The sequence below is a fragment of the Homo sapiens genome, chromosome 10 (assembly GCF_000001405.40).
Source record: "Homo sapiens chromosome 10, GRCh38.p14 Primary Assembly".
NCBI classification, from domain to species: Eukaryota; Metazoa; Chordata; class Mammalia; order Primates; family Hominidae; genus Homo; species Homo sapiens.
The window spans coordinates 121,955,607-122,526,637 of record NC_000010.11 but is presented as its reverse complement, the minus strand read 5'-3'; the positions used below and the strand labels follow the sequence as shown (position 1 = coordinate 122,526,637).

The window sequence follows — 571,031 nt, the reverse complement described above, 5'->3', positions numbered from 1 at the left end:
GGTCAGGAATCCATGGTGGAGGGGGACCCCAAACCAGGTGGGTCCCTATGAACAGACAAGGAATGGTTTAAACCAGATCACAGCCCAGTGCCAATAGGGGAGATTAAGCCCTGGTCATCAAAACGGGGAGAAATGCTTAGCAAGCAAAGAAACCATGAGTAGGGAAGATGAACACAGCGGGAGAGGACAGAAGCCACCCAAATTAGGGAACAAAAAGGTGCTCCTAGCCCTAAGTGATGCTCCCCTGCCCCTTAGGGCCTAAAGTAGCCTCACATTTCAAATTGCATGAGGCTGTAAATGTCTGTGGTTCCCTGTGGACGTCTCTCCACAGCCCCTTCACTCATTTTTCATTCATTCCTCAACTGTTCATGTACAGGGCTCTGGAGAGTCTGTGCACAAGGTCCCTGCTCTCATTGGGAAAAACAAGCAATGAATAAGCAAGGCAATGAGGCTGGGGTGTACAGAAGGTGCCAGACATGGCTGGGGCATAGAAGGGAACAGACAGGGGCAGGTGGTCTTGGAGCCACCTCCCCTGAGCCTGACAGCGCTGCCCACAGTCTGGCTGGAGGAAGCTGCCCGCTCCTGCCAGACTCGTGTGTCCATCCTCTCTCTATTCCTTCCTCCAGATATCCGTCCCTTTCACACCCAGGTCGTTTGACACCTCCCTGGAGTTTCACGAGACCAGCTCACCCCCTGGTGGACATACCTCCACCATCATCACAAAATTTTTTAAAAGGTGTTTGCTTTTTATTTAATTTTTATTTTAAATTCATGGATACATGTGTCTGAACAAGTTTACCTACACAGCCACAATTTTTAGTAGGGCCTTGCCTTCTCTCCTAGCCCAGTAATAAATATTTGAAGTGTTCTGGGTCTCCAATGCAATATACCTACCTCATTGTACTAGTCAGCGTTCTCCAGAGAAATAGCACCAGTAGGACATATAGAAATCTACAGAAAGAGATTGACTATGGGAACTGGCTCACATGATTATGGAAGCTGAGGAATCCTAGTCTGCTCTCTGCAAGCCAGAGCCCCGGGAAGCTGCTGGTGCAGTTTCGGTTCAAACCTAAAGCACCAGAGGTGCTGATGTCAGAGGGCAGAAGACAGATATCCCAGCTTAAGCAGACAGAGAGAACTTTTGCTCTTACTCGGCGTTTTTGCTCTCTCAGGGCTCTCCACAGGTTGACTGATTGATGCCCACCTGCAGTGGAGAGGGTGAATCTTCTTTACTCGGTCTGCTTAATCAAATGCTAATCTCTTCCAAAAACACCCTCAGAGACACGTCCAGAAATGTTTTACCAGCCCTCTGGGCATCCCTTAGCCCAGTCAAGTTGACACATAAAATTAACCCTCACATCCATGAATAAAGAGGAGGTAACGCTGTTATAAAATGAACCAGTGGGAGGAGGAGGCCCTGTGTGAGCAGGGACCAGGTTGTACCAGATATAGCAGCCCTGGGCACTGTAGAAAGGGCTTGGCAGATGAACAAAGGAAGTGGGGAGAGCACATTAGCCAGGCAGGTGCACCTGGGGTGGTGGGCAGGGCACAGGGGCAAGAGGCACCCCCAAAGAGCCCAGGAGGGAGGTGATGGTGGCTGCATGGAAGAGAGGCAGCTCAGGTCTTTGTCACAAGGACAGGTCACTGCCCCCGACCCCGCCACAGGAGAAGGGTTTGTGTGCCCAGTGTGTAGGACTGCATGGGGAAGGCGGCCTACCTGGAGCACCTCACAGAGTCACACTGACCCAAGACATGGCACATGTATCCATCTTGTCACAGCCTCCCAGTCCTCATCAGTCAAGAACAGATTTTCTTTCATGGGAATGTATGTTTCCATCATGGGGAAAGAATGGGGTTACGAAGCACTGGCAGGGCAGGTCGGGAGGAATGCACCTTAGTGCCACGTGGGAGCCAAATGAGAGCCACCTGCCACACTCTAGCTATTGCAATGAGATTTTTCACTTTTATTTCAGGCTTAAATTCCACAACATGAATCTGCTGGGGGAGTCTCTTCCTTTGGGAAGTTCCCAAACCGTGAGAAAAGTATGACAGTGAAAGAGATCTGACCTAACCAACCCCCATCTTGCCTTTAACCTCAAACTGCCTTTAGTCATGCCTGGACTTGGGCCAAATTAACTTTGGGAGAAATTTAGTTTATACTTTAAATGATAATAGCCCTTCCCCAAAACTAAACCGCCTTTGTAAAGCTAATGAAATTCCCCCAGTTTAGAAGGATGACAGGTGCCTGAATTCTGCTAAGGTGTAGACAGGTGTCCTGAGTAAAGGTGAGCAGAGAGTGCTCTTCAGAGAAGAACTGTAACCGCCCAATGGGTTTTTCTTGCCCACTGCCCAGATAGAGCCAATCTGTAATGATTAAATTGATAAATAATTACCAGCCGTTATTCTGGAGGTCACAAGATTTGCAACTTCCCCAGTTACTCCTGCAGACAACAGCACTCTTGCAGAACCTAAGGTTGGCCTTTTGAGATGTCTTTTCAGGTTTTCTGCGTTTCTCATGACCAGTGGCTCCACCCAGACCCACCAACCTGTCCTGCGGCCCCACCCAGAAGCAAACTCAGCACACTTGAGGACCATTTCCCACATGCCTAAGATTGCACCCCCCCAACCAATCAGCAGCACCCATTCCCTAGCCATCCCCCTATCCCCAAACTATCTTTGAAAAACCCTAGCCTCCAAATGTTCAGGGAGGCTGATTTGAGTAATAATAAAACTCTGGTCTCCCATTTAAGCCAGCTCTATGTGTGTAAAATTCTTTCTTTATTGTAATTCCCCTGTCTTGATAGATTAGCTCTATCTGAGCAGTGGGCAACAAAAACGCATTGAGCGGTTAAGAGCACTCTGCTCACCTTTGCCCAGGACACCTGTCTTAGATCTGCAACCTGGGCCAATGCAGGATGCTGCTGCGCGGCCATCATGGGGTCTTTTTCTGGGTCAGACAGGTGCTTCTTCTGGCTCTAGAGCTTGATAATGAGCCTCAGATTATTCCATTTTTAAATTTTAATTAATAGACTTTTTTAGAGCAGTTTTAGTTTCACAGCTGAATTGAGCAGGATGTATAGATAGTACCCTATGCCCCCTGCCTGCCCCAACCCCCAGCCGCCCCCATTATCAACATCCCTCACCAGAGTGGTACATTAGTTACCTAATGATGAACCTACACAGACATGTCATCATCACAAAATCCATAGATTACATTAGGGTTTATTTTTGGTGTTGTGTATTCTATGGATATTGACAAATGTATGTGTCTATCATTACAATATCATACAAAATAGTTGCACTGCCCTAAAAATCCTGTGTTTCACTTCTTTATCTCTCCCTCCACACAACTCCTAGCAACTGCTGATCTTTTTACTGTCTCTGTAATTTTCTAGAATGTTACTGTTTCTATAATTTTCCAGAATGTTATATAATTGGAATCATATACTATGTAGCTTTGTCAGATTGGCTTCTTTCACTTAGCAATATCCATTCAAGTTTCCTCCGTGCCTTTTCATGGCTTGATAGCTCATTTCTTTCTAGCACTGAATAATATTCTATTGTCTGGGTGTATTGCAGTTTCCTTCTCCATTACCTGCTGAAGGATATTTAGCTGCTTCCCATTTTTCGGTAATTATGAATAAAGCTGCTATAAACACCCATGCTTGGGTTTTTGTGTGCACATAAGTTTTCTATCCAGATGCTTTTAAGCATTTTTATTCTTCGTGGATTTTCAGCTTAACATACTTTAAGTAATTTCTACTGATGAGAACACTGTGGCTGACAAATATTTACCCCTTAGCCCATCCAGGACAAGACTGTGCTCAGGCAATCTGACCAATGCCCAGTGGCCCCTGCAGTGAGAACCGGTGTACAAGCGCTAGAGGCAGACAGCATGGTTTCCACCCTCTGCTCTGACTTCAGTAGCTCTGTGTCATTTGACAAGGAAAGCTGCCTCTCTGAGCTTGTTTCTTTCTCTAAAAAGATGAGTAGCAACGTTGACTAAGGTGTGGTGGGAATTCAATGGGTTGGGGACTGTATAGACTTAGCACAGTACCAGGCACAAAACCAGTGCTTGATAAAAGTCAGCAAAAATGGGTGCATGGCCAAGGTTAAAAGTGGACACTGATGTGACAAGCCCCTAACTCAGTATCCCGAGAGAACATTCTCCTGAAACCTCCCTTCCCTTGGATGTGCCTTCGTGCATGTAAGAAAGCTGCTTATACTCTTCCATCTCGACTCCACCTTTCTCAATTGCTGTCCTTAAACTGAAGTCAGGGCAACTCATTTATGAAGGAAAGGACAAGAGTGATAAACAGGAAAATAGCTTAAAAGTTGAGGAGTCTTGGTTGTTGGAATTTCTGATGTAGTTTGAATCCCACACAAATGACTTCCTTGGGCTTCTCTTTGATGAGGTTCCTAGAGCCTGTTTATGCTCAGCATCCATGCAAGGCCTTTGGTGATGGTGCCCATTTTCTACACTGGGTATCATCTCAGACTTTGTGTCTGAATACAGTGACTCATCAGAAGAGAACACAATGGAAAATGCACAAGACAGACCTGATACTCAAGAATCAACGGAGCCAGGCATCTGAGATGGGGAGACAGGTGTCCCTACGGGCTCTCCCTCTTATTGCCTACAGCACTGATGACCTTTCACAGGAGGTGATGCCCATGGAACGTGGTGTGAACTTTTCAGTTTTACAAAATCATTCCCACAAATCAACCACTGAGCTTGTGTCTGGCCAGCTTCACCACTTCAGAGTTAGACCAGTAGAAAATTACACCACGGTGCAAAGTGGGTCTTCAGTTACAAACACTGAGCATCAGACAAAGGGGAAAATGGCATGGGGGTTAAGAGAGAGGGCTCCAGGGCCAGACATCCTGGGTTTCAATGTGTCGGCCACCCCTCCTCCCTGCTGTGTGACTTCAGGCTGGTTACTTAACAGCTCTATTCCTCAATGTCCTCATCTGTAAAATGGAGATTCTAACAAGATCTCATGGAGCAGCTGTGAAATGCTGTATGTACATCACATGTCATGGTGGTTGGTGGTGCTGACAATGGTGGTGGGTGAGGGGAGGAGACGGGCTGAAGAAGGACCAGCTGGCGTGCATAAACGCTTACCTGACCAGGTGAGACACAATTAACCGAACGCTGTTTACAGACAGAGTCTGTGCCACTTTTTATTATTTTAATAAACTAAAAACGCATTTGTTAGTGTTTATTTCATTTGATTTTTGCTGATTCTTGGCAGAGCCCTACACTGAGGCAATGTCTTTTAAAAGTTCTAAATGAAACAACTGCCCACTGGCAGGAAGGCCTCTCCCCTGTGTGTGCCCCATCTGCATTCTGACGGAAGCAGCAAGGCCTTGGCCTCCGAGTTGGGAGCTGGCACTGGCAGCAGTGAGTCAGCCCAGCTGGACCCCCTACATAGGATGCTGTGGGGGTGGGCAGCCCAGGTAGCCTCTCCCAGAACCAGGCCCAGTGCCCTGAAAAGACTGGGGCCCTACTGATGGGTTTTCAACCAGCAGACATGATTTGATTCCAAAACTGGCACCCCCTTGGCAGTCAGACTCCTTTCTGGGGGCCGTGGCTGAGTGATGTCACCCCTTGGGTATTTCCCAAGATCTCCAAACAACAGAGGAGCCTGGGACCCTTTTGCATGGTGGAGAGAGAGGGTGGCCCAGGGAGAACAGTCCACACCCAGACACACCACGGGGTGACTTGAGAACTTTTTCAGGGACATGAAGGAAGCTCATCCAATCAGATCAGATAATGACTGAGGAGGTGAGAGGAAGAGAGAGGCAGGCAACATAGTGTCAGAACCTTGAAGAGTCTTTGGGACATTGGCAAATCAGCAGTTTTTAAACTCAAATGACCATAACTTTTATTGCCTTGTGAAGTATGGGAGCTAGATAATAATTATAGGGACAGTAAAATAGACAGAGGTGAGTGTGGGATGGAACCTGGCATGTCATCCTACTAGCTCCAGGCACTTCTGTTTCCCCATGTGCTAAAATGAATCCTTGATCTAACAGCACAGACAGCCCCCAACTTACAACGGTTGTGGTGTGGGAGCAATGCGCATTCAGCAGAAGTCCCAACACAACCATTCCATTTTACATGTTCAGAATAGTACTCAATAATTGATGACATGAGCTATTCCACGATTTATTATAAACAGGCTTTGTGTGAGGTGATTTTGCCCAATGGAAGGCTAACGTCAGTGTCCTGAGCATGTTTAAGGTGGGCTATGCTGAGCAATGATATTCGGTAGGTGAGGTGTAGTAAATGCATTTTCACCTTATAATATTTTCCATTTACAATGAATTTACCAGGACAAAACCCCATCTTGAGTCAAAGAGCATCTGATCTGCTCACAAGGTGCCTAGAAGGAATGATGTCAGACAGCCGTGGTGGTGCCACTTATGACCTAGCATGAGCACATGGCAGGTACCCACACACCATTCCTGGCGCCTCAGACATGAGGAGAGGCTGACACCAGTTATGACCAATCGTGAGCACGTGGCTGGCACCCACACACCATTGCCCGGCGCCTCAGACACGAGGAGTGGCTGACACCACTTATGACCAAGCATGAGCACATGGCCGGCGCCCACACACAATTCCCCAGCGCCTCAGACACGAGGAGGGGCTGACACCGGCCACTGGACACTTTTTACGGATGAGGACAAGGAATCTCAGCGAAATTAAGGGACTTGCCCCAAGTGTCATGGTCAGTAAAGCCCAGAGCCGGGACTGAACCCACGATCAGGAGCATTCCCGCCACTGGGCCTTGCCCGCAGTGGTTTTGAGAGCAGCTGTTGAAAGAGGGGATCAATGGTAGACTCAGAGATCCCTTCTTGCCTCCACCTGAGGTCCCCCTCCCTTCCGAGGTCAACATGTGAGGCTCTCACAGGTCCTGTTGTGTATTCCTCACAAACCACCCACTTGCACTACTCTGAGAGTGAGGCCCCTTTGCTTTAGCCCCTGGGCACCCCACTGGCCTCCTTCTGTTCTGGGCCCCACTCTGTCCCTCCCCAGCCTCACCCCCTCCTCACACCCCCACTCCCAATATGCCCAGCACAGTCCTGGGTGCACTGTGGTTATGCAAAAAGATGGATTCCATGAAAGAATGCGTGCTAAGAGGATTCTTTCCTCCAGTGGCAGATGTGACTGTCCAGGGAGGTGTGGGCCCACCTCAGTTGTCAGCTAATCCGTATTGATTGACACCTGCTTTGCAGGCTGGGCTCAGCCCTATGGCCTCAATGATGGACTTGGCCCTGTGGAGCTGCAGCCCCAGAGTGAGTCCCGACAAGGGAACAGGCAGTTAGGACAGCACATGGCCAGCGTGCGAGCTCCTGGCAGGGGAGTCCGGTGGGGCAGATGGTGAAGAGATGGGGAGGAGCTTCCATGCACGGGGCAGGGAGGGTACTAGGATTTAGGTGTGGAGACAGGAGAAAGAACAGCCTGTTCAAGGAATGGAAGTGAATTCCACATGACAGAACATTGAGAGCAGGAGAGGAATGGAGAGGTGAGAGTGGAAGGAAAGTGGGGACCAAGTCAGGAAGGGGCTCAGATGTCCCAGAAAGGTGTTTAGTCTTGTTCCAGGGAGGCTGGGGATGAGGCAAGCCGGAGTTGTGTGCTCCTGACCTGTCCCAGACATGGGAGCACTTGTCTCCTCTGGTCAGATACACCAGGCCAGGGACTTGGGGCCCCCACTCTCCCCACTCTCCTCCCTACTTCCCCACAAAGACATGTCCTACCCCCGCCAGAGACAAGCTGAGTGGCCTTGGGCAAGTTACTTAATCTCTCTGAGCCTTCATTCCTTCGTCTATAAAATGGTATAATAATAGTTTCTATTCCTTGGTGTTACTGAGGGGACTAAGTGAGATAGATATGTGTGTAAAATGCTTGTACTGTGCTTGCCACAGAAAGCCTTAGCGACAGCGCCTGCTGCCACCTTCCACACCCTGCACGCCACATCCACACTCATTCTACGGTAGCATTTACTATGTGACACTGCCATTTCTATTGTTAACATCACTCCTCTCCCCTGGATGACATGACGCCCCCTCTCACCGGTTTCCCTTTACCACGGCAAGGAAGCCTCCAGTGCCCACCTGTTGGGCTCCAGAATGCTAATCAATGCACGCACCTGTCCCAGCTGGTCCAGGGCAGCAGTGAGCAGGGCTCCAAGGCTAGAACGCTCACAAAGGTCACCAAAAACACGTGTCTCTAAATGGGAATGGCTCTCCAAGAGAGATCTGATTGTCCTCTTGCCTCAAGGATAGAAAAGAGTCCCATCTCCTGAGGAAGTTACCCTGGAGGTGGGCGCAGTGCAGCAAAAAGCAGCCCCCAGGGCAGCCCGCCTATTCCCACGAGCCTGCTCCAGACTCCTCAGCCTCGGCTACTCCCCGGACTCAACCAGGGAGCTGACGCCGGACACACACCCAGAGCAGGGACCTCATCAGAAGGTCAGGGAACTGAGAGGGAGACCCAGACAGCAGGTCTCCATTTTTTTTTTTTTTTTGACAGGGTCTTTCTCTGTCACCCAGGCTAGAGTGCAATGGTGAGATCGCAGCTCATAGCAGCCTTGACTTCCCAGGCTCAAGTGATCCTCCCACCTAAGCCTCCCAAGTAGCTGGGACCACAGGCACACACCACCACACCTGGCTAATTTTTGTATTTTTTGTAGAGGCAGGGTTTCACCATGATGCCCAGGCTGGTCTTGAACTCCTTGATCCACCTGCCTCAGCCTCTCAAAGTGCTGGGATTACAGGCATGAGCCACCACGCCCGGCCACAGGTCTCTTTTAAGCTCCTTCACACTGAGCCTCACAATCTGCCTCAGCCCAGTGCTCTAGATGGTTCCCACCAATGGATCAGCGTTGGCAGGATGGATGGCAGAAACCTACCTGCCCTCCCGGCACTGAGCCACTCTGACTCTGTCATACCTCTGACCTTACCTATAACCACCTTCAGGGGTGCAAACTTGAACTGGACTGGCCCATTCACCCAGATATATGTCCACACAACCTCAGCGAGGCCTGGCGCTGACTTCAGTGGTATTTGCTGAAATGGGCCAAGCATCCTTGCCAGCCCATGGAAATGCTATCATCCAAGGTTCAGACCTGTCTAAAATATTAACCAGGTGGAGACAATCACTGTGCAGGTTCTGATAACAACATGTGCTGCTCCTCACCACGCCCACCAGACAGGAGCATTCTTCCAAATTTTCAGATGGAGAAATGGAGTCAGAAAAGACAAGACCCCCCAGGCATGGTGGCTCCTGCCTTTGGGAGGCCGAGGTGGGCAGATCGCTTGAGCTCTGGAGTTTGAGACCAGCATGGGCAACACGACGAGACCCTACCTCTACCAAAATTACAAAAATCAGCAGGGCATGACAGTGCATGCTGTAGTCCTAGCTACCCTGGAGGCTGAGGTGGGAGGATCACGTGAGTCCGGGAGGTCGTGACTGCAGTGAGCCATGATCAAACCACTGCACTCTAGCCTGAGCAACAGAACGAGACCCTGTCAAAAAAAAAAAAAAAAAAAGACAGAGGACCTCCCTGTAGAGAGCTGCCCATCTCAGATTCACTCAGCCAAGCCTGAAAGACACAGCAAGGAGACCCCTGCACACCAGGGCCTCTCTGCTGGCCAGTGCATCAAGAGAAGCATCTGGCAGGGCGGGATGGGGATAGTCACGTGATGCAGATGTGCTGGGGAAGCCCAGCCATGTGGTTGGCTCACAGTTTTGCAGAAGCTGGAAGCAGAGGACTAGAGCTGAGGGTGCTGGGATTGGAAGAGGCACTGCTGAGCCCACATTTGGTAAGCAGGAAGTTCTCCAGGAGCCAGAACAGGGGGCAGGTGCGGGCCCACCAGCCAGAGGGCTGTTAAAGTGACCTTGGAGGGACCAGAAGTGGCCAAGAAGAATTAGAAACTGAGCTCCATGGAAGCAGAGATGGACCCAACTGAGGGCATTCTACAGATGAAAAACAGACAGAGAGGTTAAGGGACTTGCTCAAGGTCACACAGCCAGTAAGATATATAGACACTGGATTTAAACCCAAATCCATCTATAACTCCAAAAGCCATGCTCTTTCGACTCAGTGCTCTGCCTCCAGGCTTTAAGACTAATTTATGTTGCAAAACCCTGCATCACAGCCTAAAGCAAGCAGAAGAAACAACTATTCTGGAGGTCTTCAAATGTGAGGTGGGGGTTCCAGGACAAGCAGCCCCCATGGGACACAGGGTCTCATGGGTAAGTGCAACCATGTAACCAAACATGTCATATGCAACAATGTGGCAAGCTGCCATTTCTGTCCTGTATGTGACCATATATGCAGGCAAAACTCCAACCCCATCCAGTGTCCTGCAGAGATGTTGCAGAGTGTTTACAGAGGCCTCAGGCTGGTCCATCACCAGGCTAGTTTCTTCCAGAAGAACCATCAGTGATCTCCCGGATGCCTAACAGGCTGAAGACAGACAGGCTCGGGCCGGGGCTGGGTCTGACCTCAATGCCACCCACGGCATCCTCCCCACCTGTGGCAGCACCTCAGCTCCGGGGACCACACAGGAAAGCAGGCCCACATACAAAACATCTGAGAATGAACCCCTGAAGCCACAAGCCATTCTGAGTCATCACCTTTAATGGAGAAGGGAGGGAATGCAAAACACACTCCCACAGCCAAAGGACTCGCTGGTTCCTTCCTGACTCTACTAGGTCATTCAACCAGAGAGCGAAGAGACGTGCCAGTGTTGCAACGGGCCACAAGCTGCTCAGCCGCCGAGCACCAACACTGATGAGGGCTGTGCTCAACTGGACCGCCCCTGCATTTAAGTTGGCCCTTCGGCCTTCCGCAGCCTCCCCAGTTATGAGTTGGACCTTATGCCTCTGTGGATGGAGGAAGGATTCAGCTCTCAATTGGGAGAACAGAACCTCCATCCGGTCCAAGGCCCTCCTTTTAACTGCTGACAGTTGGAAAGCTTTGACCCGCTGCTCTTGGCATAAACAGCATACTCTCTGGTGTGTGCTCCCCACAGGGACATAGGTCTGTGCAAACTTCCAAGCTAAAGCTGTGCAAGTCCTCTTGGGTCAGCTTCCCAAACTTTCGGAAAGCTTTCATGGAGATAAAGGTGCCTACAGCTGCTTCTAGCTGTACCTGTTTGAGGGCACTTCAAGGGGAGTCCTCCTCTAAACTCACCAAGGCTTAAGGCCTAGTTCTTATTTCACAACCCAGGACAAATGAGGTCAGCTGCAGCCGTGTGCATTCTGGGCCCATTCTGGGGTTGCATCCTGGTCTCCTGAGCTGTCTCCCTTTCAGAAAGAGACTTGGCTTCTGAACTGAAGCTCTACAGAGGGAGAGCCTGCGTCTTTCCTGCTCTCACTGACCACGCACTTACAATGCCTGGCACAGAGCAGAGACCCAGAAAATCTTTGTTGACTAATTGCATGCTGTATGAGGTCAACAGACTCTCTTTCATTTGACAAGCTCCGGATGCGAGTGCAACTGTCCTCAAGTCCTGCTTCATAAAGCCAGGGTGTCCAAGCAGAGTTGTTCATAACCCTGGTAAATCCCATGGGATGATTTTGAAATAACTCATAAGACTAAGAGCTCAAACCTGCGTGGACAATGCAGTCTAATGAGGGGCCCACTGACATTAGAATCATTCCAAAAAGACTGCAACAAGCTGCTCTTGGGAAAGGAAAATAAGCACTACAGAAAGCAATGTGTAAGAAGTACTTTAATAGCTCAAACTCAGAGTCATCGTGCTCCCAATTCCAAAGAGATTCCTAAAAGAGGCAACTTCGGCCGTTTGAGAAGCCAGCGCTCACCCACCCGGGGTCTCTGTGCATTGACCTTTGGGTGCTGACTTGGAGAAAAGCACAAACACGACCAGTCCCATCCTGGCTCCCGTGGGGCTTCTTCTATCTACGCATTGTATCGACTGCATTAGTTGGACTAAGATGATGACTCAGTTAAAGGAGGAGACAAATGCTGACTGTCTAAGCAAGAATGGCCCAAGCTGGCAAGAAAAAGCACACTGCATACATAGGATACAGAAGGGCAGAGCTTCTGCCTGCGGATCTGCAACATTACATTTGTTTTGCCTGCAAACTATCAAGAAGGATTCTGTTGGCCAGGGAGTCTCCACTGAACAAACAAAATGGCAGTCAAAAGTCTTGAGTGTCCTATTCCAGCAGCCCAGAGTCCTCATCCGTCATCCACGGGAGAGTCTTTGAGGGAAACATGAAGTCCAGCTCATGCCTCTGCCTATGGGTCAATTTCTTCGGGAATCACTGTGATCATGATATCTTCATTACCCCTGCGGACCACCATGTTCAGGGTGCTTTCCCTTTTAATGACGTCGCTGACATCATTGGCGGAGACCACGGACTGTCCATTGATGCTGATTATGACGTCGTTTTCCTTGAGACCACCACTGCAACACAAAGGGAAACACAATGGCAATGTTTCGTGTTTCCATTCCTCCTGGTCTGACTTTACATGGACAGAGGCACAGCTTAGAACCTAAAAGCCCAGAGCAAACAGGATTGGACGGTGGCGAACTTAGAATAATTCAAACCATCAGTGGGTCAGGCACGGTGGCTCATGCCTGTAATCCCAGCACTTTGGGAGGCTGAGGCAGGTGGATCACCTGAGGTCAGGAGTTCAAGACCAGCCTGGCCAACATGGTGAAGCCCCGTCTCTACTAAAATTACAAAAAAAAAAAAAAAAAGAGCCAGGTTTGGTGGTGGGCACCTGTAATCCCAGCTACTCAGAGGCTGAGGCAAGAGATTCACTTGAACCCAGGAGGTGGAGGTTGCAGTGAGCCAAGATTGTGCCACTGCACTCCAGCCTGGGTGACAGAGTGGGATTCCATCTCAAAAAAAATAAAATAAAATAAAAAATAAACCATCGGTAGATTGGATTACTTTTTAAGGTTTTTTTTTTTAATAATGTTCTTTTTTCCCCACTCTTTTTTTTTTTTTTTTTTTTTTTTTGAGATGGGGTCTCAATTGTTGCCCAAGCTAGTCTCGAACTCCTGGGCTCAAGGGATCCTTCTGCTTCAGCCTCCTGAGTAGCTGGGATTACATGCATGTGCCAGGATGCTGGGCTCCTTTTGAGATTTTTAGGCTAAATCATCCATTGTGTCCACTGTAGAAATGCCTACTAACACTTGTGTGGCTTTATGACCCCAAGGAGATCAAAGGTCAAGATTGACCCCAAAGTGGGGAAGGATGTACCAGGTACTATCTGCCACGTAGTTGGCCAGATATCTGCCAGATAGTTGGCCACTATCTGGCCAACTTGCTTATAATGGGTATTGCAACTCAGAATGCAGTTCCTATAGGGGTGGGCGGAATGTTTCTGTTAAGAGGCACTTCCTTTGTGTGGTTGCCACTATAACTGTAGCTCTTATATAGCTCAGCGTCAAAACGCTGTCATGGTCCTTCATGGGCTAGCACAAGGGTCTGCAAACTTTTTCTGTAAAGGGCTCCATAGGAAATATTTTAGGCTTTGCAGTACATATGGTCTCTGTTGAAGCTACTCAACTCTGCTGTTCCAGCACAAAAGCCACCATAGATGTCATAAACCAAATTACAGTGGACACTGAAATTTGAATTTCATACAAATTTAACATGTCACAAAATACTATTCTTATTTCAGGATTTTTTCAACCATTTAAATGTTCTCATAAGTGGGAACTAAGCTACGAGGACACAAAGGCATAAGAATGATACAATGGACTCTGGGGACTCAAGGGGAAAGGCTGGGACAGGGATGAGGGATAAAAGACTACAAATTGGGTTCAGTGTACACTGCTTGGGTGATGGGTGCACCAAAACCTCACAAATCACCACCAAAGAACTTACTCATGTAACCAAATACCACCTGTTCCCCCAAAAACCTATGAAAATAAAAAATAAGTAAAAATAAAAATAAAATGCAAAAACTATTCTTAGCCCACAGCTCCATATAAAAGCAGGCAGTGGGCCAGATCCAGCCCCCAAGGCACATTTGCTGGTCCCTGGTCTCGCACTTTTCTCTGGATATTCCGCCAATACAGGTAACAAACCCTGATGGATGGTTGAGCTACTTCTTGTCATGTTACTTTGATATCACTTGGGTTATTTTTCTGGAGGTGTTGACAGGTATGGGCCTAATTGTCAGAGACATTCTGGAAGACTCCAGGAAGAGAAGGGTCCTGAAGCCTAGAAAAGGACCACCAAGTGAGGGCTTGGGGACACTGTTCCTGAAACCCTCTCTCTGGCCAGCCGGGCCATCTCAGAGACTCATTACGAGTCTGCTATTGCTCTGTCCATCTGGAGGGTCCTCGTGGAGCAAGGACTTTTGAAGACAGAAGGCACCCTCCTATGGATGAGTCCCGAGCCGAGCCAGGTCGGAAGGCCTGGCCAGCAGGAATGACAAGCAACGTCCGACCACGTCTGTCAAGGATCAACATAATCATCTGAGCCAGTAGAAAAGGAACAGCGCTCCCTCTTCCTGCTACCCCCACAGGAACAACAAGAATATTGGGAAAAGAGAAAACGACTCCAACTCACGCTTCTGCTGGGGTATCAGGAATTACTTCAATTATATACGCTCCTGAGATCACGTCTGGGAAGTCCCGGTGCCGGTCCTTCAGCTCTTTGGCTTTGCTGCTCCAGAGAAAAAGCACCCGTGTTAGTGTGAAGAAACACCAGGCCTTCCTCACGCAAAACTCAGCTCTCACCAGTTCCCGTCTTCTCCTTAGGTCTAAGGTAAAATTCCTCCAGGAATTCTGATCCTATTTTAAAATTAAAATTGCCTGTCTACCAGAGTCAAAGATTTACTTGGTAACAGCAAGGAAAGTGCTTTATTATTTATTTATTTTTTTTATTTATTTTTTTTTTTTTGAGACAGAGTCTTGCTCTGTCGCCCAGGCTGGAGTGCAGTGGTACGATCTCAGTTCACTGCAACCTACATATCCCGGGTTCAAGCAATTCTCCTGCCTCAGCCACCCGAGTAGCTGGGATTACAGGTGCCTGCCACCAAGCCCGGCTAATTTTTTATATTTTTAGTAGAAACAGGGTTTCACAAATTGGCCAGGCTGGTCTCGAACTCCTGGCCTCAAGTGATCTGCCCGCCTTGGCCTCCCAAAGTGCTGGGATTACAGATGTGAGCCACCGCACCCAGCCATCATCATTGTTATTATTTCTTAATTAATAGTAGCTATTACTAAGGAGTCAGTAAAGTACAGTGGTTGGCCTGGTTTGCAGCCCTAGCTCGGCCATTTGCTAGCTGTGTGACCTCGGACAGTTGCTTAACTTCTCTGTGCCTTCATTTCCTCACCTGCAAAATGGGGATAATAACAGTACCCTACAACATGAGTTGTGAGGATCAGATGAGATCATCCCAGTAAGGCACCTGGCCCAGTACGTGTGATACATAGTGGCTGGCATCACTGTGGCTGGTGACCCCTGCCACCACTCCCTGATCTGAGCCTGGCCACACATCAGAAGCACCTGCGCTGTCATCCCTATCCTGAAGAGGAGGAAACTGAGGCACTCAGGGGTCATATCGTTCCCAAGGTCACAAGGCAGGACATATCAGAGCAGGGACAGGAACCCAGGAAGCTGGGCACCAAGGGCTTACCATCTTTCCCTACACCTCGTAGTTCCAAAGGCAAACAACTGAGGGGACACTTTAACCTTGACAAATGGCTCCATCTTCTGGAGTGCTAAGAAAGGGACCACCATTCATAACATGTATCAAAATATATTAATACTTTCACAGTGAGTGAATCATTAATTCATCATAGTAATGAACACATTAATCTATCTGTTACTATATTCTAGTCTTTACCTACTTTACCTCTGACAGTTTTAGCCATGCCAGGTGAGTCTACTACCAGGACTCATGAGATTACACCAGAATTTTTCATCCAGTTTAGAACACCAGGATGCCATGAGCCTGCCAACCACAGGCCGCAATTCCACCAGCTCGGGGAAAACAAGCACATCAGTCATTCACTTCCCTGCGCTGGACCTGCCCTGGCATTCCTGGAGCCGCGGCCCACGAGCTGCAGAGCAACGAAAGCAGAGTGCCTAGAGCTGCGGGAGGGGCTTGGGGCCCTCCTGGAATGTGGGTTTCAACAGAATGTGGGGTAAGGAAGACGTGAGCCAGAGTGAATCAACAGCCCCACCACGCACACACTGTTCAGGCCTGCCTTCAAAGAGGAGGGCAGAACCTTCTACACCGGAGGGCCTGCTGCCAGTGAAGAAAACCAGCTCAGAATGCAAAAACACAGGTTAAAACCAAACAAAGGGGCCAAGGCTAATGACCTGTCCTCTTTCCCGATGCTACTTCATTATAAGCAGAAACTGAGACGTCTTAAGGCAGCATAAGGTTTCTCTTTCAGGGGTGCCCGTGAGCACCTTCTGAAGTTCAGGTTTATTAAAATTTAAGACACAGACACGCATCCTGTTTACCCACCTGGACGTGAGTGACATCATTCGGATACCAATATACTTCTTCTTGGTGATGGCTTTTCCTGGTGAGACAACAAAGGGACAGCAGAAGGTCAGCCCAGTTGGTGGGGGTGCTGGGGACACCAGGGGCCGGGGGCCCAATCCCCCAGGTTGCAGGAAGGGCCACAGAAGGGTACACTGAGGTTGCGGCTCAAATCCTGGTCTGGACCCCTCCCCTCTGGGGGACCTTGGGAAAGTCCCATTGTTTCAATTAATGGTCAGGTACCTGGGCATGACCCTTAATTCCTCATGGCCTCATCCTGACAGCTGGCCCTTCCCCAAGCTTGCTCTACCCCCCATATATATCTGGAATGTGACCCCTCTGTCCCACCTCCACTGCCACCACCCTTGTCTGAGACCCCAGCATGTCTCATCCAGATGGCTGGGAGAGCCCCTTAACCGGTCCCCAACTTCCAGCAACCCCTCCAGCAGACTCCCCGCAGCCATCAGAGTGTCCTTTCAGTGACATCAATCAGATCATAAACTTCCCTGTTCTTAAATGTCGTTAGGATGCAACCCAGGTCCCTCACCACGGCCTGCTGTGAGCCTGCTCGCCCGGCCTTGGCCTCTTTCCACCCCGGGGAACTCCATGCTGTCACTGTGCTCCGGCCCTCAGGCCACTTCAGGGGCCTTGTGCTCACTCAACTATGCTGAGTCCTCTGTCTTTCCTTCTGGAGTGTTCCCCCCACATCCCTGCCCGCTGGTTCCTCCTCACTCAGACCTCAGCTTGGAAGGCATTTCCTGGCCACACCATCTCCACCAGCTGCCCCTCCAGTCGCTCCCTTGACGGCCACCCTGATCCGTTTTCTTGGGAGCACTAATAGTATCTTATGTGTTTGATTATTTACTGTCAGCCTTCCCATCCCCCAACAGAACATAAAAGTCACACCGGCAAAGGCCCCTGTTGAGCCCCAGGCCCCAGTTGAGCTGTCCACTGCCAAGCTCCCTGCTTGACTTAGAGCAGATGGGGCAATAAACGTTTGCAGAATGATCTCCCTGAACCGTTTTCTCATCAGCAAAATGGGACTAGTAATTCCTAACTGATAGGGCAAAAGAATTAAGTGACATACATAAAGAAAGTGAAATAATGTACACAAGTCACCTAGGATCATGCCTGGTACATATTAGACTGACTCAAGTGACATTGCCATGATCAGAGGACAAAAATGGTGAAATGTCTGTGACCTTCTGCGAGGGATTTAGTAATGTGCATTCCCGTTCACTTCTGGATCAGAGACGGCTTGGCTAGTCCTAGGGGCTGCCGCTTTTCCCTTCCCCAAGTCCCAAAGGGCAGCTGAGCTTCAGGCCCCATCTCCGGAGTCCCCAGGGCTGTGTGGGCCTTGCCTACCTTTGGCCTGTCGGTCATGGGACTCCGTGAGGAACTTTTTAATCTTATCAGATGGGATTGCAAAGGAGATTCCAGCTGTCACTTTCAAAGTGTTAATTCCAATCACTTCACCGTCCTGAAAAGCAAGAAGGACACGGCTTACTGAATCGTGAAGCTTTACCGGCAGGTACACACCCAGAGAGAATATGCCTGAAAGAAGTCCCTGAGCTATTTCAGAGATCGAAGTGGGGAGATGCAAGGAGGGGATCCCCGTGGCAGCAGGGAGAGAGGCATCAGGACACCCAGGCAGCGCGAGCCACGCGCAGCTGTGGAAGAATCGCACATACTCCAGGTCGGCACTGGGTGCTCACCTCACGGTAAGCACAGATAGTTTCAAAATGCACGATATGATTTGCTCCTGTTTCACAAGGAATACGTTTCCAAAGGCTCAAACTCCTTTAGGTGGCTGCCCACACCTTCCTGCTTCTCCCATGTCTAATGATCTTAAGATGACTCTGCTGACTTCAGGGGGAAACAACCCTAGAGCTTAGGGCTGTCATGCTTCATTACCAGCAAAGCCATCTCCACTCCATCCCCAAGTGCTGCGCGGGGAGGCAGAGGACAGAGCTGGGAGCACAGCTGCCCCTCTGCTGGGAAGAGAAAGCTGCCAAGTGCACACTTCCCAGGAGTGCTGAGATGTCAGTACCTGATGCCAAGGCACCATCTAGGAGGTGCCATCACACTGGGCCTTGCTAAAGACAGCCCCTATAAATGGCCCCAGAGCTGCCCTCTATAAATGGCCCCAGAGCTGCCCTCTATAAATGGCCCCAGAGCTGCCCTCTAGCTCTGCTGGTCTGTGTTCTAAGGCTTCACTTTTTCTGCTCAAGTATTTAAGGGAAGACTTAAGTGATATCTTTGTGGGTGGGTAACTCCTCCTCATTCCAGCCAGGCCTTAAGGGAGGATTCCTGGCCAAGAGAAAATGTGTATGAGCCCAGCCAGCTCCTTCAGCAGCCCAGGAGATTTAATTTGGAGGAGGTGCTTTCGGTGACTGGCCAGCATTTTTAGTGACCTTCACCTTACTCCTGCATTGGCCCTGAATTTCACGGTGTTTACCTGTAACTCTGAGACACAAGTGTGTTCTCTGGCATAACATTTCCAACCCTCACCTCCGGCCTGCCTTACTCTTTCCAGAAAAGATCCGTAGGGTCATTTGCAAGCACGCAGTACATTTACAGAGCCATTTTAAAGGAATTTATAATACACTTTGGCAACCTTATGTTTGAAAAGACCCCCTGCCTCAAAAACAAACAAACAACAAACAAACAAACAAAAAACAGCGTATACATAGATAAAAACAAATGACCTAACATAGGTTTAAAAGACCTTACCAGGTTTACTAACGGGCCTCCCGAGTTTCCATACTGCAATTAAACAGAAATGAAAAGGTTACAAATCGTGTCATAACATGGTTCAATCTATGTCCCTGCCTGGTCGTTTCCTGAGCACGGTGCCTAGAGTGGGGGGCACGATTCTTCTCTGAGATTCATTCCCATTAACCTAATATTTTGCCGGAAAAAAATGACCTTAACAATTTTCAGAAAGTTTTAGAGGTGCCGTAAACAGGGAGATTTTCTCTCTGAAGCCCAGAAGCCAACTGCAATCACCCTAAAGCACCCAATACAACTTCTTCCTCCTGGGAGGAGGCTGGCTGTCCACCTGCTCCGGTGTCACCGTCCCCGCCATGTGACCCCTGCCATGCTGCTGGCACTAGAATCCACATGGCTTGGTCTAGTTCCATCCCTTCACGCAGACTACAACAAAGTCAGGGGCTAAGACCTATGCTGACTCCTCTCCCCCTGGCAAAACTCTGCCCCAATCCCCACCCGCAGAGGGACAGAGGCTCACGTTGATGATGGCGTCGGTCTGGATGTAGTCCATGTCTGAGTTGCGGAGCCCCAGCTCTTTGCCGCCTCGCTGGGTGGTGCTCACGATCCCGGTGGTGACTGTGTTTTGAAGGGAAAACGGGCTTCCGATGGCGACCACGAACTCTCCCGGCCGCAGCTCTGAGGAGCGGCCAAGCAGCAGGACAGGCAGCTTGCCCTGAAACCACAATGGCTGGCGTTGCTGAGTTGGTTTAATTTAACCAAATAGGTAAAGGCACAGATATCATGGAAAACCAAGCAGGGACAGTGACGGGCTATTTGGAAACACCAGGCCCGGTGGGGAACTGAGCTCACAACTAACATCCCTTTGCTGCGGGCAGGACTGGATTTCCCTCCCACCCGTAATCCACACATTGCAAGCCGTGCGGGAGCCAGTGAACACTGAAGCCACACACACACCAAGGAAACCGTGGGGAGGTAACTGGAGGCCAAGTCGGGGTCTCATCACATCTTGAAGCTATCAGCACAGACTCACTCTGAAACCTTGAGGCCAAGAGACAGAGGAAGACAACATGAATTTAGGGTTTGGGGTGAGACTGCTGGGGATGGCCCTAGAGAACCAAGCCCCAGGGAAGGATCCCAAGCTACAGGCAGTGAAACCTGCCCCGACTCATCATGTGCACATCCGTCCTGAGGCCTGGAATATTTGGGGTGCTCTGCGGGCAGGGAACTGTACTGACTCAGGTGCACGCCTATGCTGAGTACAGGGCCACACTGGTCAGGGGCAGGGATGGAGCATGGGGACAGCAAGACCGAATAGGTAGGCTGTCTCTCCTCTCCTGAAACGGCCCTCTGTCAGCCACCTGTGCTTCCTGGTCTGGGCAGGCTAATTGGCCAACTCCAGAAGCCCTGATCTCCAGCGTCCCACAAAGGCCAGGCAAAGCCAGGAGTCTCAAACAACTCTGCACAACAAAATGGAACAGAAGCCAGCTCCAGGGTCACCCAGGCCAAGGAGCTGGGGGGAACCACAGAAGGGCCTCCCTAGCTCTATCAGGGAAGGCATCGGGGCCCTTTCCCTCTCTGCCTTCCTCGGAGCCGAGCAGACCTCCCGAGTTCCTTCAGCCTTTATTCACTTAGAACGAGCAGCTGCCCTGAACAACATGGACCAGGCCCAGAAATCAGACAGCCACCCCAGCCCTCGTGGGAACTGCAACTCCAGAGCCTCACATTCGTCTATCTCAACAAAGAAAGAGCCAGGGGACCAGTGGGGTGGGGCAGGTGGAACCCAGGGGTTACTTGAGTCATCTCCTCCACCAGGGATGGAGCAGACACTAGCTGATGAGGTGGGGTGACCACCATGCCCATTTAACAGATGAGGAAACTGAGGGTCCAAGATTCTGGGTGACTCGAGACAGAGCAGGGTTTGAAACCTGGGACTGGGATCGGAAAAACAGACTCTCTCATCCACTACACAGTGCCACGCCACACCACAAATATCCCCCAACACACACCAAATAAGGAAGGTGCTGGGTGAGAAAGCTCACGAAGGGAGAAAGGGATATGAAGACAGAGTCCAAGACCTAAAACTGACTATACGAGACTGAGGAGGAGGAAGGTCCCTCAGATCACAGATACCAAGAGGACCAGGAGAGCACTGTCCATGGTCAAGAGCACACACCTGGGGCCAGGCTGCGTGATTTAGATGAGGGCCTGAGCTTATGACCACTCAGGTCCTCAGTTTTCTCATCTGGAAAATGGGACTAACGTACAGCTACCTCAATGGTCCACTGTGAGAATGAAGCAACTTAAGATCTGAACAGCTCTTTGAATACCCGCTGGCTCCTGTAAGCACCATCTAGGTGTTGGTTTTGCTGTGAGCATCTGGGCCTGTGCAAATCCAACAGCGGGAACCACCAAACACCTTTCCACAGCCAGCCCGTGTCACCCAGCCATGGTAAAGGTCTGCCCTGACAGTGGGTGACCCTTTCCCTGTGTGGCTGCCTGAGGCTGGAGCATGCAGGGCAGCTGCGGGGAGGTGCAGGCCTGCCGCATCTCTACTCAGCCCCATGCTCACTTCCCACACTCCTCAAGCTCATCAGCATCCAGCAGCACACCAGCGAGCTCAGCGCAGTGTGTTTACTCTGGGCCTGGGCCAGCAGCCCCTGCCAGGCATGACTTCAGCACTCATGGCGTGCAGGCGGGGCAGGAGGCAGGGCTGGGATGTGCACTAGGCCACACCAGGGGAGGTCCACCAGGGACACTGCCATCCCTTCAGGCCCTGGACTGGCTGGAAGACCAGGCCTTTGAGGCCTTCAGGGCTGGGCTTGCGACAGGTAAAGGGATGGGGTGGCACAGGTTAATGGAGCGGGGTGGCCTGGCTGCCCAAGGAGATAGACAGGAGGCAGGAGGTCAAACTCAACTCAGGAAGGGGGCCCAGCAGGCGTCTGCTTCACCACACATTGAAAACCCATCAGAAAGTTACGAGGCAGGGCTTGCTGTGGGGATCCTAATTCACATCTCACTCATCCCCTATTCTTACCACCCCTTGGCGCCTCCTAGAAAGGGAGGCAGGCCCAGGCTCTATGTCTCAGGAGACCTCAGAAGGCAGAGAGACTGAAAGGCAACTCTCCTTCCAGCTCTTCTTTTCCACCGTCTGAGCTCAGGCCTAGAGGATGCGGCAAGGAGACAAACACTTTTGGAGAAGCTGTGAGGCTGGGGCGGGGGAGCCCCCAGGCAGGGATGGAGGCTGCAGGCTGCTTGCCCATAGGCGCTACTCCCCATGCTCCCGGGGAGGGCCAGGCCTCCAGGGGACGCTGCCTGCTGCCGAAAATGGGGCCCAGAGCACCCCGTGGGCAAGCCTGGCTCAGTCACACTTGGGTGACCACATGGGCTTCGACAAGATGGACACCCGTGATGCAAACCCAGGCAGTCTGCCCAGGAACCAGTCCTCACCTGAACACAGACGAGGAAATGTGGCTACGTAAGTAGCCATTTAGGCAAAGGCTGCACCAATGGGCACCACCAGTGATCATCTCGTTTAGGTTTTCATCCACTCAGACATTTCCTAGCTCATGAAGGGCAACCCTAAGACAGAAAAAAGCAAGCAGACACATGCGGCGGAGTGGGGAGGGGTCTCACATTGTAAACCCTGGATTTCTGTGAAAGGAATAAGCTTTTGCCTGGCAGGTGACAAAGTATTCTCATGGCACCATTAGGAGTTGAGCTATATTTTCCCCCCATTTTAAAGATGTGGATACTGAGGCTTACAGATGATGGGCAGCCTGGCTAAACAAGAGAACAAGCTTCCCAGCTGTCAGACCCACACGCCCAGTACATGTTCATCCAGAATTCCAATCACAGGCAGAAATCTTTGCAAGGGAATGATGTCTGGCAGAGATGTTGACCAGGCCAGATTTATGGTGGTCCATGAGGTCAAGCTGCCTTTTGGGGGTCACGGCCCCAGCTCCCCACAGGAGCCACTGGCTGCAGGAGCATCGGGCACCTCAGCTCATTCCAAAGCCAGATGGGGCCTGTTCTCAGCCGTGAGCCTCACCTCGAGTCTGTCTACTCAGCAGCTATACCTCTGCTGGCCAAATTCCTACTCGGTAATTGAGCATTTAATTCCATAGCTGTCTAGACATCAGCTCCATGGGGGAATGTGGAAGAGATGCAGCACAGATATGGCTGGAAGTGCACAGCCACAGGCGCCGTGAAGCCCCGCGGGGCCCACGCACTCTGAGTCCAAGGCCTCTGCACTGCTGTCCCCAGGCTGGTTCCCGCGCCACCCACAGCAAAGCACCTCTGAGTCTCCCTTTAAAGCGGCACCGGCCACAGGCCGTCTTGAAGGTGGCAGCTCCTCTCCTTGGCCACTTCACCATCTCCCTGGAGCCCCACAGTAAGCCTAGAAGTAAACAGGGCAAACATCTGTCCCCCACTGACGGATGAAAAGGCCAGAGGGAAGAGGAGAAGAAAGAGGGCACGCGAGTCCCACTCCTCATGCCAGATCCTCACACTGCTGGGGGGAAAAGAAAATGCAAGTGTGGGCATGACTGCAGTGACGGGGCAAAAACAACCCATGCCTGCTCTCATAGAGCCCAGGCGGAGATCTCAGGTCCCCCTAAAAGATCTTGTAGCTCAAGTTTGGTGCAAAACCTTTGGGGACGACAGTCTTTCTGCAGTGAGCCCAGCACAGGCCAGTTCTCACAATCTCAGGAGCAGGAAGCCTGGGAGGCCAGAAGAAGAGAGGGGGCATCTAGAAGAAAAACGCCCACTGGCCCCCAGCCTGCAGGGACTCACAATGCTAAATAGTGTCCTCTTAACAGAGCCAGAAGTCTCTCAACAGAGGGACTTTAGGAAGACACAAATCCTCTAATGTCCTAGACGGCCATCCAGGTAGATGTAGAAACAGATCCAGTGAGGGTGTCAGAGTCCTGGCCATGGGCTCCAGGTCTCCCCACCATATCTATGTAAATTGCAAAGTCCTAGCCATAGGCAGGATGCTGACCAGGTAGTGGGAGTAATGCTAACACCTTGGAAGAGGCGGCCCACAGCATGATTAAAGATGGCTCTTAGTGTTCATGCATATTACAACCAACAGACAACAACAAGCAGCATCGTTTCACAAAACATTGCCTCCGTGAAAGAGAACTCTCTCAACAACCATTCAGTGAGTGTCTCCTATGAGCTTGGTGCAGGGAACATATGATTAAGAAAATCTGCCCTTGCCCTCTCGGCTTTTGTCTCATGGGCAGAGACACAAACAAGCCACCAGGACACAGAGCAGTAAGAAAACACAAAGTCCACCTCCCTCACCATGGGCAGCTCAGCCCAGAGTCTTCCATAAGGGCCAAACACAGACCAGCACTAAAAATAGTTTGTGTGTATCAATTAGGGTGTTTTCAACTGCAAGTGACAAAAAAAAAAAAAAAAAAAAAAAAAAAAAAAAACTCCAAATGGAGTATGTAGAGTAGATATCTGTCCAAGGGCTGGGTGGTACCAGGCTGATAACTCAAAGGCTCACAGACAGCATCAAGAACAAGGCTCCTTCCTTCCCTCCATCCAATCAACCTCAGCCTGTTCTCACAGCCACAAGACGGCCACCACCATTCCAGACATCACATCAAGACGTGACTGTGTCCATGACCATGCTGTGGAAGCATCTCTCCAGAAAAGCAAAGTCCCAAAAGCGCCCTGGCACCCTCCTCCTCGTAGGTCATCGGCAGTATCCAATCAAGCAGCGACCTCAGCACTCGTTGGAGGAGGGAACGTGGCTCCCCTGACTGCATTGGACCCTGCGAATTTGCCTGAGTCAGGAATGCGGTGGGGTCAGGGTTGGAACTAAAACAAACCCAGGGCTCTGCCAGCAGGGAAGGAAGTTGGAGGGTGGGCAACCATGAGTGTCATCCAAAGCCTGGGGAATATGGTTCATTTTAAGAGAGGATCCCAATACAAGCACCTAACAATGTTTAGAAAAGACTCTACAAGTCCATACTCCCTCATGCACATTTTTGTTTGTTTGTTTGCTTGTTTGTTTGTTTGTTTGGCAGGGTGGAGCAGGAGATGTCTGCTAATCTGCTTAAAAGGAAAGCAATGGTCACAGCAGTTCCATGGTGGTGACAGGCAGGTTCAGGTGATGGGAGCAGAATCTGGGCAAGGCAGGGAAATCACTCCCACGGCGCGTGTCCGGCATCTTCCCAGAGCTTCTCCCGCTCTGCCAGGTATGCAGCCTTCACGACCCACCACCCTGTGGATGGGCAGGATGGCTTCATAGCCGTTCTGCTGATGAGGGGACTGCAGGTCCCACAGCAGGTGGGGGTGGTACCGGGACTGGGACCCTCCCTGACCCCAACCTCCACTCCAGGTGTTCTTCTCACCAGCCTGCTCCCCACCTCCCAGATGCTCAGGGCACACAGAGGTCAGCGGGGAAACAGCTGCCCTTGTGCCCCGGATCACTCCACAGGGACAGGGGACCAGAGAGGGTATAACACAGAGCAGGGCAAAGGGGAAGTTTAGGAAGAACCCAAGCAGGGGCCCACCACGGGAAGGGAGGGGAGGTCTGTGCACGCAGCCTCGGTTTTGGGGGCACTATGTGTGGTGTGAGTTCCATAACTGAACCACAGATGAACCATAACTGCTGGAACTCCCCCAGGGCAGAAAAGTTGGGCCTGTGCTGAATGAGGCCCCCAGGTTGACAGCGCGCCTCAGGCTCATTCTCCAAGATCAACCAAGGTGGGGCAGAAGTGAAAACTTAGGCAAAACACCTATGTGTATATGCATACATGCACACACACGCACACACATTACCCCCTCAGGCTCCACGTATGCTGAGAGAACACTGTCCCAGACAGTAGGACATCTGGGCTGGGTCTTGGTCCTATATGAACTCAGTCTACAACCTTGAACCACTTGATTAGCTTCTCTGGATTGCGGTTTTAGCACCTCTAAAATTAGGGAGTTGAGCCCAGTGATCTCCAATGGTCATCTCAGCTCTGACAATTAGCTATTCTTTACGGAAAACCTGGTTGCTTTCCAAAAAATCCATTAGCAGACAATAGTTAAATGTAAGTAAGATCCAAACAGGCAACAGGGTCCCCAATAAATCCCCTTTTTCATACAACTCCCCAATGGGGTCAGATGATCCCCGCAAACTTATACTGCTGCAAGAGGAGGGGGCGTTCCTAGAATTCTCCAGATGCTGGCTTGGCCAGTAATCTTTCATAGAGGACTGTGAAAAGCAATGACCCATCGGTATTTCAGCTTCCTTCCATTCAGGGTTCTGCCTAGTAGCACTTGAGTGCTCATTCAATCTCATTCCCTGAAGCTTGGAGAAAAGAAAAATAAAAAAAAACCAATAACATCAAAACCAAAGAAAAAGTTGGCAACTCTTTTTCAACCTAATAAGCCAAGTCAATTACTTCTTTCTCTCCTTTGAAAATTACTAAGTGCTCTTGAGTTACAAAAATATTGTTGTTGCTGAATCTGCAGAATCCACTGCATCATTTCTGGAGGCTGGGACTTCTAGGCTGGTCCTGTGTTGGTTCAAGTTTGCTTCAAAGGCTAACATTGCAGCAACTGGCTGGGACTCAACTGAGTGATTCAATGTGCCTTCTGGAAACAGTTATGCTAACCTTTCATTTTCTTTAAAAAATATGCAATGGACAAAATAGCACATCCTCCATACCCAGCAAGAAACAGTGCTATAGAACTTGCATGTCTCCTAAGGAAAATCAAACCAGGCCGCAGAAGGGTTGTTTACGGGGGATGTCAGCATCCAAAGACTTGCTTGAGGGAGTGCGCCAAGCTGGGTAAGGAGGGAAGTGAGCACATGGGCAGGGGAGGAACTGTGAAAAAGGGCGGGTCAGCGGACTGTGGACTCAGATGAACCAAAGATTTGCTGACTTGAGCTACTAGGGGGCAGGACCAGCTACAAAATTAGCAGAGCCCAGTGCAAAATAAAAATGCAGGCTCCTTGTTCATAAAGCATACAGAAAGCACTGTTAAAGGTACTAAAATAGAAAGCTTTTTCCTTTCTTCCACATGCTGTCTCTCTCGACCTATCACAATGTTTTTGATTTGCTAGTTATTACTGTGGTTATTTATGGGACAGTGAGCGCAGACACTGGAGGCCTCACGACTTGGCATTGTGCCCACCAGCCCCTGGACCTCTGATTGTGCCCTGGCTAGGGGTGGGGAAGTCGAGCCAAGCATCTTCCCTAGGGTCCCACTCCTCCAACACATGGATAATGGATGACCCCAAGGACACTGCCGCTTCTGTGTCGGGTGCATTAGGTACCTGGATCAGGGTGGGAGTGGCTTGACCCTGCCCAGTAGCCCACAGAACAACCACGGTATCATCAGCCTGATCCCTGCACCACCAAGATGTTAAGCGGTGCCCAAGCTGGAACCTAGAACTGCCCTGTGCCTACATCCTTTCCAGGGATAGAGGGTAGCAATGACCCCTGCATAGAGACAGGGAAGGGAAGGTCAGATGGGGCTGGAGTTCTCAGGGGACCAGGGACTGGGGAGGCAGCAGGAGGAATCCAGCCTGAGCTAAAGCCCCAAGTTCCCTGAGCATGCTCCATTAGCTCATAGGGCTTTATTCACAAAAATACAAATTCAAAGATAAAATTAAAACAGCGAGCTCAGGGCACAGGGCCTGTGAGTACACGGGTCACATGCTCATGCAGCTGGCTGTTCCAGCTTCTCCAGACAGGGAGGTGGTGGACCAGGAATTCTCCAGATGCTGGCTTGGCCAGTAATCTTTCACAGAGGACTGTGAAAAGCAATGGCCCATTGATATTTCAGCTTCCATTCAGGGTTCTGAACAGCTTCAGAACCCTTCCGTTCAGGGTTCCATTCAGCTTCCGTTCAGGGTTCAGAACGGACAAGGCTGGGAGGTGGTGGACCAAGAGTGAGAAGCTTGGGATTTAGATTAGAGAAGGTGAAGGTTATCAGTGATCACAAAGTCAAGGGTGGTCGCAGTGAGCAGAAGAGCCAGGGCAGGAAGGATCTGCCAGATGGGCACTGAGATCACCGACATATACAGACTGAGAAGAACGGTGTGACCAAGTTGCCATCATGTTTCTCCAACTGACATGTGATTACTACTGTCTAGGGAGGGGAGTAGAGAAGGTAGAATGGACAGGAGGGCAGCAGGGTAGAAGGGGTTCAGGTGGGAGAGATCAGATAAATGGGGAGATGAAGGGAGAAAAAAGGAAAAAGAGAAGGAGAAGGAGAACAGAGGACAGTGTGCAAAAACAGAGAAAGAGAGAGCACACAAATGAAAAAAATGAAAAGACTTTCCTCCTCGGTGTTTATGAACACCATCAAAATATTTAGTCTCCTTTACACTATATCAGATGTTTGCCATTTCCAATATTCCCTTACTCTTCAGTGTTTAAACCACAAAATGTCAACAGTGCCACATGGGGGCCCGACAGCTAATGACTGTATATATTCGGGGCATCCAGAGGAGGAATAATATTGTCTTGGTCAAGTCTAACTTGCGTCTCCTCCATACATCAGCGCCTTTGATGCATCCCCTTTCATCCACCAACTTCAGAGTGGCTGATGCTGCTACAACAGCATGTGGCCATGGCAGATGCTCCAGAAATATTTACAAAATCAATGAATAAGTAAATAAATGAAAGAATGAACCAGCCAGGTCTTAAAACATCCATTGGGATATTAAAATTAGGTAATAACTGGGGTTAGCCAAGGCCTGGCATTTGGGTCTGGGTAACTGACTGGGTAACGGATGCAGCCTGCTTTTCAGCTGTCTATAGGCTATAAAGCTCAGGGCTCAGGGAGGCAAAGGGAACAGCTTGTATCTCCCGGCTGTCATGGTGGACAGGGGCTCAGTCCTACTCTATTTGGTGGGCCCAGCGAACAGCACACAGCAGCCTTTCAGCATCTGCTGAACTGCCCTGAAGGCACTCTGGCTCCTCATTACCCATAACCACATAGAGCTTCTTTGAGCCCCAAATGCAGGGAAGTTGCCCAGGATGTAGCATTCTTTTCAGATTTATTTTAAAATGTTTAAAACATGTATAACCTCTTCTATATAAGAATAATTTGATATGGTCAATGAACAAAGGGCCTTTTATAATAAGTTAATTAAATATATATTTATGACATAAAATGGGAACACAGGGAAGGCCAGTGGTTTCTGTGAGCTGCCTGGTAGATAAAGCAAAGAAGGAAATACCATGAGTCACATGTTCCCATTATCAGATTCTGGTGCTTTGTTTAACCAAAGGAACTGTTAATTCGCATGTTTATTAGGATAATTAGTCCTCAATTCACCAGAAGGTCTTATTTCTCTCTTGCCACAGAAAGAGATCTGGATGGCTTTAGGAAACCAGCTACGGAACTGCATCAATGCTGCTATGATTGAGAGGTGATCGTATCATTGTGAATCTTTGTGCTTTCAGACTCTTGGGAGACTGACTACTTAAGACACTGGAGCTTTCCAGAGTATGAGTAGGAACCCCAAAGAACCAGAACCAACAAGAAATGAGACAACACACAGAGAAACTAGCTAACCAGAAACTTGTTCTGGAGGGTTCTAATAAACTCACGAGGAAATGACAGTTTGCAATTAGTCCAAGATCCAGGATCTGCAGGCTGAGCAGAAGTGGGAAATTAAGCAACTCCACCTGCAACTCTTGTCACCCAACTTGTTTCCTTGGCTGGCTCTCACTGTCCTTTCCATCTCAGCTTAGATGTCACCCCCTCAGATAAGATTCCCTGCCTACACTATCTGCTGTCTTTGCAGCCTGATACCTTCTACCCCTTCACTTGTTTGCTTCGTGCACTGTACTTATCGCCATATTTACTTTACATCACCCATTTCCCACACTAGATCTTAAGCCCCATGGCTTTGCCCACTATTGCTGCATCCTCAGCACCTAAGAAGTATTTGGCCAAGACAGATGTTCAACACACATTTATAAAATCAGGGAATTAACAAGGAATCACTAAAAGAATGAACAAACTAGACCTCGAAAGATCCATTAGGATCTCAAAATTGGATAATTGCCAAATAGCTTGGAATTCTGACAAAGTCCTTTCTACCAATGTCACAGAGAAATAGACAAAAATAAGGCCTCCCTCTGCTATTGTGACAAGATCAAAGCTTCATCTCTGCAAAAAAAAAAAAAAAAAAAAAAAAAAAAAAAGAACCCACAATCTCTGGCAAACGAAAGGGCAAACAAAATCAGCTTCTCTTCCTGCTCGCCGCGGCCACCTAGTGCTTCACCTCGCTTGGTTCTTATAAGCATTCCTGCCTCCAGCCACTTTCAGCTCCTCGAGGACAAGGTGTTAATTGCCTGCCACTGGGGCTGGGAATTTTTTTCCTGTAAAGGGCCAGGAAGCAAATATTTTTGGCTTCACGGGCCACGTGGTCTTCATCACAACTATTTAACTCTGCTGGTGTAGACTGAATGCAGCCATACACTCTACCTAAATAAGTGAGCATGACCATGTCCCAATAAAACTTTATTTACAACAACAGAGGGCCAGCTTTGGACTACTGGCTGTAGTTGGCCAACCCTGGACTCTGATACTCTGTCACACACTTGATAAACTGTCAAATGGAAGCAATTTGTATTCCCCCCTCAATGAAGAGGACAGGAGACATTCCTAAACAAATCCAGTCCCAACAACTTGGGAACTGCTTTGTCAGACCCATAAATAATAGTCTTAATCCAATTCCCTGAAAAGAGAGTGCCAGAGTGAAAAAAGGCATTACCATATTAAGAGAAAAATATAGCCAAAGAATTTCCTTGACAATCAACTAAGTTCTTGAATCCGGGCCAGAGAACACACAGGGGATCCAGTTCTGAGAGTTTGGGGAACTGAAACGTTTCCCAAGCCAGAAGGAGCTGCAATCAAGAGCTTAGGAGCCACGTCCCCACCCGCCTCTGGACAAAGCCTGGCACAAAATAAAAGCCAGCTTCTACTTCACTGTCTGGCTTCACATTCCCTCATGAAATATTGATTCCCGTCCCCCTAAAAATGGTAAAAATCAATACAGTAATAGAAGCCTCATAACGTCAACACCGTCTGTGGCATCATTAGCAAATGCAATGGTAGCCCTCAGAGTTCTCGGAGAAAAAGAAGAGACCACAAAATGCCCAGTACAGAAGGCGTTGGGGGAAAGAATCCAAAATGGAAAAACACAGAAACAAGAGGGGAGCTGGGGCAGTGCGATGTGCATTCCAGGCTCCCAGGCGCTTCCTTCATGAGGATGAGTGACAGATGACTCCAGAAGAGGGCAGCGGGTGAGCCCAGGCCCTGTGTTCTCTGATTCGCTTTTGGACGAGCTCAGGCCACTGAGTCAGCGCATCTGACCATCCGGTTGCCTGAGGAGAACCGGCGTGAGTCATGGCAAGCACCACCCCAGTCCACTCCCCGCCACTGCCATGTCCCGGGGGGCTGCCTGAACCCCCTCACTCAGCTGACTCAGGGAAGATTCACCATGCGCAGGGCCAAGTTCTGGTGGCCTGGAGAAGAGTGGCCTGCTCAGCAGCTCCCGGGACATGTAAAAGGCCCCAGGCCCCTCACCCGCAGTGACCCCCGTCTGAACTTGATGAGGATCAGGGGTGTCGGCCTTCCTTCTCACTGCACCAGCCAGCTCAGCAGTAAGAGGACCCTCTGCAAACACAGCGGCCCCAGCGCCCAGAGGGCTCCCTCTGTGGCCACTTCAAACAGGTCTGTGGGTGCCATCTGGCCCAAAGGTGGCCGTGGGGTTGGGGGGGTGGCGCAGGCCTACAGGGGAGGGAGGAAAACCACCTCACAAGCCTCAACAAGGCCGTTTCCAAATATTTACCTGGTTGTTGGCGTCAGGGAAAAGCACCCACGGGAAAGCTCACTGTTTCACCAGCGCTTTCCGTTACCAAAGACCATAGACCTGCTGTAGCCCTGACAGGACCACGTGTCCATCAAACTCCAAGCAGGCAAAGCCGGGAGGCAGGGGCATCTGCAGCCAGCCTTCTGCAGGGTCATTTCCTCATTGAATATAGGAGGGAAGCTCGATGCAGGAGCCCCGGGTGCCTTCCCCTCAATTCCATCCATGTGGCGGGTGCCCTTGCTTCCTCCGGGGCAGACAGCTGTGAACGTCCTACTCTGAACAAGGTTGCCAAGCACCTCCTACCTGAGGACCGACAGCCGGATGTGCCCCCAACCCCGCAGTCCAGCTGCAGAGATGAACTTCATTTGACAAATGAGTGAGGCGACTCTAAATTGTGATAAATAGACGAGGAGGGAAAAACCAAGAGTGGAATGCAGTTGTCCCTGGGGTGATGTGTCCCCAAAGTGAGGCAGTGGAGTTGAGGGGACTGGGGCATGGGGCGCTACCTCACACAGCGGGGTGGGGAGAGATGTCTAAGGCAGAATTTAATCAGAGGCCTGAAGGACAGGAAGGTTGGCTGCATGAGGAGCTGGAGAGGGGCGCTCCTGGGAGGGGAACAGCCAAGGCCCCAGGGGACAGCCCTGGCCTGTGGGAAGCAACCAAGGAAGGGGTGTCTGAGCAGAGCAGGTGGGGGTGGAGAAAGGAGGGGAGGAGGGGAAGGGGAGGAGGGGCAGAGAGAGTGAGGGGTGCCCAATCAGGTGGGGCCCTCAAGGTCCTGGTAAGGAGTTCAGATCTCTCTCAGAACAGCAGGAAATCTGCAAAGGCTGTATATAAGATGGGAAGGACATGATTCCAAAGATGCTTTTCTCCAAGTTTCTTAATCAGCACAGCTGGACAAATAGCTGTAGCTAAAGTAACTTTCCCTCCTACCTTCTTCAATACATCCCATTACCTCTGCCTTGTACTCCAGCCTGAAGAAACCAAACTGCTCTCTTTTTACTTTTCTCTCTCCCTGTCCCCACCCCTGCCCCAAACTGCTCAGGAAAAAAAAACCCCGCAGGGACAAAATGCCACCATTGGATGAAAGCTTGACATATGCTGCGCACAGCCAGTGGCTCATGTTAAACGCATTTGGAAAGAGTTTGTAACTGAAGCTGAACTAGTCTGCCCTCAAAGCTGCTTTCTATTAACATGTTTACACGCACACTGTCCCGACTTTCTGCAGCTGGGATTCCCTCCCCAGGCAGGCTGGCCCCAGTCGTGGGTCCCAAGGAGAGGGGAATTTCAGATTTGGGCAGAAGCACAGAAAGGGATGCCTGGCCGGGGCTGCAGGTGGACACCTTCTCACCTCCTGCTTGGAGGGAGACAGCAGGGCAGGCAAGAGGGGGCTGGTCCGTGATTGTCTCCCAAAAGCTCTTCCGGGTCCCAAGACTCAGCAGGCAAAGTGAGCGCACATGTGTCTGCTCAGCAGTGAGAAGCAGAAAAGGAGTCATTTGGTCACAAGCCCAGAAACATCTCTGGCAACTTCAAGCCACTGGAGATGTGAGGGGAGCTCCAAGAATGGGAGGAAAAGCAGATATTAAACTGGACTCACAAAGTGCAAGAACTCAGGCAGTGCTGGGGGCTCAACAGCAGGGGCTACAGCAGCTTCACCATGTTAGTCTCTGTGGGTGGCATCCAGCTTCACTTTGCGATTCCAAGGGGAGCCTCTGCTTGCCCTAACTGGGTCCTGTGTCCACTCCTTGGCCACAGAGGGTAGGACACCATGACTGATGGTCCCACCTACGCTGTCCGATGATGGACATGTGAAATGCCGGCTGTTGCTGCCAGAAAAGGGGGTAGGTGAGTGGCAAGTGGACAATGACCACAGATGTCCGTGGCAATTCTTATTTCACTGAAAGTCTCAAGAATATCACGTTTACAGCCACGCGCAATGGCTCACACCTGTAATCCCAGCACTTTGGGAGGCTGAGGCAGGTGGATCACCTGAGGTCAGGAGTTTGAGACCAGCCTGGCCAACATGGCAAAACCCGGTCTCTACTAAAAATACAAAAAGTAGCCAGGCATGGTGGTGCACGCCTGTAGTCCCAGCCACTCAGGAGGCTGAGGCAGGAGAATCACTTGAGTCCTGGAGGTGGAGGTTGCAGTGAGCGGAGATGGCGCCACTGCACTCCAGCCTGGGCAACAGTAAAACTCTGTCTCAAAACATAAAAATAAAATGAAATAAACATGTTTATGAAGGACAACGGGGGCCCCTCCAAGTGAAATCAGGATGCCAGGGGAGGAGCTGGGCCCAGATGATAAGCCACCGAGTTAGTCACTGGGCCCACGGACGCGGCAGGCAGTCTCACCAGCTTCACTGGGTTACTCTTAAATGGCTTTGCAGGAGGCTGGGCCACAGTCTCATATGACAAGGAGCCGTGTAGGTGATTTTCATTCCTCAAGCACAGTTTCTGCTGGTTCTGTTCTGCCTTCTCGGTTTTCCTGATCTCTTTCATCCTCTTTGTTATCCCTAAGATGACACAAAGCAAGGCCAGCCAGAGCTTCCCCCGAAATAACCCATCATCAAAACAAGGGAACAAAAGAGAAAAAGCTGGAAGAGATGCTGTTACTCTCCCTACTTTCAACTACTATCAGCAAAAAAAAGCAGTTTAGTCAGTGGAAACCAGTCTTTTGTGTGGGTGTCTGCAATTTAATATCCTTTCATTTCCAATTCCATTTTGAAAAGCCACATCAGTTCAATTTTAAATTTCAAGCACCCTTTCTTGGGGGGCTTGAAACACATGTCAAACAGCATGCTGCTGGCTGAAGAGCTAAACTCCCAAGACAGCAGGAGTCAGGTCAGACACACTCTGCAAAGCTCGTCTATTGAGATCGTTCACGTCTTGCCAGGACATGCCAGGGATGGCACGAGGAGACAGTCTCCACCTTGGCTCAAAATTGGAAAAGAATATCCCCCGGCCAGAAGCAGCCGCACGGTATGTGCCCACGCATTCCAAACACGAAGTTACGCAGTGGGGGCGGCGTCCAGGCCAGCGCCTCGCCTGCACACAGCCCATGCCCTGCTGCTGGCTGCCTCCCAAAGCTCCATGAGGCTGAACAGGTCCCACGCGTGGCCACAGGCTGTGCTATTCTGACTGGCTCCTTCCGGTGAGACTACCACATCCTGGATACCTTTCTAGCAGCCTGTTCCTAAACCAGATGCACCCGCCTTCCCATGGGCTGTTTAAGGTCAAGCTGTCCCATCAAACCACGGGGCCGGCCTCTATCCCTCCAGCAGTAGCCATGGGCTGCCTTAGGAGGGCAGGGTCATGAGGTGTTTGCTGTGTGGCCTCACACAGGTTACTAGACTTCTCTGAGCCCCTGTTTCTTCTTCTCTAAAATGGGGATAACACAGCTATTATGCAGATTAGGTGAAAAAGAATGAAGGCAGAGGCTGGCCCAATAATCCTGTGACCAATAAACACACTTTGAAAGATTAGTTGTCGCTAGAAATTCCACAGTGACCTAATAGAAATAACACACAACTGCAGCCTCACTCAAGGCCAGTTACACACACCGGGCACAGAGCCTATATCTACCCAGAGCCTCTTCGGCCATGCCTGGCCACCCAGCCATAGAGAAGCTACAGGAACATCGGGGAAGGAGGGTAGTAAATGTGTTAGCTGGTGGTTTTCTGAAGACTGGCCGTAAAGGAGCCTGAGCTGGGCAGCAACTTGATGTTATAAAAAGACGGAGAAGGAGACCCGGAATCCTACCACCCAAACAGCACACGCAGAGTTGTTTCCAGAAGGAGGTGTAACCAGCGTGCCACTGAACAGCACAAACAGCCAGATTAATTCCACGCTTGTCTGGAATTACTCAGCCCACACCCAGGTAAAGCGAGGCAAGCAGAGGGCTGGACAAGAGACCCCACCTGGCTCAGCCTCTGGTCTTTTCCTTGGTCAGAGGCAGGATTCCAGCCTCCTCTGATTGTTCCCTCCATCTGAAGTCTAGAAAATTATAAGGATGTGAAGAAACTGGAAACCACGCTTTCACTGAACATGCCACACAGCAAACAAAACCTCTCTCATCGACGTGTCGAGTGGGGGTTTTTGATGAGTCAGTAAGAAATGGATATTGTCCCAGACATGAAGACTTTGCTAAGCAAATCAACAGAGCAAAAATGATTGCAAAGAGAATATTTAAATAGAAAGCATTTTCAAATACAGCATTTCCCAAACTGATTTTGGTATGTCTCAGTTCTGCCTGCCCCCACAAAAAGCTGTATACTCAAATGATTATAATTTGGGCAAATAGTTCAGTCAACACCCTTTTGTAGGCAAGCCACGTGCACACTAGCATACTAAAAGCTCTGAGAAGGTCTGGAAAGAAGAAATCCATTAGCTCTGTTTTAATTCAAGTTTTCCAAGATGTTTAAAGTACGAAACATTCTTTTGAAACACATCTCATAACCCCGCAAAACCCCAATTTGGGAGAGCTGGTTTGTTTTCAAAGTAACTGTTGACAAGTTAAGGATGGCTCAGTCTAAAACCCAGTAAATTCTATGTTCATTGTGAACGCATGATGTATCTGTGGAGGATAAATAAAATCTGTAACAAGAGTTGCCACAGGATTGGGAATGGGAAGGAGAATCAATTTTCACTACTTACCTACTAATTTCTTTACAAATCTATTGCTTTCTTTGACAAACATTTAAAACATTATTTTAAAAACTTTTATCTGGCTCCTTACAGAAGTTTTCCTGAGCCCCTTCCTCTCCCACACCCCCAGGCCATACTCAGCATCTCCTCAAGGCCCTCCTGTGACTGGCTCAGACTGGCTTCAGTGCCCCCCGAGAATCAGCTGCAATCAGAGAGCTCTGGTGCCTTTGCCAAGGGTGTTCCGGGGCATCTGAGAACTCACCTCTGCAGGCGAGAACACCCTTACCTGGTGGTCAATTTTGATGAGTGCGATGTCTGCTTTCTCATCCACATCCTTGATTTTGGCTTCGTAAGTGGCACCGTTCTTCAGCTCAACTTTGACCCGGTGCTTGTTGGTCACCACGTGGGCATTTGTCACGATCAGTCCATCTTCCGACACAATAAACCCAGACCCACTAGCCACCGGCACCTCTCGTTTAGAAAACGGAAGCCTAAAATCCAAAGGAGTACACACTTAAGCCTGTAGCACCTTAAAATGAACGCTTCAACGCATTGATTAATGGGTTGTGCAACAGCCACACACACCTAGCCATCGCTCCTTTATATATCGGGCTTAGCATTTAAACACTAAACATCCTGCCAATTTTTTGCATGCATCAAAAACTTCCACTTACAAAATATTCTTAGAGAATCTCTTCAGAGCCCGAGGTTCTTTAAACATTCAGAAGGGTCAAGAATGTAGATTTATATAGTCGAATAGGGAAAATGTTCTAAGGGAGACACACTTATCTTAAGTAGGAAGATATTCAGTGACACTTTGACACTTTAATGTATCTCAAAAATAGCTCTCATGTTTTGCTAGTGGCGGTGAAAGCTTCGGAGGTTATAGGAAAAAGGAAGGCTCTCTTTACTTGCGAAACAATTCGATATGAACCACGGCAGGGGCGATCTTCTCCACCACGTCCGCGATAAAGTTATATTTATGGCGCAAACTGTTGGGATCTTCCTGCCCTGAGAACAAAAGCAAAGAATAGATACTTAATGACACTCTGCTGTGGCCACCTAGAGAAAGACATGGGTTAGAGGAAGCCAAGATGCATGCCCAGCCTTTGGAATTCTGAAGGCGGAGTGAGCGCAATTCCCCCACCTGGGCTCAGCTGCAAATGTCCATCCACCTCCCAAGGGAGTGCCCACCCAGGTAAGGCAGTAAAATCCACTAATGATAACCTCTTTGCTCAGGTTCACCACAAAAACGTTGAGCAGAGGCACCAGCAAATGCTTCAACCTCACACCAGCCTTTCCAAGAAGCTGATGGCCCAAGTTTGTTTTTTGTTTTTTTTCAGTTTATTTTTAGATGGAGTCGCACTCTGTCACCCAGGCTGGAGTGCAATGGCGCAATCTTGGCTCATCACAACCTCCACCTCTCCGGTTCAAGCGATTCTTCTGCCTCAGCCTACTGAGTAACTGGGATTACAGGCACCCACCACCTTTGTATTTTTGTATTTTTACTAGGGACCGGGTTTCACCACGTTGGCCAGGCTGGTCTCGAACTCCTGACCTCAGGTGATCCACCTGCCTCGGCCTCCCAAAGTGCTAGGATTACAGGCGTAAGCCACCACACCCAGCCAAGGGTCCCTTTTTGATGTGGCATCACCCTCTGCCTGCGTCCCTTCCCTGAGTCCCCACCATTACAAAGAAGCAACAACCCTCCTGAGAAACACCGCAGGAGCAAAGAGCACCGGGGCTTTTTCTAGGAGAGGCCCACCAGACGGGTACATCTGAGATTATTACGAAGAAACACGAAGGCAAAGGGGCAGCTCCTATCTTTCCCACTGACACCCCAAGGCAAGCTGAGGCCATCGTCTGTCCCCAAAGCAGTTTCCGCCATGCCTTAACCACACGTTCCAACCCTGCCCGGGACATCCCAGACAAAAGGCATAAGAGGTGCCTTAAGACTGTGGGTGAGAAAAAGAGAAAAATCAAACAACTGTAATGCTTTATACCTACAGTCATGCACCACATAACGTTTCAGCCAGCCGCGGACCATAACACCATTGTTTTTACTATACCTTTTCTATGTTTGAATACACAAATACTCACCATTGTTACAACTGCCTACAGTATTCAGTACAGTAACCTACTGTACGGGCGTGCATCCTAGAAACAACAGGCTCTGCCATCTGGCCTAGGTGTGGAGTGGGCTCTGCCATCTAGGTTTGCGTAGGCACACTCTGTAACATTCCCACAGTGATGAAATCGCCTAACGACGCATTTCTCAGAACGTATCCCTGTTGCTCAGTGATGCATGACCGTTTATATTACAGTGAGTGGCCCCACGTGGTGGGCGTTTCCAAAGCTACTTTCAACAAAGCTGTCACATGTCCCGATGTGAGGCTCTCACCCAGCAGGGCTACAAGTTAGTTTCCATCAACCAGAGGCACATACCCAAGGTAACTGATTCAGAAACGGACTGCTAGAGATTCAGGGTCCTGGGCTCCCATTTTCGTGGCACGGGTGGTGGCAGAGGCAGTGTGTCCCTGGAAGTGCAGCCTTAGCCTACTACTCCGGCTCCTAATCTTGCCACCTGCTGCTACCTCTTAACAAGTCTCTGCTAAAGCAGGCTGGAGAGGTTCCAGGCTGGTCTGCAGCTGAGAGCCATGCACCCCATTCTTCCCCCTTGGACTAGCTCAGCGTTGCACAAGCAGGCTCCAGGGACCCGCACTCCTCTGCTAGCTGCTCACTACGAATTGACAGGAAGCTTTCGGAAACTTTCATAGCAATTTCACATGGTAATCTTATGTCTGTTGCACTGAAAAATGAGTAACTGGGGCTTGTATTTCCTGTCTCACATTTTGTATTTTGTAGGTATTTTGTGTCTCATTTACCAACAGGCCTGTGTGCCTGCCCCTAACACACATGCATATATACACAGAGATGCAAATGCACACACACACACAAACTCACACATACACACTATGCATACACACCCACAGATGTACATGCATAAACACACCCACACATACACCCACATTTACACACAAACTGTCACATAAACACCTATACACACTTCCACACACATTCATATACTCACAGATGTGCACATACATACAGTCACACATATATACATGCAAATGCACACATACATACAGACGCATACACACACACACACACACGCCTCTCTCATCACTAGAGTGGCAACCCTTCCCCAGGCTCTAGGCTATAAGTAAAAGCTGTGAGACGTCCCAGCCCTCTTGTGACCCGTCACAGCTTCACACCCACTGGTTCCCACATCCCTGCTGCACTGGGTCACGAAGGGCCATAGTAACCCAGCTTGACACCATGGGGCACAGGGACATCGGGAGGACCACCTGCCTCTCCCACGCTTGCTTTCTTGGAAGTGAGAGCGCTTCTGTGAACAAAGGGCCGTTTTCTGTCCTAGCCCCTGACCTCTGAGTTGCTTTATTTAAAGATTGGAATCATCTCCTTTTACATAGCATGGTTTTTTTCTAAGGTACAGAAAAAGATCTGCAACTACTTGGAAGAATAATTTAACAAATTCAGAACAGTATCATATTATTATTTTTGCTTTCAAAACCCTTTCATTGGCTGCCTTAATTTAATTTTTTCTACCTTCATGTGGAATAGGAAAATCAGGTATCCTTCCCATATTATATATGGGGAAACTGAGGCTCGCAGACTTTAAATAACTTCTCCATGGACACTGAAGTTTCTTAATAGAGAGTATAAGTAACAGATCTGGGCAAGCCCTCCCAAGCCCACAGTGTCACCAGATCTACAGCTTCTCACTTCAACACTGGCCTCCTACAGATCTGCTACCCTCCTAGGTTTCCAGGTAGTTGCAAATAATTGGTGTGTCCCCCCGAGCACTCCAATGGGAGGTGTAAATAAGGGAATGGAAATGTTCCTTCTGAAAACAGAGCCTGGCGAATGTCACCAGACAGCTGTAAACAAACGCATCTGGGCTTCCTCAGACCAGCTTCCTGGGGAAAGGCCAAGAAGAGGTTTAACTCCAGCCAGGCCAGAACACAGAGACAGCGTGGTGTTTCAGAAACTCTCACAAGAAGGACCATTACCAGCGCCTTCCCACTAAGGATCATTAACTCACTTCCTCTTTCTGGCTTCCTGAATTAGGTATGGGAGAATTTGCCCACACCAGGGGCAAAAATGAAGATGGATTGAAGGTGGATTTTGCTGGGTAAAATGAGAGGCAGTTCCCTTCTCACACAGTCACATAAAGTGGTTCCAGGGTCTTCCCACCAGGAAAGCAACAAGGGAGATCAAGGAGGATCTGGCCTGGCCACTGGAAGGCCCAGTTCCAGCCTCAGTCCACTGAGCAGCCTCCATTTCCTCATCTGTAAGATGGACCAAATGCCTCTGGAATGAGATGTGAAGTCTGTTCCAGCTCCAACCTTCTATGTCCCTGTCTCTTCCTCTCCCCAGCGTGCTGCAGGAAGATAAATAACATGTGAAATTTGAGATCAGGTCCAGGACTCTCCAAATTCTGCAGATGAGGAAACAGAAAGAAGGAGCAGTGGGAGCACAGACCATATGACAAGGCTGACTGACAAGCCTTCGTGGTGCATCTCAGATGAAAAAGCAACCATTGACTTCCATTCTTACCATCCCTGGGTGGACTAGTGGCAACAGGAAAATAGAACAGGAATAACTAAACAGAAGAAGCATCAACTAACAGTTCAAAGATGGACAAAATGTCAACTGAAAGAAGAAGAAATATTTGGCTTGTCCAAACGCCATTTCAGAGTGAGGAATAAAAGTGTGTCTAAAAGCAGCTTGGTTCAGTGTTAGATTCCTGTTCCATTAAAAGGGCTTGTCCATTAAACTACATGGAGTGGCCACTGCCTGATGGTCTACAGACACCCTGGCTGGCCCATCTGCTGTGATCTCAACTGTGGGTCAACTGTCTTCCTTCCAGAGGAGTCAATCCCGATGGAGAATTCCCATAGATGGGCCCAGGCTGGCTCTGCCACTGCCTACTCTCCAAGGGGTTCAGGGGACAGAGGGTGGGGGCGTCCACTGCTCCTTCTTTCTGTTTCCTCGTCTATCAGCATGAGGAGAAGGCTGGCACAGGCTCTGGCCTCAGATGGACCAGAGTGTGACCCTCAGCAGGGTACTCACTAGCTGTGTGGCCTTGGACATGTTACCTGACTCCTCCAAGTGTTAGCCTCTCATCCATAAAATGTGGTAACACCACCTACCTCAATGTGTTTTCTATGCTGATTTCATGATCTACTGTATATGAAATGCTTGATCAAGCCACGGCATACAATTTAGAAAGAAGAAAATCCAAAGGACTGGCCACAGTGCTGCTCAGTGGCAGCTCTGCATAGGTGTAAGCAAGTCACACATCAGTGGCACAGCAGAGAGGTAAAGGGAGGTGTCTGGAGACCCACTCAGCCACCTCGGCGCCTCCTAACGACGTCGTCATGTCACTGCGAAGGTATGATCCAGGGAAGCTGTGTGGCAGGCTGTTTTTTCTGGCCTTCACGTGTGTCTCTTCTCCCTAGCTTACAAGGGTACCCCACAGACACTACAGAAGGGAGACAGGGCCAGGTCAGCAGATAACCTAGCCTGAACTGCAGCCCAGGTGAGCTCTTAAACCTGACGAAGCAACCAACCTGAAGAAGGCCAAGTAACGCCCTAGTAGGTAAGGACCATGCCTCCTCCCCACACTGTTCTGTTAAGCCAGAACTGAGGCAGCAGAAGGCAATGAGGACGGGAAGCCCCCTGAAAGGTCAAGGCCTGGCCATTTTACCTGCTCCTTAATTGAACAGAAAGCTGGAACTGGCTGCCGTTCAGTAATGGACCACACAATGAGGCATGAGAAAGAAACAAAAGGCATAGAGATTGGAAAGGAAAATGTAAAACCGTCTTTATTTGCAGATGATATATATGATAGTCTATATAGAAAAATTCTAGAAATCTACGAATATATGACTGCGTTTATCAATGTCACAGGATAAGAGGTCAATAAATAATTTCATTTCTATGTATTAGCAACAATTGGAATCAAAATTTTTAAAATATAACTATAACAGCATCAAAAATAAATATCAAGTAATTAGGGAAATATTTAACAAGATATTTGCAAGATCTGTACATTGAAAGCTACAAAACGCTATCAAAATAAAGAAGACCTAAATAAATGGAGAGAAATACCACACTTGTAGATCAGAAGATTCACTATTGTTAAGCTATCAATTTCTCACAAATTAACCCATAGATTAAGCATACTCTCAGTGAAAATTCTGAGCAGGAGTTTTTGTAGAAATTCACAAACTATTTCAAAAATATATGTGGAGAGCACAGAGCCTAGACAATCCAGAGTAATTCTCCAAAATAAAAAACTGAATGACTTATACAGTGCTACATGATTTCATTTTTAAGCAGAAAAACTGAGTAACTAAGATTTGTAAAATGGTAAGTTACAACAATTTATAGAGATGGATCTTTCCACTTACCTAGTAAATATTTCTCATTACTGATTTTTAACACAACAAATGGCCCATTAAGAGCAGCCAACATTTCCTGTAACTTTATAGTTTAAAAATTGCCAAGATTCAATCCCAAGACAATAAATGATTCGTCTTTCCTCTTTATAAACTACTAGTCAAGCACACAACTTCATAAATGTTGCTTCCTTGAAGCACATCATCCCTGGAGTTTTACACATAATACTTCTTAATTACTTTCAACAACTTCTTTCAAGGTGGAAGAAAACAGACGTAGGCAGTGTAGATAAGCTTCAGTCATTATTCTCCAATATGTCATGTTACTGAAAAGAGCAAGGCATTAAGTGTTTGACATTCATTATCACACTGAACAAAATTTGTTGCAGTAAAAATGAAAATCACAGTATGGGGAGTATGAATTAAAGGATAGGCTTTTATCTGTGTTTCTCTCAAAAGAATAAGCACAAAATGAATATGTGCTTTTTTTTTTTTTTTTTTTTTTTTGAGACAGAGTCTTGCTCTGTAGCCCAGGCTGGAGTGCAGTGGTGCAATCTTGGTTCACTGCAACCTCTGCCTCCTGGGTTCAAGTGATTCTCCTGCCTCAGCCTCCTGAGTAGCTGGGATTACAGGCACATGCCACCACACCCAGCTATTTTTTGTATTTTTAGTAGAGATGGGGTTTCACCATGTTGGTCAGGCTGGTCTCAAACTTCCAACCTTGTGATCTGCCTGCCTCAGCCACCCAAAGTGCTGGGACTACAGGTGTGAGCCACCGCACCTGGCCGAATATGTGCTTTAAATACATCAAAATGTATGCTTCTTTCATCTTTAAGGCAAAAATGCCAGGTAAAGATTAGATCTGAGGCAGGAAGAAGCCAAAATCATATCCTTATGGTCCTAATCCCATGGTTCCCATAGTGTGCCCCAAGGGACCCCAGAGTGCCACAGAAAATTCATCGATATTTCAGGTTTTCTAGGGAAATACAGTGATACTTGATCACTGTTAGACACCTTGTAAACTAGCTCTAGATTGATCATAGTTTTGAAATCAGATCACACTACATCCCTTTTCATGATTCCATATGAAGTTGGATTTCTGGCAGTCACTGTGATAAAAAGCATGTACCACACAAAAATCAGAGTTGAACTGGAAATGGGCATGGTGGTGTCCAATCTGACTCCAAGATTTGAAAGGTCATGTGACACCCAACAGGTGCACATATCCCATTCATAAGTAATCATGCTTATTGAATAATGAAATTAAAATGTCTTTTTTTAATGACCACTGTGTTATAGGGACACAAATACTTATCAAATTGTTTGGCCTCCACTAATTGATAAATGGAACTGTTGGGTATTTTTTGGCCTTACTGGGGACCATGAAAAAATGACTGCACTACTGTATTAGTCCATTTTCACACTGCTGATAAAGACATACCTGAGACTGGGTGATTTACAAAAGAAGGAGGTTTTATTGGACTTCCAGTTCCACGTGGCTGGGGAAGCCTCACAATCATGGTGGGAGGCAAGGAGGAGCATGTCATGTCTTACATGGATGGCAGCAGTCAGAGAGAGAGCTTGTGCAGGGAAACTCCCCTTTATAAAGCCAACAGATCTTGGGAGACTTATTCACTATCATGAGAACAGTGCGGGAAAGATCTGCCCCCATGATTCAATTACCACCAACCGGGTCCCTCCCACAACATGTGGGAATTCAAGATGAGATTTGGGTGAGGACACAACCAAACCGTATCAACTACTAAAGGTGCCACCAATCATGACAGTTTGGGAACCTCTGCCTGATGCTCTTGGGCTCTCTGCAGTGGTTGGGCCTGAATCCCTGCATAGGCACAAGGAGCAGAGGTGGATAGACAGCAAACATCCACAAAGCTTCAGCGTGGAGCCCTCCATCTGCCCTGTGAGGGGCCCTAGCAAAGTGCTATCATCACAGCTTGTAGAGAGTATACAGAAATGAAAGAGTGAAGCTGCAGCTGGTTGGGGCCACGGTCTCTTGCCCTCTGTCACACATCTATCCCATCAGGGTGGCTGCCAGCATTTGGGGGAAGAGGCTAAGGGAAAAGTAAAACTGGATAATCATTTTGTTCAGGTTAAATGAGATATATTTGTGGCTTTGAAGTCCCTTCTGTGTCTAGTTAAATTGCTATATCTATCCTGCTATATGTGTGGTCTCCAGGGACACCCTATGGCAGGGGAAACTGCTGGTTCCCCTGGTGCAGGCCAGAGGTTGGACAGAAGACAGTGAGTGTGTGGGTAGCAGAAAAATATTGAATTGATCATAATAATAATCCAAAAACAATAAAAGTAATAATAAATTATTCTATTTTCTCTGTAGGAAATATTACAAAAGCATTGTCACATGAAAAGGTGAGCAAAGAGTTCACAGCCAAAAAATAGAGGAGGAGAGAGGGGCATTTTCAAGATGACGGAGTGTTCAGCAGTTAGCTTTTTTTAATCTTATTTTTCTGATTTTGTGATGTTTGCAGTATTTGTCTATTTTCTGAAGTTTGTCATTTTGGGCATTTTCTTTTTTCAATCTATATCAATAATAGTTTCATACCTAATGTTATATTCATAATTTTGAGGGGTGTTTTTCTTGAAGAGGGTATACTGAATTGTACAAGTTTCAGATTCCATAAAACCTGGACCTGCCAGTGGGAGAAGGTGCCAATTCCTGCTCAGGTGGCAGGTCCCACTGTCCCTTGTCCTCCCACCACCTCCCTCCAGAGCACAGGGCTGGCTCCCAGCATGAGGGGCACTCACGCCACGCCAGCAGGACACCAGAGCTATGCCTATAGGACATGCTGCCTCGGCCAGACAACTAGCAGGGACCCTCAATCACCAACACTCCATGGCCAGCATGGGGGCTTCACTTTAGGGGACCAAGGCAGCTTTCCCTGGCATTCCCATTAGACTCCCAGGCCAGCTCTCTCCCCACACTGGCCAGCAACTAACCCAGGTGTGCCAACCCCCTTCATTGCCCCTGCAGGACCCTGGGGCACTGCCCCTGTTCTTGGCTCTGTCCCTTGTCCCTTCTCCCTGCAGAGCTTCCTGCCCTCGCCCGCCCTGATGTGGCAACTGGGGTTCACAAACGCAGAGCATCTGGGATGGGTAGGAACACCAAGTTGTACTCCAACCCACACACGTTCCCCGTGGGGCCAGCCACACTAAGAAAGGTCACACCTTTCGGCTCTAAGTTAATGCCTCCATGCCCACTTCTGCCCCGTACAGCTGTGTGACTTCAGATCATGAATGTCCCTGCTTCAGCCTCAGTCTCCCTTTCTGTAACACGGAGCTAATATCACCTACTCCAAAGGGCTTGGGAGTCCTAGGTGAGATTGCACATAAAGCACTAAATATCATGCCCCATCTTCAAGGCCAAGGTCACCTGCGTTTCCGTCTCCCAGCTCTCAGCCCAGAGCTGGGTCCCCACGTCCCTCCCAGGTGCATTTCAACACCTCCAAGTGGCTCTTCTCAAGCTTCTGAAGCTTCCAAGAATCCCACTCTACGCTAATTCAGGCAGGCCTCACCTCTGTCTTCAGTGTCTCCCCCTAACTGATAATGCCACTTTGGGGCACATAAACTTCCTGCAGGATCCCCGCAGCCATCGCCATCTCCTCGGGCCCACGATCCCCTCTCATTCACCATGTGGCACTGATTCCTCCACTCTCCCCACGACTCCTTAATGCACAACTCCCACCCTGCAGACCTCTCCCCACACCTCCAAAGTGCTCCACCCCATCCCCCTGCATTCATGTCTCTTTTCCTTCCGGCCTGGATGATCTCATTCTCCTCGCCTCCAGCTAGTCAAATCCCACCCAACCTTCAATGTTAGCAATAAAATAATATTATCAATAAGAATAATAGGATCTATTTATTGTAGAGCATCTACTATATGTCAAGCCCAATAATAGGCACAAATATTACCTTTAATTACTCCTGCAAGCCTGCAAGCCTGCAGGGTGCATCTCATCACCAGTCTACAGAAAGATGAAAAAAACAAGGATCAGAGAATTAAATCATGTTGCCCTAAGCCTCAGAGCTGGCGAGTGGCAAAAGCAAGAGCCTAACCCCATCTGTCTGGCTCCCAGGCTAGCCTCCCTCCTTGGTCCCCACCTTCTCAGCCAGCCTCCAGCCCCCCGCAGCCCACACCATTGTGGGAACATGCTTCACACTCGGTGAGATCAGGGCCAGGATGCAGGATTAACAATCTAACCTTCCCTTCCAGCCAGAACAATCCCCGCTTCCAATTTCTCAGCTGAGTTGATACGTAGAGCTAATTTGGAAAACAGAACGCAGTGTATTCGAGGGAAAAGAAATGAATCCTCCTTTATTCACAGGAAACAGCATGTTCCCAAAATTCAAATCAGTTGCAAGAGCAGATTGATCCAATCAATGGCATTTTAATGCACTGTCCTAGATTCAAGACTAGCTACATAATATGCAGTACCCAGTACAAAATGAGTATGTGGGGCCCTTTGTTCAAAAATTATTAAGAATCTCAAGAGAGCAACAGCAGAGCATTAAAACAGGCACAGCACCCTTCTGAACACGGGGCAAGGTGTGACTGCACAGGTCCATGCCCATGGGGCCAGCTGTGCCTGCATTTCAAATTCATTTGATTTAATACCCCAAATCCAGATTTAGCACAGAAAAGCATCTCAGGAGCTGCTCAGGTGCCACTGGAGATGCTGCCTTAATCTGGTCAAACTCAGCCGGGCGAGTGGCTCAAGCCTGTAATCCCAGCACTTTGGGAGGCCAAGGCAGGCAGATCATGAGGTCAGGAAATCGAGACCATCCTGGCTAACACGGTGAAACCCTGTCTCTACTAAAAATACAAAAAATTAGCCAGGCGTGGTGGCAGGCGCCTGTAGTCCCAGCTACTCGGGAGGCTGAGGCAGGAGAATGGCGTGAACCCAGGAGGTGGAGCTTGCAGTGAGCCGAGATCGCACCACTGCACTCCAGCCTGGGCAACAGAGTGAGAGTCCGTCTCAAAAAAAAAAAAAAAAAATCTGTCAAACTCAGGAGCCCAGGAGCAGTCTGCGGGGGCTGATACAGTCCCCCACCTGCAGGGAGGCAAGGTACCCATCCTCTCTGCAATGCCAGAACAGTGCATACTCCAGCCAAGGCAAGCTGTGCAGCCCAGGCAAGCCCCTCATGCTGACGCTTCCTCACATTTACATTCTAATGTCTCTTCCAGTTTGCAAATCACTTGTGATTCTTCACCTGATTTCTTCCACTTTAAATACCAGCAAAGGTATTCCTACTTTAAAGATTACAAATAAGAATACAACCCAGTACCAACTATGGCCAGGATTCAGGGTTAAGGATGAGATGTGAAGACAGAAACTCAGCCAAAAATATGGCTGGATTGGGCCAGTGTCTGCTCACCAGGATGGAGGCCGGGATGAGCTAAGAAACTGGGCAGGTCTGTCAGCGGCAGCTTATCCGCCTCCCCTGTCCCAGCCTCCCTTCCTTCTGCCATGTGGGGTCTGGGCATAAATGACAAGAAAATAAAAGTTCTTTCAAAGGCAGGAGCATAAAATGCATCATGCAGAGGTTGGAAATTAAGGCCAATGGATAGCATGTCCCATCCTCACTTGAAGGGCCAGGCAGCAACCTCTCGACCATGAAAGGACAAGGAGAAGTAACCGTGCAGGAGACAGCCTGCTGGGCCCCCACAGCTATGTGCTCAAAGTCCTGCTCTAAAGCCTGAGACATTTCTCCTGGTCGCCTGCAGACACACTGCCGCTCTCTCTGGCAGGGCTGCTAGACACCAGTCAGAAACTGTAAATAAAGAAGGCCAGCACAGCAGGCCTCCAGTGCAGTGTCAGGAGAACTTGGAATAATCTTTGGGAATGGCTCAGTGAAGTCTGGGACACACTCCTCAGCTGCCATCAGTACTTTCCCAGTCCAGCAACCCAGCAGGAGTGAGGTCCAGCCTCGGGGCCCCATCCTCCAGGTGCCAGCAGCTTTTGGGAGGTCCAGAATCCAGTGACACCCAGAATTTCCTGGGGTGTATGTGGGAGGTACATACTGGAGGCCTCATCTTCATCTTTAGCCGTCTGAGGGGCTCATCTTATATTTCTTTGGCATCCCCTTCAGCCCCGAGCATGGCTAAATTAAAAGTAACTACAGGCCGGGCATGGTGGCTCACACCTGTAATCCCAGCGCTTTGGGAGGCCAAGGTGGGCAGATCATGAGGTCAGGAGATCGAGACCGTCCTGGCTAACACAGTGAAACCCAGTCTCTACTAAAAATACAAAAAATTAGCCAGGCATGGTGGCAGGCACCTGTGGTCCCAGCTACTCGGGAGGCTGAGGCAGGAGAATGGCGTGAACCTGGAAGGCGGAGCTTGCAGTGAGCCAAGATTGCGCCAGTGCACTCCAGCCTGGGTGACAAAGTGAAACTCCATCTCAAAAAAAAAAAAAAAAAAAAAGTAACTATAAAGAGGCTACTTGCTGAATAAATAAATCCAGACCCAAATCCAGATGGGACTCCCAGGAGGAGAAGACACACCGGGAAATTTATCGGCAGGTGCCCAAGGCCACTCTCATCCACTTGGTTCCACTCACAGCTCAGCACCTTCACAGAGAGGCGGGGGAGAGCGAATGCAGTCAGGGCTGGATGCAAGCGCAACCATCCCTCTAGCGCTCCCCTTACTACCCAGTCTCTCACTGTCCCAGCGGAAGGCCCCCCCACCTGCATTTCTGATGGGGCAGGGGTGCAATAGCAGAGACAAAGCAGAGAGAATGCAAGGGCTGCAGGCCCAGGACAACTGGGACCGAGTGCCTGCAAACGGCCAGTCGCTGGGTGGCAGGAAGAGAGGACCTGGAATATTGATCTTTACACTAAATGCAGGGTCCCCGCCACTGAACTTTACCTGTCAGGACTGGAATGTGGGCTCCACCCCTCTGGACGAGCCACAGGCACCTGAGGGCAAGTTGGATGCCTGCAGCAGGTGTGAGTAGGCCTGTCCAGACAGGACCCAGATGGAGGCAGGTGGTTAACTAACCTGATGCTGTGCAGCTGGGGAGAGGGGCTGGTCCACATTCGGGAGGCCAAGGATGACTCTTCCCTAAGAAAAGCTCCCTTTGTGAGGTTTCTCGCTGAATTTGAGAATGATCATGAGAAGCACAACGGGAGCAGGCAGAGGAGTGGGGAAAGACAGCACGTAGGCTGCATTTAACTGAGCCGTGAACTGCAGAGAAACACAGAGCGCTTCCTCCTCCTCCAGGGAACTTGGACTATGTTCTCTCTGAGGGTCAGGAGAGAAATCAGTTTTAAAAGGTTCCTAATGGCCAGTGAGGCATGAAGCGAAAGGGGAGGGGGCCTCCTGTCTGCAAGAGGGGTTGCCTGAGGAAAAGAAAAAGAAGCATATATGACCCAGTGAATGCAGCAAAGCTGCCCCACAACACTCATTTCTTTCCCAGGTTTTCAGTTTGAGTGGCTGCATGCTGTCTGGCCCGCTCCATTAAATTCCAAGGAAACTTGTCAGCCACGGCTCCAGCCCAGAGCCCGGCCCAGCACTGGTCTGGGGCATGGAGGCAGCAGAAACAGAAGCCAGACCTTGCACATTCCGGGAAACCAGACCCCCATTCTAATCGCTGCTGCTGGTACTGCACATTCCAGGGCGCCGGGGACATGGGCACAGAGGGGCCTGTGCGACTGGATTTCCTCGAATTCTGCAAAGAAAATGCACAGGAAGGACAATGGCATTGCTAAGTGGTGGCCCAGGCAGCCAGCTGAGGTCTAAAGGAAACCTGAAACCCTATGCACCATCAGGGCCGCTGTCTGCAAATCTAAGGAAAGACACGGCCAACGGCCCTCAGACCTACTCTTGTTAAAATACACTGAATTCACAAGCAGGAATTATTATTTGTTTAAAAAGGCTAAAATTTGAATGATGAATGACCACGCTCTGTCTTTTGCATAGAAACAAAGAAATGAAATTCAGGAGAGTTTCGTGTGGCCTCTTTCTTTCCTTTTAATGAATCAAGGAGGAAGAGGCGGGGGAGCCGGGAGCCTGGCCTCGACTTGCAGCACACATTGGCACTTCCAAGTGTTGGCAGCCCCTCTCTTTCCGGGACAGTCTCCCAGACGGCTCCAAGTGGGAAAAGCTCGCCGGACGCCAGACCTCAGGCTGCTCCCCCGTCCTGCATGTCCCGGGTGCCTTGAGCAGTAACTGTTGCAGGGGCTGGGCCAAGACTGCAGCAGATGGTGCCTGGAAAAGTCTGTGGCAGGTGAAGTGAAGGAGGAAGACTTACCCAAACAAGGCTAAGGCAGTCTCTCTCAAATAGAGTAGATTCGAAATGTGCTTTCGGGGGGCACCTGGCCAGCTGGCTGTGAACCCCTCACTGTGCTGTCAGTCACAAGCACAGCCTAGATCTGCATCTTTGGCTTTACTGGGAAAAGATGCCTCTTCCAGAACAACTATGTTGTTGTTTATGTTGTCTATGTTTAAAGGCGCCTGTCATTGAAAATCACTTTTCAGACTCACTGGCAAAGAAAAAAAAAATTGTGTTTTTCAGTCCTTGCTTGATCTATTGGGTTTGATCGGTGCTGTTACATTTGATAGTCTTTTCTGGCCTATTTTATGCATTAGGGAAAAGCTTCCAATCAATTCCACTGCACATTTTTTTTTTCAGATGCCTCCTGAATGCCCAACATGATGTGTCTATTATTATCTTCGGGGAAACAGCTGACTGCTCGGTTCACAAAAACCATTAACTTTGCTCTTGATAAGCGTCTGGCTCTGGTCCTGACCTTCGCAGATTTCTCAGCTGGGTTCGCTTCCTGCCCTGACTCCTCAACATAGGTTGTTATGTCTGGAGCTGCCGGGGCTGTTCAGTCTCCCTAGCCCTCCAGCCTCTGGCCACGGACTGGGAGGCAGTGCCCACCCGGGTTGAGTCTGCCCCCCTGGTGCAGGAGGAGGGCCTGAGGCTGCAGAGAGGCAGAAGAGACGTGAGGGAGGGAGGTGATGGTGAACGAGCCCCTGTATCAAGGAAGAAGCCAGTTCTTCCAAGCAGTACCCAGCCCCCATGCGAGGGGAACTTGTGAAACAGAGACAGACGCCAGAAGGAAGCTTTGGCTCAAATAAGAAATGAAGAGTGGTCCCGGACCCAAAACAAGCCACTTCCCCTTCCTGGGCCTCAGTTACCTCAGTGGTAAGATGAGGGGGTAGGCTAGACGGTTTCCGACATCCTTTCCAGCTCCAAAAAAGTTCTATGATCTAATAAATCTGAAAAGTGCATTTCCTCATGTTTTCCTTTCAGTGCGTAATCCCCATCCATATAGAATATTCTTGGTTTTAATGCTGGCTTCCTGAGTCAGGTGCTACAGTTTCTTCCAGTGGAAACAGTATCACCTCTGCAGTTTAGACTTTCGCAGTGACTTTCCAGGCTGAAATTAGGATTCCCCATCAGGGAGGGGAGATAAAATAGACGTCTGGTCTCCCTGTATCCCTTAAAAGGCATATTTTTAATCATAAAATGGAATGAAATAATGATCCATGCTACAATGTGGACAACCTTGAAAACATTATGCTAAGAGACAGAAGCCCGTTACGTATTCTTTGATTCCATTTATATGAAATGTCCAGAATAAGCAAATTCATAGAAATAGAAAATGAACCGGTGGTTTCCTAGGGCTGGGCAGAGGAGAAGTATGGGGTGGCTACTAATGGATACGGGGTTTCTTTTTACGGTGATGAAAGTGTCCTGGAGCTGGTAGTGATACGTGCATGATTGTGAATATATAAGAACAGCAAATTGTACACTTTAAAGGGGTAAATTTTATAGTATGTAAATTATCTCTCAATAAAGCTGTTTTAAAAAGAAAAATAATCGTGTTCTTTCTTTTTACTTTTTTAATGTGACTACTAGAAAATAATTTTGTATATGCAGCTCCTGTTATACTTCTGCCTATGAGTACAAAACATTTGAATAAATATTTTCATCACTTTTCAAAACAGACCAAATCAGTCTGGCCTCCTCCCGCATCCTGGACAGAGCTGGCATCCGAGAGGCTCAGTGCAGCGAGCTCTGGGCTGGGCTTCCTGAGACCTGGGTTCTCTGTCGCCTCTTAGCTTGTGACCTCCAGCCTTCAGGTCACCTCACTGGTCCCAGGCTGCTCGCCTGAGACACGAGTGTTAGAAGGACAAGCCGACAAACACCCAAGCCCCTCCCAGGTGAGACTGTCTGTGATCACAACTCACCCCCTCCCCAGGTAGAACCAAGTTTTAAAAGTGCTCGTTATTCTACCCCAAACATTGCTCAACTCTAAGAGCCATCAACCTGAGAATAAAAGTAACCTGTAAGACCAAAAAAGGAATCTAACAGTGAGCAGAATGGCTGGGGTTTGGCACCATCTTCTTCCATTATTCCTGAAGGATTGATTTTGGGAGAATTTCTTTCAGTGACTTACGAGGTTGAAATTCTAGAGCTGATGGCAACAAATATGGCTACAACCCTTCTGGAAAATAATTTGGCAATTTATACCAGATCCATAAAAATTCCATATCCTTCTTCCCAGTTTTTGTACTCCTTAGTACCTCTCCTAAGAGAATGACCCTAGATACAGAAATAGCCATAAACATGAAAATGTCCATCTCAGGATTGTTTAACATTGCAACCTTGGCCCAAATGGATGTGAACAGGGGAACAGTTAACCAAACGGTGGCAACACTTGGGACAGAAATGATGGAATTAGGCCAGGCATGGTAGCTCATGCCTGTAATCCCCACACTTTGGGAGGCTGAAGCAGGCCAATCACTTGAGGCCAGGAGTTCGAGACCAGTCTGGCCAACATGGCGAAACTGTCTCTACTTAAAAATATAAAAGGTAGCTGGGTGTGGTGGTGCAGGCCTGTAATCCCAGCTACTGAGGAGGCTGAGGCATGAGAACTGCTTGAACCTGGGAGGTGGAGGTTGCAGGGAGTCAAGATCGTGCCCCTTACTCCAGCCTGGGTGATGGAGCAAGACCCTGTCTCAAAATAATAATAATAATAATAATAATAATAATAATAATAATAATAGTAATAAAGAAATGATATTTCTGGGGAGATGATGGTGAAATATGAATCTTCTTTTCTTAATTTTTCATATGATTAAATTACATTTATAATTTTAAACAACTGAGATAGTACAATATGTCATCAAATGTATAAATGCATTTTCCATCATGTCTAAAAAGTAGAGAGAAAAGATACAAAAAAAAAGAGTCCTTATGCTAGGAGAGGAAAAACTTGTATATTCTGCTTAAAGAAAATCTAACCACAGCTGAAAAGACATGAAAGCATCTCAGTCCTCATTCCATGTGTCCACCATGATATTTATACTGATATTTTCCCTTCAGCAAAATTATTATAATTACCATTCAAAGGCATTTATATGTGCTTATAACTCTTGAAGGGAGACATCAGTCATCGGATGAATAGTCTTTTAGTCATCTTCTAACCCAAGGAAATTATTTTAGGGAGAAGTAGGGAGAAGGGTTTTCTGCAACCTCATTTTGATTAGAGAGACTAAGGGAACAAGGCCTGTTTCTCCAGCCTTACAGGAAAACCATGAGCATGGACCGTGGCCTCTCCCAAACACCTAACTGCTCCAACAGGAGGATGCGGCTGAGATGCGGAGGGCTCAAAGGCTCAGCCCTGGGTCTCAGGACAAACAGACTCCACACTGGCCCCTACAGATGAGCTGTGCAGCTTGTGAGAGTCATGTTCCCATTGGCTCCCTCAGTTTCCCCACCTGTGAAGTGAAGGGTTGAGCTCTAGGACCTGCCAGGACCCTTCACCCTCAGGTTTCATACTCTGGGATTCTGTCTTCTCTACAAGTCAGTTGGTGGCTTTGGGAAGCCACCAGTGTCTTTACAGGTAAAGTGGTGTCCTTCATCCACAAGATGCATGCAAACAGGGAGTTGATGTGGTCAGAGATGGGTGTGAAAGGTCGGAGCAGAATGATATTTTTCAGAGGACAGAAGGACTATATGTTTGGCCAATGATGAGAATTCCATGGGAACAGACTGTAAATGACAAGTGTCACAGAATCCCACAGACAGAACGATATCCAGGCACATGGTCCTTCCCAGATGCTCTCAAATCCTCACTCTTCCTCCTGTGCGTCTTCTGCTATTATCAGACTTTTCCTACTGGGTTTCATCCAGTGGGGCTAAACCACACTGGGCTATATTTTTCAGAGCCACAAATGCTGGTGGAGAAAGGTCAGACTGGGATCTGAAGAACCTCAGCTCAGGCCATTTCCTGACCAGCAAACATTAAACAGAAAGTCGGCCTGAGAAGAACACAGGATGCAGGCCACCCCAGGAGGAGCGTGTGCTCTCCACGGTGCAGGCAGAGACGGCTGTTTGCTTGGTATAATGATTGGGATGCTGATGTTCTGGACCAACGCATCTGCCCTTGGACATGATGGTAGTGAACCCTGCATTTGGCCTTCCTGAAACAGAGGGTCAAGTTCAGTCACTTTGGCCAAGAGCTATCATGTCTCAGTAGGACAAGAGAACATGCCCAGAGGAGACCCATGCTTTGACACCCAGGAGGCATTTTACTATTTCCATCCTTCTGGCTTCACTATTCTTGGTGTTGGCTCTATCAGGAGTCCTGGAAGAGTCTGGAATTGCCAACTAGAGGTCCTAATCTCTTACAGCTTCAATGCTTTAGGACTCCTAAAGCACTGAAGCTTTAGGAGTTGACAAAGCTCCTTCATATTCCTTGTATCATTGGACTTCAGTGCTTTAGGATTCCTAGCACTGAAGCATTGGGAGTTGATAAAACTCCTTCATATTCCTTATATCACTGGACTTCAATGCTTTAGGATTCCTAGCATTGAAGCTTTAGGAGTTGACAAAGCTCCTTCATATTCCTTATATCATTGGACTTTAATGCTTTAGGATTCCTAGCACTGAAGCATTAGGAATTGACAAAACTCCTTCATATTCCTTATATCTTTGGATTTCAATGCTTTAGGATTCCTAGCACTGAAGCTTTAGGAGTTGACGAAGCTCCTCCATACCCCTTATGCCACTGGACTTTCACAGTATCCTGCTGATGTCTCCTAGGCAGCATCATTGTCCCCCTGTTGTAGATGAGGAAACTGAGGCAGAAGGGAGTCATCCCAAAGGCCCAAATGGGGCTAGGACCCAGGTTTTCTAACTCTAGTGGTTCATCATGGAGACCGCAATTCAGTGTTTCAGAATAGACTCAGGAGACGTCAACACTTCTCTTTCAGGAATTGATAGATCAGTAGGCAGAAAATCAGGAAGGATACAGTTGACCTGAACCGCACTATCAATCCACTAGACCTAAGTGACATTTATAGAACACTCCATTCAACAATGACAGAACACACATTCCTCTCAAGCACACAGGGAACACTCACCAAGACAGACCACATTCTAGACCAGAAAATACACCCTAACAAACGTAATAGAATAGAAATCATACAAAATATATTCTCAGCCCACAATAGAATTAAACTAGAAATTAATAACAGAAAGATAGCTGGAAACACCCACCAAATATTTGATGAATAAACAAAACATTTCTAAATAACACTTGACTTAAAGAAATCTGAAGAATAGTTTGGGAGTGAAACAGACATGGGCTCAAATCCTGGCTCTGCCTCCTTGCACTGGCTGGCCTTGGACAAGTTACAGCTAACCTCTAGGAGCCTCTTCTGTGGCCTCAGCTAGGAAGCAAGGATAATGCCCTGCCTCTCTGGGTGGCTACAAGGTAAGAACAAAGCAAGGCCCATAACACAATGAGCACAGTGCCCAGCTCCCACAGAGCACCCAGTGGCAGTGGCTCTTTGGGTCACTGTTCTGTTTGATGACATTTCCCACTGCCCTAACTGTCCTGGAGAATACAATATTCCTGTATAGCTCACTCTGTGCCACAGAAAAGCAGATGTGACCGCTGAACATTGAGGCTTCCCTCCCCTATGTCTAGCTGGCAAGATTGCCCATCTGCCTGGGCAATCCCAACTGTGTCCATCCGTCTCCATCAAGTGGTGACTGCACTTAGAAAACTGGCACCAAAGAGACAGCTCTTCTTAGTCACAGGATATGAGATGACTCATGTGTTGGAAGATCGGGTAAAATCTTGCCCAAGACTATGTGAGAAGGAATTCTACGGCGAATCTCATCAAACTTTGAGAAAAAAAAACAGCTCATCACAGAGATAGGCCTACCATCTTTATTGCACAACTAATGAAAAAGATGTTCCTGAGGTTTGAAAATATTGCACAAGCCTCTGACTCATTAGGACTGAGGTTGTTCAATTTGGAAATTATCAGAAACTCCAGCCACAACAATATGCCCTCGGAGACTTTTGTGTGCACAAGGAGACATAATTATCCTGTGGCGAGGGACCAGCTGCTGTCACGGGATGCTGCGGAGGATTGTTTTTATGAAACGTGCTTATTCGACAATTTGTCCTGGAATCTAAAATAATAGGGTATCCATGGACTCCCAAATTTGCCTTTTTTTCCTTCCTTAAGATGTGACAAATCTTTCCTTGTGAGGAATTCCCAGTGCATAGAAACCAAACCAAGCATCATTCAAGAAGGTGCCAGGGCTTCTATAAACTGCCATCTCCTGGGTGTCACAAGCTCCAGGGAGAGTTAACGAGATGACATCTGTAAAATCCCAGGCAGTCCAGACATGCAGCTCTTAATTCAAGAGAAGCCACACACTGGTCACATGATATAGGCAACAACTGGGACCTCAAAGGGTGACAGGCAAAGTGACTTTGGATACCTCTGCCCAGAGAACCTTTTCCAACATATTAGATGGCAAATTCCGAGTCAGCTCCCGGACAGAAGTCTCACATCACCCTCCTTCTCTGTGAAGATTTCCTAACCCACCCACCCACCTCATCCCCAGGGAGACAAGAGTGTCCCAGCACTCCTCCCACACAGCTGACTCCTTTGTCAGTGCCTTGAAGATGATGATGATGATGATGATGATGATGATGATGATGATGACAATGACAACACGCTAATATTGCCTGAGTTCTAGCAATGCATCAGGCACAGTGCTTTGCGTTTCATATAAGGAGGTCCTTCCATTCTGCAATGCCCTAAGAGCTACGTATGTATCTGCTATTACTTCTCTTATCTTACTGATGGGGAAACTGAGACTTAGAGATGAAGTCACCCAAGAAACACCACACATCCAGAAAATGGCAATCCGACTTCAGAAGCCCAGCCCTTAAGCTGAGCATCATACTATCTACCACGAGTACCTTGAGATCAGGGGCCACCAGCCCTTACCTCTGAGTCCCCATACCTGATACACTTCTGAGCACACAGTAGGTGTTAAATAAATGCTCTGAATGAATTTAGAAATGGAACTCTCAGCACTGACTCCAAAAACTGAACTCTGCATCTTTCCGGCAGTGATGGACATGCCTCTTCGCAGCCACTTACTTCTGTCCTGAGGCGTGTTGTCCTGGCTAATGTCCCCCTGTGGTTCTAGGCACACGTCACCAAGTAGTGCTGAATCACTGTAACTTCCATGCCACTTCCAGGAGCCTTTTGGAAACACATTCAGAATGGCTACACTTCTCGGTTTCTCTATTAATAGGATTTTTCTCTTTCTTCTTTTTTTTTTAACGGCAGAGAAGGTGGAGAAGGAAAAGATGAAATGACACAAGGGTATCTCACTTCAGATGACCCAAAGGCCTTGGAGCCCCAGGGAAGGAGCAAGGGGTATGAGTCTCGTGGAAGCTCATCTCTTGGAGATGAACATGTCACCCCTGTGGTCTCCCGGGGACTTCAGCAGCCAGTACAAAGCTGAAACACAAAGCAACCAGGCTCAAGATGGATCACATCTATTCGATGCCAGCCTTGGCTTTAACCATCAATAATTTAGGAAAAAGAAGTAGCTCATAAGGAAGCCTCCCCAGGCTTTAAATTAGGAATGAGGTGACCACAACCTCCTCAAAGACTTGTTTTCTTAGAAAAATCCCAGACCATTCTAGTTAAAAGGAGCCTCAGAGATCAACTGGCCCAATCCCCTCACTGCCGAGGCTCCGAGAGGTCGAGGGAGCTGTTACCTGGTCAGGTAACACCCCAGGAAGGGCCAGAGCCGCTTGCCCTCAGCCCCTCCGCCCCAGTTGGCCTTCCAAGGAACCCTCACCCACTGCCAAGCTTACTTCTTCTTCAAATTAAGCCTGACCAGAGCTATTTATTCACTTGAAATATAAGCTCATGGAAAGTCTGATTTCTGAATCCAAGGCATGAAACTCATCCAGGATCACACAGCTCCAAACGGAGAATCCAGCCCCAAAGCGGAGGCCATCAGGCTTCTGACCACAGTTAGCTCATGGTGCCCGCCACCATCACTTACTCAATGCAGTTATTTTAAGTTCCAATGCAACCCATTTACAGCTCTCTCAGTGGAATGAAGTAACTCAAACACTTGGTTTTTGAGCTTGTTAACTTCCTAATTTTATGAAGCCTTAATATTTTAACTCTTTAGCAAAACCAACAGAGCAATAAAAGAAGGCAGCCGACCAGAGCAGGCAGAGACTCATAAACTGCTCAAAAGACCTCCAAGTTTCCAAGTTTCAGGTGACTAAAAGCTGGAGACTCACAAATGTTTCCACCCACCCTGCCCTAAGATGAAGCTCAGGTCCCTGGCACACTTGTTTTTTAACTGACAAAAGGTGTATTTGAATTGCCAATAGTGAAAATGACTCTCGAGCAAACTGCCCACTTTAACAATGGAAAAATACAACCCCAGGGAAGCAGTGATTGTATTTTCCCCCATTGTATTGAATATAAGTTACCTGTGGGCAGTGACTTTGTTTTATTCAACCCTGTCTCCCCAGAGCTCAGTACAGGGTCAGCACTCAGCTAGCAATGATTGCTTGTTTGAGGTTCCCACGAAAGAGTCACCTAAATAAAGTACATTTTGGCACGGGTGCAGTGGCTCACTCCTGTAATCCCAGCACTTTGGGAGGCCAAAGCGGGCGGATCACAAGGTCAGGAGATGGAGACCATCCTGGCTAACACGGTGAAACCCCGTCTCTACCAAAAAATACAAAAAAATTAGCTGGGCGTGGTGGCGGGTGCCTGTAGTCCCAGCTACTCTGGAGGCTAAGGCAGGAGAATGGCATGAACCCGGGAGGTGGAGCTTGCAGTGAGCCGAGATCGCGCCACTGCACTCCAGCGTAGGCGACAGAACGAGACACTGTCTCAAAAAAAAAAGTAAATTTTACAAACATTCCAGGGCTCCAAGAAGTAAAGCAACCATCTAAGCCCTTGGTTCTTCACCAGGTATGTACATACAGCCTCTGCCTTTAGAGGCTCTGGGGTGAGACCAGGAGCAGGCGATCCTAAAAACCTCCAGGGGTGGAGTTTCTGGGCACCCCTGCAGCTTGCAGACCTCCAAGCTTGTCTGGGCTGCTGCATGGAGTAGGGTGGGCTTTCCTGGAGGATGTACTAGCAGGAGAAATGGATGAGGCTTCTGCTGTTTGGGAAGTCTGTTTCAGGTCTCGTTCCTGGCTTCTTGTCCATGTTTTAGCAGAGGTCCGGAATCCCGGCTGGTCTTTTGGGACATGGGGGAATCTGGAAGGGCTTTCTCTCTTCAAGAGCAGTTTGTCTGGATCTCTGGCTTGGAAACAGCCTTCCTACAGTCCCTCGGCTCTTTTTGCTTTTCTTTAGTGAGGGCTGCACTGACGGCAACTGGAGGCAACCTTGTCTTCAGGCTCCTGAGCCTGCAGAGTGAAGGCTGTGATCTGTCCTGTTCCATCTCTAAGCCACAGCCATCTGGAGCCCTGTTTATTTCAGCTATTAGCTGGGGCTTAGCTGGGGTTGGTTTAAAATCTCTGTTGCTCTGTCAACAGCACAGCATGGTGGTTATGAACGAGGCTCTCCATCCAGTTGTGTGGGACCACCAGTCCTGAGCAAGGTACTTCTCTGTGACTTAGCTGCCCAGCTGTAACCCAGGGAAGACTACAGCACTCACTCATAGGACTGTCCGGAGGATCAAATGAATTAGTATGCACCCGGCATAGAATAAGCACAACATATATGTTAGCCCTCATTATTAGTACCCTATTAGTATTTCAATTCCTTTCTTTTTTGTAATCATCTGACCAGTACAGCTGGAGATGACAGATCTTTGTTCTCTAGCTGAATTGTATACTTTCCCATCCAAACCCTGCCAGTGCATTGACTTCTGAAATAGATGATTTGCCTTCATTTCCAGAGCGGTGAGCAGAGATGTTCTCTGAGGTCTATTCAATAAACAGCTTACAGATGAAAGTGCTTTCCTTTGAATGGTGACATGTTCCTCTATCCAAAGATCTACTGTGACCCAAAGTGCTAGTCACCTCCCTGGGGACCCCTGATCTGATGACATTTCTACCTCTCATCCCCTGGCATGCTCTGCCCCAGACAAAGCCACCTTATAATATTTGAAATCGCAGCACCCGCTCCTGCCTCGAGAGCTCTGTCTCCAGATCCGTGTATGACTTGCTCCAACTCCAGGCCTCTAGTCAAGTGGCACCCCTAGAAAAGGCTCATGTCCATGGCAGCTAAAGTGACTCTCCCGCCAATCTTCCAGCCAGAGCAGGCAGCCAATTCACCTCATTTAACAGTGACGTCAAGTGACCTGCCCGTGGGCACCAGCTGTTGAGTCCTGGAGCCTGGCTTGGACTGAATGAAGTCTGCTGGCTCCCAGGCGCCTGTCCTCGGAAACACCTCCGAAAAGTCAAGGGTGGAGTGTGAGATCCAGAGAGGGGGCGCAGCAAAGCAGTGCCTTCCACTAAGGAAAAACAGAATGGCTGTGTATCGCAAGCACCTCCCGTTTGTCTTCATTCATTCATTTATTCATTCACTAATCCACTCGTACCAAGTACCTCCGATGTGCCAGACAGACAAACATGCAAACGGTGTCAGACACCCTACAGAGCTCAATAAATATTTGCAAAAGAAGGAGGGAGGGATAAGAAAAGCATTGTACCCACTCTGTCTCTCCCTCCTTTCAAAGCCACCATGCTTATCCCTCTGTGGCTGTCCCCTCACTGGTACACCGGGGGCCCGCTGTGAGCCCGATGGCCAATGGGGGACCTGTTTTCCTCCACACAGGGACTCAGCCAACTCCAAAACTTGTTAAGCAACTTGCCTCACTAGCAATAAATTAGGCGGCTCGCATGGTGCCAGCAACTCAGGACCCCGTGCGATGAGACCACAAACAGCGAGACCAGTAACAGCTGGCTTGTTTTGGACAAAAACATGCTTTTTCAATGTTGTCGCCTCACACCCAGATTATTGCAGTAGTCTAAACTCTCCACCCTGGATGCATTCCGCACTCCACTGCTAGGTCAGCCCTACACTACACTAGGCTTTGAGTTGCTCCAGTTCAAGAACATCTGCGCACAGGGCACGGGGCACAGCCAGCCTCTTCAGCCCTGGGACTCTGGGCCACCAGCCTGGCTCACTCCTGCTGCCCTCCCAAAACGTTCCCCAGCCACACTGATCTATTCACCTCCAAACAAGTCTTAGGCTTTGTGTATGCTGTTCCCAGCTCTGAGGGGGATGCACGTCCAGCCCACCAGGAAATTTACAGCACCTGACCCCTCTCCCACACCCTTGGAGTTAAGTGCTGGGCTGACTCCTCTGAATGAGGCTGTCTGGGTTTAAATTCCAGCTGAATGACCTTGGGCAAGTTTTTCAACCTTAGCTCCGCTATCTGTAAAACGGGAATGAGAAGCTGGGTGTGGTGGCATCCGCCTGTAGTCCCAGCCACTTGGGAGGCTGAAGCAGGAGAATCATTGAGCCCAGGGGTCGGAGGCTGCAGTGAGCCATGATCACACCACTACACTCCAGCATGGGCGACAGAGGGAGACCCTGTCTCTTAAGAAAAAAAAAGAGAGAGAGAGGAGCAACTGCCTCCTCGTTTGACCAAATGAGGTCACAGAGGTAACACACCCGGCACACAGACTGGGTGCTCAACAGACGTGTGCTATCATCATGCCCCTTCTCGAGTCTGCAGGATCACTTCTCTCCGGGACAACTCTCTACTGCCTGACTAGGCTGAGTTTCCCGAGGGCTGTGCTCCTGTGTTGGTGAAATACGCAATCTCGAATTTCACCCAGTTCGGCTCTGGCATCTTCCCGTCCACGTAAGCCAAACTATGCTAAGCCCTAGTTGGTCACACCGAACCATATTCCTATAAAGTAAACTCTAGACCAGTCCCTCTGCACTGTGCTCCCCTATGCCCCTCTCCTGGCACTGCCCGTGTTGAGGAGGCAGCACTGGGGTCCGGCAGCAGCGGCACGGCTGCGCCCAAGCGCACTGCCAAGCCCCGCTGTCTGGTTCCTACAACGCGGGGCTGGCCGCTGCTGAACTCGATATTATTTTTCCACATGGCCTCTGCCTGAAGATGAGGAGCATCTCTCCGGAAGGTCCCGCGAGAGAGTTAGACATTGCTCCATTCCACTCCTTCCCCCATCACCACCGTCTCCCCTGCCAGAACAGGTCCTGTGTGCGGCTGTAGGAACAGAGGGGTAGACTTCTTCCTCATCACTAACCCGGTCCCTTCTCCGCCTCTGCAGATTTCGTGATCCAAAGCCCGATTCAGCTTATTCAAAAGGAGCCACTTTCATTTTTGTAGGGCTGGCTCAAAACGAGGAAAGCAAGACAGGCAGCAACGCCGCCGAAACGAGAGCGGTGCCAAACCGTTCCCTGCTCGGGGTAGACTTTTTGGAGAAACTCCGGGGCGGGCCGGCAAACACTGTTCCTTTCCAAAAGAGTTACATACAGTTTTCACTGAGCGGTCCCGTGATCAAAGCAGTGAATTTTAAAGGGGACGGAGGACGTAAATAGAAGAAAAAGCAACCGAAATGACTTCTTGTGGTCCTGAAGCCGCTCTGCGAGGCGCCAATTCCCAGTCCTGAACTTCTCTCCTTCCTTTATGCCCCCATTCCTCTTATTTGTCCTGGGGTCCCCGCGCTGTGTGGTTGCCCTCAGGGCACTCCATGGCCGGTCGCCCGGCGTCTCGAGCCCCAGAGTGCAGGCCGGGCGTACTGGCATCGTCTGGGCGCAGAACCGGCCCCGGGCTGGGCGCGAAGCTCGGTTCCGAGGCAGCCCGCGGAAATCCGCCACCCCGGGGCCCACCTGCCTGTCCCCGAGAGTTGCCCTGGCCACCCCACAACGCTTCGCTGCCCCTCAACCTGCCCACCAGTCCCGCAGAAGCAGGTCCGAGCTGGGATGGAGAGAGTGGGGAGCTGCCCAGGAGCGCGGCGGAGTACCTTGGCCGCAGGCTCCGCGCTGCAGGACGATGACCGGCGGCCGGTGCAGCCTCTCGGAGCGGCGGCTGGCGGCGCGCAGCTGGCACAGGTTGGCGTAGGTGTTGGCGTCGCTGCCGCACACCGGCTCGCTGCTGGCGCACACACAGAGGCCGGCCTGCGCGCGCCGCCGCACCGTGGCCGAGGCTGGCACCCCGAAGGGCACCACGCACTGCAGCCCCTCGCCGCACGGGCCCTCCTGCAGGCCGCACGCGGCGCCCTCGGGCGCGCCGCACACCTCGCAGCAGCCGCACGCGTCCCGGGCCCGGCCGCCCTCGCAGTGCTCCGGCTGCGGCGGGCAGCGCGCCGGCTCGCAGCGGTCTGGGCACCCGGCGGCCAAAGGCGCCGAGCGGCCGGCCCGGGACAGCTGCGCCGAGGCGGGCGCCGCCAGCAGCAGCAGCAGCAGCGGGAGAAGAGCGGCGCGCGGGATCTGCATGGCGACTCTGGCGGCGGCGGCGGTGGCGGCGGACAGGGCGAGGGCCGGAGAGCGGCGCCGGGGAGAGTGCAGGAGGGCCTCGGGGGCAGCGGGTGCGAGTGCGCGCGGCCGCGCGGCCCAGCCCATTGGCCTCGCAGCGGTGACGAGCCGCCTTGGGGACGGGCACGGCGCCCGGGATGGGGGCTGGCCGGATGGCGGGAGGGAGGGCGGGCGGCTGGACCGGGACCGCCCGCGGAGGGGGCAGGGCGGGCGCGCCCGGGCACGGCGGTGCTGGCGGGGCGCGGGCGGGGCAGCGCACAGGCCGGCCCTCTCGCGGGACTCAGTTTCCCCGTCTGCGCGCCCCACATATTCGCTTTCCGCAGGTTCTCTCGCTGAGATTCGCGTCCTTCAAACTAATGGAACTTTGCAAGGGGGCCCTGCGGCGGCTTCGCGTGGGAGCGCCGGGGAAAGTTCCTGCAAATCGCCGGACTGGGGGCCCGCCCGGGAAGCTCGGACTGGGCCGGGCAGGGACTGCAGGGGCCTCTGCGCAGACCCGGGGCGTTGCGGCACCGCGGACCCCGGTCACGCGCTGGTTCTGCCCCCGGTACCCCGCACGCGGGACCCTGACCGCGGGGCCTCTGCGGCCGGACGAAGGCAGCGTCCGCGGAGCTGGCAGAAAGCCCGCGCCCAGACCCACAGTGAAGTGATAAAAGCAGAGAGCAGAAGTAATTCGAATAGAATCCTTCACACGTCTGATTCTTTTAAAAAGTTGTTGTGGGTGGCATGCGTGTCCGTATTCGCAGAGAGCCTAGGAAGCGGCTCGGCAGCTCGTAACTGGCGAGGGTGGAGCGGTCTCAGATGGGAAAGGGGTTTTCCCCTCTTTTGATTTTTCACCAAGTGCGTGATTATTTCAAAACACTTGTTATCAAAAATTTGATTTCCCACTGGAGAATCTTTGGTGCATCCGTTGGGACAGATGCGAGTCCGAGAGTCATCAGGAGGGCTGAGGGCGACCCTGGAGGTGGGTCTGGGTGCCCAGGCAGCACCAGGCCTGTGGGCAGTAGTCCTGGGTCCACACTGAGCAGATGGGCACAGCTCGTGTCCAAGGACCTGAGAGGAGGCCCTTCGTCCAGCCCTCATCCCGAACCCTCAAACCTCCACCCCCACCCTGGGCAGAGGCACCCAGGGTTGGGTGAGCCGGCAGAGCTGACTTTGGGATAGAGTAGCATGGGAGGGGGCTGGGGGCTTGGGGATTTTAATATTCTTCTGTATTTGGGTTGTTCCCTTGTGCACACGTTATTTTTCCAATACAAATAGTTTAAAAAGTAAACTCCAAATACCTATAAGCCCCCTCAAAGCACCTTCCAAATATGAACCTTGTTAATGCCCAAGGTCCAGAGGGGTCCCCCAGAAAGGCCCAGGAGCCTGGGGCATGGGAAAGCTGTCGGGGTCCCCATGCTGACTCCCTGGACTCCAAGCGATATTCCATAAAGCCAGGGCCTCCTGGCTGCGGGAGGGAGGCCTTGACCCAAAATCCATTCGGCCCTGGATACTGGAGAGGCAGAGGCCTCTGCTGATGAGAAGCCCTGAGTTCCTGGCTAGCTGTGGTTAACCACAAAAAATGCGGGGGGTGATGATTTTCGAAGTCCATCGGCAAAGAAAGACTCCCCACTGCAGTCCTGGGGCAGATGGAATTAAAAGGACACGTGGTGGTGAATAAATTGGTGATAACTTATTTTTGTCGAATTTCCTTATTTTACAGAGGAGAAAACTGAGGGCCAGAAAGGGTGACTCCCCTGAGTGTCATGCCACAAGTTGAGTGCTGGAGCCAGGACACCTTCCAAACCGGCTGTGCCTGCCTGCAAGCCCCATCCTCCTCCATCCCCCTGAGCAGCCAGACTGCAGAGGGAATGAGCGGACCGAAAACAGTGTGGCCGCAACTTCCCCACTGCTTTGCGGGAGGTGGAGGGAGTTTCTAGGCTCTTTCCCTGTTGGGGAATTAAGTAGCTGGGGATCCCACTGAGTCTCCACCACCCTCTCACCCATTTTCCACCCCTCCCCCACCACATATACATTCTGCTCCCCCAGTGCCAAATAACTTGCATTTTCTGGAACACACCTGTCTGCTTACGGTCTCTGTGCCTTTCTTTGCCCACATCTCCCCTCTTCTTGAAACACCCCTCCTCCCCTCCAGCGTGGGCTCATGTGACCTAGAGAAGCACGTGGGAGCCCTGTCATCTGGGGGACTTGGGTTCAAATCCCACTTCTGGTCCTTAAGTCTGTGACTCTGGGCCTTTGTTTAATAACTGGAGGAGTTTCATTAGGAAAATGGCAGTGACCACATATGTCCCTGGAGTGACTGATGTGCCACCCACAAGCTTCTATTTGGTCAGTGCTGGGTCCCATCGTCCCATCTAGCATGCTCCTCTTCCATCCTCGTGCCCCCACTCAGTGCCATTGTCTCTGCCTCTCACCCTCTGTGCTGCTATTCCTGCCCTCATCACCTCCTCCCTAGGGCAGAGGCCCCGTCTTCTTTACCATGCCCCAGTGCCAGCACAGTGCTTTGGCAAGTTATTCAGCACTGGGGGAGTAGAGTGTATGTGTGGTGGGGGAGGGGGTGGAGAATGGGTAAGAGGGTGATGGAGACTCAGGGGGACCCCCAGCTACTTAATACCCCTGAGGAAGTGTCGGCCGAAGTGGACCCACTCCTGTGACAGTTCACAGCCTAGAAGAGGCGTCTGTAACCACGGTGACCAGTAAGTGCCAGCCCTGGGGCCACGTGGCTGTTCTAGAGAAGGAAGACAGCACTACCCTGAGAGCCATGCTGGTGGCTTCATCAGGAAGGGAGTCAGCAGGGGGAGGACTGGGGGACCAAGCGGTCCCTAAGAAGCAGAATTTGCAATACCCAAGGTTTTAGAAAGAGCAACCTGGCAGGGCCACTGCACAATGAGATCACAGACTCACCTCCCAGCTGTGAGTGCAGCTCACCCCACCTGCTCTGACCCAGGCACCGGTTATGAAGAAGACAAGCAGCTCTACAGAGGGGCCTCAAGAAATCCTTCGAAACAGAAATCAAAGTCTTGCTGGAAGGGTTCTGGGCACCCTGGACTGTCCACATGGGAGGCTGTTGGTGCGTGTGCCTACGTGTGTCCATCAGTGGATGCACGAAGAAGGAAATGGTAAGTCCATTGAAACCTGGCCTCGTGGGCCCATCTCTGACCTTCCCTTAGTCCTAACGTCTCCATATCTGGAGGTAATGCTTTCAACCTGCAAGCGTTGCTCTTTCTTTTAGATTCTTCCCCATCTGCTGCCATTTATAAAGACGTTTTCTTAAAAGAAGCATTTTTCTTTTGATACATCATGAAAACTCATTTCTCACTCACCAGGCCTTGGCACGGTATTCTAGAGAGGATTTTTCCAGAGGAAAGGGGGCAGTTTTGAAGCCAAACAGACGAGTTCCCCAACATCCTCTCTGCAGCCCTCATTTGCAGCATTGAAGCTTTAGTTTTGAACAGGGCCAAGTCTATTCATGAATAATGAACAATGAAACACCACAGATGCCAGAGCCTTAATCAGGAAACGAGGCTTCTGAATAGGAATGGAGCAGCCATGTTTGTGCTGCCCAGGAGGACGATTTCCCACTCCGGGCCTCTGTTCTCCCAAATGTACAAAGGACCCAGAATGCTCAGGGGCTCCTATTGCCTTTCCTAAGTCACAGGATCTAAGATCTAAGGAGCTACAGTAATAATTTTGGCTCCTCCTATAAGCTTAGCCTATCCCTCTACTGCTCAGTAGTTTCCAGGGGCTCTCCATGCCAGTAGAATGAAGTCCAAGCTTCTTACCCTGACTTCCAGCGTCCCCCATGCCCCTCAAGCCAGGTTGTCCTCTAGATCCAGGGTGGTGTAATCCATCCCTACTCACCCATTCTCCCATAGCAACAGAACCCTGGCTGGGGCCATGCCAGCAGGTAAAAGATGACTTCTCAGCTGGTTTCACCCCCTTTCCTCAGAGTGCCAGACCCACTCCCATCCCCTCTGGCCACCCCAGCATCAGAGGTCGTAACCTCCTTTAACAGCAGGTACACCCTGATGACAAACCCACATCAGTTCAGTTAGGTTCGGTTCAGGAAAAATTTCCTGAGCCCCTGCCACAGGGTAGACACTGCTAGACACTGTAAAGCAGTGTCGAATGATCAAGCCCCTGTCCTCAAGAAGCTCAAAGTCTAGAATTTTCTGCAGTGATGGAAATAATCTCTATCTGTGCTGTCCAAGAGGGTAGCCACTAACTACATGTGACTGCCAAGCATTTGAAATGCAGCAAGTGCAAGGATGATCTGAATTTTTATTTAATTTTAGTTAATGCCTATCACCCGGGAGAGAAAGGAGGGCAAGAAAACAAAGGCAGGATGACAGGAGGGAATGCAGTGACAGAGAGGAATCCAGATGTTAGGAGAAGATTGGGCTGCATCTCAAGGGTTGAGAAAGATTTCACCAGCTGCACAGAGCAGAAGATGCATCCAATTGGTGATGACGTGATGAGTCCGCCCAGGTGGGGAAATTCCAGGTTGCACAGTGTGGCCGCAGGTGGGAAGAGAGTCCTGTGGACAGTTGAGGCAGCTGGAGGGAAGGGGACCAGTCTAGGTTGTGAGGGACTCCCTCTGTCCTCCTAAGGATTTTTGGCTTCACATTGATGCTGATGAGAAGCTCCAGTTGGCTTTTAAGGAGATATGTTTTGGCAGAATCACCTTGCTGCAGTGTGGATGATAGACTGAAAAAAAAATAGATTTAGTAATATGCATTTTTAAAGACACATGACGATATTTTAGGTTGAGGAGCACTTTAAATTAAGTTGAAGATGCAGTTAATGTAACTCAATAGGGTAAGAAGTATAGACATTCCATTCCTTTTGTAACAATTAATTTATTTCTGTATGATCTCTTCAATGTAGACCCCCTCCTTCCAAAATAGGACAAAGGTGAGGAAGTTCAAAATACTTTTGAGAACTTTTTTTTTTTTTTTTTGAGATAGAGTCTCACTCTGTTGCCCAGGCTGGAGTGCAGTGGTGCGGTCTTGGCTCACTGCAACCTCCACCTCCCAGGTTCTAGCGATTCTCCTGCCTCAGCCTCCCAAGTAGCTGGGATTACAGGTGCTGCCACCATGCCTGGCTAATTTCTGTATTTTTAGTAGAGATGGGGTTTCACCATGTTGACCAGGCTGGTCTCAAACTCCTGACTGCAAGTGATTTGCCCACCTTGGCCTCCCAAAGTGCTGGTATACAGCCATGAGCCACCATGCCTGGCCTATTTTTGAGAATTTCTGAAGCACTTTAGAATTACAATACCAGCATTTCTTTTTTTCTTTTTTCTTTTTTTTTTTTGTTTTTTGTTTTTTAGATAGGGCATCCTCTCGAGCCAGAGTAGGCTCAGAGACTCCAGCACTAGCATTTCTAATATCAAATCAAAACATTCATGTCTATTAGTTAAATATAGATACTTAAAAGCCAACCCCAGGCCTGCTGCTGCTCAGTTTCCTTTTAAGCCTTTACATTCTATGTATTTGTTAAGATCTATAATTCAGATCTTTTATTAATTTAGGCGAACCCTTCCCCTAAATCAGTTGCATGAGACCAGCAGTCCATCTTTGCATTAATTGGCTCCTTCCAACATATTTGCTTTAGAAAATTAAAAGCATGGCATGTGATCAAATTTTTCACTCTCCATGGTAAAGTATCAGACAGATACAATTCAAACAGAGCCCCAGGCAGCCACCGAAAGGTCTTGAATGACAGCTTGTCAATTTCTGTCACTCGGGAGCAGCTTGAAAAGCTGAGCGCGCTCACATTTAGAACATGCTGCCATTTAGGCAAAATGGTTTAACATTGAATCAAGGACATTATGAGCCAGAATTTTAAATCTGCTTGTAAAAAACAAAAATTAAGAGAGGGAAGGGGTTCAACCTTTGTGTTCTCTCATTTGTCTAATTATATATACTATGGCAAGCACAAAGCGCCACAGTTCCGTAAGCATTAGAAAGCATTTACTAAGCTTATTTGGCAACATGGTCTCTAAGCTGCTTGATGTCTAAATTTTAAACCAACGTGACCTGTAAGGCCCAGATTCTTTCTCTACAAACTTGCATTGTTGTTTTCTTACACATACAGCCAAGGCATTTTTTTTAATCCATAAATGAGCAGGAAAAATGAGCACTGGAAAGCCGTGAGAATATTGAAAGAATGGTACAGCTTTCTAAATGACTCCTCTAACAACCCGGACGAGAAGCAGGCTGAGGTTTCCACCTCCTTCAGTAAACCCTAAAGCCAATTCACCGGCTTGAGGGGCCACTCAGATGGCCTTCTATAAGCTTTGGGTTTCTGCTCACCCCATCACTTTCTCAGACCTACTGCGTCTTCTTGTTTCCTTTTTCTGGCATGTAGCAGGTGCATTGGAAGTATTTACTGATATTCCCAATTCTCCAGCTATTCAACCAGAGGAAGGCTGAATTGCCTAGGCCTCCCTGTGGCCAGTGGTGCTCAAACCTGAGCATGCATCAGAAGCACCTGAAGGCTGGTTAAAATGCAAGCTGCAGGGCACCACTCCAGAATTTCTGATTCAATAGGTCTGGGGTAAGGCCTGATCATCTGCATTTCTTACCAGTGTCAGGTGGTGCTGAGGCTGCTGGAACCTCCTCTGGGTTCCAGCAGGAGAGAAGAAGGCTGGTAAGCAGAGCTCAGTGTGGATTTTAGCAGCTGGGATCATGGAGTGTGATAAAGACAGTTTGCTCCTCTGCTTGTCACTGGCTCCTTCTCCACCAACTCCAGGGTCCAGCACAGACTCTCGCAGAGTGGAAATGAAGGACACAGGAACCACCGAGGAGGACAGACTTGCCATCTCAGGCCCTCCTTTCCCCTCCGCCTCAGTTACCATCGGTCCTGGGTATAGGCGCAGCATGTAGGGTACAGGGACATAATGTGGTGACAAAGGTGCTGTCCCCTTGCCAAGCCAGCTGCCATCTCACTCAGCCAGGAGCATTGTCTTTTCCCGTCACACAAAAATGCCCCCAGGAGTCAGGGCGCCCTGATAACTCCACCCTGAATTGTTGGGTGGTCTCAGGGAGGGTCCACCCCTCAGTCCTGCTCTGCCAGAGGAGGCAACAGAGGTCCCTAGTATCCATTGAAATCATCTGTGAAGCTTTTAAAAAATGCAGAGACCCAGGGATTTGAAAAAAAAAAAAAACCTTGATTGTAGATCATAGTATTGAATCAATGTTGATTTTCCAATTTTGATCATGTTACTGTGGTATGAGAAAATTTTTTTTAAGAAAAACACACTGAAATATTTAGAAATAAAGGACGTGCAACTTAAAGCCTCCAACTTAAATGTTTTAAATGTTTCACATGCTTTAAATGTTTCCAAGAACTTGAATGATGTAGCGAGGGTGGTAAGCATTCGGGAAATCTGAGATAAGGGTCAATGAGAGTTTTGGGGGTTTTGGGATTTTTTGTTGTTTTTTTGTTGTTGTTGTTGTTTTACTATTTTTCAACTTTTCTCTAAACCTAAAATTATTTCAAAATAAAAAACTTTTTTTTTTGAGATGGGGTCTCATTCTGTTGTCCAGGCTGGTGTGCAGTGGTATGACCACAGCTTATTGTGGCCTCAACATCCTCGGGCTAAGGTGATCCTCCTACCTCAGCCACCTGAGTAGCTGGGACTACAGCTACAGACCACGCCCAGCTATTTTTTATGTTTTTTGTAGAGACCAGGTTTTGCCATGTTGCCAGGCTGGTATCGAACTCCGAGCTCAAGCAATCTACCTGCAAAAGTGCTAGGATTACAGGCATAATCCTAGCCCAGGCCCCCCAGCCTTTTTTTTTTTTTCTGAGACAGGGTCTCACTTTGTCACCCAGGCTGGAATCCAGTGGCATGATCATGGCTCACTGCAGCCTCATACTCCTCGGCTCAGGTGATCCTCCCACCTCAGCCTCCCAAGTAGCTGGGACCACAGGTGTGCAGCACCACGCCTGGCTAATTTACTTTTTTTTTTTTTTTTTGGAGATGGGGTCTTACTATGTTGCCCAGGCAGGTCTTGAAGTCCTGGGCTCAAGTGATCCTCCTGCCTCGGCCTCCCAAAGTGTTGGGATTACAGGTGTGAACCACTTCTCCCAGCCAAACACTTTTTTAAAAGGAAAAAAAAAGCCGGGCGCCATGGCTCACGCCTGTCATCCCACCACTTTGGGAAGCCAAGGTGGACAGATCACGAGCTCAGGAGATCGAGACCATCATGGCTAACATGGTGGAATCCTGGCTCTACTAAAAATACAAAAATTAGCTGGGCATGGTGGTGCGTGCCTGTAATCCCAGTTACTCGGGAGGCTGAGGCAGGAGAATAGCCCGAACCAGGGAGTCAGAGGTTGCAGTGAGCCAAGATCACGCCACTGCACTCCAGCTTGGTGACAGAGCAAGACTCTGTCTCAAAAAAATAAAAAATAAAAGGAAAAAAAAAACTATTCCAGACCAACTGAATTAAAAACTCTAAGAGCACAAATAAACACATGAGAAGATGCTTGGCATCTCTAGTCATCAGCAAATCAACAAATCAAAACCACATTGAGATACTACTTCATAGGCACTAAGGTAGCCAGAATCAAAAAGTCAGATGATAACAAGTATCAGCAAGGATGTGGAGAAATCAGAATCCTCATGCACTGCTAGTGGGATTGTAAAATGGTATAGCTGCTTTGGAAAACAGTCTGGCAGTTCTTCAAACAGAGTGAATATATGATCCAGCATTTCCATTCCTAGGTAGCTACCCAAGAGAAAGGAAAACATGTGTCCATACAGAAACTGGAACACACATGTTCATAGCAGCACTATTCATAACAGCCCAAAGGTAGAAACAACCCAAATGTCCATCAACTGATAACAGATAAATTATGGCATATCCATAAAATGAAATACTATTCAGCCATAAAAAAGAATAAAATACCCACTACAACATGGTGAACCCTGAAAGCATGGGGCTAAATGAAAGAAGCCAGATACAAAAGACAACATATTATATGATTTCATTCATAAGAAATGTGTATAACAGGAAAATCTACAGATACAGAAAATAGATTTGTGCTTGCTTAGGGCTAGAAGAGTGGGGAGAGGCTGGGAACAGTGGCTCATGCCTGTAATCACAGCACTTTGGGAGGATGAAGCAGGAGGATTGCTTGAGGCCAGGACTTTGAGACCAGCCTAGGCAACATAGCAAAAACCCATCCCTACAAAAAATAAATAAATAAAAAATAAAATAAAATAAAATAAAATTAGTTTTTTTTTTTTTTTTTAGTTTAGTGTGACTGTGCACACTTGTATTCCCAGCTACTCGGGGGGCTGAGGTGGGAGGATTGCTTGAGCCCAGGACTTTAAGGCTGAAGCCATGATCGTGCCACTGCACCAGACTGGGTGACAGAGTGAGACTCAGTCTCTTAAAATTTTTTAAAATAGTTGGCCAGGTGCGGTGGCTCACACCTGTAATCCCAGCACTTTGGGAGGCCGAGGCGGGCAGATCACTTGAGGTCAGGAGTTCCAGATCAGCCTGGCCAACATGGTGGAACCCTGTCTCTACTAAAAATACAAAAATTAGCAGGGCATGGTGGCGCGTGCCTGTAATTCCAGAGGCTGAGGCAAAAGAATTGCTTAAACCCACGAGGCAGAGGTTGCAGTGAGCCGAGATTGCGCCACTGAACTCCAGCCTGGGTGACAGAGCCAGATTCCATCTCAACAAAAAAAAAGAAAAAAAAAAAATTTAATAGAAAATAAAAAGAATAGCTGAAGAGTATGGGGTTTCTTTTTGAGATAAGGAAAATGTTTTAAAATTGACTGTGTTGGCTGGACTCGGTAGCTCAAGCCTGTAATCCCAGCACTTTGGGAGGCCAAACCAGGCAGATCACTTGAGGTCAGGAGTTCGAGACCAGCCTGGCCAACATGGTGACACCCCATCTCTACCAAAAATACAAAAATTAGCCGGGCGTGGTGGCACACACCTGTAATCCAAGCTACTCGAGAGGCTGAGGCAGGAGAATCACTTGAACCAGGGAGGCAGAGGTTGCAGTGAGCCAAAATCACACCATTGCACTCCAGCCTGGGCGACTCCATCTCAAAGAAAAAAAAAAAATTGACTGTGCTGTTGATGGTTGTCCATATCCATGAATATACTAAAAACCACTGAAATGTATACTTTAAATGGGTAGATTGTATTTTATTTGAATTGTATCGCAATAAAGCTATTTTTAAAAACTCAGGGGGAGGGGGCAGGGACTGAGCATCCCTAGCGTCTCTAATTTGAAGAGCTCCCAGGGACTCCAATGAGCAGCAGGGCTGAGAACCACACACAGGTAATTTCTGTGTACTGACACTATCTGGATCCACGTTTAAGCCACCCAGTTGGTCTAGAGCCAGAGTAATGTCCTTAGAGATGTGAAATTCAGCAGCACCAGGTATTTTATTTGTCTAACTCATAACCCTTATTTAATCAGCCAGTCTGTGTCGGGTGGGCCACCACATTGTCTTCCTCAGTCAGGTTGGGAGTTGCCTGGCACAGGAGCCTGCCTTGCCCACTATGCCCAGACAGCGCCCGCCACGTAGCAGGCGCTAGTCTCATGTTGCTTGTATTAAACAGATGCTTGCAGCAGAAGGTATAGCACTGAAGTAATGCATTTTTATCTTAACTTTCATTTACTTTCTTCCCGTAGAATTGATTCCATTCTTGATGTGACTTTCAGCTGTCAGCTGTCTGCACTCCCAGACGGGGTGATGGCCTGGCACCAACGGAGCATTACCCTGATGAATCATGGTCGAGGTACTTTTCCACTGGGCCAGCCGCCACAGCCCCTTCTCCATCCTTCGGAGAGCTCTGTCACCTCGCCTTGTAGCACTTGTGTCTCTCCCACTGGCCTCCACTTCTTGTGGGCACTTTCTGGATGCCCAGGCCTAATCCAGCGCTGGCACTCAGTTAATTCTCTCTTCCTTTAAAGGGAACAATTACCACCTTGAGGAAGGAGGCCTGAAAGCTAAGTCTTTGCTATTGCATCCGCCTTCTTCTCACGAAGACCTGCAGCTTGAAAGGAGGGGAGGGAGAAATAGCCCTAAGCTCCAGGAAGACCAAGCCCAGCCTCTGTGATGATTCCGAGGAAATTCAGGAAATCCTTGCTAATGGCCAAACTTCCCGGGTTTGAGATGCAAAAGGAAATCAGATCGCAGGGTAATGCTTTTACACTAAGCAAGAAATTGCAGGATATAAAGCTGTGCAGACCATTGCCTCTGATTAAGAAAGCGATTCTGAGATTCCAGCCTGGAAGGAACCGGGCCCCAGTGTTAACTGTGGTTAATTCTGGGTGGAGGGGTGATGGGTGATAATTTCTCCTTTTTCTTTTCTGTACTAACCATTAATACTGGGGGGATGGGCAGTTAAAAATCAAAGGAAGAAAACATAAAGAAAGCCAAATCCTTTTCCATCTGTAGCCATTCAAGCTACTGCCTGGACACGCTCTCCTTGAAGCTGGGGCTCCTCTCTCAGCCCCACCTAACATGGCCCACCTCCTTCCTGGGGTCACTCCGTGTTCCTCAAGCACTTCAAACTCATCCTCTCCTGCCTCTGAGCTGAGCATATGGGCCTCTCCCCTTCCTTTAAAAGCTCCATCCGTGACTGCCTTCTGGGGGTCAGCCACATAGCTGAGTGAGGACCACATGCTTCACACCAAATGATACAAGAAGCTTGTTCCAAATCTATGTGGGTTTTTTGACATTTTAGAGAGCAGATGCTTTCCCATGCTTTCTAATTCCCTATTACATCTATACATCTCTTTTAAAAGATCCTGCAAGTCCTTTTAGTGTCTGGACACAGGTTATTCCCTCCCTTTCTTTTTTCCCAATTTCACCTGCCCCAGTCCTCCTGGTCAGTGCTTCTGTTTCCTGCACAAGGAAACAGCCTTGCAAACATGGTGAACCCTGAAAGCATGCTGGAAATGAAAGAAGCCAGGTACAAAAGACAACATACTATATGATTTCATTCACAAGAAATGTGTGTAACAGAAAAATTTACAGAGACAGAAAATAAATTCCTAGTTGCTTAGGGCTGGGAGAGTGGGGTGAGGCCTCTCTACAGAGATGGCAATGCCCAGGATTCAATCTGAAGATGTTGTTTAGATATCACAGCATAGTCGGACAATAGTGAGGACAGTCTGGCATTGGCGTACAGATGAACAAATAGATTTGTGCAATAGAAGAAGCCAAACCAGATTCCAGCCTACCTCCAGTCACCTGATTTAACAAAGTCAAAGTCACAAATCAATAGGGAGAGGATGGTCTTTTCAGTAAATGATACCGTATCAATTGACTCGTCATATACAGAACAAAATGAACTTTGGTCCCATACACACACAAGTCATAAAAGTTCACTCAAAGTGAATGATAGACCTACATTTGAAAACAAAAGCAATGCAGGATCCAGGAGAAAGGGTCCAGGCAGGAGAATATTTTTATGACCTTGGACTAAGCAAGAGATTCATAAACAGGACACAAAACCACTAACCACCAAAAAAAAGGACTGATAAACATGACAATTAAAATGAAGAATTTATGTTTATCAAAAACAAAAAGGGGAACCATCGACTGGGAGAACATAGTTACAACACTTGTATCCAACTGAGAATTTATATTCAGGTTAGAAGACTCAAAAACAAAAAGGCAAGCAATCCACTAAGAACAAATTCTGGGCAGAAGACTTCACAAAAGATCTGCAAATGACCAATGACATCAGGTAAACATGGATTGAAACAACAAGAAGACACACCCACAAGATCCGTGACAATTTTGAAAATGAAACCCTGAGGCAGGCAGAATTCTAAGGTCATGTCCCAGATTCCCCCTCTTGGTGTCCGAGCCCTGCACAGTCCACTTGAGTAGGGGCCAGACCTGTGGATATGATGGATGTCTCTTCTGTGATCAGGTTACATCATATGCCAAAGATGGAGGGATTTTGTGATTAAGTCTCTAATCAGTTTACCTTCAAGTTCATCAAAAGCGAGAGTGGCCTAGGTTGGCCTGGCTTACTCAGGTGAGGCCTTTAAAAGAGAGCTCAAGCCTGCCCTGAGCTTGGAGAGATTTTCCTGCTAGCCTTGAAGAAACAAACAGCTGTGAGTTCTGCAGCTTCACAGAAATGAATTTGGCCGACAATCATGTGAGCTCCATTAGAAATGCACCCTAAGCTCTCTCAACCTCTCCCATCCCCCACAGCACCTATTTACTGATTATCTGTACATGATAGCAGGGCAGGAACTAGACTCTCAGCCCCCTGAGGACAGACCTTGTCTGTCAGTGCATTTCACTGTCTGTCCCAGCACCTTGCACAGAGCCTGGCACATATCAAGAACACGGCACATTTTTATTGAGACAGACTCCTCAAAGCTGGAATCTAAAACCAATGGCACCTAATCTCAGCCAAAAAGGTTAATGTGACACCTGTGCTTTTATTACCCATTTCTGCAGATGGAAGGGTTGGTTGTTTGTGGCTATCTCAAGTGAAATGCAGAATTAGTGAATAAAATTTTCATCTGAATTTAAAGAAAATCTTAATAAGATTTTGTTATTGCAATTTTGTTGGTACCACTATGGAGTAACTTACATTATTCAAATCATCATTGCCTTCCCTATAGAAGAATTATATTAGGTTAAGCCAAATACAGTTGAGATATTCAATCACTTTTGACTTCATAAAATGCCAATCTCATATGGTTCAACCTAATTCTTCCCTGCCCCTTTGATGTCCAACTTGATCATGCTATTTTCTCTGGCCAATAAAATGTGATCTTTAGTGGCACGTGTCACTTCTTAACAAAGTCTTAGTGATTGCATGTTGGCCAGCATGCCTTTTCTCTCTGCCATGACCACCAGAAATTTTCCAGATAGAGGTTTTTCAACTTGCTTGGGTCTCAGAGTGAAATGACAAAGAGCAGAGCCATAGCCAATCCATCTGGACATACAGCACAACTGAGCAATACACCTGCGTGGTTATAAGCCTCTGAGATTTTCATTACTGTGGCATAACCCAGCATGTTGTATCAATACATTCTCTTTTACTTTGCCTTGCAATAGAGGTACATTGTGTGTGTCTGCCTCACTTATATCCCAGAGTCCAGCAAAATTTCTTGTCCATAAGAAGCCCTTGAAAAATATTGATTGAATTTAATTAAGTGCTTTTTTTCTGCTTGGAAAAGAACTGGCTGAACACAACCAAAGACATTTTGTGGCATTTATTAATGCCTGTTCTACTTTTAAGCCTAAGGACAAGAACCACCCGTGAGCCAAGCTGTATTATGTCAGCAAAACTCCCAGAACAATTAAGCCTCCTTTAAAGCTGGCAGGGAGCTGTTTCCAGAATCAGCATGAAATCCAGTACTCAGCATGCCTCTGCTAGCTCCTCCTCTGGGGGCCCTCCTGTCACTCTGAGCAAGGCAGTAGGAAGTGGGAGGTGAGTTAGGACCAGATCATGTTAGGCCTTCACAGACCAGGAGATATAAAGCAGTGATAACCTATCAGTGGAAACTGTCAGAGGTTTTCATGCAGGGGAGTGACCACCTGATATTTTAAATGTTGTGACAGCTTACTGGCTAGAGAATAGATTAGAGAGAGACAGGAGTAGAAACAGGGATGGAATAGAAATTTTCTCAGAAATCATGAATTACCAATTTTGACAAAAGAAAAAGTCTTAAGTAAACCAGTATCTATGGTGAAAAAGAAATATTTGTAAAAACAAACAAACAAAAATCACCTCTGGAAAAATTCTTGAGGCTAAATAGTTTCATGGTTGAATTCTTTGAAACTTCACATAAACAGATTTTACATTCTTTCAACTGATATTGACCATGGGGAAAAAATGAAAAACTTCCCAATTCATTTGTAAAGCAAGCACATCGCAATACTAAAACTTGTCAAAAATTGGGAAGAAGGTAAAAGGATCATTTATTGCAGATGATACCATTGTATTACTGAAAACACAAGAGAATCAACTAAAAAAAAATGAATAATATGGTGACCAGTATAAAAAGTTAATTTATACAAGCATTAGTTTCCCTATAGACCAGCAATAAATAGCTAAAAAGTAATAGAAAAAAATTATATAGAACCAAAAATATAACTAGAAAAATTAATTATAATGAAAATATAAATAAATATTAACATTTTAAAAAATTAAACAGAACTACCTAGGAATTTACTAAACAAGAAAAATACAGGAGTTATATGAATACAATTACTGAAGGATTTAAATAAAGACTTGGCTAAATGGAATGACATACCGTAATATTCCTAGATGGGAAAAACATTATGTAACTGGAATTTTCCAACTCCTTCATCTGTAGATACAGAAATCTCACCAGCTCACAGGCCCCTCCTACATGACAGCAGGACCTTGGCCCTACCTTACAGTTTCCTGGGTTATTTCTGACAGTCCCCAGAGTATTCCACATCACACAAGTGCAGGAATCCTCTGCCCTTCCTTTGCAGTGATTCAAGTCAGCTGTTGGCATACCCTCTAGGGGCAAGCTCACAGTGCCTCCAGTGCCAGTGGTTCATGGGAGAGGGGAGGGCCTCCTCCCCAGGGTACTGCTGGACTCCCTCCTCCCATGTCCCCAATTCAGAAAACACTTGAAGTGGTGGTGTGCTGGCAGTTCTCTAGGAAAAAAAAAAAAGTTTATTATAAATTTTACTGACATAAGGGATATGTAGCATATGATTCACAAATCATAATAAATAGTCTCTAAAGCCAGTGTGTGCCATGATTTTCTACAGCCTGCCATAGAAAAATGGTTTTTATATTTTTGAATGACTGAAAAAAATCAAAAGAATAGTATTGCATGACACATGAAAATTATATGAAGTTTAAACTTCAGTATCCACAAATAAAGTTAGTACAAAAACCCAGGCTCACTCATGCATTTAGGTATTTTCTATGCTTTTGCTCTGTAAGAGCAGAATTAGTCATTGTGACAGAGACTGTGTGGCCTACAAAGCCTGAAACGCTGTCTGGCCCTTTACATAAAAATTTGCCATCCCCTCCTCTAGACAATCAGGAAAACAATCAATCAAGTCCTAATTTGTAGCATTTGCCAACTTTCATGGTGTAAATACTCCCACTGTGCCAGTGTCAAGTCTGCCATCACTGAATGTGGAATTAGGAAGGATGTACAGTAGCATATCATTACCTAGTATTTCCACCATATAGACAACAACAGATGTAAATAAGCATAGATTGTAGTAAGGTGTAGTGAAATGACTAACAAATGATGAATTTTGAATATTCATTACCTTTGTTCCTCACATAACTCATTTAATTGTAAGTTTATACGTTTAATTTTTAATAATGGTTCTGTTTAACAACCAGCTTGGAAAATTCTTGGAAATTTAACAGTTGGGTCTCAGGAGCCAGCCCCTGCACAGCACTGATTTGGAGTGACCAATGGCATGTCAGGGGTGGCAGCCCTTGTGGCTCTTGTCTGTACCAGGTGCCACAGAAATGGGGACAGTGCTCTTCTCTGTGCCCCATTCTGCCACCATTGTCCTGAAGAACAGGACTTCTTGTCTTCCCTATCTTCAAAATGCAGATTTTATTCACAGCCTTCTCTATCTTCAGAGCACCAATCCAATCTTCCTCTCCTTCCTTGTACACAGCCTCCTCAAGGCAAATCTCCTTCCTCCAAAGACAAACAGTTACCTGGAAAATCCGTAGGTGGGAGAATCATCTGTCCACAGTCACCAAACACAGCTAGTGCCACAGTCTGACTGTTGGTGTCCTCCCAAAATGCATATGGAACCTGATGCCCAATGTGATAGCGTTTGGGAAGGGGGGTACCTTTTGGGGAGTTATTGTCGTGAGGGCTCTACCTTCATAAATGCGATTACTGCCCATATAAAAGAGGCTCAAGCGAGCTCCTTCACCCCTTCTGCCATGTGAGGACACAGCAACAATGAGCCGTCTATGAAGCAGAGAGCAACCCTCACCAGACACCAAGTCTGCTGACACCTTGATCTTGGACTTCTCAGCCTCCAGAAATGTAAGAAATAGATTTCTGTTGTTTATAAATCACCCAGTCTATGGTATTTTTGTACAGCACCCCAAATGGACTAAGACAGCTAGACTCTGAGTTTCATCTCAGGTTTACAGGAACAAGCATCCTGACAATATTAAAAACTTAATGTAATTCCAAGTTTTTAAAAGTAGAATTTTTTGGAACTTCAAAATAAGCAGTTGGAAGTTCAAGAATACTGAGAATAGAAAAACATTTCTATCAGATATTAAAATATGTTATAAATAATAATTACTAATATATAATACTATAGAGAAATATTCACATTAGTGCTATAAAAAGTTGAGAAATGGACTCCTGTGTAAGTAATCAGTGCCTGATATAAGTAATATTCCAAATCAATGGGAGAAATAGATTTTAAAAACAAATAGCATAGAGAAAACTGGCTGAATTTCAGGTATGAGGTAGAAAAGTATATTAGATCTCTATGCTATTTGCCAAAATTATTCCACATGTATTTAACTTTTAGAAGTAAAAAATTAAAATACATGTATTGAAAGGTATTATAAGTATATATATAAAACCTTTGTGTGGTAAATTATTAAGTGTGACAACAAAGGCTAAATCCAAAAAGAAATTTAAAATAACCATATTTAAAATAAGAGACAAATGATGAACGAGAATATTTCAATACAGGACAAAGATAAGTAAATACAGAAAAAAGATTAATAGTTTATATATAAAGGATTCTTAGAAATAAATAAGAAAACTTCAAACAGCAATGAAAAGCTTGTGATAAAAACAGGCAATTCACAAAAAGGATAAATAGAAATGTTAACATTTAAAAAAACCTTATAGTTTTCAAATAAATATAAAAATCATAATATATCATTTTTCTTTAATCAGATTGCCAAAAATTAAAAGTATGGACAAAACCCAGTACTGTCAAGGATGTGCGGAAATGGGCACTTTTTTTTTTTTTTGAGACGCAGTTTCGCTCTTGTTGCCCAGGCTGGAGTGCAATGGTATGATCTCGGCTCACTGCAACCTCCGCCTCCCGGGTTCAAGCGATTCTCCTGCCTCAGCCTCCCAAGTAGCTAGGATTACAGGAATGTGCCACCACATCCGGCCAATTTTGTATTTTTAGTAGAGATGGGGTTTCTCCATGTTGGTGAGACTGATCTCGAACTCCCAACCTCAGGTGATCTCTCCACCTCAGCCTCCCAAAGTGCTGGGATTACAGGCGTAAGCCACCATGCCCGGCCTGCACTGTTATGCACTACTGATGGGAGCATAAATTTGTACATCCTTCCTATGTCATTTGACCATGGTAGGAAGTGCATATACCTTTGAGAGCAACAAACCCATGCCTGGGAGTGTATTACTAGTGGAGAAAAGACATGGCCTGCAGTATTGTTAAAATAGTGAATGGCCGGGCGTGGTGGCTCACGCCTGTAATCCCAGCACTTTGGGAGGCCAAGGCGGGCAGATCATGAAGTCAGGAGATCCAGACCAACCTGGCTAACACGGTGAAACCCCGTCTCTACTGAAAAAAAAATACAAAAACTTAGCTGAGCGTGGTGGCAGGCACCGTAGTCCCAGGTACTCGGGAGGCTGAAGCAGGAGAATGGCATGAACCCGGGAGGTGGAGCTGGCAGTGAGCCAAGATGGCACCACTGCACTCCAGCCTGGGCGACGGAGCAAGACTCCGTCTCAAAAAAAAAAAAAAAAAAAAAGTGAAGAAGTAGAAACAATCAAAATGTCCAGTAAAGGAATGGTTAAAGTTTTTTTCTGTATAAATACACAAGGGAAGACCAAAGTTTAAGCCTTTATAAATAGTGGTGTCCATATATTTATTGATAAGTGAGGGTGTCTGTAACATACTGCTACATGGAAAACAGGCTACAAAACAACATGTATGGCATGGTCCCAAATATGTCAACTTGCCAATGTCTATGTGTAAATAAGCACAAAGAGCCATCCAGAACAAAGTCGAGTCATGAGAAGTCTGGTGATTTTTGCTTTTATTGTTTTGTGTGGGGTGTATATGACATTTGGCTTGTTTACAGAGGCTACAGATTTTTACACACACAAAAATAAAGCTATTTACGTACACATTTAGTAAAAGACTTGGAAGTATAATCACTGAAATGTCAACACAGGTCATTTCTTGGAGAAATTACAAATCATTTTTATTTTTTTTCTTTTTGCTTACATGGATGTTCTACAATAGGGTGTTCACTTTAAAATCAGAAAAAAAAACATTAAGGCTATTCTTTTTTTAAACAAAACAAAGATTCTTGTCTTGAGGAAGGCTTAGGCTCACAAAAGAAAAAAAAAGTAAAGACTCTAGTACAGTTAACAGCGATGGTGGCTCTGTGTCCACGGCAGCATAGAGAACAAAGAAAGGAATGGTCAGTATCAGCAGTGGAAGCCAGGGAGGCTCCGTGTCACATGGAAAAGTGAGTCATGGAAGGTAATGAGGAGCTCACGAAATGGACAGACAGGGAAGCTATGGGTGTTTGAGTCAGAAGGAAATCATCTCCACGGAATTACACTCGAAGGGTTGTCCTTGCTTCTAAGGGTGAATATGGAAGACCACCTAAAAATTTTTCTACAAAAACTGTGAAGGACATTGGTCCCCACGTTACTCAGTGTCCCCTGTAGCACAATCCACATCATAAAAGATTCCAAACATTTAATACCTGGACGGTTCTCTAGCTCTAAAAGGTGATATGGTTAGTTGCATCAAACAACAAAGGCTATTCTAGAACTCAACGTTTTCCTTTTCAGTTGCCAGAAAGCTCAGAGTTTAGTTGGTGTTTATATGTGGTAACCACCTTTCTTTGATTCCTGATGAAATTCTGTCTATATGGAAGACCATCAAATAAAAAAATATTTTTATTCCAACCTGTGTTTCATGTTCAGTTGGTCAGAGCCGGTTCATGCACGCAGCCTCTTTCAGTGGGTTCTTTATCTGAACCACAGAACACAGGCAGTGATTTAGGTAACTGTTTTCTCAGCTCTAAGGATACTATGTAACAAAGGCCATCCTGGTCGCATAGGAGAGAAGTTAATTCCTTACATGTAATGGATAATGGATATCTTAGGGCAGAGGATCTCAAACTTTTTTTTTTTTTGAGACAGGGTCTCACTCTGTTGCCCAGGCTGGAGTGCAGTGACACTCAGGGCTCACTGCAGCCTTGATCTCCCAGGCTCAAGCGATCCTCTCACCTCAGCACGCAATGCAAGTCGCTGGGACTACAGACACACACCACCATGCCTAATTCTTTTTGAATTTTAGTAGAGACGATGTCTCACTATGTTACCTAGGCTCATCTCGAACTCCTGAACTCAAGCAATCTTCTCGCCTCGGCTTCCCAAAGTGCTGCGATTATAGGTGTGAGCAACCATGCCCAGCCGATCTCAAACTTTAATGGATGTCAGAATCACCTGTAGGCCTTGTTAAAACAGATTGCCTGCCCTAATCCCAGAAAATCTGATTCAGTAGGACTGGGATGGGAGCAATAATTTGCACTTCTAGCAAGTTCTCAGTAATGTTGACATTGTTGGTCTCAGGGACCACACTTTGAGAACCACTGCCTTAGGGGATTAGGATTTCTCTCACAGCAGACTTAAGAGGGGCCCATGAGGTAATTGTTAGCACCTAAAATTAAACGTAAAACCAAACATACATTAAGTATGAAAGGGGCCCAGGACCAGCTGCTGAAACCACTGCACTGGTGCAGTGCTTATACAGTGGCCATTACTACTAGAATTCGTTTGCATTTTGCTTGTCTTATTTATGTCCCCTTTGGGCCAATCTAATCAACAAAGAGCTGGATTTGGACTGTTTTCATTTTCTAATCTCTTCCAAATTTTGAAGTCTTTGGCTTTTAAAAGGGACTACAGTGAAAGGAGAAAAGCTATTTACTAGGCCAAAGTTTAAGAGCAAAGCTTAAAGTGAATTCTGTTCCAATGAACTGTACTGAACGTTGGCATGGGAAGGGAGAAGGGAATCCAGTGTTTTGGGGTCACCAAGGCTTGTGTGATGGGAAAGATGAGAAAGCAATTCCAACACTTCAAGGAGAAAGTGGCATTTTGGTGAGAATTGAAGGTGTGGAATTAACAGGCAACAATTATTAGGAAAGTGGCGTTCCAGGCAGAAGAAACAGCACAAATAATAGCAGGAAGGTGGGAAACAGGGAGATGGAAAGGTTCAGTTGAACTGGAGTGCCAGATATACACAGAAGCACTGTGTGAGAAGGTGGACATGGAAGGGCAATGAACGTAGGATAAGTTCAAATGCTATTCACTAGGACAGTGTTTCTCAAATGGGGAACCTAGACATGTTCTCCAGGAACCACATGTTCTTTACAAGAAATTATACTTTTTACATTGAATTTTGATAATTTTTTAAAGACTCCTAAATTTAATTTGGATGGCCTCCTGTTACCTGAGTACTACCACTTTAATCTGGTGGTATGTTTGTGATCACATTGCTTCCAGGTAAAAATCAGAAGATAGCACAACTTGTCATATAAGCAATCTTCACAGCATTGGATATTTTGAGTTGAAGAACAAAGTGGGATCTGCAGTAATGCATTTCTCCTTAAATAAGTTCTGTATATTGTGCTCAGCTCCATGCAAATACATTTAAAAACTTAGATAAAATGTATAATTTTCTATGGATATAATTGATCAAAACTGACCCCAGAAAAGATAGAAAGCCTAAGCATATCAATTCTCATAGAGGAAATGAGGAGGTTGTCAATGGCACACCCTCAAAAGAGCACCAGGTTGAGAGGATTTCCTAGCGGAAGTCCACTAACTCTTTAAGGAGTATAGAATACCAACTTTTTTTTTTTGAGATGGAGTTTCACTCTTGTCACCCAGGCTGGAGTGTAGTGGCACCATCTCAGCTTACTGCAACCTCTGCCTCCCGGGTTCAAGCAATTCTCCTGCCTCAGCCTCCCACGTAGCTGGGATTACAGGCACCTGCCACCATGCCTGGCTAATTTTTTGTATTTTTAGTAGAGACAGGGTTTCGCCATGTTGAGCAGGCTAGTCTCGAACTCCTGACCTCAGGTGATCCAGCCTGAGAAATGCCTTGGCCTCCCAAAATGCTAGGATTACAGGCGTGAGCCACTGTGCCCAGCCTAGAATACCAATTCTTTTGAAGCTGTTCTGTAACAGCTTAAAATTTAAAAAAAAAAAAAAACCTTTCAAGTATTTTCTATGAAGCTAGTAAAACACCACAAAACCTACAAAGACTAGAGCTACACAAAAGAAAAATGCAGACCAGTATCATTTATATTTATGCAAAAATCCCTAATAGCAAACAAAATCTAGCAGATTTTTAAAATAACATATCTTGACCAAATGGGATTTATTCCAGAAATGTAATGATGGTTAAATATTGAGAACTGGATTAACAGCTTTCACCAAATTAAAGAGGGATAAAAATATTATTTCCAGACATATTGAAGATATTTAACAAAATTCAATCACCATTCTTAAGAAAAAAACTCAACAAAATATGAATAGTTGGATACTTCTTTAACCTGATAAAATATTTCTCAGCCCAAAAGCCAGCAGCATGGGGAACCACTAGAGCAAGCTTGTCCAACCCACAGCCCACGGGCCGCATGTGGCCCAGGACGGCTTTGAATGCGGCCCAACACAGATTTGTAAACTTTCTTAAAAACATTATGAGATTTTTTTGCGATTTTTTTTTTTTTAGCTCATCAGCTATCATTAATGTTAGTGTATTTCATGTATGACCCAAGACAATTCTTCTTCTTCCACTGGGGCCCAGGGAAGCCAAAAGATTGGACATGCCTGCACTAGAGGCTTTTCCACTGAAGTCAGGAGCGTGACAAAAATGACTACAGTTATCAGTTATTGAACACTGTCATTCATGCACACAGAGCTCAGTGGGTTTTCAGTGCTGCTCAGAATATCCTAAATGTCCCTAGTCCATTCCTTCTCCCCAATCCTAGACATCTATTCTCTCATGCCTTTCACACCTTTCCCCACCTTACTTGCAGTTGCGAATTTTGTTTCCTAGTTTACTGAGACTAAGGCAGAGACTTTCAGAGACTTACCCCTCCACGTCTACCCACTTAACCAGTGGCTGCACCACATACTGTGCCTTCCTACCCCAGATAAACACCTGTGCATTTGAAGAAGTCAAGCCAACTTGTGCCCTAGCTTCCATCTCATCTCACCTCCTCAAGGACTTGTTCCAACAATTCTGTACTCTTCTACATCATCAATCTTTCTTTTCCTACTGGGTCATTTCATCAACAAATAAGCCACCATCTTTTGTTATTGTTTTCTGTTTGTTTTTTGAGACAGTGACTCACTCTATCACCCAGGCTAGAGTGCAGTGGCACAATCACAGCTCACTGTGGCCTCAACCTCCCCAGGCTCAGGTGATCCTCCCGCCTCAGCCTCCCAAGTAGCTGGGACTACAGATGCACGCCACCACACCCTGCTAATTTTTGTATTTTTTGTAGAAATGGGATTTTGCCATGTTGCCCAGGATGGTCTTGAACTCCTAGATTCAAGCTATTCTCCCACCTAGACCTCCAAAACTGGGATTACAGGCGTGAACCACCGTGTCTGGCCAAGCCACTGTCTTAAGAAGAAAAGACTACTTTTGCTACTAGCAACCGTCACCTTTCTCCAGTCCTCTTGCAGCAAAATGCCTCAAAAAGAGTTCTATTTGTCCCCACCACTCCATCAGAACAGGCCCTGGCAAGATCACCAATGACATCTGTACTGTCCACGTTGCCAAACACAAAGGGCATTTCTCAGGCTGCCTCTTAACTTGACCTGCGAGCAGAATTTGAAACATCCGATCTCCTCCTCACTTCATTTTCTTCACTTGGCTTCTAAGACACAACGTACTCTTGATATCCTGTTGATGTGGTGGTCACACCTTCTCATTCATCATGGCTACTTCCTCCTCTTCTTCCAAAGCTCTTAATATTGGAGCGCCCCAGGGCTCATTCCATGGTTCTCTTTTCTTCTTTCATCTTCATTCTCTCTAAAGATGATCTCATCCAGTTTCAAAGCCTTCAATAGCACCGAATACTTTGAAGACTCCCACATTTTTATTTCCAATAATGATTTCTCTCAATTCCAAATTTGCATATCCAACTGCCTGCCTGCCATTTCTACTTGGATGTCTGACATGTCAACCCTAACACTCAATACTGCAACCAATACTGCAATCATGATCTTTTCCATCAAACCTGCTCTACCTGCAATCTTTGCTACCTCAGTTCATGGCTTCTAGTTGTTCGGGCTGAAAACCTTGTCATTACCCTTAATTCTTCACTTCCTTTCACTTGCCATATCTGATTCATCGGAAAATCTTCCACCTTCAAACTAGACAGGCAAAAAGCAAATGGGAAGAAAAAATGGCATGAGTGACAATACGAACCAAGACCGTGAGCATGACGTATGTAGAAGTCAAAAAGAAACAGACGCCATTGGGACCAAAGGCCCTATTTGGAAATAATAATAAATGTTTCCACAGGGAATAGGTTACATTCATAACATGAAGATAAGGTACCAAAGACAGGCAAAAAAAAAAAAAAAAAAAAGGCTGATGTAAGTTCCTGACCATGGAAAGTTCTCCACAGCCCCTCCTTTCCTCCCCACTAAAGAAAACGTGCATTAGAGGTATACATACCACAGTTCGGGAGGGAAAGAGGCAATGGAGCCTTAAGAGAACAATGTAAACTTTCTCCATCACTTAGGACCCCTGAATCAACATTTAGAAATTTATAAAGTCACATGGCTTTTACTTAGAAGTACCTTTTTCTCTCATGGGACCCCCCAAAGGCCCTCTCCATCACAACACTTATCTTACCCACACCATCACCCATGGGCCATCTCAGTCTCTGATGCGTAGTTTTCCATGCTAGATTTTATCACATATTACTTTATATTTTCTTTCGGCAGATTCCTCGTGGACATCTTTGTCGTCTTCTTAGGTCTCCTGTGTGCTGCATGTCGTACACTGAAGACACCAATTGACCCAACTCCATCAGGTCAAAGCTTCTCCACATGGAAAAAACCTGTTAGCCTATACCAAGTGATTATCTTTATAACCAGGCCCTATAGCTGTTTCCAAAGCAAGAATCCAGCATCTTAAAGCTATTTCAATCTGTTACTTACTATTTATTCTGGTAACCTTATTTATCAAATGTCAGGGCTTGAAATCTTTCAGGGAAGTTGTAATTTGATACGTACCTATGATTGATTCTCAAATGTTAAATTTAAAGGTATGTATAAATAATATGTCATTTGAAATAGTATGGTTCTAGAAATGTTGAAAACAGACTGAATTCAACTCATTTAGTAATCTGGAAGTACTATTTTAAAAGAGAAGTTTTCAAGACTTCTACTGAGACAGTAGAAGTAGTGTGTTAAGAGCCCAAACTTTGGTATCAGAAAGATACATTTCAAGCCTAATCTGACTCTGGACAAGTGGCTAAGTCTGCTTCCAAACCTGCAGAATAGGAGATGGATGTGACTATAAAAAGAACAACAAAGAGGGGCCTTTGTGATGATGGAACTGTTCTGCATCTTGACTGTATCAGTGTCAGTATCTTGGTTATAATATTGTATTAGTTTTTCAAGATGCTGTTGGGGGGAAACTGAGTAAAGGGTACACAATATCTTTTTCTTTTCTTTTTTTTTTTTTGAGATGGTGTCTCATTATTCTGCCCAGGCTGATCTCAAACCCCTAAGCTCAAGTGTTCCAATTGCCTCAGCTTCCTGAATAGCTGGGACTACAGGCGTGTGGGTCTACATTATTTCTTACAGAAACAGAAATTGACAGGTAGGACATAATTAAAAAACCAAAACTTCATTTTCTAAACCCAGGTAAGTTCTTGGAAATAATTAAAGCTCTTTCCAAATAGGACCAAATACTAAATATTCCCCATTTTGAAAGTTTGGAAAGTTTTATTTCTTACAACTATATGTGAACCTACAATCATCTCTAAATAAAAAATTTATAATTTGTAAATGTTAGTTTGAATTTTATATTAATTTCAAAACTATCCTAGGCAATCACATATCTTATCTAATTTTCTACGATGGAGGCAATAAACAGACTCCAAATTTCCAAATTTTAAATTTAGCAATGATATAACCAGAAGGTGGCGCTATTACCACATGAATATACCACAGTAAGGCACTATTAAATGTATCAAAAAATACAGATTTCATCAATCAAAACTGTAAATGCTAGCCTCAATTCAGCCATATTTTCAACATGTGTCTTACTTGAGGTTTAAAACATACAATTTAATCATTTAAAAAATAGATAACATACACAAATCCTATATGGACTAAACTTCTGAACACTGAGATCTGGTATTAAGCTGTCATATCTTTGCATTTTTGATACAAATATTTCTTGCCTCACCAACTGTTAACAGAACTTTTGATAAAGGTACAAGCACCACTTACAGAAAATTCCTGAACTGCAACTAGAAGTGAAAGAAAAGCTAAGAAAGGGATTTCCTTTTTGTTAAAGCAAAAATGTTTACAGCTTTCCCTTCTTATTTTGGGTTTAGGATAAAAACATTAAAAATACTTTTCCCAAATGTCCAACAATGATCGACTGGATTAAGAAAATGTGGCACATATACACCATGGAATACTATGCAGCCATAAAAAATGATGAGTTCATGTCCTTTGTAGGGACATGGATGAAATTGGAAATCATCATTCTCAGTAAACTATCGCAAGGACAAAAAACCAAACACCGCATGTTCTCACTCATAGATGGGAATTGAACAATGAGAACACATGGACACAGGAAGGGGAACATCACACTCTGGGGACTGTTGGGGGGTGGGGGGAGGGGGGAGGGATAGCATTAGGAGATATACCTAATGCTAAATGACGAGTTAATGGGTGCAGCACACCAGCATGGCACATGTATACATATGTAACTAACCTGCACATTGTGCACATGTACCCTAAAACTTAAATAATAAAAAAAATACTTTTCAAAGGAAAAAAAGTTGCATCAGTTAATAATAATAATTACCAAGACAGATGTAGCTTTTATCCAATTCCATTTTATATAATGTAGAAAATGAAGTTCCGAAACACACACACTTGCCTAAAGTCACATACGGCAGAACTAGAGTTGAAGACAGGCGCCAGGATGCCGGGTCTAAGACAGCCATTATATTCAGACCAATGAGACACTAGGCAAGAAGAAACTTTTATTACAAAAGGCAGTATTTTTCCTTGAACCATGTATTGTTAGCCTAATTCTACTAGTCAAATTAGTTTAGATCTTTTCAAAAATGGACAAAATGTGTCCAGGAATAAGCTTTAAATAAAAATTATGTATCCAGAAAACACAGCTACATATTTGGAGCAGCATCAACAAGACCATAGCAGCAGTGGACAAACACCATGGTAACAATCAGGTGTCCAAGACCCAATGGGAAAGAAAGGAACACCGGAACATCAGTCACTTTCAAGGAAGCAGGCTCCTGGACAAGTATGACTGAAATTGTTACCCAGGCTATTATCACCTCCCATGGCTGGCGTGAACAAGAAAACATGGCTTACACACGCAATGGCACTTTTGGTAAGAAAATAATATTTCAGAAAAATAGGTAGGACATACTAAAAAAATTAAAGCTTCATTTGCTAAACCTAGATAAGTTCTTGGAAATAATTAAAAGCCCTTCCTAAATAGAACCAAATACTAAATGCTCTCCTTTTTGAAAGTGCTGAACATGCTGCAATAAAGGGGTATCAAACATAAACATATCCATCGTCTAACAGAACTACAGAAAACCTAACAGGTGAAACGCAGACACAAACCTCAAGGTCCTTGCATTCTAGGACAATGTATTCCATCCATTTGTAGCAGCAGCATATTAGAACACACACAGGAAGTACGTGAGCTGCTGTTGCATGGCTAGACATTCACAAGTCACTTGATTCAACAGAGATCTGAAGGTCTAAGATGAAGAAAGCCATTTCACACAACAAATGGCCTTCAGAAAAAGACTGAGAAAAAAAAAAAGAACACTAAGCCTATGTGTTTTGGAGAGGAGGTGCGGAATGCCATAGGTTATTAGGAAGCAACCTGGTATATTTGGCTGGATTACTCTAGCTACACCCTGGGCACAGATCCTAATGATGCTCCCAAGTACAGTGAGAAGCCAACAGTTACAGCTTCGTTGCTAACGTGCCCCATGGGCCAGGCAAATCCTCCTCCTTTCTGGGGTCTCAATTTATCTCAGTTAGCATTGATGGTGGGGGCTTGGCCTAGCTGATCTTTAAGTCGTCATTCAGCTTTTCAGGAAAAGGCAACAGATGAAGATGTCTACTTTGATACCTACTCTGCACAATGACAGGAATAGGGTAGTCCAGGAGAGCCCCAACAGGACATGAATAGGTGAGCAGACATACTGGTTCAAAGTCATTCCCGGCTGAATTTCAGAGAACAAGGTATGAACATGCCAGGGAAAAGCAGCAGGATCTGACAATGGATTAGACACAACAAGCAAAAGAAGGTATCTCGAATCATTGAAGGCAAGTTGCTTTAAGGAAAGAATATTCCAGAAATTCAAAAGTACAATTTATCTAACAAATAGGTATACACTTTTCTCTAATGTGGGAAGTTCACACATTCTACAGTAATGCCTTGTCCTCACTGGAGAAGTATTTAAGCTTTACCAAGTGCACCAAGCACTGCACTAGGCCCTGTATATGGTGTTCACCGCAACAGACGTGGAATATTTATCACCAATAGGGAACGTTTGCAAGGAGCAGCCTCTAACACCCGACATAGTTTTTTGAGTGCATCTCAACTGCCCACCCGGAGATTAAGATGCCCTCTGCTTTCCGCCTTACATCATGCCGTCTAAATAATCATGGAGCACTGTGAGCAGCCCAGATGATCCACACGATGCTCTGAGGCTAACATATGATAATTCTGCTTTTGAGAACATGTTTTTTAATTAAGAAAAATAAGCAAGTTCTTTCCCCTATCAAAAAAAAATCATTTTTCCTTCTATAATTTCACATGCAGGGATGCATTAAGAATTCACAGATCTGAAGTTTCTTATTCTTGCAAAGATGACCAAATAATTACTCTGTCCTTAAATATGTAAACTGAAGTCAATTAACCAAACACACCCCTAATCATTGTATTTACTTCATCACACAAGGGCTGAACCAAACAAAATGAGAAATAAGTCAGAATAAACTCTGTGCAGTTTATTCTCATTACAGTGTTCAACCAGTTTGACATATAAAGATAACACACTTTAACAGTAAATGTTGGGAGGCACACATATATTCCCATTCTGAAAGAAGACATGTTATATATACGGAAAAAAATGCAGCAAATATTAAGGTATTCAAAGTAATTTTTTTGAACTCAGATGTGACATATTTACAAGAAAAGTGTGTACGTTTTAAAATAATTAAATAATTTCCATAGACTTATAAAAGAATTGAGATAAATATTAGGAGACCCTGACAATCACCAGAACATTTTCCTATGCTATCGAACAAGGATAGTTCTATTTTAAAATGTCCCAAAACAGAGCTAATATTTTGCCACCATGAAATATATCAAATTGCAAATACTAAAGTGAACATGCAATGTGGAAGCTGTACCAAAATTAAACAGCATTAGGTTCTTAAATATTGCAAAGTGTCTATTTAAGATTTCTCGGGTGTGTTCATGAAAAAGGAACTTTCAAAAAAGCCATTAAAATGAATATATCAGCTGAAAAAGTGATAACTCATTAAAATCTCTTTATTCTATCACTTTCAAATGTAGCTGCAAAAGAGAAAAAATCTTAATGTAACTTTAAAAAAATATTAGCTTATGAATAAAAAAGTTGAGTGGTGCATTCTTTATGCATACAGATTTTTAAACTGATATTGTATAATTCTAATACATCTTAACCTCTGGACTGCACTGCTGTAGTAGGAAATTTTTCTGTCTCAGACAAGAAGTCATCTAAGAAAATGAAAACGAGAAATTTTCAATGATATGCATGAATTCAAAACAAAACAGTACTGTAAAATGGCAAAATATAAAAATAGCAGCATGTGAAATTCAAGACTGTTTTCTTAAAGCAAATGTTTAAGACTGAACCTCAAAAACGGTACTTATGGGCCGGGCATGGTGGCTCACGCCTGTAATCCCAGCACTTTGGGAGGCTGAGATGGGTGGATCACCTGAAGTCAGGAGTTCGAGACGAGCCTGGCCAACATGGTGAAACCCCATCTCTACTAAAATACAAAAATTAGCCAGGTGTGGTGGCATGCACCTGTAATCCTAGCTACTCGGGAAGCTGAGGCAGCACAACTGTTTGAACCCACGAGGTGGAGGCTGTAGTGAGCTGAGATCACGCCACTGCACTCCAGCCTGAGCAACAGAGCGAGAGCCCGTCTCCAAAAAAAAAAAGCAGTACTTACTCAAACTGGTCTATAATTCAACGTCGGAAACTAAAGATTCTTTAGAGAGGTGCTTATATCTATATCCCTATGATTAAATGTATTCTCAAATTTGTTTTTTAAAACATATATATTGCACAAGTAGTAGAATACCAGCATTCTGGTATCTCTAACATAAAATCCTATCTTAACACATTCAACTATTCTACTGAAAATTAATTTTATCACAATGTTTAAAATCAGTCACGTAGGACTTTTAAGCACATTAATCTCAAAACATTCCTAAACAAGATGAAAAAACACAGGCACTTGAATGTAGGCTATTAGTGACAAAAAGTAGAGGTCACAACAATTTCATGACTAAGGGCAGTTATGTCTTTACATATAAACTTGAGGTCTTTCACCAATCCAAATATAGAAATAACAACTATTTACAAAACTTGGATAAGAAAATCAGATCTCCCAAAAATTTCCTACCAAATAATTTTTGCGGAATAAAGCAGTGACTGCTCCAAGGCCTGATGAAGCTTTTTCAAACAAATGTCTAAGACACAGTTGTTTCAATTCTAGTTTTCTTCTTTTCTCTATGCCGGTATAACCCACAACCCTTACTGTTGGTCTATCCATATCCTCTATGCAAAATAAGTCACCTCAAGATTCAGGGCATCAAAAATGGTTATAATTTCAAAATAGTCCACATTTTAGTATAAATTTTACAGCACCACAGACATCATGAGTTTAGGTATCTTGGTCTGGCAATATTTCATGTGGTAATATCAACCAATAAGAATGTGTAAATATTGAACCTTTAATAGGAAGTCATTGTAGCATTTTTTAAATGACCAAAGTTATTAATAAGCATTTTTAATGCTTTAAGTTGTTAAACATTTAAACTGTCAAAATCACTAAGAAAAAAATATTACACATACATTGTTACCACCCGAATGAGAACACACAATGCTTCAGACAGATGATACTGAGATATTTTGGATTTTTCCTTTTTCTTTCTTTTTTAAAGAAATTATATTTAGTTTGGCCACTCCCTAGATTCTTGGTTTACCAGCTTATAAAGAGTACACCTAAGAGGCAGTATAATATACGCACTAAAAACCATTTCCCCCTTTATCATCTTTGGCTAGAAGCCTCATGAAAGGAAACTGAGGACGGCAGAGGCAGGCAGGCTCCGTGCGCTTCTGCCTCACACGTCACTGACCGGAAGGCTCGCATCGTCCAAGTCTACTAGGTCACAATCTTTTTCCTGAGGGCCATTTTTACTTTGAGGTCTTAACAGAGCTTGTTCAGTCACTTTGGAAGCTGGTTCTCTTGGAGAGACAGTCTGGACCTTGAAGTTCCCTGGCTTGACCTTGGCAAGAGACTCGTAAAATCCTCGCTTCTCCATGGTAAAGGTTGAGACCAAAGAGTTGCTGCGAGAGGCTGTGGAATGTGAGGTGGCGGTGGCTGCGTTGGTAGGACGGAAAGCGTGTTTGGATTCTGAAGGACCGGGGGGATGCTCCTGCAAAAAGGAGTGGCAGTCAGACACGGTCAGTCACTCATGACCAGGTTAGTAACTCAGTGTGAGACTTGATTCTCTGAAAAACAAATAAAACACACACACACACACACACACACACACACACACACAAAGGCAGCAGCAGAAGCCATGCAGCATAAATGTGCAAGTTCTTTCCCAAAGCAACGCGTTTTTAGAGGTGAGTTTAAAGCAATGATAGCCAAAAACCATTTCCACTAGGAAACCAGTTCCGTCACCAAAGCTGAATTTGGCAGCCTATGACACTTTGAAGATTCAGCCAACCTAAACTGAAATACAGTGTTCCAGCTGCAACTGAACTGTGTTTAAAAGAGAACCTCCCAGCTGTATCATTTTATTTAAGAGTATATTCTCAGTCAACACTAGGAATTATCCCACATATTTTAGAATGAAAAAAATTAAAATATAGACTATAACAATGAAAGGCCATATTTCTTTAATAAGCACGAATCATCTTTCAAACATTATTCTGCTGATAAGACTTAGTTTTTACTTCCCTGAATTTCACTGCAACCAATAATAGCACAGTCTTTTCATTTTTTACTTAATTTTAGTTCTGAATAGGTCATATATTCATATGGCTTAATATTTTAAAGGTAACAAAGGGTACACATTTATCACATTTTAAACTGTGGTGAAATAATTAGTAGTTGAGAATGTTAATTTCAATATGCTTCTAACTAGATCAAATCTGAAAATATCCTTAAATATGACCATTCTAAATACATTGCTATATACTAGTATATTATATTCATTTATGATACCAGTGGCTTTGAAATCAAAGTGCTACAAATTACCAAAACACTACAGAGTCCTATTAGATGGCTAAATTTCAGAGATTTTTAAATGCCATGCAAACTATAGTAATGTACAGTTTATCCAATGCATATGCATGCATTAGTTTGCATATATTATTAGAACAATGGTGCATTTCGTAAGTATTGTATCTTAAAAATTTTTAAATACATAATATAAAATTGAAACTCTTGCAGCAGTTGAGTATATTAATTTTTATATGTTAATGTCTCTTTCTGTTAGTAAAGTTGTATGTTTTATTTTTTATTTTTAAATACACATATCCAACCTGATGACTACAGTGAAACAGTTTGCGTTAGTATTGACAAAATCAGTTATGATAACTGCAAAAGGCAGTTTGGTTAACTCAACTTTCTATGATCAGTTGTAAGTAGTAAGTCTGGGCCCTCCACTAAGAAGGCACGTTTGCGTGAGAGCCCACATACGTGCTGCATTCACCAGCTCTTGATGTATACCTCTGTATACAAGGGTTCGACAGCCTTCTGGCCTGCCGCATCTGGAACACAGTGCAAAGCTAAGATTAGAGTTAACCTATACTGGGTAGAGGGAGGAAAAGAGAAAGTTGTGCTGACAGTCATAGCTAGATAGTCCAATCTGCCCCCACCACAAAGCACAAAACACAAACATCCTTCTCCAACTTTTCCTCTTCCCAACAGACACTGTTTTTGCAGAGAGTCTCATACTTGACTGCTGAAAAAGTCACATAAAATACAGGCAGTTACAAAATGAACATCTATGAAAGTGACTTCTTAGATATTTCAAAAAGGATATAAAGAGAGAATGACTTAACAACTAAGAAATCAGAAACATTGATTTCTATTTATTTATCTGTAGTTATCACTACCAGAAAACTAATAAAAGGCGGTATTATAATACTATCAGAAAAAAATATTAAAAGTGTAAGTAACTAGCATATATGTCATAGTAAATCTAGATAATAAAGGCTATCATGCTACATATGAGACTACTTTCCGCAGATGGCAGTGTTACATTTTAAGATACTTTAAATTTTCAGACCTGAGATCAGTGGCCAAAGTATTCCAAATGCAAATCTAATTCTTATGTACTTGAACACAAGAAAAATCTTTTAAAAAAATATTTCTGAGCAGAATGTTTAGTTGTATTTCAATTTTATTATCATACTACCACAAAGATAATTATGGTAGTTTTCAGAAGCAGGCTGTTAAAGCAGGTTTTAAAATGAGAATTAAAACATGAAATGGAAACACTGGGAGCACTGAACTGTATTTAAGGCCCCAGCTGCTCAGTGATCTGATGGCATGGTTAAGCCAAAGGTAAAAAACAAAACAAAACCAAAAAACCTGAACTGAAATCAGAGGAAGTAAAGAGGAAATTGAGACGTTCACAAAACTGTGTAACGCTACAACTAAAAGTCTTACATGATCCTGATCACACACCATACTAAGAATCTGTCAGATTATGCCAAATCTAGAGCTACTGACAAGTAAGAACTCCTAAAACAAAGCAAGGAAATGTTTATTCTTTAGTTGCCCTACTTGTGCATTTAACACAATACAATGCACAGAAAGTTATGTATACATAATACTACAAGGAAGCATTAAATTAGAAATGCATTATTTTTTGCAAGTCCAATTGGTATAAAAGTCAACATGCAAATAAATCTCAAGAAAGAAAGAAACCGGATGGATTGGGAGAGAGGAAATTTGATAGGATGGGGGAGACGCAAGGGAGTATCACCCCAGAGAGCAGGAAACCTACAGAAGACGCAGATCTGCCGGGACCCCGCTGTGCTACAATGGCGCCAGAGACTGCTTTAATCCAACTGTGCATCTCTTCAGGGCTATCAGCCTAAAGGAAAAAAGAACTCATTCAAACAATTTTTTCTCAAAATCACCTACTTCTATACAGCCAATGTATTTATTTTGATAACTTAAAATACTGTCATCAACAAAATCACTCTAAGGCAACTGTTTCCAAAAAATTTAGAAATCATTTTTTTAAAGCCAGGTTTTGCTAGGTCTTAACTACACAGAGACATAAATTGAGCACTTCAATGTCAAGATCAGACCCATCAACAGGCGTCAATAATGAATACCTCCAGACAGAAAACAAGGAGAGGAGGAAGTCCAAGAAAAACCCTTCTTATTTCACTCTACCTACTGCTACACTGTCTGAATCTGCTACAAGAATATTTATGTAGTTGTGTAATTTTTAAAAATTCTGACATTCTTTTACATATTTTTCTGGAAATAATTTCTAGTAGTACCCTAAATCCTACAATAAGTATTGACAGATACGTCTGGCTTTCAATGTGAATTTTAAACCTTACTATGAAATTAATCCAATTAAATAAGGCCCCAATCGGGGTGCAGAGATACTGCCTCTTGTTTCTAGATTCTAGAATCCCTTACACTTCTAGAATCTAGAAATATGAAAAAGTTTAAAATGCAGAATATTTTTGAATAAGTAATATTAACAAAGACTAAAAAAAAAAAAAAATACAAGTAGCCAAAGGTAGAGTATACTTCATTCATTACTAATGGAAATACAATTCTAGAAATCAATTTGACAAAATAGAAAGGGTCATGCTCTGATAGTTAATCTCGATCTAGAAACTTACCCTAAAGAAATCAGGCAAAGTAATGCACAAAGATGTTTTTCATCATTTTATTACAGTAAATGTACAAAAACTATGCACATGAACAGAGTAACACAGACACAATACAGCAACAGAGTAATACAGACACAATTTACTGGTGGAACATCAATGGAGTATGGTGCAGTTCTAAAAGGTTTTCAGATAATTTTTAATGACATGGGAAAAAAATAACAATATATGAAACAAATAGGATATAACACTATATTTAGTATGACCCCACCTATTATAAAAATATATACCTTAAGAAAGGGAGCAAAATCATAAGAATGGTTGCCTCAATGTGGGACTGAATGTTTTATAAGCCACATTTTTCTGAAATCTTTCTATATTTTCCAAGTTTTCTGGAATAAGCATATTTAACTTCAATAAAACAAAAACAAATCATCCCTTTTTGATTTTTTTTTTTTTTTTTTTTTTGAGACAGGGTCTCTGTCACCCAGGCTGGAGTGCAGTAACACGATCTCAGCTCACTGTAACCACCTCCTGGGTTCAAGCGATTCTCGTGCCTCAGCCTCCCAAGTTGCTAGGATTACAAGCCTGCACACCACCACGGCTGGCTAATGTTTGTATTTTTAGTAGAGATGGGGTTTTGCCATGTTGCCCAGGCTGGTCTCGAACTCCTGGACTCAAGCGATGTGCCTGCCTTGGCCTCCCAAAGTGCTGGGATTACAGGTGTGAGCCAACACAGCCGGCCCAAATCTTTTTTTAAAATTTTCCATTTAAATAATTCAATGAAGTATGCAAAAAGTACAATTTAAACTTAAATACAGGATGCCTACTATTAGTGAAACTATATAAATCTACTGTCTACTTTTACTATGGGTTTTTTTAATAAGGTTACCAAAAAATGATATAATAGAAAAATCAAAATTCTAAAACATGTGCAAAAATAATCCAACTTGAAAGTACACACTTAACATCTAAATTAAAAGCATTTCCCTTTCTCTAAATACTTAGTTCTAGTTCACTAATTCATAACAAATACTCCCACTTCCTGAACATATAACCCCACCAATAACTCTATATACAGTACCCTTTTATTAAGCTGGTGAATTACAGTTGTCATATTTTTTTAACCTCAAGTGCAACAAGCTTGTTTATGTTTATTTCACCTCTAATATTATTAATTTCTTTTTAGGAGGATCTATTAATTGCCAAATAAGCATCTTACCTGCACATAGAAAGTTCGAGACGTTGTTACAATTTCAAAGAGGTTGTCCCTCATCATTATGTCGCTGTATGAAAAAAAAATCCAATTATACTTAAATAGCAGTTGTTTGAGTTTCTCTTTCATTTGTTTACCCAGTACCCAGTATGCGTCAATAAATAAATGAGGTAAAGCACTGATTTAGCAAACCCAAATTATCTTTTCCCATTTATTTTAATGTAAGATTTTACATATTTCATGTAGTTTCACTTTTAGAAAAAGTTCACAAAGCAACTTTAAAGTTCAGAGTTTTTAGTAATCAGTTTGGTGAAACACTGTCACAGCTAACACATTTTCTTGTGAAGCTCTATTCTACTGCATCTTTTAAACACTTAATACATCAATTTGTCAAATCTGATGGCCTAACCATAAGTTGTTCACATTAAATTTATTCCTTTCCATTAGTAAGCTGTTTCTGTATTTTTAGTTTTCAAAGAAACAAATAAACGATTCTTTCCTAATTTTTAGTTTTCAAATGAACAAAGTAGTTCAATACTTTACTCTGAGGGTTTTGAAAATTCTAGTGTATCTCAACTATAAAGAGTTAAAAATAACTACAATTAATATGGAAAAATGTAATCTGTAAGTACATTACTCAAACTAAGGCACTATTCTGTGTTTATAACTTGTGCCAGGCATCAAGTCAGAGCGGTTCCTTACCTTTGCTTACATTCCTGGACTTTATGAACCTCTTTAAGTGGTATTACACGAAGAGGTTCCTTTTCCTGGCAAAAAAAAAAAAAAAAAAAAAACAGTTACATGATGTTTATTCTTAAAATCCTTTCAAAGGTTAGCTGTCTTATTTGAAGACCCATGTGAAAATCACACTTCTTTTCTGAAGCACATCTCAGAAATAAATCTACCTTCTTAAACCATCCAGCATCTGAATAGCTCAAACACTATAACCTTATATACACTGTTGTTTGAAACAAGAAAAACTGCATACGGCCCTTATTCACATTATTTCTGGCCTTAAGGGCAGTGTAACTAATTAAAAGCTATTAGCCATCAGACTTTCCCCGACGGACCCACGTACCAGTATGCACAGCATCTCCTTTTCTGGAATGTCACTTTGATATACAAGGCAGCAGAGCAAGTGCACATCCTGCTTCTTTGACTTAAATTTGTGATTTTACAAATATCACTTTTATATAAATACAAAATTGAATGTTTACTAAGTGCTGAGACATCTGCTAGCTTTTAAATGTTTTATCTCACACTTTCCCCAACCCTACAACACATGTACTACTATTCATGTGCTGAAACTGCAGATTAGACATGTTAAGTATCTCACCCAAGGTTACAAAGTAGATATAAGATACAAATATAAAACTGGTTCCTAATAGCATATTTCTAGTATACATTCCATAAAATACAATATACATATTTCATTGAATATGACAGCGTGAGATTAAGACATACCATTACTTTATGTAGCACCAAAAATAAAACTAAACCATGACAGAGTGTTGTTGTTTTTTTTGTTTTTTTTTTTTTTGAGATGGAGTTTCGCTCTTGTTGCCCAGGCTAGAGTGCAATGGTACGATCTTGGCTCACTGCAACCTCCGCCTCCTGGGTTCAAGGCAATTCTCCTGCCTCAGCCTCCCAAGTAGCTGAAATTACAGGCGCCTGCCACCACGCCCAGCTAATTTTTGTACTTTTAGTAGAGATGGGGTTTTACCATGTTGGCTAGGCTGGTCTCAAACTCCTGACCTCTGGTGATCTGCCCACCTTGGCCTCCCAAAATGCTAGGATTACAGGCGTGAGCCACCACGCCCAGCTGGGAGTGCTTTTTTAAAAAAAAAAAAAAAAATCATAGATCTTTTTTAAAAAGTTTTACAAAATAGTTTAATTTTGAAATAATTTCACACTTAATAAGAGACTGAGAAAAACAGTACAAAGAATTTCTGCATAACCTACACCTTGTTTTCTAAACTGTTGATATTTTACATTTGCTTTATCATTATCTGTTTATGTTTATATATGTGTGTGACAGAGTATATGTATATATATAGATTCCTGAAATGCTTGAAGGTTAAGTTGTAAATATGATGTACCTTTACTAAACGCTTCAGTGTGTATTTCCTAAAACATGGATGTGCTCTTGCATAACCACAGTGCAATTATGAAAACTGGAAACTCAACACTGATGCAATACTATAATCTACAGACCATCTTCAGATTTCATTAATTGCCCTACCTGTATTCTTTACAGCACAAAAACCATTTTCTGATCCAGAGTTAAATCCAGGATCATACCATGTATGTAGCTGTCATGTCGCCTTTAACTGTGGAATAGTTCTTCATTCGTTTTTCAGAGTTTAAAGAAGTGCAGGCCAGTTATTTTTGTAGAACACCTCCCAGTCTGGGTTTGCCTGTTATTCGTGCTGAGATTCAGTTTATACACTTTTGACAGGAAGCCACAGACATGACACTGTTCTTCTCAGTGGACCACTATTAGGAGGTACACACCCGATGGTGGCTTGTCCTGTCACTGGTGTGTTAACCCTGATCTGTTGCTTAAGGTCATGTTTGCCAGTAGCTGTAAAATTACTTTTTCCCTTTGTCACTGTTAAGTATCTTGTGGGGAGATACCTGGAACCTATAGTAATACCAGGTTTCCCATCATAATTTTGCAACTAGTTTTATCAAACCCTGAAAACTCCTGCCTGAAACCATTACTAGTGGCTGCCAAATGGTGATTTTTCTAACCCCATCAATCCATCTACATATATTAAATAGAATTTTACTCTAAGGAAATATTTTTCCTTCTCCATTTATTTATTTATGACTCATTTTTATTCTATGGGTTATATTCCATTACTATCATTACTTATTTTGTTGTTTAAATTGTCTGCATTTTGGTCAGCTCCTTCAAGGTAATTTCTGTGTCCTTTTGACATGTTCCATTCATTCTCTGAGCCACTTCCTTATCCTCTGGCACAACTTCACTTTCTGAGCTCAGCTTGTACTTTATCTGCCCCAGCTCTGAAATCAGTCACATCACCAAGGGTTCCTGATTCCTTTTGTTTACAGAATGGCATTTACAGTTGCTTTTGGGCAGGGTGGGTGGGGATTTGCCAATCTCTTAACTCAGCCACAACCTTCTCATGACAGATGAGAATATTTCATTGCAGTTTTAATTTGCATTTCTCTAATTATCAGTGATGCTGAATTTTTTTAAATATTTTAAGACCTATTTTAATTTTTAAATGAATTGCCTATTCATGTCTTTTGTTCATTTGCCTACCAGGTATTTTCCCCTCCATTTTCTCTCTTTTTTTAATCTTTGAAACAAACACGAATTTATACAAGGATTGAAAATACAGCATAAAGAACTGATTTTCCTGAACCATTTCAGAGTGAGTTGCTGACCTGTCCCACACTACCCCTGAATACTTTTCCTACATTCTCTTACATAATCACAATACAATCATCAGAATCAGAAAACTGTGCCCAAAATGTCTTTTATTAGAGCAAAAGAATTCAGTTCAGAAGCACGAATACCATCTGCTTGTCAAATATTTTCTTTCCCTCAGTCTGGAACAGTTCCTCATTATTCCTTGACTTTCATAATCTTCACTCTATGAAGATTGCAAGGTAGTTATTTTGTAGAATGTCCCTCATTTGGGTGTGCCTCATGATGGGATTCTGATTACATACCTTGGGCAGGGATTTCACAGAAGTGATGCTGTCTTCGTCTTCCACTATCCTGTCAGGTGATTTCAATTTACCTCATTACCAATGACATTCACTTTAATCATCTGACCACCTGAGTAAAGTGGTATCTGCCAGGTTTCCTCACTGTAATGTTATTCTTTTCCCCCTTGTACAACACTTAATACCTATTTTAGTAGACAGGTACTTTGAAACTATGTAAATATTTCATTCCTCATCATACATACAGATATACATCCATTCACCAAAAAGTATTGTTTCTCTGACAAGATTTGGCTTCTATTATCCTTAATATAGTTCTTGATTTTATCAATCAGTGTGTATGTGACCATTCTCCCATCTCTGCCACCACCCCTCCCCATGTGGATGCCCTTCTCTCCCTACTCCGCGTGGGGCTAACCCCCCAAGAGGACAGCCTCCTTGTCCTGCGTGGGCTCTGACACCCACACAAAGCTACACTGGTTCCTCTTGGATGCCTATGTTGCTTTGCCTCACCTAATAAATTAGAGTCTGAGTCATTTCAGATTGATGGAAGGAAAAGAGAGCAAAGTAGGTGAGGAAAAATCCCCTCAGTTTTTAAGATTCCTTGTAAGTTTTATCTCTAATACATGTTGCAAATATTTTCACCAATTTTTCGGCTGTGCACTTAAGTCTTTTATACTTATTTTTAAAATTTTTAAATGATCTTTTAGAGATACACACTGAGATATTTACAGATGAAATGGGAGACATCTAGGATTTGCCTCAAAATATGAAGCAGGAAGTGGGTGGTGAAACAGAAGAAACAAGACAAGCTGAGCCATGTGTTAACAATTATGACATCTAGGTGATGGGTATATGCAGGTTCCATGTATTATTTCTATCTACTAAAAGGGTATGTTTACACTTTTCCATGATGAAAAGGTTTTATAAAAGAGCCCATTTACACTTTAAACATTTTTATCATATATTATTCTTGAGCATATATAAAAAAGAAAAATATAGACAAGATAAACTGGTTATAGTTTTTAAGATTTCACATTCAGATTCCAGATCTTCTGAATCACTTTTTGACTTGGAGCCACCAATGTCCATATTTTTCACTCCAAGCCATTCTTTGTGCCAAAAAGAGTGTTGGTGATGCAGTATTTAAGAATGTTTCATGGTGTCCCTGAGATTTCCTCCCAAGCTGCCAGCACCCTTTTCTGCACATGCTGATGCCGGTGTCTTCTGGATTTTACCCAAAGGTACTGTGCATATGGCAAGCAGTCAACTACAGCACAGCTGCAGCCTGGCTGCCCCTCGTCCTTAGCAACTCTAAGACATACTGCTAAGATTTCAGAAATGTTAAAACTGGGGGAGGGGGAGCTGAAACAAGAACTATTACAGAAATACTAAGTTTTGAAAACCTGTATGCTGGGCATTATTCTGTGAAATTTGAGAGGAAGAACAAAGAACTACCATAGGAGATAAACTATACTCCGTAAAATTAGGAAAACTTAAGTATAGTTATAATTACTGACCTTTAAAGGTTTTCAGCTTTATCTGCAATTTCTAAATACTAAAAATATTCCTAATTATTAAAACTACTGTTGATGATGGGGGCACACGTCAATTTCCCCACCAAAACTGAACTCCTGAAGGCCAGAGAACTTTGCTAATTATTCTCTTTTATTTTCAGTTCCCAGAACAGTGCACCAGGTTCATGGAGAGCTCAATGAATGTCTGCTGCATGAATGACTCTTCCCGGGAGTATTGGCTTTAAATAAAATCTATGAGACAACCTGCTAACCAAGCACAAGGATAGCCTCCTGAGACAACAAGGCAGGTACTTTCTGAACCAAGTAACTACTACTTCCAGTTGAGGCTCTTAAGCTTTGAGAAAGCCCCATACTAAAATGGCATTTCTTGCTATGCTATGCCATTTTTCATTCATTCAAAGACACTTATTGTCTATCAAGTGCCAGGCCCTGTGATCATAAAAGACTACAAGAGTCTTTACCCTTAAGAAGCTCATTTAATTTAGTTGCAAAGACAAGAATGCACGTGATTGCAAAACTCTGGGAAGAGCATTATGATACAAGTATGCATAGGGTACCACAGGGCATATAAAGAGAAGACACTTAACCCAGAGTCTAAAAGCTTCCCAGAAGAGCTGACTCCTGAGGTGAATCTTAAAATATCCCCTTCCTATACACTAGTGCTCTGCTGGCCAATACAGTGGCCATTGTGTGTAATGATGTAAATATAAATTAATTAAAATGAAATTAAGTCAGTTCCTCAGTCACACTAGCCACATTTCCAGCACTCAACAGCTACATGTAGCTAGTGCCCTTGGACAATACAGATACGGCACATTTCCATTTGTGCAGAAAGTTCTAATGGACAATGCTGTTCTGGTGACTTCATTCAAACAAAGTATAAGTTCCCTTCTCAAAGATCCCATACAAAAAGAAGACGTAGGATAGACATTTATACTACAGAATTGCATTCAATGTCTCCAATAAGCTATTTCAGGACTCAGATCACCCTACAATATTTTAAATAAGGATGCAACTCAAACAAGGCGAAGAGGGAATTTCAATTTCTGATTCTACCTTCAGGGAAGATAAAAACATCTTATGTGAAGTGATTTATGAGTCAATGTGAAATAGGTAAAGAAAATCTCAAGAGAAAGAAATACAGAGGGTTAAATATTGACTTTTACAGACAGAATTCTTTACACCACTTTCCTCACTGTAATGTTACTCTTTTTCCCCTTGTACAATACTTAATACCTATTTTAGTAGATAGGTACTTTGAAACTATGTAAATATCTCATTCCTCATCATATATACAGATATACATTCATTCACCAAAAAGTATTGTTTCTCTGAAAAGACTTGGCTTCTATTATACTTAATATAGTTCCTGATTTTATAAATCACTGTGTATGTGACCATTCTCCCATCTCTGCCACCACCCCTTCCCCATGTGGATGCCCTTCTCTCCCTACTCCACGTGGGGCTAACCCCCCAAGAGGACAGCCCCTTTAGAGGAAATTTATAGACTAGAGGATTCTGAGATCTTCAGATCTTTCAAGGTGGAATGCTGCTTTGAAGATAGGATCTTTTTACTTAAAAATGTATTTAAGAAAAATATCATTAACCAAAAGCATCACAACCAAATAAACTATATTTACCTCTAAAAACTAGACTTATTCTGAAACTACAGAACAGTACAAGAAATTATATATAATCACTACATTGCAACACTTTTCAAACATTCTTATAGCAACATTTATGACGTAACAACATACCAGTTCAGATTTGAAGTAGCCTATTGTGTTTTCATCCAATTGAAAATATCTTCTCTTCCAGTTTTTCATCTACCAGAGATGAACACAGACATAAGACTTGTGTTTCTAAGAATGTCAAATGTTAGTCACCACTTAATTACCCTGATATGAACCCACAATCAGACATGCCAAGCAGTGAAAAATCTCATTACTTCCCTTAGAGATGCGATAAATTAAACCTCATCCCTCTCTAGCTACCCAGGCTTTGAATTCCTAATTCAATTTCTGGTGCCTGGCTTTCATCTTTTATTGTATGATTTTATGTGTTTTTTTTTTTTTTTTTTGAGACAGAGTCTTGCTCTGTCACCCAGGCTGGAGTGCAATGGCGCGATCTCGGCTCACTGCCTCTGCCTTCTGGGTTCAAGCAATTCTCCTGCATCAGCCTCTCGAGTAGCTGGGATTACAGGCTCCCATCACTATGCCCAGCTAATTTTTGTATTTTTAGTAGAGACAGGGTTTCACCATGTTAGTCAGGCTGGTCTCAAACTCCTGACCTCAGGTGATCCGCCCACCTTGGCCTCCCAAAATGCTGGGATTACAGGCGTGAGCCACCATGCCTGGCCTATTTCATATTTTTAATGTTGAAACTTTTTTTTTTTTTAAAAGCACTTCCCCTTCCTCCTACTCCTCGCCCCCGCCAACCCCATGTAAAGAGCAAACACAGGAAATGTTATTAAACCACATCAAGTTTCTCCATCTGTAAAAACATATGAATTCTTCCACAAGTACTTTATACATAGTAGTAAAGCACTAAATATTTAATAAAGTAAACCTATTTTGTACAAATATTTTTTGTCAATAAAATAACAGTTTTTGCAGAAGCACTTAAATATCTCTGACTGGTATTTTGGACTTAAGAGTAAAACAAAAAGGAACCATCAGGCTATGATCCTCAGTTGTGTGTAAAATTAGGGCTTTCAATCTACACACAACTGAGCATCACAGCCTGATGAGAATTCTGACTCTACCTGCAGACATTGTACAGTAAGAAACCCCTGCCCTCACCATCATTTTCCTCAGCCTAAAGCAGGTCAAACAGGTGAAAGGACATTCCCCTGGCTGCCCTAAAAAAATTAAGAGTTGCCAAAAAGTGATGAGAAGTCAAACAGAACCACCAAAATAATTTTAAGTATTTCTTTACTCACAGACTTAAAAAACATTTTCAAACTTTAAAGTTAATTTTCTCATGAAATTCTAAAGATTTAGTTCACATAGAAAGAATGGCTTAGATACTAAGGTATGTTGCAACCTTAGAAATATTGGTAAATTTACTTGCTCTTGCAAAAAATTCATCATGGAACTGATTATATGGGAATACCTGGGCTAACCCATAACAGCTTTTACTAAGTACCAGGTGCTGTGCAAAGGGAAACACACCTTTCTTATTTACATCTCTTAAAAAACAAAAACAAAACAAAACAAAACCCTAGATGGTAGGTTTTATATGATATTCCTTAAGACAGAAACTGAGGGCCTGAGAGGTTAAGTAAGTAGCCCAAGGTCAGAGAGCTTACCACGGAGGTCAGGCCAATGCCTAAACAAGGAAGAGACCTCCTAGGCACCACTCCTTCTCCTGCCGCTGGCCTGCCATCTCCCCACAACAGCTCTCTTTCCCTGACCCACTCCTGAGTATGAGTAAAGATGAATAGAAACACTTTCTAAAACATTAAACTGTTAGGAAAGCTCATTTAAACTGAAAGTCAGTGGTAATGGGCATTAACTTTCCTGGCCCCCTGCAAACCAAGCAAATAACAGCATTGAATTATAAACAGAGAATATCCCCTATTTTATCTCCTGACTCTCCTCAGCATGCCGGTCTCTCACTTTGGGTCTTTCATAAAATAAAGCAAACAATTTCCATGTTAATTTGAGTTTGCTAGAACGTAATCCTTTTTCATTATTTCATGTATTTTGTTAAGCTACTCACCACTGCTCCTTGTTTTACACAATATCCAGCTTTGATAACCGCACTATCTTGAGGTGGTTTAGGAGTAAAGTAAGGAAGATGGCTTTGTGACCGTTTCAGATTATTTCTGTCAATACTTTCACCACATTCATTTACTTCTTCTTTCTAAAATGAAGCAAAATAAATAAATTATTTTCTTGCTTGTTTAGCATACTTTTATTTCATATTATCCCAGTAGAAAATCTTAAAATCCACCTTAGATTAGTCAGAAACAGATTTTTGAAGAGTTTTCTAATTAATCTGAGATACTTACTCTTAATTTTCCTGTCACTGATTAAAGCACAAATTTCCATTCCTCTTGTTTTGCACAAGTCCTGCCACCAGTGCTCTTTTTTGGGGAAGGAGTTAACTTTTTATTTTGAAATAATTATAAGGATTCACCAGAAGCTGCCCAAAAAAAGTACAACAGGTCCTATGTACCCTTTCACTAGTTTCCCCTCAAAGGGAAACGGCGTAACATTATCAAAAAACAAGAAATGGACATTGGCACAACCCACAAACTTTATTCGGATTCCACCAGTTTTACATACATTCATCTATGTGTGTCTATACAGTTCTATGCAGTTTTATCACATGTGTAGATCTGTGTAACTACTACCACATTTAAGACCCAGAATTGGTCATCACCCCAAGGCTCCTTTGTGAACTTTAGAGTTCCTACCCCTAAATCCCCTGGCAGCCACTAATCTGTTCTCCAAGACTATAATTTTGACATTTTGAAAATGTAATGTAAATGGAAGCATACAGAAGGTTATCTTTTGAGATTATCTTTTTTCACTCAGCATAATTCTCTAGAGATTCGTCCAGACTGTTCCTTGTATCTAGAGTTCATTCCTTTTTATTGCTATATTTCCATGGTATGGATGGATGACCAGTTGTTTAACTGTTCACCCATTAAAGGACATTTGAGTTGTTTCCCACTTTTAGCTATTAGGAAAAAAGCTGCTATCAACATTCATGCACAAGTTTTTATGTGAATGTAATTTTCCCTTTCTCTACGATAAACACCTAGTCCTGCAAATGCTGGGTTGTACAGTAATCACAAGCTTACTTTTATTATTAAAAAAAAAACAAAACATAAACACTAAACTGTTTTTCAGAGTGGCTAATTTTCATTCCCACCAGCAACACCTGAGAGATTATGTTTCTCCTCAACCTTGGCAGCATTTGTGTCGTCACTTTTATTTCAGCCATTCTGAGAGGTGTGCAGTGATCTTTTATTGTGCTCTTAATTTGTATTTTTTCCCTGCTAGCTAATGATGGTGAACATCTTTTCATGTGCTTACTTACCATCTGTTTATCTTTTATCTTTTGATGAAATATCTGTTCATGAATTTTCTAATTGGATTTCTTGGGCTTTTTACTGTTGGGTTCTGAGTTCTTTCTATGTTCTAGATAAAAGTCCTTTGTTGGACATGTGGTTTGCAAATATTTTCTCCCAGTTTGTAGCTTTTCTTTTCATCCTCTTAAGAAGGTCTTTCATAGAGCAAGTATTTTTTATTTTGATGAGGTCCAATTTACCAATTTTTGCCTTTTATGATAGACATATATTATTTTATAATTTTTAAAACTATACTACAAAATAAATGATGCAATAAAATTATACCCTCCATAAAATCCTAGAAACTACTGAAATATCTATACCAAAATTACAATGCAACAAAATCTTAACTCTAGACAAAATTAAAACAGCCACAGATACAAACTAATACAGTGTCTTAACACAACTACAGGAAAATAGTCTTACCCCTTATGTCAACATAGGTCATAATACCAGTGAAAGAAGCTTAATCTAGGTACATAGTAACCAGAAGGTTAACAGTTTAAAATCATTACTTTTGGAAAAAGTAAACACACAATCCTAGCTTATTTTTTTATCCAACTTTGGTGGAAAATGTATGCTCTATGACAGCAGGGAATTTCTGTTCATTAACATACCCTTTGCCAAGCATAAAGAAAGCACTCAATAGTTAATTAATTAATTAATGTTGTAAGATTTCTAATCCCACTAATCACCCTCCCGTAGCAAAAGACCTGAAAAATGTGGGGAATGATACAATTTGATTTAAAAGATTTATAAAGTGTCAAAGTCTTTTGAGTTCAAAAGGCACACTGGTAATGAAAATACCCAAGCTTGGCAATACCAATTGATTACTTTAAAATTCTTGGTTTCTCAACTACTAGTAACTTAATATCCATTACAAATTCATCCTTTTCAATAGCAAAACAAGAAATTCAAGCTCAGACAAGAGTTTTAATTTCATCAAAAATTGTATGTAAATTTATATTTTTCCTAAAACTCAAATAAAGACTTAATTTAGCATATTAGTACTTCTGAGATATAACTTAGTTAAAATTCCAGTCTTCTGTTTAGCTCACTTAGGCCAGGTTGTAGAAAAAATAGATTTTAAAAATTACTACTTGCAAACTCTTGACTCAGCAATTTTATTTCTAGGAATTTCTCCTTTAAGAATATTCATCATAGCATTGTTTATAAAGTAAAAGAAACAAAAAGGAAAAGGAACTCTATTTGTCCAATAGAGGATTTGTAATTTATGGTAAATCCATGGAAGAACTACTATGCACTCATTAAAAATGATATAAAAGGATTTCTGATGACTTGGAAAATGTTCATGATACAAGTGAAAAAATCTGTTTACAAAATGTAATATACAACTCATATCTCCATTTCTGAGGTGAAAAGTACATGAAGAAAGGCTCAGAGAAATCATGAGAAGTTTTAAATGTTATGTAATTTCCAAATTTTTTATAATAAATACTTTTGAAATAAACAAAAATATTTTATAGTAATTGTATATTATACCAATTAAGCAAAGATGCACTGTTTTAGTTTTAATAATATAAAAATCAATATACAATAATTAGACCCTCACACAATAGAAGAGTTACTTAATTACCTGAGTGGGAGTAATGATGGGTACGCCACCAACAATATCAGTTCTGTAAGACACTTGCTTTTTCCCACATTCACCATGGCGACTTAGGTTATCAGAATTAGGCTGTGAGTCTGACTGCTTTGGTACCTGAAATAGTAAATAAAATGAATCATTTTGCAACCAGCATTATACATGTGAACCTGTTTTCTCGCAGAATTTCTAATTATTCATCCGTTTGCATACGGTTGACAGATACATATAAAAATTATAGTCCATGTATGTACTCCTTAAGTTATCACACTAATTTTTCTGTTAGAATAATATTTTATAATATAGCTATCACGTAATGAGTGCTTACTCGGGCAGGTACTAGTTCACACATTTTTCTCCTTTACTACTCCTGTCTACCCTATGCATAGGGGCTCTACCCCCACCTAAGAGGTAAGGAAATAGGCTCAGGGGCATTAGGGAATATAGATTCAGATCCTGACTATAATACATTCTAGCCAAGTGTGTGTAACTCTTCCAAGCCCAACTGCTGTGCTCTAGACCCTGTTTATTGGCACACTTACTATTGGCTTACAGCTCTTTGCTGTTTTCTTCCCTTTCTCCATTCCTACCCATGATTCTGGGATTGTGGCATATTCAGTCTTTCCTGGCTTCAAGACAGAGACTATTACCAAAACCATAGTGTATTCAATAAATGTTGAAAGACTCAATGGATGAATCCAAAGTCAGCAGAAAAAAGAATAGCAAAATTCTTAAAACAAATCAGAAGTTTCAAAACAAAACTTTTCATTAGAAATTTAAAGAAGGAATTCCAATACTTGGATCAATGATAAATCGTTCACAAGTACAGGAAAACAATGACTGTGGTAACAGCAGAATCTCACATTAACACCTCACTAAAGTGGATGAAAGAATCAGAGGTATCATAAATTTTTAACATATATTTTTGCTTTTCTTATGTGATCTATTCAGTAAATAAGGTACTCAGTTAATCATTATTTCTATCTGTAGACTGTTTAGCACATAGTCTGTATTTAAATTATACATTTTTAAGGCTGTGAATAAAATGTAATAAAATCTGCTCAGCATCAATTATAATGTTGAACATGATTTAGTCTTCTCCAATGATTTAAAGGGCACGTGGAACCTTGCAGTCTTTCAGAAACACTATGACAAATACTACTGACAATCACTGAAGTAGTGGTGTAGAAACATTTAACTTAAATAGTTTGCTTGTCATATAGCTAATTCCTGTTAATAGAGTACTGGTAGAACTACAGGACACCACTCACATTGTATTCAAAGGCTCAAACCGTTTATTAGTGTGATTCCAAAGCAGTGTGATTTCTCAAACTTTAGAGTGCATAAAGTATCACCCAGGAACATTATTTAAAACTTCAGATTCCCCTGCTTCGAACCCAGAAATTCTGACTCAACATATCTATAGTGCAGCCCAAAAACCTGCACTTTAAGCAAGAACACCAGACATTTTTGAGGCAGGAGTTTCATAAACCACACTTTGAGAAACACTGCTCTAAAACCTGTGCTCTTCTTCCATACGATGCTACTCCCACCAGATTTGTAGAAAAGAGGGTATACAATGCAGATAAGGATTTGCAAAGCAGCTTTCTGCAAAATATTGAGCAAACATGGTCCATGTGTATATGAAAGGATGCTGAGCTACAGTAAGTCCCAATCCACACAAATGTAATTTATGGATATAATAAATGACTTGTCTCTTAAGTGACTTCTAAAACTCCCTCTCCCTTCCTTCTCCACCTGCCTCCCTTGAAGAGGTTTCTCTCAGGCCCCAGGCCCAATCCTCCAGCCTCTGGTTCGTATTCATACTACAATGCCCTCATCCGCAGAAACAAAAGAGAGAGAAAACAGGAAAGAGAAGAGAATCCTGAATACCTCTTGAATTCTTCTAAGAACTTGCACACTTTGGAGTGCTTTTTAAAGACAATAAAATAATGAAGAGAATTTTCCTTGTCAAATAAAATTAGGATAGTATACCCTGGAATGATTTGCTAGGGAAGCCCATTATATTTTCTAATGAATAGCACCATATATTTCAATTATTCTGACAGAGAAAATATGGCCCAGTTATCTCATTGAGAAGAACAGCAACTAGCATTAAGAGAACCTGAAACCAGAGAGAAAACAATCTATTCAACTAGATAAAATGAGAGGTGCTGCTAAGAGGTGACCCATAAGAAAACTAGCAGTTATTCTCTCAAGAAGTTTAGTCAGACCTGGGAATTATTAGGAAAAACCTTTAAAATCATTCTAAAAAATACCGAAATTTATATTGGTTTTTCCATTTTTCTTAAATTACAGTATATTAAAAGTCCTTGCTTATGCTGTTAAGCTCACTGCTTCTAATTTGTCTTTATAATAAAATCAAATGCTAGTAGTTAACTTAGAACTGCATTTTACTATAAAAATTATCTAACTTGTAATCATCTTATTCCCTAAGAACAAGAAAAGTTCAAGCAAAATACCCATGAACATGGATAACTCCTCTAAAAACAATATGTACCTCTGTAAAACTTGGTCTAAATTCAGCCATTAAGATAGACATTTTCAGGACACACCCCTGCCCCAAACCATCCAACTGTCCAATGAAAATCAGAAAAGTGATCTCACTGGGCAGTTGGCACATGTCAGACACTGAATCCACTTGGTTTCTTTGTCTACTGCCTCTCTCCCTTTCCTTGGCTTTCTATCCTTTTTTATGTCCCAGCATTTTTTGTAGGAGATCTGAATGTAATCTTGGCAGGCATTTGCATGTGATCCTAGTAGTAGGAAATTCTAATAGTAGGAAAAGAAAAGGTAAAAATAACTAGAGAATAAAAAGATGAACAAGACAGATTTAAGTATTTATGAGTGAAATACATAAAAACGCTGCAGGTTTCTCAAAAGTTAAAGGGAAAGTTGATATTCAATTCACCAAGAATGAAAATATAATGTTGGGCTAGGCGCGGTGGCTCACGCCTGTAATCCCAGCACTTTGGGAGGCCAAGCTGGGCGGATCACTTGAGGCCAGGAGTTTTAAAACCAACCTGGACAACATGGCGAAACCCAGTCTCTACTAAAAGTACAAAAATTAGCTGGCTGTGGTGGCACACACCTGTAATCCCAGCTACTTAGGAGGCTGAGGGCTCAAGAATCACTTGAACCCCGGTGGCGGAGGCTGCAGTGAGCTGGGATAGCACCACTGTACTCCAGCCTGGGCAACACAGCGAGACTCTGTCTCAAAAAAAAAAAAAAGGATAAAAAGAAAGAATGAAATTGTCATAATGTTCAATTCACTGAGGATAAAAACGTGCAGACACAAACTCCTGGGTCTTACAATCTTTCTGAGAATTCTACATCTACTTGTTTCCAGTTTCTATTAAAAATATATCAAACTTGTGGAGTTTCTGCCACAAATTCAAAGTACTAATTTTTAGATTCAAATCGAACATTTATTTTTAAATTTTAAAAAAGACATGTTTAAAAATAATGGATCTCTGTTCAGGAATAAACCATATATATCTTAGACATTCCTTAATAATCAATAAGGGAACAGAAACCACCATATTTATGTTGTTTCCACTATATTTCCACTATATATATTTCCACTATAAATGAACAGTGGAAAGCATACTTTAAAATTTGATTTTCCTCACTCCAGTCATTGATACTCCCCCTTCGGGGCTGATTCTCCCACTGTTGCTCTTTTCCTTTTTGTGCGTATGTTTAATACAGATGGTCCAGGACTTACAATGGTTCAATTTTTCAACTTTACAAGTGGGTTTGTTGGGGTATTAAATGGATTTTCAACTTGTGTTTTTGACTTACAATAGGTTTATAAGGATGTAACCCCATCATAAGTTGAAAAGCAACTGTAAAGGGAAAAGAATTTCAAGTGGCACCCACCTAGACTCAAGTAAGGAAAGTCACAGACTATAGCGTTAGAGGATAATGGATTAAAATGGCAAGATATTATAACTAGGAAATAGTTTAAAAATCATCATTCCCTTACCCATTGCCCTCTAACCACCTCTATTTTGAAACCACACACTTCCAAACTCTAATTTTGGATTTCCAAAATTTTAAAATTTATATATCACACAGTACTTAGCAGACCACTAAATTAGAGTTGACCAAAATGAGAGTGATCCCATAGAAAGATTTATGTATTAAGTACATACATCAAAATGTACATTTTAAGTTTTCAAATAATCTACATGTAAATCATCAGCAATGTTCACAGGAAAATATAACAAATTGGAGATTCCACACTTTAATACACTTAAATGTATAAAATGCACATGAAACTGGTAAGATATTTTTAAGGAATAAAATTAACATAAAGCATCTTATTAAAGCATAGGAAATTATTTCATTGCTATCCTATGAGTTAAATGTGTGTCTATCAAAAGTTTATTTTTAATAAGTACTATCAAATCTATACTCACTTTAATGCAGTTATAACCACTTTATTAAGTAATAAGGATTTCTATAACTTCTATGTATTTATATTTTCCAAATGTGAATTATAAAAACATTAAAATCATTTACCAACAAATTTATCTTAAAAACTATAAAAATTTCAACAGGTAAAATAAAATTGCAAGACCACAAAAGCTACTTAGAAGTCTTTTTAGAATTCTATTTAGAATCTCTAACCTGTTTTTCCTTCATGCTGAAAAGCTTACCAGTGTCATTTGTATAAGACTGTTTCATACCATTGATAAATCAGACATAGCAATTCAAGACCCCCCAAAATGGTAAAAAGCCTGAGACCATTCACTACTTTTTCTCTTAAAGCACTAAGAAACCAGTGCTGCTTGTTATTGCAAATGGTAAAACATGAATTTAGTACAGTTACGAGATATTATCTTTCTAAAGAAATTTTTCAAGCAGGGAATATTTATTAGAAGAGTTAAAATGATTAGCTAAAAGCTTTTAAGAATATGTATGTCTGAATCAGGTTAAAAAATTGCTTTCCTGACACTGCACAAACCTAAAATAACTTCTGCTTCATGTACAGATCAGATGCGGTGCGTAGGCGTTTTCTGTCATGTGGTAACAAGCTGTTCTAGAGCAAAACAAAAAGATTCGACTAAACTCTGAGAACAGCTTTAACTATATTGACTCTTTATTGTGTTGTGATATAAATAGGAAATTATTCATTTTAGATGGAAACTAATGAGTGACTAACATATGCTGACTTTCAGGGCACATGTTCTTTGAGAATAAGTCACTTAGGGTCAGTATATAACTGCACTTTCTTTAAAAAAAACAAAAACAAAAACGCAATTGACACAAATCTCACAACACAAGAACTCCTTCCCAACATTTTCCAGGCAGGCCTGCTATGTATTTCTCTACAAAAGTGTAAAGGGAAAGGTGAGGCAAGGTATAATCAAAATAGAGCCTATCTACGTGCTGCTCATCATCACTAGCAAACTCTCTCAGTAAAGGTTGTTGTTGGCTTTAGGAACAAAAGAGTAAGGAGAGGGCTGTTCTTGTTCAGGAAGCAGTAAGGCACTGCACTTCAGAGTTCGGGCTCCAGAGGCCAAAAAACTGGACTGGGCTTCCAGCTCCATAATCTACCAGCTATAACACTGGTAGATTAATCTTTCTAAGCCTCACTTTTCCAGTTCATTTAAGTAAAACCTTCGGTCTAAGATCTGGCACAGTGTTAATAATCAATAAATATTCATCAGGAAACCAAAAAAGAAAAGAAGCACACATTAGAAGCAAGAAATTGTAGCATGGGAAAGGAGGGCAAGGGTACCAAGCCCTGGAATGCAAGGAAAAAAATCAGACATGGGAAGAAGTTTAGAGCCTGAGACAAACTTCTCAAGGGTCACATGGACAGGACCCTCTGGCTGCCGCAACCCTTCAGACACTATTCCTATCCCTAACCCTCATTTTTCAGCCTTCATCTCCCCTTGTCCTGCTCCTGTTTTCAACTCTTTCCCTATCTGACCCCAATCCCAGTCATGGCTTAGAAGAGAGAAGTGCCTATTCCCCAGGTAGGTGACAGGAAATCTCTTACACTATATTGGAAGAAAAATATATATCCTCCCGGTAGAACTCTACGTGCTAAGCGCATTTTCTCCTAGAAACGTTGCAAGAAGTGATTAAGATCTGCAGTAATATATCTCCTTATTAGGTGCATAAGTTAAAAAGACAATCATGGGCTGATTAAAGTGCCAACAGTCACCAAGTACAAGAAAACATATTCACATTCTGAACACCTGTCTTTTAAACAAAGCTTGAGTATGAAACCTGTTGGTAAGCTGGGAACATTTGGTAGGTGTATTTTCAAAATGAAAAGATTAATTCCAGACATCGAACGTTTTTCAAAAAAATACATATACTTACTGTAATTTTTATAGCTTTGTTTAACACATTTACCCATTCCACTAGGTCCTGCTGATCATTGGCTTGTAGGAAGTACTTCCTCATTCCTGCATTCATAACTGTTGACAGAAAAAAATAACACACCAAATATTGTACTTATTACCTCTAAATTTATGTTTGCAGTAGCTGAAAAACCTTGCTAAGTTCAACACCGTGACTCTCGTGGATTTGACAAAATATATCAGACCACATGTAATACAGCTTTTATCACACAATAACACAGGTAAAACTCTTATTTTGTTATGGCCATTTTGTTTATTAAATGGATACACCACAATACATTTAGTCAATCCCCTAATGATAGACACTTAGGCTATTTCCGGTTTTTGAAATTATATAAAATATCACAATGAAACATCATATACATATATTTCTCCACACTTGGCTAGCATTTCTGGGTGATAAATTTCTTGACATAGATTTGTTGGGTCAAAGACAATTGACATTTAAACTTTTTATAGGTATTTCCAAATCATCTTCCCACAAAGTTGAATCCATTCACATTCCTACCAACCACATACACATTTTATTTCATCGAATACCCCTCACCAGAACTGGTTGTTAGCACCTGTGGATACCTCTAGTTTCTAGTTTTCAAAGGCTCTGTGGCACTGGGGCTGGTAGTCTGCAAACAATATTTCCTAGACCCCATCTGAGGCCATTCTCTGCCACTGGGAGGTACTGATGAGAGACTGTAAGGTGGGAGAGGGGAGAAGGAAAGAGGAGACTCTCCTTGACTCCTGCTGTTGTTGACCTCTCTCCAACAGCAGCACACAACTAGCTACTGTTAGGAGCCTTTTCCTGCCCCCTATGCCAGCCTTGCAGAGTCCCCTTGGATACTAATAGCTCCATGGTGGCTTCTACTCCACTGCCCTAGGTTATAGTAATACTACTACCCCTTCTCTTTTGTCTCTCTAGCCCTTGAGTAGTAGTTGCTTCATGCGTCTAATTCCTGGGTTACTTCAGCATTCCCTTCATGTTCTTTCAGCCTTCCAATATTTGGGTAACCAATTCCCCATAACAAATCCCTTAGGTTTGAAATATCTAGTGTGCTGTTTTCCTGGCTAATACTCTTTAACAACCTAATTGGTAAATAATTGTACCTTGTTCAAATTTTAATTTCTTTGGTTATTGAGATAAATTAGTTTTGTAAGTTTATTGGCCATCTGCATTTATTTTGTAAGTTTTGTTTACTTTCTTTACCCACGTTTCTCCTGAATTCATTATTAATTTATAGCAACTTCTTTATTAATCTTTTCTGCTTTATTACCAATACTTTACCCAGTCTGTTTTACTTTAACAGTATTTTTGATCAGACAGAAATATACTATGAATCTTTTCTATAAATGCATCCAGATTTCATATCATCTAGAAAATCTCCCTAACTTAAGATCTATTTTTCTAGACCTTATGAATTTCCTTTATATTTTGAATCTTAATACATTTGGAACTTTTATGCAATTTAGTTTCTATATTCCCCTTTAGGGACTAGGTACTTTTATCAAGCAAAGCACATGTGCACATACAGTTGTCTATAAACTATCATAGTCCACTCTTGAATTAAAGCTATTTATTATACACCATCTGCATTTATTTTTAAAAGCATAAATATTATTCTAGGAGCTAAGTATCTGAATAGTTATACTGTTGCAATTGTTCAAATATAAAAATAACTTCCAAACGTCTCCACCAAAATTTTAAAAGATATACTAGCACACAGTTCAATGTGACTGAGAAGGGGAAATGCAAACTCTCAAGGAAAACACACAAGATTTTGAAATTGGGACTGAGACCAAAACACTCTAAACTACAGCTTCCTTGAATTGAGATGAAGGTCTCAGAAAGGAAGTCAAAGCCTATCTTGTAAAGTGCTACAAAACAACCAGTCTATAACCTTAAAAGAAATTTAACACACTGGAAATCTGTTCTTGTACATCTTTCTAGAGACTGGAAAAGTTATAACTGCCATAAATATGTATTAAGATAAATCCATAATTCACTAGGATGCTATATCTATCAATAAATAACTTGTTTTTAATTTCTAGCCATCGGTAAGGCTTCCTTTTATAATCTTTTTTCAGCTTAGGCTGAAGCAGAGCTCTCCTCATTCATAATGGCTTCTTCCCCTCAATGTTATTTTGGGCATCTGCCCAGAATATCTGAAGAATTTAAAAATCTATGCACTTACTAATATACTACACTTGGTACACAGTAAATGCTTAATACATATACTTTTGAATAAATATATAAGGATCTTTTCTAAGGGAAGGAAGAGATGCAAATATATATCTAAAAAAGACCCCTAGTATACCTTGCAATCTGAATAAAATCTCATGTACTTTAAGAATTACTTCATGGCAAGACGTAGATATATAGGTATGATCTAGAAAAAAAAAATCAGTCTGGAATCAATCCAACCTGACTAGCTTATGCACTTACAAGCAATATCATCTTTTAAACATTATTTAATTTCTCTGAGCCCGATACTCCTCATCTGTGAAATGGGAATGTCACTCATTCCACCTCCTTAAGAGGTGACGATCATATATGTAAAGAAACTAACACAGTGCTTGGTATAGAATATTCTTCACTGCCATCATCTGGAGATTTCTAAGGAGTAAGGAAGCACTATAAAAAATGTAAAGCAGGGCACAGTGGCTCACGCCTGTAATCCCAGCATTTTGGGAGGCCAAGGCAGGCCAGTCACTTGAGGTCAGGGGTTCGAGACAAGCCTGGCCAACATGGTGAAACCCTGTCTCTACTCAAAATACAAAAATTAGCCAGGCGTGGTGGTGGGCACCTGTAATCCCAGCTACTTGGGCGGCTAAGGCAGGAGAATCGCTTGAACCCAGGAGGTGGAGGTTGCAGTGAGCCAAGATTACACCATTGCATTCCGGCCTGGGGGAGTGAGGCTCCATCTCAAAAGAAAAAAAAAGGGGAAAGCAAGTTACTGAAATGTGGTGTATTAGCAATATTGGTGGTGAGGGGAGAAAGGGAAAGAAATAAAATCTTTGAACAATAAAAAAAAAAAAACTCTGACACTGCTAAGTTGCCATAAAAACCCTAAAGCAAGGGTTTCATTGTGAATAATACATGCATCCCTAGAAGCTTGTATCCTTCCTATCTTTTCCACTTGAGTATTTAACTTCAAATCTTTATGATTAGAATGAATACATAAAATGGATAAAACTTGAAGCATAAACATTAGCTTAACTGCAAACAAAAATCATCTCACAACCTGAGATCAACTGGTTATGAATATACGGTTTTGGATCAAGAGGTTCTAAGGTATTTTATCATATTCTTTGTCAATTTTCCCCACTCTGTTTTCTCTATTCTGTACTTTCCTCTGTCCTCTCAGTCTCTATCAGATGTTGGACTTCCTTGATGGTTTTTATCTCTTTTCCATTATCTATCTTTACCTTTGTTGTACTTTCAGATTTCTTTGACTTTTTCAAAGAAATGCAAAATGAGTTTTGCATTGTCTCATGTTCCTTCTCCTGTTTGATAATCCGCTCTCATCAAATGTTCAGTAATCCTGGGCTGTCTATTCATATTTTAAAAGAAAGTGCTAAAAAGACTGATGAAAAGCTCTCTTGCATTGTCGTAGGGCTGTTGATTGTGGACCTTACTAGTCAACTATGGCAAGCTCTTCTAGTAGAAATGCCCAGATGTCAGTCAGTATCTATGGATCTTTTCTCTAGGGTAGTCAGATCTTACTCACCTAAACCTGGCTGCCCAGTGCTCTGGGGCTGGGGTTGCACTGATTGTGCAGACTTTCATTTAAGATATCTTCCTATTTTCAGTTTCGTGCCTCATTCCTTTCGTTCTCTGGGACTAGTGCCCCTAAATATACAGCCTCACTGATTCTATTTCTGGAGACACCACACATCCCATTACCTGCTGGGACAGAAGAAGGGTGTCTGCCCGATTGGAGGTAGGGAACAGAGGTTGTTTCTGATACAGATATGCAAACAAAGTCCCTGTTTTTGGTCCTTCCTCACTGTTGCTTCCCCAGAAAATGTATCTCCTATACCTAAGCCTATCTAGAGTTGGGGTGGGGGCAGAACACTTAAATGGTTAGCTTTTCATTGGCCTCTTCCTCCACTCTGCTAAATTATCTACCATTCCTCTATCTACTTTCCAACTTTATACACTGAGGGTTACAGATACTCTGCTCCCTCCATCAAAAATGGCTTGCACGTTTCTTGTTCTCACTGGTTTGGGACAATCTGAGAGAAGATATGTTGCCACTTTGAATGAAAGTTGTGGTTCTATTTTAGAAGTCAGTGCTTCTCTCTCTGAAGGTAAGCATTTCATGAATCTTTACTCCCACTAACAGTAGAGGACTAATAAACTATTGCCTGACCAATGAACGACTAATCTTAGTTTTTGATTCCAACTAAAATCACCCATTCTAAATACTCCAATAACTATGAATGTCAAGTCTATTACTGTATGTTACTATTCCTGTAAGTTTGAGATTTTAGAAAAAAAAGGGTTGTCAAAAGTATGTGCATTATACATTCTAAAATACAAAGTTCTCAGTTATTTGACTTGCAATACCCATTCAATTACAAGGCTCTGAGGCATTTTCCTGTTTCGTAACCAAAATTATAATTAGTAATAAACATGTAACTTTTAAAAATAGCTTCATAGTGAGATAAAAGCATTTTAGAGGATTCCCTTGACAGCCACGTTTCATCTTGCTCATATCAAGATGCTATTCCTAACTACTGCCTAAAGAAATCTGCCCTTTTCAAGCAAAAGAGAGCAAAGAACTTCAATTCTACTCCCAAAAGTATCTCTCACTTTAATGTGAAAGTCTCTTTTGATGTTAGTTGACCACTCCAAATATTCGTTCCTTCAGTCACTCATGTCCACTAACATACTCTCTGAGAGGGTATCAATTCTCCTAGCTTCGACTACCACCCACTTTTCAACAGACTCCGAATTTCTCCATTCTTGACCCTAAAGCTCCATCCAGTCCTCGATTACTGTCAACAGAACATTTCCATTTGGAAGTTCCCCACCATTTCAACTCCATAGCAAACATTTTACCCTATGTAACCAGCTCTCCCTGATTTCTCATTTCTTTACTTGAAGCAAACTTCCCTGCTACCTCTCTCTTCCCTCCAATTCCCCCATATCCACCAAGCCCCTGCACTTTTCCTTCTTTTCACCCTTCCTCCTTCTCCTATTGCCACCACCCTAACTCAGGACCTTACATAAGTACAGTAGTTCAAAAGACACTTACCCAGTCTACCTATATCAAAACTTTCCTATGCATACAAAAAAACAAACAAACAAACAAAACCCTCCTTCACCTTATGTCTGCTTTCCAGATGCTCTCTTTTTCTTCTCCTTTGTTCAAAGTAATAAAACCTATTGCTCGTCAAAACACAGCACCCTGGCTTCTGCCTGCCTTTTTACTCTCTAGCCATTTATCATACCCTCTAGCTTCAGAGTGTTCAGCTCCAGAGACACCACGCTCTTCTCCCCACAAGCCTCTGCATGTAGTCCTCCTGCCTTTTCTCTGCAGTGGTAAAGGATATAAGCAGGAGGCTAGCTGGCCACCAACGTAAGCATCTCCTCCTCCAGTGAGGCTCCCCGACTCCTGAGCTCCCCAATAAAGATTTGAAGGTCATTCTTTGTGCTTTAATAGACTGCATATCCCTTTATCTACAGGTTGTGACAACTGCAATATTAATTGCCTGGTATTTTTTATTTATGAGCCAACCAGCCTTAAGGGCAGCAACTGTTTCTTATTCATCTTACAGCTCCAGTGCCAAGCACAGTGCCTGGCATATACTAAACATTTGCTGGGTAAGTTAATCCAATACCCTCAACTACTCCTACCCCAAACTGAGCATTTCTCACTACCCAAAAGCTAAAGACCAAATCCTTTTAATTATTTATATGTTTAATATAGAATAACATGACGTAGAAAGTTTAAAATTCCCTGAAATCTCACTGGAGGTGATCATTATAAATGCCAAAATAACAGTTACATATGGGTAGAAGGAGATGTTTGTAACTAGGACCGCACACAGGAAAGAGGCTTCAGGGTTAGGGGAGAGGGGGTGCAAAATGTTATTTCCTTATCTGTATAGCAGTTACAAGGGAATTCACTTTAGAATAATTCATTAAGCCCTAGGTTTTGTGTGGTTTTCTGCAACAGTTTTCTTTTACAATATGATACAATTATATCAGTCTATTTAAAATATATATAACATGGCTACTTACCAAAACAGAACTCCGCCTTTGGCCTTAGCTTAGTAGCATCGCTAACCTAAAAAGAAAAATAGAGACGGGTTCCTCACTTCTCCATATAATCCTAAAACCAACCTTATATACTATGTAAACTTCCACATGTATGATTCCCCAATAATCATACACATTTAGTAAACAGACTTAAAATTAAAGACAACTAAAAGAGGATGGCAAATTTAAATACATAGGATGCAGTTCCCAACTGTAAGAGGTAACAAATAATACTTCCATATTTTCTTTGAACAACTTGTTTTCTCTTCAAAGAAATGTCAGAGAGAAGCTGAAAGTAAACCATTAGGCTTTATGTCATACACACAAGTATTTTTAGTTTAAAATAATTTTCAAAATATCCTCAATGAATATTCTACAAGAACTATGCATTCTTCCCAAATAACATATTTCTAAATTAGCTATGATTTTTAAGCAAAAATGGGGCTGGGTAAAGAGGAGACTGTGTATTTAAAGTCCACAAATCTAGGCTGGGCACAGTGGCTCACGCCTGTAATCCCAGCACTTTGAGAGGCCAAGGCGGGCGGATCACGAGGTCAGGAGATCAAGACCATCCTGGCCAACACGGTGAAACCCCGTCTCTACTAAAAATACAAAAAAAAATTAGCTGGGCATGGTGGCGGGCGCCTGTAGTCCCAGCTACTCAGGAGGCTGAGGCAGGAGAATGGCGTGAACCCAGGGGACGGAGCTTGCAGTGAGCCGAGATCGCGCCACTGCACTCCAGCCTGGGAGACAGTGAGACTTCATCTCAAAAAATAAAAATAAAAATAAAAATAAAGTCCACAAATCCAGGCATTTAATTGAATTAATCTTAATCTTAATAATTAAGATTAAGACATTAATCTGCTATGAGGAGATCAAAATGGGACTGGATCCTCTCTTGTACAGGAGAATGCCCTAGGATAATGGGATCACTTTATTAAATGCAGCTCATGGTTCATTTTAGAAGATGAGGCAACTAGCTGCATTTGGTTGCTGCTATCCCTTTAAATCAAGTACCTCCCAGAAGCTCATTCACAACTATTGCCATGCTGTTGTCCAGTGATAGAACTTATAATTGTAGCATCCGTTTTGCACCTTCAAAAGGAATTCTAAGCCTGGGGTTCCTCATTGATCCCAACTACAAACTCACAGTTCTGAGTCACACAAAAGTTTGTTCCAGAAATAAATTTTTGGAACAATAAATTTTTTTTTGGAAAAAAAGTGGTACGTCCAAAGTAGAGTACAAACTGCACAATTTAAACTTCAGGAAGCAGGAGGACAAGATGAAAGTTACAGAACTGCACAGAAAAAAGGTTCTATTTTAAAAGAAGAGCAATGGAGGAGAGGAAAGCAGCTGGCCAGTTACCCCACCTACTTTACTGATTTCAAGAAAGAGCTTCCATACAATATTTGTCGTATGTAAATTTACATAGTATGATCTTAACAGAAAAATGTTTCCTTTTAAATGTGTAATCTTTATTGTCCAAGGGCTCTTTTCTTTTCTTTTTGGTCAATGAGAATGAATACCTCTACTGTAATACTAATATAAAGTATTTTATTTATATAACATCTATCTTCTAAACAGAGGCACATTTGTAAATTGGTCTTCTGTTGAAGTGATCTACCTTTGCCAACAGATCTCAGTATATGCATAACAGTACCCATATTATTTAATAATACTGTTGCTACCTTTTGCATCTCATATATAAGTAATCAACAAACTTTTATTACTTTTATGTAACACACATGCACACACACACACACACACACACACACAAACCCATAGGGTTAGCACCTCAGCATCACTTAGTTCCCTAAACATTAATAGAAGAAAATAAGAAAAAAATGTACCTGACAAACATAAAATCAAAATTTTAAAAAATAAAAAATAGTATTGCAAAATTACCAGAAAAACAAATAAGAAAACAGAAATGAAAAGAGACAAAGTGAAAAGAGGGGGAAAATCATCCTTTCAACATGAAAATGGTCCATATTTTCCTCAAAATAAAACATTAAGAAACAAAGTATCAAAGACAATGGGATTTAAAAGTTGAAAACAGTCTAAATAAACATAATACAGACTTAGAAAAATCTCCAGACTTTCTCAAGATAGAATTTGTTTCACTGATTTCTCCCTTTCTGATGTTCATATACCTGATCATAAAAGTTAATGTTAACTTTTGCAATTTGCCACATCCTGTAAGTTAAAATCATATTCTTCATAACTGTATCGATTTAAAGAATTTCCTAAACGTAGTAATCAGGTACCATTTCAGTATGATAGGAATCTGAACATCACTGTTAAAGGACATGGAAAGGAAACTGCTGCTTCTATTCATACTCTCATTCACAGGGATTTTAATTCACACGAGTATAAGACAATGTATAAAGACTACCTTTGAAATGTAGGTAAGCTTAATGGCTCCAACACGTGATGATCCAGAAGGTAGGTTCTAGAAACAAAGTATTAATATATACTTAATATCCAATATTATGAATTCATTTTATAATATAATGTTCCACATATACTTCTGAAAAGTTAAAAACTCAATTTTTTAATATCACATTTTACAAATGAACTTTTCTTCTGTTCAAATTTTTACTAGGTCTGAAATCAAGTCCATAGCTTGGATAACAAAACTGAATCCTACTCTGTTCCATTATCATGCATTCTATGACTAAAAGGCTATTTTTATCACTGGAGCTAAACTAATACTTTCTCATGAGCTTAAAAAGCCATGAACAAGATCAGATTTTGTTCCTGAAAGCAAGGGGGAAATATTTACAGGCAGAAAACAAATATAATTGTAAGATACTTAAAAAGACTATACATATTACTTTGTTCTATTAAAATTTCTTTATCAAGTATCTCTTGACAAAAATGGACTGCATTTCCCCCCATTTAAATGGTTTACTGTTTTTTATGCCATATTAATCTACATTGATACTTTTTTTTCCACAAAAAAATGTTTGCTTCTCTTTATCATATGCAGGGAATGTAGGCACTTTCACACACAGTATTTTCATTCTTCCCGTAAGTTTCAGATGTGGTTTGCATCAAAAGAGCTAAAGGTAAACATAGAGGGAGAATCATCTCTGGTTGAAGCTATCCAGAAAGACTGAAGTGATGAACAACATTTAGGCTGGAGGTTAAGGAAAATTTTGAAACACAAAAAGCAGGGGAGAATATTCCAAGCAGAGAAAATGGACAAACTATAGCAAACAATGGAAGATGCACAGCTCTGTACTAGAAAGAGAGAGGGGGGCTATGTGGGGCTGTAATGCAGTGTCCTGTAAGATTGTAGTACAAAATGGTGGTCTGAAAACTTGAACTGAGAACCTAATCATAGAGGACCTAAATAAAAAAGTAGCAAAGAATTTATATCGTAGAGAATTTGAGGCCAACGAAGAAGGCTTATGAGCAGATCTGGAATCAAAATTATGCTCTTTTTATAATATATCTTATAATAAACTGAAGGGATTATAGAAGAGGAAGATAGAGGTAGGAAAACCAGACAAAAGAATCTGGGGAAAACAAATCAAGAATATAAATTTCATTTCTATGATAGAAGACTGATAAAAGACTGATAGAAGATTTCAGAAGTAAAAATGAAAACATTAGTTTTAGTTGATTTTGAAAATTATTTCTGCTGGAGATAAGACAGGATCAACTTTTCAACTGACTTTATAATAACGTACTTAAAAATATAAAAATCTATTGGCTTGTTCTAATGAATGATTAGGAGGTAACTGGAAGCCTAGACATTTCAAAGACTTAAGAGTCCCAAACATGAACTGCTTATTGTTGACAGGGACAGATCTTTTAAAAACTTTCACACCTATATATTGTAAAACTCCATTAATTATGTTCTGCTTTAAACTATATACTACGTACAAGCTTCCAAATATAAATCATCAATAGTAAATATGCATATAAAATAAAATTATAATTCATTAATGTATAACATTAAAAAGCTATTTGTATTCTTATGTATAACGTTTTAGATTTATGGGTTTTTGGTTTTTAACTTTAAAGAAGGAAAAGAAATGTAAATATGTCTTCAAGAATCTCTAACTACCACCAAAGTGATTTTTTCAAAAACTGTTACCCTTCCATTTAAGGGTAATAATTTATTTCTTTTCAGTTTTTCATGAGCCTATTATTTTAACTGCTGAATAGAGCTCTAAGCCTTTGTGGAAGGAAGACAAATGAGAAACCAAAGCATGACATAAAGTGTCACAGTAATAGTAGTACACTATGGGGAAATTTAAGTAGCTGAGAGAAAAACAATATTCAAAATACGCAGTTTCTGTGGACTAGTATGATTACCATCAGGTTCGACTGGAAAAAAATGAGATTCAAAATTTGTTACTTGACAATGAACAAGAAATAACAAACTAATAGAACATTTAAGAAAAAAAGGGAAATAGGCCATTTGTTGATTATGAGTTCCTAAACTCATTTTGCCAAATACTTTTTCGAATATCTTCAAATGCACTCCCTCGTACAGCAACTTAATTATTTCATTCTCCATGATTACCAACCTCCTGGACAAAACACAGGAAGCCCCAAAGTGATCCCTAATAAACACTAGAAAGAATTTTTAAACCCATGGTTAGTGGTAAAGGAAGCAGTGGTCAGGGGAAGAAGTGGCTTCCTAATAATAGAGGAATCAAACTAATTTTCTTTCTTTACCAAGGTTATTATGATCAGTATAACCATGTTATTATACTTTGACATAAGCAACTAGATTGAACCATATGACATTGCCATTTTTTTAGTAATTCAAAATGGCTGTATATTAGCAATTTCATATGGTTCAATCTAATTGCTTATGTCAAGATGCAATAACACGGTTATACTGAACATAATAACCTTGATAAAGAAAGAAAATAATATAATAATCTTAGCAAGACATTTTACTAAAGTTTTCAAGAGTAGGTATGTCTTGATTATTACATTTAAAAGTGACACCAAGTTGGTACTAATGGCTAATACACTGGCTGGCAGAATCAAGATTTCCTAAGTTGGAAAGAAGATATAAAATTAATAAGAACAAACTAAAAAATATTTAAATTCTGTACTTAAAAAAAAAACTGGCACTGTGTCCAGAAAAGCCAATGCATTAATTCTAACATAGAGATCTGGATTTTAAAAGTTTATGTGGACAAGACCTAGCTGAGTGCTATAGCCAAAGTGATCTAGTCTCCAAACACGCCATAGGCTCTCTTGCTTTGATCTCTGCCCACACTGTTCTTTGAGCACTGGAATACTCAACTTTTCCATCTCTTAGCCAATATTATATCCAAACTTCTAAGTCAATTTCAAATGTTACCACTTCCATGAAGACTTCAACTCCTTCTACTAGCTGTGTAACTTTCCTCTGAATTCCAAGTTCAAGTTTTATTCAGGGTAATAAATATATTCTATTTTGTACTTAACTCCTTTTAGCTCTGCTAAATGGGTAGTACTGATAAAGGAAGAATGACAAGAAGAATCTATTATGTAGGAACACAGAAAAATAATCAAGGAGCTTCAAGTAAAATTCAGGAGAAACCATACATATGTCAACCAGACCTTGTGAAGAGAGAGAAAAATCAGGGAGAGAAAATAGGCAGAACTGTGCAATGGCTCATATGGGTGAGGAGAGGTCCCTTACAACTCAAATTCTACATAAATAAACATACACACATTAGTATCTACTATAGACACATATATATCTTGTCTAATCTAAAATCAGTATATAGTGAAGAATACTAGACTACTTATCAGCAGACCTAGTTCCTGCTCTGTGAAACAGAACAGAACCTTGTATAAGTCTCTGCTCTTCCCTAGACCTTCCATTCCTCACCCACACGAGAAGCCTACTGGACAAAAATCAGCTTAGAAGTCTGCTAGAGATTCATCCCTTGCTTTGCACATACTTCCTTGCAACATACAACCCCATTTTTAACTTCTACACCAATTTTTATTTGAAGATAAAAAGTTCCAAAAGGCCGGGCGCGGTGGCTCATGCCTGTAATCTCAGCACTTTGGGAGGCTGAGGCTGGAGGATCACCTGACATCAGGAGTTCAACACCAGCCTGGCCAAGACGGAAAAACCCTGTCTCTACTAAAAATACAAAAAATTAGCCAGGTGTGGTGGCACACCCCTGTAGTCCCAGCTACTCGGGAGGCTGAGGCATGAGAATCACTTGAACCCAGGAGGCAGAGGCTGCAGTGAGTCAAAATCATACCGCTGCATTCCAGCCTGGGTGATAAGAGACTCCATCTCAAAAAAAAAAAAAAAAAAAAAAAAAAGTAGAGAAAGTTGAAAGTTTAAAACTACTTCACAGATGATATCTAATCTCAGGCCTCTTAAGGCTGGGATTCCAATTTTTTAAATTGTAGCATTTACCCCTGTGTTTTGCAAGGCAACAATAAAATCAAACTGCATTTCAGTTCATGGATGGCATTACAATGACTGACTCAAATCTGACACTACAAAATAAAAGGACTACATATGTGCAAGAGTATCATGTGGTTAAGTCATTTATTTATTTAAAAATAATAGTCTCTATCCTAGATGCAGCATCTTAAACCTAAATTTAATCTCACTAAAGGGACCCTGGTATTAAGCCTCCTTAATGCAAGAAAATCATCTATCCCTGGTCTTTATTTTAGCTGTTGTTTGAAATACATGTTACAAAAAAAGTATTTCTTATTTTTGGGACAGCTTCAATTGTTATTTTTTTCTGTGACTCAAGTTCTAATTTTCTAAAACCTAATTTGCCACCAGAGAGAGTATTTCTCTCTCGAGGGAAAAATATATACAGAAGCATTAATTTTTATCAAATAAACTTAGTTTCACCTTCTGAAATTCAAACAAAACAGTAGAGGTCAGGGGTGCAGGGCAGAGAGGACAGCCAGTAGAAATAAATCTAAAAATATACTGCTTAAGAAGACAAATCTAAAGCCTGTATAGTATGTTAAATACTTAAATACAACTTTCTGTGCTTTTAAAAGATAATCCTTGGGATTTTACAAACCTGTGGATTATCCATGTACCACACGAAACTATCTTCTCTGGTATCCAGTATGAAGTACCTTCGAAGAAATTTCCCACTGTTTTCATTTTCTTCAATGTCTAGAAAACCACAAATGCGATTCTGACGATCCACATAAGGCATTTCTGAGCTTGAACATTACACTGTAAAATAAAAATATTAACAGTAAGCTCCCTATGAAACAGGAAAGTATTTCTCATGGACTGCAAATCTGTTCAATGAGGGGGCAACTTGCCAACATTAGGTAAGGTCAATTAAAATGAACACACACCAACATCTGAGGCATTGACAAAAATCACTTTTGAAATTCAGTTTGTGAAGAGTGGTTACTAAATGTAACTATTTATTCACTGTGATGGGGACAACAGAGAGCTACTCACCTCAGCTGAATAATTTACTTACTTTTTCCCTAAAAAAACCCCAGGTGAGCCAAAAAAAATAGTTATCCAAATTTTAATTTCCTCACAAATCAAGATAATCTATCCTTTAGATTATTTTAGAATATTTTTAAATTCACAAAACAACAAAAGTTAAAATTTAGTGACCACTTGCTACATGCTAGGCTCTGTACAAGGTTCTTTTCCATATGTTAACTCTTTTAATCTTCTAAACAATCCTAGGAGTAGGCATAATCATCCCCAGCAGATAAGGAACTTAATACACAGGGGAAGTGATTTTCCAAAATTCCAAAACTAGTAGGCCAAGAGTCAAAGCCTGAATCCAGATTACCGCACTCTAGATCTCCTATCTTATGCTCTACACCATCCTCTCTAAAAAACCCTTGAATTGTTAAAACTAAAGTGAATCAAAATAAACTAGTTAATGTACTGGAAAGAGAGATAAGCAGGTATGATGTGCCTCCTGATGGAAGACACAAACATCACCTATCATGTGAACATAAAGCAACAAGAAAAAATGTTTTTTAGATCCCCTCTATATCCAAATACCAACCTACAGGAGATGCAGAACACAGAGGAACATGCTAAACTGCACCAAAGGAATTCAATCAGCAAGAGCCAGACTATAAGAAACAAAGGAAAAAAAAAAGTTTCTTTAGCAAGTAAATTATTACAAGAAAAAAAAGAAAAAGAGAGACATTATAGATTAAAATAGACTTAAAAGGTGTATCATATTCTGGTCCTAAAGTACTGCAACTTTTATTGTACTGATTAAAGTTAAAAAACCATTAGGTGCCAAGAACTGTTTCTCTAGAGACTACAGACATGTGATTCCTTCTTGATGTGATGCTTAGCCCAAATCTGCACCAGACAGCTGTTACTATTCTGGTACTTCTATAGCTGGCACCATCACATCTTTTGGCAGGATGAATTTACATAACTATTTATTTAGAGGCTCAAGGTAAATTTAACTTACAGTGAAAATTCAATTACAATGCACACTGATATACTATGTATCTGCATCACTATTCCATATGCAGTCAGAGAAATGATAAAATACACCAAAAAGTTTTAAATAAAACCATCCAATAAGTTTGTGTGTTGTTGCTGTTATTGTTCTTATAAATCTGATACTTTAAAGGAAATAATTTCTTTAATAAATTTACCATGTTTGTAAAAAAAAAAAAGTTTACAATGTAATCAAAGCTTGAAAAATCAATACTCTATACTACCATATACCACAGGTAAAAGCTATCAACTTGCCATGAGAATAGACATAGATCAGTGGAAAAGAATTAAGAGCACAGAAATAAACCTATACATCTATAGTCAACTGATTTCAACCTATACATCTATAGTCAACTGATTTCAACAAGGGTGCTAATACCATTCAATGTGGGGGAAAAAAGCCTCTTCAACAACTGGTGCTGGTACAACTGGATATCCACATAGAATGAAGCTGGACCCCCTACCTCACACCATTTATAAAAATTAACTCAAAATGGATTAACAATTTAAGAGCTAAAACCAGAAAACTTTCAGAAGAAAATATAGGGTAAATCTTACTTTGGAATTGGCAATGAATTCTTAGATATAATACCAAAAGCATGAGCAACAACAAAAATTATATTGGACTTCATCAAATTTTAAAACTTTTTTTGCATCAAACAACTTCAAGAAAGTCAAAAGAAAATCTATAGAAGGAAAGAAAATATTTGCAAACTATATATCTGACAAGGATCTAGTATCCAGAATACATAAGTAACTTTCAGAACTCAAAAACTTTAGTCCAAGTTTAAAATGGGCAAATGACTTGAAGAGACATTTATCCAAAGAAGATAAACAAATGGTCAACGAGAACTTTGATACTCAATATCATCAGTCATTAGGGAAATCCAAATAAAAACCACAATGAGATAAAACTTCACCCCCACTAGGATGGCTATAATTAAAAGAGAGGAAAATAACAAGTGTTGGCAAGGACATGGAGAAACTGGAACCCTCCTACGTTGCTGGTGGGAATGTAAAATGGTACAACAGCTGTGTAAAACAATTTGGCAGCTCTTCAAGAGTTAAACATAGAATTACCATATGATCCAGCCATTCTACTCCTAGGTACACACACACCTCGTTTTACTGTGCTTCATTTTATTGCACTTCACAGATATTGGAGTTTTTACAAATTGAAGGTTTGTGGCAACCCTGCAGCCTCAAACTACTGGGCTCAAGAAATCCTCCTGTCTCAGCCTCCCAAATAGGTGGGAGAACTACATGCATGTACCACCATGCCCAGCTAACTTTTTTATTTTTTGTAAAGACAGGATCTCACTATGCTGCCCAGGCTAGTCTTGAGCTCCTGGCCTCAAGCAATCCTCTTGCCTCGGCCTCTCAAAGTGCTGGGATTACAGGCATGAGCCACCATGCCCAGCCAAGTGTCTCGCTTTAAACCAAAAGCCAGAAATGTCTAAGCTTAGTAAGTGAAGCATGTCAAAAGCTGAGACAGACCAAAAATGAGGTTTCTTGCACCAAACAGCCAAGTTATGAATGCAAAGGTAAAGTTCCTGAAGGAAATTAAAAGTGCTACTTCAGTGAACACAAGAATGGTAAGTGAAACAGCTTTATTGCTGATATGAAGAAAGCTTTACTGGTCTCGACAGAACATCAAATTAGCTACAGTATTCCCCTTAAGTCAAAGCCTAACCTAAAGAAAGGCTTTCTTCAGTTATTTGAAGGCTGAGAGAGGTGAGAAGCTACAGGAAGAAAGCTGGAAGCCAGCAGAGGTTGTTGGTTCATGACTTTTAAAGAAAGAAGCCATCTCTATAACATAAAAGTGCAAGGTGAAGCAGCAAGTGCTGATATAGAAGCTTCCACAAGTTATCCAGGAAGATCTAGCTGACATCAAGGAGGTGGGTACAGTAAAGAGATTTTGAATGTATGTGAAAGTCTTCTATTGGAAGATGCCATCTAGGACTTTCACAGTTCTAGAGAAGTCAATGCCTGATTCAAAGCTTCAAAGGACAAGCTGACTCTTGTTAGGGGCTAATGTAGCTGCTGACTTTAAGTTGAAGTCACTGCTCACTTACCATTCCGAAAAAAATCCTAGAGCCCTCAAGAATTATGCAAAGTCTACTCTGCCTGTACTCTAAAAATGGAATAACAAAATCTGGATGACAGCACACCTGTTTACAGCATGTTTTACTGAAAAAAAAATTTTTTTTTTGAGATGGAGTCTTGCTGTCACCCAGGCTAGAGTGGTGGCGCAATCTTGGCTCACTGCAACCTCCACCTCCCAGGTTCAAGCAATTCTCCTGCCTCAGCCTGCCTCAGCCTCCCAAGTAACTGGGATTACAGGCACATGCCATCATGCCTGACTAATTTTTGTATTTTTAGTAGAAACAGGGTTTCACCACATTGGCCGGGCTGCTCTCAAACTCCTGACCTCAGGTGATCCGCTTGCCTTGGCCTCCCAAAGTGTTGGAATTACAGGTGTTAGCCACCACGCCCAGCCACTGAATATTTTAAGCCCACTATTGAGACTTACTCCTCAGAAGATTCCTTTCCAAATATCACTGCTCACTGACAATGCACGTGGTCACCCAAGAGCTCTGATGAAAATGTGCAAGGTGATTATGTTGTTTCCACACCTGTTAACACAACATCCATTCTGCAGCTCATGCATCAAAGAGTAATTTCAACTTTCAAGAAACACATTTTGTGATATTGAAATATATATTTGTGATTTGAAATATAGCTGCCATAGACAGTGATTCCTCTGATAGATCTGGGCAAAGTAAATTGAAAATTTTCTGGAGAGGATTCATCATTCTAGATGCTGTTCAGAACATTCATGATTCACAAGAGGAGGTCCAAATATCAACATTAACAAGGTTTTGAAAGAAGTTGATTCCAACTCTCGTGGATGACTTGGGAGGGTTCAAGACTTCAGTGGAGGAAGTAACTACAAATATGGCAGAAACAGCAAAAGGACTAGAATTAGAAGGGCCTGAAAATGTGACTAAATTACTATAATCTCATGCTAAAACTTGAACAGATGAGAAGTTGCTTCTATGGATGAGCAAACAAAAGTGGTTTCTTGAAATGCCACAGCCACCCCTACCTTCAGCAACCACTATCCTAATCAGTCAGCAGCCACCAACATTGAGTTAAAACTCTCCACTAGCAAAAAATTACAACTCATTTGAAGAGGCTGAGATGACTGTTAGCATTTTTAAGCAATAAAATATTTTTAAATTATAGTATATACATTTTTTACATATAATGCTATAGCATACTTAATAGGTTACAGTATAGTGTAAACATAGTTTTTATATGTACTGGGAAACCAAAAAATTAGTGTGATTCATTCTATTGCAACATTTATCTTATTGCCATGGACTGAAACTGAACCCACGTATCTCTGAGATTCAGATATTCAGAATTGAACACAGGTAGTCAAATAAACCCTTGTATATGAAATGTTCATAGCAGCACTACTCACAAATAGCCAAAAGGTGGAAACAACCCCAACAAATGAATGAAATGTGGTATATGCATACAATGGAATATTTTTCAGACATAAAAAGGAATGAAGTACTGATACATGCTACTACCTAGATAAACCTCAGAAACATGCTAAATGAAAAAAGCCACCAACAAAAAGGTACATGTTGTATGATTCTATTTATATGAAAGATCCTAAATAGATAAATCCAGAGCAACAAGGAATAGATTGGTGGTTGCCAGAGGCTGAAGAGAGTGGGAAATGCAGAAGAGCTGCTTAACAGGTGATGAAAATGTTTTGACAGTAGATATAGGTGATAGTTGCACAACACTGACACTGTGAAAGTATGAAATGTCATTGGGTTGTACGCACTAAAATGGGTAATCTCATGCTAATTTCACCTCGACTAAAAAAATAAAAGGATGCTGTAACGTTACTTACCAGGCAGTTTCTACAATGACTGGCCCCATACATTTATCTTACTTCTTAGTTTGAAAGAGTAGAGCAAATAAATTATCTACTTGAAAAAACTCAATGTCTTAGAATGCTCACTCTAGAAGTCAGCTGTCATGTAGGAAATCTGACTGCCTTCAGACTGCCCCGTTGTGTGAAAGCCAACTAGTCCCATGAAGAAGCTGTGCGGAGAGAGGTGACCAGCCCACACCCAGCTGTCCCAGTCATTCTAGCAGAGTGAGTGAAGAGGCTATCTTGACCATCCAGCCCAGTCAAGCCTTCAGATGACTCTCATTCCAGCTGCCATCTGACTGCAACTACAAGAGAGAGACCCCCAAGATGGAGCTGCCCAAATGAGCTCCTTCAACCCAGAGAACAGTGAAAAATAATGAACTGTTCTTTTATGCTACAGAAAAGCCCTCAGGTATATACCATATAAATACAATATACAGAGCATTCAAGGAATTTTATAAACAAATATATGTCAGAATTTTCATTGGTTTTTAGTGCTATAGATGAAATTATCACCTGAATAGCTATTTGAAAATTAAAATACACTTTTAAATAAAATATGGGTAAAAGAAGAAATCAAAAGGGAAATCAGAAAACATTCTTAACTAAATGAAAAATTTTAAAAGTCAAAATTTGTAGTATGCAGCTAAAGGTGATTTTGAAAGAAAATTTATAGTCTTAAGATATTTTTATTAGAAAAGGTCTAATATGAATGGCATAAACTCCACCCTAAAAAGCTAGAAAAAGGTAAAGTAAACCCAAAATAGAAAGGGAATAATAAATATCAGAAAAGAAACTAATAAAATTGAAAACAAACAATACAAATTAAAACCAAAAGCTGTTTCTTGAAAAGATCAAATTGATAAATCTATAGCTATGTGAACCAAGTGAAAGAGAGAAAGCAAATCACCAATATTAGGAAGTACACACTACACACCCTATAGACATTAAGTGGGTAATAAGAATTCATGCAAACAAATTTGACAATTTAGAAGTAAACAAATTCTTTGAAAAAACACAACTTTGAAAAAACTGACACAAGACAAAAAAGAAAATCTGAAGTACCTATTTCTACTAAAGCAAATGAATTCACTACTAAAACCCCAAAAAGAAAAGTCAAAGCCTAGAAATAGTTCATATGTGAATTCTACCAATCCCTTAAGGAAAAAAATAACACCGGTCTTTTAAAAATTCTTCTAGTAAACAGGAAGAGAGAACAGTTAATTTTCAACCAAGGTGCCAAGGCAATTTTGTAGAGAAAGGACAGTCTTTTCAACAAACAAGACTGGAATAATCGACTGTCTATGAGGAAAAAAACTAACTCAAATGGATCACTGACTCAATGTAAAATGTCAAAGCTTCCAGAACAAAATATAGGACAAAGTCTTCAGGACCTTAGGGGTAGACAAATATTTCTTAGATAAGACACAAAAAGCCTGAACCATATAATAGTTGATATATCTGAAACGTAATCAAACTTTAAAATTGCTCTTCAAAAGACACCATAAAGAAATGAAAAGACAAGCCATAAAAATGAAGAAAATATTCAATATATATGTATCCAGACAGCAAATGATACCCTAGAACAGGCAGGTAATTATTACAATTCAATAATAAGACAACCAAATACGAAAATGGTAAAAAAAAAAAACTTGGAACACACAAGCTGACTAAGAACATATAAAAATAGTAAATAAGCACACGAATAGATGCCTACTATAATTAGTCAGGAAAGTGAATGCAAATAAAAACCACAAGATACTATAACATACCTACTAAAATGTCTAAAACAAACAAAAAAAACCCTGACAACACTAAATGCTGTCAAAGATGTGAAATAAACGAACTATCATATATTGCTGGTGGAAATGCAAAATGACATAGCAACTTTGGAAAACAGTTTGGCAGTTTTTACAGTTAAACAGATCCTTAGCGAACAACCCGGCAATCCCACTCCTAGGTATTTATCCAAATGAATTGAAGGCTTATGTTCACACCAAATATTGGATACAAATGTTTATAGCAGTATTAGTCATAACTGGCAAAAAAACACGAACAACCCAAATGTCCTTCAACTGGTGTACGAATAAACAAAATGTGGTGCATCCAATACAATAAAATATTACTTGGCAAAATAAAGGAACAAACTATTGATACATGCGCAACTAATAAATGTCAAATGTATTTTGGTATGTGAAAGAAGCCAGACCAAAAAGGATATGGGACATAGAACAAATCAGTAGAGATGGAATACTGCTCTACCGTAAAAAGGAACTACTGACAGATGCAACAACATGAATAAATCTCAAAATCGTAATATTAAGTACAAAAAAGGCCAGAAATAGGCTGGGCACAGTGGCTCACGCCTATAATCCCAACACTTTGGGAGGCCAAAGCAGGCAGATCACCTGAGGTTGGGAGTTCAAGACCAGCCTGACCAACACGGAGAAGCCCCGTCTCTACTAAAAATTCAAAATTAGCCGGGCATGGTGGTGCATGCTCTAATCCCAGCTACTCAGGAGGCTGAGGCAGGAGAATTGCTTGAACCCGGGAGGCGGAGGTTGCAGTGGGCCTAGATCACGCCACTGCACTCCAGCCTGAGCAGCAAGAGCGAAACTCCGCCTCAAAAAAAAAAAAAAAAAAAAAAAGCCAGACACAAAAGGATACAGCCTTTGATAATAATTCTGCTTCCTAACATTTCAACTAGTGGTTTTAGTGTTATTTATTTATAGAAATAATTATATTTCTATAAAATTCTGAAAACTGCAAACCAATCTATAGGGATGGAATGCAGATCAGTAGTTGCTTGGAGCTGAGGGTGAAGGGAAGGACTGTAAGTGGCATGAGGATACTTCTCAGAGTTATGGAAATGTTCTGTATCTTAATGTGCTGCAGACATGGTCAAAACTCATCAAATTATACATTTTAAACAGATAGAGTTTATTGAATGTAACTTCAAAAGGTTAAAAATCCAGTACCAATTTAAAAAAAAATTCTTTTTTTGAGGTAGAGTCTCACTCTGTTGCCCAGACTGCAGTGCAGTCGCGTGATACTCGGCTCACTGCAACCTCCACCTCACAGGCTCAAGCAATTCTCATGCCTCAGCCTCCTGAGTAGCTAAGATTACAGGCACTGAGCCACTACCACCCGGCTAATTTCTGTATTTTCAGTAGAGACAGGGTTTCACCATGTTTGGCCAGGCTGGTCTCAAAGTCCTGACCACAAATGATCCACCTGCATTGGCCTCCCAAAGTGCTGGGATTACAGGTGTGAGCCACCACACCTGGAGCAGTAACAATTTTAAAAACTCATTTATAAATGACTACAAGTCATTTTTTTTTTTTTTTTTTTGAGACAGAGTCTCGCTCTGTCACCCAGGCTGGAGTGCAGTGGCACGATCTCGGCGCACTGCAGGCTCTGCCCCCTGGGGTTCACACCATTCTCCTGCCTCAGCCTCCCGAGCAGCTGGGACTACAGGCGCCCACCACCTCACCCGGCTAATTTTTTGTATTTTTAGTAGAGACGGGGTTTCACCGTGTTAGCCAGGATGGTCTCAATCTCCTGACCACGTGATCCGCCCATCTCGGCCTCCCAAAGTGCTGGGATTACAGGCGTGAGCCACCGCGCCCAGCCAAATAAAGTTTTTTAAAAGCTTTCCATGGCAAAAACCTGATAAGCAAAGTCAAAGCCAGTAGAAAATATTTGCAACTTATATCATAAACAAAGGGCTAATCTCCCTAGCATTTAAAGAGCTTGCAAAAAATGTTAAGGGAAATATATCAAACGTTCAATAGAAAAATGAGTAAAAGACATGAACATTGTACCAAGAGAGATATAAAAATGGCCTTTAAATATATGATGAGATATTCAGTATCACTCATAACAGGACAAATACAAAAAAACCATACCGAGATGTAGCCATTGCCAATGACATCCCAAGAACAGAACAACACGAGAGACTACCACAGGGATTCAAATATCAAAATCTATACAGTAAGAAATGGCTCAGGAAAGATAACTGGTTTCTTTAAAATTAAATTCAAAAGCAGGAGAAGAAAAGGAACTAGAGGAGAAACCTATGAATTAAAAAAGACTTTAGATATCTGGACCAATCACGACATGTGGATTTTATTTAAATCCTGTTTCTTTAAAAATAAAAACAAAAACAAACAAAAAAACACTGACATACTTAAAATCGGAAATTTGAATATTGTCTGATGATATTAAGAAAACAGACACATTATTTTTGGTGTGATAACGGCATTGTGATTGTTACCAAAAAAAGGAGGAGTCCTTTTCATTTAGAGATATTTACTGATATAAAATAAATGTTATTTATCTGGGGCCAGGCATGATGGCTCACAATTGTAATCCCAGCACTTTGGGAGGCTGAGGCAGGAGGATTGTGTGAGCTCAGCAATTCAAGCCTACAAAATGACAAGACATTATCTCTGCCAAAAAAAAAAAAAAAAATTAGCCAGGCATGGTGGTGTGTGCCTGTAGTCCCAGCTACTTGGGAAGCTGAGGTGGGATAATCGCTTCAGCCCAGGAGATTGAGTCTGCAGTAAGCTATGATTGTGCCACTGTACTCCAGCCTGGGCAATAGAGCAAGACCCATTCTAAAAAAAAAAAAGAAAAAAAAAAAACAGAAAGAAAGAAAAGAAAAAAGCAAGAAAGAAAAGAAAAAAATGTTATCTGGGATTTGTTTCAAAATAATTTTTAGAGAAGGGAATAAACGGAGGCACTGGTGGCAGGGTTGGTAGTTGCTGGGGCTAAATGATGGTGTTCATGGGATTGGTTACACTATTCTATTTTTGTGGATGTTCACAAATCTCCATAATAGAAAAGTTTTTTAAATCTATACTATACAGATATACCATTTCTCATCTATTAGACTGGCAAAAATTCAAAAGTTTGACAACACACTATACTGATGAGGCTGTAAGAAAACAGAAACTCTTACATTGCTGGCAAGAAGGCAAAATGGTAAAACCCTACTGGGTGAATCTGGTACTATTTAACAAAATCATATATGCTTTTATCCTATGATCCAGCATTCCTACTTGGTACTGTAATGTGAAACATTTTAGGTATAACAAGACTTCCAGACCATTATAATGTACATTATTGGATAATGTAAATATGTTGATATGATTATATTTAAAATAAAAGAAAACATTTATTTGTTATTAGGAACCAAGACTTTCACAGTGAGAGAAAAGAGGTACAAACAAAAAACAAAAGAACAAACTGTGTACAATACATCTGAATTAGAAATAATATGAACTACATCATTTCTGAAGATATGACAGTAATAGAAAATCACCACTTTGTAATCCCAATGTCTCACTGATTTACACAAGCATCTTCAATGAACACTAAAACCACTAGATGAAATGCTGTTAGGAAACAGAATATTCATAGTCTCAAAATATCACCCCACAGTTTTGTTACTAATTGCAAACAGGAAATGTATCTTTACATTGGAGAGATCTTATAGCCCCCACCTTTACCAAGTAACTTGGTATCTATTGAATCTAGAAGCTAGGTACTAATGGATACCACTTCTCTCTAAACAAACCAAGTATAGTATGATTCCACTGACATGAAATATGCAGAATGGGCAAATCTATAAAGCTAGAAGGTAGATTACTAGTTGCCTAGGTACAGGGGAAATGAGTTGTTGTCTAAGGATAGGAGGGTACAGGGTTTCTTTGGGGATGATACTAATATTCTAAAATTGATTGTGGTGTTGTCCACGTAACTGTGAATGCACTAAATCATACATTTTAAATAAGTGATTTATATAGTGTGAATTATCTCAATAAAGCTTTTTCTAAAAAAAGAAACGATTACAATTGTCTTTCATTCTAGAGTACATAAGAAACCCTAAGGAATATTTCATCTCCCAGACCTCTATTGTTGGAGTATCCCAGAGGGTGGTCTGTGGATCTCTTTCCTATATATACTCAGTGTCTTGGTGAGGTTACTCATTCTCACAGGCCTAAATATTGATGACTTCCAGACTGTTATCTCCAGCCTTGAACACTGTTGACCTCCAGACCCATGTATACAACTGCCTATTCTACGGTTCCACTTATCTAACAAGCTATCTCAAACTTAACAAACTGAGCTCCAGATATTCCCCTCAGAATCCTGATCCAGCCTTCCCTAGCTCAGTAAAGGGCCACTCCCTTCTTCCAGTTGTTCAGGAAAAGTATCTTGAAGTCATACTTAAGTTTTTCTCACCCTGTGGTAGTCCGTTCTTGCATTGCTATAAAGAACTACCTGAGGCTGGGTAATTTACAAAGAAAAGAGGTTTAATTAGCTCACAGTTCCACAGTCTGTACAGGAGGCATGACTGGGGACGCCTCAAGAAACTTACAATCATGGTGGAAGGCAAAGAGGGAGGAGTTACCTCTTACATCGCAGGAGCAGGAGGAAGAAAGAGAGAAGAGAGAGGTACACACTTTTAAACAACCAGATCTCAGGAGAACTCACTCACTATCATGAGAACAGAAAGTAGGGATGTCTGTCCCATGAACCAACCGCCTCCCAACAGGCGCCTCCTCCAACACTGGGGATTACAATTCGACATGAGATTTGGGTGGGGACACAAATCCAAACCATATCCTACCCCATGTCCAATCCATCAGCAAATCCTGTTATCTCCATCTTCAAATTATAACCAGAATCCTACTTCTCACCACTTGCTACCTCTCTGGTCCAAGTGACCATGACCTCCCACCTGGATTATTGCCAAGGGCCTCTCCTGGATCTGGCCCTTACCCCACTTCAATCTATTCTCAACATGGCAGTCAAAGTGATCCCATTAAAACATTTATTCAAGTGTTCACTCAATAAACACGTACACATATTACTACTCACAAAGCACTTTTCTAAATACCTAAATATTAGTTTATTTAATCCTTATAACAATTTTACAGATGAGAAAACTAATAAGGCACTTGCTCAAGGTCACATGCTTGGGAGTGGCAGTGCCAGGAGTCAAACTGGAGGAGTCTGGCTCTAGAGTCACACTCCTCAATACTATGTAATACCTCACTCTGCTCAAAACTCTTCAGTGCAATAGATGTCAACCTTGGCCACTTATCAGAATTACCTGGGAATTTTAAAAATTCCTGATGCCTACGTTAAAACACCACCTCCCCCACCACCGCCGACCAATTAAATCAGAAATTCTGGGATGGGATCCAGGCATCAGTACTTTTTTAAAGCTTCCCCAATCATTCTAATGTTCGGCCAAGGTTGACAACCTGTTTCAATGGGATCCCATCTCACTCAAAGTAAAAACCTAAAAACCAAAGCCCTCATAAAGACCACTAAGCCTCGTCTGCCCTGTTACCCCATCCCAATACCCACCTTACTCATTCATTTGGCCGCTGGACTCACCAGACAAGATTCCCACTCGGGGACTTGTAACTCAAAGTCACGTTCTCAGTGAACACTGCCTTTTAGATCTTATCTAAAATTGCAAATCCTCCAAACCGTTTTGCTACTTCCACCTTGGTTCCCCATGTTATTCTTCTCCTTAGCATTTATTGATTATCTAATGAATGATACAGTTTACTTATTTACCTGATTCTTGTCTGTTTCCCCACACTGTAATGTAGGCTCCATGACAGCAGGGATTTGTTATTTACTGTTGTTTCTCCAATGCCTAACACAGTGGCTGTCACATGCAAGACCCTCAGTAACTATTTGTTGAACGACGGATGAAGTAACCCATAATTACTGCATCAAAGATTAACGTTAAGTTTCCAGATAGAAAGTTGTTTCTTCCTCATCAGACAAGAATCATTTACCAGATTTAACTGATTTATTTAAATAATGGAAGGAAAAAGTTTCAAATACTGTATTTCCACTTAAATTTATATTTTTAGTGAAACTTACATGAGGCAAAACCAGACACAATTATATTATTAACATGCCTCCCAACCCAAATTTCTCCTTCAGCTTTACTCATACTCTAAGGTATAGTTAGATCTTACAAATCAGTCATAAATTAACATAATTACAGTTAACACCTCATCAGTCAGGAACCAGGAAGCCAAAAAATAAGGCAAAACACAGAAACAGCCTGAGTGATATAAGAAAAAGCAAAGAAAAATTAAATTCTGTACAGTGAGACCTCAACAGGCCCACAAGACTTCACTATTATTTGTTAAAACATGTCGAGTGGGACTAGTCCTGTTGCCCCACAATCACTGACAAACACAAAGCTGAGGATATATAGACATAGAGGATCAAATATCTGTAGAGTCAGGCATGGCTCTGGCACCCTAATCAGCACCATCCTTCCACTCTGCAAGAGCAGTTGACAGAAGAGAGGGAAAGAACTGTAAGTCTTCAGGGAGAACGCAGGGAAAAGAAGGAGGTCTTCACCAAAACAGTGGCAGGGGCCTCTAACAGAAATCACTCATGAAGATCAGAGGAGCCTAGAACAGACTTGCATCCCATTCTCCAGTTCCACATCTGCTTATGCAGCAGACTGAGTGACTGACCCCATGTGTCTACTTGAAAAGGGGGACAAAGAGAATTGATGAGAAATGGCAGGGCACAGAAAGAAGGCAGACTTAAGTAGTCTGTATGCCACTATTCGACATCACAAGGAAGTGAGTTTCCAGTGGGTTGAATAGAAACCACAGCGTACCTGGATTGAAGTTGTTTTGCCATTATCAAAATATCTCGCTGCAGAGAGAAAAGATCTCCACCCCGACTCACACACATTCACGTAACCAGTGGGTAAACTGACAGGATGGGAGCAAGCAGATGGGTGTGTAGGTTGGAAAAGGTTTAGCTACAGAAAATTTCATACCCAGAAACTGTGCAGCAGGAGTCTCCCTGCAAGATCTCACCAAAAATGCCAGTTTGGTTGCCTATTAGTAGACTGCAATGGCCTGCCACTGTTAATCAAGAGAGGACTCTAATAGCACCAGATAACAAACACTTGTCTTTTTCTACTTCTCTTCTTGACACATTTGTATCCAAATAGATCCCTTAAGAGGGAAAGGAAAGAAGTATCCCAGGAGCTTACCACAAGCCGTCCATACCCCAAGTGCTTCAGTAAGTAAGTGGCCTGACCACAGGGTAAGGAAGGGAAAAAAAACCTTTAAATTGAATATATATGAGATTGAATGTTCAAACTGGAATAGACTGCAATTTTTTGTTTTTGTTTTTCTGTTTTTTTTTTTTTTTTGGAGACAGGGTCTCACTCTCCTGTCACCCAGGCTGGAGTGCCACAGCACAGTCTCTGTTCACTGGAACCTCTGCCTCCCAGGCTCAAGGGATCCTCCTACAACAGCCTCCCAACTAGCTGGGACTACAGGCACATGCCACCACGCCCGGCTGATTTTTCTATTTTCTGTAGAGACAAGGTTTCGTCATGTTGCCCAGGCTGGTCTCAAACTCCTGGGCTCAAGCTATCCTCCCACCTCGGCTTTCTGAAGTGCTGGGATTACAGGCATGAGCCACTGAGCCCAGCCTAGAGCTTTTTGATAACTGTAAATGACAGAAAAGCTATCATTTACCCATGATGTTATGGGGGGTGGGGGACAGGGGGGTGGGAAAGAGCCTACAAAATACAGTTAAAGGCAGTGAATAGTGAAAATTAAAACTCATTAAAACTCTTGTGTTTGTTCTCAGTAAGCTTGGACTGCTGAATAACCTGATGACATATGCAATAGCATTCTCATCCTTAATAATGGGAGGGAACACCTGACATGGAAATTCTCAGGAGGGATTTACTGTACCGGGTAAGATGCTACATTAGAAGCCCTCTGACATCACTTCCAATTCTAGTGCCTGTGATCGTCTTTTCCTTCAAGAGGTTAAATTCAATCCAGAATCTAGAGTTCAATGGTTAAACCATAAAAGGCTAGGCTGCCTAAAGGGCTAAAAACCACAACTTTCTGGAGAATAAAGCTATCAGACTGACAAGCCTGGTAAGAGTTCCATGTAGGAAACAATATTTTGCTCTAAAACTTATTTAACTTAAAAAAATCTTAAATGACTAATTTTCTTTTATATCCAACAGAAATTCCAGTTCAAAGAAAGCTTATAAAATCCCAAAAACCCTATCTTCCTGAATATTATCAATTCAACTAATTAAAAGGCTTACTAAAATAAATAGCAAACATATGTTTGCTTAAGCATCTTCTAGGAATCACAAACTCACATATCCCTTATTAGACAGTACCCACAAGAAAAAAAGTTACTTAGGGTCAAATGGTTTAATATTGCTCAGTAAGTGTAAGAGAGTTCTAGTGCTATAACAAATAACAGGATGCTTTATGTTTACATAAAAACATCCCATATTTTTATGTTTCTAAAAATAATTAAGCATTATAAACAATCATCTAAAGCTACCAAGTTTTCTGCCCTTTCTGAAAGCATTCCTTTCAGACACCATGTCAATAAATTCTTAAATGCTGGATGTGTACTCACAAATGGTCAAAAAACCTAAAACCAAATCTTAATATTTAACTCCTATTGAAGTCATTTTATTGTATCATTGCAGATCTAAAACAAGATTTTTTAATCTTGAAATTTAAATTTTAATATTAACAAAAGTAAACTGCTCCAGCATGAGAAAAGTAATTATTTGCATATTACCTCAGCTCACAGTTGGAATCAAATAGGAAATACTTTAAGGCAGTTAGTTATATCAACCCAAAATTTTCTAATAAAAGCAATGTTACTATTGTCACAAATAATTACTACACTATATTCAGAAAACTATCTTCCCCATTCTCAAATAAGTTATTTAAACAATAATGACTTGACATCAAGCAATATGTCAATGTCAAAGTATGACTTAAATTATATTAATAAACTATTTATTAGATTTCATTCTGGGTTACAAATTATCACACAATTAAAATAACTTCGGGATTTGCAGCATGACTAATAATAATAAAGAACTTCCAGGCTTAAGTCAAAAAGCCACTTTGTTTAAATCTCCATTAAATGTTTTTTGTGGGGGGAAGTCCCCATAAAAATGTAAAATGTTTCCACCTTTCCCAAGTATCTTCCTAGGAGTGGTCAATATTGTCATATCCTATATGTTAGCAAACGATACTTGAATGACTTTTAAAGAAAAGAATCCAATGCTATTCTTAACATCCTTAAACACTTCTAAAAAGGTCCTTCCGGCTTATGAACTCATGGCAGTTTCCTCACAATTGTATACTTATCCTGTTTCACTGTCTCTCCTAGTCTATGACAAACTCAATTTTACACACCATCTTTCCTATTTTGTTACACTGCTAAAACTGGGGAGAAAAAAAGATACAAACCTGCTACTTTCCCCCCTCCCAAAGCGACAATGAAAATACTAATTAACAAGATAAAGATTGGAAGCTCTGCGCGCGCCCGCGCGGTGTGTATACACATATATTTATATTATATATATATATATATATATATATATATATATCTTCTTAATGTCACTAAATTCACAGCCATATATCTTGATACAGGTATACGCTACAAGAGAAAACTGTCAGTAGATACAGTGTAAGGTTTACGGCAGTATAAAATAAATTAACTACTTTATTAATTCAAATTCTGTCAAACTTAAATACTCTTTTTTAAATGTATCAGTACTCTAAAATGCAATTTTCCTTGGGAAAATTGGCCAAGATAAAAAATACTTTAACTCCACTAGGGGAAATATTTCTTTTGCCACAAGTGTGTCAACAGGAAAAATTAAGAGCATGAAAAGTAAACAGGTATTTTGATCAGAATAAATCTTATTATTTTAATATAACGGGTCTTCAAGTTCTTCAGATTGTGAAGAAAAACACAGTTTCACAAAACAATCACATAACTCTTACCCAAACTTTGCTGTAAATGGTTTCAGTGGCATCAAATTAACATAGAAAGTATGCAAGCTGAGTACTTGGGAAAATAAAGCAGATTGATCAGGAGTTCTAAGATGAAAGACAATGGTGTAAACCTCATAGTGCACTATTTGTTCCAGTCATTAAACACACAGGAAATAAGATTTTCTATTTAGAAAACTAACTCACAAGGGGCAATGACTTCATTAAAACAAAGAAAATCTTATTAAAACAACGATCAATTGTAAAATAAGAAAACCAGTACTGCAGAATTGGAAGGTGAAACAAACAGACGAGGAAAACGCAGAAACTGCCTGGATATTTATTTGTTCCTTGAACCTCTTCTTGTACTGCCCCCAGAGAGCAAAGGAGTTTCATTATTTATACGCCCAGACCACGGTAGATGCTCTGCGCGGGGGCACAGCCTCACCAGAATTCTACCAAAGGCGGTAAACACTATAAGCAACAGGACCGCTTTCATTATGACACACTTTCCCCTCTTTCCAGGAGGTCAATAGAAAGCATCTGAAACAAACCACAAACCACTCAAGACGGCCCCAAAGCTCTGCGGTTGGCAGCTGGCCTCGGCGTCGAAAGACCTGGGTCTGGTCGCCTCCCCGGTGCCACCTGCGTGACCTTGGGCAAGTCGCTTTCAACGCTGCCTCTGGCCACCTGCCCCGAAGGTGCGGAGGTAAATCGCGGACACCGCCCGACTTCAGGGCCCAGGGCGGAGCCGGCTTCGGCCTCGGCAAGTCCTGAAGCCAAAATGCATTAAACACCAGGAAAGGATGCCCGGGGACGCGCGCCCCGCGGGCACAGCCCTGGAGGGAGGCGCTCCGACCGGCGCCACCGGGAATCCCCGGGCAGCTGCGCGCACCGCGCCCCGAGCGGGATTTCTCGGGGGGCGGAGACGCCGAGGAGCTCGTCGGCCCCGCGACCGCCGCGGGCCTCCCGCCCTCCCCCGCCGGGCGCCGCTGAGGGCTGACGTCGGGAAAACAATCGGGGACCCACGGGAAGAAGACGCCGCCCCCTCCCGCTGCCCCAAGCCAGGGCAGGTGAGCCGGCCCGGCGGCCTCCAGGTGCTGTGGCGCGTGGCGCGGACGTGCGCAGAGGGGGCGCCGGCTCCGCACTCACCAGCACCCACCGCCCCTCTGCGGACGCCTCCCCGCTCGCCACAGCGGGAACCGCGCTCCAGCAGCCCGGCAGCCCCGCAGCCGCCGCCACCTCGCGCCTGGCCCCGTCCACCACCCCTGCTCCAGCGCGGCCGCGTTCTTCAAGCTAAACTTTACCGCGGCCTCGGCCCGGAGCACCCGCGCCGCCGCGGCCCCGGCTCCCACAGAGGCTCGGCTGCCCGGAGCGGCGTCCGCGACGGCCAGCCCGCGCACTGCGCACGCGTCCCCACGCTGCCTCAGCCCTCAGACGGCGGCTGAGATTCCGGAGCGGGCGCTCCCAGCCCGCAGAGACTACGAGTCCCGGCAGGCCCCGCGCGGGTCCCTGCGGCGTGGCGGGCCGAGTTTCTGGCGTCTTCCTGGTTCCAGCGGCGGCGGCCTCGGCGCGCCGGGGAGGCCTGCGCGCGGAGCTCTGGGCCGCCGCGCCGCGGTGCTTCCTGGTATTCGTAGTTTTTGACCACCACTGGGCTTGGCTCGGAGGTAGAACTCCGGGTTCTCTGATGTCATCGCCTAGAGCTGCGAGGAACAGGGATCTTTAAAAATAGGCTTCGTTAGTTTGCAGATAATTTGTTTGCAAGCTGTCCCATAATCGGTCCAAGTGTCACAAATTTACAGGCTGCGGTGTGACCTGGAGAAAAACGCTTTACAGCTCTGCGCGCCAATTTTTCGCTCTTCTCTCTCCCTGCAAATGTAGCTCCACTGCCTACTTACAATGGTGTTAATAGTACAGGAGGGTAAGAGAGACTTAAAGAAGGGTTAGTCGAAATTCTTTCAGCAACGGTGGAGCATAAATATGTATTCTGGTAAATATTCGTTGAGTGTTTAGCAATTTCTCGAGCACTTAACTGTGTGCCAAGTACGCGATAGGCAACCCGGCATTCATCTGAGAAAGAGACACTGTCACTGCCCTTATGGAGCCTGCAGCTTGGGGGAAACTCGTCCGCAAACTAGCAAAATCGTTCCAGATTTTAATAGAATGGCCAGACTGAGAAAGTTCAAGAGACAGTAGCGGTGGCGGGGACGGGGGGAGGCTCTTCAGAGAGAGTGGCAAGGCAAGTTCTCTGAGGATGTGATATCTGAGCTGAAACCTGAAGAATGAGAAATATTCAGACAGGCAAAGAACTGGGAAAGAATTACATGCCACGCCTTTCACAGCGCATGCCACTCTAGGCTCTTAATAAATATTTGTTCTTTTTGTGTGCTTCTTCCTTTCCTCTCCTTGCACAACCTTAGATCACATCCTATCCCCTTCAAACCCTTTAAAAAATCTTTATCAACATCTTTTAGAATATCCTTCCTATGTGAAAATGTACATGAAACAAATGTCCAGTGGTAAGACAAGCTGTACAGCTGCTAGGACAGAAGACACAACCCTGGTGACAGGCTGGAATCTATCTACTTTGCCACTTTCTTTATTTGCGAACTGGGTTAGAAGTCTGGGGGCTCAGCCTGGCCTCCTGACTTGTTTCTCTTCATGGGGCATCATACAGGATTTTGAGTTTGTCTTTATTAAAATCTTAGAGGAAGCCTACCTGTTATCTGAATCAGAGGTGTAGTGAAGAACAGCCCTAGATTTTCCTGTGTAGACTTACCTATGTGACTTTATGCAGAGAGTGACACTTTGCCCTTCTGACCCTCAGTGACCTCGACTGTAAATGAGTGTCATCCACCCTGCCTGCCTTGCAGAATGTTCTCAGAGTCTGATAAATTGATGGAGGTGAAAACATCTTGCAAACTGCATAGAACGGCTCTCTGACTGCCTCTTTGAGACTTAGCATTTTCAATTGCCTTTCATCCAACGTGATATTTTGGTTATCTTTTGAGAAACCTTAGCTATGCAGCCTTGCTGACATCTGTCCCTTTTGGGGTCCTCATCTGTATAATGGTTGAAAGGGTTTGGCCTCACTATAGTTTATAAAGTAGCCAGAGCAGATTGTTTCCTTTGGTCCACACAGTGGGTTTTTGTTGATTTAACTGAATGTGTGGTTAACATTTAAAAATAAAAATCTAGGTGTCACCTGTCTTATCCCTGTAGGCATTTGAGTTTGCCTTCCCTGGCTAGAAGGTCTGGAAGGAGTCTCTAGCTTGTCAGTGCTAGAATCCTAGAAGATTCCAGATGGGAAATTTGTTTATTTGAAATTCAAAGTCAAATTCACATCTTTTATTTGATCTGAAAATACTGGTCCTGAGAATAGAACACTTAGGCCAAGAGCCTCTCACCCTCTCCAGGCTGGACCCGCCGGATCTCTCTCCTAAATGTTGTTTGACATCATTGATGAGTGGTTTGAAATTGTTCCTTTGGCCAATGTGATGGCTCCTGCTTGTAATCCCAGCACTTTGGGAGGCCAAGGTGGGCGGATCACTTGAGGTCAGGAGTTTGAGACCAGCCTGGCCAACATGGTGAAACCCCCTCTACTTAGCCAGGCATGGTGGTGGGCACCTGTAGTCCCAGCTACTCGGGAGGCTGAGGCAGGAGAATCAACTGAACCCACGTGATGGAGGTTGCAGTGAGCTGAGATCGTGCCACTCTACTCCAGCCTGGGGGACAGAACGGGACTCAAGAAAAAAAAATTGCTCCTTTGTTCTTTTTGCATAACAAGTCCCCAAAACTGTTTATCATTGAGAGCCATATTTACATACAGTAAAGAAAGCCAGAAAAGTAACTCAGTTTGCCCAAGGACACACAACAAGATAATCCCAGGACTGCTTTGAGGTTGCAGTATAACCAGAACTTCATAGCTCCCGATCAGCCAATAAATACAGAGACAAAAAAAAAAAGCTCTCTGCTTTTCTTCCAGCCTCTTTTTTTTTGGATGCAGAGGTTTATTACATAACAGTGCTTTCAGTGCTATTTAAAAAAAAAATAGTACAGGGAAATTACAGTCTGGGAGCAAACCAAGAACACTCAGGACTCACTGAAGGCACTGAGGAATGCTGGAATATTCCATGGCTACTTTTCATCTGAAGAAAAAGGAGGAGTCTGAATTCAAGGATCTATAGTTTAGCTGTTTACTTTTTTTTTTTTTTCTGCCGGAAGGGACAGAGTCTCGCTCTGTCGCCCAGGCTGGAGTGTGGTGGCACAATCCCAGCTCACTGCAACCGCTGCCTCTGAATTCAAGTGATTCTCCTGCCTCAGCCTCCCAAGTAGCTGGGATTACAGGTGCCTGCCACCATGACAGGCTAATTTTTGTATTTTTAGTAGAGTCAGGGTTTCTCCATGTTGGTCAGGCTGATCTCGAACTCCTGACCTCAAGTGATCTACCCCCCTCCTCAGCCTCCCAAAGTTCTGGGATTACAGGTGTGAGCCACTGCCCCAGCCTGCAGTTTACCTTTAAAGTATCACTGTCATCATTATCATCATGCTTTGCACGTGTGAAGTACGTTGATGTTTCATTCAAAAATAGCTCTTGGGCCCCTTCCATATGCTTAGTGCTGGGCTCTGGGGCTTCCAGACAGACGTCAGCCCCTCTGACAACACAAAAAGCAGCGTACAGAGGCACGCAGAAAGCTCCTGAATGCTAGTCACCTCTCTAATATTTGATGTCTGCAGCATTTCCTGCATTATCTTTTTCCCCTTAGCAATGGTCACTTTTGTACATATTATATATGTGCATATATATTTTTTTTTCTGCATATCCCTCTAAACTGTAACCTCCACGTGGCCAGGGATTTTATGTTTTGTTCCTGCTTGTATCCTTAGTGCCTACAACAGAAGTATGTGTTGAATGATGAATGCCACAGTCCCCTTTATGGACAGAGCCAGCATCAGAAGCCAAGCAGAAGGAGTACCTCCAGAAGCAAACCTCTGTTCTAACCAGAAATCAGAACCAAGATAGAACAAGAATTAAACATGAACTGAACACTCTCTGAACCCGGCTTTGTTCTTTTTGTGTCCCCTCCAGAAACTGGGTAGCAGAGAGTTAAAAACGGCTTTTCCCTATTTTTTAGTGTAAAAATGGCACAAGAACTCCAGGCAGCGAGTCAGTGGAGTTGCTTCTGTGGGTGAAGAGTCGGAGCTGGCTTTCTGACCCTGCCTCACAACTGGCAATGACCAAGTGAGGGGAAGCATGATTCTCAGTAATCACCCCAAGCAGGCACAGATTAAGTGACCTTCCCAGATTACCAATCAGGTGACTGGAGTCTCCTTCTGGAGCTAATTCTTGCATCCCAGGGCTGGGGCAGAACAATCCTCCTTCAGGAAGGTGCCACGAAAGATTGTCCACATTTTATGCTTACCAAGGTGGAAGAATAGGATTTCTGAAAAAGTCAGCAACCAGCCCAAATTCCAGGCCCACACAGGAAAAAAAACAAAAAACAAAAAACAAAAAACTGGGCATCCGGGGAGATGCTTGCCTCCAAGACTTGTAGAGAGCAGAACTAGGTCTTTCCTGCCTTAGGATTATCAGACAAGGAAGGGAGCCCAACACTGAACATCTGGGTTGGACAGGATCTAAAGTTGCTGAAAGCCACTGGAGTTCTAAAGGTCCCCAGCAACCCTATGATCTCTGGGGGTCTGGTGGGTTCCAGCTGCATCTACACCCTAGTTAGGTCATACATTAATTACCCTGACCACATGTGGCAGGCCTGGGATGGTGGTAAACCCTAAAATTGCAGAGCACAGGATGCTTGCTGTCATCCAAACATACGGACTCTTGCTCCAATGTGGTGTGAAAACTTGAAAAACAAGATTTTCTGAATCAAGATGATCATCCAGGGCCACACTTGGGTTGCTAATTGCAGCACTGAAGTAGGGAGCATTCTAGAAGGTGAAGACTCCTTGCAAACAAAGCTGGGAGAGAGGATCTGGGAACAAGTCCATCTTGGGCTTCACAAGCTCCTTGGCCTGGGGGAATTGTACCCTCAGACCCCTTCCCCTTACCAGACAGGGCACAGTGGCTCACGCCTGTAATTCCAGCACTTTGAGAGCGAGATGCAGGCGGATCACAAGGTCAGGAGTTCAAGACCAGCCTGGCCAATATGATGAAACCCCATCTCTACTAAAAATATAAAAATTAGCTGGGTGTGGTGGCGGGCACCTGTAATCCCAGCTACTCAGGAGGCTGAAGCAAGAGAATCGTTTGAACCTGGGAGGCGGAGGTTGCAGTGAGCCGAGATCGCCTCACTGCAGCACTCCAGCCTGGGCAACAGAGTGAGACTTCGTCTCAAAAAAAAAAAAAAAAAAAAAAAAAAAAAAGGAAGAGAAGCACAGAAGTCACTGCTTCCACCAGGAGAGTCTGGATGTCATGGGCCCCAGCCCAGGAAAGGAAAGTAAGAAGCTGGGGCCCTGGAGTCCATCTGCCCTGACTAGCTGGGTGACCTCAAACATGTTACCTCATTTCTCTGGCAATAGTTCCCACTTCACAGCCCCATCATTAGTCCTAAATAAAATAATGCAACAAAGGTCTGGCAGGTATTAGTGGCTCCATCAGTGTCAGCATTTCTATGATTTAGTTCGGCCTGATTCCCTGAGCCCACCTGACCAAGGCGATAATACATTCAGAGTCTCTTACATGGGCAGTGGGTAGGTTCTAAAAGTACTTTGACTGCTGTGGTCCTTGTTCATATGAGGGTGACTGGGATGGGATTGTGGTGTAGGATCTCGTGGAATTTGGTGCAATGGGGGAACAGGGCCGTGTGGATATGGTGCTGGGGACGTAGCAGAGACCTGACTTGGAAGGGCTCAGGCCGCCAAGCTAAGGGGGCACTTGAATTTGTTTCCCCACAAATCTAAGACTTTTGAAAAGCACTCCCAATGATTCTAATGTGCAGTAGATGTTTGGTTGTGCACCTGACCCCCACCCTCTCCTGGCCCAAAAATAAATAAGTATAAATGAACTGACGTGGGAAGACTAGAGCAGGGCTGTGATGACATCATCATTTCCCATCTTGTCTGGCTCCTTCAGAAACATTTCACTTTCATCTAAAACCTCCAGCTTGCCCTCCTTCCCCTACAACCTACCTGCCCTTAGACTAACAGCAGGGGCAGCTTTAGAAATAGCGTGCCTTCCCTGACCCCCTGGCATGTAAGTACATCTTTGTTCCTGAATGGCATTTAATAACAGTACTTTATGGTGAAACAAAAGCTGTAATCAGAGCCCAACAATGGAAGCTGCAGTCAGCGCTGAACAATACTCAGAATTCCCATGGTGATCCCCCCCATCCGCAGCTGTGAGAACCAGAAGTCACAAGCACGAATTCCATTCACAATTATTTGCCCAGTCCCATTGCAAGTTATGCGAATCACGGCTTTCCTGACCCCTTGGCGTGGCTTTCGAGGGGCTGAGAAGGGATGCCAAGCCTGGTCCCCAGCCAAGGGCAGCCAGTGCAGGTGTGCACATGGGGCTGACTCTGAGAAGCCAGTGCGGCAGCACGGTGACAGAGCCAGACTGCTCCCACGCTGGAGACTCCAGCAGCCATCTCTGCACCAGCACTTCATGCAAAACTTCCTTCACATAAAAGAAAGCTTTCTACCTATTTCCTTATCTGAAACTGCAGTCTGCACATTCCAGGATAAGCCTAGCAGCAGACTTCTCCTGCACCAAGTCCTGGATCCTTGGGGAAAGAAGGTCTTTAAGAGGGACTGCTCTCATGGGTGTCACGCACATTAGAATATGCTTCACATTAGAACTACTGGGAGTGCTTTAAAAAAATTCTTAAGACCCTACCCCAGCCCAATCTGAATCTCTGGTCACAAGAAACTGGGATTACTATTATTTTTTCCTTCTTTTCTTTTTGCTTTGTTTTGAGGTATAACTTAAATATAGTAAAGCCTACAACTCTTAAGTATAAAGCTCAATAAACTATGTGTCCATCATCCAGGGCAAGATACATTTCAACACCCCAGAAGGCTTCCTCTAGCTCTGGAAGCCAGAGGTAACCACTATTCTGATTTCTAGCTACATAGATTAGTTCTGTCTGTTCTTGAACTTCATATAATTGTCATTACACAGTATGGATTATACTCTTTTGGATCTAACTTCTTTTGCTCAACATTGTGTCTATAAAATTTATCCTCGTCAATGTGTGTTGTATTGCTGTGTAATATTCTCTTTTGCACACAAAGCACAATTTGTCTATATTCCAGTTGACGGACATTTGAATTTCCAGTTTTGAGCTATTATGAATAAAGCTGCTATGAACATTTTTATGCAAGTCTTTGGTGGACAATTGTACTCTTTTCTCTTGGATATTGGGTGGAGTTGCTGGGTTATATAGTAAGAGTACATTTAGCTTTATAAGAAGCAGTGAAACTGTTTTCCAGATTGGTACACCAGTTTTACTCCCACCAGCAGTGTATGAGAGTTCCAGTTGCTCCAAATTCTCACCAGCATTTGATACTGCCAACCTTTTTATTTTAGCCTTTCTAGTAGATGTGTAATGGAATCTCACTGTGGCATCAGTAGTTTTAAAAGACCTTCAGATGATGCTAATGCAAAGCCAGGGCTGGGACCCAAGGATATTATCTGCCTCTGTTTACAGACAGGAAACTGAAGATAAGAGGAGAAAGAGTCAAAGTCAAACTCGGAGCTCCCCACTCCTGGTCCAGGAATCTTCCCATGATACCTCTCCCTGGATGCTTAGTATTTGTCTGCCTTCCTGTCAGAACAAGGACAGATCTGGGCCAGAAACTGGGCATGACTTTAGCATCTTAGCACCACTGAGAGGGAGCAGAAGGAATTGGCAAAGCCCCTCAGGCTGGCTCCAGGGAGAGCATGTAGGTGGTCTGAAGCACCACAGCCCAAAAGCAGAGAAACTCCAAGCTGCTGTCAGTACCTGGAGAAGCCCTGGAGACAGCAGTCAGCATCCTGAGGGTAGCACCTGGCAAAGCCAAGCCCCTTAGGAGTTCTCATCTCAGTTCTGCCAGTTCCTAGTCACCCATACAGAAGCCTGATCACCACCTTTGACTCCTTCCCGTCTTCCTTCCCCATATCCAGTGAGAGACCAAGTCCTGCCAATTCTGACTCCTAAACATCTTTTGAATCCATCAATCCTCTCTGTCTCACTTTTCCTAGGTCCTCCCATCTGTGCCTGGACTCCTCACCAGCCTCTCTCCAGAAAAATCATTTTCCCATACAAACCTGATAAAGCCATTATCCTGCTTAAAAGCCTTCAATGGCTCCCAATTGCCTCAGAATAAAATCCAAGCTCCTTGCCGCAACTCTCCCTGGGCCTCTAAGCTTTCAGACCCTTTGTTTCAGTCTAACCCAACTGCCTGGAGTTCCCCACACCCCAGCTATTCCAGGTTCCCTGCCTTAAAAAAGAAAACAGCTTTATTGAGATATACTTGATATGCAATAAACTGGTGGACATATAGAAAGAGTACAATTTGGTAAGATTTGACCTATAAATACACCTGTGAAAACATTGCCACAATCAAGACCATGAACAAGTCCAGGTGCGGTGGCTCACGCCTGTAATCCCAGCACTTTGGAGGCTGAGGCATGTGGATCACTTGAGGTCAGGAGTTCAAGACCAGCCTGGCCAACATGATGAAACCCCATCTCTACTAAAAATACAAAAATTAGCCAGACGTGGTGGTGCACGCTTGTAATCCCAGCTACTTGGGAAGCTGAAGCAGGAGGATCGCTTAAACCCAGGAGGTGGAAGTTGCAGTGAGCCAAGATTATGGCACTGCTCTCCAGCCTGGGTGACAGACAGAGCAAGACTCTGCCTCAAAAAAAAAAAAAAAGGCGATGAACACATCTGTCACCCCCAGAACTGCCCTCTGCCCCTTTATCATTCCCCCTGACTACCTTCTCCACCCCAACCACAACCACTGGTCTGCTTTCTGTTACTACAGTTTGCATGTTCTACAACTTTCTGTAAATGGACTCATACAGTATGTACTCTTTTATGTGTGGCTTCCTTGGCTCAGCCTGAGTATTTTGAGATTCCTCTGTGTTCCATGTATCAGTTCATTCTTCTCTGTTGCTGGATAGTGCTCCCTTGTGTGGATACACCACAGTTTGTTTCTCCATTCACCTGTTGGAGGATATTGGGTTGTTTCCTCTCCTGTGTCTTTTTTCACGTTGCTTCCTCTGCCCAGAGTGGGTTTTTCCTTCAGCCCCACCCCACCCCCTAACCTCCCACAAATAAAATCTGCCTACACCAGAACACAAACATTAACTCCAATCAAAACTCATTGACTCTGAGACATCTTTCTGAGCTTACAGAAGTGGCCCTCTCTCCTCTGCAACCCCACTGCTCCCCATTTTTAGATTATAGTGGTGTTTTCCCCTGGGGATCATGATTTCCTCAAGAGCAGGCACCATGTCTTAATTACCTCAATAGTGTCAGCCACTAGTACAGTGTCCAGGATGAGAGATGGGGCGATGGGGGCGGGGGTCATCAAGGGATAGTGGCATGGTGGATGAGCCTGGGGGCAAATCTGGCTTTCAGAAGGGAGGTTGGCAGAAACAAGGCAAGCCCCAGGCCTGGAAAGGGACTGGAGACCCCTATGGACAGTCTGACAGGAAATCCAGTGGAACAAACTCAGCTTGAATGTGATGTGCAGTTGCCCAGGGCTCACTCCTGGTAGCAGCTCCAGGTGACTTAATTCTAAGCCCCTAGGCTTCACATCAGATGCTGAGCCCCAGGCCTGGAAAGGGACTGGAGACCCCTATGGACAGTCTGACAGGAAATCCAGTGCAACAAACTCAGCTTGAATGTGATGTGCAGTTGCCCAGGGCTCACTCCTGGTAGCAGCTCCAGGTGACTTAATTCTAAGCCCCTAGGCTTCACATCAGATGCTGAGCCCCATATGGCCCCTGTGGAGATGGGCTTAAGAGCCTGGGAGAATGGAGCCCCTAGGTGGGGCATAAGTGAGCCCACCTACAAGGGACTGGCGGCTGGAGTCCTGGCATGGCCCTGAGCTCCATCGTGGGCACTGCTACATGGCCCTGATCTCTCCATTACTGCCCCCCTTCCACTGGGGAATGTGGAGCTGCCCAGAAAGCTGGTCAAAGGGGACCATTCTGGGATTCATTGTGGGATTCCTTCTCTGATTTCTCTTGTCCTTTCTCTTGTCAATTAAATAAGCCCATCAGTATAGTTCTCAATCCAGTATGGCAACCCAGCAGCACCACTCAGAAAGCCTAATGTCCTGGTTCAATAGTTCTCCATCCATTTAGGCTTTTTGTCCTGAAGATATGATTGGCACATTGTTTAGGAAAACTGCTCTAAAAATATGAAAATGATTGATCTTTTGCAAAGACCTAAATGATCACATCTCTGCGATCTAAGCTCTTTGGCCCATGATGCTGTTGCAAAGGGTGCTGTTGGTGCCGGACAAACCCGAGTTCAAATCGACTGCTTGCTGGCTTGTGGAACTTTGAGCCACCGGCTAAAGGGTTCTGAGCTTCGGTTTCCTCCTTGGGCAAATGATCCCTCTGCTGCATAGAAGTTGTGAAGATGGGACTTAGAACACAATAAGTGCTCAGTAAGTGGCTTTTATTATGGTGTCTATTGGGCCATTAGAGGAGTTACACACCCACGCCTGCCCAGGCCTGTTTCTGGGTTCAGCATCTTTACTTCCTAACGACAAGTGAGCTTTTCTCTGGAAGCTCTCCTGGTTATCCTGAAATGCCCTTCTCTTAATTCTGGGGCCCACATGCTGCCTGCCAGACTGTTTGTTTTGGATGGAAGAGGCCAGCCAGGGAGTGGCGGGCCTGCCCATACGGTTCCTTGAAACAAAAGTTGCTCCCTGAGTCACTGCTGGGAGAAGCCACTGCATCCAGGCACCTACACAGACATGTTAGAGGTAGGATGCCCTGTGGGCAGGGCTGCTGGGGGTCGGCCAGGTGCACAGACAGAGGGACAGGGACAGAGGGCCCTGTAAACCAGGCAAAGGGTGTGGGTTTTATCCTGAAGAAATGGAGAGGGGATATTGAAGAGTTTTAGATAAGAGAGAGACACAGTCAGATTTGTGGATTACTTAAGTCCCCTGGACTCTTTGAGCAGTCTTTCTGGAAGGTGAGGCCCCACCTACATTCCATCTTCCTTTGCCCAACACAGGTGTCCTGCTGTAGCCAAACCCCTAAACAGACTCTACACCTCTGCCTCATTTGGAGTGCTCTCCACCTGGCAACATTCCCTAGTCCTTCAAGCCTGGCTTGGCTCTCTCTCCTTTATAAATCCTCCCCTGCCCCCAGCACATGATCATCACCCCCTCCCGAGAACCCAGGGTTCTTTCCCATATACCCAGTAAACAGAGCCACTCAGAACTTGCTACTCCATGTGGCTAATTCTTGGAGCACACAATGCTGTGGAAAGAACAAAACCTTTGCATTCAGAAGACCTGAGTTCAAGTTCTAATTTTGTCCTTAGCCACCGTGTGGCCTCCAGCATCTCACAACCTCCCTGAGCCACGCTCTCCTCATTTGCACAGTAGGGCAATATGATGCATCTCCCAGGATTGTGGTAAGTATCACAGGAATACCAAAGCACTTTGTAGATAGTGATGATAAACAGAAACTGGAAAAGACATGGGCTAAAGAGCTAGGAAGACCTGGGTTGGAACCTTGGCTCTGTCTCCTACTGGTTGACTGTCTCTAGACAGGTCATCCAGTTTCTCTGGCCTTACTTTCCTCCTCTGTAGGTGGGAAGCATAATACTTGCCTCTGGGATTAATGTGAAAATCAAATACGTTAAGAGGTTGGCACTGTACCTGGCACATAGTAATCTGGCAATGGATGTTAGTGCCCTTCCCTCCTTGCTCCCAAAAGACAGTGCTTTGGATATTGGAGTACATATGCATCTATTGATTGCCTGGCTAGTTTAATTCTTGACTGACCAAATGAAAGGATGGATGGATGGGTGGATGGAGGAATGGGGAGATGGGTGGATGGAGGGATGGATGAATGAGAAGATTGGTGGACAAATGAATGTCTAACTGAATAACTGAATGAATGAATCAATGGATGGATGACCAAACTGATAGTTGAATAAAACCAAGGAGCAAATGAGTGCCTGAATGAATGAACAATGAATGGAGAGAATGAGTCACTGAATGCAGGACAGGATAGACATAGTGGTAAATGACTGTTCTCCTGTGGCCCTGAGGCCAACCCCGCTGGTCTGGCCTCTGTGGTGTGTTTAAAGCACTAGTTACCATCAAGGGCCTCCCCCTGTGGCAGACAGATGTCCCTGCCAGGTAACCAGGGTAACAAAGTTCCTGAAGAGAAGCAGCTTCTGGTTTCTTTGAAAGTGCATCCGGGCCTATCTTGGTAACAAAGGCAAACATTCTGGGGCTATGTGGACCAGAGGAAGTGCCCACTCCAAGCTGCCACTGGAGAAGAACATCAGCCCAGGTGCCCTCCCATCCTGAGGTGGGGCTGTCCTTTTGCAGCCACCAACCTCCTTCTGGGAAAGAAAGAACATCATTTGCTTCATTAGTGAAGATGAAACTGACATCAGCAAGCCAGGGAAGCAGGTTAGAATCCCAGGAAGAGGGAGTCTGGAGGTGGGGCACAGCCCTCATCCTACCATCTGTGAACCTGTGGGTTGGAGATGGCTCTGTCAGTCACCGCATCACCCTCATTTGGCATGTCTGCAAGGCACCCCAACTGAGGAGCCATTCACAAGTGCTGCCTCTCATAGCCATGCTAGGAGGGAGGCAGCAAGGGAGTGCCAGCTTCTCTTTCCACCCTTATACAGATAAGGAGCCCCCTCCATGGGAAAAGACGTGCTCAAGGTTAGGGAGTGACAGCGGAGCCTGAGCAATCCCCTTGAGTCTCTTGATGCCCCCATCTTCTCTACAGGCTCACAGGATAAAGCTGAGACCCAGTTCCAATTCAATTAAAGCTTCCTATCAACTCATTGAACAGTCAGTCAGTTCTGCAAGCCACGCACCTGCACCTGCTGCCTGAGTCTCTCAACTAGAGCCCTTTGCATCTTTGCACCTAGACTTTTACTTCTTTAAGGCAATGGACTTGTTATGTCTTCTTTGATGATGGACCCTCAGACAAGTGGAGCAAAACCAAAGTACTGTGTGGGCCACACTGTTTTAGATTCAGTTTTGCACATGTAGTTTCATTTAGAGCTTGGTACAACCCTGCCAGGTGTGTGTCCCATTTTACAGAGGAGGAAAGAGGAGCATATTATGCACCTAGGAAATGGAAGAACTGGGACTCAAGGTCTAGCATTTCCTGCCATGTCTACCATGACAATCTTAAAAGACACAAAAGAGTGCTGGGCTTAACAGAAACACACACACAAACACACACACACACACACACACACACACACACACACACACACACACCACAGTTCAACTTAACATCATAATCCTGCACACACAAATTCCCCACTGGGAAAATCAAAACAAATCCTTGCTCTTCAAAATGAAGAAAAATGCCATCAGATTTCCATGTGTTTATCTAATTAACCTGCATGAAAGGATCCTTTTATAATGTATTGAGTTGCTGGTAACATTACTTAGCACACTGGGGATCAAAAAATTATGATTACATTATTAGTGTTGTTACTAGTTGGAAGTGTTAATATCCACCAGTCTAAAAAGACAGCAGGATCTCTATTGTCTGTTTTAAATTTGGGTTTTAAACTAAATTTAAGAATTGCTGGCTCAAGTGAGAGTTAGAAATTATCTGAGTTAATTAACTGAGACATTCTCAAGGGCATAGTGAAGAGGGGTGAGGGGATGACGCAGGTTAATTGCCTGGGAAATTAGTTGTCCTGATCAATGATCAGGAAAGCAATTGGTGCTGTACTGGGCTCTTCAGAGAGGCTATCTCATAATGAAAGTGGCAAGAATCCCTCCTGGGGCTCTGGGCCTCAAATCCATCCAATCACCCATAGTCCATGCCCACCACAGGCCAAGGCAAAATGGAATGTGTCCTTTCCATTTTCCCTCCCTCTTCCCAGTGCCTGTCAGGGCCCTTTTATCTACTTTAGATGTTAAATTAAAATAACTCAAATAATGAATAGAATATGAAGAAAGTGAAAATCACTCCTCAATGTCACCTTTCCGTAATAATCACTCAAAAACTAGGTAAACATCCTTCTAGATACCTCTCCACACAGATACATTCACCTGTAGATAAAGCTAAGAGATTTTACAAAAGGACATCATGTTCTGAATACTTATTTGTCAAAAAGCTTTTTATTTTGAAATAAAGATTCATAGGAAGTTGCAAAGATAGTACAAAGAGACCCCCTGTACACTTCACCGAGTTTCCCCCAATGGTTACATCTTACACAATTATATTACGATAGCAAAACCAGAAAATTGACATTGGTACAATGTGGGTGTATAGCTCTATGCCATTTTGTTACATTTGTGTAACTACCAATGCAATCACGATGTGGAACTAGTCCATCACCACAACAATCTCCCTTGTGCTACACTTTGTAGTCTCAAACACTCCTCCCCACCCCATCCCCCAACATCCTTAGCGCCTGGAAACCACTAACGTCCTACATGTCTATCCTGTATCCCTATAGTTTTGGCATTTTGAGAATGATACGTACATGGAATCATATAGCATGTAACCTTTCGAGATTGATCTTCAGAGCTATCCAAGTTGTTGTGTGTATTAATAGTCCATTCCTTTTTATTGCTGAGTAGTATCCCATGGTACAGATGTACTGCAGTGTGCTTAATCATTCACTTGTTGAGGGACATTTTGGTTGTTTCCAGCTTAGGGCTTTTACAAATAAAGCTATTATGGGCCTGGCACGGTGGCTCACGCCTGTAATCCCAGCACTTTGGAAAGCCAAGGCAGGTGGATCATCTGAGGTCAGGAGTTTGAGATTAGCCAGGCCAACATGGTGAAACCCCATATCTACTAAAGATACAAAATTAGCTAGGTGTGGTGTTGCACACCTGTAATCCCAGCTACTCGGGAGGCTGAGGCAGGAGAATTGCTTGAACCCGGGAGGTGGAGGTTGCAGTAAGCTGAGTCGTGCCATTGCACTCCAGCCTGGGCAACAAGAGTGAAACTCTGTATCAAAAATAAATAAATAAATAAATAAATAAAGCTGTTATGAACAATAATGTACAGATTTTTATGGGAACATAGCCTTCATTTTTCTGTGATAAACACCCAAGAATGAAATTGCTGGGTCACATGGTAAGCATATGCTTAGTTTTTAAGGAACTGCAAAATCATTTTCCAGAGTGGCTGTACCGTTTTGCACTTGCATCAGCAATATAGGAGAGATCCAGTTTCTCCACATCCTCACCAGTATTTGTTCTTGTCAGTTTTTAAAATATTAGCTATTCTAATAGGTGTGTAATATGCAAGATTTCTTCTTCATCATTTCTTTGTGTTTAGAGAACTTCCTTTAGCTATTCTTTTAGAGTATGTCTGCAAGTGACAAATTCTCTTGGGTTTCTTTATCTGAGAACATCTTGATTTTCCCTTCTTTTTTTTTTTTTTTTTTGAGACAGAGTCTTGCTCTGTTTTCCAGGCTGGAGTGCAATGGTGCAGTCTTGGCTCACTGCAACCTCTGCCTCCCAGGTTCAAGCGATTCTCCGGCCTCATCCTCCTGAGTAGCTGGGACCACAGGCACAGGCACGCATCACCACACGCGGCTAATTTTTGTATTTTTAGTAGAAATGGATTTTCACCATGTTGGCCAGGCTGGTCTCGAACTGCTGATCTCAAGTGATCCTGCTGCCTTGGCCTCCCAAAGTGCTGGGATTACAGGCATGGGCCACTGTGTCTGGCCTTCTCTTCATTCTTAAAAGGTATTTCACTGGATATAGAATTGTAGGTTGATGGTTTTTTTCTTTCAGCACTTGAAAAAATGTTTGCCACATCCTTCTGGCCTCCATGGTTTCTGATGGAAAAATCTGCTGTCATTCAAATACAGCTTTTGTTTGTTTGTTTGTTGTTTGCTTTTTGTTCCGCCCCCACCTCCATAGGTAAAGCATCATTTCTCTCTAGCTGCTTTCAAGATATTTTACTTGTCTTTAGTTTCCAGAAGTTGGCTATGATGATTCTTGCCATGGATTACTCTGAGTTTATCCCATTTGGGGTCCATTCAGCTAGCTTTTTGAATCTAGGTTTATGTCTTTTGCTAAATCAGGGACATTTTCAGTCATTATTTCTTTGGTCCCTTTCTGCCCCACTCTCTTTCCCCTCTCCTCCTGGGGTTCTGATGACATATAACGATATTTTTGTTATAGTGCCGTAGGTCCCTTAGGCTCTGTTTATTTTTCAGTCTATTTTCTCTCTTTTGGGTAATTTCTATGTTTCTATTATCAAAATCATGATTTTTTTTTTTGAGATAGGTTCTCACTCCGTCACCTAGGCTGGAGTGCAGTTACATGATCATGGCTAACTGCAATCTAGACTTCTCAGGCTCAGTTGATTCTCCCACTTCAGCCTCCAGAGTAGCTGGGACTACAAGATCATGATTCTTTTCTCTGTCTTTTCCATTCTGTTCTTGAATCCATTCACAGAGTTTTAAATTTTGCTTATTGTATTTTTCAGCTCTAAAATTTCCATTTGGGTCTTCTTTGAATCTTTTATTTATTTGTTGAAACTTCTATTTCTGGGCTGAGAATTTCTGTTTTTAAAAATTTATTCCAAGCACGTTTGCAATTGCTTGTTGAAGCATTTTTATGCTGGCTGTTTTAAAATCTTTGTCAGATAATTCTAAATCTGTGTCATCTTAGTGTCGGTGTCTGTTGATTGTCTTTTTTAACTCGAGATTTTCTTGGTTCTTAGTATGATTAGTAATTTTTTACCGAAACCTGGACATTTTGATATGAGACTCTGGAACTTATTTAACCCTTGTATTTTAGCAGGTCTTCTGTGACACCACTGCGGCACGTGGCAAGGTGTGTCACTTTGTTACTGCTAGATAAGGGTGGAATCCCAGGTTCTCGACTTGACCTTCATTGACACCCAGAGGGGAGGAGCTTTTTGTTACTGCTGAGCAGGAGTGGAAGTTCCAGCTCTCCATTAGCCTTCCTCTGACACCACACCAGTAAGGAAGGGGAGCGGCACCCCATCATCTCTGGATGGCAGTGGAAGTCCAGGTTCCCTGGGTGTTCTCAACCAACATTGTGGGTGGGGCGAGGGGTCAGGGGTTTGTTGCTGCAAGTCCTATCCTCCCACCTGGCCTGCTCTGTAGGCAGCCCAGTGTGTGTGTGTGTGGAGGCGGGTGGAATTGGAGCAACTCATTGCAGCCTGCTGATGGGGGAAATCTAAGCTTTCCACTCAGCTTTGCTGGCTTGAGTGGTAGTGGGGCCACAGCTTTTCCTATAGTCTGGCTGCAGTAGAGTGGCTGCTGTCTAAGAGTTTTCGGTGTTGCTTGGCTGCCCCTTCCCTGGTCCTCTGGCTATAGAGAGTCCGCTTTTCTTGGGAGTTTCTTTGTTTGCATCCATTGGTATTTCCATGTTGCCAGCTTCTCCAGTGTGCATTCTGGAACATGGGAGACAAAAAGAAGACCAAGGAACTCACTACCATGTCATTCCTCGGGTCCTAAAGTGTCTAGCCAATTTGTCTTCTTTTCTCCACCACACAGTCTTCTGATGTTGTTTTAAATAGATTTCTAATGGCAGGATTCCAGGCAGTGGGACAGGCTTGGGGGTGGAGGGGAGCAATTAGGCCAAAGGCTCTTTTCTGAAATGTCATTAGTGGGCATCACCTGTACTGCCAGTGGATCACTTTCTATTTTCCTTAGGATAAAATAACTCTTCTACACCATCTTCATTGGCCTTTCATTCAGGAAGAGAGGGCAAAAATGTCCTTTAGTTAACCAAGAATGCCTTTTAAATACATTGACCAACTTAGGCCTGTCAGGAAGATAGTGATTCTTTGCCCTTATAATGACAGAGTGAATGACAGCCAGAATGAATTTAAATCCTGTCATGGGCTGTAGCTTTTTATTAATATCAACAGTCCCAAGGAAGCCATCAACATTCCAAAGCTCCTGACTTTCTCACAGTATCTCTTACCTTGCTCAAAGCCAGCTGCAAGCACAGTTGCAGCTGGATGACGAGGGTGGGCCTTTGTCTCCAGCAAGGCAGTGACTGGCAGCTCTGCAGCCTGATAGTCCCAGGATCAAATCCTGGCTCTGCTGCTGCTTAGCTGTGTGACTTAGGGCCTGCTCCTTAATCTCTCTGTGCCCCCTTTTCCTCATTTGTAAAATGAAGTTAAAAATAGAACCTGGAACATCACAAGTTTATTTAAAGATGAAACAAAATGTTGTATATAAGGTATTCAACACAGCGCCTGTCACGTAGTAAAGTCAATGAATCTTAGCTATCATTACTAATACAAATGTGACATTATTGTTGTTGTTACTAGGGTCTCTCTTTTGTTCTTAATGCCACCACTACTCCCTTTTCCCATGCCTCCCAGTTGTGGATGGGTTGATTTTGGGGTCAGAGGAAACCAGAAAATGTTCCCTGTCATATGCGGTACAAGATGCAGCTGGAAATTGAACCATGGGCTCTGTGGATTCCTGGTGGGTGTGCCTGGAGCTCAGTGGCAGGGTCTCCCTCAGCCCCACAGGCTCTCAGTGAGGCCATGAGCACCCAGCTCAGAGATTCTCTAGGAGAATCCTTGGGTCCAGAGCTTTTCCAGCTGCTGAGAACATCACTGCCCACCTAGGATTCCAGGTGGTATGCCTGGGGTACATTAAGAACACACAGTAAAGGTGGGGGACAAATAATTATTGATATTAAAACAAATGCACATATAATGGCCCAGAGGGAAAATTGATGGTGACTTTTGAAGATACGACATAGACGATTTCAACAACACTCTATGCACATGAGGGACAGAACAAGTCTGGGAAGGGGCACTTCATGAAGACTGCAGAAGTATGTTCCAGAAGTATGACTCCCTTTGTTACCTCCTTGCCATCTGGCCATCAGAGGCAACTAGGCCGTCTAGCTCAAGGAGGCACCAGATGACATTTACCTGAATTGGACTTCCCTGCACACAACTAAAGCCATCCTGCCTGCACAACCCCAGTTTTGAGTTCAAGCTCTGGCAGTTAGGGCACTGAAACAACACCCAGACCTTCCTCACCCCCCAGGTAAAGCTTGGCCAACAGCTCTCCTAGATATTATTATGCAAGAGAAGCTTCTGTCTCCTTCCTTGGCTTCAGGTCACATAAGGAAAAGCCCCCACTTAGTATCTTGACCCCTAGCTGCAATTAGATGTGCACTTCTACCCAACAAATATTTATTAAGTGCCAGGCATGTTTCTGGGTACCTGGGATAAAAACAAAGCCCTGAGTCCTCTTGCAGCTTCTGTTCTATCTGAATGGAGTAGGTGGGGCTGGGCTGGGAGGGACATACAATAAACAGTACACATGATAAGTGAGTACATGTCATGATCTGTTGAAGGTGGCAAAGGCAAGCAGAGTAAAGTGGATTGGGGAGGCCAAGGAAGGGAGAGTGTGGCCAGGGCTGGCCTCATGGTGAAGGTGACGCTTGTGCTCACAATTGGTAGAAAGGAGGGAATGAGCTTCACAGACTTCCACAGGAGAGTGCCCAGGCTGAGGCATTTGCGGAAGAGCATCCCTACCTGTGGCAGGAATATTTTAACCTGTAGGCACTAAAAAGCCAGTGCCTGGTCCTGCAAGCCTTTGGACATGATTAAACGCTGAAGGAAAAAAAAAATCTATTAGCTCTAAAATAAGAAATAACAACATTGAAATTAATACATATTTAATTAAATATTCACACATAATTTTTTTGAGATGGAGTTATGCTCTTGTCGCCCAGGCTGGAGTGCAGTGGTGCAATCTTGGCTCACTGCAACCTCCGCCTCCTGGGTTCAAGTGATTCTCCTGCCTCAGCCTCCCAAGTAGCTGGGATTACAGGCATCCACCACAATGCCTGGCTAAATTTTTGTATTTTTAGTAGAGACGGGGTTTCACCATGTTGGCCAGGCTGGTCTCGAACTCCTGACCTCAGGTGATCCACCTGCCTCAGCCTCCCAAAGTGCTGGGATTACAGGCATGAGCCACCATGCCCAGCCTAGATTTCTTTCAATTCACAAAAAGTTCCTGAATATACAAGACCGCTAAGGAATCATGGCCAGTTATACATTAAATATTTCTTACAGCTAAATAATTCCAAAAGCACAATTATAAAAAATCCTTTCAAAACTGACAACAGAATAGGTTAGATGTAATATGGAAGGGGCTGAGTTTTCACATGTTTGCTGTGATATGAGGTGGACCCTCTAAAAAGTAAGATCAGGTCCAAGAGGGTCCTAAAATAATAGTGCCATCTGTCAAGTCTAATGTTGTTTTGTTGCACAGAGCAATTCACTTTTCAGGCAGAAGTCAATTGCCTGTCTCAACACAGTGTCACCCACTGTGTGCAGGTTAGATTCTAGTGCACTGAGAGCCTGTCTGCCTGGGCTGTAGGAGTGCTGAGTTGATTTACTCATTCTCTTGCATAAAATTTCAACTTCCCTGTGGAATCTCATTTTCCATTGCCTTCCCATGTGTCTTAGTCTGTTTTGCATTGCTATAAGGGAATACCTGAGGCTGGTAATTTATTTTTAAAAAGAGGTTTATGGCCGGGTGCCGTGGCTCATGCCTGTAATCCCAGCACTTTGGGAGGCCGAGATGGGCGGATCACAAGGTCAGGAGATTGAGACCATCCTGGCTAACACAGTGAAAACCCGTCTCTACTAAAAATTCAAAACTTAGCCAGACACGATGGCAGGTGCCTGTAGTCCCAGCTACACAGGAGGCTGAGGCAGGAGAATGGTGTGAACCTGGAAGGTGGAGCTTGCAGTGAGCCGAGATCGCACCACTGCACTCCAGCCTGGGCGACACAGCAAGACTCCGTCTCAAAAAAACAAACAAACAAAAAGAGGTTTATTTGGCTCATGGTTCTGGAGGCTGTACAGGGATCATGGTGCTGGCATCTGCTTGGCTTGTTGTGGGGGCCTAGGAAGCTTCCAATCATGGTAGAAGGCAAAGGGGAAACAGGTATGTCACATGGTGAGAGAGGGAGCAAGAGGAAGGAGGAGGAGCCAGGCTCTGTTTAACAACCAGCTCTCACATGAGCTAATAGAACAAGAACTCACTCATTACCATGGGGAGGGCACCAAGCCATTCACAAGAGATCTGCCCCCTTGACCTAAACACCTCCCATCAGGCTCCATGTCCAACACTGGGGATCACATTTCAACATGGAATTTGGAGGGGACAAATATCTACACCGTATCACCTTGTCACTTCTGAGCTGAGTCAGTACATCTCCAATTTTAAAAATAAGTAAAATAATGTCGGGAGGAGGAAAAGTATCAGCTCTTTCTACCACCCAGGGGATATCTAGGAATTCACAGGATTTGCTAATCGAAGAGAATCTACTTGGGCACTTAGTAAACATCTAATCTGCACCTGGCACGGGGCTAGCAACATAGTCCAAGAGGTATCAGAGCATCTGCTTTTGAGCCCTCATGCCCCAAAGCTGAGTACGGCTGTGTTGCATTTAGAGAGACTGGTCATTTGCAAAGGGGTGATGGGAGGATGTCTGGAGTGGACAGTGGAGCTATCAGCAGGCTTTTCACCTGCACCCCCTCAGGACCGCCTCACCCAGGGAGTAACAATCCTATTCAGACCATGTCCCAGAGCACAGTCCTGCCTGTCTCTCCACCAGGGACTCCCAAAGTGTGAGCCAGGGACCAGCAGCCTCGACATCACCTGCTGCTTTGCTGAATGCAAATTCTCCCATCTCACCCAGACCTACTGAGTCAGAATTGCCGGGGTTGGGAGCCAGCAGTCTGTGTGATTACAAGCCCTCCAGGTAATTCTGATGCATGCTCAAGTTTGAGAACTATTGCTCTACGTGACTTCTGTGGCTGAATTCTTGCTCTTACACAGTTTCAATGCACAGAGATGGCCTTTGACTCCAGGGAGCCCTGTGCTAGGGAATATTTTTCCAAAGCGTCCTGAATAGCCCCTTTCACGTTCCTGGGAGGCGGCCTGATGCAGCAGATAAGGGTGCCCTGAAGCCAGATGGTCCCTGTTTAGATCCCAGCTGCCATGCACAAGCTTCACCTCATTGGCTGGGCCCTCTGGCTCTTTGAGGCCAGTTGCCTTATCTGTGAAGTGACAATGATAACAATGGCAACAACCAAATAGGGTAGCTGAAGATGACACCTTGGGAGCCGACCACATAGTAATCACTCAAGCCATCCTAGGTACCAATGACCTTTTTTTTTGAGACGCTCTTGTCACCCAGGCTGGAGTGCAATGGTGCTATCGCAGCTCACTGCAATCTCCACCTCCCCGGTTCAAGCGATTCTCCTGCCTCAGCCTCCCAAGTAGCTGGGATTACAGGCATGAGTCACCATGCCAAGCTAATTTTTGTATTTTTAGTAGAGACATTGTTTCGCCATGTTAGCCAGGGTGGTCTCAAACTCCTGACCTCAGGTGATCCACCTGCCTCAGCCTCCCAAAGTGCTGGGATTACAGGCATGAGCCACCATTCCTAGCCGTCCAATATCATTTTTTAAATGGAGTTATCACGACTTTGAAATCATGGCACAAAATTCATGCCAATCCTCAGAACTAATGTGGCAGTAACCATTCCTCTCACATGGGCCAGCTTCCCTGCCAGGACCAGTGGAGGGCACCATGACACACCCCGTTTCCCACCCAACATGACCTCCAGTGTTCCCTCATGGCAGAAGTGTGGCTTCTCCCTTTTCTGACAGTCCTGGACAACCAAACAGGGCCCCCTCTCTGTCTGCTGCCAAGGAGACAGTGGCTTAGTGACCCTCTGTTTGTTGGAGCTCACTTTTTCCCTGTAGCAAGACCAGGGTGAGTGGGAAAGCATCAGAGTGGCTTTTCTTTTTCCTTCTCTACTGAGGAAGTCTTTGGCTGCAGATTCATATACTAAAGAATAAAGAACACTTGCAGGACTCTAGCCTTAAACAGGCAGTCTGTCCATGAATCTATACCGTGAGCTCCAAGTGTGTTCGCAGACTGGTACCAGTGCACAGACAGTTATTGTCCATGCTCAATGGGATAGCTGCAGAAATGGGGAGTAAGCATTTAGAAACCTTTAGAGCACTGGGGTGTTGCCACACACAAACGCGCCATGAGCGAGGTTGTATTTTGTATATCTTTGAGTTACTCATTTTTCTTTGTACTTCATACAAGTGTCCATCTAAGATGAACTAGGGAAAAAAAATTGGTTCCTATCACACACAAGCATTACCCATGTAGGGCTTTGAGAGTCTCAGAGATCAAGAACAGTTGGGATTTTGTGGACTGACTTCCAGAAAGAGAAAACCTTGAATCAATGAAGAAGTCCTCTGCCTCTTTCTTTCCCCTTTTCTTCCTCCTTCCACCTTGGTACCACAAATTTTAGTACCAGAATGATTCAAGATGGAAAACACAGTGATGCTAAGATCCTCTTGTGAGATTTTCTTAAGCACTGGGTGACCCAGAAGGAACTTTCCAGAACACTCTTAACACTTGGCTGGAGGAGTCAAGCCTGAGAAGGGAGGACAGGCAGGATGGCGGTGGGGACGGAAGATGCAGTCTGTAACGATGCTACAAAACGAGGCCAAGGAGGAGAAGGCAGGAAGAGAAAGACCCCAAAGGAGAAACCCCGCTTGCTTCCTCCTCCCTCCCCCATCCCCAGTCTGTCCAGCACCCTCAGGGAAGAGGAAGCTGTCATGTGACGGGAGGACCAGGTCAGTTTCTCCCATAGCTTTCCACTGACCCTCCCTCAGGCCACTGCAACGGAAGAATCGCTCTGTGGGCTTCCTGTGCCGTTTCCACATAGCTCGTTTCTGAAATCTTCCAGCCCAGTGCGCAGTGGACCTGGAGATGTGCCACACGTCTTTCAAGTCCCAGGCATCCGCCCTCCACCCTCAGTATGCTTGGGGCGTCAACTAATTAATTCACTGAGATATGAGTGCTGTGATGTGTTGTGCAGCTGTGTCAGAGCCAGGCGTTCCACGAGGGAAAAGGCAAAGTCCACGCTCTTGTGGAGTCATGATGAACAAGCCAGAAATGAGCAAGATCAGTCTAGAGAGTGGCAAGAAGCAAGAAAATAAGATAGAGTGAAGACACAGGGCCAGAAGGAGAAGCCTGGTGGCATCTGGCCTGCCACTTGCCATCGAGTTTCGTGGCTCTCCAGGTGGATCAGAATACGTGTTGCGGTAGGGAGGAGTAATAAGAACTGGAAAGCATTTGTCCCAGAGAATCATACATGATTTCCTTACAAAATGGGAGGTGTGGTCATGTCTGTGCTGGGGACTCAGGTCAGTGGGTCCATAGGGAACAGGTGTCCCAGAGAGAAACCTTGGTGGATGCCAAAAGCAGGCCCTGCAGTGGCCTGGGGGTCCCAAGGCCTTATCTGTGGGTGGGCACCAACACACATTAATCCAAATGCCAGTGGCTTTTGCTTAACCACCTGCAATGGTATCTTCAGGGGAGCGTCATATCTCTGGCTCAAACCTCTTGGTGCTGCCTGCTGCCTGCAGGAAGACATTTCTCCACTGCCACCTGGGCAGTGATCAAGATTGAGGTCGGCTAGTGGTCTTGAGATGTCTGTAGACTTCAGGGTGTCAGAACACATCAGGTGGTGTCTATCCGGCTGTAGCCATGCCATAAAGTGTGCAACAGACATGGAACAAATGTCCCTGCCCCCTTCCACATCTCACCTGTCATCTGGGCCCCAAAGCAGCACAGCTTGTACCCACAAGCTGTCAGAGTCCTTTGGAGAACAGTTCCTTCACCTCTGTCCATGGAGTCTCTCCTCACTGGGCTTGGGCTCATATCTGGGTGACCAGGCCGGGTCAGGCAGCAGGCATAATCCAGCCTCACAGGCAGCACCCTGCAAATAAGCTCATGCAAATGGACACCTGCAGGCTGACACGTTCCTGGCTTATCAGGCACACCCACCCCTTTGGGCCTCACCTGGCTCTGGCTACATTGCAGGAGATTCTTCCATTTTCACAGGAGGACTTTACAAATCAGCCTGCATTAGTTTCCTGCAGCTGCTGTAACAAATCACAAACTTGATGGCTTAAAATAATACCAATTTATTCTCTTACAGTTCTGGAGGCCAGAAGTCCAAAATCAGTTTCACTTGGCTAAAGTCAAGGTCAGCAGGGCTGGCTGCTTCCAAGACTCTAGGGAAGAGTCTGTTCCTCTAGGGCCTGCTTGCATCCCCCAGCTTGTGACCACATCACTCTCATCTCTGCTTCGGTAGTCTCATTGCCTTCTGCCTCTCTGAGTGTGTGCCTCCCTCTTATAAAGACCCCTTGAGTATATTGGGCCCACCTGGATAATCTAGGATCATTTTCCCATCTCAAAATCCTTAACTTCATCATATTTGCAGAGCTCCATTTGTCACATAAGCTAACTTTCCCAGGTTCTGGGGATTGGAGCAAGGATGTCTTTGGGGCCATTATTCTGCCTATCACATGTCCCCATTCTGCCCCTCATTTTGTGTTCACAATGGTTCTGTGAGGATGAGAAACTGAGGCTCAGAAAAGATAGAAAATTTGCCAAAAGTCACCCAGCCAGAGAGTGGTAGGGAAGGAGGGGGTGGAATCTAGATCTATGGGTTCTTAACTAAGTTGAACAGATTGAACAATAGAGTAAGAGAGGATAAGGCAGCCACCATGTGAAAAGGGCCTGCTGCTTTTCCCTCCACAATTTCTGCGTCTCCAGCATGCCCGAGCAGGCCTTTGTTCCTACTTCTTTCTTTCAAGGGTTAAGAGTTGAGTGTTTGTCTGAGCACAATGGGAACACCTGCAGACTGTCCTAGTTCAAGGAGTGACCCACATTGGAAGAAAAGAGCTAAGCAGGCCACAGCTGGGTCCAATTTTCCCTCCCTATTCCTGGCCTCTATGGCAGTCCAAGGGTCGCTTGCACAGCACACACTCATGTGGTTTCGTCAATGATTTTCTTAATTAACCCACGAGTTAATATACTTCCTGTTACTTACGGAGATGCCCCACATCCCAGGGACCCTCAGCCGTGACCCAACAGCCAGGAAAAGAAATGGGAACCTATCCCTCTGGCACTGAACAAGCAAAAAAAAAAAAAAAAAAAGGAGTCTTAGAGCAATATTCACTTGTTATTAAAATAGTAAACCATTGATTCAATGTTCAGTTGGTGTTGGAGGGGGACAACAAGCATTATTCATTTCCTAGGTATCTCAAAGGCACATACAGGAACAGTCGCACCTGCTTGGAATAAAACGTGCTCAGTCCACATTAAGACATTGAGTGACTCATGACTCTTATTGGGGAAGCCAAGCAATTGGCTGTGCTGTGCAGTGATGCGTAGATTAAAGAGAAGTTAATCACTGTGTTCAAGACTCACTGAACCCTTTCTGGTGGCTCAGGGCAGACAAATGACAACCCCCCTGCTCCCAGCTGCAGTTCCATCTGACTCTCAGAAGCCTGGCTTCCTGCTTACAATTCGTGATGCTGCACCCAAAGTTTCTCTCTCCTTAAAGGAGTCCAGGAGCACATCAGGCCCCTTCGGTTGGATGAGAAATGAGTCCCAAGAAGGTGTCTCTGGGTGGCCAAGAAACCAGGGAATCCTGCTAAGTGAAATAAAGGTTGAAGCTTCCTTTGCCTTAACTCATATCAGCTCTGTGCATGGATTGACCAGCCTCTCAAATGTGTCAGTCAAGGGCCCTTTACCACCAGCAACAGCGACAGAAAGCAGCAGCAAGGTTCCTCAGTGTTGGGAGGAAGACGAATTATCACATCCACATTAGAGAGCGAGTTTATACTATCAGATCAAAGTTGCATATGCTTTTGGACCCATCAATTTCATTAAAATATATTTAGAATATGCATATTTTAATAGATCATATTTGCATACTTTAAAAAATTGTTTTAGTTTTCCAGTTAACAGTATATTCTGGAAATCTTGCCACTAGGTTGCTTCAACAAAAACTTTGTAATGATTGTCTAGTGTACAGATCTACCCTATTCTGTTTAATTCCTGCTGTTAGGCACCTAAAATCACGCTGATGCTTTGTATTACAACAATGCTATAAGGAATGCCTTTGTACCTAAATCATGGGCTATTTTCTGGATTTTTATTTTCTAAGTATAAACTACTAAAGTGGATTTGCTTAATTCAAAAGGTATGTATTTCAGTTAGCTCTTGCAGGGTAATAAACCACCCCCAAACTTAGTGATTTAAAACAACAATTAATTACTTCTTATGATTCTGAGGGTTGGCTGAAGAAATCCTTTGCAGGGTTTCTTCTGGAGTCACTCATGAGGCTGCATTCCACAGGAGGGTCGACTGGGCTAGAAGGTTCCAGATGGCCTTACTCACATGTCTGGCAATTGGGGCTGGTGGTCGGGCTGAGGTTCTCCTCCACATGGCCGCGTTCCCTCCAGCAGGTTAGTAGAGGCCCCTGCACTACACGGTCCCAAGACTCCAAGAGGCCAGAGCAGAAGCTGCAAGGCACATTGAGCTCCAAACTACTGAATGCTACCATGTTACTTCTGCCACACTCTGTTGGCCAAAGCAAGCTCCAGGGCCAACCCAGACTCAAGAGGATGTAGAAATAGACTCCATCTGTTGATGGGTGGCACCGCAAAGCCAAGGGGTGTGGACACAGGGAGGTGTGATTCACCGGAGCCATCGTTATCATCATCTACCACAGTAATTAACATCCTAAGATCTTTTCTAATATGCTGCCACACTGATCTCAGAAAGGCAGTGCCAATTTATACTGCCACCAGCCAGTGTCCTTTGGGAATGTGTGCCTTTAAACAAACTGGTGCAACCACTTTGTGATATGTGATAGCAGAGGAGCTTTCTGCCCCAAGGGGCCACAGTCACACCCCTCAGTGGTAACTCAGGACCAGGGCAAGTTGAGGAATCATGCAGGGAAGTTAAGGGATCCTCCCTCCCTCTCTGGGACAGGGCAGGGGCTCTACATTTCTCCCAGCCTGTCCTCCTGTGGAGTCCTAATTAGGGAAAAGGAGTCAGGCTGGTGGGAGCAAAGGAAAGCAAAAAGAAGAGGCAGGTAAGCCGCAAATCTGCCTTTCTTCATGGCCCAGAACAGGTACCCCTCGTGCACCCAGCTTATCACCAGACACCTGCAAGTTGGCTCACTGCAACCTTGCATTATTAGTATTGCACAAAGCCCTCTTCGGCATATAGCATAAGCATTATTCTATAAAATCTCCAGCCAGCCTTTGTTTCCTTGCAGTCAGCTCCTCTTCTGCTGGCCTGCCCATTGCCTTCTCACTACATAGTTTCATACTTTCTCTAGTAAATTTGCCTTTCATTATCTACAACTGTCTTGGTAAATTCTTTTACCCCTGCATCACTGGTCCAGATAGTCATTGCTCACCCACAACACATCCCACACCATGTTGACACCTGGCATTCTTTCCCAAGCCCCCCTCACCTCTGCTGACAAACAGCATCTAGAAAAACTTTTTCAAAACCCAGGTTTCATCAGGGTGGCCCCAGGCCTGAAACTCTTGAATACTAGGTGGTCTTGAGAAAGAGACCAAAATCCAGGGATGTCCCAGCTGCCCACATCTCCAGCCTCTGCTGCTGGCTCTGCTGGCTCTGCCCACTGGGGCCTTCTCCCGTGTTTTTTAAAGGTACCAGGCTCACTTTCACATGTTGTCTGGGCTTGAATCTTCTCCTGAGCCCCCAATTCCTCCTTTTTTTTTTTTTTCAAAAAAGCCCCAGTTTTATTGAGATAGAATTAATGTATCATACAATTCGCCCACTTAAGTGTACAGTTTAGTGGTTTCCAGCATATTCACAGAGTTGTCCAGCCATCACCATTGTTCAATTTTAAAACATTTTCATCACCTGAAATGGAAACCCTGTGCCCTTTAGTGGCCATCCTCTTATCTTCCAGCCCTAAGCAACCACGAATCTACTTTCTGTCTGTAGACATTCCTCCTCTGGACATTTCGTATGAATGGAGTTATATAATACGTGTTTTTCTGTGACTGCCTTCTTTCACTTAGCATGATCTTTTTAAGGTTTATCCATGTAGCACGTGCCAGTCCTACATTCCTTTTTAGGGCTGAGTAATGTTCTATTGCATGGATAGACCACACTTTGTTTATCCATGCATCCACTGATGGACATTTAGGTTGTTTCCATTTCTCTTTTTTTCTTTTTCTTTTACTTTTTTTTTAATTTAAAAAATTTATTAAAAACATGGAACATTTCACAAATTTGTATGTCATCTTTTTGCAGGGGTGATGCTAATCTCTGTATCATTCCAATTTTAGTATATCTGCTACCAAAGTGAGCATTTTATTTTATTTTTTGTAAAGGACGGTCTCATTCTGTCACCCAGGCTGGAGTCCAGTAGTGTGATCATGGGTCACTGCAGACTCCACTTCCTGGGCTCAAGTGATCCTCCCACCTCAGCCTCCCAAGCAGCTGGGACTACAGGCATGAGCCAACCCCCTTTCTACAGGCGCCTCACCCCTTTTGCAGGTGCACGCCATCGCTCCTGGCTAATTTCCATGTTTTGCCTGTTGTGAATAATACTGCTACGAACATTCGTGTTCACGTTTCTGGGAGGGCATATATTTTCATTTTCTCTGGGGTATGTAACTAGAGGTGAGAATTGCTGGGTCACATGGTACTGTACGTTAATTGTTTGAGGAGCCACCAGTTTTCCAAAGCAGCTGCACCATTTCACCCTCCCACTAGCAGCATATGAGTAGTCGTTTCTCTACATCCTCACCTAAACCTGTTTCAATTCCCACTCCGACTTCAGCTCTCTGTGTAAGCGTTGCTTCCCCTGGGAGGGCTCTCCTTGGGCCTTGATCCCCACACCAGGATCTAGGTCAGCTTTCTTTGCTTTATGCTCTCTGGAAACAGTGCTCCAGGCAACTGTGCTCTTCAGGGCACACAGGCATTCTTTAGTGCATATTCCACTAATAACTGTCTTTCCCCACACACTGTAGGCTCTGAGATGGCGGAGACTGTGTGTTTTGTTCACCTTCACAACCTCACCCGAAGCCTGGCCTGCAGCAGCTCACTGTAAATCTGTGGTGTGAGTAAAGTCAAGGAATGAAAGCACAAAGGTCACATGACTCATTCAAAGTCACAGAGCTCAAAGTCATGAGGAGCAGCCATAGGAGCCCTTTGTCCCACATCTGCCAAGCCCACAGGGCAGCCACTAGCCATTGAGTCCACGGAGCACTTGAAACGCGGCTTGGCCGACTCTGGGCACACCGCCTGTGAGTTAGTGCTCCTCTGCAAGGAGGAGTTAAAAAAAAAAAAAGGAAGAAAGAAACATGGCTAGAGTGACAAAGAGTGAAATTTTAAATTTTATTTCATTTTCATTTATTTAAATTTAAGTGGTTAGCGCAAGTAGAAGGAGCAAGATAAGAATAATATCAATACAGAGCTGAACTCCGCTTCCCCAGCATGGGAACCTTCCTGTTCCACAGCACGACTTTCTCCAGAAAGAAGTCTGAGGTGGCCTCAGGCTGAGCCACAGGCATGGGCACAGCCTGCCACTGAGGCTCCACTCATCGGGGGCCTGGGAAGAGACTGAGAGGCTCGGAACCCTAGAGAGTCTGCAAAGCCAGGAAGCATCCAGTTCTGGTTTCATGTTGGGTGCTGTCGTTACCTTGCTTCTTCTACTTAAGCTTATGGCAATTTAAATTTAAATTAATTAAAATGAAATAAAATTGAAAACTCAGTTTCTCAGTTAGCTCCAACCCCATTTGAAGTGCTCAAAGGCCACGCATGACTAACGGCTACATCGGATACCACATCGGATACCACATCAGATACCACATCGGATGGAGCAGATGTGGGACATTCCCATCATTGCGGAAAGTTCAGTTGGCTGGTGCTGCCCTCAGGGTCTGTCTCACAGAGGTTTCTTCTGTCTCTCTCTCCTCCAGGAGAACCTCCTTCTATACCCGCCAGCTCTCAAGGCCTCAGGGCCCAGAGGCCCAATTCCCCATATCCTACACCTACCCCCGTGTGCAAGCAGGGCCTGGGACTTCTGGTACCCAGGTCATCCCTGGGAAGCTCACTCTTCTCCCCAACAGCATGGCGAACCCCAAACAGTAGCCTAGGCTTACAAGAGCAAGAACAAACTCTCTCCTCCCCGGTATTACAAGATGCTCCAGTCTCCCGGATGCAAAACCCTATAAAGAGGGGCGAGGAAAAACCTTCTCCTACTCTTTCCAATTCATTCCCATTCTGATGAGCCCACGGGAAAATAAGACAGTTCCTTTCCCCAGATCCTCCTCCTTCTGGTTCACAGGCTCAACAACTCACATCTGTTCTTTCGTATTCACAGAATTTGAGAATCTGATGATTGCAGCTGGAAAGACTGCAGAGAGCACCTGGGTCAACCTTTTCATTTTGCATAAAGGGAAATAGGCCCAGAGAAAGAAAAGGGACTGTCCCAAGATCGCACAGCAACCATTTTGACCTTCAACAAGTACTCCCTGACTCCAAGCAATAAGGGTGAAAAAATAAGGAATAAATTGTATAAAGCACGTATTATGTGGTAGGTGCTTTACAAAAAACATCAACTTATTTAATTTTTACCATGAGTTTGATTGCCTATCTCAGATCAGTCTCTGAGGCTCAGAGAGGTTAGATGGCTTGCCTAAGGCCATACAGCTGATAAGGGGCAGCGCTGAGACTCAAACCCAGGTCAGTTGTACTCTAGAACCCGAAAGACTTGGTGTGCACCAAATGAGTCCAGGGCCATCTCCCCCGTTGGAGGGGAGGGGATAGGAGGTGAGCGGCTAGGAGGTGAGCCAGAAGGGCATCAGGAGAAGTGAACGAGGCGTTTCAGACATGGCACATAAGAGGTTTCGTTAACCAGTGCTCATGGCCACTGCTTTGGGCATTGGGACTTTGGGCTTTAAAATTCAAGTTCTCCCTTGAATCTCTACGAATTTCTCCCTTGTAAGAAAAGCTTGTAAAATTATTTTAAGATTTTTTTGTCTCAAGACTAACACTTCTCAAGTTCAGAGATTTTATGATGTGCATACTGTGGATGTTTGGATAAACAGAGCCTCTCCCAGGACGAACAGCTCCACTTTCAACCACAAAGCAAGGGGACTCCCTGCTGTAAAACGAGTTTTTAGGTTGCAAATTTTTGCCACTAAAATTTTTGAGGTGGACCATGCCCCCTAGTGGAAAGGGGTGGACTGTGAATTATGGCTCACCCACAGGAGGGGCCTCATTACTAAGTTCTGTTTATTTCATATTCTAGGAAATCAGTTTTGCTTTGTTTCGAATCAGCCAGTGTGGTGAAATCAATTCACAGGTTTTTTGTTATTGTTTGGATTTTGTTTTGGCACTGGGTAAGGAAGACAATTGGGTGTATGGAGCACAGTAAGAAACCCTGCTGTGGAATTGACACACAGATCAGTTTCTGGATGTGATCCACAGACACCCTGCATCAGCATCCCCCAGGAAGCCTGTTATAGTGCAGATTTCTGAGTGTCTCTCAGACTTCAAAATCAGCCTCTCTCAGCCGGGGCCCAGGATCTGCGCAAGCACAAAGTCCCAGGTAATTCAGATGCATATTCAGTCCTAGAGCCATGAGGCTGGAACACCACCTGTGTACCGTTTCCCTCCATCCCCACCTACAAGGACAGCCCCCCATCCTTCCAGGCCCAGGTACGTGCCACTCTCCCACCCTTGCCCCTGCTCAAGTCCCCATCATAATCGAATGAGATATCATATGAGGCACACCCTGCACACCGCAGCCAGGCGCGTAGCATATGCTCCGTGCGCATTGCTTTTGAACAGATAGGTGTTCAAGAAATACTTGAATGAAACACCCTAAAACATTTCCACTCTTCTCAGTGGGCCATCAGGGGAAATAGAAACAGATAGGCCTGTGGCCAGGCCTGAGCTGGACTCCCAACTCTGCCACACTGAGGAGACTTGGATGAATAAATTTACTTTCTCTGGGCCCAGACTGGAGTGCAGTGGTGCAATCTCAGGTCACTGCAACCTCCACCTTCCTGGTTCAAGCAATCCTCCCACCTCAGCCTCCCAAGTAGCCGGGATCACAGACATGCATCACCAAACCCAGCTAATTTTTGTATTTTTAGTAGAGACAGGGTTTCACCATGTTGGCCAGGCTGGTCTTGAACTCTTAACCTCAGGTGATCCACCCACCTTGGCCTCCCAAAGTACTGAGATTACAGGTGTGAGCCACCATGCCCGGCCTCAGCTTCCTTCTTATCAGACATGGAAAATACACCTACTTCATGGGGTCGGGAGGATTCAGTGAGACGGTGCTTACCAAGCATTTTCCCACCAGAATCATTACTCCACCTTGCTGGGGCTCCATTTCCCCCTTGTACAATTAGGAGGTGGAAATGACATCACAGGGCCCCTCCCTGACACTCCAAGTCCTACTGTCTCTAGTACCTTCCTGTTGCCCAAGAGGAAGGGGAGGCAGCCCAATCCTTCAATCCTTCCCTTTTCCTTTTGGGGCTGCCTTCCTCCTGCCACCCCAGCCCCCCGCAGGTTTTGGGGCTGCCTTCCTCCTGCCCGCCCCAGCCCCTCCCTAACATTCCCCACTCTGCTTTACTGCTCACCTTACAGACACATTTTTGGCATCGCTCCTTGGCAAGTTTCTCCCACTCTTGCAAACTCCTGGCGCATGAGTTTACGTATTTCAAATACCTAACCGTTGTTTCCCCTAGAGACCGGGCAATCATTCATGTTTCAGAGACGCTTCCAAACAACCTCTCCTCTCTTAGACATCTGCAGATTTGCTTGTCAGTGTTTTTAGTTCTTGTCATCCCTGTTATCCTACAGAACTGTGGTAAAATGCCACAAGGTTGCATTTTTTCTTGAGCCAGTAACACCAAGCCCCCAGGCGTCTGCACAGGGACTGGTCCATAAAGAGGCCTTACATACAGTGCTGCCTGCGGGGCTCACAGCCCCTGAGAGGGAGGCAGAGGGGTAAGTTTATGTCCCTTTTAAAGATAAGAAAATGACAGTCATGGAAGGTAAGTGACAAGTGACTTTTCTGATGCCCCGCAATTTGAAGGTGAAACAAATACACCATCTCCTTCCTCCGCAAACACTGTGCTCGCTATGAAAGAAATCATCCTGTTATCCTGTTTAACTTCCCCCGCATTCCCTGCTTTTTTTTTTTCTTTTTTTTTTTTTTTTAATTGAGACAGGGTTTTGCTCTGTTGCCCAGGCTGGAGTGCAGTGGCACAACCGCAGCTCACTGCAGCCTCAACTGCCTGGGCTCAAATGATCCTCCCACCCCAGCCTCTCAAGTAGCTGGGACTACAGCTGCCCACCACCATGCCCGGCTGAGTTTTATATCTTTTGTAGAGATGGGGTTTCACCATGTTGCCCAAGCTGGTCTTGAACTCCTGGGCTCGAGGGATCCACCCACCTCAGCATCCCAAAGTGTTGGGATTACAGGCATGAGCCACTACACCCTGCCATCCTGTTTAGCTCTCTCAAGAGAAGAATGAGGCTCTGAACTGCAAATCCCATTTTAAATGGAAAGAAAACTATAAATGCACCTAAAATTCCTCCTGGAAGGTCGCCTACCAAACATCTCAGTGTCAGCAGTCCCAGGCTGTTTGATTTTCTTCTTTGTATTTTCTCCCTTTTCTGTGACAACATGTATTATTTTATTGAAGTAACGTTTAGTTTTTAAAAAGTAAAAAAGTGAAACCATCATGTTATTTGAAAATAAACTACATCTCCCGGTGAAAACCTGGATGAATCTCTTAAATGTGATGTTGAACAAAAGCGTGCAGGCATGAAAGAGTGTGCACTGTCAGATTGTTTGCAAGATATTCAAACTAAAGGGCCAAACTAATTCATGGAGATGGACGTCGGTGTTGTATTCACCTTGGGGGGTCCACTGGGGGTGTCTGGGGTGCTGGTTATGTTCTTTTTGTTTTTGATCTGGGTGCTGGTTATATGGGTGTGTTCACCTCATGACAATTCACCAAGCTCTATCATAAATTTGTGTGGGTTGATTTTGGTTTTTTAAAACATTGAATCAAAATACTATTTATCTGTATTACTAAGTATTTCGGTGCCCCTTTAGGTTATATGCCCGAGCAAGTGCCTCGCTTGCCTCACCCTAGACCCCGCCCGGCAGGGATGGGAAGAATCATTGAGGCTGTGTTATCCAATCATCCACCCCACTGAGCCACATCTGCCAACTCATCAAAACCCTTTACATTAGGGACTAACCTGGAAACATAAACTAGTCTAGGGGTTTCAAACAATCAATATAATACAGAGAACTGGTTCCCAGATGAAGTAAAACTCAAGAAGCTAAGCAGGGAATGAGACGACCCAGAGACTGCAGTGAAGGAAGTCCTCACTGCCCCAGAGCCTGGAGGGACACAGGGACGAGGTGGTATCAGAACCAGAAGCAGGGACCTTTGATGGGTGCTGAAACCCTGGCAGGAGGCTATGGGCATGAGCTGGGGCACAAGCTGGGCAGCGGAGGAAGGAGACACAGTTACTGCTGGAAAACGTCCTCTGAGCCCAGAGGGTACAAACTACCCAGGCCTCTCCTGTTCTCTCTCTTCCAAGCTCCCATCTCCACCTCTCATTGACTGGACATGGCCGGAAGCAAGCCGGTGAGGCAGCCTGGGAAACAGGGCTTGGGGAAGGGCGGGGAGAACCTGCCAACAGGCTCCCAACACCCAGTTCCTTTGCGCCTCCCTGCCAGGTCACACTGCACAGATTCCTCTGCTGGGAAGGAGGCTCCCTCAGCTGTGTCTGACTCTAAGGTGATTGTTAGACTAAACTTATCCACCTCACTGTCTGCAGAGCGTCATCGACTCTCCATCACTTTTCCAAAGACAATGGGTAATACAGTGTGGTGGACACACCCTCAGGTGACCCCTTGTATAATTCTCTCCCCTTGGGTGTGGGTGGAGCGTGTGACTTCCTTCTAGTCCAGAGAGTAGGGCAGAGGGGAGGGGCTGCCACTCCTATGATTACCTTACATTATATAAGATGCTACCTTAGCAGACTAGAGTGAGAGATTCTTCTGCTGGCCTTGAAGAAGCAAATAGCCATGATTTGAAATGTCTGTAGAGAGTCACATGGCAGGGAACTGCAGGGCGCCACTGGGGCCTGCGCAACCTTCTCTCTACCCCAGTAGCAGCCGGGGCCCTTGGTCATACAGCTGCAAGAAAATGAATCTGCCAACAACCTGAACGCGCTCGGACATGAATTCTCCCCGCCATCTCTTCAGATGAGAAGACAGCCTGCCTGCCACTAAACCGTAGTCTTATGAGGCCCTGAGTATTGGTCCCAGTGAAGCTACCCCTGAATTCCTCAACCATGAAAACTGAAGTAATCAATGTGTTGTTTTAAGTCACTAAATTTGTGGTCCTTTGTGACACTGCAATAGAAAATAAATAAAGTGGGAAGGAAGGCTCTCTACTTCTCTCTTTCCAAACTGCAGAGCTTCAGTTTTAAAGGTGGGATAATAAATAAGTCACTCTGTACTTAAGAATCACTTCCTTCCCCTCCTATCTCTTGTTCTGTCTGAGCCCAAACTGCCAGGGACGATTGGCAGGCATGTTGTTCTGTGTAGCAGGCAGAGCTGCATTTAAGGGAAGTCTTCCATGCTCCTGGCTGCAGTCTGTTGCCACTGCTGTTGCTTCCCTGGTGCTGGGAGAGGGCAAAAAGTCAGGGCTGGACTCAGGGTTCTGTGGGGCAGGGCTGGTAAATGCACTCTCGGGTCTGGCACGTTCCACCCTCAAATGATACAAATGTGGACAAAAGTTCGAACAAGACCATAATGAACTAGGAAAGGCAACGGAATGCTTGAGTGCTCCCTTTTATGTCATTTTATTTTCTTTTATGCAGACCAGTGGGGGGAAAATCCCATAGATTCTTCTGGAAACTGTCAAGATGCTGGGAAGATGAATGCAAAACTTACATAGATTGGGATGCCCACAGTTTGGATTTTCAAGGTCTAAAACATGAAAAAAAACAAAGTGAATGTGACTTTTAGGATGAACACAATTGCCCCCCAGAAGGGGAAAGAGGAAGGACTAACAGTTGTAGAAAATGCTGGCTCTCAACTATGGTTGCACATCAGAATAACCTGCAGAGGTTATTTGAAATAAACTGCCAATAAATTAGGAATAACTTAAACACAATAACGTGCACAAATCTGAAGAGGACAGCTTGATAAATTCTCACCAAGTAAATGCTCCTGTGTAACCATCACCCTGAACAAGACAAATATTTCATCCCAGCACTTTGGGAGGCCGAGGTGGATGGATCACGAGGTCAGGAGATCGAGACCATCCTGGCTAATATGGTGAAACCCTGTCTGTACTAAAAAACACAAAAAATTAGCCGGGTGTGGTGTCAGGCTCCTGTAGTCCCAGCTAATCAGGAGGCTGAGGCAGGAGAATGGCGTGAACCCGGGAGGTGGAGCTTGCAGTGAGCCGAGATTGTGCCACTGCACTCCAGCCTGGGCGATAGAGCGAGACTCCGTCTCAAAAAACAAAACAAAACAAAACGAACAAAAAAAAACAAATATTTCCAGCCCCACAGAAATGTCCTTCATGTTCTCTGTCAGTTAATTTCCCAGCCCCTCTCCCTCACCCCCACAAAGGAAATTGTTACTGTGATTTCTAACGTCATAGAAAACAACCTGGAAGCTTTTAAAAATACTGATACCCTGGCCCGATCCATGGAGTATCTATCTGGTCTGGTGATCTGGGTGGGGCTCTGGCCTTGGTAGTTATAAGGCCCCCAGGTGATTCTGATGTGCAATCAGGACCAGGAATTACTCACTGGCTTGTAGCAAAGTCTTATTCTGGTCAGAAGCCAGGCCAGGCAGTGGATCTGCCTAGATGCTGGCAACCACCTACTGAGGTAGATGGGCCCAGCCCTTCCCCAGTGGGCCTGAGTGAGGCAGGTGGGTCTGGGCTGTGGATTTCAGGGAAATTAATGTGCCACTCACAGGCATCAGTGGAGGTAGTGATGACAAATACACTCCACGGAGCCTCCTCACCTAAAAAAAAAATACCCTTTGATGCTTATAAAATAGATCTGGTGTGATCCAAATCAGGTAGTCTGATTTGGGTTATAGTTACCTGTATCCATGGTTTTTCATTCTAGAAGAGATTTCTCTTTAGCGTTATTTGAGGCTGTGATAATCCTTAAGAAACTGAGCCAGATTTTCCAGGGATCTTCAGTGTAGAGCACTGGAGATTAGAAGCCAGTGATCCCCAAAAGGATGGGGGAGAGAAAGAGCAAAAAGGAAATAAAGGAAAAGACAACGTGAACACTTGCATGGCTTTTGCAGGATGACGTGGTCAACCCAAACTTCTGCTTGATCTGGTTTGTCCTGAACTCCTGCCACTTGCCGTCAACCAGGGCCTCTGCTCTGATCTCATACTTCACCAGGCGTGCCGCTCGCAGGCTGACGTGGTTGTGCTCGTAGACCGCAGAGGGAGATTCCAGGTCTGTGTGCTTTATTCTCTGCAAAGAGAGTGATTCACCTTAGGTGGAACTGCAATCGGGGTGGCCCAGAGTTAGGGAAAGCTGGAGCCTGGCATATAGACCCTGGTATATAATGTGTGCAGGCAGCAAGAGGGCATTTCCCAATTGGCACCATCTCCTAAAAGTTGCTGCTGCTGAGTCAGTTGTCATTGGAGCCCCCACCATACATAAACCTGTGGCTGATGGCCTGGGCTTTGGCCAATCTAGGAAAACACCATCAAGTCAAGCTTTATGATGCCTTTGCCAGAATTAAAAAACCAATGTAGTACTCATAAGGGCATTTGGACTGTTGCTGTCACATAATTCATCTCTTCCACCCAGAAGAATTCATTGTGTAGGGAGATGCCTGAGTCAGTGGGGACCAAGAGCTGAGGCCCATGGAAGAGAAATGACTTGCTCCAGGGGACATATGAGGTACTGGAAAATCTGGGACTAAAACTCTGGTTTCTTCATTCATGCATTAATTCACTCGTTTATCCATTCATTTATTCAGTCAGTCATTTAAAGCCCCTTTATATGGAGGTTGCAGTAACCCAAGATTGTGCCACTGCACTGCAGCCTGGGCAACAGAGTGAGACTCCATCTCAAAAAATATAGAAAAATAAAAAAATAAAGCTCCTCTATGTTCTCGGTACTGTGATTGGCAGTAGTAATAAAAAGATTAATAAGATATGGCCTCTCAAAAGCTTGCAGTTTAGAGAAGAGACTTGTAAGCAAATCTTAAGTGGAACACAGCAATCTTTCATCATAGTTGTCATTGTCATCGTCAACATCATCATCCTCATCTTCCCTAATGCACATAGTGCTTTGTGTGTCAAGCTTGTTCCAAGCCACCCTGCACAGATTAACACATTTAAACTCACAACAATCCGGTGAGGTATGTCCTGTTACCTTCTCTGCCTTAAAGGTGAGGAAACTGCACAGAGGAGAGTTCCTGGCACTTGCCCAGGTCCTATAGCTCGCAAGGCCGTTCACCTGCGGACTCTCCACTCCTAAATATGACATTCTCCTGCCTCTCCTAAAGTCCAGCAGGAGCACTACGGAGAAGTCAAGCACCCTCCTGACTTTTCTGGGGTCCTGCCCACAGCCTGCTTTGCAGCTTAACAAAATTACCCCCTCTCCCAGTTGGGGGCATTACCGGTTATCTTCATGGGAGAATAACTGAATTGTATGTATAAATTGAAGATGAAGTGAGCTCCACATGTAGAGATAGAAGACTAGAATCTAATCCTGACTTTACCAATAGAGTCCATATGAACACAAAGACGCTCAGTTTTCAGATCCTCATCCGCTAAATGGGCTACCAATACCTACTTCCCAAGGTTGTTGTAAAAATCAAATGACATCACATACATGAGCGTGGTTAGCACTTACAATACATTTCATGTCAATGAGTAATTAATGATGAATCAATTATTATTAATTCAACATGAATTGACTCTAACTCTAAAAGACTGTCTCAGAGACATAACTTTCATGCACTCTATCCTTACCTGCATGTAAAAACTATAAGAGGTAGTATCATGTTTGAGTCCCTTTATCTTAAAGAAGAATCCATATAGAGCAATCGTTTTCGAATAAGTTGTATTCTCCTAAATTGGGAAAGAGAAACAACAAAGTGAAGGGGGGAAAATATTTAGTATTCAAAGTCACCCGGGCGTGGTGGTTCACACCTGTAATCCCAGCACTTTGGGAGGCTGAGGCGGGCAGATCATCTGAGGTCAGGAGTTCAAGACCAGCCTGGCCAATGTGGCAAAACCCCATCTCTACCAAAAATACCAAAAAAAAAAAAAAAAAAATTAGCCAGGCGTGGTGGTGCGTGCCTGTAGTCCCAGCTACTCAGGAGGCTGAGGTAGGAGAATCACTTGAATCGGGGAGGCAGATGTTGCAGTGAGCTGAGATTGTGTTACTGCACTCCAGCCTGGGTGACAGAGTAAGACTCTATCTCAAAAAAAAAAAAAAAAAAAAAAAAAAAAAAGGCCGGGCACGGTGGCTCACACCTGTAATCCCAGCACTTTGGGAGGCTGAGGCGGGCCGATCACGAGGTCAGAAGATCAAGACCATCCTGGCTAACATGGTGAAACCTCGTCTCTACTAAAAATACAAAAAATTAGCCAGGCGTGGTGGCGGGCGCCTGTAGTCCCAGCTACTCAGGAGGCTGAGGCAAGAGAATAGCATGAACCCAGGAGGCAGAGCTTGCAGTGAGCCGAGATTGCGCCACTGCACTCCAGCCTGGGTGACAGAGCAAGACTCCATCTCAAAAAAAAAAAAAAAAAAAGTCAAGAGGACATGGTAAAACAAAGTATAGCAACAATAACAACCGTCACTTATTCAGCAACTGATTTGAAAGTGAAAATACAATGGCAATTTTAACCTAGGAAACATGGGGAAAGCTAAACTGAAATCCTTGGTAGTAGTAATTACTAGTAACAATTTGAATGAATTCACTCCAAATTGGATGGCAATATCAACCTGAGTTAAAAAAAAATTCTATACCACATATTAATGCTTTTAATTGTAATTTATATTATTTTGAATGAAATATACTTTCAATAATCATGCAAGAAGGTACCACTGCCCAGTGAACCCTGGAGGCTACCTCGAGAACTATTGTTAAAGGAAAAGCCATCAGTGGCCCTTGAAGGTCAGCTTTGACTGATCCATCTTATTCTTTAAAAATATTTCAGTTATCACAATACTACAAAAAAAAAATTACAAAGCAAAAAGGAAGAAGATATTTAGGCTGCACATGGCTCCATTTAAAATTTCTTCTATTTTTATGTTTTTCCCCATACTTTTCCCTATATCTCCCTTCACAGGTCCCTGGGAACCCATCAAGTTTGCAAAAGTTACAGTGTTCCCCCAAAACCATGCCTCACCCCAACATTCACCATGCCCTGGCTGCAATCCTGCTTGGCAAAGAAGGTTTGAGATCAGGTAATCAGTGTTTCTGGAGGGTTTAGACCCTCCTTTCCTTGGTCTCCCTACAAACAGTTGGTACAGTTAGTAGAAGTTAGTAGTAGACTTAGTAGTAGCTACTGAACAGTGACGATATTATTTACTCTTCATGTTCCTTAGTGAGGTAAAGAATAGGTTAGGTATGTTCTTAGATGACCTGTGGTCTATAGACCTTTGAAACAAAGCATGTTGTTTCAATTTGATGGGCCCAAGAGCCACTCATAGCATTTGCAGGAAGTCCTGGCTCTGTGATCTCCATCTGCCCACTTAGGCACGATGTCTCTGCAACCAAAAGGCTGAGCCAGCCTCTCCAGGGATGACTCAGAGGGGACTCTCTGATGATGCATTCAGCACCCCTAGTTCTTGAAACGTGAATTCTTTTGAGATCACTGCGGGGGTGCCTTGAAATAATCAAAGGAGATCACTGATTTCTTGGAGAATTGCTTCCATCACAGGGAACCCAGCATGGAGCACAGCTACCAACTCCAAGGTTCCCCTGGTCACTAAGTGCCAAGATGCCTTGCAATCAAGCTCCTTGACCCACTGCAGTTTTATTCTGAAATCCATCAAAATAGCTGCCCAGACTGAGTTCACCCCTATAAGCTTAAACATGGACTTGGCATGGAGTCTCTTGTTGAGCCAGTTTGCAACTGTTGGTGTTTGTGGGAAATAGAAAGACCAACCCTTCCCAGTTTGCCTTGGCCTTTCCTGGTTTTAGAATTGAAGTCCTACATCCCAGGGCAACTCCTCCATTCCAGTACCACCAGGACTGCTGGTCCTCTTAGTGGGGAAATTATTAAATGGCCCGCCCCAGGCCCCTCCCTTGTGAATTTTATTTCCTGGGAGCTGATGACCATGCAGGAGAGACACCTGTGGTTCTCTCTTCTGGACCCCTGACCTTCCTACCAGGAGCCAGAAGTGATCATGGCTGCCCTCCAAAGGTTCTTAACTAAGCACGAGAGGAACAGTTCTTCCCCTTGTTCGGGTACAGTTCTCAGTACCTGGTTAAAGAGCAGCCCAAATCTCACAGCCTGGGTGTTAAGATCTTTCAGGTGGACCATGTCGCCCCCATTCTCCAGCTGAAAGGAAAATGCACACAGCTGACCACGGTGGGATCCTCTGGACACGAGCGCCTCTCTTCATCTTCATGCCTCTTCCTTGACCCCTGCCCCCCTCACCAGGTTTGAAAAAGAGTTTTGCCTCTAGACTTACATTCAGCCATTCATTCAGTTCACAGACATTTATTGAAAACTTACTGTGTCTGGCACTGTGTCCAGTGCTCTCAGAGGATGCAAGGAGAAGACAAAAAAGTATCTGAGCAGTCTCACATGGGAAATAAAATGTGTGCATGGGGCAGAGATGATCACAGTCACAAAATCAAGAGCAAGCAAGGCCCCTCATGGGAGGCTCCAAGGTGAGGGCTGGGGAGGAGAGGGAGCGGAATTGGAGAGGATGACGTTGGCAGCGGGGGACAAAAGGAAGGAGGTGGGCAGAGTCAGAGGACCAAGAGGAAGGTGGGGACTTCCCGAGATGTCTGCACAGACTGTCCCCTCTCTGTCAGTCCTCTGCTGCTCTGTTAGAGCATGGTCCTGAGTTATGTCCCAGAAAAGCACCTCCTTCCACGGAGTCGAGATCTATGGTGCGGGGAGCGCTGAGCACTGTGGCTTGCATATTACAATAGGTATTTGTTGAGCAGGATTGAATTTTAACTAGTGACTCATACATCTTCAGAACTCACACACTGCCCCTCTTCATCTCTAAAAACGCGAGATTGAAAACACATAAGAACTACCACAGTTTGCATGGACAATTCACAAAGGGGAAATGCCGCATGGAAAACATTCATAGTCACCAGTAATAAAAGAAATACATGTTAAAAAATGAGACGCGGTTGTTCCCCTCTCAACTAAGAAAAGTGATTTGAAATTTAAATGCCCTATGTTGCTGAGGGTGCACAGAGAGAGACATGCTCATTTATTACTGGAGGAAGAGTTATTTGGTCCAAACGTTTGTTAATCTGTACCAAGAACAAAAATGCATATGATGGGAGCTCGAACTACCCGGATTCCAAGGCTGGGTCTCCTCCCTTCTCTCCTTCCCAGGCACTGCTCTCCCCACTTTCCCTGGAAGATGATCCAGATATGTCCTGACCTCAGAGGTTTAGAGGTTTCAAATGTGAAACACATCTCCAGAAAAAACAAAGTCAGAGAGGCAATAAACTTCGACAACTGTGTCCTTGCAGAGCAGGCAACTCACTGCGTGGTAATGGTTGACTGTAACCTGGTCGAGCCATGACTCTGGGAAGAAGTTAAGGTGCCGCAGCACCTCCAGATCCTTGCCTGGGAAGAAACGCAAAGAGAATGTTTTTTAGTTTTATTCACACCAGAGCCTCAAAAGTCTCATTTACAGAAAGGAAAAGGAAGAAGTCCGGAGCTGAGGGAAGGGAAAGGGGTGGATGGTCTCCTTTAAGGTTTGATTGACAAAGTGGAAATAAAACGTCTCAGGGTCACTGTGGTTATGTTCAGAGTCAATTACTTTTATATTCCAAATCGATTCTCTTTTAAAAACGTACAGAAATACCAGCCTGGCCAACATGGCGAAACCCCACCACTACTAAAACTAGCTGCGCGTGGTGGTGCACATCTTTAATCCCAGCTACCTGGGAGGCTGAGGCAGGAGAATCTCTTGAACCCAGGAGGCAGAGGCTGCAGTGAGCCAAGATTGCACCAGTGCACTCCAGCCTTGGGGGACAGAGTGAAACTCCATCTCAAAAAAACAAAACAAAACAAAACAACACAAAAAACCACCTTATACAAACAAACTTCCAAAGGAACCAATACATTCACTCCAAATTGGATGGCCATTTCAACTTCAGTTTAAAAAAATGTCTATACTACATATTAATGTACAATTTAAGTGTAACATATTATTTTGAATGAAATATACTCTTAACAATCCTGCAAGAAGATATTGCTGCCCAGTGAACCCTGGAAGGTACCTTGAGAACTATTGTTAAAGGAAATGCCATCAGTGGCCCTCGAAGGTCAGCTTTGACCAGTCCTCCTTATTCTTTAAAGATATTTCAGTTCTCACAATATTATCAAAAAAATTACAAAGTAAAAAGGAAGAAGATATTTAGGCTGCACATAGCTCCAATTTAAAATTTCTATTTTTATTTTTTTCCCCAAACTTTTCTCTAGATCTCTCTTCCCAGGTCCCTGGGGAAGAGTTAGTGTTCCCCTACAACCACGCCTCACCCCAACATTCACGGCCCCCTGGCTGCAATCCTGCCTGGGAAAGGAGGTTTGAGATCAGGTAATCAGTGTTTCTGGAGTGTTTAGAAGCAACTTGGACAAAACTACCTGGCCCCATCAACCAGTCCTGAATTCTAGAGCTACTTATTATATCTGGATAGCTGGAAATGGCTTTGAAAATGTTCTCAGAGGTCCTTTCAGATGCAAAGATCTCACTGGGTGGCCTCCTGGACTGCTGAAAACATACTCCCCAACATTTCCCTCCTCTTTCCCAGTTACAGGTACCATCCCCTGTGCCCAGAGCATGAGGTTAAGGGAGCACAAATTCAGAGTTTTCTCCCAAACTGCAGAACAAGGGGCCTAGAAGTGAAGCATGTGAAGAGGTAGGACATACAATTAGATGCCAATAAAACAGCCCTTGGCAGCCGTACACTGCTTCACAATATATAAGCCCATTCTAGCCATCACTATATTTCATCAGAGCTCAGATTACCCTCGTTTTACAGACAGGGAAAGTAAGACCAAGAGGCTACATGACTTTCCCGAAGTCACACAGCTTGGAAGTGACAATGCCACGATTCAGGTGATTCCCTTGGAAACATCAGGTGGGGCTCCCCCGGCAGTGGCTGGGGGGTGGGCAGGTGCCCAGCAGCTTTCCCGTGGATGCGCTCGCCTGGACTGGGGCTTACCTTTGGTGATGCCGTGCAGACGCAAGCAGAGGAAGAGCGGCCTCAAGCTCCGTCCTATGTCCCGGTCCAGAAAGCAACAGTTCTCAGGAAAGCTTAGCAGAGGCATAAAGAAGAATAACAGACCTTCAGCAAACTCCTCTCTGGAATTAGCTCGGGCTAGGGAAAGCCATGTTGTAGAGACTAGTGGCTTCACTAGCCAGGGGGAGATGGGGCCTCGGTCCCTCTGGAGGGGTCAGGTACATGGAAGCAGATGGTGGCTTAGACGACATTTTATAAAGTCCAGCCCCAGAGATGGTAATGGAGACAAATGCTTATAGTCCCCTCGGCATCTACCACTGAGTTCTGCACATAGTAGGTGCTCGATAAATGTGTATTAAGTGACTGATGGGAACACATGTTACTTTACAGAGGACCTCAATATGCATTTTCTCACTTGAGTCTCACAAACTTCTTGTGGGGCAGACGGGGCAAGGATAGTGAGCTCCATTTTACAGATGGGAAAAAGAGGCTCAGCTCGGACTGGAACCCGGGACTCCTGACTCCCCCTGTACATACGCTGCCCTTCCAGTAAGTGACCAAATTAGGCGCTGCAAAAGTGCTTTCTGAAAAAATTAAAAAGAAGAAGAGAACGGCTGTGTGGGGAACTAGTTTTAGCAGCTGGTTTCAGGATCAGTTCTGCTATACTCAGTGTTAATACCAAGCTCCAGTTAACTTCCTCACGGAGCTGAAGTTCAGCGCTGGGTTGAGAAGATCCAGTTCTTTTTGAGAAGACACGCACACACAGACACGCATTCCCTGCCCTTCTTTTGAAATAACTCACTTCACAAAAATGGTCACTTTTCATAAATGGGGACAATGGGGAACAATCTTTCCAAGTCCCTTTGGAAATGCAGTCACTCCCTCAAGGCAGAGCCTGCATAGGACCCACCCAGGGTACTTGTAGATTATTTTTCCGTAAATCAAGAGTGGTGTCCAAGTCACACCCTGTCCCAGCTGGACAGAGGGCACCACTGGCCCTGTGGTCCCTTCTGTCAGAGATGCCCGCCAGCTTTCCCGGAACCGTTTATTTTCATAAGATCTGGGAATTCCTGGGACCGCCCAACTGCTCCACGCCAGTGATCCCAGAAGATAGGCCTAGAGGTGCAGAAAAGTTGTAGGCACAAAGACAAGTGAGTTCTGATTCAATTCAAGGGTTATTTACCAGTATCTACCCTGTGCCTGTCTCTGGAGGTGGACAGAGCAGCCATAAATAAGGTCAGGCGGATGCTTTCAGGAGTGCAGAACTATTGGTTCTGGAACCAGCCCTCCATTACCGAGGGTAAGTGGAGCCGGGGCTGGTGGGTGCGGTGCCTGTGCCCTGAAAACACTGACATCTTCGTGGGACAAATAACACTCGCTCACTTCCTTTCCTCAGATGATCTGAGCCTCCTCCTTCTTCTGCCTATTTTTCATCATGTCATGGAGGAACAGCTGAGGCGTCATCATGGCTGGGCAGCAGGTTCCAAGGGGCAAGAAGGGGCCAAGCTGACGCCGTCCTCCCTAGCCTTGCCCAGTGCTCTGGGGACAAGCCAGCACCTATGGCCAGCGCTCCACAGCCGGGTGCTGCCCTAAGCAGTGGGCCCCGGCTGGAGCTGTGGCTGAAATACAGATTCAGTTCCAGAAAGGAAAGGCCCCATCTGGAGGAAAGCATTGCCCTCCACCAGGAAGCTCCAGACGCCGGTTCTGCTGATGTGCCTTGGCATGGCAAGGCTGCTGGCAGGGGCAAGAGGAACCGAGACCCTGATCCTCCCTTTGAGAGGCACTCAGACTCGAAGGCCATTCAGCCAGGGCCTCTCTGGACAGCCATCCTGTCCCAGAGGATTTGGAAACAGCTTTGTTGAGACAGCTTGTTGGACTTTATGACCCCTTGGGGCCTCTGGGAAGTGGCAATGATGCCCACTTTTGTGGATGACATGGAGAGGCCATGAGTCATCTCATCATCCAACCAAGCTGGGACCCCCGAGGCAGGCAGACCAGGGTCCCGTCCCAGCCCAGCCAGCCACAGTCCTGTGACCGGGCCTCTCAGAGCTTCACTCTCCTCTGTCAAGTGGGAGCAGTAGCCACAGGTGGTGCCTTGGGGAGAAGGGAGGAGTAAAGCTGACAGTGTTTGGGAAGGGCTTGGGCCAGCTGCTGGCTCCCAGTGAGTCCTCAACATCTATAAGCACCACCATTGTCCTCCCGCCCCAGGGAAAGTGAATGGACTCAAGCAGCATCAAATGCAGGCAATTGTTCCTGGTGGTATTCATCATCATTGCCACCCTCCAAATCACCCAAGTTATGGGCCACCTCAAAGATAGAAAGTGGTGTCCTCAGCTTCTGATTTCCTGAAATCTCAAAGGATCTAAGGGTTGTGGTCCACCCTCAGAACTGATCAATATAACCCGGCTCTGGGAGCCTAGCAAGGTCCACTGTCTTAGAGCCAGTGTCCTACACAGGCCACTCAGGGCTAGTCCAGCACATTTTCCATTTTACTTGGCGCCACTTAACTGTCTGGGAGCGGAGGCACCTGCTCCTCTCTGGTCCAGTGGTGAGTACATTCACATGGTGTCACGTAAGATGGGAGGGAGCAAGCAGCTGCTAAGTCTGGGGACTACAGTGCTTGGCTACACTGGTGGACTCAAAGACTGGCATGGTTTCCCTGGTACTGCGCTCTGTTTGTGCAAAGACCTCTTTTGGTTTAGCACTTATTTTTTTGAGACACCTTCAGGCGATGGTCTATGCCTCCCAAAGTTCACTGAGAAACCCTGGGGCATGACCCCTCTAGGGAAGACAGTTCACAGTTCCTTGCTACTGAAAGATACATCCAGGTTGGCCCTGGGTCCTACTTGCCAGACCCTGGGGACAAATCTCCCATAGACTCGGAAAGACAGTACCTGGGGACAAGTCTCCCTCTGATGGGTACATATTGTATTTTAGAGGTGCTCTTCGCCACAACTTTCTCACTTCCTCTACCCTGTCATCTGCTGGAGCCTTCCACCCTTCCTGCGAGTATCAGGCCCACAGCTCTGATAGTCCAAGCACTTCAGATTTTAGCCTTAACATACATATATGCTACAGCATGATGAACCTGGAAGCAGTAAGCCAGGCGCAAGGGTGAATGCTGGATGATTCTACTCTATGAGGTACCTAGAGTCATCAAATTCGTAGAGACAGAAAGTAGAACGGTGGCTGCCAGGGGCTGGGGAAGGGGAATGGGAGTTGTTTCATGGGTAGAGTTTCAGTTTGGGAAGATGGAAAAGTTCTGGAGATGGCTGCACAACAATGCGAATAAACTTAACGCCACTGAACTGAACACGTAAGAATGGTTCACATGGGAAAAATTCATGCTATGCATATTTTGCCCCAGTTGAAAAAAGACATTAGGGTTAAAAGTGACTTTGCTTATTTGAGAAACACCTGAACTAACATATTAAATTTTAAGACAACGTTTGAAAAAAATACACATTTTAGGGCAATAACTCACAATGAGAAGAGAAAATGGCTTTTTTTTTTTCTCAAAATATAACTCAGCATAGAAGACTTGGGACACTCCTGAAATCAAAGAACCAGAAAATGGAGGCCAGCCACAGTGGCTCACGCCTGTAATCCCAGCACTTTGGGAGGCCGAGGTGGGTGAATCACCTGAGGTCAGGAGTTGGAGACCAGCCTGGCCAATATGGTAAAACCCCATCTCTACTAAAAATACAAAAATTAGCCAGGCATGGTGGTGGGTGCCTGTAATCCCAGCTACTCGGGTGGCTGAGGCAGGAGCATTGCTTGAACATGGGAGGCAGCAGTTGCAGTGAGCCAAGATCATGCTACTGCACTCCAGCCTGGGCAACACAGCGAGACTCCATCTCAAAAAAAAAAAAATCTATCTATCTATATATACAAAACCAGGAAATGGTCCTCTTGGCTCCTAACACTCAAGTGTGGTAAATGAAACAATAATTCCTGCTGCCACCCCCACATCATAACCTACCAAAGGTCACCACATTTTAGAACCCCTGTCACATGCTGTCCTGGGCCTTTTCTTTGAGTCAGGGCTGACCTACCCATCAGTCCTGGTGAGTGTGTGTTGTTACCTCCATGCACGGTGCTTAGGGTGCTTGCCCAAAGTCTACAGGCAGTGAATGGCAGAGGTGGGGCTGAGACTCGGGGCTGACTTCTTCTAACATACATCTGATTTATTGCTTGTCTCTGCTCCTAGATTGCAAGCTCCATGATGACAGGGTTTGTGTCTGCATTGTTTATTGTTGTACTCTTGGTGTCTTTTATAGTGCCTGGCACTTAACTTGCAATATGTTGGGTGAATTAATTGGATGAATGACCTGGTCCCTGCCAACTTTCCAGCCTCATTTCCATCATCCCATCCCTCCATTCACCCACAACTTATCTTCTAGGCCAGTAGGGCCAGCCCTGGTGCACATGCTCACACACACTTGCTGCACATACAGGCCAGTCTATGCCACTATCTCCATGCCCATGTGGTCCTGTCTGCTGTCACCATGACCTATCAGCTTTTCACTGAGACCAAGTTCAATGTCCTTCTGTCTGTCAAGATGGTCCTGACCCTAGCACAAAGGGAAATCCTGTCTAATCATAACCACAGCTGCCCTTTTTAAGAAACTCCTACACCCAGACTCTTGTGCTCCTTCCACTTCTCCATGCTTATTGTTGAAGGTATGTTTTGGTGCTTCTCAATATGCCTGGGAAGCCAAGAAGCAACATGGCGGAAGTGGAAAGTTAGTAAGAACTAAGCATAATATTTAGGGACCTTGAGAACAAGAGAGACTCAGGTTCCAGAGATCCAAGTTAAAGGGGAGCAGAGTCATCACCTCTCAGAGCAAGAGAAGACACAACAAGGCAAGAAGCATGAACGTCAGATAATGAGAAATCCTCTTGACCCAGAATATACCAACCTCCCTGCACAAGGCTTTGTTGAGCTATTCTAAAAGAGAACAATTTAATGGCCCTAATGTCCATGACTCATGGGATATTTCAAAATTAATGTGCTGGTAAAGAGATCAGTGTTGACACACCAGGGTTGCCCAGTTTCATGCTAACTCTGGCTACATCTGCAAATGCCATTCATGAATCACAAGAGGCACATGGCCTCGCCCACCCTGGGGACACAGCATCATAGCACATTGCCCTCAAGAAATCAGTGGGCTCAGGGCACCCATGGTACAGGGCATGGCAGGGAAGCTCTCCTTAAAAGTTTCCCCCTGCGGTCCCTTGGGAATAGTATGTGGGGGGAATGGGTGGGGGAAGGTGCTGTTGGGTTCACCAGTGCACACCCATGCAGCCAGCACATGCTCTTTTTCTCTCCGCAAAGAGGAGCTAAGAGGAGGAATTCATCCAGTGCACAAGTGAGATCAGAGAAGGCTTTCTGGAACCGGCTTTGTCAAGCTCTGTAAAGGCTGGGTCAGATTTGGGTAGGGCACAGGAAAGAAGAGACTCAGCTGGAGAATCAGGGGAATCTAGAAGTTGGGATCATATGGGAATTGGCTTCATTGGCTACATTCAAATTACTTCCCTCTGGTGAGGTGGAAGCTCATTGCCAGAATCTACCCTTCAGTGTCTGAGAGATACCTATTTAGTGATTATAAATCAGCTAAGGATTAGAATTACATGTCTGTTATGATTTGCCCTTGATCCTAAGAGCTAAGAGTGTCAGAAGACCTAGAAGACCAAGGTCAACCCCAGGACCACCATCAATTTGCAAAAGGAGCCTAAGTAACCTCCTCATTATCCCTGGGCCTTAGCTTATTCAACTGCAAAATGAAAGGGTGAGACCAGATGATCTCTAAGGCACTTTCCAGCATCGACCTTCTTTGATTTAGTAAAGTGAGTAATTTACAAACTGACATGAACTGAATGCATTTTGCTGTCCTGTAGCTCCCAAACTGCCACTCATTTCAATTAGTATAATCACAAGAAGAGTTCTACACTATCCTCCTGCAGAAGGGTTTTTGAAGGTGGGAAGACATTTTCTGCTTCTAATAATACTGACCAATTTCACCTGATTGAGGACTGAATTCTCCACCCTTCTAGCAGTCATTCAGATCCAGCCCTGTCCCACATACCATAAAAGGACACATAAGAAGCAACAAGAAGCTACTTGTCAATCTCCTGCTGAGCCTGAGCATACACAAAGCAACTGGAGAGTCATCCCTAGGCCCTGAGAAGACTGTTCCACTTGAAATGTAGCACACACACCGTAATGCCTAAGGCTGGAGGGAGAAAGTTGCAAATCAAGATCAAATCCATACCCAGCAGGACTGAAACCAGCCCATGCTTTGTGCACTTCAAGCTATCACTCTGTAAACATGACACTTGTTTCCATTTAACACTAAACAACTGGCCAGAAAGTCACTATATTCCTTCTTACACTGTGTACCTGACATGCAATTTAGAGTAATTTTCAGAGTTAAAGTGAAATATTTCAGAGGTTAAAACCACCATTAAAGAACATTCAAAGCACCATTCATTCAGTACTTAGTCAACAGCTAGAAGCTGTTCTTTAATGAAAGATTGAGGACTGGGAGGGTAAAGGGAGTAAGACACAGCCCTTGCTGCAAATGGCCAGTGCGGGAGCCATGCTTAGGAACAGATAATCCCAATAATTATTTTATTTACAAGTGAGAAAGCTTACAGAGATGGGCATGCAATACTATGGAGCCCAGAGACTGAGCATCTGAATCAGACTGTGGGGAGAGAGGGTACTCTTGGAGGGTTTCCTTGGGGATAACTGAGCCAAGTGTGGAGGCACAGTGGATCACTCTAGCAAGATGGCTTCTGAAATACACCAAACCCCTGAGCTCCTGATAAACGAGTTGATCTCTCTAAATTCACCATAATTAATCCAAAATAAGATCATCTTCCACAGGTGCCATATTTCTGTATAAATCACCGTGGATTCCAAACTGCAATGGGCTGCTTCTCACATCTTCTTTCATCTCCTTCTCTAGCTAGGTGAACCAGATGAATAATTAATTCTCTTGCTACCATATTTGTTCTTATGGACACTCTTTCCACTCCATCTTCTTGATATCACCAGAGCTCAGACCCTTTGCCCCTCATGGAGAGAGTGGCAACTGTTCCCTAGGCCTCCTCACTTTCTCCACCCACCTGTCTCCTACTAGAATGTCCGATAAAGCCACCCCCACTCCTGACCCAATACACCATACTCATGCATATTATATCAAAACTCGTGGGATGCAGTTAAAGGAAACGTATAGCTCTAAATCAGAAAAGAAGAAAGCCTGGAAATCAGATATCTAAATACCCATTTCAAGAGGTTAGAAAAAGAATATCAATTCTTGAAGAAAGTAGAAGGAAATAACGAAGAGAAAAATTAATGAAATAGAAAACATACAATTGAAAAATATCAACAGGTGTGTCAAGTCAAAAGGTGTTTTTTAAAAAAATGAATAAAATAAACCTCTATCAATGCTGATCGAGGAAAGAAAGAAGAGAAATATACAAATTATCAATATCTGATATGAAAAGAGGGCCATCACAACAAATTCTATAGATACTAAAAACATAATAAACATTTACCAAGTGGATTAAAGACTTAAATGTAAGGCCTAAAACTATAAAAATCCTAGAAGAAACCTAGGAAATATCTTTCTGGATATCAGTCTTTTCAAAAAATTTTGTGATTGTCCTCAAAAGCAATTGCAATAAAAACAAAAATTGACAAGTGGAACCTAATCAAACTTAAGAGCTTCTGCCCAGCAAAAGAAACTATCAACAGAGTAAACACAAAAACTATGCATCCAACAAAGGTATAATACCCCCAAATCTATAAGGAACTTAAACAAATCAACAAGCAAAAAACAACTCCATTAAAAAGTAGAAAAAGTACACGAGCAAATACTTTTCAACAGAAGATATACAAGTGGCCAACAAACATATGCAAAAATGTTTAACATCACTGATCATCGGAAAAATGCAAATCAAAACCACAGTGAGATACCATCTTATATTAGCCAGAATGGCTATTATTAAAAAGTCAAAAAGTAAGAAATGTTGGCAAGGCTGTGGAGAAAAGGGAACACTTACACACTGTTGGTGGGAATGTAAATTAGTTCAGCCACTGTGGAAAGCAGTTTGGAGATTTCTCAAAGAACTGAAAATTGCACTATACCATTTGACCCAACAAGCCCATCACTGGGTATATACCCACAGGAAAATAAATCATTCTACCAAGAAGACACATGCAGGCATATGTTCATCACAGCACTATTCACAATAGCAAAGACATGGAATCAACCTAGGTGTCCATCAGTGGTGGATTGGATAAAGAAAATGTAGTGCATATATACCATGGAATCCCACACAGCCATTAAAAAATATATATATTATGTTCTTTGCAGCAACATGAATGCAGATGGAGACCATTATCCTAAGTGAATTAATGCAGAAACAGAAAACCAAATACCGTATGTTCTCACTTATAAATGGAAGCTAAACATTGGGTACACATGAACATAAAGATGGGAATAATAGAAAGTAGGGACTACTAGAGTGGGGAGGGAGGGAGACAAAGGCTGGAAAACTACCTATTGAGTACTATGCTCAGTACCTGGGTGACAGGGTCCATTGTACCGCACCTGAGCATCATGTAATATATCCATGTAACAGACCTGTACATGTACCCCCTAAATCTGAAATAAAAGTTGAAATTTTTAAAAATAGACATAAAATACAATCATAAAGACTTTTAAAAAATTTTTACCAAGAGAGATCATATTGTGAGCCATAAAACAGGTCTCAATAATTTAAAAGAACTAAAATCATACAAAGCATTTTCTCTGATAACAATGGAATTAAGTTAGAAAACAGTAACAGGAAGATATCTAGAAAATCCTCAAATATTTGCAGAACAAAGAACACAGTTCTAAATAATCCATAGGTCAAAGAAGAACTCAAAGGGAAAATTAGAAAGTATTTTGAACTGAATGAAGTTTAAAACACAACATATCAAAATTTCTGAGATGCAGCTAAAGCAATAATTAGAGGGAAATTTATAGCACTAAACACTTAGAAAAAAAAGTCTTAAACCAATGACTTAAATTTCCACCTGTGAAACTAGGAAAAGAAGGGCAAACTAAACATTTGATAAAATAAAACATCTATTCCTGATAAAATTTATCATCAAACTAGATATAAAAGGAACCTCCTCAACATGATAAAGGGTATCTATAAAAAACCTATAGTTAAAATTTTATTTAATAATGAAAGATTAAATTATTTCCTCCTGTATTCTAGAACAAGGCAAGAAGGTCCACTCTCTCACCACTTCTGATCAACAATGTACTGAATATTGTATTCAGTGTAATAAGGCAAGAACAAAAACAGGCATACAGATAGAAAGGAAGAAATAAAATTGTCTTTTTTTACAGGTGATATGATTGCCTATGTAGATTCCTAAGGAATCTATAAAAAAGTTTCTAGAAGTACAATTGAGTTCTACTAAGGTTGTATAATACAAAGTCAATGTAAAAAAATTAATACTGTATTTCTACATAATAGCAAAGAACAATCAGAAATCAAAGTTAAAATAATACCTCTTACAATAGTGTTAATATGAAAGCCTTAGAGATAAATTTTCTAAACACTGTGCAAAACTACAGGAAACATTTATGAAAGACATTTAAACGGACCTAAATGAATGGAAAGATATACCATATTCATGGATCAGAAGACTCAATCTTGTTAAGATGTAAATTCTTCCCAAATTGGCCTGTACATTGAAGACAATCCTTATCAAAATTCCACGAGATTTTTCTACAAAAACTGTCAAGCTGATTTTAAAATTAATATGAAAGTGCAAAGGAGCTAGAGTAGTCAAAATAACTTTGAAAAAAATGAACAAAGCTAGAGAACTTACATTACCTTATGTCAAGACTTAGTAAAAATGAATTATCTAATCAAGATAATATATTAGTATAAAATAGGAATATGGTTTAAAGGAACAGAATATTGAGTCCCAAAATAAACACACACATATGGTTGATGTTTGACAACGGTGCCAAAAGCAATTCAAGGGAAATAGAATACTCTTTTCAACACATCATACTGAATAATTGGATATCTATATGCAAAACATGAATCTTAACCCTTACCTCACATATATATTTAAAACTTAACTCAAAATTAATCATAAATATAAATGTGAGAGCTAAAACAATAAATCTCCCAGAAGAAAACATAGAGGAAAAATCATAGTCATCTTGCTTTGGCAAGATTATTAAGTAGGACACACAAGGAATGAACTGAAAAGAAGAAAAAAGTCAACACATTGAACATCAAAATAAAAAACTTCTGATATTCAAACTACACTATTTTGAAAATGAAAATATAAGTAATAGATTTGGAGAAAGTATCTACGAAATATGTATCTGACAAAGGACTTGTATCCAGAATATTTAAAGAATACTCACAAGTCAATAATAAAACAACCCGGTTTTAAAAATATGGGCCAAAGGTTTGAACAGACTTTTCACTAAAGAAGATAAATGAAGGACAAATAAGCATATGAAACAATGCTCACCATCCTTAGTCACTGGGGAAATGAAAGTTAAAATCACAATGAGATACCATTACAAATGGATTAAATTGGCAAGAATCAAAAAGGCTGACCAAATGTTAGCAAGGATGTGGAGCAAATGAACGCCTGTAATCCCAGCACTTTGGGAGGCCGAGGCAGGTGGATCACCTGAGGTCAGGAGTTTGAGACCAGCCTGGCCACCATGGCAAAACCCTGTCTCTACTAAATATACAAAAATTAGCCGGGCGTGTTGGCATGTGCCTGTAATCCCAGCTACTCGGGAGGCTGAGGCAGGAGAATCACTTGAACCTGGGAGGCAGAGGTTGCAGTGAGCCAAGATCATGCCACTGCACTCCAGCCTGGGCAACAGAGTGAGACGCTGTCTCAAAAACAAAACAAAAAAAATAGTCCAACCACATTGGAAAACAGTTTGGCAGATTCTTAAAAAGTTAAACATACACCTACTGTTTTACCTAGCCATTCTATTCCCAGGAATTTATTTACTTAAAAGAAATGAAAGTATATTCTCCCATACAGACTTGTACAGGAATATTTATAGTAACTTTATAAAGTTACTAAAAACAACCCAAATGTCTATGAAAAGATGAATAGAAAAACAAATTTTGGTAATCCATGAATGGAATATCACTCAGCAATCAACAAAAAGACCTACTGATACATGCAACAACATGGGTGAATCTCTGAATAATTATGATGCATGAAAGAATCCAGAAAAAAAGGAGTACAGACTCCATGATTTATTTATATAACATTCTATATATACAGTCAGGCACCACTTAACAACGTTTCAGTCTACAACAGACCACATATAAGATAGTGGTCCCAAAGGATTATAATGGAGCTGAAAAGACAGGACTGAAAAAGTCCTATTGTCTAGTGATTCTATAGCACAACACATGTGTTTGTGGTGTGGTTGGTGTAAAAAAAAACCCTACTGTGCGTCTGTTGGATAAAAGTGTAATACATGCAATTACATTCAGTACATAATACTTAATAATGAATAATAAATGACTGTTACTGGCTTATGTACTATTATATACTTTTAATCTTTATTTTATAGTGTTTTCCTTCTACTTATAAAAAAAAAGTTCACAGCCTCAAGCAGGACCTTCAGGAGGTATTCCAGAAGAAGCCATTGTTATCATAGGAGATGGCTTCATGGGTGTCATTGCCCCTGAAGGCCTTCCAGTGGGACAAGATGTGGAGGTGGAAGATAGTGACATTGATGGTCCTGACCCTGTGTGGACCTAGGCTAATACGTGTGTTTGTGGCTTAGTTTTTTTTGTTGTTTTTTTGTTTTTTTTGTTTTTTTGTGTTTTTTTGAGACAGAGTCTCGCTCTGTCACCCAGGCTGGAGTTCAGTGGTGCGATCTCGGCTCACTGCAAGCTCCGCCTCCCAGGTTCACGCCATTCTCCTGCCTCAGCCTCCCAAGTAGCTGGGACTACAGCTGCCCGCCACCATGCCCGGCTAATTTTTTGTATTTTTAGTAGAGACAGGGTTTCACCGTGTTAGCCAGGATGGTCTCGATCTCCTGACCTCATGATCCACCAGCCTCGGCCTCCCAAAGTGTTGGGATTACAGGCATGAGCCACCACACCCGGCCTGTGGCTTAGTTTTTAACAAAAAGGTTTAAAAAGTAAAAAATTAACATAAACTTTTTAGAAACAGGATAAGAGCTTATAGAACAGATTATAAAGAAAATATTTTTGTACACTTGTATAACGTGTTTGTGTTTTAAGCTAAGTGTTATGAAAAAGTCAAGTTTTAAAAATTAAAAAAATTATAAAGTAAATACTTGTAGTAAGCTAAAGTTTATTTGTTATTGAAGAAAGAACATTTGAGTGTAGCCTAAGTACACAGCGTTTATAAAGTCTACAGTAGGCTGGGTGCAGTGACTCACGCCTGTAATCCCAACACTTTGGGAGGCCAAGGCGGGTGGATCACCTGAGGTCGGGAGTTTGAGATCAGCCTGACCAACATGGAGAAACCCCGTCTCTACTAAAATTACAAAAAATTAGCCGGGCGCACTGACACATGCCTGTAATCCCAGCTACTCAGGAGGCTGAGGCAGGAGAATCAGTTGAACCGGAGAGGCGGAGATGCGGTGAACCGAGATTGCGCCGTTGCACTCCAGCCTAGGCAACAAGAGTGAAACTCCGTTTCAAAAAAAAAAAAAAAGTCTACAGTGCTGCCCAGTAACGTCCTAGGCCTTAACATTCACGCACCATTCACTCACTGACTCACCAGAGCAACTTCTAGTCCTGCAAGTTCCATGCATGATAAGTGCCCTGTACAGGTGTATCCTTTTTTTTTATCTTTTACATCATATATGTTTAGATACATGAATACTTACCATTGTGTTACAACTGCCTATGATATTCAGTACAGGAACATGCTGTACAGGTTTGTAGTCCAGGAGGGATACACTGTACCATATAGCCCAGGTGTGTAGTAGGCTATGCCATCTAGGTTTGTGTAAGCACCCCCTATGATGTTTGCACGAGGATGAAACAGCCTAACAATGCATGTCTCAGAACACATCCTAGTTGTTCAGTGACGCATGAGACTGTATAACATTCTAGAAAATGCAAACAAATCTAGAGTGATAGAAGCAGATCTGTGTTTGCCCACCAATGGTGGTGGTGGGGCTGGAGCAAAGAGGACAAGTGGATTTTTGTTTTGTTTTGTTTTGTTTTGTTTTTGAGTTGGAGTCTCGTTCAGTCACCCAGGCTGGAATGCAATAGCACAATCTCGGCTCACTGCAACCTCTGCCTCCCAGGTTCAAGCGATTCTCTTGCCTCAGCCTCCCAAGTAGCTGGAATTACAGACGTGCACCACCATGCCTGGCTAATTTTTGTATTTTTAGTAGAGAAGGGGTTCCACCATGTTGGTCAGGCTGGTCTCAAACTCCCAACCTCAGGTGATCTGCCTGCCTCGGCTTCCCAAGGTGCTGGGATTACAGGCATGAGCCACCGTGCCCGGCCTATGAGTGGACTATTTAGTGTCATAAGGAAACCTTTGTGTGAGATGGATATTTTCATTATTTTTATTGTAATGATCATTTTATGGGTACTTATGTATATTAGAACTCATCAAATTGAAGCATTAGCTATGTGTAGTTTATTGAGTTCCAATTATTCCTCAAAAAAGCTCTAAAAAGATAAAGTTTGTTAATTACTGGTGTCAATAAATTTAAAACAATTTAGATGAAAAGTACACGTTCCTTGAAAAACAGAACATAACTAAAATTGACACAAAAAGACCCATAAAATCTTAATAATACTATATATAAAGAACATTCTATCTATAACTAAAAGTCTTCCAAAATCTCAAGCCCAAATGGCTTCACTGAAAAGTTCTTCCAAATATTTAGGAAGACAGAACAGCAGTCTCTCCCAAACTCTTCTAGAAAATGGAAAAAGAGGGACTGCTTTGAAATGTATTTGATGAAATTAGTATAACCTCAAAATTAATTAAAAGCTGGTAAGGATAAACCAAGAAAGGAAAATTTCAAGCTAATATCTCTCATGAATATATAGGCAAAAATTCTAAACAGTCAGCAAATAGAATTCAGTGACATAAAAGAGGATAATATTGCTTGACCTAGTTGGTTTCATTCCAGGGATACAAAGTTGGTTTACCATTAAAAAATAAATCAACAATTCTCTATCTTGATTGCAGTGCTGGTTATACAGGCATATCTGTTTATCAAAGTCATCAAACTGTATGTTTAAAACGTACTCACTTTGCTGTAATTAAATCCCACCTCAAAGTTTATTGCTTTGAAAAATTAATATATTTTACCACATTCATAGCAAAAAGGAGAAAACTATATATCATTTTGAGAAAATCTGAGAACCATTTAGTAAAGTTGGTAAGATTCACTCGTGATTAAAAACTCTAGAAATAGAAGGGGATTTTCAAAATTTGATAAAGAGTATCTACACCAAACCCACAGCAAACATCATACACAGATTGGGGAATTACTGAAAGCTTTTTCCTTGAGACTGGGAAGAAAAAAAAGATGTTCATTATCAGATGACGTTCATGTCATTATCAAAAGATGTTCATGTCTACTCAACATGATACTGGAGAGTCTACCTAGTGCAATAAGGGAAGAAAAATAAGTGAAAGACACAAGATTTGGAGAGAAAGAGATAAATCTAGTATTATTCTTAAAAATCACATAATTATATGTAGAAAACATACAAGAGAATGTACAGTCTATTAAAATAAGAAAATCTATCAATATATGAACACAAAGTCAATATACAAAACTATTGTACTTCTATATATCAGCACCAAACAATTAGAATATAAAAATGTTTAAATGATACTATTTACAATAGAGTCAGCAAACATTATACACTTAGGAATAAATACAACGGAAGATGAGCAAGACCTCCATACAATAAACTATTAAATTTTATTGAGAGAAATTTTATTTTTATTTTTAATTTTTTTTGAGACAGGGTCTCACTTTGCCATCTAGGCTGGAGTGCATCGGCACAATCACAGCTTACTGCAGCCTCAACCTCCCAGGCTCAAGTGATCCTCCTGCCTCAGCCTCTCAAGTAGTTGGGACTACAGGAGTGTGCCACCATGCCCAGCTAATTTTTTACATTTTTTTTGTGAACAGGTCCCACTATGTTGCCCAGGCTGGTCTCTAACTCCTGGCCTCAGGCCTCCCCAAAGTGCTGAAATTACTGGTGTGAGCCACTGAGCCTGGTCAAGAAATTTTAAAAGACAAATAAATGGAGATTTATACCATTTTCATGGATTACAAATCTCAGTATTCTAAAGAGGTCAATTTTCCCCAAATTGATCTACATATTCAATGTCTTCCCAGTCAAAATCTCAGCATTTTCTTCTCTTGTCTTTTTTGGTGGAATTTGACAATCTGATTATAAAGTAAATATGTGAAAATCCAAAGGACCAAGAATGACCAAAGTAATCTTGGAGAAGAACAAAATTGGGGGATGTCTTATTCCATCTCAAGATTTATAATGAAACAGTAATTAAGAAAGTGTGGTATTGGTTCAAGGATAGACAAGACTAATGGCACAGAATAGAGATACTAAAAATGATGTATATGTCATACATATAGTCGTATGACACTAACATTTAACACATAGCATGTAAAATACGTTATGACAAAGGTGACAGACACTGCAGAGCAGTGAGCAAAGCATGGCCTTTCCAGTAAACGGTGCTGGATCAATTGTGCATCCTTATGAAAAGAAGGACCGTGACCATGGTCCCTCCCTCACACCATACTTAAAAAAATACTTCTGGATGGACTCTAGATCTAAATGCAAGGTAAAACAATAGAGCTTCTAGAAGAAAATAGGAGAATATCCACATGGCACTGGAATAGGCAAAGATTCTTAAATAGCACTAACTATAGGCCAGGCCCAGTGGCTCATGCCTGTAATCCCAGCACTTTGGGAGGCCGAGGCGGGCGGATCACAAGGTCAGGAGTTCGAGACCAGCCTGACCAACATGGTGAAACCCCATCTCTACTAAAAATACAAAAAGTAGCGAGGTGTGGTGGCACGTGCCTGTAATCCCAGCTACTCAGGAGGCTGAGGGAGCAGAATCGTTTGAACCCGGGAGGCAGAGATGGCAGTGAACTGAGATCGCACCATTACACTCTAGCTTGGGTGACACAGTGAGACTCCATCTCAAAAAAAAAAACAAAAAAAAAAAAACAGCACTAACTATAAAAGAAAGGCTTGATAGATTATAATGCCTTAAAATTTAAAATTTTGTTCATCAAACGAGCATTATGAGGCCAGGCACAGTGGCTCACGCCTGTAATCCCAGCACTTTGGGAGGCTGATTCAGGCAGATCACCTGGATCAGGAGTTCGAGACCAGCCTGGCCAACATGGTGAAACCCCGTCTCTACTAAAAATACAAAAAATTAGCCAGGCGTGGTAGCACATGCCTGTAATCCCAGCTACTCAGGAGGCTGAGGCAAGAGAATCGTTTGAACCTGAGAGGCAGAGTTTGCAGTGAGCTGAGATCACACCACTGCACTCCAGCCTGGGCAACAGAGTGAGACTCTCTCAACAACAACAACAAAAGACCATTCTGAAAGTGAGAAAGCCAGCCACAGAGGGAAGGTATTTGGAATTCATATATCCAACAAGGACGTGGACCAGAACGTAGCAGAACATAGAAAAGAACAAAGAAAAGATGGGGAAAGGACTTGTGCAGGCACCTCACTAAAAAGATACCCAATGGCTAACAAATATATAAAGAAATGCTCAACCTCATTAGCAGGGGAATGTAAATTAAAAGGGAATAGGCAAATTAGTTCCACTCTCCATCCATTAGAAAAGTGAAAGACTGGCCAGAAGCGGTGGCTCACACCTATAATCCCAGCACTTTGGGAGACCAAGGCGGGTGGATCACTTAAGGTTGGGAGTTCAAGACCAGCCTGGCCAACATAGTGAAACCCCCGTCTTTACTAAAAATACAAAAATTAGCTGGGTGTGGTGGCGTATGCCTATAGTCCCAGCTACTCAGGAGGCTGAGGCAGGAGAATCACTTGAACCCGGGAGGTGGAGGTTGCAGTGAGCTGAGACTATGCCACCGCACTCCAGCCTGGGAGACAGAGCGAGACTGTCTCAAAAAAAAAAAAAAAAAAAAAAAGAAAAAGAAAAAGAAAAGTGAAAGACTGAAGATACCTAGTGTTGGCAAGGATATGGAAAAACCAGAATTCTCATGCACTGCTGGTTAGGGAATAAATTAGCACAGCCACTTTGCAAAACTGTTTGGCAGTATTTACTAAAGTTGAACTCATCCATACCCTATGACATAGTAATTCTATTCCTAGGTTTTTACCCAATAGAAGCACATAATTATGTGTACCACAAGACATGTACATGGTTGTATATAGCAATACTATTCCTAGTGGCTGAACATGTCCACCAACATCTGAATAAATTGTGGTATAATCATATAATGAAATATCCTATGAGAATGAACAAGCTATTGCTACATGCAGCCACGTGGATGGATTTTACAGATACATTATTGTGTGAAAGAAGCCAGACATTTAAAGGTGTATGCTACAGAATTCTATTTATACAAAGCTCAAGAAAAGGGAAGATGTATTGGTAGTAAAAGAGGTCAGGATACTGTTTACTTTTGGTGGAAGAAGTAGGTACTGAGATAAGGGGCTTTAGAGACTGGCCATGTCCCCTGTTCTGGTCTGGGTGCTGGTTACACAGGTGTGCTCACTTTGTGGAAATTCATTGAGCTCTTCATTTAAGGTTCATGCACCTTTCTGTATTTTATGCCTTGATTTTAAAATGTTCTTTTAAAAAGTTGAAAATTTGCCTGCTTCTGCCCTTTCTCCGATTACAAGTTTTTACAGCTTTCCTGAACTTCTCAGACTACCAAGTGGAATGAAATGATGACTTTTCCTTCATAGATGAAGGCAACAGCTTTGCTTACATTTTTTGTTTTTCCTACAAGGAGATGTTAAATTTAATTCGGGACAGCCTATTTGTTTTTCTCAACTAGCTATTGCCAGAAAAACAGGCTGTAGAGTGTAGAGTGGTGTGTGTATGTGTGTTTATGCTTTAGATGTGTGTAGTTGTGTATGCATTTATGTGCACACAGGTGTGTGTTTGTATGTGTTTGCAAGCCACACACGACCGTGCGTGTTTGTTTCCTTCTTACATTGATGTTCTTGGATAGCAACAAAAATAAACTTGAAGTTGTTTCTAAACATCTGGCTAGGCAAAGAAACTGCCCCTTCAACATTATGTCAGTGTCTGAGGCACAAAGCACATGTTCAAAAAATATTTGTTGAATGAAAGATTGAAAAAAAAATTAATGAACAAAAGAAAATGGGAGAGTAGAAATGGCTTGGACGTATGTCTTTATTTTTGGGTATAGTCGTTGCTGGAGAAGTCAGTTATTCAACTACGTTCCCTCCTAGCCTGTCTTCCGGACACTGCTGAGACAGATGAGGAAAGGGGCGTCTGACTCATTTTACTCAGTTAATGGCTCTCGACCCTCCTTTCCGGATTCTGGGCCAGCCAAGGCCATGCCCGCAGTTGCTGCTCAGCTTCTTTCCTGGTAGGGTCAAGGTCCGGGTGAGCTAATATTTGTTCAGCTTGTCCCACTACTGACATGTTAGGGAAGTGCAGTTCCAACTTGTCAGTTCCCATAATGTGACGGCCTCAACATGTCCCCCTCCCCGGGAAGTAGATTGCTCTGTCATTGAAGTTATTTTATCAATATTTGCAATTTTTAAAATTGGGCCAAATTGCTCCCTCTCTTCTCATTTCCGAGCCTGTTTACTGTCTCCCCTGGGGTCTGCTCCTCTGTCTCACTTTGAAATGCTCCTGGCACATCCCTGTCAGCGACCACTGGAGCTTCCTTGATTAGCTGCTCCCTTTGCCCCTTTGAACTTTGTAGCTCAACTCCCCTGGTGACGCAATGCTGGCCCAGGCTGTCCGTGACTCCCTGCAGTCTCCCTCCACCTCCACAGGGAGCAGAGGTACCTCGGGGCAGCTGGAGCCCTCCGGCCACCAGCCCTGCTAGGCCAGCAGCTACAAAGCCTCCGCACTGTTGCTGGTCAGCCCTGGGGATCCTCGGCAGGGGATGGCAAACATGGACCCAGGGCGCCACCAAGCCTGGCTCCTGCAGCCAGGATAGACACCGCTAATCTACTGCGACATTCTTCTTCTCAGAGCCTACAGAAAAGCTGAGAATCCTTCTTGGGCTGGTGCACTCAACGGGCACCACCCATCAATAGAAACGGAAATGTGTCTGCTATCTCAATGTTGTCAAGTTGCCACATGCATGACATTCTCTGAATTTTCCATCAGCATTTAAGACCCACTTCTGTGAGAAGAACTGAGCTACATAAAAATGGACCCAGCACGGTGGCTCACGCCTGCAATCCCAGTGCTTTGGGAGGCCGAGGTGGGAGGATCACTTGAGGGCAGGAGTTTGAGACCAGCCTGGCCAGCATGATGAAACCCCACCCCTACTAAAAATACAAAAATTAGCTGGGCGTGGTGGCACGTGCCTGTAGTCCCAGCTACTTGGGAGGCTGAGGCACTAGAATTGCTTGAACCCAGGAGGCAGAGGTTGCAGCAAGCCGAGATCGTGCCATTGCACTCCAGCCTGGGCAACAAGTGAGACACTGCCTCAAAAAAAAAAAAAAAATGTACTCAGCACAGTGGCTCATGCTTGTAATCCCAGTGCTTTGGGAGGCCAAGTGGGAGGATCACTTGAGACCAGGAGTTTGAGATCAGCCTGGGCAACAGAGTGGCCCTGTTTCTACAAATAATAATTTTAGGCTGGGCGCAGTGGCTCACGCCTGTAATGCCAGCACTTTGGGAGGCCGAGGCGGGTGGATCGCGAGGTCAAGAGATCGAGACCATTCTGGCCAACATGTTGAAACCCCATCTCTATTAAAAGTACAAAAATTAGCTGGGTGTGGTGGCGCTTGCCTGTAGTCCCAGCTACTCAGGAGGCTGAGGCAGGAGAATTGCTTGAACCTGGGAGGCGGAGGTTGAAGTGAGCTGAGATGGCGCTACTGCACTCCAGCCTGGCGACAGAGCGAGACTCTTTCTCAAAAAAAAAAACAAAAACAAAAACCAAAAAACAAACAAACAAAAAATAATAATAGTAATAATTTTAAAAATTAGCCAGATGTGGCTACATGCTCTTGTAGTCCCACCTACTCAGGAGGCTGAGGCGAGAGGATCACTTGAACCTAGGAGTTTGAGGCTGCAGTGAGCTATGATCACGCCACTGTACTCCAACCTGGATGACAGAGCAAGACCCTGTCTCAAAAAAAGAGAAAAAAAAGTCTGACAGAGACTCACAGTCCAGCAAGGTGCCAGGCAAGTTGGGGCAAGAGAAAGGATCATAAGCCCTTTGTTGAAGCTGCTTATGATGTCCCTGGGAGGGGCAGGACATATACATGAACTGAGGGGTTCAGCAGGGGCTGGGCAGAGCAGCTCTGGTGGGTGGCCCCCATCACGGATGGACAGAGAGGAGGCAGAGCAGGCAGGGACTGGGGGAAGCAGGAGCACCCAGAGCAGACCCCCAGGTGAAGGAGCCCGGGGCTCAGGAGATGCATTTGGGAGATGGAGGCCAATGACAAAGACACAACTGCGAGGTGCTACCACCCTGGAGCAGCTGAGCTGGGCAGGAGAAGAACCATCCACAGTGCTAAAAGTGGGCCACAAGGTCCTCCATGATGACAGAGTGGGCCTGGACAGTGTGCAGGGGAGAGCATCCAAGCCCTACACTTTCCCATCTTTTCTCCCAGTCTGACCCAAAGCTCGCTGGAGAAAGGAGAGGGCCAAGCAGGGAAGGAGGGAGGTTGGGGAAGGGACACAGCAGGCTCTGGCTGTCTGGAGCCACCCCCACTCTACATTGAGAGGACTCTGGCCCCTGTTGAAAGATTTGTCATCACTGCTTAGGTCGGGGCAATGACATGACTTGGAAAGAAGCAAATGGTTTCCAACGAAGAAAATTATACAGGATCAGGGGGCTTGGGGAAATGCATGGCGATGTGAGGTCTGGGACAAATCAACGTAGATTCGAAAAGAAAATGGAAAAGCTGTGGTGGTGAGAAACACCCCTGTGCCTGCCACTCCAGGGAAGAGCTGTGGCGTCTCTGGCTCAGGAGTGCAAGCAAAGGCCTTGGAAACAGCAACTTTGGCAGGGGGCCCACACCTTAACTCCCTTCTCCTCACTTGCTTCTTCCATATTAAAAACACAGCTCTAATGAATCACCACATTCTAGCTCTTTTTCCTATCTCCCAGTGCTAAGACGTTTCCAGTAGGAGAGCTGACCTGGAGCCAAACAGCAATTCCTCCTGGTGTGCATGACTCATTGGAAAAAGTGTCTCATAGGCTATTAAAAGAGTGGGGGAGGGCGGGTAAAACATTTGGGTTCAAAGCAAATTATATGGAAACTAAACACAGTACATATAATTCCGACACTGAATGCTGCTTTCCTCAAATAACAAGACAGAGAAAGAAGTGGGCTCTTTACTTAACGCAGCGCACAGATGTTCTGTTCCAGAAATGAATTACGTGCTTCAAAACAATGCAAATGAAACTTGGCTTAAACAGGTCACTACGTGAAGACGTGTTTATCTGCTAAACTCACACATGCAAAAGAAATGAAGCATCTTTACTTCCACTTCCTTAAACTCGCCTCGTCATGCTTGGAAGCCCTCATTCCTGAGGCTGTGGGGACCAGAAACACAAACCTAACAAGGTAATACCACCAGTTACTTCCACAGAAAAAGTGAGTTTTATTCAACCTAAGAAAGCTGATTTTTTTTTTTAATGAAGTTTTAAAGGCCAGGGTAGTGTGGTCATTTTCCTGAAGAGAGGAGTACCTTTTGCCTCATGCCTGTTACTGGACACAGCAAGTTCCCAGAAGCACCTGATTATCTCATAGTACAACACCTACATGTTGTTTACTTTTCCAGGTAATTTGGTGGTTTGAAAGCATCCTATAATCTTAGGCCCTATTAAAAAAACAGTGCCCTCTGAATGATGCTATGAAAAATTATATCACTGATGGTTTTCCCCCGTGATATTATGAGCAGTGTTTGTACATTTCAGTATTTGTGTATTTCATCAATCAACACTAAGTTATATTACCTCTTAAAAAATGTCATCACGGTTTCATAAGTCGGAATTGCCTGAATCTTGTAGTTCAGTTGCAAGAAGACCCACAAAAGCATTGTTTTCAGAAGATGGAATTCACTAAAGGTAAATAACCTGGCCAAAATAAAAAGATTGAGAAGAAATTTCAGAAATAGCACAAAATCACGCTGCTTGTAAGAAGCTGGTTAGAATGAGTTTGGGAATGAGGTGACACCACATTTGAGTCTGAAGGTAGCCTCAGACATCAAGCAGGTAAACAGCTTACTCAAGGCCACTCAACTGGGAAATGGCAGAGCTAGGATTTGAATCTCAGCAGCCTGACACTAGGGCCTGTGTTTTCACCCACCCTCTGTGCCCCGCAAAACAATGATCGTCATTTAATGAGCTCTTACTATGTGCCAGGTGTTCCCAAGATGTTTTCTGTAGATTTTTTCATTTAATTCCACACAACCATCCTGCAAAGTTAGGATATAGTCCTTACTTTTATAGATGTAGAAATTGAGATTAACCCTACATTTATTTAAAATTTTAGTGTTTTGTTCATCATGGCATTTTTTGGCATCAATTTTAATTCTAATATATTACACTAAAATAGACTGCATCTCGATGACTAAGTTTTTTCATGCTCCCTTAAATTTCGCACCAAGGTGCCTCACTCACTTCACCTTAGCTCTGGCCATGATTGAGGGCTGAAACCTGAATAACTTATCCAAGGTCACACAATTCTGGGCTCAGACCTGGGTATAGGGCAGGTTAGAATCTCAGTTCCTCACCAGACTGGCTGTGGAACCTCCTGTGAGTTGCTTAACTGCCCCGCAGCTGCAATGTCCTCATCTGTGAAAGTGTGATCACAGCAGCTGCTCAGAGGAGAGTGGTACAGAGTGGATGAGGTGAGTGGATGAGTTTCCTATCGCTCCAATAACAAATTGTCACAAACCAAGTGGTTCGAAACAACACGAATTTATTTTCTCATCATTCTGGAGGTCAGAAGTACCAAACAAGGTAAGATCAAGTTGTCAGCAGAGCTGTGTTCCTTCTAGAGGCTCAAGGGAGAATTGTTTCCTTGCCTTTTCCAGCACCTAGAAGCCACCCACATTCCTTTGCTTATGGCCCTTTTCTCAGTCTTCAAGTCAGCAGTTCAGCATCTTCAAATCTCTCTATGGTTCTGACTCTTTGGCTTCCCTCTTCACATTTACAAGGTCCTTGTGATCACCATGGGCCCACCCAGGTCATCTAGAATAAGCTCCTCATTTTAAAGCCCGCGGACACTATTCACAATAGCAAAGACATGGAATCAACCTAGGTGCCCATCAGTGGTGGACTGGGTAAAGAAACCATGGTACATATACACCATAAAATACTATACAGCCATGAAAAAGAGTGAAGGCATGTCATTTGCAGCAACATGGGTAGAGCTGGAGGCCATTATCCTAAGCAAATTGACACAGGAATAGAAAACTAAATACTGCATGTTCTCACTTGTCAGTGGGAGCTTAAACATTGAGTACACATGGACACCATTAAGGGAACAATAGACACAGGGCCTACCTGATGGTGGTGGGTAGGAAGAGGGCGAGGATTGAAAAACTATGTATAGGGTTGTACTGTTCTGTTGTTGAATTGCTACAAAGAAATATCTGAGACTGGGTAATTTGTAAAGAAAAGAGGTTTACTTGACTCACAGTTCCATGGGCTGTACAGGAAGCATGATGCTGGCATCTGCTTGGCTTCTGGAGAGGCCTCAGGAAACTTACCATCTTGGCAGAAGGTAAAGGGGGAGGAGGATGTCACACAGCCAGAGCAAGAGCAGGAGAGAGCAAGGCAGGAGGTGCCACACCCTTTGAAATGACCAGATCTCAAGGGAACTCACTCACTATCAGGAGAACAGCACCAAGAGGATGGTGCTAAGCCATTAGTGAGAAATCCACCACCATGATCCAATCACCTCTCACCAGGTCCCATCTCCAACACTGGGGATTACAATTCAATGTGAGATTTGGTGGGGACACACATCTAAACTATATCAAGGATATTATACTGATCACCTGGGTGACAAAATTATCTGTACACCAAATCCCTGTGACATGCAATTTACTCATGTACAACCTGCACATGTACCCCTGAACCTAAAATGAAAGTTGGAAAGAAAGAAAAGAATCAGCTGATTACTGACCTTAGTTCCATCTGCAGCCTTAGTTTCCTTTGCCATACAACCCAACATATTCACAGGTTCCAGCCAGTGAGATGTGGACATCTGTGGGGCCATCATTCTACTGACTGCATACATACAAAGTGCTTAGTACAGTGCCTGGCACATCATGACATGCTCAGCGGATGGAAGCTCTTATGGATATGTGGCAGGGTCAGGTCCTAGCTCCAGAGCCTGTGCAGTACCTGCTGCAGCATGAGGCCTCTCCTCCATAAATGAGCATTGCCAAAGAATAGCTGCTGGCCAGGCGCAGTGGCTCACACCTGTAATCCCAGCACTTTGGGAGGCCGAGGCGGGCAGATCACGAGGTCAGGAGATCAAGACCATCTTGGCTAACATGATGAAACCCCGTCTCTACTAAAAATACAAAAAATTATCCGGGCATGGTGGCAGGCGCCTGAGTCCCAGCTACTCAGGAGGCTGAGGCAGGAGAATGGCGTGAACCTGGGAGGCAGAGCTTGCAGTGAGCAGAGATCACGCCACTGCACTCCAGCCTGGGCGACATAGGGAGACTCTGTCTCAAAAAAAAAAAAAAAAAAAAAAGAATACCTGCTACCCCGTAATGTCAGCTCTGTAAGTGTGGCTATCTCCCAACCCCCTTCTCTAGTAGCCTCTGATGGTTATCTATGGAGCCATTTCAACATTTCTTAAACCCGTTGACATTTTCAGTCTCTGACCATGGACATTGCACCCTGGCCTTAAAATACATCACCGCTTCCACATTCAACCACTCTATGTGGTTATGGTGGGTGGCACCAAAGACAAACCGTGACTCTAAAGGACAATGAAAATGTCACCCACCTCTCATGCTATTTCTGAACAGAGTAAAACTGTCTCTTTCCTCTCCTTTGGTTTTCAGGCCACCTACAAATGCATGGACTTTGACTCTGGCCAGACAGGACCAAGTTTGTCACCATCTGGCAATCATCGTGAGGCCGGAAGGGGAGACTCTCCTCAGAGCACTTGGTATGATGTCCCTGTGAAGAACTTTGTCAGCTGGGCTGGCGAAGTGGTGTGATTTCCAGTGTAGACTCCACACCTGAGGTCCTCAAGCCCAGAAGGCCCTTTGAGGTCTCACTAAAGAGGGGCTAGCAGCAACATGGGGGAGTCCTTGGGAGCTCCACGAATCAGAATCCTGGTTCTATTATTTATGAAGCATAATTATTAAAGTAAATTCCTCTGTCTTTAGGTCAATATCAGACCTGAAAGTATTCGTTTGTGCAACAGATAACCACACCAAAGACATTCACACACCTTTTCATTTACCTAAGAGCTCTGATGGCCTCAATCAAGACAGAACCCACAGGGACTTGAACCTCCCTCTATGGGCTGTACCATGTGTGTTTACTGGCACTCGCTAGCAGCCATTGGAATGTAAATGGTAATTGTTCTTTAGGGGAAAAAAATGCTTTTCATAAGACACTGTCCTCTATTTTTCACTGAGAAAATTATATATAAACAATAAAAGTCCTCTTTCGTATGTAGACCATAGAGAAAGCCATGACCATGTGAGTAAGATATGAACAAGGATGCCCACTGCTCCATCGCTTGTCACAGCAAACAAACAAAACAAAACAAAACAAAAGGCCATTAGGAAGGGAGTGAAAAGAGATCGTTGTGCATTCATTCAATAGAACCCTTTACAATTAAAATTTTAAATGCTCATTAGATATGCAAATATCAACATGGAGAGAACACAACACACGATGTAAGTGAATAAGTTGCAGAACGTTACAATCACGATGAGAACATGTATTTCAAGTTTAAATCTTTTAAAGCAATATTATTCATGTGGTAAGAGTAAAATTACATAGATTAAATCTGCACAAGTTCCTAACAGTGGTTTAATTGTCTTTAGGAGGGGAAGGAGGCAGAAATGAGGAAGGGAATGGGACTGGGAGGGAAACATAGGCGACTTCTGCTTCATTGGAAATGTTTGATTTCTCAATTTAAGACAAAATATTAATATTCGTTCATTTGGGGAGATGAGTACAATTGTGTTTTGTATTATAATTCTACCTTTATACTTTTTTTTCAGAAACTACAAGGAGATATACTTTTTTTAACAGTAAAAATATTAATATTCCTATTGTTCTTGACCATCAATAAGGAAAAAGAAGGCCTCATGCAGAGCACGTCAGTGAGCTGGTAATGACCACAGGCTTTAGGCCACTCAGACGTGGGTTCAAATCCCAACTCTCATGTTGCATGAGGAGACCTTCAGCTGATCCCGTCATTTCCTATCATCTCTATTCCACAGGCAAGAAACACCAACAGTATCCATCTCATTAGGTTGCTATAGGAATCAGTCTGGGTAACTCACTCAGAATATTCTCTATACAACAACAACTGTATATAGCTGAATAATTGGTGGGTATTGTTAGTGTTAGCTAAAAAAGCATTGGATTCAGGAACTATTATATTTGAGATGGGTGCCCAGGGGTGTCCCAGACACCCATAGGAACCTTGTCCCATGCTGGAGGGCAAAGCCATGGGACAGATGCAACAAGGAGGACATGCATAGCTCTTCTTAGGGAATTCCTGAGACCTCGAGACTTCTCGGGTTATAGGCGGGAAGTCAGGGAGAATTGGAGACACAGGGATACAGTGCCCCTGGTCGCAAGGTAGTCTTTTGTTGAGATGGGAGCTAGACAGTGCTCTGAGGTCTCCATCCTCCTAAGTCCATGAGCAGCTTGGCTTCCAGAAAAACAGAACTTGGAATGAAAGCTTCTTAATATTAGAGTTAGCAGAACAGTGTAACCCAACAGTGACCTATAAGAAGAAAATTAACTGGAAACCAAATGCCAGGCAAATAAATTTAGACTGGAGGCCCAGGAGGTCAGGAAAACTGTTGCATATTTTACCCCAGGTGGTTTACAAAATGGAAAGCAAAAGCTGAAGGAAGATGAGCTCGAGGGACTTCAGATGGAGACGGCTGAATGGCCCAGAAGCTGCAGCATCTGCTGAGAAATGGACGTTGTTCCAAACACATGTGACCACAAACAGGGAATTGGCCCCACAGCTGGAGGGGCTGATAAGTCAAGCCAAGGGCCACTCCACCCCTGACCTTGGAGTCTGCATTTCCACACATCCCACTCCGGGGCCACGTGACTCCTTGGGACCACTCGGTTCTCACTATGTCCTTTTAGTTGCTGGTAGCCTTGGCCTCCATGACCAACGACGAGGGGTGCAGCACACAGGGCAAGACGTGGACTTTGGAGCCAGTGGAGGCCCTGCCCTGCCCATCGTTAGCCCTCTTATATCAGGGATAATAACTGTGACCACCACGTGGGGTGGTGGGGATAGAAAGGGAGAGTGCACATAGCACACAGCACACACCAAAATGTTAGTTGGAGAAAGGTGCATTCTGAAACAGCTGTGGGTCATGGTGCCAAATCCACCGGCCAGCAGCCTGAAACTCACAAGCACCCTAATATGAGAAGCCCTAGCCAGTGAAACTTCTAACAAGCCCCCCTCTTCCTGAACCGTTTCCCACCTCCCTCAAGCTTTAACAAAGGCAGCCACTGGAGATCAACCTCAGAAGATGTGGGCAGAGCCTGGGGAGTGGTCAGCGTGGGCACATGGCTGATGACATGCCTGAAGCCACACAGGGCTCTTTTCCCTTCAGTGATAGCCCTGGACTGTCTGTGCAGACAGCTCCTGGGGAGGGGCCGGAGGAGCAGGACCCATTTTCCACATCAGTCATGTCTGCCAAGCTGATGAGTCTAGACACTTGACACGTAATGCTCTTGACCTCTTTTTCTGCCCAGCATACGTTTGTCAGGCTTATCCCACCGCTAACCTTCCGGTTGTGGTCAGACATTTTTTTCTCCTTTCTTGGTTAATGCTGCCAGGGTGTGACAGCTCAGCCTTTCCAAGGGAGGGACAATGTTATGAAAAGTCTAAGGGATGCCATGTTTATCTTTTCCTCAACAATTGCGCAACCTTTGCTCCGCTGGGGAGTGGGGGAGCACCTGAGTGGGGAAAAGCAGAGAACACCACGGAATGACTTTAGGAGTGAGCCAGTGCCCTGGGCTGGCATGAGGCTGGGACTCCTGGAGGCTTCCTAGAGAATATGGTCTCCTTCCCTCTGTCCCAGAACTCTGTTCTACCTGCCTCCCATCTCTGTAAACGTGAGGGCATTGCATGCTACATAGCCAATTCACATCAACAGTAGAATAAATCTTTCCAAATCTAATTTCTGAAATCAGAACACTTTCCACACATACACATGAGTAAACCCTCATTTTCTAATATTCTACTAGGATTTTCAGCATAATTTAGTTTTCACTTTTGAAATTTACTCAGAGGTAATAAAATTTTGGTAACTTGGAAATGGGTACCAAGATCCTTTTAAATAGAGTCCTAAAGAGATATGACAACTAAGTGGTCCTAAACAGCACTGAAGAAAGAAAAAATGCTATAAAAGGCAGTATTGGGCAAATGACATTAAAGTATTACATCAATGTAAATTTCTTAAAGTTGATAACTGCACTATAGTTATATTTTTCAAAAATTCTTTTTCTTAGGAAATAAACACTGAAGCATGTGGAGTAAAGGAACTTAATAAACGCAAATTACTCCCTAATATTAATAGTTCAGAAAAAACAAGTGTATATGTAGATACACGTAGAGACGCAGATGATATAGCAAGCAGGGCAGAAATTGAACTCTAGGGTGATTGGCAGTACTGGGTGTAACTATATATTTTATGCATTATTGTGTATATATTCTATGCAAATATTCTTTGCATAGAATATATATTCTATGCATTATTGCATATATTCTATGCATTATATATTGTATATATTCTATGCATTATTCTTGCAACGTTAAATTTGAAATTATTTTCAAATAAAAATGTTTAAGAGACTAACACAAAATAGAAAGTTCTTTTGACTTAGTAACTTCATTTCTAGGAATTTAATGTGGGAAAGAATCTGAGATGAAGACAAATGTTGAAGGATGTTCACCAGTGTGCTATTTATATTGGTAAAACATTAGAAATAACCTAAAAAGCCCGGCATTGGGAAACATCTCCATGAATTTCTGTAAGGGAGAAGGAGCCTGGCAGGGGACAGGCATTTCAGGTAGGAGGATGGGCATGAACCAAGGCCCGGTATGGGGAGGTGTTCATCAGGGAAGTTTCAGGGGGGGCCCCGTGGCTGCACTTATGCTGTGTGAGTTGAAGGAGCCAGGTCACCAGAGGCAAAGGCTGTTGGCTAGAGATGCGATTAGAAGGGGGTCCAGACCAGAAGCAAGACAGTTAGAGGTCACCTTGGTCCAAAATAAGAGACATTGGACCTCCGATCTTGGGCTGGGGCTGCTACCCATGGAGCGAGGCCCATAGCGCTGGACTTGATTTGGAAGTAGAAATGACCTCAGGGTTGGGGTATGGTCAAAGTGGCGTCCAGGACTATCAAGGGTCTAGCTTGATCCGCTAGTCAGATGGTGGAGGAACACTGGGGGCAGGGTTGGGGTGCAGGACAGGGCAGGGGCACCGAGAGATGGCTTTTAATCTTAATTGTCAGAGAGGTCAAGCAGGCGATCAGATACGTGGGTGTAGAGTTATTCAGCAGAGGTGCCAGCGCCGGAGATGTAAGCTGATTTAGGGTGAGAGATTTCATTTTCTAAAATGAATGTGCATTGATGTTGTCAGGATTTTTTCTAAAAATTACTTAGGTAATTAAGTCTTTCATTTTTCGCACCCAGGTGAAAATACCTGAGACAGCAGGTACTCAGAGGGTTCCTACCCACAAGAAGGAGCGAGAAGGGAGCCCTCTCCCCAGCCCCACACACAGCACCCTGAGTTCCAGCCCCAGCCAAGGCTCAGCTGTCCAGGAGGGCAGGAAGCTTAAGGTGGGGGTGCAGCCTCCATCAGAGCACCTCCCTCCCCAGCCTGGCCCCTACTTTCTCCCATCCCCCTCTCAGGGGCCGCACCCTGGGAGCCAGCTCTGACCTGGGGGACTTCAGCACTTTGTGGAGCAGGTCCTGTGGGATTTTGTGGAGGTGGATCTGCGTCCCCCCTAGAGGAACCAAGTTCATTTCCAGCCACTTCTCGCAGCCGGTGGTGAGCTGCTCTTCCTTGTACTAAGACAAAAAAAAGCCAGTTGATGAAGGAAGTCCTGAGCTCTTGGCACCCTCTGCTGGCCTGAGACGACACTACACGTGTGCTCAGAGGGAGAGTCACTGCAGAGGCGCTCAAACCTTTTCTACAAAATACATGAATTACAGCAGATACCTTTTCTAAGTGTTTTCTATGCTCGAGGCGCTGCACTCAGTTGATTTAAATCAATCCTCAGCGAAAACCTATGAGGTGGGTTCACTGTTATCCCTAGGTCACCGGTGGGGAAACTGACGCTCCCAGGTTCCTGCTCTTGCCTGTCGTCACACAACTCGTAAGTGGCAGAGCCGGATGCAAACCCAGGCAACCTGACCATAGGCTTTGCCCACTAGTTCAAGTCAGTGGCTGATCATGGAGGGCCCAAGGGGTGTACCTCGCAGGAGTTCTGAGGCTATGAACACACCCAAAAAGCAGGAATTGAAGGGCAGAGAAAGTGGAAAAGGCGTCTTAGAGCCAGGGACCTTGAGAGAGCTTCAGTACACCTCGAATAGCTTCTGGGCCTGGGGTCCTTCTGCAGCCCAAGCATTGCTGAGAAATGCTGACCAGGATGCAGTTTCCACCACAAGTGGCCTTGGAATTACCAGTGGGGCGAAGGGGAGGACGCGATGATGGGAGAACTGTGGCATGCTGCTTGGTATCCCCCCCCAGGTCACTGGTGGCCATACAGAGAGAGCTGAAGTCAGGAGGCCTGGGCTTTGGACCCAGCTGGTTCCCCTGGGCAGGCTGCTGCCCTCCTTGGCTCTGTTTTCTCCTCTGAGAATGAGGTTGGATTCTATCATTTATTCCTAACCCTGACACACTGATTAGACCCAGGTGAATCTAGACCTCACAACTCCAGCAAGAATGTTCTGGAAGGTCTTCGGCTGTTTCGGTGAGAAAGGCTATGCTGCTTCTTCCCCCATCTAAGATTAAAGTCTTTCTATTTTTTTGGTGTTAAAACATCCTTTAAAAAAATAAAATGATGGTTTAAAAAAAAAAACACACAAATGTGTTCATGTGGCAAAATAAAATATTTGATGACTTCAAATAGATATTCTGGGGGGAAGTAGGCCTGGTGGGTAAAATCCCAGCATCTAGGCTGCTCCTGAAGGCCCCCCCAAGGGGCGATGTGCCCCGTCTGGGTTGTTCTCACCTTGCAGCCGGCCTCGTAGAATTTCTTGATGGTGCTTGGCTTGAGTCTGGCTATCATCACATCCACGCACCTGGAGAGAGAGAACTGCAGTTTCTGGAGGAACCCCACACTGCTTTTGGAGAAGCGGAAAGTCCCAGAGATTCTCATTCAACTCCAGGACAGCAGCAGACTTTTGAACGGAAGGGAGCCTCGCTTTAGGGGTATGGACATTTGGCCAGAGGACAAGACCAACATGGCTTGTTAGAAATAGCTCTGGGCTGGGAGATGAGGCCAGAAATCAAATCCTTCAGGAGAAAACAAAGTAACCCTATAGCAGGGAACAAGGATTATTGCTCAAAGCTGAAGTGCCACCAGGTGCTGAGATGAGGTTTGATTTTAGCCAACATAGCCATCTGGTCATCCCCCTGCCTGAGGACTGTCTTCCTGTACAGACCCTTATGGTGCCACCAGAGGGGCCTCAAGTCCCATTCCTCTCTGTGCACAAATGGAATCAAAGAGCAGCTCTCAGATGAAGGTCTCTGCGAGCTCATGACTAGGACCTGTTGATTTGGCTCACCCACCCATGAAGGATCTATTCATTGAACACATACCGTGTGCTAGGCACCTGGAGAGGTCCTTGGTGTGCAAAGAACAAAACTGATGGGCCAGTGAGGTGACATGTTAAGTCAACTTTCAGACAGATAACCACATTTGGCAGTCATGTTAAGGGTTAAAAAGTTAAAGAACAAGGTGTGATGGGAAGGCAGATGATGGAGACTTCAGCCTAGTGTGGTTAAATCAGAAAAGTGACCAGAAGTCAGAAGAGAGGCACTTAAAACCTGAAAGAGGAGGAAAAAGAACAGGCCAGGCCAGGGATTCAAAGACCAGCATTCCAAGAAGCGGAAACAGCATGTGCAAAGGCCCTGGGGCAGGAGCAGGTGCCACACTTTGAAGGAATGTCAGGGCTGGCACAGCTGCAGTGCCGTTGTTTAACACTGCTCCACACTGTCCCCTCTCTCTCCCTCTTTGACTATTGTAGTTCGTCTGGGCTCAGCTCCAGCATCACCTCCTCTTGGAAGTCTCCCTGATTGCTCCTCTCCACATAATCCCTTAGCTTTGATTTGCATGACTTCCTTCTACCTGGTTCCTTGCCTCCCTCCAAGGAGGGCATGAGCCGAGGTGAATGGAGTGTGGTAGACGTGCTATGTGGCAGGTAGGGTCACAGATGTTTCAGTGACTGAACTTTCACAGCTAATACTAACCTCTCTGCAGCAAAATTGCTTTGAAGTATGTTCACTTCATTGAGCAGGGCACCCGAGAGTAGCCACTGGGATCTCATACGGAAGCACAACCTTAAACTCATTATGACTCAATGGTTGTCCTAAACTCAGTTGATATACACACCGCTCATGGGCAGAGGCTTAAAGGACATCCAGTACCTCTTGCACTTATTCTAAAATGTATCCTTCCATAAGGCCAGACCAGAAGGCAGATGGGGTCTTGTTACCACCAACAACCACATCCCTGGAGAGTAGCTTTTACTGAGTTGCATTTTGGTGTGCCGCTTTTGCCAAAACCAAGAAAAAAACATTATAAGATTTATTATTGCATTTACTCTACAGACATTCTTGAGGACATTGACCATTAGGTTGCTTGGGGTCATCTGCTGAAGACATCCACAGTTTTCATACTAATAGTAGTTGTACTTCTCCCAAGTGAATTGTTTTTTAAACTGTTATCTAGTTTGCATCGAATATCACTGATCAAGTTTCCCTTTTTATCTGCCGCTAGCAAGTTCAGAGCTGAATGTATGGCCTATCTTAGGAAAAAAGTGTGGTTATTAGAGTTAGTATACAATGGTAGCTTCTCCATCTTTTTCTTCCTCCTTAAAAAAAAGAAAATTGGTGTTCTGTGGCTTCATTTCATGTATTCATGGAAGCCACTCAAAGCCTTTACTAGAACAAGGTAAGAAATGATAAGTGAATAAATAATCTGGTCATGGCCAAGGCACTCTACCCCCTTGTGTGCTAGGATCGGCCCTTCAGACAGGGAGACTGACTCTACCCATTAGAAGGAGTTGTCTTGAGTACTGGGGAAACCTGTACTGAGTAAACATGAGGCGCTGCTGTCATCCCCTGGGCATTTTGCCTTCTAAGACTGCTGAGTCCTGTCAATCCTGCATCTTGGCTGTCTCTTGAGCGTGCCCCTCCTCCCGCTCCCACTTCCCCTGCCTAGTTCAGACCCTCCTGGTCTCTCGGCTGAGCCTCTGCATAGCCTCTCAACAGCCAGCCTCCCTGCCCTGCAGCCTCCCACATTTATACCACATCCTTCACACAGGAGGGGCTCAGCCTAAACCACAGAGGCTCTGCCACTCTCCCCTCCCAAGCCCAGGCTTCCTGCTCTGCTGACTGAACCAAGACCTGCTCATGTGGCTACAAGATCCTGCATAACCTGGGCTCATCCAAACCTCTGGCCATTGCAGCTGCATTGGGTCTTAGTGGCCAGGCTTATCCCAGTTTGATGCTGCTCCACCCTGTCCCCTCTTTCTCCCCCTTTGACTGCTGTAATTCTTCCAGGCTCAGGTCCAGCACCACCTCCTCTTGGAAGTCACCCTGATTGCTCCTCCCCACATACTGCCTTAGTTTTGATTTCCATGCCTTCCTTCTTCTACCTGGTTCCTTACCTCCCTCCACCTCCCATGAAACAACAGACTGCCGGGAAGCAGCGCTCCCCATACAAATCCATCCTGAGTGCCAGCTCTGTGCTGACCTGTGCTGCTGGTTCTGGAAATGCCACCAGGGACAGGTGGAGGCCTTTTCGTCCTGGAGCTCATGGCCTCACCGGTCAGCAGAGGGTGAAGCCCAAGCTGTGACGAGGCTGAACAGGAGGCTCGGGCCCCACCCTCATCGGGTCCAGGAGCCTTTAGGTGCCAGCTTTTGTCTGTCGAAACCTACAGGGAGCACTAGCTGGGCTTGGAGTTGCAGGGGAGAAATGAGTGCCCCAGGAGGCTGGCACCTTCTCTTATGCTTCCCCTTCCTCACTGTGAAACCCATTGGCTGGGCTGGACTGGAATGATCAGACTTCCCAGACCAAAGGAAGCAAAGAAAGCCATCCGGGCTCGCCTCTGGGCTCAGGGAAGTGGGGGGTTTCCTCTTCTGGAAATTCTAAAGGACCAGGAAGTTGCCCACAGAGGAAGTTCAGCCCTGCATGGAGGCAAGGAAATGCCCCTCTGGCCCTGTGAGCCTGGAGGAACCCAAGTGACAACCAGGGAGATGCTCCATGTGTATGTGTGTGAGCGTGTGTGTGCATACACATGCATGCACATATGTGCTGGTACACGCATGTGACAGCCACAATCCCTGCTGTGACTCCAGCCCAAGTGCCAATAAAGATATTGACATGAGAGTCAAAGGAACATCACCCAGTGGAAGCTGTGTGCACACACACTGCATCTCTTCAAGATGGGAGGCCTCAGGTATGTGTGATTCAGAATTAAGCTGTCATCTGGCAATTTCCCACTGCCTGGGAGCTCAGCTGAGATAACCTGTGAGGTCTCACTCAGCACCTGAACGTTGTGATGCTATCAGAGTGACCTGGGGCACTTCCGTTACACAGACACACAAACACACATGTATCCTATGATGCCACACCCTGCCAACTGCGCCATCAGCCTCTCAAAGGCAGGCAAGACCCAGCCCAACTATGTGCAGGCCCGCCCTGGCCTCTGACCTAGAATCCCAGCCCCACCACAATTATCTGGAGAATCTTGGGCAGGTCCCATCAGCTTCAGGCAAGCCTATGTTTGCTCATCAGTGGAATGAAAGGTTTGGCTCATTAGCTGCAAAGCCCCTCCTGCTCTGGCATTCAAAACAAGGTGGGGGGAGGGGAAAGGAGGATGAAGAAGCTGCCCTTCTTGGTTCATCTCTGGATAAGCCAGGGCGAGAGTTCTGAAGGTTAAATGCGGCTTCCAGTCTGCTCCTAAGGTAGGGCAGCTGAGGCTTGGAGACAGAAGGTGGCCAGAGGCCCCACTTCAAGATGGAAGCTACCCTGCCAGCATTCAGGTCAGAGATAACTTCCTGGACTGCACCAGGAAATAGCTGCTCAGAAATACTCTGTCGAAAGGAGCTATGATTTCATAGTTATACATCACAAGGCTATGCTGGGCTGACAGTGGGTGATATATACAACGGAAGGGACACGGGAATCTCAGGAAAACCTGGACTTTTCACCCCACGACCTTCAGGGTCAAGGCCAGATTCCTTAGATGGTTCTAAGACGCTACACCAGTTGGCTCTGCCTGCAACTATTCATCTCCCATCTACCACGGCCACCTAACCCCACAGTCTGACCATGCTGACACACTGGAGTGCTTCTTCAAGACTCCAGGCCCTCTTCAATGTGTGTCCCCTGCAGAGAGGTCCAGACACCTGCGTTCCCAACGAGGCTGCCACATGCTCCAGATCAAAGGCCTGGACCTAGTCATTTCATGAGTCCCCAGAATGAGGCACCAGCTCAAAAACATCCATGGGGTTGAATCTGACTGTGTGAACTCTACAAAAAATGAATTGAAACCTGTAAGATCCCCAGGAGATATCTGTCTCTCCCCTCTGCAGAGCAGCTAATGTCTTCTCTTGGCTTGGATGGTATATTCATTCATTCCTTCATTCAGTCAGATAATGAGCCTGAGGTTTAAGAAGTAAACAAAACAGGCAGACCACCTCCTGCCCTGATCTCTTCTTTATACTGAATTGCATCAGGAATTAGGGAAAAAAAGCTACAAGATACCACCTCTCTCTTCAGGACATCAATGCAGTAGGCACACATCCCTCAAAAAGCCCAGGAGATGAAACAAAATATTCTAGAGAAATGAATCCCATGAATGATTTTCCACTTGGTTCACTTACTCTTTCATAAGCATTAATGGAATGAAGGAATATTACAGGACACACAAAAAAGGGAGGAGAAATTCTAAGAAATGCTCTTTCTTATTATAGATACTAATTTTGCTTGAACTTAATAATACATAGCACAACATTTTCCAGTTAGGAATTCCCAAACTTCATTCCATCCACCTTTATTCACTTCTGGTGTCATGGAGACTGTTGGACAGGAGACTTTAGAGGGCAGGGATCCTGCCCATCTGGTCCCTCACTGTCTCCTTGGCCTCCCAGAGGAGCCTAAGAAGTTGTCCTTGAGGCAGATGAATGAATGAGTGTAGGTGTGAGTGAATAAACCAACAAGTGAGTGACCCTAAGCAAACCTCTCCTGACTAAATGCCATTGAAGGGAGGGTCAGAACCACAAATTAGCAAGTGACAACATTACCACCTCACCCAAGCGAAGTGGAATAGTACAGTGTTAGAGGTCCAGGCTCTGGGGCCCCCTGACCTACGAGTCCTGGCTTCTCTACTTGGCAGCTGCGTGGCCTTGGCCAAGTTACTTACTTCCCAAAGCCCCAGTCTTCTCATCTGTAAAATGAGCATAGTAATAGTTCTACCTCCTAGGGTTGCAGGGAAGATGAAATGAGGTCATCCCTGCAAGGGGCTGAGAACTGAAAGGCAAACACTCCATCCTAAAGCCCTATGTGCTGACATCCCCTAATCCCCAACAAAGTCCTGGGAAGTAGATGGGACAAATGTTATAAGCCACATTTTATGTCAGAGACTGCCAGTGTACATAGAGACTAAGGGGCACCTTATTGTAGAACTGAGCACAGACCCTGCACGGACCCAGGTTACTTTTGACTTTGCAGGAAAAGCCCAGTGCAAACTGGGAGCTCTGAGTCTCACCCCTCCAGGGTGTGTTTCCTCGGCTGCTTGGATGCAGGTGGAAACACCAAGCAATGTCTGTTACCCCCTCATGCTCATGATTTCTGCATCCATGAGCCCAGGCAACCCTCGTCAGGATGAGGAAGCTTTCACATTCAATGCCAACCCACTTTGAATGCCTCCTGGTTCCCCACCACCTCCTCCCCACACCCCCAACACACCCTGATGAACCCTCCCGATGGGCAGCCCAGGTGGGCCAGCGGGGTCTGAATGTCCAAAAGAGAGGCTATGCCTAAAATGGGCAGGGGGATTTGAGGGCAATTTTAACTTTGATCTTTGCATTTTCCTCTCTTCCAAAAGACCTACAATGACTGTATGTAACATTTATAACAATAAAAATATTATTTACAAGAAAAAACAAGACTTTATCTCAAATGAGCAGGAAAATGTAGGCCCAACAGTGATGGAAAAGTCAGCTTGTCCTCCAATGGCCAGCTTCTGTGTGTGTGTATGACTTAAAGGAGAGAGATTTTTTTTTTCTTTTAGCCAACAATGAGAAGAGGTGAAATTGATAAGCAAGCCTGGTTTGGGGGCTACTAGGAAGTCACTGTGTATACACATGAAGTCTCTCCCAGTGGTAGAAATCCTCCCATTTGCATTTCATTCCTGTGAGTCGAGAATCGTTTGGTTAAAACTAGCGTGTTGCTGGAGAGATGGCTCACCTGTTAGTGTGAATTAGTGTCTCAGTTCCTTTCCAGGCTCAAGGCCATGCTTGGCACAAAGACACCTGAGGTGTCTTAGCCCAATGAAGAGGAATGTTCCAGCAAATGGGCCAGGAATTGCCCTTCCGATTTCCCCCAGGCCCGGCCCTGCCCAAAGTCAGCCTTGTTTCCTTACCTTTGAAACAGGCCACTGAACTGGAGGATGTGGGCGGAAGCCAGCACTCCCAGTAGGTCTTCCAAGTTAATCTCCACCTCACTCATGTAGAGGTTCTTCAGGGCCGTGGCGAAGGCTGGGGAGGCACAGCCAAGCGAGCCATCTGTGTGGGGCTCTGCACACAGGACACCACCCAGCGCCCTCCCTCACTCCTGCAGCTGGGCAGGCAGAGGTGCCCTTAGAGAAAATGCGCCACCTCTCACCTGGATGCAGGCACCGCCCAGAAGCTGACGATCTGTGCTACCAGCCTTCCCAAAGGAGTTGAGGCTGAAGCTAAAGAAAGCTGAGCTTCTGCTGAAAGGATCCTCCTTTAAGCCTGTTCTCAGGGGTGAGACCATCCTGGGTTCTCCCCTAACCTGGGGTCTGTGGCCTGCGCAGGAATGTGACTGCCCATATAGGTGTAGAATTTTGTGTGCACGTCGTGTATTTTTTTTTTCTGGAGACAACATATATCTTACAGCAGATTCTCCTTGGAGTCTGGGGACTTCCAAAAAGGTTAAAGACTCTTGGAAAGAGCCAGAATAATTTGATGGTTCAGGAGCTGAACTGCCTTGGCTAGGGGCCAGATGGACTTAGCTGATTCACCGTCAGAGTGTCCTCTGGCGACAAATGGCCCAACGAGTGCTGAAGTTTCCTCACCGAGCGATTCCTAAACAAGTGCCATCACATGACATCACGGATGTTGCACAAGCAAAGAAGTCTGCCCATGAGTGGCTGTGAGGGGATGGGGAGAGAGTGAGCCCAAGTTGGGGGAGGTAAGGGGTGGTCCTTGGCAGGAAGAGGCCGGTAAAGTGTTATTTGGGAGCAAGGCTGGGCCTGATGGCTTCCCTGGGTGGGTGTGAGCCTAAAGCAGCAATTCCTTTTGTGCTTGGTCCGTCTCTGAGAAGCCGCTGTCTTCTCCCGGTCTCTGCATCCTTCACACCCTTTCTCAATGACAAGAACCTCTCTTTAGTAGCATTCCACCTTCTTCCATTTCCCCAAGTCACCCTAGCCTTCTCGCCCCTTCTTTCTTTGCACGTTCGGGCCTTTTTAATAAGAAAGCACTGAACACTGTCTACTGTTGGTTTGTTTTGCTTTGTTGTTGCTTGTGCATTTTTAAATCTGGGAGGACCATTTGTTCAATGGCATTCTCAGAATATAGACGGGTATATACATACCGACTTTAGTGACCAGTGGGTCATTGATCTTCAAGGAAATGATGATCCTCTTTGCAGGGGATTTTTCTTTGGTCTTCTTAGGTGATTGAGCTAGTAAAGGAAATGAGATGATGATGGCAGGATGTGATAACCGTGGTGAAGACACAGTGGGAGGCACCCACCACCCTGGCATGACCATGAGGTATCAAGATATGTATCACACTATATTTTATTTGTTTCATAGATGTAATTAATTAATTAATTAATTAATTTTTGTGTGTGAGATGGAGTTTCACTCTTGTCGCCCAGGCTAGAATGCAGTGGCACTGTCTAGGCTCACTGCAACCTCTGCCTTCTGGGTTCAAGCTATTCTCCTGCCTCAGCCTCCCAAGTAGCTGGGATTATAGGCATGCTCCACCATGCCTGGCTAGTTTTACATTTTTAGTAGAAATGGAGTTTCACCATGTTGGCCAGGCTGGTCTCGAACTCCTGACCTCAGGTGATCTGCCAGCCTCAGCCTCCCAAAGTGCTGGGATTACAAATGTGAACCACCGCGCCCGGCCTATAGACGCATTTTTAAATACTTATTTACTTTGAAATAGTTTAAGACTCATAAGAAGTTGCAAAAAGAGTGCAGAGTTCCCACGTATCCCTCGCCTAACTTCCCCCAACGATCCTACATAGCCCTGTGCATGGTCAAAACCGAGAAACTGATGCTCACACTGCATTTTACATATTTATGACCTCCCCCATCCTTTCTCTTATTAGGCTTTGAGCAGTTTAAGGGCAGACTGAACCTCAGTCATTTCTGTAACCCGAGCACCTGGAGCAGTGCAGGCAGGCAGTGGGAGTGCCACCTGCTGCAGGGTGAACATGGGACTGAGGTGTCCCTGTGGTGGCTATTGTCACTCTGCCCCAGAGAGCTCCACTCTGGGGACCCCTGCCACCAAGGATTTCCAGGAGGAAGGGAAAAGGTAGCCCAATTCATTGCTAGCCAATGCCATCCACTCAGTCATCCTCGAATGTGAGCTACAGAGTGGCACTGCTCTCAGGTCTCCAGAGGTGCCCCACACCCTTGGCACAAAAGCCAAGGCCCCACTAGCAGCCCCAATTCCCACATGGCCTGCAACCCCTGCCCACCGCTCTGCCCATCATGCCCCCACCTAGCCCCTCACCGGCATGCTCCTCGGGATGGTGTGGGGCTTCCGCCCTCCCTTCCTCATCGGGGGTCTTCTCACATGTCCCTCCCCCCGAGAGGGCTTTCCTGACCCCAAATGTAAGGTAGCACCCCACTCCCCTGCTAACTGATTTTATTCTTCTTCAGAGACTAATTTGACCACGACCTTCTATTTACTACTCTGTGTCCCTGTTGTGCTTTTCCCCCAAGCAGCTCAGCTGAGGTGGTTCACTTGCCGCTCCACCCACTGGGCCCATCCCAGGCTCACACACACTGGTGCTAGTAAATATCAGCTGAATGAACGCAGCACATGGATTCCATCACCAGGGAGCTCAAGGTTCCAGATAATGAAAAATGATGTGAGCCAGAGCCAAAAAGCCCATCATCCTGTGCAACTATAAAGAAAGAGAGAGCAAAGGATCCTTTCCCCTCCATCTCCCCTCGCTGTCATCCGTCACCTGGCTCTGTGCTGGCTCTCACTGAGTAAATACTCACTGAGAACCTACTAAGCACCAGGCTTGTTCCACTCTGGGTCACATTCTTCTCCAGTATGACTACACGGCCTCCCATCTGCTCACGCCAGCCTGCCATCCACCCCGTGGCAGGGAGTAAATGGGAGGATGCATGTGAGTGCCTGGCACACAGTAGGCATGCAGGAGGTGGCAGTTAATATTACAATGTGTCACAATATTTGTCATGCTTTCCCAGCATTTTGGGCTTGTCTGTCCCCTCAGATGGTAAGCTCCTAGCACAATGCCTGGCATAAGCTAAGCATTCCACATAGGAAGGAAGGAAGAAAAGAAGGAAGAGAGGGAGGGAGGGAGGGAATCAGTTATGTCAGAGTAAGTGAAAGATAGGAATTCAGTATTCCCTCCAGGTTGAGTAAAACCCCAAAATTGGATAAGATATCAATAATTTGTTCATACTCTTCCCCAAAGTTCTCCAAAGCCAAGGTGGTTAGTTTGTTTTTAGTAAGTGGGCCACTTCCTCCTTGGATTCCACGCTAGAGAATAAACACGTCCTCTCCAGGACAGCTGCTCCTCCAGTCTCCATGGAAGGAAATCAAGCAGCTGGAGAGCCTGTGCATCTCTGCAGAGTCCAGCAATCCAGGGTCTGGCCAGAAGTTCCAGGATAGCAACACAGATGATATTGAGAACATGAAAGTGATAACCGTGAGACAGGTATGCAAACCACCATTGTGAGATATTTTCGCTTTTAAAGGCACATGAAGGACTGTGACTGTTCCTATTGAAAGACGTGAATCCCATGGCTTGATCGGTCCATGGAACTTGCGAGGAGACCCTGGAGTTGTGACAGTCCAGGGCACTGGGATTTCATCTCTGCACCTTCCCTCTTGTCTCTCAGCCAGGCGTAGCCTCTAGCAGGGAGGCTTGGATCAGAGTGGCTGTCTTAGCAGGGCTAAATGTTTTCATTTTAGGGACCCATTCTAGACATGTTAAAGACCGTAACGTTAATGACTCCATTTCCACTTCCAAATTCTCCTGCTTTTCCATGAACTCACTGTCTGGCTCACCAGAGCCTTTCACTGATGGCCTGATGAATGTTTTGACTTGGGTACAGGGGAGATGGAAGAGCCCAGTCTGGCCCTTGAAGACACTGGGACAAAGGCTTCAGAAGAGCACAGAGGCTCATGAGCCAGCACCAAGCTTGTTGCAGTTCTGCAGGAGCCCAGCTGGCTCTCACTGCCTGCACAGCGGGGAAGGGCTGAGTCAGATTCCCGCAGGCAGTGGGGCTCTCCCTCCAGGCTCAGGCTCAGGGAGGGGGAGTGACTGGGGGCTCCGGCTGCCTGTCTGGCTCTAGAATAACAGGGCTTTGCTGTCATGTCTTGGAAATAGAAAGTCCGTCATGACTGGTATGCTGGCTGGCTTTGGGGGCCTCGAATTTTCCGTGGCACCTGCTTATGAGTCAGCCCGAGGGGATGCCAACCTGTAGCCCAAAGCAGCAGCTGGCAGTGCAGATGGAGACGACTTAGAGACCAGGTGAGAGGAGGCTGGGGTGGTCAGGACTGGAAAAGGAGACAAAGAAAGAAGTGGCCTACATTCTTTCTGGAATAAGGTGGAAGAGAGACGAGAAGAGAAGAGGAAAGAAAAGCAAAGACAACAACAAAATAGATGCACACATGTGGGCCTCAAACCAGCATACTTAGGGCCAAACAAGCCACAGATATCAGAATTCCACCTTCCTTCCAGAAAGCTCTTCAGAAAATTCCACATAGCCTATTTTTTCTTTTCAAAGAAGTAGGTAGAGTCTCTATGTCTGGGCTGGCCAGACAAGACTCGGGTTATTACAAAGATAATAACTGGCATGTACTGAGAGCTTGCTGTGTGCCAGGCCTTGTTCTAGAACCTCACACCTAGTACCTCCTCTACTCTTCAAAGCCGCATCCTAAGAACTATTATCCCCATTTTACACTTGAGGAAACTGAGGCTGTCATGGGATGAGATAACACTGTGGAGCCTTACTCTTGACTGCTAGAGTGACCGTGGTCTCAAAACAGATAACCATGTTCCAAGCTGGGACCGTCAAGCTAGAGGGCACTGGGGCTCCAGCACTGGGTGCCAGGGAGGAAGTACCTCGCAGAAGCTCCTCCAGCTCCCTCAGGGGGTGTGTGGTGCCCTGCGCCAGGGCTTTCAGGTAGAGCTTGGCCAAGGTCTCAGACTGAAAAAGCTGGGGCTGATGGAGCTCCCATTTGAAGCCCAGGCACTCGAGAATCACATCTGAGGACAGAAAATGATGCTGAGCAAACACATCAGTAACGTCCCCACCCAAAGATGCATCAGCTTCCTCTCCCCCAGCTCCTTTGCTCGGTGGATCATTAAGCACATGAAGCAGGCAAGCAGCCTCCCCAGGCATCTCAGAAAGGAAGCAGTGAAGTGTGGGCCTCGGGGGCTTAGTGGCTTTGAGGGGGACACCAAACCAGTCTTACAGGGTCACCCAGGACATGTCACGTGTCCAGGACAGCTGTCGGCTAACAGCTGTAGGACTTCAGAGGCACTTGTGCTGCCCTCCAATGTGGGGAATGAGGAAAAGCTTCATGGAACGAGGACATTGTCTGGGGCACTCTTGGGGGGCCTCATTCTGGCTTCCCCTATGACAGTGTTTCTCAGCCCCGGCACTGTAAACATTTTGGGCCAGATACGTGCCTGTTGGGGTGCTGTCCCGTGCACTGTGGATCCCCAGTAGCAGCCCTGGCATCTACCTACTACATGCCAGTAGCACTCCCTCCCCAGCGGTGACAACCAAAAATCTTTCCAGACATTGCCAAGTGTCCGCAATGAAGCCAAATCACCCCCCAGTTCCCTGTTGAGAACTACTGGGCTATGAATACAAAGCATGACCCATCTGAAAGGCAATAGCAGGCCCACCAACGAGGGTAGGATTCTCATGACCCTCTTTGACAATATAAAGAAGGCTCTTTGCAAACTGTAGAAGACTTTCTTCAGGGGCATCTAACCTGAGGATAAAATCAGTGATCACTAAAAGAAGAGGCTTTTTGATAGAGGAGGGCAGATGGCGAAACCAAGGATGCCAGGCCAGGTGAGGCTCAAGAGGCCATGGGGAGAGGACTCTGCATGGCTCAGCTCCTGTGTTGTTAGTACAGAGCTGGGGGGAGGAGAGGTGCCTAGAACCCTCAATCTGAGTGCCAGACAGGACCTGAAGGGTCACTAGCCCCATCTACGTATTTCTTGATTTTGCCATTAGTTTCACGGTGTGACCTTGGGTACCTGATTCTTCTTCCTGCTATTATTATTGTTATTCACCCATGTTATGATATTGTTTAGTGCTGGGGTTCCGGGGGGTTTGCATCTCAAATATTACATTGCCTTAGGTGGTCTGGTTATGCTGAGTTAGAAAAAGTCTCAGCCCATCAGGGTGATTATAGGCAGGAGCGGAATTGTGGATACAGCATATTCACTCACTGGATGTCAATTTCCACTTTCAGGATGGCCAATGCATGGCAGCCATCACTAATCAATCCAGAGCTCTTTCTCTCATGCCAGGAGATGGTCTCAGACTACTTCTCCTGTTCAGAGTTGAAGGAGAGAAAAGAATTTATTAGCCTTTCTTTGGAAAGGAGTCTGGCTCTGATCTCAGGCAGTCACACCATGCAGTAGGCTTTATCCAAAAAAAAAAAAAAAAAAAAAAAATCCACTTTAAGAAGCTGCCTCCTCATGAGGCTCAATGAACCTTTTTCTAGCAAAAAAGGACCTATCCTGATTCTTGATCCTGCCTCAGAAAAGTCCTCTTGAACAAGTGCAGCTGTGAACGTCCAAGTCATGACTGGTTAGAGCCCAAAGAGACAAAGAACAGCTGCTTTATGCTTGCTGCACTCTGTTTAGTCTTTCAATACAAAGACTACTTTTTTTTTTTTTGAGATGGAGTCTTGCTCTGTCACCCAGGCTGGAGTGCAGTGGTGCAGTCTTGGCTCACTGCAACCTCCTCCTCCTGGGTTCAAGTGATTCTCCTGCGTCAGCCTCCTGAGTAGCTGGGATTACATGTGCATGCCACTACAACTAGCTAGTTTTTGTATTTTTAGTAGAGACGGGGTTTCACCATGTTGGCGAGGCTGGTCTTGAACTCCTGACCTCAAGTGATTCACTCGCCTGGGCCTTCCTGCTGGGATTACAGGTGTGGGCTATTTATTGACATCAACACATTTGTCTTTATCATGGCGAGGAGCATATGAAAATGTGTTTACCAAGCTTGACTTCACTCACTGCACATTTGACAAATATTTACCGGGCACCTATTATTTCTTAGACGCTGGGAAGTGGATGAGAATTGCAACTTATACACTAGCGCCCTGGTTTATGGACTGGTCTCCTTCCATAAAGACCACAAGATGCCCCTGAAATCAGCAACATTCTGGCTTAATCCATGGATAACACAAACTCACCTGCTTCCCCACTTTGGATGTCCTTGTTCTTGAAATTCTCAAAGAAAAACTTCTGGATTTGTGAAATGCATAACCTCAAGGGAAAATGCAAATATAAAATCCAGGAGTTAATACTGACATTTTTCTCCAACTACAACATGCATTATTCTAGCATAAATGTCCTTAAAGCACCCATTGATCAAGCTAATCATATCTCGCCCTTTGGAAGAGTTTCCTCAGGTCACCATTTGCCGATCTGAAAAACTGTAGGCTTTCTGATAGCTGGCTCATAATGTGATTGCTGTGTTCAGTTTGTGGGTAGGCCTTACCGAGGAGATATTTCAGGCCATAATTGGCTGCCTGAATGACACCTTATTCAGTGTCTAAAACATTATCTAGCATATAGTAGACACTCAGTAAATATCTGCTGGGAGAAAAGAATAGAGGGTTCTGCTCATTTCTGGGATGTGAACTCACCAACATTTTTCTTTAGAGGTCATACAGGTCCCATTCTCAGTGTGTCCAAAAACTAAACCTAGCATCTACCCCAAATCCTACCCTGCTCACTCGGATTCTCATTTCAGGAAATGGCACCACCAGCCTGCAGTTGCCCAAGCCAGCATGCTGAGTGTTGTTACATCTCATCACTTGCCTAGATCTTTCGAATTTGTCCATCTCTCTTTGCTGTTCTTGCTATAGCCTTCGTCTAAGCCCCTGTGATCTCCCTCCAGTCACTGCCAAAGTCTCCCAGCCTCCGGCCCTGCTCTGCTCGGAGGCCTGCCTCCCACAAAATGCAAATTTGGTCTTGTCTCTCTCCTGCTGAGAATCCTCCAGTGTTTCCCCATTGCTCTTGGGGGAAAGCCCAAACTCCTTAGCACGGCTAACCAGCTCCTGCATATTTCTGCAGCCTGGTCCCTCAACGGTCCCCACTCCAGCCCTTCTCAGCAGCCTGCACCTGGACCTGCCAACTGCTGCTTTCATCTCTTGCATGCACTGCTCCCTCTCCCAAATGCTCTCCTCCTCGCCTTTCCCCTTGCTAAGCTCCTACTCATTCTTCAGAATAAACTTCATTGCCGCTTTCTCTGGGGATGCTGGGCCAGTGGCTTTACCCCTGCCCGTCCTGGGATTTTCCCCTTAAAACTCCTTCTGGAGTGTCTTGTGGCTGCCTGTTTACTTGTGTATCCTCTGCAAGACAGATACGGCATGTGTTTACTGCTATGACCCTGGCACAAGCCATCATGCAGGTGCTCAGCAATATTCATTAATGAATCCATGACCACATAGATAAACACCATGGACTCATCGTGTTAAGCCAGGAAGTGAAACAAAATTTGAGTCACATATTCGCAGCTTAAAGACAGTCATCCCAGAAAGCCAGCCAGCCAAGAGACATTTGTGACCACAGCTGCTCTGTGTCATGCAGTGTCAACTTCACCACGCTGTCTCCAACAATCCCAGGAGACCCCATGGGTCAGGGTGCATGCAGGAAGCATGGGTGGGAGCCCGTGTCCAGAATATTGCCAACTACGTGCTGCCCTTTCCAAGGGGGGAGGATGGCTGCCAATGACTCAGCCTAAGGCAGGCAGTGGGAGCTGGACTTGCTTATTCAACAGGAGCAGTGGAGATCTGACCCAAGCCACCCTCGCTTCCTCCCTCGATCCCCCTCGTGGCTTGGGTGACACGTCTGGAAAGAGCTGGCCAGAGTCAAGAGTTCAGACCGTGATCCCAAAATGGAGCCACAGACTTTGGAAAATATGGCGCAAGGTCCATGAACTCAACTACTCTCACAAACATCAGTGTCATCGGCTGAGCCAAGGGATGCCGGGAAACAGAGGTGAGCACACTGCCTTCTCCTGGGTGTGAGGGCTGCTTGTCAAGATATACCATTCGTCATGTAGGCTCTGCTGTTCCCAAGGGCTGTGGTTCATTTTAGGATCACTGGAAAAGTGAACGGAACACATGGCATCTGTGAGTTGTCTCACTGTTTGGGACTCAGTGGTCCCATTGCAATGCTTGGTGCGGGGATGCTGGGAACGTGCTGTTAGGCTGGAGCTCACGCCCCCAAGTCATGACCATGATGGAGAAAGGCAGAAGGGGAAGAAGAGGAAGTAAGTTTCTCATGGACATACGGACTTCCTGGAGCAAACTATCCAAAGGGCAAAATGCCAATTTGATTAACTAGGAAGAGTTACATAGACCTGGGGCTGGACCCCAGTCCTTCCATTTTCTGCTTCTTGGTCCCAGAGGAAGGGAGGAGTGAAAGAGTGAATGTTTGGAATAACTTGCAAGGACATGCCTTCAGTTAGCATTCTCTCTTTCATTGTCTCTGTGAAAGGTATCAACATAAAAATGGAGTTATGATGTGTTAAATACCCTGATGGAGCCTGGCATGGTATCATGCTCCTATAGTCCCAGCTACATGCAAGGGTGAGGGAGGAGGACCGCTTTAGCCCAGGAGTTTGAGGCTGCAGTGAGCTGTGATCATGCCTGTGAATAGCCATTGCCTTCTAGCCTGGGCAACTGCGCGAGACCTCATCTCTAAATCTCTTTAAAAAAACAAAACAAAAAAATCCACCCAACAAATAGAGGTGGGGAAGGCCAGGAAGGGAGAGTTCTCACACATGAATGCCTGATAATAAGAACTATCACAAAAGACTCTGCAAAACCTACAGCCACACACAAAGGCCATCACAACCTCACACACAAAAAAAGTACTGCGAGGACATCTGCCTTGCAACTCAAACTGGTGTCGCCCTTGTTATGGATCCTTGTAGCCAGGGATAATTATCTCAGAGCAATGATGTAATCCTCCTCACTTTTCCTTTAAAAACCTTTGTCTTGCCAGGCACGGTGGCTCATGCCTGTAATCCCAATACTTTGGGAGGCTGAGGCAGGAGCATCACTTGAGCCCGGGAGTTTGAGACCAGCCTGGGCAACATAGAGAGACCCCATCTCTACAAAACATTAAATAAAAAATTCAGCATGTGGTGGCCATGTCTGTGGTCCCAGCTACTTGGGAGGCTGAAGCGGGAGGATCAATTGAGTCTGGGAGGCTGAGGCTGCAGTGAGCTGTGATTGCACTACTACACTCCAGCCTGGACAACAAAGCAAGACTTGTTTCAAAACAAAACAAAAAAACCTTTGTTTTCCTTTACATCCCTGAATATACACGTAGTTTACAGTGGCACTGGTATTGCATTGCAATGCCTGTTCCAGAATAAACATCAGCCTCTTTTAGAGAGTCTTCCTCTCCTCTCTGTTTGTTATTTAGGTTAACGTGGGTCATTGTTCTCTAGTCCCACTATCCCAGAACTACTCTCTGGTTAAAAATAAATAAAATAAAATAATATAATATAATACAATATAATATAATATAATATAATATAAAAATATAGGGGTCCCTTCTTCCCATTCTTACCTCTTAAGCATGACCTCCTCCCACCCTTGAATGGACTTGGCATTGCGGGCAGAAAGGGAGAAAACCACTAGGCAGCCTCACCAGCTGGGGACAAGGAGGGCTCTGGGTCTTTCCTAGGGCCACAACCCCCTGAGCCTTCGTGGGGGTGCCCCCTCCCCAGTCTGGCCTGAGACACACCTCCCGTGCTGGATCTCTGGGTTTCCATGACAGCACGCATCCATACACGCCTGTGGACCCCAGGGACATGCTTGACACATGTGCATTGAGCGTATATGTGCCAGACACTTTTCTAAGCTCCTTACATGAATCATGTCATATAATTCTCACACAACCCTGTAAGACAGTATCCGTGATTTGCACATAAACTAAGGCACAAAAAGATTAGAGTACTCGCAAGGAAGTTAACATTTCCTCCTCTCAGCCTCCTCTCCCACACTCGGTGCCCCAGAGCCTGCAAAAGGACCAAGGTAAGACGATCAGCAGCCTGAAGATCAGCACCTCTGAGTGGCTGACCAGGAACTCCCTGCGTCATGAAAACCCAGACACGGCAGAAGGAAGTGTTGGCCAGCTGGGCACAATTACATACCCGAAATAGACGAGAAGCTGGGAGCCTGTTCCCTCAGCTTTCCATCATGAATGACCCTTTCCGTAACTCAAGAAATAGACTGGTCCAGCTCCTGTCCAAGCAGACAGCACCCCCAGGTGGGAAAAGCAGCAATGACACCATCCATGACATGAACACAGCTTGCCAGGTGGGGCAGAAACAGCCATGTAGTGCTTTGGGGGATATAACGTATGTTGCATGGGGCATTCCAGGCCCTTACTGACAGTGGAGTTTGCCACCTGAGAGTTGCCTGATGCCTGAAGGTTCACAAGAATTACCAGGAATAAGCCCTTCATGTTATACACACCCTTTATTCTTTCTAAGAAGTTACTCACAATCACATGGAACAAATTCCTATTGTGAACACAAAGAAAAGATGTGTGTGTGTGTGTGTGTGTGTGTGTGTGTGTGTTTCTCTTTCTCTGTCTCTTTTTTATTTTTAGAGACAAATCTCCCTCTGTCTCCCAGGCTGGAGTGAAACGGCACAATCATAGGTCACTGCATGCAGCCTCAATCTCCTTGGCTCAAGTGATCCTCCCACCTCAGTCTCCCAAGCAGCTGGTACTACAGGTTCAAGCCAGCATACCTGGCTAATTTTAAAATTTTTTGTAAAGACAGGGTCTCACCATGTTGCCCCATGCTGGTCTCAAATTCCTAGCCTCAAGCAATCCTCCCACCTAGACCTCCCAAAGCACTAGGATGACAAGTATGAGCCACCATGCCCAGACAAGTTTGTGTTTATTACAGAACATCAGTTTCTCCCATACTCAGTAGACTGCACCAGTGACTTCAATTCTTCATCCCTCCCTCTGTCCAAACCTTTTGCCTCCATACTGCAAAGTTTCTCTCCATAAGGAGACGGAGTGTGTTTTCTGTCCCTTGACTGGGAGTTTGGCCACGTGACTTGCCTCAGTTCATGGGGCCTAGTGAATGTGAAATGGTGGAAGATTTGAAAGACACATGAGCTCCTGGGCTTACCCTCATGCCCTCTGCTGTCACCATGATAAGCATGTGCCCAGGCTAGCCCACTATCTCAGGAGGAGGACAAGAGGCTCATGGAACAGAGCCCAAGTGCCCTGGCAGAACCAATCCTGAATCAGCTGAGCACCAGATGCGTGGCAGTAGACATACCCAGAACACCTGAGAGTATCTGCTGCCTCTGGACATGCAGCTTCCCAATATCACAAAGGAGAGGGCCAGATGTGTAAAAGCTTCTCCCCAGAAGACCGGCTCCTCTGCCCCTGTTGTGCTGGAGGAAGGTGTTGTCCTGGAGGAAGGAACTGGGGAAGGTGCAAGGAGGCAGAGTGAAATAAAGGGGGTGTTGACTGGCAGAGCACAGAGCTGAGACACCCCAAGATGAAATCACCGGGATTAATTACTAAAATGCTGCCCAGGCAATAAAGAAAATAGTTCTGTTTACTAAGCATCTACTATTTGCCAGAAACAGTGCAAAGCATTTTCAATATATGGCTTCATTTAATCCTCAAGATGACTCTTCATCTTGAAGAAGGTGCTCTATAACCATTTGAAAGATGAGGAAACTGAGGCCCAAAGAGGGTTAGCCACTGACTAAAGGTCACAGAATTAGTAAGTGAAGAAGTGGAGATTCCAGCCCCATTGATAGACTGCTTTTAACAGTCCAAATGCCCAGCACCAAATGCCATTTCAACACCCCACCCCTCAGGCCACTGCCTCCAGTTTAGCTCAGTGACTCACAGAGATTTAGTTCTTGCTGCCCAGACCCTCTCATCAGCTTTTGGGATCATTTTGCCTCTGTTCCTAGGCCTAGCTCCAGCACCTGCATCCCTGGCCGAGCCCTGGCACTAAGGAACTCGGCAACGGAAAAGTGTTGGCCAGTGGCTCTAGAGAGGGAAGATTTGGCTACTCGCTGAAGAAAGATTGAGCAGGCAGTTCTTCTGTGCCAGGTGCTGTCCCAGGAGTACAGTCCATGCTCACTTTGATTTGGCTGTGAGCTCACAAGACTGATGCTGCCAGCCTAAGGATGGTAACGGCATCAAGCCAGGTCCATGGCACCAGGGAAATGAGGTGTACCTTCTGCAATAGGGTTGCTACAAATTACATGTTTGTTTCCTCCAAACCTCGTGTAGAAATTTGATCCCCAATGTTGGAGGTGGGGCCTAATGGGAGGCATTTTGGTCATAAGGGCAGATCCCTCATGAATAGATTAATACCATCCCTCAGGGGTGGGTTCTTACTCTCTTAGTTCCCACAAGAGCCGGTTGTCAACAAGAGCCTGGGACCTCCCCTCTCTCCTCTCTCTTGCTTCCTCGCTTGCCATGTGATCTCTGCACACTCGGCTCCTCTTTGCCTTCCACCATGAGTACAAGCAGACTGAGGCCCTCACCAGAAGCTGAGCAGATGCTGGCGCCATGCTTCTTGTACAGCCTGCAGAACCTTGAGCCAAATAAACCTTTTTTCTTTATAAATTTCTGATCCTTAGGTATTTCCTTATAGCAACACAAACAGACTAAGGCAAGGGTCCAGCTCTGTGTTTCCAGGAGAGGCAAGAGAGAACTCATCACATGGAGAAGTGGGTCTAGCCTACTGCTCGGAATGCCATGAGATTGAGAGAGGATCAATTCATTGGGTGAAAATGGACATTTACAAGCTGTCTAAACACTGAGCCAGGACTAACTAAGTTTTGTTTGTCAAAAAATCAGTTGGTCCCTGGATAATAAACTCAGAATCCTGTTTGGGTTCAAAGTTCCCACTGGGAAGAAAAATTGTAAAAAAAAAAAAAAAAAAATTCAATCTTTCTCTGCACTTTTGTAACCACCCACATTCTCAGAGGTAGTAGTCACTTATGACCCTGTCCATGCCTGAGAGCTGGCTCCAGAGGGAGCCTTCCTTGCAGATGTGCCCTTGACAGCCACTGCAGCCAATCAGAGTGGCCCGGTCATCAGGCACCTCCCCTCCCAGGAATAATGGGCCATTCCCTCCCACAAACCTTTGAGTCTCCATACCTGTCTGGGTTCCTCAAAGCTTCCTCAAAGTCTATGCTCAGAGCCTTGCACATCTGGGAAAGTGAGAGCAGGTCCCCAGAGAAAGGCTGTTTGGGCAAACGCCACCGGTTGGTTGAGCCAGTGACCCGGCGTTCCAGCCGAGCTTTGTGCTGCTTGGTAATCAAAGAAAGAGAAGACATCTTTTTTTCTAACTTCACATAAATGCCAGATTTTCCAAATTGTATAGCAAGAAGGAAATCAAGACAAATTTTACAGTGCTGGTTAATTTTTGAACATGGCTAATATTTCTCACAAGACAACTCAAGGCAAAGACACTGTATTCCATAGACCAAGGATCTCAAGCTACAAAGTAATTTGGAATTTAGGATCTAGGACAAGAGGTGTCAGAGGGTAAGAGGTCAAGGAGAAAGACTGTTTTTTGCAGGTAGCTCTCTGAAGAATCCACAGGCAGGGATAGTATTAGGCTTTAAGTACTGTCCTTTGAGTACGTATCCTAACTTGTCATACAAAGAGATATTAAACTGTGGAGATCTTGGGCAAGGAATTTTTTTAATGGTGGTAAAATATACAAAACATAAAATTGTATCTATTTTACAGTGTACAATTTGGTGGCATTTAGAACATTTACAACGTTATGCAACCAATACCACTACCTAATTCCAGAACATTTTCATTATCCCCAAAAGAAATTCCATACCCATTAAATTGTCACTCCCTGTTCCCATGTCCCCAGCCCGGGACAACCACTAACCTGCTTTCTCAGATTAGCCCCTATGTTCTGACTTTATGTTTTCACCTGTTCTGGGTATTGCATACAAGTGGAATCACACAATATGTGGCCTTTTGTGGATGGCATCTTTCACATAACATAATGTTTTCAAGGTTCATCCATGTATTGGTACTTCATTCTTTTAAGGCTGAATAATATTCCACTGTGTAAATATTCCACATTTTGCTTATTCCTTCATCAGTTGATGGACACTTGGGTTTTTTATACCTTTTGGCTATTGTGAAGAGTGCTGTGAATATTCATGGGCAAGTTTTTTTTTGAACACCTGTCTTTTTATTCTTTTGGTTATATGCCCAGGAGCAGAACTGCTCAGTCTTAGACATTTTCTTGAGGCTCCAGGGGAAATTCAGCAATTTACATAAAAAAGAAGGACGATACCCAGCATGGATGTAAACCTTAGACTGAAGGCTCAAAGCAACCTAGCAAGGAAAAAAGCACGAGGAGGGACCCACAGGAATGGATGTCATTGATCCCAAGCCACCCAGGGCACCAATGGAGAGGTGACGAGACCATGGGCCACGGACTAGAGCATATGAGTTCAAATTTTACTTTCTAGTTGTGTGACCTTGAGCAAGTTACTTAACATTCTGAGGCTCTCAGTTCTCATGTGTAAAATGGAAATAATGGGTGGTGGTGGTGACGGTAATGGTTATCGTGACAACGACAGTGAGGATGGCGATGGTGGGGATTGTGGGGATATCATCTTGTTTCCAATGCTGTAAAAAGTATAAAGTAGGATAAAGTTTGGGAAATATGCCTTAGTATAGTGCCTAGAAGATGGTGGGTGATTAAAAACTGTGGAATCTGAGTCTAGATGTAGTCCGGCTGTCACGTAAAACGTCAAAGTAAAACATCGTCAGCTCAGACCACAAGCCTGCTCTCTGCCCTCTGGACGGTGCTGCCTGGACGCGCTCTTTCCAGCCGAGTCAGCCAATAATGCTTGAGGTCCTCGGTGGTGCAGAACCCAGCCCCTTGTGGAAATTTGTCAAAATGACCATAAGCAAATGCTTCTTCTCATCACCTACCTTCTTGAGAAACTGATCTACTCACCGTGTTCGACATTATCATGAATGAAAGTGGAAATTACGCAGGAGAGAAAAGACAAGCAACCTAGAAGACAAAAGAGGTAAAGGTGACATTTTCCATACTTTTCAAAATATTATGGAGGAGATTGGCCTAAAGAATCTATACTTTGCCACAGGAACAATAATGAATAAGCCTCGAATGTGGGTTATTTATCAATCAAGAGAATATCTTGTTGTTGCTGGGGTTTTTTGTTTGGTTTTGTTTTTTGTTTTTTTTGTAAGCAGGTGAATAGAGAGATCTCTGCTATTGTTCTGGGAAAGTGGCTCAGATAAAGCAAAACAGAAGATAATCCTTTGCCAAAGTGAGGAAGACCAAAAGATAGCTATAAGTAGGCTGATCACATAATTGATCATTCAGACGAGGAGACTAAAGGGATGATATTAATAATTAGGCCTGGACAATGGCTGTAGGCCAGGGCTGCCCTGGAGCTCTGTAGACTGATGGTCACCCTAGCTTACAGGGTCATGAAAGAGGAAGAGTGCAAGGACTTTCCAGTTATCTCTGAACATTATCAGGGCTGTTGGGTTACAAGCAACAGAAACCCATTTGATTATGGGGTTGCGGGGAGGTTAAGATTGATTGGAAGGATGGTGATGAGAGGAGGGTCTCATAGACTCAAAAGGAAACTGGAGAACTCTCCGGGAAAGAACAGGAAGCAGCTGCAGGGACCTGGGTGGCACGCACCAGGAGTTGGTGGCTGTTGTTGTCAGGCGCTGCCTCCAGCATGAGTCGGCTCTCCCACAGTCCATCTATGCAGGGTTCTTTTCAATCCAGATTCTCAGCAAGAGGCCCCAACTGGCCTGGCTTAGCTCAGGGGCCCACTCTTTGGCCCCTGAGGGCAGACACCTTGACTAATTCTCCCAACAAGAACGTGCACTGGGGACTGGGTAGTTCCCCAGAGCAACATCAGAGAAGAGGAGAAGTGGGTGAGCTGGTGAAACCAGCAGAAGCCACGGCACTTGATGACCAAGAACCTCAGCTGACCTCCCTTTGCTCCCCAAACAGCACTTCACCTGCATCACAGCCATGGCTATGTTCATCCATTCACCAACAAGCATCTCCTGTGCAGTCGCCATATGGAGAGAGGCGTTAGCCGTTTCTGAGAGACAGCAGTGAGCAAAATGCACACGATCCTTGCCTCATAGAATTTCCATTCCACTTGGGCAGACAGGTTTTTCTTTGCCTTTTAATTGCCTTAATTGGACTTTTTAATTGCAAAAGTATTAATAATATATGCTTGTTGTAACTAGTGAACCAATACAATGACAGGAAAGAAAAATTTAACATAGCTGCATAATATCACTTTTTCTTTTTTTGAGACAGGGTCTTGCTCTGTTGCCCAGGCTGGAGTGCAGTGGTGTGATAAAGGCTCACTGCAGCCTCAATCTTCTGGGCTCAAGTGATCCTCCCACTTCAGCCTCCCCAGTAGCTGGGACTACAGGTGTCCGCTACCACACCTGGCTAATTTTTTAATTTTTCTAGAGCCAGGGTTGCCCAGACTGATCTATATTGCCCAGACTGGTCTTGAACTCCTGATATCAAGCAATCCTCCTGCCTTGGCCTCCCAAAGTGCCAGGATTATGGGCATGAGACACTGTTTCTGGCCGCATAATATTTCATACAGTGAATGCATCATTATTTATTAAAATATTCCTCTGCCAAGTCATTGAGGTTATTTCCTATATTTTATTCCCATAATAAAAACAATGGGAACAATATGCATACACATTATTATGGCAGTTTGTGTACATGTGTGTATACATATATCTATACATGTTACCTATATCTGCATCTGTATATATATGTATGTATGTGTGTATATATATATATATATATATATATCTTTGTGTTGCTGTTTTTATTTCTATGAAATAGTCTTCCAAGTGGTATAGTTATGTCAGAGATCTGTATCTTCAATTGAAATAGTTAATACCAATTCACTTGCCCCAAAATTGCAGCAATTAACATTCCTATCACCAATTTATAAGTGTTGTCATTTTTTTCACAACATCTTTAGTACTAGGTAGTATCATCGTATTTATTTTTGCCAAGCTGGTGAGTGTCAGATGGTTTCAGATTCTTACTTTAATTTGAACTTTCCTGGCTACCAGTGGGGTTGAGCATTCTTTTATCTATTTATTGGCTGTTTAATTTTTCTTTTCTGAAAACTGCCTAATCATAGGTTTTCCGCAATTTTCTACTGGGTTACTGTAGTCTCACTAGCATTTTTTAAGGAGCCCTCTATGTACTGGGGACACTAACATTTTGTCTGCCATACATGCTGCAGAAGTGTATCATTTGTCTTTTGACTTTGTTTATGGTAAACAAATTGTTTCATTAGTATGAAAATATGTCCTGTGTGTGTGTGTGTGTGTGTGTGTGTGTATTTCCTTTGCCAGTCTCTAATTTGAAAACATATCTGGGGCCAGGCCCAGTGGCTCATGCCTGTAATCCCAGCACTTTGGGAGGCCAAGGCAGGTGGATCACCTGAGGTCAGGAGTTCAAGACCAGCCTAACCAATATGATGAAACCTTGTCTCTACTAAAAATACAAAATTAGCTGGGTGTGGTGGCGCATGCCTGTAATCCCAGCTACTTGGGAGGCTGAGGCAGGACAGTCACTTGAACTCTGGAGGTGGAGGTTGCAGTGAGCCAAACTCTCACCATTGCACTCCAGCCTGGGAAACAAGAGCGAAACTCTGTCTCGAGGGGAAAGAAAAAAGAAAAAGAAACGTGTCTGGGTACAAACATGGCCCTGGTGTTTGTACCCAGCTGCTGGTGTCTTCATCTGCAATTGCATCCATGTATGCATGTGTGTTAAGAGCATCTTTGGCTGTTCAACCAGCTTTCAGAGGTGCACTTGAGTTTACAGCAATGTGTGTTTTCCTTGATGGCTGAGTTTCCACCTTGCGTGAGGCTTCTCCCACCTCAGGTAACACATACATGCTTTTCTGATCCCTTTACCTCACAGGAGCCAGGATGATGAACTCCTCAGCTTAAAGCCCTTCACCAGCTTCCCACTGCCCTAGACATAGACCCCCAAATCCTCAACGTGGCCTTAAGGAATCTGAGAAGAGAGAAGAGGGTTCCATTCTAAAGCAGACCTGGTCAGCACAGAATAAACCCCACACGGGACTCGCTATGCCCACAGAGCACCGCTTCAGTTACAGAGAGAGGGAGGCTGGGGTTTGCACTCAGCTACCCAAAGCTCCTGCTTTCTTAGATCAATATCTAAGAACTTTTTTAGCTGATCTTGAAATCCAGAGACATCTCAATGGCCTGGAAATGTGTTCTTTTTTCATCCCACCAGGCAATCTGCCCCTTCGTGTGTTTTGAGAGCCTGTGCCAAGGTCCCTGTGGGCGGGCAGGAGCTACCTACAATGGTCTCTCAGCTCCCAGACCCCTCCTGATTCCCTAAACTCCCTCCCTGCCAAGTAGACCAGAGGCACCCAAGTCTAACACTGGGTCTAGACAGGTGCTAAGACAGCACCTGTCACTAGGACACATTTCTTGGTCTCTGAAGTGGCTGAAAAATACCCATTGTACTTACCGTTCCAAAGCCCTTTTGCCCACCACAGGCGTGTTTACAGGGGAAGTGTGCTGAGTGGAGGAACTCCCATCACACTGGCCTCTGAGTTACAGGAGAGCTGGGGGCGCCTTCTGAGCCTGAAGCCTGGAAGCGCTCATCACATCTGGGGCTCCCCCTTTTCTTCTTATGGGCCAAGGTGCTTTGACAGGGGGAGCTTGCCTTGGTTTCCTGGGTGGTTGTGAGCACCACGGCAACGGCAGGGAAGCTTCCAAGCACTTCCTGTTCCAGGGCCAGGTTTCAACTCAGGCTCGGGCTGTGTCCAAGGCCCTGGCTGATGGGGAGAAGCTGTGAGTGATGGCATCTCAGAGACCAGTGTGGGTGCCATGTGCCTCCATTCCTGTTCCTCACAGCACCTGGGGCAACCCAGGGCACAGCCTCAGTGAGAACCAACCCCCAAATCTTCAGGCTTCATCTGTCAAAGGAGAAGATTAGACTAGAAGCTTCTCAGATGCCTCCCAGCTCTGGCATTCTGGGGTGCTCTATTTCTAGCATTTTCTATCTGTGTTTTGACAAACATATTTCAATAAAAATTGAGCATTCCGCATTATTAAAAGCTATGCCTAATGAAGTACTTTGCTGATGATGATTTTTAATGCTGCTCTCTCTGGGAGCTAAGGACTGCCTAAAAGTCAAGGACAAGACCAAGAGCCTTCAAGCTGGCATCCAGAGTGGAAATGTTTGGGATTTGTTTGTTTTGTTTTGCTTTTTTTTTTTCTCTGAGATGGAGTCTCACTCTATCGCCCAGGCTGGAGTGCAGTGGTGTGATCTTGACTCACTGCAACCTCCGCCTCCTAGGTTCACCGGGTTCAAGCAATTCTTGTGCCTCAGCCTCCTGAATAGCTGGGATCACAGGTGCCCGCCACCACACCGGCCTAATTTTTGTATTTTTAGTAGAGACAGGGTTTCACCATATTAGCCAGGCTGGTCTCGAACTCCTGACCTCAGGTGATCTGCCCACCTCGGCCTCCCAAAGTGCTGAGATTACAGGTGTGAGCCACCGCACCTGGCCCTAAGTGCAATCTTACAGTGTCCTCAGCGACGTGGCCTGTGAAGCCCATGACCCAAACTAGGGGATGGGGAGGTGGAGGCCATGTGGGTCAGAGTCACATGGGTCACCACGGGTCCATCAAAGGCCTGGACCACCACCCCAGGGATCACAGAAATCCCTAGTTACAGTAATAGGAACCAGGAGGCAGTACAGCTTTTAAGACCCAAGGCCAGCCTCTCCTAGGCCACATACATCCTAAAGTAAAACGGGAAAGTAGCTGCGCTGCCTCCTGTGGCTGTGATCTAGAAACTACGAAACACTCTATAAATGGGAGGTACCCCTGAATTTGTCTCCCGCCTCAGCCCTCAAATCCTGTGATTCTACTCCTCCCAACACCATATTCTGCTTTGCACAGAAGCCGATCGCTGTGGAATGTTCTGTGAGTGGCTTACCCATCTCTGCATCCCCAGAGCCCAGCAACCAAACTTGGACTTTAGAAAGTGCTCAATAAACATCTCTGGAATTGGGTAATTGGATGTCCTAGTCCATAACCACCACTCTGCCTGTGTACCTGCTTGAGTGCCACATGCATAAGTGTGCACATGTGATTATGTATGCATAGGTGTGTGTGTCTGCTTCTGTGTTTGAGTACGAACATGGCCCTGGTGTTTGTACCCACCTATGTCCTCATTTGCAATTGCATCCATGTATGCACGTGTGTTAAGAGCATCTTTGGCTGTTCTAGTAGCTTCCAGAGGTGCACTTCAGCTTAGAGCGATGTCTCTTGGTTGTGCCTTGGATTTTGGGTTTGAGAGTGAGACGACAGGGTTTCATGGTAGTATACAACTGATCCCAGCAACTGCCACCGGGTTGGAGAAGCAGCTGATTGTCAGGCTTTTGGTGTTTAGTAGCAGCAGCAGCAGCTGGTGCTGCAGACAGGATTTGAGGTGGGGCCCAAAGGAGTCCACTGGTGCTCACCTCTCAGCCTAGCTCTTCTGGAGATCAGGAGGTAGGGAGGGACGTGCACAATGAGAGAACCAGTGGGAGAAGAATGTAGGCGACAAGGGGCTGAAGACACTGGCATGTCTTAGACAGGGGGGTTAGGAACCCAGTTCAGGGTCTGCCCACCATCCCTAGACGCTCAGGGGCAGCATGAGACCGGAAGCAGGCCTCTAACAACTGTTGCAGGGGCCTCAGGAGCCAGAGGCCGAGGCTGCATTCCTGAGCCAGGTGTGGGCCCTCTCTCATGCTTGAAAAACAAACACTTGTTGTTAATTTATTTTCCTTTTACAAACGCAATGCATTTACAGGCACAAATTCAGAGGCAAAAATTCTTAACAATAAAAATCATTTGGATTCCACAGCCGAATTCAGCACCATTAATAGTACATTGACATTTTGTATGTATACACACATTTTTGAAAATGCGGTCCTACTGTACTCTTTAACATGAGTTGTTCACTAAGTGTTAGACGCTTTCTCCTGCATTTTTGTACATGACTGTTAATGGCGACACTGTGCTTTTTTTTTGAGACGAAGTCTCGCTCTTGTCCCCCAAGCTGGAGTGCAGTGGCGCAATCTCGGCTCAATGCAACCTCCGCCTCCCGGGTTCAAATGATTCTCCTGCCTCAGCCTCCCCAGTAGCTGGGATTACAGGCGCCTGCCACAACACCTGGCTAATTTTTGTATTTTTAGTAGAGACAGTTTCACCATGGATGCTGTGCCTCTTGATGCAGAGGCAGATGGGGATTAGGGTAACCAGCCCCTTCTGCTGGACATGCGGCAGCTGGAGGTGCAGCCCACCCATCAGGCTGAGCTCCCCTCCGGGGCAGTGACAGAGGCTCATCCAGGCACCCACGCATGGCTGTGCACACACAGCTGCTGTGCACCTTCTCTCTTCCCCGACCATCATGTTGCTCTCCACTCCCCCTCGAGTCTGGTCCATGGCTTCCCTCCTAGCCCGGTGCCAAGAACATGGGGGCGGAGAGGGGCTGAGCAGAAGTCTGTGTACAAATGGACAGATTTCCTCTCTCTACGCTGCTCCTTCCCCTCCACCCCAAAGTTTTCCCTGCTAACTGTCCCTGGAATGTGGGACCCCATGTAAGATTTCAATTAACAAGTTTGAAAGACATTATTACCCTGGACCAGCTTGACATCCCACCTGCTCCACCATGGGCCAACCTAGGGATGCCCTCCAGGTATCACTTCTAGAGTGCAGCTGAGAGCGGGCCCCCTCTAGTGGCCACTCTGGGGAAGCGTCCCAGGATGCCACGCTCCCATCAGCCCCTAGGCAGAACCCTGGCCTTGGCTGAATCCATCGCTTTCTGCAGGGTCTAGTTCAAGGATCCGGGGCCTTCAGCTCACCCCCAGAACTCTCAACACATACATCCCCCACAGATCTCCCAGGAGCTGAGCTACTGTCCAAAGTCAAAGGCAGCAAATACAAATAAATGGAAATAGCTTTCAGCATGTTTCCCTGAGAGCCCTTTCCTGATGGTGTCAGTAACTGAGCCCCTTGGGCCCAGCCCATGAAGCAGCCAACAAGCTGGAAATCTGAAGAGCAAAGGTCATCAGTGACTCAGACATCAAATGTCGCTGAGCACTGCCCTTAGCTGGAAATACCTTATGCCAAAATCTCCTGTGTCACAGTTCCAGGGGGATTATGAAGGGATATCCATCTTCTTCTTGCACACTCAGGGATGGGGAGCTCATTACCTTGCCAGAGAGCCCATTTCAGCCCACTCCATCCAGTCACCCATATGGGGAGGTGGTGGAGTACACTGAAAAGAACACCCAATTCTGACCTGGTTCTGACTGGCTATAGCTGTGTGACCCTGGACACATCCTTAACCTCTATTGATGAAAAAAGAAAATCCGGAGCCTCAGTTGGCCTGGAAGATTGGACAGTCTGTGCCTGAGAGCCCCAGTGCACCCAGCCAGGGTCCAGGCTGCTGCTGGGAGTGCTGCATCCAGACCAGCCCCTGGCGGAGGCCTTGCATGAGCCAGCAGACAGACAGGGGCTTCCAGGAGGAAGCAAAGGGTCCTGCCCTGGAACTGAGTCCTATATGGCAACACAGCTGATCTCAGTGATAAGAAAGGAGAACACAGTCAGGCACGGTGACTCATGCCTGTAATCCCAGCACTTTGGGAGGCTGAGGTGGGCAGATCACCTGAGGTCGGGAGTTCGAGACCAGCCTGATCAACATGGAGAAACCCCGTCTCTACTAAAAATACAAAATTAGCCAGGTGTGGTGGCGCCTGCCTGTAATCCCAGCTGCTCAGGAGGCTGAGGCAGGAGAATCGCTTGAACCCAGGAGGCGGAGGTTACAACGAGCTGAAATCATGCCATTGCACTCCAGCCTGGGCAACAAGAGTGAAACTCCATCTCAAAAAAAAAAAGAAGAAAGAAAGAAAGAAAGAGAGAGACAGAAAGAGAAAGAGAAGGAAAAGAAAAGAACAGAACAGAATAAGACCGGGCACGGTGGCTCACACCTGTAATCCCAGCACTTTGGGAGGCCGAGGCAGGTGGATTGCATGAGGTCAAGAGTTCAAGACCAGCCTGGTCAACACGGTGAAACCCCATCTCTACTAAAAATACAAAAATTAGCCAGGCATGGTGATGTGTGCCTGTAATCCCGGCTACTCGGAGACTGAGGCAGGAGAATCACTTGAACCCAGGAGGCAGAGGTTGCAGTGAGCCGAGATCACGCCATTGTACTCCGGCCTGGGTGACAGAGCCAGACTCCATCTCAAAAAAAAGAAAGAACAAGATTGGGTCAGAACTGGCCATGAACTTGCTGTGGAACCTCAAGGAAGTCCTCTCTTTGGCTCTGGCTTCCTATTTTCTCATCTGCAAAAAAAGTTCAGATAAAACAACTCCTCCGCTCCATCTACTGTTGATCCTCTTTTCCAAGATGTTCTGGAGTGTGGTGATGCCAATGCCGCTAGCCCAGGGCTGCCTCATTCACTCCTTTAGACAAGGTCTGAGTGTCAAGATTGTATTGGGTGCTGGAGATAAAATGGGGACAAAGAGAAGGAAGTGCACTACCTTCACAGCCTCTGATGTTATTTGCTTAAAATTGTTCTTTAATACTGGACTTACATTTTTACATAACATTTTTGTTATGATGTTCTTAAATTTATTTTATCAATGAAGTAAAGTATTTGGTATGCTGGTTTATTTGGAATATACATTAAAATAACTACATAACTTAAAAAAAGTCATACATGAGCTGCCCCTGAAAATCACCTTCCGTGCCTGGGCACCTTACTTTTGGAGGTTTAACGTCTGCGTTGTAAGGCTCACAGTGTATTTAAGTCAGTGAGCTGCAGGAATTCGTAGGAGAGGCAGTCGACCGCATTAACCTGCTTTTTCATTCTGAGGCTTTGACATCTGGGGCCTTGCTCACCCTGGAGGGACTGCCCCTCCCAGGGCTAGCTATTAATAATTCCTAGAGATAGTAAAGGACTCCTACAAGCATGCCTTTCATATACAAACCAATTAAACTAGAGCCTATTCCCCAACCACCTCCCTTATCAAGCTGTCAAACTCAGGGTCACTATCCACTTGCCCTAATCACCCAGGGCCAAGTACTACCAGATGAGAGACAATCCCTATATCCCAGAGCCCACTGAAATTATTCAAACTCACCAATTCTAAACCTGATTACACTGCTTCACTCATTTCTTCCCATGGGATCCACAATAAAGGCTCTTGCCCATGTTTTCCCCTCACCCTTTCTGCCTCCTAACCCTACTGCTTCCCTGTGTGCCCTGTGCCCAGTGGTGGGGGTATGCCCCCTCCTCTTGGGAATTGTAACAAACTATCTTTTCAAAGGCAATTATCTCCTTATCTATTGGCCTCGCCATATCTCAATCATAACAAAATAATAATAAAACCTACATTTGTAAACACTTACCCAGGCCCAAGGCTTCAAGGAGGACTCCCTGGAGGAAGTGACATAACAGAAGAGAAGTTAGCTGAGAGACAAAATGATGGGGATAAGGGTGAGTGTCTCAGGCAGACAGAACAGCGTGTGCTAGGCTGGAGTGGAGAAATAAGGAGCCACTGAAGGAATGGCCCATGCAGTCTGATTGCAGTATAGGGTGAGAACGGAGGAAGGAGGAAGGAGGAAGGAAGGGGAGAAGCGGCTCGATATCCCAGGGCTCATAGAGGCCAAGGAGTGTGAGTTTTATCTAGTCCTATCTCTTTTGATCTCCAAGTTGCTTTTTCAAATAAACCCAAAAGACAGTCCGTGAACTCTCCAGATTCTGCCATTGAGAGTCCGGCCCTGAGAGCGCCGAAGCCCTGCCCGGCTGGTCACCACCAACCTGGGGAGGTACCACTGGTCCACTGACCACCCAAGGGAAACAAACAAGATGAGGAAGAAGAAGTCCACTCCAACGCATCTAACAATGTACACCCTAGGTGAGCCCCCCTGCCGCTTCCATCCATTGAACAAGAAGGATGCTTTCTACAGTCCATAAATGCAATAGAGGAGTCAAGTCCAGACTTGAAGGCAGCACCACCAACTAGACTAAAGAATGGACGTAAGGACCCACCACATGTGCTCGGTAGCATCCTCACCCCTGTACCTCATCTCCCCACCACCTTCCTTGTAAAGAAAACACTTCTCCAGGGATTGTAAAGGATGTGGGCCTTTCTGTCAAGACCTGGGATGGAATCCTGGCTGCCTTGTTTCCTGATTGACCTGAGCAAGTCTTCTAACTTCTCTGAGCCTGTTTCCTCCTTGTAAAATAAAAATAGTTTTCATTCACCAGATCATTTCAAAGCTAAAAAGAGATAGCACTAACTTGAGTGAGTCATTGTGGGTACTCAAATGTTAATATCTTTCCTCCTTCCAACAATCCCTGTGCATACACACACTTTGACCCTGCCCATATGCATCTCCACCCTGCTTTAATTTTTTCTAGTGAGAATATTGTGGAAAACAAAGAGGCTTTGCTCAGGATCTGGGCAAGATGGCAGAATAGGAAGCTCCCGATCTTGTTCCCCAACAGGGAAATTAACTTGACAATACACAGCTCAAAAAGCCTTTTGAGACCCCAGAAATCATTTAAGAAGCTGTTGTACCCCCATGCAAGCTCAAAGCAAAGAATAACCACATTGAAACAGGCAAGAAAAACCATTTCATATAAAAACGAGATAGCCCTTCCCCACAGCCAGCACAACTTGGTGCAATCAGGAGCAAAAATGTCATGACTTCTTCATTGGGAAAGAAAAAGAAGAATGGAATGTACACTCAACATTTCAGCTTTTTGGCATGATGCCCACAGGACTAGTTTCTGTCTCATCTTACTTGGAGCAATTATGAGGAACTGGCATATTTTGGATGCCTGGGGGTCACTGAGAGCAAAAGAGAGCTCAGTGTCTTGTTGCAGTCCCAGAGAACCTGCAGCACTACCAACAGACATTAGAAGGAACAAGAGCCTACAAGCTCCTAAAAAGAAACCAGCAAGCCTTTCTATTTGGGAAGTTATACACACAAGCCCAGAGAAGACACACCCTCAGAAAATGTTTGTGAGGTCCCCAGAATCACTGGCTGAACTGACTGGTGAAAGTTTTTCCCTGTAGGATGCTAGTCTATAAAGACTGGGAAGAGTGACTGCTGTGACTGTTTTTCAAATGAACAAATCACAGCAAAAAATAAAATAAAACAAAAACCCACGGCACATGAAACAGGAAAACATAATCCAATCAAAGAAATAAAGTAAATCTGCAAAAACTGCCCCTAAAAAATAGAGATCTATGAGTTACCTGACAAGGAAATAAATATAATCATCTTAAAGAAGCTCAATGTGCTACAAGAGAACAAAAAGAGACAACTGAACAAAATCACAAAAATGATGTATGAACAAAACGAAAATAACAAAGAAATAGAAACTTAAAAAGAACCAAAATAAAATTCTGGAACTGAAGAATACAATAACTGAAAAAAAAAAAAATCACTACAGGGATTCAATAGCATACTTGATCAAGCAAAAATAAGAATCAGGGGAACTTGAAGAGATGTTATTTGAAATTATCAAGTCAGACGGGGAAAAAAAAGAAGCAATGGAGAAAAGTAAAGAAAATCTAAGAGACCCGTGTACCCCATCAAGCAGACCAATATACATATTATGAGAGCTTCAGAAAGAGAAGAGAGAAAAGGGCAGAGAGCTTATCTGAAGAAATAGTAACTGAAAACTTCACAAATCTGAGGAAGAAAACAGACATCCACATTCAAGAAGCTTACAGGATTCCAACTAGGCTAAACCCAAGAGGCTCACACAAAGATATATCAAAATCGAACTGTTACAAGTAAAAGACAAAGAAAGAATCATGAAACAGCCAAAAAAAAAAAAAGTAATTCATAATGTAAGAGAGCAACTATAAGATTATCCACAGATTTCTCAGCAGAAACATTATAGGCTAGAAGGTAGTGGAATGATATATTCAAAGTGCCGAAAGAAGAAAACTGCCAACCAAGAATACTACATCTGACAAAACTTGTTTTTTTCAAAAATGAAGGTAAAATAAAGACCTTCCTAGATAAACAAAAACTGAAGAAGTTCATCACTACTAGACTTGTCTTATAAGAATTGCTAAGGAGAGTTTTCAAGTTAAAATGAAAAAACAATAGATAACATGAAAACAAACAAAAATATAAAGCTCTCTAGTAAAACTAAATACATATACAAATTCAGAATCCTGTAATACTGTAATTGTTGTGTAAATCACTTAATTCTTGTATCAAATTTAGAAGATAAAAGCATAAAAATAATCATAACTATAAAACTATGTTATGTTGGGCATGGTGACTCATGCCAGTAATCCCAGCACTTTGGGAGGCTGAGGCAGGAGGATTGCTTGAGCCCAGGAGTTTGAGATCAGCCTGAGCAACATAGTGAGGTTTCATCTCTGTAAAAAACAAACAAAATTAGCCAGGCATGATGGCATGCACCTGTGGTCCCAGCTACTCAGGAGGCTGATGAGAGAAGATCACTTGAGCCCCAGAGGTTGAGGCTGTAGTGAGGCAAGATCGTGCCACTGCATTCCAGCCTGGGTGACAGAGCTCTCCCCACTCCCCACCCGCCCCTCCAAAAAAAACAAACCTATGTTAATGGTTACAAAATATGAAAAGATATAATTTGTGATACTGAGGGCATCTAACTTGAAAAGGAGGAAGTATAATTATCTCTGTTCACAGATAACATGACCTTATATTTAGAAAACTCTAAAGATTCCAAACAAAGATGCTGATAGAACTAATAAATGAATTCAGTAAAGTTGCAGGCTACAAAATCAACACAAAAAACCAGTTGCATTTCCATGCAATAACAGTAAACAATTAAATAGAAAATTAAGACAACAATCCCACCAATGGTGGCATCAAAATAAACTTAACCAAAGAGAAAGACTTGTACACTAATCCAAAACATTGCTGAAAGAATTTAAAGAAGACAAAAAATAAATGGAAAGAAAACCCATTACATGGATTGGAAAACTTAATACCATTAAAAGTAACCTGCAGATTTAATGCAATCCTATCAAAATCCCAAAGGCATATTTTGCAGAAATAGAAAAAAGGAATCTTAAAATTCATATGGGATCTAAAAGGACCCCAAGTAGCCAAAACAATCTTGAGAAGGAAAAACAAAACTGGAGGCCTTATCCTTCCTGATTTCAAAGCATATTACAAAGCTATAGTAATCAAAACAGTATGGTACTAGCATAAAGACAGACATATAAGCCAATGGAACAGAATAGAGTGCCCCAAAATAAAACTACACATATATGGCTAAATCATCTTCAACAAAGGTGCCAAGGCTACAAAATGCGGAAACAAGTGGTGTCAGAAAAATTGGATATCTACATGCCAAAAATGAAGTTGGACCCTTGCTTTACACTATATACAAAAATTAAGTCAAAATGGATTAAAAACCTAAATATATAAAACCTGAAAACTATGAAACTCCTAGAAAAAACATAGGGAAAAACTTTTCTTTCCTTTTTTTTTTTTTTTTTTTTTTTTTTTTGAGCCAGGGTCTCTGTAACTCAGGCTGGAGTGCAGTGATGCGATCATAGCTCACTGCAGCCTCAAACTCCTGGATTCAAGCAATCCTACTGCTTCAGCCTCCTGAGTTGCTAGAACTATATGTACACACCACCACACCCTGCTAATTTTAAATTTTTTTTGTAGAGACATTGTTTTGCTATGTTGCTCAAGCTGGGAAAAACTTCAGGCTAGGCACAGTGGTTCACGCCTGTAATCCTAGCACTTCAGGAGGCCAAGGCGGGCGGATCACCTGAGGTCAGGAGTTCAAGACCAGCCTGGCCAACATGGCAAAACCCCATCTCTATAAAAATACAAAAATTAGCCAGGCGTGGTGGCAGGCACCCGCAATCCCAGCTACTCCTGGGCAGGAGTAGCAAATCTCCTGAGGCAGGAGAATTGCTTGAACCTGGGAGGCAGAGCTTGCAGTGAGCCAAGATCGTGCCACTGCACTCCAGCTTGGGTGACAAGAGTGAGACTCCAACTCAAAAAAAAAAAAAAAACAAAAAACAAAAAACATAAGACTTCATTACATTTGAATGGCAATGATATTTTGGATATGACGCCTAAAGGACAGACAACAAAATTAAGAACAGACAAATGACACTACATCAAACTTTAAAACTTCTGCACTGCAAAGGCAACAACCAACAGGGTAAAAAGGCAATGCATAGAATGGCAGAAAACATTTACAAACTATATTTCTAATAAGGATACGTACTCCTGATTAGGAGTTAATATTCAGAATATATAAAGAACTCCTACGACTTAACAACAACAAAACAAATAACCTGATTTTAAACTCAGCAAAGGACCTGGATAGACATTTCTCCAAAGAAATACAAATGGCCAAGCAGCATGTGAAAAGATGCCCAATAGCCTTAATCATCAGGAAAATACAAATCCAGATTACAATAAGCTATCACCACACACCTGTTAGGGTGGCCACTATCAAAACAAACCAACAGAAAATAAATGTTGGTGAGGATGTTGAAAAACTGGAACCCTTGTGCACTCGTGGTAGGGATATAAAACAGTGTAGTTGCTATGGAAAACAGTATGGAGGTTCCTCAAAAAATTAAAAATAGAACTAGCAGATGATCCAACAACCCTGCTTCTGGGTATACATTCAAAAGTACTGAAACCAGGATCTTGAAGAGATATTTACATTCTCATGTTCATTGCCGTGTTATTCCTAACAGCCAAACAGTAGAAGCAACCCAAACGTCCACTGATGGATGAATGGATATAGAAAATACGGTATATACATACAATGGAATACTATTCAGCCTTTAAAAAGAAGGAAATTCTGTCATATGCTTCAACATGGATGAACCTCGAAGACATCTTGTTAAGCAAAATAAAGCCAGTCACAAAATGACAAATATTGCCTGATTCCACTTAACATGAAGTATCTAGAGTATCAAACTCTTAGAAGCAGAAAGTAGAATGGTGGTTGGTGGTGGGGAGAGAAAAAGGGGGTTGTTCAATGCATAGAGAATTGCAGTTTTGTAAGATGATAAAGTTCTAGAGATCTGTTGCACGATAGTGTGCACTTAGGGTCAGGTACAGTGGCTCACGCCTGTAATCCCACCACTTTGGGAGGCAGAGGCAGGAGGACTGCTTGAGGCCAGGAGTTTGAGACCAGCCCTGGCAACATAGCGAGACCCTCTACAAAAAATAAAAAATTAAGCTGGACATTTTGACACACACCTGTAGTCCCAGCTACTCAGGAAGCTGAGGTGGGAGGATCACTTGAGCCCAGGAGGTCGAGGTTGCAGTGAGCCCTGATGATGGTGCCACTGCACTTCAGCGTGATAAAGCAAGATCCTTTCTCCAAAAAAAAAAAAAAAAAAAAAAAAAATGCATGTAGTTAATCCTGTACTGAACACTTAAAAACAGTTAAGATGGTAAATTTTATGTTTAACCTTAATAAAAAAAGGACAATGTTAAAAGTAACAGTAATTTGAAATGTTGAAATTCACATTTCAAAACAAAAAAAAAAAAAAAAAAAGGAAGAAACCTCAGCACCTTACCAGGGCCAAGAAGTAGTTGAAAGGAGCAATTGCCAGTGAGCCAGGCAGTTCTTTCTGTCCCCGTCACCTCCCTCGCCTGTCCCACGCACAGCACTGATGGCTTCTCTCTCCCAGGTCAGCAGCCTGGAATGGGGAGGTGTCTGCAGGGGGATGTTCCCTGGCATGGCCCTTGGGCCCCTCAGATCTTACACCCAAGGGGCTGAGAAAAGGAATCCCCAAGATCCCCTGGCCCCGGCCCTGCTATCCTCAGTGCCCACCCCCCTCTTTCCTAGCTCCCTCTCCACTCACTTCCACTCCCTGTCCTCACAAGGTAATCTTTGTATCTCAAGAAAGCTACCTTTAATTTGAGAGCCCCGAGGAAATGCTGAGCCACGAAAAAACAAGTTAGAAGCTCAAGATTGCAGCTGACTTAGCAAACCAAAGTTCTTAAGAATGCTGAGAATCCCAAAGCTGCTGGGGTACGGGGGAAGGGGGAAGCCTCAAATGGGGTCAGGTGCCTGCTCTTGAGCTCCCACTCAGCAAAGCAAAATAACATAAACAGTTCTCAGCTGCCATCCCGAGGGTGAACACGTGCATGAGAGAAAGTAAGTGCAAGGGGAAAAAGCGACTCATCTGAGCCCATGTGGGTCCTGGGGCCAGGCACCCCTCACAATGGCCCTGTGGTTAAGTAGGAATCCTCACTGTGGGCCCAGAGACGGTGTGACCTACCCCCGTCACAGTTACAAGGTGGCAGAGCTGAGATCCTACAGCTCAGTGCTTCACCAGGGGCTGGTGCAGCCTCTAGCCGCTGGGGTGAGCTTTCTCCTCTCCACCTTCCAGCCAGATCGCCCACAGGGGAGTGGAGGAGGAAGAGGGCGCAGTCATCACCCCAGCCCTCTCTCGTTGGGGGGTCCCCCATCTCATATCCCTGCTCGCCTTGACACAGCCCTTTAGGGTTTCAAATGAGAAGCCAGTTGAATAGAAACGTACACTGCTCAGGGCCCACTGCAAAGCGTGCTAACAAACGATGGGTGAGCTGATGCGCGCCACTTCCCGAGCATCCCAGGGACGGAGCCGCAGCCTGGGTGATGCTGGGGTAGCGAGGCAGCCAAGCATGGAGGTGGGCCTGAGGCCAAGCCTCGGATTCTGGGATTTAGTTTTCCATTCGTTTGTGTGGGCTATAATTGCACACAGTGCAAGCTTGATCCAACCTCCACGTCTCCATCCACAAAGGCACCTACATGCAGCCCCTGGGGAGGAGGAGGACTGAGGCAAACCCCTCTCCCTATGGAGGAGTCTTTCTATAGCTTGGCCCCTGCCCCCAGGACATGAGGCAGGCCTGGCCAAAGCCCTCGGGGCCAAGAGAGCTGCCCCACTTCTCCAGGGCCCCAGGTCACAAAGGCCCTTACCACTTCTTCGCCAAGTCCCTGTAATCTTCATTGTCATGATCATCTCCACCATTGATTAAGCTTTACCACCTGCCCAGCAGCTGCAATCATTTTCTCTAACCTTCATAGTAGTTGCACAGGATGGGCGTTGTTAGAGCCATAACATAGGTCTCCGGCGGCAGGAATGATCCATTATATTCTGGGGCCACTTGCTTCTCAGCCTGAGTTACACTTATCTAGAGAGACATAAGCTCTGGTAAGACACAATTCTGCAGGGGAATTGACTGCTTCCCTGAGTTCATCTGCTCTGGGCACTATAATTTGGACGGCAGTCAGGCAGGGTCTCTTCAGTTCAGATACTTACCTGCAACAGCAAGTAGAAATGTTCTTTCACTGCAGGCTTTGTAGACAGCCCAACAAATCAGTTGAGAACAAGTGAAATCAGAGCATGGAGGGAAAACAATAAACATTTTCTCATAGTCAGTTATACTATTTACTCCAACTACTATTCTGGATGTCTCTTCCCTCCTCCTCGCTAGGCTGGGCTGACAGGTAGAGAGAGTGCAGCCCAGTGGCTGGATCACATACCCCAAAATGTACAGACTACTGAGAGCAGAGGGAAGGGCCATGTATCAGTACAACCTTAGAGGAAGGCTATTTGGCAATGAGCTTCGCAAACTTTAAAAATGTGCAAACCCTTTGAGAAAGAGAAAAGCAGCCGTGGCATGCAGGAGCTGACCTGGCACTCATGGCTGGGGCGAGGCCATAACCCATTTCACAAAACATCAGCACCAGACAGGCCACTTGGACTGCAGTGAATTAAAAAACAAGAACCAGCCCACTCCACAAATGTCTGCACCCACATGGGACATCATCCAAACCACAGCAGGACCAACTATCTCTCAATCCTGGCTAATATGTATGACTGTTGCTTCTTTACCAGTTGCAGCTTTATCTTACTCTAGTCCTTTTTTTTTTTTTAATTTTACTATTATTATACTTTAAGTTTTAGGGTACATGTGCACAACGTGCAGGTTTGTTACATATGTATACATGTGCCATGTTGGTGTGCTGCACCCATTAACTCATCATTTAGCATTACGTATATCTCCTAATTCTATCCCTCCCCCCTCCCCCGAGTCCTGTCTTCTTGTAGGTCAGATTTATCGAGGCACCCAGTCTTAGAATTGCCCAGCTTCCTGCAATCCTCCCTGCAATGACTAACCCAAGTCCGAATCCTATGCCTACAGCCTTCCTAAGAGCCTCCAACTGAGATGCTCAGAGCTTCCTCTGGAGTGTGCCCTGGCTCACTTTTGCAACAAGCAATAAACCCAACTTGCTCAGCCGCAGGTCCCAGTGGTCTCTGGCTGGAGTGCAGTGACACCTTTAACCCAGGTGATGCACTCTTAGGAATTTGACCTAAAGAATACTCACATTCATAAATATATGTAAGGACACTCATGTGGCATGCATAATGATAGAGAAACATGGACACAATATAAACGCTCATCAGTACCGGGGTGAGGGTTGGTTAAACACATTTTGGTGCATGGAATGCTATGCAGCGTTCAAAATGATGAAGGGCTATATTTATTGATATAAAAAGTTTACCATAACATGATGGTCACATTATAGTATCAGGTGAAAAAAGTCTCCAAAACTGTATGCAGGACCACCACAGGTGGCTGCACAGGGTGGTACGGGTGGCACTTTTAAAAATACAAATAACAAATAACATATTTTACAGATGGAGAAAAAGGCCATTAAACATACAGACAAACATTAACAGTTTCTTAGTTTGGGGGTTATAAGCTTTTTTTCTTACCTGTTTTCTGATTTTTTCACAATGGAAATGTTTTACTTAATGAGAAAGAAGTTTCCAAGAGATGCAAGCTGGGCATTTCTGAGAATGCAGTCGAGGTCAGAATCCAGAGCGAGGGCAGAGCAGGGATTTGGCCTTGAGAAGCGAGCACCTGGGTAAGGGGTCATGGCTGGGCCCTGGAACATGCTGTGACCAGGAGGCTGGACCAAGCAAAGGATGCTGGCAGTGGGAAGGAGGCAGTTCCCTACCCTGGCTTAGGTTGCCTGGCAGGTGAGGGTCTCAGTGGCACCAGAGGCAGGCTCTGCTGGATGGATTTCGAAAGTGTAGCAGAAAGAAAACAAAGGATCTCAGAGCATAAAAGACGCCGCGCATCCTGCCCCCCCGCCCCCCAACCCGGAGCAGGCTGCCAGGCCAACAGCACATGTGCAGTCCTCTCTCCTTGGAGCTGTCTGGCACAGCCGAAATTCATCCACCTTATAAATCACAGAAAACACCCCACCCTGTCCCCGAAAAGCTGAGGCTGCCTAAGGCCTGTCCTGTTATGGGTGGGGGTTGTCCTACTGTGAGAGGAGTTGCCCGTAGCCACCGTGCCGAGGCAGAAAGAGGGACAGTCAAGCTCTGGGCCATCAGGGGCTCTCATCTGCCTTCCAAGTTTACAGCCCATACCACACATCCCATTGACACACATGTACCCAAAAAGATATGACTACATCCTAATCCTTCCTACCTGTGAATGCGACCTTATTTGGAAACAGGGTCTTTGCAGATGTAACTGAGGATCTCGAGCTAAGATCATCCTTGATGGGGGAGGGCCTAAATCCAATGCTGGTGTTCTTATAAGAAAGGAGGGAAATCTCAAACGCAGTGAGAAGGTCACGTGAAGACAGAGGCAGAGACTGGGGTGCTGAGGCTACACGCCAAGGGACGCCAAGGAGAGCCAGCAGCTACCAGTTGCTGGAAGAGGCATGGGACAGACTCCCACAGAGCCTCTTGGGGGAACTAACCCCACTGATACTTTGATTTTGGATTCGGCCTTCCAGAACTGAGAATAAATTTTGCTGTTTGAAGCTGCAGATGTCTGCAGTGATTTGTTAATGGCAGCCCTAGGAAATGATCACACCTTTCCACCCCCGACTCCCCTCATCCACCCACCCTTCAACCTGGGAACCCTGAGCAAGTCGGCAGCAATGAAGCGATCTCAGGCCAGGCACACTGCTAGTTTAATCTCCAAAGTGCCCTAATTACCTGCCGGCCACTGGCAATTGTGCACCCTTTCCCAGTGCTTTCTTTAGAGGGGAATGGGGGTTTCAGGTTGACCTTCAAACACTAAAGGATTGAACAGAAAGAGTGGCAGTCTGTTACTTCCTTGACTCAATAAAATGAAATAGATTTGCTTCCTAAAGTCATGAGGCTTTGTAAAAACCAAATCTCAGCTAATCCAGTGCTGAGATTAATTAATTTCCACTTAATTATTTAAGTAGAAAGTCAGTATTTCTCATTAGCTTCATCCTACAAATGCAGCCACGATAACAAAGGAAATATTATTTAAGTCTATGGACAAAGAAATGAGCCCAGACAGAGAAGAGCACGAAGCCAAATCTGGTATTTGACAAAGGTGAGAAAAGACTCAACCCTTCCCAGAAAATAAATTCGAGGCACACTTATTGCCAAGATCCAAAGAAAAAATTTTATTTACAATAGAGAATTTTATTTGAAACATGCATTTCTTGTTTTTTTAAAAACAAATCAGCAAATGCAGATCAAGTTTACACTCCTTAAGGCAAGAGTCCCTATGCACGCTGTACATGTTCATATTAAATCCAAAAGCTGCTCACCCTGGGAACTTGTGTACAAAGGGCAAGGCCAAGGTCAGCAATGTGTCTTTTATTAGAGAATCAGACAATCTCCCTGATACAGGAACTCTGAGGTCAACTTGCTATGAATTATACTAGGAAAATGCAAACCAATAGCAAGAAATTCTGATAGTCTCCTTAGTACTGCATACAATCAAATCAATTTTATTTAGAAAGGAAATACAGTAGTGCATACGAAAAAGTGAAAACAGAACCTGTCCATGGAACTGGAGGAACAGCAGTGTGCCGACGGTCATATTGCACGCAACAGTTAAGTCCAAAACATTCGGTTCAGAGTTAGCTTTTCCCCATTTTGGCAATCAGTTCGTCACAAATCTTGGTGAGTTCTTCTATTTCTTTATTCTGCAAGTGAAGACAAGGAAGAAGTTGCTGATGTTTGAAATCTGGCCAGTCAGAATGCTCATGGGGCTTTTTGGGGAGATGGGGGACCACCAGGCCCCTTGGTCCCCACTAAAGCAGTGAGACAAATGACTTGGAGCCAAACAATCTGAGTATATATCCCAGCTGTAGCTGTGTGATCTTCCACAAGTTACACAACCTCTCTGAGCCTTGGTGTCCTTATCTCTAGAACATAGGTGATAACATGTTTCTTTCTGAGAAGTAAATGAGGTGATAAATGTAGTTTCCTGGCAGTGACCAGCACAGAGTGAAGGACTAACTAGTCTGGTTCCTTTCCCTTTATTTGCCCGGGAAGGATGTGATCTGAGGTGAGGAGCGTCTGGGGTAAACCCCTCGGTGGCTTTTTTGAGATGTAGCATAAGGAGGGTTACGCAGTTCTACGTGAATGGGATCACTGGCATTGCTCAGAGGGATGCCAAATAGGTGATGCTGTGGCTACAGGGTCATGGGGGGTGGGGGGCAGATGCGAGCTGGCTTTAAGGTGATTCTCCCACCACACCTTGCCTGTCTAATCAAGGGGAACCAACCACAGGTTTGTCTAGCACAGATGATCCTACACTGTCCATCTTCTCAGAAAGTGAGGGGATCCAACGGGACGATCCCTCCATCATGGACGTGTGGCTTTGCTTTCAGATAGGTTACATGCTGGCTCTGATGCTGATCAAGTTCAACAGCACGACCGATCTCCAATGGCCTTCTCCAAGGGGGCTGGATCCCTCCAGCATACTGGGGATGTTTTGCAGCCAGCTTTTCCTTGAGATTCCCATGGAAGATCAGTCTTCACCAAAAGCCTGTCCCTGAGGCTGTGCAGAGCCCTTCCCTGAAAACCTCAGAACTCCTGAGACATGTTCCAGCCCAGAGCCACGTGCCCTCTGTTTCTAGGTTAGAACTCCTGGTGTCATTCATCATTGTGTCAGTGCTGGGAGGAAGTGGCTCTCCTCAGTGGAGGGGAAGTTCCAGTCCTTCCCAGCAGCAGTCCCCACTGTGGGAGAAGCCTGCCTCAAACAGAACCCTGGCCCACCTCCTGGCTCAAATTTGCATCTGAGGTCAACAACTCGAGAGAGGCACTGAAATGCCAGCTGGACGATGGGGCTCTGAATGGGATACAGCACTGACCACTAATCTTAAAATTACTATTATTGGCCGGGCGTGGTGGCTCACGCCTGCAATCCCAGCACTTTGGGAGGCCGAGGCGGGTGGATCACCAGAGGTCAGGAGTTCAAGACCAGCCTGGCCAACACGGTGAAACCCTGTCACTACTAAAAATACAAAAAAATTAGCTGGGCGTGGTGGCACACACCTGTAATCCCAGCTACTAGGGAAGCTGAGGCAGGAGAATCGCTTGAACCTGGGAGGCGGAGGTTGCAATGAGCCGAGATTGCGCCACTGCACTCCAGCCTGGGCAACAGAGACAGACTTCATCTCAAAAAAAAAAAAGAAAGAAAAAAAAAACTCTCATTGCCACTATGGCCCCTGCTGGGGCTGCTAACGGTGATCTTCCATCTTATTGGAGTGCCCACCGTGAGCTGCTCACCATGCTGAAGACATCCCAGGCACTCTGGCCTCCCCTGGTTCCCTCAATAGTGCCTTCAAGGAAGCCAGTATTATCCTCATTTTTCAGTGAGGAAATGGAGGCTCAGAGAAGTTAAGGGTTGTGTATAAGGTCACACAGCCAGTCAGATGTGGCAAGCCTGGAACACAAATTCAGGTTGCCCCAGCTCCTATATGGCTTTGCCATTATAACTGTTAAACAACGTTATGTACAGTGACTGATGGCTAAGAGGCATCAGCAGACCCGTTAGAAAGTGATTCCCGGAGGTTTTCCAAGCTCTCTCTTGGCGTCATCAGCCACCACTAAGCAAACTGCCTCATCATAAAGCTCAGCTCATGGAGCAAAAGCCTTTACAGAGCGCTGATTGGGCGAAATGCCCAGCGCCTCCATTCAAGAATTGTCTGGGTGAATCATGTTTCTGAATCTCTTTAAGATGGGACTATCCCCTAGATATCACTCAGGTCTTTCAGGGAAGAACCTGTGTGATTTGTTCATTCCTCTGGAAGTTCAGTTTAAGATAATGCAATTTAAACACCATCAAACCCTGATGGAAATGGGGGAACCATCTCAAACACACACATTGCTACATTTCTCACCAAGAAACATTGTATGTTCAACTGCTACAATAGCCAAAATGACTGTGAAGTATGGTTTTTATTTCTTTATTTTAGAGACGGGGTCTTGCTGTGTTGCCCAGGCTGCAATGCAGCTGGCTACTTACAGGCACAATCACAGTGCACTACAGCCTCGAACTTCTGGGCTCCAGCAGTCCTCCCACCTTAGCCTCCCGAATAGCTGGGACCACAGTCGCATGCCAACATGCCTGGCTTCTAGTATGATCTTTATTTTAATGAAACATTCCATTTTTCAAGTCACCAAATATGCCATACATAGATTATCAAGAGACAAGGAATAGAAAATGCACACTCAACACTAAAACCATAATGATGCTCAATAAATACTGGGTGAGTGAGCAAAAACTTGCACTTGACAGTTGTGACCGCATATGTCGTTCTGAGGATACTGCTAAGAACAATCATCAGAGCCTACAAAACAGGTAGTTGAACATATGCATATTCCAAACTATTTTCTAATGCAATTTTGATATTAAAACTGTCTAGTAGCCATCTGTCTTTTTCATCCTAAGAAGAAAGGTAAAAAATTAAATTAATGTCACACCTATAATCCCAGCACTTTGGGAGGCTGAGACAGGAGGACTGCTTGAGCCCAGAAGTTTAAGACCAGCCTGGGCAACAAAGTGAGACCCCATCTCTACGAAAACAAAAATTAAAAAAATTAGCCTGGTAGGGGGCACATGCCTGTGGTCTCAGCTACTCAGGAGGCTGAGGCAGGAGGATCACTTGAGCCCAGGTGGTTGAGGCTGCAGTGAGCCATGACTGCACCACTGCACTCCAGCCTGGGCAACAGAATAAGACCCTGCCTCAAAAAAAAAAAAAAAAAAAAAAAAAAGAATGAAAATAATGATCTGTAATATGAATAAATTCTGGATAACCAGGAACATCCAATAGGGCACAGGGCCTAGTGGAGACTGGGTGAGTATCAGATATGGACCTCAGGGAAATCCATCTGCCCAACGATACAGGCTTCTAATTTTCAGGGCTAGATGGAACCTAGACACTGAGGTGGGGTGCGAGGCTTGCCCAGGGCCATGACAGATGGTGCAGTGGGGACAGGAGCCCCATTTCTTGCTCCCCAGGGCTCCTTCCCCAACATTACTTAGGTGGAGTGAGGACTGGCACCTGCCCAGGGCAGAGATCACCACTGCTTGGCCCAAATGCCCCTAGAGACCACCACCAACCACAGTGGGCAAAGGAGGACAGCCAATCCCCTGGGGCTGGCTGGGTGCTCCTGCGGTAGTAGAGGCCACTCGGGAGGCACATGGATTTCTGATGCCAACAAAGGATGCCCCATCACTGCCTATCAAGGCCCAAAATGCAAAAATTGTGCTGCCAACCCAGGCTGCTGGGCTCGTGGATGACTACGCAGGGGAACCCCAAGGCTCAGGAAATTGACTGGAAGGAGGCTGCACATCTGGAAATCCTCTCCTTGAGAAACACATCCAAGGAGGGAGGCTGGCCCTCACTCACACACACGCAGTCTCAACAGCCCAACGCTCAGAGGGCCCTCCTGGGCTGAGGGAGCTTCTTATCTGGACACCCAGGGAGACAGTGCTCACAGTGGATGGAGGGGTGCCAGATCCAAAAGGAGGAAACCTGCGCACAAGCTCAGTGTCCTCGGGAAGATCACCCCTGTCCCTGGAATTAGAGGCCACCTGGGCGCCCTTCCAGCCCTGACACTGCTCATGTTCTGCATCAGCTGGCCACCACTGCCAGGGCCTGGTGGGCACCCCATCCACTCACCCAGTAAGCATGCCGGATGCAGAGGTTCAAGGGCTACGCCTAACACATTGTAGGCACTTAATAAATATCCAACAAATAAACGAATGTTGAAAAGGAATGAAAATGGCAGTAAACACACATGCAGGCTGCAGTTCCAGGAACGGTGGAAAGGAAGCTGGTCTTAGGGCTGGCATGAAATTGGAACTTCTAGAAGGAACCAAGGGTATGCTCATGAAGCATGAATTCGTCTTCAGGAGCAGCAGTGGCCAGGGAAGCCCAGCCTGTCTAGCTGGACTGGCCAGCAGCACAGAGAGCAGCAGCCCGGCCCACCTGGAGGCCACACCCCTCCCCTATTACCTTCTGCTCCAGCGTCCTTTCCAGGGCGTCCACTCGCAGCTGCTCCTTCCGCAGGCTGGCCTGGTGGGCGGCTTGCTCCTGCTGGGCCTTGCCTCGAACCTGAGCAATCTCAGCATTGGCCCTGCGGAGACAGGGAGCTCAGAATTATCACTCTTTTGTGGATCACTAGAGACACCTCCTGCTTCCCAGGTCCAGGCAGGGAGAGTGGCCTGGTCTGGCCCCAGCTGCCACCAACTGGAGCTGGAGCACAGGAGCCCATGAGAACACCAAACCCAATTCCATTGCCATGAGACCAAGGTGCCGGGGCACCCTGGACATTGCAACACGCATCCTCCACTGATTAAATGATGCTAACTGTGTGCCTTCTCTCGAGTCTTATTGAAACACACACTTGGATGATGCCCCCTTTCCAAGCCAATGTCACAGGCGCTGCCAGAGGTCCCAGCCTGCCTGGGTAAAAGGGCTGCTGGGAGGCCCCTGGGAGCCACCCCCAGTGGCTAAATGTTACCTGTCCAGTTTCTCCTCCGCGTGCACCTTCAGGGCCTGGTACCTCTGCTCCTCCTTCTTCACCCGGGACAGGTACTCCTGCGCACATCTCTTCAACACCTCTTCATTCTGACACAGCAGGGCAGAGGACAGGCGTCAAGCCCACGAGAACAAATGCCCAGCACTGGTGGGAACCCCAGGAACTCTCGGATGCAGGTGTAACCCCAGGCGGCCAAGTCTGCCTCCCCAGCCTGCATGGACCCCCTCCTCGCAGGTGGCTCAAGACCAACTTCTGGAATCCTACCCCCTCCCAGTGCTCCCACAATCTCTCCCAATCAGATCCTCCTCCTCCGTGGCCCCCAAACTCAGCCCTACCTTGCGGAAGCCTTCTAGGACCTCCTTCATCTTCTCATATCTTCTGAAGAGGTCGGCCAGAGACTTCTCCACGGAGTTCAGGTCGGCCAGGGCTTGCTCCTTCTCCAGAACCAGCTGCTGCACCGTCTGGTGGGAGACTGACTTCTCTCTCTGTTCGTCCTCTGGCAGGAGAGACCAGGAGCCAAATGATGGAGCCCAGAAAGTCCAAACTGGGTCTCTGGGGCCAGCCGAGGCCTCAGATGCAACTCAGCCTCACCAGTGGGGGCATCTCAAACCCCAGCTTTTCCTTGGGACGAACCCACGCCCCAGAGCCCTCCCAGACTGTCTCTAACAGAACAAAAACCAGAGCCCTGGCTTCCCAGACCCGGGCCTGTGCAGCCTCGCGTGAGGTAGAAATGAGCCATTACTATTCCTTAACCTGATCAGTACGGCCCCTTCACAGGTCTATATTGGTGTCCCTGGTGATTCTATGTGGTTGTTGACAGCAAGCAGACAGATCCGTAAAGTAAAAAAGAAGACATCGCTAGTGAATTTTGCGTTGGGACGATTAAAGGGTGTGAGGTCTGGGCTGTGAGGGATGGGCCCTCCTATGTATCAGGACAGAGAGGAGGTCTTTGGAGATCCTTAACACATCTGGAAACCCAGAGCCCAAAAAAGCATCTCCTCTGAAATTCCATTCACGCAGGCACAGATAGCGTCTTCGATACAGCAAGTGTTGTAACTCCAAGAAACACGGAGCTATTTCCGTCAAGGTTAGCTTCTCAGTGATGTACAATATTAATTCAGTGTTGGCTCAGTTCCGAGTGGCTGATCCTGGTGAGAGGAACCATTGTCCTCTGCCCCACCTCTCCGGCCCTTGGCCATCCCAAGCTAATAATCTGCCCCAAATATCTAGAAAATGTATATTTTTAGATTTGGGGCACATGTGCAGGTTGGTTACATGGCCATACTGTGTGACTAATGCTGGGGTACAGATTTCTAATGAGCCTGTCACCCAGGTACTGAGCATAGTACCTGAAAGGCAGGTTTTCAACCCGTCTCCCTTCTACCCCCACTGTGAACTCCCCAGCGTCTTCTGTTCCCATCTTTGTGTCCGTGTGTACCCAATGTGTAGCTCCCTCTTATAAATGAGAATGCTCAGTGTTTGGCGCTCTGTTTCTGCATTAATTCCCTGAGGACAATGGCCTCCAGCTGCATCCATGCTGGTACCTAGGACATGACTTTGTTCTTTTTTTATGGCTGCTTAGAAAATCATTTCTACACTTATGGGAAAGGCCTTCTCTGACTACTCTACACAAAACACCCCTCTGTCCTCTGTGCGGATCCATCCCCGGCCCAGGTGGGTGAGGAACCATTTGCTCTCTTGGTGACAGCAGAGTGGGGAAGGGAGAAGCGCCCACTCAGAGCTCCTGGGGAAGGAGCTCAGCAGACCTGTCTTTCTACCAGGCCCTCGTCACTGGGGAGGGGGCTGCCTGCCACCTGGAATGACTCCGAGGGCTGGCTGCCATAGACAGATCACATCTGGAAATAACAGAACAACGGGAGCCAGCGCTGACTGGACCCTTCCATGTGGCGGGCACCCTGCTGATTGCTCTAGGTGTTGACTGTCCCTAAGCCAGCACTCAGCAGCCAGACTGAGCTTCCTAATGTGCAAACCAGGCCACCTCACTCCTGCTCAGAGCTCCCCCGCAGTGACCTCCCTCTGAAATGGAAATAACACCCAAATCCTTGCCCACATGCTCTGCCCTCTACCCTCCCAGGCCTCTCTGCTCCAGCCACGAAGGCCTCCAATGCCCCAGGGGGTCCCGCCCCAGGGCTTCCAGGGCTCTCCAACATTCTCTCAGGGCTCTGATCCCATGTCACCTCCCCAGAGGTACTGGAAATGGCTCCTCTTCCTCTAGAGTCCTTCATTTTCCTCTTTGCAGCAGCAGCCACCCCTTATCATTGTATCAGATGTGTGCACACATGTGTGCACGTGTGTGCGTGCGTGCCTATGCTGGTGTATCAGCGGCTCATCTCCCTGATGAATGCACGCTCTGTGAGGGCAGGCACCAGAGTCTGTTTTGTCCACTTGCTCTGCCCCAGGGCCTAGGATAGTGCCGGGCATACAGGATGTCTTGATACATGTCCATGCGACGAGTGAACAACTTAGAGCATCACAACCACCCGGGCAGCTTTTCTCACCCTCATTTTACAGAAGGCGGAACAGAGGGTTTGAGAAGCTAAGTCACTGTTCACTGAGAAAATGGCAGAGCCCAAAGCCAAGCCTGAAGCCGTGATCATAACCACGTCTCTACACGGGCCCCATGTAATGACAGACCTTGGAGGATGCAGCTCCCTTAGTAGCAGGGAGATTTTGTTGTATGAGTTTCTTTCCCTTAGGTTCCGGACATATCTGCACCTTGCCATACCCCAGGACTAGGCACACTGTTACCGTGTGGTGTGGTGGGGTCATTTCCTCGGTTTCAGCTCCGGTCCCGACATAAGCTTGCTCTAAAGTTCTGACCTCTTAGGGTCCCAGCACCTCATTTCCAAAAACTCTCCCACGTGAGTGTGGATTTATTCAGCTGAAGGGCTTGTTCACACGCAGGCTGCTACACCCCACCCCACGGCGTGAGATTAGGAGGTCTGGGGTGGGGCAGAGAACGTGCACAGGTCACAAGTTCCCCAGTGACGCAGATGCTGCTGGGGCAGGGACCCTGCTTGGAGAACCACTGGCCCTGAAGATGCCGAATATCCTTCCCACCTGCCTCTGCGATCGTGGGACTCCTAGAGCGCTCACCACCAGCAGCCCAGAGCTGCCCAAGCCAGTGGCTAGGAGCCTCTGGAGCCCAGAGCTGCCCAGGCCAGTGGCTAGGAGCCTCTGAACTGCCTGAGTTCGAGCTCTCACTCTGACACTTTCCATACGAGTGACCTTGAGCAGGGTTTTAAACTCTCTGAGTCTCAGCCTCCTTGTCTAAAATAGGAAGAAAGAGTATTTGTATCTCCTGGCATTTGCAGGAGATTAAATGAGAAAATGTATATAAAGCCCCCAAGAAGGAGGAAGAGTCCCGTATTGGTAACCCATTATTAAGAGCCTCATTGTCCATAATAAACTCTGTGACCCCTGGAATCAGAGCAACAGTGTCACAGTGGCTTGCGAAGAGGGAGCTTTTTAACATAGAATCGCCAACAACCTGCTTGCCACACCCACACTCCTAAAAGAAAGGGCCTTTCAACATGTCTCTAATAATCAAATGCTTGTTTTTATTCTTGGAATTCTGGCTGCTTTCTTAGTTCCCAGCACGCTGTATGGTGTATATTCTGGGCTGATCTGAGCCCATGTGTATGTTTCACCTGACTTGGTAAAGGAGCTGTTTACCAAACCAAGTCCATCTGATTTCCTGGATCCAAGACTTCACCTGCCTCAGGTTTCCTTTCCTCTCAACCTAACCCTTTTTAAAAATAGAATTACCCCGTTCCCAGGAGACGGGGGAGGCAAGAATGCTTCACAAATCCTTTTGTACATGACAAACGCAGTTAGGTTCTTCAAATCAGGAGAAAGACACCCTACACTCAACAACAAAACAATGCTCCTGAAGACTTTTCTGGCTTTTTCAGGCAAAACATCATGAAATCATGTGGGGGGAATGCAGCAATACACAAAGCAAAAATAACAAAAATAGAAAAACAAACAAACAAAGGGTTGCAATGGGCAGGTGTCAAATTAGGGGGAAAAGCGTTTACTTACCAGGCTTGCCTGTTTGTTTTGCAAGCAAAGGGCAAGAAGCAACAGAAAATGGAAGCAAAACAGATAATCAGGGCAGTTGTTAGAAAAGCAGAAAAAAATCAATTGCAACAACCTGGAATGCAGAAAGCACAGAAGTCTCTCTCTCTTCTGAATTCTAAATAGTCACTATGTGAGCTTAACAAAACATATCTCTCCAGTAACATTTGATGCAAATGAATAACAACGGCAGGACTGATGTCACACTGGTGTGGAGCATCTGTGAAAGCTGAATGGAGCAGAGCCAGGAAGAGCTAGACATGTGGGCTGGAGCTGGTTTGACTTCAAAATACGACTACAGTCACGGTGGTCCTGAACTGCCAATCTCTCTGGGCCTGAGTTTCCTCTTTCACAAGGGATGCTGGTTACGTGAGTGAAAATGGAAAGAAAAGCATGGAACCCAGGTGGGCCTCCTGGGCATGTTACCAAGCATGGAGAGACCCTGACCTGAACCGTGCCAGAAAGAAGGCACGTCCTGCCAAGAGCCACAGTGAGTCCCAGCCATGCCTCAGCCCCCTGCTGTCTTCCACAAGGACACAAGGACCTTGAAATCTACGGTGACCTTAGTCAATGACCTGCAACAGTGGCTGAAGGAATGACAACCACAGGCCTGTCACCTGATGAAAAAAGCCTTGGAATGACAGAGGACGGTCAATGGGTGAATGAGGATGGGGATCGGGGAACGGACACACAGTGAGATGCCCCTCTGTGTGGCAGTGCTGCTCCCAGCCAGGGACACTGGAGGAGTCTCAGGGGCCACCCAGAGAGTACCCCAAGGACAGGAAAATGTTCTAAGGGATTGTGTGTACAGCTCTTGAAGAGAGGGCCCCTCAGGCCAAACACATCAGGGAGCAGGGGTGGGGATGGGGGGTGATGTGTGGCCCTAACCCCTGGCACCAGGATGAGAGGAAGGCAGGTGGCATTCTCTCCAGGGCTTGGAGGGAACTCACACTGCCTAGGATTGAAAAGGTCCTCACTGCTGTCACCTGCAGATATTCTTTGAGGAAACCGTGGGAGTAATCTTTCTGTCATGACAAGGACAGGACATTTATGCCAACTAGAGAAATTCTCCACTTTTAATTTTCAAGAGGGAATGTCTGTTTATATCAACTTCGCCAGCTGAGCAATAAAAGATGGCTTGGGTAGCTTTCTCTCAGGAGCAAAAGCTCACACCCTTTCCCCCGCATTTCAACATTTACCAAAATGTCATCACCAAGGGCAAAAATGAAAGTGTATGGCTCTGAGATGGAGCAGGATGTTTCCAGATGAACTATGGAGGGCCTGAGTGATGTTCTCAAATCCCAAGACTCCAGGAGGCCAAAAAGTTGTGTTCTACTTGCCAAACACCACATAAGGAAGACATCAATCCCTTAGCCTGACCATTTTTGCCAGCATTTTCAACTCCAAGAGTTTTTTTTTTTATCTTATCCATATGTGTTCATAAATTCTTATACCAATTTAATAAAGAAGTTTCACTTTGATAGGAAGCATGCACCATGAGGCTAAACATGAAAGGGCTTCTTTTCTGGGTGAAATGAACTTTGTTACAATAAATCAAAATTGAAGCTCCTTTGAATGGAAAGCACTCAATTGTTGGCCTCTTCACTCTTCCTGAGGCTACTATTATATTTACCTTGGGACAAGCTAGAGGTGTGATGTGACTCATACATCCATATGCTTGGGGGTGGGGACCAGGTGCCAGCACAGTGTCAAACTTGGACACATAAAGCGTGGTCTGCAGTGACCTGGAGTTTTTACTCCATATATCCTTAGAAGAAAAAAAACTGGTTATCGGGCCAGGTGCAGCGGCTCACGCCTGCAATCCCAGCACCTTGGGAGGCCGAGGCAGGTGGATCACTTAAAGTCAGGAGTTCAACATCAGCCTGGCCAACATAGTGAAACCCCGTCTCTACTAAAAATACAAAAATTAGCCAGGCATGATGGCAGATGCCTATAATCCCAGCTACTTGAGAGGCTGAGGCAGGAGAATTGCTCGAACCTGGGGGGTGGAGGTTGCAGTGAGCCAAGATCGTGCCACTGCACTCCAGCCTGGGTGACAGAACGAGACGGTCTCAAACAACAACAACAAAACTGGTTATCATGGGCTGGGCATGGTAGCTCACGCCTTGTAATCCCAGGACATTGGGCAACCAAGGCAGGAGGATCGCTAAACCCCAGAAGTTTGAGACCAGCCTGGGCAACGTAGCAAGACCCCATCCCAAAACAAACAAAAAATGGATTATCATAAACCTAAGCAAATAATTAATTAATTTTAAAAAAATCCCACAGACCCAGTTATAATATGATTTCTGAATAGTGACCATTAGCATAAAAACTTGGGCTTAGAACTTCTGCAAGATCTTTTCTCATTATTTAAAAAAAAAGAAAAGAAAAGAAAAAAAGGCCCAGGGATGTGTAGCTTATAACTTGAGGCCTTCTTTTATTGTGAGCCAAAGCAAATTTCTCAGTACTGGCTGCCAGGGACGCCGTGTTAAGAAGGATTCCGAGGCAGCGTCCAATCTCAGTGAGAAACAGTGCTGGGGTCAGTGAACAGGGCCTGCCATGGTCACGGGAGGAAGGAGGCGGACAATCACGCCGTGGTCCACTGTCCTTGTCCCTGGGTCCTTGTGGAAAGGCTGAGGTGTCATTTGAGTCTAAACTAAGTTAGGGTCTAGGGATTTGATTCCTATTATCTCCCACAAGCGAAAAGAAAAAATCCCCCAAATATCCCACCCAAAAGGAATCTCTTTCCCCACAAAGTAGAGAGTCCTTGGCTGAGTCAGATGGTGGCTGGCAGGTGACTGCCATGGCTTTCCATGGGTGTGAATAATGCTATGGCACAGTTCAGGGGGGTGTTACCAAGAAGCCCCAGACTCTGTCCTGGGGCAAAGCCATATTTTCTGGAATGCTCTGGTCCTTCCCTGAAAGGCTTCACGCTCTACCAGAAACCCACTCTGAGCCTCCTATCTTCCAAGGCCTCCTCATAGTTCAGAAACATCGGGGCCGGCCTGAGCCCCCGCAGGTCAGGACACCTACCTATCATCTGAGCGATGGTCTTCTCATACTCGGCCACTATTTTCCTATAAGAGAAGTAAAGACACGTTGGAGTCATGACAACAGAATGGTTTTCCATCTCACACAGCTGGACGCCACAGCCTGACCCATGTCCAGCAGGGCCCCAACTTCCAGGGTCACCTTCAATGTCAGCCCTCGCCCTGCACGCTCATTTTCCTGGTGCGTGACTCTAAATATGCCACTCCCTTGTGCAAAGCCTTCAACATCCCTCACTGCCCACTAAGAAAAAAAATCAAACCAGGTAGAGTGGTGCATGCCTGCAGTCCCAGGTATTGAGAAGGCTGAGGCTGGTGGATTACTTAAGGCTAGGATTTTGAGACCACCTTGGGCAACACAGCCAGATCCTGCCTATACAAAAATGAAAAAAAAATTAATAAGGCATAGTGGTGTGCACCTGTAGTCCTACCTACTCAAGAGGCTAAGGCAGAAGGTTTGCCTGAGTCCAAGAGTTCGAGACCAGCCTGGGCAACATGGTGAAACACCATCCCTACAAAAAATACAAAATTAACCAGGTGTGGTGGTCTGCGTCTGTGATCCTAGCTACTCGAGGGACTAATGTGGGAGGATCACTTGAGCCCAGGAGTCTGAGGCTACAGTGAGCTATGATTGTGCCACTGTACTCCAGCGTGGGCAACAGAGCGAGATTCCATCTCTAAAAAAATTTAAAAATTAAAAATAAAGCCAAACCTCCAGCCCGACAACTGAGGTCTTTGCAACCTGGGCCCAACCTCCCTCATCCATCTTACCTCCTTCCACACCACGTCATGAACACAGTGGCTCAGCGAGAACCAACGATTTCTTGTTTGCTCTCGGCCTTCTCATCCCCATGCCTCTGCCCATGTTATTCACTTTCTCTCTATTTCTACCCCTCACAGTCTGTTTCTCAAGGTCCAATTCAAATGGTGTCTCTTTCAAGAAGCCTTCCTTGATTTCTCCTTGGAACCCTATTACCTTTTATCCGCATCTTCTTCCAAAGCATCTCATGCATCTGGCATCACTGAACACAAATCTCATCTCCTACTGGCCCAGAGTAAACTTCTTGGGAAGCCTCAATAGACAGTAACTGCACAAAAGCACTAAGATCCCCTGTTTGTCATACTGCCTCCCAGCTGTCCCCAAATGGAAGGACTGATGTGTGAAGACGTCCTTTCTCCAAAGCCAATCTGCTGGAAGAAACTTCTCAAAAAGAATCAGGGGTTCACCTACATTATCCAATAATTATTCCCCACAAGAGAACCAAGAGCGGATAACTGTTGAAGATCCAGGACCCTAATGACAGAAAACCATAGAGACCCCCACCCCGGTCAGGAGGCCTGGGATCCCGCTGAGCTTGCCCCTCCCAGCTGTGTGACCCTGAGCACGACATTCATGGAAGCTGCGGGCGCTCTGCTTACTCCTTGGTAGAGTAAGGATTTTCCTAGACCCCACCTTTCAGGGCTGTATGGGAAATTCAATAAGGGTAAAAGGGATAATGAAGGTAGAATGCATTCTGCAAAGTCTAATGCTGGGTGCCTGCCCTTGGCTGCTCAACCTTGGTCCCAAGGTCAGTGTCTCACCCCAGAATGGACTCCCAAGAAAGGTAACCATGAGATGAGCCTCCGAGGGTTCTTTCCAAATCCTACACAGGAGCAATTCTGTGTTTTCTGCCATTAAACAACACCTCCTTGCATCTCAGAATCACCAAGCTGTGATAGATCTTTGAGGCTGCCCTGTCTAACCACTCATCACTGCTGAGGACACAAGGAGGTAAGGGACGTGTCCTTTTGGAAGCGTGGAGAGACCGGGGACCTGAAAATACCTTAGCTGTGCTGTTTTTTCACTTTACCCTCACAATGACCCTAAGAGGCAGTGCTCTCACTGTTCCCAGCATTACTGATGAAGACACTGGGGTGGAGTCAGAGTGATTCAGAAACTCTTCCAGGATCCCAAGGCTGCCAAGTGGCAGAGCCCAGATGTGAATCCAAGCATCACACTCCGCAGCCTTTGTTCATAATCCTTCTGCTCTACTCTGTTGAGGCACTGTTATTTACCCCCATTTTCAAGTTAATAAGCAAAGTGAGGCAGAGTTAAGTAAGATGCCCCGGAGTGGCTGGGAAGCAGAGCCTGGTTTTCACCTAGTCTAGCTCCAGAGGCTGACGGGCTGACATTCGGGCTACCAAATGCCGGTACATCTGCACCAGCTGGTGACATCTTGAAATCCTACCACATCAGCTAGTAAATGGCACCTCCTGGGGGCCCCTCAGTGGTACGACTTCTCAAACCACGAATAAGCACTCCCCAGGCACCAAGAAGGCAAAGCTCCCAGGAGGCAAAAGAAATTAGAGACAGAACTTACAGCCTTCCTGGGTGCCATGCCTCATTTTCAGTGCATGTAAAAAAACTAGAACCACCCATACCCCCAAATAAGAGAAAAAACAAAGAGGTTTAAAAATAATGCAAATGCAGGGCTTTCGTTTGAATGTGAAATAGCACGCTAGGCTCAATGTCCAGAGGTGGTCACAGGGAACCATCAGCAGAAAGAAGGAACGAACAGGAGAATTTTCAGGAAGATCCTACGATGACCTAGAAAACGGGATATGATTACCTACAGTTCGCTTTTCTGCTTAAAATGGTAGCCAGGAATGCAATTGATTTTGATAATAAACTAGTATCGGGGCTGGGTGCAGTGGCTCATGCCTGTAATCCCAGAACTTTGGGAGGCCAAGGCAGGCAGATCACCTAAGGTCAGGAGTTCAAGACCAGCCTGGCCAACATGGTAAAACCCCATCTCTACTAAAAATACAAAACAAAAATTAGCCGGGCATGGTGGCAGGTGCCTGTAATCCCAGCTACTTGGGAGGCCGAGGCAGGAGAACCACTTGAACCCGGGAGGCGGAGGTTATAGTGAGCTGAGATCGCACCATCGCACTCCAGCCTGGGCAACAAGAGGGAAACTCCGTCTCAAAAACACACACACAAAAAAAACTAGTATCGGCCATTGCACTTATGTACACTATACATGGTGACTATATTTCTATTACAACATACCACAAATGAAAATAAATCATTTAAGCTACAGTCAGGAAACATCCTAAATGTTTGTCCACAGAGACTGTTTAAATTAATTACGTTATATCCATACAATGGACCATTAAGCACCTGTTAAACAGAGTGAGGCAGAGAGGAATAAAAAATACGTCAAAAATATGCTATTAAATTTAAAAAGAGTGGTGGGTCAGGCGCAGCGACTCATGCCTGTAATCCCAGCACTTTGGGAGGCCGAGGCGGGTGGATCATCTGAGGTCAGGAGTTTGAGACCAGCCTGGCCAACATGGTGAAACCCTGACTCTACTAAAAATACAAAAAATTAGCCAGCCATGGTGGCAGGCGCCTGTAATCCCAGTTACTTGGGTGGCTGAGGCAGGAGAATCACTTGAACCTGGCAGAGTTGGAGGTTGCAGTGAGCCGAGGTGGCGCCACTGCACTCCAGCCTGGGCAACAAGAGCGAAACTCTGTTTCAAAAAAATAAATTAATTAATTAAAAAGAGTGTAGAATGATGTATACTGCAAGCTCTCATTTATTTTGGAGAAAAAAGAGGCTGTTTACACTCATTGTTACATTTGTGATGAGAAATGGAAAATTCTTGGAAGGATCCACCAGAAACAGAAGATAGTCACCTGCGAGTTGTGGAACTGGAGGCTGAGTGGGGAGATCTGTTTTGCATTGTACATACATTTATTTGAATGCATTCTTTAATTCATGTGCATGCTATTTTAGTAATAGTAATAGAGTAAAAATACTTTTAGAAAAATATGAACTGTGTGTAATAAAGAAGAGAGAACTTCCACAGAAGACACTCTTCTGTGGACCACACCAGCTCCGGTCATTATTAAACCACAGGTAAGTATCCCTCAGGCACGAGGAAGGCCCAGCTCCCCAACTGACCTCATTTCCATCACTTCCCGCCTGCTTTCTTCATATTTATCTTTCCATTCTGAGACCTCTCTCTCCTTGGTTATGATCTAGTTTCAGAGAGAAGAAGAGAAAGGTTAGCCCCAAATGAGTGAATTCAGCTCTGAGCAATTCATAGATCAAGAAAAGGAGACGGTGAATAAATGTGGAATGAAAACTTCCTACAACAAACCATAATTACATTCAGAGAACTTCCCCGAGCATAAAAAAGAAAGCAGCCAGATATCAGACTTTCACAGTGCCCACTGGGGAGCAACTGAAAGGGGCATGCTTTTTGTTGTAAATTCAACAAGGCCAAAAGGCCCATTACACGATAGCGTCTAGGAAGATCAAAACGCATGGTGTGCCACACATCTTTGCCTGCAGCGTTCAGAGGACAAAGTCTGTCTCCAAAGACTCTGGCTTTGTGGACCACGAGCATACGTATTTATAAGTGGCAGGAAGAGGGTAATTACACCACATGCCACGATACCTCTGCTCTGGCGATCTGGAGGGCAGAGTCCAGGTCGGGCTGCTGGAACAGAAGGCCTGCAGGTTTCTCCACCTCAGCGGTCCCGATGCGGGAGTACAAGGCTGTTTTGGAGATGGAGACGTCTGTTGGGTGAGCAGCCTCTCTCTGTGGAATCGTTTTTAATTAAAAAAAAAACAGTTAGCATTAATCATACGACAAAGAGGATTACACTCACCCTCTCATGAATGGGCCAATTGTATGGTTTTGAAACAAAGAACATCAAAAGTATGAGAAAGTGCAAAGACTGATGAACAGGGAAATGCCGAGTCCAGTCTATGGATGGAGATCTATCATTCTGCACCTGGGCAGGCAGACAAAGGGGCTAATGGCAGAGGCCCCTTAAGCTCCGAGGCCTTGGAGTCCAGCATGTCTGGTACCTGCTTATCTCTGCCATTTATCACTCACTGAGCCACTTAGGCACAGCGCCTGAGAACCCAGGGCACTATTCAGCAGCCTCCACTTCCAAAATGAGATCTCAATGGTGAATAATGTTGAATTCTAGTCTATGTTTTCCTAGTTTTGAATAACCACAGATTTGATCACTTTTGTAAGACTGTTTACATTTCCATTTTGGGGGCATTTGTTTAGCTCTGTTTGAAAGGATGTGAGTCACGCAAAGCTTAAAGCCTACTGTAGTTGTCAACCAATATCACCTTTGGCTAGGTAGAGTCTCTGGATGTAAGAGTTATGTTGGAGTTATGTTAGAGTTATGTAAGAGTTCTGTTGCCATGAAGTCTGTTACGTTAATGGGAAAATTAAAAACTGGGTCAATGACAATATCCACATCTGCTGATTAGACCCTGAACAAGTGGCATGATCCACCACCCCAACCCACCCAACTGATGTTGGTTGAGGCTTTACAGCCTTTTGTGGAGGACAGATACTGGCCTCCCACAGGTGAGGAGGAGGAATCTGTGGTTATTCTTTTTCCCTTTGCACAAAATGCTCGGCAATTTGCAACACAGTTGAAATGCGGTGTTAGCAGCATCACTGACCAGCACAGCCGGGTTGTCAGTCTACTTCTACTGCAAAAGAAACATCAAACCAACCACACTCTCAGTCCTATGCATTAACCTCGTGGCGCTGTCATGGCTGCCCAGCGAACCTCTACCCTAGTTATCAATACTAGAGTGCTCTAACAGGCAGAGTAGGCTGCTTCTTCCCTTGGGAAATTATGAGAAGAAATTGAATGGTGGAAGGCTACCACAGTGTAGTAGAGAGAGAGAGATTTGGGGAAAGAATAATGAGGGCTTATCAAGGACAGCAGGTAAGATTAAAGAGCCAACATTAACTGGGAAGGGGGAGGACCTAAAGGTACCTGTGCAGAATTTGTCTCTTCCACCACCAGAACAGGCGTGCCTACCCTACGACAGCATCAGGGAAAATGAACCCGAGAAGGGAGACAGCTTGGAAAACTCAAGAAGTTTAATGGATAGGACCGGAGATGACTGAGTTAGGACCGGTTAGTTAGCTGTATACATGCAGGGTGAAACTATATAGTTTCGGTTGTCCTGGAAGATTGAACGTCTGTTGCCTGGGTTTCTTGGCCCCTGCCTGGCCTTGCATACTTGGGGTGACCCTGAAGCAGGACCCAAATGATCCACTGGCCAGAGATGGAAGTACACAGTCCCCTTCAAGCAGACCCCAGAGACTCGCTCATGTGAGAACAGGGCAGGCTCAGGCCCTCAAGAAGTCCCCGTTTTAAGGACGCTTGACCAGAATATATACTAATAGCCCTCAGCAGAGGCAGGCTGACCTCCCAGAAGCAAGGGCACCACCAAGCCGCAGGGCCGGAGCCTCACATGCAGGGGTTCATCTCTGCTATTGGAAAATGGGTTTCACAGTTCTGCTTGTCATGGGGGAACTTCTCAGGAAGTAGCTGAAAAATGACACAGAGATCAAGACTCAATATTTGTCCTTATGGAGAAAGTTCATAAACACACAATTCTGAAAAAAATTCTGGGCCGTGTGCGGTGGCTCACTCACACCTGTAATCCCAACACTTTGGGAGGCTGAGGTGGGAGGATCCCTTGAGGCCAGGAGCTTGAGAACAGCCTGGGTAACATTGTGAGATCTCATCTCTAGAAAAATTTTTAATAAAAAAAAATTGGGGGCCGGTTGCAGTGGCTCACACCTGTAATCCAAACACTTTGGGAGGCTGAGGCAGGTGGATCACTTGAGGCCAGGAGTTCAAGACCAGCCTGGCCAACATGGCAAAACCCTGTCTCTACTAAAAATACAAAAACTAGCCAGGTGTGGTGGTGCATGCCTGTAATCCCAGCTACTGGGGAGGCTGAGGCACGAGAATCGCTTGAAACCCAGGAGGCAAAGGTTGCAGTGAGCTGAGATCGCGCCACTGCACTCCAGCCTGGGTGACAGAGTGAGACTCTGTCTTAAAAAAATTTTAAAAAGGCAAAGGATTTTAAAAGGAAAAACAAAAACTATTCACTTTTAAAGTCAACAAATGTGTGTGTTTTTTTTAATGAGCAATAAAATTTCAAAATGAAAACAACATTAGTCACCATCAAACTCAGCGTGGACCTTCTGAAGATGAATAAAATGGAGAATCTCAGAGACTGGGGCACAAGGTTTCCCAGAATGAGATTCAATTCTGATCAAAATAAGCAGGCTCCCTGCAGCGCAGGAGAAAATTGATTTAATTAAAACTAACTTTATCATAGTGGGCAGAAACTAAATATGACTAATGAAGGAATTAATTATCTTTATGCTGCCTAAAATCCTTTGTAAAACAAGAAAGGGAATGAAAAAAAATAAGTAAAATAATGGGGTTTCTAAGAAAATTCAAATGGACACTACCATGTAGACTGTTCACTGACCCCTTCATCCCGGCCACCTGGAGTTTTCAATAAAGGAACAGATGACTTCAGAGCCCTCTTGAATTACTGCCTGAGTATCTGCATGTTGATGAAATGCATTGTGTACACTCTGGTTTCCCCTTACAACCAAGAATTGTTTTTAACAGAAATTGATAGCTTTGTCTGTCGCTGATATTTTAAGATCAGACATTTTTAGATTAAGCTTTGTTTCTCTCACATAACCCCCACTTGCTACTTTAGAGGGGCCAAAAAAAGCCACTAGAATCACAAATTGAAATGTGAAATGGCTGTGACGCAGAAGGCATGGCCTTTGTAACCAATTTCCAACCTTCACTCCACTGAAGTCCTGCGACCTGTGAGAACCTCTGGCCACTGTCACCCACTTCAGACCTGCAGGCTGTGCCTGGGGTCCTTCCTGCTGGCAGCTGGGGGTGGCATCGTAGCCCCCTTGTCGACAGTTCCCTGCTGCCAGACATGGAGGGGAGGGGCTAGCACTGTGGCAGGATCCCTGTCCCCTGGAGCAGAGAGAGGCCAATTCTGGGGAGAGCACCTGCCATCCGAGGCTGGGAGAGCCATGCCAGAGGGGCCACGGAGGGGTGAGGCCAGGAGTCAGGATGAGCTAGGGAGATGACAGCCACCTGGACCAAGGCCACGGTGCATGGACACAGGCCTGGTGCTCAGAGGGTGTCCAGGTCATGTGCCGCCACCCGCGCAGGAGAGTGGCCTCCGCTGGGTGCTGCCCCATCCAATTCTGACCACAGGCAGTCCCCAAGCCCAGCAGGAGCGGTGATCATGGGGAGGCACTCAGCATCAGGCCTTATGCCACTCCCACAGGTGGCACCACTGGCAACAGCCAGCCGCTCCTGCCCACCGAGTCAAGACACAGCCTCCAGCCAATGACCACAGAGGCTCCAAACGGCCAAATACACAGGCGCTCGCGAGCTGGTCCTTGTCACTCCTCTCAGGCTGTACTTGTGGCTTTTGGGCATCACGTCTCCCTCCTTTTGAACCTCGGCTCAATGTGTGTGTATGGGTGGGGGTAGTCTGTGACACAGCAATGGAGAGGGAAACACAGAGCATGCTGCCAGGCTGCTCAACGACAACACAGGTGGCCCCAACTCCTTCTCTTGCTCATGTAAGCTCCAGGCATCGGCCTCTTCTAAGCCAGGACTGAGGGGCCACACCACTCAACCGTGCTGGGGGCCTCTTGCTAGGACTTGCCCCCTTCCTGAAGCTTGTTATTTGTATGGCCTTGTTCCTAAGGAACCCAGACACATCCTTCCGTCTTTATATTGGGTCCCCCAATCCAGAAAGGCCCACAGCCTGTGCCTCTTGGAGAGCCACCCAGACACAACATTCAGGTTCTATCTGACGTGGCTGAGTGTTAAATTCAGGGCTCCTGTACCACATTTCCAGTGACCTTGGTCAGGTTCACTCCCAGGAGGACACAACCAAATTCCGTTTGACCAGAAGGATGTGGAAGGAAAGTAATGGTGAGACTGCAGCCTGACACCCCGGCCCCTAAGGACTTCTCCTCATTTCTCACATTTTCTAACTGAGATGGAGAAACCCCCACTGCAGCTCCTGCAAGGCTGACTCAGCTCTCCATCAGTCTAGAGAGATATGGAAGTCAAAGCTGCTCTAGGGAACAACCGGAAAATCACTCCCCACTCTAGCTTATGGTGATTTTCATCCATGCAATATGATATTTTTCATTCCAAGTGATTTCATCTTTGTGCTAGCAACAGCTTAAGACCATGTTGGCAAAATGACAGAGCTGTGTCACCTACCGCTGAAATATATGGCCAGAAAAAAAGGCAAATTGGATACACAGCTGCTGTTTTCTCTTCCTATGCATCAGGAGTTTCCAATGCAGCAAGGAACAATCTTTCTATATGAAAAAGAAACCCACAGGGACCAACTTGAGGTCAGGCCCGTGGACCACCCTCGGGCTGGGTAGCTACAGGAACACCATCTATTTTCCACAGGCCAACATCACCAGGTAATGCACTTTTTAACAAAAGCAATACAAGTTACTCTGCTAGAGAAAAATATTCCCTATATACTCCAAGACAGTCACAGAATACTCCTTTGAGCATACGCCTCTGAAATAAAAGAGGTGGCTTGGGCTGCCTCTCCGACCTATATACTATGAACACACATGACTCTATTTTCTAACTCAGAATTGGGGCACATATTCTGAGAACAGCCTGTAATTGACAAAAAGTCAACTCCTGGCCATTATTTGCCAACAGTCATCTCTGGCCGCTCTCCAAAGGAGGTGGCAGGGGGACCAAAGCACTCAGCACACTCCATATCCACCCTGAGCTACTCACCAAACATGCTCAATTCCACCTCAAACTCTGGACAGGAATACATGGTACTTACAGTGGCCAAACTGCATGCAATTCATTCTGTCTTTAGGCCCCAAGGATGTCTAGAAATAAATCTAGTGGGGGGAAAATCCTCACTGCTTCATGCTTTCTAAAAATCTCGCTTTCATGGAAATTCAACCTAAGCTTATGGTTTGGCAACAAGAACGAGGACATCCCCAATCTGTATTGACATTCTTGTCCCTGCCTTGGGTCTCGCTGTTCCCAGCCTGCACACCCACAGTGTAAGCACCCACTGTCTCTGGGAGGGGTCTCTCTTTTGGGTATGGCCAAGGAGACCTCACTGCGGGGCCCTCAGGGCTGGAGCAGCAGCCGGAACTCCTACTCTTGTACCAAGGATGAGAGACACAGACCTCACTGCCCCCCTGCAGATGAGCTGTTACTCCAGGCAGGCAGGCCAGGGGCTCCCATTTGTATTTTTTCAATTAAAAGATAGGGTCTCGCTCTGTCACCTTGGCTGGAGTGCAATCAAGTGATCACAGCTCTCTGTAACCTGGAACTCCTGGGCTCAAGCAATCCTCCCACCTCAGTCTCCCGAGTAGCTGGAACTACAGGTGTGTACCACCACACCCAGCGAGGGGCCTCTCACTTGGAGACCTGAGTTCTAGTCCCCAACAGGCTGGTGAATCACTGTCAAGTGGCTCCATCTCCCATCTGTAAAATGGGACCCGGATCCACCCACCGAGGAGAGATGCTGGGAGCACCTGATCAGGTAACAGAAGCAAGAGGGAAGTGTCAGCTAACAACAGCAGCTTTCCTTTATCACACACCTACTATGTGTCAAGCATGGTGCCACTCTCCGCACACCAGACATCTGTCATCCTCACAGCAACCTGTACACTGGCTATTATTGGCCTCATCTCACGAACGGCAATACTAAGGCTCGAAGAGGTTCACCTACTTGTTCAAAGCCACAGAGCACAGTCTGACACACCAGGTTCATCGGGCTGTCCAACTTGGGGTGGGGTGAGGGGTGGGAACGAGGCCGCCCTCAGAGACCAAGGTTTGCATGGGCAGTCCAGGGGCAAACACACGTTCTGCACGTCATCAGCAACTCATTCAAATTGTTAATAAAAGTTACCCCAAACTTGGAAGCCAGGCGAAAAGATTTCTGCATGCCCTGTCAATGTCATACTCCATGCTAAAACTAGGAATTGGGAAACTCCACAGGCCAAATGGCCCACTGCCGTTTTTTGTAAAAAAACAAACAAACAAACAGACAAATAAAAGTTTTATTGGAACAGTGCCAGACAGTACGGCCCACAAGGCTGGAAATACTTATCATTTGCACTTTACAGAAAGAATTGCTTAAGCCTGGTCTAGAATATTATCAAATGTCTTGGTTTCACTTACTATGTATTATTGATTAGGGCCTTGTCTCAACAAAGTCAGATGTTAACTTGCAGAAAATAGAAAAGTTGCAAATTATGTTTGCTCAATAGAGAAGCAAATGGTATCTGTAGAAAAAAAAAACCCTCAAAGGTCATGATTTTGTTTTGCTCTGTTGAATTGGTGCTAACCAGTTTTCTATCCAACTTTGCCATCTTAGGCTAGCCTTCTTTACCCTACTGACCCATACATTGGTCTCTGTATTCTCTCTCATTTAACCAGCATTACTATCCCGCGGTTTAGCATTATCGACTTAAATGGATCTTAGCTATGTGCTCAGTGTGTATTTATGCAAGAGTGACGCTTTCAGCTTTTTGGAAACGACTCTTTGCTGGACACCGATGATGCCCGCCTGGCGGATGGTTAGCAAAGCAGCTTCTGGACCCCAGCGGCACACATGACATTCTCAGGAGGTGGCGCACGCAGCAGCAAACCGGTACCTTGGCATCCTGGTGGCTGCGGGAAGCCAAAGCAATCTGCCTGGCCAGCTTCAGGGCTTCTATCCGCATGATGGCAAACTCTAACTCCTCCTGCCCACAGGGAGTGTGGGCAAACCGCAGGGAAATGCATCAAGACAGACGTCAATGGTTTCCACATCCGAGAAATGAACGTGCCACGAAAATGTGTCATGACAGGCACTCGGGAAAAACACGCGCTCCGCCTTTCTCTCACAATTAGCACCTCAGCAGATCATGAAATAAGCATTTAATTTCCTTTTCTAAAAATCACCCTTCTGATTGTCAGGAAGTATTGTGCAGTTGAATACGAAATGATTTTCAAAATGGGATCAAAATTTTTACTGTTCTCTTTTCTTTCATTTCTTTCCCTTTTTCTTTCTTAAGGTAAAGTTGGCCAATAGTTTCCATGAATGGAGCTGCATCTCTCAGATGGCTGTTAACAATCTCTCTAGGTTTGCTCTGAACACCCTAGTCTAGAGGATATCAAATTAAGTTGTCAAATTTAAAGCACAGAGTAGATCATTGTTTTTGGTTCCAGATGCAAGACTGAGCCCAGATGTTATCTCACTGGGAGTCTGAGATAGCCACGTATATATAAACGGCTTGGCTCAGTGGTGATCTAATATTCTTGGTTCAGTGAATAAATCACAGAAACTGCTTTGGGGGCTATCAATGCTTCTAAATAATGACTATTTGGGCCCAGTTTGTAAATTGAAATAGAAATGGTTTGTTCAATATGTAATCACACAATTTACATCACTTTGGTATCGTGGGGAAAGAACGTCACATATACCATCCTTTGAGGGGAAGATATGTCACTGGGAACGTTCTCGGCAGTTCCTCATCAAATCCTGCCTTATTTCATTTGGGCCTCGGGGGTTCATTCTCTACTGAGGTTTTGACAAACTCCCAAAAGGTCACACGTGGGCTACAAACCTGGAGTTTCTGAGCGAATAGTGGGGGGTTCTTTTCTGCTAAGTCGGGCTCCAGATAGTCAAGTGCACCACAGAGAGAGACGGGGTGAGCTAGCCTGCTGAGGAGGGCGTCAGCAGAGGCAAAGGAGCCCTCGGGAGCTGTCTGAAAGCCGGCAGAGAGGAGGACACACAAGAAAAATAGAGGAGAACAGAGAGTGATATTGATTCCAAGCAAGGGCCATGCAGCCATTTGCTGGACATTTTTGCCTTGAGGCTAAAGAGAGTATCAATTAGCTGCCATTACTTGTGGTTTCATCTAGACTAATTCCCACATGCTGACAATGCACATCTTGAGATTGGCAGACCCGACCCCCTCCCCAAAAGCATAGCCTTCAGTGTCCTCCCACCCCCACGCCACCCTCACTCCCTGGTCAGTGAGTGGGAGCTAGCCAGCGGAAGGTGAAAGGCCAGTTAGCTGGTGGGTTTTCCAAACGTAACATAACTCTTCAAGAAATACTTCCAAATATATATATATATGAAGTAAGGTTTTGGTAAAGGTCATTTTCTAAATCACGGAAAGATGATTTCAAATGAAAAAGTGTCTTCTGATAGATCAGAAAGACTTCACAATCAGAAGCCAGCTTTGTAGAAGGCGAACCATGGACGTGTGCTTCAGAGTATTCATGTGAGAGATTGATTCACATCTAGACCCTCTTTTTGCTATTGTTTTTCTAGTATCCACCCCAGCATCCAACTGCCAAACACATAGTAGGTGCTCAATAAACATTTGATGCACAAGAGAAATGGCCTACTAACACAGAACAACAAAAATAACACACTAAATCAAGGGCTTCACACCTGCTTGGGGATTGCTGGGCGGGAGGTAGAGGAAATAAAACTAAAATTCACCTAGAAGGATGGTGCATTTCAGATGTGTGGAAGACCGTGGCATGGGCATCGCTTACTTTGGGGAATGCACAAGGCCATGTGACACGTGTGCTGTGCAGGGACTGGGGGGTAGGTGAGGCCTTCAGCTCAGCTCTGTTTGCTCTGCAAGACCCCACAGGGCTTGGGGAGAGGAAAAGTCCTGGTTTTGAACAGGAGAAATTCCCATCACTAAGTCCCAGGAAAACTAACTGTTTCCCAAAAAAGGGTCCCTTGCCCTCTGCCATCAAGGACGAAGCGGCAGAGGACTGCTTAACGACTGCCCTAAAGCAACAGTCTAGTCCTAAGTGGCAAAAAATGGAAACTAAATAACCCTGAAGGCATATAAAGTACTTAAGTGGGAAATGCAAAACCATACTGGTGGGAATAGAGAACCTTCCCCTCATCCTCATGGTATGGGATTTCCCAGGTTGGCTTCTGTGGTCAGGGAGTCAGGGTGGGACCCATGGCAGGTGCCAGGTGAGTGTTGCTCTGAAGGCCTGGCCTTCTTGGTGACAATACGCAGCTGGCCCACACCTCATCCCCTGTGATCTGGGGCCCTCCAACTCCACTTACAATTTCAATCGCTTCTGAAGGGGTGCCCAAGCCCATGGCCTCCAGCTCCTTCTGGGAGGATTTCTCTGGCACCTGCAAGTGTGACTCTTGGTTAGGGGCCAGTCCTCGTGGGACAGGATGCTGGTTTTTCGCAGCAGTGTTCACAAGGGCTTCAGTCTCTTCAAAACTTGACCTGGGGGAAGCAAAGGGCATCTTTCTTTAGTCTTCTCATTGGGAAACCCACTGAAATCAACCAGGATGCCCTGACCAAGTCAATATCACAAGGAATCCTGGACTTCCAGAGGGATATGAGCCAGGTCTCCAGTGGCCATGCAGCCTCTAGGCTGGGCAGTCACCCCAGGACCAAGTGACAAGGGAGGGGCAGAAGCACAGATGCCACTGGCTACAGACCCGAGCTCTGCAGTTCAGCAGACCACCCGCTGCTTGGTTGTGGACTCTGGGAAAGTGACTGGATACCGTGCCTCCATTTCCTTCTCTATAAGATGGAGACAATGGACCTCTCTGTGAAGATTAAATGAGATGCTGCATGCCTGTAAAGCACTTAATGTGGTACCTGTCACCTGGTGCCACTACTGTTTTAACAACATAACCACCATCATCATTGTTCTCACCACCCTGGGCAGCCTGCAGAGTCTCTTTTGTAAGTCTGAGAAGTCAATGCAAGCACTTTTACTCCTGCTTAAAGGGGCAGGCAGACAAAAATAGGCTGGTCCAAATCTCACAGCAATGCCCACACTTACTTGATCAAACAATGCACTGCTCCAAACATCAGCCCTCATAAATGCAAACATGAACACCCATATCAATAATGTACATTTACCAGGCACTTGAGGTGTGCCAGGTACTTCAACAAGAGCTTTACACACAGCATCTCTCTGGTAGACAGAGTGCCCTCTCCCCGTCACACAGCTCGGGGACGCTCTGGAAGACGGATAGCCTCCTTTAATCTTCATCAAATCCCTGCAAGGTCCATTTCATTATTACTTTTACTTTACATTCAAGGAAGCTGAGGCCCAGGAGAGGCAAGTACCTCACTTCAGGTCACACAACCAGGAGGGGGTACAGGTGGGATTCGAGCTTTGAATGCTGGGCCACAGTGTCCCCCTTTAGACAAATGATGGAATAAAGTGTGTGTGCACTGGGCGAGATTATAGGGAGTGGGACACACAGTCAACTGCTGAAGGATTTCACTTTAGTCCAAAGGGTAGCCAGTAACAAAACCAATGCGTTTATGTCCCTGTGGACATTCAGAGAGACTGAAGTGTGGGCTGGCCAGGTATTGTGGCTCATGCCTATAATCCCAGCACTTTGGGAGGCTGAGGTGAGAGGAGCCCTTGAGCCCAGGAGTTTGAAACCAGCCTGGGCATCATGGTGAGACTCTGTCTCTATTAAAAAAAAAAAAAATATGTGGCATGTCAGCCGCCTGAATCTATGCACTGAAATGAAGTCAAAATAACAGCATGAAGGTGCTCAGAGGCTTTAGAACATCCAGCATGATGTGTAACTCTCTCATCATGGAAGTCATACCCTGAACACGGCGTCGGGGACTCTGACATGCGGACGGGAGATGACTTGACAGGGCTCTCCTGAGAAGTGTCAAACATAAGGTACAAGGCCTGCTTCTTCGGGGCATCGTCGTCCTGCTGCAGGGATCAAAATCACATATCAGCTTGGGTACAGTTGGCCTGAACGTGCAACGGAGATGAAAACTGGAGCACTCTTCAACAGAGAACAAATAACCCATCAGGGAAAAGCCTTCATTGTTCTGGAGCCACCAGGAAGAGAGGAGGAAGTGGGGCCTGGTTAGGAGTGAGGTGGGGAGGCCAGGAGGGAAGGAGGATGCAGAGAAAGTACAACTGAGTTCAAGTAGGAACGTGGCCAGGGGAGAAGACGCCACGGCGTTGGTGAGCTGGACTTTGTTCAATTCACCAACATTTACTGAGCACGCTCTCTGGGCCAGGAGCTGTGCTGGCCACTGCAGATAAACAGAGAGGTAGGGCAAGAGCCTAGACCTGGGCTGACCATAGCTGAATGAGCCCAGGGCAGGGGCAGGGCCTGGAGAGCAACTCAGCTGGACTAGAAACAGGGGCTGTGGGACTGGCATCTCTCAGTGATGGGAAGACCTTGAAAGACCCCCTCCACATGCCCTGCTGGGGTCCCCAAATAAGTCCCTGCAACGGCCGGCAGGTATGCTGCTCTGCACTGCCATGAAATCTCTGGGTGGCTCTGCTGTTCCTGAGCAGGGCATGCTCCTCACGAATTCATCCGCGAGGCCTGCCAACGCACCAGGCAGTGGGTGGTGGCACAAGAGGAAGGGGCCCCTTGTGGTTTCAATCCATTTAAATCAAAGATCTCAAAACACACGACAGTTCCCCTTCAGCGGTAAAATGTCTCGCCCTCAGTATTATGTATATGGCCTCAGCTACTGGGGACACAGGTGTGGCCACAGAGCTAAGCTCTTTAAGCAACGCACAAGGGGATGATGACAAAGCCCATGTGCTTTACTCAGGAAGCTGTGATCTCACTGACGTGGCGCATGAGTTAAGCCTGTGCATGGGGACATTCTCCCACCCAACCTTCAGGTCTAACTTACAGCAACCTGCAGTTTGGAAGCAGTAACCCCGGCATCTATGACTAATGCAAAGAAAGATAAAGAGCAACATATCCAGGGCCACGTAGTGCTGTAAGCAAGCAAGCCCTCCTGTGTGCCACACGTCTCCGAGGGCATCGCTGACAACAGCAAGAGGTCACCCTTGGAATAACATGCCCTAGGGCAGCAGGTATTATGCCAGGAAAGACAGTGCCCATCATAACCTCTTAAAATGAAAAACCAGGGAGAAAGGCTTATTGCCCAGAGAAAATATTCAGTTAATTAAAACAATTTCTCAAAAACAGCTAATCGTATACCTGAAAAACCATCACCACCTCTTTTTTTTTTTTTTTTAAAGAAATCTCTAGCTCTTTCTCAGTCTAGGAAAGTAATTCTGCAGGACGTCTAATTGTATTCTATCATTTTCTCCCTGAAAATGTCAAACGAAGTGGATTGAGTACAAACCTCAACCCCCCAGCCCCAGTCCATCACTGCTGTGCACCCGGGAAGCTGTGTACACAGAAAACACTCGATTTGGGGTCTGAGCTCCCAGAGACACTCTGCACAGGGGAGGAGGCCCCTGAAGGCAGGAAAGCGAGTCCCCTAAGTGGCCCGAGGCAGACGAACTTACAGGTAAGGAGGAGCCAATTTTCTCCATATATTCAATTTCATAGGAGTTTCTGTAATCCAACTCTGCAAAAACAAAAACAAACACAAACACAAAAAAACAAAAGGTGAGGTTAGTGCCAGAGGAAAAAAATGGGAAGATCTGAGCCAGGCAGGGTGGGAGCTATCACAAGGCTCTGGGCTTTCTGACGGTGCCCACTGTCTAGAGACTTCTCATATAGCCTGAAGAAAAGGCTCAGTTCGGCTATTTTCAGACAAACGGTAAATGTCTTGCTGTAAAGGGGCTTCTGCCATTAGGGAGGCTGAGAAAGTCCTGAGGAATTCCATGGCACGACCAAGCACAGCCCAAGTGTGGCCAGACCTGAGCACTCTGCGCTGAGTGTTCCCATAAGACAGCACGTGCATTCTGGGTGCGGGTTTCCTCTGTAACTGTCAGGTGAGACACGTGGGATGATACATCCTCATGATGTTTTGGAACTGGACCCTTACTTGTCCCTCTCTGGGTATTCAGCTCTGGCCACCCTCTGAAGTGAGGGAAGGACGATATTGTTCCTTCAGCGCTGCTGGTTAAGAGAAGCTTTGTAAGTCACCTGGAGCCTTTCCCAGGGTTCTACCAGTGTCTTCAGGGCTGGTCCAAATCTATTTTCAAACTCAAAGACTAGTAAAGTCCAATGGGTGGAGAAATGACCTGTTTCAAATTGATTGGTGAAAATCCCATACACTCAATGGAGACGGCAAACACCACTGCCTGCCTCGAGTACCTGGAAACTAAGCTGACACTCAACTGAACTCCCCATCCAGCAAACGGATGAAGCACCTCCTATATGGTTTGCACAGTGCCAGGCATAGCAGATACAGTGGTGGATAAGACCAGAATGGACTTCTGTCTTCACAGAAGCCACAATCTAGAGCTACCAGATACCTCTTTTCTACTTAAAAAGAAAACCAAGAGGTGAAGAGTGACCTGCTCAGAAACCCACTGTGAAAAAGCATCAGTGGCAATCCATCAAGTTTAATCTTTCAACTTTTTTTAAGATGAAAATAAAGATAAATAGCAGTTCTGGTTTAAAGCCCCTTTATTTCTGCCTATTGCTAAAGGCATCGTCAAAAAAATATCAGCTTTAAAATGAGCTATTTCCTGGAGGACTTTCATAAAACCTGCAAATGGCTGAATAACCTCAACTACTTAAACACGTGGACAATCTTTCAGGAATCTCTAAATCTCCCTTGGTGAGGCAAACATATCCTTCTACTCAGCATGGCCAGCTCATGAAATCGAAGACAGTTTTGTGATTAAAGGCCAGAAAGCCCTGTTGCATCCTGAATAAAGATGAGTAGAGAAAGTGTGTTTCCAACTCTCACACCAAGCCTGAACCCCAGGGTCTGCCCCAACTTAAGACAGAAGCATTAATTTGTAAAGTCTTAATCGCCTCCTCACCTTAAAAATGAGAAGCAGGACAGGGCACAGTGGCTCACACCTATAATCCCAGCACTTTGGGAAGCTGAGGCTGGCGGATCATTTGAGGTCAGGAATTCAAGAACAACCTGGCCAACCCCATCTCTACTAAAAATACTAAAATTAGCCGGGCACATACCTGTAGTTCCAGCTACTTGGGAGGCTAAGGCAGAAGAATCACTGGAACCCAGGAGGCACAGGTTGCAGTGAGCCAAGATCGCACCACTGCACTCCAACCTGGGTAACAGAGTGAGACTGCCTCAAAAAAAAAAAAAAAAAAAAGAGAGAGAGAGAGAGAGGAGGAGGAAGGAGACAGGGATGGACAGGGTGATATTTAGGGTCTCTTCCAGATCTATCTATCACTTTCCAAGTATAAAACTCTGGGACTATCATTTTACTGTTCTATTATAAGCTGTTTAAGTTGAGAAAATAATAGTGAATCAGCTGCCTCTTCTAAGGTATCATTACGATTTCCAAGGCATTACATGCCCTAAATGATGTAACAGAAATCTCTAAGCACACTCCAGTACAGCACAGGGCACCCAGGACACACCAAACGAGCAACAGACCACCGCAGAGTTTTTCCAGGGGCCTGTGGCCCCGGGCGAGTGCCCGGCTCTGGTAACCAGCTCGCCTCACTAAAGTGTCCCACTTGGAACCTCAGCTCTTCTGGTGGCTGAATCTGGGTGAGTTTTAGGTCACGGAGCTCACTCATCTGCCTTCTCTGCTACCTGCCAAAAGGAAGTCCCTTCCCACTGTCCTGTGTCCCCATTCCTCCCTTCAGAAGGAGCAACTGACGGTGCAAAAGTGGGGTACTCTGACACCCACATTAGTGTTTGCATTTGTGAGATGCCTGGTTTCAGAAGGCCCGCACTCCTCCCCATCAATCCCAGATGAGTGGCAGACGCCTGGAGATGCTGCTTCAGAACACGCCCTGCTTGTTGCAATCACGGTCATTTGGGATCCTGATTTATAATTTACAGAATGACCTGGAGAGGATGTAAAAAAAATAAATACTTCCTCCTGTCATCTTGGGTGATCTCTGCTATTTTGAGAAAACATCTTCCTGAACTTGGTTTTCAAAATTTCACTCATCTGCTTCAAATCCTAAGCCTCAAAGGGCAGGCATGGGGGTGAAACCACATCCAATTTCAGCCCTATTTTCACACCATGCCACACACAGCTGGCAGGCCAGGAAGGGTGATGTCACCACACCAAGTGGCACATCATATTCTCAACTGGAGGAGATGGTCCTTGCTAACGTGTGTGGCTGCTCCTAGCTGAAGAGGCTCAGTCATCGTTCACGGGTCCTGTCGTTTCTGAGGGCTGCTTTTGGTAATTATTTCATATGGGGGCACTGCACAGCGAGGGGCCTTCAATGCTGCTTTCGTCTGTCTCTAATTGCTGGGGGCTTGCTAGGAACAGGAAAGAGCCCCATGCAGAAGCCAGAAGGATGCCACTGAGTCCAGGTCTCCATTGCTAGGATCAGGGAAGCCAACTCGCCTGATATCTCCTTGCCTATTGACTTATCTTCCAAGTGGAGCTCAAAGTGCTTATATTTTGTAGGCTAAAATGAAATACTTTAAGATAAAAACCCTTCGATGGGTAACACAAATGTAAAGGAGCATGATCAGATATATTCCTGCTCATGGCTAGTATTTCTGGAACTTTTAACCTAAGTGACATTATATTAGGGGAGAAGAAAAGAGTCCAGGGAAAGAGACAGGGAGGCTGCTCCCAGCTTCCCCACCGTCACCCTTCTAAGTGTCTGCAGTGTGACAGAGACGGCGCCTGCCGTTAAAGAACAGCTGAGGCTTCCAAGGAGGGCACTTTCCCCTCTGTCAGAGTGGGAAGGAGGGACTAACAGAGCTGTGTTAAAGGACACAGGGCAACTGGGTGACCACCAAAGAGTCACTGAGACTTCTGAATCTAAAACAACTGCACTCTGTCAGGGTCTCTTGGACAGCCAGGAGAGGACTCAGCTGTGTAGACCAATAGTTCCTAATCTTTTCCTCCACAAGGACTACATGGGTTAAGTTTTCTCCCACTGCATCACGCTTTAAAAGACTGCACCAAAAAAGGGCATTTACTAAGCAACCACGCAAAGAAAACCATTTATAATTGTCAATGAGTTCTTCATCCGTGGAAGATGACCAGTGTCATCCTAGTGAGTTGATACAATTACAGCCCAAATATGGTATTTTAATCCCCTGGGCATCTTTCTAACCTAGTTACATTCAGGTGTTTTGAAATATTAAAGACAACTTGAAGCTCTGCAACATTCTGCTCCTATGGACCTAGGTAGGAAAGTGTGAGTAGGTCAACAGCCTCATTCTACAGACGCAGGCAGCAAGCCTGTTCCATGCTCACATAAAGAGCACAGCTGTTAAGTCAGGCACACCTGGCTCTCCACGGATTTGTGCCAGGACACTGGGGGAGTCACTAACAGCTCCAAGCCTCTGTATCCTTGTTCCTAAAATGGGGAACTGTAGAAAAGCACTCTGCAGACTGAGAGGATGAAATGAAATCATGAATGTAAAAGACTCTGCACAGCTCAAAGTAAGTCCTCACCCAATGACAGGCCCTAGCTTATTATTGTTACCTATAGAATTAATGATAGTGAATATGTATTTAAATCATAATTATTATTTCTCACCCAACATTTCCTTTTCCTGTGGTTGGTGACTTTAGTGTAAGTCTCACATCACAGCTGGGGCCCCGCCCCACACGGATTCTTTCTGACGATCAATCACATCAGCACCCCTGGGTGTGTGTCTGGTGCTGCTAGACTGGACCTCATTACATTAATGGTATTTCCACGTCCAGATGCTGGGGGGACCCTGGGTGTGTTAGCGAGGTGGATGCAGTGGGGCCCACACCTCCTGAAACTGCAACTGTTGTGTCTTCACATTAATGGATTTTTTATTGTCTACCAGCTTAAATTATAGTCATGACTTCCCAAATCTTCCCATTTTCTAAGGTAATGGGTTTAACCAAGTTTTGTTCCAAACCCATATATTTACATATTTGTTCAATTTTTACAGAAAAAAACAACTGTCAAATATGTCACTCAGCTAGTAAGTTGTCTGTTTTAGTACAATGTAGAAGATGGACAAATAAATGCCACCATTGAATGAGGTATATATTAGCCCTAAAAGTACTGTTAGTATTTTTATATTTCCTAAGGAAAAAAAAATGCATGTATTTGGTTCCTGATGGTAAAACTAAAGACACACACATATCAAAATCATATGTCCAGCTCAAGTTGGCTTCTTTCTTTTTTCTTTTTTTTTTTTTGGAGACAGAGTCTCACTCTGTCACCCAGGCTGGAGTGCAGGGGCATGATCTTGGCTCATTGCAACCTCCGTCTCCTGGGTTCAAGCGATTCTCCTGCCTCAGCCTCCCTAGTAGCTGGGATTACAGGTGCCCACCACCATGCCCAGCTAATTTTTGTATTTTTACTACAGATGGGGTTTCTCCATATTGGCCAGGCTGGTTTCAAACTCCTGACCTCAAGTGATCTGCCTGCCTCAGCCTCCCAAAGTGCTGGGATTAGAGGTGTGAGCCACCACGCCCGGCCCCAACCTCAGGATGGTTTCTAAATGCTTTTCTCCGATATTTAGAAATCTCTTACCAAGCTCAAGAGATGTAACCCACCATAGGTGCTATCAAAATGGCCAAGTCTGAGGCCTGTGCTCAGATGTCCCTTGCTGCCTCTGGAACATAAAGCACCTTCCCCGCAGTGCTCCACATCTGACGCAGGTGATGCCCACTGCAGGATCAAATTGCTGAGCTGACATTACTAAGCTGTTGACCTGCCTGACCTTGTGTTACCATTATTTCACAAACCTGTCTTTAGCCCCTACGACGTTGAGGGTGCTGTGAGGAACAGAGATGAACCTGACAAAGTTCTTGCCTTCAGGAAACATACAAGCTAGTTGGGAAGCAAGAAATGCACACACATCATTATTACGGTGTTTCATATCCCCAGCTCAGCCCAGATCAAGCACTGAAGGCGGGCAGAGCCAGGAGCGGAATTCCAGGGAAAGGCTGGGAGGGGCTAGCACTAAGGAAAGGGTGTGAAACAGGGATGAGGTGGGGGGAGTGCAGTGAGGGTGGGGGGAAGGGTGTTCCAGCAGGCGGGGTCTACAGCAGCACTGCAGAGGCAGCTGAGTGAGGGGTGTTCCGGGAACAGGCTCCTGCCTCGGATGCAGGTGCAGAGAGAAATAAGGATCCAAAGGAGGCTGAGGCCAGATCGTAGGGCCTCTGGGGTCAGGGGAGAGCAAGATGGTCACTTTTCTTTTTTTTTTTTTTTTTGAGACGAGTCTCACTGTCACCCAGGCTGGAGTGCAGTGGCACAATCTCAGCTCACTGCAACCTCTGTCACCTGGGCTCAAGCAATCCTCCCGCCTCAGCTTCCTGAGCAGCTGGGACCACAGGGACACACCAGCATGCCCAGATAATTTTTTGTACTTTTGGTAGAGTCAGTGTTTTGCCATGTTGCCCAGGCTCGTCTTGAACACCTGGGTCTTGAGCTCATGTGATCTGCCTGCCTCAGTCTCCCAAAATGCTGGGATTACAGGTGTGTGCCACTGTGCCTGGCCAAGATGGTCACTTTCGGACCTCTCAAACCCCAAACCAGAGGGCCAACCTGACAGCCAACCAAAAGGCTCTATTTTACAGAAAACAAAATGCCAAAAGGTACAAGTATACATAATTTGGATCATCTTTTCATTGTCAAATTTAGAAAGGCAGTTTTGGGTAGGGAGAAGATATGCATCCAATACTCTGAAAAACATGAAATAGATCTACCATAATTGCATGCTGGTACCATTCCAAGACCTCGTGGGCACAAAGCAAACCATGCCTCCGGGCCTGACTGTGGAAGAGCGTCCAGAAGAAGGTTGGGAGTTTTTGAGTTACGATTAAAATCTACCTGCACCCTCATGACACCACCACTCCACTCAGACAGGGAGGAAGCCGTTTAAAGGAGATCTTAGTCTCTTATTAGCAGCAAAAAGTGGAGACCAGACCTTCACATGTGATCTTCTTCACAGTGATTTCTACTCAGTTCAAAAAAACTGTTAGAAATCGGTCAGGCGCGGTGGCTCACACGTGTAATCCCAGCACTTTGGGAGGCCGAGGTGGGCAGATCACAAGGTCAGGAGTTTGAGACCAGCCTGACCAACACTGTGAAACTCTGCCTCTACTAAAAATACAAAAATTAGCTGGGCGTGGTGGTGCGCACCTGTAATCCTAGCTACTCAGGAGGCTGAGGCAGGAGAATCGCTTGAACCCAGGAGGCGGAGGTTGCAGTGAGCCGAGATCACATCATTGCACTCCAGCCTGGGCGACAGAGTGAGACTCCATCTCAAAAAAATAATAAAATAAATTGTTAGAAATCGAGAAAGGAAAACTCAAAACCATCACAAAAGCTGGAGTGTCAAAATGCCAACTGGGCAGCCTCACAGAGGTGGCTGGAGGAGAAAATGGGTTGGAGGACTGGGAACGTGGTGCACCAACAGGTCAGGGCAATGGGGTCATCCCTCCCAAGAAAGGTGCTAGCTCTCCTTCAAAAAGGTTTTCCTATCAAAAAGGAAGCATGGGGTAGCTCACACCTGTAATCCCAGCACTTTGGGAGGCCAAGGCAGGCAGATCACCTGAGGTCAGGAGTTAGAGACCAGCCCAGCTAACATGGTGAAACCCCGTTTCTACTAAAAATACAAAAAATTAGCCGGGGGTGGTGGCACGCGCCTGTAATCTCAGCTACTCGCAAGGCTGAGGCAGGAGAATCGCTTGAACCCAGGAGGCAGAGGTTGCAGTGAGCCAAGATCGTACTACTGCAGTCCAGCCTGGACAAGAGTGAAACCCCATCTCAAAAAAAAAAAAAAAAAAAAAGAAAAAAGAAAGAAAAAGAAAAAACACTGAAATTGAATATACATAGGAGGAAGGATATTGAGATAAGCAAAGTTGTCCGGAGCCCATTTCTGCCCATTTCTGAGGAGGGAATCATGCCCTCTCAGCAAGCCTGGGGTGAATCTCTGGTTTGAGGCTTCATTAAAAGGTGTGGCCATAGTGTCTGAACACAGTATGGGGCCTAGGAATAACGGTGGCACCAAGCGAGTCCAGGTCAGTGACCTACACTGAGAGTTTGACTTGAATGACACTCCCTTGGAGCTGTGTTTATCAAAATCACAGAGGGGACATAAGCCATGGGCAAAGCTCGAGTGGGCGCTCAGGACCCACTCGATGGAGTCCTGAGGTGGAGTTAGAGGGCACCGTGCTGGCTCTTAGCAGGAGTCTTGGGTCAAGGGACAGCTGCTTTCAAGTCTCAGGCTGTTTTCAAACACAGCCTGAGCTGCAAGTGCAGCGGGAGACGTGCAGACGATCTCACAATGATGATCACGTGGTTACCTGGCTGAGAAGTTTCTCTCCTGGCCTTTGGCTCCCTAGGGGCAGGATTCTCCGAGGCAGAGTGGGGGTCCAGCTGGCTACAGAGTTGCTTACCCTCAGTGGGTGAACTGAATTTGGTCTCGTTTACAAAGGTGGACAGGTCCGAGGGCTGCGGGTAGTCCTGTTTGTCAGCCTCTAGGTCCACTGTCATGCACGTCCACTTCTGGTTGGTGACCGCCAGCTTTTCCTCATCTGTGGCGTGGACCACCGCAGAGATCACTGGTGGTGTTTCTGGTGTAGCAGCTGGGGTGGGGTCCTGCAAAGAGAAGAGAAACTGTTTCTTGTCTCATCAGACTCTTGGTCAGAAACTGTGCCCACCCTCAGGTCTGGGGACCCATTAGCCAGGACAGGTCCCGGTCACAATCCTCTGCATGCTCTTCTCAGACTCTGCTCCAAATGGTCCATTAAGGAAACAGATGGACACACAGATTCTTCCCTCTATGAATCTCCTTTTATGATGGTTTGTTTCAGGGAATGACCATGAATTTAAAAAAAAAAAAAATCAGGATTTTGTGTCTTAGTTACTTGAGCATTCCTGCTAGTTTTACGACTGTGACTGCTGTGCGAGGCTCACACAGTGCTTCAGGCCTGCACATCAATATCACCAGAATCACCTGACAAGCATCTCATCAGTCCCTGGAGGCAGAAAAAGGGGGATCTTATCTCCATTTCCACTGGAGAGTGGGAAGTGGAGTAGGGCAGGGTGGGAACCTAGAGAGGTCAGGACAGAGCTGCAGCTGGGACCTGAGCCCCTATCCCCAGGGCTGAGTGCTTCCCTCCACTGCCCCCACTCTGGCCAGGGTCTGCAGGCTGGGGCTTTGCTGGCTCAGATTTGGAGGGGTGGCAGGTCTGTTTTGTTTTATGACCCAGAAATTAGCCCTAACATACTGACAGGCTTGACGATAACTTTCCTTGGTCTGTAAACAGGGTAGAAGAAATGGAATCTATCTGATGGAGGAACTGGTAAGAGGGACTCTAATCAAGACAGAACCTAAGCCCCACTTCTTTAGGGGAGGGGCTTCCCTTTTCTTCCCACTCCAATTTTGGCTGCACAATTCAGTGCTCCTGACACTTGCTGAGTTTCTTCACCTTCTCACTGCATATTTGTTCATCTCAAGAGACTTTCTCATCTCGACAGTCCTAGAAGTTCACAGCAGATGAACTGGCCTGAATGGAGCAGAGTGGGTCCTCCAGAGCCCAACTAATGTTTTTCCTGAACGTCTTCCCACTCTCGGGACACACTCTGATCTTCCGCAAAGTGAAGGGACCAAAACAATGTGAAGCAAACATCGAGGGACCCTCCACACAGAATGCAAGAAGAGGGTCTTGGAAACAGGCCCGGGATGAGCAGAAAGCAAAGCTTTGTCAACAAGCGAAGAAAACCTCCCCCGGGGGGGGCATAAAACCATCAAGATCAAAGGAACACTGTACCTGGGAAGGTGGATCAGAGAGAGGAGACCGTTTTGGCGACTTTTTCACCCTAAATGTGTCACTGGAAACAAAATGGAAAACGTAAACACAACAAGCAGAGGGACGGAACACTCCAGAGCAGTACAGAGCGGACCGAAGCTACTGCCTCTGCGGAGCCATCTGGCCCAGGCCACCCTCCCACCTCTGTCACTCCAGCACCAGCGAGAGGCCACGCCGGCTACCCACTCTCACTTTTTAACAGCTATTATTTTTGCCCCCAAGGGAAAGATCCATCAAGCTGGAGATCTTTAAAGAGATGCCATTTTGGAGAATGACCCAGAAAATGAAGCTAAATTTAACTAAATGTTCGTATTTTATAAAGCAAATTTCTGGTGAGCAGATTAATTTATCTGGATTCTTCCAGGGGTATCTGAACCCAACTAAGGCTAGGGGAGGGGCTCTAGGCTCAGGACACCAATTTACAGACGGGCAAGGCGACACCTCACTTAATGAACAACTGAAGGGGGCCACGCAGAAATAGAAAGTTCGGGGTCCTCAAGGAGAACCTCCTGAATCCTCCCTATCACAGGATCTTTGAGCTCAATGGATTCCCATGCTCTGAAGGCTTCTAGGTGGAATCCTGACTAAAGGTAGGGCCAGGGGAGAGATGATTTTTTTTGTCTTCTCCTAACCATGGTAAACAGACAAGATTCACAGCTCTTCTCTCCCTTTTTCTCCTCCATATGAATAGCGGGGCTGAGAGGCAAAGGAAACCACCAAATCAGACTCCTGAAGGGTCAAGGAAGCAGATCCCAGGAGAAAGGGATGCCTTTTAGCCTGAGCAGTTCCATTAAGTCCACCGAGCAGTCTGGGGGTCACTTCCACAGTCAGAATGGGGGCTCTTTCCACCCTGTAGACTGGCCCCTGCCCCGTCTCCAGCCCCTCCATGGGTTGGTCCCACTCCCAGCAAAGCAAAGGCTTTGGGGGGTGATCCCTCTCCTTAGATCCCACCACCCTCCCCTGCTTTGCATGTTAACTGGGTGGGCAGAGCAATTTGGCATTCAAGTTCCTTCCTTGTGTTCTCTCAAATCACTCCAACAATGGCATTTAATCATGAAAAAAAAATAAATGGCTATTTACAGCATTTATAATATTTGCCATTAAAACAGTGCAATCGCAGCTTGAAGCATATATTTATTCATGCATATAAATATATAACCATATATTTTATAGTTGCTAAGTGGCTCAAAAATACTCAAGAAATCCCTTGGGCAGAAGAGAGTCTGATGGACTCGACCCTATCCTGGGACTGCTGGCCACCTGGACTGGCCGGCTTCCCTTCTAAGGACAGGGAAAAGTTGCATGTCTTTGGACCCCCCCGAGCTGCCCACAGATCCCTCCTGGCCATGGGAGGCAAAGCAGCAGAGGCACAGAAATGGTCAGCTCTGTTTCTACTGACAAGTGGCAGGGTGACCCACAGATGGCAGACAAGGCATGCCGACACCCAGCCAGGTCCTGGGTGACTGAGGATGCAGGACTGGGGCAGCCTGGCGATGGCTCTCACAGCTGTGTGCTCCACTCTGCACTGACCCTGCATTTCAGGGCACTCTGTGGGCCTCAATTTGGAACGGCCCAAATATTTCTGCTTTACATGTTAGCAAGAATAAGCTGTGGCCGTCGCTGCCTGTGGTTAGACCAGACAGTTATTTTAACGTGAAGCCACAGTAGTGTTGAAAGCAATCGCCCACTAGCCCAGTTTAAAATGAAAAAATGTAATGAAGAGTTTAAAAAAAATGTTTGATTTCAGATGAAGACATCCAATATGCAAGGGAAGGAAAAAAGTTCCATTCCTGATAAGCAGGCAGATGCTGGATAATCACATTTTCACAGCCAAGCAGTCTCTTATGCAAATCACTATGAAACAGAAAAGTAATCTTTGCTACTGGGGAGCCCCATGCCCCATCATTCGCAGGCCCACCACAGAAACACATCAGTAGCAGCCAGAGGGGAAATAAAAATGGCTTGGAAGCAGAAACAAAAGGCAGAAAAATAAGCACATTTGGCATAAGAGGCAGATTGCATTAAATTTACTTACAACAGAGAACACACAGACATCACATCTTCAACCATCCTAAGACAAGAAGACAAAGAAAAAGAGAGACAGACAGAAGGAACTGACAAAAAAGATAAATCTGCAGACAACTGGTTATTAATGGGTTAGGATATGGCGGCCACCGCTGTAGGGCAATGCCCCAGCTTTTTGGAAGGAGCTGCTGGGGAACAGCTTCCTCTCTTGATCCTAATGATCCCACAAAGCCGTGGTGCCCCAAGAGCTTTGTCAGACCCACGCAGGGTCTTCCACGCCAAAGTCCCTGTCTGCACTAGAGGTGAGGACACAGTTGGGTAAACTTCCCTGACCCCTGTTAGCTCTAATATTCAAACAAGAAAGTGACTGGGGACGCCTATGAGACACAGAACATATCTTGGAGAAGGAAGAGGTGGCGGCTAAGGTTGGCTCTCATTCCAGATGAGAGAGCACGGCCTTGCAGTCTAGCCATTGCAGACTTCTCCTATTCCAGGCTTGAAATCAAGTTTCCAACGTGAATTCTAGAGAGTCTCTAGTAGGGACCTAGTTGAGTAACTGATCTAAAACAAAGTCCCCATTTTGGCCAGGATGGCCTCCAGCCACCACTAGACAGTGGCAGGTTGATCTAAGGTAACCTGCTGTAGAGACCTCCTCTCAGGAGGCCCTGGGTTCTTCTCAGAAATTCAATGTTAGGGGGAGCCCAGAATGGGAGGTAAACATGTCGTTCTGTCTCTTTCGTGCCAGGCAGACCCAGAGGGGCCAGCGCTGTGGTCTGTTCTGCTGCCCCTGGGAGACTGATCTCCTCAGCCTTGTTAAATTACTGACAATACTTCCCGTAAGAGTAAGGAAATCGCCAAGATATTAACCACAGGGGCCAAAGAATAAAGGACCAGCAGCCATCCACATTAGAGCCGGGTCCTGGGGTGGATTCTGGAGGCATGGGTGTTTGATATTTAAGCACGATGTACTTGGCCTTGTCAAGTGTCTGGGGACCATAGAGCCAAGGACCAATGGCTTCCTGGGGATTGTGGGGATTTGCTCCCCACTTTCAGGTTCCATTTATCTCTTCAGAACTTGCAGGGACTTTGTCTACAAAAGATGACTGGAGAGAAGGAAGGAGACAAAGAAGGGTGTTTCTTACGGGCTGGTTGGAGTGCAGCAGGGAGGGGCCCAGGCCACATCTCTCATTCCTGAGCCTCCTGGAATCTACTATGTTTGTAGGTTGGGCTAATGTCTCATTAATAGGCAGAAACAAGTACTATACATTTTAATATTTTAAAGGGTGTATCTCCCAGCTTCTCCAAAAAGCAATCAGTCACCAACAGGGAGATGAACCAGATCTCTAAGGACCTTTCCCCTTCCATGGGATCTCCCAGATTGCTCTGGAGTTGAACATTAGGTCTTTGGCTACAAGTAAAGCTCCAGCCCATTGATTTATTAAAGCAAAAGATCAAGGACACAAAGGGGTATGTGGATGGGAAAATGCCACCACTGTGACCGCAGAGAGGAAGGAAAACACGTACATTGTCTGCTTGGTGCAACGGCCGTAAGCGTGGCATCATCACAGCACCCAGGGGCAAGGTTAGGGCAGTCGAAGGTTATCCAGGCACATGACCAAGGGTCACAGCCAATGCGCACCCCCGCCTCTGATCCTTACCACCTCCACCCCTGAACTTACGTCTTTAGGGGCGTCTTCTTCTTCTTGGCGGGCTTGTTTAGCCCATCCCCGTCCACTCCATTGGCTTCCATAGCACTGGCTGGGATCTCAAAGGAGGCTGGGGATTTAGAAGGTGAGCTGGGGGTCTTAGAGGATGTCTTAAAGGGGTCAACGGACTCATCACAGGTGTCTGGGTCAAAGTTGTATGATTGTTGGGGCAGTTTGGGAGACTCCTGCATTTTTGAGGTGGAAGAAAAAGGGTTAAAATTGGGGTCATCCCACTTGTCAATATCAAAGGTGTAAGTACCTTTAGCAATGGGGATGTCATTGGGTTCAGCAGGGGATCTGGGAGGTGAGGCAGGAGTGTTGTCAAGTTTCTCGGGTGTCTTTTTCATCTTTGGCCTCCTCAGGGGCATTTTGGCAACTGGCTTTTTGCCTATCTTTTTGGTAGGAGGGGGGTTTTCCTGCTGGTTGTCCCAACTACTCTTGTCCTCAGAATAGTCAAACTCCAGCCTTACGGAGAGCCCTTTGGCTGGAGAGTCCTCTTGCCCCCCGCTATCCGATGGGGTTACCTCCCCTGCCTCCGGGGCCGTGGTAAGAGGCAGCGTTTTCCTCCCGACAGGGGGTGAGTTCTGCACTCTGCCACCTCCAGAAGCCGGGGGGACAACCCCTTCTGCACTCTCTGAGTCCAGAGGGCAGGCAGCTTTGGGCCCCACAGCGGGCTCAAGGGGCGTCTCCTCCAATAAGGCTGGGCTAGGACCTTCCGTCTTGGCAGATTCCGTTTTCGTCTCAGATGCTAGATTCTCCCCACTGGGGACAAGGCTCTCTTCATCTGGCTCCTGTTGCGTCTCCTTCACTGGGGGGGTCTCTGTGGGTTTCTTGGTGGTCTGTTTCTTTTTTAAGGAAGGCGGCCTCGGTTTTTTAGTTCGCTTAAGGGTACTAGAAGCACTGCTGGAACCCGTGCTATATGCATCTGGGGCAAGGGCCACGGCCTCGGGATTGCCTGAGGAAGAAGCACCATCAAAGTCACTGGCTTGCAGGCTGAGCGACCGGGACAGTGTAGACTTAGAGATGGGGACGGAATCCGTGGACTTCCTCCGTGTGTTCACTTTGCCCTCCTGATTCTTAGCGTCTGAGGCACGAGGCTCCAAGGTCTGAAAGGTATCCACAAGCTCAATGTTGTCAAAGTCCAAGTTGTAAGTCCCACTGCTGGCTATCGGCTTGTCTTCATCGAAGACGGCAGAGAAGGAGTGTGACGGGGGACGGAAGGGACTTCCTTCCACCGAGTCGCTCCGTGGGCCATCAGGGACAGGGACTGTCTCAGAACCACATCCTGGGGAAACACAGACAACGCCATCAATTACAGACACAGGACGCATTGGGGCACCTCTCCTCTTGTACCAAAACATCACCCTCCAGCGTAGGGGTTGACAAACCACGGCCCCAGGCCACCCCGCCCATCACTGTGTGTACTACTTGGGTACAGAACCTGACCTACCCGTAATTAGCTCAAGACCCAGGCCAGGTTCGCCCAGAGTTCCCTCATCTGTACAATGAGGATCATGAGGACCGATTAAAGAACAGCTCAGAGTATTCATTCAAAAACATTCACCAAGTGCCTAATCAGGACCAGACATGGTTCTAGGTACTAGAGATTCAACAAGGAACAGAAATAGACAAAACCTTTCCCTTCCTGGAAGTCACATTCTTCAGGGGAAGATAGCGAATAAACCACCAGGGCCGGGCATGGTGTCTCACACCTGTAATCCCAGCACTTTGGGAGGCCGAGGCAGGCAGATCACTTGAGGTCAGGAGTTTGAGACCAGCCTGGTCATCATGGTGAAACCCAGTCTCTACTAAAAAAACACAAAAATTAGCCAGGCATGGTGGTGAGCGCCTGTAATCCCAGCTATTCCGGAGCCTGAGGCAGGAGAATCGCTTGAGCCTGGGAGCCAGAGGTTGCAGAGAGCCGAGATTGCGCCACTGTACTCTAGCCTGGGTGACAGAGTGAGTGAGACTCTGTCTCAAAAACAAACAAACAATGTACAGAATTTCAGAGGGTGATACATGCTAAGGAGAAAAATAAAGCCGGGATAGGAGAGTTTCACTTTTAAAATAAGGTAGTCAGGCAAGATCTTCTGAGGAGACATCTAAGCAAAGGCCAGAATCAAGGTAAGTGCATGAAACAGGAGGACTCCTGGGGAGGAAGCATCCTGGGTAGAAGGAATAGTGCGAGTAAAGGCTCTGCGGCAGGAGCACCTGGTGCGTTACAGAAACAGCGAGGAGGCCAGTGTGGCTAAAGCAAGGGTCAAGAGTGGGACAGGAAGACAGAGAAATCCTGCAGGAAGGCATACGGAGGCTTCCATAAATATTCATACTAGCCACGGCCACCAGCAAGCCTGTTCTTGACTCCTCAGAGCCACTGTGAAGATCAGGGGAGCCTGTACACGGAGGCCCCCGGCACCTGTAGTAGCACTTGCTGTCTGCCACCTGCCGCTCCAGCCATCACCTGTAACCTCTCCTTCAGTCCTGCCTGCCTATCCTTGGCCCTGCCTCTTGCCTAGTCTCACTGCTCTCCCAGCTGCCTCCTCTCAGCTTTTCTACCTCATCAGCCCCTGCCAGTCAAGGAGGTTGCTCCTATTTCCCAAACATGCTGCAGATGCTGCAAATGTTGGCCAAATGATGCTCAAAGGTGCCACCACCCTACTGCCCATGGGGATCCGGCCAGCCCCAGCTTTGGCTTGGCTACTCTAGGTTCTGCTGGCACCCAGCGGCATCTTTCATGCATTTCTGAGGTCACAGCTGCTCCAGGCAGTCAAGGATGCCAGAAAACTAAAAGTGTGTCATTGGACAAGAGGGCAAACACGATAAAGCGGTCTGCAGGCCTAAGTACTGGGAGATGCAGAATGAGGAGTAAACGGAGCTGGCACAGGTAAGACCTGGGACAGCGTTTCCAATGTGTGCCTCGTGACAGGTGTTATGTACCCCCAGTCCCCTTCTGCCACCGGCATGGTTGCCAGACAAAGGACAGGATGTTCAGCTGATTTGAATTTCAGATAAATGAACATGTTTTTTAATATAAGTATGTCCCATGTCTCGATGATTCTTTGTTTATCTAAGATTCAGATTTAATGGGCACCCTGTATTTTCATTTGCTAAATCAGGGAGCCCTATCTCTCATCCCAACAAACAAACAAGGTTTGGGAAATGCACAATTAACCCCTGAACTGGTCTCTTCCTGTCGATTTTCTCAGAGCAATTCATGCTCCCGACTGCAAATCTCTGGGCAGTGAGTATTCTGCAGAGTGCTTACCAAGCTTTGCTCATAGCAACCTTTCTCCTGGAGTACCTGGCAGAGAACTCAGCTCACAACACAAGAAAACTTCAAGGTTCTTGAGTTCAGGAACTGGCCTTGGCTTTGTTTCCCCCTTGACTGGTCACACTTTCTTACAGGATCAATAAACGCTTGGATTGAAAGCATCATTTGGAAGCACATCTATGAGCTAGTCCTGGTTTCAAGCCTCTCACTCTCCTCTTCTCCACCCAGGGCCTACCTGGAGCAGACGCCCTAAATACGGAGCTCTTTCTACCAAACGGTTTCTCCAAACACTCCTTCCTTCTCATTTCAAAAGGTGTTGCCTCGCTTCTTTCTAAAATCAACTCCCTGTTTCCTCTAGGCCCTAGTACTCTCAAGTACCCCATCCTCCCACCAGCCGTGACCTCCTCTTCCTGCTCTGTAATTGCCCCTGGATACACGGAGGGAACAGAGGACCAGGGGATGCTGAGGGGGACCAGGTGCTTTCAAATGGGCCTTGGCAGGAGGAAGCACGAGCCTCAGCCTATCCCGTCGTCAAGGCCCACAAACACCAACCCTCTCCCTCTCAGGCCGTTACACGTGCCTCTGCAGCCTGCAGAAGGAAGCCTTCGGAGGCCCTTCAAATGTCAGCAGTTATCACGCAACAATGAGCTTAACCATCTGCTCATTGCTTCCTCCAGAAGAAAGAGCTCCCTGCCTGCTTAGCATGGCTTTCCTCTTTAGAACTGACATGCTCTCATTAGCTCATCATGAACCAGGAAACCTAATCTTGCTGCAGGGTTTCTTATCCTTGGCATTATGGTCATTTGGGGGCAGTCAGATTTTTATGCTGGGGGCTGTCCTGTGCCCTGTAGGATGCTTACCAGCATCCCTGGCCTCCACACAATGGATGCCAGTAGGCCCCACCCTTACCCCAGCTGTGACAACCAACACTGTGTCTAGACATTGCCATGTACCCTTGTGGGGGCAAAATCCTCCCTGGTTGGGAACGGCTGTCTTATTGTGTTGGTTACCAGAGCAGGCTGCTCCACGGGGCCCCTCACAGGGCTAGAAGGGCTCCTGTGGTCCAACTGGGTTCGAAGTCCTCCCTGCTCGCCTACTGCATTTTTTTTTTTTTGAAATAGTCCCATTCCATCACCCAGGCTGGAGTGCAGTGGTGCGATCTCAGCTCACTACAACCTCCACCTCTCAGGTTGAAGTGATTCTCTTGTCTGAGCCTCCCGAGTAGCTGGGATTACAGGTGTGTGCCACCACGCCTGGCTAATTTTTCTATTTTTAGTAGAGATGGGGTTTCATTATGTTGGCCAGGTTGGTCTTGAACTCCTGACCTCAAGTGATCCGTCTGCCTCAGCCTCCCAAAGTGTTGAGATTACAGGTGTGAGCCACCACACCCAGCCTCCCTGCTCCCCTACTGGATTTCTAAACATCCACACGGCATATCTGCATGAAGACCAATGCAGACACAATCAACTGTGTGATTCATTTGTTCATTCCACAAATAACCTGGGGTGCCTCCCATACATCAGCCACTGGGGGGTGTGCCGAGGACATAGAGGTAAGGAAGGATAGGAACCCAGATGAATACATACACAACACTTCCTCCACCTCATGTCTCCACTGACACAGATCTGGGCAATGCCCCAGAGAACAGTGCCTTGCACACAGGCTCCAGGTTTCTGGCTCAGTCTGATGACAAAGTCAGCACCCGCAGTTCATCAGATGAAAAGGGTCACTAGGGTATCCCAGTTACATGAGCTTGCTGGGCTGCCATCACCAAGGACCACAGACTGGGCGGTTTAAACCACAGAAATTTATTTCTCACAGTGCTGGAGGCTGCAAGTCCAAGGTCAAGGCATCAGTGGGTTTGTCTCTCCTGAGGCCGCTCTCCTTGGTTTGCAGATGGCCTTTTCTCTGCACACTCCTGGTCTCTTCCTCTTCGTATAGGAACACTGGTCCCCATGGGCTTAGGGCCCCACCCGTATGAACCCATTCAACCTTAACTGTCTCCTTAAAGGTCCTCCCTACAAATAATCACATTGGGGGTTGGGGCTTCAGCATACAAACATTGGAGGCCACAATTCAGGCCATAGCACCAGTGCTGCCCAGTAAAATGCCCAAGTTGAGGGAAAGCGAATGTGTTAGAGATGACAGGGGGCTCCCAGGAAAGAGACAAAGCCAGGACAGGGCAGCAGACATCACCCAGCTGATGTCACCCTACCTTCTCCAAAGGCCACACCCTTAGCCTTGCTGGACTGTTTCTCACAGAAGCACTTGCTGCCAGCCCCCGCACTGGCGCCTCTCCATCCTCCCCTCTTTCCCCCCGCCCCCCAGTGAGTTCACTGTGCACAGGAATCCTTGGCGCCCAGAGGGCCAGAGGTGTGCCCAGGCATTCACAGACTCTTCTCTTAAGCTGCCGCATCACGGGTAGATGGTCTCCTACACAGAGAGCATGGCTTTGTATCTTCTAAGTACACAAATAGTAATCTTCAGTTAGTAATATTTATTCTGGGAAAAGGTGTCCATTTTAAGTAGGCTAACGAGATACAAAGCAGTACTTGGTCTTTCTGTGGCAGTTTGCTGGTTGCTGTGGGTAGCTCAGAGCAAGTCCGTGATGAATTCAACATTTCCCAAATTTGTCTAGCCTAAGACACACCTGAGACACTCATTAAAACCCCAGACTCCGCCTCCATCCGCCCCTTCCTCTGCAGAGCAGCACTTCCTTCTGCAGGGCTGGGGTGGGGGCTCAGGGCCCCCATCGTAACAGGTGCCACAGGTGCGCCTCCTCATCGGGAAGTCTGGAACTGGGCTATCTCACCTCATCTGCTTCTATCTGGGCCTATCCTCATTCTTAAACCTCCAGTGGGTAACACTTTAGTATTTGGCCACAAAAATGAGTCAGCTTTGAGGATAAGCTTGGATGGGCCTTTGAGCTCCAAGTTCCTGTGGGGTTTTTACCCCAGAGGCGTGAGGCATCAGTGCTGCAGAAGTACCAGGCAGAGGCTGTCCTTTGGTGCCCACCCTCCTCTGATGTGGTCCAAAACAGACAGCTCAAGAAACCAAACCCAAAACCGACCAGCAAGAGAGCAGGAGGCCCGTGCCATGGCTGCCTTCTGTCCTCAGACCAGTGGGTGTTCAGGATCTCACAGAGACCCCAGGAACCCCCACCGGGTGGGGCTGTGCTCCTCTGCTTCCTGAGGTCTATCTTGCTCTCGTATGTCTGCTCTCAAACTTCTGTTCAATTCCCAGAAACCAAGAGGGAAAAGTGCCGTCGAGGCACTGTGGGGACAGTTACTGACCGTGCTAACTCACTTAGTGATGAAGAAATTAAAGTGTCTTTACATAAACCAAATTGTTCCCAGCAGAGTCCGCCTCGTGAGCATCTAAGTGACAGAGCCATAGTGAGGATGGGGAGCACCTAAGGGGAGGCTTTGCTAGGTAGGGTAAGAAGTAAGAAGGCACCCAGGAGCACTGTTGGAGTGACAGCCCCACTGTGCTGTGCGGGCGGTTCAGACAGCTGGGACTTCAGCAGCCCTGGGCTGATCCTGGCTCCACCTAGAGCATGCCACACGTCATTTTTTTTTTTTTTGAAGAGCCAGGGTCTCACTCTGTCACCCAGGCTGCAGTGCAGTGGCGTTATCATAGCTCATTGCAACCTTGAACTCCAAGTGATCCTCTGGCTTCACCCTCCTAAGTGGCTAGCCAAACTCGTGACACCACACCTGGCTAGTTTTTAAATTTTTTGTAGAGATGCAGTCTTGCTATGCTGCCCAGGCTGGTCTCAAACTCCTGGGCTCCAGCGATCCTCCCACCTCAGCCTCCCAAAGTGCTGAGATGACAGGCATGGGCCACCGTACCCGGCCCACATGTCCCTCTCTGTCCTGCTTTGCTGACTGTCACTTCTCTGGTGTCAGCCAGAGATGAGCAGCTTTCCTTGCCACATCCCCACCTGTTGTCCTGCTGGGGTGCTTCCCTGGTGGGCTGCCGACCAAGGGGCCACAGTCCCCCAGGCAGAGCCCCAGCATCAGCACAAGGGCTCAGCCGGTTACTGACTTAACTGCTCATTTGAAGGCAGAGGGAGAGGGCAATGGGGGAAATAACACCGGCTGTGACCTGGGGCCACTCCTCATCCTTTATAAGCAGGCATGAAATGAGACGCTCTGGAAAAGTGCTTTCTTTAAAAGCTAAAGAAGGCAGTTAGAAAAATCTACCCCTCCCCCTCCCCCTCCCCCTCTCCCTCTCCCCACGGTCTCCCTCTCCCTCTCTTTCCAAGGTCTCCCTCTGATGCCGAGCCGAAGCTGGACTGTACTGCTGCCACCTCGGCTCACTGCAACCTCCCTGCCTGATTCTCCTGCCTCAGCCTGCCGAGTGCCTGGGATTGCAGGCGCGCGCCGCCACACCTGACTGGTTTTCGTATTTTTTTGGTGGAGACAGGGTTTCGCTGTGTTGGCCGGGCTGGTCTCCAGCCCCTAACCGCGAGTGATCCGCCAGCCTCGGCCTCCCGAGGTGCCGGGATTGCAGACGGAGTCTCGTTCACTCAGTGCTCAATGGTGCCAAGGCTGGAGTGCAGTGGCGTGATCTCGGCTCGCTACAACCTCCACCTCCCAGCAGCCTGCCTTGGCCTCCCAAAGTGCAGAGATTGCAGCCTCTGCCCGGCCGCCACCCCGTCTGGGAAGTGAGGAGCGTCTCTGCCTGGCCGCCCATCGACTGGGATGTGAGGAGCCCCTCTGCCTGGCTGCCCAGTCTGGAAAGTGAGGAGCGTCTCTTCCCGGCCGCCATCCCATCTGGGAAGTGAGGAGCGTCTCTGCCCGGCCGCCCATCTTCTGAGATGTGGGGAGCACCTCTGCCCTGCCGCCCCATCCGGGATGTGAGGAGCGTCTCTGCCCGGCCGCCCCGTCTGAGAAGTGAGGAGCCCCTCCGCCCGGCAGCCGCCCCGTCTGGGAAGTGAGGAGCGTCTCCACCCGGCAGCCACCTCGTCCGGGAGGGAGGTGGGGGGGTCAGCCGCCCGCCCAGCCAGCCGCCCCGTCCGGGAGGGAGGTGGGGGGGTCAGCCCCCTGCCCGGCCAGCCGCCCCATCCGGGAAGTGAGGGGCGCCTCTGCCCGGCCGCCCCTACTGGGAAGTGAGGAGCCCCTCTGCCCGGCCAGCCGCCCCGTCCGGGAGGTGAGGGGTGCCTCTGCCCGGCCGCCCCTACTGGGAAATGAGGAGCCCCTCTGCCCGGCCACCACCCCGTCTGGGAGGTGTACCCAGCAGCTCGTTGAGAACGGGCCATGATGACAATGGCGGTTTTGTAGAATAGAAAGAGGGGAAAGGTGGGGAAAAGATTGAGAAATCGGATGGTTGCCATGTCTGTGTAGAAAGAGGTAGACATGGGAGACTTTTCATTTTGTTCTGTACTAAGAAAAATTCTTCTGCCTTGGGATCCTGTTGATCTGTGACCTTACCCCCAACCCTGTGCTCTCTGAAACATGTGCTGTATCCACTCAGGGTTGAATGGATTAAGGGCGGTGCAAGATGTGCTTTGTTAAACAGATGCTTGAAGGCAGCATGCTCCTTAAGAGTCATCACCACTCCCTAATCTCAAGTACCCAGGGACACAAACACTGCGGAAGGCCGCAGGGTCCTCTGCCTAGGAAAACCGGAGACCTTTGTTCACTTGTTTATCTGCTGACCTTCCCTCCACTATTGTCCTGTGACCCTGCCAAATCCCCCTCTCCGAGAAACACCCAAGAATGATCAATTAAAAAAAAAAAAAGAAAGAAAGAAAAATCTACTTCTGGAGAAACAAATTACCTTCCCATCTCTTTTGTCAGGAAACTCTTGGATGATGTACTGACCAAAACAGGGAATAACCTAACAGAGAGGAAGACAGGGATTTTAGGAAACCGGAGATCACACAGGAAGGAGGTAAAGGGAAATCCCAGGATGATGGCAAAGGGAAGTCCCCAAACAACAGCTGTGCAACAAGAATAAAGAACAATCAGAGGACCTCTTGAGCCCAGAGGTCAAGGCTGCGGTGAGCCAAGGTCGTGCCACTACACTGAAGCCTGGGCAACAGAGTGAGACCCTGTCTCAAAACAGAAAAGGACCTATCAGCCCCAAGTGGAGCAGAACAGAGGGATTTGGGAGGAATGTCCTCAGAAAAAGATATTAAAACACAGTTATCTGATGAGTTTGAAGATGTAAAAAGTTCTACTGAAAGCCATTGTACATAGCGATAGGAAGACATGCCATAGATTAAAAAAATAATAACCTAAGCAAATCAAAATTAGGTAACAAAAGTCCAGGAAAAACAAAAGCTTATAGATGGGAAATGTAGACAGTATACATCACTTAACTTAGAAATGAGCCATCATCGAAAATAATAAAAACACTGATTATGAATTAAAAAAAAAAAAAAAAAAAAGCTAAAGAAGACAGCATGAAGACAGACCACTAACATAATGTCAGATTCAAAAGAGGTCAGTTTCAAAGAGCGCAGAGTCATAAAAAGCAGCGGAAACCTTGGCTTTGCCACTAATCGGCTTGGTGACCTTGGCCAAAGCTCCTTAACCTTGCTGTGCCTCGCTGTCACTGTCTCTAGTACCACCCCCCACAATGTTACTATTTTTCTATTATTATTATCAAATGTCATCTGTAACAGGACAACACCTGCGGTGCTTGGTTATACCCCTGTCTTCCCGGGAGGATAATGGGCTGAGCCACCAGCCTGGGGTCTGTGAGAGCCCCGAGCATCCCAGGATCCATCCATGGCCCACTGTGCCTGTGTGGATGTGGAGAGCAGTCAAGCCCCTCCAGCGAGGTCATTACGGGAAGTGAATGTGCGTCCAGAGGGTTGGGGCCCTGCCAGGTTGGTGGTGTCTCCATCCAAGGTGCACAGGACACATGAGGTCACCGTCCTCCCCATATGAACACAGCCACTGTGGGCAGGTGACGTCGCCATCCTTTCAGTGTAGATGTGGCCACCCTGGGGAGATGAGGTCACTGTCTTCTCAGTGTAGATGTGGCCACTGTGGGCAGGTGAGGTGGCCGTCCTCCCCATGTGAATGCAGCCACTGTGGGCAGGTGAGGTGGCTGTCTTCCCCATGTGAACGCAGCCACTGTGGGCAGGTGAGGTGGCCGTTTTCCCCATGTGAACGCAGCCACTGTGGGCAGGTGAGGTGGCCGTCCTCTCACTGTAGATGTGGCCACTGTGGGCGGGTGAGGTGGCCATCCTCTCACTGTAGATGTGGCCACTGTGGGCAGGTGAGGTGGCCGTCCTCTGACTGTAGATGTGGCCACTGTGGGCAGGTGAGGTGGCCGTCCTCTCACTGTAGATGTGGCCACTGTGGGCAGGTGAGGTGGCCGTCCTCTCACTGTAGATGTGGCCACTGTGGGCGGGTGAGGTGGCCGTCCTCTCACTGTAGATGTGGCCACTCTGGGCGGGTGAGGTGGCCGTCCTCTCACTGTAGATGTGGCCACTGTGGGCGGGTGAGGTCGCTGTCCTCCCCGTGTGAACACAGCCACTGTGCGCAGGTGAGGTGGTCGTCCTCTCAGTGTAGATGTGGCCACTGTGGGCAGGTGAGGTCGCCATCCTCTCAGTGTAGATGTGGCCACTGTGGGCAGGTGAGGTCGCCGTCCTCCCCATGTGAACATGGCCACTGTGGGCAGGTGAGGTGGCCGTCCTCCCCATGTGAACACGGCCACTGTGGGCAGGTGAGGTCGCCGTCCTCCCCATGTGAACATGGCCACTGTGGGCAGGTGAGGTGGCCATCCTCTCACTGTAAATGTGGCCACTGTGGGCAGGTGAGGTGGCCGTCCTCTCACTGTAGATGTGGCCACTGTGGGCAGGTGAGGTGGCCGTCCTCCCCATGTGAACGCAGCCACTGTGGGCAGGTGAGGTAACTGTCCTCCCCATGTGAACACAGCCACTGTGGGCAGGTGAGGTGCCCGTCCTCTCACTGTAGATGTGGCCACTGTGGGCAGGTGAGGTAACTGTCCTCCCCATGTGAACACAGCCACTGTGGGCAGGTGAGGTGCCCGTCCTCTCACTGTAGATGTGGCCACTGTGGGCAGGTGAGGTCGCCATCCTCTCATGTCTCCTCACCTGGCTCTATGCAGGCCCCAAACTCTCCATCGTCCTTCCAGCCTGGGATGAACGGGGCTTGGATCTGGTGGCTGTGAACCCATATACCCCTGGCTCGATGGCCAGGGCCCCCAGGTGCAGTGCCAGCCTCTGCCTGGACTGCATCAGAATCTCCAGTGGTCTCACCTGTTCCCTGGTCCTGGGCCCATGAAACACTCACATTGTGAAGAGGGAGCAGCCGGCCCAAGAGGGCCCGAGTGCCTGTGGCAGCCAGATCCAGGCCTGAAAAGGCTCGGCCCTCAGCTTGCTGTGTGCTCTGGTCCGAATGTGTGTGTCCCCGAAATTCCTATGTTGAAATCCTCATATAAGGTGATGGTATCAGGAGGTGGGGCCTTTGGGAGGTGATGAGCTCATGGGGGCAGTGTCCTCATGAGTGGATTAGTGCCCTTACGAAAGAGGACTGAGGAAGACTGTGTGTCCTTTCACCATGTCAGGACACAGGGAGGAGGTGCTGTCTATGAACAGAAAGCAGGTCCTCACTAGACACCAAATCTGCCAGTGCCCTGAGCTTGGACTTCCCAGCCTCCAGAACTGTAAGCAATACATTTCTGTTGCTAACAGGTACCTGGTCTATGGTTACGTTGATAGCCGTGTGATCAGACCTAAGACAGTGTGCTGTCATCAGCTGTCATAGGGAATTCTTGTGTGGGTGAAGAGGGAGAGTCTGTAAGCACCTGGCCCAGGTCATAGCAGGTGTCAGGAAAAGGCAACCACAGCCCCCTGCTCTTCACACGCCATGGTGACACCCACCCCTGTGCCCCTGCCCCAGGCTGGGAAGGGCCTCAGCTGGATTCTGGGATGCCCCACCCCATGCCAGGAAGTCTCCCGTGGCTACAGGGAGCACCCACGTATGGCCTCTTTGGAGACAAAAGCAGGTGACAGTGTATACGAAAACCAGAGGCGGGCCCAAAGAAAAGGGAAGCCACTGTGTGCTCTGCAGCCAGGCTGGGCACTGAGCTCCATTCCAAGTCAATGTGAGGACAGCTGTCCACAAACAGCCACTTAGAGCACAACGAGTGCCTGGCGAGGACACTGGTGCTTGGATCTGGTGGCTGTGAATCTGTATACCCTTGGCTCAATGGCTCGGGCCCCCAGGTGCAGTGCCACAATCAGTGCCTGGGGACCATGTCCTGGGAGACAGAGGAAAGGTATAGGCACGCAGGGCACAGGGAGGCCCCCATTACCTCCAAGGCCCCAACACGGGCCTTTCCCTGGGCTTGGCAATCTCCTAGCAAGAATGAGTAAAGAAGCTGCATTCCCCAATGCTGAACAATGTCCCTGAAGGGCAGGTGGGCAACTGTCAGAATGGACCTGCCTCAGCTCTCCTGCCATGTCGCCCCCACTGATCACCCACTGACTCGCAATCCTTTGCCCCATCCTTTGCCTCGGGGGCGTGGCCTAGGCTGCAGCTCTCAGGACAGGCTGGCAGGACTGCCCCAGCACACATCTAAGCAACAGCAGGTCCAGCAACAACTTTCACTCAACACCTACTAAGGGCCTGCCCCAGGCTAGGCGCACAAAGGCACCAGCTCACTGTACCTGCGCAGAGAGCAGTCTGGTTCCAAATGGAAGGGAGCCGGGCTTGGAAGTGGGGAGGCCTGGGTTCTGACACCAGAGTCCCCTTATCGCTGTGAGATGGCGTATGAGGTTCGTAACCTCCGCGTGTCACTGGGGAATCAGGGGAAGACATCCACTATACAGGGATGCTGTGTGCATACGGCTGATCCTCCCTCACCTGAGTGGGAGATGAAACACTCAGAGGACCTAGCATAGCCCTGACAAGGCAAATGCTTGAATGGGAGCTATTATTTAATTACATGACATGTAATTATGACCCTTGGTGGCCGGTTTTGAGTTCTAATAACACGGTCACTGTACATCAGCCAACCATTCCCTTCACAGGACCTCGGGAGGCCGGAGCTGGAAGGATCTGAAGGGACCCACAGATCACCCTCTTCATTTCACAGATAAGGGAACTGCGTTCAGATGAGCTGAGTCCTGGCCCGCCCCAGCTGGCAGCAGGTGCAATCCTTTGCCCCATCTTCTGCCTCAGGAGTGTGGTCCAGGCTACAGCCCTCAGGACAGGCTCATGGGACTGCTCTGGCCCACACATCTTCCATCCCAGGGAGCCCAGACACGCTGGTAGGACCCAATGTAGGGCAAGTGAGTGCTTTATAAAATGTAGGTTGCCAGGGGGAAAAACCATCTTTATTCACAGCCAAAGGTGTTGTGTATTAATTCACGTGGTTCCCACAGCACCTTTCGCAACATCCCGGGCACTGTGCAGAGGAAAGTAAACAATAGATTTTCCCCTGGTACCCTTCTTTCCTATGGTTGAGAGAACAAATCTTTCTTCTCCTACAGCCACCTACACTAGCAAGCACAGCTGCCTTCCCACGCCTTCGTAATGCCCCATGCTGGTCTACAGAATGGACGAGGGGACCCTCCGCCTGGGAGGCGGTTTTCTAACCAGGGCAGCAAATCAAATGGATCTTTGTACAGCCCAAGCTAGGGGGGCTTTCAGCAGACACAGTTCCAACCGTAAGTCTCCTGAGTGTACAATCCTCACACAGCTAGCCTTGCTGCCGTTTTCAAAGGAGGAGAAACATAAAGTCCCCGTTCAAACACTCCAATTGGTGTAATCCAAGGTTCTGAGGGGCTGTGACTCCACAGCAATTAACGTTTCCATCCCCTTCCCTGGTGGGGGTTATCTTTTAATCCTCAATAATGCTCATTCTTTTAGTAACTGCCATCTAAGAAAAAGATGGATGTTGTGCGTGTTCGTTTTAAGAATGGAGATTGTTCTCTGCTTTGTTGAAAGGAAGTTAGGCAGAAGGAAGAAGGACAGGATCAAAGAAGAGAACAGAGTGGCATCCCATTCATCCCAGAGCTGGCAGGATGTCGGACTGGGAATCCCAGAAGACGCACCTGTGGCCACAAGTGGCCTCTCCGCACACTCCTTGGTGCTGGGGATGGTACATGCCCTATAACATGCTATCATTTTCTTCTAAACATTTGTTTGTTTGTTTATTTTGAGACAGAGTCCGGTTCTGTCACCCAGGCTGGAGTGCAGTGGCATGGTCTCGGCTCACTGCAACCTCCACCTCCCGGGTTCAAGCGATTCTCCTGCCTCAGCCTCCTGAGTAGCTGGGACTACAGGCGTGCGGCACCATGCCTGGCTAATTTCTGTATTTTTAGTAGAGACGGGGTTTCACTATGTTGGGCAGGCTGGTCTCGAACTCCCGACCTCAGGTGATCCACCCTCCTTGGCCTCCCAGAGTGCTGGGATTACAGGCGTGAGCCACCATGCCCGGCCAAGCATAGTTTATTCTTTGTTTTTTTGTTTTTTTTTTTTTTTTTTGAGACGGACTCGCTCTGTCACCCAGGCTGGAGTGCAGTGGTGTGATCTCCGCTCACTGCAAACTCCGCCTCCTGGGTTCACACCATTCTCCTGCCTCAGCCTCCCGAGTAGCTGGGACTACAGGTGCCCGCCACCACGCCCAGCTAATTTTTTGTATTTTTAACGGAGATGGGGTTTCACCGTATTGGCCAGGATGGTCTCCATCTCCTGACCTCATGATCTGCCCGCCTCGGCCAGAATAGTTTATTCTTAATCACACATTTGACCTAGAGATTACAATGTGTTTGTCATCCAGCCACTTTCCATTAAAAATTATGGGTAAGTTTTTAAAAATATTACGAGAAATACAGTTTTATATGCTTGGTCATACAAAATAAAGGAAGAGATGCAAACGATGCTCTGAGAACTACAGACAGCCCTCCTGGCTCTTCTCTACTTTCAAATCAAAGAAATATCCGTCACTATCCTCCCAGAGTCTGGCATCTACACTGACTCAGCAAAATCCAGACACTGCTGCAGACTGATGAGCCGTCAAAGACGGGGGACATGGGAGCAGTATTCGGCAGACTCCACCAAAGGCATCAGCTCTCATTAAAACTGTCCTGCCCCCTTGTCCCAGCACGGGGGTTTGCTGGTTTAGGAACAAAGCTCCGGGAGTGTACATCCTTTCCAAAACAACGGGCTGCTCGAACCCACGGCGGATAAAAAGAATTCCACCCATTTCTTTCTAAAACCAACATCAAGGTCAAAATGTTATTGTATTGTTCAGTTTACCTGGCTCCTGGCCAGGGCAAGTACACAGTGGAGGCACCCAGCCCCATCCTTGGTTCCTTCTCAGGTACAGTTTGCCCTCGGGAGGAAGAGCCAGAGAAGGGGACGAGGGGGCCCCTGGCAGTGGCCGCTCCCAGGTATCCAGCGTGTGGTCTAGAAGGGGTTTGGCCCTGCAGACTTCTCATCACACGGGAAGGCTGTGGGCCAAGGAAGGCCAAAGTGGGGTCCTGTAAGTTGTGGGGCCCAGAGCTGTCCAGGCCCAAGGACAATACCACCTGGGCCCCCTGGCCAGCCTGTGGGACCATTTCTGGCAGGCCCTATCTCTTCCAGTCTCCTGTGAATCTTCCATGTGAGAGGTGGTTCTCTGTGCTGGTGTAACTGGGAGGCGCAGAATGCATGCCCCACAGGGGTGGGGTGGGGACGAGATCTATTCCACCTGTCCACTAACCACCCGTCTAAAAGGAACATAAAGGTGTTTTCACTCACACTAAGGGAGAAAGTTGTGGGAAAGTGATATGAAATCAGGTGACACGAGATTCATGAGGAATAAACAAACCACCATGATCTGCTGTGAATGTCTACCTCTCTATCCCCGCCCACTGACTACCTTCCTTCCCCAAGCCTAGTGCTGGAAATACACATGTAGATTCACAGGCCTGTCCACAGCTAATGTTCTTAAAAGAGCAAGGGGCCAAGTGCTGGAATCCAAGACTGTGCTGTGAACTTCCGAGACCCACTGCCCTCCTCCAAACCCAATCTCCCCAGAGGCCCCCCCTAAAATTCTGCAAAGCAAATGCAAAATAATCCAGTGTATCTGTTCACCCTTCATTTTCAAGAAAACTACAAAAGCCACGTCAAGCACAACTCAAAGCCAAGAGGTCGAGTCAGTGCTCGCCTCCAGCCTGACCCAGGAGGAACTGCTGCAAATCTCCCCCAGGGCTCACAACTCTACAGGGCTGTCTGGGGGCCTCCCTGCCCTTGGTTACCTGGTTCTTCCGGGGGTGGCTGTGTGCTGACCTCGGGTTCTGGGATGACTTCGGGGGGTGGTGGGGGTGGAGCTGGCGGAGCTTTGACAGGGGTCGTTGACTCCGGGGTCTCAAATGCCTCTTCAGAATCGGAACTCCTGATGAGAGAGGGAGAAGCACAGGTTAGACAGGGGCCCAGAGCCAGTTCTGCTGAGCCGGTGTGGCCTTCGCACCCAGAGCCAGTGGGTTCTGGCTCGCTGCTCAGTTAAACTGTGCAGGGACAGATGAGAGGAAAGTCATTTTCTCAGTCGTGATTCCTAAGGTTGAATCTTATCACTGGCTCTGATTGCACACAAATGATGTATTCTTTGAACTCGGCTCTACTGGAAATACACGCTTCTCGCCTTAGTGGCAAATACACACACAGCGGACTCTGGATGAACTTCCGCACGCGTTCATTATTAGGTATTGATTCAAATAGAGAGAGAGAGGCATTCTGCATGTTCGATGCCATTGTGCCAACTCACCCACATGATCCCACCCCATCATCCTCTCTACTGTCCTGCCTTCTCAGCGCCTCTCATAACTTGTGAGTATAGACTTATTCTAGTAGTGTTTACTGTCTTTCTCTTCTACGGAGCTCAAAACACAGGAGGGCAGCCGGCCTTGTTTATCACAGTATCTCCAAGCCTACAGTGGAGGGCCGGGAATGAACATGTGTTGAGTGGGTGAATGGAGTGAACGAAGGAAGCCAGCAAGCCGGCCAGGCAGAGGGTGCATCAGACCAAGACACAAAGCACGGCCACCAACCCCGACACAGTGAAAATGGCCCTCGCTGGTCTGCAGGAAAGTCTGTTCTCAAGGAAGACTCTTCACCCAGAGAACTGGACCAAAAATCCATGTGGAGAAACTCTGCCCACTAACAAGGAGAGGCCACTGGCCAAGCCTTGGCCTGGGTTGAAGAGGAACCAACAGGCCAGGTGCGGTGGCTCATGCCTCTAATCCCAGCGCTTTGGGAGACTCAGGTGGGAGGATCGCTTGATGTCAGGCATTTGAGACCAGCCTGGGCAACACAGTGAGGCCCTATTTCTATAAAAAGATAAAAATAAAAAATTACCCAGGCTTGGTGGCATGTGCCTATGGTCTCAGCTACTAGGGAGGGTGAGGCAGGAGGATCACTTAAGCCCAGAAGTTTGAGGCTGCAGTGAGCTATGACTGTGCCAGTGCATCCCAGCCTAGGTGATAGAGCAAGACCCTGTCTCTTAAAAAAATAAAAAGAAGAAAACGAAGAACCAACAGACAGCCCTCCCCATCACCCTGCTTCCACCGGTGACTCAATTTTAAGCCAGAAAGAATAAGGCTTCCCCCAGTACTAAGCCAGCTCCACCTATGCTCAAGATGCCCAAGGGCCCACGGTCCTGAGCCCAGCCTTGCCTTGGAGAACAGCTAGCCTGGCAGCAGCAGTCGCAGTTGGGCTGAGTCCCATTTTGGAAGGGTTAAACAGACTGAAATACTGATTTATTCATTTGCAACGAGGGGGCTAATTATTAAGAGAATGGAAACTTAGAGTGGCTGAATGGCACGAATGATCCCAGCAAGCAAATCTGGTGAAGACATGAAATCGGGGTGACCTGGCAGGTGAGTACGGACAGTGTGTGCACCAAGCTGCACCGGTGTCACCGAGCCGTGCAACCCAATGCTGAGAGATGCTCACGTTGCTGAGCTTCCAAAAAGATCAAAGAACCAGGGACCCCAGTAGAGGCCACCATCTTCTAAAGACCACCAGCCAGCTGGCAGAGAGCACCAGGAACCAAACCAATCCCTCCACTATCCACTGGGACCTGAAGAAAGAGCTATTTGGTGAGTTCCCTTCAGAAAATCTGTATCAATGCTTTTACAACTAGTTTGTCAGTGACTTACTTCATCAGCACCCTTGCCCCTCCACCCCCCAAGGACCTTGGCTCCTCCAACCAGCCACAAAGCCTCCAGGGAACCAAAGGGTTTAAAAGAAACATCATAGCTGCTTTTGATGGGATCCAATGAGCCAAACCTAGTCTACTATTAAATTTCATGAGGAAATAATTCATGCAAACCCAACAGAAGATACTGACTTCTTACAAACACTCATTAATATCAAAGGGCTTAGCTTTTGTCTATGGGGAGAAGGAAAGATCCGCACTTGCACAACAACAGATCGAGGTACCTGAAGCATCTGTTTATCGGTGTGGAAAACAAAAGGAGGTCACACAACTGAGGAGCAAAGAAGAATGAGAGTTCAGATCAGCCTGGCGAGCCCTGGGTGCTGCCCCGGGTGCTGCCCCGGGAACCCAGCTTCCTCACCAGGCCCCCAGCACTGCACCATCATGAGCAACACTGACAAGATACACAGAGATAACTTGCCTTTTTCCAGAGTCTCCCTGAAGCACCAGCAGACTGGAGTCCCCACTGCTGGTCACCGCTGTCCACATCCACCGGGCCCATTCCACTGGGGACCACCTCTGCCAGGAGGCATAGGCCATTTCCGCTGAAGAACAGCCTCTGTCCCCCAAATTCCCACCCCTAATTCCCCTGCTCGTATCTCTTGGACCTAAATCTCTTTCAATGTCACCAAAAAAGTTAGCTGCACCACCGGCCACAGATGCTGTGAGCTTCTCCAGCGTCCGGAGGCCCCGAGGCTGCCCCACTCAAGCAGAGATTCGAGGAAAGCCTGAGTACTCGTCCATCCCCTGGCTTCTGCATTCCTGGGCACTGGCGACAGCAGGCTCTGAAGCACAAAGGGCTCTGCTCTTTCTCAACAGCACAAGCAAGCAACAGGGAGGGCCGGATGCCCCTCGGTTCTAGCCCCTGAATTCCAATGAGTTCTCCGCTGCAGCAACTGCCCAGCCTGTGCACCTGCTCAGAGGGACCGCCGTTCACGATCGCCCTGTGTGGAAGGCAGAGCATGGGGTGGGCCAGGGCACACCAAGCCTCTTTGTGGTCCCTTGCCTGTTTACTATGAACGATCTCTGCATCAAAACACCAGGGACCACCACAGACCACGAGAATGGCATTCACTTCCGGTGCTGCCTGTCTTGTTTTCATATTTCTGAACCCTCTCTTGGGAGCAGACAGCAAGTTAATTAGAGGAGGTGGATGGCAGCTTTTTTAATTAGCTCTTTTTTCCCTATCCAGTTTCCCAGGGGCTCAAATACATTTCTAAGAGCAAGGATTTCGGCAGTCCACCCCCAACGAGTCTGTACATAAAAATAAAGCAGCACTTTGGAGGCCCAGTGTATAAGCACAATTCCCACCGGCTGTTTGATATTTCTTTTCCTACTAGAAAAAACCCAAAGTACAAGAAATTATTCTGTTAAGGCTCCACACATTTTAAAAATGAAAGAAAAGAAAATTAATTTAATTTGCTACAAAAATGTAGCAGAAAGAGAAATGTTGTCATTACAATCTGCTGAAATATCTCTAAATTATAGGCAAATATATTTATCAGACTATGCATATGCTATGTCCACCACAGAAGTAAATATGCAAATGCAATAAAATATCTATATTTCTATAGTGTAAACCAACCTTGTCCAACCCACGGCCTATGGGCTGCATGCGGCCCAGGACAGCTTTGAATGCGGCCCAACATAAATTCGTAAATTTTCTTAAAACACTATGAGATTTTGTTGTGATTTTTTTTTTCCAGCTCATCAGCTATCATTAGTGTTAGTGTATTTTATGTGTGGCCCAAGACAATTCTTCTTGTTCCAATGTGGCCCAGGGAAGCCAAAAGATTGGACACCCCTGGCTTGTAACACTTTAATTCTCAGCATGAAAAGCATGATAATTACCAGCATTTGTTGAATATACTGTTATGTGTCGGGCACAGGAGTAGGCCCACTGTACACACATCTAAGGTCTTCAGAAACGTCCTGCCTAGCCAGGTATCGTGGTGCACACTTGTAATCCCAGCTACGTGGAGGCAGACTCAGGAGGATCGCTTCGTCCAGGAGTTTGAGACTGCAGCAAGCTATGATCGCACAACTATACTCCAGACTGAATGACAGAGCGAGACCTCGACTCTTAAAAAAAAAAAAGGGTCCTGGCTGCCAGACAGCAGGCCCATTTTACAGATGAGACAATTAGGCATTAGAGGTGCAAATTCCTTTGCCAGAGGCCGTATGGTTACTAAATGATGGAAGCTAAGTCTCAAATCCAGAACTGCCTGTCTCTAAAATCTGTGCCCTTTTCGCTACATCTGTGGCTTCCAAACATTTTCAGCAAGCTCAATTTACAATATGCTTGTAATAGCATTTTACGATATGTAATGTAATAGCAATTTACAATATGCTTGTATAAGGTCCATCATCGAGAGCAATTAAGTTGTTTGGAGGAACTCAAAAACCTGACACTGGGGGCTGGAGACATGAGGTAGCCGGATGCCCGTTGGTTTCTCCCCCCGCTGCACATCACTGGGAAGAGTCCTGAGATGCACCCATGAGTCATCACAAACAGCCCCTGATTTTTAACGGCCTGTCCTGTGTTCATGCAATAATTTTTAATAAGGCAGACAGGGCAGGAGGGTCAACCAGCTGTACCAACCGAATTAATCTATCCGTACCAGGCAATCAATGTGCTAATGGTATCCAATAGCACACAGTGCGGTGTGTACAACCAAGCAGGAAAGAGGGAACAACGTAACCCCAGGTGGGGACAGACTGTGCTGGCCACGAAAACAGGACCCTGCCGAGCTCCTCGACTGTGTACTAGTTCGGCTTAAAAACGTTTTTTCAAGTACTTTCTTGGTCTCTAGAGTCCCACAGAGCACAGTCGGAAAAGCTCTGCTCCACACAATGCTGAATTAAACACCTCCACAGCTGACACACCGTGTGAAAGAAGGGCGTGGAAATTGGCCCCAAAGCAAGAGTCAGGTAGCTGGAAAATGCAGACCCTAAGAGCCTATTTCCCTGTATTTGTGATCTGGTTTAAATATTTTCAGGTTTTTACTTCTATGAACTACGACAACAAAATAGTTTAAGATCAGCATCCACACACATACATAATATACACATACACACATATATACACCCATATGTGAACATGTGAGTATATCTCTAACTAAAACATAAGCATCTTGTAATAAAGAGGTACTATAGATATGGTTCCCAGTATATCATTAAATGGTTACATTTGCTCAAGTTTTACTGGAGATAATTTAAGGGCTTGAAATAATAAATTGCAAAGGCCATAAAATCTTGGAAGTTGGAAGAAAATTTAGAGATCATATCCTATTCCAACACACTTATCCCAGCTAAAGCCCAGAGAGCTAAAGTGGCTCGCCCAAGGTAACCAGCCCATTCATGACAGCTAGAGCTGGAAATTCCATAGAACCAGGCCTACCTTCATGGAGCACTGCCTCCAAACAAGAGCCTTTGCTCTAAATACAACACTCATCCTGGAAATCTAAAGTTTATATAACATTTGAATGTTACCTGATTATCAAGAAACAATTCCTTCTTGAGCATTGCTTAAGGGGAAGAGGATACTTCCATATTCGAATCCAGGTCAATTCCTTAGAATTCCACTTTGCAGCTCCCAACATGAAAGTGATCTGGGAACTGGAGGGAGGGTCTTGGGACCACTCCTCAGAGTGAAAGAACACAGTGCAGGCCAAAGACAGGGGCTTCCTTCTTCTGAGCTCCCCTCCTCCTCCCACCTCTTTTTCCCTTGAAGACCAAGCCCAGGTAAAAGCAACAGCTCTGGACAAAAGCCCTGGTCGGGGAAAGCCAGCCAGCATTGTCCAGGCTGAAAGAGCAGCTGCCATCCCTGAAGAGAGAGGGAGACCTTCCAGAAACAAAACTGAGCCCTCGGCGACAGATCAGACAGTCTCATTCATCTCTTCATCTTGTGTAAGGGTTTGAGGACTCTGTGAGTAAATGGATATTTTTGAAACTGCGCATGCTAGATTCTATTCAACAAAATATTCCGCTGAATGAGACCTTCAGATAGTCTTGCCAATAAAAGCTTTCCCCTCCCCAATCTCTGCACACACACACACCTCGCTGGCATAAAACAGTATGATCAGACCGGTCATTTTTTTTAAGGGCTGACAAACTGATCTTTCACTTCAATTCATCCATCCTGCATATACAAAAGGAATTGCTCTGTTGTATCAATATTTAGCTAAATAAGAACATGATTTCAACACAAGCAAATGCCAAGACCCATCTTGGACGGTCAGGTGACTGAGAAGCAGCCAGCCAGGTACTGCCTTCCATGAACAAACACCAAGCTAGCTCTGGCAAGCCAGGCTGCTAGAATTTTCCAGGCTGACACCTACGGCTGCCTCGCGAAAAATCAAAGCAGATGACAACACATTTACCCCGAGATTCCCAGCAGGTCCTATTTTCAGAATCAAGTAGCTATCACTTCGTGGCTATGTTGTGATGTTACTGGGGTTCCCGGGGCGCTGGCCATCGCCGTCCTGACCATCGCTAGGTTATAGCAGCAGCATGACCAAGTGGAAAGAGCACTGCAGATTGAGGAGTCCCATGCCTGGGTTATGGCCAGGTGTTAATTGAATACAGTTGCAAGAAACAGGAACCCAATTCTGAATTTAAACTAAAGCATGGTCAGGCACCGTGGCTCATGCCTGTAATCCCAGCACTTTGGGAGGCCAAGGCAGGCAGATGACCTGAGGTCAGGAGTTCAAGACCAGCCTGGCCAATATGGTGAAACCCATCTCTACTAAAAAAAAAGAAAAATACAAAGATTAGCCAGGCGTGGTGGCGCATGCCTGTAGTCCCAGCTACTTGGGAGGCCGAGGCAAGAGAATTGTTTGAACCCGGGAGGCAGAGGTTGTAGTGAGCCAAGATCACACCACTGCACTCCAGCCTGGATGATAGGGCGAGACTCTATCTCAAAAAAATAAATAAATAAATAAATAAACTAAAGCAAGAATGGGATTTACTGAAAACCCAAGGAGGCTAAGGAACCACATCTGAAGAGACAGAAATGAGGGCACTTCAGTCCTCCAACCATTTTCTGGATCTCAGCTCACGGTTTAACTTCCAGGGAGGGAGTATCTACTTGGCTCCTCTTGGGTCTCTTGGCTGGAAGAGGGTAGGGAACCTTAACAAAGGAGCAACCTGCTGAGACTCAACAGAATGGGGAGACAGACTTCCCCAAAAGGCAGGCAGGATGTGGAAGGGAGGGCAAGCAGTCCACAAACAACCATAGTCTACTACAGGATGCCTCCCAGCTCCCCTTGACAAGCACATGACCTTAGGCAAGACACCTGACCTCCCAGGCCCTGGGACTGTCACATAAATGGGGATATTAATGACCATAAGGATAATGCCTCCCCATTATTATTGCAGCTCTGATCTGCCCTTGGCCTCCAAGCATTAGAAATTTGGGGAAATAAGGGCTGGGCACCGCGGCTCACACCTATAATCCCAGCACTTTGGAAGCCCGAGGTGGGACGAATTACCTGAGATCAGGAGTTCCAGACCAGCCTGGCCAAGGTGGAGAAACCCTGTCTCTACTAAAACTACAAAAATTAGCTGGGCGTGGTGGCAGGCGCCTGTAATTCCAGCTACTCACGGGGCTGAGGCATGAGAATCACTTGAACCTGGGAGGCAGAGATTGCAGTGAGCCAAGGTCACACCACTGCACTCCAGTCTGGGCGACAGAGCGAGACTCTGTCTCAGAAAAAAAAAAGAAAGAAAGAAAAGAAATTTGGGGAAATGTAATTCTGCTAGCAAGCAGACCAAGTCCTCTATTTTACTTGGTCAAAGCTGCTGAGCTGGACAGGAAAGAGACCCTGGAGGCCAGGAACAAACTGTGGCTGGTGCTAAGCCAGGCCACCTGTGGACACCAGAGTGTACCGAAGAAAGGGCGAGCTCCGGGTAGTGCTGAGGTCAACTTCATCCTCCCCTCAAGGGGCACACAACCAGGTCCAGGGCCAAGGGACTGCTTCCAGAATGAAGGGGGCTCAGTGTGGCACTGTGCCCATGTGGGTGTGCATACATGTGTCTGCTGAAACTCACTCCTCACTCCCCAACACAAACATACTTAGTTTTGAAATTGGCTTATTTGTGACAATACCAGGTTCCTCGCAAAAGAGAAGTGACTTTCTAGTGGCTGAGGGCCCACTGCAGGAAGCGCAGAGTGACACTAAGCCGGCCCCCACACCCTGGGCTCATGATTTCACCGATTTGTAACTAGATCCTGCTACGCCTTCCTGGAGAAAGGCCAGACTGAATCAAGTGTCAGGAGAAATAAAGAAAAAAGAGCCTCGGACCACCCTTTTGGTTTCCTTGCCTTCGCACACAGATCTCCCCAAAATCTCTTTGTAGCTAAACTCCTTGATTAACTTAAATTGGAATCTTAAAACTCAGGTTTGGCCGGGGGCGGTGTCACATGCCTGCAATCCCAGGACTTTGGGAGGCCACGGTGGGCAGATCACTTGAGGCCAGGAGTTCGAGGCCAGCCTGGCCAACATGGTGAAACCCCATCTCTACTAAAAATATAAAAATTAGCCAGGTATGGTGGCGGGCACCTGTAATTCCAGCTACTCAGGAGGCTGAGGCAGGAGAATTACTTAAACCCAGAGGCAGAGGTTGCAGTGAGCAGAGATCATGCCACTGCACTCCAGCCTGGGTGACAGAGCAAGACTCTGTTTCAAAAAATAAATAAATAAATAAACTCATTTTATCCCCCCAGAGACTGAGTCTTGCTCGTCACCTAGACTGGAGTACGGTGGCACAGTCACAGCTCACTGTAACCTCAAACTCTTGGGCTCACGAGATCCTCCTGCCTCAGCCTCCCGAGTAAGCTGGGACCACAGCTGTGTGCCACTACACCCTGCTGGTCTCAAACGACCCTCCTGCCTCGGTCTCCCAAAATGCTGGGATTATAGGCATGAGCTACTGGGCCTGACCACTAAAGTGAGATTCTTAAAAAATATAATAGAAACTGAGTTACTTGGCCAGGCGTGGTGGCTCACACCTGTAATCCCAGCACTTTGGGAGGCCAAGGCGGGTGGATCACCTGAAGTCAGGAGTTTGAGACCAGCCAGGCCAACATGACAAAACCCTGTCTCTACTAAAAATACAAAAATTAGCCAGGCGTACTGGTGGGCACCTGTAATCCCAGCTACTCGGGAGGCTGAGGCGGGAGAATAGCTTGCCCAGGAGGTGGAGGTTGAGGTGAGCCGAGATCACACCACTGCACTCCGGCCTGGGCAACAAGAGCGAAATTCCACCTCAAAAAAGGAAGAAAGGAAAATGAGTTACTTATGAATACTAATAAGAAAAGAATATAAAACTGAATTCAAAAAGACACAGAAGGAGCTTTCAACAAGTTGTCATTAAAGTCCTTGTATTTTCTCTAGAGAGGAGAATTACAGTAACATCCTACCTATTCACAAGCCACTTAACAAGCAAACCAGTACCCCCTTACCCATCTGAAACACAACCAGGACCCCAGAAAACACAAACATTTCTGTTCAACCAAGTCATGTGACACAGAGCTTGCACTAAAGGATCCTGCACATTACTCAATAAAAAGCTCCACCTGGTCTTCTCTGAAAAAACACACTTAGCCTTCTCTTACAGTCTAGTCTAATAGGTTTGGTATCTGGTTTCAGAATCCAAATTAAATGAGAAGGGGCAGGGTAATGTTGGAGGCAGGCACATAGATAGCACTGATAAAGAGTATGGCCAGGTGCGGTGGCTCATGCCTGCAATCCCAGGACTTTGGGAGGCTGAGGCGGGTGGACCGCTAGAGGTCAGGAGTTCGAGACCAGCCTGGCCAACATGGAGAAACCCCATCTCTACTAAAAATACAAAAAGTAGCTGGGCATGGTGGCATGTGCCTGTAATCCCAGCTACTCAGGAGGCTGAGGCAGGGGAATCACCTGAATGAACCCAGGAGGCGGAGGTTGTAGTGAGCCAAGATCGCGCCATTGCACTCTAGCCTGGACAACAAGAGCAAAACTCAAAACTCCATCTCAAAAAAAAAAAAAAAGAAAGAAAAGAGTATGTGATAGGCCAGGCACAGTGGCTCACTCCTGTAATCCCGGCACTTTGGGAGGCCGAGGCAGGAGGATTGCTTGAGCCCAGGAGTTCCAGATCAGCCTGAGCCACATGATGAGATCCCAGCTCTACTAAAAAAAAAAAAAAAAAAAAAAAAGAATAAGTGACAGAGGAGACGGAAAAACCATAAAGAAGATGCAAGAAATCAAAGAGCAGTCAGCTCTGGCCAACCACTAGAGCTTCCCCAAGCACCTGGCAGGGGACAGACCCCCCATCGCTATCACCCCTCAGTAACATAATGGCTGTTAACGAAGGTGAGTGGGATTGCATGTACAATCAGGATAACTCCCAGTTAGGTGATAAGTAGGAAAAAAAACCCAGCAAATTAAGAAATGTGTATATAATATGAGCTTATTTCAGATAATTATATATAAACTTACACAAAGATACCTAAATACATATGTATATTCACGTACACAGATGTCTATGTACAGACACACACACATAAAAGCAACACATAGGTGCTGTTTATGTAAGTCAGAAAAAGATATTTAAACACGGGTACCAGCAACAAGGTTGCCTTCGTACAAGGGAGGATGCAGGCCCCAACAAGGCAGAGCTCAGCCACACTGCTGGGGACGCAGGGGTCTCCCCAGATGTGCTCAGCAAGTTCTTCCAAATCTCATCCAGGTCCTGGATACAATACACGGAACCCAGCTGGGATCCGGTTAGCTGGATTTTGTCCAGGGCAACATGGATTAAGGGAAGGAGCCAACAAGGAGTTTGGAAGAAACAGAGGAGTGACAAAAATGTAGCTGTCCCCCTCTGCACTGGCCAGGGAAGACACACCCACCAGGGCACCCCCCCACCCCCAGGCTGTATTATCAGGGGTGCCTCGGGGACCCCCTCCAAGTGCTCCCCCAGCCAGCAAGACACATCCATTCTGCATCGGAGGCTGATGTTCCACACTCACCAAGTGTCCTTCCGATTCCAAGTGTGGTTTCTCAGGCAGGTACCCAAGGACCAGGATGGGGGTGCCTCAGCCAGGGGCTGCGAAGTGTCAGGAATGGGAATAACCCCACGGCCGCTCACCTCAGCTGACATGTTACCGTCCCTCAGAGCTTCCTCATGACTGATCCTTACAACAGGAGAGGCACATGGGTATCATTCCCTGACTATTCACGGTTTCAGAAGGACCTATTTATTCCCCATCACCTGCGGGCACCTGGGCTGGTGAACCAGACAGATAAGCTCCCACTCTCAAGATGCTCAAGTCCTCCTGGGTTCTGAGGATGAGAACTTGGAGCCAAGCGGTTCAGCATCTTGCCTGAGAGCTCAGAACCACTCAGGGGCAAGGGCAGAGCCAAGACAGGCATACGTGTCTTCTGAGCCTCAGCCTGACCCAACTGCCCTCCCCACTCACGGAGGCTCCTGTATGTGAACAGGCTGGAGTCCTTATTTGCAAATCAGTCTCCAGTAGGTTTGGCAGCTGCAGTTTCCCAGAGCAACCTCTCCTCCAGGGGAACGAATCAGCAGAGTTTCTGCATCTAGATCCATAGCAGCCCACGGGGGCAGCCAGCCAGGACCTCCACCCTATTCTTTTGGCCCTTTCGCTCATACAAACAAGGAGGGGGTGTCTCACATGTCTATGCCATGCCATCCCAGCTGCAAAGGCCTGAGATTCTTGGAACCCGCAGGGAGTGACATGGGAAGGCTGTCACATGGAGGTCTTCCCAGACCTCTGCAGGAAAGTCAGGTCAACCCTGAATTCTGTTACTCTCATTACTCACATCCTGGGCAAAGGGCAACACCATCATAGAGCCAACGGGAGACTGAGAGGATGACTAATCTCAGGGTGGACTCTTGCAAACAGGAGGCCACAGGATTCAGAGCAGGAGCAGGTATGGCCTTAGAATCCTGGCTCCTAAGCCCCCACCCCCTGTTGTTTTTTTTGTTTGTTTTTTTGTTTTTTTTGAGACAGAGTCTCACTCTGTTACCCAGGCTGGAGTGCAGTGGCGCAATCTTGGCTCACTGCAACCTCTGCCTCCCAGGTTCAAGTGATTCTCATCCCTCAGCCACCCGACTAGCTGGGATTACAGGCACGTGCCACCACGCCCATCTAACTTTTTGTATTTTTGGTAGAGATGGGGTTTCGCCATCTTGGCCAGGCTGGTCTCGAACTCCTGGCCTCAAGCGATCCACCCACCTTGGCCTCCGAAAGAGCCAGGATTACAGATATGAGCTTAGAAGCCACCAGGCCCGACCTGGCTCCTAAGCTGTTTACATCGAATGTATCTTCACCTATGTGTCTCTGTGTGTCTTTGAACCTGCCTCTGACTCTACCTGCGCCTGAGTCTCCGCCTCTTGTATATCTACCTTTCTTTCTCCACGCCATGCCCCCTCACTCTTCTCCCTATCTAGTCAAAATGAAGAAAAGCACATCTGGAAGCTGCCCTGCTGATGAGAATCCCGCTTATTCCAGCAATAATTAAAGCTCACGTGTTTTGACTTTATAACTCGTCATTTAGTTTTGCCTTAAAAGCGGTACTTCAACACCTTGCAAATATGGGGAAAGGATTTGAAGGCTCTTAGTGCACAGGACAATCACGCCCCTGCATTCATCTCTTGGTAATGTTTCTCTCCGTGGAAACCCATTACTGAGTCCTGCTGAGAAGTCATTGTTTTTAACAAACACAGACACACCTTACATGCAGTTTGCAAACCAGTTGGCTAAATCCCAAGCAACTCAGAAATCGTGGTGAGCTCCTGGTGGGAGCCAAGCAGCTGGAATTTTAATCAGGCATCACACCCTCCCTGCCATGGATAACATGCTCCTGAATGAGGCCTTCAGAGGCCTGAAGCTTTGCCTGATTCAGAGAGAACCTGCGTCCAGAGCAGGTTTCATGTTTGGTCTATTTCACGCATCCAAAAATTGATAGTTCTCAGGGTCCTGCCCAGAGTAGCTGCTCAACAAATACCTCCCACAGCGTTTCTCCCTAATCAAAAAGGCAAACTCTCCAGAGTTCTTTCCCTGCTCTGCTAAATATGGCAACCTGTGGTCTACTGTGTGTCTCAACGAGTCTCAATCATGATTTGGCACATAGAAATAAAGTGAGCAAACCCAGATGTGGGATGGAGAAGCTACAACAGCTTAGTAGAAAGCCTGAAAATCTAGAAAGTCTTAAAAGCTTATTTTCTACTGCAGTCTGCAAGCAGTGCAATAAAGCAGTACAATCACGAGGAAGGAAGACTTAAATCTTTTGTTCCTTTCTTCTAACCTCTTTACATGATAAAAAAAAGAAAAAGAATAGCTGGTAAACAGCACACTAATTGTAGGGAATAAGTATTGTTCAATGCCTTGAAAATGTGCTTTTCCTGCTTCCGATGTTTTCACACTGTTCTCTCATACATAATGCAGCATCCTCAACTCACTCTTTAACCCACTTATTAAAAATTCTGAAATGATAAAGTCTAAATTAAAGCACTTAATATACGAATTACACGATTCTGACATCTTGTAGGAGAAAACAGCACCACAGCCATCAAATATGAGCATCAACTGATCTGGTTCCAAATTCATGAGAGGTGAGTAACTTTGGACAGGTTACTTAACATCCCTGGACCTCAGTTTCTTTGTCTATGCAATGGGCAACAGTAGGTAGTAGATGGGTTGCTTTCAGAGCTGAGTTTATATTTGTAAAGCACCTTGCACAATCCCAGGCACTTAGAAGGTATTTACTGGCTCCAGTCCTCAAAGTGTTAAAATTCTACCACCAAAATTATTGCATCTTTCACCTTAACACAATAAAGAAACATAAAGCACGGCCATGCTCCCAGTAGCCAGGGGACAGCTGTACCAATGATTCATGAGTTTACAGAGCGATGCAAAAAGAATGTGATTTTCTTGCTCTTCCCACACATCCAACAATGCCCCCTCCAACATGCACACACAGACACATACTGCTAAAGTGGCTGTGGGCGAGGAATTGTAAAACTAAGCAATAAATTTCACTTGAATATTTACTGAATTAATTCACAGCCACTCAAGAGAGAAACTGTAATCAGCCAAACAGAAGAAGGGCTGGCTGGCATTGTTTGTTCTAGGCTCTAGGATGCCTTAAAATTTCTCCCTCTTGGCCGGGCGCGGTGGCTCATGCCTGTAATCCCAGCACTTTGGGAGGCTGAGGTGGGTGGATCACCTGAGGTCAGGAGTTCAAGACCAGCCTGGGCAACATGGTGAAACCCTGTCTCTACTAAAAATATAAAAATTAGGTGGACATGGGGGCGCGTGCCTGTAATCCCAGCTGAGGCAGGAGAGGCTGAGGCAGGAGAATCGCTTGAGCCTGGGAGGCAGAGGTTTGCAGTGAGCCGAGACTGCGCCATTGCACTCCATCCAGCCTCGGCAACAGAGCGAGACTCCGTCTCAAAAAAAATAAAAAATAAAATAAGTTATTCCTCTTGCACTCCCTGGGAAGGGAGGCTTCTCAAAGCTGAGACATGAAGAGTGAAAAAAGAGTCAGTCATTAGAACTCGAGGGAAGAGGCCGGGTGCGGTGGCTCATGCCTGTAATCCCAGCACTTCGGGACGCCGAGGCAGGTGGATCACAAGGTCAGGAGATCGAGACCATCCTGGCTAACATGGTGAAACCTCGTTTCTACCAAAAACACAAAAAAATTAGCCGGGTGTGGTGGCGGGCGCCTGTAGTCCCAGCTACTCGGGAGGCTGAGGCAGGAGAATGGCGTGAACCTGGGAAGCGGAGCTTGCAGTGAGCTGAAATTGCGCCACTGCACTCCAGCCTGGGCGACAAAGCCAGACTATTAACCCAAAAAAAAAAAAAAAGAACTGGGGGGAAGAAAGTTTCAGGCAGGGAGAACAAAAAGATGAAGAGCCCTGAGGTGGGAGGGGGAAGGAGGGTGGCAGGTTCAAGGAATGGGCTTCAGGCCATTTAAGAAAACAAAGCAGGCAACGAGGAGAAAGTTTGCCAGGAGACCCAAGAAGCAGGTAACAATGACAATGACCTGGCCTCGCTGAGACCCATGAGGAGTCTGAAAGCCACTGAGGGTTACACGGGGAAAGGACTCGCCTGTTTTTTTGGAGACACCGTCTCACTCTGTTGCCCAGGCTGGAGTGCAGTGGCGCAATCATGGCTCACTGCAGCCTCGACCTCTTGGGCTCAAGCGATCCTCTGAACCTCAGCCTCCTGAGTAACTGGGACCATGGATACACGCCACCACTCCCGGCTATATTTTTTTTTTATTTTTTGTAGAGATGGTGGCTCCCTATGCTACCCAGGCTGGTCTCAAACTACTGAGCTCAAGTGATCCTGTCGCCTCAGCCTCCCAAATAACTGGGACTACAGGTGTAAGCCACCACGTCTGCTAATTTTTTAAAAACATTTTTTGTAGAAACAAGGGCTCCCAATGTTTCCCAGGCTGGTCTCAAACTTCTGGGCTCAAGTGATCCTCCTGCCTCGGCTTCCTAAAGTGTTGGGGTTACAGGCATGAGCCCCCAGGCCTGGCCCCTGAGTTGTTTTTAGAAGGCCATTCTGACAGCTGTAACAACAGCAGCAGGAGCAGGAGTGGAAGAAGGGTATGGAGCTTGCTCGCCTCCAAGGTGAGAAGTGGCCGGGTTTGTGTCACACATAAAAGTAGGGGTTAAAGTGAAGGGCATCAAGGAAAGATCTGAGATCCCAGCATGTACTTTTGCAAAGTTTTGGCTAAAAAAGGCATTGCTTTTTACTTGCGCTATAATTGATACCAGGAAGATAATAGCTTTTTCTTAATTCCAAGAGATTCTGAATCCTTTATATACTGGTTGATTGAAGAGTAACAAAAATGTCAGAGCCATAATCAGTGGTTTAAATACGACAAGGCAGATAAGTAATCTCAGATTTCAATTACATATCAGAGCTCTAATGAGCAGATACAATTTCCCACATCACATAAGCATCACAGTCTCAAGGTTAAGAGTTTAAATAGATGCTCAGACCTGACCTTCTTGCTGACGAACTACTCAATTTCATGATAAAAGAAACAGGATAAGGTATTGAAACTGACAGCAGTCACCTGGCTTTTCCTCTTCATCATGATTTTCAGCCCTGACTTATAAACATGCTTCAGCGTTTTGTTACTTTCATGGCAAGGTGTTCAAGAGCAGCTTTGTGCTTTGTTTTCTCAAAGGCTCCAAGTTTTCCATTATCTCAATGTTCCTGCTACTTAAAAGTCATGCTTCTGGTTTCACTTGGAATTGTAATGTAAATTGCTTTAAAAACAGTAGGGGTTTATCCTGTGTTTTGTTTTGTTGAGACAGGGTCTCACTCTGCCCAGCCTGGAGTGCAGTGGCCTGATCACCACTCACTGCAGCCTCAAACTTTAAGGCTCAGGTGATCCTCCCACCTCAGCCTCCGAGTAGCTGGGACTACAGGCGCACAACCCCATGGCTGATTTTTTGTAATTTTAGTAGAGACGAGGTTTCACCATGTTGGCCAGACTGGTCCCAAATTCCTGGCCTTAAGTGATCCACCTGCCTTGGCCTCTCAAAGTGCTGGGATTACAGGCGTGAGCCACTGCGCCTGACCCTTTATCCTGTTTTCTTAACTCAGCACAGGATGCGCTGATCAAACATCAGAAATAACGAAGAACTGGCAGGGCGCGGTGGCTCATGCCTGTAATCCCAGCACTTTGGGAGGTCTAGGAGGGCAGATCACCTGAGGTCGGGAGTTTGAGAGCAGCCTGACCAACATGAGGAAACCTTGCCTCTACTAAAAATACAAAACTTAGCCACGTGTGGTGGTGTGTGCCTGTGATCCCAGATACTAGGGAGGCTGAAGCAGGAGAATCGCTTGGACCTGGGAGGTGGAGGTTGCAGTGAACAAAGATCACGACACTGCACTCCAGCCTAGGCGACAAGAGCAAGACTGTCTCAAAAAAAAAAAAAAAAGAAAGAAAGAAAAAAACCCTTATAAAAGAGGCCGTACAGAGACCCCTCACTCCTGCCACCATGCAAGGACACAGCAAGAAGGTGCTATGAGCCAGAAAGCAGGCTTTCGCCATAAGCCAAATCTAACTTCATCTAAGACTTCCCAGCCTCCAAAACTGTTAGAAATAAATTTATGTTATTTATAAGCCACTCAATTTATGGGATTTTGTTGTAGCAGCCCAAAAAGTCTAAGATATCCAGAGGTGAGCTCAGCTATCCTATCATTGTATATTAAATGTTGTCCATCTTCGATCTTGGCAGACTTGCTTACTGACACCTGAACCCAGGGTAAATCCAGGGTTCAGGGGCCTCTCAGAGGCATGAAATGCTGCTCCTTCACCTCCTCAGTGAATCTGGGGCATGTTGTTCTACCCAGGATCTGGAGCTTCTAGCAGGGACCATGGCAGTTCTGGAAGGGCCATTCCCAAGTTTCGCCCCTGTACACCTCTGAAATCCACACTCCCAATTCTTTCTGCGACAGAATAATCCTGTTTGTTTGCGATCACAGATCATGGCCCCAGAGGCTTGGGCCTTATCTCCTCCCCAGCTTCATTCTCCTGCTGCTCAGAAAACCTTTCACCTCTGAGCCATCCACTCCCTGGGCCATCATTTTATTATTTTAGAGACAGGTCTCACTATGTTACCCAGGCTGGAATGCAGTGGCTATTCACAGGTGCAATCATTGTGCCCTGTAGCCTTGAACTCCTGGGCTCAAGTGACCCTCCTGCCTCAGCCTCCCAAGCAGCTGGGATTATAGGTTCATGCCATCATCCCTGCAACTCCATCCTCCCATCATTATAATTTTTAAAAGGCCCTGTGCACAAACATCTCATTGTTTTTCAAACTGCATCTTCCAAATGCAGTTGACTTTCTCTCTGTTCCAGCCTCCCTCCACTGCTCCTTCCAAAATGAGAATGCTTTATCTGAAATTCTTAAATTCCTACTGCCCTCCTTTTCTGTGTTGGGGCTCGGGACAATACCACCCCAAAATGCAACTGTAGGAGGCCAGAATATACCACCCCAAACTATACTTGTCATATTTGGGGCTGGTTATTCTGAGAAACTGCAGACACAGGAGTGGCTCTGAAAAGCTGCCCTTTTGTAAAACACAATGATATCCATCAAGAAAATCTACATTAGTAAAGTATCTCTATCAGGACTGGGGCTGCTCCAGGCAACTGTGATGTACCAAGAGATTTTATGGGCATAACAAGACCACATTTACTCACCCTACACTTCCTCCCCTCACTCTTCCATAACTTGTCTCCACCACCCACCAGAAGCCCCAGGTCCCTATTCCTTTCTGTGGCTCAGGGGGCTATATAAGCTTCCCTCTTCGGACCCTTCTTTTGAGTCTCATATTTTGTGGGACTCCCAGGCATATACACATAATTACTGTGTTTTTTCTCCTGTTAATCTATTTTATGTCCATTTAATTTGTAGCCCAGCCAAAGAACCTAGGTGGGTGGAGGAAGCCAGTTTTCCATCTCCCACATTTGCTGACTTGCTGTGACTAATCTCATTCAAATTCTGGCTTTCTAGGGCCACATCAGGCCTTTCAGCAGCTTGAATCTGCATGGTTATCTACAAGGCCACACATTCTACAGAGAAAAAAAAATCTATATTTGTCTACACATACAATGGGATACTAAGTAAAATGCTACGACTCTTGATGAGCTATGAGCACCAGCATGAGTCCCCTAGTCCCTCACAGAACAAGAGCCAGCCTATTCCCAACAACTCCCCTGTGGGAGCCTCTGATGCACAAAACCACTGTCCAACCGAGGGCGCAAGAGTCAAAGTTCTTTATTGACCAGGGAGGACCTGAAGGGAGAATTTCAGGAATGCCAATTTCCAAACAATCCTAAATGACAAAGCCAGCCTCCTACTTCTAAGAATAAGGACCCATATATTAAAAGAGCCAGACCTCTGAGTTTACAAATGTGAAAACTCAGAATGAAAGCCATCTTGAGTGGTACCCAATCTTCATCTGCAGCCACCATTCTACTTTGGCCTTTTCTATCTTACAACTTGACTACTCCAATTTCATCTTCATATATATATATATATATATATATATATAGAGAGAGAGAGAGAGAGAGAGAGAGAGAGAGAGAGAGAGAGAGAAGGTTTTGCTCTGTTGTTCAGGTTAGAGTGCAGTGGTGCAAACACGACTCACTGCAGCCTCAACTCCTGGGTTCAAGCGATCCTCCCACCTCAGCCTCCCAAGCAACTGGGACTATAGGCGTGCACCACCGCACCCAGCTAATTTTTGTACTTTTTGAAACAGGGTTTTGCCATGTTGCCATGCTGGCCATGTTGCACAGGCTGGTCTCTAACTCCTGAGCTCAAGCAATCCACCTGCCTCAGCCTCCTGAAGTGCTGGGATTACAAGCGTTGAGCTATTGTACCCGGCCCATTTTCTAATATTTTTGACCAATAAAATATTATCTCTGGATAGTGAGAAGATATTTCCCTGGTCCCTGAGTTGTAGACAATTCAGACAGTCTCCAGGAAAGTCCGTACCTGGTCACCCCTACACCTTCGGTTCCTTTCCTCTCACAGGCATTTAAGCTCTGAATTTTTGAAAGCATAGTCACATTTGAAGAAGTGGAAGAAAAACAGTATCCAGAAAAATAAAAATTCACATAATTTTGAGCCTACATCGAGAAATGCAATATGTGAACCCAAGGAGTGAGCACAAAGAACAGAAACTGCATTCTGGACAGAACGGGGTCTGGGCAGGTTTGTTTCTGAGGATTAGCACGGGAATGAAGGGGTTTCCTTGTTGTTACAAACAGTTCAGGAGTGATAACTAATGTATCCTTTCCCATATTAACCAATGTATCCTTTCCCACATTAACTAATGTATCCTTTTCCACAATGCATCAGTGTTTCAGTGTTTTTCTTCACCAAGAATTATGCTGTATTTAAAATACAAAGCCAGGCCAGGTGCAGTGACTCATGCCTGTAATCCCAGCACTTTGGGAGGCCAAGGCAGGAGAATTGCTTGACCTCTGGAGTTAGAGACCAGCCTGGGCAACATGGCAGAAACCTCATCTCTATAAAAAATACAAAAATTAGCCAGGGGTGTCCCAGCTACTAGGGAGGCTGAGATGGGAGGATCATCTGAGCCTGGGGAGGTTGAAGCAGCAGTGAGCCATGACTGTGCCACTGCACTCCAGCCTGGGCAACAGAATAAGACCCTATCTCAAAATAAGTAAATAAAATTTAAAAATAAATGAAACCCACAGTGATCGCCTTTTCATGGGGAATCTGAAATAAAGCCAAATTCATAGAAGCAGAGAGTAGAATGCTGTTTACCAGAGGCTGGGACATGGGGGAGAGATGTTGGTCAAAGGCACAAAACTTCAGTCAGCTAAGAGAAATTAGTTCAACTACTGGTTAGTTCAACAGTTAGATCTATTGTACAACTTAGTGACTCTATCTAGTCAATAACAATGTGCTATATACTTGAAAATTGGTAACAGAGTAGATTTTAAGTGTATTCTACACACACAAAAAGGAGGGGAGGTAATACATTAATTAGCTTGATTTAGCCATTCTACAATGGAATTTTTATTTCTCAATTTAAAAAAAAACAGGAGCATAGTGTTTCACGAACGTTTTATGCACCAATTCTTCTCCTGGTTCCCTAAACGCTTTATGCATTCTCTTTCTTACCTACAGAATTCTTTAGCAACAGAGAGGGAGACACGGGTGGGAGGTTAATTCCATTTCACCGACATCATAAATGAGGCCCTGAATGCCAGTCTTCTCAAGCCCATGGAGTGAGTGGGCACTGTCATGTGCCCAGAAACCTAGGGCAGGTCTGCGCTGAGCCAGTGCCATTGCCCACTAGCTATTTTTCTGGGAGGTATTGCCAAAGCGTTGCACTGTTCTTAACAGCAGAGATCGCTGGCTAAGGCTGATCTGGGCAGGCTCTATCTTGGGAGTGCTGGCTGAGTTTACCAGGCACACCCTCAGCCCCTAGGCCACCTGTCTTGTTGGTCCAGGTAAAATATGCAGGTCACAGATATGGACTGATAGTTGCACCCAGTGGAAAAACAAAGAGGAAATGGAGAAACTACAATCAGGACAAAGAACCCTTGGACAGTCCACCGAGCCCTGTGGCATGACCAGGACAAAAGGGACAGTCCCATCCCACAAAGGGAGAGAGGAGGCGGGCAGAAGAGCTCCGCTGGCCGCAGCCTAGGCTTGGCTTGGCTCAGCCCAGCCCAGCCTAGCCCACTTCCCTGTCTATGGGAGCAGGTGGCTGCTGGCCCCAGGTCATGGAGCCTGGAACGTGCATGGGGCTGGAGGGTAAGAGCTGTGCCCCCAGAGAGGGGCTGGCTTTCATGGTGTGTGCTCCATAGCAGGCTCAGCCATGCTCTTCCCTTATCTGTTACCAGAAAGGCTGGGCAGGAAGGACATGAAGAAGGAAGACCTCTGGCTCCTGAAGTCCTGCTTCCCCTCATCTCGCAGGGCAGGCAAAGGACCACCTTCCACAGACATGTTTTCCTTTCTTGCCTGGTGCTCTTCCCCACTGACCCCAGGGCCATCAGCAGCAGGGCTCCTGGGAACACAGTGCCACATATGACCACACTCCTCCAGCCTCTTGCCTCTTCTGTGTCTCGTGTCACTTCTCTTAGGCTGTGCCCTGGCACGTAAAGATGCTCGTGACAAGTGCCAGATCTGGAAGTTGCCCAGGAGCAGGTTGCCTCCCACAGCCTCCCCAGTTAGGGCAGGAGACTGATCTGAGCTGTTAAGGGGCATTCGTGGGCCAAGCCAAAGCCCAGGGCGTGGAGCCCCGCTCTCTTTTCAGACCCCAGCCTGGCTCTGGGTCACTGAGGCTGGGGCACAAACTTCCCCAGCAGCTGGAAGCCAGTATGTCTGCCAAGGAGGTTGCAGAGAGGATGAGGCAGCCCCAGGAAGCCACAGGAGTAAGTCAGCTGTTCTAGATCAAAGGTGATTCTAAAACCCAAAAACTCTGATGCTTTGGACTTTTTGGGGTTGTCTGGGGTGAGGAGGGCACATTTCTCTAAAGCCATCCTAGCAATTACCCCTGTAGGAATCTCACCTGTCAGGCACAGGCGATATATGCCCTCTTTTCTCTAAGTCAGTTTGAATTGGTTTTTTTCTACTTGCAACCAAAGGTACCCAAGCTGAGGCCACAGGCAAAACCTGTCTGAGGATGTTCTGGGTACAGCTCTGCCCAGAAACACCTCTTTAGGCCCCAGGCTCCTGGTCACAAGCCTTCGCCTGCTCACACAAACTCCGCTAGTCACAGGTTTGGGGGTCCAAACTCAGCGCTCTCACACACAGGCCAGAATGCCAAAGGGACAGCCTGCCCCTCACCCCCTGCCCTCCCCGTCTGCTCTTGCTCACCCTCTGTGCACTCCTGGCTCTTCCTCCTCCCACAAGAGCCTGGTGCTGTGAGGGATGCTCCTCACTCCCCCAGCAGCCCTGCGCCCCAGGACGGCGTCTTAGGGCCATTCATGAAAGGCAATGGGCAGTCACAGGATCCTCTTCTGAAAGAGGCTCAGCTGGGAAGTTCCATGCAGGATCTAAATGTGCGCAGATGTTTTCCCTAAAGTAAAGTTAATAAAGCCAACCTCTCCCGCCTTCTTCCTGGAGGGAAAATACTTCCAGACCACTGTAGGCGCCTCCCTTTAACGCAGAACAATGAACAATGTGCAGCTTCCACCAGGGGCCTGGATAAGTGGCACAGAGGAGTCACCGTGAGAGGCTGGAGCCCCTTGGAATGTGGGCTGCTTCTCAAGTACAGAGACCCAGATCTGAGCCCCAGGAAGGGTGGTGCTGGCACAGGACTGCTGCAGCAAACTCAGCTCCTCCTGGGTGGGCAGCAACAACAGGCTGTGCCCTCCCCTGCCTGATTCTGTCACCCAGCAGTAGACGGAAAGCAGCCCAGGTATTTTCTAAATGTCAAGCTTCAACCTAGACCAATAGCCTGCTGTAACCACGAGTCAAAACATAAAATTAAGGCCCCAGGAGTCATGGGTCATATCCCTGCAGCCTTGAGTACAATCTAGCTCATCTCTAGGGCTCCACATTTAGGCTTGGATGGTTTTAACTCAGGCCAGTCTCAACAGGTGTCAGGTACCGAGAGCCCACATGTTTGTCCAACCACCTCTGGGCTTGCTGGTCCTCAGGAGGGGTCAGCTTTCTCTGAAGATGGCTACAGCTATTTTCCACTTGGGCTGAACACAGTAAACACCCACCTTCCTTGGAACTGACCTCTAGAACATCCCCAAGGAGATGTATGGAGACAGAAAAGAAAAAAATACTTCAGAGCAAAGACACAAGGCTAATAAGACTCATGGAAGGGCCTGGCCAAGGGCCCAAGGAGGCTCATTTTTATTCCCAAATTAACCATCCATTGCATTTCCTCATGGGACAAAGAATTTGCAATCTAAGCTGTTTCACCACGTGGGAAGAGGCCTCTGATTTGAGTTTACCAAATGATACGTCCACCTACAAACATTTTCTTTTAGCACATTGAAAGTTAAAGGGAAAAGATTAAAATGACTACCTGACTTATTTTGAATAATGACTAGCCGGAAAGGCCTAAGTCATATTTCACAAATGAAGTGCTGGGGGATTTAAACCCTCTGTTATTTCTAAAATCCTGATGTTTCCAGTTCTAACATCCGCAGACTCTGGAACTCCACAAACACCTTGGAGTAAGTGAAGCTGGAATGTTGATGGTAAACTTGGCCCAGCAGCTGGCCTGAGTTCTCGGCCCCATAAGGACACAGAGCCACTGTGACTGCCTGTCAGTAGGGCTCCGGGAAACCCTGAGCAGAGGGGCCACCCCACCCTACCTCCACCCCCCTACCTCGGCCCCCACTGCTCTGCCCAGAGCCCAAGGCTTCTGTTTTAGGCATGAAGAGCTGCATCCATCCACTTCCATTTAAGGAGAAAGCAGACGAAAAGGCAAAAGCAGAAACTCAGAGGAAACAAGTCCTTCTGAATAAGGAGGCAGACAGGTACAAAACCTGCGGGGAGGCCCACCACCCCCACCGGATTTATTGCACAGCCATGGGGTGCACTGTACAAAAGACCCACCTTCCTTTTTAAAAGGCCCACTGCTTTCCTTTGTAAGGGCTAAGAATGCAGGAACAAAGGAAATCTATTGCTCACGGCCCCTAATCTACTGCTCACAGCCACACACCAGCCTCCTCACAAGCCCTGCAGTGCTTGCAGCAGACTCCTGGTCTACCCAGCCAGCAACTTCCTTGGGTGGAAGGAGATAAAGACAGGAAAAAAGAGACCAGCCAAGGGACGGAGCAGAAGATGCCCGCTGAGGGGAGTGGATGGAGTGTGCTAAGTCTCTGAGGCTGGACGGTGTTGTGTGTTCAAAGAACTGACAGGCGACCAGATCCTGGTGAACATCAGGCGAGGGGAGGAGCGGCGGGAGCCAGGTGGCAGGGCCTGGAGGCGCTAGCAAGGGATTTGGATTTTAGACTAAAAGCAATGGGAAGCAGATACAGGTTTTAACCATGGAAGTCCAATGACATGGACCGTTCTAGAAAGAAGAGAGGTGAGGGAAAAGTGAAGATAAGACTTGATTATCATGGTCAGGCACAGTGGCTCACGCCTGTGATCCCAGCACTTCGGGAGGCTGAGGCAGGCATACCATTTGAGGTCAGGAGTTCGAGACCAGCCTGGCCAACATGATGAAACCCCGTCTCTACTGAAAATACAAAATTAAAACCCCGTCTCTACTAAAAATACAAAAATTAGCTGGGCACAGTGGCGTGCACCTGTATTTCCAGCTACTTGGGAGGCTGAGGCAGGAGAATCGCTTGAACCCAGGAGACGGAGGCTGCAATGTGGCCCAGATCATGCCACTTCACTCCAGCCTGGGGGGCAGAGTGAGACTCCACCTCAAAAAAAAAAAAAAAAAAAAAAAAGACTTGATCATCAGGTTTCTGGTTTGAGCACCTGGGTGAATAAGGTCCCAGGTGTTGAGATGAGGAAGATGGGGGTGGGGCTGGGTTCGTTTGAATGCACATTTGTTTTTGTTTTAAGAGGAAGATGGTCATCAGAGTTCTACGTTGGACATGTTGAGCCTGAGCTATCCAGGAGAAATCCAAGAGGAGATATGAAGTAAACTATTGAATTAAGGCTGGGCACAGAGGCTCATGCCTGTAATCCTAGCATTTTGGGAGGCCAAGGCGGGAGAATCACTTGAGCCCAGGAGCTCAAGACCAGCTTGGGCAATATAGGGAGGCCCTGTCTTTACAAAAAATTTAAAAATTAGCCAGGCATGGTGGCGTGCACCCGTATTCCCAGCTACTCGGGAGGCTGAGGCAGGAGGATCACTTGAGCCTGGGAGATGAAGGCTGCAGTGAGCCATGATTGTGCCACTGTGCTCCAGTCTGGGTGACAGAGCGAGACCCTGTCTCAAAAAAAAGGAAAATTACAGTGCTCAGATGAGAGGGAAGGCTATAAATTGGGGCATTATCGGCACATATTATTTAAGTCCATGAGCATAAATGAGATGTCTTAGAGAGAGAGAACAGAAAACAAAGATTGCCCAGGCCAAAGGGGACATAAGTCTGAGCCCTGTACCAATCATCCGTATAACCAGGAATCAGCAAACTACAACCTGCAGTCTGTTTTTACAACTAAAACTCTACTGGAACATGGATTTACATGTTGTCTCTGGCTGCTTTTGAACTGTAACAGCAGAGATGCTGCACAAAGACGGAATGGCCCAGAAAGCCTAAAATATGTACTATGAGGTCTTTTACAGAAAGTTTACTGCTCCCTTAATTTAAACCATCCAGAGGACTCAGTTTCCTTATCTATAGAAGTCACCCACCTTGCAGGATTAAGGGATATAATTATTTCTATAATGAAAAAAACCTAGCACACAGACATGGTACACAAGAGTTTCTGCTGAATCTGAGCCTGCTCAGTGGGCTTTTCACTCCTGGCTTCAACACTGCAGCATCCAGCTGTTTCCATATTTGGCAATGGCGTTTAAACAGCACACACCTGCACTCCAGAAACAACTGCTAAAGTGAATTTGTAAATATAAACAGAAATGTCATCTGAGCTACTGCTTCCAACACAGGATAGATGTGTGTGAGCAGTTCTGACTCAGTCAGTTCTTTGTGGCCAACCAGTCTCCCCTAAACCCCTGTCCAACCTGAAACAAAGCATCAGTCCATGAACAATTGGTTTTCACAGAACAATTGCTTACAATGCCTAAGTCCTCACCATTAATCTTAAAGGGAAGAAACAGAATTGTTCAGCATCACTTGCTTACCCCAGAACACTGCCCTAGCTTGGGTAATCCATCTGCAAGAACAGCCAATCATGTTTCAGAATAAAGTTGTTTCCTAGGCAACCAAAAATCTAGCCACAGAAACAGGCTGTAGACAGTGGAAAGAAACACAGGGATGGGAATGGGAGGGTCGATGGAAGAGCAACCCAGAATCCACTGACCTTGATCTGATGTTCACCTGCAGTGCCACACTCAATCAGTATCCAAGTCCTAGCTGTTCACCCCATCCTCGACAGGGTACCCTGTCCCAGGGCCCTAGCATGGCATGGCCCCTTGGATGATTGGTAGCTACCTGGAGGACCTCGGAATATATTTGCCTTCAGCCCACCTAAGAGAAAGCCTCCAGGCAAGTCCCCCAGAGAAGATAGTGAAGGCCCAGGACCCTTATGAACACAGGCACAGGGCCACGCTGGTGATATCTAGGAATAATGGCAGGGAAAAATGCACCCAAGCTTCCTTTGGGAATCAATCTCCCCCTCCCACTCTACAGATAATGTTGCAGCTTATTCTATTTTAGGGGAGAAAAAACTCTATTGTGTCCAACAGTAATATCCAAAGTAAAATCTCCGTCCAGGAACTCAGAAACTGGCTGCAACTCACATTAGGAATGCTGTCGTTTAAGCTAAAGCATTTAGCCAAGGGCTGCCCCAAGAAACAAAGCCTTGAAAAAGATCTATGGCTGGGTGCGCTGGCTCATGCCTGTGATCCCAACACTTCGGGAGGCTGAAGCAGATGGCTCACTTGAGCCCAGGAGTTAGAGACCAGCCTGGGCCACATAGCAAGGCCCCTGTCTCTACAAAAAATTATTTAAAAAAAAAAAAAAAAAAAAAAGCTGGGCATGGTGATGTGTACCTATAGTCCCAGCTACTTGAGAGGATGAGGTAGGAAAATCCCTTGAGTCCGGAAGGTGGAGGCTGCAGTGAGCTGTGATCACACTGTTACATATGAGCCTGCGCAACAGAGTGAAACACTGTCTCAAAAAAAAAGAAAGAAAAAGAAAAAGATCTAATGAGAGCTAAAGAAAGAGTCCTGCTTAGAGCCCCAGCGACCGTTTCTGGCCTTCTGAGTGACTGAGAGGCTGGCAATTTCAGGCATAGGGCATTTCCACTTTTGCAGTTTTCTGGCACTTACGTCTTCTCAAGAGTCTTTGCAGATGTGGCATCTCACCTCTGAAAAACCCTGCGAGGCAGGAGGGGCAGGATCAGAGTCATCGGATTTTCTCTACAGCTCCCAAAGAAAAGGTCAGGAACCACATAAGGGAAGGGACCAGAACCCCACTTCTAACCACAGATGTGTGGAGAGCTCCAATCTCTCTACCTACTGCGGTGGTACCCGAGATCCTTCTTTTGCCTGGCCTCTCTCCAGCTACATCTGATCCCACCCACTTCTGAAATCTCAGCCAACTCATCAACTTCCCCGAACTAGCTCCCAATCCAGTTTTCTTGTCTGTCTTGGCCAATGCCACTTCTTTCTCTTAGTTACCAGGGTATGAAACTTCCATTTTGTACTTGCCACTGTCTCTTCTCTTCCCTCCCCCATCTCATCAATCACAGAGCCTGTTGCTTCCTCCTCCATCGCTTCTCTCCCATCCACCCTGGCCCCTCTACTTCGATCCACAGGTCTACAGAGTATGGGTTTCCATATTTGTGATTTGTTTTTTAGAGCCAAGGGCACGTGCTCACTTTGAGAGTAGGGCAACAGTCGGGGCAGGCCGACTTTGCCAACAGAACCACCGCTTTTGCTCTCTGATAATGGCCCCCTGGGTGGTTTTCAGTGGCCAGGGTGTGGGGATTTGGTGGAAGCTGAGGGAACCCCTGAAACGGGGGTCTCCAACTACATAAAGGACAAAGTACTTAATGCTGCCCCACTTAGCAGAAGCCACACCACATGGGGCTGCCACAGAATCAAGGGATGAACAGCAGGTCTGATCAATAGCTGCAGCCCACATTTACTCAAGTACTTCCTGTCCATTCCTGTGTCTCCTACCATCCATACTGAGAAATAAGTGTTTTCTGTGGGAGAATTCTCCCTCCCCTTGCTACTCATATTCTATTTAGAAACAAATGGTCACTATTGCTACAAGAACTTCTTTGCCAGATAGGAAAGGAGCAGTCAGAGAAGTGGCCAGCTGTTTCTCATGGACAGGATGGAGGGAAGACTGAACCAGCTCATGGCTTCTCAAATTTTGAGATGCCTACAAATCACCTGGGCATCTTTACAAGTCCCTGGATGAAATGGAGATTCTGATTCAGCTGGTCTGGGGTGAGGTCTGAGGCTCTGCGTTTCTAGCAAGCCCCTTTGGGAAGCTGATGCTGTCATGTGTGGCCGACCCTGGGAGTAGCAAGAGACTGGTCACCATTTGCACCTTCATCCTCAGGCTTCAATCCCCAGTCCCATGGGACTTCTGCTACTCCAATCTTGATGCCTGAGTTCTCAAAAGGGGAGATACAAAAGTCGCTCCCTCCCTAGCCCAATGCACTCCTGCATAGAATGAAGCTGTCAGCTGGAGCTACAAAAGCTGCCCAAAGGCACCCCAAACCTGCAATTGGAAGGAAAGAAATCTTAAAACTAAAAAATTTAAATTAAAAAAAAATCCTTCAGTCACTTCCAAATCCTCTATCTTTTGATTTCACTCTTACACCATGGCCCTCCTTAAGCCAGTCTTTCACAGGGAACCAGCAGAGAAAAAGGGAAACATTCACTCTAGATTCCGGTTGTCAGGAGCTGTCCCCCGCGGCAGGTGCGCACCCTGTGTTTGTCACCATCCCTGCAGCCCTGACGGCATCATCTTACAATGCAACCTCTTTCCTGCCATGGGCCCCACACTCTGTTGCTGTCTTGTGTATTATTCACGTGCATGCATTTTTAGCTGCATGGAAATACTACCAAGAAAGACCTGTGCCTGGGCAGAAAAGAGGCACTCTCCGAATATATATTTTTAAAACCTCTAGACTGGGAAAGAGCACATCTGCACTAGAAAAATAAGCCCCAGTTATTCAGAGAGCAGAGACGGGTTTTGAAGAGGACAGATGCTAGCAATGGCACTGGCCCCAAATATTTCCTCTCTCTCCATTTTTTTAGAACAAAAATGTTACGGGATGGAGGGTGGGATTTTGTGAATGAGTGAATATACTATCGTAAAGATCTATATTTAGAGACATTTCAGAGGCAGCAGTTCTAGGGAGAGAAGCCTCAGGCGGGGGCATATGGACCAACTCAACTGTGAAAATATTTGATAAACAGCTTCCATCACAATGTGGCCATTCAGCCTGAAATTTTATTTAAACACCACTATCCCAGTGGGCAGAACCTTAAGGGACCTTATCCAAAAAGGCACAGCTACCTAACAGAAGCTATCTAAACTCGGCCCTCAGCTGACGGAACACTGATCATTTATTAACTCAGCTGAAAAAGAGGGCGGGGACGTTAGGGACCGGCGAGCTGAATTTCCAATGACTGAGGAGCACATTTTCCCAAACGTACAGTCACATTGTCCTTTCTGTTTCCTAAGCTCTTCACTAGATAGGTCTGAGCCGTGAGAGTTGGCCAGTGCCTGTCACTGATTAACTCAATTCCACTATAGGGACTTGCAAAAAATAGGTTAAAGTGGTTCTTTTCTGCCTAGACTCGAGTTGTATTTCCATGCACCTAGCAACACTACACGTGCATGAGAAACAAGGCAGGCACAGCACAAGGATCATAACATTTAAAAAGAAAATCCTCAAACGCGATGTGCCTCCATTGTAAGACGATGCTTTCTCAAGCTACAGGGGTGAAGACAAATGATGGGTGCACACCTGCTCGGAAGAATGACTCCCTGCTAAAGAGCTGGAGCCCAGAAAACCACGAGGCTCAGCCTAGCATTACATCACTACGCCGAGCCAGCTCCTCACTGAAGCCCAGGGGTCGAGGGACCAGTGAGGAAGTACCCCCCGGGGCCCCATCCCTCCTACAACACACAGATCAATCCCCACCATCTTTTAATCTACACATCCATGACTCTTAAGAACCCACTTTACTACCCCTACCCCCAAGTCCCCAGAAAATACTCTTCTCTGAAACATAGTCTTCTCTCTGGAAAAGTGGGGGCAGGTGAGGCTGGGAGGTCCACTTTGGATACAAGCCTGAGTTGCTGAAATGCGACCCGGCCGGCAGACCCATTCAATACGCCCCATCGTCCAAACATGCCTGGGTAGGTAATGGAGACGACCATAACAGAAACGTGAATTCTAATAAACACTCGGCCAGGATAAAGGCCACTTCTGAGCACGTTAGCTCTGTGGTTGAGAGAAAAGATCGGATTCCTGGATCGATGCACAGTCAAGCACTGCCTCCACCAATGACAGGACGGTTCGGCCCTTTACTAATAATAGCAAGCGGCCTTGTCCTCGAGTGTTCACCAGAGTATGTGGATGATGCTTAGGCTAACTAGACGGAACGTCCACCAGAGCGCACCACGCCATCTGCCCAGCCACAAGCGCAGCTGCCCGGAAACTGGGCTGTCGCCCCGGGCACGGAGCTGCCACGCTCATGGGTTCTTCCTAGGAGGAGGCAGTCGCTGATGCCTGGCTGTTCCCTTGCAGGAAATACCACTGTGCCGGGGGTGCAGAGGAAAGATGCTGACGGCAGGAGAAGCCCCCCAGCCATGCACCCACTGCTGAGCGACCAAAACTGAATTCCAGGGAATCGTTTCTGCCCACAGCAGTAACTTGGGGCTACCAGATGCTCCTCCCAGAGCAGCCCCAGGTAAAGCTTTCCAAGGCTGCGAAGAACCCCAGGCCAGCCTGGGCTCCAGGTTGCACAGGCATTAGGAAAGGCGACACTAACAAAGCCCGGGCATCCTCTCCTCCTCCCCGGGAGACTCGGGGCGGCCCGGGCGGAGCACTTACATTGCCTCGGAAGCCTCCAGGTTCAGGTCGCTGGCTGGGGCTGGCTGCAGGGACTGCGACCCTCCCATCCTCGCTGTGCCCTGGCGTGCAAGCTAGCCGCGAGCGGGGCCAGCGTCCTGGCGCGATTCCTGCAGCCGGGAGCCGGGGCGAGCCGGCCGGCGGCCGGGGTTGCTGCACTGCAGAGGGGAGCAGCTGCGGGCATCCGTGGCGGCGGGAGCGGCGGCAGGGAGCTGCGACTCGCGGCCCGAGCCGGGGGCCGGGGGGCGAGCGCCGCGTATGTGTGCGCGCGAGTGTGGCCGGCGCGCGCCCGAGTGTGGCCGGCGTGCGCGGCTCTGCCCGGGGCGTGCGGGTATGAGCGTGAGCGCCGGTGTGGTCCGAAAGGCTCTTCTCTTAAACCCCCCGGCAGCCGGCTCCTGTGTGTGACACGATGATGTCATCATCGCCGAGCAGCCCCAACGCCTGCATCTTCACAAAGCTCCATCGCGGGCTCCGGAAACGGGGCTGGGGGTGGGGAGGCGAAGACCCTCCCTCTGCCCCGGCCCCTCCCGCCTCGCCGGGACCGCCCGCATTGTGTAGCTTTGAAATGCAAACGAGCCGCGGCCCGGGAGCTGGGGCCCTAGAAAGGAGGGGCGTGGTGGTCGGGCGGGCTGACCACCGAGAGAGTAGGGGGCTCAGCCCTGTTGGCTCATCCCTCCAGGAAGGAGGAAATGGTCTCTCCCGGCCCAGGACTAAGGGGATGGCTGGAGGAACAGGTAAATAGGCTGCAGTGGGCAGCGGGCAGCGGGAGCGACGCTGGGAGAGACGTGCGCCCTTTTCCACCGCCGGCTTCTGCCTCCTTCAGGCCCCGGGTCCTGGAGGCAGCTGAAGTCTGTACCAGGGAGAGCTGCGGCACCTGGCTCTCCCCTCACAGCCAGCCCGGGGCTAGCCTCCAAGGACCTTTGCACCGCACAGTCTGAGGGCCTGGGGCAAGCTAGGGAGCAAAAGGTACTGGGCCTGCGAGCGGGCTGGGGCTGCAACACCATCTTTGGCCACCAAATGAGCTCCACAAAGCCAAGCCCTGTGCAAAGGCTCACCCTAAACAAGCAGAGGCGCGGCCAGCTGAGCCGCCCAAGGCAGGCCCCTAATGCAGCATGCGTGTACAGGGCAAAGGCAGTTCTCCGTGACATGCATCGGCTCAGCTCTGTGATTCTAAACACGGGCTGGGCCTGTAGGAATGTCCGTGACACCCCATCACCAAGCTCCCAGTGCCCAGTCAGCCCCATTCTGTAGCTGGCAGCATGTCACCCATCAGCAGCCAAATCCCTGTCCCTGGCCTATGGCAGGCTCAGAAACCCTCAAGACTTGAGATCCTGAGCCTCCTCACTGGAGGCTGCTGCAGAAAGAGTTCATCTCTGTATAGGTACAGGAGGTTTGGGGCACACCTGGGAACCCCACCATCCCCTCATGCTGTACATTCAACACAACCGCTTCCTGCGCTCCCAGCCCAGACTCACAACTGAATTCAAATGGAACCTCTGATGGGTAAGTGGAAGACTCTTCCACATTTCCCAGCTTGTCTTCACCCACAGGGCAGTGAGCCTAAAATGTATCTAAACTGTGGCCAAAAGCAAAAGAAAATAAAAACAAAATTGTTCAAAGCATTTTAAAATTGCCTCCAATACACTGTTTTCTAGCGACGTGGCCAAGGATGTTTGGATGGGCTCTTTTGATACTGACACTCGAGGTCACAGTAGTTCCAGAGCTTCACGGGGACTGACTTTCCACTGCTCTTATTCAGTATCAGTGTCAAACAGAATGCCAGAGGATCAACATCGTTTTCTGGGATGTAACAGCATGAAATTTCCCAGAAACACTGAGAAGGTTTACTTTTGCATTTATATGAAAATAGCTAATGATTATGTCAATCTTGCGGGGAAGGTGGCTGTCGGGGTGGTGTGACGAGGTGTGCTCTGGAAAGCACCTCCCGGGGAAGCCGTCACTCACTGTCAGCATTGGATGTCACTTGGTGGCAAGGATCCTGCAACCTGTTCATCCTGTCACCATTCTCAGCACCCTGGGGGTTTGTTTCTCTGTCAGAAAACAGACCTCTTCGGCTCCATATGCAGGTGAGGGCCCAAAGAAGCTTACCACGTGGAGCTGAAACATCTGTAAGCTCTAACCTGGGCTACTACTGTTTTGAAGAAAGTGGCCCTTTCCCTGGGCACCTAGGAACTGGCCTTCAGCCAAGCCTCGTACTCAGAAAATACATGAGGAAAAAAATGAGGAACCACAATTAGAACTCATCTGCCAACTTTTAAAAACATTTTTCAGATGAGGTGCAAAAGCACAAAGCCATCTAAACGTCCTTAGCCTTAATAGGTAAAGGTTCTGCTGCGATAACAAGATAGGGTTTGAAATGAGACTCGAGTTCAAATCCTGACTTCTCCCTCGTTAGCTGTGTGGCCTGAGCCGACTGTTTAACCATACTGAACCTTATTTCCTCAGCTGGCAAAAGAGGAAAAGCATCTATTTTGCAAGGGCATTGGAAAAAGTAAATTAAATACCATCTATGAATGCCCAGGACCAGGATTCTTATTTATAAGAAAAAATTTCCCCCCAAGTATAGTACCATAAAGGAAATTAAGGCAGCATTAAAGTGAAGTGCTTTTACGTAGAATCCCAACAACTGCAAAGTTATGATGTAGTGACAGGGCATATTACTTAGTGGGACAACACCATCTCACGGCTGTCAAAAACACAATCAAGAACCAGGAGAGGGGCTGGGCACCATGGCTCACATCTGTAATCCCAGCACTTGGGGTGGCCGAGGTGGGAGGATTGCTTGAGCCCAGGAGTTCAAGACCAGCCTGGGCAACATAGTGAGACCTTGTCTCTACAAAAAAATAAACAAAATTAGGTGGGTGTGGTGGTGCATAACTGTGGTCCCAGCTACTCAGGAGGCTGATGTGCTTGAGTCCAGCAAGTTGAGGCTGCAGTGAGCCATGATCGTGCCACTGCACTCCAGCCTGGGTGACAGAGCGAGACCCTGTCTCCAAAAAAAAGAACCAGGAGAGAAACAAATAGAATGTGGGCACCATTACAGTCGATACAACTAAAACCCATGTATGATTAGTTTGTGTAAATTATTTATGGAAGAGTCTCTCAGACCCTCATTGAAGACCTTTCCATGCTGACTTTACAAACAATTTAAAACAAAGCTGGTGATCTAGTAACTCGGCCTACAGAAAATGTAAAGCTGAAGAAAATAAGGAGGGAGAATGATAAAAGGGCTGTGCTATGGACTGAATGCTTGCGCCTCCCTCCCAAATTCATGTGTTGAAGCCCTAATCCCTAGTGGGATGGTATTTGGAGGTGGGGCTTTTGGGAGGTAATTAGAATTAGATTACATCATAAGGGTCCCCTCAAGATGAGATTATACCCGTATAAAAAGAGAAAAAGACACGAGACCCCCCCCACACACACACTTCTTCTCTGCTGTGTGAGGCAAGAAAGTGGCCATCTACAAGCCAGGAGGAGAGCCTTCATCAGGAACCCAACCATGCTAGCACCCTGCTCTCAGACTTCCAGCCTCCAGAACTGGAAGAAATCACTGTTTTCTATTTAAGCCATCCAGGGAACCCCACTACTCCTAAGCACGACCCTAATGAGACCCTGAACTCAAACAGCCCCTGGGGGCCTGTCTGTTAGACCACAGTCCACATATTCTAGGGGCCCGAAGGCAGGCTAAGCCCGCTTAGACAGGCTCCACTGCAAACCTTCCTACTGACGTCCCCAAAGACACCCTAGAAACCTGGATAAATCAAGGAATGCATCCATCATTTCTAAAAAGCAGTTCAACGTTTATTAATGCACCTATTATGTGCCTGGCCTATAAGTGGAAACCAGCTTATTCTCACATTACTTTGTGACACCTACCAGAAAGATCAGCAAACCTGACAAATCCCTGTAGCCAAAAGATAAACTGAAGCTATGTAGTGCAGCCTCTTCAGTCCCACAGAGGTTCAACGGACGGAGCCATGGTCAGAAACTGCAAGTAGTTTGAGACCCCTCTGACACCCCAAGAAAAACAAAGGTGAGTGGCTCCACCTTTGCCTCTGGCCTCAGGGAGTCTCCAGTTGCCATAGCAGCAAGACTCTCCAAACACCACCAATGGACCCCGAGCTGCTAATTAGCCCGAGCACATACACTCAGGAAAGTAGGTCAGATCACAGAGAAACCCATCTGGAGGAGCTAAGAATGTAAACACAGATGGAGAACAGGGCTCCTCCAAGCCCTGGGTCTTCACCACCACCCACTATACCATGGTGGCGAGCAGAGGGAGGCTGGACAAAACCCCAGCGACTTCTCTTCAGGGAGCCAAGCTTGAGACCAGCTCTGGGCTGTCTCTGAGAGTGTTATCTTGTTACTCCACCTGAGGCCCCAGGCATCCAGCCCCGTGTCACACAACTCTGCACCCAGCAGTGCCTGAACGCCCGAGCCCTGCACTGAGCTAGGCATGCTCACTGCCTTGCCGAAAATTCGAAGAGCTGGGAAGCTGTGTGGCCTGAATGCAGCACCCACATGTCAACAGGAGCAGGGACATGTGAGCAGGGACAGAACCTGGGCTCAGGCGAGAATGGTGCGGTGCCGGGCTTTCTCCACCCAGGTGTCACAGTCCCAGGATGGATGCTCTTTCCATGTGTCCCCAAAGGACACACTGCCGCATCACTCAGTCTTGTTCCAAAAGTCGTCCACTGCCTTTGCAAAAAAGTCCCAATCCGACCTCCTGGCTTTGATCCAGCATTGGAGCACGGCCAGGTCCTCACCGTGGCCTCACTGCTGAGGAGCTGCCCCCTCCTCAACTTCTGCATCTCTCTCAATTCCTCCAGAAAATCACATCCCAGCTCCCCCAGCTCCCTGGAGGGGTCTGCTCCCTGCCAGCCCCCAGACTTCTTTCTTCCCATCCCCTCGGCTGCCTGCATATTGATGCCTTGGCGCTTTCTTGCCTTGTTAAGAGTCTCAGGTGTGTCTGTGTCTGGTGTCTCCACTCTCCAGCCATGCAGGGTGCCCCAAGCACAGCCAGAGCCCCATAAACACATGCCGCACGAGACCTCAGAGGATGGGGAGAAGGTCCTGGCAAAACTCTGTCTTATGATGAATAGAGAAAAGGCAGAAGATGGTTGTGTTCGTTTATTTGCAGCGGTACAGATATTCTGTTAACCTCTTACATGCCAACATTAAATCTCACCTGCTCACCTCTGGGAGTCTAAGTGGTTTCTTGGGCTTAAGTACAAGCTTCGGTGAAGCCCCATCTTTTCCAGAAGGTTCTCTTGTTCTCTCCTTGCAAAGGGCTGATCTATTTACGGCATCTCTTTCTACCACCTTCACCATATTTACACCTGGAACCTTTCAAAGTTCTTCACAAGCAAGGACAGCTCTACAGGTGACTCTTCAGCAGGAAAAACCCTGTTGATTCAGTTATGACAGAGGTGGAAGACTGGGAATTTTACTATTAGACCCAGGGAGGTAACCCAAATGTCCTAGAAAAGAAGTCAGTAAACACAGATGAGACTGACTTTTGTTTTTTGGGTTTTCTTTTTTGTTTTTGTTTTTTTTTTTGAGATGGAGTCTCGCTCTCGCTCTGTGGCCCAGGCTGGAGTGCAGTGGCACGATCTCAGCTCACTGCAACCTCTGCCTCCTGGGTTCAAGCAATTCTCCTCCCTCAGCCTCCCGAGTAGCTGGGACCACAGGTGCACGCCACCACGCCCAGCTAATTTTTGTATTTTTTAGTAGAGATGGGGTTTCACCATGCTGCCCAGGCTGGTCTTGAACTCCCAGCCTCAAGTGATCCGCCTGCCTTGGCCTCCCAAAGTGCTGGAATTACAAGTGTGAGCCACCTGTAATCTCACAGCCAGTCGAGACTCACTTTTATTTTCAAATTAAGAATTCAGAATATATTTGTAATCTTTGATACCTATAGGAGGGAAGGAGGGAAGGAGGGAGGAAGGCCAGTCCCCAAAATCTCAGGGCTATACAAAAGTTGTTAGCATTAAGAATTCTCATCACATATGAAAAAAAAAATCAGTAACACACATACCACGTTCGAAAAGACTGAATATGATCCTCAAAATCTTTCTTTCTTTACCACATAAATTCAGCTTTCTTTTTTTTTTAAACACACCATTGCTGGCTTGATATTTCAGCTCTTTTGAGACGGAAATGGTAGGAGACGCTCATGAGGTAGCTTTTGAGAGAATATACTCTACCTAATGTCAAAAAGGATTTAAGCCCACAATTCAAGAGAACAAAGAAAATACAGGAAGAAAAGGTGGCTAAAAGCCAGAGGGAGTGAGGTAAGCGTGGAAGTGCTGACCTAAGCCCTTGCTGGAGTGGGGTACAAGTCTGGCTCTAAGTTTCCCAACAGCCAAAGCAAAAAGGGCAACCACTATGATCAGTTACATGATTCATAAAATCCGACAGGTTAAAAAAAAAAAAAATCCCATGGATGAGCAGCTTCTGTTGTGACTTTCTGAACACGCATTCTCCCACAAGCCCTTCACCAGGTGACTGTATGTATATGGTGGCTGATGCCTTCAACAATATCCTCCCACCAATACAATATTCTTCCATATAGCTATGTCAGCAAGCACGGCAGGGGCTCCTCAGCTCTCCTGGCAATCAACAAAATCCTAAAACTACAAAGTTCCCAGGGATGCATTTCTAGTTCCCCCATCCTGCACTAAGGGTCCCCACCGCTCAAGTTTCCATGGTAACAAGGTTACATAAGAGAACACAAAGGGCAGCATTAGGACAATGTCATCAACAAAGCAACCATGTATAGACTTGATCCTCCCTCGTATGCTCCTCCTGTCTTCACAAGTCTATTTTACTGTATTTTATTTGAGACAGGGTCTCACTCTGTCACCCAGGCTGGAGAGCGATGGCACAATCTCATCTCACTGCAGCCTCGACCTCCTGGGCTCAAGTGATCCTCCCGCCTTAGTCTCCTGATTAGCTGGGACCACAGACGTGTGCCACCATGCCTAGCTAATTTTTTCTATTTTTTGTAGAGATGTGGTCTCACTATGTTGCCTAAGCTGGTCTCGAACTCCTGGGCTCAAGTGATCCTCCCAAAGTGCTGGGACTACAGACGTGAGACACTGTGCCCAGTCATGTCCTCACAAGTCTAGTCTTTGGCAGTCTCTTGCTGATTGAAGGAGCAAATATACAGTGCCAAAAACCAGAAAGCAAAACTGCAAACCTGGAAGAAGGAGGAGGATGTCATGGAGTCAATTAAAGTGACACCAGAGAATTGCTCAAAACCTACCCCAAAGCTGTAAGAAAGGGCAGCTGGCACAGTCAGACCTGTGAGCAACTGAAGAAGAGAAACTCAGCCAGGATGAGGACAGAAGGTGGCTTCAAAGAGAGAACGTGAAGATGAAAGAACTGAGAGAAGCCCTCAGAACTGTTTATGAAAGAGTGACCCTGTTGGCCAGGCATGGTGGCTCATGCCTGTAATCCCAGCACTTTGGGAGGCCAAGATGGGCGGATCACAAGGTCAGGAGATCGAGACCATCCTGGCTAACACGGTGAAACCTCGTCTCTACTAAAAATACAAAAAAATTAGCCGGGCATGGTGGCGAGTGCCTGTTGTCCCAGTTACTCGGGAGGCAGAGACAGGAGAATGGTGTGAACCCGGGAAGCGGAGCTTGCAGTGAGCCGAAGTCACGCCACTGCACTCCAGCCTGTGTGACAGAGCAAGACTCTGTCTCAAAAAAAAAAAAAAGTCTACATTTTGTTAAATCTAAAATAAAATCATTTTCATAATTTTTCATTTCTTTTCAGAGTGAAGTCTTAAAAACGTTTTTTGCACCATTGGCCAGGCACGGTGGCTCACACCTGTAATCCCAGGACTTTGGGAGGCCGAGGCAGGCGGATCACAAGGTCAGGAGATCAAGACCATCCTGGCTAACACGGTGAAACCTCGTCTCTACTAAAAATACAAAAAATTAGCCGGGCGTGGTGGCGGGCGCCTGTAGTCCCAGCTACTCGCGAGGCTGAGGCAGGAGAATGGTGTGAGCCCGGGAGGCGGAGATTGCAGTGAGCCAAGATTGCGCCACTGCACTCCAGCCTGGGCGACAGAGTGAGACTCAGTCTCAAAAAAAAAAAAAAAAAAAAAATTTTCCCACTATTAACCATAAAACTTTGATTTATTAAGTGGACTCATTTTAAGTGGCCTTTCTCAGATAACAATTTCCTTCGGATAACCCAGATGTCCTTCCTGTAACTACCTTTATAAACTGTGTTTAAGATCATAGGTGAAAATCGAGAGGGTGGCCCACAGCAGACACGTGGCCAAATAAAATCTCAGTCTCCAAAGTTCAGGCTCCTACTTATAAATAAAGCCCAGTTCCATTCTAAACCTGGGAAGAAAGAGCCAACACCCTCACCTAAGCCAGGTGACTGTATCTGTCTAGGATCAAAAACATAACCAATGTTATCCATCTTTCTTCTCCGGAAACTATTTCCAAGAAGAACAGAAAATTCAGTAAGCACCACAAAAACGTTCTGGTTCTTGTTTAAAGAGGTTTGATGTCGCATTTGCTTTGAATGTTGATGTGTTAATCCACGGAGTTCCTCTAAGGTTTAAAGTCACTGGTTCTAGAGGCTACTTTGTACTAGGAATAAAAGGCCTTTTAAGGAAAACATTTGGGTGTAAACAGAGATGGCGTCTCCCAGCTGCCAAAATCAACAGCAAAGCTGGTTTCTGAGGCCGGACTGGAGAGGCAGGTTGAGAAGGGCGGATCTGCGCCTCTGTGGTGGGAGGGGCTCCCCTCAGTGGCCCGGTGGTGGAGATGCTTCCGAGACGAAAGCACAGAAAGCAAATGCAGAACTTCCCTGCCTCTCCGTCCTTCCCTCATTTTGAACAGAGACAGCAGCTACCTGTGACTGCCCTGGGGTGAATGTGCAGCATCTGGGGTAAATTTCTTCCCACGCCTGCCCGCAGCAGTCGAGACAGAAGCTGGCACAGGGCTGCCCTTCTTGTGAGCCAGGCAGCAAAAACCAGGCGCTGAGGCTCAGAACTGCTGACTCAAGCCTCCATGAAGGAACAGAAATCCAGAAAGCCGGGCCAGAAATAGCATCCGTGAGCATCTATTGATAGCATAAAGTCCGTGGGCAGAGTAAGTGAATGAGCGTGTCAGCGTGGGTGGGTGCGCGCCTGCATGCGTGTTTGCAAGTCCTAAAAATATTTCCCTCTTTCCATAACCAGCCGAGAGGCCCTGTCTGTATAATTCCCTCTACACCCTGCCTAACTGTGGCCAGCTGCAATTAATATACAATTGTGTCTGAGGATAAGAGATTAGTTTTCCTAAATTCTCAGATCTTCAGCAGTTGATGTGTACATGGGAAGAAAATCTTCCCGTGACAACAGACTGACCAAATTCCTGCTTCATCTTTGCTGAGCTTAAGGAATCGTTGTGAGAGAGAGCTGGACACAGGCATGACAAGGTTTCCTAACAGCCTGCAGAGGCTATTAGGCATCAGTTTGGCAAAAACTAAATGCATGGCATATTTACATATTTTTCTGCGTATCTTTAAACTATTACTCCAGGAAGACATGAAGGATTGCTACTTTGCATAAGCATTTCCCCTGTGCAGTGACTGCCTGCCTCGGAATCTACCTGTGCCTACGATCTTAAGACCAGTTTATACACACACCCATGCCCCAGTATGGGACGGCTCCTTTGTCCGAGCAGCAGCAAGTTTGGCTCCAAGAGGGAGCCTGGCCCGGCATCAGGCCCTTGGAAGCCCTCAATAACTATGAGCATATGAATGGAGAAATGGGTAGACAGAGCTGTACTTGCGGACACAGACGAGAAAGGCAGACATCCAAACTGTTTCCAGCTGAGGCCAGGGCTGAAGGCAACTCAAGGAGGTCCTCCCTAGGACGAGCCCTTCCAGGGCTGCAAAGAGACCCCAGGTACCACATGCAGAGCCCAGAGCCGGTCCCCAGTCTCCCTGACCTCAACAATCTCCCTAGTGGCAGATCTTGTTTATTTTTGTGATTGGGGGCCCGGAGGGAGGAAGACAGGTTGGTTGCTCAGCAGTAAGGTTTGAATTAAACTCTCTTCCTCAGACACCTAAGTCAAAAAGATGAATAGAAAGCAAGGGACATTTTTCACTCACTGGCATCCTTAAGCTGACCCTGAGAAGTTATTAGTCCTCTGTGCTTCCGTTTTCTCATCTGTGCAATGAAAATAATAACAGTTCCTCTTCCATAACATCGAGGGTGCAAGGTTTAAATGAGATAATATGTGAAAAAGCCCGAGGCACTGCAGTGCAAGGCATACAGCAAGTGCTCAATACATGTTTAGCTGTGGCTGCTGCTGTGGCTGTTTTGTGAAAAAACAAGAAATCACTTTGGCCTGAGGAGGACTTGGTGTCCCTGCTTCACTGCCTCTCACAACACCTCTGGGACTCGAAACCCGAGGTCTGCAATCAGGCAGCAGAGTTAGAAGCTGGAAGGCTTCCTGGAGGAGTCCACAGATATGAGATGACCCAACCCAAATGGTTCCCACCACAGCTTTGGCCTCAGAGCTTGGGGCCTCGGCCAGTGTTCTGACTTTGCTGGGCTTCAGTTGTCCCATCTATAAAATGGGCACAACAAAAATATCTCCCTGACAGGACTGTTATGCACATTAAGTGAGATGAAATACATATCGGGCCAGGCGCTATGGCTTATGCCTATAATCCCAGCACTTTGGGAGGCGAGAGGATCACCTGATGTCAGGAGTTTGAGACCAGCCAGGCCAACATGGTGAAACTCTGTCTTTACTAAAAATACAAAACTTAGCCGGGCGTGGTGACCTATGCCTGTAATCCCATCTACTCAAGATGCTGAGGCAGGACAATTGCCTGAACCTGGGAGGCGGAGGCTGCAGTGAGCCGAGATCACACCACTGCACTGCAGCCTGGGAGACAGAGCAAGTGAGACTCCGTCTCAAAAAAAAAAGAAAGAAAGAAATATATATCAAAAGCATTGCTCTCAGTGCCTGGTACATAGAAAGTACTCAGTAAAGGCCAGATGTTATCACAAGAGGAAGAAAACTAGAGCCACTCTGTGATGCTCCAGGGAGAACCTGAAACCTAATCCCAGTCAGAGCCTATTATGTTGCTCTCCACCCTTTTCTCCACAAGGTCCCAGTTCCCACCCTGAGTCCTGCCAAACAGTGCTGCAACAGTCAGCGTTCTGGCCACAGAGAGTGAGGATGCAGGATGGCTCGGCCCATTTCCCCAACTACGTCAGTCTGGACAGATGTCTCAGGCTGTGTTGGCAGAGGCACTGCTGGTACCACGTGCCAACCTCGGGACAAGCTGCCTCCTCTTGGAAATGAAGCAGGGACGATGCACCAGGGAATCATGTCATCAAGTCAGCCGTGTCAACACGCGTTTATGGAATGGAATGGAATAGAGTATCACTGCAGCCCACCAAGTAAGGGAAGGTCCGTGCCAATCGTGGACACATATGGGGTTAGTACATGTGTACTGGCCACAATGTTAAGCTTCTCCCTGTGGTTTGAGCAGAGCCGCTCTGGCCAGACTGCAGGTCCTCCGACCTGGGAGACTTCCCCCTTTCATTTGTGTTTGCTTATTTCTTTTTGTTGTTGTTGTTGGATCTTCCATCCCTCTTTAAGAAATCATTCTGATTTTATTCATTGGCTTTCAGCTCCATTATCTAAACCCAAGAAAGGCAGGCAGGACCCTGTAATTCTTTCTGCAAAGCCAGGAAATGATGCTCAGCAAGACGGTATTTAGACAGAGATGGGAGCAGGGACACCAAGGTGGGGCACAAGGTGGGCAAGTCATCCTCAAAGAGCCACCATCCTTTGCCTCTTAGCCCAGGAGAACACTCCAAGGTCTCCATGTTTGGTGGAGCCACATGGGGAATTATACCCTTCTGGCCCTGGGCCCCAGCCTTGGGCAGTAAGGGGAGGAAATGCTGGTGCCAAGCCCCAGGCCCTGGGCAACTTCTCCCAGCGAGCCCCTGCCCAGAGTCACAGTCCAGCCTGGGAGTAGTCACCTCCGCAGTGTCACCCTCAGACATACTGTGGCCCACGTTGCAGGGTCACCACTGTATCCCAGCACCTGCCTTCAGCCTTGCACAGAGCAAATGCTCAATCAACGTTGGTGAATGGATGAATGCAAGGCACAAAGACAGACCCAGGTCCCCTCCATCCCCACGGCCACTGCTTTAGTTCAGGCCACCACTGTCTCCCACTTGGACCACAGGAACAACTTCCACATGGCCCTCTGACCTCTGGCCTCTCCTCCACCCACCCTCCTCCTCGCCACCAGAGATATTTCCCCAAACTAAATTCCATCCTGACTCTCCCCTGCTTGAAAAGAGAAGACATGTTTCTTTGCACTTCTTTGGCACCAGCAAACTCCCCAGTCTGGCTGCAGGCCCCTCTAAATCTGAGGACCATGGCCACCTTGGCTGCTCACCCTGCTGCTCTGTCTGAGACCGCCGTACCTCCCTCTAGTCCCTCCAGTTCCTCTCTGACCTGCTGCCTGAATCTGCTGGGCCTCGCCACACCCCAAGCTTTGGCACATTTGGTTCCTCTTCCCTGAAGCACTTTTGCCCTTCTTTACCCTCAGCAAACACCTAGCCATGCTGCAAAACTCAGTGGTGATGCCGCCTCCTCTGGGAAGCCTTCCCAACTTCTCCAGGCAGAGTCAGGTGCTCCCTTCTCTTGAGTCTTTTGTTCTCAGCTCTATTGGAGAGTTTATCAGGTTGTACTATGTTAAGTTTATCATGTTGTATTTTTCTGTTTCCAGAACAGCTGTCTCTGTCTGCCTCCTTTTCCCCATCACTGCTGGGAGTTGGAGTGGGGGGAATGTGAATTCAATGCCTCCTACTTGTCAAACACTGAGCTACATTCTTCATGTACATTTACTACTCACAATAACCCCCAAGAGGTGGGTACTACTAGCCCTATCTTAAAGATGGGTAAACCAAGGCTCAGAGTAGTCAAGTAACTCATGCCATGTCACACAGCTGGTAAATAGGCCTGTCTTTCCAACTTCATGCTCCTTCCCCTGCGCCACCTTCCGAATAGTCCGTGGCATAGAATCAACCGGGATGTATCTGCCGAGAGGCTGGCTGGCAGGATCAAAAAATGCAAACAAAGCAGAAGAAAGGACCCAGGAACGCTGCATGACTCCACCTAGACTCCAGCGCTCAGCAGGTCCTTCTCCTGACAGCGAAGTATTAAAGAAACTGGCTCATCAACACGGCGAGGCACTCGGGCATGGTGGGGTCCTGAGCCGCACATGCTCGTACCATATCCCATCCTACCCCACCTCCCTGGGCCCTGCCTCCCTTGGTTTGGGGGTCTATTTCTCCACCACCTTTGGGGCACTCTGTGACCAGCCGTCTCCTGGCCACCCCTCTTTCTGCACCTCCACTGGGTCTGAGGGCTGGAGAGCACGCATTTGGCTTGGAAGGAACGCAGCCTCCCGCAGGGCAAGCACCTAAAACCATCAAGTGGAAGCCGAGGGCCGTCCCTGGGCAGCCGTGCTCGGGGAGGAGGGTGGGCTCCTGGCCTCAGCTGCCCCTATTCAGGGCAAGAAGGGCCCCCACACTGCCCTGGAACCTTCCACCCACCAGTGCTGTGCTGAGCACGTCCAGCCACGCCCTCACAGATGCCTGCCCATATGTTCCTCCCTGAGCCCCATTTCAGGGCGGGATCCCCTTCCCAGCTGCTCTAGGGGCCGTGGGACTGCCGCCCAGATGGCGTCACAAGCTGAAGCTTTGCAGCTTCTCCCAGCTGTGCCCCCAGAGTAGGGCCAGGGAGCCCCGCTGCTGCCGGCTCTCCTTCCCCTCCCCTCCCAGAAGGAGGAAAAGAACTGCAGACCTGGGCCCACGGAACTGAGGGAGCCACCATCTAACTGACGCCCTCTGCTCCTGCTCCTCAGGCTGAAGCCAGCGGGACAGCCCAGCACCCACTCCGCGGCAGCTCACATTTCGGAGACTGAGCGGGAACCAGGGGACCCATCAATGCCTCCGCGCGTCTCACCGGCCGGTGACGTGGCTCAGCGTAGTTATGCTCAGTCTGCCCCGGACCCAGTGGGCCTCAGAGGCAAGAGAACAATGGAAACTTGACCTGCGTAACCAAGGAATGATGCCACGAGAGCCCAGTTTGGTCAGCGCAGAGTCTAATCCCCGGAGACCCTCAGCCCAACAACCCAGCCCCTTTCCCTAGTGAGGCAGAGAGGCTCATCTGCACCCCGCCTACAAGGCAAAGTGCCGCGCTGGGGAGCGGACTGGCGAACTGGCTCCAGAGCGAAGATGCATCATGTTTTCCAAAGGGCTGACTTCTCTAACTCGGGTGGAGGGAATGGGGAGGTTTCTGCCCTTCCCCTCCTGCGCAGGAAAAACTCTGGAGTCTTGGAGAAGTGTTGACAGAGGGAAGGGAGCAATTTGGGGCAGCTGCCCAGGGCGGGTGGGGCCGGGAGTGTGGGGGCACCTCACAGGAAAGCCTGAAGAGCCAACGCCACAGCCGCCACAGTCTGCAGCTCAGGGTAGCATTTCTCAAGGGGTGTCTCCTGGGCCTCCTGCCCAGCACCGGGGATCCGGCTTCCTCCTCCCTGCAAGAAGCTCAGCTGCTTCTCCCATCCCGTTTCTCCCGCGTCTATCCAGACAGCCCTTGGCCAGGTTTCCAAGTCACCAATTCCTAGGGGACAGCTGTCCGCAGCAGGGAGTGAGAGGCCAACTCTGAACAGAGATGATGCTTGCGTGGGCTCACACCCACACCCACTCAGCTCATGTCCAACACACCAGGCTCTTTGCCACAAGCTCTCAGAGGTCAGCTGTGGCTGCCTTGGTGAGGTGAGGGCTTTCAGCTTGTATTCCTGGAAATTCTTATTATCAGACCCCTCGCCTGGCTTCAGCCTCGTACAGCTCTCCAAAGAGCTGACAGCTCTGGAAAAGTCAGGGTGACCTGCTGACCCCACAAAGCCTCAGGAGGGCTACGATGGAGGGGAAAGGAAGGCCCATCAGAAGCGTGGTGACTGCAGCAATGGTCTCCCTCCCAGGCAGGGATAGGAGGCAGAGACTTGAAGCTCTCTCTCCTTCCCAGAACCTCACTTTTCTCCCTCTCAAAGTCACATCTGTTCTCCCCAAGGCCTACGGCCTAATGATTACCAATGAGAGTGGGGGGAGGGGAGTGTGAAAACTCCTGGAGAAAAGCCATTTGCACTGGAAACGTGGGATTGTGTCATCGTTTCCACAGCAGCCGCAAGAAGCAGGAAGAGGCAGCAGGAAGTCACCCAGCATGTTTGCAAGAACAGAGCATCTGTCAATTCTGTAATAAGATGTGCCCTGGGCTTTCTTTGTCAATACACCAGGTCTCACTGCCTCGCTGCTCCCCTCCAAACCCAAAGAGAGAAGACAAAGCCACAGATATGGCGGGCACTGCAGCTGCCTGCGCATAACACCCAGAAGGCACGCTGGCTCCAACAGGCGATGCCTGGCTGGTGGCAGGAACCCATGGAAGACGTATTTCCAAAATCAAGAGTCCATCCAGGACCTCAAATTCTGGCCCAGGGCTGGGCATGGTGGCTCACGCCTGTAATCCCAGCACTTTGGGAGGCTGAGGCGGTCGGATCACCTGAGGTCAGGAGTTCGAGACCAGCCTGGTCGACATGGTGAAACCCCATCTCTACTAAAAATACAAAAATTAGCCAGGCATGGTGGCGGGTGCCTATAATCCCAGCTACTAGGGAGGCTGAGGCAGGAGAACTGCTTAAACCCGGGAGGCGGAAGTTGCAGTGAGAAGAGATCACGCCATTGCACTCCAGCCTGGGCTATGAGAGCGAAACTCTGCCTAAAAAAAAAAAAAAAAAAAAAAAATTCTGGCTCAGCCTGGGTGAATAACGACTTCCATTTCAGTGAAATCAAATGTTCAACCTTACATTTTCGAAACTTGCTTTGAAAACCTCCAGGAACTCATCCAAAGGGAAAAAACACGGTTGATTGGATCCCTGGATCCAGGCCATGGCCGCATGGTTGAAAGCAGCTGTGGAGAGAGTCGAGGTGGAGAGTGCACTGAAGGTGATGGAACCACAGCTGTCAGGGAGCCCCAGGAAATGGGGGCCTCAATCCTAAAACCACTCCTGTCTTGGCAGGCAGCTGGCCAGGTCTTTAACAATGCAGATCCGATCGTATCACTGTACTGCCTGGGGGCTTCTGGACACTCTTAAAAGAAAGCCCAAGGAGCCCATGACCAAAGCTGCTACAATTGGAGCAATGAAATAACGTAGTATTGGGTTATAACCCAAAGAATAAAATGAATATCCAGGAGTCCATGCAGATATAAATACATGATTGAATCAATTAATAAATGAAGGAGAACAGAAAAATCTCCTGTGCAGAAAAACTCTAAATAATTTCTGTAGATGTTCCACCCTAACAGAGGAGGAGCACAACTCTCCACCCCTTAAATGTGCACACAGTGACTTCCTTCCACAGACGACAGTACTGAAATGGGGGAAAAAAAGGAACTTGGCGGGGCGCAGTGGCTCATGCCTGTAATCCCAGCACTGTGAGAGGTCAAGGCGGACGGGTCACTTGAGGTCAGGAGTTTGAGACCAGCCTGGCCAACATGGTGAAACCTTGACTCCACTAAAAATACAAAAATTAGCCAGGCGTAGTGGCGGGAGCCTGTAATCCCAGCTACTCAGGAGGTTGAGGCAGGAGAATCGCTTGAGCTTCTGGGGTGGAGGTTGCAGTGAGTGGAGATGGCACCACTGCACTCCAGCCTGGGTGACAGAGTGAGACTCTGTCTCAAAAAAAAAAAGTAACTTTACAGTGGAGACAGTCAACAAACATGACCTCAGCCAAGCAACTGAGGTCAATGTCAGCAGTGATATGTCATGTCGATGGTATGTACCCTTGATAGGATGTGATGAAAATGACACTTGATCTCTGTTCTTCCTCCCAGAACCCACAGGCCCAGTCCAATCATGAGAAAAGCATCAGACAAATTCCAATAGTGGGGCATCCTACTAAATACCCAACCAGAACTCCTTAGAACTGTCAAGGTCATCAGAAACAAGACAAGTCTAAGAAGAAACAGCCACAGCCAAGAGGCACCTACAGAAACAAAATGGAAATGTGGTTTCCTGGATGGGATCCTGGAACAGAAAAAGGACATTAGGGAAAAACTAAGAAAACGTGAATCAACTATTGTATTAGTTCATTTTCTGTTGCTTATAGCAGAATACCTGAAACTAGATAACTTATAAAGAAAAGTAGTTGTTTTCTTACAGTTATGGAGTCTGAGAAGTCAAAGGTCAAGGGGCAGCATCTGGTGAGGGCCTTCTTGCTGGTGGGGACTCTGCAGAGTACAGAGGTGGTTCAGGGTATCCTATAACGAGGGGGCTGAGTAAGCTAGCTCGGGTCTTTCTTCCTCTTCTTATAAAGCCACCAGTCCCACTCCCATGATATCCCAGCAATCCATTAATTCATGAATGGATTAACCCATTCATGAGTGCAGAGCCACATAACCCAATCACCTCTTAAAGGCCTCACCTCTCAATACTGCCAGATTGGGGGTTAAGTTTCAGCATGAATTTTGGAGGCAACAAATACTCAAACCACAGCAACTATAGACTTTAGTTATTATAATAAAGATGTATCAATATATTGATAACTTTTTTTTTTTGAGATGGACCTCAGGGTCCATGCACATGCTGTTTCTCCCCAACAATATCTATTCTCTTCTGTATCTTCAGCAACCTCCGGCCCAGCCCACACATAAACCCACTCAGCCTAAGCTCTCAGTCGATTCCCTGGGAAGCCATCCTCAGCTACCCAGACTAAGTGAGGTTGTGGGTCGCATCCATCCAGGGTGCTGCACTTCTCCCCTAGTAACTCATTGCTCCATGTCTATCTGCCAGCACTGGATGCTCCTTGAGGGCAGGACGGTGCCTGTCTTCCAGACCTCTGTGTCCTGTCCCTAGCACAGTGATTGGCCCAGAGTAATCCCAAGTTCATGTTGCTGAATGGCTCAGATGTGTAAATGAATGAGATTCAGAAGCAACCCACACAGAGTGGGCTCCAGGGCTAAAGGTGAGATCACCCAGTGTGCCTTCTATGACAGGTTGAGAGCCGTGAGCCCATCTGACCTCAGGAAAGAAAGACATAGAGCAAATGGGTACCACTTGTGTCTGCTGGTGCCAGGAGGCACCAGAGATGCTCTCTGACCCTAACACTGCATCAGCAAAAGGTCTGAAGGTTGAAATTTTTATTTTAGATTTCATCAAAAATCTACTCTAGCCCTTGGATAAGTTCTTTTAAAAAAAATGAGGTATAACTTACATACCAAAAAATAGTAAAATTCACTCTTTTTAAGTATATAGTTCCACAAATTTTACAGAACATTTCCATCACCCCCCACAAAGATCTCTTCATGCTCATTTGTAGTCAATACAAATCCCAGCCCCCAGTGCCCACTGATCTGTTTTCCATTCCTTATTGTTTTGCCTTTCCCAGAATCTCATCTAGACTGAATCATGTAGAATGTAGTCTTTTGAGTCCAGTCTTTCTCACTTAGCCTAATGCATTTGCGATTCATCAATTTAGTTGCATGAATCAATAGCTTGTTCCTTTTTATGGGTGAGTAATATTCCTTGGCATAGATATACCACAATTTGTTGATCCTTTCACCAGTGGATAGATATCTGGGTTGTTTCAAATTTGGGGCAATTATGAAGAATACATGCATACAAGTTTTTAGGTAGACATATATTTTCATCGTTCATAGGTAAATATCTAAAAATGGGATTGCTGGGTCATATTGTGGATTTATGTTTACCTTTATAAGAAACTGAAGGGCAGAATATTTGAGAAGAGTAATTGTATTTCTTTCTCCAACACATTTTGGTTGTGCACCTACTATGTCCAAGGCAAACCAAGGGTGTTTCCCCAAACAGCTGGGGATGTTCCTGCTCCCCAACCTCTGCTTGTGCTATCTCACCAGCAGAAAAGCAGACCTCCCATACATTTCCTTGTCCTTGGGCCAAGAATTATGGCAGACCAGGCACTGCGGTGGATCCAAGAGGGGTGGAACAAATGTTCCTGCTCTGCCAACAACAATCTGAAGGATGGAAAGTCCCTCTGGGACTCAGGACCAACAGAGCTGCAGGTAGATGCCAGGAGATACAGGACAGAGAAGAGTTTAATGGTCTAGGTGGCATCATCCAGATAAGGCAGACTCTGGTCCAGCTCTGGGCCCACCCTACTGTTACCCGGTATTCTAGAATATCATCTGCATGTGGTGATGTTCCCTTCCTCTGATTTCTCTACTACTTCCCGACACTCTGGTTTGGCAGCTGGTTGTCTACGCTTTGGGCACCCCTTATATTCTTGCCCTCTACCATGGCTTAGCTTTCAGCACTGTGTGCTTCCCAGCCAGCAGGAGCTCCCTGAGGACCGAGGCCTGCCGTTCTCAGCACACCCAGATGCATTTGGCTCTCTACAAAATACTGTCCAAGAATGCTCTTTAGGAGGCTTTAATGATTTATAATCAAAACCAACTGCTTGCATGGAAACAGGAGTTCCAAATACTTGCTCTAATCATTAACTTTATGTGTCAACTTGGCTGGCCCATTGAACCCAGATATTTGATCCAACCTGTCTCAATTTCACTGTGGAGATATTTTTTACATGAGATTAATATTGAAATCAGTAGATTTTGAGTAAAGCTGATTACCTCCTATAATGTGGGTGGACCTCATCCCATCAGTTGAAGGCCTTAAAGGAAAAGGATTGACCTTCCCCAAGGAAAAGGGAATTCTGCCAGCAGATGGCCTTGGGGCTCTGCTACAACAACTCTTCCCTACTCTCCAGCCTGCCCTGCATTATTTCAGACTTGCTAGCCCCCACAATCACATGAGCCAATCCCTTAAAATAAATCCCTCTCTCTGCATATATATATACATATAAATACATACACATATAGATCATCCATCCATCTATCCATCCTATTGGCTCTGTTTCTGTGCAGAACCCTAACGCACTCGCCCACACCATGCTTCCCACTGTGACATGAGGAGCAGGTGGGCAAGGGTAAACCTGAGATCGGCTATGGCCCAAAGGGTCAGAGACATGGTCTCACGGGGCCAAATGGTCACCACCTTGTTACCATCCTAAATGCGGCTCACCCCAAGACCTAGGGGGCAGAGACCACCAGGCCCCTGCTCTCCGGGGGCAGGTGCTGTGGAGGGGGACTTGCGCAATACCTGCTGAGGTCCTTGGCCGGATCTGGGCAGGAGGGAGTGGAAGCTTCTACTCTGTCACCAGCTGGGGCAGATGGCGAAACTATGTGTTCTGCAGCCGAGGGAGGAAGACCCGCATGGGCAGCAGCTGGGGAGATGCTGGGGACACAATGAGGGAATTATTCCACATGGTGCTGGGCTCATTAATGGCACATTCATCAGGCCCCATTCACCCCACCCAACCCACCCGCCCACACATGGAATGGACTCTTTAAACCCCAGCACTTGGCTCCCCGGCTTCCCCATCCAGGCCTCCACTTCTGCACAGCAGGGCCTGTGGCTGCAACGAAGTGGCTCCCAGGCCAGGCCCTTAAGCTCCTCCCTCCTTAAGCTTCTGTAGAACCGGGTTTCTTTAACAGAGGCAGCTCAGGTGTCCAGGACACGCTATGTGAGTTTTCTCGTTTGATTTTTGTTTAGAGGAGAGGATTTTTTTTATGATGATTTCTATTCGTTTGTGATAGGCAATGAAACTCTACAAGGTGAGAACTAAAATACAACTTTACAAATTCCCCAGGCTTTGCCCGCAAATCCCAAGGCTGAGAAAAATCCAGGGGAAAAGGATGATGGGAAATTCGGGAACCTGCCCCGGGACCAGTTGGGCCACCCGTGTCCTGGGGGAGGAATGAGTTTCAGAGACGGAGTGTGGCCCTCGAGTAGGGAACGAGTGCCCCCTGCTGGACAGCCAGGGAACCACAGCGTGCGGGGCCTCCGGGGGTAGCACTGGAGACCACTCCCCACAAAAGCCAAAAGGCACAGGCTTGCAGTGCAGAAGAGGTTCTGATTTTCCCCACTGGCAAAAAGCAAGGCTAGCAACGGCCTCCACAGACTAAAGCCTGGGAACAGCTTTCAGGGTGGTACCCTCCCAGCCTCTCCAGCCATCCCTGCTCTGGTCCACAGTGGGACTGGCCAGGCTGAAGGTGTCTTGGGGTAGCCAGGCTGGAATACAAGACTCAGCACAGACGGCCTGAAACCCAGCCTGAGGTGGTAGCTGGGGTTTGTGGCGTCACAGCCCTTGCAGTGAGGGATCACTGCTTCCCTCTGCGGGTAAACACCTCCAGGGAGCTCCCAGATTGCAGGAGTCCAGGGTGCGTGGGCCTCTGGGCTGCTATGTCTGCTCACTCCATCTCTTCGAGGTCCACCTGACAGGCTAGCACCCTGGTCTGAAGGGCAGCTGCCATAGGCACCCACACTGTACACTGGACAGAGGACTCAGTCTTGCCCATAAGTCTGGTCACAGCTTAGCAGATTCTGCAGGTCCAGCAGGCACTTCCCAGCCCCTCACCGTCCTGGCCTCAGAGCTCCACGAGGACAGGGGCCACATCTGCCACATCCACCGCAGGATCGCAACCCTGGGCCAGGCCGCCCACAGCAGGCAGAGGGGATACCGCCAAGTGTCCAACTGGCTGCAACCAAGTGTGGGAGCAGAGCCAGGGCTGGAACCCATGCTGCCTGCTCCCTCGGGGCTCCACAGAGGAAAACAGAGCCCAAGAAATAACGACCTAGGAAAGCCCAGAGCAGACCAATCCACGGGGGAACAAAAATTACAAGTGCTTGGAGGAAACCCAGCAAAACAGCAAAGTGGATTCACAGATGGAGTGACTGGCCTCCTTTGTCAAACTATTATTTGCAACAATTTGGGCAGTGGCTAAAATTAATCATTTTGTAAAAGAATGACTCAAAATGAATAATGCAAACTACCAGAGGCATTTAAGCTCCTTAAGAGAGCTATTTTGCACTTTGGAGGCTGACATGTACTCATAATCGGCAAATGGACCACTTACAAACGCAAACTACTAGTCTAACTTCGCTTTCTCAAGAAATTACACTGCTGTGCTCCCCCCTCCACCACACACATCCCACCAAGATTTTACTTAGTTTAATGCAAATTGTGGAAAGGTGGTATTGTTTGTGGTTCTGTGATTTAAGGGTACTGTTTATCAAACTGCAAGGAAGGATCTCTGTCTTAGAAAACAGTGGCGGGTGGGGGGGAGATGCTACCTTAGATCTGTGGCCCGCTGCTAATCACAACAAAGCCAGCTCTGTGACAGCTGACAGCCCTGGGATCTGATGCAGATGCCCAAGGCTACACCTGCCCCATCTCTGAGAACACCCTGGGGCAGCACAACCAAGGCTCACTCACCAAGCTCCCCCGCCTGCCCTTAACACCCACAGCTGCTCCTGTTCCTGAGGGGCCACCTGGCTGCTCCCTCCTCCCTTCCTTCTGTTGGTCCCAACTGCCATGGCCACACCCTTCCTGCGCTGGCTGGGTCCCGTTAGCCAAAGGCATCAAACAAGTGTGACTCAACAGCTCATTTAAGAAAGGCGCCCCCCTCCTTCCACCGCCTGTTGGCTCATACCCAGGGGCCGAGGAGGTCAGGCTCCCACGAGGAAACACTCAGTGACTCACCATCCAAGCCCAAGCGCTAACACATGGGCCCCCACAGACACCTCCTGGGCCCAACAGAACTTCTCCTCTTCCCTCCTGACCCTCCTCCTCCTCCCCCAATTTTCCCAGCAAGGTAGTGGCACCATCAGCCCGCCAGGCCCTGGCACTGACTTCCAGTTCTCTCATTCCCATGCCCCTCATCACCCCTTCCTGCTGAGTCACCTCCTTCTCCTTCTGGAATCTGCCCTCTCTGAGCAGGACTCCTGGGCTATCCTGCTGTGCCTGCTTTCCGTTTTGTCCCCTCAGATCCAAGGCCCCACAGCCACCAGAATGACCCAACTCAAGTTCTGATCAGGTCCTTCCACTGAGTAAAGCCCTCCCTGACTTTCCACGGCATTCGGAAGCTGGTCCTCCAGGAGCCTAGTCAAGGTCCCTTGAACTCCCCCTGAGCTGCCAGAGGGCAATGTTGCTCAAGCAAAGCGAGTAAGCAGGTAGGGGCAGCCGGCAGCCAGCTCCTCACCAACAACCCCAGTCAGCTCCCATCTGCGTTCAAGCCTCCCGTGACCAGCAGTGACTCCTCTTAAAGACATTGTTCTCAGGAAGTCGGGCCCTGAACAAATGCCCAGGACCAATCCCAGGCCTTTGCAGAACCTTCCAGACAGCTGCCAAACCCAGCCCAGAGAGAGCAGGGCACTGATATGGGGTCCGCACATTCTGTAGTCTCATTCCACCTGCTAGAGTTATCTTGCTGTCTTCCTCTGGCGGAAAGCTAGCCTGGGGCTAAACATCTGGGATGCCTTTTTCCATTTAAGGAGTTAATCAGTGTTTTCCAAACCTTATTGGAATAACGAAGAAGCTGAATTCAAATTCATGTAGAGTGTTTATATTTTTGGAAGAGGAAGGATATGTTGATTTAAGTTCAACCTGCTATTTCTTTTTGTTTAGGACAGAGCTGACAGCATATAAACCACCACGCTTTCAGCAGACAGCCATGACTTATTGATCAAGGCGTTCTTTCCTGCTAAGCCCAGCTAGACAAGACCTCAGAATCCATCGCAACACAGATCCCTAGAGAACCATTACCAATGGATCAGAGACGATGGATCTGAAGAGTTTGCTGTCCCTGAGTTAGCACCTTGCTAAGGTCCTCACAAACAACAACTGGTCCCACTGCCCATTCGGCTGCAGTCTCCAGCCACACACACAGCTCCAGGGCTCACATTCAGCCCGACAGCCCTGCAGATCCGGCCGCAGTGAGACACCGTCAGCAGCTGTTGTCCTTTGATTCCCTGGTCAGGGCTTTTGAGTCCCGCTAGGCAGATCCCTCACTGAACTGATAGCAAATTTCATTTCAGAGATTGGCTGGAGCTGCCAAATTAAGCCCTTGTGCAAGGACAAACACCAGAGTGGCCCAGGCTGTCACGGGAGGGTGATAACAGCCCCCAAGGTGCAGGCCAAACACATCAGTCCTGTTGGCCAGATGGGTGACAGCATCTTATCTCCCATTTCACATCACCATCTGGAAGGCATTTAGCACTAACAGCCCTTCCTCCCAGGCCTCTTGATTTTTTTCTTCCGAAATTCCCAAGTGCACATGATCACATAATAGGGCAAGCGTTAAGGCCGAAGACTCAGGTCATGCTGAAGGTGAGATGCAAAGTGCAGAAAGGAAAGTGCTGTGAAATTGTGGGTTTGGAGAGCCAGGCTTGGTTGATACAAATGCTGGACAGCCAGTCCCACGGAGGCCTGGGACTTGATAAAATGAGACTCAGCAATGGGAGATAGAACAGGCGTCTCTCAGAGGCAGCCACTGAAAAGCCCCAAAGCCAAAATCAGAAGGTGCTGAGAGGTGCTTGTGAATTGGCTGGAAGCTCCGAGGCAGGCACATCCAGATATTTCTGGTCGTTGGTGAGATCCACCAGCATTCGAGCACCAGCCAGTTCACGTGAGAGCGTGAGCAGCCCCAAACAAGCTGATCTGCAGATTTCCAGCGGGCGCTGGGCTCCTGCGCAGTTAACCCTGAACTGGCTGGTCAGCTCTTCCCTGGCACACGTCTATCCACTTTACCTTCACAGAGAGAGCCCGTGCTCAGAGGAGGGATGTTATTTTCAAATTTGGCACAAGCAAAACTTAAGCAGGAAGGAAAATATTCACCAAGGGAAAAGTGATAAACACCATCCCAAAACCATAGGCGAGGCTTTGGTCTGGCTTGGATCGTCCAAGTTATGAATCCCCACGCCTGGTCATCACCAGCAGCTCTGCGGGCCCAGGGGCAAGATTTCCTTATGTCCTGAGCTCTCTGGGGATGAGTCCTGGTTTACAGAGGCTACAGGGGTGGAGACACAAGGGATAAAAGGAGACTGATCTTGGATATCCAAGATTATTTATTCAGAAAGTCAAAATCTGCCTATACAGATAAAGCAGCTCAAGAAGCATGAAAAACCAAAACAAGAACAGAATCTTGTGTGAGTGTGAACCGTATGAAATTCTCAATATCTGACACTTGCCAATGTGGCAGTTCATGTGGTTCAACCCCAACAGCAGCCAGACAGACAATGGAAACTCAAAGGCTCTGAAGAAATGTAAAGGTGCACCCCAATTCACTCAGCACGCTGGGTGCTGGCTTCACAAATCTGATTCATGAATGTCAAAGTACCTTCTAAAGGTACAAAGGAATTCTGTTATTCAGAGAAGACTTTTGGGAGATCCATTTTCTAAATTAAAAATAATTCCTCCACTTTATCATTCAGTCTTTGTTTGTTTGTTTATTTTTTGAGACTGAGTTTCACTCTTATCGTCCAGGCTAGAGTACAATGGCACGATCTCGGCTCACTGCAATTTCCGCCTCCCAGGTTCAAGCAATTCTCCTGCCTCAGCCTCCCAAGTAGCTGGGATTACAGATGCCTGCCACCACGCCCAGCTAATTTTTTTACATATTTAGTAGAGACAAGATTTTGCCATGTTGGCCAGGCTGGTCTCAAACTCCTGACCTCAGGTGATCCCTGCCTTGGCCTCTCCAAGCTCTGGGATTACAGGCATAAGCCACCGCACCCAACCTATCATTCAGTTTTTAATAAGGCACCTGCTTAAATAAAGGTTCAACTAACCTTTGTGAGGTGGTTGAACTCACTTATGCATACCCATAGAGGGAAGACAAAAAAATCTTATTGTGCAGTCAGAAAAAAAAAAAATAAACTACATGATTTGGAAGCAAGAGAAGAAATAAAAGCTGTAGTCAGTATGAATTCCCGGGCCTTTCAACTTCTGACCATTTTAAACTCTGCTTCTGAATCTGGAAACTCGCTGGTGAGGCTATGACACTCAGCAGGGGCTATCCCACCTCCTTCTGTCCAAAGTCAGAGATCAGAAACTTCAGCCGCCAGCTGCTGGGCCTGGTGTCTCCCTTCCTGAGGAGCTGTGATGAGCTGCTCAAACCTGTTCACAGGTGAGGAGAAAAGCAAGCGCCTGGACAACACTGCCTTCACCTGGTGGTTCTCCAAGGACTGGAAATGCAGGTGTGGGCCCCTCCCAACACCCCCCTCAATCAGACTCTGGGAAGAGGGCAGCATATCTGGGTTGTCAGCAGGTGATTCTGATGCACACTGAAGTCTGACCCACAGACACAAGTCCAGTAAGTAATTTTTCAGCCGTGTGGGTGGGAGTCCTGAAGTTCTCAGGGGACCTCTCTGCATGGATTCTTGACTGTGGGAAAAGCACAAGAGGCTCTTGGATGTGTCCCATTTCACTGCTTAATACATAGTGGTACAGCAGCTGGAAGGTTTCATTGAAAAAACCATTCTGCTTTTTTTTTAGATGGGCCTCAGTGTGTCAACCAGGCTCTCAGCCTGGTCTCAGCTCACTGCAACCTCCATCTCCTGGGCTCAAGCAATCCTCCCACCCCAGCCTCCTGAGTAGCTGGGACTACAGGCACGCACCACCACAACCGGCTGATTTTTGTAGAGGCAGGGTTACCCAGGCTCATTCTGCTTTTTTTTTTTTTAATGAAAATACTGAACAGATGAGAGTACAAGTGGCCATAGGCAATGTGGTCATTTGTTCAAAGTTCCAGAAGATCTGGGCCCAGCTTTCTCTGTCATCCAGGGTTAGCTCAACCCCCGAAGCAGCTTCACAGCTCTTCCCTGAGGAAAGAAGCAAATTTTGGTGCCCTCCAGTGGCATTAACAATAGAGAAAGGGTGCATCGAAATCCCTTTCATTTTATTTGAGAAATACCTTAGAGATAGAGGTGCCTTCTTTTTCCGCTACTCAGAAAAAAAAAGAGCTCTTGAAACTAGAGGGCAGGGCACCAAAGAATTAGCAGGCAACAGGGAAGGAGGAGTGAGGCTTGCTCTCTGTTTTTCTCTCAGCTGGCTTAAAGCAAATGCTCCAGCCCTACTTTTTTTTAAATTTTTTTTATTAATTAAAAAAAATTCTGCTGGGTTCAGTGGCTCACGCCTGTAATCCCAGCACTTTGGGAGGCCAAGGCAGGCAGATCACCTGAGGTCAGGAGTTTGAGACTAGTCTGGCCATCATGGCAAAACACCATCTATACTAAAAATACAAAAATTAGCCAGACATGGTGGTGCACGCCTGTAATCCCAGCTAGTCAGGAGGCTGAGGCAGAACAATTGCTTGAGCCCCAGGGGGCCGAGTTTGCAGTGAGCCCAGACTGTGCCACTGCACTCCAGCCTGGGCGACAGAGCAAGACTACATCTAATATATATATATATATATATATATACACACACACACAAACATACATACACACATATATATATATATTCATTTCAATTTAATTTTTAAATTTAAACTACTGAAAAGGCACACCTCTCCCGAGGACTGTTCCAGCCTGCCCCCTGCCCCATGTTGGTCCCTCCCCTCCTTCCGCATCCCACCCTCTGCCTCTCTCCTTATGGGAAGCAGAAAGTGCAGAGGGATTGCAGGTGGATGGGGTGGCGGGGACACTGCTGCGCTTAAATCGCCACTGCACACTAGGACGCCCGCTTAGTTTCTCCAGCAGATGGGCAAGGTGAAGTGCTGTTGATTCTTGCTATTCACAGGAATGTTCTACCAAGTCGCCATGAACCCTGAATTAGGAGACACTGAATTATTGCCTCTAGAGGAAACATAGGGGTAGCTTCCTGTGAGTTTCTAGGCACAGCATTTTCATCAGCCAATCAACCAAAACATAACCTTGTTCCATGTGTGCTTCTGTTTAAAGATGCCTTATTTAATAGGTAATTTTGCTTCATTGAATTCACAGCCACCAGCACTACCCCTCATGCCGGGAGGAAGCTTCTCTAAAGCACAACTTTTCGCCCCGAGGCCTGTTGTTGCACTTAGGAGGGGACTTCAGCATCATGCTTAGGGCTCATTTGAAACAATGTGCTCACCAAGGAAAAGCACAACAGTTGAACTAACTATGCCACGTAAGGACACTTGTTTGCAGTGCCAGAGCCACGACAAGAAGGCAGGGCGTTGCCTCGTTCAATCTTAGCTGAGAACGTGTGTGCTGGGCAGCTCTGCACATGTCTGCAAATGACTGAGAAAGGACCACAAGTATCAACTCTGGGGTAATCAATACATTTTAGTGAGAAGGCAAATTCACAAATATGGAATCTGCCAACGAGGATCGACTGTATTTTACAGAGGCATCTGGTGACCAAAGTCAGACCAATCCTTGGTATTAACAGAACTATCTCTTTTCCACCAATCCAGTAAAAACAACAAGACAACACGACTCTGGATAAATGTTCAGTAACACCAACAAGGCACCAAAATTGCTCATTCCTTAGTCAAATACTCCCCCAGGTTTTAATCATGCCTGCATTCTGCCCAGAGTTCTGAGTCTTTCCATAAGGAGATAAGGCCATGAAACTGGCCGAGTTCTCAGCACTGACACCTCTGCTTAGCCACTGGTCCCCTCCTGCATTCTGTGGTCACTCTTGGTCAGGGTTGTAGGTAACACAGCTGCATTACCTAATGCATTACCTTCCTTGGACTAGAGAGAGACCATGGATACAGGCGGGGCCCCAGGACACGGTATCTCGAGGAAGCCTGGCTCTCCCGCAGCTCTGCCAGTGGAGGTTTCAGAACACAGGTGGGCAGCCGGGCCAGAGCTGCTGCAGTCCCAGCTCTGCCACTTACTAGCTATGTGTACTGGAGCATGTTAACGTCTCTGAGCCCCAGTCTGCTCAACTGTGAGATGGCAGCCATGACAGCAGTTCCCACCTTCTACAGCTGGCATGAGGATTTACGGAGACACTCGATGAAACACACCCAGCATGGTGCCTGGAGCATGGGAAGTGTCCAGGGAAAAGGAGACTTAAGAGCATGTGCCACTCACCTACTATGGAGCCTGGGACAAGTCACTTAAAACATGCAGTCTCAGGCATGGGAGGGGCCTTCAGAAGCACCCATTACACCCTCCGCTGGACTGCAGCTCTCTGAGAGCCATCCCGCCAAGTCCAGCGCCATCCTCTCCTCAGAGCTTCCTCGTGCCCCCGCATCCCCCGACTGTAAGATGGGAGCATCGGGTGAGAGTGATCTCGGCTCCCTTCCAGGCTTTGCTAAGGGAGGGCGTGCCCCATTGGCTACAGCCAGAGGCCCCTGGGTCTTCCTAAAACGGTGGTGGTCAGGGAGCCAAATGGGACAAAGAGGGGGAGGAATAGGACAGACAGGAAGGGGGTGCCCCACGTCTCACTGGAAACTTCTGTACACTTCTTGAGGGTTGGGGGCCTTCGTTCGCAGCTAGGGTTTTTCCTTTAAGAAGTTAAAGTCACACAAAAGTAAAAACTATGGCTGACTCGGCCAGGCGAGGTGGCTCACGCCTGTAATCCCAGCACTTTGGGAGGCCGAGGCAGGCAGATTACCTGGGGGTCAGGAGTTTGAGAACAGCCTGGCCAACATGGCAAAATCCCATCTCTACTAAAAAAAAATACAAGAAAATTAGGTGGGCATGGTGGCGCACGCCTGTAATTCCAGCTTCTCGGGAGGCTGAGGCAGGAGAATCGCTTGAACCCAGGAAGCGGAGGTTGCAGTGAGCAGAGATTGTGCCACTGTACTCCAGCCTTGGTGACAGAGTGAGACTCCGTCTCAGGAAAAAAAAAAAAAAAGAACTATGGCTGACTCCCACCTATAAAAGGAACGTCTAAATTTCCACATCATTGCATGGCTGCCCTGGAATATCTGCTTCCAGCCTGCAGCTTCCTGCCCTATCTATCCCGTCCTCTGCTTTCTCCCCCACCAGGTACCTCCTCCTAGTTTTGAAGAGGTGTCTTGGTGCTGTCGGCCGCCTGCCTGCACCCCAAGGAAGAGGGTCAGCACGGGCCAGCCCCCAGGTCCCTGTCCCCCCCTCATCTGGTTCAAGTCGCCACCATTCCTCCAGGGCCTGCCCAATGCCATCTTGGGTACTGCGGTTCCAGAGATTACAGGTGACCAGTTCCTCCCTCAAGGAGTTCCCAGTCTAGTGAAGGAGACGGAATTAGATACGGGTCATTTACAAGGATCTGTGGAGGGCAGTGACATAGGGGCACAACGGGTGACTGCAGGAATTCAGATGCAGGCTTCTCTCAGCGTGGGGAGAAGGCTTCTGGGAGGAAGGGTCACTGGGCCATGAGTTCCAGGAGGGAAGGGACAGCATCTGCCTATTCACCATGGCTTCCCCAGCACTGTGCAATATTGGGCAAAAAGCAGATGCTTCACTGATATAAACAGAAATTAAAATGTGTGCACGCGTGTATTCATAGACACACACACAGACATGTGTGTGTATAGACATGTAGACATACACGTGTACATGTGTGTATGGAGAGACATGTGGAGGCATACATGTCCATGTGTGCCTATATATGCATATATGGGCATCTGAGCTGACTCTGAGCTGATTCTGGGAAAGCCCGGGTTAAATGCCAAGTTTGCAGGCAGAAGGAGCAGTGAAGCCTGAATCCAGGCCAAGCACAGTGTAGACGGAGAACCGTGATCAGTGTGGGGTTGCTGGGGTGTGAAGAGCAAAACGAAGGGAGGCTGGTGGGAGGTGACATGGCAGAAGGGCAGGGGCGGGGACCCCAGGCCCCTGGCTCCCCTGCCATGTGCTGCTGACCCTCCTCTTCTCTGACCACCATCAAAAAATGAAAGAAAATGAGCAGTGAATCCAGCTCTGTCCCAGGAGATCAGAAGGCAGCTAACTCAACCGTTCCCTGAAAAAGGAGAAGTAGCACGTTCTCTCTACTGGAGGGTTTCTGTTTCAAATAGGGACCCCTGAAGGCCACATAGGAAAAAAGTCTGTAAAATGCCCCTTGTATGTCTTGGGGGCCGGGACAGGGGAAACGGTCTTCCTGGTATCTCAGATCATTCCTAAGGTCACAAGAAGAGGCCCCAACTCTGGCACACACCTGTTCAGGACAGGTGTGCACACCCTGTGTGTGTGTGCAGAGGGGGTGAAACTGCAGGAGAAAAGAGAGGAGGGGAGGGGAAGGGAGGGGAGCGGGGGAAGGCAGCCTCAAGGATTGGGCCCTGAGGTCTCATCACCAGCTCCAGGGCCCCCACCGTACCTCTGGGCTATCAGATCCGTAGAGACCTGGCCAACAACATCACCGTGGTAGGAAGAGGCAGCTAAGGTTGGGCTTTCCAGGTCTGCGGGGGCAGCGGGCTGGATGATATCATCTGCCACAGGTGAACTGGGGAGAGAAAAGGGAAAGAACCTAAACTCAGAAACATTCCTACAAGTTTTTGTTTTGAGACGGAGTTTCGCTTTTCTTATCCAGGCTGGAGGGCAATGGCGCGATCTCCGCTCACTGCAAACTCTGTCTCCAGGGTACAGGCAATTCTCCTCCCTTGGCCTCCTGAGTAGCTGCGATTACAGGCGCCCCGCCACCACAGCCAGCTAATTTTTTTGTATTTTTAGTAGAGATCGGGTTTCACCATGTTGGCCAGGCAGGTCGCAAACTCCTGACTTCAGGTGATCTGCATGCCTCGGCCTCCCAAAGTGTGGGGATTACAGGCGTGAGCCGCCGTGCCTGGCCTCCTACAAGTTTTCAATGTGTTTTAACAGCACATTTCTATCTGGATCCTGAGCAGGGCCTCAGTTTCCCTTTCTGTGAGGGATGAGTTTGGTGCTGCTCAAAGCAGGGTCTGTCACCAGTCTATGCCAAGAGTAGTACAGAAACCTCAAGTAAGTGTTTAGAAACCTTTGTAGATCTTTCTCTTTCTTTCTTTCTTTTTCTTTCTTTCTTTCTTTCTTTCTTTCTTTCTTTTTCTTTCTTTTTTGAGACTGTCTCGCTCTGTCACCCAGGCTGAAGTGCAATGACGTGATCTCGGCTCATTGCAACCGCCGCCTCACGGGTTCAAGCAATACTCGTACCTCAGCCACCCGAGTGGCTGGAATTATAGGCACCCACCACCACGCCTGGCTAATTTTTGCATTTCTAGTAGAGTTGGGGTTTCATCATGTTGGCCAGGCTGGTCTCAAACTCCTAGGTTCAAGTGGTCTGCCCGCCTTGGCCTCCCAAAGTGCCGGGATTACAGGCATGAGCCACCACGCCTGGCCCCTCTGTAGCAATTTGATAGACTACGTTCATGTCTGTTAAATCTAATAATAAAAGGACAGGTTCAACATCCTACCACACACAGGACAGTCCCCAAGACAAAGGACTATGTGGTCCAGAACATCAATAGTGCCAAGGTTGAGAAACCCCAGCCTTGAGTTTTATTTCATTTTTCTAGTAATTCATTTAATTATATTTTTTAAAGTTTAGATCTATGATGAGTTAGAAATTTAAAAACAACCCTGGTCCTTTATGGACTGAAAGAGTCTGCAACCTCCAAGCACAGGGTGGCTCAGGAAGCTAGAAGAGGCTCAGTCCTTGGACACCCATCGTCTTGTAGTCAGTTACCCTATTATTTCATCGGGGAGGTCCCTGAGTGACTTTCTGATGAACTCCGCTCTGTAGCCATAAGTAGCAGGACCATTCTTTCCACTCCTTGATCAGATCCTTATTGAAAACCAATTCTCTGCTGTGAACAAGAGAGCAGCGGTCCCTGCCTTCATGGGACGTCTCATGGGACAGCTTCAGGCAAGAGTCAGATTTTTTTTTTTTTTTTTTTTTTTTGAGAAAGCGTCTCCCTCTGCTGCCCAGACTGAAATGCAGTGGCTCCATGACGGCTCACTGTAACCTCAACTTCCCAGGCTCAAGCAATCCTCCCACTTCAGCCTCCCCAAATGCTGGGATTATAGGCGTGGGCCACCTTGCCCAGCCCAGACATTTTTTTTAAATGTTTATTTATTTAGTAACAACTGTAGTAACTGCTAAGAAGGAAGGTGCAGATGGTCATGAGAACACAAACTGAGAACTCTTGGCCCACAATGGGGGTTGTGGAAAACTCTGTGGTGTGGTGAGCATGCTGAGGCCAGCTCAGTAACAAGTGTTTCCTAATGGTTACTACGTATACGTGCCAGGAACTGTTCTAAGTGCGTATAGATGGCACTGTATTTGATCCTCACAACGACCTTTATGAGGGGGATACGATTATTAAACACACTTTACAGATGTAAAAACTAAGGCACAGAGAGGCTGAGCAGCTTGTCGAAGGTTGAACAGCAGCTAAGTGGCAGAACCAGGATACAAACCCAAGCCTGACCCCAGGAGTCATGCTCTTAATCTCCACACTTGGCTTTGTCCCACAGGTGGAAGAGGAAGGAAGAGGGGCTGGGCACGGTGGCTTATGCCTGTAATCCCAACACTTTGGGGAGGCTGAGGCTGGAGGATCAGTTGAAGCCAGGAGTTGAAGACCAGCCTGGGAAGCATAGGGTGACCCTGTCTCTAGAAAAAATGTTAAAGCTTAAAAAAGGAAGAGTATACCCTGACCCTCAGCCCTACCCCCCATTCAGGGAGCCACGTATTTAAAAACCCTGAATCAGGAAGGAGCTTGGTATTCTAGAGGACCTGCAAAATGTCACTGCAACTAGAGTACAGATGAAGAAGGGGGAGTCTGGCTGGGCACAGTGGCTCACACCTGTAATCTCAGCACTTTGGGAGGCCGAGGTGGGCAGATCACTTGAGGTCAGGAGTTCAAGACCAGCCTGGCCAACATGGTGAAAACCTGTCTCTACTAAAAATACAAAAATTAGCTGTGCATGGTAGTGTGTGCCTGTAATCCCAGCCACACGAGGCTGAGGCACAAGAATCACTTGAACCTGGGAGGCAGAGATTGCAGTGAGCTGAGATTGCGCCACTGCACTCCAGCCTGGGTGACAGAGGGAGACTCCGTATTGATCCTAGGCAGAAGAATCAGCCTGAAGCTTCAACCCAATGTTCAGCCATAAAGTGCCTTTGGCATTGACAGTGCGGAGGTCCAGGGTGAATTTCCCAAAACTATCCTCTCAATACGATTGGACTAGCACATGTGTGCACCCACACTACTGCTTATTCTCCATTCTCCATGTTCCCACCCACCATTCCAGTTCCCCCAGAACAAGATCCTGAAGCCCTGTGACCACATCCAAGGAGTCAGAGAAAGAGATCACTGCAAAGAGAAATGGAAGAAGCAGTGAGCCCAGAAGAGGGAGGATGGCAGGAGCTCCGGCTGGGTGTCTTGGTGAATCACAATGTCTAGAATCCTAAACTACAGGCAAACTACAGGGGCACTTTCCAAAATCATAAAATCTGAGTGGAAAAACAGAGCTCCAAAGTTCTGGCAACACACATTGAAAACCATAAAAGACTTCGTTTCCTTTGACACAGCCATGGTTCTTCCAAGAATTCATTTTAAGGAGATAATTAAGGGCATGGGCAAATATGCTGATCACAACTGGAATCACGATAGCAAAAAATCTGGAAACAACCAAAATGCCCAACAGTAGAGGACAGTTCATCAAATTAAGGCGCAACCACAGGATGGACTCGTTTGCGGCTGTTCAAAAAATAAGGTAGGCCGGGCGCAGTAGCTCATGCCTGTAATCCCAGCACCTTGGGAGGCCGAGGCAGGTGGATCACCTGAGGTCAAGAGTTCGAGACGAGCCTGGCCAACATGGTGAAACCCCGTCTCTACTAAAAATGCAAAAAATTAGCCAGGTGTGGTAGTGGGCACCTGAGGCAGGAGAATCGCTTGAACCCAGGAGTTGGAGATTGCAGTGAGCAGAGATCGTGCCATTGCACTCCAGCCTGGGTGACAAGAGCAAAACTCCATCTCAAATAATAATAATAATAATAATAATAATAATAATAATTAAAATAAGATAGATCTTCATGTATCTAGATGCAAACATGTCCATTATTAATTGAACATAGGTTGAAAAAACTTAGCAGCATGATCCACATTTTATGTGTATCAATGATATACATGGGTATGTGTGTCTATACAGTCTATGTATAGACATACACACACGAGCACGTGACAGAGAGAGAGAGAGACAGCGCAAGCATAATAGCCTGAACAATGAAGCAATTTGGACAAGTATTGCCAAGGTGTTAACGGTAATTCTCTTTCGGTGGTGAAATCATTTGTGTTTTTTCTTAATGAAATTTATATCTACTTTCTAGTTCTATGCTGAACACATACTACTTTTGTAAGTAAAATAAATTAGAAACCATATGTAAGAAGTTATTTTAAGTGCCAGGGAACAACTTCCATGTATAACTCAGTGAAAGCTTTCAGAGATGGAGACAATCAGAAAGCCACTGTCTTTTCCCCACTTCTGTACTCATATTTTCCACTGGGAGGACCTAGGCTTGTCAGCCTCATTCCAGGGCGGGAACGCGGCCAGGCTTCGTCCATTAGGCACCACTGGAAAATGAGGTCCCAGCAAAGAAGATCTGGAATAAAAGATATCTGCCCACATATTCTACGTGATGGCATTTTCACCTAAACTCTTTGGAATGGAATTATTTTTCAAATCATAAACACTTCCCTGACTTTTTTGAGACAGAGGATCTTGAACATAATTAAATACTTGCTCAATGACACTCAGCCGTCCTCGGCAACTATGACATAAGTGAGTGACATTAGTGCTGTGGCACCAAATGTAACCACCGTATGTGAAGTTGAGGGGACTGGATTCCAGTCCAGGCCCACCATGGGATCTAAGCCAGGGGACTTCTCTGAGCTTTAGCCTTTCTGTCTGTAAAAGTGAAAGCGCCAGACTACTTGATCACCGAGAACTCTGACTCAGCCTTGTCCCTCGCTCTCAGGCCGTCAGCTGTCACTTCTACTTACCCACTCACCTGCCTCCCCCTGCCACCTTCTGCCTTGCAGTTCTCTGCTTCTAACAGGCTACAGGCTAAGAAACATGGCTGAGAGTGTCAGAACGTGCATAAATCAGGAGTCAACAGGCTCTGAATAAAGATCTACAAACCTTCCGTACCAAATCATTATCTTATAATTTAAAAATAAACACATATGTGTATAGACGCATATATATTAGGCTCAACCATATGAAACTGCTACAAAGAAATAAACTGTCAAATTGACTTTGTGCTGTCAGCTCCGGGCCCTTTCTGACTTTGTAACGATCTGAATATTTTCCAGGTGGCTAAGGATGGGAGAGAGCTAATTTCTGGGGAAATGGGGGGATTTTTCTAAAACAGCTCTTCTCAGAACAACTGTAAGAGGCTATAAATGGCTTCTAAGTTCTGCTGGTGGTGGTTCTGGGACTAGAGTGACTGAAATATTTTTCAGAGGAAAAAAAAAATCTGTCAGATTTCAACCACCAGCTGCTGCCACCAGCTGCTGGGGCCAGCCCACTATAAATTTAGTCAGGCCAGCAAAGGGTTGATTTGCCACTGGAATGTCAGGGAGGGAAGCCTGTACTATCAACAAGTGCTTCTGCAAAGGGCCATGAGTCACCCCTTTCAGAGACTGGTGGAATGGACTCTGTCCAAAAAGGAAGACGTTCAGGTTCCAGCCTTAAAAGCCCACATCTTCAGTTCTGTACATAGGATCCATGCCACAGGAAGAGCCCCAAGGCGGGCACTGGGATGGATTCCATGGGGATCACACACTCCAGGGGTGACAGGCTCATCAAGCCCGAGGAGCTGAAAGTCCAAAGAAAGGAGAACTGTGAAGGGTGGTGTCTTCATTGGCTCAGGCTGCTACAACAGAATCTCATAGATGGGGTGGCTTATGAACAACAGAGATGTATTGCTCACAGTTCTGGAGGCTGGGAAGTCCAAGATCAAGGCACCAGCAGGTTCAGTGTCTCATGAGGACCCCTTCCTAGTTCACAGACAGCTCCTTCTCACTGCATCTTCACGTGGCAGAAGAGGCAAGGCAGTGCTGTGGGGCCTCTTTTTATAAGGGCACTAATCCCATTCACAAAGGCTCCACCCTTATGGCCTAATCACCTCCCGAAGGCCCCACCTCCTCATACCATCACCTTAGGGGTTAGGATTTCAACACAGGAATTTCGGGGCTGAGAGGGATACAAACATTCAGAGCATAGCAGGTGATACCAGAAGAACAAACTGCCACAGAAACCCAGGATTCTACAGGCTGGGATGATCCAGGCAGGTCCTGAGAGGAGAATAGCTGAATCAAGCAAAGTGCTTCAATAGGCCGATGTGTGCAAAGGGCTTTCCAGATGAAAAAAAAAAAGCTTCTCCCTCCCTCTCTCCAGGATGGTTCTGTCAGAAAGGCTTCTGTTCCCTTCCCCTTGTTATTTATTACAAAGAATAGTATCCAGTATCAAGGATAATAGGAGCCAGGTTCTCACAATCAGAGAGGAGCTTGCATATACAGAAGGTGGTTGGACTCCAGAGATCCCTCAGGGCAGGGCTGCAATCAGAGGAATCAGACAAATCCAGAACTAGTTGTGGAGGGCTGTGTGCACACATGCATGTGTACATACACGTACCTACTTCCCAGCTGGGGGAGTCGCGTCAAAGGACATAAGAACCACCTAAAAGGGGCTGCCACTGTCAAATCTGGGACTATTTGAACATCAAACACACACACACACACACACACACACACACAGTTCTGGATTATAACCCATGGAATAAAAGTAATAATCTATGAATCCATTTAGACCTAAATAAAGTCATGAACAAATGGGGAAGAAGGGAAAGCCCCCCCTTACAGTACAATGCCAGCTAGTTAGTCCATGTAGGACAGAAAACTGCCATGGAAGAAACCTTAATGGTGGCACTCAATTCAAGGAAGAGCCATCAAAGGATGCCAAGGCAGGCGGTGGGGAGTGTGAAGAAGGAAAGGCTAGGCCAGGCATGGTGGCTCACGCCTGTAATCCCAGTACTTTGGGAGGCTGAGGTGGGTGGATCACGAGGTCAGGAGATCGAGATCATCCTGGCCAACATGGTGAAACCCCATCTCTACTAAAAATACAAAAAAATTAGTTGGGTGCGGTGGCGCGCACCTGTAGTCCCAGCTACTCGGGAGGCTGAGGCAGGAGAATCGCTTGAACCTGGGAGGCAGAAGTTGCAGTGAACTGAGATTGCACCACTGCACTCCAGCCTGGACAACAGAGCCAGACTCCCTCTCAAAAAAAAAAAAAAAAAAGGAAGGATATTGTGTAGCCTTTGAGTATCTTCCCACCAAATGCTGACTGATTACAAAGGTGAAAATGATGACTTTACAGCCAATAAACCTGGCAGGCACCAATCTGGCCATCCTCTGTGGCAAAACATTCCATGCTCTGTGCCCTGGGGTGGCAGAGCTTCACTTCTGTGGAATCCCTGCCCAAAGCAGACACCCAGGGTCTAGCCATGAAGAAACTAGGTGACACAGATTGAGGGACTTCTTCCAGCGTGAAGGAGCTGTACTCATAAAGGTCATGGGACGGGCATGGTGGCTCATGCCTGTAATCCTGGCATTTGGGAGGCTGAAGCAGGAGGATCCCTTGGGTCCAGGAGTTCGAGACCAGCCTGAGCAACATAGCAAAACCCAATCTCTACTAAAAAAAAATACAAGAAATTATCTGGGCATGGTGGCACACACCTGAAGTCTCAGCTACTTGGGAGGCTGAGGTGGGAGGATCACCTGAGCCCAGGAGTTCAAGGCTGCAGTGAGCTGTGACTGAGCCACTGCACTCCAGCCTGAGCAACAAAAGTGAGACCCTGTCTCAAAAAAACTCAAAAAGTCATAAAAGACAGGGAGAGACTGAGGAATTACTCCAGATGGAAGGAGAGTCTGGGGGCATGACATAGAGCATGGCACATGCTTTTTGACTGGATTCTGGTTCAGACGGAAAAAGGTACACTGCTGGTGAATTTGAGCAGGTTCTGAAGACTGGATGGCGATTTCCCAGCTGCAGGGCTGCGCTGGCTTCGTGCTGGAGAGTGTTTGCAAGAAAGGCACACTGGGGGGCTGGGAGGGGGCGGGGGTTGTTTTTGTTTTGCTGGAGGGTGGCGACTTCATGTCTGAAACTTGCTCTCAAATGATTCAGAAAAAGTAGCAATGATGGATATATAGGTACATATACATTTATATTACTCATATAGAGAGAGGATGAACGTCACAGCACATGTGATAAAATGTCAATGACTGCGGAATCGGGGAAAGGGAACATGGAAGTTTTTTGTAGTATTCTTACAACTTTTCTGTAAATCAGGAATTGTACTCAGGACAAACAAATAAGAACTTCTTGGGCAAAGGCGTGCAGGCAAACAGCCACTCCCCAGCACACATGGAGCTCCGTTTGGGTCTGGAGGACACAGCGTGATATGCCAGCCACTTCGGCAGCATCAGGCAGCTGGGGGGACACCTAGCTGGACACTTGGGGCTGGGGCCAGTGTGACAGGGGCCCCGGAACCTCAGACGCTCAGACCATGAGCCTGTTGTCCTGGGGCGATGGGGAACATGAGAGATTTAAACGCAGGCCAGTGACAGAATATTCAGAAGATAATGCCTGTGCCACAGTGGAGACTAATTGGAGGGGGCAAGAAATGCAGGCAGTGGAGCCGAAGTGAGAGCTTTGGAACAGTTCAGGTGCCAGGTGATGCAGGACACACTGGGACCACTGCAGAGGAGGTGGAGTTAGTTGTTCCAGAGGCTTCATGACATCTACCTGACACTAGGTGCAGAGGGAAGGGACATGAAGAACAAAGATGATTTGGGTTTTGAACATCTAATGGTTGGAAGGCTATGTTATTAACTGCATGCCTTGCACATAAAACCTTAGACCTCCGGTATTATTACTGATTTATGTTTAATAAAGATTAAAGAGGCCAGGTGCAGTGGCTCATGACTATAATCGCAGCACTTTGGGAGGCCGTGGCGGGCAGATCACGAGGCCAGGAGTTCGAGACCAGCCTGGCCAACATGGTGAAACCCCATCTCTACTAAAAATACAAAAATTAGCCAGGCATGGTGGCGCGTGCCTGTAATCCCAGCTACTCTGGAGGCTGAGGCAAGAGAATTGCTTAACCCTGGGAGGCGGAGGTTGCAGTGAGCCGAGATTGTGCCACTGCACTCCAGCCTGGGCAAGAAGAGTGAAACTCCGCCTCAAAAAAAAAAAAAAAAAAAAATGACTCTACAGCAACCCAACTCAAGAACAGACTCCCTGGAAACTGTGCACCCCACTTCAGAACACCGGCATAGTTCTCACCAACAGAGTGAAAGCTGAGCCCCAGGGGCTCACATCAGTTTTGAAAAGAGAAGCAAAGGCTGTCATAAGTCAGCAAAATGGAATCTTCCAAGATCTGCATTTTCATGGCCAGTTCTAGGCTGGGCATGACCGAACTGACCAGTTAGAAGCCACAGCACAGGCACCACGACATGCGGAACACACAGGGCATCCTTTTCAGAGCCACCCTTGGCATTCCTCTGGGTGAGGGGCCCACAGACCCCAGCTGCGCTTTGAAAGGTGGGTTCCCCAGGTCCCTCGGGGTAAGCACATTGTGCTTTTTAGTGATGATGAAAAACAACTCATCTCTTCTGGATCTGGAAAATGGGTGGACAAGTGTGGCCTGTGGCATCCCTGCAGGCCAGGCATGGAGTGGGGCCAGGTGAGTAACAAGATTTCTAAGACCAGGCCAGGCGCGGTGGCTCACAGCTGTAATCCCAGCACTTTGGGAGGCCGAGGTGGGTGAATCACTTCAGCCCAGGAGTTCGAGACCAGCCTGGCCAATATCACAAAACCCTGTCTGTACTAAAAATACAAAAAAATTAGCCGGGTGTGTTGGCGTGCACCTGTGGTCCCAGCTACTCTGGAAGCTGAGGCATGAGAATCACTTGAACCTGGGAAGTAGGGGTTGCAGTGAGCTGAGATTGTGCCACTGCACTCCAGCCTGGGTGAGTGAAACTCTCTCAAAAAAATGATCTCCAAAACCAGAGAGGCCAACCTCTCTCAGCAGCAGAGGAGAAACTATGGCCCTGAGATTTGAGGGACTTCATCTATGTTGCAAGCATGCTGATTTTATTTTTGGTGATAAAATTTGAATATATATGAAATATTATAGCACATTTAAATAATTACAATAAAAGAATTAATGATAACAGCAGTCATAAGGGCAGCTCACATTGTAAGCACTTCTTTCTGTTTGCCAGGTGTTGTGCGAAGGGCTCTGCACACACTCACTCATGCAGCCCCTCCCCTTAAGAGGGCGAAGAACAGAGTCAGGACTGGGACCCGCGTCCAAGAGCACAGGAGCCAGGAAATCCCACAGCATGCTCTGGGCCTGACTCAAGCTAAGGAACAAGAAGCTGTCTCCCACAGGACCCCGGGGAAAGCAGCTTATCAAACGGACCCTGGAGCCCACGCAGGGAGAACAGAGATTTTCCACTCTCGGATGAGAAAGCCTAGCAATTTAAAGATTTAGCCTTCAGCTATTAAAAAAAAAAAAAGGAATTATTTTTAAAAAAATACTTAGTTACTTATATGTGTATGGTATCTTAGAGCTTTGTTAAATGCCACTTTTATGATTCCTCATCACTGCTATGAAGAAGGCAGACAAGTTATTTATTTATTTATTTATTTTTTGAGACGGAGTTTCATTCTTGTCGCCCCGGCTGGAGTACAGTGGCACGATCTCGGCTCAGTGCAAGCTCCGCCTCCCGGGTTCACGCCATTCTCCTGCCTCAGCCTCCTGAGTAGCTGGGACTATAGGTGCCCACCACCACACCCGGCTAATTTTTTGTATTTTTAGTAGAGACGGAGTTTCACCGTGTTAGCCAGGATGGTCTCGATCTCCTGACCTCGTGATCCACCCGCCTCGGCCTCCCAGAGTGCTGGGATTACAGGCGTGAGCCACCGCGCCTGGCTAACAAGTTATTTTATAGAAGAGGAGAGGAGATCGAGACTCAAGGAATTAAGCGACTTGGCAAAGAGACCCATGGCGAGAACCCTGGACCTGTCCTCGCCTGGAAACCCATGCTGCCATCCCCCTCCCCGCCAGGTCTTTCCTCTAGTGGGCATGCCATAGCTCCTGTCCAGAGTTCAGCGGCACAGCCCCAGGGGAGGCATGGGAGGCAGCAGAGGCCTCTGGCAGGGCAGGAAGAGATGGCAGAGCCAGCAGGGGAATCGTGACCACCAACAACAGGGCAGGGACCTCTACCTTCCCTGCTGAATTCTTAGCCCACAGCCAGCAATGCATTTACTGGAATGAATGAACCAAGGAAGAGGCCCAGGCCCAGAAGCCAATGAGGCTGATACAATGTGATGCTTTGCAGCCACGTCAAAGTGCACATTTGCCCGTTTCAATTATAAGCAGCGCTTGTCACATTTTGAAGCCAAATTTTTTAAAGTCCCAGACATTTTTTAGATACTCCTGTGATGCCTGGGAGCCTTCACAGATGAAGAAATAAAATGCCATTCCTCCTCCCCCTGGAGAGGTAGGATAGGGCAGGTGATAGGAGGCCAGAGCCCGGGGCCAGACTGCCCAAGCCTGACCCCACTCCAGCAATAAAGAGCTGTACAACCTTGAAAAAGATCCTCTCGGAGCCTCAGTATCCTCATCTGTCAAAGATGGCAATGACAGTCCTTCCTGGAGAGGGAGTGGAGAGGATGCCTTGTGACCAGTCATGCGAATGTTTCTGTAGCAAGGTGCCCAGCACACGCAAAGTGCTCCACAAATGCTGGCGTCATTAAGACAAACACTACAGGATGTACTGTTTCCCAAACACAAAATACAGAATGTACTGTTTCAAAGTACACATGACCCTCCCTCCCGCCTCTCCTGCACATCCAGGTGTGAGTCTCAGGTGCACAGGCTGCTCCTTCAGGCACCCCAGGCTCTATGTGAATATCAACTGGGGTGTGGATTAAGAATGAATACAGGGCCAGGTGTGGTGGTTCACGCCTGTAATCCCAGCACTTTGGGAGCCCAAGGAGGGCAAATCACCTGAGGTCAGGATTTTGGCCTGGCCAACAAGGCGAAACCCCCTCTGTACCAAAAAATGCAAAAATTAGCTGGGCATGGTGGCACGCATCTATAATCCAGCTACTCGGGAGGCTGAGGCAGGAGAATCACTTGAACCCGGGAAGCGGAGGTTGCAGTGAGCTGAGCTGAGATCGCGCCACTGCACTCCAGCCTGGACGACAGAGCAGGACTCCGTCTCAAAAAAAAAAAGAAAGAAAGAAAGAATGAATACAGGTGGCAACAAGTGAAGGGAATCAATGTTTATGAGCACCTAGCATGCGCCAGGCTCTATGCAGGCCCTTCATCACTGTGAGCAATGTGACAGCAGAAAGTCCCTCTCCCCAAGGCCGCACGAGGCTGAGCTCCATCCCAGCTGCTCTGACTCTCTCAGCGAAGGACCCTACAGCCTCAGAGCAGCGTCGACTCATGATGTGCGACAAAGAGGGAGTGGCGTGCTGAGAGCCAAGTGGGTGCTGCCTCCCTAGGAAGAGGGTGTGCGCAACCAGCCAGGGCACCCGCGGTGGCTCTAACCACCAGGGGGTGGGGGCATAAGACCCTTCCCCTCCCAGGGCTGCGGGTGCCTCTTCCACCTAATGAGGGTTTCGACTATTCTCTCTAGGGTACCCTCCAGCCCAAACAATTTTCTGATCTGAAACCCAGGGTCTCCTGGCTGAGAAAGGTCAGCTTGGAGGAGGCTGTGAGCAGTGCCCACGTTGGCCCAACCCCTAGGCCAGGCGGGGGAGCAGGGCAGCTTCTGGTTGGGAGTTAAGGACGGGAGGCAGGGGGTGACCTGCTGACTCACAGCTCCAGCTCCCCAGGAGACCTTACTGTGAGGACGGGCGAGTTGCAGGACGGAGGGGGAACCTTCTCCTCATACACAATTTAATCACCTCTTAAAATTGGACTACTGTTGTTTCCGCATCCTTTGGGATTAATGAGCCCAAGGACCGAATTTTACGGCAAGCTCAAAGGAGAGGAAATTACTCCGGGAGGACAAGGCAGGGAGCCGGCAGCCAATGTTCTTCCTTTTTTTCTTTTTCTTTTTTTTTTTTTTCTTTTGAGAAGGAGTCTCACTCTGTTGCCCAGGCCAGAGTACAGCAGCGCGATCTTGACTCACTGCAACCTCTGCCTCCCGGGTTTAAGCAATTCTCCTGCGTCAGCCTCCCGAGTAGCTGAGATGACGGGTGCATACCACCACACCCAGTCCAGCTAACATTTATATTTTCAGTAGGAACAGGGTTTTGCCATGTTGGCCAGGCTGGTCTTGAACTCCTGACCTTTGGTGATCCACCCGTCTTGGCCTCCCAACATGCTGGGATTACAGGAGTGAGCCACGATACCCAGCCTGATGTTCTTCTCAAAAGATGACAAATAAACTCAGCCAGATGCTGGGAGAAGCTATACAGTCAGGTGAGTGAAAGTGTAGCTGTCCTCCTGATCAAAACAGCACAAAGCCAGCTGAACGGACCAGCCCCTCTGGGATCAAGATCTCAGCTGAGGATGCCCAAAGCCAGTGCACCAAATCCACAGGTGCGCTGACTCACCAGAACACTGGGCACAGAAATCACATGGAGGGTCCAGGGGCTTAGGTGGGCAGGGGCAGCAAGTATAGTACAAAGAGCACAGACTCTGGACATAGATCTGAGCCTGAATCCAGCTCTGCCACTTACTCGCCATTTATAAGCCCTAGGCAAGTTCATTAACCTCTTTGAGCTTCAGTTTCTGAACCTGTAAAATGGAGATAAATGCATTACTTGAAAGACTGTTAAAAGAAATAAGAGGAAAAAATATATGTAGAAATAGAAAGTCTAATAGTGTTACCAGGGTCTGGGGAGAGAAGGGAAGAAGGGAAATTGTTGTTTAATGGATACAGTCGTTCAGATTGGCAAGATGAGTAAGTTCTGGAGATGTTTCACAATAATATGAATATACTTACCACCAAACTGTACACTTAAAAATGGTTATGATGGTACATCTTATGTGGTTTGTTTAATCACAATTTAAAAAACATGTAAAGCATAGCATCATCTCACTACAGGTCCTCAATACACAGTATGGGTTCATGGAAAATAGCACTAACAGAATGATATTAATAGCCTCTGCCACCAGATCTGTCTAGCTAACACTTAATTCAGGCCACAATCAGCTTCCTCTCTAACTTTTTCAGGCTGAGAACAGGCCACTCAGCCCACAAACAACAAACTGAAGTCTCAACAAATGCCACCAGTATTCTTATATAGATGAGGCAAAATTTTAGTTGGTGTTTAAAAAAATGTCACTCAGTCCTCAGCATCTTAGCAGAGTTACAGATTTTCCCTGATTCCAAAACCACACAAGCAGCAAAATTACCTCCATTTCCTCTCCCTGCAATGCAACCAGGTCTAGACCCTGAACAAAAAGCAAAGCCTTAGAGCCTATAGTTCAAGAGAGGAGACGATTCATTAACTGATTCAACAAGAACTGACGAAAATCTGTTCTGCCAAACACAATACAAGGTACTGAGGATGCAGAGAGCAATGACGCAGGGGTTGTTAGCCGTCAGAGAGAGACCTTGGCACACGGCTGACCACAAGACAACCTGGGAGTTCCAGAATGCAGAGTCCTGGGCCAGCTAAGTTGCTGGGATGAACCAGTTTCAGTCAAGGTAAGAAAGGTAACGTCCAGGCTGGGCGCGGTGGCTCACACCTGTAATCCCAGCACTTTGGGAGGCCGAGGCGGCCGGATGGCCTGAGGTCAGGAGTTCAAGACCAGCCCAGCCAACATGGTGAAACTCCAACTCTACTAAAAATACAAAAATTAGCCGGGCATGGTGGCACATGCCTGTAGTCCCAGCTACTTGGGAGGCTGAAGCAGGAGAACAGTTTGAACCCGGGGAAGCAGGGGTTGCCGTGAGCTGAGATGGCACCACTGCACTCCAGCCCGGACAACAGAGTAAGACTCCATCTCAAAAAAAAAAAAAAAAGAAAAAGAGAAAAACAAAGGTAATGTTCAATCTTTTCCTGTTCTGTGTGAAGCAGGGAGCCAGAAAGTAGGAGCCACAGCAAGCCCAAGGGATGGAGGGAGGGGTGTCCTGGGTATAAAAGGAGGAAGAAAAAAGATCCTATTGATGGCCATATGGCCTAGCTGCTTACTGTCTCTTGTCAATTTAGAATGTGCCCCACTGGGGGAACAGTCATGATATGAAACCAACCCCCCATGCCCTCAAGGAGCTTCAGTGCAAGAATGCTAGCCAGGAGCCTTCTATTCTAAATGATGCAGACACTAGAATAGCTCCTGGACCTCAGAGGACCAAGCGTGGACACAACCACAGAATGACAAGAATTAGCGGGACTGTAAATAACCTGAGATGAGCCAATGGGGCAGCTGCTTTCTCTTTCCATTTATTTCTCCCCAGGTCAGCAGACCTAACAAGAGCCCCATATTCGTGTGTTTGTACTTATTTTCTAGGCAAAATATAAATGAACAATTAAAAGAGAGGGTGGCAGCTGGGTGCGGTGGCTCACACCTGTAATCCCAGCATTTTGGGAGGCCGAGCTGGGCAGATAACTTGACAGCAGGAGTTCGAGACCAGCCTGGGAAACATGGCAAATCCCCGTCTCTACTAAAAATACAAAAAATTAGCCGGGCATGGTGGTGCACACCTGTAGTCCCAGCTGCTGTGGAGCTGAGGCAGGAGAATCACTTGAACCCAGGAGGCAGAGGTTGCAGTGGGCCGAGATCACGCCACTGCACTCCAGCCTGGTGACAGAGCGAGACTCTGTCTCAAAGAAAAAAAAAAAAAAAAAAGATTTCTAAGACCAGAGAGGTTGACCTCTCCCAGGAGCAGAGGAGAAACTGCGGCCCTGAGATTTGAGGGACTTGATTTAATGTTGTGAGCATGCTGATTTTGCTGCTGGTGGCAAAATTTGAATATATATGAAATACTGTAACAAATTTAAATCATTACAATAAAAGTATTAATGATAATAGCAGTCATAAGGGCCACTCACATTGTGAGCACTTCTGTTTGCCAGGTGTTGTGTGAAGGGCTTTGCACTCACTCACTCATGCAGCAAGACGGTCTCAAAAAAAAAAAAGAAAGAAAGGAGAGTGGCAAAGCAAGGTAGGATGAACAAAAAGGAAGCCGAGACAACCAGCTCATGGACGGCAGAGTCAATACACAGCTTCTAAATAAGGAAGAACTGCGTTTCATAGTATGTCTCCTGGTTTGCATTTAAAAACAACACTAATGCACACAGGCTACAGCAGGTGTTAGGAAATTGAGCTCCCCTAAATCAGTACTTTTAATCATAACCAGATGAAAAATATGAACACCACTGACTTTCCATTTGCACAGCCCTTTACAGTTTGTTTATCAAGTATATTCATGTGCATGACTTCACTGGCCTCCCCAGCTTCGAGAGCCAGGTGGGCAGGGATAAGCGGCCCCACCATCCACGAGAAGGAAGGTGACTCAGACAGTTCACAACGTCACGACTTGCTCAAGGTCACACAGCTGGTAAGGGGTAGGGCAAGAACTCCAATATAGGATCTTTGTCTATAAATTCTGGGCTTTCTCAATACTGCCCTTCCCCAACCTAAGGAAAATAAGTCTTGGGGACTTTGCTTTATCTCAATTAGCAGCCATGAATACACTTGCAAAGTGACAGACTGAAACTCTATAACACTGTGGATAGCGGACAGAGGGATGGGGACAGAGCTGACACTCAACACATCTGAAATGACACCTCCATTACAAAGGGTCGGCTGCTCTACATTCCCTGGAGAATTTCACTTGCTCCTCTGTTTTTCAGATGCATTGCTCTGCAAACTTTGGTTTCCCTGGGTCTTCCTTCTCAGGCCTCTCGTTTCTCCTGAATGATTTCATAATCCTCAACATGTTCTGTCATCGCAGGGAGTTGATGTGAACATGATTACTGGGGTTATGAACCAAGGACTGCGACCTCAATAGGGGAGAGGCAGAAAAAAAACACAGCTAGCCACCAAAATGGATTTCACAGACCTTGGTCACAAGGGGATAAATGAGGGCACCCAGCCCTGCAGCCATCTCTATGCTCCTCTAGCCAGCACTAGTTACTGATTTTATTGCCAGCTTCCTAAACCACCTCCTGATCATCTGTGCAAAAGTTGCAAGGACCTGCTAAACCCCAGCTACAGTAAATCCAAGAACGCTTCGCTTTTGGCTATGGAACCAAGTCCTGAAAAAAAAAAATACACCCACACATGCATGTACACATATGCACATACACACACACAGGTGCTCCCCATCAAGCCCTCATTCTCTTCCAGTCTCATCTACGCTTACAGCCCAGAGCTGGGCAAGCCCAGAGACCCTTTCTTTCATCCTCCCAATTAGAACTGTCTCTCATGATTCCTCAAAGCCTGGCAGCATCCTCTATTGAGATGCTATTGGCATTGGGGTGAGGCAATTCTCTGCTGTGCAGGACTCTCACATGAGAGTGACCCTAGCCCTCCCCCACTAGACGCCAATAGCATCCTCCCCAGTCACTGGGACAACCAAAAATATCCTCCTAATAGCAGTTCCCTCCCTAGTCACTGGAACAACCAAAAATATCCTCCCACATTTCCAGACATCCCCTCCTGGGGCATTATCCTTCACCACAAAGCCTGCCCCATATGTGCATGCTCAGGTATCTCACACACACACACACACACACACACACACACACACACACACACACACACTCACCTACCTACCTCCTTGAAGGTGGGGGCTGTGTCATTCAATTCAACCACCATCTACCTCCCAGGCTCTGTGTTACTCTTGTGGCGTGGCATTGTGAACCAGACATATCCTTCCTCAAGCAGTGTCTGTCTCCATAAAAGCATCAAACACAAATAACCAGGATACAAAGCCGAATAAAACCAACGAGGCCGCAGGACTTGGCGCAGAGAACACCAGGGCAAGTGTCTGCGGTCTGGGGTTGGAGTCCTACCTTGATGTGTGGCCCTGGCCAAGACCCTGGACTTCTTTGAGTCTCTCTTTTCGTATCTGTAAAACGAAACCTTGATCTTTAACTTTCCTTCTTGCTAAAATATTTTAAATGTTCAAGCACGTTTCTTGAACATTATTTTTTTAAGAGAGAAAAGAGGACGGCTGGAACGGAGAGACAAGGGGCTAATCCTGTCTAGGTTCCACAGAGGCGGCAGCATTTGACCTGAAGATTTCCATAAGGCAGTTCCATAACACCGGTATATGAATAACTATAATACAAGCAGGTCATATTCCATGATCACACTTCTGAGGCTTGGGATGTAACTTTTGATGAGAGACTAGTGACTCTGGGTAGCTGAGTTGCTGTGGCATTTGCACAAGGAGGGTGGCTGCTGGCCTATTTGCTGCTCCGATTTCCTTCCCGGAGAATTAGTCCCAGGCAGAGCCTGTGAGAAAGAGCCCCGTGGGAATCCACTCACCCGCCTGGCTCAACTGGTCCCATTCTCAGGAGGCCCTCCCGCCTGGCCTGAGAAGGGAAAGCCAGCTGCTCCGGGAGGGAACTCACTGTGCAATTTTCAACAAAACCCTTCCTCTAAGTTCCATCAACTGTCAACCCTAAAAACACTGCTTAAGATTCAACTGTTAATCTGCACGTGCATCTCACAGACCAAACACTGCCTCACGTCACAGTCCCGGAAAAAAAGTCATTTCCAGATATCATGGAAACGGCTTTTAAAATGTGGCCTCAATAAGGAATCAGAGAAGTAAGAATGGGGAGAGTTCTCTCCGGTAACAGAGCCGCACCTTCCTCTGGCATAGCACAGGAAACTGCCCTAGGATCCTCAATGTCCCACGTCCTGTGACACGAGGGCCCCCCATCCTCTCCAGCCGCCCCTCCTTAGGCCCCGCTTCCATTTCCCCTCCACAATGTCTATTTCAGCTGTATTTCAACCCGCTATCACATTCTCCTGTCCCAGCATTTGACAGAGCCTGAAGATAGCAACAACAGTAACAGTGATGATGATGAAGCCATTTTAAGAAAAGACCAGGATTGAAGAGGACACCTGGCCACAGCGTGGTGTATTCGGCGCTCGGAGCCTGGGCAGCAAATCCCAGCGCCCCGACACTGGATTTCGAGGACACCCCGAGGCAGAGGCGCACTCTGCGGCGGGAGCCAAGGACGCGGAGGGGACGCTCGGGCGGGTCACGTGTTGCGCCGGATCCCCGAAGTGCGCTCGGCCCTGCTGACGTAACTATTCGAGAATTTAAAAGTCCCAAACTCGGAGGAAATCCAGCGCAGAGTTTTATGGCTAGTCCACGCGCCGTCGTGGCCCGCCGGGGATGCCCCCACGCGACCCAGTAGGACCACACGAGCTGGGAAAGAGCCCGGTGGGAAGGCGCGGAGGCCCCCAAGGGCGGGACCCCAACCCTGGCAGGGAGCCTGGTCACGGGCGCCAACCACAACCACGCGCGGGGACCCCAACCGCGAGCGGGAATCCCAGCCACTGGCGCGCGCCCCGAACCACGGGCTTTGACCCCCGCGCTCCCACTCAAGGGAACCAGGCTCCTGGGCAGACACTCTGGGGCCCGCGGTTTCCCCGCAGCCACACTCCTCTGCCAGCAGGGGACCGAATGTGCAGTTAGCCACTTTTCCACCCTCGGCCAGTCCCTGCCGGGGAAAGCCGAAATGAGCTTTGGCCACTTCCAGTACGCCTTTGTCTGGGGGCCAAGGTCCTTCGGGCGCCCATCTTCTGACCCCGGCCGCCCGCCCGTGGCCCCGGCACTTACCCGCCCGGGGAGATAGGGGATGGCCCGCACGGAGCCGCCTTCGTTCGGAGTCGCAACTGCCAAAGAGCCCGGGGGCGCTGGGTTTTCCGAGCCCGGTGGCGGCGCGGCGCGTGGGGTCACCACGGTCCGGTGCGGCCCTGGGACGCAAAGTTTCCCGGGACAACGGCGCAGGGCCGGCGTGGCTCCCCGAAAGGCTCGGGAAAAGTTGCAGCACAAAAGGCCAATGACTGGGCGAGCGGCGGCTGCCGGGCCAGGCTCCTCCCCCAGCTCTGGGCTCTCCGACCCGGGGCAGCGCTCGGCCAGCTGCTCGCGCAGGGCGCCCGCCGCGCTCTCCTCCCCGGCCAGGAATGCGCGGGGCCGGGCGCGCCCAGACGCACCGAGGGGCCCGCGGCCGCAGAGCGGCAGGCGAGAGACGCACGGACCGATGGACGCACAGCCCGGCCGCTGCTCCTGGAGGCGCTGCAGACTTCCAGGAGTCTCTGAGTCATGACAACTTGTTACTGTTCTTAGTTTGTCCACGGCCTTCCCACTACGCATGGCAACGCCGGGAAGGCTGTGGCGTGAGAACGGACTGGGAAGGTCAAGTACCGGCCAGGCGGCCCGCGCTTCCTCTGCGGGGCCGTTGCCCGCCTGAGGCTACCCAGGAGCCTCAGAAAGAAGCTGGGGGTGAAATGGTGCCTCGCTTGTTCCTGGAGCCAAATTCCGGCCCTTTTTTCTTCACCTGTGTGGTATTAATGGCGCTTAACCACAGAAACAGCGCGGGCTGTGCTGGACAGTTTGCAAAACTTGACGTGCGTTCTATTTGGCTGTTGCACACTCTGAAGTCGGCAGAGGCTAAATCCAAACCAATTCCAGCTGCCATATTTCTAGGAGTTATGTATCTATTGGCATGTGAGGTCTGTTTTCCTTTAAGGGCCTAACTAACTCCTTCACTGACATGGACCTCACACCCAGAAGTGGTGCTTACCTGCCAACACCATGGCATATCACCTTTTCTCTAGAAATTTCTGCAGCTAGGCCCCAATCATGAAGAGCCCGTGACTATATATAGACAGCAGGCTTCCCATTTTTAGTGTCACAGAAAGCACTGCTATAGATTATATACTCAGGGACCAAAGGGCATGAGACTCAGAAATTACTCAGCACTTCCTTTCCTCCTCTTAAAGAAACAGATCTTACGAGCCCCTAATGAGGATTCTCTGTAGAATAAAGAAATAGACTGTTACTGCCTTCTGCGAAAATATTGTTTTTTAAATAACGCAGTGCTTCTAAGAGTCACATTTTTTATGGAAACTTAAATAGATTCCTTGTTCACATGCTTATCACAGGTTTCCTCGTATCGTATTAATGTGTCCATTTTACAAGTATGATAACTGAGACCCAAATAGGCTAGTTTAAATGTATACCATCTGCTGTCGGTGAAGAGAGAATGGAAATGCCCAGTCTTCAAGGTTCTTGTGCCCTATAATCCCAGCACTTTGGGAGGCCGAGGTGGACAGATCACGAGGTCAGGAGATTGAGACCATCCTGGCCAACATGGTGAAACCCCGTCTCTACTAAAAATACAAAAAAAAAAATAGCTGGGCATGATGGTGTGTGCCTGTAATCCCAGCTACTCGGGAGGCTGAGGCAGGAGAATAGCTTAAACCAGGGAGTCGGAGGTTGCAGTGAGCCGAGGTTGCACCACCGCACTCCAGCCTGGCGACAGAGCGAGACTCCGTCTCAAACAAAAACAAAAGGTTCTTGTGCCCTGTGGGTCATATCCATTTGTGGTAAAAACATACACCACTCACCACCATGTAAGCTCCAGCACCTCAACTGGGCAACGAGCTAAGATGAACTTGAGGTGCCATCCCGTTCATGTGAAACAGCCCCTCCCAGTTGACAGATGCACATCCTTCAAGACAGAGGAAGGTGCCACTCTGTTTCGAAATCTACTGGTAGGTCTGTATGGTTGGCAAAAGGAAGGCCCCGGCAAGATGGCCACATCTTCATCCCTGGAGTTGTGAATATGTTAAGTTACATGACAAGGGGAATGAAGGTTGTAGATGGAATTAAAGTTGCTAATCACCTGACTTTAAAGTAGGGAGGCTATCCTGGAGTATCCAGGTGGACCCAATGTCATCATGAAGGTCCTTTAATTGGAAGGAGGAGGAAGAAGAGAGTCAGAGAAAGAGATGTGGCTATGGAAGCACAGTGAGCGAGAGATTAGAAGATGCTGACTTTGAAGATGAAGGAAGGGACCACGAGCCAGGGAATGTGAGTGGCTTCTAGAAGCTGGAAAAAGCACGAATGTGGATTTTTCCTCGAGGGCTTCCAGAAAGGAACACAACACTACCGAAACCTTGATTTTACCTCAGTGAGACCCATGTTAGACATTTCACCTACACAGCTCCTAGTAAAATAAATTTGTGTTGTCTTAAGCCAAAATTACTAGTTTTGTGGTAATTTATTATGGCAATCACAGGAAACTAATGCAGTAGGTACCTGGTTATTACTGTGACTTAATCCCTTCTTTGAAGGATTTTAAGAAGATAGCTAGGATTTCATTCACATCTCCAGAGTCTAAGGTCATTCACTGCAGGAGAACCACTCTGGTCGAGGAAGGCTGACCTCGGCACCTCTGTGAGGAATGACTGAACTCAGGCAGTGCAGTGGTCTTGGGCAGCCAGCATTCGGACACAGCCATAGTCCCATGTAGGACCAACTCATTAGAAGATGAAGTCAGGGGCTCCTAATATCATACAGTACTGAGCCTCAAATCCTGCCACACGACAGAAATACGTCGATATCAGAAACTCTCGGCCAACCCACACATCTCTGATCCTAGCCACGACCAGAAATCTTGCCTGGATAGTGAACCTAGAGCTACAGTAAATGTGCACTGCCATCCCCTCCTGCTCCAAGTCAGGGTAACAATGCAGTAATGGTACAGAGGAGGAAAGATGCAGGCTTGTGCGGTCTTGGGATACCTGGAATCTACTGAAGACTGACTTGCAGGCAGCAACACGTGCCTTAGAAATTGCATCCATGGCTGAATCTTTACTTCCCAAGGATTCTTTTTGCCTGAGTACCAGGCTATGGTTCTGCATCAGGGTGGTCTATATATGTGTTTACAGCAAGGCCCTAGTACAGTAGCTGCTAAACTATCTTCTGCAGAGTCCTAGGGTTTCTGGAGTTATCTTAAAGGCATCCATAGCACCTGCAAAGAGAGCTGTTTGACTTTTGTCATATCTTTAAGTTCTACATAAGATTTTGTTTGGAGAAGAGGTTCATTCGGAGGGAAGGGGAAAAAAAGAAAATGTGAAAACACACTAATTTTATAGAGAACTTATGCTGAAACCCAAAGAAGGAGATGGACTTACCCAGGGTCAAAGGCGGCATAGCGACAGAGCAAGCCCCTGGAATGCAGACTTTAAAAAACTTAAGTGGAGAGAACCGGATAAGGCACCCTATGTATAACACCCAGATCCAACATGATCAAATTATGGCTAATTCCATTTTATCCACAATCCCACTTTCCCTCTGCTACCCAGATTGTTTTGAAGCAAATGCCAGATAGCATCACTGCATCAGTTAATATTTCTGTCTGAATCTCTAAAGGCAAGAGCTGGAAAGGGAATTTCTGAAGTCAAAGTCTTCATTCTTCTTGGGCCCCCAGCCTCTGCTCAACAGGACTAGCATTGCTGAAGGGACATCTATGACATGAAAATATCAATAGGAGACAACCACGAACCCCAGGCTGTGGGACTGAAACTCAGTGCCAATAAGACTCACCGGGTTAATGTTAAAATGCAAATTCCTGGGCCTGGCTCCCGGGCATTCTGATTCAGTACGTCAGGAAAGGGGTTCAGAAATGTGCATTTTATCAGGGAAATGCAAATCAAAACCACCTCATTCCTGCAAGAATGTACTCTCAAAAAATTAAAAAATAATAGATGCTTGTGTGGATAAGATGAAAAGGGAACACTTTGAATGTAAACCAGTACAACCACTATACAAAACAGTGTAGAGACTCCTTAAAGAAGATCTACCATTCGATCCAGCAATCCCACTCCTGGCTATCTACCCAGAGGAAAAGAAGTCATTACATGAAAAAAGATACTTGTACATGCATGTTTACAGCAGCACAATTTGCAACTGAAAAAATATGAAACCAGCTCAAATGCCCATCAATTAACAAGTGGATAAAGAAAATGTAGGCCAGGCGCCATGGCTCATGCCTGTAATCCCAGCACTCTGGGAGGCCGAGGTGGGCGGATCACGAGGTCAGGAGTTTGAGACCAACCTGGCCAACGTGGTGAAACCCCATCTCTACTAAAAATACAAAAAATTAGCCAGGCGTGGTGGCGCGTGCCTATAATCGCAGCTACTCGGGAGGCTGAGGTAGGAGAATCACTTGAACCCGGGAGGCAGAGGCTGCAGTGAGCCGGGATCGCACCATTGCACTCCAGCCTGGTGACGCAGCGAGACTCAAGAAAAGAAAAAAAGAAGACCGGGCGATGGCTCACACCTGTAATCCCAGCACTTTGGGAGGCCGAAGCAGGTGGATCATGAGTCAAGAGATTGAGAACATCCTGGCCAACATGGTGAAACCTCGTCTCTACTAAACATACAAAAATTAGCTGGGCATGGTGGCACGTGCCTGTAATCCCAGCTACTCAGGAGGCTGAGGTAGGAGAATCACTTGAACCTGGGAGGCAGAGGTTGCAGTGAGCCAAGATCGCACCATTGCACTCCACCCTGGGTGACAAGACTAGAACTCCATCTCAAAAAAAAAAAAAAAAAAAAGAAAATATGACATACACATATATATATACACACACACACATAGAGAGAGAGAGAAAGAGAGAGCGCGCGCGCATGGAATACTACTCAGCCATAAAAAGGAATAAAATAATGGCATTTGCAGCAACATGGATGGAATTGGAGACCATTATTCTAAGTGAAGTAACTCAGAAATGAAAAACAAAACATTGTATGTTCTCATTCATAAGTGGGAGCTAAGCTATGTGGACACAAAGGCATAAGAATTATATAATTGGCCGGGCACAGTGGCTCACGCCTGTAATCTCAGCACTTTGGGAGGCTGAGGCGGGTGGATCACGAGGTCAGGAGATCGAGACCATCCTGGCTAACATGGTGAAACCCCATCTCTACTAAAAATACAAAAAATTAGCCGGGCGTGGTGGTGGGTGCCTGTAGTCCCAGCTACTCGGGAGGCTGAGGAGGGAGAATGGCGTGAACCCAGGAGGCGGAGCTTGCAGTGAGCCAAGATCGCACCACTGCACTCCAGTCTGGGCAACAGTGAGACTCCGTCTCAAAAAAAAAAAAAGAAAAAAGAAAAAAAAAATATATATATATATATATAATGGACTTTGGGGTCTTGGGGGAAAGGGTGGGAGGGGGGTGAGGGATATAGACTACACACTGGGTACGGTGTACACTGCTTAGGTGGCAGGGGCACCAAAATCTCAGAAATCACCACTAAAGAACTTATGCATGTAACCAAACACCACCTGCTCCCCAAAAACCTATTGAAATATATATATATATATGTTTTAAAAAAGAAATGTGCATTCTAGCAAGCATATTTTAAATAATTCTTTTTTAAAAAATTATTATTATTATTTTGTTTGTTTGAGACAGAATCTTCTCATTTTCTCACCCAGGGTGGAGTGCAACAGTGTGATCTGGGCTCACTGCAACCTCCGCCTCCCAGGTTCAAGCGATTCTCCTTTCTCAGCCTCCCAAGTAGCTGGGATTACAGGCACCTGACACCACACCTGGCTAATTTTTGTATTTTTAGTAGAGACGGGGTTTCACCATGTTGGCCAGGCTGGTCTCGAACTCCTGACCTCAAGTGATCCACCTGCCTCGGCCTCCCAAAGTGCTGGGATTAGACGTGTGACCTCAAGTGATCCACGCGCCTCGGCCTCCCAAAGTGCTGGGATTAGAAGCATGAGCCACCGCACCCAGCCTGTAGATAATTCTGATGGAGATGCTTTTCAGAGCACACTTGGAGAAATTGAATCGAAGTTTTATGGCCAGCATTATTGGTTGCTTTCAAAACTGCTGTTCTTCCTCCTTGTTTCCTTACTTTTGTTTAAATAATTGGGTTAGGCATGGTCCTGTTACACACCCTTGGCCAATGAAACAGAAGAGAAAATCAGCAGGCCTTCTGGAGATAGTTTTCTCACTCTTTGGAAGAGACACAAGACAGCATGGCTCCTGACCATCAGGGGTCTTCCTGCCTCTTGACATTGTCATGCGAGGGCGCAGTGCCTGGAGCTGCTGCAGCCAGCTTGAAACGATGAGGGGAGCATCTGGCCACACACTGAATGTGGGTAGAGAGGAAAATGAAAAGGGCCTGGGTCTTTCCTCAATGATGTCGCTGAACTAATGAATTACACAACCTTGGACTTCCTGCTGGTGCAATGATAAACCTATGATTGTTGAAGCTTTCTTGTATTGGGTGGTCTGTTACTTGTAGCCAAAAGCATCTTCAAAGGGCTGTCAACTGTGGTGCTGAGAAGCACTCATATGGTAGATACTAAACCTAAGGCTTCAGAAAGGAATGAAAGACCACAAAGCACATCATCATTTGCCAAAGGAGTCCTGCAGAATACAAAAGGCAAATCAGTGCCTAGGAAGTAACTGTGGCCCTGTCCACCAAATAATGCTTTGCTATGCATTTGCAGCTTCCTTTAAAATTATGTTGTAGCAACAATACTTTGCTTTTGCTGAGAAGTGGAAAGCCACATAGAAATGAGAAGCCAGGCTAGAAACCTGTGCTCAATTTGCCTGACACAGAAATAACCATTAATGGTTCAAATACCCACCAGCATCTGCAATCACCCTCTGAGTGCCCATATGGAACTGAAAAAATGTGAAATTAGCCCAAATGCTCATCAATCAGTAAGTGGATAAAAATGTTTAAGACAGGGGCCGGGCGCGGTGGCTCACACCTGTAATCCCAGCACTTTGGGAGGCTGAGGTAGGCAGATCACCTGAGGTCAGGAGTTGGAGACCAACCTGGCGAACATGGCAAAACCCCGTCTCTACTAAAAATACAAAAATTAGCCAGGCATGGTGGTGGACGCCTGTAAACCCAGCCACTGGGGAGGCTGAGGCAGGAGAATCGCTTGAACCCAGGAGGCGGAGGCTGCAGTGAGCCGAAATCACACCACTGTACTCCAGCCTGGGCAACAAGAGCGAGACCCCATCTCAAAAAAAAAAAAAAAATGTATATGTATATACATACACACACACACACACACACACACACAGAGAGAGAAAATGTTTATGACAGGCCAGGCGCAGTGGCTCACGCCTGTAATCCCAGCACTTTGGGAGGCTGCGGCGGGCAGATCACCTGAGGTGAGGAGTTCGAGACCAACCTGGCCAACGTGGTGAAACCCCATCTCTACTAAAAATAAAAAAAAATTAGCCAGGTGTGGTGGTGGGCACCTGTAATCCCAGCTACTTGGGAGGCTGGGGCAGGAAAATCGCTCGAACCCGGGAAGCAGAGGTTGCAGTGAGCTGAGATTGTGCCATTGCACTCCAGCCTGGGTGAGAAGAGCAAGACTCCATCTCAAAAAAAAAAAAAGTGTTTAAGACAGGACGCTACGTGGAAAGACAGGCACATGCTGGAGAGGCAAGAAGCAGGAATACGGAACCAAAACACCAGCAGACACCAGGTACAGTCAGAGTTCAGAGCAGGAAGAACCTGAGGTTATGATGTATATTAGGGAAAGTAACTTCAGGAGGCTGAAGGAAACCTCCATTCCATCGAATGGCTCACTTCTGCCCCACTGGATCAAGGGCCTCTCCCCTGATCACTTCCCCCTCCATCCCAGACTGCCAATGCCCAATTTCATCCCTTATCAATCCTGGGAAATGAGGCCAGAGACTGGAAGCATCCAAGGCTGGCTGGGTAACTGACAGGCAATATGTGATGCGGAAGGTCAGAGGCCAAACACTCCCCAGACACAGAGCATACTGGTTCCTTGCTGGGAGCTGGGAGTCTAAATCAAAGTTCATACATCTGATTTGTTGATGGGCATCCAAAGAGAAGCTTCGGAATGCTGGCGCCCTGAGTGACAGCACACTATCTTCACAGAATCACGGAGCGTCCTGTTAGGGGCACCCATGCATGCCAGACAGCATGAACTTCCCTAGACTAAAGGAGTTTCATCTAGTTATTCAAAGTCACTTATCAAGTGCTGCTACATCCTGGCCCTGTGCAAAGCACTAGGGTTAAAAAGTGAGATGCAACATGGTTCTTATGCTTACGTCTATCATCAGATAACGATGGCTACCACATGACAGGGATGGGAAAGGAATATTTTAACCAGCGTTGGAAGAGGTAAGGGGAGATGTTCCAGAAGAGGGAATAGTTAAGCTGAGTTTTAGAGGATAAGTCAGTGTTACCACGTTAGGATTTCTCAGATTAGAGTATTTCAATAGTTATGCATTTACATATTAGGAAAAAGATGCCATGAGCACACCAACTCATAACTTCACAGACATTGACTAGTAACACAACGAAATAAAAAATGAAAGCTGAGCCTGGTGGCTCACTCCTGTAATCCCGGCACTTTGGGAGGCCAAGGCAGGAGGATCAGTTGGAGTCAGGAGTTCGAGCCCAGCTGGGCCAATATGGTGAAACCCTGTCTCTACTAAAGATACAAAAAAATTAGCTGGGCGTGGTGGCAAGCGCCTGTAATCACAGCTACTCAGGAGGTTGAGGCAGGAGAATCACTTGAACCTGGGAGGCGGAGGTTGCAATGAGACAAGATCGCACCACTGCACTCCAGCCTGGGTGACAGAGCAAGACTTCGTCTCAAAAGAAAAAAAAAATCATAAAATAAAAATGAAGCCATTTTTAATAAGTAAGTAGATAGAAAGATAGTAAGTAGATAATAACACAAGTAGTGTACAGAGATGGTAAATGTCATGAATGTGGCCCATGAATGATTGACACTGGTGAAACATTGAGCTGAAAAAAGAAGAGGACATGGACCAGAAGAGAGAGAGAATATTCTAGGCAGTAAGAATTGACTCTCCAATGCCTTCTAATAAGGAAGTATATGATTAAGTCATTCATCAAGTATTTATTAAGACCTACATTTTGTTAGGTACTTCTAGGAGCTGCAGAAACAGCAGTGAAAAGACAACATCCTTGCCTTCATAGACAATGCCTTCTAGATAAGGACAAAAGGCCATATTCATTAAATACCAAATAGAGGCAAAGTCACTTAGGGCCATGAGCTGTTTTAGTCTTATAATGCCTGTGTACTGTCTCTTGAAACAGAGCATGGTCTCCATGAGGTCAGGAAACCAAGCCTTCCTGCAGTGCTCACCAGGCAGCTGGTCGGCTGGGCCTCCACTAGGTTGACCCCAGTCCAGTGCTCATCGTCCTCCATCCTTCCTCTCTCCTGCAAGACAAGACCCCCGCCTCCAGGCCAGCCTCCCTCAGCTCTACAGCTCAGGACCACCTTGCCCCATGACGCTCTTCTTCTCCCACAGGACAGTATCTCAGGGATTCACTCAAACACCAAGAATTCAAACTGAAAGGGTATGTGGGGCCTAGAAGATGACCCCATCATCTGCCAGCTTTGAAGAGTGGCAAAATGCCATCCACATGCCAACTTGCAGTGTGCCTCCCCCACTTAATAACTGGTAAAAGAACACCAAAAAGGTAATTTAAAAGCTTTTCTAAAATAACCACAATAATATTATGCACCATTTGTGAGCACTGGTCACAAAGATGGCCCTCTGCTAAGTGGCTCCCATCTCTTCTCTGCCTTAATTCTCTTAATGAGCCTATGCAGCAGGTACTGCTGTTGTCCTTAGCTGGCAATGGAGGAAGCAGGCTTTGAGTGGTGAACTCACCCGGAGGCCACACTGAGCAGTGCCACGGTTCATACATAGGCTCTGTGTGTGCAGAACTCAAACTCCTAACCAGTCTACAGTGACCACAGCTAAACTGTGGGTTATTTCTTATATACTCTAGACATGTCAGGAGGGGAATATGACATGAGGAACCCAGCCATATCATAGGAATTCAGCCCTCACACTCATAAGATCCATTTCACTGGTGAACTCTGAGGAACTTTCCTTCTTTCTTTCTTTTTTTTTCTTTTTCCTAGAAGGAATAGTGCTTTAGTCTTCTGAGCTAAGTCCTCACATTCCATGATGGGCTGTACAAGCAGCAAGATACATTCCTGAACTGCAACCCAGCAAAACTTGGTTACAGGGCGAGGAGGCATATTTGTAGAAGGGATTCAAGCCTCCTAAAAATTCAGCCATTACCTCCACCCATGCTAAGAGGAAATGTCAGCCTGAACCCAAAATATACACAAGGAAATGTGTGGGGGCAGCTCTGCACACGGCTCTCAGCCTCAGCCAGAATTTCTAGATGTGGCCTCGGCATTTTCCCTGAGGGCACACAGAGCCCAGTTCACACAAGCCAGGTCTGCACTGCTCGGACAGACGTGTGTTCCATGAGCCAAAGTGCTGACGGCTGGTCTCACAAGCCAAATGTACCTGGCCAGGCTCTCCCAGGGGCCAGTGTGCTCCTGCACTTGAACTTGGCCTAGTCCCAATTTAAAATAAGCCTTCGACTAAATAGGAAGCAATGCCCTGCCTGCTGTACCTTCTCTGGCAGAAAAACAACTTTCTCTAGGAGACAGTCAGATGTCCAAGTGACATCAGGGCAAAGGTGAAAAATAAACTATTTGATGGATCAGCCGCAGTAGTGTGAGGGTTTGGCAGGGCCAGGAGTGAGGCGCGGTTACGGGGTTCAGTTCAGCCTATGCAGTGGGCTTGATGATGTAGATGTCTTATGCTGCAACAAAGAAGCATCTGAGAGCCGAGTTGGTTTGATCTGCTTCTGCAGGCCTTAGGCCAGCTGTTCCGTGTTGTGTAGAAATACCTGGCGAACTTTGAAAATGTACTACCCCCAGGCTACACCCGCATATCCATTAAACCGGAAGCTCTGGGGGTGGCATCTAGGCATCAATATTTTTTTTAAGCTCTGTGGGAGTTTTCAGTGTGCAGCCAATGTTGAGAAGAGTGCCCCAGACCCCTTGCTACTTAAAGGGTGGCCCATAAACTGCCCAAACCGACGGGTGAAGCGTCACACAGTACCTTGTAGTAGGCAATACCGTCTAGGTCTGCGTAAGCACACTTTATGATGTTTGCACAATGATGAAATCGCCCAACAATGCATTTCACAGAGCAGCTCCCCATCATTAAGCAATGCATGACTGTAAAGATTCCAACTCAGCAGGCCTCGGGTAAGCACCTGAGACTCTGCCTTTTTCTTTTTTCTTTTTTTTAAAAAAAGGATGGGGTTGGCTGGGTGTGGTAGCTCACGCCTGTAATCCCAGCACTTCGGGAGGCCAAGGCAGGCAGATCACAAGGTCAGGAGATCGAGACCATCCTGGCTAACACGGTGAAACTCCATCTCTACTAAAAATACAAAAAAAAAAAAAAAAAAAAAAGCTGGGCATGGTGGCAGGCACCTGTAGTCCCAGCTACTTGGGAGCCTGAGGCAGGAGAATGGCATGAACCCAGGAGGCGGAGCTTGCAGTGAGCCGAGATCACACCACTGCACTCCAGCCTGGGCGACAGAGCAAGATTCTGTCTCAAAAAAAAAAAAAAAAAAAAAAAAAAGATGGGGTTTTGCCATGTTGCCCAGGCTGGTCTCGAACTCCTGAACTCAAGTGATCCTCCAGCCTTGGCCTCCCAAAGTGCTGGATTATAGGTGTGAGCCACCCTGCCCAGCTAAACACAATCATTCTACAAACATTTGTTGAGGGGCTACTATGTGCAGCCCACTGTGCTAAGGACTGGGGACCAGGCACAGTCCCTGCCATTGCAGGGGACTCCTTCCAATAGTGATAGATGTTCCTTGGGTGATACATGTGCCAGCTCTGGTCAAGCATTTCCAGTGCACTATTTCACTGAATCCTCATGAGGTAAGTATTAATTTTATACTCATTTTGCAGGTGAGGAAACTGAGACCTCATGAGACTAATATGACAAATGTCCTACAATGAATAAGCAGCAGATTTGAACCCAGATCTGTCCAGCTCAAAACACCCAATCTCTTCTGCAAATGAGAAAATCTGATTCACCAAACTGTAATACACTTGCCCCTGTCTTAAAATTATTGTCAGGCTACAGAAAGGAACCTCGCTACTCTGGTGGGAGGTAGGGGTACTCCTGGGGAGTGGAAGGGTCGGGAAGGCTTCACAGAACAACGTTTGTCTGAGCCTCTTGAACCAGAATGTGGTCCCATCACAGGCTACAAGTAGAGGGAGGGGCAAGGCAGGCAGAGGGGTCACCCAGAGACATGGGCACATGGGTCTGGCCAACATCTCTCAGCCACACTGGAGTTCCTGCCTCTTATGTCTTTACAGTCTGGGCCTGCTTCTGCACTTACACCTTTCTCCACATTTTTATACCAAAGGAAAAGGGGTTAAGAAGAGAAGACAACAGTCGGGCGCTATAGCTCATGCCTGTAATCCCAGCACTTTGGGAGGCTGAGGCGGGCAGATCACTTGAGGTCAGGAGTTCGAAACCAGCCTGGCCCACATGGTGAAACCCCGTCTGTACTAACAATACAAAACAGTTAGTCAGGTGTGGTGGTGCGTGCCTGTAATCCCAGACACTTGGGAGGATGAGGCAGGAGAGCTGCTTGAACCCAGGAGGTGGAGGTTGCAGTGAGCTAAGATCGGGCCACTGCACTCCAGCCTGGCCAACACAGCAAGACTCCATCTCAAAAAAAAAAAAAAAGGAAGAGAAGACACAAAATGGCCTTTGTTAGACCTTAGAGCCAGTGGCTTTTCAGGACCTTTCCTTCTCAGAAAGGAGCAGGGAAGAGTTACAGCTTTCCTCTTAGACTCAGTCACAGTCCCCAAATGCAGAATGCAAAGAGAGTTTCTTTTTTTTTTTTTTTGAGACAGAGTCTCGCTCTGTTGCCCAGGCTGGAGTGCAATGGCACGATCTCGGCTCACTGCAAGCTCCGCCTCCCAAGTTCAAACGATTCTCCTGTCTCAGCCTCCCGAGCAGCAGGGACTACAGGCGCACGCCACCACGCTTGGCTAATTTTGTATTTTTAGTAGAGACGGAGTTTCGCCTTGTTGGCCAGGCTGGTCTCAAACTCCTGACCTCAGGTGATCCTCCTGCCTTGGCCTCCCAAAGTGCTGGGATTACAGGCGTCAGCCACTGTGCCCAGCCCCAAAGAGTTTCTGAAAGCAAAAGTGTCACCCCAGGAGAGGCAATTTTCTACATTCCATTTTTACAGAATCCTCTCCATTGAAGATAAAATATGAACTAAATGAGAGGTATACACAACACTTCAACAGAAGCCTGGTAGTTCCTAACACATAAGCTTCCCATCTTCTTGAAAAAACAAAACTAAACCCTGCAGTGATCATTAAGTCGTTTTATCTCCCACAAATTTATAGCCCACTTGTAAAGAAACAGAGTTAAGCTGAGTTAAGCTGTAGCCTCTGTGCTTTGTGGCCCTGGCTTTCCTTTGCTTGGCTGACAGCATTTGCAGGAGGGTTGCCGAAAAACCACCAGCAAAAGCCAGTTGGGCCAGTGCTTGCAGCTTCTTTAATTCACCACAATTTGGGAAGTATGTGGATGCTGCTGGGGAGGACAGACTCAGATTAGAGTTCAACAGGAGAACGTTCTGCTGAAACTGGAGTTTTATCTCCTTCCAGCTGAGTGTGTCAGAAGGAGACTATGAATGACTATGAATGCCCAAGCCAGGCATGAGGTGGTACCTCATCTCAAAGGTGAGCTTCGCTGCTACCCAGCCTCAGGTGCCAGAGGAGCATCTGCCCAGCCATCCTTCATAGGTGGCCTGGAAAGGCAGTCTGGTCTGGGGTTGAGACTTAAGCCCAGGCTCGGCACTCACACTCTGCTCCAAATTCTCAGTCTGCCAACTCTGGCCATGTGTATGTTTCAATACCAGCTGCTTCGTCACTTGCCAGGAACAGTCTACTCCTCCAGCTATTATGTTATGGCGTCTGGCAGGCAGGGCCAGATGACTTTTCACCCTGCCCTTTCCTCTAGGGGTTTGGAATGGGCTCACAGCTCAAAATATCATGCCAAAATTGTCGAGGCGGTTTGTCCCATGAGATGTGCTCAGCACAGCCAGGCTCACCACACAGGCGTACTCCCACCCACTAATGTTAGCTTGCAGCCTCTCTGCAGCCGCTCCTGGCAAGAGGTTAACCCCAAAGCCCTAGATTCCACAAGGAAGGGAATGCATTCCCCACGGGTGCCAGATGGCTCCACTTCGCATCCTATACAATATTGCAACACGGAGAGCCACCCCCATTGGGAGGCTGAGGCTACAGGACGAGAAGAAGCATTAGAGGGTAGTGGCACATTCCAACAAATCCAGGCCAGATGTACGTGAACTCTATGAGCCCGTGTGTAAAAACACAGGTACCTACCATTAATCTACCTTAAGAATAGTCTTATCATCATTTAAGTGATGATGGTAATATTAATGATAGTAGCAATAAAAACAGTAACCTCTGGTACCTCAGTGCTTACTGCATGCCAGGTGGGCACTTTGCTAAGCTTTTCACACGTTATTTTTTACATAACTCTCTGTGGTGGACCCTAGCATTATACACATCTTTCAGGCAAGAAACTTAGGGTGGCTAAGGAACTTGCTCGAGGGTAAAGAGTCTAATAGCAGAGCCGTGAGTTAGACGCAGCCACCTGCCTCCAAAGTGCTGTCTGACCTCGTTTTTCAGGACAGGAACCCTCAGACTCACCTGATAGCTAGTTGTGTTGAATTATGTAGCAAACACGTATGCAGCGCCTAAGGTGCCTCATGCAAGGTATCAGGTGCTGGGTAACCAAGAGCCATGCCCTGCAAATCTAACATTCTCCAAGAAACAAGATCATAGCTTATTCTCTTAGCCAGAGGCCAAGACCAGCTCTCTATCAAAATGGCCACAAACATATCCATGCAAACATTTCTAGAAAGACAACCTAGGATCATGATGTCCAACTTCCTGATCCTACAGGGTACATAGCGAGCAGACAGGAGCCCGTGAACAGCTGACTCCTCACGTGTGTGCTGGGCCCTGGGCTGGGAGTCAACAAACCACATCTGTCACTCACCTGCCCCACATCAACCTACCTACCTACCCACCTAACCATTTACCCCAAACCTCTTTCTAGCAGAGGAGCGTGTACCCAGCGTGTCCTGAAAGCCCATCTCAGCTCTTCCCCGGTGAGAGAGCCCTCGGCTTCTCCTTCCAAGTGCCTGGCTTGGGTGCACATTTGCTGGGTGGCTGCTGAGCTGGCTGTGGGGATGGAGTTGCCCAGAAGCCCCCCTGCAGCTCAGGGACCTTGTCCACGAAGTCTCCACTGCAAGCTGACTTTGTGTCGGGTGTGCCGTGTCTCATCTCATCTTCTCCCCACTGTAACCCTCCTTTACCCCCAGGAGACATTGTCAGCCCCATTTACCTGCAAAGAAGCTGAGGCTTGGGGCAGTCCTAATAGCACCCAGCATCACCCCTCCAGTGGGAGCCAGGATTTAAACTCCGGCCGCCTACCAACCCTAGCCTCCAGCTTGATCTCATCCTCAGCCTCATTTCTCCTCCCTCCTACTCCCAGGGCCCTCCCCGTCCCCTGGGGCCACTTCAGAGCCCCGCTCTTCTCCCACCGAGTGTACTCCTGGCCTGAAAACTGAGTGCTGACCCAAATCCACTGTGCATTGGGGTCCTTGCTAGGCGCACCCTGCCCTCTCTCGGGACATAGACTCCCTTCCCCTGAGTTTCTTCTTCTTTCTTCTTTTCTCCTCCTTCTCCTCCTCCAACTCTTCTTCTTTTTCTTCTTCCTCCTTTTCTTTGAGACAGTACCTCACTCTGTCACCCAGGCTGTACCCAGGAGTACAGTGGTATGACCTTGGCTCACTGCAGCCTCGACCTCCTGGGCTCAAGCGATCCTCCCACCTCAGCCTCCTGAATAGCTGGGACCACAGGCATGTACCACCACACCACGCTAATTTTTCTTTTTCTTTTTGTAGAGATGGAGTCTCACTATGTTGCCCAAGCTGGTCTCTAACTCCTGGGCTCAAGCAATCCTCCCACCTCAGCCTCTCAAAGTGCTGAGATTATAGGCATGAGCCACCGTGCCCAGCAACCAGGCAAGTTTTTATTCCTAAACACCCTCGGCCAGGCTTGCAAAAGGAAAGGGCATTAAGAGCATCAGTAACTAGACCTGTTCCAGTGCCTTCCCTGGAAAAAGAAACACTTTCACAGTCTACATCTGAGTCATCAGGCTGCTAAAATATTTAACACTGGACTAACAGGCATTAAGAAAGCAGAGAAGAAAGAAGGGGCTGAGATGCTGTAAGCTGGGGCCTGTTCCTCATCCTGCCAGGTTTTCGGGACAAGAACAGTGCAGAGACATCAGTGGAAAAACCACATGTCTGCCCATTTGGGCTCCCTCCCAGTCTGGTGAGGGGCAGTCTTTTTTTTTTTTTTTTTGAGACGGAGTTTTGCTCTGTCGCCCAGGCTGGAGTGCAATGGCGCGATCTCAGTTCACTGCAACCTCTGCCTCCTGGGTTCAGGTGATTCTCCCACCTCAGCCTCCTGTGTAGCTGGGATTATAGGCATGCACCACCCTGCCCAGCGAATTTTGTATTTTTAGTAGAGACAGGGTTTTACCATGTTGGTCAGGCTGGTCTTGAGCTCCTGACCTCAGATGATCCACCAGCCTCGGCCTCCCAAAGTGCTGGGATTATAGGCGTGAGCCACCGCGCCTGGCCGGTAAGGGGCACTCTTGTAGGTGTGGCCACCGGGGGGTTTGTGGGCAGGGAGGGTTTGCCACAAGCGCTGCTGTCAGGAGCCAGTTCATGGGGCCATCCAGGGCTTCTTACAATGCCAGCTCAGATACGGGTGCGCAGGCCTGGATGTGAGGTCACATAGGTGAAGCCAAGCCCCCAGGTGCAATGGGAGGCCTCCTTGGGTGCAGGAAAGACACCTCCTGCTGATCCGCATTACTGGGCAGATGTGCCACGAACACACCTCAGCCTCCATTCTAGAGACACAACCACTTGGTCTCCCCACTTACAGAGCCAGCCAGCGGGAGGAAGGGGCGCCTAATACTCACCGAGCACCAGCAGGTGCTTGAGAAATGTCCAGGGCCTCACACACAGAGCCTCACCACACCCACTGGCTCTGATGGCAAGGATTAGCCTCTGACGTAATGCAAAGACACAGTGGCTTCCAGTTGGGTTGTCCTGTGTGGAAGCCACAGCCCCATGTGGGTATTTCACTATAAATTTCAATTAGTTGAAATTAAACAAAATTAACAATTTGGTTCCTTAGTGGCACCAGCCTCATTTCAAGTGCTCGCTAGCAGCCTGTGGCCAGCAGCGACTGTATTGGAGAGTGGAGACACAGGACATTCCCACCACTGAAGAACCGTCGGTGGACAGCGTTGCTGTAGGGAACAGGGCGCCTCCCCAGGACTCCACCTGGCTAGTAAGAGAATGATCAGCGTTCTGAACGTAGATCTGATGTCTGAAAAGCCTTGAGGTTCTAGTTCTAGTTCCAACTCTTATTAGCTTTTTGACCTTGACCAAGCCATGTCACCATTGGGAGCCTCCATTTCCTCATCTGGAAAAGGGGTACACAAACAGCACCCACCTACAGGTTGAGGTGAGAAAGAACCACGATGCTGCAGTGTGGAAGTACATTGGCCCAGAGTGGGGAATAAATGAAAGGAACTTATACAGAGCACTTGTGGCAGGTGCTCTCAATAAAGTGGCTCATTTAATTTTAACAGCGCTGTAAGGGAGTACTATTTGCTCCATTTTACGGGTGAGTCAAATGCCCCGCAAGGCGATGGCCCCAGGATCACAGAGCTAGAACCTGAGCCCTGTCAACTCTTGAGGCCTGTGCTTGTCACACCCTAGACCTCAGAATCATATGGTCTTTTCTCAAAAGCCTAGAAGCAGAATTGGGGTGGCTGGCATTGGTGAAAGGAAGATCCCCATCCCCCTCCTAAGGAGGGTCCCCAGTTCAGCACAGGCATCTGGGGGGAAACTTGCCATCAGGGGCCAAAACCCAGGTCTGTCTCTGCAGCTAGTTAGCCCCCTAGTCCTGTCCCCATTCTGAGACTCAGTTTCCTCCTCCATAAAGTGGTGGGGGGGAGCTCAATAAGAATGCCCCCACATTTCCTTGCAGCTCTCACCAGCTAGAGTGTAAAATATTCATCTCTCAAACATTGCTGCTGAAACAAAACCCAAACCCAGGTCAAACACAGTGGCTTCTACCGGTGGCCATAATGAGAAGTTCTCAGAGAGGAGCAAGTCAGCTTGGAGACATTCAATTTGGGAAATCATCACCTTGATCTGAATGAAACTGGCCCTTGACTTTGAAGTGGCAGTGAGCGGCTCTTCCATGCTGTGGGTTCAAGTGCAGCATGAACAGGGGACAAGCGGCAGAGAGGCTCCCAAGCTCTGGAGAGCCAGAAGCCAAGGTGGTGGCATGCCTGTCCCAGCCACCTGAAGACAGTGAATCCAGCCCCTGCCACCAAGGAGGCAGCCGCCCTTTGTGCAGATGCTTCATGAACCCACTTTCAAAGGGATTTAGAGGGTCGGGCATGGTGGCTCATGCCTATAATAATCCCAGTGCTTTAGGAGGCCAAGGTGGGAGGATTGTTTGAGGCTGGGAGTTCGAGACCAGCCTGGACAACATAGTGAGACGCCATCTCTACAAAAAAGTTGAAAATTAGCTAGGTGTAGTGGCGCGCACCTGCAGTCTCAGCTACTTGGGAGGCACGGAGGCTGGAGAGTTGCTTGACCCCAGGAATTGGAGGTTAGAGTGAGCTATAATCTCACCAAGTCACTCCATCCTAAGAGACAAAACAAGACCTTATCTCTAAAATAAATAAATAAAGATACTTGAAGCTTTTCCAAATGACAGATTCACCTCTCAGGAAATTCATTTTACTTATGAAACACAGATGCTTCATTTTACTTATGAAACACATAAAGGCTGCATTTCCAAAGGCTCCTTGACTTTGGTATATGATTGTTTATAGTGACTGAAGCTATTGATAAGAACACAATTTGTAAAGGCTTTAGTTTCCTAAGTACTTTTGATTCTGTGATCTCATTTCACATAAGGAGCTCCTTGTGGGCCAAGCAGGGTTCGTGGAGCCCCCAGCTTGACAGACAGAAACAGGCTCAGAGACGTGGAAGGGCTGGAGACAGACGCTCATCCAGTTTCTGCGTCTACAGATTCCTGCAGGGTCTGTTACCATTTCATTTGGAGATCTTGGGCATTGCCTCCTTTTGCTTAATTTCCAGGATGGTTTCGAAGAAATACATTTCAAATTACAAGAGTAGTTACCATTGTAATCATACATTTACCATATACCAGGCATTATCCCAGGAGCTTTGGAAACATTCCAATTTTATCCTAACCCCAATCCTAAAAGAGAGATGTTATCTTCCCATTTTATAGAGAGAGAAACTGAGGATGGAAAAGTTAAGCAGCTTATCCAAGGTAACGAAGCCAATAAGAGGCCAATGAGATGTGAATGCATCTGTCTAACTTAACTGCCTCCCATCTGAGAAGAGTATTGCTGTAAGTGACATTACCAAGTGTCGATTTCCTATGTCATATAAAATCGGGGGTGAGGTCTGTTGTCCTGGCTTTATCTGCTAAGAGAACCATGCTTCAATGTTGTTTTCTCTTTTCCTTAATTTATACAGTTGTAGCCATCCTCTAAAAGCTTATTCTTAAACTTGAAAACATGGTGTCACAGCTGGTAATTTTAGAACGGAGTGGAGGGAAAAGGAAGAAACAGAGACCAAATGGGAAGGAGGCATGGGAGGACAAGAGAGAAGCGGCTCCAGTGAGGCTTTCAGGTCCAGCCAGGGCTTCCTTAATGGGAGGCCAGCTGTCCTCTCTGTCCTCCCTCCCTCCACTTTTCAATCCAATTGCCCTTCCCCATTCAGCCTAGGTTTACACAAAGACCCTAAGCATCTGGGAACAATTTGATCCTCTTAAAATCCACTAATACTTGAAAATACCTTTCCAACCATTTCCCTAAATGGAAAAAAAAAAAAAAGAGAGAGACAAAGAGAGAACGACTCCTTTTAAACACATATTCAGCAACGACAAGCTTGGTGATATCCAAGATTAATCCAGAACGACACATCTGAACATTAGTGCTATGTAACCAAAATGCCAAATTCTAGACCTTCCACTAACAGGGAAGATAGTTGTATATGTACGTAGGTGAAATTGATTCAAGCACCTTCTGCAGAACAACCTGAAACTAACATGAGGCTGTCTCTGAGTCCCAGGCTCTTCCACAGGGAGGATCATACAATGTACAGAAATGCACAGCCACTCTCTGTACATTTCATTCTATACATTTCTATGCATTGTGAGTTCCTGCTTCTCAGAGTGAGAAGAGTGCCTGTTTCTCAGAGTGGGGGACACACAGACCCCCATGGGTGTGAGGTGTGGCTGGAGGTAGGCAAAGCCACAGGATATCCATGCCACATCCATTAGCAATGCCAATTTGACTTCATAAGATGGACAATAAAGCAGTAAACAAATTTATGCTACCTTCATGTACATGTGTATGAGATGGGTTATCAAACTATCCTGTCATCAAAATAGAAAAAGACACATTTCTTAGATATTGAATCTTATATGTGATATCAGCCCTATTCAAATTGGCAGAATCTTCAAAATTCAATCCACAGAAGCATGTCACCTGATAACTAGCAAGATAATAGAAAACTTGGTTTTGCTTTGCTTTGCTCTTCTGGAGGTAACTTGAAACAGTGTTTTGATGGTGAAATACAATATAATATGGTACACAAAGATACTCAAAGTGTTACAGTGAAACACAATCTCAAAATTTTTAACTTGTAGCAGATCACTCTGGGCTGTGCAGTAGGGGGTAAAAAAGAATTCACTCTCCTCAGCCATTGAAATATTTTAGCAGAGAAAGAATTCAACGCTGGAAAAGAAAGACAGCCAGGTTGAAGTTTCAACCTCAGGAGAACAGACTGAGATCCCAAAACCATCTCCACCCTGAAGAGAGATATAATCGTGCAGGTCACTGCACCAGAAATGCCCATCACAAAACAACAGGGAATCTAACACCCACTGGGCACCAGAATGGGCACGCTCCAGCGCTTGAATCAAGGATCTCATTTAACCCTCATGGCAATTCTTTGAGGCAGGTACAATTGGTGTCATCCCCATTCTACAGATGAACAAACTGAGGTTAGGTATGTAATTAGTAAGGAGCAGAGCTGGGGTGTGAATTCAGAGACCTGTCCCTGAAATTCATCGCCACCACAGCTCCTGGCAGTGTTCACCGAAGTCTGGTCACCCAGCCTCCCCAAGACCGCTGCTGATTTTCACCTTCAAAGGCAACACCTGCCCCTCCTAGGAAGTACAGCCCCTGGCCTGGCAGGACTTCCTCCGAGACCAGCCCAGGTCCACGTGCACGGCTTCCTCATGGTGGATGGGTTCACAAGCAAGAAGTTCAGAGCCTCTGCCTCAAGAGAAAGAAGCATTCCCAACCTGCCAGGCTGGATGAGAGAGTCCAATCCGAATTTTTTCCAGAAACCCTCAACCAATGTTAGGAAGCCTTTTCCCCAAGAGCCTAAAGCACAGGGAAGGCCAACTCTTTATGACCCCATTTCCTTCAAAGACCAGGGAAAAGCAGCTTCTAGGGGCAAGTGATCCAAATAGAATGTGACCCAGGTATTCAAAAGCCACATATGTCATTTTTTAAATTTAGGGAGCCACATTGAAAAAACAGAAAAAAGAAATAAGTGAAGTTGATTTTAGTAATACATTTTAACCCAATAGATCCAAAATATTATTATTTTGCATATAATTAACATTATATTCAAAATGACTAGTGATGTATTTTCTTTTTTTTTCATACTAAATTTTCAACATTGGGTGTGTATTTTACACTTACAGCACATCTCCATCCACACGTAGCCAGGGGCTGCTATGCTAGACCGAGCAGCTCTAGAGAGTACAAAAGTCTCAGCAGGAGCAAAGTGAATAGGAACACCATCAGAACCTAAATTTCCATTGCTGTTAAAACCATAATCAGTCATGCAATTTCAGCCATGAAGATCTGTTTGTAGGCTGAGTATGGTGGCTCATGCCTGTAATCACAGCACTTTGGGAGGCAGAAGCAGGAAGATTGCTTGAGCCCAGAGTTCAAGACTAGGCTGAGCACCATGGTGAAACCCCATCTCTACAAAAAATTAAAAATAAGCTGAGCATGGTGGTGCACACCTGTAGTCCCAGCTACTAGGGAGGCTGAAGTGGGAGGATCCTGGGGTGGTCGAGGCTGCATTGAGCAGAGATTGTGCCACTGCAGTCCAGCCTGGGTGACAGAGTGAGACCCTGTCTAAAAATAAATAAATACATGAATAAATAAATAATTTTTTAAGGATTTGTTTTTAAAGAGTTTTGACAGCACTAAAAACACTAAAGAGTGCTTTGATGGCACTAAAAATCTGCTAAAATGAAAATATACTAAAATACGCAATAATAATTGGTAGGTATTGTGGTTGTGAATTTTTCTCTGTCTACTTTTCTTTCTTTTTTTTTTTTCTTTTTTTTTTTTTTTTGAGATAGAGTCTCACTCTGTCACCCAGGCTGGAGTGCAGTGGCGCAATCTCGGCTCACTGCAAGCTCCACCTCCCGGGTTCACGCCATTCTCCTGCCTCAGCCTCCCGAGTAGCTGGGACTACAGGCGCCCGCCACCACACCCAGCTAATTTTTTGTATTTTTTAGTACAGACGGGGTTTCACCGTGTTAGCCAGGATGGTCTCGATCTCCTGACCTTGTGATCTGCCTGCCTCGGTCTCCCAAAGTGCTGGGATTACAGGTGTGAGCCACCACACCTGCCCCTTCTGTATCTACTTTTCCATACCTCACAAGTATTCTGGAAAAAACTATAATTTATAATACTAATTTATAAATTTTAATTTTACAATTTAAAGTGATTAAAACAACAAGTCATGAAATATTTATTGTACTACTATACATCTGGCCCTGCCTTCTCCAAGAAGGTGCTAACATGTTTAAGGACTCTGAAAAAGAAGGCACTGATATGGTCATTTTTGGGGTGGGGAAGACTTTTCCAAGCTAGACAGATATTTCTCCTGCCCCTTAACTGGGAATATAAAAAATACATAACAGCAAAGGCTGCAGGAAATTGTATCCTAAGTCAGTAGCAAAAAAGGGTGTCCAATGCAGATTAAACTTGCATCTGTTTGGCCAGCACATGCCCACATCCACATTGGCTCAGAGCTATGGGAGTCACTACTGCCAGGCGGCAGAGGCAGCTGGGTGTCAGTGGAAGTGTTCAGACTCGAAAAACAGGTGATCGTGCATTCTTTCTGAATGTGCAAAATATGAATCAGATCATTTATAAAATGCCTGCAGCTGTTTGGTAGGGTACACAGGTACTAATTTAAAGTCTGATTCCACCCTACTCATACACACAAGTGTTGTATGCATGTATATGTGTGCACACACAGCACCAGAACAGCCAAAGGCCTAGGGAGGCGGAAAGCTTGTTCACTGTGTGTCTGTGTACGTGCACAATATCACCATTTCCCCAAAAGGATGAAACCTTGAGCAGCAGCTTCTGCATAACACTAGGTGGCATTTCATGTAGAAAAGAACAGGCAGGCACACTGCAAGTGTGAAGGTCACTGTTCGTGGTTACATTTACCCTCCTTGAATCTCGAGATCTCCTGGAGTGTGACCGCTGTTGGTGAGCCATTCCTGCTTCGGAGACTAAATCAGCATTGAACCCATTTGCATCAAGATGTAATGAACTAGATGAATGGGTGCCTAGAGATGATGCGGCGGGTGTGGGGGCTGGGGTATGATATCTAGGGGCTGTAGGGTTTCTTTCTGTGGGGATGAAAATAACCTGAAATTGATTGTAGCCATGGTTACACACTGTGAATATACTACAAGCCACTGAATTGTATGAGTGAATTATGTGGTATATGAATTGCATCTCAATAAAGATTCTTTTCTTTTTTTGAGACAGGGTCTCTGTCACCCAGGGTGGAGTGCAGTGGCACAAACACGGCTCACTGCAACCTTCACCTCCTGGGCTCAAACGATCGATCCTCCCAACTCAGACTTCCAAGTAACTGGGACTACAGACACGTGCCACTGTGCCCGGCTAATCTTTGTATTTTTTCTAAAGATGGGGTTTCACCATGTGGCTGGTCTCAAACTCCTGGGCTCAAGTGATCTTCCTGCCTCGACCTCCCAAAGTGTTGGGATTACAGGCATGAGCCACCGCACCCAGACTGACTTTTTAAATTTAAGGTAATAAACTCAAGTATGAAAGCAACTCATTCAATCCCTTTTCCAACAATGGAGCTTTTAGTCATCCCAGGTACTGCTGTACCTGTACATAAAACGGGAATGGCCATTTGCTTCTTTCTTATGTAGGAACTCATGCTGTATAAGGACTACTCTCCTTTCCAAAACATCCAGTGTGTCTGTATCTAAGGAAGGCATCATGGCCTTCCAAAGACCAATATCTTTCGCTGACCTTTCTGTTCCTTCCGCACCTCTGGTCTCATCTGAAGTGACTTTATCCATGACTCTTGGAGCATCCTTCTTAGGAACCGAAGGTAACATGGATGGGCCAGGCCTGGGGCTCTCTCTGGGATAATAAAAGAAAGCAATTAATAGGATAATGTAGATAGTAAGGCATTTCTCCTCATGTCCTATTGAAAAAGCAGATTTCTCAATTAAAGTTTTAAGTGGCTACTACAAAAAAAAAAATCCCTAGGAAAAAGGGCCCCCTGACTAAATAAATCCAGATTCAAAAGCAGATGTATCTGGACTCCAGAAAAATATATGACTGACTATAACCTATCACTTAATAGTACACAGCCAGCCAGTAAACAGTTGATACTTTTCCAGTGGTTTAAGTTAGATGAATTAAGGAACACAAGAAAAAGAACATAGTCAACAGCTCCCAGCCTCCAACCATGGTTCTCACATTTTTCAGAGCCTCAGGACATCCAGAGGGGGTAAGCAGGTTCATTTAGCAATTAGATATGGAAAACTCAGCTTTTAGAAAACCACTCACCTATGCGACTGACTTCTAAAAATCAGGCTGGGAATCACCTTTGAAACTGACCACACATTCCCGTGGGAATTTTTTCATTTAAGTACCTGTCAGTGTGGAGCTCTTCTGGAGCCAAATGTTGCAGCTTCGGGTCGTGAGTTTCGTCAGGCTCTGGAGGTGAGGAGACGCACACCTTCCCATCCCCAGCTGGAATGGGGCGCTCAGGCCCTGGCTGCTCCTTAGCCTGCTGGGGCCTGGCTGGGCTGTCCCCATGAAGGGCAGCTGTACCCTCCATCCCCGGAGCCTTGTCAGAGCAGGCTGGGTCCTGACAGCTTCCTGGCAGCACCAAGTCACCTGCCACAACGGAGAATGTCCTCGTAGTACCTGCTTCAGGCAGATCACCGGACGCACATGCCTGTGTCTCAGCTGTGCTCAGGGTGATGTCACCCTCTGCTTCCCCAGCAGCGCCTGCCACCTTGCCAGGCTCCAGGGGAGTGTCTGCCACTTCTCCAGTTGGTGGTGCAGGGGTGCTCTGGTTGCCCAGGGCATTTCGCATTTCCAAGATGCCAGCAGTGACTCCGGGTCTCCTTTCACCCCCAAGCGTGTCAAGGGTCCAGGGCTCACTGTTGGCCTCAGGCACAGTCAAAACCTCCCTCTGAGGAGAAGGGGCACACGTGGACCTTGGCACATGTCCTGGAACCCCTGTGTGAGCAAAGTCCCCGGGACCATCTTCTCCATGTGGACTGTCGCAGGCAGATGTTTCCTGGTGCTGCTTTCCAGAAGGAATTCTGTCTTGGGCCACGGCCTCTTCTCCATGGCTATGGGGAGCCACCTGGAAGGCAGCAGCTCTCTCCACAGGGAGCTCCTGAGTAGCTGCTGGTGAAGGAAGACCTGAAGCTAATTCCTGCCTGCTCCTCTCCAGCTGTGAGTAAGCCTGGCCTTCCAGGCCTGGCCAGGCTGCCCCAGGCCCCTCTGGCCTCTCGTCTTCCCTCAGTGTGGGTGGGACACCTGCCATCTCCTTCCCCACACCGGCACCTGGCAAGTTCCGCTCCCAGGTCAGCCCTGCTGGACCCAGAAGCTTGTCTGAAGCTGGATCTTGCAGAGCCAGATGGGAAATCTCAGCCTCTCCAGCCAACTGTTGCTTCTTCTCCACCTGGAGTCGAGCAGGAGGTGCAGGGAGAAGGGTGACATCCACTCCTGGAGGCCCATCTAGAAGCTTCTCTGGGCCCAATGGCCTGGTGAGGTCTTTACCCACTGCACTCCTCCCAGCTCCTGCCTTTTCTCCAGGTGTGGCCAGGGCTCCGAGCACAGGCTTCTCGAAGATCTTGGCGATGTGCTCCCTGAAGTCTGGGAAGCCAGTGAGGGTGGCGATTTGCTCAGAGCTTGTGTCCACACCACCTGATGTGCCCTGCTTTGGGTCCTGGGAAGGCTCTCCCATCCTCTCCATGCTGCCCTCTGTCTCTCCTGCTGCATCACCTGCCATGCCCTCCCCACTGGCCTTGGCACCTGCACCTGGAGCTGTTGCTGCTTTCTCTTCCCCTGTTGCCTGCTTGCCCTTGGCCAGAAGTGGCATCCGGTCCAGGCATGGCATGGAGTCCACTGGTCCCTCAGTGGTTCTGGCTTTGGGACTACCACTGCTGGCTTGCACTGCAGGGATTTCCCCACCTGCAGCTCCTGGTTGCAACAGGGGGGCGAGGGAGCCAGCAAACAGCTTCAAGGAGGCAGCATTTTCCAAGGCAAGTGGGGGCTCCCCTACAGGACAGGGGCTTTCGCCAGGAGCTCTGGGGTCTGCAGAGGAAACAGCTTTCACTCCACTGTCTTCTGCTCCTCTCTGGGCAGCACTGTCGACATGCAGGTAAGGGGTGTCAGGAGCAGCCACTTCTGGTGGCCCAGACAGCAGGAGCTCCTTTGGGTCTGGGACAGCCTGGTGTGTAGAAAAATCCATGGTGCTCCTGGGAATCCCACCCAGCTCTCTGGCTGGCAGCAAGGCATCCTGGCAGCTGGCCATGGGGTGCTCAGCTTGGCAGGACTCACGTAGGGCAGAGGTAGAAGCTTCCTCCCCGGAGGTAAGGCAGTGCTCAGTCTGAAGGAGGCCACAACTCAAAGTAGCTTCTCCAGGTTTCTCCGGAGCCTGCTGCTTTCCTGGGTCTCCTGCACCAGCGCTGCCACCAGTCTCAGCAGCCCCGGCTTCACCACCTTGCTCCCCAGCTGATGGGAAACTTGCAAGAAGCTTTGGGGACTCTGCATCCGAAGTGGCCCAGCACTCCATTTTCTGCTGCGGGGCCGGCACTGGTTGCTGCCTGCCTTCCTGGGTTTCATCACATGCCTCTGTCTCTGGGGCATCCTGGGTGGGTGTGACTCCGGGGCTGGCGGGCGCCAGGGCTGGCAGGCAGGGAACTGCATCCAGGAGAGCTACTGAGTCAGGCTGACAAGGTGGGGCCTCCCCTGTGTTTCCACTTGCCATCTCCCTCTTACTCAAGCCCCAGAGTGGGGAACAACCATCAGCTGCTTCAGAAGCTCCTGGATGCCTTTGACATGCTTCTTCATGCTGGCTGCCTTCTTCCAAGGCATCAGCCAATGCCTGTTGAGACTTGTTTGGCCCCTGCCCAGTGCAGCAAGTTTCCTTTCTGCTGAAGTTCCCTGCAAGAGAAAAGTCTTTTAAGACATCTGCTGCTGGAGGCGAGACCCTCGAGGACTGACCATCACCGCATGCTCCCTCTGGCCGCTTCTCCCCTAGTGCAGGCAACTTCTGTCTCGTTGGTGCTGACAATTCTGACTCTTCTGTCAGAGAACTCTCCCAAACCATGTCAGTGGGAGATGAAGTTGGAGTATCAGACAGGGTGCCTTTGGGGAGCTGACTTTGAAGTTCTGATCCCAAAGCCTGCTCCTGTCCTCCATGAGTGGGCAAGTTGTTATCTTCCTGAGGTTCCACAGGTACATGGATTTGGGAAGAATCTGCTCCCTGGTCCTTAAAACCTGGATGGCTTGGAGAAGTCTCTTTCCCATTTTCAGGTGGCTGGGCCTGCTCCTTGAGCACGTCAAAGATGGATGTCTCTGGTTGTGCCTGGGATGGCTGGAGATGCTTCTCAGAAGATAGTAGGGGCCACTCGGATGCAGCTCCTCTTATCCAGCCTTCCCCTGGGCAGGATGGGATTCCCTGCTGATCTTGGTCCAGGATGAGTGCCGTGAGCCCCAGGTCTGCTGCCAAGTTCTCCCCCTGGGGGGGATGTGGCACCCCAGCATGAAATTCCTGTCTCGACGCATCACACGCCGGCCCGCGGGGTTGATCTGGGGACGTCAGCAAGCCCTCCCCATCACAGCTGCCCATCTTCCTTATTTCCAATGTGCTCTCACCTTCCTGGGCTTTGGGTGCAACCTCTGCAACAGGAGTTGGTGGAAAATCTGATTTCTCTGATTCTAAAGTCAGGAAAGACTCCATTCTTCCCAATCCTTCCCTGCTCTGAAGGGTGTCAGGACATTTGGGCTGCAATCCTGACCCCTCCCAGATGGCTCCTTCGGGAACAGTGGGCTCACCAGCTCCATCTGGCACAGGGGGCAGGACGGGGTCCTCCTCACCCAGCTTGTGTGGTAGGCCAGATGCATCAGCCTCTGCTGTCTGAGAGTGGGGCCCGTCCGTGTGCCCAGCACCCCCCTTTCTGGGTGGCTGTGCTGAGTGTGAGCTGGGATGGTCTCTGCTCTCTGCATCACTGCTTGGCTTTGAAAGCTCATCTTTGCCTACTTCTGGATCACGCTTGCTGCTGAAAGCCTGAGAGTCCTCTCCTTGCAGGTTCCCTGGGTCTCCACCATCAGGTGGCTCTGGGGCTTCCTCCTTTCCTCCAGGGCTGTCACCAGGTGATCTGCTTCCTTCTTTAGCCACGGCTGGGCTTGTGGAATCTTCATGGACCTTGGCTCCATCCGTTGGCCCCGGTGGCCCTCTGGCACTTTCACTTGGTGCCTTGGGAAGAGGAGGGGGTGGTGCTCCTGGTTGGACCTCATGGCTTTGCTCCTTGGGAAGAGGAGGGGGTGGTACTCCTGGTTGGACCTCATGGCTTTGCTCCGTGTTCAAGTGCTCTCCCCTCTCCTGGGGTGATGGGGCAGGAACCTCTCCAGGGTCCCCTTCTGGATGCTCTCCCTTGCTTCCAAGATCTGACACCTGCCTCTCCAGTCCCACCAACCCTGCATCCACCACCTCTTTGGCTGCATCTGCAGAAACTGGCATCCCAGCCTTGGAAACTGATTCCCTGGATGATGATCCAGGTTCTTCTACAGCAATAGGAATCTGAGCAGCTGGGAATGAAGCGAGGCTTGAAGCTGGATGTGCTTCCTCAGTCGGAGTGAGCAGGGAAGGTTCAGGGCTCACAGGCAAACCCCCTTCGGGCTGGCCGCCTGCTGCCACACAGACAACTTGATTGGGCTTGGTTCCTCGCATCCCTGTCTGTGGGTGACCCTGAACATCAATGGTGTCCAGAGCCTCCTTCCCAGAGCCCCCAGCCTCTGGCACCAGGGCAGGACTTGGCAAGCCCCAGGGCAGCTCTGCGTGCGGCAGATATGCTCCCACTGGCTGCTGGCAGCTCTCCTGGGAAGCGGCATTCACTTCTGCTTCTGGGGCAGCCCCTGAATTGCTCCTAGGGAGATGGCAGGCCCTGAGGAATTCCAAGTCATCTGTTAAATACTGAGGCGGCGCCTCCCCTTGGCCTCTTTCTCTGTCTGAGGCTCTTGGGGCTGGATCTTGTGGGATCGGGGCCATGGGTTTTAGGGGGGACTTCTCCAAGACCGCTGAGCTTTCTGTGCCCTGCTGGGCTGCAGCAGGGGCCTCAGGGGTCACTTGCACAGAAGCCACCCCCTGCCTGGACTCTGCAGGGGGAAAGCCACCTGCAGCCTCTTTCTCTTGGGACTCAAAACCACCAGGCTGGTCCCCCTCTCCACACAGCGGTGCCTTCATTGGCTCTCTGAGGGGTACTGGCGACATTCCAGGTGACTGGTCGATGCCACTGGAGAAGGAGAAGGAGGACTTCTGTCCTTCTTCCTTCGGCTGTCTCTCTCTTCCAGCACTGGGGACGGCAGCAATCTCTTGGTATGGAGTAGAGCTGTCCCTCTCAGCGGGAAATGCCGCCGCGATGTCTCCTGGGGCATTTGGGGCAGGTTCCCTCCTGGGAGACTGAGTCTGAGGACCATCTTCAGGTGCCGCTGCTGGACTTGCCAAGCAACCTTCCGGGGGACACTCGGCAAAGGGCATGGAGGACGAGGGGTGCTCTCGCTCCTGGGACGGTGGTGGGCTGGGCAGCAAAGAACCTTCTGGCCCCCTGGCTCCCTGTGGGTCCTTCCTTGGCTCAGTCACCTCTGGGGACACAAGGCATGGATCCAGGCTGGCAGAACTCTCAGAAGCGGTGCAGAAGCCTCCAAGCCCAACGCTGCCAATGCTGAAAATATTTAATGTTTCATTGGTTATCATGGATGCCAAGGACAGAGCCACACTGCAGGCAGGTCACCCCCCAACCCACCCCCACAAAAGGGCATCAAGTGCCCTAACCACAGACACAGCATCCTCATGCAGCTCATTCCTCTCTGTGAGAGCCCCCTGCACCCCTCCCATAACCATTATGCATGCCCTCGTTTCCCCCAAAAACCACTGCAGGGTATCTCAAACACTCAGTGTGGGCCTTCCATGCTGATCAGCAGTGAATAGAGAAATGTGGCAACTCATTTATAGTAGTATAAAATGTGGGAAACCCAAAAAGGTTTTGTTTGTTTGTTTGTTTGAGACAGGGTCTTGCCCTGTCACCCAGGCTGAGGTGCAGTGGCACAATGATAGCTTACTGCAGCTTAGGCCTCCTCGGCTCAAGCAGTGCTCCCACCTCAACCTCCCAAGTAGCTGGGACCACAGGTTTGCACCACCACACCCAGCTAATTTTTAAATTTTTTGTAGAGATGGGGTCTTGCCATGTTGCTCAGGCTGGTCTCAAACTCAAGCAATCTTCCCACCTCAGCCTCCCAAAGTGCTGGAATTATAGGCGTGAGCCACCGTGCTGACAACTCAGAAAGTTGTTAATAAGAGTAAATCATAACAGGGGATTTGAACCAGTCCTGTGAAGATTACAGGCAGGTCTCCAGCACCCCTGGGGATCCTTAGATGTTCAGGAAAAAGCACAAGTTGGCAAAGCCAGGCTTTGAAATAAAGAGCCATTCCTGGTAATAGTTAACTTGATTCTTCACATTTAACAGGTGAGACAGGGACAGGCATAACCCCAAAATCATTTATATTTGGCTATGGAATTTCCGCACGTGACCTATGTATAAATCTTGGGAGCTGAATCACCTTCATACCCATATTTGTCTTAACTTGAACACTTATCTGGGTAATGTGTGGCGAAAAAAAGTGAAACACTCAGGGAACTTGGGGGAACTTGGCTCTGAATTTTGAACTTACTACAGATAACTAACTATCCAGTTATTATAAAATGGCTTATTACATGATGTATTTGGACTATGTTGCTCAATTCTACACAGTTTTAATGCTGTGCCTTTTTTTTTTTTTTTTTGAGACGGAGTCTCACTCTGTCACCCAGGCTGGAGTGCAGTGGTGCGATCTCGGCTCACTGCAAGCTCTGCCTCCTGGGTTCACGCCATTCTCCTGCCTCAGCCTCCCGGGTAGCTGGGACTGCAGAAGCCCGCCACCACGCCCAGCTAATTTTTTTTTTTTTTTGTAGTTTTAGTAGAGATGGGGTCTCACCATGTTAGCCAGGATGGTCTCGATCTCCTAACCTCGTGATCTGCCCGCCTCAGCCTCCCAAAGTGCTGGGATTACAGGCGTGAGCCACCACGCCTAGTCAATGCTGTGCAATTTTTAATTTTAAAAATAATATGTGGCCAACACAAAGTGTGGAAAATGTAGGAAAAAAAAATCAGAAAAAATACTGCTACATGCTTGCCACTTTCAGAGTTCTAGTGAATTTCCTGATTTTTCCTACACAATTGTTTGGGGGTACAATTCTTGTTATTTTTACATAATTGTGATTCTATATACTTGTTATGATCATATATATTCTATTAACAAGAGAAATTCCTCAAGACAAAGTTAACATAAGTATGGTTTTTCTAAAGCTTTTACCATTTTCTTTAAAGTTATTATAGGGGAAATATCAAAGGAAAATTTATGGAATCTTTTTGTAACTGTTTGTTACATGCACACATATTCACACACACATAAGCCCACAGCGTTCTGGAGGGGGCTAGTGGAAAGATTCTCCTCTCAATGTCCGCTACCAAAATTCCAGTTTTCCACACCAGGCAGTGCACATGCATTCATACATGAGGGATGCATACAGTGAGATGGTGAAGTGCATTATTGTTAAATTTTTAAAATATGTGCTATGAACTGAACTGTGCCCCCCTCAAATCCATATGTTGAAGCCCTAATCCCCAATGTGACTGTATTTGGAGGCAGGCACTTTAAGGAGGCAGTTGGGATTAAGTGAAGTTATAGTAGTGAGGCCCTAATCTGATAGGACTGGTGTTCTTTATAAGAAGAGGAAGAGGCCGGGTGCATGGCTCACACCTGTAATCCCAACATTTTGGGAGGCTGAGGCAGGCAGATCACTTGAGCTCAGGAGTTCAAGACCAGCCTGGGCAACATGGCGAAACTCCATCTCTAAAAAGAAATATGAAAATCAACTGGGCATGGTGGTGCACACCTGTAGTCCCAGCTACTCAGGAGGCTGACGTGGGAGGATCACTTGAGTGCTGGAGGTTGAGGCTGCAGTGAGCTGAGAACATGTCACTGCACTCCAGCCTGGGCAACAGAGTGAGACTCTGTCTCAAAACAAAAAAACACAAAAAAAAAACAAAAAAAAAAAAAGGAAAGGAAGAGACACCAGGAATGCAGATACACAAAGGAAAAGCTATGTGAGAACATCAAAAGCAGGTGTCTTCTGCAAGCTGGGAAGAAAGGCCTCACCAGAAACCAACTCCACCAGCACCCTGACCAGGACTTCCAGCCTCCAGAACCAGGAGAAAATACATTTCTGTATTTTAAGTCACTCAAGTTGTGGTGTTTTCTTATGGCAGCCCGAGCAGACTAATACCATAGACAGGTGGGTATTTACTGTCCCATCCTTTCAACATTTTTGAGGTTTCAGTTTTTCCAAAACAAAAAGTTGGGAAAATAATAACAGATGAAATTCACTAGGCCTCAGTGCTTTGTGTGGATTATCTCATTTAGCCCTGCCAACAGCTGTGCAAGGTGGGTACCACCCATGCCATTTGCAGATGAGAACCCTGGAGAACAGAGGCTAAGCATGGATCTCAACATGGACATCTGATTCCACTGGACACAATCTTCTTATTCACTCTGCTATGCAGAATAAAAACTTCCAAGGAAGGCAAGAGCCTCTTCCCCCAGCCCCATTCCAGCCTCTCTGTCCTGCTCCTCACCTCTGAAGTACACGCGGCGTCATTTGACATCCCTGAAGGAGGCATGTACACAGAACCACCCCTGCACTCATCTTTATCTAATGCCTGTTCCTGCACATAGGACATGGGAATGGTGCCTGAGGACCCAAAAGAGAGCTGGCTACTGTCTCAACCAGATTTGCATTTTCTGACCCAAAAGCAGAGCTGAGTAGGCCAAAAAAGAGAAAACTCAGAGGGTAAATTATATAAAACCCTCCGATTCACAAATGGTCACGGAAGACAGATGGGCCCATGGAGAGCCCTGGCCCGAGTGGGCTGACATCTGGAAAACTACTTGGGGTTTGGATAAAGTGTCTTGGCCTGGCTTTCTGGAAAGCACCAGGTCCAGAACGAAACCCGATGCCTCCTCCCCCACCCTTCGCTGCTCAGCATCTGGACCTGGCAATTTTCCTTGTAACAAGCACTTTACATTTCATTATGTCCCACCCATTAACTGAAGTCAAACAGTTTAGTATGTGATAAGAGTAATGGTGTGTAATTCAGAAATGAAGTGCTCCTATTTATGTCGGCTTTATCAAGCTGGAAAGAAACGAAGCCACTTTCTTGTCCACGCCTCTGACAGGAACTGCCAACTTAGGAAAGGATGTGGCTTCCCTTCAGGCTGGCTGAAGTCGTTACCATCTGGAACAAGATGATAAATTATATTTTGGCATCTTGTAAACTTGTGCGGTCTTATCAGAAAGCAACCAGGAACAAATTTTCCATGGAGTATGGGACACACAACAACTCCTCCCAAATAAGAACCCAGACATTGGTTTATTTAGCATAAGCTGGGTACCAGCAATCTCTTTGATTATCCATCAGAAGTAATTTTTAAAGCCAGATTAAAGCTGCTCACCAGGAGCAGATCTGCCTAAGGGCAGGAAAAATTCTAAGAACTGATCTGTTGAGGGCTGTGCATTAGTTGAAGCTTACATAATATCCTTTTATGCTTCGAGATTGAGTTGAAATGTGTGGGATAGAGCCTCTGCTCAGAATCCGCAGGCCAGCACCCCGAATGGAAGCCTTTCACCCTCTGGGGGCACTGCCTCTGTGTGGAGGTCAGGGAGGGCCCAGGGACTAGAGCCTCCATCACAGACCAGATGTACACAGCACAGTGAAGGGAGAAGCATGGGCAGGGGCTGGCAGGGGGTCATCTGCCACAACCAAGGTCTGAGCAGATGATGGGGATGCAGATGGGTTCTTAAATGCATAGTTCTGGAAACACACACACATGCAATGCTTAAAGGGAGGAAGGAGGCCAGCTACAGAAAACACAAACATGGCCCCTGCACGACCAGGTTTTCAGGAGTCGGCAAAACCATAAAGCAAAGCCGTAAAGATAGAGAGTTGCCATGTACTAAACACTGACTCAGGCCAGACCCTCTGGGCACTTTTTTTTTTTTTTTTTTTTTTTTTTTTTGGAGATGGAGTCTCGCTCTGTCGCCCAGGCTGGAGTGCAGTGGCACAATCTCAGCTTACTGCAACCTCCACCTCCTGAGTTCAAGCAATTCTCCTGCCTCAGTCTCCCGAGTGGCCTGGACTACAGGCGTGCACCACCATGCCCGGCTAATTTTTGTATTTTTAGTAGAGATGGGATTTCACCATATTGGCCAGGCTGGTCTCTAACTCCTGACTTCAGGTGATCTGCCCGCCTCGGCCTCCCAAAGTGTTGGGATTACAGGAGTGAGCCACTGAGCCTGGCCTGGGCACTTTTCAGTTACGATTGCGCTTAATCCACACAACAGCCTGGTAGAAGGGTGGCCCCATTGTACACACAAGGACATTTTCCCGAAGAAGTTCAAGACAGGACCCAGGGTCAAAGAGCCGGTAACGCAAAGCAAGATTGAGCCCTGTGGCGCTGCCTCCCGTTGCCTTGTACTGGCTGCCTGCACCAGCCTCTCACCGAACAAGTGCAGCATTCCCTTCTCCCATCCTCTCTGGCCCCCTTCATTCTGTTCTGCCAGCTGTGGCCAGACCAACAGCTTAGAAATCAAAGTCTGCTCCTGTCACCCCACTGTGGCTTCGCTTTGCTCTCAGTTGTGGCCCCAACCTCCCTCTCCTGCCTCATTCCGCATGAAGCTCCCCAGCCATGCATCTGCCTGGAGCCTGCAGCCCTCTGCTCCCCACCAGGTTGCAGCTCCACTCTTCGCTTCTCAGGGTAGCCTCCCTGGCCTGGGCTCCCAGATCAGTTTCTTTCACAGGCCCACCTAGCGCTAGTCATGGTTCCCATCACTATGGTTGGTGACTGTTTTCCCTATTGGAGTGTAATGGAGGCCAGGTCCTAGTCTCCTTTCAATATCATATCCCTGGTGCCTGGCATATAACAAACAATAAAATGTTGTTGATATATGAATGTACGAGTGAGTGCCAGGATGGATGGCTAGAAGGATGGACAGAAACAACTGAACCCAAATCAAGGATACTAAATATACAGAGATGCACCCAAATCGTGGTTGTTTCACTAGAAGATTATGAACATTCTTTTTTTTTTTTTTTTTTTTGAGACAGAGTCTCACTCTGTCACCCAGGCTGGAGTGCAGTGGCGCAATCTCTGCTCACTGCAACCTCCGCCTCCTGGGTTCAGGCAATTCTCGTGTCTCAGCCTCCCGAGTGGCTGGGATTACAGGCCTTTGCCACCATGCCCAGCTAATTTTCATATTTTTAGTAGAGATAGGGTTTTGTTATGTTGGCCAGGCTGGTCTCGAACTCCTGAGCTCAAGTGATCCGTCCGCCTTAGCCTCCTAAAGTGCTCGGATTATAGACATGAGCCACCGCACCCGGCCCAGATCATGAACATTCTTTTCTTCCATCAAGCATAGCATTCCAGTAATTCATTAGTCCAAACCTCTCATTTTACAAATGAGGAAACTGAGGCCCAGAAAAGGCAAAGTACTTTTTTTTTTTTTAATACTTCTGTGAAACAAAGTTAAGGCAGCACTTCTCAATCACACACCTCTACACTCACTGGTAGGTCTAATGTGTCAGGGCATGCACTGCAAGTAATTTGTGACTAATTATAAAGTACTAAAGCCTGTGAATGATTTGTTATTTTCATAAATTACTATAATTCAAAAGATTAGAAGATTTCCTAACATAACATCATCACTGCTACTCGTTGCATTCCGGTGTGCCTTCTGGAAAAGGAAAGCCGGGGTAGAATGAAAGCCAGTGGGTTAGTGCAATGGATTGAATGAATGTTTTCCCCTTCAAACTCCCGCTGAAACTTAATCCCCAAACTTAATCATGTTGAAAGGTGGGGGCCTTTAAGAGGTGAAGGTGATTGGGTTGTGAAGGCCCTGCCCTCAGGAATAGGTTAATCCATTCATGGATTACTGGGTTATCATGGTGGCTTTATGCAAAGAGGAAGGGAGACTTGAGCTAGTATGCTCATTTCTTTTACCAGTGATGTCCTGCGCCACCTCATAACTCTACAGAAGCCCCACCAGCAAGAATGCCCTCACCAGGAGCAGCCCCTTGCCCTTGGACTTCTCAGCCTCCATAACCGTAAGAAATCAATGCTAGGTGCAGTGGCTCACGCCTGTAATCCCACCACTTTGGGAGGCCGAGGTGGGCGGACCACCTGAGATCAGGAGTTCAAGACCAGCCTGGCCAACATGGTGAAACCCTGTCTCTACTAAAAATAAAAAAATACAAAAATTGTGGTGGCAGGCACCTGTAATCCCAGCTACTTGGGAGGCTGAAGCAGGAGGATTGCTTGAATCCAGGAGGCGGAGGCTGCCATGAGCTGACATCATGCCACTGCACTCCAGCCTTGGGCAACAGAGCAAGACCCTGTCTCAACAATAAAAAAAAGAAATCAATTATTTTTCTTTATAAATGCTCCAGTTTCATGTATTCTGCGATAAGCAACAGAACACAGACTAAGTAAGACTGACTAGCCTCTGAGAACTGCCAACTCAAATAAATGTTAACAGAGGCAGCAGCTGTGGTGGAGATGAGAGGATTCGAGGACTGAAAGGTGATCCCCAGCTCCCCACATTCCTGCCTGGGCCCTCAAATTAGAGACTTTCCCAACACTTCTGAGTTCTCAGTGAAGTATGATGCTTCTGCCATATTCTTTGCCCCCTTATGGTCACGTCCATTGGAGGAGATTTCTCCGAGTGGTGATATGGGGAGAGCCAGCCCCCGTGAGTCCAGTTTCCCCATGGGTGGGGTTAAGGTGTTCGAGGTCCTTGAGATGAACTACCACAATGCAGCCCCTTCTCCTCTCGCAGCTATTTGCCACGTGACGAGCTCCCTGGGCCAGCCTTCCCCATCCTTCATGGCACCTGCACTGATGCAGCTTGGGACTTGGTGGGGAAGGATGGTTCGGGGGTAGGTAGGAGGATTCCGGTTTTGGCATCCTGCAGCCTAACCTTGCCATGATACTGCTGACTTTCTTTCTTTCTTTCTTTTTTTTTTTTTTTGGCAGCAAGATTTATTGTGAAGAGCGAAAGAAAAAAGCTTCCACAGCGTGGAAAGGGACCCGAGCGGGTTGCCCTATACTGTTGACTTTCTTATCTTTCTCTGACTGTGGCATCTATTTCATAATTTAGAGTCTGGTGGAAAGGGTTGCGATTAATTAGCTCCCCAAACCCCACCAACATTTAGGATGTCCAAAGTGCTCTATTTCCTCACACATTCTGAGGGCTTGTCAAGATCTGAATTGGCCCATGGGATATGTTGTGCGAATGACTTCTTCAGGAGAAGGAAGGCTGAGACCGTGCCCAAAGAAAGGAAATGAAACTCCAGAAGGTTTTCAGTCCTACCTGACATGAAATCAGAATAAAACCAGTTAATTCGGGGACCACGTAGATCTTCACAGTGACACAGATAAGCTTCTGCAGTCACCTAGTCAATTCACTGTCTTTATTCCTGTCCTCGGCTTTGCATATTTTTCTCTCCATCAATCATAAGTCTGGTAGGCAAGGTGCTGTGTGGTTGTGAATGGTCAGAATTCTCTCCAGCACTCTAATCCCTGTATTTGACCCACTCCCAACTCTCTCTTTTTTCCCTTTTCCATCCCAAGCTGAAAAGACTGCTTAAGAAACAGTCCCCTCAAGAACTTCAGTGACTGAGCCAACTCTGATAGGTCATTCTGCATCAATTATTAATGGCTAACAAAAGTTACATAGGAAATGCCCTCCATAGTTTACAACTCTATGAAGGGCTTTTAAAAACCAAACTCAGTGCTTCTAATATATGACTGCTAGGTGTGTAAGAATGAAGCTTCCTAGGCTGGGCACAGTGGGTCATACCTATAATCCCAGCACTTTGGGAGGCCGAGGCAGGTGGATCACCTGAGGTCAGGAGTTCAAGACAGCCTGGTTAACATGGTAAAACTCCGTCTCTACTAAAAATACAAAAATTAGCTGGGCAAGTTGGCAGGCACCTGTAGTCCCAGCTACTCAGGAGGCTGAGGCAGGAGAATCGCTTGAACTTGGGAGGCAGAGGTTGCTGTGAGCCAAGATCACGCCACTGCATTCCAGCCTGTGCAACAGAGCGATACTCCGTCTCAAAAAAAAAAAAAAAAAGATGCCGGGTGCTGTGACTTACGCCTGTAATCCCAGCACTTTGGGAGGCCGAGGTGGGCAGATCACAAGGTCAGGAGATCCAGACCATCCTGGCTAACATGGTGAAACCCTGTCTCTATAAAACATACAAAAAAATTAGCCGGGCATGGTGGCGGGTGCCTGTAGTCCCAGCTACTTGGGAGGCTGAGGCAGGAGAATGGTGTGAACCCAGGAGGCGGAGTTTGCAGTAAGCCGAGATTGCGCCACTGCAGTCCAGCCTGGCTGACAAAGCAAGACCCTATCTCAAAAAACATAAAAAAAAAAGAATGAAGCTTCCTCTGTCCAAGGAATGTGGGAAGCACTAGGTGAAGTGCGGTTAAACAAGCTTTTCTACCGCAGGATTTCTCAGAGCCTTTGAGAAACCACTGTGCCTCGTGAGTCAACAAGAAGATACATATACACTGTTTCCCAAATTTGTTTCTTGGAAACCTTCCGTTGCCTTTTTCTCAGTAGAGCTTTTAGTAGGATGATGGGCCACAGAACACACTGTGGAAAGCACAGCCTTACATTAAAAGAAGAATTGGTAAGGACATTTCAGATGCCCTTGAGAGGACGACATGGATAGTTTCCAAAACACACTGTTCACCTCTCACCTCTCACCTCTCCCAGGTGGGATCTGCTTGTCAACCAGGAAGATGTGAACTGCTCTTTTGTGTCTCAGAGCAAAAGCCAAATCAGGTCTCTGAACACATGGAGTTCTCAAACCTTCCCAAGGTAGGATGTCTCCTTCCCCGTCTCCATGGTGAGACCCCCTGCTCCCCTTCCCGGGGCTGCATGCCACTCCCCAGGCCCTGTGTACAGACACTCTCTCAGTACCTGCCATGGCCTCTTGATTTGGATCCCCCCAAGGTTAAAGTGAGCTCATCTCATGTATGCGTGTGTGTGTGTGTATATATATATATATATATATATATATTTTTTTTTTTTTTTTTTTTTGAGACAGAGTCTGTCACCCAGGCTGGAGTCCAATGGCGTGATCTTGGCTCACTGCAAGCTCCGCCTCCTGGGTTCAAGCGATTCTCCTGCCTCAGCCTCCCTAGCAGCTGGGACTACAGGCCCGCGCCACCACGCCTGGCTAATTTTTTGTATTTTTAGTAGAGTCAGGGTTTCATCATGTTGGCTAGGATGGTCTCCATCTCCTGACCTCATGATCTGCCCTCCTTGGCCTCCCAAAGTGCTGGGATTACGCGTGAGCCGCCACGCCCGGCCCTCATTTATATTTTTATGTCTTAGTCTAGCACTGGGTCTACGCTCTGTTGAATGAGTGACTGAATGATGGCATACATAAATAAGTGAAGAAATACATATTTTTAAACTGACAGTTGTACTGGCACGACAACTGCTCACGTAGGTTGACACCTGCACCGTGGGAGGCATCACCTATTCCAGAGACTTTGGAAAAGGAATTTATATTCTAACTGATCCATGCTGAAGAAAGAATTCTAATGTTAATAGGAGAGAAAAACTGCCATGTCTTAACAGTGATAACATAGTAATTCACAGAGAAAGACACCTCCTCAGAAACTTCTTTGCAACCCTAGCACACTGTGTCCACTCCACACACATGGTCCTAACTTGTCCAAACAACCCTCCCCACAGAAGCCTGGGAGCCCACTGACCTTGGCAGGACAGCCAGACTTGGCTTTGTATTTTTAACCCAGTTTTATCTTCGCTGTGCTCATTCTTCAATAGAAAACAAACAAACAAACAAAACAAGTACGTGATGCTTGAGCAATCCAGGCAATAGATGACTGAAAAATATGTGTAGATTCTAAAGAGTTACTGGGGAGCTGGGCACGGTGGCTCACGCCTGTAATCCCAGCACTTTGGGAGACCAAGGCAAGCGGATCACAAGGTCAGGAGATTGAGACCATCCTGGTTAACTAAAATACAAAAATTAGCCGGGCATAGTGGCAGGCGCCTGTAGTCCCAGCTACTCGGGAGGTTGAGGCAGGAGAATGGTGTGAACCCGAGAGGAGGAGCTTGCAGTGAGCTGAGATCGCGCCACTGCACTCCAACCTGAGCAACAGAGTGAGACTCCATCTCAAAAAAAAAAAAAAAAAAGAGTTATTGGGGAGATCAACATGTGTATGCGGATGTGGATTAAACCCCAAAGTATCCTACACAAGTCATATGAACTTTTTTTTTTTTTTTTTGAGACAGAGTCTCACTCTGTTGCCCAGGCTGGAGTGCAGTGGCGCAATCTCGGCTTACTGCAACCTCCACCTTCTGGGTTCAAGCATTTCTCGTGCCTCAGCCTCCTGAGTAGCTGGGATTACAGGTGCCCGTCACCACGCCCAGATCACTTTTTTTTTTTTTTTTTGTATTTTTAGTAGAGACAGGGTTTTCCCATGTTGGCCAGCCTGGTCTCGAACTCTTGACCTCAGATGATCCACCTGCCTCGGCCTCCCAAAGTGCTGGGATTACAGGAGTGAGCCACTGTGCCTGGCCTCATACGAGCTTCTATATGACTTCAAGGTCAGGTGCCACTCCATTCCTGAGAATCCATTATCCAGCATAGTGTGGGGATGGGGACAGGCAACTGAATTTCAAAGAAAATTCGAAAACTATCTTTTAACCAATTTTTTTCAGCAACCCTCTCCTGGGGTCCTAAAAGTCAACAGAATGACCCCATTTTGTGATTCCCAGACTGGCTGCTGGAAGGGGCTACTGCTGGGTTGTTGCACACCAGTACTCCCCATAGCCAGAATGAACTTGGCTTTCACATCTGTCTGTTGTCCTTCAAACGTGTCTAGATAAAGTCATGCCAATAACATTCTGATATAATAATTTCTGATCATTCAGACTTTTCTTAATGATCAAATACCAAAAATAAAACTACTATCCCATTAGAGAAAATACCTGTTTTTAATCACAATAAAGATCTTTAAAACTTGAATAAGCCCAAATCAAGGGATTTGGTAGAATATTTACCTGAGTATAAACATTTCTTAATTTTAAGTTAAGCCCTTGCTAGTGCTTCATGGAAAAATGCAAATGAGAGTTTTGCTTGTATAGCTAGATTCTGGTGGTGTTTTTATGTTATTTTGACACCATGAGGATATTTTGAACAACAAAGAGTGGTAAACGTATTTTTGTTATATCCCTTTTTTTTTTTCCAGACAGGGTCTTCCTCTGCTACCCAGGCTGGAATACAGGGGTGCAATCTCAGCTCATTGCCACCTCTGCCTCCAGGCTCAAGTGATTCTCCCACCTCAGCCTCCCGAGTAGCTGGGGCTACAGGCATGCATTACCACACCTAGCTAATTTCTTTTTTTTTTTTTTTTTTGAGACGGAATTTTGCTCTTCTTGCCCAGGCTGGAGTGCAATGGCGAGATCTCAGCTCACTGCAACCTCTACCTCCCGGGTTCAAGTGATTCTCCTGCCTCAGCCTCCCAAGTAGCTGGGATTACAGGCATGTGCCAACACGCCCAGCTAATTTTGTATTTTTAGTAGAAACGGGGTTTCTCCATGTTGGTCAGGCTGGTCTCCAACTCCCGACCTCAGGTGATCCGCCCGCCTTAGCCTCCAAAATGCTGGGATTACAGGCATCAGCCACCGCGCCTGACCCAAACCTGGCTAATTTTCTTATGCTTTGTAGAGACAGGATTTTGCCATGTTTCCCAGGCTGGTCTCAAACTCCTGAGCTCAAGCAATTAGCCCACCTCAGTCTCCCAAACTGCTAGGATTATAGGCATGAGCCACCATGCCCAGTCTATATCCCTTCTTGATAAGACTCCTAGCATTAATTAAAATCATTTTCCTGCCACAGTAAACATTGTACAAAACAGGGAACATAGTGGAAATGTCTCTTGATGACTGAAAGTCTTTCAGAGAATTTGGGGCATTCTCTGACGCATAAGATGTTACCGGTGTTACCTGTCTCAGACTGAGCTCTTATGTCCTGAGCTCAAAAATGTGATGAAGGGTTTCTTTTTAGAATAAATCCTCATTGCCAGTCTATTTTGTTGAGATCGTCTCTCTGTAATCCCATTAATCTAAACTGGGGAAAAAAGTGGATGAGTCAACATTACTGGGCGCCAAGCTGGCTCAATGTCAAAGACATAAAGATCATCCAGCTTCCTTCCCAGCATTAACACAGCTGCAGAGACAAGTTTGGGAAGATTAACCACTGTCAAAGTTGGCATTTGAGGTCACAGCAAGACAGAGGGGAGACTGCAAGTGTCGGTGATACAAGGAGCTCTTGAAGGGAGAAGAGAAACAACTTTGCCCGCGGCATCTTGTCTCTTATTCTTTTTTTCTAGAAGGGTCTCCCCACCTCTTCCAAAATAAATGCCAGGTGTTTTGCTGCATTCCTATTTAAAACCCAAGAAAGCAACTTGATACGGTGGCTTTTCAATGTTTTCAGAGAGCCTAGGTTGGAAAACGTCATATGAGGAATTATTAACTACAAGAAGGGTTGGGCTAATGGAGGATTAGCTGCTAAGGAAGACAGAGGAAAGGAGGAGCAGGAATCCTGGAGATAGAAGAAAACAATGGGGGCCAGGCGCAGTGGCTCACACCTGTAATCCCAGCACTTTGGGAGGCCAAGGCAGGTGGATCATGAGGTCAGGAGATCAAGACCATCCTGGCTAACACGGTGAAACCCCATCTCTACTAAAAAATATAAAAAATTAGCCGGGCGTAGTGGTGGGCACCTGTAGTCCCAGCTACTTGGGAGGCTGAGGCAGGAGAATGGTGTGAATCTGGGAGGTGAAGATTGTAGTGAGCCGAGATGGCGCCACTGCACTCCAGGCTGGGCGACAGAGCGAGACTCCGTCTCAAAAAAAAAAAAAAATAAATAAAATAAACAATGAGGTGAGGTAAGCCTTGCTGTTGCCCCCACTGAAGGTCTGGAGAAAGCGGCACAGAGAAGGGGGTTCCAGGTGGAGCCCAACAGTCGCCCTGACTTGAGATGAAGCTGTGTATCTGGGGAGACCGAGGCAGCTGCAGTTCCCAGAGTAGAATACTAGAGAGGGGAGGACTGATCGGCATGTGCAGGTGTAGAAACCCCCTAAGGTAAGGTACAGAACACCTGAAAGGTTGGGCCCGCGCGGTGCCTCACGCCTGTAATGCCAGCACTTTGGGAGGCTGAGGCGGGTGGATCACGAGGTCAGGAGTTCGAGACCAGCCAAGCCAATATGGTGAAACCTCGTCTCTACTAAAAATACAAAAAAAAAAAAAAAAAACTTCTAGGTCACACAGACAGAAAAATGCCAGGTGTGGTGGAGCGCGTCTGTAGTCCTAGCTACTCAGGAGGCTGAGACAGGAGAATCACTTGAACCCGGAAAGCGGAGGTTGCAGTGGCCCGAGATCGCACCACTGCACTCCAGCCTGGGCGACACCGTGAGACTCCATCTCAAAAAAAAAAGGTTTCGGAGGAGCAATCCTCACAGCTCACACAGAGCTGGGAATAATTCCTGTTCCCACCGGCCAGAGTGGAGTACCTCATCACTCATAAGGCATCTGCTGAGCACAAAGGCAGGTTTTGTCTCAGTATTGGGGAAGATTAATCCTCACCTAAACACTGCTCTCGTTCCATCTAATGAAGCGAGATGCAGAGGATTAAGTTGTTCCAAATAACTTAACTGCATCCCAGAGCAAAGTTCAATAGCATTTATAGGAATACGAAAATATCCAGAACCCAAAAAGCTTAAAGTCCACAGTGTCCAGCCTGTGAGCAGGGAAATGTGACCCATAACAAAGAAAAAAAATAACATAATTTGTCTTGAACCAAGAAATTACACAGATAATAGAATTACTATAAAAAGACTTTTTTTCCAGAATTATAACTGTATTCCATATGTTCAGGAGGCTAGAGGGAAGACCGAGTATGTCAAGCACAGAGGGAAGATGTAAAAAAGACCCAAATCAAACTTCTAGAGATGAAAACTGCAATGTCTAAAATAAAAAACCCACTGGGTGAAATTAATGACAGGTTAGCCACTGCAGAGAAAAAGATTAGTGAACTTCAAGATATAGCGATAAAAATGTTCTAAAATGAAACACAGAGAGAATTAAGACTGAAAGAAATAACAACAACAACAAAAAAGCATCAGTGAGCTGTGAGACAAATTCAAGTAACCAAATATATGTGTAGAGTCCCCACAGGAGGAGGGGAGATACAAAATATTTGAAGAACTGATGACTGAAAAATCTCCAAATATGATGTAAACTATTAACCAACATATCCAACAATCTCAACTAATGCCAAGCATAAGAAACAGCGAGGGCCGGTGTTCAGGGCAGTGGCTCACGCCTATAATCCCAGCATTTTGGGAGGCCAAGGCGGGTGGATCACTTGAGGTCAGGAGTTCGAGACCAGCCTGGCCAACATGGTGAAACCCCATCTCTACTAACATACAAAAATTAGCCAGGTGTGGTGGCATACGCCTATAATTCCAGCTACTTGGGGGGCTGAGGCAGGAGAATTGCTTGAACCTGGGAGGCGGAGGTTGCAGTGAGCCAAGATCAGGCCACTGCACTCCAGCCTGGGTGACAGAGTAAGACTGTGTCTAAAAAAAAAAAAAAAAAACCAGAAACAGTGAAAAACCTACACCACCAAGGCATATCGTAACCAAACTGCTTCAAACCAGTGAAAAAGTGAAACATATTAAAAGTAGCCAGAGAAAAAAAGAACAAAGGTAAGAATTTTGTTGGAAATAATGAAAGCCAGAATACAGAAATAATATCTTTAAAGTGTTGAAAGAAAAAAACTGCCTACCTAGAAATCTTTGCCCAGACAAAATATTTTTCTAAACCAGGTGAAATAAAGATTTTTCCAGACATACAAAAGCTAAAAGAATAACCCCTAGCAGACCTACATTTCAGGAAATGTTAAAGGAAGACCTTCAAGCAAAAAGAAAAGAATACAAAATGGTAATCAGGATCTACACAACAGAATAAAGAACACCCAGAAAATGGTAACTATGCAAGTAAATACAGTCTCTTTTTCCTTGTTACTTAAATCTCTTTTAAAAGATAATTGGCTGATTAAAGCACAAATAATATGTATTATGGGATGTGTAGCTTATATATAAAGACCAAATAGAACAAAGTCTGAAACAGAAGAAATGGAAGCATATTGTTGTAAGCCTCTTCTAATAAATGTAAAATGATATAATCATTGTGAAAGTAGATTGTGAGATATTAAAGATGTATATTGTACTTCTTAAAGCAACCACTAAAATAACACAAATAGTTGTAGCTAATAAAATAATCCAAAAGAAGGCAAAAAAGGAGGAAAAATGGAATAAGACTATAGATTTAAACCAACCATATTAATAATCACAATAAATGTGAATGTTATAAACACTCCAGTTAAAAGCTACAGATTTTTAGGCCAGGCACGGTGGCTTTTGCCTATAATCCCAACACTTTGGGAGGCCGAGGCAGGCAGTTCACTTGAGGTCAGGAGTTTGAGACCAGTCTAGCCAACATGGTGAAACCCCATCTCTACTGAAAATACAAAAATTAAGCTGGGCGCGGTGGCTCACGCCTCTAATCCCAGCACTTCGGGAGGCCAAGGCAGGCGGATCACAAGGTTAGGGGTTCGAGACCACCCTGACCAACATGGTAAAACCCGTTTTCTACTAAAAATACAAAAATTAGCTGGGTGTGGTGGTGCACACCTGTAATCCCAGCTACTCAGGAGGCTGAGGCAGGAGAATCACTTGCACCTGGGAGGTGGAGGTTGCAGTAAGCTGAGACTGTGCCACTGTACTCCAGCCTGTGCGACAGAGACTCTGTCTCAAAAAAAAAAAAAAAAATAGCTGGGCATGGTGGCAGGCCCCTGTAGTCCCAGCTACTTGGGGGGCTGAGGCAGGAGAATCACTTGAACCTGGGAGGTGGAGGCTGCAGTGAGCCAAGATCACACCATTGCACTGGTGTGATAGAGCAGCCTGGGTGATAGAGTGAGACCCTGTCTCAAAAAAAAAAAAAAGTATAGATTTTCAGAGTGCATTAATAAAACAAGATCCAACTCTATGCTGCCTACAATATAGGTACTTAAATTTTTTTAAAGCACAAATAGGCTAAATGTAAAACAATGGAAGAAGGGGAAGATGTACTATGCAAACACTAATCAGGCTGTTGTGTCTATATTATTTAAGACAGTAGATTTTGCAGCAAAAAATATTACAGGCATAAAGAACATAATGTTATAATGATAGAGGATTCAATTTATCCATATAAATTCTAAAATTTTATACATTCTAAAATAAACATTAAAAATTCTAAAAATTTTTATCAAATAACAGAGCTTCAAAACACAAGAAGCAAAAACTGCTAGAACTGAAAGGAGTAATGGACAAATCCACAATTATAGTCTGGTATTTCCAAACCCCTCTCTCAATAATTGAACAAGTGGATAGAAAATCAGTGTGGATACAGATGACGTGAACAACACTATGACCAACTTGACTTAATTAACACTTTTTTAACACCATCCAATAATAGCAAAATAACATTTTTTTCAAGTACAGATGGAACACGTACAAGGGAGACCATATTCTGTGCATAAATTTGAGATGATTCAAATTATACAAAGTATCTTATCTGGCTACAATGAAATTAAATTAGAAATCAATAACAGAAAGATATCTGGAAAATCCCCAACTATTTGGAAACAATAACACATTTCTGAATAGTCCATGAGTAAAAGAAGAAAGAAAGAAGGAAATTGTAAAGTATTTGAACAGAATGAAAATGAAAACAGAAATATCAAAATTTGTGGGACGCAGTTAAAACAGGTCTCAGAGTGACATTTATAGCACTAAAATGCCTATATTTTAATAAGGTCTCAAATCAATGATGCCAGCTTCTCAGCTAAGAAACTACAGAGACACTGGTCAAACAACAATGTGATTATACCTAATACTACTGAACTGTACACTTAGAAACGGTTAAGATGGTAAATTTTATGTTCTGCCCTTTACCACAATAAAAAAATTTTTTTAAATCAACAAGTATCCGTGTATAAAATAAGCCAGAGAGCAAAGCATACATACTATTTGCTTCCATTTATATAGAGTTCAAGATCTGTCAAAACCAATCAATGGTGATAGAAGTCAGAATAGTTGTTACTCTTGGGCAGGGGTATTGACTGGGAAGGAACAAGAGAGAACAATCTGGTATGATGAAAATGACCTAGATCTATACAGGACTATAAGCATTCATCAAGCTCTCAAATTCAGACAACTCACAGTATGTATCTGATACCAATAAAAAAGGAATTAGAACAAAACTATAGAGACACTAAAAAGAGAGTGATTCCCAAGAATGTGGGAGGATGGAGGGAGGGGAATGGGTGGAGCCTAAGGGGTTTTTAAGGCAGTGAAACTAATATCATAATGACGGATACATGACCTTATGCATTTGTCAAATTCATCAGAATGTACAACACAAACTGAACTTTAATGTAAACGATAGTAAGTCCTCAATGTTGTCCAGTGGTTCTTGGAAACTGCAACTTTGAGCAAATAGTTATAGAGTAGGCTCTCCAATAATGTGGTTTTGTTCAATGTAGTTTCAGTAAAATGATGACAAAAAGACTGGTCTCATTATACATCATTTCACTTAAAATTGCAGTTTCTAAGAACATATTAATGACACTGAGGGAGAACTTACTGTATAGACTTTAGTTAATAATAATGTATCAATATTGGCCCATTAGTTGAAACAAATATACCACATTAATGTGAGGTGTTAATAATAGGGGAAACTGTATGGAGGAGGGAAGTGTGCATGGGAACTCTTTTGTAATAGCTACACGATTTTTCGGTAACCTAAAACTGTTCTGAAAATAGCCTATTAATTATTTTTAAAGTGCATATACATATATAAAAATTATATACACACACACACACTTTTTGTTGTTGTTTGAGACAGAGTCTCGCTCTGTCACCCAAGCTGGAGTGCAGTGGCATGATCTTGGCTCACTCCAACCTCTGCCTCCTGGGTTCAAGCGATTCTTCTGCCTCAGCCTCCCAAGTAGCTGGGACCACAGGCATACACCACCGCGCCCGGCTAATTTTTGTATTTTTAGTAGAGACGGGGTTTCACCATGTTGGCCAGGCTGGTCTCAAACTCCTGACCTCAAGTGATCCACCTGCCTCGGCCTCCCAAAGTGCTGGGGTTACAAGAGTGAGCCACCACGCCTGACCACACACACACATTTCTTTAAGGGTGTGTGTGTGTGTGTGTGTGTGTGTATTATATAATATATATGTATAATATATAATTTGAATATGTTTTTATAATATATATGCACACTTAATATACCACCTAACAAAATATAGCTATCTCACAATCAATAAAGAAAAGAACTAGAAAAAAGAAGAGTGTGAGGAAAACACTAATATTTTGAAAGCCATTGTCTGCATATGGTAGGAGCATTGGTGATTTTTTCCTCTCCACTCTGCACTCTTCGCTATGTTCCAAGTTGCTACAATAAATGGGTATTATCTCCTAATGGAAAAATACTCCTCTTCCCCTGTTGTTTAAAGCCTCAAATGCTCTGTTGAAACCAGAGGAGCAGAAAACAGACACACACCTAATTCAGCACATGATCTTCCTTTTCAGCCAGCGTCAAAAGTCAGGAGCTCACTCCTCCTCTCCCTCCCACTCTCCTTTCTGTGTTTACTTCCTGCCAAAGATAAATAATGAGTCAGAAGCAGGACAAGGAGGGGCGGAGGCTGCTCTGCGCTCTGCCCGACACACCCTGGCTGGGCAGGAGCCTGGGAATTGATCTTAGAGTCCTCCCAAGTTTGGAAGGAACAGAGCAGGCCGCCTGGGAAATACAGGGCTCTGTCTGTAAGAGCTGGCCCGGGCCGATGTGCAAAACACAGCTTAGATCTTTCTGATTTTTCTTTTTTCTGCTAAGAACTGACCCTGTTTATAGGAAAACTAAATGTTAAGGATTGACCAAGGTTCACTTTCTAATATGGAGACCAGAACACAAACACTTCAGACACCTGTGAGAGTCAGTTACGAGTCTGGGTTTCAGGTGGATCAAACCAGCCTCGGTTCTAGTCCCCGCCCTGCCACATTCTGTCTGTGTGACCTAGAACAAGTTCCTTAACCTCTCTGAGCCCTGATTTCCTCATAAGGCCCCCTTGGGTCATCTACAGCCATCCACACAGAGCTGCCGGGTGAGGTGATGTGTGTAGCCCTAGGCCCAATGCCCAGCCTGCAGCAGACCGATTCCACAAATGACAGTGAAACGGAGGAGTAAGAAACATCCTGGCCTTCCATTTAAAGCCCATTTAGTTCATTTTTTCAAACCATCTTTCTAAACCCTTCCCCATAGTTGCTGCTATCCACACCAAAGATGTTTTTGTTCTAACTAGGAGTTTGTCTTCTGAAAAAGCCAAGAGGTTGAGCTTAATATTATGCTACACCTCCTATCTCCCAGATGTAAAGAAGCTCTGGGCCTGGCACAGTAGCTCATGCTTGTAATCCCAGCACTTTGGGAGGCCGAGGCAGGTGGATCACCTAAGGTCGGGAGTTCGAGACCAGCCTGACCAATATGGAGAAACCCTGTCTCTACTAAAAAAAAAAAAAAAATTCAAAATTAGCCGGACGTGGTGGCGCATGCCTGTAATCCCAGCTACTCCGGAGGCCGAGGCAGAATCACTTGAACCCGGGAGGTGGAGGTTGTGGTTAGCCAAGATGGCGTCATTGTACTCCAGACTGGGCAACAAGAGTGAAACTCCAGGCGTGGTGGCTCACGCCTGTAATCCCAGCACTTTGGGAGGCCGAGGCGGGCAGATCACAAGGTCAGGAGATTGAGACCATCCTGGCTAACACAGTAAAACCCCGTCTCTACTAAAAAATACAAAAAATTAGCCAGGCGTGGTGGCGGGCACCTGTAGTCCCAGCTACTCAGGAGGCTGAGGCAGAGAATGGAGTGAACCCAGGGAGGCGGAGCTTGCAGTGAGCGGAGATGGTGCCACTGCACTCCAGCCTGGGTGACAGAGCGAGACTCCGTCTCAAAAAAAAAAAAAAAAAAAAAAAAAGCCGCTCTGACATGTCCTAAAGTTTATGTGTCTAGTCCTTCTAAAATTCTGTTTCCTGTGGATCTACGATAGGGACAGCTGTTCTCTGCCTGGGACTGTCTTTTCCCCATAACCCTCTACTTCTACTCAGTTTTGAAGACCTAGCCCCAAGAAACCTCCCCTGGAGACCTCTCCTGGTTCTCCCCAGCAGAGCCAGCCCCTCTCTCCCCGCCCCTGTGCTCCCAGAGACCCCACCTAGGGCATTTAGCTTGTTCTAGAATTATTCATTTGCATGCGTTTCTCTAGACTGGACTGGACATCTTGCTCATCTTCGTGCCTCTGGTCCAGCCCAGAGCTTGACCTGTAGTGTGTAGTGGGCCCGTGTTGATTAAATGGACTAAGACACCGACCCCCTAAAAAGGCTGGGGTGCTAAGGAGCTGGGCATGGAGCAGGAAATGAGCTGTCCCTGAAGCAGAAAGGAGAACTCTGCTTTTCTCTCAAAGATGCCAGGCCTTCCTGGGATTCCCCCAGCACAAGCCCGGGTCTGTGATAGTCGGCACTTTGTCCTGACAGCTTCACCTGGCACCCGTAGGATTTCCTCCTGGAGCCCAGGTCTGTGGCCGTGGAACTCGGCAGACACACCTGACCTTAGTGCTTTTCACATCTCAGCATATGGTCCCACCTGCCCAGTCACTCAAGCCAAAGCTTCAGGAATCTTCCTCGATTCTTTTCTCCCTCCTTTTTTTTTTTTTTTTTTTTTGAGACGGAGTGCAGTGGCGCCATCTCGGCTCACTGCAAGCTCCGCCTCCCGGGTTCACGCCATTCTGCTGCCTCAGCCTCCCAAGCAGCTGGGACTACAGGCACCTGCCACCACGCCCGGCTAATTTTTTTTGCATTTTTAGTAGAGATGGGGTTTCACCGTGTTAGCCAGGATGGTCTCGATTTCCTGACCTCGTGATCTGCCCGCCTCGGCCTCCCAGAGTGCTGGGATTACAGGTGTGAGCCACCGTGCCTGGCCCCCCCCCCTTTTTTTTTTTTTTTTTTTGAGATGGAGTCTCTGTTGCCCAGGCTGGAGTGCAGTGACATGATCTTCGCTCACTGCAACCTCCACCTGCAGGGTTCAAGTGATTCTCCTGCCTCAGCCTCCCGAGTAGCTGGGATTACAGGCATGCGCCACCACGCCCGGCTAATTTCTGTGTTTTTAGTAGAGACAGAGTTTCGCCATGTTGGCCAGGCTGGTCTCAAACTCCTGACCTCAGGTGATCCGCCCACCTTGGCCTCCCAAAGTGCTGGGATTACAGACATGAGCCACCGCACCTGGCCTCTTTTTCTTTTTCCTTCTAAAGCCAGTCTATCAGCAAGTCCTGGCATCTCTAGCTCCACTATATCCAAAATATGGAAAGCTGCTCACATTTTCTCCACCTTCACTGGTATCTCAGTCCATGCACTCTCAATGGGCCAAGACCATCCCTAGGTGGGGTGAAAATTGGTTCTTGAGAGGTGAAAAGAGCCTTAGATAGTACAATAGTCTGTGGCCTCAAAGGCCATAGCACAGAAACATATACAGCATTCCTGTGGTATTGAACTTTCTTGGAGAGGGAAAGGCAATGAGGAATAAATGTCTCTAACTTCCTTGCAGGCAGCCAGGAGTGAGTGGCAATAAAAACGAGCTTGAGAAACCCTGCCCTAGTTCCAGGTACCACATCTTGCTTGGGGATTTGCCTGGGGCTCTGCCTGGGGCTCTACCTGGGCCCCTTCTTTGACCGCCTGGCCCCAGTCTTGCTTGCATCCCCAGCACCAGAAGGAAATCCAAGTTCCTCACCATGGCCTTCAGGGTCCAGGCTTGGCTGATCAGGCCCCTGCCCACCTCGCCATCTCTCACTGCCTCAATGGTCACCCATTCCTCTAAAGCAGGGAATTCTTCCTCCTTAAGCCCTTTGCAAGGCCTGTCCCTCCACCTGGAATGCCTGGTCCCCTAGGTCTTCCATGTCTGCCTTTTTGTCATTCCAGACGCAGTTCCTGTATCACCTCCTTCTCTGGCCATCTAATCCAGTGGTTCTCAAACCTTAGGAGTGCCAGATCCCTGGGCTTGTTAAAACACACATCACTAGGCCCCACCCTGAGTTTCTAGTTCAGTGAGTGGGAGTGGGGTCAAAGCTTTGCATTTTTAACAAATTCCCAGGTGATGCTGAGACCACTGGGCCAGAACCCCACTTTGAGAATGGCAGGTCTAATCTAAAGTAGCCACTTTCCCTGTTACTCTCTAGCTTGACACCCTGCTGGGTACCTTTCAGAGCCTCCACACCACCCAAAAGTGTCTCTGTTCTATTTGTTTCCTTGCTCAATGTCTAACTCCTTAACTACAGTGTATTTACCCACCGGAGCAGAGCTCCCATGGTGCGTGCTGCCAGCTGCATCCTCACCACCTAGTGCAGGAGCAGGCACAGAATGGCTGCCCAGTAAATATATGTTGGAAAAAAAAAAGAGGAGAGAACAGGAGAGGGGGCATGAGTCTGTATGCGAATTATCCAAAGCGCAAACAAAAGTTAGCTATCCTTATTGGCCTGGGGGTAAACCCTGGTCAGTGTCTCCCAAACTTGCTTTCTCATGAGAATCTCATGGGATTCTTATTACAAACACAGATTTAGGGGTCTCATCCCAAATCTACTGGCTCAGACTCTTCAAGGGGGGAGGGGGGTGTTCAGGAAACGGGTACTTTAACTGATATCCCAGTCAATTCTGATAAACTGGTCCTGGCAATAGCTCACCATTCCTTAAATTTCCCTCCTCAGAAGAATCACCTGGGGTGCTTATTAAAAACACAGATGGAGCCCGGGTGTGGTGGCTCACGCCTATAATCCCAGCACTTTGGGAGGCTGAGGCGGGCGGATCACAAGGTCAGGAGTTCGAGACCAGCCTGACCAACATGGTGAAACCCCGTCTCTACTAAAAATACAACAACAACAACAACAACAACAACAACAAATTAGCCAGGCGTAGTGGCAGGCGCCTGTAATCCCAGCTACTCAGGAGGCTGAGGCAGGAGAATGGCTTGAACCCGGGAGGTGGAGGTTGCAGTGAGCCGAGATTGCGCCACTGCACTCCATCATGGACACCAAAAACGAAACCGTGTCTCAAAAAAAAAAAAAAACACACAGAGGGGGCTGGGCTCAGTGGCTCACGCATGGCCTAGCTCTCACTTTAGATGTCCCAGTGTTTAATGTTGGATCTTTCTTTTGGGTTCTTGATCCAGAACCTTAGCATCTTCTTGTCAACTGAAGAATCATGAGGTTCATAAATTTGGGGAGGAAAGCTTATTTCTTATAAAGAGTTGCAGTGGCCAGGCACGGTGGCTCATGCCTGCAAATCCCAGCACTTTGGGAGGCCGAGGCAGGTGAATCACAAGGTCAAGAGATAGAGACCATTCTGGCCAACATGGTGAAACCCCGTCTCTACTAAAAATACAAAAATTAGTTGGGCATGGTGCTTCGCACCTGTAGTCCCAGGTACTTGGGAGGCTGAGGCAGGAGAATCACTTGAACCCGGGAGGTGGAGGTTGCAGTGAGCCAAGATCGCGCCACTGCACTCCTGTCTGGCGACAGAGTGAGACTCCGTCTCTAAATAAATAAATATATAATAAAGGGTTGCAGCCTGCAGGCTGGCCATCCATCCCGCAGGCTGGGAAGTGACAGAAGCGCTTCCGCGCTTTGCAGCGGAAGCCGGAAGCAGGCACTTGAGGTAGGGAAGTTTGAGACTGGAATTTATGCTGAACAGGCGAAGTAGACACATTCAACAGATTATAGGAAGAGCTATGAGTATTCATGAAGAGGGGCGTGCATGCATAGTAAGCAAATGGACATGTTACACCCCATGCTCACTTTGTGGTGTAGACAACATTTAAATGCGCTAAAATTAGGCTTTATACATTAAAAGGTGACGCAGAGGGTGCGAAGGCACTCAGGGTGCTGAACCACTCCATGGTGGGTGGTCTCTTGTGTGGAAGGAATGCTGGTCAGTTGTTGTGTGGAAACCACAAAAGGGAAGGGGATCTAGCTGAAACCAGTGGTGGAGCAAGTCTTTCGAAAGGGCTGGTTTGCTTGTTTCTGTTGAACCCTTAGGAAAGAAGTCTAACATCATCTAGCGAGGGAGCAGGTACGGGAAGGTTGTCTGACCTCCATCCTCTCAGGGCTCCAAACTCAGTTTTTGTTTTTGTTTTTTTGAGACGGAGTTTCACTCTTGCTGTCCAGGCTGGAGTGCAATGGCTCGATCTTGGCTCACCCCAACCTCCACCTCCTGGGTTCAAGCCTCAGATTGAACCCTGCCTCAGCCTCCCAAGTAGCTGGGATTACAGGTGCCCACCACCATGCCTGGCTAATTTTTTTTAATTTTTTAATTTTTTATTTTTAGTAGAGACAGGGTTTCTCCATGTTGGTCAGGCTGGTCTCGAACTCCCGACCTCAGGTGATCTGCCCGCCTCGGCCTCCCAAAGTGCTGGGATTAGAGGCGTGAGCCACCGTGCCCGGCCAAACTTAGTTTTTAAGGCTTCTTTAGGGTCCCTTTGGCCAAGAGGGAGTCTGTTCAGCTGGATGGGGGGCTTAGGATTTTACTTTTATTTCTCATTCTTTGACTCCACCTCTTCCGCCCACACCCAGGCAGTCACCGGGTTCTGTGGGTTCTCCCTTGGGATTCCTTCTGGCCACCATTCCTCTACTACAACAACATCCCCTAGTGCCCCTTCCAGCCGGCACCCTCCACCCCTCCAGTGCACCAGTCAGTGCCTCACCCTTATCTTCAGAACACTTTCCTGGCATGCATAAGCCCTTGTTTATTTTATTTTATTTTTATTTTATGTTTGAGACGGAGTCTCACTCTTGTTGCCCAGCTGAAGTGCAGTGGCATGATCTCACCTCACTGCAACATCTGCCTCCTGGGTTCAAGGGATTCTCCTGCCTTAGCCTCTCTGGTAGCTGAAACTACAGGTGTGCGCCACCATGCCAGGCTAATTTTTGTATTTTTAGTAGAGATGGAGTTTCACCAGGTTGACTAGGCTGGTCTCAAACTCTTGACCTCACATGATCCACCGGCCTTGGCCTCCCAAAGTGCTGGGATTATAGGCATGAGTCACTGTGCCCAGCCCAGCCCTTGTTTAAAAGCAAACAAACCACAAAGCACTTCCCTAGCTTCCAGTTACCTTCAGGAAAAAATCTCAACCCCTCACCTGACTGACAGATTCTCCTCAACATGGCGCCACTCCTCATACCTTGTTTTCAGTGAACGTCACCACCTGGGTCTGCACTCACTTCCTACTCAGCCCTAGAGAGGTCCAGTTCAGGAATTCTGCCCCTGCCTGGAATGGCCTCTAGAGTCTGCCCCTTTCACTCAAGCTCCCTCCACCCCTGCCAGGAGACCCTCCTTGTCCACTCCAGCTCTCAGGGAAGGCTTCTTCTGAGCCCCAACAGCACTGGGCTGAGGTGGTCACACAGCCGCGTGGCAGAATGCAGCAGTCTTCATTGTGTGGTCTCTGGACCAGCAGTACTAATACCTGGGAACCTGTTAGAAATGCTCCTTCCTGGCTGGGCGCAGTGGCTCACGCCTGTAATCCCAGCACTTTGGGAGGCTGAGGTGGGCAGATCACCTGAGGTCAAGAGTTCGAGACCAGCCTGGCCAACATGGTGAAACCCCATCTCTACTAAAAATACAAAAATTAGCCGGGCATGGTGGCAGGCACCTGTAATCCCAGCTACTTGGGAGGCTGAGGCAGGAGAAACGCTAGAACCCGGGAGGCGGAGGTTGCAGTGAGCTGAGATCGCACCATTACACTCCAGCCTGGGCGACAAGAGTAAAACTCTGTCTCAAAAACAGAAAAAGAAAAAGAAATGCCCCTTCACAGGCCTCACCACAAACCTGCTGCATCAGACTCCCCAGAGGCGAAGCCTAGAAATCTGTCTTAATCTGCCTTGCAGGTGATCTTGGTGCCCACTCAAGTTTGAGAACCATCAGATAACAGCTAAGACTCCAGGCTGTTGAGTTTCCACTCTCCTTCATTCAGTGACAAAGTGAGACAGGGTATGGATGGGACTTGGCCCCCACCAGGATTCTACTAGACCTTGCATACCCCATCCAGTGCCATCCCCGCTGACCAAGAGACCTTGAAGAAGCTAAGGTTAGCAGCATTCCACCATCATCTTATTCAAGGAAGTTAACCCTATTGCCCGCATACGCACAAGTCCAGAATGACCCATCTTCACCCACTGGCTCATCGTAATACCAAAATTCCCACCCAGGTGGGGCTTATCTGCCATTTTTTGGGTTTTGTTTTGTTTCATAAACTTTTATTTTGCGTTCAAGGGCACAAGTGCAGGTTTGTTACACAGGTGAACTCGTGTCATGGGGGTGTGTTGTACAGATTATTTCATCACCCAGGTATTAAGCCTAGTACCCATTAGTTATCATTCCTGATCCTGTGCCTCCTCCCAGCCTCCTCCCTCCAATAGGCCCCAGTATGTGTTGTTCTCCTCTATGTGTCCATGTGTTCTCATCAGTTAGCTCCCCTTATAAGTGAGAACATGCAGTGTTTGCTTTTCTGTTCCTGTGTTAGTTTACCAAGGATAATGACCTCCAGCTCCATCCATGTCCCTGCAAAGGACATGATCTCGTTCTTTTTTATGGCTGCATATCTGCCATTTTTTGATCATGCAATATATGCCCTAACATGTTTTTCACTGTGCCTGTGCACTCTGTGCTCTACCCCACACGTGTAACGACGCTCCCATACCTCATGCTTGTTCACGTCACCCTTCTTCACTTTTTTTTTATTTTTTTTTGGGAGACGGCGTCTTGCTCTGTCACCCAGGCTGGAGTGCAGTGGTGCAATCTCAGCTCACTGCAACCTCCACCTCCTGGGTTCAAGCAATTCTCCTGCCTCAGCCTCCAGAGTAGCTGGGACTACAGATGCATGCCGCTACACCCAGCTAAATTTTTGCATTTTAGTAGAGATGAGGTTTCACTGTGTTGCCCGGGCTGGTCCCTAACTTCTGAGCTCAGGCAATCCACCCACATCGGCCTCCCACAGTGCTGGGATTACAGACGTGAGCCACCATGCCCTGCCCACCCTTCTTAAAACACCAAAAAGACCTGTCCTCGGGGAGCCAGCCGGAGAACTTTGCTCCAGCGCTCTCTCCCTTGTGTTCAAACATAAGCCCCTCACAAAGCCTTGTTTGGGAGATCTGTTTGGTCTTGTGTCAATTACCATTGCCTGGGAGCCTAAGCACTGTGGTCAGAAACCAAAGGCGCCGGGAATTCAGCTAGAAATCACTCAAGGTCACTCCCTGCCTGATTCTCACTCCCTGAGAAAAGCCGGTCATCTCGAAACACTGCCCTTGACCTTTTTCAGAAGAAGGAGCACAGGAAATGGAAGCACAGGAAATGGCCAATGACCAACAATTTTTGACCTAACTAAATGGTAATTTCCTCTGGTACAACCTAATATTAATAGCTCCATTATCTGGCAAAAGGTTGTAAGATAAAATCAGTTGTGTCTTAAGGATCTAAAAGGAAAAAGCTGCTCAGTCCCTGGTTGATGATATCCAAGAAGGGCGGACCAGGGACCAGTCCAGACTGCTAATCAGCTGTACTGCTACATCAGCTGTACTGGCATGGACACTGCTGAGCAGAAAGAGATGCTACTGGGGTTAAGCTTCACCCTAGGAGGCTAGGATCATTCTCCCTCAAGAACCCAGGGGCCTGTGCAGGGATGGTCATCAGGGAGGCATGTCCCAGACTCTGGATGGTTGAACTACGCTGGGCTAAGTTACAACAGCGCCACCACGTGGCAACCAGAAAAGCAAGACAGTCGAATTGATGGGACCCCACTCTTCCTATTGAAGAACTTTGGGGATGAGTAAACCCCATGTTCTAGCATAATTCAGAGGGAGGGAAGAGCCTCGAGGAGAAACAATGGACTTTCTACCTCTAAGGTAGATTACATCATGCTGCAAGCCTCAGTTTCCTCATCTGTAGAGTGGAGATGATGCCTGAGCAGAGGGACCATCTTTGGGAATATTCACACACGCATTCTGCCTATATTCTTCCCTCGCTCCATGCCCAGCAGGTGGCCACTGCAGGCCCTTCTGTGTTTTTTGCCTCTGGATTTTTCCAAGTAGAAAACAGAAAGAGTTGCAGGTCAATGCGTCTTCCCACCTTTTGTAAAAACTTACATCCTTTGAAGAGAAAATGCTGGTTGTCCAATGAGGCCAAGGGACAGATGCCTCAAGGCCAATGCGCCTGAGAGTGGAGAGAAAGGGCCCTGAACAGTGGGGAACCTCTGAGAGTCCCTCTCTACTTCCAGACCGTGTCCTCTGGTTCAGAGGGGAATGAGCAGGGAGGGTGCTCGAGGAAGCGGTCATGGGCTCCCAAAGCCTCGCCAAAGATTTCCTCCTGCCTACGGTTGTGGAGAAGCAGCACAGTCCCTCAGCCTGAGGGGCAGTGTGGTCACTGGCATCACAGGGAAGGTGCTGGGGTTGGGGAGGGAATGGATGATGGTCTCAATGCACCAGGCTCTGGAGAGAGAAGTCCCAAGGATGGCTGCCCTGGGTGATAATGGTTTGGCTGTGTCCCCACCCAAATCTCATCTTGAATTCCCACGTGTTGCGGGAGGGACCTGGGGGGGTGACTGAATCATGGGGGCTGGTCTTTCCCAAGCTGTTCTCATGATAGGGAGTGGGTCTCACGAGATCTGATGGTTTTAAAAACGGGAGTTTCCCTGCACAAGCTCTCTTCTCTTTACCTGCTGCTATCCACATAAGATGTGACTTGCTCCTCCTTGCCTTCCACCGTGATTGTGAGGCTTCCCCAGCCACGTGGAACTGTAAGTTCTTCATTAAGCCTCTTTTCTTTGTAAATTGCCCAGTCTTGGGTATATCTTTATCAGCAGTGTGAAAACGGACTAATACACTTGGCATACCCACCAGCCTGGCAGGTAAGGACTCAGGATCAGAACCGAATAGGTTTTAAAAAAAATGCAATGATCTATTGCACACACAGAGCATTTGGCATAGTGTCTGGAACCCATATGCAAAATGAATGATAAATGCTCTTTATCCTTGTTGGTGACGCCAAGGACAGGTGACTCACTGAAACCGCACACAGGAGCCCTGCTCCGTCAGGAGCGATGGACTCACTGTCAGCCCTTGCAGAGTAGGAGGGCCTGTTCCTTCTCGATAGATGGTTTCTGAGTTAGTACAGGGCCCTGCACTATAGACACACACACATTTATAGAGGAGAATCATGTTTTTAATTGTGAACAGGAAGCTGCTTTTTTGAGTGTGTTCTTGGAAGGCACCTGTTTGTTTTTTTTTTTTTTTTGAGGCGTAGTCTCACTCTGTCGCCCAGGCTGGAGCGCAGTGGTACGATCTCGGCTCACTGCAACCTCCACCTCCTGAGTTCAAGCGATTCTCCTGCCTCAGCCTCCTGGGTAGCTGGGACTACAGGCACACGCCACCACGCCTGGCTAATTTTTGTATTTTTAGTAGAGACGGGGCTTCACCATGTTGGCCAGGGTGGTCTGGATCTCCTGACCTCGTGATCCACCCACCTCGGCCTCCCAAAGTGCTGGGATTACGGGCACCTCTTTTATGCTCAATTTGCATGCCAACGAGAGGCAATTCTTCAAGGGAAAAATAATAATTGACTAAAGCTGGGGAACAAGCAACAAAAGACATTTGAGCTGCTGCTACTCTTCAGTCCAGCTGTGACACAGGCCTCGAGCAATTCCCAGGCCTCAGGAGATCCCAGGACCTCACCAAGAGGGAAAGAGAAGAGCTGGACCCTGGGCCTCAGCAGCCACAGTGGCTTCCCTTGTGTGGGATTCCAGAAAAGACAAATGCATTCACTAGTTTCATAGTCATCCAGAGCCAAGTCAGAGGTCTCATTAGAACCAAAGACTAAAACCTTTGTCCTGTGACCCTGATGAAAAATTCATGGAAATGGAACAGACACGGGGGTCTGGGGAAGTAGAGGAAGCACCATCTTTAGCAGAGAATAGAGATCAAAGGTGCTGTTTGAGGGATCATTCTGATTCCCTCAGCAAAAAACACTCTGCCCCATCTGATTGCCATTTCCCTAAAGAAATCCAAAGCTCCTGCCAAGATGCCCCAAGTACTTCCTCTGGAAAGCCACATAGCCCAAGCCACCCACTTCCATGCCCCAGGCATGAAAATTCCTGCCACCAGGGGTTGCTCTGACTTACCCAAAGCAAAAAAAAAAAAAAAAAAAAAAAAAAAGTCACTTTGAGTCTCAAGGTTTTGCAAAGCTATGAAGTAGCATGTGAGTCAAAGTTGCATTGTCTATGACAGGGGCCTATCATTCCATTTTGCATTTTTGTTCCACAGAGTTCCTGCTCATTTGCTTCCCTTAAGGCCTGTCATGATACACTCCTGAGAGCTGGGCTCCAATTTTGCAGGGTTTTTCTGACCAAATCCATGGCCTGTTTGCGAGTTGAACCCACGAGCAGTTATTAAGTGCCCCCAGCGTGCCTGGCCTGTGTCCATGCTGGACACCAGGTGCTCGAGTCTGCTGGACTACTGCTTGTATCCCCTAAAACTATGAGTGTGGGGCCAACATGGGGAGAGGCCCAGGAGAGAGCCCCGGCAGGGAGCCCTAGGGCCTGGCTGTGGCTCATAACAAGAGCCAGTGACCAGCCAGGCATGGTGGCTCACACCTATAATCCAGCACTTTGGGAAGCTGAGGCGGGTGGATCACCTGAGGTCAGGAGTTAGAGACCAGCCTGGCCAATATGGTGAAATCCCGTCTCTACTAAAAATACAAAAAATGGCTGGGCATGGTGGCGGGCTCCTGTAATCCCAGCTATTCGGAAAGCTGAAGCAGGAGAATCGCTTGAACCCACGAGGTAGAGGTTGCAATGAGCCGAGACCGTGCCACTGCACTCCAGCCTGGATGAGACTCCATCTCAAAAAAAAGGAAGTGACTGATGGGCCACCCCCGCACTGGCCACATCCCACTGCCACAGTTGGTTTCTGGGATTCATCCACCAGCCTCCCTGGGACAAAGGGCTTGGGTGGCTTTGGTAATTGTGTTCTCAGTCCTCTGTTTCATGGTCCAGTGCCCGCAATGGCCACCACACTGAGTTACAGACTCCACTTAGCCACGGATTAGACACTGATAAACCCCTGGGAACCCTTGATGTTTTCCATTTTAAGTTCTGACAATGAAGATACTCTGGAGTGTGGCTGGAATGGAAGTCTATAATTACTAATTTCATCTTTGGGCAGGCAATCAGGATGAATTTTTCAATCATGCAGGCCTAGCCAGTCACAGAGAGGTCTGTGAACCACTGCTTGGAACATCTCACCACTGAGGACGATACCATGTGTCTAAGGGTCCAGTTTCCAAAGCAAATGGGGCAAAGCTAATGCTGGAGCAGGCAATGAGCGGGGCAGTCCTTGGGCTGCATCAGTCCTCCAGAGCTGGCCTCCTACCTGGACGCGTCTCTGTGGTCAGGGCTTCCGGGCGTGTCCTGCTGCTTCCTTTTTATATTCTGACTGTTCCCGGGTGGCTGCGCGGACCTTGGAGTCTGAGCTGATAAAGTCCTCTGAGCCAGGAGAAAAAGAAATTGGAAAGGAAATCAGATAGGAGTCTCTGAAAACACAAAAACATTTATCAACAGGGCACCCACCACAGCATTCAAGGTAAGGTTGTTCACTTGCTCTGCCGTCCAACGAAACACCTACTATGTGCGGCACTGAGCTAGGCCTTGAGGATATATGGCAGCGAAGCAAAGGTGGCTGCTGCTCTCATCCAGTGGGGAAGAAACAAAGTCAAACAAGCAGTTCCAACTGAATGCTTTAGTAGAAAAACCAAAACTGGGGACACCTACCACACTTTGGGGTCACTTGCTCCCTAGGAGAAGTGGAGCATTTAAACTAAGACTTGAAAGTGTCCAATTTGTTTGTGGCACTCCTGAGATGAAAACACATTTTCCTCCCGCCACCACCGATGGCTTCACATACCAGAATTCAGCTGGAAACCTAGGGAAAAAAACTAACCGGAAGAAGAAAACCATGAACGCTTAGAAATCTGGACCCAACCACTTGGGATCCTAACCACTCTGAGAGTTGGTCACCTTTTCTTTCACTCCAGGATAAGCTTGTCCACCGGTTAGTTGATTTGTTGTTGTTGTTTTTATAAACCATATTCCTACAGACTAGTTGATTTTTAAAACCAGGATGCAAAAATATAAGGCTCAGTCAAAACTTTAAATCACAGGACAGAGATGAGATTTAAAATTAAAAAAAAAAAACAGAACCTCATTTAAATGATGCTATTTTAGTATAATATAAAAATCAGAAGAAGGGAAAGGGCTTTTGTAAGCTCCAAGCTGTATTTCCCAAAGCAGTGGTTGTCTTTCATTTTGTTTCCCCAGCGGCGACCCTGTGCCCCCACCCCAAACAACATGCACCCCTTGTTCTGGGATGGGGTCTGCCTTCTTTCAAGAACAGTTCCACCCATACCCTCCATCCCTGAGGTTCTCATGGAAAATGCCAGTCATAGTGCCCCATGTCCCTGCCCACTGGAGTGTACATGAGACTCCGGTCAAGCCAGGACCTTCTACGGGATTCCCTGAAGAACCAGGGCAGTTCTGGTGGGGGGTTCTATAGAAGGTGAGTCGGGAAGTCACCTGCAGCCTTGTTTCCAGCTGTGGTGGACGAAACCGCCACAGAAAGAGATGGCAGAGCTCGCAGGCAGAGAAAAGCCGAGATGCCAGGCAGAGGGAGCAGCCCTGCTGGGGCCAAGGCCTCATTCTGCCCTAGCCATCTGGGAGCTCTATGATGAGGCCGCATGCATTGCCCTTTTCACCTTAGCAGGTGGGTACAAGCTGAATTTCTGTCACTAGCAACTGAGAGTGCATTCCCCGGTCCACCTCTCATCCAGATGAGCTGCACCAGATCAGCTTGGAGGAAAACAAAGTACTCCCTGGTCAAACACCTTTGACAAGTGCTACATAATATAGGCCTCCTTTAGAAATTCACAATGCACATTAGCATAGTAAAAATTCTGAGTTCTACAGCAGAATAACTTACTGAATTTTAACTCAGAGTTTGCCAGAATTTCTTGACCACAGGACTCTTTGTTTATGTACCACAGTTTAACATCTTATAGAACTCGCGTTACATGGAACACACATTTGAAGACAGCACAAGAGCTCATTTCTTTCTACCTTGCTTAAATCTAGCAGATGGTGCAAATCTGTACGACAGACATTCCCTAGCCCATGGGCACCTTTGTGAAAATCAGAAGGTGGCACTCTTCTGGGCCAAATGCATGGCCTGGGAGCAGACAATGCCATTGTGTGAATTAGAAACTGCCTCCCCAGCCGGGTGCGGTGGCTCATGCCTGCAATCCCAGCACTTTGGGAAGGCGAGGTGGGAAGACTGCTTGAGCCCAGGAGTTCGAGACCAGCCTGGGCAACATGGAGAAACCCATCTCTACAAAACAGAAACAGAAACAAATAGGGGAAAGGAAAAGAAAGGAAGAGGGAGAGAGGGAAGGAGAGAGGGTAGGAGGGAAAGAAGGGAGGGAGGGAGGGAGGGAGGAAGCAAGGAGGGAAGGAAGGGAGGGAGGGAGGAAGGAAGGAAAGGGAGGAGAAAAAAAAAATAAGGCTCCATTCCTCCTCTCACGTTGCTCACAGTCTAGGGAGACAGACCCCAGTCCCATGGCTGCAGGGGTGTGCACACAGAGGGCACCCCAGGAAGATAGTAGGTATGGCTCCTGCCTGGAGGTGAAGCAGACAGCCCCCAAGGTCCCCCAGGAAGGGAGGGTCCCCACTCATCAAACTCTACCAACCTCTAGCCTATGGATTTTGTAAATTAATCTTGACGTTTCTGCAGGACATGTGAAAGCAAATCATCTGCCTAGTCTGCACCTGGGGACTTCTTGAGACCGTCAGACTTGTTGGATGGGCTGTAGTCCTTGACCTTCAGACACCAGCCCGAAGAGCAAGCTAGCTTTGGCTAAGGTTCCCCTACCTGGTGCATTTCCCTGAGTGGTTGGCTATCTGTGTTCATCCCATTGTGTCCAAAGGTAAAACATAAAAGATGCTTCATCTCTCAGGTACCCATACAGTCTAGTGCCAACATGAACACTACAATGCAAAAATTTTCCTTCATTTTAGCTGAAGGATAGAATGTGGGGGAAAGAGAACAACAGCAATAAATGCTCCTGTTATTGAGCACTTACTAATGCCAGGCACTGGGCCAGTATCTTTCCATGAACTATGTCATTGAATTTGCACAACTGTCTTAAGGGAAAGATGGATATTTGTGTTCCTGTTTTAGAGCTGAGGCTCTGAGAGGTTTAGTAACTGGGCCAAGACCACACAGCAGTGGAATCTAGACATAACCGATTATCTCTGATCCCAGAGCCAGGACAGGGCGTCTCTGTTTGATCCCTTCCACGGGGCAGTGTTGAAGGAGGCAGAAAGAGCTGGGGATGGTTCCTCACACGAGAGGGGGCTGCTGACCTGGGGTTGGCTTGACCTCCCTGCAGGCTGAGCCATTCCCTTAACGAGTGCCCCTGCCCCCCCCTGAGGGGTCTCAGCCTCTTCATCTGTGCATCCAAGAAGACAATCATCCCCATAGGACATTATCAAGACCATGGAAACTTTAAATCACCTTAAGTTCACACTCTATAATCTTCATTTTCAAAGAAAGATTCTTTTTTTTTTTTTTTTTTTTTTTTTTTGAGACGGAGTCTCGCTCTGTTGCCCAGGCTGGAGTTTGGTGGCACCATCTCGGATCGCTGCAACCTGTGCTTCCCGGATTCAAGCGATTCTCCTGCCTCAGCCTCCTAAGTAGCTGGGACTACAGGTGCCCACCACCACACCCGGCTAATTTTTGTATTTTTAGTAGAGACGGGGTTTCACCATATTGGCCAGGCTAGTCTCGAACTCCTGACCTTGTGATCTGCCCGCCTCAGCCTCCCAAAGTGCTGGAATTACAGGTGCCACCACACCCGGCCAAGATTCTTTATCTATAAATTATAAATCTTTGGAAGCATGATTCTCACATTTTACTATAATAACTCAAGATTAACAATACTGAGTGAGTGGCATTTTTATATCAGGGTCCTGCATTTTTGAAATTTTAACCCAATTCCTACTTGTCTGACCGCCATGCAAACCTCAGCAACTAACACCTGAGGCCAGGCCCCCCTTTCAATCACAAGATGACCTGCAGTAAAATATTCTGCAAATAATTTAACAGATAAATCTCATGCCCAGTATTCCATGAGCAAGATTTCTTTTAATTCTGGAAAGAAGACAAATAATAGCCCAGACAGATGCAAACAACAGATGGAATAAGGAGACAGATCTTTGCTCCAAGTCCAGGAGAAGAAAGGGACCACGGGCTATATTTCCTCAGGCAGATGGACTATAACAAGGGCTTGGATTTGTCTTTGAAGAAAAAAACAAAAGGCAGGCGTCTCTCCCTTTTCAGCTCCACTTCTCTTTCTTTTTTTCTTTTTTTAATTATTATTTATTTTTATTATTATATTTTGAGACAGAGTCTCACTCTGTCACCCAGGCTGGAGTGCAGTGGCGAGATCTTGGCTCACTGTAAGCTCCGCCTCCTGGGTTCAAGTGATTATCCGGCCTCAGCCTCCCGAGCAGCTGGGACTACAGGCGCCCACCACCACGCCCGGCTAATTTTTTGTATTTTTAGTAGAGACGGGGTTTCACCGTGTTAGCCAGGATGGTCTCAATCTCCTGGCCTCGAGATCCACCCGCCTCGGCCTCCCAAAGTGCTGGGATTACAGGCGTGAGCCACCACACCCAGCCCTATTATTATGATTTTTGAGATGGAGTTTTGCTCTTGTTGCCCAGGCTGGAGTGCAATGGCGTGATCTCAGCTCACTGCAACCTCCGCTTCCCGGGTTCAAGCAATTCTCCTGCCTCAGCCTCCCGAACAGCTGGGACTACAGGCATGCACCACCACACCCAGCTAATTTTGTATTTTTTTTTAGTAGAGATGGGGGTCTCACCATGTTGGCAGGCTGGTCTCGATCTCCTGACTCGTGATCCATGCGCCTTGGCCTCCCAAAGTGCCGGGATTACAGGCATGAGCCATGGCACCCGGCCCACTTCTTTTTCTAATAGAAAGCTAATCTGCAAGAATGATACTAGTTCTCCCCAACACAAACATATCTGGATGGAGTTAAAAGCAACAAAACTATCTGTATGAATGGCACATTGCACTTTTCAAAGCTCTTTGACATCCATTTGATTCTTATAAAATCCCCGTGAGCTATACCAGGCAGGTAAAATCATGTTTTCCATTTTCCAGATAAGAAACAGAGAGGCTTGCCTTCTGCCCTCTGCAAGTCTCCCACCTTGAAGTCCAGTGCTCTTTCCACAAGAATACTGACACCCAGCATTTACATAGCTCTCTTTCTGCTACGACAGCAGCAACCTAATTATTAGGAACACTTTCTGTGTGTCTAGTACTGCTCTTTTAAGTGCTTTACATATTTAAACTCATTCAATCCTTAGAGCCCGATGTTATAGCTAAGAATACTGGGCACAGAGAGGTTAAGCCACTTGCCCAAGATCACACAGCTTGGAAGTGGTGGAGCCAGGATTTGGACCAGGATGGTTTGGCTCCAGAGTCTGTGCTCTTGTCCCTGCCTTACGCTGCTTCGCCATACAGTGGAATTCGTTGCTCTATGGCCTCTGCCATTTTGCTGCTATGCTCCAAGGAATTATAGCAATTGGACATTTGAGAATAATGTGGTATAGGAGCCTAGATTTGATGCCCAGAATAGCACCTGGCACAGAAGAGGCAGTCCATAAATATTTGTTGAATGTATGAAAAGTAGATTATTCTTATTTAGTCTGGTGGCCATGTCTGCAAATCGAAAGACGTACCCTCAGCCCTGGGAACTCTCGCTTTTGCCACATTTCCCTGTGCTTTTGAATCCCCCTTCCTGTTCCCCGTCTTAGAGATAGTCTTAAGCTCTATTGCTTACTGGATTCCAAAGGACCTGTGTGTCAGCAGGCGTCACTGCAAAACAGCATGCATTTCTAAAGTTACCCTTTACACTTCCAAATCGCAGGCTGGAAAAACAATTGGCAAGCCTTACAGGACACGTGGACTCGCCCAGTTGCTTCTTCAAATCTTTCCCTCGCTGCCATTGCTTGAGTAAACAAACAGTCTTTCGTTGGCTCTGGAACACTCCAGAGCCTGGAGTCTATTTTAAAGCAATCTTTAAACAGTTACAGCAATTTTCCAGTCCTAAAAAATATACTTTGTAAAGAGCTAAAGCATTTCACCATAAAAAAAAAAAAAAAATTCCACTTACCTCTTAAACGCTCCATCACTCTAGACCACTGCTTACTGGTCATGCCAATAGAGTTAATTAAACCATGCTTAATTAACATGGTTAGATCATGACCAGAGTGTCTGCCTAAGTCGCCCCCTCTTTGAACGAGCTCCTTGGGAGCAGCTTGACTGCAGGTGAATGCTGGGAAGCAGACCAAAGGTCATCCCCATGGCATTAGGAATCGGATTTCAGAAACAACTGCCAGGCTGACCAAATATGGAGGATGAACACATGCTCTGTGCTAGAGCCAGCCGGCTGCCCATCTTCCCTGTCAAGGGAAGGCAAATGCTCACACCAGTTCTGCTAGACCATCCCAAATGTTTCTTCCCCTCCAAGGGGGTACAAAAGATTGACGAATACAGGTTGCAGAGGACACCTCAGCCTAACCTAGCAGGCACTCTGTCAGGCCAACAAGCGAAAGGCTGCCAGCGTGGGATTTCAGCTTTCCGCAAACGGAATGTTTTCTGATGTGATACAGCACGATAGAGCAGAAGAAATGAATAAGCTTCGAAGCCCGAGAGAGCTGGGTTTGAGTCCTCACTCTTCCTTTAAAAGATGGAAAATAACAGAATAGAGTTTGACGTGTGTTTTGATGATTATGCCTCATGAATAGTAAGGGCTGGGTCTAGGTTCTGGGTAGACACTGATGACTAAAACAGGCATGGTGTAAAATGTTAACTTTAGGAGAAGCCGGGGAAGCATCTATATGGGAGCTCTCCATACAATCTTTGCAACTTTTCTATAAATCTGAAAATACTCTAAAGTAAAATTTGGCCAGGCACAGTGGCTCATGCCTGTAATCCCAGCACTTTGGGAGGCCGAGGCGGGCAGATCACTTGCGGTCAGGAGTTCGAACCCAGGCTGGCCAACATGGCGAAACCTCATCTCTACTAAAAGTACAAAAATTAGCCAGGTGTGGTGGTGGGCACCTGTAGTCCCAGCTACTCAGGAGGCTGAAACACAAGAATCACTTGAACCTGGGAGGTGGAGGTTGCAGTAAGCCAAGATTGTGCACTGCACTTCAGTCTGGCAACAGAGTGAGACTCTGTAAGAAAGAAAGAAAGGAAGAAAGGAAGAAAGAAAGAGAGAGAGAGAGACAGAGAGACAGAGAGAGAGAGAAAGAAAGAAAAGAAAGAAAAAGAAAGAGAAAAAGAAAGAAAGAAAAAGAAAGAGAAAAAGAAAGAAAGAAAGAGAAAGAAAGAAAGAAAGAAATCTAATTATAAAAAGAGACACATGGTTCCTACTACCCTCATGGAATTTTGAATTTAGTGAATGAATGAGTGATATTTAGTAAATCATATCTGCCTTCCCTTCCTCAGAAGCATTTGGGTCACAAGCGGTGGCCATTACCCTAAAAGGATTCAGGAACCTCAAAGATGTAAGAGGTGACATGTTCTGATGTCTGTAGTTTGTAGGTGGCAGACTAAAGGCTTCAAAAACATACCCAATGTTGATGACCTGTATGTATTTAATATTTTAGAAACAATATGATTTAAAGAGAATTGGATGAGGTCAGAAAATCCAAATCCATGTGCCCTTGGTCAGATCAGTTCCTCTCTCCAAGCCTCTCTCTCTCCGTCAATAAACTGGGGACCACAATCTCTGCCCTTCCCTACCTCAGTGGGTGATAGGAATGCCTTGTAAACAACAACTGTACAAATAAAAGGGAGAGTCTCTTTATTCAAAGAGCTGGGCATGTCAGGATGGCCTGTACCATGCTGTGATGTTTACTTGATTATACTTAAAGTGCAGACATAAACTTTATTTCTTTTGCCCCTCTAGAATCCCTGTATCCACTCATTTTCATGCTACAGCAGCATGGTTTAAGAATGAGCAGGCAGGAAGCTGAGTACAATTGTTCTGAAACCCAAGCTTTACTGCTTATTTAGCTGTAAGTCTCTGGGTTCTACACCTCGAGTACCGTATCTGTAGAATGGGGGTCATAACTGCAGGGTTGTTCTGAAGGTTAAATAAAGGACAAGGCTAGACCACGTAGACATTGTACATGCTGGTTGTTACTGTATAAAGAAGAAACAGATTCAAAACTCATTAATGAAGAGCCCCATTGGCTATCTCAGCTTAGAGCAAAAGCAGTTAATCAGAAGTTCAGGCTGGGTGCAGTGGCTCAAGCATGTAATTCCAGAACTTTGGGAGGCTGAGGCGGGTGGATCACTTGAGGTCAGGAGTTCGAGACCAGCCTGGCCAACATGGTGAAACCCCATCTCTACTAAAAATAGAAAAATTAGCTGGGCATGGTGGCAGGGACCTGTAATCCCAGCTACTTGGGAGGCTGAGGCAGGAGAATCGCTTGACCCCGGGAGGCAGAGGTTGCAGTGAGCTGAGACTGTGCCACTGAACTCCAGCCTGGGCGACAGAGTGAGACTCTCTCTCAAAAAGAAGAAGAAAAGGCCATGTGCAGTGGCTTACGCCTGTAATCCCAGCACTTTGGAAGGCTGAGATGGGCAGATCACGAGGTCAGGAGATTGAGACCATCCTGGCTAACACGGTGAAACCCCGTCTCTACTAAAAATACAAAAAGTTAGCCGGGCGTGGTCGCGGGCGCCTGTGGTCCCAGCTACTCGGGAGGCTGAGGCAGAAGAATGGCGTGAACCTGGGAGGTGGAGCTTGCAGTGAGCCGAGATCGCGCCACTGCACTCCAGCCTGGGTGACAGAGCGAGACTCCGTCTCAAAAAAGAAAAGAAAAAAGAAAAGAACAGCTCCTCCCAAAGTTAACATTTTACACATTTATTCAGAAGATGCATCTGGCCAAAACCTGGAGCCGTGTTGTTCACACACTTGCGTAATCGTGCCAGTGAAAACTAGCACCGACCCTCCGGGCTGGGGGAACCCCACAGCAGGGGCTGTGGGAGCAGACAGGTGACAGTAAAGAAACTCTCTGCTGTCAAGGCCGGGTGCTGTGGCTACACCTGTAATCCTAGCACTTTGGGAGGCCAAGGTGGGTGGGTTACCTGAACTCAGGAGTTCGAGCCTGGCCTGGGCAACACGGTGAAACCCTGTCTCCACTAAAATACAAAAAAGTAGCCAGGCATGGCGGTGTGCACCTGTAATCCCAGCTACTCAGGAGGCTGAAACAGGAGAACTGCTTGAACCCAGGAGGCGGAGATTGTAGTGAGCCGAGATCGCGCCATTGCATTCCAGCCTGGGTGACAAAGCAGGACTCTGTCTCGTTACGAGAAAAAAAAAAAAAAAGAAAGGAAACTCTGTGCTGTCATGAAGATTGAATTAATTCTTGCTGCTTAACTTGTTCTTTGCTCAACTTCTTTCACATTAAACACATTAAAGCAGCCCAGATGCCCACCTGCAGCCTGTGGAATATTGGGAAATGCTCCCTGTCCTGCACTGGCTGAGTGTTGCTGTAATGCTGAGTTCCTCAAGAGCTAAAGAAGGGACCTTCAAGTTAACCGTAGAGCACCAAGCATAGCTTTAAACAAGATGTGCACATATATATGGCACTTTCCTCTGTCAAGCAAAGTAACAACCACACAGCGCCTGAGCAACATACAACCTCAGCCTTTCTTGATGACCAGACCCTGGGGACGGCTCGCATACACAGATTCTCCTGTCCTCCTGGTCCTCTGTTCCTCAGATGTCCACATTGCTGAGGTCTCCTGCAGCAGCAAACCTCATTCAGACCACATCTTGTACGCAGAGCAGGGACCCGACCCGGGGGGACCTGCCCAAGCTGGGGGAGGCGTGTCTGCTGAGCTGGCTCTGGGTCCTTCTGATGTCACCTACTTCCTGCTCATTTGCAGCTCTGAGCTCAAACATCAGCTCCCCAGAAGCGCCTTCCTTGACACCCAGGCTAGGTCTGGGGTCTGTGCACCTGTCTTCTTGCTTCATAGCATTGATCACAGTTTCTAGAGTTGAAAATTATGTTTTTTGGGACTTGTTACAGAAACACCCAGACAATAGAAGTGTTAGAATGGAGTTACTGAATGATGATATGTTTTAAGTGAGATCATTATAATAATAGGATTGAATGTCTTTTCTTCCTCCCCACACGGTCAGAGCTATAAATGGGAATCATGACAGCCCCATGGCCAAGCGGAACTCCAGAGAGTGGTAATGGAGGGGTTAGGGTTGCCCTTCCCTTCTGAAATCCACATGCTTGGAGCTTGGAGCTCAGATGTCCCCTGTAGGGCTCTCCAGAACTGAACAACTGTGAAGCCCACCTTCAGGATTTGGGGCTGTGGGCTGGCATGGCCCTTATTTCACCACAGAGCTTTCTAAACAAGTCAGGATGCATGAAACCCCTGGAAGGGCTGTCGAGTGGAGACAGCTCTCATCACAGCGTCACCACCACCTCTTTCCCAGAGAGGGACACACATAAGCCAGGACCCTGACACTCCCGGGAACAGGTGATGCCCCCCTTGGCTGGGTGTTAGACAGTCTCCCAACTTCCCATTGGACCGTGTCCTCCCACTCCCCAAACGAGTCACCCTTTAGAGCCGTGGTTATACATTTCTCTTCATTTCCAACCATCAGGTGGTGCAATACATCACCTGTGCAAGTGTACTTTAGTAACCGAGGCTGCTTAGAGCCCCCTGAGAACAGCCTCCCAGGAGGCCTAAGTGAGTCCATTCCCAAAGGAAGGAGCAAGGGTAACAACTAGGACTCAGCTTGCTGCAAAAGGCACCCACAAGGGGCTGGGCTGAGGCTCCATGGCCCCAGCTCAGTAAGAGGAACCTCCAATTAGCAGATAGAAGAGGTTTCAGGCTGAGTGTGGGAATTTTCCTCTGTCGATGGCTTCTCTTCCCTCAGGAACAGAGAACAGAACCCAAAGCTACCACTAAAATTCAGAGTTTCAATAGCATTTGTGCTGACAAAACAAGAAATCACTGTGACTGGTTGGCAGGATAGGAAGGTAAGACTGTTGTGATGTTATTAAAATTGACTACTTGAATAAGATAAATCAGTTTGTAATTAATGCAGCAATTAATTGTTTTCAAAAAGTGTCAAAAGCAAATACTGTCGAAATAAACTGCCGGCTCACTGCCTAGAGGCTCCGAGGAGAGGTCCTGTTGTGCTTACCTCCCTGCCTCCCTCATCTGCCTGAAGGCCCAGTCCTCCCAGGCACTTGTTGTCCCCCAACCCCACATCTCAGGCCGCCCCAGACCCTGCTGCCTCATCTGACCTTGTCTCCACCCCCACCTTCCAATTCCCACGCCTTTTTCTGCACTCAGATCAGCAGCCTGAACCCTCATATCCCAGGATCATCACGGAACAGACCCTTAACCTTCCCACCTTACCCATGCCAGCTGCCCTCTGAGAACCTACCAGGTTCCAACCCTCTCAAGGGGAGGCTGATTTTCCTTCCACAAGCCCAGAAGATCATGGTTTCAAAATAGAGTCAGGAGGCCAGCACGGTGGCTCACACCTGTAATCCCAGTACTTTGGGAGGCCAAGGTGAACAGATCACCTCAGGTCAGGAGTTCGAGACCAGGATGGCCAACATGGTGAAACCCCATCTCTACTAAAAATACAAAACTTAGCCAGGCATGGTGGCACCTGCCTGTAATCCCAGCTACTCCGGAGGCTGAGGCAGGGGAATCATTTGAACCCAGGAGGCAGAGGTTACAGTGAGCCAAGATTGTGCCACTGCACTCCAGCCTGGCTGACAGAGTGAGACTCCGTCTCAAAACAAAACAGAAAAAAAGCAAAAAACACATGAGTCAGGAACCTTGTGTCCCCCGCCAATGTTCTTTCTAAGCCATTTCACTTCCCCCACCTGCAAAACTCAATGTCCCTTTAATGCAATGATGCTGTAACTGAGTATCCCATTTTTCTAAGAGAAAGAAAATGGTTTTAATTATTTTTTTTCTTTTCTCTCTCCTTCTTTTCTCATGTTCCTCACTTCCTACTTAGCGCTTTAGAAATGCAATTATAACCTTATAACCTTGACCTTCCCTTCACCAGACACTCCCTATAGGACAAGCTTATCTGACTCTGTGCTCACTTAGAAGCTCCAGAGCCAGAAAGCTCTCCCAGCAGGAGATTGCCTCAAGAAACAACTGTCAATTTCCAACCTCAAGTACGCCCACGACGGAAGTCTTTCCCACCTGGAGAGCGTCTCAAGACAACGACCACCTTAGAACCTAGTTTTGTGCCAGCTGGACCACCTGGTGGATAAGGCACTGAAGTGAGTCCAGTGGTCCCCCACCTACTCACTCCCTCCCCACCTGCTGTGCATGCAAAGTCCCCCCTTTAAAAGTCCCTGCTTTCTGCCCCAAAAGCAAAGCAGTGCCCTTAAAAGCAGAAGCCTGTACTTTTCCCCCTAAGCTAAGCTTTAGAATAAAAAGTCACTTTTTTCATGTCAGCCCTCACTCGTTTTTTGGTTTGTGTGTTTGTTTATTTGTTTTTTGAGACAAGGTCTCACTCTTGTCACCCAGGCTGGAGTGCAGTGGCGCCATCTTGGCTCACTGCAACCTCTGCCCCCTCTCCCCCAAGGGCTTAAGTGATCCTTCCACCTCAGCCTCCCAAATAGCTGGGACCACAGGTGCACACCACCACACCCTGCTAATTTTTTGTATTTTTAGTAGAGACAGGGGTCTCGCCATGTTGCACTGGCTAGTCTCAAACTCCTGTAGCTCTTGTTAATTGGACTGTACAAGTGGTGAGTGACTGAAGCTTTGGTTTGGTTACAGTGCTACTGAGTGCACTCCTTTTATTCTCTGAGGTATCTCCTACAAAAACAAACAAACAAACAAACAAACAAACAAAAACCAACAAAAAGCCTCACCTGGGAGCCTCTGGCCTCCCAGGCTTCTTGCTCTCTATTATCCCAGGACCTCAGCCCCATCCAGAATAATGAGCCAAACACTGCTAAGGGGCTCTGCCCCTTGATCATTGTGTACAAGAGAAAGACTCAGGCGCCGTGACTGTTGAGGTGCAAAGAATAACCCAATACCCTGAGCTTGAAGCAGAGGAGATTTACTCACACGGATGGGTATACATGAGGGACTGCAGCCCCTGCAAAGGCTCAAAGACCATCTCTCTGAACAAGCCACAGGGACTCAACAAAGCAAAAGCCAGGGAGTTTTACAAGGAAATGTGGTTGGTTGGTTTTAACCAGTCCTTCGCTTGTCAGTTTCCAATTGGCCGGTTATGGGGAGCTCAGTCTGGCTGAGTGCTGAGTCTCAAGTCCGCTGAGCCCAGACAGAGCTGGGCACAAGTTCACCGTCAGCTGCTCTGCTTCCTCCTTGGGGAGCCCTGACTGCTGGAGTCTCACCCCCATGGTGAGTGAGCATACAGGCTCAAATCCCAGTGAAATGCTCTTTTATCACCATGGCTTTGTACCACAGGTAGAAGAAAGCCAGACTTCTTACCAGGGCTGGTTGGGACCTACAAAACTGAGCCCTCACCCAGCTCCCTGGCTGCACAGCTCACCATAATTTGCCTCACCCACTTTTCTCCAGCCACACCGGCCTTCTTTGCTGATCTTAAAGTACAGCAAGCTCATTTCTCCCATACCTGTTACACTATTCCTATACCATACACACCTGTTACCTTATTCCAGAATGTTCCTTTTCCAGAACCTTATGTGGCTGTCTCCTTAGTACACCAGGTCTCTACAGAGAGCTGTCCCCTGCACTTCATCAAAAATAGCCCCGACCACAATGACACTACTTCACACCTACAAGCATGACTGTAATTTAAAAAACAAACAAACAAACAAAAAACAAAGTAACAAGTATTGGTGAGGATGTAGAGAAATTGGAACATTAGTATATTGCTAGTGGAAATGTAAAATGGTGCAGCTGCTGTGGAAAAGTTTAGTGGTTCCTCAAAAACTTAAACATAGAATTATTGTATGATCTACCAATTCCACTTCTAGGTATATACCCAAAAGAATAGAAAGCAGAGGCTCAGATACTTACGTGGACACCCATATTCATCACAGCATTATTCACTATAGTCAAAAGGTGGAAGCAACTCAACTGTCCATCTACCAAAAATACAAAAATTAGCCGGGTGTGATGGTGCACGCCTGTAATCCCAGCTACTCGGGAGGCTGAGGCATGAGAATCACTTGAACTTGGGAGATGGAGGTTGCAATGAGCCGAGATCTCAGCCACTGCACTCCAGCCTGGGTAACAGAGCGAGACTCTGTCTTAAAAAAAAAAAAAAAAAGAATGGATTGCCAGGCACGGTGGCGCATGCCTGTAATCCCAGCACTTTGCGAGGCCAAGGTGGGCGGATCACGAGGTCAGGAGATCGAGACCATCCTGGCTAACACGGTGAAACTCTGTCTCTACTAAAAAATACAAAAAATTAGCCGGGCGTGGTGGCAGGCACCTGTAGTCCCAGCTACTCGGGAGGCTGAGGCAGGAGAATGGCGTGAATCCAGGAGGCAGAGCTTGCAGTGAGCCGAGATTGCGCCACTGCACTCCATCCTGGGTGACAGAGCGAGACTCCGTCTCAAAAAAAAAAAAAAAGAATGGATTAGCAAAATGTGGTCTATACACACAATGGAATATCATTCGGCCTTATAGAGAAAGGAAATTCTGACATGCAGCAACATGGGTGAACCTTGAGGGCATTACGCTTTAGTGAAATAACCCAGTCACAGAAGTGAAATAATAATCACATACAAATACTGTATGATTCCACTTACATGAGGTACCTACAGTAGTTTAATTCACAGAGACAAAGCAGCCAGCTGCAGTAGCGCATGCCTATAATCCTAGCTACTAGGGAGGCTGAGGAGGGAGGACTGATTGAGCCCAGGAATTCAAGGTTGCAGTGAACTATGATTGCACTACTGCACTCCATCCTCAGCGACAGAATAAGACCCAGTCAGAAGGAAGGAAGGAGGGAAAGAGGAAAGGAAGGAGAGAAGGAAAGAAAAGGTTATCAAGGGTTGGGGAGAGGGAGAATGTGGAATGTGGGCAGAGAGTTTCAGTTTGAGAAGATGAAAAAGTTCTGGAGATGGATGGCGGTGATGGTTGCACTGCAATGTACTTAATTCCACTGAACGGTCCACTTAAAAATAGTTACAATGGTAAATCTTATGTTATATATATTTTACTGCAATAATAAAAAAATAAATAGCCCCTCCGACCATGGTTACCATTGGAAATTTTATGATGTGTCTTTTGCCTGTTAGCGCCTCATAAGGAAGCTTCATTCGAGCAGATCACAGCTGAATTGTTCACTGCTGATTCTCACGTGCTAGAGCAATGCCTGGTAAACAATACACATTTAATAAAGATTCAAATGTATTTACTCACTGATGTCTGTTTACTCACTTGCTTATCTGACTCCTCAATTGGCTGTAAGTTCCAGACAGCAGGGCCCTTGTTTGTCTTGCTTCTCTACAGATCACAGCACCTAAATAAGTACCAGATGCCCAGCAGGGAGGGGCTTCCCAAATGTCCACCAAGCCAATAAAAAACCATATCCACGTCACATCACGACGTGGGAGCTTGTGACTGAGGTCTTGAGCTCTGCTGCAAAGCACGATGGAAGACCTCTGTGAGATAGAACCGGACAAAGTGCTCTTCCCCTAACAGGGACACCCGTAGGAGCCTGGACTAGGATCCCCCAAGATGGCTTCTTGTCTCCAACCTGCCACTGACTTATGGCAGTGAGCAAGTTCCTTGTCCTTCAGATCCACCATACACAAAACTGAAAAATAATGGAGGTGGACCAGATCAGTGTTTCTTTCCAACTCTGATTCCAAAACTTTTTTTTTTTTTTTTTTGAGATGGAGTCTCACTCTATCGCCCAGGCTGGAATGCAGTGGCACGATCTTGGCTCACTGCAACCTCTGCCTCCCAGGTTCAAGCGATTCTCCTGCCTCAGCCTCCTGTGTAGCTGGGATTAAGCGTGCACCACCACGCCCGGCTAATTTTTGTATTTTTAGTAAAGACGGGGTTTCACCATGTTGGTCAGGCTGGTCTCAAACTCCTGACCCTGTGATCCACCCACCTCGGCCTCCCAAAGTGCTGAGATTACAGGCGTGAGCCACTGCGCCCGGCCCCAAAACATTTTCTTCTAAGAGCCATCTTGCAGTATAAGGCTGTATAGGGTAAGTTGTGCTGATGGAAGGTCAGGGTGCAGGGAACTGGATTCTCCTCTCTCCACTTCCTCTTTTTCTGGGCTGATCCAGGAAGCATTGCTGTTGGCTCCAGGATTTCCCACAACCCAGTTTGGAAATGACTGGCCAGCAACCTTAGTGACCCAGGGTTCTAGTTCTCACTCCTCCACTCACCCAAATGACCTGGGATGATTATCCTTCCGAGCCTACTTCTGAGTCTATAAAACATGAGTCATCAGCCCAGCTCATGGAATAATGAAGAGAAGCAGATGAACTCATGTATGAAAAGGCTTCACAATGCTCTATGCAAATGGTTATTTCACAATCTTAAACATCACTCCTTGCTGGGATATGCAGAGAAACAAATGCATCAAGTGCACCACCCACCTAACAGCCATCCTCCGGGGCAGAGCAGCTCTTTTTTTTTTTTTTTTTTTTTTGAGACAGAGTCTCACTCTGTCACCCAGGCTGGAGTGCAGTGGCACAGTCTCGGCTCACTGCAACCTCTGCTTCCTGGATTCAAGCAATTCTCCAGCCTCAGCCTCCTGAGTAACTGGGATTACAGGTGTGCGCCACCACGCCTAGCTAATTTTTGTATTTTTAGTAGAGACGGGGTTTTACCATGTTGGTCAGGCTGGTCTCGAACTCCTGACCTCAAGTGATCTGCCCTCCTCAGCTTCCCAAAGTGCTGGGATTACAGGCATGAGCCCCCGCACTTGGCCCACTCTTTTTTAAAAGCCCACTTCACCTGGATGACTGCCACGCCTGGCCAGGTGTGAAGGGGACTTCAGAGCAGGCTAGTGAGGAGCCAGGGGTTTTAGAGCCTCACCCTGACCACACCCCTAAACACACACTAACCTCAACGTCCTCTCCAGGAAAAAGCACTGTGAGGTGACGCAAAGTTCCTTATTTACCCTCTTCCCCAGTGGATGGCAAACACTTTGGGCAGAGCCACAGCAGCGGAACTCAGCTAGCACATTGTTGCATGACACTGACAGCTGATTCAGAATTTAATCTTCTTTTACAACAAATCAGTTTTGCTCACAGGCGGCAAAGGTAGGGTCACCACCCCATTCCCAGCTTCACTTGCAGACAAAGGAAATCAAAGTAGAAGAGTTTGGAGGGGTTAGTATTGGCTCCCAGCATCTACGTTCCTTTCTGCTGGCAACATAAGCCTTATTCAGCATTGCAGAACATACCAACCAAGCCAGTTCTTGGACAGGCACACTAAAATACTATCCTAAAAAATCTAAACATAAATTGTCGATTTCGACTGTGTTTTACAACTTATTTGGGGTGGATGGAAGAAGCAATGGAAGAGGGAGGAGGAGAAAACCTAAATATATAAATGCACATGACACACCAAATGTTTGCAACCATCTAGACGTTAGGAAGGGGCTGAGAGGGAAGCCATGCAGAACAGCACATTCCCCAGTACCTGTGTGGGCTCAGGGTTTGGAGGCCACAGAATGACGTTATGCAAGACGGAGTCCTCCTGCTGAAATGCAAAGGGATCTCACCGTTAGGACAGGTCGCAGGGAACAGGACCAGATGGACAATCTTTGGTGTTTTTGTGGGGTTTTTTTGTTTTTGTTGTTGTTGTTGTTGTTGTTGTTGTTTTGTTGTTTTGTTGAGACAGAGTCTTGCTGTGTCTGCCCAGGCTGGACTGCAGTGGTGCAGTCTCAGCTCACTACAAACTGCGCCTGCCAGGTTCAAGCGATTCTCCTATCTCAGCCTCCCAAGTTGCTGGGATTACAGGTGCATGCCACCACGCCCGGCTAATTTTTGTATTTTTAGTAGAGATGGGGTTTCACCATGTTGGCCAGGAAGGTTTTGAACTCCTGACCTCAGGTGATCACCCACCTCGGTCTCCCAAAGTGCTGGGATTGCAGGCGTGAGCCACCGTGCCTGGCCATGGTTTTTACTCCCAGGCCAAATCCATGAGGCATGCACCCATGCTGCCCATGGTGTCCCAGAAATGAGACAACAGAGAGAGAGAAGAGGAACCAGAAGCCCGAAGGTGTATGAAGTACACAAGGGCCAGGACTGGGCAGGCCTGTCCCTTACCCTTTGCCCTAGTGACACAGCTGCTCCTCAATGCCTGGTCTTTAATCTGTGAACAGGAGGTTTCTTCAGACTTGCATCTTTCCTTCCAAACGTTCCCTAGCAAGCAGGATTCAGGGACCTCCAAGTGCACTCACAGTCAAGAGTCTCCTGAGGTGCTAGGGGCCTGGGTGCGACGGGGAGTGTGCTCACTGGGACAGAGATAGCAGTTTGGAGGTGTTCCCAGTGATCCAGGTGTGAGAGGGTAGAGTTGTGACAGCAGGGATGGGGAGCAGAAAAACTGTTAGAAAAGACCATGTCATAGATACGTGCTGCCTTTACGTCCTTTGAGAAACTGCTTCAAGTGATATTGAAGGGGCTGGTATACAGCTGGGCCCATCTTGGCCCTGTTGAGGCGGGTGCATGACTCACATGGCTATCAGAGTGTCCCATATTCTGGGCACAGCAATTGACTTCAGAGAGGGTACATGACACAATCAGGGTCGCTCAGATTCCTTATGGGGTCTGATCAGAAGGCTGAGGCCAGGCACGGTGGCTCATGCCTGTAATCCCAGCACTTTGGGAGGCTGAGGTGGGAGGATCACCTGAGGTCAGGAATTCAAGACCAGCTTGGCCAACATAGTGAGACCGCATCTCTACTAAAAAAAGTACAAAAATTAGCCAGGTGTGGCGGCACACACCTGTAATCCCAGCTACTCGGGAGGCTGAGGCAGGAGAATCACCTGAACCTGGGAGGCGGTGGTTGCAGTGAGCCAAGATTGTGCCACTGCACTCCACGCTAGGTGACAGAGTGAGACTCTGTCTCGAAAAAGAAAAAGGAGGCTGGGCCAGGCGTGGTGGCTCACGCCTGTAATCCCAGCACTTTGGGAGGCCAAGGCGGGTGGATCACAAGGTCAGGAGATCGAGACCAACCTGGCTAACACGGTGAAACCCCATCTCTACTAAAAATGCAAAAATTAGCCGGGCGCAGTGGTGGGCGCCTATAGTCCCAGCTACTCGGGAGGCTGAGGCAGGAGAATGGCATGAACCCAGAAGGTGGAGGTTGCAGTGAGCCGAGATTGTGCCACTGCACTCCAGCCTGGGTGACAGAGCGAGACTCCATCTCAAAAAAAAAAAAAAAAAAAAAAAAAGAGGCTAGACCATTGGCCGGAAGAAGCATGGAAGGCTGGACCTGCCAAGGGCATCTTTTCCACCAGGCTGGGGGCACCTCCCTGGACACTGGGGAATCACAAAGGAAAGTAGAGCGCAATCCAGTGAGAGGGATCCCCAGAGCCATCTTTTGAATCTCTGGACTCAGCCACTATTGCAGCCAGACCCTCTCTGTGGGTGTCTCAATTCTATAAGCCAATGATCCCTTTCTCTGCTTATGGTCACCGAAGATGGGCTTCTGTCTCTTACAACCTTAAAAAAAGTTCTAATTAGCTGGAAATTTGGAAGGCTAAATGGCCAGGCCATTCATCAATTAATTAATTAAACATAGTGTGATTTATCAGATGGGGGGGTGGAAGTAGGTGGAGTCAGGGCTGACCCGCAGATTTCTGTCTTGGATGGCCAGGTAGATCATGGTACCCAAGAGGGGGATCACAGGAGGCTGAGCATTATGGAGGCAGAAGCTGAGTTTGGGTTGGAGGGACTCGCGGTGGCTCTGGGTCACCAGGTACAGATGGGTCTGGAGCCCCAATTCCCTGGGAGAGCCCTGAGTCCCACAGCCAGACACACCCATGCTTCATTCCTACTTGTTTCTCTACCAAAGGCAGACCTCGTCTGGTCCTGGAATCCTAAAGGCAACCCCACTTCTCCAACCTCAGCCAGACATGACCCAGACCTCTGCCAGACTGGGTCATGTCTGGCTGAGGTTGGAGAAGTGAAAACTTGCAGAGCTAGAAAAACATCTGCTCACTCAAGGAGAATGAAGACTGAGGAGGGGAGATGGAGTCAGGAGCTGGTAGGAGGTGAGAAATGAGGAACAGTTGGAGTGGGATGCGGGTATTGAACCCCCACACCAGCATTTTTACCTTCCTAACTAGTAAACATATGTAGCATTAGAACATCCGTCGCCTGCAAGGATGCAGTGACACAGGCTTTCATGCCCTGGTGAGAGAAGTCGACATCACTGTTCTGGAAGGCATTTTGACAATGTATACAGCAAGTGCCTTTTGAAAGTACTAACCCTTCGTTTGACACTGCAATTCCATTTCTATGAGTCTCTGCTAAGTAAACAGTGTACATTCAATTCTGGACAGTGGGATTTCGTGAAAGTAATGGGGAGAAAAATGTAACCCATTTTCAACGTTGCCTATATTCAGGTAGAAATTCATCTCAGGTTAAAGAAGTTTACCCACCTCCGCTAGGCATTCTGTTAAAGCAGTTAAGCCAAATGTTCTTGTATTCTAGGGTTTCTCAACCTCAGCGCTGTTGACATTTTGTGCTGGATAATTCTTTATTGTGGGGGACTGTTCTGTGCATTGTAGAATACTCTGCAGCAACACTGACCTCTACCTACCAGATGCCAGTGGCACCCCATCTCTGAGTTGTGACAACAAAAACTGTCCTGAGACATTGCTAAATGTCCCCTGAAGCACAAAATCACACACCTCCCACCCTCCCCACCCCCTGCCCACCGCTCTATCTTGTTTGCAGCCAGTAGTGGGGCCTGCAGGGAGCTTGAGGTCCAAAAGCATCCCTAAGACCCCAAAGAAGGGGTTGAACCTGAGCTGCTTGGTTTGTTAATGAGCAGGACTAAAGGCCAAAATATGCCTAGTGGCCCATACTGTGCACATTGAGGGCGCTCACCCGATAGCTATGCCCTTCTCAACTCTAAAACACAAGACAGAACATTCCTTTAAGTGGAAATTACTGGGAGGCGTGCCCGAAGCCAACCCCAGCCAGCAGGCACATTCGTTTGGCCCATAGAGTGCTTAAAAATAATTGAAATTAGTTGCCAACATTTTTTTAAAATGTAAGATTTCTTTACACAATCTCTTCTAGAAAACAGAACAGGAGCAAGCACTTCCCAACTCATTTTGTGAGGCTACTATTACCCTGATACAAAAACCAGACATAAAAGAAAACTACAGAGCAATATTTCTTACGAATTTAGATACAAAAGTCTTCAACAAAGTGTTAGCAAATTGAATCCAACAATGTGTAAAAATAATTATACCAGGCTGGTTCAACATTTGAAAATCAATCAGTGTAGTTCAATATATCAACAGGCCAAAGAAGAAAGATCATACAATTACATCGATTGATGCAGAGACGGCATCTGACAAAACCGAACACTCATTCATGATAAAAACCCACAGCAAACTAGGAATAGAGAACTTCCTCAACTTGATTACAAGCATTATGTTTAACAACAAAATTACAGCTAATATCTTACTTAACAGTGAAAGACTGAATGCTTTCCTCCTCAGACTAGGAACCAGGGAAAAATGTCCCCTCTCACCGCTCTTGTTTAACACAGGACTGAAAGTCCCAGCCACTGTAATAAAGAAGAAAGACGGGAAGGGAAGGGGAGGGGAGGGGAGGGGAGGGGAGGGGAGGGGAGGGGAGGGAAGGGAAGGGAAGGGAAGGGAAGGGAAGGGAAGGCGAGGGGAGGGAAGGGAAGGGAAGGGGAGGGGAGAGGAGGGGAGGGGAGCGGAGGGAAGGGAAGGGAAGGGGAGGGGAGAGGAGGGGAGGGGAGGGGAGCGGAGGGAAGGGAAGGGAACAGAAGGGGAGGGGAGAGGAGGGGAGGGGAGGGGAGCGGAGGCAAGGGAAGGGAACAGAAGGGGAAGGGAGGAGAGGGGAGGGGGAAGGAAGGAAGGAAGGAAGGGTATACAGGATGGGAAAAGAATAAATAAATAAAACAGCCCCTATTTGCAAATAACGTGATTACATACATAGAAAAATCCCAAGAAATCTACAAAAACAAACAAACTTCTTGGAACTAATAAGTGAGTTCAGCAAGGTCACAGGATACAAAATCAGCATGCAAAAATCAATACATTAATAATGAACACATGAATAGCAAATTTAAAAACATGACACCATTTACGGTCACTCCAAAGAAAACATAATACTTAGGTATAAACATCATAAAATATATGCTGGATCTATATGTTGAAGATTACAAAAAATGATAATGAAAAATAAAATAGGCTTGGTGTGGTGGCTCACGCCTGTAATCCCAACACTTTGGGAGGCCGAGACAGGCTGATCACCTGAGGTCAGGAGTTTGAGACCAGCCTGGCCAACATAGTGAAACTCTGTCTCTACTAAAAGTACAAAAATTAGCCGGGCATGGTGGCATGCACCTGTAATCCCAGCTATCCAGGAGGCTGAGGCAGGAGAATCGCTTGAACCCAGGAACTGGAGGTTGCAGTGAGCTGAGATATCACACCACTGCACTCCAGTCTGGGTGACAGAGTGAGACTCCATCTCAAAAAAAAAAAAAAAAAAAAAGAAAGAAAGAAAGAAAAAAGAAAAAAAGAAAAGAAAACAATGGGCCAGGCGCAGTGGCTCACGCCTGTAATCCTAGCACTTTGGGAGGCCGAGGAGGGCAGATCACAAGGTCAGGAGATCGAGACCAACCTGGCTAACACGGTGAAACCCCGTCTCTACTAAAAATACAAAAAATTAGCTGGGCATGGTGACAGGCGCCTGTAGTCCCAGCTACTCGGGAGGCTGAGGCAGGAGAATGGCGTGAACCTGGTAGGCGGAGCTTGCAGTGAGCCGAGATCACTCCATTGCACTCCAGCCTGGGCAACAGAGTGAGACTCTGTCAAAAAAAAAAAAAAATCCCAGAAAGTATTGTGTAGAGATGGATAGATTTATTCTAATATTAATAGGGAACGTCATAGGTGCAAGAACAGCAAAAACAATTTTAGAAAAGAATAAAATGAGAAGACTCACTGTACCTGATTTCAAGCCTTATTATATAGCCACAGTAATCAAGATAATCAATGGACAAGAATAGCAAACCCAGAAACAGAGCCACACAAATATGCCTAGCTGATTGCTGACAAAGGTGCAGAAACAGTTTAATGGAGGAAGAATACTCTAACAAATGTTGTTAGAAAGATGGACATTCGTAGGTTAAAAAAAAATACACAGACACAAAAATGAATCTCAACCTCAAGAGAATAAGAAGACAAGCCACAGGCAGGGAGAAATTATTCGCAAAAGGCACACTTTATCCAAAATATACAAGAAACTTGTAAAACTCAATAATAAGAAAACAAACAACCTAACTTTAAAATGGGCCAAAGACCTGAACGGACACCTCACCAAATGAGATATACAGATGGCAAATAAGTGTATGAAAAGATGTTCCACATCCTATGTCAACAGAGAAATGCAAATTAAAGCAACAAGATACCACTATATACCTATCAGAATGACCCAAAATCCAGAATACTGACACCACCAAATGCTGGGGAGGATATGGAACAGGAACTCCCATTCACAGCTGGTAGGGACGCAAAATGGTACAGCCACTTTGAAAGACAGTTTGGTGGTTTCTTACAAAACTGAACATACTCCTATATGATTCAGCAATCACGCTCGCTGGTATCTACCAAAAGGAGCTGAAAACAATGTCTGCACAAAAATCCGCACATAGATGTTTATAGTAGTTTTATTTATAATCACCAAAACTTGGAAGCAACCAAGATGTTATTCAGTAGATCAATAAACCGGTACATTCAGGCAATGGAAAATTATTCAGTGCTAAAAAGCAATGACAAAGCAATGAAAAAACATGCAGGAACCTTAAATGGACATTACTGAGTGAAAGAAGCCAATGTGAAAAGGCTACATACTGTAGGATCCAACCGTATGACATTCTGGAAAAGGCAAAAACCCTGTAGACAGTAAAAAGATTCATGGTTGCCAGGGATTGAGAGGTGTGGGAGGGATGAGTAGGTGGAGTCCAGAGGATTTTTAGGGCAGTGAAACTACCCTGCATGATACTATTCCTTTGTCCAAACCCAGAAAATGTGCAATACCTAAATCGTGTACCTCACACAAAAATTAATTCAAAATGAATCATGCACTCAAAAATAAAATGTAAAACTTCAAAACTTTTAGCCAAAAAAAAAAATAGCAGAAAATCTTCAGGATGTTGGTGTAGGCAGAGTTCTTAGGTTTGATACCAAAAGCAGCACCCCTAAGAGCAAAAACTGATCAACTGTACCTCATCACAATTATACTTTTTTTTTTTTTTTTTTTTTTTGAGACAGAGTCTCACTCTGTAGCCCAGGCTGGAGTGCAGCTCACTGCAAGCTCCGCCTCCCGGGTTCATGCTATTCTCCTGCCTCAGCCTCCCGAGTAGCTGGGAGTACAGATGCCCCCCACCATGCCCGGCTAATTTTTTTTTTTTTTTTGGATTTTTAGTAGAGACGGGGTTTCACCGTGTTAGCCAGGATGGTCTCCATCTCCTGACCTCATGATCCGCCTGCCTTGGCCTCCCAAAGTGCTGGGATTACAGGCGTGAGCCACTGCACCCAGCCTCAAAATTATACTCTTTTGCTCTGTAAAAGATGCTCTTAAGAGGACGAAAAGACATGTTACAGAATGGAAGAAAATATCTGCAAACTATGAGCTGACAAAGGATTAGTATCTAGACTATATAAAGAACTCTGAAAACTCTTTAAAAAATAATAATAATAATAGGCCGGGGTGCAGTGGCTTACGCCTGTAATCCCAGCACTTTGGGCAGCCGAGGCGGGTGGATCACGAGGTCAGGAGATTGAGAGCATCCTGGCTAACACAGTGAAACCCCATCTCTACTAAAAATACAAAAAATTAGCCAGGCATGGTGGCAGGCTCCTGTAGCTCCCAGCTACTTGGGAGACTGAGGCAGGAGAATGGCATGAACCTGGGAGGCGGAGGTTGCAGTGAGCCAAGATCGCACCACTGCACTCCAGCCTGGGCAACAGAGCAAGACTCCATCTCAAAAAAAAAAATAAAATAAATAAAAATAATAGGCCGGGTGCAGTGGCTCAAGCCTGTAATCTCAGCACTTTGAGAGGCTGAGGTGGGCGGATCACGAGGTCAGGAGTTCAAGACCAGCCTTCCCAACATAGTGAAACCTCGTCTCTACTAAAAATACAAAAAAATTAGCCAAGCATGGTGGCATGCGCGTGTAATCCCAACTACTCAGCAGGCTGAGGCAGGAGAATTGCTTGAACCTGGGAGGCAGAGGTTGCAGTGAGCCAAGATCATGTCATTGCACTCCAGCCCAGCTGACAGTGCAAGACTCTGTCTCAAAAAATATATATATGAATAATAATAATCTAGTTAGAAAATGGGCAAAAGGCATAAAGCAATTTTTCACCAAAGAGAATATGTAGATGGCAGATAAGCACATGAAATGTGTTCAACATCTTTATCCATCATCAAAATGTAAATGAAAACCACATGGAAATATTACAACACACCTATCAGAATAGCAACACCAAAAAGTGACACCACCAAATGACAGCCAGGGTCCAAAGACCAGATCCCTCATACGTTGCTGGTGGGAATGAAAAATGCTTTAGCAACTCTAGAAAAGTTTGTCAGCTCCATATCAAACTAAACATGCAACTATCATACAACCCAGCAACTGCACACTTGGGCGTTTATCTTAGGGAAATGAAAATGCGTGTTCTCAAAAAACACCTGCACACACATGTTCATGACAGCTTTATCTGTAAAAGACAAAAACTGGAAACAACCTAAATGAGCTTTAATGGATGAATGGTTCCACAAAATGTACAGTACATCTATTCCTGGAATACTATTCAGCAATAAAAAGGAATGAACTGTTGATACACACAGTACTTGGATAAATCTCAAGAGATTTATGCTGAGAGAGAAAAAAAGCCAATCCTTAAAGATCACTTACTGTGTGACTCCATTTATATAACGTTCTTGAAATGATAAAATTATAGAAATAGGGAACAATAGGGAATAGGAATAGTGGTTGCCAGGGGTTAGGGATGAGAGGAGAGAGAGGTGGGTGTGGCTACAGAAGGGCAACAAGAGTAATCCCCTGGTGACGGGCATGGTCTGTTATCTTGACTGTATCCGTGTCAGTATCCAGGTTGTGATATTGCATTATAGTTTGGCAAGATGTTACCCTTGAGGAAAACTAAGTAATGGTACATGGGACCTCTCTGTATTCTTTCTTTCTTTATGAGACAGGGTCTTGCTCTGTTGACCTGGCTGGAATGTAGTAGTGCAAACATGGCTCACTGCAGCCTTGACCTCCCAGGCTTAAGCAATCCTCCCACCTCAGCATCCTGAGTAGTGAGGGCTACAGGTGTGCACCACCACACCCAGCTAATTTTTTTCCTTGGTAGAGATGGGGTCTCCCTATGTTGCCCAGACTAATCTTCAACTCCAGGACTGAAGCTATCCTCCTGCCTCGGCCTCCCAAAGTGCTGGGATTAGAGGTATGAGCCGCCGTACTTGGGCTCTCTGCATTGTTTCTTTAAGCTGCATGTGAATCTACTAATATCTCAAAATAATAAGTTTAATTTAAAAACTTAACATTTCATAGAAAAATATGGGTTTCCAAGTTCTTTTGAACTCAGAACATTGGCACCACCTTCCCACAAGGCAATCACCCACTGGAGCTGATGGTGGCTTCCCTGTTTAAGACAGTAGGACAAGAACTCCCTGTTTGCCAGAGCACTTGCCTGTCCCTGTTGTCTCACACCCAGTCTTTTTTTTTCCCCCCCCTCAGGATTTCTTTTTTTTTTTTTTAATTATACTTTAAGTTCTAGGGTACATGTGCACAACGTGCAGGTTTGTTACATATGTATACATGTGCCATGTTGGTTTGCTGCACCCATTAACTTGTCATTTACATTAGGTATATCTCCTAATGCTATCCCTCCCCCTCCCCCAACCCCACGACAGGCCCCAGTGTGTGATGTTCCCCATCCTGTGTCCAAGTCTTCTCATCGTTCAATTCCCACCTATGAGTGAGAATATATGGTGTTTGGTTTTCTGTCCTTGCGATAGGTTGCTCAGAATGATGGTTTCCAGCTTCATCCATGTACCTACAAAGGATGTGAACTCATCCTTTTTTATGGCTGCATAGTATTCCATGGTCACACCCAGTCTTTTAACACAATTGTTGTTTCTGGCCTGCCCCTAAAGATGCTGGAGTTTGACAACTTTTCTTTTGACACTTTGTTTTCTTGCTTGAGAAAAGAAAATTGTAGAGGCCGGGCGCGGGGGCTCATGCCTGTAATCCCAGCAGTTTGGGAGGCCGAGAAGGGTGGATCACCTGAAGTCAGGAGTTCGATACCAGCCTGGCCAACATGGTGAAACCCTGCCTCTGCTAAAAATACAAAAATCAGCTGGGCATGGTGGCAGGCCCCTGTAATCCCAGCTACTCGGGAGGCTGAGGCAGGAGAACTGCTTGAACCCGGGGGGAGACGGAGATTGTGCCACTGCACTCCAGCGTGGGTGACAGAGAGAGACTCTGTCAAAAAAAAAAAATTGTAGGGAAGAAAAAGGCAGAGGGAAATGAATTACAGCATGTGGGTTTTTAGATCCAGTTTTCTCGTTCAAGGAACTCAATGTCATTAATCCAAATTTTCCAGTTTGTGTGAGATAAATGAGAAAGTGTCTTCCTGATTTTGTTCACCAACGCATTAAGTTAAAACTTTCAAACTTAAAATAGATAATGAAAAACTTGAATATGTTGTAATATCTCAGCCTATGCACAATTAAGCAGTTAAAGTCCATTCTTCAATTGTGAAAACCTTGTTTAACATGAGAATGACCACTCACATTTAATCTGCCCAACACTGATAGATTTCAAAATCATTTTTAATGGCCATAGCTTTATTTGGGGGAGCAGTGTGGAAAGGTTTTATTTTAACCTCTGCTAAATCCATGTAAGTTGATGGGTGGACACAACCTAGGAAAAATGTGCCAATCTCTCTTATGTCAGTTTTAGAAGACAGAATAAAAAGTAAGGCCAGGCCTGGTGGCTCATGCCTGTAATGGTGGCTCATACTTGTAATCCCAGCGCTTTGGGGAGTGAAAGAAGGAGAATTACTTGAGTCCGGGAGTTCAAGGCCAGCCTGGGCAACATAGCCAGACCCCATCTCTACAAAACCTAAACATTAAAAAATTAGCCAGGCGTGGTGGTGCATGCCTGTAGTCCCAGACACTTGGAAGGCTGTGTGGCAGGAGGATCGCTTTAGTCCAGGTGTTTGAGGCTGCAGTGAGCTATGATCATGCCACTGCATTCAAGCCTGGGTGACAGAGCAAGACCATGTCTTTAAAAATAATAATAAATAATAAGTAGAATTAGCGTTTCCGGCTTTAACTAGAGCTAGCCTTAATCGTAAGAGAATTCCAATGAAATGAAAAATGGCTGCATAGATCCATAAATGCCCGCACACATCTACGCAGAAGCTGTCTTGTTTGCTCCTTCCTGGGTGAAGATGAGACGCTGTAAAAAGAACCTAGTCAAGGTCTGCCAAGAGCACCACGTAGCTCGAGAGAGAAGCTTCCTGACACCCACCTGGTTGTCCGAGGTGCTGTTCTCATTGCCCATGTTGATTCAGTGTTCCCAGCGTCCCCAGAATTTTGTCAGAGGTGACTGGAAGAAACAAAAGGGTATAAACGTCTGTGAAATGAAAAAAGATCTGAGGTTTTTTCTGTCTGCTCATCTCCCCAAACTCAAAAGCCAGATGATGGGAAATGTTTATCTCTACGGTCACATCATGGAAAATTACTTTTGAAGGGTTTTCTTTCGTGATCTGCCACCCAGGTTTCTTTCCCAATACGGGCTGGTGTTTTCATTCCCCACCCCGGGGTTGGCAGACACTTCTGAAAAACGGGTTTGTTACTGAGACTCTGAGCTAGTGCCAGCGTACACATATACGTATATATACAAACGGAGTGACAAAAGGGGTCCGTTTGCCAAAGGGCCTGAGGAATGCTGCTTGTCAGATTATTTTCTGTTTCTAATTGTGTTCAGTTTGGAAATTCAGAGTGTGGCTGGTTTCCCACTGTTGGTGACGGCAGAGCTCGGTGTCAGACATCAGGAGGTGTGAAATCCACTGCTCTCCAACAACATATGGTTTTTATTTTTTTACTCTAAACACTTGTTTCATCAAATCAGTTTCACTTCTGCACACACTTTTTATCAAGGCAGAATGGCTTTCTTGCTAAGGAAAATGGGAGATTGGGACCAGACGAGATCATGTAAGGCAGCATACTGCCAGGTCAACTAGAATCATTTCATGAGCTCACTTAGTGACATGGTTTATTAATGATCTTTCTTCCCCCCCGCCTTTTTTTTTTCGAGATGGAGTCTCACTCTGTCGCCCAGGCTAGAGTGCAGTGGCACGATCTCGACTCACTGCAACTTCCACCTCCTGGGTTCAAGCAATTCTCTGCCTCAGCCTCCTGAGTAGCTGGGATTACAGACGCCCGCCACCACACCTGGCTAATTTTTGTATTTTTAGTAGAGACGGGGTTTCACCATCTTGGCCAGGCTGGTCTTGAACTCCTGACCTCGTAATCCACCCACCTTGGCCTCCCAAAGTGCTGGGATTACAGGCATGAGCCACCGCGCCCGGCCTATTAATGATCATCTTAATTAGGGTGCTTCCCACACAGTTCACAGAGAAGCCCAGTACACTTATTGACCTCATCCAACTGAATTCCATAAGACGCTGTAACATATTCAGGCCTAGAGGTGTTACCTTCACTTTTTCTAGTTAGAAAAACTAAATTACAGAAAATCCTTAAGAATCATAGACTTTTAGAGCTGGAGCCGTAGAGATGACCAGTCTAACCCAGTGGGGGAACTCAGGCTGGAAAAGGTAAGGAGCTTGCCAAAGACTCAGTTTGGGGAGGCCAAAAGTTGGAAATAAACCTCAAACTCCAGCCTTCTAATTGAAGATTTCTTCATGGAAATATGGTTTTCATCATAGCGTTTCCTCGGAGAGCTTAAAATTCACCCATTGACTTGCTTATTCATTTAAGCAACACTGATTGCGTAGCCACCCTGCACTATGCGTACTGAACCATCACTGGAAAATAAAATGGAAGTGGTTCAAACAGGCCCAATTAAAATGCCTCCAAACTAAGAAAACTGAGTGACGTCACCACAGCATTCAATTCTTTCACTCCTAACCCTTCAATCAAAAGGATATGATACCTTAATCCTTTCTTGCCTTTTGCTGTAGACACACACACACACACACACACACACAATCACATGCTCAGAGAACGTAAAAATCTGCATGCATTTAAAATTAATCACTTCCATTTATTTTTTATGTTCATTTGGAAGATGATCCCTCATTAGAAAATATTGAGTGTTAGAAGAATCACTGCCTTATCAGTTATTAACTTCCTTGTATCTTCCAGGTTGAATCATAAGGTTGAATGTAATATTAATTTGTGACAATCATTAACCAAATTAAATACAATAATCTTATTAAAAATCAAGGCATCTGAACTAGCTTTTTAAACAAACAGACTAAAGAGACCGGCAAAACTCCTGGTGAGGTGTAAATTGTAAAACCGCCGAGGGAAGCCTGGCTGCGTCTGGAATCCTCTTCTAGGGAACTCTGCAACCACCACCCTCTCCGGCTTTCCCAAGACAGAACCGAAGGTGCACACATCTCTGCCTCCTACTTACATTCGGGGGTGGTCTGGACTTGGAAGCTGCGGGCGCATGGAAATTCTGCCCTTCAGCAACTGGACTTTCTCCTCCTCCGTTCAGAATTGCGCGAGTTCTAAGCAGAGGCCCTGACACACCTCAAGCAGCGCGTCTCCGCCCTCGCACTGGTGCAAGCCAGCTGCACTTCATACCTGGGCAGGAGCCGTGCAGGGCCGTCGCAATTAGACAAGCGTTCCTGCCCACAGGGAATCAGCGTTTCCCAGCCCGTCAGTTTCAGGGCCTTTCACACAGGGATTTTCCCCGTTATTACATCAGCAGGGCTCCTTTCAGAAAAGGCTTATCCAAACTAAAGCGGCCCCTGCCATCTGATTGGCCGCACCTAGCAGCTCAGAACTGTCCTTTGCAAGGAGCCTTGCGCCAGGAACCTCTCACTTCTCTCTTGCCCTTTATGCAGTCGGGCCGGGAACAAACCTTTCTTTCTAAAAATAAGCCAACTGCTCCCAGGGCTTCCTGTTTGCACCTGGGCAAATTCCGCCGTAAATAATGTGGAAACGCACATACAAAAAGAAAAAACAAAAACTTGCAAAAATGTGATGACGCGGCAGTCTGGCACCTGTTTATGGAGTGTGCAGAATGTACTTACCCAGGCGTGGCTTGAGTTTCGGCAAGTGAGGTCATAAAAAGTAGCAGGCTTGCCCAGATCGCTGATAGGCAGACTTGCCGGCCCACCCTGGATGGAGGAGGCCCTGTGGACCTCCGGTGGGGCAGAGTACCGACCCAAAGACCCTCCGGCCCCGCAGCCTCCGGCTGTCCGCAGTTCCTCCAGTTATTACCACTCAGCCATCCTTTGCATGCATGCAACCAGTTTCTATTTTTGTGTAGGGCAGAGCCTTTCAGGCAAATGGAAGCGCCTTACCCCTGCCACAAGGTAGGACCACTCCATGGAAACAAATGAGCATTTATTTCATCAAAGGCTTCCCGGAGACCAGGCATCTTACCAAGCTCAGAGGACCCTTAGGAGCTCCTTGGAGGTGGTGGAGGAAGCTAGATGAGGAGGGGGAGCTCAGTGCCCCGCTTCTGGTTGGAACAGAGCAGAAGTGTGTATGTTTCAACAGACGAATGGATAAACAAAATGCCGTCTCTCCATACAATGGAATATTCTTCAGACATGAAAAGGAATGAAGTACTGACATGCTACAACGAGGAGGAACTCCAAAAGCCTCACCCGAAGTGAAAGAAGCCAGGCACAAAAGGTCATAGATTTTACGATCCCATTGATAGGAAATAGCCAGAGTTAAGCAAATTCATAGAGCCAGAAACCAGACTGGTTGTTGTCAGGGGCTGGGGGAAGGGGAAATATCGGCTTAATGGGCACAGGATTTTTTTTTAGGGTGATGAAAATGTTTTGGAACTAAATAGAAGTGGTGGTTTCACAGCATTGTGATATACTAAATGCCACTGAATTGCTCACTTTCAAATGTTTAATTTTATATAAGGTGAATTTCACCCGAAGTTTTACAAGTGTAAATGTTTCATATATGGGGTTTCTGCATAAGACATTGTTTGAAAAAAGAATTTGCAGCCCTAAAAAAGAATGAGTTCATGTCTTTTGCAGGGACATGGATGAAGCTGGAAGCCATCATCCTCAGCAAACTAACACAGGAACAGAAAACCAAACACCGCATGTTCTCACTCATAAGTGGCAGTTGAACATTGAGAACACATGGACACAGAGAGGGGAACAACATACACCAGGGCCTGTTGGGGGATGGGGGTGAGAAGCGGGAAGTTGGAGGATGGGTCAATAGATGCAGCAAACCACCATGGCACACATATACCTATGTAACAAACCTGCACGTTCTGCACATGTATCCTGTTTTTTTTTTTAGAAGAAATAAATAAATAAAACGAATGAGGTCTACTTTTACATTAAAAAAAAAAAAAGAATTCCACTACCAGGTTAAAAAAAATGTTTGGAGGGATGAGAGACAAGACTGTTTGCCTCTTCCCCCTCAAAAAAACCACAGAAGAATTTTTCTTTTTCTTTTTCTTTTCTTTGTCTTTTTTTTTTTTTTTTTTTTGAGACAGTTTCACTCTGTCACTCAGGCTGGATGAAGTGCAGTGGCGCGATCTCGGCTCACTGAAACCTCTGCCTCTAGGGTTCAAGCGATTCTCCTGCCTCAGCCTCCCTAGTAGCTGGGACTACAGGCACCCACCACCACGCCAGACTAACTTTTGTATTTTAAGCAGAGACCGGGTTTTGCCATGTTGGCCAGGTTGGTCTCCAACTCCTAGGCTCAAGCGATCCGCCTGCCTCAGCCTCCCAAAGTGCTGGGATTACAGGCATAAGCCACTATGCCTGGCCACAGAAGAATTTTTCTAAGAAGGAGAATCTTATTAGGCAAAATGTCTTGAATGAGCCAATTGGGAATGGCGGCAAGTCTTCAACAGGCGGCAAAACACAGGGAAAGCCCTGGCAAAGGAAGGAGAAGAACTAGGGGCTACTCCTGAGGACTGGCAGGGAGGGAGGGAGAGAAGATGGCTCACCAAAACGGCGGCGGCACAGGGGACTTCGCAGGCGACGCATGTGCAATCTTCCATCTGTGTGCGCTGCTGTGATGTAAAATCCAAAAAGCACCCTCCAGAAACCACTTTCCAGAAACCACCCTCCAGAAACTGTCAACTCTGCGGCCCACACGAATGCCTGGGGTGATTGGGGCTTCTGTGAGAGCGCGAATGCTCTGAGCAGAGAGGAGAGGCTGCTCTGGTCAGCTCCGGCTGCTGTAACACCACCACAGATTCGGTGGCTTCAGCAAGTTATTGTCTCATCTTCCTGGAGGCTGGACGTTCGAGATCAAGGTTTTGGCCGGGTTGGTGTCTTCTGAGTCTTCTCTTTTTGGCTTGTGGATGGCAGTCTTCTCCCCATGTCTTCACATGGTCTTCCCTCTTTGCCCGTCTATGTCCTAATCTCTTCTTCTAAGGACAACAGTCATGTTGGATTAGGCACCCCCATAGGGCTTCATTTTACCTTAATTACCTCTTGAAAGGTCTTATCTCCAAAGGCAATCACATTCTAAGGTACTAGGGTTAGGATTTCCACATATGAATTTCGTGGGGACACAAATTAAGCATCTTATAGAAGAAGAAACTTGGAGTCGGAAGAAGCTGGGGGAAATGTAAAGCTGAGGCATTTAGAGATGTCTTTGGGAAGGCAATGACACCCCACAGTGCTCAGAATGGGGCAGTTTAAACCAATCTTAACTAGAGCTTCAGACCACAGAGGTGAGAAAGGCCTCAGGTGTGCAGGGACTGACTTTTTTTTTTTTTTTTTTTAAGACAGAGTCTCATTCTGTCGTCCAGGCTGGAGTACAGTGGTGCAATCTCGGCTCACTGCAACCTCCATCTCCCGGGTTCAAGCAATTCTTCTGCCTCAGCCTCCCGAGGAGCTGGGACTACAGGAACGTGCCACCACACCCAGCTAATTTTCGTAGTTTTAGTAGAGACGGGGTTTCGCCATGTTGGCCAGGCTGATCTCGAACTCTTGACCTCGTGATCCACCTGCCTCGGCCTTCAAAAGTACTGGGATTATAGGCATGAGCCACCGCGCCTGGCTTTTTTTTTTTTTTCCTTTTTTTTTTCAGACAGGGTCTCACTCTGTCACCCAGGCTGGAGTGCAGTGGCACGATCATGGCTCACTGCAGACTTGATCTTCCGGGCTCAAGCGATCATCCCATCTCAGCCTCCCAACTAGCTGGGACTACAGGTGTGCACCACCATGCCTGGCTACTCTTAGTATTTTTTTGTAGAGATGAGGTTTCGCCATGTTGCCCAGGCTGGTCTCCAATTCCTGGGCTCAAGCAATCCACCTGCCTCAGCTTCCCAAAGTGCTAGGATTACATGTGTGAGCCACCATACCCCCACTGATTTTTCTAATTTTTTTTTTTTTAACATTTTGGGATCCTGGAATGTAAAGTGCAAAGCATTTAAACACTGAGGGCACAGAGGGAATGGCCTTGGAACAGAGAAGCTGTGATGAAGGAAGAGGAAAGGATGTTTGCTGGGAGGGGTGGATTTGGTTAAATCCTGCACCAGCGATCTCGGCTCACTGCAACCTCCCCCTCCCGGGTTCAAGTGATTCTCCTGCCTCAGCCTCCTGAGTAGCTGGGATTACAGGCATGCACCACCATGCCTGGCTAACTTTTGTATTTTTAGTAGAGATGGGTTTTCACCATGTTGGCCAGGCTGGTCTCAAAGTCCTGACTTCAGGTGATCCGCCCACCTCAACCTCCCAAAGTGCTAGGATTACAGGCATGAAACACTGTGCCCAGCCTAATTCACTTCTTATTAATGCATTTCATAAACATTGAGTTTTTTTGTTTCTTTATTTGTTTGTTTGAGATGGAGTCTCACTCTGTCACCTAGGCTGGAGTGCAGTGGCACGATCTGGGCTCACTGCAACCTCTGCTTCCTGGGTTCAAGTGATTCTCCTGCCTCAGCCTCCTGAGTAGCTGAGACTACAGGTGCGTGCCACCACTCCCAGCTAATTTTTGTATTTTTAGTAGAGACCGGGTTTCACCATGTTGGGCAGGCTGGTCTCGACCTCCTGACCTCAGGTGATCCCCCCACCTCGGCCTCCTAAAGTGCTGGGATTACAAGCATGAGCCACCGTGCCGGGCCAACATTGAGTTTTTGTTTTTGTTTTTTTAATGTGCCAAGCTCTGTTAGGTACTTATGTCCTCTTTCATACTTAGGGCAAAGCTATGAGATATGTTTTGTCCTTTTTTTTTTTTTTTATAGCAGATGAACTGCCAAAGCCTGTAAGTACCATAAGTGGTTTGGCCAAAGTCCACCAGAGAGCAGGAGGAAGGATGGAGATCCTGCATTCAATGAACAATATGACACTACCACCTTGAGAAGATTTTTGCAAAGAATTCAAAGATAACTTCCGCCTTTATCTCTTGTTTATTTAGTTTTATAACAGAGCATGGCTTTCTAGTTGTTGGCAACTAAAGCTGGTTTGGAAGGTACCATCTCATGTGATCCCTCTCTTTGATCAGGGAGGAGAGTGGAAGGTACAGGTTTGGGCCAGGTGACTAATCACTGTGGCTGAGGCAGCCTAGAAGAAATGGGTAGGCAGAACCATGGCCAAGATGACCAAGAGCATAACTGGGGACTTGGGCCCTATGGGCAGGTCTGCAAGAGAAGGGGAAATGGAAACATGAGAACCAACACAGCAGCAAGACTGCAGAAGCCACAGTGGGCAGAGCAGGTGGAAGACATTGCTAGGACTGTGAGGTCTAGGCCAGGCTGATGCCCCATTTTATACACTGAGCATGGGGTGGAGAGGGGCAGGGAGCTAAGGAATCGGAGACAAGATCACACAGGTCTTGGCCGGGTATGGTGGCTCATGCCTGTAATCCCAGCCCTTTAGGAGGCTGAGGCAGGTGGATCGCCTGAGGTCAGGAGTTCAACACCAGCCTGGCCAACATAGTGAAATGCCATCTCTACTAAAAATACAAAAAATTAGCTGGGCATGGTGGCAGGTGCCTGTAATCCCAGCTACTCTGGAGGCTGAGGCAGGAGAATCGCTTGAACTCGCTAGGCGGAGGTTGCAGTGAGCCAAGATCATGCCATTGCACTCCAGCCTGGAGCAAAACTCAAAAAAAAAAAAATTACACAGGTCTCATTTCATCAATGGTAAGATGAAGGCTTAGAGAGGTTTTGCAGCTTGCCCAAAGTCTTTACCCTATACTTCTCTGTTAGTACAGCCTAGTAATGATCTATTGGGATTTGTTGATATGTTAGACAATCGCATCATGTTTTCTATTAGAGTTTTTATTCTCTATTGAAAAAATTATCTTTTTTTTTGCAGCATGATAGAAATGTATCTGTTTTATAAGTTTAATAAATTCTGATTTTTCTCCTACATAGAATAATTTAGATTGTTAGTGCTGGAAGAAACTTGAAGACCACCCTCTCCAAAGCCTCTTTTTACAGATGAGGAAGCTGAGGCCTAGAGGTTGGAAATGATTTACCCAACATCCCACAGTCTTCCAGTTCCAAGGCTGGAACCAGAACTGGCTTCACACAGGCTTGCCTTCTCTCATCTCGACCAGGGCCCTACAGGCTCTGAATTGCTTCTCCAGACCAGACCAGCAAGCTCAGATCAGAACTGCGTTTTCTGCCATGGCATTGCTCCCCAGCCACAGAGGGCTCGGGCAGTCGGGTTCTGTGTCAGTGGAGGACATGGTCCAAGTTGTGTTTGCTCATCGAGGGGGAGCTCAGGTTCACCTGACCCAGCAGCTCCCGTGGCTGCTTGACAAACCCAGCGACCTAAGCCCATTGCTATTCACAGATAGCCCAGCCCTCATCCTAGGGCCATCAGGAGACCTCAGCTTCTTTCTCCAGTGACTGAATTCAGTGCTCTAACTCCCTACCTTGCACAGCTGAGCATGGAGCTACTAATAGCTCTGTTATCATGTTCCCGTTTTAATACAAACAAACAGCCGTAGCCCAGGAAAGAGATTTGTTAGAGAGGTTGCTTGCCTTCTGCTCTGGCAGGAGACCTTCACAGCACCAAGCACCTGGCTGCTCTGTGGGGTTTGAGTGAAATGATGACTCTTCCTTCACACTCTCCCCTTAGCCTGCTGTTTTCTTCCTTTCCTCCACCTTGGAGGCCACCTAGAAATTTTGATGTAGAAAATTCCAATCTTGTAGAATATCAGGGCTGGGAAAACCTCAGAGAGTCCCTGCTCTCATGACCCAGTGATCAGACACAGGACTGACATATCCAGCCCTCTGCTCGTGAGAGGCTGGGCCGGTTATTAGTTACTGCTTGTCATCTCCAAATCCCCCACATTCAGATGTTGGGGGACTCTGCAAGCCCCATTTCTGCTTTGCCAACTGCTCTTCAAGAAGCTCTGCCAGGAGGGGCCAGAGGCCAGACACACTCCTTCCGGTCTGTTTCTTGTTTCTATGAGCAGCACCGTGGCCCACTGCTTCACCCAGGCAGTAGCAGTTCCCTCCCTCAGCAGTGAAAGAACCGAGTTTGCAGTTTTACTGATTCCTGCAGCACCCCCACATGGTGCTCCCTCAAGGATGCCAGCTCCAGCCACCTGGAGCCCCCTCCATGGAGCTCTGAGGTTCACTTCTGTGGGGCTCCTCCTCTAATCTTCCAAATTTTAATAATTTCAACTTCTACTCTTTGCTCCCCCAGGCTTAAGGGTGGTAGCTGCTTTCTGAAGTTGCTACCTTCCATTACACCTGAGAGTTTGCTTTTTGCCTTTCTACTTACATAGATAACAATTCTTCATATATTGAATTCTATTAAAATAACTGGGAGGTTTGGCTGGGAGTGGTGGCTCATGCTTGTAATCCTAGCACTTTGGGAGGCCAAGGCAGGCCGATCACCTGAGGTCAAGAGTTCGAGATCAGCCTGGCCAACATGGCGAAACCCCATCTTTTTTTTTTTTTTTTTTTTTGAGACGGAGTCTTGCTCTGGCACCAGGCTGGAGTGCAGTGGCGTGATCTCGGCTCACTGCAACCCCCGCCTCCTGGGTTCAAGCGATTCTCCAGCCTCAGCCTCCTGAGTAGCTGGGATTACAGGCATGTGCCACCACACCCAGCTAATTTTTGTATTTTTAGTAGAGATGGGGTTTCACCATGTTTGCCAGGATTGTCTCAATCTCCTGACCTCATGATCCACCCGCCTTGGCCTCCCAAAGTGCTGGGATTACAGGCATGAGCTACCGTGTCCGGCCAGGGTGAAGCCCCATCTTTACTAAAAATACAAAAATTAGCCAGGCATGGTGGCGGGTGCCTGTAGTTCCAGAAACTTGGGAGGCGGAAGCGGGAGAATCATTTGAACCTGGGAGGTGGAGGTTGCAGGGAGCCAAGATCTTGCTACTGCACTCCAGCCTAGGTGACAAAGTGAGACTCCATCTCAAAACAAAAACAAACCAGCAAACAAAAACAAAAAACTGGAAGGTTTTCATCAACTCTGACTGATATGCTGGCAGAGCTGAGATCCAAACCTAGGTCTTCTTTCTCCTGGTTCAGGACTCTTTGCACTGGAATCCAATAAATATTTGTTCAATTAAAGGAATAGTAAAGTGAGTTCACTCCATTCATTGGTTCCAACGTTAATAAGATGTTGTTTCAGATTCCCATCACCACCACCACCAACAACAAATTATCACCTAATTGCAGCCTAGACTTCCTGCCATCCAAGTGTCAAGCTCTATCACAGGCTATTAGAATTGAGAGGGACTATGGCCAGGCACGGCCGCTCATACCTGTAATCCCAGCACTTTGGGAGGCCGAGGTGGGCAGATCACGAGGTGAAGAGATCAAGAGCATCCTGGTCACCATGGTGAAACCCTGTCTCTACTGAAAATACAAAAATTAGCTGGGCGTGGTGGCGTGCACCTGTAGTCCCAGCTACTCGGGAGGCTAAGGCAGGAGAATCGCTTGAACCCGGGAAGTGGAGGTTGCAGTGAGCCGAGAGCCCGCCACTGCACCCCAGCCTGGCAACAGAGCGAGACTCTGTCTTAAAACAAAAAACAAAAACAAACAAACAAACAAAAAACATAAGAGCAGTGCAGGGCTGCAGAGCTATCTCCTTTCTCCCCAGTTTGGCTGCACCCTTCCCACTTCCCCAGCCACACTATGTCCCTCTCCACCTGGCCCTGTGTCACTGTCTACCTGACCCTGCATCCCTGTCTACCTAGCTCTCTGTCTGCTCCCTCACCCAACTGGGTAATGGTCAGTGGTGAGGCCCAAGGACTAATGGGGCTAATCTAGTTGGACCATCGTCTTAGATTGGGCCACAGGCCTTTACCCAAGAGCCAACCTAAATTTGCCTTGTTCAGAGACTACAGTCAGCATATTCCCTTGTTTTCATGGCTGGTGAGTGGTAGCTGGTAGCAAGCCAACCCACAGCTGAACACCGACACATGAGGGATCTCAGCTGAGACCAAGAGAACCACCCAGAAGGACTGCTAAGTCCATCCCAAGTTGCCAACCCACAGGATCAAAAGCTAAATAAATAAATTCTTGTCTTAAACCACTAAGTGTTGGGGTGGTTTGTGATGTTGCAAAAGCTAACTGATAAGATTTCCCCAGAGGCTCTCACTTTCCTTTCCTTCACACCAGCCTGCACCCAATTGTGGCTGGCAGTCATGAAGATCTAAGCATTGTATCCCAAAGGATGCCACACGAGGGAAGACTGAGGGATGCGTCCAATCCCTCTCCACTGTTGAAATGACCATTTACTGGCATGGTCCCTTGAGTGGCAGCCACCAGTGTTGTCTTGGTCTATGCCAGACCCAGTGTCATCAAGATGCTAGAGTGTGTCAACCTCTCTGGGGATGAGGCTCTGAGCATTCCATTCTGGAATTGCAAAATGGAAACATGATTTGCAGTAAAGGGCCTCTTTTTCCCCTGCTAAACCAGATATTTGATGACACATTAAAATATAAGGTTCCCCTTACTCGCAATTTCCATACCGTCCCTCTCTGCAGACAAGATTAGCAAAAAACCATATTCTTATTAAAACAAGCTGCTGTAACCCACAAAAACTCAGACATCAGTTTGAACCCCAAAGCTAAACTATGCTGTCATTTTTGGATATCAAATACAGTATCAACATCATGAAGAATTGTGGGTTAAGGCAAGGGAGAGGGATGACAGAATGAAGGGGTGGGGAGGCTGTTCCAGCACAAACAACATGGGAGAGATTTTGAGAAAGGGATAGTGTCGGTGCCAACTACACCAGAGGCAAAGAGATTATTCCTGATGACACACATGTCAGAGCAGAACTAAGAAACTGCAGATATTTGCCTTCCATGTGACATCATAGGACTTTGCAAATGCAATCATCTGACCTCAGAGAGAGTTTTCGCTAACATCAGGCTACTTTATTATTTAAATTAAAAATAGCTTTTTAAAACCTCTGTTTCCCAGGCAACCTTATTGAAAACAGAGTCTCACTCTGTCACCAGGCTGGAGTGCAGTGGTGCAATCTTGGCTCACTGCAACCTCCGCCTCCTAGGTTCAAGCCATTCTCCTACCTCAGCCTCCTGAGTAGCTGGGACTACAGGCGCGCACCCCCATGCCCAGCTAATTTTTGTATTTTCAGTAGAGATGGGGTTTCATCAAGTTGGCCAGGATGGTCTCACTCTCCTGACCTTGTGATCCACCTGCTTCGGCCTCCCAAAGTGCTGGGATTAAAGGTGTGAGCCACCGTGCCTGGCCAATAACAACCATTATATAATTTTTAAATGTCCTTAATTAATAAGACTTTGTTAAGTACCATTTGGCCAGTTTATACTTCTCCCCAGCAAGAGCAAGAACAGAAGAACACCTTAATCAGATTTGTTTTTTGTGGGCTTTTGTTGAGAGGGAGTCTCTCTCTGTCACCCAGGCTGGAATGCAGTGGCACGATCTCTGCTCACTGCAACCTCTGCCTCCCAGATTTGAGCGATTCTCCTGCCTCAGCCTCCCGAGTAGCTGAGATTACAGGCATGCACCACCACACCCAGCTAATTTCATATTTGTTTGTTTTTAAGTTAGCTTTTGTGGTAACTGAAAATAATAGAGGCCTCCAGTTACCTGTCTCCCAATACTTCCTCCCAAAGTGATATAAAACAATGAGAAAGGAAAAATAAATGTACACAAAAGGTAGACTTTCTATAACTTGAAGACAGAAAATAAAACAGAGAAGTGTAATCACTTTTCAAAACTGTAAATAAAAAGAGGAAAGTCAGAAAATCCTGGATTTTTCTCATGCACCTGCCCTCACCCTACCACAAGTGTTTGTAGAGAACAAAGGTAGACCCAGTTCCCTAGAAACAGTTGGGACAATACAGAGGGCAGCTAGTGAAAAGGGCCTACATTGGTCTAGCATTATTGTCAGATGATTAAGTATACCCAAACATAGAAAATTCTTTAAAAAATGTCTGAGCAGGTCACAGCAGGGACTATTACAAAGGAATTTCAAAGCACATGGAATTTAAAGGGATATGTACGGCTGGGCATGGTGGCTCATGCCTGTTATCCCAGCACTTTGGGAGGCCAAGGTGAGTGGATCGCTTGAGGTCAGGAGTTTGAGACCAGCCTGGCCAACATGGCAAAACCCCATCTCTACTAAAAATACAAAAATTAGCCAGGTGTGGTGGCTGGCGCCTGTAATCCCAGCTACTTGGGAGGCTGAGGCAGGAGAATCGCATGAACCCGGGAGGCAGAGGCTGCAGTAAGTAGAGACTGTGCCACTGCACTCCAGCCTGGGTGACAGAGTGAGACTCCATCTCAAAAATAATAAAGGTTAAAAAATAATAATAGTGCTGGGCGCAGTGGCTCATGCCTGTAATCCCAGGACTTTGGGAGGCCAAGGCGGGCAGATCACCTGAGGTCGGGAGTTCGAGACCAGCCTGACCAACATGGAGAAACCCTGTCTCTACTGAAACTACAATATTAGCCAGGCCTGGTGGCACATGCCTGTAATCCCGGCTACTCGAGAGGCTGAGGCAGGAGAATCGCTTGAACCTGGGAGGCGAGAGGTTGCAGTGAGCCAAGATCGCACCACTGCACTCCAGCCTTGGCAACAAGAGCAAAATTCTGTCTCAAAAAAAAAAAATAATAATAATAATAATAACAAAGGGATAGACAGAATTCAAAGGACAGCCTTCAAAATGCATGGCTTCTAGGGGGAAAAAAAAGGCAGAAATGATAATAGGAATACCCAATGGCAACTGGGTGTTTGTCTTGGTCCATCTTCTGTTCCTATAACAGAATACTATAGACTGGGTAATTTGTGATACAAAGAAATGTACTTCTTACAGTTCTGGAGGCTGGGAAATCCAAGGTTAAGGAGCCACACGCGGTGAGGGCTTTCTTGCTGGTGGGAGGACTCTCTGCAGAGTCCTGAGGTGGTCAGAGGCATCACATGGCAAGAGGCTAGAGTACGCCAAATTGGCTTTCATAACAGGCCCACTCTGTTGATAACTAACCCACTCCCATCATGACCCATTAATCTATTAATTCATGAGTGGATTAATTCATCTTCCTCCTATTAAAGGCCCCACCTTTCAATGCTGCCACATTGGGGACTGAATTTCAATGAGAGTTTTGGAAAAGATAAACATTCAAACCACAGCAGTGTTAAATGGGGAAAAGAAAGAAAAAAAAGAAAAGTTAGAGTTCTATGAAAAGAAAAGAGCATCACAAAATAAAAGGACTCAGAAACGTTCTTGAACTTCACCCTAACAAACATGGCCTGTGTACAGACAGACCAGGCGACTGTTAAACTAGGAATCCTGTAAAACACCTCAGTGCCATAAAAACGGACAAGAAGAAGGTCAACAAGTCCACACAGAGCTTTTGAAAAACAAAACAGAAAAAGGAGATAATATTTCACACATATTACTTGAGGAAAATCTTCCTTACACCCTGAGACCAACTATGAAGAGGAACAAAATTCTAACTCAGCACTCCAAACAGAATAAAATATTCTCAAGTCTGCATTTCAGCATATATAAAATACCTTGAATCAGAAATTCAAACGTGCAAATAGAAATGGACAAAAAGCAAGGAGGAATAAAAAGATTGTCAATTGAACTCCAGAAAAAAATATAAGAAAAAGACAAAATTATCTCAGAAATAAATAAATCATAAGGCACCCAAGGGATAACAGATGTAAATTAAAATTTAATAAACGACATTAAAAAAAATCAGGAAAGTGGCCGGGCATGGTGGCTCACACCTGTAATCCCAGAACTTTGGGAGGCCGAGGTTGGCAGATCACCTAAGGTCGGGAGTTTGAGACCAGCCTGACCAACATGGAGAAACCCTGTCTCTACTAAAAATACAAAAATTAGCTGGACATGGTGGCGCATGCCTATAATCCCAGCTACTCGGAAGGCTGAGGCAGGAGAATCACTGGAACCCGGGAGGCAGAGGTTGCGGTGAGCCAAGATCACGCCATTGCACTCCAGCCTGGGCAACAAGGGCAAAATTCCATCTCAAAAAAAAAAAAAAAAAAATCAGGAAAGCAATGAAGAGGATAAGAAATGGCATAAAGAAATAAATAAAAAGGATCAGAGAGAAAGTAAGAAAATAGGAGACAGGCAAAGAAGGAATTATAGTTCTATTGTTGGAGTGCCTGAAATAAAAACAAAACAGTGGAACAGAGCTAAAATTTAAAATGTTTGATTCAAGAAAAATTTCTAGAAACAGGAAAATACCTGAATCTACGTGCTGGAAGGACTCACTAAATACCTAGGAAAATTAACCCAAAACAATCAATCCCAAGACATGTCCCAGTGAAACTATTAGATTTCAAAGACAAAAGATAAAAGCCCTCCAGACAAGAAGATCTAAAAACTTACAAAACCAAAAGGATTAGAGTGGCATCCTATTTTTTATTTATTTATTTATTTATTTATTTATTTTTTGAGACTGAGTCTCACTCTGTAGCCCAGGCTGAAGTGCAGTGGCGCAATCTCGGCTCACTGCAAGCTCTGCCTCCCAGGTTCACACCATTCTCCTGCCTCAGCCTCCTGTGTAGCTGGGACTACAGGCGTGAGCCACCATGCCTGGCCAATTTTTTTGTATTTTTAGTAGAGACGGGGTTTCACCATGTTAGCCAGGATGGTCTCGATCTCCTGACCTCGTGATCCACCCACCTCGGCCTCCCAAAGTGCTGGGATTATAGGCTTGAGCCACCGTGCCTGGCCAGCATCCTATTTTTTAAAAATCAATAAACAAAGCAAGATAACAATGAAACAGCATTAAAAAAGAAAAACAAAAAACAACTCATGAATGAAAGTGCGAACCAAAGATTTTATATCCAGCCAAGCTGTTCTTCATGTATCAAGGCTAGAGAAAAACAATTTTCAACATACAGTAGGCCAGGTGTGGTAGCTTACACCTATAATCCCAACACTTTGGAAGGCTGAGGCGGGCAGATCACCTGAGGTCCAGAGTTTGAGACCAGCCTGGCCAACATGGCAAAACACCATCTCAACTAAAAGTACAAAAAATTAGCTGGGCATGGTGGTGCACAACTAGAGTCCCAGCTACTCTGGAGGCTGAGGCAGGAGAATTGCTTGAACCCGGGGAGTGGAGGTTGCAGTAAGCCAAGGTCGTGCTATTGCACTCCAGCCTGGGCAACAAAGTGAGACTCCATCTCAAAAAAAAAAAAAGAAAAAAAAAAAAAAGGCCAGGCACGGTGGCTCATGCCTGTAATCCCAGCACTTTGGGAGGCCGAGGTGGGTGGATCACAAGGTCAGGAGATCGAGACCATTCTGGCTAACATGGTGAAACCCCATCTCTACTAAAAATACAAAAAATCAGCCGGGCGTGGTGGTGAGCGCCTGTAGTCCCAGCTACTCGGGAGGCTGAGGTGGGAGAATGGCGTGAACCCAGGAGGTGGAGCTTGCAGTGAGCCGAGATCATGCCACTGCACTCCATCCAGCCTGGGCGACAGAGCAAGACTCTGTCTCAAAAAAAAAAAAAAAAGCTGGGCGTGGTGGCTCACACCTGTAATCCCAGCACTTTGGGAGGCCGAGGTGGGTGGATCACCTGAGGTCAGGAGTTCAAGACCAGCCTGGGTAAACTGGTGACACCCCATCTCTATTAAAAATACAAAAAACTTAGTGGGGCATGGTGGTGGATGCCTGTAATCCCACTTACTCGGGAGGCTGAGGCAGGAGAATCACTTGAACCCGGGAGGCAGAGGTTGCAGTGAGCCCGGATTGCACCATTGCACTCCAGCCTGGGCGACAAGGTGAGACTCTGTCTCAAAAAAAAAATAAAATAAAATACAGTAACTTACTGAATTCTACACCCATGAGATTCAGTCTTGAGGAATCTACTAGATGATGTATTTCATCCAACCAAGTGATAACTGGGAAAAACTTTGGTAAAAGCACTGAGGATGAGGATTAAAAAATAGGTAAATATACATCTAAAACTAAAACAACTCTTAGATAAAAGGGGAAATACAAAAATACAAATTTAAATTACAAAATACAAAATAATAATAATTGTAAGTGCCCAACATGTTCTTCCTGCCTGCTACCTAGATACAGCCTATTTATCAAGAGGGGGGATTGCAATAGAGAAAGAGTTTAATACATGTAGAGCCAGTTTTATTACTACTTAAATTGGCCTCCCCCAAAATTCAGAGTCTAGGGTTTTCCAAAGATAGTTTGGAGGACAGGGAGCTCGGGAATGGGTGCTGCTAATTGGTTGGGGATGCAATCATAGGAATGTGGAAAAAAGGTCCTCCTGTGCTGAGTCCAGTTCTGGGGGATGGGGTGTGGGGCCACAGAGGAGTCACTGGTCTAGGTGGAATCATCTGGTAATCAGAAATGCCAAACTCTGAAAACATCTTAAAAGGCTAACCTTAGGTTGTACTATAGTGATTTTATTTACAGGAATAATTGGGGAAGTTGTAAATCTTTCAACCTCAGGAACGAGTGTAATTTTTTTTTTTTTTTTTGAGACAGAGTCTCGCTCTGTCGCCCAGGCTAGAGTGCAGTAGCACGATTTTGTCTCACTGCAACCTCCGCCTCCCAGATTCAAGCAATTCTCCTGTCTCAGCCTCCTGAGTATCTGGGACTACAGGTGCCCACCACCACACCCGACTAATTTTTGTATTTTTAGTAGAGACGGGTTTTCACCATATTGGTCAGGCTGATCTTGAACTCCTGACCTTAGGTGATCCACCCACCTCGGCCTCCCAAAGTGCTGGAATTAGAGGTGTGAGCCACCATGCCTGGCCAACTACACCTACATCTTAGCAGAATTTAGGCCTCTCTTATCTTCCTAACTTGGTGAACTTTCATTAGTTTTCTGCCTGCCTCGGCCTCCCAAAGTGCTAGGATTACAGGCGTAAGCCACCGCTCCTAGCCCTTTTCATTAGTTTTATAAAGGCAGTTTAGGGCTGGGCGCAGTAGCTCATGCCTGTAATCCCAGCACTTTGGGAGGCTGAGGCAGGCAGATCATGACATCAGGAGATCGAGACCATCCTGGCTAACACAGTGAAACCCCGTCTCTACTAAAAATACAAAAAAATTAGCCGGGCATGGTGGCAGGCACCTGTAGTCCCAGCCATTTGGGAGGCTGAGGCAGGAGAATGGCATGAACCCGGGAGGCAGAGCTCGCAGTGAGCCCAGATCGCGCCATTGCACTCCAGCCTGGGTGACAGAGCCAGACTCCATCTCAGAAAAGAAAAAAAAAAAAGGTGGTTTAGTTTTGGAAAGGGCTATTATCGTTTAAACTATAAACTCCCAAAGTTATCTTGGCCCACATCCGGAAGTGACCACAGGAAGTTTGGAGGTTAAAGGCAAAATAGAGTTGGTTAGGTCAGATCTCTTTCAGTGTTACAACCTTTTCAAAGGCAGTTTTATAATGACAGCAAAAACATTACATATATATCAGAGTCAATGGGATGTATTTAAAGCAGTGATCAGAGGAAAATTCATTGCATCAAACATATTTGTCAGTGAAAATGAAAGAAGGAAAATAATGAATTAAATTCCCAACTCAAAAAACTGGAAAGGAAAAACAAAGTAAACTAAGAAAAGCACAAAGAAGAAAAAATAAAGTTAAAGGCAGAAATAGATGAAGTAGAGAAGAGAAAAATGAGCGATTAATGAACAAATCAAAATCCTAATTCTTTTTTTTTTGTTTGAGACAGAGTCTTGCTTTGTCGTCTAGGCTAGGGAGTGCAATGATGTGATCTCGGCTCACTGCAACCTCCGCCTCCTGGGTTCAAGCGATTTTCCTGCCTCAGCCTCCAGAGTAGCTGGGATTGCAGGTGCCCACCACTATGTCTGGCTAATTTTTGTAGTTTTAGTAGAGACGGGGTTTCACCATGTTGGCCAGGCTGGTTTCAAACTCCCGACCTCAGGTGATCCGCCTGCTTCGGCCTCCTAAAGTGCTGGGATTACAGGTGTGAGCCACCATGCCCAGACAAAAGCCTAATTCTTAAAAATGGAATAAACTAGAAAAATTACTAGCTACCTTGATCAGAAAGAAAAAGGGAGAAAGCACAAACACACAAAATTACAAGAGGGAAATAACCATTGTAACGGAAGAAATTTTAAACATTATAAGAGGCTGATTTGCAGATGTCTATGCAAATAAAAAAATGAAATGGATAGTATCCTAGTGAAATGAGGATTGCCAGAAATGACACCACTAAAGTTACAACACTTAAACATACCTATTTCCACAGAAAAACGATAGAGAAATTTACTAAGGAACCATAACACAACAAAAAGATCAGGCCCAGATAATTTCACGAGGGAGTTTTACCAAATCTTTAAAGGTCAGATAGTCCCAGCGTGCTCTACAAATTATTCCAAAGCATTTTAAAGGCAGAAGAACACCTTAATTCCTTTTATGAAGAATGACACTGATTCCTCAACCTGATAAAAATGGCACACACACACACAGACAAAAACTACAAAGCAATATCACTCATGAACATGAGTGATGCAAAAATATTGAAAAACATACTAGCAAACTCCAACACTATATACAGAAAATAATATACCATACTGCTATAGACTGAATGTTATACCCCCTGCCCCAAATTCATATGTTGAAATCTAATCTCCAATGTGAAGGTATTTGGAGGTGAGTCATCTGAGAGGTGATTAGGTCAGGAGGGCTCCATCTTCATGAATGAGATTAGTACCCTTGTAAGAAGATACTTGAGAGAAATGGTCCCTTTATCATATGAGGATACAGCAAGAAGGTGGCCATCTGCAAACCAAGAAGATGATCCTCACTAGGGCCTTAGCCAGCACCTTCATCTTGGACTTCCCAGCCTCCAGAACTGTGAGAAATAAATTTCTGTTGTTTAATTCACCAGTCTATGATATTCTGTTATAGCAGCCTGGGCTGAATAAGACAATGACCTATAATCAAGAGGAAAAATAATCAATATAAGCAGATGCAAAGATGACTCAGAGCTTGGAATTAGCAAAGACTCAAAAACAATTCTTACAACCATAACATAAATAATTTACTGGAAAAGGTAGATATAATAGTGGAAGACATAGGAAATTTCTGGAGGGTATATATGGTGGAGGATATAGGAGAAATATGGAAACTCTGGGGGGAAATGGAAAAGTGCCTTGAGAGACATATCAACCAAAAGCAACTTGTGAAACTCGTTTGGATCCTGATTTTAAATAAATCAAAAGTTTAAAAAATGAAACAACCAGGGATATTTGAACACTGACACAATTTTTAATATTACGTAATTATTTATTTTTTGTATGATAAGGATACTGTGGTTATACACTTACAAAAAGAGTCCTAATTTTTTAGAGACATGATATGGTGTGGCTTTGTTGCCACCCAAATCTCATCTTGAATTGTAGCTCCCATAATTCTCATGTGTCATGGGAGGGACCCAGTGGGAGGTAATTGAATCATGAGGGTGGGTCTTTCCCATGGTGCTCTTGTGATAGCGAATAAGTCTCAAGAGATCTGATGGTTTTATAAAGGGAAGTTTCCCTACACAAGTTCTCTTGCCTGCCACCATGTAAGACATAACCTTGCTCCTCATTCGCCTTCTGCCATGATTGTGAGGCCTCCCCAGACATGTGAAACTGTGAGTCAATTAAACCTCTTTCCTTTATAAATTACCTGGTCTCAGGCATGTCTTTATTAGCAGTGTGAGAACAAACTAATACAAAATACATACTTTAATATTACTGATTAAACAATGGAAGTATTTGTTTTAAAACAATCCAACAGGGCCAGGAGCAGTGGCTCACGCCTGTAATCCCAGCACTTTGGGAAGCCACGGCAGGTGGATGACCAGAGGTCAGGGGTTCAGGACCAGCCCGGCCAACATGATGAAACCATGTCTCTATTAAAAATACAAAAATTAGCTGGGCATGGTGGCGCATGCCTGTAGTCCCAGCTACTCGGGAGGCTGAGGAAGGAGAATCGCTTGAGCCCAGGAGGTGGAGGTTGCAGTGAGCCAAGATCACATGACTACACTCCAGCCTGGGTGACACAGTGACAGAGTGAGACTTTCTTAAAAAACAAACAAACAAAACAACAACAAAAAACAGAAAACAAAACAAAACAAAAAAATTGAACAGTGGAGGGAGGAAGGCAGATGTTAGTGGAAAGTAGGATAATAAATGAAATAAGCTCAACCATTGTAGACAATTGTAGAAACCAGTAATGGGTACATAAGGATGCTTATAATATTCTCTCTACTTTGGTGTATACTTGAAAAGTCCATAATAAAATATTAAGAAAGAAAAGGAGACAGGGTGGAAGGGAGGAAAAGAAATGCTTCCTTCCTCATTTGTGACTAGAGCCCACTCCAGTTCCTAAGCCAATCCTGGCCGAGTCAATCTCTGGCTTGTCAGTGGTGGGCTTTGGAATCAGGTCATCTCTTCATAAGCAGGCATCGAGCAATCTGCCAGTAATTTGGCTACTAAAGTAAGCTAGTTTTGATTTGCATTTTCTTTCTCTCTTTTTTTTGAGACAGAGCCTCATTCTGTCGCCCAGGCTGGAGTGCAGTGGCGCGATCTCTGCTCACTGCAAGCTCTGCCTCCTGGGTTCACGCCATTCTCCTGCCTTAGCCTTGCGAGTAGCTGGGACTACAGGCACCCACCACCAAGCCTGGCTAATTTTTTGTATTTTTAGTAGAGACGGGGTTTCACCGTGGTCTCGATCTCCTGACCTCGTGATCCGCCAACCTCGGCCTCCCAAAGTGCTGGGATTACAGGCGTGAGCCAACGAACTTAGCCGATTTGCATTTTCTAAACTGAATTTCCCCGTTGCACTTCATACATGAGACCTGGTGTCTCCAACAGAACTCTAAGTCCAAGTGTTGGATCCCAAGTCTTCACTCAGCCCTTCTCTTGCATCTGTACTGGTTTGATCCGTAGGACCACGTGTCTGACCACTACTCCTGGCTCCTAGACCTTGGGCCTGCAGACTGATCTTGCCACATATGAACATATCTTCTAAAGGTTAACTTCCTGAACTCCTGGTATCTACCCATCTGACCGAAGCTCTGGAAGGAGTGACCGATTGCCCTTGGGCATTGTTTTTCCTCTGTCGTTTTTCCTCTATCTATTTAATAGCTGCTTCTCCAAGATTGACATCAGTGTATGTAGAGGGTCATTTCCCTCCACACCTGTTGGACCAAGACATGTCAACCCAAGTCTCTCTGTTTATGCCAAATGAGGAGAAGGAATGCGCCAAAGCATTGACAGTCCTGGGGCAGTAAAACAGGCTGGTGTTGGGCAAAGAGAGGCACGCCAACAAATGCCAAATAGGGAAACTTCCACCAGGCCCTGCAAACAGTAATATCACCAAATGCTTTTCAAAGACTTGGAACACATGTGGCGATGAGCTTGTGACCAACTGGGATTCAAGCGTTGCTTGTCTCATCTGTTTGCTATGAAATATGAGATGCAAAAGCACTTTGTCAGATTCTAACTTGAACCTTATGACCAGTTTCAGCAAAAGGATATTCAGAGGAATGGTTTTTCTGAATGACCAAAAGTGAATACAAAGCTGTGCTTTTTAAGCTCAGGGAGCCAGCTGCAAAATTATGTCTCCTCAAAATGAAAATCTTTGTCCCACTTAGAAATGGCCATTCCAATCACGAGTTCAGGAGATTGAGACCATCCTGGCCAAAACGGTGAAACCCTGTCTCTACTAAAATACAAAAAATTAGCTGGGCGTGGTGGTGCACGCCTGTAGTCCCAGCTACTCAGGAGGTTGAGGCAGTAGAATCGCTTGAACCTGGGAGGCGGAGCTTGCAGTGAGCCGAGATCATGCCACTGCACTCCAGCCTGGCGACAGAGCAAGACTCCGTCTCAAAAAAAAAAAAAAAGAAAGAAAGAAATGGCCACTCCAGCTTCCCATACATTTGTACCTTTCCAGGTCCTTTCACATGTAACTGAGCACAAGCAGGGAGAAATACATGTTTCAGGCTGAAGTCTTGCTTAACATGCAGTAAAGGCAGCTACTCAGAGGAGGTCAGATCTTGGTAGGGATTGGATATTTCTTTGGAGCCCCAGACAATGAGACACAACCAATTTCAGTCATTCCTGAACTTTATACCGATGTAAGCGGCTTGGCTGCATAAAGTCAGCCAGTGTTGCTGGGTTTAATCTCTTTCCAACTCTTTGGCACCCGATCCAGCACAGAGCTCTCCTGAGGCTGTTCCCTGACTTGAGTGTGGAGCAGAATTTCCCCTTTTTAGGTCACAAATTCAGAGTAGTCACTCATCACAGCCACTCTCTCCACTGTGTCGATTTTAAACACCCTCATTAATAACACTTACGAAACGTTGGCAAGGTGGTGGCTATCTTGAGTTGCTCCTGCTATCCATGACATATCACAAGATAGAATAACAGGAACAAATTTGCCTCTGCAGACTAGGATGATAAAAACACAGTGATATCCACCTCTTCTAAACACAGCTGAATTAAGAACCCTAGGACAAGGGTCATAGTGGATTGTTCAGAGATCTGCTAAGGGTGAGTACAGGCCCCCAAAAAGGAGTCTTCCTTTTTTTTTTTTTTTTTTTTGAGAACGTGGTCTCACTGTGTCACCCAGGCTGGAGTGCAGTGGTGTGATCTCAGCTCACTGCAACCTCCACCTCCTGGGTTCAAGCAATTATCCTCCCTCAGCCTCCCGAGTAGCTGGGACTACAGGCGCCTGCCACCACACCCAGCTAATTTTTTTTGTATTTTTAGTAGAGACGGGTTTCACCATATTGGCCAGGATGGTCTCAAACTCCTGACCTTGTGATCCACCTGCCTTGGCCTCCCAAAGTGCTAGGGTTACAGGCATGAGCCACCGTGCCCAGCCGAGGAGTCTTCCTTGTCAGTTCCTTGAGCAGCGTCTGGCTGCTCCCTTGCTGCCACCACCTGAAGTCTTGGTCTTCGTGCCTGCCTTTGGGGGTGGGATGGGACCTCTTGGGCTGAGATGGACAAATCTCCCCTAGGCTTGTGGCCTCCTTGGGATTCAGAGCATTGGATCGGGATCGCATCAGAGTGAGTTTGGTTTTCTACTGACCAATGCTCCAAGGGTACATAATTGTATTTTACCATGCTCTCCCTCTCCCCTATTAGCCAGCAGAGCTGTCCCCTACCCCAGCATGTCCCTGGCCGTTAAGCATGTGCCCTTGCATGCAGTTAGAAACACTGTCATCACCCTCAGCATTCATTTCTCTGCTCCCATGACAGCACACACTTGAGCAGCCACGTTGGAAGGCCTGCCTTTGTTCTTCTCTCTGAAAACCACTCATTCCTCACCCCTCCCAACATGTCCCATCTCCCTCCTGTCTGAGTGGTCCTGGCCCACCACATCAACCCACCTCTTAGACCCTGCTAATTGGACTAAGGGTAGATTCTGGCTTATGTGGGGACAATCAGATTTTCTCTTTAGATATTTGATAAGGAAGACCATCAAAGGAGGCCACTCATCACGAGGCAATGAGGAATGGTGGCCAGGACCAGTGGTAGAGAAGCCCAGAGTCTGTGCACGCTGGACTTAGGGAGAGGCGGGGTAAGATCCCAGCAGAGGAGATCCATCCACCCTCAGACCAGAATGAAGCCAGTGGTTGCTGAGAAGCAGGAGTGAGAAGTTGCTGCAGCCCAGAACTATGTCTGCTCAACAAATGCCCCTTTTCGGGTGGGTTTCTGTTTCTTGCAACCAAATGTGCCCCAATTGAAAGCATACTCAAAAGCTGCCCATGATGCCCAGATGCTGGTCTCATCTACGTCCTCATCCTCTTTCAGCCTCTCTGCAGCATCTGAGACTATCCCCTGAACTCCCACCTCCAGGCTCTTTCCACCTAACGCTTTTCTAACGAGCTGCTGCAAAATCCCACTCTCTTTCTCCTTCTCCAGTTCCTCCTCCCACCCTCTCAGTGAAGCCAACCAGGAGCTTCAGGATTTGGTGTTCTAGCCTGGTCTTCTCCTTGGAGAGTCCATTGATTCCCATGGCTTTCTCTATTGAGTCCAGGGAAAAGACTCTAAACCTAAAGCACCTGCCCTGACGTCTCACTCCTGCACCAACTGCATTTTTAAATCTCCCATCAATGTCTCTGCTTAGATGATTCAGCCTCTTGAAATGTCCACTTAACATCTTTCCCTCAAGCCAATCCCTCTCTTGCCTTGCTCATCAGATTTAGAGGACCTCGTTCTCTCAGTCATGTGGCCTGGGACCACTGTGGTCATTCTACACCTCATGGTGACTGCCTGCTTAGCATCACTTAATAAGTGTTTGCTGAATGAAATGAAGAAATGAATCTTGTATTTTTCCCTCTGTTTCATTCCTCTTCTCTCTCACTGATAGAGTTTGGAGGTTTGTCTCCTCTAAATCTCATTTTGAAATGTGATCCCCAGCATTGGAAGTGGGGCCTGGTGGGAGGTCATGGGGGCGGATCCCTCAGGAATGGTTTGGTGCCTTCCTTGTAGTAAGCAGTGGCTTCTCACTCTATTAGTTCACATGACAGCTGGTTGTTTAAAAGGGGCTGGAGGCTAGGTGAGGCAGTTCTCTTCTGTAATCCCAGCACTGTGGGAGGTCGAGGCAGGATGATCGCTTGAGCTCAGCCTGAGCAACACAGCCTGAGCAACACAGCAAGACCCGGTCTCTCTACAAAAAATAAGAAAATTAGCCAGGTGTGGTGGTGCGTGCCTGTGGTCCCAGCTACTCGGGGGGCTGAGGTGGGAGGAGTGCTTGAGCCCAGGAAGTCAAGGCTACACTGGACCACTGCACTCCAGCTTGGGCAACAGAGCAAGATCCTATCTCAAATAAAAAATATAAATGAAAAGGGCCCGGCAGCCAGGTGCAGTGGCTCATGCCTGTAATCCCAACACTTTGGGAGTCCAAGGCGGGCAGATCACGAGGTCAGGAGTTTGAGACCAGCCTGGCCAGCAGGGTGAAACCCCATCTTTACTAAAAATACAAAACTTAGCTGGGCATGGTGGCACGCACCTGTAGTCTCAGCTACTCAGGAGACTGAGGCAGGAGAATCGCTTGAACCCAGGGGGCGGAAGTTGCAGTGAGCCAAGATTGCGCCACTGCACTCCAGCCTGGCGACAGAACGAGACTCTGTCTCAAAACAAAAAAAAAGAAAAGATCCTGGCATCTCTCTTGCTCTGTCTCTTGCCATGTGACATGCCTGTTCCCTCTTGGCCTTCCACCATGAGTGAAAGCTTCCTGAGACGGCAGCAGACGCCAAGTGGGTGCTAGTGCCAAGCCTGTACAGCCTTCAGAACCATGAGCCAACTATCTCTTTTCTTTATAAACTACTCAGTCTCAGGTGTTCCTTTACAGCAATGCAAAACAGACTAATACACTCACCATGCCACTAGAACTGGGAGGAGTTTTGCCCCCTGTATACACACATACGCAGATATTACACAATAGATTATAAGTGGTGTCAGTGGGATAAAGGCTTTTGGTCGGGGCGTTTCTGTTTTATGGAACAGGGTATGAAACAGTACATACACACACACTTCTGTGTTTAACTGAACTGTAGGATTCTCTCATGAGGCTTAGAATTCTGCCTAACTTTGGCTTTAACCTGATGATTCAGTTATAACTGACACCAAGTCAAACTCAGAAACACAGCGTTTGCCAAGATCACACGGCGGCTCAAGTTGGCAGGCACAACATCAGAAACAGGCCTGGAAAGGCACTTGTGAGAGTCTAGAGAAATACCTGTGCAAACATGTCAAGGTCAACACAATACGAGCTTTCAAATGACTTTCTCCCACAAAGTCCTACAAACCCTCAGGGCCTTAGGGGTTCTCTCTGAAGTCATCATTCTGCAGAATCACAAACATTTGAAACTAAAATTTGTGATGGGCAGAATCACAACAGAGGCCAGAAGAAATTCCAGTAATCATCCAGCGCAACTCCTTATTTCACAAATGAAGAGATCGAGGTCTAGATTAATGGGGCCATAGTCTATCAAAAGTAACCAGTGACGTATTAGAAAAAGTACAGTTCATTTGGCTTAAAAAACAAGGAGTGGAGAGGCACAGATATGCCTTTAATTTCACTTTATAAGGAAAGCAAACAAGCAATGCTTTTATCCCTCTAATCTCAGTAGTCAAACCGGTTTAAAGCCACAGGTTGCTCAAAGGAAGAAGCCCTCAGTCTGAGACTCACTCACCCAGGATCCCCCCAGCGTGGAGAGGAGGAGGAGAGAAGCGGGAGAAGGCCCTCTCTTCCAGAGGCTCCTTTTCAGCACTGCCCTCCACCCGCAGTCTGTCTTCCCCAGGATCACATGGAATTGTTCTATAAATGTGCATTGGCTTAAGGTTGGGAACGCCGGCCTGGGAGGCAGTGGCGTGTAAGCAATCTGACCCAGGCCAGGCAGCGGCTTTCCAGAAGGCTCTGCAGCCCAGAGGGAGAGGGTAATAAGGAGCAGGGAGCCTGCAGGTGCCGCCAGCCTCCAGCTCTCTGTGCTTCTCACTACACATTTATTTGGGATCCGAAGCCAGTGTCAACTACCTTGGGCTGCAATTTGATTTACTTGACTTATATTTTGGCTGGGACAAGCCACTTTTCAAAACAAAGCAACCATAAAAGAAGAAAAAAACAAGGCATAAAATTAGCAGTGCTTCTAGTAAATAGGGACAGGTCATCACCAGCCTCAGCTGACAGTATCAAGCAGTCCTTTTCAAACATGTCAATATGCCTCCTTTAGAAAGGGAGAATGAGCAGTTAGTTAGGCGAGTTCTAAACAGCATGTCACCTACAGTTTCATCAGTAGCCAGGGAATTAAAGATGCAATCATACAATGGGAAACGAAGCGGCTGGAGAAAGGGTGAGGAGCTCTTTATATACCGTCACTGAAAACTCTCCAAGATACATCAAGTGAAAAATATTAAGATACAGAACAGTGTGTATGATATACTATTGTTTATGTAAAGAAAAAAGAAAGGGGCTGGGTGTGGTGGCTTACGTCTATATAATCTCAGCACTTGGGGAGGCCAAAGAGGGCAAATCACTTGAGCTCAGGAGTTTGAGAACAGCCTGGGCAACACAGAGGGACCTTGTAGAGTCTACTAAAAGTACAACAAAAAAATTAGGCAGGCATGGTGGCGCACGCCTGTAGTCCCACATACTTGGGATACTGAGGTGGGAGTATCGCTTGAGCCAGGGCGGTTGAGGTTGCGGTGAGCTGTGATGGTGCCACTGCACTGTAGCCTGGGTGACAAATTGAGAACCTGTCTCCAAAACAAACAAACAAAAAACAAAAAACAAACAAACAAAAGCCCCGAAAGGAGGATATACATTTATGTGTAAATACTACATTATAAAGGCAATGATCTAAACCTAACCATACAATGTGCTACATTATAATATATAAATAATTCTTTCTGGAAACTCACATAAGAAACTAGTGACAGTGGGTGGACTCGGGAGCAGGGAAAGAGGAAGACTTCCCTCTCATATTTCTTTTCTAGTCTAGGGATTTTATCTCATGTGAATGTATAATTTTTCAGAGAAAATTTAAAAGGTAATCTAATTTTCATCGGAAATATTTAATTTTCAAAATTATTCTAGTATTCAGAGTGCAAATTCAAGTGACTACAACTCCTTTTTTTCACACATTTAAAAGTTAGTTGAGTTGTCTTCCTTAAGAAGACTGAGTTTTATAATAACTAAAATGCTGTAATACCAAAGGACCTCCCAGAGAGTTTTGTTTTGTTTGTTTGTTGTTGAGGCAGGGGTCTTGCAACATTGCCCAGTCTGTTCTTGAACTCTTGGCTCAAGGGATCCTTCCGCCTTGGCCTCCCAAAGTGCTGGGATTACAGGTGTGAGCTACCATGCCTAGCTTCCCAGAGAGTTTTGAATGAGGGTTCTGAAGGCTGGATGCTAAGTCTCGATTCAGCTATTTTTTCTTTCTTTTTTTTTTTTTTTAGAGACAGTCTCACTCTGTTGCCCAGGCTGGAGTGCAGTGGCACGATCTTGGCTCACTGCAACCTCTGCCTCCCAGGTTCTAGCAATTCTCCTGCCTCAGCCTCTGGAGTAGCTGGGACTACAGGTGCCCACTGCCACGCCTGGCTAATTTTTTGTATTTTAGTAGAGACGGGGTTTCGCCGTGTTGCCCAGGCTGGTCTCAAACTCCTGAGCTCAGGCAATCCACCCTCCTTGGCCTCCTAAAATGCTAGGATTACAGGCGTAAGCCACCATGCCCAACCAATTCACCTATTTTCTAGCAGTGACTTGGATCAATTGCCCAAGCACTAAGCACTTCCATTTCATCAGGCAGAAAAAGAGAATGATCCCACACTCCACCTTCTTCATAGGCCCAGCATGACTTAATCATGATGATGTACATAAAAGCCCTCCAAAAATGGAAAATCCCTATTCTAGAACTGAGTTGTTCTGTGCAATTACATTTTATAACTTTTCTTGAAGTTCTTGTGTAATTCTGCACTCAAATAACTTAAGTCAAATTTTCCTGTTGGAAAAAGCATTAAAGTAAAGGGGCCCCTACATAAAACCATGTGGCGTGTTTTCACATTAGCACTTTTTCGGCTCTTAAAACCTTCAGGTTTTTCACTTTCTCAGCATCACCTCTCTTGTGTACAAACTGCTTTCTTCCAAAAGAACAGCCTGGCATATCAGGGTGGGCTGTTCTGGGCCTTCTTCACAGCTTTCTACCACTTCTCACTTTTGTTCCCAGTTTATTGATCTGGGAACAGTTTTTTAGTACTCCCACTAGCACCAACACATAAAACGTGGGTGAAATGGTGATGCAGTTTGGCTGTGTCCCCACCCGGATCTCATCTTAAATTCCCACTTGTTGCAGGAAGGACCTGGTGGGAGGTAATTGAATCATGGGGGCAGGTCTTTCCCATGTTGTTCTCATGATAGTGAATAAGTCTCACGAAATCTGATGATTTTATAAGGGGAGTTTCCCTGCACAAGCTCTTTCTTTGCCTGCTGTCATCCATGTAAGATGTGACTTGCTCCTCCTTGCCTCCTGCCATGATTATGAGGCCTCCCCAGCCACACGGAACTGTGAGTCCATTAAACCTTCTTCCTGTGTAAATTGCCCATCTTGGGCATGTCTTTATCGGCAGCATGAAAATGGACTAATGCAAATGGCTTTGAGATATAAAAAAGTTTTAAATTACACTAAAGTCACAAGTCAGAGTTCCAATGTCTGTAAACAACAGTGCAGTTCCCATGATCCTGATGAAAACCTGCAGACATCTCTGTATACCGGCTGAGATGGTGCCACCATACAGCAACAGTGTGAGTGCAGTTTCTATCATTCACTCAGCTGCTCAGCTTTGAAATGATTCTTGACCAAAACATTCATTCATTAATTAGCAAAAAAGACTTATTTTTAATTTGAGATGTGAACTATTTCAAAACTTGCTCATAAAGTCAGGTTTGATTAATGTTATTTTATTTCATATTAGTTCCTATTTGCCCAGTTGAAATACACGTAAACACAACCTTGCTGAAAATCACTAGCATGTGGCGGACAGCGCAAAGAAAACAAAACATTTCCCAGGCAATGCTTAGAGCTCCTGATTATTTAAAAGCTCTGAGGGGAAAATAAATTTAAAGTAATGTTTGAAATGACAGTAAACAGGTGGATTTATAAAAATAAAAATATACAATGTTTAAGGTTCATTTATCTCCATACATAAAATAAATAAATAAAAGCCCTCTCTTTACTGAAGAAGACAGAACACACAAATGCAACTCCTTTCCTTTAAGAGACTTCATTAAAATGATAACAAAGGCATTTTTAAAAACAAGTAGGTCCAGATGAGGCGTAGTGGCTCATACCTGTAATTCCAGTACTTTGGGAGGCTGAGACAGGTGGATCACTTGAGGTCAGGAGTTTGAAACCAGCCTGGCCAATATGGCAAAATCATCTCTACTAAAAATACAAAAATTAGCTGGGCGTGGTGGCAGGTGCCTGTAATCCCAGCTACTCAGGGGGCTGAGGCAGGAGAATCGAGTGAACCTGGGAGGCAGAGGTTGCAGTGAGCCGAGAAGGCAACACTACACTCCAGCCTGGGTAACACAGCGAGTCCCTGTCTCAAAAACAAACAAACAAACAACAACAACAAAAAAACAGGTATGTCCAGACAATAATGTAATAATGTGGCAAACTGGAGAAGGCACATTAGCTGATGAGAGCTTTCTCCATGGTTGTGGGTAATGGAAAGCAGTGACGGCCTGGTAGTTGAGGAATTAGGGCAGAGGGGCATTAGACTAGAGTAGAAGGGGCTCCAGCCAAACAAGACTCTGCAGACCCTGGAGAGGGTCTGAAACACCAGGAACAATGGTGGGAACGTACTTGGGCAGAAAATTAAAAATAAGTGTCAATGGAATCTACCCTTTGCCCTGCCTGGCCCCGTGCCATAAGACAAAAACAAAATTGAAAACGAAAGCAAAACCTTTCCTATATCCTGATATTTAAAATTCTGGCAGTGTTTGGTGGCTCATACCTATAATCCCAGCACTTTGGGAGGCTGAGGCAGGAGGATCACTTGAGCCTAGGGGTTTGAGACCAGCCTGGCCAACACGGCGAGACCCCCATCTCTATAAAAAATAAAAAATATTAGCTGAATTTAGTGGCATGCACCTGTAGTTCCAACTACTTGAGAGGATTGCTCCTGGTGGGAGGATTGCGTTAGCCCGGGAGGTCGAGGCTGCAATGAACCATCATTATGCCACTGCACTCCAGCCTGGGCAGTAGAGCAAGACCCTGTCTAAAAAAAAAAATCCACAGAAGGTTGAAGGTAAATTTAATAAAATATCTCAAAAAACAGAATTAAAGAAATATTTAAAATATGAAAAAATATTAAAGGTCTGGAGAATCAAACTGTGAGGTCCCTATCTAAGTGACGGGAGATGCAGACATGACACAGAAAAGTAGAAGGAAGAAAGTGTCGAGGTGGTAACATAAAAATATTTCCCATGCTGCACATGCTGGCATGTGCTTGTGGTACCAGCTGCTTGGGAAGCTGAGGCAGGAGAATCACTTGAGCCCAGTAGTTCTGGGCTACAGTGAGCCATGATCATGCCACCGCACTCTGGCTTGGATGACAGAGTAAGAACCTATCTCTAAAAACATAAAAAAAAAAAATAAAATTAATTTAAAAAATAAAAATAAATCATAATTTTTTCCAAAGTTGAAAGACGCAAAAGGGCTCTCACTAGGTGCCTAGCACAGTAGATGAAAATACCTCATACAGTTCTGTGAGTTGGCTGGGCTCAGCCAGGCAGTTCTCACCTTGAGTGATGGTGCTCCCCAGCCACTGAACCTAAGAAGATAGGGTTTTCCTACCCTGTATTTTCAAGTAATGGGAATCAGAGCCAACTTCATTTTCCAGCCCTCTCCTCCTTACTTACCGCACTCCAGCTGTTACCAGTAGGGAATCTGATGTGTCTGCAGCAGCAACTCTATTCTTCCCTCCTCAGAGGAAAAAATTCGCCCAAGGGGCATAAGGTAGAGTAAGAAACCAAGATAACTTTTAGAGCAGGAGTGAAAGTTTTTAAAAAAGTTTTAGAGAGGAATGAAAGGAAGTAAAGTATACTTGGAAGAGGACCAAGCGGGTGACTTGAGAAATCCCAGTGCACTGTACAACCCTTAATGTGGGGTTTTATATGTTGGCACGGTTCTGGGATTTGCGTTTCTTCTCTCCTGATCCTTCCCTTGGAGCAGGCTGTCCACTTATGCAGTGGTCTGCCAGCACTTGGGAGTGGCCGCACTCACAGTGTGTTTACTGAAGTTGTGCGCGTGCTCATTTGAGGCATTTTTCCCTTGCCAGTCGAGAATTCCTAGAGGAAGGTCATATATTAGTTAAACTCTGACATTTTGCCCCTTAGGGCCCATGCTTGAGCCCACTTGCCCAACTCCTGAGATCTTATCAGGAAGCGGCTGACACTAGCTTCAGGTGTTTTCTATCTATTGGGAGCCGGCCTTTCCCTGGTGCTGGCTGCAACCAATGATGATTTTAGAGAAACAGTGTAACAACCACCTGACCATCACATGATGGTCGCCTGACATTCCTGGTTGGGGGTGGGGGTGGAATGCCCTCTGCTGCCCTTCTCATGTTCCCCTAGCTACCTACTCTAACACAGGTATGTATGCCTTTCTGAACTTTCTTGAATGTGTCAGACTTATTTTAACCCCAAAGACTTTTTTTTGCTATTGCCTTTGACTACAATATGACTTCCCTGTATTTTTGCATGACACATTACTCCTCACAATTCAAGTCACATCTCAAATGTCACCTCCTCAGGAAAGATGTTGTGCTGCTCATCACACCTAAAATAGCAACTTTCAGGTCGGGCACAGTGACTCATGCCTGTGATCCCAGCACTTTGGGAGGCCGAGGTGGGTGGATTACTTGAGGTTAGGAGTTCAAGACCAGCCTGGCGAACATGGTAAAACCCCCTCTCTACTAAAAAGACAAAAATTAGCCGGGCGTGGTGGCAGGTGCCTGCTATCCCAGCTATTTAGGAGGCTAAGGCAGGAGAACTGCCTGAACCCAGAGGTGGAGGTTGCAGTGAGCCAAGATCGCACCACTGCACTCCAGCCTGGGTGACAGAGTGAGACTCTATCTGGAGGGAAAGAAAAAATGCAACTTCTATTCTCCACCTATCCCTTTAGCCTATTTAAATTCTTCATAGCACTTACAATGACCAAATCCTTTTTTTTTCTTTTCTTTATTATCTGTCTCCTCCATGAGAGTAGGGACTTTGTCTTATTCATCATTATACAGATGGTTCTGGAGCCACCCAACAAGTTCTTCTTCCCCACTGCACAGACAAAAATCAATTCACTGAGACCATGGCATTGCAATAGAGAAAGAGTTTAACTGCCGCGAGGCTGAGCCCACGTGGGAGAACTGGAGTTATCCCTCAGATCAGTCTCCCTGTAGGCTCGGAACAAGGGTTTTTATGGACAATTTGGTTGTCAGGGGGTAGGGGGATAGTGCCGCTGATTGGTTGGGGATGAAATCATACCGGTGTGGAAAGCAGTCCTCATGCACTGAGTCTGCCTCTGGGTGGGGCCCCAGGACCTGTTGAGTCATGAGTCATGAGTCTGAGTGAGGTCAGTCTGAAAAACATCTTAAAAAACTCAATCTTGGCTGGGCGCGGTGGCTCACGCCTGTAATCCCAGCACTTTGGGAGGCCCAGGTGGGTGGATCACAAGATCAGGAGTTCGAGACCAGCCTGGCCAAGATGGTGAAACCCCGTCTCTACTAAAAATACAAAAACAAACAAACAAACAAACACCCCAATCTTAAGTTCTACAATAGTGATGTTACTTACAGGAGCAATTGGGAAAGTCACAGATCTTGTGAACTCTGGCCACATGACCCCTGGGCATTAAGGGACTATAGAAACTATGCCTACATTTTAGCAGAGTTCTGCCTTCTCCCATTATCCTATTCCTGTGGCCTTTCATTAGTCTTACAAAGGCGATTTTGGTCCCTGAGAAAGGAGGGGGTTAGTTTTAGGGAGGGACTATTATAATCTTTACTTTCAAATTAAACTATAAATTGAATTCCTCCCAAAGTTAGCTTGGCCTATGCCCAGGAATAACCAAGGACAGCTTGGAGGTCAGAAGCAAGATGAAGTCAACCATGTCACATTTCTGTTACTGTCAGTTCTGCAAAGGCAGTTTCCTTCCCTAACATAACAATAATTTGATGTAGATTTATCATAAGATGGCTCAAAAGAGAGAATGCATTCAGCAGAAACTGTACTTTGAGTATTCAAACAACTATTCTGTTTTTCAAATTCAGTACAGTATTCAATAAATTCTATGAGATTCAACACTTTGTCACAAACTAGGCTTTGTGTTAGGTGATTTTGCCCAACTGTAGGCTAATGCAAGTGTTCTCAGCACGTTTTAGGTAGGCTAGGCTATGCTACTTTAACAGCTACATTGTCTAGAGTATTTATGCTGGGGTTCCTTGTCTCACAATGAGAAAGAATTCAGGACACAGACACACGTGGGTGGGTTAAGAAGTAGAAAACTTAATAGAAGAAAGGAGAGAGAGAGAAGTCCAAAACGGGAGGCGGCGGACCGCAGCAGATTTTATAGGCAGGCTGGAAAAGGTGGTGTCTGATTTACGCAGACCTCATAGATTGGTACCATCAGGTATGACATTTACATAGCCCGCGAGGAAGACTGGCTGCCCCACCCTAATCTTATTATGTAAATGGACTCTCCAGTTGATCAGCACTATCTTGACTGCTCTTTAATACATTGTATGGTGGTCGACAAAGAGAAAGGAAGACAGAGCCACCATCTTGAACACATATAGTCCCTAGCTCCTGCCGGCATTCACCTGTGCAAGCTCCCAGCTTGCTTGTTTATATCTGCAGCTCAACTTTATAGGCTGCTCTTTGTTAAAAAACAATTTGGGGCTGCTTTTCATTAAGGATAAAAGCCTTACCAAGGACTTCCGTACCCTCACTATCTGCCCAAGTAATTTCTTCTTAACTCCCATATCCCTATGTTCAGTAGGTTAGGTGTGTTAAATGCATTTTCAACTTACAATACTTTTAACTTATGAAGAATTTACAGGGAGCACCTGTATCATTAGTGCCTAGAACATACTTGGAATGTTTGTTGAGTGAATGCTGGATCAGAATCTTGGCTGGGCATGATGGTTCATGCCTGGAATCCCAGCACTTTGGGAGGCCGCGGCGGGCAGATCACCTGAGGTCAGGAGTTTGAGACCAGCCTGGCCAACATGATGAAACCCCATCTCTACTAAAAATACAAAACTTAGCCAGGCATGGCGACCCGTACCTGTAATCCCAGCTACTCGGGAAGCTGAGGCAGGAGAATTGCTTGAACCTGGGAGGCGGAAGTTGCAGTGAGCCGAGATCACACTATTGCACTAGAGCCTGGGTGACAAAAGTGAGACTCCATCTCAAAAAAAAAAAAAAGAAAGAATCCATTTCAGGCAGACAATGGAACAATGCTTTTAAATTCCTGATGAAAAATTAGTTTCAGCTCAAAATTCTATATCCAGTCAAATCTTCAACTAAATGGAAAAGAAAAATAAAGACATTTTTTAGACTCATAAAACTAGCTTGCTTTACATCTCTTCTAAGAAAATACCTCAGCAAAACCAGGGCATAAACGAAACAAAAGTTTTAAACATGGAATCCAGAAAGCAATGAGTTTAACCAAGGATGGCAGTAAAGGGAAACCCCATGGTGACAACTGTGTAGCAAGACTGGAATAACAGCTCATCCAAATTGAAGTGGGCAGACACAGGGCCCTGGGATGGAGATCTCTAGGGGAAAAAAAAAGGAGAGCCAGGCATAGTGGCTCACGTCTGTAATCCTAGCACTTTCAGAGGCCAAGACAGGCAGATCGCCTGAGGTCAGGAGTTCAAGACCAGCCTGGTCAACATGGTGAAACCCTATCTCTACTAAAAATACAGAAATTAGCTGGGTGTGGCAGTGGGTGCCTGTAGTCCCAGCTACTCGGGAGGCTGAGGCAGAAGAATTGCTTGAACTCGGGAGGTGGAGGTTGCGGTAGCCAAGATCACGCCACTGCACTCCAGCCTGGGAGACAGAGCAAGACTCTGTCTCAAAAAAAAAAAAAAAAAAAAAAAAGAAAGAAAAAAGAAAAGAAAAGAAAAGAAAAAAAAGGAGGATTTCCATAGAAAAGTGAATTTGATGAAGAGGTTGGAAAAAGTTGACAATATATTTCTTCAAATAGTACCAAAAAAGCAATTAGAAACTGTAGAGGAAAGCAAAAGTATAAAAGAGAAAATGTAATTGGTAATCTTATTGATCACAAGCTCTGTATCAAACAATATTCACAGAGATCCAAAAAGAAAAATATTCCACATTGATTTCCAAATTTGTGAATCAACTTATAGATGAAGAAGAGATGATTTACTTGTGGTTACAGAACAGCCTTGATGATGTTGTGGGGGGACCTGTGATGCACTGTCCAGGGAAAAAAGAAATTATTTTCCCAGTGACTGGAAATGCTGCCAGCAGACAGCTCTCAGCTGTGTGCCCCTTTGCAGACTGCCTCAGCGGAAGAGAGCTGCATAGTGTGAAACTCAGCTGCTTCCTCTGCCCAATCCTGTTTCCTTCCTTTCTGCAATACATCCCCTAACAAACCTCCTGCATGCCAATCTGTTTCGTAGTCTGCTTCCCAGAGAATCCAACCTGTGATAATTGGTACCAGAAGTGGGGTGATCCAAAAAAAACCAAAACAGGAGGACTGGATGTTTGGGGTTGAGTCACCTGCCACCTGGCTATGAGGACACCATCATTGGTGGAAGGTGGCACACAGATTGTCTCTGGCAGAAGGTGATGGTGCAATTACTAAAACTTTTGCTAGTGATGAGCTCAGATGGTACCTTAGTGAAGGAAATGTATTAGCTTGGATGTATCAGGTGCTAGAGACATGAAAGAAATAGTAAGTATAGTGTTATTGCCCAGCTGGATTAACACTTTGGAAAACACTGAGAGCATCAGCAATTGCAGCTAAGTGTCAAAGCCTGAGTGCCAAGCATGCAGCCAGCATGGCCAGAGATTGGTTACAGGAGGATTAGGCAATGACTCCTATTATCAATGATAATAGGAACCAGGGTTCTTACTGTTGAGAAGGAATTTACAAATACGGAAAGAGGATGTATTAGTCAGGTTTTGCAGAGAAACAGAACCAATAGGATATACGTAGATACGTAAGATAAGATTTTTTTGTGGGCCTTGGCTCATGGAATTAGAGAAGATGAGAGGTCCCACGATATGCCATCTGCAGGCTGGAGAACTAGGAAAGCTGGTGGTGTACTGCAGTCGGAGTCCAAAGGCCTGAGTAGCAGGGGAGCAGATGGTGTAACTCCCAGTCCAAGGCCAAAGGCCTAAGAAGCAGGTGGCAGGGTGATGGTGCTGGTATAATTCCTGGAATCTGAAGACCTAAGAACCAGGAGCTCCTATGTCTGAGCTCTAAAAGAAAGAAAACTCTCCTTTAACAACAACAAAAAAGATTTCACTCGGGCTTTCACAATTGAGTAAACATATTTAAATTGTTCTGTATCTCCTAAGTCTCGCAGTTCAAAGTGTGGTCTCTGATCAGTAGCATCACTATTAACTGGGAGCTTGTTAGAAATGTACAATTGGGGCCAGGTGTGGTGGTTCACATCTGTAATCCCAGCACTTTGGGAGGCCAAGGCAGGCGGATCACGGGGTCAGGAGATCAAGACCATCCTGGCTAACACAGTGAAACACAGTCTCTACTAAAAAAACACAAAAAAATTAGCCAGGCGTGATGGCAGGCACCTGTAGTCCCAGCTACTTGGGAGGCTGAGGCAGGACAATGGCGTGAACTCAGGAGGCGGAGCTTGCAGTGAGCTGAGATTGCACCACTGCACTCCAGCCTGGACAACAGAGCGAAACTCTGTCTCAAAAAAAAAAAAAAAAAAAAGAAATGTACAATTGGGGTGGGCCTGGCAGCTTATGCCTGTAATCCCCGCACTTTGGGAGGCTGAGGTGGACGGATCACCTGAGGTCAGGAGTTCGAGACCAGCCTGGCCAATATGATGAAATCCCATCTCTACTAAAAATACAAAAAAAAAAAAAAAAAAAAAAGAAAGAAAGAAAAAGAAAAAAATTAGCTGGGTGTGGTGGCACGCACCTGTAGTCCCAGCTACTTGGGAGGTTGAGGCAGGATAATCGCTTGAACCTGGGAGGCAGAGGTTGCAGTGAGCTGAGATAGTGCCACTGCACTCCAGCCTGGGCAACAGAGCAAAACTCTGTCTCAAAAAAAAAAAAAAAAAATAGAAATGTAAAATTGGAGGCCCATCCCACATCCACTGAATCAGAATCTATATTTTTAACAAGATCCCCAGGTGATGTGAATGCATGTGAAAGTTTGAGAAGCACTGGTTTACAGCATGACTGAGGCATGTGGTCTAGAATTGAGGTTCCAAGTACTTAGCAGGTGTGATCATGTTTACTAACATGCCCTGTTTTGTTGACATGAGAGAGATCATATACTTTTTTTTACTTTAGTGGCTCTTTTTATTCATTTACATATTCTCTTTTTTTTTTTTTTTTTTTTGAGACAGAGTCTTGCTCTGTCGCCAAGCTGGAGTGCAGTGGTGCAAGTTCGGCTCACTGCAACCTCCGCCTCCTGGGTTCAAGCGATTCTTCTGCCTCAGCCTCCCAAGTAGCTGGGATTACAGGTGCCCACACTCAATATTTAATGATTCCAAGTGACACGTTCATGACACTTGCCACAATAAATGCATTACTGATACTCTAACTCAGCCCTGGCTGGACTACACATGGCCACCAAGCCTAGAATTCCCAGCACCCAATCAGATCTGATTTCATCTGAACCCTATGGTGGGCTGCCTTCCCTAGAGGCAACATTGCCAGAACTATTAAAAACTTTTTCCCACGTGAGAATTTGCATGTTTTTCCATTTGATTTGCAAGAGGGCTGGTAAAAGCTGCAGCCTAGTAGGGATGCCATGATACCAGAGGACTCATTCACTCCAAACCTGCCCAATCTCTAACTCATCTCCTGCATCTCTCCTCTCTGCCTGGCATTCACTAAGTCCTGGTTACTACACATCCTTTGCAACTCCTCATTGTCATCCCATTTTAACCAGGAGGGTAATCCAGGGGCTTCATCTCCCAGGAAGGGGGATAGAGTTTATTTAGTTCTCCTCATTATGTCGTTCCCCACTTCATCATCTTGCAACGCTCTTCGTTCCTGATTATTATGTGCAACCACCGTGCTAATCAGTCTTTTCTGTTTAGGGTACAGTTCCTATATTCTGGAACTATCAGGTTGCACGAGTAAGGATTCTTTATTTGTTGGTGCTAGGAAATCTAAAGCAAGTTGGCTTAAGTAGGGAAGAAATGCATCATATGGGTAGTTTTGTTTACAAATAACAAAACAGAACACTTGATGAAGAGTGGTTTAAACAATAAGGACATTGGCCAGGCGTGGTGGCTCACCAGCTACTCGGGAGGCTGAGGCAGAAGAATCGCTTGAACCCCAGAGGTGGAGGTTGCAGTGAGCCAAGATCGTGTCACTGCACTCCAGCCTGGTGACAGAGCAAGACTCCATCTCAAAAAAAAAGAAAAAACAAAAACAAAACAATAAGGACTTTTATTATCTCTGTAACAAGATGTCCAGAGAAAAGGCAGTGGCAGCAGCTTGGTGATGTCATGAGGGACTTGGGTTCTTTCTGCTGGGTAATGTTAATTTGTCCTCGCATGGTCACAAGATGACTGCCATATTTTGAACAACATATGCAGACATGACAACATTTGGCTAAAGAGGAGCACTTCCTCTTAGTGTCTATTTTTATTGTGTAGAAAAATATTTCTCATAAGACCTTCGATAGACTTCTGCTTAATCCCAGTGACATGTGCCACTTTGGGGTTGAGGCAATGAAGCCAATGCACCAATCTTGGCCTGCCTACTTCTAGGCTTCTGGTTTTACAAGAAGAATTGTAACCATTTTGACTAACACACTGTAGTGGGATTTCTCATATACCTAGCTAAATAGACCCTGGCAGAGCCTTTACCCACAAGGCTGGTTACTCTCCATCTGTCCCCATTCCCACCTCAAATGCATCTCCATCTTTCTTGGTCCTGCTCTGCCCAGGGACTGGCCTATAGACTGCATCACACAGGTTCTCTTGCCCTCTGACATCCCGTTGGCCTCAGCCAATGAGAGGTAAAAGCAGGAGAGGAGAGGTTGGAAGGATGAGATCAGGGTATTTCTGCCCTGATTTCCTCTTTGCTTAGTATTGTTGTCCTGGCATGGTGCAAACTCTAGAACCAGAACTCCTGTCTGGTTGCCCCTTCTCCATGGCTTCAGTCTTCATGGGGCTCTGATAACACTGCTTCTTCCTTCAGACCCTCTAGGCCTTGGAGTAGTAATATCTTCCCATGGTTGCTCATCCTGGGTACCTGGATTTGTTTCCTATGGCTGCTGTAACAAATTATCCCAAATTTGCCTACAGTTCATCTTTTTTTATCTTTTGGTTGCTGATGCTTTTGGTGTCATATCTAAAAAAAAAACTATCACCTAACCCAAGGCCACAAAGATTTACAGCTATGTGTTCTTCTAAGAGTTTTATAGTATTAGCTTACATTTAGGTCCAATCCATTCTGTGTTAATGTTTATATATGATGTGAAGGAAGGGTCTAGCTTCACTCCTTTGCCTACAGATATCCAATTGTCCCACTACCATTTGTTGAAAAGACTATTATTTTCCTATTGTCTTGGCACCCTGGTTGAAAATCAGTTAATCAGCTGGGTGTGGTGGTGCATGCCTGTAATCCCAGCACTTTGGGAGGCTGAGGCGGGCGGGTCACGAGGTGAAGAGATCGAGACCATCCTGGCCAACAGGGTGAAACTCTGTCTCTACTAAAAATACAAAAATTAGCTGGGCATGGTGGCACGCGCCTGAGGTCCCAGCTACTCAGGAGGCTGAGGCAAGAGAATTACTTGAACCTGGGAGGCGGTGGTTGCAGTGAGCCAAGACTGTGCCACTGCACTCCAGCCTGGCAGCAGAGAGAGACTCTGCCTCGAAAAAAAAAGAAAAGAAAAGAAAATCAGTTAACCATAAATGATATGTCTGGACTTTCAATTCCATTCCTTTGATCTATATGTCTATCCTTATGACAATACCACACAGTTTTGATTATACAGCTTTGTATTAAGTCTTGAAATTAAGAAGTCTGAATCCTGCCAAATTTGTCCTTCTTTTTCAAGATTGTTTTGGCTATTCTGGGTCCCTTGCATTTCCATATAATTTTTTTTTTTTTTAAACAAGGTCTTGCTCTGTCATCCATGCTGGAGTGCAGTGGCATGATCATAGCTCACTGCAGCATCAAATTCCTGGGCTCAAGCGATCATCCTGTTTCTACCTCCTGAGTCAGTGGGACTGTAGGTGTGCACCACCATGCCTGGCTAATGTTGATTTATATATACTTTGTAGAGACAGGGTCTTGCTTTGTTGTCCAAGTTAGTGTCAAACTCCTGGCCTCTAGTGATCCACCTGCCTTGGCCTCCCAAAGTGCAGGGATTACAGGTATGAGCCACCACACCTGGCTCCCCACATGAATTTTAGAATCAGTTTAATGCCTGTCTTCTGGTGATACCCTGGAAGGCAAAGGCAAGTACCTGAATTATCTGTGTGCCCTGCTGTGCTTTGTAGGGTGTCTAGCCTATGAGTACACCTCAAATATTTTTATTTATTTATTTATTTAGAGATGGAGTCTCACTCTGTCACCAGGCTGGAGTGCAGTGGTGCACCATCTTGGCTCACTGCAACCTCCGCCTCCCCGGTTCAAGCAATTCTCCTGCCTCAGCCTCCTGAGTAGCTGAGACTACAGGCGCACGTCACCATGCCCAGCTAATTTTTTGTATTTTTAGTAGAGATGGGGTTTCACCATGTTGGCCAGGATGGTCTCGATCTCTTGACCTCATGATCCACCCTCCTCGGCCTCCCAAAGTGCTGGGATTACAGGCATGAGTCACCGCGCCCGGCCCTCCCTCAAATACTTTTGAATTGAATGAGTTATTTCAGGGTTTTTTTGTTGTTGTTGTCATTGTTTGTTTTTTGAGATGGAGTTTTGCTCCTGTCACCCAGGCTGGAGTGCAGTGGCATGATCTCGGCTCACTGCAAACTTCGCCTCCCAGGTTCAAGTGATTCTCCTGCCTTAGCCTCCTGAGTAGCTGGGATTACAGGCGCCCACCACCACGCCTGGCTAATTTTTCGTATTTTTAGTACAGACGGGGGTTTCATCATGTTGGCCAGGCTGGTCTTGAACTCCTGACCTTGGGTGATCCACCCACCTTGGCCTCCCACAGTGCAGGGATTACAGGCGTGAGCCACTGCACCTGGCCTATTTCAGGTATTTTTGTGTGGAGCTTGGAATGAACTTTTGAGAGGTGACAGCGTGCTGGCAGCCCTCGCTCGCTCTTGGCACCTCCTCGGCCTCAGCGCCCACTCTGGCCGGCTTAAGGAGCCCTTCAGCCCGCCGCTGCGCTGTGGGAGCCACTTCCTGGGACCGAGGCCAGAGCCGGCTCTCTCAGCCTGCGGGGAGGTGTGGAGGGAGAGGCACGGGGGGAACCGGGGCTGCACGCTGTGCTTGCGGGCCAGCTAGAGTTCCCTGTGGGCGTGGGCTTGGCAGGCCCGCACTCGGGAGTGGCCGGCTGCCCTGGGCAGTGAGGGGCTTAGCACCTGGGCCCGCAGCTGTGGTGGGTTCGCGGGGTCCCCCAACAGTGCCAGCCCACCAGCGCTGTGCTCCATTTCTCGGCGGGCCTTAGCTGCCTCCCCGCAGGGCAGGACTCAGGACCTGCAACCCGCCATGCCTGAGCCTCCCCCTGCCACCGTGGGCTCCAGCGTGGCCCGAGCCTCCCCGATGAGCGCCGCCCCCTGCTCCAGGGTGCCCGATCCCATCAACTGCCCAAAGGCTGAGAAGTGGGGTGCAGGGCGAGGGACTGGCAGGCAGCTCCACCAGCCACCCTGGTGCGGGATCCACTGGGTGAAGCCAGCTGGGCTCCTGAGTCTAGCGGGGACTTGGAGAACCTTTATGTCTAGCTAAGAGATTGTGAATACACCAATCAGCACTCTGTATCTAGCTCAAGCTTTGTAAATGCACCAATCAGCACTCTGTGTCTAGCTCAAGGTTTGTAAATGCACCAATCTGCGCTCTGTGTCTAGCTGATTTGGTGGGGACTTGGCGAACGTTTATGTCTAGCTAAGGGATTGTAAATACACCAATCGGCACTCTGTATCTAGCTCAAGGTTTGTAAATGCACCAATCAGCACTCTGTGTCTAGCTCAGGGTTTGTAAATACACCAATCAGCACTCTGTATCTAGCTAATCTAGTGGACAGGTGGAGAACTTTTGTGTCTAGCTCAGGGATTGTAAACGCACCAATCAGCACCCTGTCAAAATGGACCAATCAGCTCTCTGTAAAACAGACCCATCGGCTCTCTGTAAAATTGACCAATCAGCAGGATGTGGGTGGGGCCAGATAAGAGAATAAAAGCAGGCTGCCCTAGCCAGTAGTAGTAACCCACTCAGCTCACTTTGCACACTGTGGAAGCTTTATTTTTTCGCTCTTTGCAATAAATCTTGCTGCTGTTCACGCTTTGGGTCTGCACTGCTTTTATGAGTTGTAACACTCACTGTGAAGGTCTGCAGCTTCATTTCTGAGGCCAGCAATACCACAAACCCACCGGGAGGAACGAACAACTCCAGACACGCCGCATTAAGAGCTGTAACACTCACCGTGAAGGTCTGCAGCTTCACTCCTGAGCGAGTGAGACCACGAACCCACCAGAAAGAAGAAACTGCGAACACATCTGAACATCATAAGGAAAAAACTCCGGACACATCACCTTTAAGAACTGTAACACTCACTGCGAGGGTCCGCGGCTTCATTCCTGAAGTCAGTGAGACCAAGAACCCACCAATTCTGGACACACTTTCACCTGGAAGAACGCTAAGTATTCCATTACAGAACACTGAGCTACAAGCAACAACTATGAAACAATGACCTGGTTTAAACCATGATTTATGGCTTACTTTACAGGGAGTCTGGAGGCATGTGGTTGATTCAGCAATTCAGCCATGTCCATCTTTGCTCTCCAGTGTCTCCAGCACTCTAGTCTTTCCTCATGCTTGTCACCTCGTGAGTACCAGATGCTGCCAATATGGCAGGCTCCACATTTTTTCTTTCAGACGTTGTTTCATTCTTGTCACCCAGGCTGGAGTGCAATGGCGCGATCTCTGCTCACTGCAACCTCCACCTCCCAGCTTCAAGCAGTTCTCTTGCCTCAGCCTCCCGATTAGCTGGGATTACAGACACGCACCATTATGCCCGCTAATTGGCAGGTTCCCCATTTCTTATGCCAGCCATCTCAAAGGGGGTAGGGGGTCAAGGGTTTTCTTTTCAGGAAGGTTTGTATTCCATCCAGTTGGGAAACCCTTTCACATCTCACGGACCCAGGTTGCATCACATGACCCTTGACCAGTCACTGGGGAAGGGGAATGACATTACCGTGACCTGGTTAGAGTGATCACGTTTCATCTAAGGAAGTAGGCACACACGTCCCCTTCAGGAAATACAGATAAGCAGGGATGGGTGAGGTAGTAGCTGTTGGACAGCAATGAACAGTGCCTAACTTAAGTTTAGTAGACATGATGCACAAAATGGAATATTTGTAGGTTGTGTAATAACCCAACTTATAATATTGGTCTTTTGAGAAAATGTGTTCTTAGCACCAAAGACAACTTTTGGGAAACAATACTCGAATACAATCCAAAATGCACGGAGTGAAATTCATACATTTATCTTTCAAAGTATACTTAACATAATTCCATCTTTCTTGGGCCCTTCAGGAGGTATTCTTAGAATCTTCTAGTTTGAGAATCAGAATCAGGCTGTGCCTGGTGGCCCATGCTTGTAATCCCAGTACTTAGGGAGGCCGAGGTGGGCGGATCACTTGAGGTCAGGAGATGGGGTTGCAGTGAGCCAAGATAGTGCCACTGTACTCCAGCCTCGGCAGAGCAAGGTCTTAAAAAAAAAAAAAAAATCAAATGTGAACATAGACTGTCATTAAAATCAACCCAACAATCCCATAGACTGTTTACTATTTTTTTAATAAACTTAGAAATTATCATTTCTAGTCTTAAGGTTGAAACTTACCTTTGTTTTATCTGAGTTCCTTCCTCAGGAAAGGACCTCCAGAGCCTCTCAAAAAGTATCAAAAAACTGAAACTCGCCATATCACCGCATTCCAGACAATGAGATGCCAAGCCCCTCATGCATCCCCATAGCTTCCTTCCCCCTCCCGAGTTCCTCTTTTCCCATACATTGTTACATTGCTTCCCTGCAACTGTATAAACCCTTAATTTTAGTTGGTCAGGGCAATGGATTTGAGACTGAGCTTCCAACTCCCTGAGTGCAGCACCCTACTAAAGCCTTCTTCCTTGGTAATAATGGTTTTCTCAGTGATTTCTGTGAGGGGGCAGCGGGTCCTAGAACAAAACCCTGGTGCTCTGGTGACATTCTGTTGTAGATATTTAGAAGGATGTTTACCTGTTAATTTGTTCTGCTATCCTCACAAAAAATGGTATTGCCAGCTGCACATAAATATTTGATTCATCCACCCACCCCTGTTCCCCACCCCCCCGACCCCAGCCATGATGGCACAGGGAAACTGAGGTCGCAGGTGAGCAGCAGACCGCGTCTGGACTCCACATCCCGCGCTCATCCTGCTCCACAGCAGGAAGCTCGTTCAACACACATGGACTGCGTGCCCATGTGGGTGCCAGGCTGCGGCTGTGTCCTGGGCAGGCAAAGGGACCTAGGGAAGATGCAGGTCCAGGAGGGTGGGAAAGTAGGGGCAGAAAACCAAGATTCTCACAGCCCTGCAGTGTGGAGTAAGAGCTCATTACACCTCTTGTCAAGGGAACAAAGGATCCCCGCCAGGCCCCTCTTGTGCACCCAGCGGTCCCCCCAGGCGCCTTGGAGACCCGGCCGGGCCCGTCGCCGGCCTCCAGCCACAGGCGTCGCTGTGCGCTCGCGCGGGCCCGGGAGCCGCGTTCCGCCGGGAGCAGGCGCTGGCGCAGAGCAGGGGTTTCAGTTTCTGGCGCGAACTTCCGCCGTTCCGAAGTTGCACGGTGAATTGGCGCTATGTCTGGGGACAGCAGCGGCCGCGGGCCAGAGGGCCGGGGCCGGGGCCGCGACCCGCATCGGGATCGCACCCGCTCCCGCTCCCGCTCGCGGTCCCCTTTGTCGCCCAGGTCCCGCCGCGGCTCTGCGCGGGAGCGCAGAGAGGCCCCAGAGCGCCCGAGCCTGGAGGACACAGAGCCGTCGGATTCCGGGGACGAGATGATGGACCCGGCCAGCTTGGAGGCGGAGGCCGACCAAGGCCTGTGCCGCCAGATCCGCCATCAGTACCGGGCGCTCATCAACTCCGTCCAACGTAAGGCGGCGCCTCCGGGCGGCGCGGGCCCGGACGGGCCGCTGTCCCCGCCCTGCGCCGGGCGCGGGGGGAGGGCACCGGAGGCAGGTGCCGGGCGGAGGCCCGGCGCGGCGTTAGTAGAGACGCGCCGGGTGCCAGCCCCTCGCCGCACCTTAAATTGTTGACAAAGTGCTCCCACTTTGTGGCTGGAGCCGTACGACCTTGGCGCGGGTCCCCGAGTGGCGGGCTGGAAAAGCTGGAGGCCAGAGCCGTTCGCGGACTCGCCCGAGCCCAGCCAGCCAGTGGGGAGAGGCAGGACGCGGACTCCGCGTGCTTTGATTGCGCCCGGCAGTCCTCGGCGTGGGCTCCCGGCCTCGCAGCGGCAGCTGCAGCTGCAGCGGCACGCGAGAGCTGTCAAATGCACGTTCTCGGACCCCACCCGGACCCGCGGAATTCGAATCTCTGGGTGGGTCCGCGCAACTGTGGAGTGGCCCTCCAGGTGATGGTGTGTATTGCTTGCAAAGTTTGAGAACCACTCAGTTATGGAGCACTCAGAGGCTGCAGCCGGAGTCCAGCCCTTTGGGTTAAGGTTAGAGGGAGCTAGGGTTTCCTTTTAAAATTCATGCTGCATAAAGGGTAGGGTGGCCTTTCTCCTTTTCCGGGTCATTTTGGTTAAAAAGATAAAGATGTTCGAAGTAATTACTCAGAGCGCAGGGGCCGGGGCTTGGCTTTACTGTTGCAGGTGATAACCTTGTCAACTGCTTATTAGTGAATGCTGAACAAATTTCCCAAAGTTTGTATTTTTAAAAATAGAAAACCGTGAGGACATACTGAATGCCGGTGACAAATTAACAGAGGTCCTTGAAGAGGCTAACACTCTGTTTAATGAAGGTAATTTGTTATTTTATATGTTATTTCGTGTTTTATGATACTTTTAATTAGTGTTACATAAGCGCCAAATTATTGACATAAAACAATTCCCACATTTGTAATAGTGCTTTCCCAGTTCGGGAACCGTTTCATTATAGCAATAATGCCATTTTTATTATGCACTTACCATATAATAAGGGCTTTACATGAAAATTTGGGGGTAGGTTCCGCAGTCTGTGTTAAGCCCCCAGTTGATTCTGTTGCCTCTTCAAGTTTGAGAACGTTACATGTGTTATCTTGTTTCTTTTTCTTGTGTTTACTGCCGTATCCCTAGTATACATTGGTTGAGTGGATGAATTACAGAACTGAGCTAGCCTCTGAAATCCTGTTTCTTTTCCTGTCCCATTCTGTTTTGCCTTCCTCAGCTCCCTGCTATTGGTCCACGTGTAACACAATGGAGGTGGCAAAGCCTGCAAGTGTACCTGCTGGTCTCCAGTCTGGGGTGTGTTGTGTGTGAGTGAGTGAGTGAGAGAGATCCCAGAGCACTGAACTCTAGGCCATGGGTGCTTTAAAAAATAACCTTAGTTTGAATTGAAAGCAGAGGCAGTGGTATTGGTAGCAGCTGTCTGTCTGCTTGGTGACAGAGGGGTACTCCCTGATGTGGGTACTTGGTCATAGAGCCACAGGACTACTACCCAGACCACTGTCCCCTCCAGCCCTCTCTGACGGGTCTGTGGGAACATAGGGGAGAATGCAGCCAAATATATCCTTTTTTTTTTTTTTTTTGAGGTTTGAGATGGAGTCTCTGTTGCCCAGGCTGGAGTGCAGTAGCACAATCTCGGCTCACTGCAACCTCCACCTCCCAGGTTCAAGCAATTCTCCTACCTCAGCGTCCCGAGTAGCTGGGATTACAGGTGTGCTCCATCACACCCAGCTAATTTTTGTATTTTTAGTAGAGACGGGTTTCGCCATGTTGGCCAGGCTGGTCTCGAACTCCTGACCTCAGGTAATCCACCTGCCTCCGCCTCCCACAGTGCTGGGATTACAGGCATGAGCCACCGCCCCCGGCTGGTTCCTCATATTCTTAAAGGACTAGAACGTATATTTTTAGTCATTGCTGAGGATGACTAGTTCTTTAAATGTCTCCTTTTATCACTTTATATATGCTCTCCAATTTCTTTGACCACAGCCTCCTTACCATTCCCCATCTTAGTCTACCGCATTTGCTAACTCTCATCAAAACCTTCAGGAACCGGGTGTTTCTCCTTCACCTGGTTAAATCCCTCTACTACCCTCTTAAGTTTTGTCTTCCCTTCGCAGCCTGGACTCCCAGTCTCCTTACTGTTAGTCTTGCTTGACTTGACTCAATTACTCCCTTGATATTTACTGTGCATCTAGTCAGTTCTTTATCCCCACATCATTCCCCCCTCAGCTATTTCCAGTATTTAAAGCAATATTTTAGAGCAAAATTATTCACTCATTGGAGCCCTAGGAGTTGCTCAGCAAACAACAGATGCTGGCATTCATGGATTTGATGGTCTCAGTTTGTAAAATAAATAAATAAATGAAAGGGGAAGGGAGTGGGGCAGGCAGGCACAGGATACTCATGGGAGATAAAGAAGGGATCAACAAAAGGAAACAGCGGGGCTGAGGGGGTTGCTTAATCAGACCCTGCAGGCAACAGAGAGTATGAAAAATAGTCTGGGAACACCTACACCTGTCGCCCAGGCTGGAGTGCAGTGGCATGATCTTGGCTCACTGCAACCTCTGCCCCCCCCAGGTTAAAGCTATTCTCCAGCTTCAGCCACCCGAGTAGCTGGGATTACAGGTGTGCACCACCATGCCCAGCTAATTTTTGATTCTTTAGTAGAGATGGGGTTTCACCACGTTGCCCAGGCTGGTCTCAAACTTTGGAGCTCAAAGTGATCCGCCTGCCTCGGCTTCCCAAAGTGTAGGGATTACAGGCATGAGCTGCTGTGCCCAGCCTGTTTCTGCATTAATTTAAATCTTTTTTTTCCATAGCTTTTCTTAAATCCCATGTCCTCTGTCAAGCCTTTTTTGAGTATCCGTCCTCGGGTCACTACCTGCTACCTGTAGACTGTTCATTTGGGTGGCTTTGCTGGGGTTGCCTGTGAAGCCATACAGAGGCATGAGCCTCCTAGTGCCAGCCTAGCACATGCCATGATTTTGGTTAGCAACTTTAGCAACTTACCTATTGCTTAGCAGCTTACCTATTGCTGTTCACAAACCACCATGCCAAGCACAGGGCCCTACATGTAGTGGGAATTTGATTTTCCTTACGTCAGCACACATGATCATCGTGATTAGGATGGAGGGAAAAGTGAGTATTAGACATGACGGGTTTTGCTCAACTGGAGTTATTTAAGAGATTGTGATTCAGCTAACAGTAGGAGAACTAGACAGAAAGCTGGCTTTTAGGAAGACTGGTCAGCTTTCATTAGAGATTTTGGTGAGTTGGGCACAGGAGAAAGTTTTTTTTTGTTTTTGTTTTTGTTTTGAGACAGCCTCTTGCTCTGACACCCAGGCTGGAGTGCAGTGGCGCGATCTTGGCTTACTGCAAGCTCTGCCTCCCGGGTTCACGCCATTCTGCCTCAGCCTCCCAAGTAGCTGGGACTACAGGCGCCCGCCACCACGCCCTGCTAATTTTTTGTATTTTTAGTAGAGCTGGGGTTTCACCGTGTTAGCCAGGATGGTCTCGATCTCCTGACCTCGTGATCCGCCCGCCTTGGCCTCCCAAAGTGCTGGGATTACAGGCTTGAGCCACCGCACCTGGCCAGGAGCACGTTTTAGAAGGAGATGTGTCAGTTGCCTATTGAGATTTTTTTTTTTTTTTAGTCCAGTGGGAAATCCTGGTAAGTAGTTGGAAATGTAGGGAAAAAGTCTATGGATAATGTGTATTTTGTAATGTGAATATTTTCTTTCTTTTTTGAATAGTGTCCCGAGCAAGAGAAGCAGTCCTGGATGCCCACTTTCTTGTTTTGGCTTCAGATTTGGGCAAAGAGAAAGCAAAGCAGCTGCGCTCAGACCTGAGCTCCTTTGACATGTTAAGATATGTTGAAACTCTAGTAAGTTCAAAGCTACAGACTCTGAATAAAAAATGTTCTGTTATATATTATAATTATTTACTGTGCTCATATCCATATGCAGATGATTTCACTTCATTCTTCTTTTTTGGTCTCAGATTCCTCTGTAGAGATCTTACCAATTTAAACAGACGAAAGTAGAACCATGTGGTGGAATCTTGGGTGGGGGCTTGGAGTAAAAATCTCGTAGCATTCTGTCTTAAGATGCTGGGTGCTATGGTCATTTGCCAATGGCCATTTTTCCTCTGTTCACTGGTGTTCTAGATCATTCTCAGTGACCTCAGACCTTTGTCCTGGGCTGGACAAAAGCCCACTCTGCGATGGCAGAGCTCAGCTGGAATTGAGTTAGGCCTGGCGAGAGGGCATGTTTTGGTCTGTCTTTGAGAATATTTCAAAACCATGTGAATATGATTGGGTTTTGCTTTTTTTTTTTTTTTTTTTTTTCCTTTGAGACAGAGTCTCGCTCTGTCGCCCAGGCTGGAGTGCAGTGGCGTGATCTCGGCTCACTGCAAGCTCTGCCTCCTGGGTTCACGCCATTCTCCTGTCTCAGCCTCCCAAGTAGCTGGGACTACAGGCGCCTGCCACCACGCCCGGCTAATTTTTTGTATTTTTAGTAGAGACGGGGTTTCATCATGTTAGCCAGGATGGTCTGGATCTCCTGATCTCGTGATCTGCCCGCCTTGGCTTCCCAAAGTGCTGGGATTACAGCCGTGAGCCACCTAGCCCAGCCAGGTTTTGCTTTTTTGGTTTTATGTTTTATTCACCTTTCTTTGTCTCTTGACAAGTTTGAATAGTGGTTACCTGCAATTCTAAAACTGTTCCTTGATGAATTTACCAAAAAAGAAAAAGCACACAGAGACTGACCTTGTATCTCACTTTGTTGTCTTTTTAAAAAATTCTATTCTGGCTGGGGGCAGTGGCTCACGCCTGTAATCCCAGCACTTTGGGAGGCTGAGGCGGGTGGATCACCTGAGGTCAGAAGTTTCAGACCAGCCTGGCCACCATGGTGAAAGCCCGTCTCTACTAAAAATAGAAAAATTAGCTGGGTGTGGTGGCAGGCGCCTGTAATCCCAGCTACTCGGGAGGCTAAGGCAGGATAATCCCTTGAACCCAGGAGGCAGAAGTTGCAGTGAGCCGAGATCGCGCCACTGCACTCCAGCCTGGGCTACAGAGTGAGACTGCACCTCAAAATCAATCAATCAATCAGTCAATCTGTCAATCTGAGCCAACCTCTGTCCTAGCACAGATAGCTGCACCTCAGTATGAATATTGCATTTCTAACTGGATGTTTATGTTAAATGGTTATTAAAATAATTTAGTACTATGAGATCTGATCAGATAATTTTTTTGTAAAGGCATGAGGCACCAGATTATTTCCAGTTTGTTTTTCAAACCTTTTCCTTTTTTTTTTTTTTTTTTAACTTTTTTTTATTGTGAAACATAATGCACTTAGGAAAGTGCACTGTAATATAGAGGTCAATAAAGTAACCATGTATTGGGTATTTCTTTAAAAATTACTTTATCAGGTTAAGCTCTATTTTTTTATTTTTTGAGACAGAGTCTTGCTCTTGTTGCCCAGGCTGGAGTGTTGCCCATGCTGGAGTGTTGCCCAGGCTGGAGTGCAGTGGCACGATCTCAGCTCACCGCAACCTCCACCTCCTGGGTTCAAGCGATTCTCCTGCCTCAGCCTCCCAAGAAGCTGGCATTACAGGTGCCTGTCCCCACGCCTGGCTAATTTTTAGTAGAGGTGGGGTTTCGCCATGTTGGCCAGGCTGGCCTCGAACTCCTGACTTCGTGATCCACCCGCCTGGACTTCCCAAAGTGCTGGGATTACAGGCATGAGCCACCGTGCCCGGCCAAGCTCTGTACTTTAAATAACATATCAAAATAAATTCTGGAAGTCTTAAAGCATTAAATATAAAACCTTAAATTAATAGTTGTCCAGTCTCTGGGTGGAGAAGACTTTCGTATGTATAGCATCAAATATAGACACTATAAGGAAAGATTGGTGGATTTCTCTGTCAGTTAAACAGACCAAAACTGCCACGTCTGCCTACAAGGGTGCAGTGGTAGTTCGGGCGGCAAGGGAATGGAGAAGAGCTGGCCATAGCGCTCTGACCAGGCTCTTGTAGCCTTTCTTTTCTTTAAAGTCTGATTGCCTTTAATAGGGTTAAGCTCCCTGAGGGTTTTGTGATTATTGTTTATATATGATATTGCCATCGTAATTGGATAACTTCTAGGCATTTTACAGTATAATGTAATAAAAATGTACTTTCATAAAAGTAAATTCAATATAACACATTTTCTGTAAGACAGTTTGAGATGAGAGAATTATTTGACTTCCGCCAACTCTTCCCAGGAAGGCAATTTTAAGATGAGCCATTCTCTCAGTGATGCCGGGCCACTGCTCTCTGGATATACTGAGATACAAGCTGAATAGAGATTTGTAGGAGGTTGGCAAAAAATTAAAATCTGAAAACCAGCTGAACTTCCTTGTGCTGTCTTGAAGCTTTTGATTTGGGATTTAATTTTATATTTATATGTTAGTGCAGCTTTACTAATACACGAACTATTGGTGATACAAAAAATCCCAGGGGGCTGAGTTCTGGCATACCTAAATACTTCTGGCTGCCAGTGGGCTACAGCAGGGTTTCTCAGCACTGGCACTATGGATTGGCATTTTGAGCTGGGCATGTCTTTGTTTTGGGGGCTGTTACTGTGCATTATATGATATTCAACAGCCTCCATGGCCTCTACCCAGTATATGCCAGCAGCATATCAGTTGTGACACCCACAAATGTCTCCAGGTATTGCCAGAAGACCCCTGTGGGCACGTATACCCAGGTTGAGAACCACTGGTCTAAATCATTTCACTTTCTCACCCAAAGGTTTTAAGTACATTGAGGAATGTTTTCTGCCAAAAAGAAGGTAGCTTTGGAAGCAGGACTTTAACTGTAAAGTTATCTTCACAGTAAGAAATTTAGCCAGCATGTTAAGACACTGAAAGCTGGCTTTGCGTCTGGCCTCTTAAAGGTTGAGTGATGCGGATTATTGGATGTGGAAAATGATTGCATGTGGCTTAACTGGGTTTTTTGTTTTCCTTCATTTTTGTAGCTCACACATATGGGTGTAAATCCGCTAGAAGCTGAAGAACTCATCCGTGATGAAGATAGTCCTGATTTTGAATTCATAGTCTATGACTCCTGGAAGATAACAGGCAGAACAGCAGAAAACACCTTTAATAAAACCCATACATTCCACTTTCTGTAAGATTATTTTAAAAATCCAACAGACCAGTTATTTGTGAACCTTAAATTGCTTTTTCTTGTAGGGACAAAGATTATTTGGTATTGTAGAGGTGACAGTCATGATGCCGTTGTTTGGAGACTTTTGAAACTTTGATATGAAAGTTCATAAACACTAGGCCGGGTGTGGTGGCTCATGCCTGTAATCCCGGCACTTTGGCAGGTGGATGCAGGTAGATCATCTGAGCTCAGGAATTCAAGATCAGCCTGGGCAACATGGCGAGAACCCATCTCTACCAAAAATACAAAAAATTAGCCCGCTGTAGTGGCCCATGCCTGTGGTCCTGGCTACTTGGGAGGCTGAGGTGGGAGGATCACTTGAGCCTGGGAGGCAGAGATTGCAGTGAGCTGAGATTGCGCCATTGCACTCCGGCCTGGCTGACAGTGAGACCCTGTCTCAAAAAAGAAAAAAAAGTCCATAAACTCTAGATGTGGATGGAACCTTAAAGGATCTCTCATTCTGCTTTAGCAGAAAAGGCCAGAACCTCTTTACCAGTGCTCTCCTGGCTCCTTTGCTTCTAGCTCATGAGACTCTGGGTTTATCATCTTTAAAATCCTTATCATATAGGAGGATGATACCTCCTACTGAGGGTATCTTATGAGTCTCCCAACGTCTAAAGTGACATTTATTATAATACCCTGTTAGATGACCACTGACTTGTATTTGAAGATTACTTGTCACTGCCACATAAACTGTCCAGTTCATTTTTTAGATAGAACTCTGATTTAAAAAAAAGATTTCTTTATATTTGAATGAAGTTGGCTTCTGTCTTAACTTCCTGGCATGGTCCTATGGAGAAATTAAGAACAGCTCTTACTGGCTCTTCTCTAAGAGGACCTTCAAGTATACTGGTTTTGTTGCCCAGTAAATACTTTAGGGTAGCCATCTGAGTTGTTCAGTCCTTCTTTAAGTGGTATAGCTCCTGGGCTTTTGTCTTTTCTAATTTGTCTTTCTAAAAACCATTGAGATTGATAGTAGCTCGGGTAGAAGGCCTTGGAGATGCCAATGTAGTAGTGTGGTGTGGGGTCTGGCATCTATTTTTAATAAGACTTCAGGTAACTCAGGTGCCCAGAGCCATTTGTGTATGTTCTATTTAATAGGATGTAGTCCAAACTTCTTCATCTTAGGATAAAGTCTAAATCTTTGTTTTTTGCTATTGTACTAAACTCATAAATCCTAGGTTATAAAGATAAAGCCTTAAACTTTATCTCATCATCCAGCCCAATTTCCAGCCACAATGAAGTACTTAAAACTCTGTGTCTTTGTACTTGCTGTTCTCTTGGCCTCCAATTCCTTTTCATCTTTTCCATTCGGTAAAGTTTGTTTATCCCACAGGCCCCATCTTGGAAGCCTCCAGCAACTTCTCCAGACAGAGGTGTTAGCAGTGTAGGATCAGATTTCTCAACCACGTCACTCCCATGTCTGGGTAGATATCTCTGCCCAAGTGTTCTCATAGCACTTGAGCAGTACTCTCTAAGCGCCCAGGATCTACCATGTTGCTTTTTTAAAATTTGATTAATTTATTTTTTTATACTGCTCCTTGTGGAGCAGGAGTGTTCCCAGAGTAGCCCACCATGTTATATTGAAATGGATCTGTGTGCATAATGCAGCTGTCCATCTACATCGTATATTTTTGTCTCCTCAAGGGTAGGGACCACATGAGCCTTATTCTTGGGGCTTTGATCTCTACATGATGCAGACTTACATCTATTACTGTAACCCAAGTCTGCATGAGGGCAGAATCCAGAAGGAAAAGGAATCCCATGGCTGTGACTTGCCCTGTTATCCTAAGACAGATGTGTTCTGTAGTCCTGGGCTGGGAGCCTCTGCCTTGGCCTCCCCAGATCAAAGTCTTCTGACCCCACTGGAGCTTCCCCACATACATGTTCATCCTTCCCCTGCTCTTAGAAGTTGGCTTTGCAAAACAATAGGTTGGGTGGTGGGAAGATGTCACAGGCATATTCACTGGCCTACTTTACAGGGCAGTATGTAGGTGTCTGAGGAGGTATCTGTGGTTGAGTAAAGCTCCTAGGAGTTCTTTTAGAAATACAAAGAAGGCAGAAAGGCTGTCACAAACCTTATCAAGAGTCTTACTCTGATGTCAGCTTGTATATCACTGATGTCTGGTCTGAATTTGACTATACCATGCAAACTACTTTTAGTTAGTAAAGTTAGTTTGTTTAACAAACAACAGGCAAAAAAAATAAATGAAAGCATACTTTTCATTAGGTTGGGTTCAATATACGGAGAGTGCCCTGTGCCAAAGCCACGAGTTGATCGTCCAAGAAAAGTTCCTGTGATACAAGAGGAGAGGGCAATGCCTGCCCAGGTTTGTTTTAAAATGTTGCTTTTAAAAAAACACATTAAAGTTAAAATAGCTGTTAAAATAATGTGCATGCAATTTGGCCATTTTTTCTAAGTGTGCGGGTCTGGAGCCAGGTTTTGTCACTTAAATAATCATTTTATTTAAGCCTTTAAGCATTTTATTGGATTGGCTGCTTGTCTTTGTTTTAACTCATTTCTCTAGTTTTGATCAGTTCTCCGAAGCCAGGGTCAACCTCAGCACTGTCAACATTTACGGCTGGATAATGTTGGTTTGGGGAGCTGTCCTGCGCATTGTAGGATGCTTAGCGGCATCCCCAGCCTCTACCTGTTATATGCTAATAGCCCCCCCGACCCCTGAGTTGTGACAACCAAAAATGTCTACATGTGACAACAAATGTTCCCTGGGGAGGTGGGGGGAAAGTCACACCCACTCGAGAACCACTGTTTCTAAACCGCCCTTTTGTATTTTGCTATTTTATGTTCAACCTGAAAATGGTTAATCTGGTAATGTTACTATTCTATTAAGAAATTGATATGAAAATGTTACTGAGGCCAGGCACAGTGGCTTACGCCTGTAATCCCAGCACTTTGGGAGGCCGAGGCGGGCAGATCACAAGGTCAGGAGTTCGAGACCAGCCCGGCCAATACGGGGAAACCCCGTCTCTACTAAAAATACAGAAATTAGCTAGGTATGGTGGCAGGTGCCTGTAGTCCGGGCTATTCGGGAGGCTGACGCAGGAGAATTAGGAATCTAGGAGGCAGAGGTTGCACTGAGCCGAGATCATGCCACTGTACTCCAGCCTGGGCGACAGAGCGAGAGTCCGTCTCAAAAAAAACAAAGGTTGCCCGAGTGTGGTGGCTTACGCCTGTAATCCCAGCACTTTGGGAGGCCAAGGCGGGCAGATCCACCTGAGGTCAGGAGTTAGAAACCAGCCTGGCCAACATGGTGAAACCCTGTCTCTACTAAAAAGTACAAAAAATTAGCCAGATGTGGTGGTGGGTGCCTCTAATCCCAGCTACTCTGGAGGCTGAGGTAGGAGAATTGCTTGAACCTGGGAAGCGGAGGTTGCAGTGAGCCGAGATGGCACCACTGCACTCCAGCCTGGGCCACAGAGCAAGACTCCATCTCAAAAAAAAAAAAAAAAAGTTACTGAAACCAGAAAATCTGTTTTTTTTTAAACCATAATTTTTTTTGAGACAGAGTCTTGCCCTATCACCCGGGCTGGAGTGCAGTGGCGCGATCTCGGCTCACTGCAACCTCCGCCTGCTGGGTTCAAGCCATTCTCCTGCCTCAGCCTCCCAAGTAGCTGGGATTACAGGCAGGCACCACCATGCCCGGCTAATTTTGGTGTTTTTTAATAGAGACGGTTTCACCATAATGGCCAGGCTGGTCTCGAACTCCTGACCTTGTGATCCACCTGCCTCAGCCTCCTACAGCGCAGGGATTACAGGCGCGATGTCGGCTCACTGCAAGCTCCGCCTCCCGGGTTCATGCCATTCTCCTGCCTCAGCCTCCTGAGTAGCTGGGAGTACAGGCGCCTGTCACCACACCTGGCTAAGTTTTTGTATTTTTAGTAGAGATGGGGTTTCACCGTGTTAGCCAGGATGGTCAGCAAGACCCCATATCTAAAAAAATTTTTTTTAATTAGCCAGGTGTCTTAGACAAGGTAGAATGAATTAAAAAAAAAAAAATTAGCCAGGTGTAGTGGTGCACGCTTCTAGTGCCAGCTACTCAAGAAGCTGAGGTGGTAGGATCCCTTGAGCACAGGAGTCTGAGGTTACAGTGAGCCGAGATCATGCAACTGCACTCTAGCCTGGGTGGCAAAGCAAGACCCTGTCTCAAAAAAAAAAAAGAGTTCGGGTGTGCAAGAGAGAAGAAAAGGAGTTTGGGTGTGCAAGAGAGAAGAAAACGTTAATAGGCCAGTAAGTAGGTCTGTCAGCTTGATAATGACTTTTTTCAGTTAAGAAGAATGGAAGAATCTCATCAAGAAGCAACAGAGAAAGAAGTAGAAAGAATCTTGGGATTGTTGCAGACATATTTTCGAGAAGATCGTAAGTGTAACACCATTCAAAGTGGAGCAATTTGTATTTATCTGTTCACTGAGGTTACTTGTATTTAAAAGGCAATTTCAGCTGTATGTAATATTTGAATAAATACATATGCATTTTATGAGGATTCTTCTCCCCTTTAGAAATTTCATGTGAAAACTTTGAAGTTAACGTTTTCATTTTTATCTTTAAAAGATGGGGATTTTTTTTGTTACAAAATGAAATATGCCATTCAAGTGAGAAATGTCAAAAGTAGCTGTTCCACCTCCCCTCATTATAAAATGTAATGTGTATATTTTCAGATTATTTTATCAGTTTTATACACACCTACCTAAATAGTTTGTTTTGGCCGGGCGTGGTGGCTCACACCTGTAATCCCAGCACTTTGGGAGGCTGAGGTTGGGAGTTCGATACCCGCCTGACCAACATGGAGAAACCTCATCTCTACTAAAAATACAAAATTAACCGGGTGTGGTAGTGCATTCCTGTAATCCCAGCTACTTGGGAGGCTGAGGCAGGAGAATCGCTTGAACCCGGGAGACAGAGGTTGCGGTGAGCCAAGATCACGCCATTGCACTCTAGCCTGGGCAACAAGAGCGAAACTACATCTGAAAAAAAAAAGTTTGTTTTTTTCTTTTTTTCCAAGCTAATCATAATATGCACATTCTTCTGCTACGTGACTTTTCCATGTGGACATTCTTCCACATCATTTCATATAGATCTCCCTTGTTTTGTTCACTGATTCCCATTATATGGCTGTACTGTAAATATATTTAACAGATCCTCCATTAATGGATGATTAAGTTCCTTTTTTTTTTTTTTGAGACAGAGTCTCGCTCTGTCGCCCAGGCTGGAGTGCAGTGGCGCGATCTTGGCTCACTGCAACCTCTCCCTCCTGGGTTCACGCCATTCTCCTGCCTCAGCCTCCCAAGTAGCTGGGACTACAGGCACCCGCCACCACGCCTGGCTAATTCTTTTGTACTTTTAGTAGAACCTGGGTTTCACCGTGTTAGCCAGGATGGTCTTGATCTCCTGACCTTGTGATCCACCCACCTCGGCCTCCCAAAGTGCTGGGATTACAGGCATGAGCCACCGCGCCCGGCCAAGTTCCTATTTTTTTTTTTTTTTTTTAGGAGACAGTCTCACTCTTTCGCCCAGACTGGAATGCAGTGGCACCATCTCAACTCACTGCAACCTCCACCTCCTGGATTCAAGCAATTCTCCTGCCTCAGCCTCCTGAGTAGCTGGGATTACAGGCGCACGCGCCACCACATCTGGCTAATTTTTTTTCTGTATTTTTAGTAGAGACATTGTTTCGCCATGTTGGCCAAGCTAGTCTTGAACCCCTGACCTCAGGTGATCTGCCAGCATCGGCCTCCCAAAGTGCTGGGATTACAGGTGTGAGTGCCATGCCCAGCTGGATGATTAAGTTCTTTATAGCATTTTACTCTTGTATAAATTGCTGAAGTAAAAAATCTTAGTATGTAATTTTGTGCAGTTACACTTGTATTTCTGTAGCACAGCTTCTTAGAGGTGGTTTCCAGGTCAGTGGGCATACATGTTTTTAGTAGAGATGCCAAATTGGCCTCCAGAAGGGTTGGATTGATTTGCACTCCTGCAGCAGGAATGAGTACACATCCTTTCTTTGTCTCTGGCTAACGCTAGAGTGTACTGATATTAATGACAAGCAAAAATCAATTTTTTTTTCTCTTTTTGTCTATAGCTGATACCCCAATGTCCTTCTTTGACTTTGTGGTTGATCCTCATTCTTTCCCCCGTACAGTGGAAAACATCTTTCATGTTTCCTTCATTATACGGGTAAGATTAAAGATTATTTTTCTAATTGCTTTTATATGCTTTTAAAAGGCTACATAAGAAAAGCTGTAGAAGGGAGCTGGCAAAGGTATCTGTATACACTAGCCAGTATATGTTTCAGACCCATTGTAGCAAAACATTAATTGGCATATTAGGTAGAAGAAGCTAGCTAAAATTTTATATGCTTGCTTTTATGTTTTAGAAATTATTTAGAGAAAGAATTGGAAAAATTTGAATATGGAACTTTAGATTAGATAACAGTATGGTATAAATGTTAAATTTCCTGCATTTGATAGTTGTCATGTTGTATAATATCCTTGTTCTCAAGAAATACACACTGAAAGATTAGGGAAAAGAAGCAGGCCGCCTATCATTCTCACTTCATTCATAAATAATAATATGTAGAGTGATAAAGTAAACGTGGTAACTAACACTTTAACGACTGATGAATATGGGTAAAGGATATATGCCACGTGTTTATAGTAGTCTTATAGCCCTTTAAGTCTGAAATTATTTCAAAATTGGTTTTAAAACTCTACTCAGATATGTACCATGGAAATTTGCTTTAGACTATCTTTAATCTTACTTCAGGTTGCATTCCCACATGTAAGATGAATTTGATTATAACCTTAGAGAAAACCTATGTCTACCAACGTATTTTCTCAGAAATAATAACAAAGGCATATTTTGCCAGTGGTCCCAGTGACAGAATTATGCAGAATAAAATGTGGAGTATTCCAAAATATGTATAAATCAGTTAAAGAGACAAGATGAGTTTCACTTAAGAGATTCTCAGGATGGAGGCTGTGTCTGGGTGAAAGAGCTGATTAGAAACCCAAAGATACCCTGTGTAAATAAAAGATACTAGGGAAGTCTTATCTATATCATCACCTTATTATTGCTATGGTGTAATTTGATTTTCTGAGATACTGAATTTTCTGAGTAATTTTTTCCATCTAGTGCGTATAGGTTTGAGTCTTAAATGTTTGTCTTCTCCTAAAATCATGTTTTCGTTTTAGGATGGTTTTGCAAGAATAAGACTTGACCAAGACCGACTGCCAGTAATAGGTAAATGATACTATGTTTGGAAAAATTAGTTTTAGAGAAAATATATTTGTTAGTAGAATTTAAGTATTTTACTAAATGTAAATGAATTTTCAATGTAGATTAACTTTTACAATATTGTATCTTGCTCAACTACCTGAAGATACTGAAAACATGGCCAGCGTCTAAAATTTTGATGGATTCATCTATATCATTGATTCAACATCTGCTGTAAATATTAACAAAGAAATGATATAATTTCCCTCAGATCTTAATTTAGAAAGTTGGTGATTGCAGTCATTTTTGTAGTATCCCTCTTTCTAATCACGTTTTGTCAGATGCCGGCACCTTCTTTTCTCTTTGAGGTTCTATGAATCTTTCATTCTTACCTGAATAATTTCACACTCTCCATTACTCATGTCCTCCTAAGGTCTCCTGTGGAGAGTGAATATTTCCATCGCACTTACTTGCTACTTTCAATGTTCTCAATGTCCTATTGGACTCACTAGGGCTTAGCTCTGTGGTTGACACATAGATATGCAGATTTTCAAATGTCTGGAATGTGTTACTCTACTACATGTTTTTTGAAATGGAAACAGATGGAATGACTGGCTACTGTAATAATACTACAGCAGCTCCATAATGCATGAAATCCTAAAAAGTATGTAATATTATAAGTATCTTTTCAATACAGGTTTCATTGCTATTATTCATCAGTTTCCGTTTAGATTACCTGTTCCGATTTAATAACCTTTGATAAATTTGAAAAATTTGTCTTTCAAACAGAGCCTGTTAGTATTAATGAAGAAAATGAGGGATTTGAACATAACACACAAGTTAGAAATCAAGGAATTATAGCTTTGAGTTACCGTGACTGGGAGGTAAAGCTCTGCCTGTTGCCCCTGCATAGTTCTGACTCTGCCTTCACTTGCAGTAAGCCCAGTGCCTAAATGTTCATTATTGTCTGCCAGGAGATTGTGAAGACCTTTGAGATTTCAGAGCCTGTGATTACTCCAAGTCAGAGGCAGCAGAAGCCAAGTGCTTGATGCTAGCTGAAGGTAACCTTTTCAATGGGATGGCTACACAGTTCTATTAAAGTTCATTTGGCAATCCAAAGTATCCCTTTTCCCCATTCCAGTGAAATTTGAATTTTTGCCTCCCTGTAGTGCCCCATTCTTAGAACTGTGTGTAACAGGTGAGAAAGGGATAGTGGTTCTGCGTTCCCTTCTCTGGATTGATTAAATTTGTGCTGTTAAGATTTGCAGCTGAGGCCAGGCGTGGTGGCTCACGCCTGTAATCCCAGCACTTTGGGAGGCCAAGGCAAGCGGATCATGAGGTCAGGAGTTCGAGATCAGCCTGACCAACATGGTAAAACCCCATCTCTACTAAAAATACAAAAATTAGCTGGGCGTGGTGGCATGCACCTGTAATCCCAGCTACTCAGGAGGCTGAGGCAGGAGAATTGCTTGAACCCGGGAGGTGGAGGTTGCAGTGGCTGAGATCGTGCCACTGCACTCCAGCCTGGGAGACAGAGCAAGACTCTGTCTCAAAAAAAAGACTTGCAGCTGAAAGAAGCAGTGCAGGATTGTTCTTGGTTTGGTGGGTTTTGTTTTTGTTTTTGTTTTTAATAAAAAATAGGGAAGGGGTCTCACTATGTTGCCCAGGCTGGTCTCAAACTCCTGGGCTCAAGGGATGCTCCCATCTCAGCTTCCCAAAGTGCTGGGATTATAGGTATGAGTCACCATACCCAGCTGCTGCTTTTCCCCCAACAAACTGGTAAATTAGATAAGTGAAATATTGAATCCTCTCATCCATGTTGTTGTTCACCATCCCATTAGATTTGCTTATTTTATAAGTACAAAGCAGAAAAAGAGGATTAGGATAGAATTACCTTAGAATAATCTTGGTAAATTGGCATTTCTAAAATTTGTATTAGGCTATGAAAGAATTCTTCTTCATTTTTATGAAGGGTAACATTTCTAGAAAGAAATCTTAATAATGATCTGACATTTTGTAGTGCAGACAGTTGTGGGTGGGAATCAGAAGACCTAGATTCTATCGGCTATGCCCCTTACTTTATTTATTTATTTTTGCCCCTTACTTTAAAACCTTGGGCAAGTCACTTAATCTCACCCAACTTCTCTTTTTTTTTGAGACAGAGTCTTGCTCTGTCACCCCCAGGCTAGAGTGCAGTGGCACGATCTCAGTTCACTGTAATCTCTGCCTCCCCGGTTCAAGCAATTCTCCTGCTTCAGCCTCCTGAGTAGCTGGGATTATAGGCACCTGCCACAGTGACCAGCTAATTTTTCTATTTTTAGTAGAGACGGGATTTCACCATGTTGGTCAGGCTGGTCTTGAACTCCTGACCTTGTGGTCCGCCCGCCTCGGCCTCCCAAAGTGCTGGGATTACAGACATGAGCCACCACGCCTGGCTTCAACTTTATTTTTTTTTAATCTATAAATATATCTATAAAATGGAAAGATTTTCAAGCTAGATCATTGCTAAGAATTTTTTTTCTAGCTCAAATTTTCTGATTTTGAGCATTAAAATAAACTTTTTTGTACTTAATGTAAGCACTTAATATGTGCTTCAATTAATTGAAATACTTTTGTTCCAAGTTGTAAAAATATTTTAAATGAAGGGAATAGGCCGGGCGCAGTGGCTCACACCAGTAATCTCAGCACTTTGGGAGGGCGAGGCAGGCGGACCACGACGTCAGGAGATTGAGACCATCCTGGCTAACACGGTGAAACCCCGTCTCTACTAAAAGTACAAAAAAATTAGCTGGGCGTGGTGGTGGGCGCCTGTAGTTCCAGCTACTCAGGAGGCTGAGGCAGGAGAATGGCGTGAACCTGGGAGGCAGAGCTTGCAGTGAGCCTGAGATTGTGCCACTGCACTCCAGCCTGGGCGACAGAGCGAAACTCTGTCTCAAAAAAAAAAAAAAAAAAAAAGAAAAAAGAAGAAGGGAATAAATATGGAATAAATTTAAGATATATAATGTGGATTAACCTGGGCCCTACTCACTGAGGAGGGCTAATTGTTGGATTTAATTTATGTATATTATATGAACTTTTGGTTTATCATTTATAAACTGTTAACCAGCTATTCTTCCCCTTTTTAGGACTCAAATGGATAGTGAAGTCCAAAACGGAAAGCGGCATGTATCGTACATATTGTATGATTCAACATTTTTAAAGGCAGATTGTTTTTAGTAAAATGTAGCTTTTGATAGTTAATAAATTTGTCATGGTTGTCTTTGATTAAAGGAAACTCACCGCCATATTCACAAATAATTGTAGTTGCTCTTTATTTTCTAATTATTGGAGAGTGTCTCCTTTGTCTATTCCTGTCCCAGTGAAAGTTTTACTTAGGTTGTTAATGCCCTGCGGACCATTATGATTCCTTTTACTTCTTTTTTGCCACGAAGCTAGCTAGTCAAGTCAACAAATAGGTTGTATCATATGAAACTGTTGTTTTTATAGGTAAAATACGGTCAAATATGAGTAATTTCCTATGATTCAGCCTCTGATTTACACACAAGAAACTATTAAATCCTCTGGCAAGCCAGGCTGGACTACTTTCCCCAGCAACATCAGCCCTGGTTCCATCTTACCAGCATGCTACTCCATGCTTCTCATCTCGGCTATGCTTTCAAGTCTAGTCAGTTTCTTCTCCCAGTTCCCACTTTGCTATTTCATGTTTTCTCACTGCTTCCCTCTGGCATCAGGGGTAGAGGCGTCTTTTCTGTGGAAGACTCTGGGCTCCAGTGCTTCCTGCCTCCTAGGGGAGCCTGCTCTCTCAGTCATCCCCTTCACCTGTATCTGGAGTTTTCCCTTCAACCAAGCCCATCTCTGATTTTAAAAACATTACCATGACCCTCTTCAAGCTGCTATCCTATCACCTCTTTAATGAGAATCACTTGTCTCCCCTCATGTCAGTCCGTGGCAGTGTGGCACCTCCTTTCCCACTCATTGAGTCTGTTGTATGCCAGCTTTCCTAATTCCTTTCCAAATTGTTAACTCCAGTGGATATATGGCCGTGCATTTGACACTTGGAGATCTATGCCTTGAAACTGTGTATCCTTGATGTCTGTTGCTTTCCCTGGTTCCCCTTTCACAGTCACTGTCATCATTTATGCTGACATTTACACCATGAACAGTCTGACAACTTTGATGCCTAAACTTCTTGAAAATGTTACAGATACATGCAATCAGTTGCTCACTGGACAGCTTGTGGGTTATTTTAGACATGTACAAAACAGCCCTTCAAATCTCCCTAGAAGACCTATACTGGCACTTTTACGACTTTATTTTCTCAGATGGAAAACTAGGATTGCCCCCACCCTCCAAGCCCTTACCTTAACCAGTCACTAATCCCCATCTGATCTCTTCTCTCAGTTTGCCCAGGTTACTACCACAGACTCCAATCTGTTATCGCCTACTTCTGTCCTTCAGGTCTCTTCTGCTTCTTCAGAACCACTTGTCATATTACTCAGATTTCCCATTGCCTTCAAGATTAAAAAAAATCTGAACTCTTTAGTGATGTTCAAAGCCTCGAATGCTCAGGTCCTTTCCCTACATTTCCAGGCCCGCTTCCTCAGGACTCTAAACTCTAGCATTTATTTTTTTGTTAAACAGCTTTAGTGAAATATAACTCACACCGGATGCGGTGGCTCACGCCTGTAATCCCAGCACGTTGGGAGGCCGAGGCAGGCGGATCACCTGAGGTTGGGAGTTCAAGACCAGCCTGTCTCTACTAAAAATACAAAATTAGC

At 46.3% G+C, this 571,031-nt stretch overlaps 6 protein-coding genes, 3 long non-coding RNA genes, 1 other non-coding gene and 1 pseudogene across 148 annotated transcripts, besides 43 other annotated features; 3 read left to right on the top strand and 8 right to left on the bottom strand.

The window, feature by feature from the left end:
- HTRA1 (HtrA serine peptidase 1) lies at window positions 11,731-65,085 on the bottom strand. Its single transcript, NM_002775.5, has 9 exons — window positions 64,514-65,085; window positions 37,637-37,736; window positions 37,012-37,216; window positions 19,753-19,947; window positions 19,236-19,268; window positions 17,868-17,982; window positions 16,485-16,542; window positions 14,573-14,668; window positions 11,731-12,447 (listed from the first exon to the last, which is right to left on the bottom strand). Exons 1-9 carry the CDS (start codon window positions 64,983-64,985, stop codon window positions 12,279-12,281), a joined length of 1,443 nt encoding a protein of 480 aa, NP_002766.1. The 5' UTR covers window positions 64,986-65,085; the 3' UTR covers window positions 11,731-12,278.
- Window positions 21,456-21,955: an enhancer, noted in NCBI's record as "H3K4me1 hESC enhancer chr10:124264199-124264698 (GRCh37/hg19 assembly coordinates)". NCBI's record gives its function as "activates a minimal SCP1, AML or CMV promoter by ChIP-STARR-seq in naive H9 embryonic stem cells {active_cell/tissue: H9 hESC(naive)}" and the evidence as "EXISTENCE:reporter gene assay evidence [ECO:0000049][PMID:30033119]".
- Window positions 30,982-32,181: an enhancer, noted in NCBI's record as "CDK7 strongly-dependent group 2 enhancer chr10:124253973-124255172 (GRCh37/hg19 assembly coordinates)". NCBI's record gives its function as "activates an origin of replication core promoter dependent on BRD2, BRD4, P300/CBP, MED14 and CDK7 cofactors, with strong dependence on CDK7, by STARR-seq in HCT116 cells {active_cell/tissue: HCT116}" and the evidence as "EXISTENCE:reporter gene assay evidence [ECO:0000049][PMID:35650434]".
- Window positions 49,792-50,517: an enhancer, noted in NCBI's record as "H3K4me1 hESC enhancer chr10:124235637-124236362 (GRCh37/hg19 assembly coordinates)". NCBI's record gives its function as "activates a minimal SCP1, AML or CMV promoter by ChIP-STARR-seq in primed H9 embryonic stem cells {active_cell/tissue: H9 hESC(primed)}" and the evidence as "EXISTENCE:reporter gene assay evidence [ECO:0000049][PMID:30033119]".
- Window positions 51,614-52,135: an enhancer, noted in NCBI's record as "H3K4me1 hESC enhancer chr10:124234019-124234540 (GRCh37/hg19 assembly coordinates)". NCBI's record gives its function as "activates a minimal SCP1, AML or CMV promoter by ChIP-STARR-seq in naive H9 embryonic stem cells {active_cell/tissue: H9 hESC(naive)}" and the evidence as "EXISTENCE:reporter gene assay evidence [ECO:0000049][PMID:30033119]".
- Window positions 52,136-52,659: an enhancer, noted in NCBI's record as "H3K4me1 hESC enhancer chr10:124233495-124234018 (GRCh37/hg19 assembly coordinates)". NCBI's record gives its function as "activates a minimal SCP1, AML or CMV promoter by ChIP-STARR-seq in naive H9 embryonic stem cells {active_cell/tissue: H9 hESC(naive)}" and the evidence as "EXISTENCE:reporter gene assay evidence [ECO:0000049][PMID:30033119]".
- On the top strand, window positions 65,233-78,579 carry HTRA1-AS1 (HTRA1 and ARMS2 antisense RNA 1). Of its 4 annotated transcripts, none has more exons than XR_946384.3 (4): window positions 65,255-65,689; window positions 66,727-67,720; window positions 67,972-68,143; window positions 75,699-78,579. It is a non-coding gene; the product is annotated as an HTRA1 and ARMS2 antisense RNA 1 (long non-coding RNA). The 4 variants fall into 4 exon arrangements; XR_946383.3 differs by having other exon boundaries at window positions 66,727-68,143; window positions 75,699-75,805; window positions 75,981-78,579; XR_946382.3 differs by having other exon boundaries at window positions 65,233-65,689; window positions 66,727-68,143.
- ARMS2 (age-related maculopathy susceptibility 2) lies at window positions 69,286-71,985 on the bottom strand. The gene is made up of 2 exons (NM_001099667.3): window positions 71,614-71,985; window positions 69,286-69,731 (listed from the first exon to the last, which is right to left on the bottom strand). The coding sequence occupies exons 1-2, from the start codon at window positions 71,908-71,910 to the stop codon at window positions 69,705-69,707; spliced, it is 324 nt and encodes a 107-aa protein (NP_001093137.1). The 5' UTR covers window positions 71,911-71,985; the 3' UTR covers window positions 69,286-69,704.
- PLEKHA1 (pleckstrin homology domain containing A1) lies at window positions 84,038-151,930 on the bottom strand. 68 transcript variants are annotated; one of them, XM_024448108.2, is made up of 15 exons: window positions 151,677-151,930; window positions 134,266-134,335; window positions 133,297-133,457; window positions 128,664-128,720; window positions 126,250-126,295; window positions 119,965-120,062; window positions 113,593-113,718; window positions 110,636-110,779; window positions 108,670-108,738; window positions 102,375-102,439; window positions 101,679-101,742; window positions 99,607-99,696; window positions 98,492-98,556; window positions 98,292-98,362; window positions 84,038-97,014 (listed from the first exon to the last, which is right to left on the bottom strand). In XM_024448108.2, the coding sequence occupies exons 3-15, from the start codon at window positions 133,435-133,437 to the stop codon at window positions 96,800-96,802; spliced, it is 1,251 nt and encodes a 416-aa protein (XP_024303876.1). In that variant the 5' UTR covers window positions 133,438-133,457; window positions 134,266-134,335; window positions 151,677-151,930; the 3' UTR covers window positions 84,038-96,799. The 68 variants fall into 68 exon arrangements, 63 of the variants coding, with proteins under 63 accessions (XP_024303876.1, NP_001364172.1, NP_001364160.1 ...); NM_001377243.1 differs by lacking the exon at window positions 98,492-98,556 and adding an exon at window positions 151,086-151,297 and having other exon boundaries at window positions 98,322-98,362; window positions 151,832-151,930; NM_001377231.1 differs by lacking the exons at window positions 98,292-98,362; window positions 98,492-98,556 and adding exons at window positions 137,254-137,670; window positions 138,655-138,983 and having other exon boundaries at window positions 151,832-151,930.
- On the bottom strand, window positions 109,571-109,673 carry MIR3941 (microRNA 3941). Its single transcript, NR_037506.1, has one exon. It is a non-coding gene; the product is annotated as a microRNA 3941 (primary transcript).
- Window positions 151,323-151,522: a silencer, noted in NCBI's record as "silent region_2893". NCBI's record gives its function as "represses an Ori minimal core promoter by ATAC-STARR-seq in GM12878 lymphoblastoid cells {active_cell/tissue: GM12878}" and the evidence as "EXISTENCE:reporter gene assay evidence [ECO:0000049][PMID:35858748]".
- Window positions 151,533-151,692: a silencer, noted in NCBI's record as "silent region_2892". NCBI's record gives its function as "represses an Ori minimal core promoter by ATAC-STARR-seq in GM12878 lymphoblastoid cells {active_cell/tissue: GM12878}" and the evidence as "EXISTENCE:reporter gene assay evidence [ECO:0000049][PMID:35858748]".
- Window positions 151,713-151,782: a silencer, noted in NCBI's record as "silent region_2891". NCBI's record gives its function as "represses an Ori minimal core promoter by ATAC-STARR-seq in GM12878 lymphoblastoid cells {active_cell/tissue: GM12878}" and the evidence as "EXISTENCE:reporter gene assay evidence [ECO:0000049][PMID:35858748]".
- Window positions 151,823-151,932: a silencer, noted in NCBI's record as "silent region_2890". NCBI's record gives its function as "represses an Ori minimal core promoter by ATAC-STARR-seq in GM12878 lymphoblastoid cells {active_cell/tissue: GM12878}" and the evidence as "EXISTENCE:reporter gene assay evidence [ECO:0000049][PMID:35858748]".
- Window positions 152,073-152,222: a silencer, noted in NCBI's record as "silent region_2889". NCBI's record gives its function as "represses an Ori minimal core promoter by ATAC-STARR-seq in GM12878 lymphoblastoid cells {active_cell/tissue: GM12878}" and the evidence as "EXISTENCE:reporter gene assay evidence [ECO:0000049][PMID:35858748]".
- Window positions 157,496-158,020: an enhancer, noted in NCBI's record as "OCT4-NANOG-H3K4me1 hESC enhancer chr10:124128134-124128658 (GRCh37/hg19 assembly coordinates)". NCBI's record gives its function as "activates a minimal SCP1, AML or CMV promoter by ChIP-STARR-seq in primed H9 embryonic stem cells {active_cell/tissue: H9 hESC(primed)}" and the evidence as "EXISTENCE:reporter gene assay evidence [ECO:0000049][PMID:30033119]".
- On the bottom strand, window positions 180,845-180,948 carry RNU6-728P (RNA, U6 small nuclear 728, pseudogene; annotated as a pseudogene).
- Window positions 188,479-255,342, bottom strand: BTBD16 (BTB domain containing 16). 7 transcript variants are annotated; one of them, NM_001318189.3, is made up of 16 exons: window positions 255,124-255,342; window positions 251,539-251,598; window positions 249,699-249,850; window positions 242,714-242,787; window positions 240,390-240,533; window positions 236,640-236,729; window positions 235,444-235,558; window positions 228,801-228,870; window positions 227,504-227,634; window positions 219,330-219,449; window positions 197,067-197,158; window positions 195,380-195,462; window positions 194,125-194,202; window positions 191,659-191,757; window positions 189,956-190,144; window positions 188,479-188,621 (listed from the first exon to the last, which is right to left on the bottom strand). In NM_001318189.3, exons 2-16 carry the CDS (start codon window positions 251,554-251,556, stop codon window positions 188,553-188,555), a joined length of 1,524 nt encoding a protein of 507 aa, NP_001305118.1. In that variant the 5' UTR covers window positions 251,557-251,598; window positions 255,124-255,342; the 3' UTR covers window positions 188,479-188,552. The 7 variants fall into 7 exon arrangements, with proteins under 7 accessions (NP_001305118.1, NP_653188.2, XP_011537541.1 ...); NM_144587.5 differs by having other exon boundaries at window positions 249,699-249,847; XM_011539239.3 differs by lacking the exon at window positions 219,330-219,449.
- Window positions 218,630-218,699: an enhancer, noted in NCBI's record as "active region_4142". NCBI's record gives its function as "activates an Ori minimal core promoter by ATAC-STARR-seq in GM12878 lymphoblastoid cells {active_cell/tissue: GM12878}" and the evidence as "EXISTENCE:reporter gene assay evidence [ECO:0000049][PMID:35858748]".
- Window positions 232,149-233,139: an enhancer, noted in NCBI's record as "H3K4me1 hESC enhancer chr10:124053014-124054004 (GRCh37/hg19 assembly coordinates)". NCBI's record gives its function as "activates a minimal SCP1, AML or CMV promoter by ChIP-STARR-seq in primed H9 embryonic stem cells {active_cell/tissue: H9 hESC(primed)}" and the evidence as "EXISTENCE:reporter gene assay evidence [ECO:0000049][PMID:30033119]".
- Window positions 235,052-235,552: an enhancer, noted in NCBI's record as "H3K4me1 hESC enhancer chr10:124050601-124051101 (GRCh37/hg19 assembly coordinates)". NCBI's record gives its function as "activates a minimal SCP1, AML or CMV promoter by ChIP-STARR-seq in naive H9 embryonic stem cells {active_cell/tissue: H9 hESC(naive)}" and the evidence as "EXISTENCE:reporter gene assay evidence [ECO:0000049][PMID:30033119]".
- Window positions 257,947-258,448: an enhancer, noted in NCBI's record as "H3K4me1 hESC enhancer chr10:124027705-124028206 (GRCh37/hg19 assembly coordinates)". NCBI's record gives its function as "activates a minimal SCP1, AML or CMV promoter by ChIP-STARR-seq in naive H9 embryonic stem cells {active_cell/tissue: H9 hESC(naive)}" and the evidence as "EXISTENCE:reporter gene assay evidence [ECO:0000049][PMID:30033119]".
- On the bottom strand, window positions 272,096-537,475 carry TACC2 (transforming acidic coiled-coil containing protein 2). Of its 55 annotated transcripts, none has more exons than XM_024447756.1 (25): window positions 531,928-532,006; window positions 504,624-504,701; window positions 493,485-493,544; window positions 476,088-476,200; window positions 438,679-443,991; window positions 438,047-438,160; window positions 393,904-394,029; window positions 382,932-383,066; window positions 331,462-331,598; window positions 314,930-316,241; window positions 313,261-313,296; window positions 311,187-311,247; window positions 309,717-310,011; window positions 301,851-301,912; window positions 300,157-300,272; window positions 298,630-298,801; window positions 297,152-297,292; window positions 296,198-296,287; window positions 289,100-289,243; window positions 288,601-288,677; window positions 284,637-284,680; window positions 277,835-277,995; window positions 277,482-277,588; window positions 276,974-277,094; window positions 272,096-272,647 (listed from the first exon to the last, which is right to left on the bottom strand). In XM_024447756.1, the coding sequence occupies exons 2-25, from the start codon at window positions 504,654-504,656 to the stop codon at window positions 272,582-272,584; spliced, it is 9,036 nt and encodes a 3,011-aa protein (XP_024303524.1). In that variant the 5' UTR covers window positions 504,657-504,701; window positions 531,928-532,006; the 3' UTR covers window positions 272,096-272,581. The 55 variants fall into 55 exon arrangements, with proteins under 55 accessions (XP_024303524.1, XP_005269447.1, XP_024303526.1 ...); XM_005269390.1 differs by having other exon boundaries at window positions 309,810-310,011; XM_024447758.1 differs by having other exon boundaries at window positions 493,485-493,541.
- Window positions 280,070-281,016: an enhancer, noted in NCBI's record as "H3K4me1 hESC enhancer chr10:124005137-124006083 (GRCh37/hg19 assembly coordinates)". NCBI's record gives its function as "activates a minimal SCP1, AML or CMV promoter by ChIP-STARR-seq in naive H9 embryonic stem cells {active_cell/tissue: H9 hESC(naive)}" and the evidence as "EXISTENCE:reporter gene assay evidence [ECO:0000049][PMID:30033119]".
- Window positions 292,719-293,219: an enhancer, noted in NCBI's record as "H3K4me1 hESC enhancer chr10:123992934-123993434 (GRCh37/hg19 assembly coordinates)". NCBI's record gives its function as "activates a minimal SCP1, AML or CMV promoter by ChIP-STARR-seq in naive H9 embryonic stem cells {active_cell/tissue: H9 hESC(naive)}" and the evidence as "EXISTENCE:reporter gene assay evidence [ECO:0000049][PMID:30033119]".
- Window positions 324,759-325,703: an enhancer, noted in NCBI's record as "H3K4me1 hESC enhancer chr10:123960450-123961394 (GRCh37/hg19 assembly coordinates)". NCBI's record gives its function as "activates a minimal SCP1, AML or CMV promoter by ChIP-STARR-seq in primed H9 embryonic stem cells {active_cell/tissue: H9 hESC(primed)}" and the evidence as "EXISTENCE:reporter gene assay evidence [ECO:0000049][PMID:30033119]".
- Window positions 325,704-326,649: an enhancer, noted in NCBI's record as "H3K4me1 hESC enhancer chr10:123959504-123960449 (GRCh37/hg19 assembly coordinates)". NCBI's record gives its function as "activates a minimal SCP1, AML or CMV promoter by ChIP-STARR-seq in naive and primed H9 embryonic stem cells {active_cell/tissue: H9 hESC(naive and primed)}" and the evidence as "EXISTENCE:reporter gene assay evidence [ECO:0000049][PMID:30033119]".
- Window positions 330,136-330,798: an enhancer, noted in NCBI's record as "H3K4me1 hESC enhancer chr10:123955355-123956017 (GRCh37/hg19 assembly coordinates)". NCBI's record gives its function as "activates a minimal SCP1, AML or CMV promoter by ChIP-STARR-seq in primed H9 embryonic stem cells {active_cell/tissue: H9 hESC(primed)}" and the evidence as "EXISTENCE:reporter gene assay evidence [ECO:0000049][PMID:30033119]".
- Window positions 333,345-334,100: an enhancer, noted in NCBI's record as "H3K27ac-H3K4me1 hESC enhancer chr10:123952053-123952808 (GRCh37/hg19 assembly coordinates)". NCBI's record gives its function as "activates a minimal SCP1, AML or CMV promoter by ChIP-STARR-seq in naive and primed H9 embryonic stem cells {active_cell/tissue: H9 hESC(naive and primed)}" and the evidence as "EXISTENCE:reporter gene assay evidence [ECO:0000049][PMID:30033119]".
- Window positions 345,765-346,302: an enhancer, noted in NCBI's record as "H3K27ac-H3K4me1 hESC enhancer chr10:123939851-123940388 (GRCh37/hg19 assembly coordinates)". NCBI's record gives its function as "activates a minimal SCP1, AML or CMV promoter by ChIP-STARR-seq in primed H9 embryonic stem cells {active_cell/tissue: H9 hESC(primed)}" and the evidence as "EXISTENCE:reporter gene assay evidence [ECO:0000049][PMID:30033119]".
- Window positions 347,379-347,916: an enhancer, noted in NCBI's record as "OCT4-NANOG-H3K27ac-H3K4me1 hESC enhancer chr10:123938237-123938774 (GRCh37/hg19 assembly coordinates)". NCBI's record gives its function as "activates a minimal SCP1, AML or CMV promoter by ChIP-STARR-seq in naive H9 embryonic stem cells {active_cell/tissue: H9 hESC(naive)}" and the evidence as "EXISTENCE:reporter gene assay evidence [ECO:0000049][PMID:30033119]".
- Window positions 352,207-352,778: an enhancer, noted in NCBI's record as "H3K27ac-H3K4me1 hESC enhancer chr10:123933375-123933946 (GRCh37/hg19 assembly coordinates)". NCBI's record gives its function as "activates a minimal SCP1, AML or CMV promoter by ChIP-STARR-seq in primed H9 embryonic stem cells {active_cell/tissue: H9 hESC(primed)}" and the evidence as "EXISTENCE:reporter gene assay evidence [ECO:0000049][PMID:30033119]".
- Window positions 353,927-354,500: an enhancer, noted in NCBI's record as "H3K4me1 hESC enhancer chr10:123931653-123932226 (GRCh37/hg19 assembly coordinates)". NCBI's record gives its function as "activates a minimal SCP1, AML or CMV promoter by ChIP-STARR-seq in naive H9 embryonic stem cells {active_cell/tissue: H9 hESC(naive)}" and the evidence as "EXISTENCE:reporter gene assay evidence [ECO:0000049][PMID:30033119]".
- LOC124902518 (uncharacterized) lies at window positions 370,455-380,334 on the top strand. Its single transcript, XR_007062323.1, has 2 exons — window positions 370,455-374,118; window positions 379,631-380,334. It is a non-coding gene; the product is annotated as an uncharacterized LOC124902518 (long non-coding RNA).
- Window positions 371,063-372,034: an enhancer, noted in NCBI's record as "H3K4me1 hESC enhancer chr10:123914119-123915090 (GRCh37/hg19 assembly coordinates)". NCBI's record gives its function as "activates a minimal SCP1, AML or CMV promoter by ChIP-STARR-seq in primed H9 embryonic stem cells {active_cell/tissue: H9 hESC(primed)}" and the evidence as "EXISTENCE:reporter gene assay evidence [ECO:0000049][PMID:30033119]".
- Window positions 371,290-371,584: an enhancer, noted in NCBI's record as "tiled region #8473; K562 Activating non-DNase unmatched - State 21:Repr". NCBI's record gives its function as "activates a minimal TATA promoter and a strong SV40 promoter by Sharpr-MPRA in K562 cells {active_cell/tissue: K562}" and the evidence as "EXISTENCE:reporter gene assay evidence [ECO:0000049][PMID:27701403]".
- Window positions 385,170-385,464: an enhancer, noted in NCBI's record as "tiled region #11287; K562 Activating non-DNase unmatched - State 22:ReprW". NCBI's record gives its function as "activates a minimal TATA promoter and a strong SV40 promoter by Sharpr-MPRA in K562 cells {active_cell/tissue: K562}" and the evidence as "EXISTENCE:reporter gene assay evidence [ECO:0000049][PMID:27701403]".
- Window positions 385,170-385,484: a biological region, named in NCBI's record as "Sharpr-MPRA regulatory regions 1076 and 11287".
- Window positions 385,190-385,484: an enhancer, noted in NCBI's record as "tiled region #1076; K562 Activating non-DNase unmatched - State 22:ReprW". NCBI's record gives its function as "weakly activates a minimal TATA promoter and a strong SV40 promoter by Sharpr-MPRA in K562 cells {active_cell/tissue: K562}" and the evidence as "EXISTENCE:reporter gene assay evidence [ECO:0000049][PMID:27701403]".
- Window positions 440,671-441,172: an enhancer, noted in NCBI's record as "H3K4me1 hESC enhancer chr10:123844981-123845482 (GRCh37/hg19 assembly coordinates)". NCBI's record gives its function as "activates a minimal SCP1, AML or CMV promoter by ChIP-STARR-seq in primed H9 embryonic stem cells {active_cell/tissue: H9 hESC(primed)}" and the evidence as "EXISTENCE:reporter gene assay evidence [ECO:0000049][PMID:30033119]".
- Window positions 449,033-449,534: an enhancer, noted in NCBI's record as "H3K4me1 hESC enhancer chr10:123836619-123837120 (GRCh37/hg19 assembly coordinates)". NCBI's record gives its function as "activates a minimal SCP1, AML or CMV promoter by ChIP-STARR-seq in primed H9 embryonic stem cells {active_cell/tissue: H9 hESC(primed)}" and the evidence as "EXISTENCE:reporter gene assay evidence [ECO:0000049][PMID:30033119]".
- Window positions 456,538-456,738: a silencer, noted in NCBI's record as "peak1120 fragment used in MPRA reporter construct". NCBI's record gives its function as "represses an SCP1 promoter by STARR-seq MPRAs in K562 erythroleukemia cells {active_cell/tissue: K562}" and the evidence as "EXISTENCE:reporter gene assay evidence [ECO:0000049][PMID:32103011]".
- Window positions 463,090-463,384: an enhancer, noted in NCBI's record as "tiled region #2354; HepG2 Activating DNase matched - State 5:Enh, and K562 Activating DNase unmatched - State 5:Enh". NCBI's record gives its function as "activates a minimal TATA promoter and a strong SV40 promoter by Sharpr-MPRA in HepG2 and K562 cells {active_cell/tissue: HepG2 | K562}" and the evidence as "EXISTENCE:reporter gene assay evidence [ECO:0000049][PMID:27701403]".
- Window positions 463,090-463,404: a biological region, named in NCBI's record as "Sharpr-MPRA regulatory regions 8460 and 2354".
- Window positions 463,110-463,404: an enhancer, noted in NCBI's record as "tiled region #8460; HepG2 Activating DNase unmatched - State 5:Enh, and K562 Activating DNase unmatched - State 5:Enh". NCBI's record gives its function as "activates a minimal TATA promoter and a strong SV40 promoter by Sharpr-MPRA in HepG2 and K562 cells {active_cell/tissue: HepG2 | K562}" and the evidence as "EXISTENCE:reporter gene assay evidence [ECO:0000049][PMID:27701403]".
- Window positions 471,630-471,924: an enhancer, noted in NCBI's record as "tiled region #10515; HepG2 Activating DNase matched - State 5:Enh". NCBI's record gives its function as "activates a minimal TATA promoter and a strong SV40 promoter by Sharpr-MPRA in HepG2 cells {active_cell/tissue: HepG2}" and the evidence as "EXISTENCE:reporter gene assay evidence [ECO:0000049][PMID:27701403]".
- Window positions 506,362-507,191: an enhancer, noted in NCBI's record as "NANOG-H3K27ac-H3K4me1 hESC enhancer chr10:123778962-123779791 (GRCh37/hg19 assembly coordinates)". NCBI's record gives its function as "activates a minimal SCP1, AML or CMV promoter by ChIP-STARR-seq in primed H9 embryonic stem cells {active_cell/tissue: H9 hESC(primed)}" and the evidence as "EXISTENCE:reporter gene assay evidence [ECO:0000049][PMID:30033119]".
- Window positions 506,362-507,964: a biological region, named in NCBI's record as "BRD4-independent group 4 enhancer GRCh37_chr10:123778189-123779388".
- Window positions 506,765-507,964: an enhancer, noted in NCBI's record as "BRD4-independent group 4 enhancer chr10:123778189-123779388 (GRCh37/hg19 assembly coordinates)". NCBI's record gives its function as "activates an origin of replication core promoter dependent on BRD2, P300/CBP, MED14 and CDK7 cofactors, and independent of BRD4, by STARR-seq in HCT116 cells {active_cell/tissue: HCT116}" and the evidence as "EXISTENCE:reporter gene assay evidence [ECO:0000049][PMID:35650434]".
- On the bottom strand, window positions 548,861-551,771 carry LOC124902517 (uncharacterized). Its single transcript, XR_007062322.1, has 2 exons — window positions 550,483-551,771; window positions 548,861-550,350 (listed from the first exon to the last, which is right to left on the bottom strand). It is a non-coding gene; the product is annotated as an uncharacterized LOC124902517 (long non-coding RNA).
- Window positions 550,987-551,782: an enhancer, noted in NCBI's record as "NANOG-H3K27ac hESC enhancer chr10:123734371-123735166 (GRCh37/hg19 assembly coordinates)". NCBI's record gives its function as "activates a minimal SCP1, AML or CMV promoter by ChIP-STARR-seq in naive H9 embryonic stem cells {active_cell/tissue: H9 hESC(naive)}" and the evidence as "EXISTENCE:reporter gene assay evidence [ECO:0000049][PMID:30033119]".
- Window positions 550,987-552,019: a biological region, named in NCBI's record as "NANOG-H3K27ac hESC enhancer GRCh37_chr10:123734371-123735166".
- Window positions 551,220-552,019: a silencer, noted in NCBI's record as "silent region_2888". NCBI's record gives its function as "represses an Ori minimal core promoter by ATAC-STARR-seq in GM12878 lymphoblastoid cells {active_cell/tissue: GM12878}" and the evidence as "EXISTENCE:reporter gene assay evidence [ECO:0000049][PMID:35858748]".
- On the top strand, window positions 551,421-569,547 carry NSMCE4A (NSE4A component of SMC5/6 complex). Of its 9 annotated transcripts, none has more exons than NM_001167865.2 (11): window positions 551,421-551,764; window positions 552,557-552,634; window positions 555,569-555,699; window positions 558,832-558,983; window positions 561,253-561,352; window positions 563,310-563,400; window positions 565,121-565,215; window positions 566,232-566,280; window positions 567,043-567,137; window positions 567,231-567,314; window positions 569,379-569,547. In NM_001167865.2, the coding sequence occupies exons 1-10, from the start codon at window positions 551,473-551,475 to the stop codon at window positions 567,300-567,302; spliced, it is 1,155 nt and encodes a 384-aa protein (NP_001161337.1). In that variant the 5' UTR covers window positions 551,421-551,472; the 3' UTR covers window positions 567,303-567,314; window positions 569,379-569,547. The 9 variants fall into 9 exon arrangements, 8 of the variants coding, with proteins under 8 accessions (NP_001161337.1, NP_060085.2, XP_047281355.1 ...); NM_017615.3 differs by having other exon boundaries at window positions 567,228-567,314; XM_011539910.3 differs by lacking the exon at window positions 551,421-551,764 and adding an exon at window positions 551,833-552,209 and having other exon boundaries at window positions 567,228-567,314.
- The last annotated feature ends 1,484 nt before the right edge of the window (window positions 569,548-571,031 follow it).

Excerpts from the sequence above, each read along its gene's own strand:
- HTRA1 (NM_002775.5), bottom strand. The coding sequence starts at position 64,985 with ATGCAGATCCCGCGCGCCGCTCTTCTCCCGCTGCTGCTGCTGCTGCTG. Across the intron at positions 37,217-37,636 it reads CATATCGAATTGTTTCGCAA|GCTTCCGTTTTCTAAACGAG; the intron begins GTAAAGAGAGCC and ends TTTGGATTTTAG. Across the intron at positions 12,448-14,572 it reads CCTGATACCCCAGCAGAAGC|TGGTGGTCTCAAGGAAAACG; the intron begins GTGAGTTGGAGT and ends TTTGTGTTGCAG.
- ARMS2 (NM_001099667.3), bottom strand. The coding sequence starts at position 71,910 with ATGCTGCGCCTATACCCAGGACCGATGGTAACTGAGGCGGAGGGGAAA. Across the intron at positions 69,732-71,613 it reads CTCAGCACCACCTGACACTG|TCTATCATCCACACTGCAGC; the intron begins GTAAGAAATGCA and ends TTTTTTTTTCAG.
- PLEKHA1 (XM_024448108.2), bottom strand. The coding sequence starts at position 133,437 with ATGCCTTATGTGGATCGTCAGAATCGCATTTGTGGTTTTCTAGACATT. Across the intron at positions 120,063-126,249 it reads AAAGGCGGAGTTCTGTTTTG|TTATGAATGCAGGAATGAGG; the intron begins GTAAGTAGCCAT and ends TTCTGTCAACAG. Across the intron at positions 97,015-98,291 it reads AGAGCTGGTGAATGCAGCAC|GAGCATCCCCCCGGTCCTTC; the intron begins GTATGTGGGCTC and ends TCCTTTTTGCAG.
- BTBD16 (NM_001318189.3), bottom strand. Across the intron at positions 240,534-242,713 it reads CATCCAAAGTGGGGAAGCAG|ATGTGATTCTCGAGTGCCTG; the intron begins GTGAGTTTGTGT and ends TTCTGTCCTCAG. Across the intron at positions 236,730-240,389 it reads GCTGGAGGAGCTTCTGCGAG|CTCAATCACCTAAGAAGACC; the intron begins GTACTTCCTCCC and ends TTCCTTTACTAG.
- TACC2 (XM_024447756.1), bottom strand. The coding sequence starts at position 504,656 with ATGGGCAATGAGAACAGCACCTCGGACAACCAG. Across the intron at positions 316,242-331,461 it reads GCCACCCCCGGAAGAACCAG|GATGTGGTTCTGAGACAGTC; the intron begins GTAACCAAGGGC and ends GTGTTTCCCCAG. Across the intron at positions 277,589-277,834 it reads TCCTAGAAGGCTTCCGCAAG|AATGAAGAGGTGTTGAAGAG; the intron begins GTAGGGCTGAGT and ends CTGCTGTGTCAG.
- NSMCE4A (NM_017615.3), top strand. The coding sequence starts at position 551,473 with ATGTCTGGGGACAGCAGCGGCCGCGGGCCAGAGGGCCGGGGCCGGGGC. Across the intron at positions 558,984-561,252 it reads ACCCATACATTCCACTTTCT|GTTGGGTTCAATATACGGAG; the intron begins GTAAGATTATTT and ends ACTTTTCATTAG. Across the intron at positions 565,216-566,231 it reads ATGTTTCCTTCATTATACGG|GATGGTTTTGCAAGAATAAG; the intron begins GTAAGATTAAAG and ends TTTTCGTTTTAG.